The 520,022-nt window shown below is 39.6% G+C and overlaps 10 protein-coding genes and 3 long non-coding RNA genes across 19 annotated transcripts; 6 read left to right on the forward strand and 7 right to left on the reverse strand.

Moving 5' to 3' along the window:
- Positions 1–77,413: 77,413 nt before the first annotated feature.
- limch1b (LIM and calponin homology domains 1b) lies at positions 77,414–319,027 on the forward strand. The gene is made up of 21 exons (XM_026279634.1): positions 77,414–77,631; positions 77,839–77,942; positions 142,245–142,443; positions 204,236–204,488; positions 226,529–226,564; positions 227,243–227,369; positions 227,455–227,609; positions 270,777–271,146; positions 273,393–273,632; positions 273,931–274,009; positions 274,141–274,217; positions 274,373–274,457; positions 274,744–274,766; positions 292,434–292,574; positions 292,655–292,728; positions 293,907–293,995; positions 308,563–308,650; positions 308,824–308,907; positions 309,751–309,859; positions 318,594–318,696; positions 318,868–319,027. Exons 4-21 carry the CDS (start codon positions 204,286–204,288, stop codon positions 318,891–318,893), a joined length of 2,109 nt encoding a protein of 702 aa, XP_026135419.1. The 5' UTR covers positions 77,414–77,631; positions 77,839–77,942; positions 142,245–142,443; positions 204,236–204,285; the 3' UTR covers positions 318,894–319,027.
- LOC113113452 (uncharacterized) lies at positions 133,804–136,296 on the reverse strand. 4 transcript variants are annotated; one of them, XR_003293586.1, is made up of 4 exons: positions 136,015–136,275; positions 135,525–135,727; positions 134,908–135,158; positions 133,804–134,285 (listed from the first exon to the last, which is right to left on the reverse strand). It is a non-coding gene; the product is annotated as an uncharacterized LOC113113452 (long non-coding RNA). The 4 variants fall into 4 exon arrangements; XR_003293585.1 differs by lacking the exon at positions 133,804–134,285 and having other exon boundaries at positions 134,657–135,158; positions 136,015–136,121; positions 136,265–136,296; XR_003293584.1 differs by lacking the exon at positions 133,804–134,285 and having other exon boundaries at positions 134,657–135,158; positions 136,015–136,151; positions 136,265–136,291.
- LOC113113451 (uncharacterized) lies at positions 184,209–187,569 on the reverse strand. The gene is made up of 4 exons (XM_026279635.1): positions 187,276–187,569; positions 186,749–186,901; positions 185,897–185,998; positions 184,209–185,452 (listed from the first exon to the last, which is right to left on the reverse strand). The coding sequence occupies exons 1-4, from the start codon at positions 187,375–187,377 to the stop codon at positions 185,144–185,146; spliced, it is 666 nt and encodes a 221-aa protein (XP_026135420.1). The 5' UTR covers positions 187,378–187,569; the 3' UTR covers positions 184,209–185,143.
- LOC113113453 (uncharacterized) lies at positions 187,586–193,372 on the reverse strand. 2 transcript variants are annotated; one of them, XR_003293588.1, is made up of 4 exons: positions 193,289–193,372; positions 192,858–192,976; positions 191,044–191,155; positions 187,586–188,326 (listed from the first exon to the last, which is right to left on the reverse strand). It is a non-coding gene; the product is annotated as an uncharacterized LOC113113453 (long non-coding RNA). The 2 variants fall into 2 exon arrangements; XR_003293587.1 differs by lacking the exon at positions 193,289–193,372 and having other exon boundaries at positions 192,858–193,103.
- A 2,633-nt stretch (positions 319,028–321,660) lies between the features above and the next one.
- Positions 321,661–325,364, forward strand: LOC113114349 (leucine-rich repeat extensin-like protein 5). The gene is made up of 2 exons (XM_026281261.1): positions 321,661–323,513; positions 325,244–325,364. The coding sequence occupies exons 1-2, from the start codon at positions 322,393–322,395 to the stop codon at positions 325,362–325,364; spliced, it is 1,242 nt and encodes a 413-aa protein (XP_026137046.1). The 5' UTR covers positions 321,661–322,392.
- A 45,048-nt stretch (positions 325,365–370,412) lies between these two features.
- Positions 370,413–373,859, reverse strand: phox2bb (paired like homeobox 2Bb). Its single transcript, XM_026279637.1, has 3 exons — positions 373,134–373,859; positions 372,270–372,457; positions 370,413–371,874 (listed from the first exon to the last, which is right to left on the reverse strand). Exons 1-3 carry the CDS (start codon positions 373,372–373,374, stop codon positions 371,449–371,451), a joined length of 855 nt encoding a protein of 284 aa, XP_026135422.1. The 5' UTR covers positions 373,375–373,859; the 3' UTR covers positions 370,413–371,448.
- Positions 373,860–388,717: 14,858 nt separating this feature from the next.
- LOC113113455 (uncharacterized) lies at positions 388,718–398,287 on the reverse strand. The gene is made up of 2 exons (XR_003293589.1): positions 397,887–398,287; positions 388,718–389,838 (listed from the first exon to the last, which is right to left on the reverse strand). It is a non-coding gene; the product is annotated as an uncharacterized LOC113113455 (long non-coding RNA).
- A 9,572-nt stretch (positions 398,288–407,859) lies between these two features.
- LOC113113456 (smoothelin) lies at positions 407,860–412,262 on the reverse strand. Its single transcript, XM_074559947.1, is given in 5 exon segments — positions 407,860–408,823; positions 408,959–409,110; positions 409,393–409,507; positions 409,766–410,346; positions 411,995–412,262. Coding segments are annotated over 5 exon segments (1,224 nt in total). The 5' UTR covers positions 412,037–412,262; the 3' UTR covers positions 407,860–408,489.
- Positions 412,263–421,774: 9,512 nt separating this feature from the next.
- On the forward strand, positions 421,775–432,118 carry slc43a3b (solute carrier family 43 member 3b). Its single transcript, XM_026279638.1, has 13 exons — positions 421,775–421,913; positions 422,016–422,270; positions 422,358–422,487; positions 423,211–423,257; positions 423,349–423,425; positions 424,540–424,632; positions 424,724–424,863; positions 426,444–426,574; positions 427,613–427,756; positions 427,960–428,067; positions 429,085–429,271; positions 430,083–430,206; positions 430,925–432,118. Exons 2-13 carry the CDS (start codon positions 422,084–422,086, stop codon positions 431,042–431,044), a joined length of 1,488 nt encoding a protein of 495 aa, XP_026135423.1. The 5' UTR covers positions 421,775–421,913; positions 422,016–422,083; the 3' UTR covers positions 431,045–432,118.
- A 14,623-nt stretch (positions 432,119–446,741) lies between these two features.
- On the forward strand, positions 446,742–450,901 carry rtn4rl2b (reticulon 4 receptor-like 2b). The gene is made up of 3 exons (XM_026279639.1): positions 446,742–447,193; positions 448,387–448,613; positions 448,709–450,901. Exons 1-3 carry the CDS (start codon positions 447,136–447,138, stop codon positions 449,795–449,797), a joined length of 1,374 nt encoding a protein of 457 aa, XP_026135424.1. The 5' UTR covers positions 446,742–447,135; the 3' UTR covers positions 449,798–450,901.
- A 3,178-nt stretch (positions 450,902–454,079) lies between these two features.
- jakmip1 (janus kinase and microtubule interacting protein 1) lies at positions 454,080–484,991 on the reverse strand. 2 transcript variants are annotated; one of them, XM_026279642.1, is made up of 21 exons: positions 484,699–484,991; positions 475,551–475,812; positions 470,694–471,188; positions 469,863–470,042; positions 469,604–469,717; positions 468,844–468,990; positions 468,463–468,612; positions 466,828–466,887; positions 465,176–465,304; positions 462,316–462,441; positions 461,843–461,926; positions 460,098–460,160; positions 459,882–459,980; positions 457,169–457,264; positions 456,867–456,920; positions 456,721–456,786; positions 456,563–456,631; positions 456,332–456,409; positions 454,902–455,105; positions 454,694–454,759; positions 454,080–454,530 (listed from the first exon to the last, which is right to left on the reverse strand). In XM_026279642.1, the coding sequence occupies exons 2-21, from the start codon at positions 475,692–475,694 to the stop codon at positions 454,480–454,482; spliced, it is 2,475 nt and encodes an 824-aa protein (XP_026135427.1). In that variant the 5' UTR covers positions 475,695–475,812; positions 484,699–484,991; the 3' UTR covers positions 454,080–454,479. The 2 variants fall into 2 exon arrangements, with proteins under 2 accessions (XP_026135427.1, XP_026135425.1); XM_026279640.1 differs by lacking the exon at positions 484,699–484,991 and adding an exon at positions 484,391–484,659.
- Positions 484,992–489,764: 4,773 nt separating this feature from the next.
- Positions 489,765–498,356, forward strand: wfs1b (Wolfram syndrome 1b (wolframin)). 2 transcript variants are annotated; one of them, XM_026279643.1, is made up of 8 exons: positions 489,765–489,966; positions 490,891–491,132; positions 493,059–493,135; positions 493,206–493,350; positions 493,447–493,620; positions 493,836–493,913; positions 494,022–494,182; positions 496,041–498,356. In XM_026279643.1, the coding sequence occupies exons 2-8, from the start codon at positions 490,898–490,900 to the stop codon at positions 497,871–497,873; spliced, it is 2,703 nt and encodes a 900-aa protein (XP_026135428.1). In that variant the 5' UTR covers positions 489,765–489,966; positions 490,891–490,897; the 3' UTR covers positions 497,874–498,356. The 2 variants fall into 2 exon arrangements, with proteins under 2 accessions (XP_026135428.1, XP_026135429.1); XM_026279644.1 differs by having other exon boundaries at positions 490,896–491,132.
- Positions 498,357–514,654: 16,298 nt separating this feature from the next.
- On the forward strand, positions 514,655–519,681 carry spon2b (spondin 2b, extracellular matrix protein). Its single transcript, XM_026279645.1, has 6 exons — positions 514,655–515,193; positions 515,794–516,026; positions 516,293–516,516; positions 517,017–517,208; positions 517,702–517,885; positions 518,957–519,681. The coding sequence occupies exons 2-6, from the start codon at positions 515,801–515,803 to the stop codon at positions 519,133–519,135; spliced, it is 1,005 nt and encodes a 334-aa protein (XP_026135430.1). The 5' UTR covers positions 514,655–515,193; positions 515,794–515,800; the 3' UTR covers positions 519,136–519,681.
- The last annotated feature ends 341 nt before the right edge of the window (positions 519,682–520,022 follow it).

Below are 520,022 nucleotides of genomic sequence, written 5' to 3' on the forward strand. Positions count from 1 at the left end.
TAATGACTTTATGAACTACTTTACTTCTAAAATCGATACTATTAGAGATAAAATTGCAACCATTCAGCCGTCAGCTACAGTATCACATCAGACAGTGCATTATAGACCCCCTGAGGAACAGTTCCACTCATTCTCTACTATAGGAGAGGAAGAATTGTATAATTTTGTTAAATCATCTTAACCAACAACATGTATGTTAGACCCTATACCATCTAAGCTCCTAAAAGAGGTGCTTCCAGAAGTCATAGATCCTCTTCTGACTATTATTATTTCATCATTGTCATTAGGATATGTCCCCAAAACCTTCAAACTTGCTGTTATTAAGCCTCTCATCAAAAAACCACAACTTGACCCCAAAGAACTAGTTAATTATAGACCAATCTCGAATCTCCCTTTTCTGTCCGAGATACTAGAAAAGGTGGTATCCTCACAATTATATTCCTTCTTAGAGAAAAATGGTATATGTGAGGATTTCCAGTCAGGATTTAGTCCGTATCATAGTACTGAGACTGCTCTCCTTCGAGTTACAAATGATCTGCTCTTATCATCTGATCGTGGGTGTATCTCTCTATTAGTTTTACTGCATCTTAGTGCTGCGTTTGACACAATTGACCACAACATTCTTTTGCATAGACTTGAACACTTTGTTGGCATCAGTGGAAGTGCATTAGCATGGTTTAAATCATACTTATATGACCGCCATCAGTTCGTAGCAGTGAATGAAGATATATCATATATCATCGATTACAAGTGCAGTATGGAGTACCTCAAGGCTTAGTGCTAGGGCCGCTACTCTTCACGCTTTGTATGTTACCCTTGGGAGATATCATCAGGAAACATGGTGTTAGCTTTCACTATTATGCTGATGATACTCAGCTCTATGTTTCTTCGCGGCCTGGGGAAACTAGTGATGTGTCGTCCTTGAACGATTCGTACATTTTGAACGAATCTTTAATGTGACTCGGGAAAAAGGAGTCGTCTCCGGGAGTGATTCGTTCAGTCATGCATGCGCATTATTCTATAGGTTCTGTTCTAGTAGTAGTAATTCACCTGTCAGTCAATGCAGTTTTGAGCCGGAAAGAGAATTGATTAGTTCATAGTTCGGGTCTATCAGGTTTTTGACTTGTTCCTTAATCACGTGACAGCCCCATACGCTAACCCAATGCAGTCTGAGCCGGAAAGAGAATTGATTAGTTCATAGTTCGGGTCTATCGGGTTTTTGACTCGTTCCTCAATCACATGACAGCCCAATACGCTAAACCCAATGCAGTATGAGCCGGAAAGAGAATTGATTAGTTCATCTCATGAGTCTTCGGGTCGAGTCATTCCTTAATCACGTGACAGACCCATACGCTTAAACCATAGACAGTAAAATAATGCAGTATTGAACCAGAAAGAGAATTGAACAGTTCATCTTTCGGTTCTTTGGGTTTTTCGTTCTTTTGTCCCGTGATGTGACAACATTGGCTAGAGTAATTAGTTAACTTACAACTTTCCTTACAAATGGGTGCGTACTACTTATTTATTATTAGTATTATTATTTACTCTTACAGTTACGTGATGCATTTCTGGTTTCAAATTGTTGCTTTTAATTTCTATCATGATGGTACTTTTCCATAACACTGAATGTGGAAATAAAGAGTTGGTTATGCTTAAAATGTTGATATTTTTTTAACTGTCTGTCTGTTTGTTTGTTTGTTTTTGTTTAGTTGTGCAGTTATTAAATCAGATTGTCTGCGTAAACCATACTTTTGTAACATATGACACTTTATAAACATTAAAAAACACTGTGTACGTACTTTTGAATTGTTGTTTATTGTAACAAATAGGACAACTATTCCAAAATAAATTAAAATAATAAAAATGTAAATAATTAAAAATGAAATTAAAATTAAAAGATAATAAAGCCACAGGGTTTAATAACCTTAACAATTGAACTTAATGGGCCCTATTTTAACGATCTGAAACGCAAGTGTCAAAGCGCGAAGCGCAAGTAAGTTTGTGGGCGGGTCTTTCTTCGCTGTTGCTATTTTCCCGGCGGGATAAATGGCTCTTGCGCACGGCGCAAATCTAAAATGGGTTGGTCTGAAGTAGCTTCGTTATTCATAGGTGTGGTTTGGGCGTAACGTGAAATAAACCAATCAGAGTGTCATCCAACATTCCCTTTAAAAGCAGGTGCGCAAGTTCCATTATGGATTGCTATTATTATGGCGTATTTACCAGGCGCACGCCAAGAGCGGTTCACAGCCGAGCAGACTGATGTTCTTGTAAGAGCAGTGAAAGACAGAGAAGTTGTGTTGTATGGGGATGGGAGAAACCCACCCAAAATTGCGTCGGTTAAACAGGCGTGGGAGGAAATAGCCACAATTGTTTCATCGATTTTTTTTCCTGGATGTTTATAAGATGTCCTTATATACATATATGTCTTGCCACTATAGGGCAAACAGGTCTGATCCTTAATTACTACAATTAGCCTGAATAATTTGTAAGCTAGATTTATGCCTATTTTTTCACATCTTCGTGGCACACCACAATGATTTCCGTCATCTCATGTGTTAATATTTTTTTAGTGTAACAGTTTATGATTTGCAAAAATAACTGTTGCATCTGTGTAGATTACATGAGCAAAGTGTATGCACGTTGTGCACGCTATACATTATGGTCAAGCATTTGCTTTAAAATAGCATAATGAACAACGCGCAACGCGCCACTGACTTTAGACTAGGTTTTTTCTGGTCAGTGGCGCAATTGTTTAATGGAACAGCAAAATAGCACCAGGGATTGTTTGCGCCGGAACACGCCTCCTTTTTTGCGCTGAACCGCCCTGGGAGCGCAAGTTCATTCACTAGTTTAGCGACGTGCTTCTGTGGAGGGAAAAGCGCGCTTTGCGTGGGTGCAAAATAGGAATGACACATGCGTCGGTGTACAAAGTCAATTGCGCTGGGTGCAAGATAGGGCCTTAAAAGTACAATATAAAAAAAGAAAAACTAAATATTGCACAACAAGCTTTGCTTTTTTATATATAATAATTTTAAATGAATACGTTTTAAAATAAATAACACTTTTGTGCCAAAATAAAAACTTTATATCAAAGAGGATAACTATTCCCAAAATAATTTTAAACCATTTGAATAAAAAATAAATGAAAATTAAGAGATACTAAAGCTACGGAGCCTTATAACAATAACAAATTACCTTTAAAATCACAACAACAACAAAAATATTGCACAACAAGCTAGTCTTTTTCTAAATAAATAAAAATAAATAAGCTTTAAAATAAATACACTCTGGCTATATTTTTAGGACTTGCTTTAAGGCATGTTTGCATTATATATATATATATATAGGCTCTGCAAGGTTGGCCCGCATCTCCATCATAGCATCTGAGGTTTTAGAAGAGGTAGCAGAAGGCCTCAAACTTGCTACCCTCTTGTCAAAGTCTTGCCAAAACATGGCCCCTGCACTGGCAGTCACACCAAGATCTGAAACTCTTCACTTTGAGCTGGGTTAAAACTGTTAAAGCTGAAATTATCATAACCTTAATGTCTTAAACTTACATTAATAATTCAAATTCAAAATGTTATTTGCTTTTAATGTATGTCATTATGTCCTTTTTTGAGCAATCTTCTTATATATATATTACATCAATATGTCAAGTCTGCCTAGGGAAAGCAATTATTATACCAGCAAACTCAAAATTGGAGTAAAAATGAACAAACTAGTCTATAAATACTTTTTATTGTAAGCTTGGATTATTATATTATTATATAGCCTAGTGTTTATTTACCGATAGACAGTCAAGAAGACAAATTAATCAATATTTATATTTATAACAGGGTTTTATTTATTTATAAAATAATAACAAACCACAGATCCTCAACAAAGAGTAACAAAAACACAGTGACAGAAATGTCAGAAATAGCGCATGGGTCTGTCACGTGATTAAGGAACGAGTCAAACTCGACCCGAGACCCTAAAGACTCATGAGATTAACTAATCAATTCTCTTTCCGGCTCAAGTCTGCGTTAGTTTTGTGTATGGGGCTCTCACGTGATTAAGGAACGAGTCAAACTTGACCCGAGACCCGAAAGACTCATGAGATGAACTAATCAATTCTCTTTCTGGCTCAAGACCGCGTTGGTTTTGCGTATGGGTCTGTCACGTGATTAAGGAATGACTTAAACCCGAGGGCTTCTTGTCAGATAAGAGGTGAGATGAGCTAATCACAGACTGAAGACCCAGGTAAAGAATGAATATTTTCTTCTGTATCTTATAGCATTTTAGTTTTGTATTGTTTGTAGGGTGATCAGCGTTTGCGTAAGTACTAGATGTGTTGGGGAGGTAGCACTTAATATTTTAATTACATTTTGCTAAAATGAACGAAATGACTCGAAAAAAGATTTGTTCATTTTGCTGAACGAGACTCAAAAGTCAGAGTCTGTAAAATGATCCGAACTTCCCATCACTAGGTGAAACACACCAATTTGAAAAACAAATGGAATGCATAGTCGATATAAAAAACTGGATGACGAGTAATTTCTTACTGCTAAATTCAGAAAAAACAGAGGTGTTAATTATAGGACCTAAAACCTCCGCTTGTAATAACCTAGAACACTGTCTAAGACTTGATGGTTGCTCTGTAAATTCTTCGTCATCAGTTAGGAACCTAGGTGTGCTATTTGATCGTAATCTTTCCTTAGAAAGCCACGTTTCTAACATTTGTAAAACTGCATTTTTCCATCTCAAAAATATCTCTAAATTACGGCCTATGCTCTCAATGTCAAATGCAGAAATGTTAATCAATGCATTTATGACCTCAAGGTTAGATTATTGTAATGTTTTATTAGGTGGTTGTTCTGCACGCTTAGTAAACAAACTACAGCTAGTCCAAAATGCAGCAGCAAGAGTTCTTACTAGAACCAGGAAGTATGACCATATTAGCCCCGTCCTATCATCGCTGCACTGGCTCCCTATCAAACATTGTATAGATTTTAAAATATTGCTTATTACGAAGAAAGCCCTGAATGGTTTAGCACCTCAGTGTCATGATTCTGCCCTCGTGTGCTTGATTTTTCCCTAGTCTTGAGGCAGGATCATGACAGACCCGTGTTTTGTGTACAAGCACATGGCCTTGTCTTTGGGCCATGTGCTTGTGTTGTCTCGTTCCCTTGCCCCGCCCCCCTTGTTATCCTAGTCGTGTCTTGATTGTCCCATCTGTGCCACCTGTCGTGTCTTGATTGTTCCCCCTATTTAGATCTCCTAGTGTGCTCTGTCCTTTGTCGGTTCATTGCGATTGTTCATCTTTTGTGATTGTTCCACGTCTGAGATTTGTTCCTTAAGATTTGTGATTGTGATTCGTGATTATACCCCGGTAACCCCTTGAGATACTGTGTCCTGTATACCGTGAGTGTTTATTTGTAGTCAGTGTTCTCTAGTTTTGAGTCTTTGTTTATCTTGCCTAATCAGTCCTGTTTAGTTATTTTTGTATCTGCCCTAGTCCTTGTTTTCCCCCTCGTGGGTTTTTATTTTCCCCTTTTTGTGAATAAACCCCTTGTTTTGTGATTCCCTGTCTGCACTTGAGTTCCTCCCTTGCCTATCCCTGACACTCCGTATTTGAATGAGCTCCTTTTACATTATACTCCTCTACCTCCGCTACGTTCTCAAAACTCAGGCAATTTGATAATACCTAGAATATCAAAATCAACTGCAGATTTGAGGCAGACACATTCTTGCAGTTTATATCTAGATTAAAGACCCATCTCTTTAACCTGGCATACACATAACATACTAATATGCTTTTAATATCCAAATCCGTTAAAGGATTTTTAGGCTGCATTAATTAGGTGAACCGGAAACACTTTAAATAACACCCTTTGTACTTGCTACATCATTAGAAGAATGGCATCTACGCTAATATTTGTCTGTTTCTCTCTTGTTCCGAGGTCACCATGGCCACCAGTTCCAGTCTGTGTCCAGAGCAGAGAATCACTGCAGTCATCCGGATCCAGGATGTATCCAGACCAGATGGTGGATCAGCACCTAGAAAGGACCTCTACTGCCCTGAAAGACAGCGGAGACCAGGACAACTAGAGCCCGAGATACAGATCCCCTGTAAAGACCTTGTCTCAGAGGACCACCAAGACAAGACCACAGGAAACAGATGATTCTTCTGCACAATCTGACTTTGCTGCAGCCTGGAATTGAACTACTGGTTTCGTCTGGTCAGAGGAGAACTGGCCCCCCAACTGAGCCAGGTTTCTCCCAAGGATTTTTTCTCCATTCTGTCACCTATAGAGTTTTGGTTCCTTGCCACTGTCGCCTCTGGCTTGCTAAGTTGGGGTCACTTCATCTACAGCGATATCGTTGACTTGATTGCTAATAAATGCACATACACTATTTAACTGAACAGAGATGACATAACTGAATTCAATGATGAACTGCCTTCAACTATAATTTTGCATTATTGGGACACTGTTTTCCAAATTAATGTTGTTCAGTTGCTTTGACGCAATGTATTTTGTTTAAAGCGCTATATAAATAAAGGTGACTTTGACTTTGACTAGTTTAAACAAACTCCACGGGGTTGCTTAGCTAACGAAACATTTGTATTTACATTGAAGTCTATGCTAAAGCCACTAGCCTCAAAGATTAGCCGTTAGCATTAATATCCAGTGGTTGAACAGTGTGTGTTTGGGCAACGCTGACGTGATTTAACCCTTTTAAACATCTTAACTAACACTTGTTGTTCCCTTCCTCTCTCTTATTGCTCTCTTTTCTCACTATACCACTTATGTTAATTTTACTAGAAAGGGAAATACAGACTCACAATTATTAATTGTCAAATTGAAATTTAATTGAAACATTAAATTTATTTTGAATCATATTTTGCCCATTTATTATTATTATTTTTAATTTTACTTTTTCTTACAATTTCTTTACTTAGTGTATCCTAGCTTGGGAATGACACGCCTGAGCCCTAAAAGGAGACATTGTTAGCCCTCACTACGGGTTCAAACAAATAAGAAAGACAACTCTCTTTCACTTAAAGTTTATTTTGTTTTATTAGTTGTGCAGCAACTAAAACAGCGCTCTCCTTGTAGTTGAGATAACCGCTACTGAGACTTAACATCTCCGTCCTCTCTCTCCTTTCCTTTCCTCTTCACTTTTAAAATTTGTAGGGACATGTAAGAACCATCAATCAATTCTAAGTGAACGAAATACACAATCGTGTCAAAGAAGATGAATCATCCTTATGAGTTTGATTGTAATCAACCTCTCCTTTGTTCTTCCTAACCTCCCTACATTTGGAAACGCAATCCAAGTTTTAGCATCTCATCTTACGTTGAGATCAATTAAATAGAGATACGTGCTGAACATCTGTCGCCTTCGCAGCCTCCCTGGTTAGCGGTCCGACTGTAAGGTGTACGGTGTCAATTCTGTCAGACTAAGGAAAGAGATATCAGCATTATTATTGTATTATTTTGTCCAAAACAAGAGATTTAATAATATTGTTTAACTTCTTGATAACATTTAATTGGGAAAAAATAATTTTCCTCATTTGAAAAACAGAAATTTTGCTTGTCATTAATTGTCATTTAGTTTTTCACCTCTTTCTCTCTTTTCCTCTTCCTCATTAGAGTGACAAAGTCTTCGCATCTCTAGTCTACTTAGACACCCTGAGACCAACACAGTCATCACCACACTTTGCTAGTGGTTCACAATCACTGATACAACACTTAGTTGTCCTGCAACACATAGGCTTTTACTCCACACAGATCTGTGTCAGTCTCTCTTCTCCCTAGCATTCCAACATGCCTCAGACTGCAGACCCCATTGCCCATGGGGATGATGTGACCACTTGGCTGAGAGGCATGACAGACAGCCTCACCCCCAAGACCTTTGAACTGTTATTATTTTTAACAATAATCCTAATCCTGAGAAGATTCCTGACACAAGATTGCAACATGCAACGGCTGCTCAGAAAGACCTGGTAAACAGACTCCAGTATGCCGAACAGCTACTAGAGAAAGCCAAGAATGACATCAGAAACAAGAATTCTGAAATCAGTGCTTTGAAAGACCACCTTGAAAGGTACAGAACTGAAACGGACAATCTGACCCAACAACTAGACAATACCAACGATGAGCTCTACATGGTCAGAAAATAACTCCAAAATGCTTACAAGCAGAAACAAGAGCCAAGAAAAGAGAAACCTGTCTTAGCCTCATCACTGCTGAGCAGAGCAGAGTCCCACATCCAAGAACTGGCATTTGACGAAAGGAGTGAAGGGTCACAACCCAAAACCTCACCTGCCTTCGCCACAACAACCCTTTCCTGCCAACGATAGAAAACCTCCCGTCCAAGACTTAGGAGCTGCACTCGGAATGACCATCAAAGACCTCAACAAGCTGTCTGAAAACATCAGCAGGTTCAACCCGGACTCCACAGAGAGCCCGACATCCAGACTTACCTGTGAGATATCAAATTTAATCTGGAAATGAGACCTCATGTAACTGACAGACACTGATGATACCTTCTTAGAGGCATTTCCAGTCCCGAGGTACGGAACTTTCTAGATCGACAGCCCCGTCAAACAAAGTCAAACTACCAGCGACTTTGTGAGGTCCTGATAAAAGAGTTTACAGACCCAGAGTCTGAACATGGACTGTTAACTGCCTTGGAAACCAAACAAGGTCGACAAGAGACTCCACAAGCTTACTATAACCGACTGCGACAAGCCTACTTTGGTGCAAACAACAAACCTGACCTTGAAGAGGATGTGAACTTCAAAAGCCTCTTCCTTAGAAATCTGCACCTTAGAGTCAGCCACCATCTAGGCGTTGTGGCCTGTCCACGCTCCATGACCATCCAACAGTTGCGTGACCTAACACAGAAGGCCTATAACAAGCAGAAGATGGCACACAACATTACATACACCCAGAGGTAACAACATCTACTATTAAATAAATGTATTCTTCCCACAGGTAGAATCTCCAACTTTAAGCGTAACCAAGTTACATATACCCACCATGAAGAAATGTGCAGTCATCCTCACAATAGGTAGAACACCTGGCACTAAGTTAAGGTTCATGACACACTAGCTGCACCTGACATCCTAGCTCAATAGTAGTTGTGACCCATGCTAGGAAAACCCACAGCAGCTTTGTTTTGTTTTGTTCTTTTTTTACCTATCCTTCTCCTTCCCCTCTTTCCTGAGTAGGTGAAACACCTAGACACCCTGCAAGGGTCGAAGGTCTGACTCGCAACACCTAATATCCGCCAGCCACTCTAAACTGAATGGAAGCCAGAGAGCTCCATGCATGAGAGGTCAAGTCATTTAATTGAAAATGATGTTGCAAAAAAACTAATGGTAAACGTTTAAATTAAGACAACCTAGAAGAACCAAAAAAAAAAAAAAAGTTAACCACAAATTTGATTGACGAATCAAAATAAAACAACGATTTCCAAAACAATCTAAACTATCCTCAATGTGCTAAACTACATTGACTAATTGAACTTAACCACATGTACTTAAATGACCTGATGCCTGCACCAGTACAGTAACATGGAGGTGTTGTCTTGTTGTTTGCTGTGTTTGTCTGCTTCTTCTGCCTTTGTTTCTCCAGCGATCGACGATGTCTTCAGCTAAACACCTCGCCGATCGAAAGGGGGGTATTTAGCCGATCTGACTCAAACCAGACAAATTAAAGAGTCGGGGGCTTTTGAACCTCTGATCTCCACAGAGATCTTTGTCAGATAATGACAAAGAAAAGTCTTTTCTACATATATATGGACCAAAATGAAATCAAAAAGACTTATAAAAGTAATATCAGTCCATCGCTTCACTCCATATTCATTTATATGTAACCCACACATTTGACTATCATGTTTAATCACTTATTGTGTATGTTTTTTTTTTTTATAACTATTGGATAGCTCAAGGATATCTATTCATGTTTGGTGTGTATGTTTTTTAATCTGTTAACTTGAAACAGTCCTGACCATCAGTTATTTGTCAATGTATCATATTCTTGTTATAGGAATCATGTCCAAAATTAGACCCTGCAAGAGTGGGAAAATTCGGACCACATGCTTAAAAAAAATAACATAACCAAATTTATGATACCCCCGAGCCAAGACAATATCTGATTGGTCAAGACAACATTTGAGGTGTGGCCAACAGGCCAGTTTAAATACTTAGGACACCACAAAATCTTGCTTTTAGTTTTAGTTCTGCTTTTACTATCAGTCATGCCAGCTTTTAGTATGCTTTTAGCTTTTAGCTTTAGCTTTGCTTTTGCTATCAGTCATGCCAGCTTTTAGTATGCTTCTAGTTTGCTTTTAGCTTGTAGCTTTGCTACCTAGCTTTAGCTTTTAGCCATGCTGTTAGTCATCACTATGCGTGGTTCCAGCGTGCATCGGCCTGCACGCCTGCTGCAACTTAGCCACGATGAGAAGAAACACCACCTAGTCTCGTCAAACTTTATTTATTTTCTTTTCCGTTTGAGAGTTTCGTTTTCTGAGTTAAGTTTTGTAACCGAGTTCAACACAGGCAATGTACCTTCAGACATTTGTACTGGTGTATCTAATATAATTTTAACCTCATTGAGGAACTCAATGCGAGGGTTAATTAAGTGATTGATGGTTGTTCATGCCTATGCAATTACACGTATTGCTGTAAACTTGGGATTTCACATTTCCATTCTCTTAAACTCATCTTTCCCTAACTTTCGATCTCCCTAACTTTCGATCTTCCTGTAACTTGTGTGAATGTATGAGTGTGTGTTAGATTAGTTTATCTGTCTTAGATTTATCTAATAAAGCCTTATTCATATTGAAAAGAGAAGTATCTTGTTTTGTGCTAACAAGTTAATGCCTTAAACTGCCGATCTTGTTACTGTGCTAATTGATAGTGTTTTCACTATAGTTTGGATATTAATATCCAGCGCAGATTTGATGTTAAACGGCTCGTTCAGTGAATCACAGGGCGTCTCAGTGATCAGTCGTGAAACAGTGATTCTGTTCAAATTCCCTTTCAAATCTTAAATGATTCCCTTTGAGCTAGATTGACCTGTTTCCCTTACACATACATAGGTCAATCTGCCCCAAAATTCACTTCTGACCTGAACAGATCAACATGCCCATATTCAGTAATAGTCATAGCGCCACCTGCTGGCAACAGGAAGTGTAATGTTTTACACTGTAACAAACTACGCCAAGAACTTTAATGAAATCAACATTTTCTTTTGGTCAGTATACTCGCATTGTTAAATTGTGGAGATCTCGAGTTTTGTCAAAGGACGTGTCCAAAGGGCGTGTCCAAAACCTGATGTCTCACGATTGGAAGAGAAGTTGTTGTAACTCAGGCATAAAATGTCCAATCTTCCCCAAACTTCACATGTTCGATAAGAGTCCTGTCCTGAACACATCTGAAGCACCGAGCACCGATGGTGTGAGGACCCTATTATATCTTCTCCTTTTATTATTATTATTCCGCTTTTTCTTCAAAATGAATCGCATTTTTGAGGGCTTAAACATGCTCGAAAAGTCATGAAACTTTGCACACACCTCAGAACTGGTGAAAATTTACGTCTGATATGGGTTTCAGAAGTGGGTGTGGCAAAATGGCTCAACAGTGCCACCTATACACATTCAACGGTGTGCGGCTTGAGCTATGTTTCACGTACATGCACGAACATTGGCACACAAATGTAACACACCAATACCTACAAAAAAGACTCTTGGAGCAAAATTCTAAACCCAACAGGAAGTCCGTTATTTTTAATATTATGAGCAAATTTTTTGTAATTTTTGTCATTTCCATGTGTTGTATTTTAATGAACTCCTAGAGATTTATAAAGATCAACACCAAATTTGGTATGCCTAATTTAAAGGCCACCAACTAGCAGCAGGAAGTCTGTAATTTTCAAAATGCTTTTAATTCAGCATCTTATTTTTACTCGATTTGCTTCAACCTTAATCAGAATAATGACAAAACAGTTTTAGTTTTAGCTACAGACTACTGTTGTGGCAAAATTTAAATCAACTCTCATCAGCATAAGTGACAGACTCATTCTCAGGTATAATTAAAAAGAAAGCCTTTATTCTTTGCAAAGAAGGTCAGACAGTCATACAGCAACACTGAGTTCCTGCAGAGTGCAATCAACCCAGGAAGAGGGCAGTCCTTCACCTTATATCCCTTTGCTGCATTAAGGTTACAAAGTCTTAGCAGCTGTAACTTTCCACACATAACAAGGAACACTCTCTATGGGCTGTTTCTCACACATTTAGGACTTAGGTGACCCCCTCAGGTCATCCTCAGGCCTTGTCCCCCCACTATATGGCCCAATGACCCTCTCAGGTCATTCTCAGACATCTGTTTCCTCCCCCCAGGTGTCGCCCTTCTGAACCACACAGCAATTCTAAGAAAACACATGCATATATATATAGGCATACAGAAGCAATATTCAATGAATTTTTCCACCATAATTTCCTTTTTATCATTCATTGATCACTAAAACATAAAAATTAATTACTACCTGTTATATTTTCACTACACACTTAACATTATGTTTGTTCAGGGCGCTGGGCTAAACAAAGTAAAACACTGTTACTACATTTCTGACATAAGTCGGACCCTCAGTCACCTCACAGATACAAACACAATTCAAAATAAAAAAAATTACACTCAGGAATCTCAGGGTGTACTCACACTAGCCAGTTTGAACCGTGCCCGAGTGCGTTTGACCACCAAAGCGCGGTTCGTTTGACTAGTGTGAGTGCTCCGAATCGTGCCCGGGCACGGCTCGATTAGCCGGCCCTGGCCCGCTTGGAAGAGGTGGGGCGGGGCACGGTTCAGTTGGACTCGGGCGCGGTTCACATGCAGTGTGAGTGCTAACCGTGCCGGAGCACGGAAAAGGACGCGTTGCGTCACGGTTTTGCGACACTCCAAAACCAACATGGCAGGGAAAGGGTCGCTTTGGTCTACGGCAGAGGTGCAAAACGCATAAAAAAACTAAAAACTGCAAAGTCCTTGCTGCACTTCAGCTGGTACCTTGCAAACATCCTCATACGAGCAGCACGATTACGTTAAAATTTTCGCGCCACTAAGGCGACACATCTGTTTAACAACAGGCTGTGGACCAAACAACACAAAATTATCCACAAAGAAAACAGAGCGATGCACTCCATTGTGTTCAGAGAGCGCCGCTCTTCCTGTTTATCCCGAAACCGTCACACCATAATGACATAAGCGTGCTCCGGCACGAATGCTGAAACCCTATATGTGAGTGCAGGCCAGAGGGGGAGTGGGGAAGGGGGGACAATCGTACTCGGGCCCGGTTCATGGCAACCGTGCCTAGTGTGAATACACCCTAAGGCTTTTTGTATGGGGACAGACCCTATTTCAAGCAAGCAAACAGTATAGATTCAGATAGGCCCAAACATTAGTTATTTAAAAAAAAAAATATCATAAATCTCATACATTTAACACATTTGACCATAGCTTCCGCTACTGTTTGTCCCTTCATCAATAGTTTTCTCCCTACTCAAATCCATAATAATATCTTCATTGTACACAGTCATTTGAACCATTTGATGTGAAATGCTAGACTTCACCAGTCTCTGTACTGAACTGGATATCAACTGAAAAATACATGGTAGACATAATAGTATGTACATGGTAACAATTGGGAGCACCTTAACCCATGTGAGTCCAGTTTTCTCACAACACTTAGCCAATTTGTTTTTTATTGCCCCTACTCAAAATGTGTTCCATTGTTTGAACTGCTGTTTCGTGGAATTTCCCCATCTCGTTACTATTTCAGTCAGCAGAGCCTTTACTACAGCTGCTGCATCCTGTTTGGACATTGGGAAGACCTCTACCCATTTGGACCACATGTCCACAAATACCAAACCATTTTTCCTTCCCTTCACATGGGAACAGTTCAATGAAATCCATCGGGGCTGCCTGGGATACCTGAGACATGTCTATGCCTCTTGCCACATTATGTGTATTACAAATGACACAAAAAATTTCTGCGTACATTTTGAACACCTTTGTAAACCACAATTCTTTAATTTGGATAATCATTCCCCCTTTCGATGCGTGGTCTTTTTCTTAAACAAAGAAGTTTTTAGGTAAACAAGGCTTGCCATCTCTGCTCATCCATACTCCATTCACCACCTTACAGCCACACTGCTTCCATTTCTCTCTCCTGTCCTGTCACAAATGTCTGCATGGCCTGTAAAGATGAAGAAATGTCAGGGTTATTTTCAGATAACAACGTATACTCTGATGATTTTGTCTGCTGAGGTGCCGCAGCCTTCGCCGCTGTGTCTACTCTGGCGTTTCCTGTAGATACAGAATCTTTGTTATTAGTATGCGCTGCACATTTACAAATGGCTATCTTTTCTGGCAGCAAAATAGCGTCTAGCAAATCTGCCACAAGGGGTGCATTTAATACTGGTCGCCCATCTGACTTCAAAATGTTCTGTTTCCACACCGCACCAAAATCATGAGTAACCCCAAATGCATAGCGTGAATCTGTGTAAATTGTGACAGATTTGTCTGTCATTAGTTTGCATGTTTCTGTTAATGCCACAAGCTCAGTTGCTTGTGCTGAATAATTTTATGGCAATGTGCCAGAGGCCACAATGTCAAATTCAGTTGTTATCGCATAACCAACCTTATTCAGGCCTGTTTGTGGATCTTTAAAGAGCCACACAGATGGGAAATCAAATATTACCTGTATTACAGTGTATGATGTAGCTGTCCATCAGTGTAAACAATGTGCAAAGTAATTAAACCAAAAAGTACACGATTTATAAAGTTATTGGCTTCTAAAGTAAGGAGTCGACTCTGAATCGTGGAAACGAGTCGTTATAGATTTTTTTTTTTTTTTTTTTTTTTTATTAACCAAAAAAAACCAGAAATATACAATAATAAACATTAATTTACATAATAATGCACAGAAATAAAACATGCCAGAGTGTACAAACCATTGATTGATTCATCAAAAAACTGAATATTCTTTAAAAATATGACAAGTCTTCCTTGCTTTTTTATTTATAATGTTCTCCAAACTGGTGCAGTAGTCCTTTGTCTCCTGAAGAAAGTGAGTAAAATTTGGCTTGGATCCTGACCATTTTTTCTTGTGTATATGAATTTTTCCCAAAATAATAAACAGTTGTACAATAAAATTGAAAGTATTATTATTGTTGTTATTTTCATTGGAATAATACATACATATATCAAAATTATTTAATTTAAATATAACATTTGTTTTTCTTCTAATGAAATTTTCCACATCCACCCAAAAATTTTTAGTGTATATACAATTACAAAACAGATGGACAATAGATTATTTTTCCATTGAGCAAAAATCACATGAATAATCAATCTCTAACTTAAATCTCTCTAACACACTTTTAACTGGATATATACCATGTTACATTTTAAATGTTACCTCTTTTACTTTATTATTTAAACAGTATGCTTCACAAATACACCAAGCTTTTTTCCAGTTTATATTCCTAAATACATTGGTCCACAACAAGCTTTTATGAGTAGCTGTTCCAGCATTTATAATATTCCTTATATGTTTATTTGTACACTTATGTTTTAAAATATCAATATCTCCTATAAATATGCTGCCTTTAACAAATATTGCCTCAGAAGAATCACTTCCACAAGCTCTTACAAAATGTATAACTTGTTGAGGTATGGCATCAAATACAATAGCATACTCTTTTGGCGTTACTGGAAACCCAAATTTTTCCAAGAATTCACTATAAGATAATAAATTACCATTTGAATTTAAGAGTTGTCTAACTAACAACATATTATTTTCATACCAATTATTATAGAAGAGAGATTTATTTTTATATTGAATGCACCTATTATTCCAAATAATGTATTTATTTGGGGAAAAATTATGCTTAAACACCAGCATCCAGGCCAATAAAGCTTGTTTATGAAATTTGGCCAATTTGACAGGTAGTTTTTCAATTTTAAAATCACATCTCAAAAGAAGATCTATGCCCCCCACCATATCAAACACATGTTTTGGAAAAGTATACCACATACTATCCTTTTCTTTCATAAATTTAATAAACCAATTAATCTTGAATGTATTGTTTAAAGTGTCAAAACTAAGCACATATAATCCACCTCTGCTCTTTGGTTTACACAGAATTTCTTTTCTCAAATAATGGTGTCTATTTTTCCATAAAAAATTAAATAACATTTTGTCTAATTCTTTACATACATTAGATGGCATATCTAAAGCTAAAGACACGTAAACAGATCTTGATATCCCTTCTGCTTTGGATAGTAAGACCCTACCATTCAGGGATAAATCTCTTTGAAGCCAAATATTCAGTCTTGTCTCTGTTTGATCAATTATTGGCTTGAAATTGAGCACACTGCGTTCACGCTCATCTTTATGTATAATAACTCCTAAATATGTGACTGTATGTTTAATAGGAATACCATGCAATTCTGTTAAGATACATTCTTTAAGTGGAAACAGCACTGATTTATTTATATTAATTTTAAGACCTGATACTGAGGAAAACTCTTTAATGCAGTTAATTGCTTTTATTATTTCTAAATCATTTTTAAGAAAAATAGTAGTATCATCAGCCAGTTGACACAATTTAAATACTCTTTCAAATACTCTTATACCTTCGAACTCTGCTTTTTTTTTATATGTATAGCCATAGTTTGTGTAACTAATAAAAACAAAAATGGAGACAAAGGGCTACCCTGCTGTATACCTCGATCAATTTTAAATCTACCACTTGTTCCCATTAATAATTTGACTGAACTATTACATCCATTGTAAATAGTTCTAACAGCTTTTTGGAAGTAATCTCCAAAACCAAAATGTTTAATACATTTGAACAGTGTTGTGAGTTCGTGTGGGTAAGGAAGAGGACAAGGGGTCGGCTGGACTGCTGACGTCAATTTATTAATGAAAATAAAGCAAAGGTTTTCTAACACCATATGGTGACTTCTATTTTGCTGCGTTCACTCGGAGCTTTCGCTTTCCGGCTTCCGGTTTCCGGTCTCGGCTTCCGCCAGCAGTCCGACTCTCTCTCCCTTGCTTCCGTCTCCCCTGGCGTTTTATACCCTCTCCACGCCAATTACTAGAACAAGAAACAGGTGATAATAATTTCTGCCCAAACCACTCACTTACCGCTCGTCTCCTGATCCTCTCTCCCGCTGCAGACTTCGCTAAACCACGCCCCCCCTGCCACATACCCCCACCGCCCGACTCAGGCCGGGGAGCCGTCCGGCCTGCAGCCCCCTCCCCCCCATTTCTGGAGAGGAAGTCAGCCACCGCCATCTGAACACCCGGCCTGTGGACCACCTTGAATTTAAAAGGCTGAAGAGCTAGATACCAACGAGTGATCCGCGCGTTGGTATCCTTCATGCGGTGGAGCCACTGCAGCGGAGCGTGGTCCGAACAGAGGGTGAACTCCCGTCCCAGGAGATAATAGCGGAGGGTGAGGATGGCCCACCTGATGGCCAGGCACTCTTTTTCAATGGTGCTGTACTTAGCCTCTCTCTTTGAGAGCTTGCGGCTAATGTACAGCACCGGCCGTTCCTCCCCCTCTATCTCCTGGGACAGGACCGCCCCCAGCCCCTGTCAGACGCGTCTGTCTGCAACAGAAAAGGGAGAGAAAAGTCAGGAGAGTGTAATAACGGCCCGCCACATAGAGCAGCCTTGACCTGGGTAAAAGCCTGTTGACACGGCTCCGTCCACTGGACCGTATCTGGCACCTCCTTTTTAGTGAGGTCAGTCAAGGGGCTGGTGAGGTCCGAATAATTGGGAATAAACCGCCTGTAATATCCCGCCAGCCCCAAGAACTGCCTCACCTCCTTTTTGGTCTTGGGACGTGGGCAGGTCGCAATAGCGGCTGTCTTATCAATTTGGGGACGCACCTGTCCATGCCCCAAGTGGAAGCCCAGATACCTTACTTCCACTCGCCCAATCGCATACTTCTTTGGGTTGGCCGTGAGGCCCGCTCCTCTCAGCGACCTTAGAACAGCCCTCAGATGCTGCATATGTCGCTGCCAATCATTACTGAATATAATGATATCATCCAGGTAGGCAGCCGCATATGCCGCATGGGGCCGCAAGATTCTATCCATGAGGCGCTGAAAGGTTGCAGGCGCCCCGAACAAGCCAAAGGGAAGGGTAACAAATTGGTGTAAACCAAACGGCGTTGTGAAAGCTGTTTTTTCTCGGGATAATGGAGACAAGGGGATCTGCCAATAACCCTTCGTTAAGTCCAATGTCGAATAAAAGCGAGCCGTGCCTAACCGATCAAGCAACTCGTCAACCCGCGGCATTGGATACGCGTCGAACTTCGACACAGCATTCACCTTGCGATAATCCACACAGAACCGGACTGAGCCGTCCGTTTTCTGAACTAAAACTATCGGGCTCGCCCAGTTACTGTTGGACTCTTCTATTACCCCCATGTCAAGCATAGCGCCTAATTCAGCCTGAACTACTTTTTTCTTGTGCTCAGGTAAGCGATACGGCCGGCTGCGAACTACCACGCCCGGCTCGGTCTCGATATGGTGCTGAATGAGGTTAGTACGGCCCGGTAGGGGCGAAAAGACATCGGCAAAATCTGCCTGTAACTTTGTTAAATCAGTGAGTTGGCATGGCGAGAGGTGATCTCCACCTGGAGCCAGGGCGAGGGATTGTGGTTTGAGATTCGCCTCTGGCCCGAGATCATCCTCCCCCCCCAATCACCGTTGCCAACATCACTGATTCCGCCTCATTCCATTTTTTAAGGAGATTGAGATGGTAAACCTGATGCGACCCGTTCCTATCGGACCGTATTACCTCATAATCGAGATCACCGACTTGGCGTGCGACCTCAAACGGCCCCTGCCACTTAGCCAATAATTTGGAGCTCGACGTTGGGAGTAATACAAGTACTTTCTCTCCCGGTGCAAATTTGCGTAACCTAGTTCCCCTGTTATACAGCCGACTCTGGCGGTCCTGGGCTTGTAACAAATTCTCCCTTGATAGCCGCCCCAATGTGTGGAGTTTTGTTCTCAAGTCCAGTACGTATTGAATTTCGTTTTTGCCCTGAGATGGTCCCTCCTCCCAAGTTTCTCTCAGAACGTCAAGCACCCCCCGGGGCTGGCGTCCATAGAGAAGCTCGAAGGGGGAAAACCCTGTGGAGGCTTGTGGGACTTCTCGCACAGCGAATAACAAGGGCTCTAGCCACCGATCCCAATTTTTGGCGTCTTCCTGAACGAACTTACGGATCATGGATTTAAGAGTGCGATTAAATCGTTCGACCAGGCCGTCCGTTTGTGGGTGATAGACGCTCGTTCGAATCGACTTAATGCCCAACAATCCGTATAGTTCGCGTAGCGTACGTGACATAAACGGCGTGCCTTGATCAGTAAGGATTTCTTTCGGAACCCCCACCCGGGAGATAAGACGAAACAGGGCATCCGCAACACTTTTAGCGGAAATGTTGCGGAGGGCCACTGCTTCAGGATATCGTGTTGCATAATCAACTATGACTAATGCAAAGCGATGTCCTCGTGCCGATCGCTCTAATGGCCCGATGAGGTCCATACCAATTCTTTCGAAGGGGGCCTGCATTAATGGGAGAGGGCGCAACGGCGCTTTTGGGGCGGCCGGTGGGTTCACCAACTGACATTCCGGACAAGACGCGCACCACCTGCGCACGTTGTCATGAATGCCCGGCCAGAAGAATCGGGTCATGAGGCGATTTAGTGTGGCTGCCTGTCCCAAATGGCCCGCCATAGGATTAGAATGAGCTGCATGGAAAAGCATTTCCCTGCGGCTCTTTGGAACTAACAACTGGGTTGTATTTACTTTTGTCTGAGCGTCTTGGGTCACTCGATACAACCGGTCTTTTAAAATGGCAAAATAGGGATAGGAGAGCGGAAGGGCCGGTCGGAGAGGCTGGCCATCGATGGTGCGGACCTGTTGGAACGCATGTTTTAGCGTCTCATCCTGAGACTGCTCCAGGGGAAAGTCATCGTGCTCCGAGAGAGTTAGTCTCCCGATTCCGCTCGGTTCCCCTGAAGCCGGCCCCAGCGGTCCTGGCTCAGTTTCCCCCACCTGCACCCGCGCGGTCTCCTTCCGTGCCTTATTTCCCCAAGAGGCATCCGCACATAATGACCCCAATAAAACCGTAAACGCGGGCCAATTCGTCCCCAAAATTACTGGATGCCGGAGGTGGGGACTAACCGCCACCTCCACACTATGTTTTTGTCCCCGAAATTGAATCCAAATTGGGACGACCGGATATTCCACCACATCCCCGTGTACACACCGCACCTTAACCACGCGGCTTGTATCCAACGCCCCCGGTTGAACCAGGCTTTGATGGATTGAGGTTTGGTTACATCCTGAATCCACCAAGGCCGGATATGTACCCCCCTTGATACTCACGGGTATTTGGTACTCGCCAGCCTGACCGGGGGTGGCCCGTGGGTCGTCCGGGACCCGGACCATCATCTCCACCTCCATCACAGGACACCTGTCCACGAAATGCTCCGGGTCCCCGCAACGCCAACAGGCCAGCCCAGACCTACCCGCCGCCCCAATGGCAGGGAGTGGAGAGGGGAATTGGCGTGGAGAGAGTGGAGAGACGGAAGTACTGTCCCCTCCCGCAGCGCCGAGGCCCGCCCCCCTGGGCGTGGCCCTTGTATTCGCGAAACGGCCTTGGTCCGTCCCGCTCCGCCCCCGGGGCGGGACACGAGGAGGGCCAGGTGGACGGGACCTAGGGAGAGGGACAGGGCGAGAGAGAGAAGGGGGAGAGAGAGAAGGGGAGAGAGAGTTAGTAGGTGGGGGGGTGCCGACCCCTGGGCACGCCACCATGTGGTCCTCCGCCAGGTGGATGGCCGATTCCAGCGACGCGGGGCGGTGGCACTGGACCCACTCGGCCGTCTTCTTGGGGAGCCGAGTGATGAACTGCTCCAGCACCACCAGATCGACGACTCGCTCCACGTCGCTTCCCTCGGCCAGTAGCCACTTGCGGCAGGAGTCCCGGAGCTGTTGGGCCAATGCAAAGGGTCGGCCGGCCTCGCCCAAGTCCAGGGAGCGGAAGCGTTGTCTGTGTTGTTCGGGCGATCGGCCGACCCGCTGAAGGATGGCCCTCTTCAGGTCGTCGAAGACCAGGAGGTTCGCCACTGGAAGTTGTTGTGCGGCCACCTGGGCCTCGCCGGAGAGCAGGGGAATGAGGCGCACCGGCCACTGCTCCCGGGGCCACCCGCAGGCCTCGGCTGCCTTCTCAAAAAGTTCCAGGAAGGCCTCCGGATCATCCTGGGCCCCCATCTTGTGCAGTGGCAGGTGCATGGCGGGCGGCGCGGCGGCCTCAGCGCGAACCTCCCGATCGAACCAGCCCCGGAACCTCTCGCGGTCCTCCTGCTGGGCCTGGACGATGGCCTGGAACCTTCGCTCCTGATCGGTCCTCAGATCCAGCAGCGCCTGGTGTTGCTCGCGGTGGAGGACCGCGAGGGAAGAGATGATGTCCGCAAGCGGCGTGGAGGACGGGCTTTGCATGGCGGCGGCGTCGGTCCGTCTTCCTTCCCGGGTTTCGGCACCAGTGTTGTGAGTTCGTGTGGGTAAGGAAGAGGACAAGGGGTCGGCTGGACTGCTGACGTCAATTTATTAATGAAAATAAAGCAAAGGTTTTCTAACACCATATGGTGACTTCTATTTTGCTGCGTTCACTCTGAGCTTTCGCTTTCCGGCTTCCGGTTTCCGGTCTCGGCTTCCGCCAGCAGTCCGACTCTCTCTCCCTTGCTTCCGTCTCCCCTGGCGTTTTATACCCTCTCCACGCCAATTACTAGAACAAGAAACAGGTGATAATAATTTCTGCCCAAACCACTCACTTACCGCTCGTCTCCTGATCCTCTCTCCCGCTGCAGACTTCGCTAAACCACGCCCCCCCTGCCACAAACATAAACTCATGACTCACAGTATCAAATGCTTCGTAAAAGTCTATGAATAACAAAAAGGAATCCGTTGGTATATAGCAATTATAGTCAATCATATCTAAAATTAATCTGATATTATTACTGATATGCCTCCCAGTCATAAATCCTGACTGTTCTTCCTCAATGATCTCTTCTAGACCTTTCTTTAATCTTTTTGCAAAAACTAGAGCAAAAAGTTTAGCATCATTATTCAGAAGGGTAATTGGTCTCCAGTTATCAATGTAAAGTTTATCCTTATTCGGCTTAGGAATAATTGTAATAAGTCCTTGTTTGAGAGTTGCAGGTAATTCCCCGAATTCAATTGATTCTTTAAACATGGCTGCTAAAAAAGGAGATAACTGACTGCTGAATTCCTTATAGAATTCACTGGTAAGACCATCGTTCCCTGGAGACTTATTATCTTTCAAGCCTACAATACAATTTTTCACCTCTTCTAGACTAATATCTTTATCACAAAATAATTTAAATTCTTCATCTATTTTCTTTGTTGTGTCAGAAATATTATTCAAAAATAAATCTGTTTCTCTCTGATCGTAGGGGTCTGAAGTGTACAGAGATTTATAACACTGGGTGACATATTCAGCGATATCTTTATTGTTTTCACATAGTTTTTTATTAATCACGAGTTTACGTACAGATGATAATTCCCTATTACGATTTTCTAAATTGAAAAAATATTTTGTATTTTTCTCACCTTGCTCCATCCACTTCTGTCTACTCCTTATAAAGGCACCTTTAGCTTTGTCTATATAAATTGTGTCTAATTGTAATTGTAAGGAGACCAACTGTTTAATTTCTTCATTTTTTTAAATTTGCTTACCAGATAATGTCATTATTTCTTCAATTAATTTATTTTCTTTTTCTTTTTTAACTTTAGCAATTTTTTTCCCTAAAACTATAGCTACACTTCGTATTTCAAATTTCATTAATTCCCAATTGTGACCAAATTTATTAAAAATACATGCCTGTTTCCAATATTTTTCTATAATTTCAATGGCTTTCTTTTTAAACCATTCATTCTCTAACAAGTTTTTATTTAATTTCCCATAATTTGTTTTAGGATGAGCTAGACTTACAGCATTTTTGTTAATTTTAATCATTATAGCCTTATGATCTGTTAATACCGATGTTTCAATTTTCACTAATTCAACGTTATCTACACTATTTGCAGATATTAGCCAAAAATCAATACGAGATTGTTTAGTCAAATCATTATTGCTCCATGTGTACATTCTTTGGTGTGGGTAAGTATATCTCCAGATATACAAAAGATCCAGTCTTGCACATATGTTTTTTAATTCAGAAGTTTTTTCATTGTTTTTAGGAGGCCATCTGTCTATTTCTTCGTCCATCACAGTATTAAAGTCCCCACCCCAAATAATCATTGCATAAGGAAATTTAGAACACAATTGATTAATTTTACTCTCAATTGTTAAAAACAATAGATTATTCTTCTGCTTATTATTTGTGGCATAAACATTTACTATAATAAATTGTGAAAGATCAATACTAACATGTAGAATTATCCATCTTCCTTCAGTATCTGTTTGCTTACTATGAATGCGTCCTTTGAATTTACCTTTTAATATAAGTACCCCTGCAGATTTATTAGTACCAAATGAGAACCAAACATCATTCCCCCACTGACTTCTCCAAAAGGTTACATCTGCTTCACAAGCATGAGACTCCTGAATGAAATAAAAGTCTGCACCTTTGCTTTGACAATACAAAAATAAAATACAAAATTTCTTATACCTCTGGCATTAATGGAAATAATTGAAACTGACATGAACAACAACAAAATAAAGATTAACTTATCCCAAGTGCACTTAATAAGAACATAAATGTCACACACTTTAACTGCGTCGCATTTATCAACCATAACTCAGAACAGTCTTCTTTTGACTTCCATAGGCACCATACTTTAACAGATAAACAGTCAATATCTGAAGTCTTTGATTATTGAAGGAGCCCTATACTGAAATGTTCATCCTTTAATTTATTTTCCATTCACAAATGCTTTATTACCTACCAGGTAAGCCTTCTCACCATTTTTCCTAGCCTTCTCTACTAATGGCCACAGACGAGCACGCGTAGCCCGGTCATCAGCTGTCAGATCTTCCTTCACTTGAAAACCTCTGCTCTTGAGAAATTCGTTGTTCTTGGCGCCTTTCCAGAAAGCATCCCTTGCCGATCTAGACGTGAATCTGACGATCACAGGCCGCGGAAACTGATTCTTTTTTCCGTTGTCCATTCTGCTGATGCGATGAGCCACATCCACCGCTGCCACGATTTCTTCACCATCACTGCCTGGAAACGCTGCACGACAAATCTCTTTCACCTTAACTTTGACGTTTTCCTCCCGCTCTTCAGCTACTCCATACACCCGAAGATTGTACCGACGGCTATAACGATCTGCGTCATTTACCTTTTGCTCCAATTCAGTAACTTTCTTATGCATTTGTTCCACTCTCACGTTCATTGTGCTGTTTTCTTTCTTTAGATCCACTACTTCTTGATGACAGAACTCCAGAGATTTTTTTTAGCCCCTCGATTTGCATCGTGTTGTGTTTGACAGCTTCGTCAGTTTGATCTGCTCTTTCGTTGATCTTGGCAGTGATAACGCGAATTACGTTGTCTTGTAGTTCGGCCAAAGATGGTTCAGAACTTACATTCATCTGTTCCTTGCGCGCTTTCTTTGGAAGTTTTTTATCCGGTGTATTAGGGCTCGAGTCACAGGTCCCATCACTTTCCTTGTAAGCCTTGCAGGAATAGGAGTGCATATCTTGATTCGTTCTCTTATCTTTGATGGTAACCACCTCCATTTATCCTCAGTACACAACTCAAATGTCGAGTTTTTCTCCATATTCGAGTCTGACAGGTTCCGAGATAAAGTTCTCAATATAACGAATAAACAAACAAAACGTGTGATATTTAACTTAAAATGACAAATTTACAATCGTAACAATGAAAAAAATGCAACTGTATTATGCAAACATCACTAACTGTGTGTGACAAGATTTTAGACGTTCCTCAATGCAAAAGCATAACCACTCGTTCCGCCATCTTGGATCGGACCCCCGAGTCGTTATAGATTTCAAATCTTTTGCCCATCTCTATGTACGTCACTAGGAGCACTTGGCATAATAATCTCCACCTAACGTCTTGGGAGAAACGGATGTCTGACCTGCCCCACCCCCACACACCTGTGATAGGTTGGTGTGATAGCATCATGTCAAGGAGACAGTGTGTTTTTAATTGTAAAGGCAAGTTTGTTTTATTTTCACTGCCAAAGAATGAAGATCAGAAGAACCAATGGCTAAAATTCAGTTTTACCACAATACCAGAGCAGTACAACAAATCCCTTTCACTTGATGACTGCTTTTCTAATCTCGGTGAGTACAAGGCGGCATTTTCAAAGCGTTTAGCCATAAAAGAGGGTTCATTACCAATTTTATTTAGACCAACGAGCATCTCCGAATCACAACACAAAGTATGATTATGAAGTTTGTAACAAGTAGAATTGTGTACTGCGCCTTTAAGGTGGAACGCACTCTGTTACTCACTCACAGAGTGGGCAGTCGGAATCAGGAGCGCGAGCTGTGAACATCGCATGTATGCGTGAAAGGTCCGTTTTGTCTTTTTCTGTTGCTCTTATCTTGTTTCTTTTGTTTAGTAACGCAGTTGTTTGTGGAGTGCTTTGCAAACTGCCAATGTGTGCAAATCGACGACGACGACAATAAATCACCACTGTGGAATATCCGTCACGTCTGTGAGTCTTTGCTTATCACTGGCTACAAACATTTAGACAAGCTATCCGGCCCTTCTGATTAAAAAAAGGGAAAAAAGCGTTACAAGTGGCGCCCGAACATTTTGTCTCTGGCCTCAGATCGGACCTTTGGAATTGTCGATCGAGGATATTATCTTTCATTGTGGATTTGCGGACATTTTTGCATAAGCCGCGAGAAGCACGTGGATAATTTGTGCACGGACACGTGAGATCCGTTCAGACAGTTGAGATTCATTATAGGGCACGTGTGATTCGTTTCGGATCGTGAAATGAGTCATTGATTCTCCAGCGGCTCAACAAAACTGTTCAAGAGTTGCAACTGCATTTGTTTTTTTTTCTTTTTCTTTCTTCTCCTTTTCCAGTTTGGACAGAGAATGTGGGATACTGACTGAATATCTTAGTTCACTAATCACCAGTGACTTGATTCATCTGAATCTTACCAAGATTCGAACTGTTATTACGTGTTCACAGCATCATCAGAACTGTTCAACAGGTTTGACATGAAAGCTCGCATATACATGTACTGTTTTGGGATTATTTTGTGAAAAAAAGAAAAAAAATTGTGATTATTTTTTTTTTATGTGATTGAAAATATTTTTCAGACTCATTTAGAGAAACATAAACTGGGTTGTTATTTCTACAGTTGATTTTTTTTTCTTCTCTGTTTTTTTGTTTTTGCTCTGATGCTGAGGAGTGCAAAAATAATTAAGACCATTTTGCTCGCATTGTTGTCATAATGTAAAAGTGGTGACAATTGTTGACTTTTGTTGAAACCTACGTTGTGTACTGTTTTACCACATTTACTGAATACCAAGCGGATTTAATATTGCTTATATAGTATATAATGGCCAAATATGTGGATGGTATGACGGATATGACTGACCTGACTTTTCCTTTCGAGTCTGTGCCTAGGAGGAGAGCACCAAAGCCGACTGTCTGCCTGGAGACACAGGTTGAGTCGCTAAGGACTGAAGTAGCAGCGCTGCGAAAATGCTTAAAGGAGTCCCTTGATCTGCAGAGAGGTATTATTGACGATTACAGTCAAAACATGTACACAGCCAATTCAAACCCCTTACCTGCACGTAATGATCCAATTGCCTATTCCACTCCATATGCCCAAACCCAAACTGTTCACATGCCAAAATTTTCAGCAACAGCCGGTGATTGCAACATAGCACCTGAAAATGCAGCAGACTTTTCTCATAGTTCACTGCTTAATAGCACAACTAGAGCGCTGGCCTCAGTCTTGAACCAGTCAAAACTCGAGCCCCCTGTGTTCAAAGGTGATGGAAAGGTTCAGCCTGAGGATTGGCTTCAGCTGGTGGATGTTTATAGAACCTCTTTGGGGCTAAGTGACACTCAGATTCTTCTCGAATTACCTCGCTTCCTAGCCAAAGAGCCCAGGAAATGGTTTTCAGTATTGAGTGAACACATCACTGCTTGGACACAATTCCGCACTCTTTTTAAAAGCGTGTTTCTTCCATCAGACAATCAGGAGCGCATCTTGAGAGGCATCCTTGACCGTGTCCAAGCGCCTGATGAGCCTTTTCCAACATTTGTAGCGCATCTATTGAGCGAATTCAAAAAGCTGAAGTCTCCCCCAACTGAACAAGATCAAATTGAACTGATTTGTAAGCATGCCTTGGAGCGATACAGAGTCGCGATTTATGGTACACAGATCACATCAGTCATTGACCTCTTGATGCGGGCACATGAGCTCCATTCTGTTCTTGGCCCAAACAGCCGTAATGAGCCCCCGCTACCAAGGAAGGAACAAGCATGTGACCTTTACTGCTTTAAATGCTCTAAACCTGGTTTCACGTCTCGAAATTGTCCAAACTGTAGCTTTGTGCCACAAGCAGATGTTTTCCCGGGGGTTGCACTGCAGAACTTGCGTACAGAAAGTGGAACGCCAGGTCGTAATCAGAGTAGCGAGAACCAAGGCAATAACAACAGGGGTGAGCAGGAGGATAGATATGACCAGCAGAAGGGAAACTTCAGGGGAGGGAGGACATTTCACAGGGGCAATCCTCCCTCCAGAAGGTAAATGTGCCCCAACATTCTCCGGCGTCCACACTTGAGCCGCTCGTCCTGGGTCATGTGGAAGACCCGGCTTCTTCTTCTTTCTGGAACACCCCATTCATTGTAAAAGTAAACCTCTACAACAGAGCGATTGATGCAGCTCTTGATACAGGCGCTTCCCTGTCTGCAATTGGGAGCGATATTATTTCTGGCATTCCAGGAATCGCTGAGAAAATGAAACCATGGTCATCGCCCCCCATTCAGTTAGCCAACAGAGCTTCTTGCAGCCCAACCGGCGTCATTTGGCTTAATGTTGGTTTTCATGGTAAGCGTTTCTACCACAGATTTGTTGTTATCGCTGATCTCGCTTCACCCATTGTCTTAGGGATGGATTTCATGCTGAGAGCTGCAGTCAACATTCATGTTCCATCCAGGACGGTAACCTTATGTGACACTGTCGAGCCAGAACCGTGTGAACTAGCGAGTGAATGGGTGGAGACGCCAGGGGTAGGGCGCATGATGTTCATGGATGTCCAAAAATCTGACTTGAGTGGGAAAGTCGAGGAGGCATGCTTGGGACAGGAACAAAAATCTCAGCTCCTTGCCCTGGCAGAAGGTTTTTGGTGCATGTTTGATGGTCACTTGGGCCATACGTCAATGGCAGAACACATGATCGACACCGGTAGTGCAAAACCGATAAATCTGCCACCTTACCGTACTTCCCCTGAGAAAAAGCAGATAATTGAAAGTCAGATAAAACAAATGATGGAGGAAGGAATAATTGAACCGTCATCAAGCCCGTGGGCTGCACCGGTCGTGATCGTAAAGAAACCTTGTGGAGAACCCAGGTTCTGTGTTGATTACAGGGGTCTAAATCAGCTCACATTGAAAGATTCCTATCCTCTGCCCAGGGTGGATGAATCATTAGACTTTCTGTCCCGTGGGAAGTTTATTACCACTTTGGATCTGTCTCGAGGGTATTGGCAGGTGTCCGTTGAGGGGAAGTCTAGACCAAAAACTGCTTTTATATCTCACTGTGGCCTGTTCCAGTTCAAAGTCCTTCCCTTCGGGCTCAGCAATGCCCCCGCAACATTTCAAAGAGTCATGAACACTGTTCTAGCTGGTCTGATTTATAAATGCTGTGCAGTGTACTTAGACGACATCGTAATAGCTTCACCGACCTTTGAACAACACCTTGAAGACCTTCGGGAGGTTCTGTTGAGACTGCAGACAGCCGGTCTCTCCCTAAAGTTGAGCAAATGTCAGTTCTGTCTTAGTGAGCTCATATTCCTTGGCTACCGGGTCACACCAAATGATATATCACCAAACCCGGCGAAAGTAAAGGCGGTGACTGAGTTCAGAACACCAAAAGACACAAAGGATGTCAGAGGATTCCTTGGCCTTACAGGCTATTATCGACGCTTCATCCCTGGCTATGCGAGTAAAGTGGAACCACTTTTCCGCCTCATCCGGAAAGAAACAGCGTTCTGCTGGGATGACAGTTGCCAGGCTGCTATGGATTTCTTGACAAAGTGTCTCACGTCAGCACCAATCTTATGTTTTCCAAATTTCACACGGCCGTTCTATATACACACAGACGCTTGCGACCTGGGTCTTGGTGCGGCCCTAATGCAAAAAGACGACATGGGACAAGATGTTGTTGTGGCTTTTGCAAGCAGAACTCTACACAAGGCTGAGAAACCCTACTCCACGCCAGAAAAGGAATGTTTAGGAGTGATTTGGGCGCTGGAGTACTTTAGACCCTATGTAGAAGGCCTCCATGTGACGGTCTACACAGACCATAATAGCCTGAGATGGCTGATGAATCGCCCAAACCCTTCAGGACGTCTAGCGAGATGGTCCTTACGCCTGCAGGACTTTGACTTTAGTATTGTGCATAAGCCTGGTGTTCAGAACAAGGTCCCAGATGCTTTGTCCCGCAACCCGATTCAATGCGAGGCTGCCCCAATAGACATTCTGCCAGATTATGCAATCATTGGGGGAATGGATCTTCGTAGCCTGTCCTCAGTTGTGCTGACTGACAAAGCACAGTTGAGACAATTACAGGAAAATGACCCAGTGGTCAGTGATTTTTTATGTGCCCTTAACAGTGCCGGAAATGAGGATGTGGATGAAAAGTATGTAATTCATGATGGTTTGCTGTATGTCAGAGACTCTAAAGTGACTTGTGGACTACATCCAATGAAACAGCTCAAATTCTACACACCTACATCCATCAGAGGTACTTTGTTAAAATACTACCATGACCACCCTACTGCTGGACACCTCGGAATTACCAGAACATTGACCAGGCTAAGGTTTAGGTTTTTCTGGCCAAAAATGCCAGAGGATGTAAAGACATATGTTACCTCATGTTCCGTGTGTCAGTTGACAAAGCCCAGTCAAAGGAAACCAGCGGGTCTGATGGTCCCAATCAAACCACAAAAGCCTTGGGAATACACTGGAGTAGACTTTGTGGGACCTCTCCCTCGGACGCAGAATGGAAATGAGTATATTATTGTGTTTGTCGACTACTTCTCGAAATGGGTAGAGGTAAATGCAGTCAGAACAGCGACAGCACAAGTTGCTGCAAGTAAATTCCTGAGCGAAATCTTTGCCAGACACGGGGCACCGACTTACCTGATTTCAGACCGTGGCACGCCTTTTGTGAATAACCTCTTTGAGGATGTGGTGGCCGCCCTGGGTACAGAACACAGGTTGACTACAGCATATCACCCGCAGACAAACGCTACGGAAAGGGTGAACCGTACCTTGAAAACGGCCATTCGTGCATACGTGGGGGACAAACACACCTCATGGGATAGATACATACCTCAGATATGTTTCGCACTTCGTACTGCACCACATGAGAGTACGGGCCTGTCACCATCAATGATGTTGTATGGACGTGAGCTGGAGACTCCACTTGATTTGGTCACACAACCGAATGTTGATGGAGTGGATGACCCGGATGTAACATACCCGGAGAACTTGAGAGCTTCCTTACAAGATGCTCATGATCACGCCAGAGTAGCTCTTGAGGAAGAACATAAACGTAGGAAATGATACTATGATCTCAAACGGCGTTCGGTTTCTTATGTTGTGGATGATCTGGTTAGAGTGAAAACACACCCAAAATCGAATGCAATAGCGAACTTTACAGCCAAGCTGGCTCCAGTATACTCTGGTCCATACAGGGTCTCGAAAGTGCTGTCTGATGTTAACTACAGGCTGGAAAAAGTCGATACTGGAGAGGATGTTGGTGTGTTTCACGTTGTGAACCTTCAGCCTTTTCACTCATGGAATACTGCTTTGTCCAAACAAAAACTCTCTGATTATTGCGAGGATGGACAATCAGTGGTTGAAGGTGATTCTATCCAATACGGGGCTGGAAATTCTGACGATACTGCCTTAAGTGTTGCTAGAGACTTGTTGACCGAACTACCCAATGACGTTTCCTCAGGGAGCTTACCTGAACGGACACTTGACTGTGCCGTTTTTGCAGACACGGAGTACTCTGATATGAGACGTGACTTTGGCACTCACAGATTGGACACAAATGACCCGTTGCAGGGTACTGACCGTTATAACTTGAGACCAAGACGGAACCCCAGAATCACTTCTGACTGGACAGTCAATAGGTGGACTAACCCATATCATACACATAAGGTTGAAGTTAAGTAAGGAGAGTTGAAACATGGTTTTGTTTGTCACTTGTTGTTTATTGACAAAGGTTCAAGGTTTGATGTTTTGAAAAGGGGAAAAAAAAGGGAAAAATGTATTCCATATGTGGGTGTTGCACACAGTTATTTTGGTTTTATTTAACTTAAGTGCAATGTACGGACTTGAGAGACCGTACTGGTTGTGCATTGTTTTTGTTTTTTTCACCCTGTAACAGCTTTTCAACTGTGGCATGTATGTATGGTTGTTAAGTGAAATAATTATGCTCCTTGGTTGTGTACGGCTGGGGTCAGCCTTTATTTGACAGGGGGGAATCTGTAAGAAGTAGAATTGTGTACTGCGCCTTTAAGGTGGAACGCACTCTGTTACTCACTCACAGAGTGGGCAGTCGGAATCAGGAGCGCGAGCTGTGAACATCGCATGTACAGTATTGTTCAAAATAATAGCAGTACAATGTGACTAACCAGAATAATCAAGGTTTTTCGTATATTTTTTTATTGCTACGTGGCAAACAAGTTACCAGTAGGTTCAGTAGATTCTCAGAAAACAAATGAGACCCAGCATTCATGATATGCACGCTCTTAAGGCTGTGCAATTGGGCAATTAGTTGAATTAGTTGAAAGGGGTGTGTTCAAAAAAATAGCAGTGTGGCATTCAATCACTGAGGTCATCAATTTTGTGAAGAAACAGGTGTGAATCAGGTGGCCCCTATTTAAGGATGAAGCCAACACTTGTTGAACATGCATTTGAAAGCTGAGGAAAATGGGTCGTTCAAGACATTGTTCAGAAGAACAGCGTACTTTGATTAAAAAGTTGATTAGAGAGGGGAAAACCTATAAAGAGGTGCAAAAATTATAGGCTGTTCAGCTAAAATGATCTCCAATGCCTTAAAATGGAGAGCAAAACCAGAGAGACGTGGAAGAAAACGGAAGACAACCATCAAAATGGATAGAAGAATAACCAGAATGGCAAAGGCTCAGCCAATGATCACCTCCAGGATGATCAAAGACAGTCTGGAGTTACCTGTAAGTACTGTGACAGAAGACGTCTGTGTGAAGCTAATCTATTTTCAAGAATCCCCCGCAAAGTCCCTCTGTTAAAAAAAAGGCATGTGCAGAAGAGGTTACAATTTGCCAAAGAACACATCAACTGGCCTAAAGAGAAATGGAGGAACATTTTGTGGACTGATGAGAGTAAAATTGTTATTTTTGGGTCCAAGGGCCACAGGCAGTTTGTGAGACGACCCCCAAACTCTGAATTCAAGCCACAGTACACAGTGAAGACAGTGAAGCATGGAGGTGCAAGCATCATGATATGGGCATGTTTCTCCTACTATGGTGTTGGGCCTATTTATCGCATACCAGGGATCATGGATCAGTTTGCATATGTTAAAATACTTGAAGAGGTCATGTTGCCCTATGCTGAAGAGGACATGCCCTTGAAATGGTTGTTTCAACAAGACAATGACCCAAAACACACTAGTAAACGGGCAAAGTCTTGGTTCTAAACCAACAAAATTAATGTTATGGAGTGGCCAGCCCAATCTCCAGACCTTAATCCAATTGAGAACTTGTGGGGTGATATCAAAACTGCTGTTTCTGAAGCAAAACCAAGAAATGTGAATGAATTGTGGAATGTTGTTAAATAATCATGGAGTGGAATAACAGCTGAGAGGTGCCACAAGTTGGTTGACTCCATGCCACACAGATGTCAAGCAGTTTTAAAAAACTGTGGTCATACAACTAAATATTAGTTTAGTGATTCACAGGATTGCTAAATCCCAGAAAAAAAAAATGTTTGTACAAAATAGTTTTGAGTTTGTTCAGTCAAAGGTAGACACTGCTATTTTTTTGAACACACCCCTTTCAACTAATTGCCCAATTGCACAGCCTTAAGAGCGTGCATATCATGAATGCTGGGTCTTGTTTGTTTTCTGACAATCTACTGAACCTACTGGTAACTTGTTTGCCACGTAGCAATAAAAAATATACTAAAAACCTTGATTATTCTGGTTAGTCACATTGTACTGCTATTATTTTGAACAATACTGTATGCGTGAAAGGTCCGTTTTGTCTTTTTCTGTTGCTCTTATCTTGTTTCTTTTGTTTAGTAACGCAGTTGTTAGTGGAGTGCTTTGCAAACTGCCAATGTGTGCAAATCGACGACAACGACAATAAATCACCACTGTGGAATATCCGTCACGTCTGTGAGTCTTTGCTTATCACTGGCTACAAACATTTAGACAAGCTATCCGGCCCTTCTGATTAAAAAAAGGGAAAAAAGCGTTACAAGTTATGTGTTTGTTTTCTCCCGAGCGTCTTATCCGTATGTGTGCTGTCTGCAGCCTTTGTCTTTTACAAACACGTCATTAAAATGAACTGTAACTCGGTGAATACTCCGTGAAGAGGCATGAGAGAGATATCTATAGAAAGCTTGATATGTCTACTTTAAAACTAAACAAGTGCTGCCAAAAACCGATATTCTGTGATAAAGTAATCCATATGAAAACAACGCGATGTCTGTTTCATGTCGCCCTTCGTTATATGTAATGTGACCACGCCCCCGATGCTGAGCGTGCTATTCAGATTCAAACTGAAGCGCGCGGCTTGAATACACCCACACAGAAGAAGAAGCAGCGAGACTGTTCAAGTTTTTTATTTTACTGTTTGCTTCGCGATGAGAGGAATAAGACATAATTCACCCCAAACAGATGCTAACGCATAGTTTACCGTGAAGTTGTGTGCGGAACAACCAATCAAAACTATGTTAGTTGACCAATCAGAACACAGAATGCTACCGAAAGGTGGGGTTTAAGGAAACTGAATCTTTTGAACAGCTTCGTGCGAACCGTTTGGGGACCTCTGAGAATTGAGGTAATTTTAAAATGATATTTTGACAAAATGACAATGTTTTTTAACCTTGGATGGATTTAAACCTAATTTAAAGGACTTATAAACAGTGATAGGAAGCTTAGAATTTTCATCTTACTGGCTCTTTAAAAGCTGAGCCATCCACAAAGAGGACATTTTCACAATTTTCGAGTGGCACGTCAGACAGGTCTGGCGTACATACTTGTTCAAGTGCTGTTAAACAACAATGATGCTCTTCCCCATCCTCTTCTGTTGGAAGGAGAGTAGCAGCATTCAAGGTTGTGCATTGCTTAACAGTGATGTTAAGCATATCAAGCAGAATAGCATGATATCTTAACCATCAAGCTGTTGATAAGTGTGATGTTTTCTGTTCCTGCAAAATCATGGACACTGCGTGAGGCACCATCTATGTCAGATCAGAGTAACCTACGAATTTTCTAGAAGCCATCACTATCTTCTCAGCAGCTGCCACCACCCTCAGACAGTGTGGCAGGCCTGCTGCAACTGGGTCTAATTTGCTGGAAAAATATGTCACAGGTCTCAATTTGTCTCCATGATGTTGTAACAATACAGAAGTCATGAATACATTTTTCTCATCAACCGTCTGAACAAAGGGTTTATTTGGTTTATTTGGGTTTAGAGTTGGTGCAAGACAGCTGAACTTTCATGTTCAGAAATGCCTCTTCTGCTTTCTCTGTCCACTCAATCCTGTAACATAAATTCAACCCCTTCCCTCTCAGGGCTATCAGGGGTGTAGCTCAAAAATTGCATAATTTGGAATAGATGTTCTACAATAGGAAAACATTCCCAAAAATGTAAGCATTTGTTTCTTTGTTACTGGTTTTGGGACTTCTCTTGTAGTTTTAAGCCCTTTTTCAGACAGTGATTTGATATTAGTTGTTATTACATGCCCCGGGAATGTAATCTGTTGTTTTACAAACTGCAGTTTTGTCAGGCTGACTTTATGGCCCTCCTGAGCAAGATGCTTCCGGAGAGTCACAGTGTCAGTTACATGTAAGCTCATCATGAGCACACAAGCAAAGATCATCCACATACTGTAATAAAGCTGTACCTGCTTTCAGGGTCAAAGGTTCCAAACTCCTCCTTAGGGCTTCGTTGTAATTGCTAGGGGCGTTGCAATACCCTTGTGGCATTCGAGCGCAGGTGTAACCTTTGCCCTCAAATTCAAATGCAAACCAGAATTGGCTGTCTTTATCAACTGGCACGCTAAAAAATGCATTTGCCAAATCTACCACTGAGAAGAATGTTGCATCTTGTGGTATTTGTGACAAAATTGTGTATGGATTTGGCACTGATGGAGCTCTTTGTCTGACAGCAGCATTCACAGCCTGTAAATCCTGTACAAATCGCCATTCTGTGGGCTGACCCTCATCCCTTATTTTTTTTACAGGAAAAATTGGAGTGCGAACTGGAGAATCATTGCATGGCTGCATTATTCCCTCTCTTAATAGTGACTCAAATACTGGTTTCATATCAATAATTGCCTCTAGTTTAAGAGGGTATTGACGTTGACATGGTCTGTAATCAGATTTTGGGGTGACCACAACTGGTTCAAATCCTTTAATTAAACCCACATCATATTTGTGTTTTGCCCATAACTCTGATGGCACTTCTGCTAATGCTGGATGTATATCTGAGGCACAAATAATTGTCATGCAATGATTTTCCTTTTTCTTTTGTCGATGGGCACTCTGACACAAACACTCCCAGACTCTCACTGTGTTTCACCCCCTCCCCTATCTTCCTCTGTCTGTAACACAAACACAGCTTTTCACAAACAGTTCTAATCCGGGCCCTGTCTGCTGGCCTTGGAGAGCGAGGCACAGAATCTTCTGCCATTAAGTAAAACTGAAGCTGTTTTTCTGTCAGGCAAACTGAAACTGCACACACATTTTCTGTCCAAAACATTTTATCAAAATGTAAAGTTTCTCCTGTTTCCCCCTCAAACCAGTCTTTTTCATACTGGTCATCTCATTGTATTACAACATGTGACGTGCAATTCAATTTGCCAGGCAACACAATTTTTCTGTAAAATGGTTTTGTTTGATTTTTAGCCAGTTCACACATCATTCCAGCCCAATCAGAATTTCTGATGTGCCATTTATATGCCCATTTTGGTTCTGCTTGCAGACAGCAAATCTGCTCTTTCTCTGCCAATCGGACACCCCCAGAGTCTGCAATCAGTGTCAAATTTAGTTTATACAATAAATATCTCACCATCAAAGGCACTGGACATGCAGGGGTGTAGAGGAAAGCATGCCTCAGTACCTCGCCCCCCTCTGTTTCGCAATTCAGAGGCACTGTGAACCTTTCACAAATTAGGTGCCCTGATGCAGAAATTGACTCATTAATTTCCCCGGTTAATTGTGGTTGGCATTGCAAATCACATGTCTATATAGCTGACCGTGCAGCCCCAGAATCAGCCCAAAACTCAATCAATATCCTCTCCTCTAGCATTGGATATTTAGGCATTTTCATAAAGGCTTCACTCTTAAACAGAATAGCAGATTTATCAGGATGTCCATCAACATAGGAAAGGAAAGCAAGCGTTTTCTTCATTGCAGAGAGCAGAAAGTACATCAGTATGTGTTTGTGTTTGTGGTTAGAAAATTTTCACTTCCCTGACTTGTGACCGTTGGTTGCTTGCCCTGGACCCCTCTTCTCTGCTTTCCGTCTCCCTTGCTTCAGTCTGCTTCTGTCTTTCTGTCTACTGATTCCTTCACAGCTTTTAATTTCTTAACACTCAACGTTCCCTCTTTTGGAAAACCATGATATTTAATTAATTTCCCCATATCTTGCATGCATTTTTGGCCATACACTTTTTTCACTTGCCTAAACACAGGTGTATCATATTCAACGAGCTTGATCTGAGACTTTCCCACATTCCCCGGTTTCCTTCTCTGTGTTTATTCCTTCGGTGCACCTATAATCTGTCAGACATCTCCAACAGATCCGACTTCCTCTGCCCAAGTCGGAGAGGCAATACTCACACACAGTCTCACTTCCCCTCACAGTGTGGCAGGCCTGCTGCAACTGGGTCTAATTTGCTGGAAATATATGTCACAGGTCTCAATTTGTCTCCATGATGTTGTAACAATACAAACGTCATGAACACATTTTTCTCATCAACCGTCTGAACAAAGAGTTTATTTGGGGCTGGCAAGCCCAGAGTTGGCACAACAGACAGCTGAACTTTCATGTTCAGAAATGCCTCTTCCGCTTTCTCTGTCCACTCAATCCTGTCACATAAATTCAACCCCTTCCCTCTCAGGGCTATCAGGGGTAGCTCAAAAATTGCATAATTTGGAATAGATGTTTTACAATAGGAAAACATTCCCAAAAATTTAAGCATTTGGTTCTTTGTTACTGGTTGTGGGACTTCTCTTGTAGTTTTTAGCCCTTTTTCAGACAGTGATTTGCTATTAGGTGTTATTCCTTCGGCGCGCCTATAATCTGTCAGACATCTCCAACAGATCCGACTTCCTCTGCCCAAGTCCGGAGAGGCAATACTCGCACACAGTCTCACTTCCCCTCTTAGAAATGTTAACCGCTTGCGCATGATCTCAGCTCATCGATCACGCCAGTTGCAGCAGTTTCAATTCCCCCTTAGAAATGTATTAACTGTGCCGCAGTATTCTCACAATTCCCCTGGAATCACCCAGACTGTGCTTCCCACAGAGAAGGACCCACCGCTATGGTTCGTCCCTTTTCCAATTTAAATTCCAATCCTTAAAAAAACTAAAATTTAGAATACCATGAACTGTCTCTTACCCAAGAGTTCTGTTGCCACCTAGGTTATTTTCTGATTCCAGTGGTGTCCCCTCCGGGCCTCGGCGGTCGGTCCCTTTTTCCCTCAAATCTAATCGGGGTTAGGGCTGAACTTCTATTGTTCAGGATTATCAGTCACCGTCCGCTCACAGGTCCAGAAGACACATCCAAGGAATCCCACGTTCTGACACCAAATTGTCATGGCAAAATTTAAATCAACTCTCATCAGCATAAGAGACAGACTCATTCTCAGGTATAATTAAAAAAGAAAGCTTTTATTCTTTGCAAAGAAGGTCACACAGTCATACAGCAACACTGAGTTCCTGCAGAGTGAAACCAACCCAGGAAGAGGTCAGTCCTCCACCTTATATCCCTTTGCTGCATCAAGGTTAAAAAGTCTTAGCAGCTGTAACTTTCCACACATAACAAGGAACACTATGGGTTGTTTCTCACACATTTAGGACCTAGGTGGCCCCCTCAGGTCATCCTCAGGCATTGTCCCCCCACTATATGGCCCAATGACTCTCTCAGGTCGTTCTCCGACATCTGTCCCCCCCCCCAGTTGTCGCCCTTCTGAACCACACATCAATTTTAAGAAAACACATGCATATATATAGGCATACAGAAGCAATGTTCAATGATTTTTTTTTCGTTCACCACACCACAAACTTGGTACATAAATTGTTCTTATAAAGACGGACAACTTTCTAATTCACAGTCATCAGCTACGACCAACTGGAAGTCAGCTATTTTGATTTGAATATGTATTTTTGGGAAAATACAGCTGTGAATTAGTGCATACTCCTCACAGGGGAAGTACACTATACACACCAAACTTTGTCTACATGTTGCAAAAAACATGAGGAACTTAAATTGGGAAGGGATTTTGGTTAGCTTGAACGGTTTTGTCATGGTGATTTTTTTAAATGACAGTAAAACGGGAATCATTAATTGTCTTGTATTGTTAAATTGCAGCTCTCAAACACTTAAAAGCATGTTTTCATACAGAGATCAAATCATTCTGAGGAAATATGCATAGTTTCATGACTTTACAACACTGTATGGATAACAGAAACTTAAAAAACTGTCAGACATATCTGATCTCACTCTGAGACCTCTCTGTGTGAGGGAAGGGTGGGGGAGAGGAAGGGGGAGTGTGAGGGGGTTGGTAACTGACTGTGAATTTTTGGTGACTGACAGTGTGTGTGGATTGTCTGACAGACAGACAGAGAGAGAGAGAGAGAGAGAGAGAGAGAGAGAGAATCATCTCTTTAATCATCAGAAAAAAAAAATCTGTATTTTGAATTGTTATTGTTTTTGCTGTTGCTAATGGTTCATTACAGCTTAAGAACTCTGTTGGGCCTTATACTTTTCTGACAGTTTTAGGGATTTAAAAAAAATGCTAAAAATCCTTATTTGTGCTGCAAATAATAATTTCAAACTCATTTGATACTGACCTATGACATCCTGTGACATGACATGATATTTATCTGAATTAACATAATCTCTGAATTAACATAATCTCATGGATGTAACAGTAAAACTGTTCAGCTGACAGTTTAAGCTGCAATGCAAGCAAAACTATTTCACAAATTTCAATTCAATTCAAGTTTATTTGTATAGCGCTTTTTACAAAACAAATCGTTACAAAGCAACTTTACAGAAAATTATGTTTCTACAATATTTAGTAGTAGCTAGTAGTTTGTGCACATTTGACAGGATTTTAGAAAAAAATAAAAAATAAATAATAATACAAGACGTAGTCAGCTAGACGATGAACTATCAATATTATTAAGTTATTATATGATGCAGTCACACATTTAGCAATAATTGTTAGTTCTGTTTTTTGATTCAGGGTTAGCATCATATGAGGTCCTCTGAGGGTCAGCATCATCTCTTCTCAGGTGTTCTGGATCCAGACTGGAGCTTGTGTAAATCCCGTGGCGAAACATAGAAACAAAATAGAGACATCATTAGCATAGCTGCTGATCCAACAAAATAAAATTAATTTAACCCAAGCTAATGAATAAAAATGCACCTTTGATCAGATGCAACTACACTCACAATTTAAAAGATGCCTTATTCGAATGCTTGGTGAAAGAGATGTGTTTTTAATCTAGATTTAAACAGAGAGAGTGTGTCTGAACCCCGAACATTATCAGGAAGGCTATTCCAGAGTTTGGGAGCCAAATGTGAGAAAGCTCTACCTCCTTTAGTGGACTTTGCTATCCTAGGAACTACCAAAAGTCCAGCGTTTTGTGACATTAGGGTGCGTGATAGGTTGTAGCGTGGTAGAAGGCTAGTTAGGTATGCAGGAGCTAAACCATTTAGGGCCTTATAGGTAAGTAATGATAATTTGTAACTGATACGGAACTTAATAGGTAGCCAGTGCAGAGACTGTAAAATTGGGGTAATATGATCATATTTTCTTGACCTCTTAAGGACTCTAGCTGCTGCATTTTGGACTACCTGTAGCTTGTTTATTGACGAAGCAGGACAACCACCTAGAAGTGCATTACAATAGTCCAGTCTAGAGGTCATAAATGCATGAACTAGCTTTTCTGCATCAGAAACAGATAACATGTTTCGTAGCTTGGCAATGTTTCTAAGATGGAAGAATGCAGTTTTTGTAACATTGGAAATATGATTTTCAAAAGACAAATTGCTGTCTAATATAACACCCAGATTTCTGACTGTAGAGGAAGTAACAGTACATCCGTCTAGTTGCAGATTGTAATCTACAGGATTCTGTGTAGTGTTTTTTGGTCCAATAATTAGTATCTCTGTCTTATCCGAATTTAATTGGAGAAAATTATTTGTCATCCAATCTTTTAAATTTTTAACACACTCTGTTAGCTTAGATAATTGGGAAGTTTCATCTGGTCTCGTTGAGATATATAGCTGAGTATCATCCGCATAACAGTGGAAGCTAATTCCGTATTTTCTAATAATATTACCAAGGGGCAACATGTATATTGAAAATAGAAGGGGACCTAGGACGGATCCTTGTGGCACTCCATATTTTACTGATGATAAATGAAATGACTCCCCATTTAAATAAACAAAATGGTAACGATTGGACAGGTAGGATCTAAACCATCTTAGAGCCTGCCCTTGAATACCTGTATAGTTTTATAATCGATCTATGAGTATGTCATGATCTATGGTGTCAAACGCAGCACTAAGATCAAGTAAGACTAGAAATGAGATGCAGCCTTGATCTGACGCAAGGAGCAGGTCATTTGTAATTTTAACAAGTGCAGTTTCTGTGCTATGGTGGGGAAATTCTTCATACAGATTATTTTTATGCAGGAAGGTGCTCAATTGAGCAGACACAGCTTTTTCTAAAATTTTTGACATAAATGGAAGATTTGAAATAGGCCTATAATTTGCCAGTACACTAGGATCTAGTTTTGGTTTCTTAATAAGAGGGTTGATAACCGCCAGCTTGAATGGTTTTGGGATGTGACCTAAAGATAACGACGAGTTAATGATATTGAGAAGCGGTTCTTCGGCTACAGGTAACAGCTCTTTCAGTAATTTAGTGGGTACAAGATCTAATAAACATGTTGTTGGTTTAGATACAGTGATAAGTTTATTTAGCTCTTCCTGTCCTATAGTTGTAAAGCACTGCAGTTTATCTTTGGGTGCGATGGATGAAACTGAAGTGTTAGACGCTGTAGAATCTACATTCGCTATTGTATTTCTAATGTTATCTATTTTATCAGTGAAAAAATTCATAAAGTCATTACTATTTAACGTTGGTGGAATATTTGAATCAGGTGGCGTCTGGTAATTTGTTAACTTAGCCACTGTGCTAAATAAAAACCTTGTATTGTTTTGGTTATTTTCAATGAGTTTGTGTATATGCTCTGTGTATGAGTTTGTGTATATGCAGGTTATTTGCGAATCTTTCTTTGGTGGCTGGAACAATAGTTCTGCCCAGACGGTATCGCTGCAACATATAGTTAATATCAGTGAGACACAGCATGCACGATACAAGGAAATGGTCTGTAATATCATCACTTTGAGGTACAATATCTATAGCAGTAAGATCGATTCCATGCGATATAATTAAATCTAGAGTATGATTAAAACGATGAGTGGGCCCGGTGACATTTTGCTTGACTCCAAAGGAGTTTATTAGGTCAGTAAACACAAGTCCTAATGTATCATTTGCATTATCAACGTGAATATTAAAATCTCCCATGATTAGCGCCTTATCAACTGTAACTAGAAGGTCTGAGAGGAACTCTGCAAATTCTTTTAGGAATTCTGTACACGGCCCTGGTGGTCTATACACAGTAGGCAGAACAAGAGATACATTAGATTTCTTTTGCATGTCTGACAGAGTAACATTTAGCAGAAGTATTTCAAAAGAGTTAAACCTGTATCCTGTTTTCTGGGTAACATTGAGAATATCACTATATATTGTTGCAACACCTCCACCACGACCAGTCTGACGGGGCTCATGTTTATAACAGTAGTTTTGGTGGAGTAGACTCATTTAGACCAAAATAATCATTTGGTTTTAGCCAGGTTTCAGTCAAGCAGAGTACATCAAAACTATTATCTGTGATCATTTCATTTACAATAACTGCTTTGGGTGTGAGTGATCTAATATTTATGGGCCCAAACTTAAAAAATTGTTTTTGTTCATTTACTTTACATTTTTATTGTTTAATTACGATAAGATTTTTTCTAGATCCTACATTATATTTATATTTTGACCTCACTATTCGGGGAACAGACACAGTCTTAATAGTTTTTACAGCGCAAGTACTTTTATCATTTAAGCGGGTGGAACAAAACTCATCATAATAGTTATCTGAGAATTGACTTACTAGTCACTTGGAGCGAAGTGTCCTGGAGATGTTGTCAGAGAGAAGCTCCGCTCCAATTCTGCTGGGGTGTAATCCATCAGCGCGAAACAGCCTAGGACGCTCCCAGAAAAGATTCCAGTTATTAACAAATAGCAGTTTCTGTTCTTTACACCATGACAACAACCATTCATTTAAAGCAAAAAGTCTACTGAACCTTTCCTGTCCCCGTCGATACGTGGGCAGTGGTCCTGACACGACGATCGTTGCCGCGGGCGTCGTGCTGCGAACCGTCACGATCAGGCTCCTGAAGTCCCGCTTCAGCGTCTCCGTCTGCCGCAGCGTGGTATCGTTAACCCCGGCGTGAAGCACGACCGCTCTGGGGCTCTCGTCGGCCTTCAGGATCGCGGGTATCTGCGCAGAAACATCGAGAACACAAGCACCAGGCAAACAATGAGTGTGCAGTTTACTCTTCCAGGTCACAAATCTGCTTCCCCACGGCCTCGAGCTCGAGCTGCACGGAGTGGAGACATTCATCCGCCATTAAAGCAAGTAACAGTGAGTACAGCAGTGGTAATGTGTGTGAATAGATTATTAGCAATGTAAGCGCAGTTAGCAGAAAACCACGCTTGCTGATCCTAATGGGCTAAAAGCTAATAGCGGACCCGGGAGATCAAAATAAAACTAGTGATAGCGTGGCGCTCTGATTGTTTTTGTTGTAGAATACAATAGAGGATATATTCACAATTATAAACGGAAACGATGATGTATAAAATTGATTTTTAAGTTAAAAATAGTAAATGAAAAGAATATAGTGACGGAGCTCAAACGCAGTAAAGCCGCCAACAACAAACAGGAAGTGACCTATTCTAATGCTTATAGGTCAATAAAATCATTTGTTATCATTTATTATCATTAGTTATTTTAGGGATGGTATAGCTTTTGTCCACTGGGTGGTCCTGTGGGTATGTCTAATTAGAGCACCAGAGTAACGTGTGTTTGTTGGAAATTGGGAAGGACACAGTTTTTGAATGCACTGCAGAGTACTTCGCAAGGTGGATTCTAGTTTGCGGCCCATAAGGTATGGCTTTGTGTGTACATGTGAACAAGGAGAGGCCACATGAAGTTTGAGATTGTAACAACATTTAGTTTTACAGAGTAATTAACTCAAATTATATATAGGGAATTTGAATAATTAATCAGGAATATGATTAATTTATATCTCAGATGACAGTTACATTAAATTTGATTATGAAAAATAGCTCAATTGCCTATACCAATAAATAATCACAGGGCACTGTAATTTACTCATTAAATGTAATTATCAATGAAGATTCGGGAGAAGCGCATCAGATACTTAGCCTAATCATCACAGGTGGACCACAATCAAGTAATCAATCCCTACAGTATAAATATCGCTGACTTACCTCTATCCATTGACGGTTCATCAGCATGCTGGTTCGCTTCGCCAGTCACCTTATCACAGACCCAATTTTCGTACCAACGAAGAGCGCTAAACAGGGGATTTATAAGACCTGCTGCTTTTGCCGGACCCGAGATCATTTCTACCCTGTCAAACACGGCCGTTGAGCAGCATTAAGCGTCATCGCGACAGCTGCTATCCTCGCCAAGCCACACATCGTGGCCAATAGACCGTGCAACTCCGAGCTCGTCTTGCTCGATACATGATCGTGCCGCCCGAGACCGAGCTCTCGTCGAGCGCTGGATTGCAGCAGAAAGAATCCAACCACGGCTCAGTCTTTCACCACGGCGTTCCGGCCGAGTGGCAGTTTGAGGCCGCTTCCTCTAGCGGCGCAGACTAATACATTTCCAGGCGAAGACACTAAAAAACAGGTTCTTCTTTTTCTTCATTGGATTTTTACGGCAGTTTGCATTCAAAGTGTTGCATCTAAAAGCAGTTTTGCGGCTAAAGTTTTGTTAAACTACGTCTTGACGTAGTTCCGTCTTCTTCTAGTAGCGTTTTATGGCGGTTTTGGCAAACCAACGTAAAGGTGCATTAGGTGGATCGTAAAGTGCAACGTAAAGGTGGATCCCGCATAGATTTGGACTACAGATACACCGTTCCGTCGGATGATGATGCCACTTTTTAACCACGAAGCCAAAGGCATTAGGTTAGATTATTGTAATGCCTCGTTACAGGCCTTCCAGCTAAATCGTTGAGCAAGCTTCAGTATTCTGCCGCACGCTTGTACTTCTCCTCGCGAACACATTACACCGGTTCTTTCACAATTACACGGGCTTCCCGTAAACGTGAGAATTGATTTTAAAATTTCTATCTTAATATACTAGGCACTTCATGGGACTGCACCTGAGTATCTTTGTGAACTCATCAGTCCTTATATTCCATCACGCTCTCTTCGCTCTACTAACTCTCTTTCACTTCACCAGCCAAAATGTGAGCTAAAGACCATGGGGGAAAGAGCCTTTTCATATAAAGCCCCTAAGCTATGGAATGTACTTCTTCTGCACGTCAGATATGCACCTATGTTGGGCGATTTTAAAAAGTTGATTAAGTCACATTTATTCAAGACTGTCTGTCTTTAATGAATTGTTGTATTGCTTTTGGCGTTTGTTTCTACAAATAAAATGCATTATTATTATGTTGGCTTGGCAACAAGCCAACATACTGTTATGCTATTTAAACTTCTTCTTCTTCTTCTTTTTCTTATTATTATTTTTCTGACAGAAATTCTGAACGCTACTCCTCCTAGGGCTTTAAAGCCACAAGCCCCAAACTCGGCAGACACCTGCGGGATAGAGCGGTGGTGTGTGCTATATCTTTTCAGACTGATCAGACTTAAAGTTTTTTTTTTATTAATTTTTAAATGTCAAAATTCATTACCCATAGACTTACATTGTCTGAGAAAAATTGCGCCCCTACAGTTGCAATGACATTTAGGGGAGGGGAGCAGTCAGACGAGAGAAGAATCACTGCTGCTCAGCTCAGGCTGTCTACACGGAGCCGACAACAAGCGAATTCATTCCTATTTAAGACATTTTAAAAACGCTATTGCACGCAATCCACACGTTAGAACACACCAAGAGCTAAATTGAGATGTTTCTGAACTGTTTAAAGTAATAACATGATATATTCGCGGCAGCCAACTGCTCGCGAGCTGGCAATGTATTTCTCTGAACACTTGAAGTCCACAGAGAATTTACAGCCTTTCACATTAAAACACTGCAGCGAAACGGCACAAAACAATTAGAATAATATATTAAATGGTTTTAAAGTAGTTTTGGCCACTGTCACGCTGGTCTTAGCTGGTTTCTAACTGAATCATCAGGCTGAACATCACAGCGAGCTCGCGACGTATTCCTCTGAACACTTGAAGTACACATTTACAGCCTTTCACATTAAAACACTGCAGCGAAACGGCACAAAACAATTTGAATAATATATTAAATGGTTTTAAAGTAGTTTTGGCCACTGTCACGCTGGTCTTAGCTGGTTTCTAACTGAATCATCAGGCGGAACGTCACAGTAAACTCGCGCTTCAGCCCCGCACTGCGGGAAACTGGACTGAGCAGCTGATGGCGCGTGTGCACGAGAGAGAGCCGCGCGTCAACACTGAACCGAGCTCTCGTTCAGGACGTTCACTTCCTCCTGGACCTGAACGAACAAATTCAAATCGCAGTTTAAATAAACAGAAAAAAGAGCGAAAAGCGAAAGAGCTCAATTCAGCAGCGCGGTGTTGTTCAGGGCAAGCAGAGACGCGTCTCAAAGTCTTCATGCTTTTGTACCGACAACAAATACATACAAAATATGTCGAAATACCCGTGTTGGAAAGTGTGTTCGAATAAGTATGTGGTTATGTCTTAAGTGAAAGTAAAGAGTTGCAAAAAAAAATCGGATGTGTATCATCATAATGGATGCGTTTGTCTCTTAAAGGGACCGCGCCTAATTTACTAGCTCTGCTGTCAGAGTCTTTAATGTATGAAAATGAAAGTAAATCACTCACTGCTCTTGACTGATTTACCTTGTAGTACAAGAATTTATCCAAAGTCAATCCAAAAATCAGATAGAATTGTTTTACTAGTGGGTGCAGGCCACTAGTTCATTTATGTAAGTGAGTATGGCAAAATAGTGATCTGTGAAATATTATACCCACAAATTCTTAATACTGTAGGCTACCAGTGAAATTGATTAAAAAAATAATAATTAAGGACCTGCCCATGTTTTGCTTAATTGTTTCTTTCTTTAATTGTTAATGCAACCTTTTCACACCACAGACTGAACCAAATTAAGCATTTCTTGCTTGGTAACTGTTCAACAAAGTATTGATAGTTGTGTAAATATTGTCATACTGACAGCTGTCTGAAGTTTTGGTTGATTCCATTACATATCTTTTTATCAAAGTTATCCGAAATTATCAATATGAATTTGTTCTGAGTTATTGTCATATATTATTACCAGTTTCTAAACTACAGCAAATAAACTGTGATTATGTGAGAAATGTTGAAGGTGTCTGAATACATTTTGGTTTGATTGTGTATTTTATCTTACAGTGAAGACTATGCAGTGCTATTTTAAATTAACATAAACAAACTTAAAAAAATGTAAACATTATGTAAATAGCACAAATAAATAAATAGAATGAACATACAGTACAAATTAAACAATTTTAAACAGTGTGTAACTGCATCATCTATACAAACCATTGTGCTTGGACCCCTTATGATCTCCTTGATTTAAAATGCATTGTTTCAGTTATCTTGTGTGTCGTTGCCCACAACGTGACGGTGGCAGGACTGTGAAATACATACACGAGAAAAATAGGCATGACTTATTTCACATCCAGCTAGACAACCCTGTCATAGCTGTTATCATAGCCCAGGCTTTTTATTAAAAAAAGAAAACAGCAAGGGAGCATGGAAAAAGACTGTTGCAGGTGTATTTTTTTTATGGCATTATTATTTGTATTAATTTTGCAGCGGGGCAACTCAATGTTGGGCACACAAGTACTTTGGCTCTTTTGCTCCATGGCCAAGATGGCCAAGCCAACATCAAAGTTAGTTCACTAACTTTTAATTCTAGTTATTATTATTATTATTATTATTATTATTATTATTGTTACATTCGCCTTACCGCGCACGTTTAAACCTCGCCGAAATGATACAGACATAAGTTCAAAAAAAAAAAAAAGTCTCTGGATAAAAGCGCCTGCTAAATGCTTAATTTAATTTAAAATTTTAATTTCCATGCAAGTCTTCTGGTAGGACCAAATCATTTAGGGACATATTTTACCATTCACTGGCGTGATCACTCAAAATTAATCTAAAACGCATCTGCCCTCGTGTTTAGATGCAGGATAGCAAGTGTGAGTAAAATTACCATCGCCTTTTAAGGACCGTAATACGAAAAAAACGGAAAGTAAATCTCTTTAGAAACCACTTGGAAGCGAATAGCGCTTAACTGCTGTTAACCCATTTGCTGCAAGCATCGCCAACGGCCCCAGTCTACGTTTCATTTTCACAGCACGTTAAACATCACTCTCTTACTTGATCTGGATAAACCGCGCATCAATTGAAGTCCAAAGACTTTGGCTTTTATATTTGACCAATATTTCGATAAAACATAATTCCAGTGATTAATTTTCCATCATGTCAGGAAAACTATTCCTATTCCTGAACGGTAAACGTCAAAGTGTTAGCTCGTGGACAAATGTTGATCATGGATCTAGTCAGAAAGAATCATGAACAGAAACATCTTTATTTTTGGTATATAATTTCTGCCTCCATGCCAAAAATGGGGGGTGTCTGGTAAGGGGTTAACGTTACTGCTATAATCATGTCTTTCGGTACAACGCCTTACAAGACTAAACATGCTCAATCGTTTCCAAAAGCCTCTGTTTCCACAGTCCATAATACAACGTGAAAACAGCGTTCCAAACGTATCCGCTCGGGAGTCCGTCTAAAGAGCCCGGAGGCCAAATGAGAGGAAAGATGCTTTTCCAACAGGAACATAATAAGGTGGACAAGGCCTGAGGAATTGTCAAATCAGGCAACAAATTGCTAAGCTGGTAACAAAGTAGGCTACCCATCCATTTTTAGCTTGCCCCATCAAATATTACTAACACTTTTTACTCTTCCCACAGCCAACATCTACAGCAGCCGAAGCAAGTAGCCTTTTATGTACCTCCTCACTGCCGCAGCAGTGTCTGCTCCCGCAGGAGCCTTTCCTGTATCTCCCCACTGCCGCTGCAGTGTCTGCTCCCGCAGGAGCCTTTCCTGTATCTCCCCACTGCCGCTGCAGTGTCTGCTCCCGCAGGAGCCTTTCCCGTATCTCCCCACTGCCGCAACAGTATCTGCTCCCGCAGGAGCCTTTCCCGTTCTCCCCACTGCCGCAGCAGTGTCTGCTCCCGCAGGAGCCTTTTCTATACCTCCTCACTGCCGCGCAGTGTCTGCTCCCACAGGAGCCTTCCTACACCTCCTCACTGCCGCGCAGTGTCTGCTCCCGCAGGAGCCTTTCCTATACCTCCTCACTGCCGCGCAGTGTCTGCTCCCGCAGGAGCCTTCCTACACCTCCTCACTGCCACGCAGTGTCTGCTCCCGCAGGAGCCTTTCCTATACCTCCACACTGCCGTAGCAGTGTCTGCTCCCGCAGGAGCCTTTCCCGTTCTCCCCACTGCTGTAGCAGCGTCTGCTCCCGCGGAGCCTTTCCTACACCTAAATATATATAAAAATAAATAAATAAATAAAAATAAAAAAAAATAAATACCACACATCACCTCCACCTAAAGGCATGTCATGCATCCGAGGTTTCGGTGATAGCATCATGGATCGACAATAGCCAAGACGATATTAGGCCCATTTTCCAACCAACGTTTTGTATAATAATCATTAGGCGGCCTACCTTAAATCGGCTATCAAACCGCTCCGTTATCCCATCTCAGCACTGCATTTCCCACTCGCCCGTGCTCTCAAAGGATGATGTGAGCCCGTAGGTTTAAAAAAAAAAAAAAATCACTGGTCAAGCGAGATGACCGTAGTGCCGACTACATGAACTAGCAGTATTTAAATAGAGGTATTTATACTTAATACCAATGTATCAGTACGTCCGAAAGTATATATTTTTTTGATTATTGGTGATTCCATAGGCTCTTTTCGTGCACCTGCATGGTCAAAATGGTAAATAGTAAGCTCAGACAGTATAAAGAATCTTTCTCTTACTCCACCCATGCACGATTACATCGTCGATATGTACCATAGATCTCACGTGCTGACAATGACCACATCGCCGATACATGGCACCTATTTGGGGTACACTGGCACAGGAAATCCAATTTATTTTTGCACGCTTAATTTCGGATACTATGACTGCACCAAGATTTTTTCGGACTCATTATCGGAAGCAGCTCATTGGATTTGCTAAACAATTATTCAAGTAAGCCTCACAGCGTCTACCCTCGTAGACAAATAAATCATCTTTAGTATCGAACTCCCTGCCAGGCCCTGCAAGAGGGCTCCCGGTTGAACCAACCTTTGCCTTCTCCATTCAACTATCAGCAAAGCTTACTCGTTTGACATCGCAAGTATTAAAATCCTGCCAGATGCTTTCCCACTTAATCAATCTTGGACTTTCCATCCGACCACCAGCGAAGCTTACCCGATTAAAATAGGCCGATTAACCAAAAAAAAAAAAAAAAAAAAAACGACATTTACCTATCGAACACCAATAAGTACATTGCAGCCCTAACAAATTTTCCCTCCGATGGCAAGATGTACCCATCCAATACCGCAAGTTACGCTTTCGCCGAACACTAACGGGCTCTTCGCAGATAAAACAATCTCAATTTTCCCTCCGATGGCTGGAGAGACTACCCATCTGGTGTCGCAAATTTTAATAAATAAAAATAAAAATAAATATAGAAAATAAATAAATAATAAATAAAAAGACACCGGATGCTGGCCATAGCCTCGCGACCAGATAACCTTACCTTTTTCAATCCTATGGCCGGCAAGGCTTCTCTCTTCGATGCCAAGAGCTTGAGCTCCCATCGGATGCTGACGAGAGCCTCCCGGCCAGACAACCTCACCTTTTCCATTCTGCGGCCAGCAAGGCTTACCCGTTCGTTGCCAGGAGCTCACACTCCCTTCGGACGTAGGTGAAAGCCCCCGGCTACCTGCTTTGCCATTCTGTCTTACGTACGGAGAGGTTTACCCATCCAATGCACGGACTCAGGGCACCCATTGAATGTAGGTGAGAGCTTCCCGGCTAGACAACCTTACCTTTTCCGTCCTTTGGCCAGCAAGGCTTAACCGTTCTATCCGGGAGCTAAGCTCCTGTCGGACGAAGGTAAGAGCCTCCCGGCCGGACAACCTTTTCCGTCCTTCAGCCAGAGAGGTTTACCCGTTCGATTCCTGGAGCTAAACACACAATAAACTCTCCTTCCTTCCTATGGTCGCCAAGGCTAACCCGTCTCTTGCTGGGAGTAGCAAACTCCCTTAAAACGCTGACGACAGCCTAACGACCACACAAACTTACCTTTTCCATCCTACGGCCTGCGAGGCTCACCCAGTTTTGTCCCCGCCGGACGATGGCAAGAACCTCCTGGCCACCTATCGTTACCTTTTCTGTCCGCCATCCGGAGAGGCTTACCCGTTCGATGCGTGTGCTCCCTTCGGACGCCGGCGAGAGCCTCCCGGTTAGACAACCTTACCTTTTCCTTTTCTATGGTCAGCGAGGCTTACCCGTTCGATGTGTGTGCTCCCTTCGGACGCTGGCGAGAGCCTCCTGGACAGACTTGCTTTACGTTTCCACTCTACGGTCGGCGAGGCTTACCCGTTCGATGTGTGTGCTCCCTTCGGACGTCGGTAACAGTCTCTCGGCCACGCAACTTACCTTTCCATTTGACGGTAGGCGAGGCTTAACCGTCCGACGCTACGAGTCTCGTCATCTCGCCAAATTCTGCAAAAAAAAAAAAAAAAAAGCTACCCTCAGCTACTCTCACATCTTTTAACCCCGTCTGGCGAGGCTTACCCGTTCGATGTTCTGAGTTAGAGGCCCCATCGGATGCTGCAAGAGTCCTCCCAGTCGGGTTTTCCTTTCCAACCCTCCCCGTCCGCCGAGGCTTACCCGTCTGTCGCGTGTGCTCCCTTCAGACGTCTGGCGAGAGTCTCCCGGACGGGCCTATGCTTGCCAGCCGCAAGCGAGTCTCATCCATCTGATGCCGTGAGTCGGGATCTCCCTTCGGATGTTGCCATTGTCCTCCTTGTCGGCTAGCCCAAAAGCTTTTTATCTGCCAAATCGAGAGGTCCCAGACGTCCGTCATCCTGAGTCTCAATCTCCTGTCGGAGGCTTCACGGCCTCTCGGTCAGCCTTAGGCCCTTCACCCACTGAATAGCAGGGGCTATCAGCCAGTAGGGCCCGTACGCCGACACCGTGACCTATTCCGGTCGAGGCAACTCGGGTCCTCCCGGTCGGGCACCACAACCACGCTGCTCCTCCTCATCGGCCGGTAGGGCTCACCGTTCCAACGCCAAAAAGCTCCAGTTGAGCATCGGCCCGAGCCGTACCGACCGGGCGCCAACAACCACGTAGTTCACTAGCTGCAGCCGGTAGGGCCTACTCTCCCAACTCCCATGTCGCTCCCTCCGGAGTACGTAGGCCCTTCCAGCCTGCCAACGAGATGACTTCTCAGAAACCAAATCAGCCCCCGCCAGTACTCTGCTTTTTTGGGGGGGCATTCTTTAAACTGGCAGCTGTCCTCTTGTACATTTGCCTTTTTGGGGGGTACTCTAGGTTCGGGCAATTCCCGAGCTCGGAGCCCTTCCCCGGACAGCACGCCAAATACGCATACCATACCTCAGCTAATTATATGTAAGCGTGAACTAGTGAAATGTAATTATCAATGAAGATTTGGGAGGAGCGCGTCAGATACTTAGCCTAATCATCACAGGTGGACCACAATCAAGTAATCAATCCCACAGTATAAATATCGCTGACTTACCTCTATCCATTGACGGTTTATCAGCATCCCTCCTCCACCCCAACTCCTCACTTCAAGTTCACTTTACAATATACGGGGAAGGGGGGGTACTCTAGGTTCGGGCAATTCCCGAACTCGGAGCCCTTCCCCGGACAGCACGCCAAATACGCATACCATACCTCAGCTAATTATATGTAAGCGTGAACTAGTGAATATGTCAATTTCCATTCTTCATATCAATTGTTGTGATATGCCTTACTGTAAATTACTGCAAATCAAACAGTGGTTTGACCAGCAATCACATCACACAGAGTAAATATGCGTACGACAATACAGACAGTAAACTTTACAAGACATAACGGAATCCAAATAAACGAGAGAGAGAGAGAGAGAGAGAGAGAGAGAAAATAGAATGAGATCACATAAGGAGCTCAGGTATGGAAGTCATAGTCAGTAACTTTTGGAAGCCAACAACAATTAGATCATAACAACACTTTAAAGCAGCATTTAAATCTCCATAGAGAAACTGATACTTGCAAAGTGTCCAATCGGCGCGCGCTGGATCTTTTGAAACCGGCGTGCGCGTGCTGGAGACTGGCGCGCGCTGGAGCACGTGGTCTTTTGTTCTGTCCTCGCGCGGTATTTGAAAGGTTCGACAAACAATGTTCCAGAATTCGTCTTCCTTGCGTGGAGAGGCGAATAGTTGAATAAACGTAGTAAAGAAAAGAAAAGAAACAACAAAAACGAAAGCTTCCATAGGAGCCATTAAAATGGCTTTTTCTCTCAGCCCCTGTGCTGAGGGGGCTTGCGCTATGAGCGCGGCCTAAGGCCACGCGGAAGCAACGTTGGTCGATGCAGGAGGGAAGGGAGTCAGCGTAAGAAGAGAGAGGCGGACCTTGTTTGGTCGATTCTTATAGCTTGAAATGGTTCACGCCCCTTTTTCGAGGGAACATCCAATGAATGTCCGCGATCTGCAGCGTGAAAAAGTTCCTTTGTCTCTGTAGAAACAACCCCCTGGTGATCTAGGGCGTGTCAGATTTCCTCAGGGATATTTCTAGCAAGTTTGTAATTCAGATTACATACATTTTTCATTACTTTGATCTAGATAAATGGGTCTGTCAGAGCATGACAATCACAAAGATACTTAACATAATATATATAAGTGATCAAAACATGAAGTTACATTCAAATGCAGAATTACACATATTTAAAGATTTGATTAACACATGATAACACTGCAGATAGTCCCAATTTATATGGGAAACATCTAAATGTACCAAAAAGGAATACGTAATACATTTATAAAACATAAAAACAAAAAGGTAATGAATACATTCCATAGAATGCATTGGGGAAAAGAAACCAGTGATTTGGCTTCTCTCCTCTCCTGTTGTCCAGGGTGGTCGTAAAGTTTTACGACCTGCAAAAGTGGGGGTTACATACACATGACTATTTGAGAAAGAGTTAGGCTGAGGAGAACATTTCCACTTATAAGTCAGCACTTTAACCATTTACCCAGGATTAACCATTTTTATGCAATACACAAACATTAAAAATACATATTAATAAGGACTTACAAAAGTAAGGAACTTTACGAAAGGTTTCCTTTGTCTCCAGTGTGTTGGAGGAATTTGGGGGGGTTTTCAGGTCTCCTTTGAAGCTTTGCATGGGTATCGTAAATAATTTAAGTCCAGCCAGGCTGGTGCCAGGCCCAGGCATTTAGTGCAAAAAGGGTTTCATTTGGAAAATCTGAATTAAACACATGAATCGATGATCTGCATATCCGTTACACCTCCCCCTTTACGTCAGCTGAAGTCCCTGTGTGGACATCATCGGATGGCAATTATCAGGATGGGCAGATGACAAGTGAATCGTGATGGTCATGTAGCAGGTGGGTCATGATGGCAGGTGGTTCCTGAAGCTGAGGATTCAGCTTTATGAGGTTCGGTGTTGTCTTTGACTTGGCACCCTCTTTCCAGGGATTCCATCGGAGACCTCCAGCCACAGTTGTCGTGAGTTTGGCTGTAGAGGTTTGCATCTCGTTGAGTATCCTGTATAGGATGAAGGTCACGCCAAGAGTCAGGGCGGGACCAATGACGGTGGAGATGCACCGTGAAGTGTCGGGAGCAGTCCAGGCTCGGACCGCAGATGACGGGTTCAGAACGGGCTGTCGAGGCTGTGCCTGGAGGGCTGTGTCGACAGGAGTAATGTCAATGTGTTGGGTGGTACCTTTCAGTGCTTGGTCAAGCAGGTTGGCACGGGTGGCGGTGTCATGCTGGTCGTAGGTCAGCGTAGCTGAGCGCACAGGAGTGTTGACGAGCCATCTGTTACCCACAATCTCTGCTTGCGTTTCTGTGACTTGTGTACGAGGCTTGGCTTCGGCAGGGCAGTGCGTATCGCTGACCCAGGGTTGCAGCTCGCAGATTCCTTCAGAGTTGTGTCTGAGGAAGGGTTTGCTAAGGCAGAGATAATGAATGTCTTTGGACAAAGCACACATGTGCATGTTTGGGGCCAAGTACAGCTGTGTGTCGCTGTCGTGGTAGGCCACCACATTTGGAATGTGTGTTTTGGTGTGGGTGTTGCTTTTCCACATCCTGACACTGACAATGTCTTTAGGTCTGTAGACTTGGCTTGACTCGCTGATGGGTTGGTTCAGGAGCACGTTCACTTCTCTCTGTTTGGGGTTGACTTGCCGTAGGAAGGTGCTATCCAGAGAGTTGGCCAGGTGTATTTGTCGCAGGTCAGCTGGCATGGTGATGGCGTAAGACAGCACAGTTAACACAAGGCTTAAGGGTATCATGTATGGTGGGGTTTTACTCGTGGTTAGGCTGTCATTGGAGGAGCTAACCTCCCACAGCATGTCTGTTGTTAATGCTGTAAACAGCTGAGTCTGGGTAAAGTTCTTCTGGAAGACAGTTCGCTGCATTGACACTGGACATAACAATGTTAAACATTCTGGCGGCAGCAGCGGCTCTAAGCAAAGCTCCCGGGAACTGTTTGGAGCGGTGGTGGTGTCCACCTAACTCCATTTGTGTAACCGTCACTTTCTCATATTGGCTGAACAGGTGTTTGACATCGGCCTCAGTGTGAGTGAGGGAGTCCTCTCTCCATCGGAACCTTGTACAGCTGTATTCGGTTACAGTGCTGGGGTAGTGTGCCCTGTCATCAGTAGTCAGGAGTCTCAGCGGTTTTCTCGGTGGCAGCTGTCCTCTCTTTGGCTGACAGCACGGCACGGCAAACCACAGCAGCATCCTGGTACAGATAATAGGGAGAGAGAGAGAGAAAGGGGAGAAAGAAACAAACGAGGGCTGTCTTTGGTTGGACAGGGCAGCCTCTTTGCTTAGTGGGCGGCGACTGGGTTTAGCTCGCCCTCGCCCATGTTTTGCCACATCTTGCTGCTGGCATGACACTTGCTTCAGTGTTTTGTCAGTGGCTCTGGTGCTGCGTGGTGCAGCACATGCTGCGTCATGGAAATATATTGGCATTATCCCCCTTTTGCTCCGTGGCATTACAAGCCCTGGCATTGTGATGTCAGACGGTGCACAACCCACAATATTGTTCTGTGCACGCAGCATGGTTTGTGTATCATGTAGTGGTCTGGGGCTTTGGTTGCCAGTGACAGTAGACTGGTTGCCAGGGTGGATGGAGGGGTCTGAGAGGGGGTAAAGCAAAGTCATTATCGAGTTTTCAGAAGCACGCATGTCCGCTGTGTTGGTCTGTGTAGACAACAGAGTCAGCGTAAGTGGTTCTGAGGTAGGCAGTTTAGCTAGTAAAGTTCTTATGCTGTGTGTAATCACTTCAACCTTGAATGTGGGTGGGTGGGTTGGGAGTGACCACAGAATGTTGTTTAGTGTGCCAGTTTTGGCAAGGGTGTCAGTGTGATCTTTAAAGTCCTTGTCTAGACTTGGTAACTTCGAGTGTCCTTTTACCTTCTTCCAGTACACGATCACATTGTGTGTTTTTGTGATGTTATCACATTGCTGGAACAGGTGTTGGTGTTTGACATGCTTGTTGTTTGCAAGTGTGAGTCCGAGTTCCACACATTCAGGTGAGGATTGGAAGAAACCCAGCGTGTGGTGTAAGGTTTGACCACATTGCAGGTTGAGCCAAACAGCGACCCCTTTGGTGTAAGCTGGTATCACCGTACCCTGTTTGTTGACTAAGGTACAGAGGCTTGAACTTGGGCCTGTCGTTAGGGCGTTGTACTCATGGCTGGCTGCTGGGGTTCCCGTGACCTCTGTGACCTGACCGTCTGGCTCTGTGGGAGTTCCCGTGACCTCTGCGACCTGACAGTCTGGCTCTAGCAACCTGTGTGGCTGGAGAGAAAGAGGTTCTCGCACTTGAGCAAAGTCTTTTAGCTGTTTGAAGTTCAGAAAAGGGTCAAAGTGTTCTAGCAGGTCTTTGTCGATGAGCAATGTATGAGTGTTTATTGGTGGGACATACATGGGATGTATTAGACTCATCGGAACGATTGTCAGGTGAATGGAAACAACCGGTTCAAACTGGATGTCATCCTGTCTGTACACCTGTACATTCAGTTCATAAGTTTGAGGTGTAAGAGTTCGATCTTGTCTCTTAGCTTCAAATTGGAGTCTTTTGAAAAGGTGAGATGAGATCACCGTCAGGTTTGATCCTGTGTCGATCAGGTCTTTCCTGTTGACTCCTTTTCGGCCCACCCCCTTTTTGACAAGGCTGCCCAGGAATGTTGGCATCAGGGCAGGTGTGACGATCGGTGGGTGGTGGGGACCAGTCTTGTGTAGCTCGCTGCGAAGGCAGGTAGTCAAAACAGCATTTTCTTGTACCCTGTGTTTGTGGTACCTGATGTGAGGACCTGTGCTGTCTCGTTCGGGGTGTGCAGCTGTTGACTGTGGAGCTTGGGTGTTGTTGTCACTTTGTGCTGTGACAGTTAGCTCTGTGGTCTGTAGATGACGGGCAGTGTTCTGGGTGCTTGGCTCATCTTCCTTGCGAGTTTTCATGTGAAGAACATCTTTCAGCACCCTCAGGATCTCTGCTGTCTCAGACATGGCTGCACTGTGTTTTTTCTGACGTGGGCTCAGGACTGAGCTTACCAGTGTCGAGTCGAGAGTGGTTCCACTGCCGGATGTTGGGGCTTTGTGTCCTGGATGGTAGGAATCGCTCGCTCTGGTGCGTTGGATGAGCACCACCACGATTGTGTTGCCCTCTGCTGGCTTGGAACGGTATTGACTCTCTGTAAAAATGTCTGTGACTATGGCGTTGTAGGGCGCCATCTAGGGTTAACTCCAAGCAGTGCTCAGAGACAGAGACTTTGGGGTTTTTTACAGTCTCTTCACCAATAGTCTTTTACTTGGTGCAAGCTTTGTGGGCTAAGTTCCGTAACTCTTGTGTAGTCCTGTTACGTGGACACGCTGGGACTCCGAGATGAAAACTCCAACTGGCATGTAGGTTTAGGAGGAACAGAGTTTTTAAGTTGACATCCTGTTCCATACCTGGTTCGTTGCATGTTTGGATCAGAGAATTCAAGAATCAAAGTCTGTAGCAGTTGCTGGTAGTACGCTTTGACAGTCTTTGGTTGACGATCCAGAAAGCAATGCACATTACGGCTGGACGTGATTTTTAACAGGTACAATGTGTTCACATCTGTCACGTTGGCGACAGTTTGCAAATGAAAGTCAATGGCTTGTAAAGAAGCATGAACGTCATGTCCTCCTGCAGGATCTGGATTGAATGTAGAGCTGCTTCTGGCTAGCTTGTGAAGTTCTCTGTGAGCAGTGCAGGATTTAATGACATGCGTTCTCTGGAAGGGTTCTCTTACCTCCGTTTTTGACAGATGTTCTTGTAAGCTGGCTGGTGATTTCCTTAGAAGGGAGCTTACACCCCCTTTTCCAGCTCTGGGAAAAGCTTCTGTGTCTGAGTTCTCTGTAGTAGTTGCTTTGGTTTGGATCTCGTGCCATCAGTTCATCTAGCTCGGTGTCTAGTTGCTCTGGGTGCTGCAGGTTACTGGCGTCCTTGGGCAGGAAGGGGGTCGTCACTGCTTTCAACCATGTCGAGAGGTGGCCCCCGTGGACTGCTGGACTGGATGCCTGGAACATCCTGGTTCTCTGTCGGTGAGAGAAGCACAGCACACACACACAAAAAGACCAATGCAAGTTCGTTCTACGTCTAACGAGCTATATTCATACGGGCTGTGCCGTTTATGAGAATTTTGGGGCTGACTGATGCAAACAATCAGACAGTTAAGTAGCCAATTAACTTGGGTCAACGAAGGACCTGAAATGGAGATTTGACAGGCAGTAGCCTAGCGGGTTGTGTGTTGACACCGGCTGCTGGTGGTCGCTCTACTATTTAACTTCGTTGGTGGCTCCCAGGTTACTGTCTCTATGTGAAGTGAAAGAAACAAATCACAACAGAACAGAGGGTAGAAAAAGTTCAAAGTGAAACAACACTTGAAATGAGATAAAACAATAGAAACACAATGTGTTAGTGAGAATAAGGAGGCCTAAGCCTGCTGCTAGGTTTTAAGATAGGGCCAACAGGTGAGTGGGCTATCTGGGTAGGAAACCTAGAAATATGGTGTGGCGTAAAGAAACAAAAAGGGTCAAACACTTAAAATATATCCGGGGGAATATTTAATATTCTGTGGCTTATAATAAGTGGATGGGTTTTATCACATTTGGTTCACCTGGGTGACCTGAAGTCATTCAGGTGGGAACCAGTGGCTTGGTCAACCTCTCCGGTGCTCCCCAAACACTCAACCGCAGTGTCCCCGGTCCTCCGTTACTCTGGCGTGTCACCGTCTCGAACGGCTTGTGACTTTTAGCACAACCTTTGGAGTGCCAAAATTGCTGATGTCTCTTGAGACAAGAGGAACTGAGTTTCACTCGCAGCCAGTATCGGTAACACCGGTCGGGCAGCCTTGCTCACTGGAAACCTGAGATGACTGTCCAATCACCAAGGGAGTTCTACAATCATATACACAAAGGATGAACAAAGGAAACTTAAAGTGAATTAAGGTTTGGTTTGTTTAATCATCAACTGAGTAAATATGTATGTAGCAATGAGAGGTAACAGCTTTACCTAATAATGATAAACAAAAACAAAGGAATTATGATAATAATGGTAATTATCAAAATAACCTAAGTCAAAAGAGAGAAGAAAAATAATAAACATCAAATTAAAAGACAGGAATGAAACAAGGGAGAAGGAATAGCTGGTTTTCACCACAAGGGGGGGGGGTACTGCTTCTCTGTCTTTAACCTTCTAACTGGGTCAATCAGTAGTTGACCTGAAACATCTAGATTTCCACTATTAAACAATTACATTTTAATTCAAATCATGTTTGAACCAAACTCAAAGTAAATGTAAACAGTCAAAAGCAGGGAACATTCTTTTGTTTCCCTGTAATAATATTCGCACGAGCAAAGCTGTAAATGCAAATAATTATCGAGAATTTAGACATCTAATTCAAATACATCACAGGGGATGATTATAAATTAGCAATCAGAGTACATTATCTGAAACGGCCACAGGATGGCAGCTTTGCACTCATGCAAGCTGGAATCAGAAACCAGGGCATACCCTGAAATTTCTAACCCATGCGTTCCCTCTGGTGTTTAGATAGAGGAATTACAATTTCAATATGACAGAAATTATCTGATCATTTGTCAGGCTGATTTTCTGCATCAAAAATCACAAGTAACAAACAGAAAAAGGTTTTATGATCTCTGAGGTGCTATACTGCACAAGAGTGAAAGGACAGGATTCGTTTCACTGCCCAGACACAAATGTGAAAAACAGGAATTTTTACATCTGTTGACATCCCATAAACATTTATCAAAATAGCACTTATGATTTAAATGTTTTAGGTTTAAAATCGGGTAGCTAAGCCAATTTTAGACCAGGAGTTCTTATCGTTTTATTTTTTTAATATTACTGTGGTTTACCACGAATTCAATAACGATATTTAATAAGCAAGGCCTTTTTAACTGAATCAGAGGAACATCGCTCATGTTCAGATTTACATGTTGCAACTAATAAAAGATTTCTTTATTTTTTAATTATTCATATTAAAATGTTCTCACCGTAAAAATATTTTGGTCTTTCTTAACAGGATACTTTTAACATTATACTGCAGTTTACTTACATTAAAAATAACAGTGACTGTTAAGTTTCTACAAATACCTAGCGCGCTGACTGACCAGCTTTTTGCCTCAGTCAGTTGAGTGAGTTCGCGTCTTGCGACTTATCTCACAAGTAACGTTACATAATTTCATAGCGCACGTGCAGAAATGATTAAAAACCATATACACAGATTGATTGCTCACAAAACGAAGTTTTGCCTGCATTCTCCACTATAATGTAACAACATTTAGTTTTACAGAGTAATTAACTCAAATGATATATAGGGAATTTGAATAATTAATCAGGAATATGATTAATTTATATCTCAGATGACAGTTACATTAAATTTGATTATGAAAAATAGCTCAATTGCCTATACCAATAAATAATCACAGGGCACTGTAATTTACTCATTAATATGTCAATATTCCATTCTCCATATCAGTTGTTGTGATATGCCTTACTGTAAATTACTGCAAATCAAACAGTGGTTTGACCAGCAAACCAAATTGACTATCGATTTCCAATAAAGTTATCACTTATTATAATTCAAGGAAAAATATTCTCTGGCCATGAAAACATTATCCTATCCTTATGATAAATTTAGTTTCTTACTTTAAAGCTTGTAGCTAAAGATCAGACATCTCAGTGACTCATAATGTAAGTGGGGTGGAGTCCAAGCCAATCATCAGTATATGGGTTTTTAATAGATCAACTAGTAATACATCAAACTACAAATCACACAGAGTAAATATGCGTACGACAATACAGACAGTAAACTTTACAAGACATAACGGAATCCAAATAAAAGAGAGAGAGAGAGAGAGAGAGAGAGAGAGAATAGAATGAGATCACATAAGGAGCTCAGGTATGGAAATCATAGTCAGTAACTTTTGGAAGCCAACAACAATCAGATCATAACAACACTTTAAAGCAGCATTTAAATCTCCATAGAGAAACTGATACTTGCAAAGTGTCCAATGTGCGTGAGCTGGACATCGGCGCGCGCTGGATCTTTTGAAACTGGCGTGCGCTGGAGCACGTGGTCTTTTGTTCTGTCCTCGCGCGGTATTTGAAAGATTCAACAAACAATGTTCCAGAATTCGTCTTCCTTGCGTGGAGAGGCGAATAGTTGAATAAACGTAGTAAAGAAAAGAAAAGAAACAACAAAAACGAAAGCTTCCATAGGAGCCATTAAAATGGCTTTTTCTCTCAGCCCCTGTGCTGAGGGGGCTTGCGCTATGGCCGCGCGGAAGCAACGTTGGTCGATGCAGGAGGGAAGGGAGTCAGCGTAAGAAGAGAGAGGCGGACCTTGTTTGGTCGATTCTTATAGCTTGAAATGGTTCACGTCCCTTTTTCGAGGGAACATCCAATGAATGTCCGCGATCTGCAGCGGGAAAAAGTTCCTTTGTCTCTGTAGAAACAACCTCCTGGTGATCTAGGGCGTGTCAGATTTCCTCAGGGATATTTCTAGCAAGTTTGTAATTCAGATTACATACATTTTTCATTACTTTGCTCTAGATAAATGGGTCTGTCAGAGCATGACGATCACAAAGATACTTAACATAATATATATAAGTGATCAAAACATGAAGTTACATTCAAATGCAGAATTACACATATTTAAACATTTGATTAACACATGATAACACTGCAGATAGTCCCAATTTATATGGGAAACATCTAAATGTACCAAAAAGGAATACGTAATACATTTATAAAACATAAAAACAAAAAGGTAATGAATACATTCCATAGAATGCATTGGGGAAAAGAAACCAGTGATTTGGCTTCTCTCCTCTCCTGTTGTCCAGGGTGGTCGTAAAGTTTTACGACCTGCAAAAGTGGGGGTTACATACACATGACTATTTGAGAAAGAGTTAGGCTGAGGAGAACATTTCCACTTATAAGTCAGCACTTTAACCATTTACCCAGGATTAACCATTTTTATGCAATACACAAACATTAAAAATACATATTAATAAGGACTTACAAAAGTAATTAACTTTACGAAAGGTTTCCTTTGTCTCCAGTGTGTTGGATGAATTTGGGGGGGGGTTTCAGGTCTCCTTTGAAGCTTTGCATGGGTATCGTAAATAATTTAAGTCCAGCCAGGCTGGTGCCAGGCCCAGGCATTTAGTGCAAAAAGGGTTTCATTTGGAAAATCTGAATTAAACACATGAATCGATGATCTGCATATCCGTTACAAGATCATGTTTAATGGAGCTCAAGAAATGAAGAAAGACATATGTTATGCATCTACATCCGTCTGCATGGACTCTTGTTTGTAGGCATTCTAAACTTGCTTACTCCTATTATCAATGGCAACGGCATTGGAAAGCCATTACATTATATATATATATATATATATATATATATATATATATATATATATATATATATATATATATATATATATATATATACTGTATACACATTCAATTGCATGGGTTTATAGTTCATTTTTGTAAATAACGTCATAATTTATACATGATAAATAGATCCTTAAAAAAGTATGAAAATACAATAACTGAACTTTGCTCAAGAACGAAACATTTGTAGCTGTATTTATGAACTGCTTAATAATGCCTATTAGAGGAGTGCTATTATGCTTTTTCACTTTTTCAACTTTAGTAAGTTTGTAAATTTGCTGTTTCAGAAAAAAGTTCTGCAAAAAAAGTTCTGCAAAGCTACAAAGCTCAGTCCAATTCAAAAAGAGAAATTTTATTTAACAAAAATCACATTTTAAAAACTATAACGAACAACTTGTTTGGACTACAACAAATATTTCCTGGAATTTATTATATCACAAATATCAACAAATGGGATGAGACTTTGGTTAAGTTGCACTAGAGAAGGCAAAAAGGGTGATATATATGTACTTGACCATTAAGGCAGGAAGGGATGAAAAAACAAAAACTCCTTATATTCAGGTGTGCAGAATAATTAGGCATTTTTTTTCCTTTAACTCAGCATTTAGCATTTAGCATTTAGTCTACAGCGCTACCATTTTCCAGAACTGCAACTTTCCAGGAGTCTCCTGAATTACAAGTTGTCAGGTTCTAAGAGACTTTGCTTGGGAAAAAAAAAATAAAAATCCCAAAAATGAGTTAATTATAATAGCATGAAGTATTGTAAAATACTTAATATTAAGACTTTATATATAGGCATTATGAACAGATGGGTTTTGAGTGACTCTTGAAGCACTAGCACCACCTCCTCTTGTACAACGCTTTGAGGAATATATCTTCCAGAATCTGGCATTAAGATTTAGGAGCTCATTTTTATTCCATCTCCTATCCTGAAAAGTCTGTCTTGCAGAATTGACTAAGAATTTATCTTCACGTTAATTCTTAATTCTTTTGCAGTTCTTTTTGTCATTTCTTCTCCACCTGTTCACCTGTTATTTTTGACCCAGTCAGCATTTTTTTTTTCAATAGTCATGTCTTAACTTTGCAATATTTTTTATTAGGTTAGGGTTTGAGTTTGAGTCTGAGAAAGATGTCTTTTTTTGTCTCATTTCATGTGTAAAGGAAAACATGCCTAATAATTCTGCAAGTTTTTCTCTTTCAGCTTTCATGGACAATTATATATCATTTATAAATTATTAGATAACAAATAATGGTAGTTATTAAGATTGACATGGTTTGGAATTGGTTAAAAATCACAATAAAACAATCATTTAATGTTTAAGTTTGGAATATTAACTGACATGAATGAATGCTATATAAATATTGTTCATGTTAACAGTTAATGTTTATAAATTAAATCTTATTGTAAAGTGTTACTAAAGTTATATAGATTTTTCTGTGAATGTGATTTCAAAGTCTAGATGATTCGGATTAACCCTTTAACTGCTGTATCCCTTAAAACCTGACTGCCAGAGAGTTATTGTAAATGCATGTGCCCACTGTGCAAAGTAATTAATTCTTAGTCAGTTTTTTATTTTGTAATTTTAAGAGCAATAAACATATATTGCAATGTTAAGGAATTCATGTTTTTTTCATTCAGATATGTAAATCAACATGTATAAATTGTTAGTAGTCAATTAATGGGGAGATAATCGAAATCGAATCGGTCTGTAAAAAAATTAATCGTTAAATTAATAAATGCATCGAAAAAATAATCGCTAGATTAATAGTTTAAAAAATAATCGTTTATCCCAGCCCTAGTAGGTTACCTAGAAGTCGAAACGGGAGAAGAATAATTACCATCTGGCCTGTCTGGGGTTGAGGCGTTTGGCAGAACGGATGTACTCCAGTGTAAGGGAAACAGGTCATTTTAACTCAAAGGGAATCATTTAAGATTTTAAAGGGAATTTGAACAGAATCACTGTTTCACGACTGATCACTGAGACGCCCTGTGATTCACTGTACGAGCCGTTTAACATCAAATCTGCGCTGGATATTAATATCCAAACTATAGTGAAAACACTATCAATTAGCATAGTAACAAGATAGGCAGTTTAAGACATTAACTTGTAAGCACAAAACACAAGATACTTCTCTTTTCAATATGAATAAGGCTTTATTACATAAATCTAAGACATATTAACTAATCCAACACATAAACACACACACGCACACATTCACACAAGTTGCAGGAAGATCGAAAGTTAGGGAAAGATGAGGTCAAGAGAATGGAAATGTGGAATCCCAAGTTTACAGCAATATGTTAAATTGCATAGACATGAACAGCCATCAGTCACTTAATTAACCATCGCATTGAGTTCCTCAATGAGGTTAAAATTATATTAGATACACCAGTACAAATGTCTGAAGGTACATTGCCTGTTTAAAGTTGTCCCTTTGTTGTCGTTGAAACGTGGTTTCCGATGTCGCTGATTGCCTGGAAGTTCAGTAGTCGCTGAAGTGACGTCTTGGGAAGCCCGTGGTTGGGCGTTGGCTGAAGATGGAGTTGTGTGGCTGGTTGAAGTTGAACGGGCACCCGAGGTCAGATGTCAGAGACTCGACGTTACAAAACTTAACTCAGAGCAGGAAACTCAAACGGAAAAGAAAAGAAGTAAAGTTTGACGAGACTAGGTGGTGTTTCTTCTCATCGTGGCTAAGTAGCAGCAGGCGTGCAGGCCGACGCACACTGGAACCGCGCTCAAAGAACAGTGATGACTAACAGCATGGCTAAAAGCTAAAGCTAAGAAGCAAACTAAAAGCTGGCATGACTGATAGCAAAAGCAAAGCTAAAACTAAAAGCCAGATTTTATGGTGTCCTAAGTATTTAAACTGGCTTGTTGGCCCCACCTCAAATGTTGTCTTGACCAATCAGATATTGTCTTGGCTCGGGGGTATCATAAATCATATGTTATCTTACCAAGCATGTGGTTCAAATTTTCCCGCTCTTGCAGGGTCTAATTTTGGACATGATTCCTATAACAAGAAAATGATACTTTTGACAAATAACTGATGGTCAAGACTGTTTCAAGCAAGCAGATTCAATCACACACATACCAAACAGGATTATGAATCCTTAAGCTATCCCATAGTTATTAAAAGATATACACAATAAGTGATTATAACATGATAGTCAAATGTGTGGGTTACATATAAATGAATATGGAGTGAAGCGATGGACTGATATTCATTTATAAGTCTTTTTGAGTTCACTTTGGTCCATATATATGTAAAAAAGACAGTTTCTTTGCCATTCTTTTGACAAAGAGGTCCCCCCCCCCCCCACACACACAGACCTTTAGGAATTTCAGTCTGGTTCTGCTAGATGGGGGAAGTCAAAGGATCTTGTGTAGTACTCTCATGGGTTTACACGTGATGTCCGATGTTGCCTATCAATTACGAACAACAAATTTGACAAATCTCTTCTCCGAATTGAAATTGTCAATAATTGTTCTAGTGGTGTTTATGTTGAAAGCTGTTCTGTGAAAGGGTTGGTTGGTCATCTTGCTTGGGACTTGTGGCACTAGAACTGATTTATGACTTCCTGAGGAATTCGGCTCGTGTTTCAACCACAGCCCCGATCGACTCTTTGATTTGATTGGTTTGAGTCATTTCTGCTACACCAGGTTACGATGCTCAGTGAGTACCAGGAAAGGTAGTTTAGCCCCCTCCAGCCAATGATGCCACTCCTCGAAGGCAGCCTTCATGGCTAATAGTTCCGTCTCCAATGTCGTAATTCCTCTCAGCTGGGTTTAACTTGCGGGATAAGAAAGCACATGGAAACAGTTCAGGTGGGTTACCGTGGAGTTGTGAGAGGATTGCACCAATGCCCGTGTTGGATGCGTCCACCTCTACCGTTAACTCCAGCTCTGGATTAGGATGATGCAAGACAGGAGCGGTCATGAATCATCGCTTGAGTTGCTGGAAAGCCTGCTCACTTGAAGATGTCCACATGAGACGTTGGCTCTTTCCCTGTAAAAGAGAGGTGCGAGGTGCAGCTACCACACTGAAATTTCTGATAAAGCATCGAATAAAAGTTTGCAAACCCTAGGAAGCATTGGAGCTCCTTGATTGTGGATGGTCTAGGCCAATCTAACACCGCCTCTACCTTCTTGTCATCCATGGCTACCCCCTCTGCACTGATAATGTACCCCAGGAAGCAAATTTGTGTCTGGTGAAACTCAAATTTCTGTAGCTTGGCATAGAGTTGATAATGAATTAGTTTTTGCAAGACCGCTCTGACCTGTTTGACATGGGCTTCCATGGATTCAGAGTATATCAAGATGTCGTTGATGTAGACAATCACACATAACATATCCCAGAAGACATTGTTAATGAGGGCCTGGAACACAGAAGGACTGTTGGCAAGCCCGAACGGCATAACCCGGTACTCGTAGTGCCCGGATGTTGTAGAGAAGGCCGTCTTCCACTCATCCCCCTTGTGAATGTGAATCAGGTTGTATGCACTGCATAGCTCTAGTTTAGTGAAGTACCAGGCATTGCGAAGCTGCTCCAGGGCCGATGGAACCAGAGGTAGTGGATAACGGAACTTCACACTGATCTCGTTGAGTGTCCGATAATCGATACAAGGCCGAAGGCCTCCATCCTTCTTTTTGACGAAGAAGAACCCCGCTGAATCTGATGACTTGGATGGCATAATGAAGCCCTTGGCCAACTTCTCCTTTATATACTCCCTCATGGCTGCTGACTCGGGTTGCAGGAGAGGAAAGATTCTGCCCTTGGGAGGAGTGGAACCTGGGATGAGGTCAATGGCACAGTCAACGGGTCGATGAGGTGGAAGCTTGGAAGCCTTGGTTTTGCTGAAAGCTTCAACTAAGTCCTGATATTCGATCGGCAGGCCTGATATGTCAGAAGGGTTGCGCTCCTACTCCTGGGGATGAGTGGATGGCAGACGTGTGAGGAGGCAGTGGTCTTGACAGGATTGAGACCATTGAACGGTTTCCTGGGTTGACCATGATATGCGTGAGTTATGTCTTTCCAGCCAGGGTAGTCCTAGAATGATGGGATTCCGAGGTGAGTCAATGGCAAACAGTCAATGTTTTCGGTGTGGAAAGCTCCAATTTGAAGGTTGATATCTGGCTTGATGTATTAAATTTTCCTGAGCCCAGCGGACGACCATCTAGCGCTGCCACTGCCATCCGGGATTCACATGAAAGGAGAGGGTTGTCATGAGTTTCAGCGAATGAGATGTCAATGAAATTTCCCGCAGCCCCAGAGTCTATCATGGCATCGGTATCAACTCTCCTCCTGGTGTAACCTGAATTTTGATTTCTGTCACGTGTAAATTTGTTACGTGCTCAAAAGCACGGGACATTCTGTCCCAGAAGCCTTCACAAGCTATTACAGACCTTAGAAGACTTTTGCAACAATATAGAAATAAGTAAGGCAGTAATTTTCCATCTAGTTCCACAAAACGTTTATATTTTGAGCTTTATGATTTTGTATGTCTGAATGTTAGTTCCACAATGTTGTTTTAGAGCTATTTGTGATTCGGTATGTCTGAGTTTTAATGAGGGATGCAGTACAGCTAACCTCTGGATATATTTGTTACTCTGTATTCAACTGAGCCAAGTCCACACAAGAAAGTTAAATCCAAATACCAGTAATCTTATGATTTGTATGTTTTAACCTTCCGAAATGTAGAAGTGAAACCAAACCACAAGGCATATCTAGATATTTTCGTACAGACCGAAGCATATGACCAAAGTTTTTATGTCTATTTGAGACATTACTTCAGTTTTAATCACAAGGATATCGATTTGCAGGACTATAAGAAAAGACAATTCACCCCTCCTTTCTCAGCTCAGACTGAGTTCAGTCTAGTCTCTACTAGCTGGGCTTCTTTCTCACCTTTATCTTCTCGTATTCCGGGGGTTCACTTGAATCCTTTGAACTTCTTACAGGTTTTATTCAAATTAGATACCTTGACTTGTATTGTTTTGACTTTTTGATATACAGGTATTCTTTTATACTTTGTATTATTATTCTAACAATTTGATTGCCTTTGAATATTATAAACAATTGTATTGTACTAATCTTAGATGAGTAAAATCCATCATACATGGATTGCTTTTAAAACTATATTAATTTTGGATTTGCATTTTCTATATTTGAAGCTGATTTTAATACTTAATAATCTGTTTGCAAGAGATGATCTGTTGTCTTACTTCCTATATTCTTTGAATAAATTTGCATACTAAATAACACCACACCGTCTGACCAGGATTGAAGTTTTTTTTTTGCATCAGTTAATGGAGGCACCGCTGCGGATAGATCGATCAGTTGAAGTATTGATGCACCGCAAGGCAAACTAAAGAGAGGTGAGTTGCTCATCTATTTCTCTTCATGGGCTTCTTTTGTGTTACCTGCCGGGTCTAGGAGGTATATCTGCGGACCCATCTCGCTCATTATTCTTGAACTGCAGCAAGAGAACGAGTTTGGGGCATAGAGGGTAGTGTAACCGTAGACAGTGGTGTAACCGTATGAAAAATCAGAGCACGCTGTGGGATGAGATGGCGATCCGCGGGATTAAATGTGTTGTTCCTTATTGAGGCGTACTGATAGTGAGGATTAATATCTGTGCTTTACATCCTGCGGGGTTACTGGGGGTGTATTGCGAGCACTTTTGGGTTAAACCGAAAGTGCAACAGTATTTTGAGACATGCTGTTGTGGTTACTTCAGTGTGCTGGTCGGATCTGAATGCCGTTCTCTTGTTTTTGATATATTCTCTGGGATTGGACTCGGCAGTTTTCGACACTCGCAGAACCCCACTAAATTTAACTCAATAAATTGTCAGACGGTGAATTAAGTAAAAATAAGTAAAGATAAATAAATAATTAATTTTAATTAAGTGTATCTGAATTGAATAAACCTTTTCCTTGTTGGAATTGTCAGTACATGAGATAATGGCACCTGTGCAAATAAAAGAAACTCCAAAATGAAGCTCTCACTGTCCAACTTGCTGCTTTGGGCATTGGTAATGTAGAAGAAATAAGAAAATTTGGGGGAGATTTGGGGTCCATGCAGACAGAGTGAATGGGTGTTAAAGGAAATAACTGATCACAAAAAACAAAAGAAATATGCACATGTTTTGTGTTGTTTATGGATAAGGAAAGCTAAAGGGCTTTTGACAGACAGAAATGGCTTATTTTGACAGGAATTGATAATTTAACACAAGCAGCTATAGATGCTACACAAGATATCTGGGATTTATTAGACCTTGTAACAAAGGAGCCAAGAACCGATCCAGGCAAAGCTCCTAAGATTGATGATATCTATAACTGGCAGGAATATGCTTCAAAACTGAAATGTGCTATTGCTAAGGCGGGCCGTAATGTAACATATATTTCTGAGAATGGTGGAATACAGGTTGCAGCTGTCTCTCCAGGCAGTTTGGAAGCAGCTGAGGCTGATTGGGGCGAGTATGTGAAATTATATCCACGGCTACCACGCTACAGTGAAGTGGATAATGAGAAGAGAGATGGCCCAACAGCACCGATGGCACCCATTACTGTTCCTTTACCTGGGCAGACTTTGCCAGGACATCAGGAAGCAACAGCGGGTGGTCAAGTGGGGGTCTATCGATCCATGGGTGTGCGTGATTTAACTAGCATTGTAAACACGCTGCCAATTATGAAATCTAACTGTACTAATTCTGATTTTTGGGATCGCTTGTGGGTGATGTCAAGGGCTAATCGCCTTGCAGTGAAAGATTTGTACTCTATTTGTGAACAGGTCTGTCCCTCAACATACACTGGACAGATCGTGAATCTCACACCACCAGCGATTCCCCCTGCAAACGCAAATGTTTTTGTTTTTGTACACAGACGAAGATCGTGAAATGTGTCAAAAGTTAGGAGCAATTTTAACTGAAGAAGGAATTTATGCTCTAGATGAGAAGGTTATTCCGCCTAGCGGATACCAGACTGAGTTAATTGATCTATACCACAGCATTGCACACCAAGGGGTTCAAAAAACTAATGCTATGTTACAACAAACCTGGTTTTGGCCAGAGATGTCACAGACTGTGAAGGACAGACTGTCCAGATGTATCCACTGCTTACAAACAAAGCCACGATTTGGGAGAGGTAAGATACCAATTGGCCACAGTCCTCGCAGGCGAGGACCTTTCACACATTTACAATTGGATATTATTTCTTTACCTTCTGATTATGGATATAAATATGTGCTAGTTCTCGTTTGTAAATTCTCTAGATGGGTTGAGGCTTTTCCTCTGCGTACGGCCAAAGCAGAAAAGGTTGCAGAAGTGCTCCTCCGAGAAATCTTCCCTAGATGGGGAATTTGTGAATCACTGGACCGTGACCAGGGAACTCATTTTACTGGTAAGGTTTTGAAGTCTTGCATGAAAACTTTAGGAGTAAAACAACAGCTACATATCGACATTAGACCCCAATCATTGGGGAGCATCGAGTCGCAGAATCGAAATCTTAAGATGGCATTACGAGTAAAATTAGATGAGTACGACGGTGGTTGGTTTAAGCACCTACCAGCTGTTCTCATGGGGATGAGAGCCACCCCAAATAGTACCACAGGGTTAGCACCATTTGAGATCTGTATGGGACGTCCTATGGCACTACCGTACGATGCTCCATTGCTGCGCACAGGTCCTTCTGGTCCGCTGAAAGATACCTTGCAAGATTATCTTAAGGTACTCTTGTGCGCTTTAAAAGATGCCCATTTCAGTGCCCTCAGTGCCCAAAATGCTGACTTAAAGAATGCTGCATTTAATTTAACGGCTAAAAATCCTGTACAAGTGAGGGATAAAGTAATGAGTTAGAAAATAGGGAATTTAGGTTCAATGTCTTCCAGGTATGAAGGTCCTTACTCAGTGTTGCTGAGCACTCCAACATCTCTTCTTGTTGAGATCGAGCCAGGTTTGACTCGATGGAAGCATCTTGCTCAAGTGAAGCCCCTGTCTCAGCTTGCGGATACTGAAAATCCCTCTCAAAACACCACGGACCAGGGATGATGGATTCTCTTTCTGAATTAAGGGTAATTTTCTGTAAATAAGAGTAATTAATGTTTGTATAGGATTCCTGTGGGGTGACTGAGGGTCTGACGTCTGTCAGGAGTGAAATTAAATTTTCACTTAGCCCGGCCTTACAGAAACTAAATAACTTACAATCCATCATGCCTGTCCCCGTGAATTGTGATTTGTTAATGATACCTTTTCTATTGTGAATTGTTCCAACAGCTGTATACTTTATCAACGAACTGGATCTTGACCATCTTGACGAATTGATTCAATCCCTTGGGTTACTCATATTAGATTCACTCCAATTGATTCCATGCCATTCGCATTACAAGTTCAGGGTAAAACTGACCAAATCATACCTATATGTATTTGTCAAAATGCAGGAGTAGGAAATAGATGGATGGGACATTCTACCTGTGCCCGTAGATATGTAAACATAGAACGATCAAAGCCTTGGGGACCAACTACCTCTTCTGGTCACTTATGGCCCTATGTAAATTCTACTCAATATTCCCTAATAACTGATAGTGGCCCTAGGATGTTTGAAGTTTATCCTGATTCAGTACTTCCAACTGATAAAATTCCATATGCACCACTAAAAGGGAAGTATTGGATTTGTGGCAGTAACGCTTATCATTGGCTGCCAAAGAAATGGTCAGGATGCTGTAATGTGGGTACCCTTGATACCCATTTAACTTTTATGGTCAAGAACTGGAGAACCATTAGTTAGACAGCGGCATTCAAGTGGAGTTAAAAGAGCCCCCCGTAGAGAGGATTATAGACCTCACCTTCATGTCTCTCCAGGTGTTAAAACTCTGGAGGGAGTGTTTCCATGGTATGGCACCGTACATAATGCTTATTTAATCGATAATATTAGCTTGGAATTAGAATATTTTCCTGATTACGCTATAGAAGGATATCACTTATTAACAGATGAAATGAAGGATATTAAATTAGTTGCTAGGTAAAATCGTGCCGCCCTCGATTATATTCTTGCACGAGAGGGTGGAGTTTGTGCATTAATTGGAGATCAATGCTGTACTTATATTCCTGATATTCAAAATAACATGACTGATTTCATCAAACACATGAGGCAAATAAGAGATGAAATAGATAAAAGTAGTGTTGATTCTGACCAAACTGATGTGTTTTCCTGGATCAAAGGTTTCTTAGGAGAACCCTTTTGGGGTTTCATTAGTGATCTGGGCACTTGTCTTGCTATGGTCATTGCTTTTTTCTTGTGACTTATATCTCGGTACATATTTTAATAATGCTTTGCAAAATCAATAATCCCAAAGATAAGTATACTCCCATGTCTGCAATAGTCAAACGAAAAAACGAAGATGTAGTTTAAAATGAACGACGGTAGGCTGTAGTAAGTCCTTGACCCAGCAAAAGTCCAGGTGTGATCAGGGGTCGGATGCTTTTAGTGCTCCTCGTCTGAATCCGCCAGGTGAAGAATTCCTGTCAACTTTAAGGTGGCTGGGGTTACAGGGGTATCTGCAGTTCCACCTGAAATAATGTATTCACTCATCTTTTTCTCTATATGTGAAATGTTCTATTTACTCCTTCTATTTACTCCTTCTATTTCCCTCTCTCTATATATATATATATATATATATATATATATAATCATCATTTGTTTCTTTTGAATATTTTGCATTTTATTTTTAAAGGAATGAAATTTGGTTGCGAGTCTTTGTTAAGACTCGAGTGGGGGACTGGTGTAACCTGAATTTTGATTTCTCAAAAGCATGAGACATTCTGTCCCAGAAGCCTTCACAAGCTGTTACAGGTCTTAGAAGACTTTTGCAGCAATATAGAAATAGATAAGGCAGTAATTTTCCATCTAGTTCCACAAAACGTTTATATTTTGAACTTTATAATTTTGTATGTCTGAATGTTAGTTCCACAATGTTGTTTTAGAGCTATTTGTGATTCGGTATGTCTGAGTTTTAATGAGGTACGCAGTACAGCCAACCTCTGGATATATTTCTAACTCTGTATTCAACTGAGCCAAGTCCATACGAGAAAGTTAAATCTGAAAAACCAGTAATCTTATGATTTTATGTTTGACCTTCCGAAATGTAGAATTGAAACCAAACCACACGGCATATCTAGATATTTTCGTACAGACCGAAGCATATGACCAATGTTTTTATGTCTATTTGAGACATTACTTCAGTTTTAATCACAAGGTTTATCGATTTGCAGGACTATAAGAAAAGGCAATTCACCCCTTCTTTCTCAGCTCAAACTGAGTTCAGTCTAGTTTCTACTAGCTGGGCTTCTTTCTCACCCTTACCGTCTCATATTCCGGGGCTCACTTGAATCCTTTGAACTCCTTACAGGTTTTACTGCAGTACAGACACAGATGTTGGCGAATGCGTTTCTCTTGCTCCATAGAGGGTAGTTGGGTGGCACCGATCTGCATGGACTCTGGCTCGGGGAGTCCTTGAGTGACCGGCCGGTCTGGTGAATGTCGACGAGTGCGTCGGGAGCGTATCAGATTATCCAGATGAATAGCAAGTCCCATGAATTGATCCAGAGTCCTTCCCTCCTCTCTGCAGGCTAGCTCTGACTGTAGATCATGGTTGAGCCCTTAGCGGTAGAAGAGTCGTAGCGGTTCGTCCTTCCAGCCCGTTTGAGCAGCCAGGGTGTGAAAGACCAAGGTATATTCGGCGGCGGTGCTGCGACCCTGACGTAGCACAATAAACTCCTCTCCTGTGTCCTTTCCACTGGCTGAATATTTATTTACAATGTTCCCCGCGATGGAGAACACATGTTCGGAGCGCACAGACCTGCCAGGCTACTAGCTTTTAAACGCTTGATTTGGTCATGGGCCTACGCTACAATACGTCTAGAGTGTCCTCTACTGGATAAGACGGCAAAGAATAAAATAAAAAACATAAGGTCTAATCAAAGACTGTAAAAAATGCTCTTCACATGACATTTAAAAAAACTGATATTTTATTTATAGTTCGATTATGGATATTTCACGTCATGTTCAAATGCATATTCGAATATCGACGTGACAGCTCTACACCCCACTTGTCACACATAGGTTTATACCTAATTGTATGAGCAGAGTAGGGCAATGTTTCTTGTAACATTTTTAAAATATAAAATTACATGATTAGTAGTTCAAATACAGTTATACACACACTCACACACGCGCACACACACACACACACACGTTTGTTTTTGTGAAAAGTGGGGACATCCCATAGGTGTAATGGTTTTTAAACTGTACAAACTGTATATTCTATGGCCCTACACCAACCCTACACCTAACCCTAATCCTCACAGGAAACTTTGTGCATTTTTACTTTCTCAAAAAAACTCATTCTGTATGATTTATAAGCATTTTGAAAAATGGGGACATGGGTTATGTCCTCATAAGTCACCCTCTCCTTGTAATACCTGTGTCATACCCATGTCATTATAAAGAGTTGTTTCCTGATATGTCACAAAAACAAGAGTGCGCGCACACACACACACACACAAACATCTTATTCTGATAGTGAAATTCTGGGTGTGCAAAGGCTAAGGTGATTCCTAGATCCCTAAAGATAACATTAAGTAAAAGCCATTAGTAGAGCAGGGATCTGTGTTTGTTAATCAATGTGTCTGTCTGATGTTTTTGAAATATGTCAGCATTTTTTTTTTATCTTTTTATTTTTTTCTGTTGGGCAAATACGTGAAAGAGAAGTGAAACATTTTCTTTTTACACAACATTTAAAAGAACCTAACTGCCTATTCAGTTTAAACCCAAAGGTGAAAATCTTGTAATCTGCTTTCCACACCATTAACTCCAGGTCAGCTGGGGGCAGTATTTCACAGCTAGTGTAATTCAACTGAGTATGTTGACAAGGTGACAATAAAGAAATTAAGAAAAATAAAGAAATATTTGAATTGTCATTGTCTTAAGCCAGGGTTCCTCAAATCTTGCCCTGGAGGGCCAATGCACTGCAGAGTTTAGCTCCAACCTTAATCAAACTCACCTACCTGTGATTTTCTAATGATCCCGAAGACATTGATTAGCATGCTCAGGTGTGTTTGATTATGGTTAGAGCTAAATTCTGGAGGAAAGTGGATCTCGTGGGCCAGATTTGAGGATCCCTGTCTTAAGCCATTTTGATAGAATGAAGGAACCTTTTTAAAATGTAGGTGAAGTAAATTTACTTGGGTCTGAGGGTCTAATAGAGGGTTTCCCTAGTCCCAGCTGGGGTTTAGCAAACATTTGAAGATTTGTAATGGAACTGCAGGGGTTTGTGAGAATGAGTATTAAGTTAAACTGAAAATAATAATAATAATGATGATAATAATAATAATCTGTTTGTTCTCAGAGTCTGTGTCACTTTTAATGTTTTTGAAATGTTTTTTGCAAACCATCTTTCCATACTTAAAATGAGAAGCACTTAAAGTATAACTAGATGTTGTCACCAAAAGAGAAGCTTTAAGGGCTCCCTCTGGGTTTTCAATAAAATAAAAGCATGATGGTTTAACTCTTGAAAATCAGAAAATTAAGACATCTAATGATTAGTATTGCAATTTTAAAGTTGTATTGTAAAAATGACAGCAACAGTCGAGTTGATATGAACAAAACCTGAGGATCATATACCTGTGTGTGATTAGCAACTGATCCAAAGAGCATTTGACCATCTGGAGAAACAGTCACATGGTTAATGATGTTTACTTATTTGATTAGTCACTTAGAAATATTAATTAGTAATTGTTCATAGTATTTTTTTTATTTTAAAACGTAAAAAATGTTCTTAAACTTAGTTTATTTTAGTTTATTTCAGTATATTGCAACAACACAAAATTGTTGCCCTATTATTTGTATGTTATTATTGTGTTTTGTCAGAAGGGGCCAGTTCAGTTTAAGGGGAAGGGCTCTCTTTCTTTATTTCTCTCTCTCACTCACACACAGGCGTGAGACAAAAAGTTGTGTCCCTTCAAAACAACAGAGGAACAACAATCACTAGGGACAGGAAACTGTGCCACCCTTCCAGGTCCGCTGGAGAGAGAGAAACTGAAGGGAAGGATCGGGGCCTTTCATTGGAGATGGGAATCAGAAAGTAGCAAATAACAGAGATCAGGTTGCACTTTTCAACAAAAGGCACAGAGCCACCTGAAGGAGAGAGAGGCAGTCCTGCACCTGAGGTAGAGTATGTGTTTAACATTATAAACTTGCAGAAAGAGTGTGTGTGTGTGAGAGAGAGAGAGAGAGAGAGAGAGAGAGAGAGAGAGAGAGAGAGAGCAAAAGTGTCAGTTTTCCTCCCCTTCTGCTCTTTAATGTATGTGTGTGTAGTTAGTTTTGGCACTGTGTTCATGCAGGATTCACTCATATGTGTGTTTGTGTGTGTTAAGGATAATGTGGCACTCTTCCTGAAGGGTTGTTTGGAGTTAGGTTTGAAGAGCTCTCAGTTATTTGATCCTGGAGATCTACAAGACACCTCTGCACGTTCTAACAAGTAAGATCAACCACTCATTTCACTGTGATTGTGTGTATGTGTGTCCTTATGTATGCTCATGTTCTTGTTTACTTAGAAACTTTTTATTTTTGATCTAATTCCTTACATTGCAGTATGTTACTTAAACAGTCGTGTTCTATAAATATTTCGAAATAATTTGGTTGCCAGTGGAAAAACATTGAATTCTCATTAAAACTGATTGATGTATTATGATTTTCTCACCAAATATGTTGAGTTTGCTGTATAGATTTATTTGAAAAACATCTAATGTCTTCCGTGAGTATTTTTATCCTTATTTTTTATATAGTGGCTTATACACTTTGCTATGACTAAACAGAAATTAAGCTAAACTGGCACTGTTGTCTTCTGTAGAGCTGCTTTACATTATACTGTTAATGATCTCCTACTGTGTCCAACTGGCTTGCGCTAAATAATGACATTGCTGCCTTTTGTAGATCTGTCAATAACTTCTCATTGTTAACTTAGGGCTGCACGATAATTCATTTTGATTATTTTGGTCAAAAAGTAAGAAGTTGTTGGACTATATGTCAGATATCAGAGATGGTAAATAGAGCGAGGAGGTAGCCAAATGAGTTGCATGATAGTAACAACAACACCAGACTAAGGAGGAGTGCACAGTGAGGGCTTTTAAAGGTTGACTTTGTTAGTTTAGGCAGGTACAATAAATCAGAATTCTGTGGATTGTGAATGAATGTGGGGGCTACAGGATCTGGCATGGCTGGTGTCTACATGACACTTACCAGATTACTGAATGCACTGTGGTTTTACAGTGTGTGCATAATCAAGTCAACATTCTTATTATTTTCCAAGCACATTTTACCATTTTCAAACCACTTTTAACCTGTCCATAATTTTGTTTTAAGTCTTAGTCTATTTCATGACTAAAGATTAATGGTATATATAAACTCGATTCCAATAAATGTGGGACACTGTACAAATTGTGAATAAAAACAATGAAATGATGTGGATGTTTCAAATTTCTATATTTTATTCAGAATACAACAAAGATGACTTACCAAATGTTTAAACTGAGAAAATGTATAATTTTAAGGGAAAAATAAGTTGATTTGAAATTTAATGGCATCAACACATCTCAAAAAAGTTGGGAAAAGGCCATGTTTACCACTGTGTGGCATCCCCTCTTCTTTTTATAACAGTCTGCAAAACATCTGGGGACTGAGGAGATAAGTTGCTTGAGTTTAGGAATAGGAATGTTGTCCCATTTTTGTCTAATAGAGGCTTCTAGTTGCTCAACTGTCTTAAGTCTTCTTTGTCGGATCTTCCTCTTTATGACGCGTCAAATGTTTTCTGTGGGTGAAAGATCCGGGCTGTAGGCTGGCCATTTCAGGCCCCGGATTCTCCTTCTATGTAGCCATGATGTTGTAATTGATGCAGTTTGCGGTCTGGCATTGTCATTTTGGAAAATGCAAGGTCTTCCCTGAAAAAAGACAACGTCTGGATGGGAGCATATGTTGTTCTAGAACTTGGATATACCTTTCAGCATTGATGGTGCCTTTCCAGGCTTTTGATCTGAGCGCTGATAACAAGTTGTCCTTGTCCTCTTTAGATAACATGGCGTCGCAATTTCCCAAAAAGAACTTCAAATTTTGATCCGTCTAACCACAGAACAGTTTTCCACTTTGCCACCATCCATTTAAATGAGTCTTGGCCCAGAGAAAATGCCTGCACTTCTGGATCATGTTTAGATATGGCTTCTTTTTTGACCTATAGAGTTTTAGCCGGCAACAGCGAATGACACGGTGGATTGTGTTCACCAACAGTGTTTTCTGGAAGTATTCCTGAGCCCATGTTGTGATTTCCATTACAGTAGCATTCCTATATATGATGCATGCCGTCTAAGGGCCCGAAGATCACAGGCATCCAGTATGGTTTTCTGGCTTTGATTCAAGAGATTCAAGATTCAAGATTTTTATTCGTCACATACAAAATTATATATAGCATATATAACCACCAGTGAAATGTGAGTCAGGTCCGCTCCATGGACAGTGCAATTATTAAGAAAAACAACACATAGCTATGTAAGAATGAAATAAAAGTAAACAATAAATATATAAGAATAAAATATATAAAAAAAGATGTATATTGTACAATTAAATATAGAACGTAAAATATGAAAGTAAACTGTAGTCTTAAAGAGCTGGGGGTGAAAACTTTTGGAATTTGAAGATCAAGGTTAATTGTACTTAATTTGTGTACCGGGAAACACACAAGTATATTTTGTTGCTTACGAAGGGCAGAACTAAATGGAAAAAAATTATATTTCAACAAAATAAGACAAATTTGGCCATCTTCATCGTGTTAAAAAGTTTTCACACCCCAGCATCTTGTTTCCTTACGGAGCATCAGTGAATGTTTGAATCTTTTTAAATAGTTGTGTTTGAGTCCCTCAAATGTCCTTAGTGTGATAAGATGTATCTCAAAATCATAAAGTCACTGCTTGAAAGGGTTAACATTTTTATTTACCTTTATTTTACCAGGAAATAATTCCATTGAGATTCAGAATCTCTTTTTCAAGGGAATCCTGGCCAAGACGGCAGAATAATAGTTCCATTTTAAAAATAAATATACAAACATTTAACAGAAAAAGACATTTTGGCAATTTAAACATCATCTCAACATATTCACCAGCAGCACTCAGTAACAGCACATGTTCATTTAGTACTCAAATAGTTCTTTATCCTCATTTTAAACTGTATCATTGTCGGTAAATAGTCAAATTTTAGCTTATTCTGCAATTTATACCAAGAAAAAGGTGCAAAAACTTTAAAAGCACTTTCACCTAAGACAGTTCGCGTTCGTTGGTATATCATACATGATTTGGCCATATGATCTAAGATTACACTTCCTGGTAGTGACTTTTGGAGTCAGAAGAGAACATAAGGAGGCAGTTTACCAAATATGGCTTTAAAAAGAAACATATACCAGTGTTCCAGCCTGCGATTGTGCAAAGACGGCCAACCAACACTCTCATACAAGTTGCAAAGATGCTGGAATATGCAAAGATGCTGGAAAACTGAAGAATCTGCAGGACCTTAAATATTTTTCAGAAGAACGCTGCTCAGTTTAACTGTTCAGAACAAACAAGGGACTCATGCACAACCATCACAAAACAGAAAGACAGTCATGGATCATCAGGTGACCACACACAGTACTAAGAACCAAGGGTTCCCAAACTTTTGAGTGGGGTTATTTTTTTGTCTTGTGGACTAAATGTTAATATCTTTTATGTTCAATATCTTACTCAATGATCTCTCTTATTTTTTGAAAATTACTCAGATTTTCACAGATTCTGCAAAGGGTGCCCAAACTTTCGATATATATATATATATATATATATATATATATATATATATATATATATACAGTATTGTTCAAAATAATAGCAGTACAATGTGACTAACCAGAATAATCAAGGTTTTTCGTATATTTTTTTATTGCTACGTGGCAAACAAGTTACCAGTAGGTTCAGTAGATTCTCAGAAAACAAATGAGACCCAGCATTCATGATATGCACGCTCTTAAGGCTGTGCAATTGGGCAATTAGTTGAATTAGTTGAAAGGGGTGTGTTCAAAAAAATAGCAGTGTGGCATTCAATCACTGAGGTCATCAATTTTGTGAAGAAACAGGTGTGAATCAGGTGGCCCCTATTTAAGGATGAAGCCAACACTTGTTGAACATGCATTTGAAAGCTGAGGAAAATGGGTCGTTCAAGACATTGTTCAGAAGAACAGCGTACTTTGATTAAAAAGTTGATTAGAGAGGGGAAAACCTATAAAGAGGTGCAAAAAATGATAGGCTGTTCAGCTAAAATGATCTCCAATGCCTTAAAATGGAGAGCAAAACCAGAGAGACGTGGAAGAAAACAGAAGACAACCATCAAAATGGATAGAAGAATAACCAGAATGGCAAAGGCTCAGCCAATGATCACCTCCAGGATGATCAAAGACAGTCTGGAGTTACCTGTAAGTACTGTGACAGTTAGAAGACGTCTGTGTGAAGCTAATCTATTTTCAAGAATCCCCCGCAAAGTCCCTCTGTTAAAAAAAAGGCATGTGCAGAAGAGGTTACAATTTGCCAAAGAACACATCAATTGGCCTAAAGAGAAATGGAGGAACATTTTGTGGACTGATGAGAGTAAAATTGTTCTTTTTGGGTCCAAGGGCCACAGGCAGTTTGTGAGACGACCCCCAAACTCTGAATTCAAGCCACAGTACACAGTGAAGACAGTGAAGCATGGAGGTGCAAGCATCATGATATGGGCATGTTTCTCCTACTATGGTGTTGGGCCTATTTATCGCATACCAGGGATCATGGATCAGTTTGCATATGTTAAAATACTTGAAGAGGTCATGTTGCCCTATGCTGAAGAGGACATGCCCTTGAAATGGTTGTTTCAACAAGACAATGACCCAAAACACACTAGTAAACGGGCAAAGTCTTGGTTCCAAACCAACAAAATTAATGTTATGGAGTGGCCAGCCCAATCTCAAGACCTTAATCCAATTGAGAACTTGTGGGGTGATATCAAAAATGCTGTTTCTGAAGCAAAACCAAGAAATGTGAATGAATTGTGGAATGTTGTTAAAGAATCATGGAGTGGAATAACAGCTGAGAGGTGCCACAAGTTGGTTGACTCCATGCCACACAGATGTCAAGCAGTTTTAAAAAACTGTGGTCATACAACTAAATATTAGTTTAGTTATTCACAGGATTGCTAAATCCCAGAAAAAAAAAATGTTTGTACAAAATAGTTTTGAGTTTGTACAGTCAAAGGTAGACACTGCTATTTTTTTGAACACACCCCTTTCAACTAATTGCCCAATTGCACAGCCTTAAGAGCGTGCATATCATGAATGCTGGGTCTTGTTTGTTTTCTGACAATCTACTGAACCTACTGGTAACTTGTTTGCCACGTAGCAATAAAAAATATACTAAAAACCTTGATTATTCTGGTTAGTATTTAGTATTAAATAATACCTCAGTATTATTTTGAAAAATACTGTATATATATATATATATATATATATATATATATATATATATATATAAACTCAATCACTTAAAAATTATTATCAGTAGAAAAGGTATTAAGTGAGTGAAGTGACATTCAGCCAAGTATGGTGACCCATACTCAGAATTTGTGCTCTGCATTTAACCCATCCGAAATGCACACACACAGAGCAGTGAACACAAACACACACACTGTGAGCACACACCCGGAGCAATGGGCAGCCATTTATGCTGCGGCGCCCGGGGAGCAGTTGGGGGTTCGATGCCTTGCTCAAGGGCATCTAAGTCGTGGTATTGAAGGTGGAGAGAGAACTGTACATGCACTCCCCCCACCCACAATTCCATCCGGCCCGAGATTAGAACCCACAACCCTTCGATTGGGAGTCCAACCCTCTAACCATTAGGCCACGACTTCCCTTGGATTTATATTATCAAGGCATTGTTACACACTGATGAACACACTGAATTAATTTCACTAAGTTTTACAAATACAGGTGCTGGTCATATAATTAGAATATCATCAAAAAGTTGAATTATTTCACTAATTCTATTCAAAAAGTTAAACTTGTATATTATTTTCATTCATTACACACAGACTGATATATTTTAAATGTTTTTCTATTAATTTTGATTATTATAACTGACAACTAAGGAAAATCCCAAATCAGTATCTCAGAAAATTTGAATATTACTTAAGAGACCAATACAAAGAAAGGATTTTTAGAAATCTTGGCAAACTGAAAAGTATGAACATGAAAAGTATGAGCATGTACAGCACTCAATAGCTAGGTTATTCTGAAAGCAGCCTTCAGCTATTCTGCATTTTTGGGTCTGGCGTATTGCTCTGTTCTACGGGCATCTTATAGCGACCTACTGGCAGAAACTGAAATAAGCTAAATCTGTATTAAGGTAAAAATAGGGACTAATGAAGCAGAGCAGGATTTAAAAGCTTGTTTTAACCTCAGTGATTGGAGTTTTTTGAAGCTGCTGCCACCGTTCTGGACGAGCTCAGAGAAACTGTAACATTTTATATCAATTTCTGTGAAGACGTGCATTCCTACCAGGACTCATCCAACTTACAACAATGACAAACCATGGTTCACTGCAAAACTCAGACAGCTCCGTCAGGCCAAAGAAGGTGCTTACAGGAAGCGGGACAATGTCTTGTATAAACAAGTTAAATACACAATTGAAAAGGATATCAGATTGGCAAAGAGGAATTATTCTGAAAAAAAAAAAAAAAGGACTCAGTTCACTCTCTTCCACGAGCAGCTTTGGAACGTTCTGATCACTGTCTGGTTCATCTTATACCGACCTACAAGCAGAAACGTTTTCCTTTCTCTTTGGAGTGTTTCAAGCTCTGTTAATATCTGTTAAGTTACAAAGACTAAAGTCTTAAATACAAAGAGATATTCTTTATAAAAGTTAAGAGTCAACCACACCCTCCTTAAATGGATTTGCCTCCCGCAGTTGATTTTGATATTCTAGGTATTAGCAAGGTTTTGAGAATGTAGCGGATGTAGATGATTATAATGTAAAAGGAGCTCACTCAAATACTGAGGTGCTAAACAATTCAGGGCTTTATAAGCAATATTTTAAAATCTATACAATGTTTGATAGGGAGCCAGTGCAGTGTTGACAGGACTGAGCTAATATGGTCATACTTGTATGGTACTTGTAAGAACTCTTGATGCTGCATTTTGGACTAGCTGTAGTTTGTTTACTAAGCGTGCAGAACAACCACCCAATAAAGCATTACGATAATCTAACCTTGAGGTCATAAATGCATGGATTAACATTTCTGCATTTGACATTGAGAGCATAGGCCATAATTTAGATATATTTTTGAAATGGAAAAATGTAGTTTTACAAATGCTAGAAACGTGGCTTTCTAAGGAAAGATTGCGATCAAATAGCACACATAGGTTCCTAACTGATAACGAAGAATTGACATAGCTGCCATCAAGTCTTAGAGGGTGTTCTAGGTTATTACAAGCAGAGTTTTTAGGTCCTATAATTAACTCCTCTGTTTTTTTCAGAATTTAGCAGTAAGAAATTACTCGTCATCCAGTTTTTTATATCGACTATGCATTCCATTCGTTTTTCAAATTGGTGTGTTTCACCGGGCCGTGAAGAAATATAGAACTGAATATCATCAGCATAACAGTGAAAGCTAACACCATGTTTCCTGATGATATCTCCCAAGGGTAACATATAGAGCGTGAAGAGTAGTGACCCTAGTACTGAGCCTTGAGGTACTCCATACTGTACTTGTGATCAATATGATACCTCTTCATTCACTGCTACGAATTGATGACAGTTATATAAGTATGATTTAAACCATGCTAATGCACTTCCATTAATGCCAACAAAGTGTTAAAGTCAATGCAAAAATAATGTTGTGGTCAATTGCGTCAAATGCAGCACTAAGATCCAATAGAACGAATAGAGAGATACAACCACAATCAGATGATAAGAGCAGGTCATTTGTAACTCGAAGGAGAGCAGTATAAGTACTATGATATGGAGTACTATGATCAGGTCTAATGTAGGATTCAAATGTGGAGGATGACCATCTGCTCATGTAGCTTGATGGCTGATGTTTGAAGTCCACGTTCAAAAGCAGTAGTAGCCAGTCTATTGAGGCGGTGACCGGTAAATGATTACTAAATTGAGCTGAACCAGCAGCAGAGACAAAGATCCGAATAGACCGCAGAGACAAAGGTCATGATAGGCCATGAGAGAAAGACCCCAATAGACCGCAGAAACAAAGGTCATGATAGGCCATGAGAGAAAGGCTACCAAAGGCTGTAGAGAGGATAGCCACTAAAAGGCATGACTTAGAGGCATTGAAAGTGTATATGTAATGAATGAGTGACACCACCAGTATTTGCTTAATTTATCTTAAACGTACAGCATTTAATTTTTAACTAAATGCAAAAGTATTTACAAATGGATAACTGTATGATCAATCTTATGACAGGCCACATTATTGTTTCCAAAAACCAGTCAGTATATGGTGTGACTACTATTTACTTTTTTTACTACTATTTTTACTATTTACTACTATTTACGCAGTCCAACACATCTCCTTTGCATAGAGTTGATAAGGTTGTTGATTGTGGTCAGGCGGCAAGGATGTCGACCGGAAGTTGAAGTCGGCTGCGTGCTGCCATCTTGTAGCAGAACTTCACTTGCGTTAGCATTCCCATTGACTCCCATTCATTTTGGCGTCACTTTGACAGCAAATAACTTTACATCTGAGGCGTTTAAAGACTCAGTTTGTCCATTATTTATTTCTAAAGATACACGACAATGTATAAAGGGCTCCATTACCTTCTATGTTACATTATGGCCCCGTAGAAACAGTTTTTGTAAAAAATAGGCTAACGATTGCGTCATAACCACTCGACTCTCTGTCGCATTACCGTACAGATAGGAGGAGAAGCTTGCAGGCAATTAACTTAATATGGCATACTGGCGTTACATTTTAAAATACTATACAAAATAATTAATCAGAATACTTACTCCTGCTCACTCACGCCAAAGAACTCCCCGCTCAAGCTCGCCGTCTCTGCAAGATTAACGATGGCAGTTTGCACACACAGCTACTAGAACATTTACATCTGTCAGACAGGTTGCTGACGTCGTCAAGCTTCGTTTGAGTCTGTGCGTCAGAAACGGAAGTGCTAAAAAACACTAAAAATAGGCTTCAATTGTCTCAGTTGAGTTCCAATGGGGTCGCTGTGTCCATTTCTTTTACTGTCTATGATTGTGGTCTATGGAATGTTGGTCCACTCCTCTTTAATGGCTGTGTGAAGTTGGAGATTGGCAGGAACTGGAACCCGTTGTCATATACACTGATCCAGAGCATCCCAAACATGCTCAATGGGTGTCACAACATCGATCCACAACATTGATATCAGCAAACCTCTCACCCACACAACGCCAAACACGCTGTCTACCATCTGCCCTCTACAGTGAAAACCGGGACTCAAAAGTGCCAGAGTGCCAGACGCTATCAAATTGGTTATGTCGACAAACTGCAGTCAGGTCGAGACCCCAAAGGGAAACAGCTCTGGTGGACAATCCTGGAGTCAGGGTTGGTCCACCAAAAAAATGTAATTAGGGTGCATTTTACTCACCCGAGGCTTACTAGGTGTATATGACTTTCTTGTTTCAGACGATTCCAGTCAGAGTTACATAAAAAAAAAAAAAAAAAAAAAAAAATGTAATCTTTCAATTTATGTCATTTCAGTTAGCGGGTCGAAAAAGCAGGTCCAAAAAACCTGAAATAAAAAGCGCCTTTCCATAAAATGTGTCTCACACAACTCCGGGGTGTGAACAAAGGCCTTCTGTAGCGAATTGATTTATTTTTGTAAGAAAATAATAATATTCAGAATGTATTAATCACTTTAATCTATCTTGTGCCAACAGTTGTACACAGAAGCAGTTCTGGGAGCATGACGTGCGGGGTCAGCGTTGCACATGCAACTGGTGAGCCTCGTGCAAACCAACGTTTGTTTACAGGATCAAAAGTAGCAAAGTTTCCTTACTTTAGCAAAGGAAAACCAGTCTCCTCTTTGCTTATATCGAAATCCTCTGACATTTCTTCTCTACAAATCCTCGTTTTGTACTTCTAATTAGTGACCATTGTTTTGTTTTGATCTCTCCACTGCATTTCCATGTGCTGCACTTCTGGTGTATGCAACCTCATACGTAATTACCCTGGAATTGCTTCCATTTACAACAGTGAGCTCAAGCTAGATTCAAGTGATTATTACATTTTGAATATGGATCTTTTTTTTTTTTTTATGGAAGGACGCTTTTTATTTTAGGACTTTTGGATGGAATCAATGCAATGCAACACCCGCTGAATGAAATTATAGAGCTGCGTTTGTGTTTGTCGCCATGTCGTCGAAACGCTGTTATTTTCATCTCGGAGTCCAATCACCTTTGTTTGGCCTTACCCTAAACTCAATCAGTTTAATGCCGAATTTGCACAAAGATCATTCTTGAAAGATGGAGCAGTTTCCTCTTTTTTTGGAGAAGGAATTGTTTATGGACCACAACCGGTAAGTGTATTTTATTATTTAAGTTGGTGCGTTTAACAGTTTCTGTAACTTATTACACAATGAGCAATGCTGTTTAGCTTTGTTAACTAAAAAAATCGAAATGCGATTTTCATGGGCATCTCGTCAGAAAAACGCTCCTGTGATTATAAGAATGTGGAGAAGACAAAGGAGATTGTTGTAGGCTTCAGGAGAGCACACACTCAGCACGTTCCTCTGACTATCAATCGCACCGACTGTGGAGAGAGTAAGCAGCACCTGGGTGTGCACATCACAGAGGACCTCTCCTGGACTGAAAACACCACAGCACTGGCCAAGAAATCACAACAGCATCTCTACTTTCTCCGCAAACTGAGGAGAGCCAGAGCCCCGGCCCCCATCATGTACACCTTCTACAGAGGTACCATCGAGAGCATCCTTTCGAGCTGCATCACTGTGTGGTATGGCGCCTGCAACGCGTCCTGCCGAAAGACTCTGCAACGCATAGTGAGAGCAGCTGAGAAGATCATTGGTGTCTCTCTCCCCTCCCTCCAGGTCATTTATGGAACCCGTCTCACCCGTAAAGTCCTCTGCATTACAGGTGATCCCACTCGCCCATCACACAGCATCTTCAGTCTGCTGCCATCAGGGAGGAGACTGTGGAGTCTCCAGGCCAGGACCAGCAGACTGAAGGACAGCTTCATCCACCAGGCTGTCAGGAAGCTGAACTCCCTCCTGAACTTGCCCCCTCTCCCCTTTTCTGCCACAGGCACCACTGAACTATGACCCCCCCCCCCCCCCCCCCCCCCCCAACTAATTATATGATGGCATGCACCAGTCACTTTGTGCAGCATTGGTCTGCTCACTACCTCATTCAGCATGGAACTGACGTCATCCCACTACCTCATCAGTCAGTTAAATAAAATCTTTTATCTGCACTGATGTTCACTTCATTGAATTTGCACTCTATCTGTCATTTGCCTTGCACCGCTTTATTTAACTTTATTTTTTATTTTATTATATGCCTTTTTTTACATTCCCTTATTGTATAGTTGTATCTACATTTTATATTTGATCTAGATTTTTAGGCTTTAATGTTAATGTTATCTGTATGCACCGGGGTCTTTTTCGATTCATGTACGATGTATGTACTGTACATGTGGAAATTGACATAAAGCAGACTTGACTTGAAAACTAGCCCAATCGCATTTCAGAAGGACAGCGTGTGCTAAGCTGGTGTCGAATCAAAACACAGAAACCACTGGCACAATCAAAACTCGTTACGTATTTCTGGGACTTTATAGAACAAGGAAGTCATCAGACTGTTTTTATGACAGTAAAAACAGCGGGTATACAGATAGGTGAATTGTGTGAAAAATACCTTGTTCTCTCCTGGTTCTGCCCAGCTCATGTCCTCCTGTGTTTCCATCCAGCCTCCCACTCCCTCCTCTTCTGTATCAGCCAGCCAGTCCATCAGCTTTGTCTCTGCTGCCTCAGCAAAGCCCCTCAGCTCACCCTCAGCACACCATGTCCGGTGGGTCAGGTGTGCTTTGGGACTTCCTGTCACCAGCTCAGGGTTGGAGATCCCCTGTCTCTGCCTTCAGCCTTTGGGACCTGGACTCCACCTTGGTCCTCTGACCCATGGGCTCCATCTTGGCTCCTGGCTCCCTCATCCCCACTGTGGTCCGTCATCCCACCAGCTCCACCTGCCTTGGTAAGTCGCCGACCATCCACCACCTCTGAACTTCACTCCTCTGGCTTAGCCTTGTCCCACTGGCTCTGTCAGGCTCTTTTTTCCCTCTGGCTCCACCTCCATACTCAGTCACTCCGGCTCCGCAGCGGTCTTCCGGAGCCCCACCTCTGCCTCAGTCACCTGAGCCTTCAGCTCCACCTTAGCCCTCCGGATTCTCAATGTCGCTCTGGTCCTCAATGCTCTGGTTCTCTCCTATCAGCTCAGTTTCAGTCAGTCGGCCCCCTGGTGGGGTCAGCCATATCTCCACCATGGCTCCTCCCGCTTTTGACTTGACCTTGGGCCACTATCCTGGACTTCCATCTGGCTCCTCCTGCTCCAGGCTCCCCCGTGGCTCCTCCCTCCATCAACTGGCCCTGTGGACTATGCTCTCATTCCATTTCCTGCCTGATATGGTTATGATTTGTTTTGGTTCAGTTTTCTGTTTTTCTGTTCTCCTGCTTTGTTTCCATGGTTTTTTATTTAAAGGGGGGGGGGGGGGTGAAATGCTCGTTTTCACTCAATATCTTGTTAATCTTGAGTACATATAGAGTAGTACTGCATCCTTCATAACTCCAAAAAGTCTTTAGTTTTATTATATTCATAAGAGAAAGATAGTCTGTACCGATTTTTCCCGGAAAAACACGACCGGCTGGAGGCGTGACGTGTGGGCGGAGCTAAAGAATCACGAGCGCGAATAGGCTTTTGCGTTGAGAGCATGTGGAAGCTGTGACATTACCGTGAAGGAAAACCCATCATCCAAAACAAACCATGGCTTACAGTCAGATTAAGCCGTTTATTTATGATCCAGAATCAGATCCAGAGGCTGAAACTGAACGAAAGCAGCAGCAGCAACGACTCGCTCCGAGCGGACGCACTAACGCACTAACGCACTAAGGGGACACACTAACAAGGAGGCAGAGATATTTGAAGCAGTTTTACTCACCGCCTGCGGTTCCAACACACGATCGTGACCCTTTTTCCTTGGGATTGCATCATCCTTAAGAAATAAACGATATGCAAATCCGTCGTCAAACTGGGCCTTGTGAACAAGCATCTTCGAAATGCAGGTAACAAACAAAAACACTTGCACAACTCCGTTGATGCTCTGTAAAAATAAACTCCATCCACTGGTCCCTTAATGCTGTTTTTTTTTGGTAATCTGTGCAGGGTTGTCTTGCCCTTGCAACCAAAAACACACTTCTTTTGTGACTTTTCGCGACGCTCTCGCTCTGATCAGTGAATCGCTCTGATCAGTGAAATGTCTGTGCTGCTCAGCCTCGCTATATGGGAGCGCGCGCTCTTCCGGCAGACGTGCCCTAGGACCCATATAAGGAAATTCCGCTCCATCTAACGTCACACAGAGCCATACTCGGAAAAAACTTTCTGAAACTTGTGACAAACCGGAAGGAGTATTTTGGGAACAAAAATACTCTTTCAAACGTACAACTTAATTTTTTAAACTTTGTGCATGTTTAGCATGGGAATCCAACTCTTTAACAGTGTAAAAAACTCCAGTATGCATGAAATTGCATTTCACCCCCCCTTTAATTAGCGCCAAACCTGTTCCAGTTCTCCCAAATAAATTTATATTACTTAAGTCTGTGTCCCTTTCCTTTGTCTGCTATCATATGGATTTGTGTTTGGTTGTGCCTATTCTCTCCTGTGGATTTTAAAAATAACTATTTGAATATACTCCGTTGTGCGCTTTGTTTTCACACCACATGCATAACAGATGTAGGCTGATGAAGTAATGAAGACAAAATGCCAAAGGAAACCAGCAGCCTTGTTTCTTACTGTAGGCCTGGAGATACTTTATGTGTGCAGGTTCACGTTAGCGTACAGGTGAAATATTTTGTTTATTGAGATGCAATGAGCTGATGTGACAGCTCGGAAAGCACCAATGTTGCCAAGTCCATGGTTATCCCGCAGAATTAGGCTAACGCTGTTGCCGTGGGTTGCTTTTCATTTATTTATATTAAACAATAGAAGTGTATTTTTGTCTTCACTTGGATAATTAAATAAACATAGTCTTCAGGGGCCAATTAAAAGGCTTCAAGTGTACCATCTTCCTTTTGCTTTTTTGTTGTTTTTTCTCTTAGCCACAACATGTAGATGTTAAACAAAGGTGTGTTTGTTCACTGAACAGTCTGTCGTCTCAGATGTCCCAGTCAGAGTTCATGAGTGCGTTAGATTCTTTTCAGTGAGGGATAAGCCATCAGGCATGAAGAGGTATTTTCTTAGACAGCATACTTAATCTGCAGTAAATCAAAAATATCTTGCTCAAAGCATTGTTTTTGTCAAGGTTTTGTATGACTGAATGAACAAAAGAGATAAAATTTCATTCTCTCTCTCTGGTAGTGTATGTTTGTTTGCTTGTGTCATATGTCGCAGTTCAGAATTACACGATTGTGTAAATTGGTGTTTATATATATATATATATATATATATATATATATATATATATATATATATATATATATTTTTTTTTTTTTCTTAATCTTTTCTTGCATTTCACAATTTATGCATTTTTTAAGAACCGACTGTTTAAAGTATTGTAGCATAGTATCACAGTATGCACAAAGAACAAACTATATTTTTCTTGGTTTTTAGTGCCAAAATAATAAAGTAAAAATAGCACCAGTTTAAAAGATTTAAATGGAGTTGTCAATAAAGGTACCTTTATTGACAACTACATTTAAATCTTTCAAACTGCTCAAATTACTGTCAGTATGAATGTTGCTTTAAGCTGATATTTTTTATGTGCTTATTTCTGAACTTATTTTTTTTCTTTGATAATCTACATGTGTCTGTGTGCATGTCTGCTGCACACCTATACTGGCCTATCTTTTCTCATACCTCTCTTTCATTCATATTGTAATCATCACTATTTCCACTGGATCACAGACAAATCTATGAAATTTGCACATAACAGAAGTATGTAGATACTCTACATGCTTGTTGATGCTTGTTGATGCAAACAGTGAACGCTTTTGACAGATGAAGGGAGAGAGACAGACAGAAGGTGCTATCAGAAGAATGATATAATACGTATCGGAATTTGTCATGTGGTGTTGACCAAAGCCTATCTTACAGGAGGAAAGCTTAGAAAAACAGACCGCCCTCTGATTCAATAGACATGAACGAAAACAGGAATTACTGCTGTTTTATCTAGACTTCTCTCTTACTCCCACTCTTTTTCTTCTTTTCCCTCTATCGTTATAGCCTTTTCTTTGAAATAATAATATAAAATAAATAAAAATTAAAAGATTAAAACTAGGACACAGTTGGAGTGTCAGAAGCTGTTGGTGCCTAGAGATGATCAAATGAACTGAGACATGATTTCTCTTATGAGATTAGGTAGATAGTAACATCTAGGGCCCTATCATACACCAGGCGCAAGTGTGTTTGCTAGTTTCAGTCCAGCGCCACGTCATTTAATTAGCAAATGCATTTGAGCCCATTTGTGCAATGGTCTAAAAAAGAGGTGTGTTCAGACACATTGCTGGCGCATTGCTATTTTAAAGAGTGTTTTTTTCTTTATTTAAAGAGCGTGTTAGTATAGGCGGGACGCACAGCAGCACACAAACATGCCAAATATAATAAAAAAATGAAAGGATTGCAATGCATAATAATTTTTGTAGGCTAATTAAATATATATATATATATAAATGCCTACATGTCATAATGGATAGTCATCAGATTTATCAGAATCTGTTTGCTCTGTTTGGCGCTTGCCAAATTCAACCATGTAAATAGCAAATCCGTCATGGCACGAGCGCAAATGGCTCTTAAAGGGAATGGAAGATGCGACTCTGATTGGTTTATTGCAAGTTACACCCAAAAAAACACCCATAACTCATTAAGAGAATAGGGAAAACCTGTTTAGACTATGTGCCTGGGCGTGCCAGTCGTTTTTCTGTTGTTAAAATAGCAAAAGTGGATTTGGACACGTCCTGAGTGCACCTGCGCCGTGTGCTTTACACTTTGAGTTTGGATCGTTAAAATAGGGCCCCTTTTGTGTTATTTCATACTAACCTGTTTTTTTTTATTTTCTTTGTAATAGTTCGTGGGAGAAAAGGAAGAGGACAAAGGGGTCGGCTGGACTGCTGACGTATTTATTAACTCAAACTTCAACTCGAATTTCACAAACACCAACTGGTGACTTTTACTCTGACATCAACACGTTCGCACAACAGTCGCACAACAGTACTCTTTCCGGTTTCCGATTCCCGTCAGCAGTCAGTCTCTCTCTCAACTGCTTCTGTCTCTCCTGGTGTTTTATACTCTCTCCGCGCCAATTACTGAAACGAGAAACAGGTGTTGATAGTTTTTGCCCAAACCACTCACTTACCCCTCGTCTCCTGATTCTCTCTCCCACTGCAGACTTCGCTAAACCACACCCCCCTGCCACATACCCCCACCGCCCGTCCCAGGCCGGGGAGCCATCCGGCCTGCAGCCCCCCCCCCCCATTTCTGGAGAGGAAGTCAGCCACCGCCATCTGAACACCCAGCCTGTGGATCACCTTGAACTTAAAAGGCTGAAGAGATAGATACCAACGAGTGATCCGCGCGTTGGTATCCTTCATGCGGTGGAGCCACTGCAGCGGATCGTGGTCCGAACAGAGGGTGAACTCCCATCCCAGGAGATAATAGCGGAGAGTGAGGACGGCCCATCTGATGGCAAGGCACTCTATCTCTATGGTGCTGTACTTAGCTTCTCTCTTCGAGAGCTTCCGGGTAATGTACAGCACCGGCTGTTCCTCCCCCTCTATCTCCTGGGAGAGGACTGCCCCCAGCCCCCTGTCCGACGCGTCTGTCTGCAACAGATAAGGGAGAGAAAAATCAGGAGAGTGTAACAACGGCCCGCGGCACGAAGCAGCCCTGACCTGGGTAAAGGCCTGCTGACACGGCTCCGTCCACTGGACCGTATCTGGCACCTCCTTTTTAGTAAGGTCAGTCAAAGGGCTGGTGAGGTCCGAATAATTAGGTATAAACCGTCTATAATATCCCGCCAGCCCCAAGAACTACCTTACATCCTTTATGGTCTTGGGACGTGGGCAGGTCGCAATAGCGTTTTGGGGACGCACCTGTCCATGCCCCAAGTGGAAGCCCAGATACCTTACTTCCAAACGCCCAATAACACACTTCTTTGGGTTGGCCGTGAGCCCCGCTCCCCTCAGGCGTTGTGAAAGCTGTCTTTTCTCTGGACGATGGAGACAAGGGGATCTGCCAATAGCCCTTTTAGTCCAATGTCGAATAAAAACGAGCCGTGCCTAGCTGATCAAGCAACTCGTCAACCCGCGGCATTGGATACGCATCGAATTTCGACACCGCATTCACCTTGCGATAATCCAGACAGAACCGGACTAAGCCGTCCGTTTTTGGAACTAAAACTATCCGGCTTGCCCAGTTACTGTTGGATTCTTCTATTACCCCCATGTCAAGCATAGCGCCTAATTCAGCCTGAATTCCACCTGGAGCCATCCTTCCCCCCCCCCCAATCACCATTGCCAACATCACTGATTCTGCCTCATTCCATTTTTTAAGGAGGTTGAGGTGATAGATCTGACGGGATCCATTCCTATCGGACCTTATTACCTCATAATCAAGATCTCTGACTTGTCGTGTGACCTCAAACGGTCCCTGCCACTTAGCCATTAATTTAGAGCTCGACGTTGGGAGTAATACAAGTACTTTCTCTCCCGGTGCAAATTTGCGTAGTGTAGTTCCCCTGTTATAAGGTTGGCTCTGGCGGTCCTGGGCTTGTAACAAATTCTCCATTGATAGCCACCCCAACGTGTGGAGTTTTGTTCTCAAATCCAGCACATACTGAATTTTGATTTTGCCCTGAGATGGTCCCTCCTCCCAAGTTTCTCTCAGGACATCCAGCACCCCTCGGGGCTGGCGTCCATAGAGAAGCTCAGAGGGGGAAAACCCTGTGGAGGCTTGTGGAACCTCTCGCACAGCGAATAACAAGGGCTCGATCCCCATCTTGTGCAGCGGCAGGTGCATGGGGCGCAAACCTCCCAATCGATCCAGCTCCGGAACCTCTCGCGGTCCTCCTGCTGGGCCTGGACGATGGCTTGGAAGTGCCTTTCCTGGTCGGTCCTTAAGTCCAGCAGGGCCTGGTGTTGTTCGCGGTGCAGGATCGTGAAGGAGGCGATGATGTCCGCAAAGGGCGTGGAGGACAGGCTTTGCATGAGAATCAGCACCTCCAATTCCGAGGCCATGGTTCTCAGTCAGAAAAGGGTGGATTGCCCACTTCAGGTTGGTGGAGAGTTCTTGCCTCAAGTGGAGGAGTTCAGGTATCTTGGGGTCTTGTTCACGAGTGAGGGAAGGATGGAACAGGAGATTGACAGACGGATCGGTGCAGCTTCTGCAGTAATGTGGTCGCTGTACTAGTCTGTCCTGGTGAAGAAGGAGCTGAGCTGTAAGGCAAAGCTCTCAATTTACCGGTCAATCTACGTTCCTACTCTCACCTATGGTCATGAGCTGTGGGTCATGACCGAAAGGACATGATCCCGGATACAGGTGGCCGAAATGAGCTTTCTCCGTAGGGTGGCTGGGCACTCCCTTAGAGATAGGGTGAGAAGCTCGGTCACTGGGGAGGAGCTCAGAGTAGAGCCGTTGCTTCTCCAGATCGAGAGGAGCCAGCTGAGGTGGCTCGGGCATCTATTTCGGATGCCTCCTGGACGCCTTCCCAGGGAGGTGTTCCAGGCATGTCCCACCGGGAGAAGGCCCCTCGGAAGACTTATGACACGCTGGAGGGACTATGTCTCCCGGCTGGCCTGGGAACGTTTCTGGGTTCCCCCGGAAGAGCTGGAGGAAGTGGCTAGGGAGAGGGAAGTCTGGGCGTCTCTGCTAAGACTGTTGCCCCCACGACCCGGCCCCGAATAAGCAGAAGATGATGGATGGATGGATGGATGGATGCATATATATATATATATATATATATATATATATAGTCACGGGAGGAGCACAAGACAGACACAGTGGACGTGGCGTCAGGCCTCGGAGAGGCTTTTATTAACAGAAATCATAAAATAACAGGGAATAAAAGTGGCCAAAGGGGGAAAGTGTCCAAAATAACAGGGAATCTGGTGTCCTCGTCGTGCTGCGGGGTTTGTGTAGGTCGGGCAGTGTTCATCGAGGAAGGGTCCAGGCAAGGGGCGGAGTCCGGCGGCCGCACGCGCTCCCCTCCTTGGTCCGGGGCGCGAGGGGCGGCGGCTTCTCCTAGCGGCCGCATCTCTCTCGTTGGCCGCGGCGCTGGTAGGGGATGGACGGCCCGGCATCCTGGCCCGTCGGCCGTGTATACGGGTGCGGTTCCCATCCGCATCGCGGGTCCGGCAGCTCACGTCTTGGTGGCGCGGGAGTCCCTCAACGCACCCTTCCTGGACCCACGAGGACACCAGTGTGCATGCACGGGGAAGAGACCGGTCTCTTGAGGAGAGGCGCATTGGGCTTTTAAACAGCGGCGGGGATGAGGCTCCATTCACATCAGGTGTGCCCCATCACACGACGCCAGCCCTGACTCGTCCAGTGCCCCTCCTCTCACACACCCACTCCAGTCGGGAGCCTGGTGAAGGGCGGCGATTTAGGACGGGGTGCCAGTGACAATCAGGGAGGAGGCAGCTGACTCGTCACAATATATATAGTAATCAGTTACAGTAACATAAAATCTGCAATTATTAGTAAATATTTTTGTGCATAATTATAGAACACAGTTGTACAGAAGACAACAAAACTGCATAATTTATGCTTATTTCACCTTTCTTTGAAAATACAAAACTGTGTTAGAGACAGATACAGGTGCATCTCAGTTAATTAGAATGTTGTGGAAAAGTTCATTTCAGTAATTCAACTCAAATTGTGAAACTTGAGTTGTGTATTTATTATTATTATTATTATTATTATTATTCAGCGCACACAGACTGAAGTAGTTTAAGTCTTTGGTTATTTTAACTGTGATTATTTTTGGCTCACATTTAACAAAAACCCACCAAACAATTAGAATGTCATAAGATCAATAAAAAAAAATACATAAAAACTTTTTTTGTGAATTGTTGTTCCTTCTGGAAAGTATGTTCATTTACTGCACTTGTACTCAATACTTGGTAGTGGCTCCTTTTGCTTTAGTTATTGCCTCAATTCGGTGTGGCATGGAGGTGATCAGTTTGTGGCACTGCTGAGGTGGTATGGAAGCCCAGGTTTCTTTGACAATAGCCTTCATCTTATGTGCATTTTATTGTCTCTTGTTTCTCATCTTCCTCTTGACAATACTCCATAGATTCTCTATGGGGTTCAGGTCTGGTGAGTTTGCTGGCCAGTCAAGCATACCAACACCATGGTTATTTAACCAACTTGTGGTGCTTTTTGCAGTGTTGGCAGTAGTGTTGTTGTCACGGTACCAAAATTTCAGTATTCGGTACCGATACCAGTGAAAATCCATGGTTCTCTGTACCAATTTCAGTACCAAAGCAAAACACAAAAATATGCTAATTAAAAAAATAATAACTTTTTATTACTAAACATAAAACCAATGCCATTCTTTATACTTATTTGCCATTGTGTTAATATAGAAATATATATTTTTTGAAAGTTTATGTTGCAGAGCTCACCAGTTTCTTTTTTTTTTTTTTTATCTCAAACTGTTGATTTGGCCACTCCGAATATTCCTGCTATCTCTCTGATGGATTTGTTTTGTTTATGAAGCCTACCAGTTGTCTCTTTCACTTGCATAGAGGGCTTTTTTGACTGCATGATGTGGGTCCACAGCAACAGCTTCCAAATGCAAATGCCACACTTAGAATCAACTCCAGCCATTTTACCTGCGTAATTGATGAAGAAAAAAAACAAAAAACTAAAGAATATCTTATTGTTTTAATGTGTACTGCTTACACAAATTTAGCATATACATTCTTTATAAGCTTTCCATTAAAAAACAGCGATCTTCAATTCTTGAGGCCTAGATCTTTATAATGATATATAGTTTGTCATGGTAAATTTTGTCCCATTTCATTTAATGTCTTTGTAAACACTGACACATGCCAATAAAGAGAGTTCAGTGCGCTTGGTCCAGGTGCGGGTTAACCAGTTTTAACTTTGTGGTTTGTTATTTTGGATCGTATGGGACACAGTAACACACGGCCCTCTCACAATATATTGATTTACATGTCTGTCATTTTGGCTGCTCAGAAATATTCACGCAATCATGCACCACGTATCAGAAGATCTGTGCTCTCACTGATCTATATATAACTGAACCTTGCTCTGGTGCACGTCTTCCAACCGAGCCTGGGAGTGATAAATGGACCGATGACACTAGTCAAACAAATCAGGCTTTGGGAGTTAAGATTACCTAGTATGAGCACTCCCTTATTATGTATTCTCCTGCGTCCTGCCAACACACGAGTTTCTAACCGCATATCAGGTGTCGCCCCTCGCCACACTTTTAACATTTAGACATTCAAGACCTTCAGATTTTTAAGACATTTAACAGCAGACAGAGAACTCAAAACAGGGAACAATATTTATACAAAGAATAATGTTTAGCAAAAAAAAAAAAAAAAATGCTGGAAATAATACCTGTATAATGAAGTTGTTGTCTGTCCATTCAAATGTATTGTTAACACTGGTTTGTTTAGAGCAGTGGTTTTCAACCTGTGGTCCAGAATCATGATTTGAGCGTGCGTGCTTTCTAAATCGCTTTATAGCACCATTTTCCGCAGCTCTGACCTTCCGCAGTATGCTATCCGATCCAATTAGAATTAGGAATGTGTACATCGATGCTGCAGTATCGATATATCGATACTCAGAAGCTTCTATTTTGTTATCGATATTTTCTGCAAAGTATCGATACTTAATTATATTTATAATTTCTTTATAACTAAACGTTCTAAGCAGTGTGTGCAGGCCAATCGGGATGGTGTGTGTATTATATAAAAAGAAAAGGTCTCGCGGATGTGGTGGTATGACATTAACACCGATTGGTCTGCAGCTGCACGCAGTGCAATGTGCCATTCACCATTAAAACACGGCATGCACGGTCGCAACTTGCGTGAAAGTTAACTGCAGTACCGCCGCTCCCTATATGCAGAATACGCAGTCTGTGTAGGGCACCAAATCCCAGAAGGGGCACCATCCCAGTTGCTCAAAAAAAAAAAAAAAAAATCCTGCACCATTCTCCCATCCACGCTCGCACCTCATGTTTGTGGCTGAATGTTTATAATTGATGGATGGACATCTATGCCTGGGTAAAGGGCTCACATGGGCTCAAACACAAATTTGAAGCTTAATAGCATTTGAGGAGAAAGACTTGCAGTCATAAAACAATTGTAATGTGTTCATTTAGGTGTCAGCTAAAATGCACACCTTATACATTTTTAATATATTGTAACACCAATGAGCGGATGGTATTCAACCATCTGTTCCATATTAATGAATCCTGACCCTTTTGACACATTCTACACTCAAAGACCAGAACGTGAGTTAAAGAAAAAAACAGGACTTTCATTTTACAACCCTCTTACAACATAACTCACCACCCTGGGCGCTGCCATGACGGCAACGTCCTGGAGTGGATGAGAGTTATAACACCTTGGAGACTATCCAGAGATGCGATATCGAGCTTCAAAAGGGAAGACAAACACCCCCCCTTCTTGATCGCACATTCCAGTGAAATAGACGCACACACAGTCATGAGACGCACACACACTCAAAAACAGGCACAAGCATTTTTTAGCTAGCCCATGGACTTTTTTTTACTTAAACTACCTCTAAATGTATTTTAATGTCTCCCTTTTTGTGCTCAAATGTATGTATGCGGCATAGTGGAATATATGAATGTTACTGTGTGTTTAATGCAAACTTTATATGCATTTAGTTAAGAATAACTCTGTACCTTTGGATACGGGATTGGTAAAATCATAGTTCTTGGTGTCTGTATAATCGTAAAAACACGACTGTAATGAATCTTGATAGCAAATTACAAAAAGATGCATTGTTTCAGAGGAACGATCTTGCTTAAGAAAAATGTTTAACTTTGACATCGCCATAAATTAGACCAGTGGGCGGAGATCAGCAAACAAAGAAGATTTTTCCCGCCTTAGTTTGTTTACACTTCATTGGCTTATACTAAAAAATAGGTGTAAACCTAGATTTACGTAAAAGCTCAGGGAAACCTGTATTCTGGGCATTCCGCCAGAGAGAAAAGAGGATTCCTAGCTTTGCAACCAGACTTCAAGAAGTTCTCCGTTTATTCTTCTTTACTTTTTGTTTCATTCTAGTTTTTCTTTATTGTCTTCTGATATTTGACTTCGTTCAATTGCCTTCACGAGCCAAACGAACTTAAGTCTAGTCATCTTTTGGCAAAGTTTACCTTTGCGTTAACCATCGAGCTCGCGCATCATCTGCTCTGGAAAGAACCACGCTGAGGCCGCACGGACCGGACAATTTGAGCGCAGCTACACACAAGAGCCAGATCAAAGCAAGTATTTTCTCATATCGCAACTAAAATTGCTATTTAAGGTTGTCTAGGCTATTCCATGTTTGTGAAATTATTCAATGACTTGGGGTCTCTTGCAAAGTTAACTGTTTGAAATTGTCACACTGAGATTGGTTCTCACTTTCACTTTCTCTGCCCCCCTCTCTCTTTATCTCTCTCTCTCTCATTTATCTCATTATTATTCTTGTTCGTTTACCTTGTTTAAATTGTATTTTCGTTTTGCTATATACTCATATTTACTCCGTGTGAATTGTAGTTATGTACTCTTTAGTCTGTTTTTATTAAATCCTGTAATTTGCTTGAATTGAATTGTTTTATTGCTCATTGAGATCGAAGTCCCTAAATCGTGTGATCTACGCTACGAGCTTTGTTTTATATTAATTAATTTCAGTAATCTTAGTAGTACAGACACAGAAAATATTGTTTTTTCCTGATCAGAAGATTAATATTTCTTGGAGTTTGTAAGAAGGGTATTTTTATTGAATTTTGATAAGGAAGTCTAGCTTCCAGTTCGCTGGACGAACAGATTGTCTAGAGTAACTTAAATTAATTCTAGTAAAGGTTACCTTTAAATGATTAAATATTCCCTCTTTGGGTTATTTAATATTTGTAAGTAATAAGCATGTTATATTCATAGACTCATGAATATTCACTTCATTTGAGTTAATTATTCCCCAGAAAGTGATTGTTGCTACAATATATTAAAATAAATTATAAAACATTTAGGTAAAAATTAGGCCCATTTATCACTTTCAAGCACATTCCTGTGAATTTTTTTTTTTTTTTTATTTAAACATATATAATGTAGAAAAATCACATACACTTTTAAAATTATAAGCAGTATCGATATCGGTATCGTTAAAATTGTAACAAAAAGTATCGGTATCGTATGGAAAAAAATTGGTATCAGCATTGGCTGAATGCAGCGCTCCTAGCGCGAGAACAGAACAGGGGCATAGCCAAGATTTCAGAAGTAAGGGGGACATGAATGATATATATAAACATTACAACACAACATTTCTCTAATCTATATAACTTAAGTTAAGTTTTTGAACAGTAAGATTTTTTATGTTTTATAAATTCACTTCTACTCACCAGACCTGCATTATTTGATCCAAAGTACAGCATAAACAGTAATGTTGTGCAATAGTTTTACTATTAACTGCTTTCTATTTGAATGTCTTTTAAAATTTAATTTCTGTGATCGAAGCTGAATTTTTTGCATCATTACTGCAGTCTTCAGTGTCACATGATCCTTCAGAAATTGTTCTAATATGATGATTTACTGCTCAAGAAACCTTTTTAAATTATCAATATTTAAAACAATTGAGCACATTTTTCAGGATTCTCTGATGAACAGAAAGATGTGACGGTGGGATGGAGGAAAGGAGAAAGCAATTGCGAGAAACGGTTATTTAATGAAACAGAACAAACAAACACAAGGGAACAACACTGCTGAGAAGACGACACTCCGAGATGGTGGATGTGGGACAACGGGTCTTCACAGGCCTGCTGTCAGGTGAAACTGGGTTTGCCAAAAAAAATCCAAAAAAAAAAAAATGGCAATACTCGCAGAGATGTAAGGTGTAAAGTGATGTTTATTTACAGTGCTCGAGAGGTGAAACAGTCCCAGTACATAAACGACCAAAAGCTATATACAAAAGTAACAAAGAAAACTGAAACATTAAACATTATACAAAAGAAAACACATACATATATATATATATATATATATATATATACAGTATTGTTCAAAATAATAGCAGTACAATGTGACTAACCAGAATAATCAAGGTTTTTCGTATATTTTTTTATTGCTACGTGGCAAACAAGTTACCAGTAGGTTCAGTAGATTCTCAGAAAACAAATGAGACCCAGCATTCATGATATGCACGCTCTTAAGTCTGTGCAATTGGGCAATTAGTTGAATTAGTTGAAAGGGATGTGTTCAAAAAAATAGCAGTGTGGCATTCAATCACTGAGGTCATCAATTTTGTGAAGAAACAGGTGTGAATCAGGTGGCCCCTATTTAAGGATGAAGCCAACACTTGTTGAACATGCATTTGAAAGCTGAGGAAATGGGTCGTTCAAGACATTGTTCAGAAGAACAGCGTACTTTGATTAAAAAGTTGATTAGAGAGGGGAAAACCTATAAAGAGGTGCAAAAAATGATAGGCTGTTCAGCTAAAATGATCTCCAATGCCTTAAAATGGAGAGCAAAACCAGAGAGACGTGGAAGAAAATGGAAGACAACCATCAAAATGGATCGAAGAATAACCAGAATGGCAAAGGCTAGGCCAATGATCACCTCCAGGATGATCAAAGACAGTCTGGAGTTACCTGTAAGTACTGTGACAGTTAGAAGACGTCTGTGTGAAGCTAATCTATTTTCAAGAATCCCCCGCAAAGTCCCTCTGTTAAAAAAAAGGCATGTGCAGAAGAGGTTACAATTTGCCAAAGAACACATCAACTGGCCTAAAGAGAAATGGAGGAACATTTTGTGGACTGATGAGAGTAAAATTGTTCTTTTTGGGTCCAAGGGCCACAGGCAGTTTGTGAGACGACCCCCAAACTCTGAATTCAAGCCACAGTACACAGTGAAGACAGTGAAGCATGGAGGTGCAAGCATCATGATATGGGCATGTTTCTCCTACTATGGTGTTGGGCCTATTTATCGCATACCAGGGATCATGGATCAGTTTGCATATGTTAAAATACTTGAAGAGGTCATGTTGCCCTATGCTGAAGAGGACATGCCCTTGAAATGGTTGTTTCAACAAGACAATGACCCAAAACACACTAGTAAACGGGCAAAGTCTTGGTTCCAAACCAACAAAATTAATGTTATGGAGCGGCCAGCCCAATCTCCAGACCTTAATCCAATTGAGAACTTGTGGGGTGATATCAAAAATGCTGTTTCTGAAGCAAAACCAAGAAATGTGAATGAATTGTGGAATGTTGTTAAAGAATCATGGAGTGGAATAACAGCTGAGAGGTGCCACAAGTTGGTTGACTCCATGCCACACAGATGTCAAGCAGTTTTAAAAAACTGTGGTCGTACAACTAAATATTAGCTTAGTGATTCACAGGATTGCTAAATCCCAGAAAAAAAAAATGTTTGTACAAAATATTTTTGAGTTTGTACAGTCAAAGGTAGACACTGCTATTTTTTTGAACACACCCCTTTCAACTAATTGCCCAATTGCAAAGCCTTAAGAGCGTGCATATCATGAATGCTGGGTCTTGTTTGTTTTCTGACAATCTACTGAACCTACTGGTAACTTGTTTGCCACGTAGCAATAAAAAATATACTAAAAACCTTGATTATTCTGGTTAGTCACATTGTACTGCTATTATTTTGAACAAAACTGTATATATGTATATATATGCAAACTCCTTCAATGATAAATTGCTCACGGCACCACACTTGCACGCTCGCCAGGTTAACTGACACCCAAAAGTTCTTTGGGTCTCCTCTTTATAGTCCAAGCCCCGCCCCTCTTGTTAAAACCATTGCATACATTTGTGGGTAAGTGAGTATGTACCCTTTTCTCAGCATCACAAATAGCCAAAATATTTACAAAAACAAACTCCAAACCAAAAATAACAAATACAAATGTAGAAACATAAAAATTTGCCTAATAATAATAACAAATTTCCATTATCCCCCCTAACGAACCAAGACAATGGACGAGCCGATTTCAGGTTGCTTCGCGCCGATGCGGCCACACACAGCGGTCCTGACACTATTTATCCAGGCCGCTGGGTGGCGCTCTGGTTCGGTTGATCAATGGTGGAGAAGCAACGCGAAAGACCGGCAACACAAACGCTGACAAACACAGGTATGTATTAACATAACATGACGAAACATAAAACATAGAAACAGAAACAAACACAACTCAGATATGTATGCATGTTGTTATGCGCAGCCGGGATTCTGAAGGGGATGGAAATGGAGTGGCTATGTTTGACTGTATGATGACCAGCGTGCTAATGGCGTGCGTGTGCGCCCCGGCAGGAATGGAGGATAAGGTAAGGGGGGGGGTGTGTGCTGCACTAACCAACAGGGACAGGTCACTCTGTCACAGTGGAGGTGAGGAATCCGGATGATGACGGTGAGTAGGCAGCAGGAGAGGATGGCACAGGAACTGCGGGGAAATAGAGCCGAAGGTAAGAGTCCGTGGCTGAGTGGAAGAGTGGAGAGTGGATGAAGTTCTAGGAAAAACACAGACATGCAACGCAGACAACACTAAAGCCGACGAACAAGGTAACAACAACGATCTCACAAACACAAGACGTGAGACAAGCCAATATAAAGGCAATGAGTAATGAGTGACAGCTGTTGCTGATGACAATTAGTGGTGACGCCCACAAACTAATCAGTGCAGACGGGAAACACACAAGCTGTGTCCAAATTCAGGGTCTACATCCTTCGGAGGACTCATTTGAAGGATGTTACGTCACAGTGCCGAGATGAAGGCTGTCCAAATTCGTAGGATCCTTCAAATGCGGCCCACAAATGCGTCCTCCTTTTCCCCGAATTGGAAGCATGGGTGTGGTGGATCCTTTCGTGTCCTACTAATCCCATAATTATTTTCGGTAGGACGAAGTGAGCGGTAGCGGAGTGGGGGAGGAGTATTATTTTCGATGTTTTTTAAAAACTGGCTTTTCAAAAATATATATTTTCAGTGGTTTTCTAGTTAGGCATTTTGTTTTAGCGTTAAACAAATGTTTTTTTTTACATTTGTACGTGTATATGTAAAAAAAAAAAAAAAGTTTACTTTCGTAAACTAGCATCTTCCTTACTGCCTGTGTGAATATCCCCTTACACACAGCTTATTTGTTAGTGATTGAAGCTGTTTTTAACGCTTCTAAGGACGAAAGAGCAGACAGAAGTGTTTATAAAGCTCCAGGGAGAGAACGATGAGCTCTTCACCCACGTCTTGCTTAGCAGCTGTCACGGTTGCTAGGCGACAGGATATGAACAACGGGTAAGGGAGGGAACTGAAAGAAGTGTAGGCTGTCCAAATTCACAAACACCGACTTCCGGTTTTTGCGGTCGTCGGAGGACCCATCCTCCTCCAACCGGGTAGGAAGGATCCTAAGGAGGATGCAGACCCTGAATTTGGACACAGCTACAGACTTCACCACAAAGTGCAAACCCCGAGATCACGGTTTCCAACCGTGACAAAAGATCCAATGATCAGAATTTATCTGAAATTAAAAGCTGTTATAACATTATATACTATACCATTCAAAAGCTATAATTTTATTTTTTTGAAAAAGATTATAGAAATTAATACTTTCATTTAGAAAGGATACTTTAAATTGATCAAAAATGATGATAAAGACATTTATAATGTTACAAAATATTTATATTTCAGATAAATGCTGTTCTTCTCAACTTTCTATTTATCACAGAAACCAGAAAAAAAATATACTTGGCTGTTTTCGACACATTCATAATAAATGTTTTTTGAGCAGCAAATCAGAATATCAGAATGATTTCGGAGGACTGTGTGACTGGAGTAATGATGCTAAAAATGTAGCTTTGAAATCACAATAAATTATATTTTAAAATATATTCAAATAGAAAACCGTTCATTTAAATGGCCTTGTGAAAATTTGATGTACTTTGGATCCAATAAATCGAGGCTTGGTGGATAGAACAGACTTCTTTAAAAAACGAACAATCTTACTGTTTAAAAAGTGGTAGTGGCTATTATAGGCAACTTTCATTTTTCTCTTAACTTTTAGCTTTTAATTGGCTTAGAAATCTATAACTGCTAGACAATAACCAATAATAGGCTAATGATTTGTTTATATACTACAAACACTTTTTTTCTACAATCACATAAAGCAGAATAGTTTCTATACTGCAATAAATGTCAATTAGCACTGCATTGTTCATATACCATAGGCTACTTTATTTATCTAATGTCTTCGTGTTTCCAAATGTTTCTGGTGCCTGTGAATATACAGCGATAGCCGGACACTGTTGCCCATATTAGGAAATTCCTGGTTACGACTTTCTGTGCGAGAGCGCCCTCCGGCTTCGAGCATGAATGAAATACACTCTGCAGGAGAGTTTAGCGCTCCGTGATGTTCATCTCGCCTTCTGGGTCCGAAAAAAAAACCCCATCAGGTCATGCGCAGACTATCCTGTATCTTTTAATTTAAAGGCAGTTCATCATTGAATTCAGTGATGTCATCTCTGTTCAGTTAAATAGTGTCTGTGCATTTATTGCAATCAAGTCAACGATATCGCTGTAGATAAAGTGACCCCAACTAAGCGAGCCAGAGGTGACAGCATAACAGTGAAAGCTAACACCATGTTTAGGGTGCGAGTATGCTCATTATACCATGGTGTCAAACTTTTATTCTTAACCTTCCTTAAGCGTAAAGGAGCAACTGTATTTAAAATGCTAGAAAAGAGAGAGCCCATAGTTTCTGTTACATCATCAAGTTGTTCTGAGGTTTTGGATATGCTAAGGAATTTGGATACATCAGGAAGATAACTTAAAAAGCAGTCTTTTGTGGTAGACGTGATGGTTCTTCCATACTTGTAACAAGAAGTAGAACTTAAAAAGCATTCTTTTTTGGTAGAAGTGATGGTTCTTCCATACTTAAAACAAGAAGTAGAATTTCCAATTTGGCTATATGAAGTTTGCACAAAATTAAATAATGATCTGACTGCATCACTTGACTGCATTATTTCAACACTATTGACATCAATTCCATGTGACAGTATTACATTTAGAGTATGATTTAGACAATGAGTAGGTCCTGAAATGTATTGTCTAACCCCAATAGAGTTCAGAATATCTATAAATGCTGATCCCAATGCATCTTTTTCATTATCAACATGGATATTAAAATCACCAACTATTAAAACTTTATCTGCAGCCAGAACTAACTCGGATGTAAAATCACCAAACTTTTTAATAAAATCTGTATGGTGCCCTGGTGGCCTGTATACAGTAGCCAGTACAAACATAACGGGATTTATCATTAACATTTGTTTCTCTGGATAATGTTATATGAAGCACCATTACTTCAAACGAGTTATACTTGAAGCCTGCCCTCTGAGAAATCCATACGTGATATTAAAAGTGGGGGGACACGTCCCCCGCGTAATCTACGCCCCCGGAACAGACTGGGCATATGCCTAACTTCAGGTTCACACACTGTCTGTGATGCTCCTTTTTTCAGAGCCCATGTTAACGGATCAGAGTGTTCACACTGCACACGGTAAAAGGCTAGAAATAAAAACATGCGAAAATAATTAATATCTAGCACATGAGCATATGTAGAGTTGTGAGTGTACAGGATGCAGTTTAAGTGAGAGGAGACACGTTTTAAGTGCTTGCACTCTCTCCAGGCGAGAGAAGTGTGTATCTGAGCATGCGTGTCTGGTTTTGTAACAAAGCAAAGGAAATCTGCGTTAAAAATTATTTTAATGTGCAGTCGCGTTACATTAATGCGCTCTCGCTGCAGCTTCTGCACCGCTCACGCATACTGCAGACGGAGTATACGTGTGAACCTGTATAATGTATAACAAATCTATTTCAACACCTGAGGCACCGCTACAGTTAATGAGCTCTATGAACAATGCATGGCAAAAAAAAAAAAAAAGGCCCTTGACACAGGATTTATTTATATATGTTTTTGCCATAAGTCTATAAAGTTTGTTACACCTTTACTATAGTGATTATTTTGACTTATGTCTGTTGTAGAGACGTTACAACTTTTTGATAAAGCTCTAATTGGTTTTCTTTTGAAAATATGTTTCAAATTCATCCTGAATGCATTTCTGACTATAAAACATATCTGTGTGTGTCAAAATTGTGATTATATGTATTTTTGTCCATATCGCACAACCCTAGTTCATTCAATAAATACAGTTAACAATCTAGTTTCTGAGTACAAAGTTATTAACCCAACAATAGCGGGGTCAGTTAATTTTGAAGTGGGCCGTGGAAATATATGTGTTTGGTTGTGTGGGCCGCGAGTTGAAAAAGGTTGGGAACCGGTTTAGAGAGCTCTGTGGATCACATGACCGCAAGGTTGTCACATATTTTCGGGTCAATAAACCAGTTGCGAAAAATACAGCTTTTTGTCTTCCCTAATTTTAGGAGCCGTAGTCTCTCTTCCTTGTACCTGACTGCCTGTGATGCATTACAATCCTCCGACAAGAAAGTTATCCATGTTATTCCTCTAGTTATTCCAAGTCCAATCTTAATCCACTCATTATTTCAGCTTCAAAAGTCCACTTGATGTCATGGTGACCGATGACAAATGCAATTGTGCACATGTAACCTGATTTGAGTTTGTGATTTGGTGATATTTCCACCAGGCTGTCAGAGCTGAAGCTATTGTCAAGTCTTTGAAGAATGGGTAGAGTTTAATGGACTGACAGAGAAAGAGTGATTGTTCTATTTCTAGCAATATAATCTCTGACTGAGTGAGGTGAGTCCATTTATATATGTATTGAAGTTGGTTTGCTAGTGGGGCTTATAAGTGAGAAATAAACCACCACAGATAAAATTAAACACCTTCCAAAAACCCAAATCTTTAGAAGGTGTTTAATTTTATCTGTGGTGGTTTATTTCTCCAGTAGAATCGGGTGATGATGGAGTTTTAAGATTAGAACCAAGTTAGAGTAGGTTGGAATCATTTGAGAGTAAGTAGTTTATTTTGGGGAGTACTGTCATTTTGATTATAGCTATTCTTCCCTGGATGGAAAGTAGTAAATTTAGCCAGTGGTGAAGGTCGATTTCTGTTTTCAGTAAAGGAGTGAAGTTGAGTCCAGTCAGTTCTGACAGCGTGGAGGAAGTGCACAGTGTGTCACGGTTTGGCAAGGAGGAACTCAAGTGCAGACAGGGATCACAACACGCAGGGTTTATTAAATACAAAAAGGGGGAAAACAAAACCCACGAGGGGGAAAACAATGACTAGGGCAGATAACTTAACAGGACTGGGTTGACAAGATAAACAAAGATTCTAAACACAATAACACTAACTACAAATAAACAATAACAGGTCTCACAACATCTTCCAAGAGCAACACTATATCACAGGAACATGTAGAAACACATATCACACCGTGGAAACAATCACAATGAACCGACAAAAGACAGAGCACACTAGGGGATCTAAATAGGAGAACTAATCAAGACACAACAGGTGGCACAGGTAAGACAATCACGACAAAACTAGGATAACAAGGGGGCGGGGCAAGGGGACGAGACAACACAAGCACATGGCCCAAAGACAAGGCCATGTGCTTGTACACAAAACAGTGGTCTGTCATGATCCTGCCTCAAGACTAGAGAAAAGTCAGGACATGAAGGCAGAATCACAATGACACAGTGATCAGGTCAGGTGACAAAACTGCTAGTCACTTTGAAAAGACGCATTAGCTGAGAGAAGTTTCATAAGCTGCATTTAACCTGAGTGGTTCAAGTGACCCAATTCTGTTTTTTTCCTCCCCTGTGGCCCTGACAGCATATAACCCGCTAACGTGTAAGAAATGTTTTAATTTCCTCATTCAGATTTGGAAGATAATCTGATATGTGCATTTGCACCTACCGTGTAAGGGGATAGATTGGATATTTAGATAGTAATAAATTACTGCTCAGTGGTTGCTCCTCCTAAACTCATGAAACTTAGATGATATTCTCATAAATCTCTCATTTTAGTATCAACATAATTTCTGATGTTTCTCCTAAGTGGAAACAAATGAGACATGATAAATATTTAAGATAAAAAGAGTCAAATCTGAAAATGTGGTGGAAGAAACATAGACTTTCTCTTTATTGTCTTGCAATCTCTATCAAGCCTCCAATATTAAAATATTGTATTGCTTAGTGGTTGCTCTTTCTAAGCTAACAAGCGCATCAAAGCACATTTTCACAAATAGACGTCATTTTTGCCTCGCTGATGTGTTACATTTGATGGCTTCAGTCACGGAAAATGAAAGAAAAACACTATAGTTAAAATATAAAAAATATTTTATATATTTAATATGTAATATTCACAGATGAAAGTTTGGTACTTATGAAGTTATGTTTATTTCATAGAACGAATTCAAGCATGATAAATGTCAAGCCTGTGCCTGAGCCTGTGCTTATATTTTCTCTAACCTACATGGTATTAAACCATATTTTAGATTTGATACATTTAAAAGGTGTGCATTATTATTTATATTATATGAATTATGTGTTATATTATTCAAAAGAAATTGTGGTTTACTTTGCATCGGAGCAGTAAAAGTGGTAGCCTATTTTAGGGTGGTAGGCTACATGGATTATGCAATGTAAATATTTTCATACATTATGCCTATATTTTAATTTATATTTTAAAATTCCTTAAATAAAACAACATGCATTTTTGTTATTCGTTACATGTCCTTTATTTTGACAGATAACTTTTTGGGAAAAAGACATTTGTCTGTAAACTGATTCAAAAATTGTTGCATGTGTAAACGTGAAGCACTGTATAATTTCGTTCACATTATTTATGCTTAATTAGCCTAAAACAAGAAATGAATATATTAAACCTGCACGATTTAGCTAAATCTTTGAAACTCTAAAGAATGGATGGATTAATAAAACATCCTCACAATTAAACTCAAGTTCTCTCATTATAATCAACAAAATGTACACGATGTAAAAAATAACTTTATTAATTGACAACTTAAGTGATTTTAAAGGGAGCATTCTTTACTTGCTTTTAGTGCTGGGCGATAGCATATGACCTAAAAAAGAAAAGAAAAAAATTGATTCACAATTTAAATCGATTTTAAAATCAATATTCAAATGACAAGGAAATTTTTCAAAACAAGTTTTAATATAGTTAAAAATTTATAACTGAGACAAGATGATACTTATGTTATTACCTTAATGCCTTTATTTTAATTTTTTATTTGTTTTATTGTATCTGTTTATACTAGCCCATCATGCATCTGTCACGATCATTAGCTGGAGTGCCCATGAAATTCAGTAGAGGGCACTCCACTCAGGACCATTCCACCCATCAACCACCAGTTGTCACCATATTATCACTTGGACACTAACACCTCTCATACTCTTGCACCACGCCCGAACTACATCTCCCATGAGTCACTGCATCACAATCACCTTGCCACACCTGCACCACATTCATCAGCCAATTTCCTTGCCACACCTGCACCTCATTTACACACACATATAAGCACCACAATCACTTTCACTCACTGCGAAGTCTTGTTTAGCCTGTCTAGCATTTCCGAGCATTTTCCCTTGTATTTGATATTCCAGTGTCTGATCTTGGATTGTGTATTTCGACTCTGATTCTCTGCTGCCTGCCCCGATCTGTGCTTGGTTCTGTTTTCAATTATTGTTACCCCTAACATACCTGACGCCATTCCTGATTTCTGCCTGTACGACCATTCTCTGAATAAAGTTCTGCACATGGATCCAAATGCCTCTGACTCCTCGTTACACATCTAACCATCCACTCTGCGTTAAGAGCTGTTCAGATTCAAACTGGCAGCTCCGCAGTGAGTCAGTGTCATGGATGGAGGACAGAGCAAGTGTAAATATATTTTCTAGTGTATATTTCCATCTGGTTATGCCACTGGTTTAGTTTTTTTTCTTTTCTTATATAAAGGGGGAGAGTGTGGTCGAAAGTAACGTGGGAGGAAAGTAACAAAGCGATTTTCTCGGACCCTCATTCTGCATTTGCATTCCCAGTTATGACAGCATATTCAGCATGCAACCCTTGACGGAGCTGATAAATATCACATGATTTCCTCATCGTTTAAGGTCCAAGGCTCAAGTTAGGTCCGTAAAAATTATTGAAGCAGTAATTTTTTTTTTTTTTTTATTAGTTGTGTTGTTGTTTTTTATGTGTCAAAGTAATGATCAATCTACAGGTTATTTAGTGCTTTAACACATCCTAAAGTTTGCATTTTCATATTTTTTCAGTATAAAATTAAATTGAGTTTAAATGTCAGGAGTTCCTTTCGGGACGAAAGTAACGTCTTGGTTACGTATGTAACCCTCGTTCCCTGAAGGAGGGAACGGAGACGTTACGAATGGGATCTCGCCCGAGAGCCCAATCACCTTTGAGTGGTACAAAACGAGCCAATGGTACACAAAGTACCTTGGTCTGCGGAATTTGCATCGCGAGCTCCGCCCCGCAGAGCGGGTATATAAGGAGCAACGCGAGCAACTCGCATTCAAGTCTTTGCTGAGGAGCCGAGCCAGTGACCCGGCCGTTCAGCGGAACAGCGATGTGGCAAGGGGACGTAACGTCTCCATTCCCTCCTTCAGGGAACGAGGGTTACATACGTAACCAAGACGTTCCCTTTCAGTCGGTCACGTTCGACGTTACGAATGGGGTCCCTTACAAAACGCCACATGGCTGTCTTCCAGCGACCCGTGTGAGTGATAGCACTTTGTCGTGAGGCCAGCACGAGTGAGGGCCTACAGCTCGCACAGAATACGCTGGGTAGCATATTCCAGCTGGACATATGCTAGCAGGCTGCCTGCCCGTGGGAGGACTTACAGAAAGCAGGTATCTACCAAGGTGGTGATACATAAGAACTCTGAGGTACCCAGCCCGCAGGGTGGAATTTTCAACGACAGAGCTGGCAAGGGCTTGCCAAGGGAAAGACACATGCTGCGGAGAGACTTACTGTGGACATACACACGTGGGATTACCCAGAAGGGGAATCACGACACATGGAGGCACCTAGTCCCACACATGGCTGACCAAGGGGCATGTACGCAAGTGTTGGACATCAACAGTGCTGGAGGAACCCAGGGTTCTGACTGAGGAACTCACCTGAGGGGAATAGCGCACGCATCCAGTCCGCGGAGTGGAATGGCGCAGCAAGCGGAATGACACCGAGCAGGTCCTTACTGGCCCGAAGGGGCGAGTATCCGGGAGGACACGGGCTCTACACGGAGATTATAAAATCTTGCGAATGTGTTAGGTGTCGCCCAGCCCGCAGCTCTACAGATGTCTGCTAGCGAGGCGCCATGCGCCAGCGCCCAGGAGGAAGCTACGCTCCTAGTTGAGTGAGCTCTCACCCCTAGGGGGCATGGCAGGTCTCGAGCCTGATAAGCCAGGACAATAGCATCCACTATCCAGTGGGATAACCTCTGCTTGGAGACAGCCTTTCCCTTCTGCTGGCCTCCGTAACAGACAAAGAGCTGGTCTGAGGTCCTAAGGCACCGAGTTCTGTCCACGTAGGTGCGGAGCGCACGTACTGGACAGAGCAGCGCCAGGGCTGGGTCTGCCTCCTCCAGGGGCAGCGCTTGCAAGTTCACCACCTGATCCCTAAAAGGAGTGGTGGGAACTTTGGGCACGTACCCAGGCCGGGGTCTCAAGATAACGTGAGAGTTAGCCGGCCCGAATTCCAGGCACGCTTCGTCAACTGAAAATGCCTGCAGGTCCCCGACCCTCTTCACCGAAGCCAAAGCCGTCAGGAGCGCAGTTTTCAAAGATAAAAACTTTAGCTCTACTGAGAGCAAGGGTTCGAAGGGAGCTCTCTGCAGTGCTGATAGAACCACTGCGAGGTCCCAAGAGGGGACTTGCTGAGGGCGAGGCGGATTGGGCCTCCTTGCTCCTCTCAGGAACCTGATGATCAGATCGTGCCTTCCAAGAGACTTACCTTCAACATGGTCATGGTGAGCCGAAATGGCAGCCACATAGACCTTGAGGGTGGAAGGATACAGCCTTCGTTCCAACCCCTCCTGAAGAAAGGAAAGCACTGACCCAATCGGGCATTTCCAGGGGTCCTCACGGCGTGAAGAACACCAAGTGACGAAGAGGTTCCACTTCAAAGCATAGGCATGTCTGGTGGACATGGCTCTAGCTGAAGTGATGGTAGCTACCACGTGTGGTGGCAAGGTACCTAAACCTTCCGTGACCCGTCCAGAACCCACACATGTAGGTTCCACAGATCGGGACGTGGGTGCCAGAGGGTGCCCCGTCTCTGAGAAAGAAGGTCCCTCCTCAGAGGAATTGGCCAGGGAGGGGCTGTCGCGAGGAGTACAAGTTCGGGGAACCAGGTCCAGCCGGGCCAAAAAGGCGCAACCATGAGGACCTGCTCCTCGTCCTCCCTGATCTTGCACAACGTCTGTGCAAGAAGGCTCACTGGGGGAAACGCATACTTGCGCAGGCCCAGCGGCCAGCTGTGTGCCAGGGCGTCCGTGCCGAGGGTGCCCTCGGTCAGGGAGTAAAACAACTGGCAGTGGGAATTTTCTGGAGAGGCAAACAGGTCTACCTGAGCGTCTCCGAAGTGTTCCCAAATCAGCTGAACCGACTGGGGGTGGAGTCTCCATTCCCCGGGGCGAGACTGCTGTCGTGAGAGCTCATCGGCTGCACGATTGAGCCTGCCTGGAATGTGAATGGCACGAAGCGACCTCAGATGCCTGTGACTCCACAGGAGGAGATGGCGAGCGAGTTGCGACATGCGGCGGGAGCGTAGACCACCCTGATGGTTGATGTACGCTACGGTCGCAGTGTTGTCCGTACGGACCAGAACGTGCTTGTCCTTCAGCAGGGCCCGGGGTGAAGGCTGCTGCTGTGGCCGAGCGGGAGTGGAGGAGGCCGCAGGGGGGCGCCCTCGGCGACGAGCAGGCTGAGGTTGCGCCGGCGGCGGGGTGGAAGCAGCAGAGGGCCGCCGGGGCAGGATGTGTCTGATGGCCTCAGACTGCTTCTGGGCGGCAGAGAACTGCTGGGCAAAGCTCTCTACCGCGTCGCCGAAGAGGCTATCCTGGGAGACCGGGGAGTTGAGGAGCTGAGCCCGATCAGACTCCCTCATGTCTGCCAGGTTCAGCCATAGGTGGCGCTCCTGGACCACCAAAGTGGACATCACCTGGCCCAAGGAGCGCGCAGTGACCTTCGTCGCCCGGAGAGCGAGGTCGGTTGCAGTGCGCGCCTCCTGCAAAACCCCTGGGTCAGCACTGCCCTCGTGCAGCTGCCGGAGCAGCTTGGCCTGATAGACCTGCAGTGAGGCCATGGCATGCAGGGCAGAAGCGGCCTGGCCCGCAGCTCTGTAAGCCTTGGCCACAAGCGTGGATGAGAACTTACAGGCTTTGGAGGGCAGCTTGGGACCACCACGCCAAGCGGAGGCGCTCTGTGGACACAGTTGCATCGCAACAGAACGCTCCACTGGGGGAATCCCAGCATACCCCTTGGCCACCCCGCCATCGAGGGCAGCGAAGGCGGAGGAAGAACCAGAACGGTTTCGGGCAGTTAAAGGTGCCTTCCATGAACTAGTTACTTCCTGGTGCACTTCCGGGAAGAAAGGAACCAGAGGGGGGTGCTGGCGATCCGCATGAGCAGCCCCCAGGAACCAATCATCCAGCCTCGAGCGCTCAGGACAGGGTGGAGGATTCCACTCAAGCCCGATGCTCTCCGCTGCCCGGGAAAGCACGGCCGTCAGCTCGGGATCAGACTCGGACAACGCTGGCACTCCCGAGGGAAGCAACGCAGCCGAACCCTCATCTCCCGAGGACTCAAGCCCGCCCTGTGATGCGGCGATCGACATACGGTCCTCTTCGCGAGCCCCGAATGAGATGTCAGGAGCCTGAGAGGGTCCAGCAAACTCATCCGGGAACTCAACTGGCTGCGGCGTATGTGAGGGGGGTGTGGCCCGAGGAGGTTCGCTCGTCAGGGAATCCCACACGGTAACCCTCAGATCACCCTGGCCACCAGCCGAAGTAGCTCTCTTACGAGAAGAAGAGCTAGAACGGGGTGTGGCAGAGGAGACTCTATACCTTTTAAGGTAATCGAGTCTCGATCTCAACGCCGAGATGGTCATGTCCCCGCAATGAGAACATGAGCCATCCACGAACGCAGTCTCAGCGTGCTGGAAGCCCAGACACGTGACACCGTGATCGTGACCGTCACGAGGAGTGATATATCGACCGCACCCAGAAACACACGGGCGAAATGACATCTTTAAAAAGACGCAAATCGGCCCGTATCTCTTTTGTGAGAGAAATTTGTCTCTTTTAGAGGTGTTGAAGCGCTCAGGGGAACGCGGGAGCTGTCGCAGGAAACCCAGACGAACCGCTGAATCGCGCCATCACACCAACACCAGCTCTTGCTTGTAAACACTCCGGTGATTGCAGCAAGCGATGTGCTCGGCTCCGAAGCGAAAGCTTGAATGCGAGTTGCTCGCGTTGCTCCTTATATACCCGCTCTGCGGGGCGGAGCTCGCGATGCAAATTCCGCAGACCAAGGTACTTTGTGTACCATTGGCTCGTTTTGTACCACTCGAAGGTGATTGGGCTCTCGGGCGAGATCCCATTCGTAACGTTGAACGTGACCGACTGAAAGGGAACAATTGTTACTTTTGTCCTGCTACAGTGACAAAAAGTATTTATTTTGTTCCAGTGCATGCTATATTGTGAATTTATGTGTCTTGCATAATTTCTTACAAATGTTTGTCATATTATACCAAAATAATATGTCTGTGTGAGGGTCAGAAAGACAGACAGAGGTCTGGTTTTATCCAAATGTTTATGAGAGGGCGTTTCTGGACATAGAGGAACATCACTCTCATCGCATATATATTTAGGTTTTAGCCATATCTTAGCCTTTACACCTCCACCTGTGAATTTGCAGAGTTTCCAGATGTTTTAATGCACATTTTTAATTTATGCATAAAAACAGCTGGATGGAACATAATTAGGCCTACTGTTAAATTATGTTTAGAGTTTTTTTTTATTATGCTAATATAATTACATTTTTATATTGTACATTCTTTTGGAAAAAAATGTTTTATAAAAACAGACTGAAATTGACAATAAACAAAATACAGTCAGGTTTTGAGACATCTGATGAAACTTACTTTTAAAATGAAAATATGAAAATGTGAATAATTTTATATATTTTTTTGCAAAGATAAAGGATAAAATATGTTTGCAGTTACATATTTACAAGTTCACAATCAGGTATACTTAAGAAAAATAAGAGTAACAAAGAAAAAAATCCAGCTTATATTGTTGTGTTACCTTCTTCCCAACTGATGGGGTCGAAAGTATCAATGTGCAGCTTATGTCCAAAGAGAAATTATACTGAAGTCTTTTTACATTTCTACAAAATACCACCTGGTATTGATAGATGACACTTCTGAGTTACTTGCCACAGTAGAAATATATCTTTGTCTACAACATTATCTTTTAAAATTATGTTTTTCTGAAAAAATTTTACTTTCGCCCCTGCTCTCCCCATTTGTAAATAGAGCAGTCACTGTCTGTGTCTACACCGGATGTGAGAGCTGTCATCCATGCCCCACTGCGCTAAAAGTGTGTCTAAACTTGATGACATCACACTACAGTGTCAAATCATCTGAACACAGTGTCAAAACATTTCGTCATAAACAGAAAGAGGCATCAGTTCACTGATGGGGATCGTGTCCAGTGTATCCATCACTGTGTTCTGTTGTCTTTTGTTGGATCACGCCACTTGTGTCTGGTGTAGACCTGGCGTGCGTTTTTTAATGGGTTATGATACAGCCCTGCTTGTTTTTAATGTTTTTATTAAATATCTGTATTGACTGCATGGTCATATCATCGTATTATTTATGGTAGCAGTGTCTGTGATAGTAGCTAGAGCAGCAACAACTTCACCTCCATGCTCAGAGCAGATACTAGAAACACCACTCAGCCTTCACTCCATGCATTAGGTATTTCAGTATGTTTGAAATGTTATGTCCATAACGTAGCCTATAAAAAAATAATAAAAAAATAATAAAAACATAAAAATAACAGGAGAGTTTCAAAGTGGCTTAGGCTATTGTGTGTAAACTTTTTTTTTTCCCTATCACATGCCAAACTAATAACATAATAACCGATTATGATAATGTAGAAGCACTGTATGATTACATTTGTTTGATTGCATTATTGCTAAAGCCATGTGAATGTGCTGTATCTGTTTAAATCATGCTTTAACCCAAAAAATAATAAGTAAAAGAAACAGACAAACTCTTTAGCCTTTAACATCCCGCTAGCCTAAATATGTTTAACATTAATTCTTGCTGAATATGCAGTCATATTACGGGCTGTTGGCATGAATTGTACTCGTGATGGAGGCTCTTGGAGTGAGTGAAAACCACGACAGTCTGACTCTAAATATCCTCTCCTCGCTCCAGTCAGAAGCACCCTGCTCCGCTCATCCTCTGCTTGGCAGCATGTCTCTGTCAGACCCGCGGGGAGGGTTGAGCCGCTCTGAACTACGGGAGCCTGAGTGATGCATCGGTGGATGTTAAAAATAAAATTTAGTTTTCATTCAAACAAACTTATGTAAATTAGAAATTGGAGTTAATCGATAAAATCTACACTGTGTGCAGAATTATTAGGCAAATGAGTATTTTGACCACATCATCCTCTTTATGCATGTTGTCTTACTCCAAGCTGTATAGGCTCGAAAGCCTACTACCAATTAAGCATATTAGGTGATGTGCATCTCAGTAATGAGAAGGGGTGTGGTTTAATGACATCAACACCCTATATCAGGTGTGCATAATTATAAGGGAACTTCCTTTCCTTTGGCAAAATGGGTCAAAAGAAGGACTTGACAGGCTCCGAAAAGTCAAAAATAGTGAGATATCTTGCAGAGGGATGCACCACTCTTAAAATTGCCAAGCTTCTGAAGCGTGATCATCGAACAATCAAGCGTTTCATTCAAAATAGCAAACAGGGTCGCAAGAAGCGTGTGGAAAAACCAAGGCGCAAAATAACTGCCCGTGAACTGAGAAAAGTCAAGCGTACAGCTGCCAAGATGCCACTTGCCACCAGCTTTGCCATATTTCAGAGCTGCAACATCACTGGAGTGCCCAAAAGCACAAGGTGTGCAATACTCAGAGACATGGCCAAGGTAAGAAAGGCTGAAAAACGACCACCACTGAACAAGACACACATGCTGAAACGTCAAGACTGGGCAAAGAAATATCTCAAGACTGATTTTTCTAAGGTTTTATGGACTGATGAAATGAGAGTGAGTCTTGATGGGCCAGATGGATGGGCCCGTGCCTGGATCGGTAAAGGGCAGAGAGCTCCAGTCCGACTCAGACGCCAGCAAGGTGGAGGTGGAGTACTGGTTTGGGCTGCTATCATCAAAGATGAGCTTGTGGGGCCTTTTTGGGTTGAGGATGGAGTGAAGCTCAACTCCCAGTCCTACTGCCAGTTTCTGGAAGACACCTTATTCAAGCAGTGGTACAGGAAGAACTCTGCATCCTTCAAGAAAAACATTATTTTCATGCAGGACAATGCTCCATCACACGCGTCCAAGTACTCCACAGCGTGGCTGGCAAGAAAGGGTCTAAAAAAGAAAAACTAATGACTTGGCCTCCTTGTTCACCTGATCTGAACCCCATAGAGAACCTGTGGTCCATCATGAAATGTGAGATTTACAAGGAGGGAAAACAGTACACCTCTCTGAACAGTGTCTGGGAGGCTGTGGTTGCTGCTGCTCGCAATGTTGATGGTGAACAGATCAAAACACTGACAGAATCCATGGATGCCAGGCTTTTGAGTGTCCTTGCAAAGAAAGGTGGCTATATTGGTCACTGATTTGTTTTTGTTTTGTTTTGAAATGGGTATATATTTGTTTTTTGTTAAGTTGCCTAATAATTATGCACAGTAATAGTCCCCTGCACACACAGATATCCTCCTAAAATAGCTACAACTAAAAACCAACTAAAAACTACTTCCAAAAATATTCAGCTTTGATATTAATGAGTTTTTGGAATCATTGAGAACATGGTTGTTGTTCAATAATAAAATTATTCCTCAAAAATACAACTTGCCTAATAATTCTGCACTCCCTGTATTTATCACCCAGCCTTACTTGCTTGGTTTTATTTTGGATAATTGCATGTAAAAAAAAAAATAATTTATGGTGTAATGCATAGGCAAAATGTGAATTAATATTCATTCAACTGTTTGTGCAAAATTATTAATTTCGCATTAATGACAGGGCGCATTAATATTCAACAGTCTGTGAATTTTGCATTTCTCTCGTCGGAGAGAGACAGCACTGTGAATTTCATCTTGCAGGAAAACATTTGTTTATTAATAATTAAAATGTCTCAATTTTGACAATTAGCAGGCTACTTCTGCATGTGCTTTGTGGCAAACTTAATGCATGTGCTTGAGTGCAGAATATATTAAGACTTGATTATGTCAATTTAATATAAACCTCTGATTAGTTGAATATAACAAATGAACAACTAGAACTAGAAAAATCGTACGTGGGGCCAGACCATTTTTTAGTCTATAACCAAAACAACAGTCCTATATAAACCAGTTCAGCAAGTGAAAGCCTCATAAGACACTGTCAATATGAAAGCGCAAGAGATTCACACCTTTATCTGACCCCGACACGTCATACATAACTACCCCCAAAAACCCAAACCCCTCCAGCTGAACTGAACTCTGTCTGTTTTTTGGCTCTGAGGAACGGTGTGTTACTGGGCTGAAACATGCCTGCACTCAGCAGCACTACTCTTTGTATTCATTACGTTCTCGCAGCCCATATTATTATTTTCACAAGACCATAATGATAATAACAAATTATCAATTAATAAATTATCATTATTTTATGAAAATCATTGTTATTTGTGATCGTGGATGTTTGAGAAATGCTTTAAGACCAAGCGGAATCCTCTGTTCCCGCCTCAGAGCGCGCGGGACTCCACTCACTGACGCAGCTTCACTGTCTGCGGTTTGACTTTACTGAATCAGATTTAGTCGAATACACCTTATTGATCATGAGACCAACATTTAGCAAGGCAGGAAAACATTAATTCTTACGGAAGGAAGACGTATTTCATTGAGCTAAAGCTGTTAAATAGAGAGAGAGAGAGAGAGAGAGAGAGAGAGAGAGAGAGAGAGAGAGAGAGAGATGTTGTTATGCTCTAAAATCCAATGCCATTTGTAATTTCACAGTATTTTCACCACCTAAATCATTAACCTTTAAAGTAACAATTCTATAATGTTCAAATTTACTCAATCGTACTCAATTGTATTTTTTAATGACATTCTATTATTTATTTATTTTTTTATATTTCTAGCCTACATAAATAGGTGAACCAAAACAAATATTTGGATCATCCCTTATTTTTTACCTTATTTTCTTAAATAATGAACACTTATTTTCTACAAGAATAAACATGATAACATTACTATTTCACATAAAAAAATAATTTAAGCAGTTAAAACCGATTTTTAAACTTGAATTTTAATACTATTAAAGGTCCCATTCTACGTAATACCATGTTTTAAACTTTAGTTAGTGTGTTATGTTGTTGTTAGAGTCTAAAAATATCTGTAAAATTTTAAAGCTCAAAGTTCAATGCCAAGCGAAATATTTTATTTAACAGAATTTGCCTACAAAAAACGACCCGTTTGGACTACATCCCTCTAGTTCCTGCAGTAATGACGTCACTAAAACAGTTTTTTGACTAACCTCCGCTCACATGAACACACAAAAAGGGGGGCGTGGTCTTGTTGCACTCAGACGGAGAAGGAGGAAGAGCTGCATTTGTGTTTGTCGCCATGACGCTGTTATTTTCATCTCTGAGTCCAATCACCTTTGTTTGGCCTTCCCAGGGACGCTGTACTTGGAGATTAATGGTTACAATTTATGTTTAACTCGGTTCCCGACAATTATAATCCACTTGTAAAACTATGTGCAGCACATTTTGCTGAGGACAGCTTTCTCAATCTCAATCAGTTTAATGCCAGATTTGCACAAAGATTATTCCTGAAAGATGGAGCAGTTCCCTCTTTGTCTGGAGAAGGCGTTGTTTATGGACCACAACCGGTAAGTGTATTTTATTAAGTTTAACAGTTTCTGTAACTTATTACACGAAGGGCAACACTGTTTAGCTTTGTTAACTAGATGTTAGAGCGGTGCAAAAAAATTGAATGCGATTTTTAAGTGTTTCTCATCAGTAAAACACGTGCGTTCTAGCCCAATCGCGTTTCCAGGAGGGCCGCGTGCACTCAGCTGCTGTTGAATCACAACACAGGAACCGCTGGCACAATCAGAACTCGTCACGTATTTCTGAAGGAGGGACTTTATAGAACATGGAAGTCATCAGCCCGTTTTTATGACAGTGAAAATAGTGGTATACAGATAGGTGAATTGTGTGAAAAATACTGTTTTTTTTACACGCGAAACATGAACACATGTTATATTGCACAAGGTAAACACAATCAAAGCTTCAAAAAAGCACGAAAAATGGGACCTTTAAACTTTAAAATCTCAAGGTGTTTATAAATTAAAAATGATAAAATGTCTCAGTGCATGTTAAATAGCCTAAATGAACTAAGTTTTTTTACATGAACAATTCCTGTATAAAATGGGACAGCAACCTTTATATCAAACACTTTTTTAAATCGTCCACAGCTGAGCAACGCGGAGGCGGATATGCTCCAGAGCACGTGAAGTGAATATGTTGCACAGTCATTTTCAGATGCAATGAAAAAAAACTTTGATAGTCTAGATTAGGCCCATGCAGGCTCTGCTCGGAAGTATATAATAATCATAATTACTGTTAACCCAGAGTAACAAATTTTAACGGATTAATCACCTATTTTCACTGGCTACATGTTTTCGTTCTTTTTTTTAAACACGCTAAAAAATAAAGTTTGTGAGAGAAAAAAAATTATATGAGTTGTGTATAGGTTGCATTTTAACAGCTTAATCACCAACAAATAATTTAAATTTAACAAATACACAGAACCAAACAAGAATTAAAATGATATAATTCTAATAGATAAATATGATGCAGTATATAATAAGATAGGCTTAGCTATAGACAAACAAAAAATTATAATAATTTAAAGCTAAGCATAAGGTAAGGTTGGGCTCTCTCACTCGGGAAGAAACCCAAACGTTTCCGAATTTGTGATGTTGCCCATTTGAAGCTTAACTTTTATTCATGAGGTAAAATATGCTTTGTACTTCACATGTGTTTCAGTATCGATGGAAAAAAAAAACACATAATTAACAATATGTGGAGTAAGTTGACTGCTGCTAACGCTGAATGTCTAATGAGCGCCTGCTGTTTCCAGTGAATATGTGCACGAGGCACCAGCGCCATCAAACAACTGAAACAGAAAATACTAAATTTTTGGTCACAAGGCATAATTCAAAAATGCAAAGTGTTAGTAGTTTGAAAAAATCAAGAATAATAAAAGAGTTAATAATAATTATTGCTAAATGCTGCACCGTTCTCATTTCGGACTGCATATGGAACCTGAAGATTTTTTTTTTATACCAAGATTGAACCGAAATGTTTTGTGTAAAGGTCGTCTTAAAATTTTTGATGAGAAGACTGTAGCCTAAGACTATCCTTCATTTTGAAATTAACTCACTGTAAATGTTTTAATATGTATTAAAGATTTTACAATGTTATATCATAATGTTATTGTTGTTTTCCTTTTATCTCATTTTACAATTACATTCATTTCACTATCCGTCCCTTTGCGCCACCTGGTGGTAGTTTCGCGAATGACTTTAAAACGCGACTGAATTACAGTTACCACCGCAGCAGTAATGCCCATTTAGGCTGTCCACCTACTGGAACAAGAGCTCATTCAAATACTGAGGTGCTAAACCATTCATGGCTTTAAGTAATAAGCAAGATTTTTAAATCTATACTATGTTTGATAGTGCAGTGTTGACAGGACCGGGCTAATATGGTAATACTTCCTGATTTTATGAAGAACTCTTGCTGCTCCATTTTGGACTAACTGTATTTTGTTTACTAAGTGTGCAGAACAATCACCCAATTAAGCATTACAATAATCTAACCTTGAGGTCATTTTAGAATCAATAGTGTTTCAGATGTTTCTTCTAAAATACCTTAGGAGAAATTAAAGTAGACTGAAATGTCAAAGTTCTGAAAGAAAGGAATCCAAAATGACAGTGGGAGATCTCTTTATTTATTTTCACCTTTAATGGTCAGGACAGTAGAAGTAGAGCCAGGAAACAATTGGACAGATGATAAGGGAACAGGAGCAGGAAAGTACCTTAACTTGAGAATCATGTCTTTTTTATATATAGGCCTATAAATTGGAGAGCACGATTCTCTCATGATTCTAAAGAAAAAAAAAAAAAAAACTAAACAAAATAACAATTTACTAGTGGTTCTGACAAAATGTTTATTTCTCAAGTCAAGTTTTATATTAATTTGAACAAAATATCAATTTTAATTAAGGAGTCAGCGTCTCAATTCATAAAGACCTGTATCTAAGTTAGAATCTTTCGAATGAACAATTCGATAAATACTTTAACATGTGCAGTTGTCACCACCTCGTGGTGGAAGATGATATTGCGTTACAATTCATACACTTGTTAAGATACATTCGTTTTGATCACTACTGTGGAGAGAATAAGTTTTTATACCCAAACTATAAACTTTTATCCCAGTAAATGTTATCTTAATCTCTGTAACACAGAAATAATGATATGTGGTTGAAAACACTGTCTGTGTTGCTCTTTCTGGGTCAGCTGCAGCATGAACTATTAATTAACATGGGCAGCAACAAAACGTGCTTCTTGCGCTCCACTGACACTCGCGATGTGAAACAGTCGTAATATACATAGTGGAATCATTGTCATTCAGGAATAAGATCCCGTGGTTGTTTGAGTTGAGATTGCCATTTTTAATGATTAATCTTGCAGCTTTAATATAAACACTGCACATTGTTTTGTGAGGATATGGTCACATTCTCGCGAGACCGTAAATATACACATAGGATCTCAAGAGATCTCGTGTCACAAGATCTCATCACATTCCTATATATTAAGCATTAGCGATAATTCTAGCAGATCATGTGAGTCAAGCTTGCATCAGCTGATTATCAGATGATCACATTTTACTTATAGGACTATGACACCTATCATGACATTGTTATATAAGCACTATTCAGTATTATTCAACAGCTTTTTCTGCTTGCTCAGGAGCAACTTACCCTTCTCCATCCCCAACTCCTCCTTTTGCCACAGTCAGGCTTTGGCTTTCTGATATTCCTTGCTGAATCAGACTCCTTTATCTTGAATGATGTTGCACTTAAATATCAAGTACATTAATGATATCTGACATGTTCTGTTTTCTTTACCATAGGGGGGGCTATTATTACTGCTCTTCCTGCTCATTCATGACAGGCTACATGGATGGGCAGGGAGATTTTGCCTAGAACAGAACCATATTACCAAACCAAACTTTATGCTAAGTATTTATCATTTTGACGATAGTGGTCCTGACAGAAATGGTTTCCCGTCTACATAAAACAACTTCAAACAACTTCCTGGGTCAGTCCATATCAGTATCTCCAAATTTCACCTCCCTACGGGTAGGATGTGGTATTTCTAGGCTTGATTGCCCATTGTTCTGCCAAGCTAAAAGAACAAATCGAAGTTTGAAATCCCTTCCAAAAACTTGTGGACAGAACAGCAGCATGGCCTTCTCCAGCAGCAATGTATTCACCTTATTGATCCCCTTCGGTACAAAGGTCAGTGAATTTGCGCTGGGGCTTTGGGAAGGTTACGACCTTAAGCGTAGACCCACAGGGTTGTGACAGTCTTCAGGTTGTGGCGTTTTCCATGGACCCCATATGTCGTTCGACATAACTTGTAGTAACCGACAGATAAGGGACGTCTCGGTTACGTAGGTAAACCTTGTTCCTTGATGGAGGGAATAGAGACGTTATGTCCCCATGCCACAACCTTGAACTATTCGCTGTTGCCAGGACATGTTCTCGGCCCCTCAGCGTAAAACCTGAATGAGTGGATGCATGCTGTTGCCTTACATACCCCTAGGCATGGGGAGTGGCTAAGCATGTTAAATCCACTAGCCAATTTTCATAGCCGTTTTCTCTTAAACTCAGAGATGATTGGCCTCCCAAGTGAGATCCCATATGTCGTTCGACATAACATCTCCGTTCCCTCCATCAGAGAACCAGGGTTACATATGTAACCAAGAGGTTTTCCTTAGCTAAGGACTCTGATGGTCTCAAATTTATCTCCTTTAAAGCTTTCGAAGAGATCTCAACAACATCACACACTGTGCTCTGATTTTTCTCCTTAGCTAGATACTCTGGATCTCTCACATTTGTATCTTTCCAAAGTTTAGAAGACATCTCTGTCACGGTAGGAAATCCAGTGTTTCCTCCGTGTCATGTTTTGTGGTTGTTTTTGTACTTACGTTGTCTCCATGTGCTCGTTTAGTTGATTGTCATCACCTGGGTGTTGATTGTCTCGCTCCAGCTGATCCTCATCACACCTCAGCTACTTATACTCACCTCGCTCTCTCTCTGTTGTCAGATCCTCTCTCATGTCTCCGTGTCCTAGTTGGATTACCGTCTTCCGTGTTCGTGTGCTGGATTGGGTTCGTGTTGTCGTCCTCGTGTCAGTGTTCCGGTCTGTTCCTGGTTTCAACCATTGACCATCTTCACCTGCACCATCGACTTCACCATCCAGCTCTTCTCACGCCACCGTAGACCTTCCTTGCCATTGCCAACATTCTGGACTATCTTTCTAATAAACATCATCTGATTGCCTGCAATTGCTTCCTCCTCTTTTACCTGTCGTTACAGTAGGATCTGACCATCATGGAAGCAGCAGGCGATCCCTCCCCATCTCATCTGGAGGAATTTCTGCAGAGAGCCGTGGGTCGTATGGATCGCCAAGACAAGGCGATAGATGAGATGGGTCGAGCCTTCCAAGCAATGGTGACGAAGGTGTCCGAGCTCGCTCTCCAGACTCAACACCAACAACAACCGCCACCCGCTGCGCCTCCCACGCCACCCACACCGCCGATCGCCTCCGGGGGGATTTCCCAGCCCGAACCACGCCTCCCCATCCCTGAGAAATATGCGGGTGAGCCAGAGTTTTGTCGATCATTTCTGTCTCATTGTTCTCTGCACTTCGCCCTGCAGCCCCGCACGTTCTACACCGAGGAAATGAAGGTGGCATTCGTCTTGTCACTACTGACGGGAAGGGCTGCCCTCTGGGGGACGGCGGTGTGGGAAAACCAAGACAGCTGCTGTGCCTCGTTCCACGCCCTTTCGGAGGAGATGAGACGGGTCTTCGACCGCTCCGTCGCCGGGAGGGAAGCGGCTAGACTTCTCACGGACCTACGTCAGGAGGACAGGTCCGTATCTGATTACTCGATTGAGTTCCGCACCCTGGCGGCGGAGTGTAAGTGGAACGAAGAGGCGCAGTGGGATCACTTCCTGCATGGGTTGGCTGACCGCATCCAACAGGAGATCCGCGCCGTCGAGCTCCCCACTTCTCTCAATAGCCTGATCGACCTCACCATCAGAGTTGACAACCGACTCGATCAAGCCGCCAGACGGAGGGGGAGAGCAGTTCTCGCGAACAGACCGGAGGCTCAGTGTCAGCGCTCAGAGGTTGCGGTCAGCCCACCGGGAGATCTTGAACCCATGCAGGTGGGGCGAGCTCGGCTCTCCCGGGAGGAGAGGATCAGGCGGAGATCCCTGGGACTATGTTTATACTGCGGCAGCCAAGAACATCACATTCAGCGTTGTCCGGTAAAAGACCAAGCCCGATAGTAAAACGGAGGCTACTATCGGGTGGGATCTCTGCCAGGAAGACCTCATCTACATCGACACTCCTTCCGGTGAGTCTACGGTGGTCCACCCACGCACTCGATCATCACGCTTTGTTGGATTCTGGGGCAGAGGGTAGTTTCATGGACTTCAAGTTCGCTTGTAAGCTTAACATTCCTCTCACCTCCCTCAAACAACCCATTGCACCCTTTGCTCTCAACGGACACAGACTACCAGTCATCACACAGACCACCTTACCTGTTTCTCTCATCACATCTGGCAACCATACAGAGGAGATCTCATTTTACATCACGGACTCACCTCAATCCCCCATCGTTCTCGGTCACACCTGGCTCCAGAAACACAACCCCAGGATCAATTGGCGCCTTGGATCCGTGGTTAGCTGGAGCGAGGAATGTCATTTGTCTTGTCTTTTGTCTGCTGGTGTTAATGTTTCTGAGTCTGTGTTTCAGGGGGAAGCAGTGGATTTGGCTAGCGTGCCCGCGGAGTACCACGACCTGAAGGAGGTGTTCAGTAAGTCTCGTGCTGATTCTCTTCCTCCTCATCGTCCCTATGACTGTGCGATAGAGTTATTGCCAGGTACTTCTCCGCCTAAGGGCAAGTTATATTCTTTGTCTATTCCAGAGACGGCGGCCATGGAGAAATATATATCCAGTTCTCTAGCAACGCCCTTCTTCTTCTCCAGCGGGGGCGGGGTTCTTTTTTGTGGGAAAGAAGGACGGATCCTTGCGACCTTGCATTGACTACCGAGGGCTGAACAACATAACGGTAAAGAATACCTATCCTTTGCCGCTTATGTCTTCAGCTTTTGAGAGGTTGCAGGGAGCGTCCGTTTTCACTAAATTGGACTTACGTAATGCTTATCATTTGGTCCGCATCAGGGAGGGGGATGAGTGGAAGACTGCCTTTAACACCCCTAGAGGCCATTTTGAGTACTGCGTGATGCCGTTCGGGCTAACGAACTCGCCGGCAGTCTTCCAAGCACTCGTTAATGACGTGTTGCGAGACATGGTCGATCTGTTCATATATGTTTACCTGGATGACATATTGATTTTTTCTTCGTCTCTCCAGGAACACGTGCAACACGTACGACGAGTGCTTCTGCGGTTGCTAGAGAATGGATTGTTTGTCAAGGCGGAGAAATGCGTTTTTCATGCACAGTCTGTTTCTTTTCTAGGACACATCATTTCGACTGAGGGTGTTCGCATGGATCCTGAGAAGGTTAAGGCTGTGGTAAATTGGCCATCCCCAGAGTCTCGCAAGGCCCTGCAGAGATTTCTGGGGTTCGCCAATTTTTACCGGCGTTTCATTCGCAATTTCAGCCAACTAGCCGCTCCTCTGACCGCCTTGACCTCCCCTAGTTTGACGTTCAGGTGGTCAAACGCAGCTGAGGCTGCGTTTGCCAAACTGAAAAGCTGCTTTGTTTCAGCTCCCATTCTCGTCACCCCTGATCGCTCACGTCAATTCATAGTGGAGGTCGACGCGTCAGAGGTGGGGGTAGGAGCAGTGTTATCCCAACGCGCATCCTCAGACGGAAAGGTGCATCCATGCGCGTATTATTCTCACCGTTTATCTCCTGCAGAAGTTAATTATGACATTGGCAATCGAGAGTTGTTGGCAGTCAAACTTGCACTGGAAGAATGGCGTCACTGGCTTGAGGGGTCGGGTGTACCTTTCATTGTATGGACGGACCATAAGAATCTCGAATACATTAGAACCGCCAAAAGACTTAACTCCAGGCAGGCTCGGTGGGCATTGTTTTTCGGTCGTTTCGATTTTACACTTTCTTACCGGCCGGGTTCCAAAAACATCAAACCCGATGCTTTATCCCGTCTTTTTGAGCGTTCCGATCGTACTGCTACTCCCGAGCCCATTTTACCGGGGACCATCATTATCTCCGCGCTCAGATGGGAGGTCGAATCGAAGGTGTTGACTGCCTTAGAAGGGGTAACGCCCCCGGCTCGTTGCCCACCGAACCGATTGTTTGTGCCGGAGGGGTTACGGTCAGACGTTCTCCAGTGGGGTCATTGTTCCAGTGTTGCTTGTCACCCAGGGGTTAGTAGAACTAGATTTCTAGTCAAGCAATGATTTTGGTGGCCTGGTATGGCTCGTGACGTCCACGATTTCGTCTTGGCTTGTTCAGTTTGCGCTATTGGTAAGACTTCCAATCGACCTCCAGATGGGTTACTCTTACCGCTGTCTGTCCCTTCGAGACCCTGGTCCCACATTTCGCTAGATTTTATTACCGCCCTCCCGCCCTCTAAAGGCAATACGGTGATTTTAACCGTAGTGGACCGGTTCTCGAAGGCGACTCATTTTATTCCCTTGCCCAAATTACCTTCAGCCAAGGAAACAGCGGTAGCTGTCATTGACCACGTCTTCCGTATACATGGCCTTCCGACAGACGTGGTTTCTGACAGGGGTCCCCAATTTGTGTCCAAATTTTGGCGAGAATTTTGTAAATTGTTAGGAGCGACTGTTAGTCTTTCTTCCGGGTTCCATCCCCAGAGCAATGGTCAAACCGAGCGAGCCAATCAGGATGTCGAGAGGGTTTTGCGATGTTTGGCTTCCAATAATCCTTCGTCCTGGTGTCAGCAACTCTCAGTTGTGGAGTACGCACACAATTCTTTGCCAGTGTCATCTACGGGCATGTCTCCATTTAAGTGTAGTTTAGGGTACCAACCACCTAATTTTGTCAGTACGGAATCCGAGGTTTCGGTCCCCTCCGCACACGCACTAGTCCAGAGGTGTCACCGCACCTGGACCAGAGCTCGCAGAGCTCTGCTCCAGGCTAGGTCGCGCACCAAGGCTAAGGCCGATCGCCACCGGTCGAAGCCTCCCCGTTACGTCGTCGGTCAAAGAGTGTGGCTTTCTACCCAGAATATTCCTATGCGTTCCGTTTCTAACAAACTTGCTCCCAAATTTATTGGCCCGTTTTCTATTACCAAGATTATTAATCCGGTAACCGTGCGTCTTAGCCTTCCTCCGGCGTACAGGAGGATTCATCCCGTGTTCCATGTGTCCAAAATTAAATCGGTGATTTCTTCCCGTCTTAATCCGCCTGCCCCGGTTCCCCCCCCGCCTCGTCTCGTTAATGGGGAAACCACCTATTCGGTTAATCGTATTCTGGACTCTAGACGGAGGGGACGCGGTTTTCAGTACTTGGTGGATTGGGAGGGTTACGGTCCGGAGGAGAGAAGCTGGGTTCCTGCTCGGGACATATTGGATCACCACCTTATAGATGATTACAATCTACAGGTAAAGCAGGCTGGGAACGTCAGGTGACGTCCTAGGGGAGAGGGTACTGTCACGGTAGGAAATCCAGTGTTTCCTCCGTGTCATGTTTTGTGGTTGTTTTTGTACTTACGTTGTCTCCATGTGCTCGTTTAGTTGATTGTCATCACCTGGGTGTTGATTGTCTCGCTCCAGCTGATCCTCATCACACCTCAGCTACTTATACTCACCTCGCTCTCTCTCTGTTGTCAGATCCTCTCTCATGTCTCCGTGTCCTAGTTGGATTACCGTCTTCCGTGTTCGTGTGCTGGATTGGGTTCGTGTTGTCGTCCTCGTGTCAGTGTTCCGGTCTGTTCCTGGTTTCAACCATTGACCATCTTCACCTGCACCATCGACTTCACCATCCAGCTCTTCTCACGCCACCGTAGACCTTCCTTGCCATTGCCAACATTCTGGACTCTCTTTCTAATAAACATCATCTGATTGCCTGCAATTGCTTCCTCCTCTTTTACCTGTCGTTACAATCTCTACAACATCACACTGTGCTTTGTTTTTTTTTCTTTTTAGCTAGAAACTCTGGATCTCTCACATGTCTGTTCAAAAGTTTAGTTGAGAGATCTCAACAGCTTTACAAAGTGTGCACTGAGTATGTGAAAGGCAGTAAATGGGGGGGGGGGGCTATATTGAGAGAGAAATTATGCAGAAATAATTATAATGTTTCTTTTTACTGGGCGTTAATGTACATAGGCTCATAATTTGTTGTAGGAAATAGTAATTTACCAGATACCTCATTCAAAACTGATTTACAAAAAATATAACCTTAGAGGTTTTTTTTTGCTGAAAGGCAATTGACTAATTTGATTATTAATACATATTGTATGGTAGAAATGTTTGAGCTCTTATTGAAACATTTGACTTGCACATTTTGTAAAGTTATTGAGATCACTTCTGAAATTTAGAGGAGACAAATGTAAGAGCTCCCAAATCTTTAAATGTACAGTAGGATGAAATCTGAGCACAGTGTGTGATGTTGTTGAGACCATTTGAGCAGGAAAACTCAAGCAAAATATCCATTTGATCTTAAAGTAACCTCAATTCTGTCTTGGAAAAATATTTGAGATATTAAAGAGATTTCACTGTAGATTTTTCCAAGTAGATTTTTCCAACTGCAGCCTGGAGCAATGGGCGTGGCAAAAGGTGGGCGTGTCGAAAGGTTTCTCATTGGTGGAAAGTAAGGTAGGGGGCGTGGCAAAAGGTTTAGCGAAAACTGGCTGTTCCGCCTAAAGGCGAGCCATACTCTTAATCGCTATTGGCCTATAGATTAATAGAAAGCGATAAATTAAACACATAATCCTATAAAACCAATTGAAATTCATCCAATGTAAAAACTGCGTTAATGATGTAAATAATATTATTTTAAGTTACTTTCGAAAGTACCTTCAAAAGGGCTTACTGAGGTAATCACCACCGCACTTTTAGGTCTTAGTTTATCGATCATCAAAAACAGATTACAATTATTTTTGAGAATACAAACGTCTCTAAACAAGGTTAGTCGCACTTGCTGCTCTTAAATTAAAGTAATTTAAAGTCAGCAGTATTTGTTAACATTAGTGAACTAACAAGAACAAACAACCTACAGAGGTATGTTTATTAACTAACAAAGTTTAATAAATACCGTATCAAATGTATTGCTCATAGTTAATTTTAGTTAATACATCAGTCAACAAATGAATCTTTATTGTAAAGTGTTACACTAGAAAACCAGGTTTTGCCTGATAAAGAAAAATTAGTAAAAATTAAAAACTAATACATTTAAAAATTAGTCTGAAGAGTTTAGTAACCTTGTTTTAAGTGACATTAACCAATTAAGCAAACAGACACAGCTTTATCCACTAAAACGTTTATTTAGCTTTCAGTTTCAGTCACCAATTCAAGTAAAAAGATAGATATATAGATAGATAGATAGATAAACCACTCATTCATTAATTCATTCATTCATTCTGTAGTAGCAGTCCATAGAATAGAATCCAGCAAACTCTTTGTCTGAATAGAAAGCTGTGAAGACCACAGTATCTACAGCATCACACATCTGCTGAGCTCCAGCTCCACTCTGTGTGTCTTCCTCACATCTGGCCTGACAGACTTCCAGTCAACCATACCTACACAAGAGAAAAACAAATGATGAGAGATTAAAAAAATAATTTACCAATAAGTAGAATAAAATATCCAATAAAAAACGAAGCACAAGTGTTTGAGAGGGCACGTCTGCAGCCAGACCCTTCTCCATTATATTATAACACAACTGTACTACTGACTCTTCACTGAGTAACAAAAGTACATATGCTTCCTGTGCATGGTTTCTAAAAGAATGGAATAACAAAAAAGTTGACTGGCACTCATCTATACCACAGGTTATACTAATATTTACATTTATTCATTTAGCAGACGCTTTTATTCAAATCGACTTACAAATGAGGACAAAGTTGAAGCAATCAAAAACAACAAAAAGAGCAATGATATATAAGAGCTATAACAAGTCTCAGTTAGCTTAAACACAGTACACGTAGCAAGGGCTTTTAAATAATATAAAAAAGAAAAATAAAACAGATAGAATAGAAAAAGAATAGAGCAAGCTATTTGGTTAATGTGCATGTACCACTCCAACATGTTGAGTTAACTTCAGAAGAGTGAATGTCCTTCGAGTGCACTTTGGGCAATGGTACAGTCAAGGCATGAGGATCTAATACAAGAGGCAAATCATTCAGGATTAAAGTTACTGACAGTGCTTGTCTCGTCTTCTAATGTTGACCATGTGCCTCTGAAGGAAAGTCAGTGTCTTTCTCAGGTGTGGTGGATATGCAATGTTGAAAACAGAATACATCCAGAAGGCTGTTATGAAGCTTCATCAAGGCTGGTGCACTGACACACATTTGTTCCATCTTCTGTCACCACACTGAGCCCTCGGACTATGATTGACATTTTACAGTCAGTATCCATCAGGTGTACGGTAGGAAAGGTGTAGACGGGTCCCCCTTTCATAAAATAAATAAATAAAAAGAATAATATCAACAATAATAATAATAATAATAATAACAAGAAAAAATAAATAAATCACTTTTCAGATTCATCAGATTCTGTTGCATTCTCTTTGGCTCGGACGGTGTAGCTACATACACTGCAGAACTGCAGAAACAATCAGAAGCTAATGTATAAGGTTCACAATATACCATGCATTTCATGTTCTTGTATACACGGATAAATCTTGCATTGTTTTCTAAAACTATTGCTTTAAATTTTTAACAGATGGGCTAAAAAGGTACAGAATAATAAAATATTACCTGAAAAGATTTGATACAAGATATTTTACAGTTGATGAGTTTTTTCTTTAATATACTCACTCCAGCAGGTGTCCTGAAGTATGTGTTTTTTCTGAGTACATCCTCCACAGACATTCCTTCTGTGCTTTCTCAGCGTCTCCAGGAGAATGTTCCTGTCATGTGGTCTTTGACAGCCATGTGTCTGGATGTGTTTTCTGATACTCACTTTATAACACATTCACATGTGCTTCAACAGACACTGAATCCTGTCCAACACAAGCTTCCTTCATCAGAACAACAGAAACAGATCATGCTTAGACCGTGACATATATGGAAAACATCTAAATACTTACTGAACAAGGTGTTTTAGATGTAAAAAATAATAAAAACATTGAACTTCATTAACATTAAGATGATGGTCAGGCAGTGAAAACTTGACTGATTGTCATTTTCCAGCAAATAAAGATTACAACATCTTGTTACTACAATATTGTGTATGATTAATCGTCTCCAGATTGTGAATTGATCTTCATACAGTTGCAATAGAGATGGTAATAATTATTATACTTACAGGATGTATTCTGTACTCTCTTGTACAAAAAGGATGCAGATATAAACAATCATCTCTGAAGGATTTGCCGTCAGTGCGGTCATCGTTTTGTCTCACTGTACATATGTCTGTCAACAACGATAAACTAATTACTAAAGCTGCAAGATATAACGCAAAGGAAAAAATATCATCGTATTGTAACAAACTTATCTTAATATACATATTTGTGGTATATAAAGTATAGATAAACGTATAAACGATGAATAATTACCTCACGTCTTATCGCCGCCACCTTGTCGTAAGGAAATTACGTAAATGTATATTTAGCTGCTGATTGGCCAGCAGTAAAACTCCTTCCACCAATGAGAAACCTTTTGCCACGCCCCTACCTTTTGCCACGCCCCAACCTTTCGGCGCCTATTGCTCCAGGCTGCAGCTACCCCTGTCTCGATTTTTCTTCCCTATGGGAATTCCTCTGTTAATGTGATTTGGATGTCAAATGTTTTTGTAATATCTCACAGTACAGATATGCCTATTACAAATGAAACATCTCTAGTTGACTAGCACATTATTAATCTTGTTTGTAAGTGACAATCTGGCGCTGAAAAGTGTTGCTTTTAAAATCATGCTTAGTGCTCATTGCCACTGTTATCAGTGCCAGCGGCTAAATTCACAGACAATATACATTTAGTTCCAAATATTTTGATTATCTTGCCTTCATTCATAATTTACACAAACCATCATGGGGCGAAGAAAAATGTTGATGAGCAAACCTGAAATGCAGAGATTCTGTAACACATTTGCAAAATGTCCACCCACATTTTAGGTCACCAACTTGCCTGCCCACAAACACAGTAAAATTTCTATGTAGTAAACATCAATTCAAGAAGACGGTGTATCCTAATGCTGTGAGAGTAAATTCATCAGACTCCGGCTTGAGTTGGTAAGCTACAATCCATAGAATATCTTCTATGTATTGACAAGTCTCCAGGGCTGTCATTCTGTCATGGCATTTGGTGTTTCGTGTCCGACACACTCTGTACGTGGTAGACCAATCCAGAGCCATAGAGAGATTATTTTATGTTTGTGGATATAAGCATATCTGCTTCATGTCTGCAGCAGTAGCAATTGTAGCAGATCTATTCAAGACCAAACACATTCACATTTTCATGTACATTACCATGCCAAAATAGTTGTCATGATAGAAATATGCTTAATTAAATCAAAGCCTTTTGAAGTTTAATACTAACATTAGGCTGTTTTGCAATTCATTTGCAATTCCTTTTTTCATCCATAAATTTAAATCCTCTTAAAATTATAATTTCACTTTTTTAGATATTTTACTGTTCAGACACATAATTTAACTTCTTGCTTATAAAGTTTTTTTTTTCTCTCTGTGCTCCTATCTGTCCTCCCTATACACAAAGTACAAGACCACCAGGGGCCTCTTTGATCTCAATAGGGCTGTGATTATTATAATTTTTGTTCCGTTTTTTATTTATTTTTCCAGCGATTATGAAACATGACGCTAAAATGGTGCGCTGTTGGCCTTCCTACATAAAATCCAAATTAGTCAAATTAAAATAATAAACCTTTTGCCCTTTACCAAATAACTGAGTAACTTTAGAATCTGTGTATTTTTAATGTGTATGGAGAAGACTGTGCAGTGTTTTACTTTTACATTACAATCATCCTAAAATTGCTGTAATTGTTCGCTTGCAGTTATATTTCTTCTTCTTCTTCTTCTTCTGCCGCAAGTCTATGGCAGCCCATAGAACTGATTACAGGAAAGTTGTATAATTTGTATAACTCCAACCCTCTAGCTCCACCACTTGTCCAAAATGTCAGTATTTTTATGCTAATAACTTTTGAACCGTAAGCCAGAAAATGGAAATTATTTTTCCCTGTGAATCCCAATGAGTCGAATGAACCCCAAAATTCAGTTAGTTCAATTCAGTTAGTATTCAATTAAATTTTTTGCAATTTTCAATTTTTCTGGAAAACCTACTTTTTCGAACTCGTCCTAGATGGTTTGTCCGATTTTCACGAAAATTGGCTCAGATCATCTTCAGACAATGCTGGCAAACAGTTATGGAATTCAAGTTGATTCGTCGGAGCATTCTCAAATGACAGATGAACAAATTTGATGAAAAGCACGCAAAAATGCATGTGAGGATATATATCTCGGCAACAGTTTGGCATATTGAGACCAAACTTGGTGTGTGTTATAATAACCATGACCTGAGACTACCTGCAGTGTTTAGACGCAGTGCCAACTAGTGGTCAGGATATATAAAAAAAATGCATAGTTTTGCTTCAACTTCTGAATGGTTTGGCCAAAAATAACAAAACTGTCAAATGATATACAATTTTCCAGAGTCAGCCATTTTAGGTGTATTTTGCTTTATATTAAAAACCTAGTTTTCCGGACTCCTCATCAACCATTTGTCCGATTTTCACCAAAATCGAGTCAGATGATCTTCAGACTGTGCTCCCTTGTCAAAAAATCCTAAAGGATTCCAACAGGAAAATTGTAAAGGATTCTTATTGGAATTTCTATCATATTTTGGAACCATTCTTATAGGATTTCGTTAGGAATTGTCTAATAGGATATTTTTGTCTTGTCCTATTAGATTATTATTAGATTCCTTTAAGATGCCGTTAGGGATAGTCTTATAGGATATTCATTGTCCTATAAGATTCTTATCGGATTCCTATAGGTTTTATTACACAATTTCATAAATGTTCTGTAGGGTAATTTTTAAAGGATTTGATTAATTCAGTCCCTATTCATGTCTATATGTGAATTTGTACTTATTGATTTTTATTTTAAATCCCTAAAAGTAAAGAACCCTAAAGGTGCACTTTCCCACTGTATATTTTACTAACCAACAGAATTTCTGGATTGTATCTTACAGTTTACTTAAACTCACCTTTATGTAGACATTTTTCATTGTTCAACACATGTTGCACAAACCTGCAGTCACATTATAAAATGTGATTTGTGCACACAGCATGAGTGCACAAATTTCCAAGGCGCTGATATTGATTAAATAAAAGACAAAAAAAGCATGTTCTATTGTTTTATTTTCATTACTATTTCATTTAATTTAGTCTTCTTTCATAACTTGAATTATGTTGAATTTATTACCTTTTTGTTCTCTGTTCAAATTATATTCATTACAAGCTTTCACAAACAAACAATCAAACAATAACTATAAAGCAGTAACTGGGAAATCCAAACATTACACACAATCACTGTTGTGCTGTTTTGCCAACTTGCATTCGTCTGTGCATTTCTGGGAGATGACATTCTTAATTAAATTTGCTTCAACATTGAATTTATTTTTGTTGTAGCCTGTAAGAGAAAGAAATGAACAGAATGCAAATTTAGAACACATTACAATTACAGAGGAATGGTTTTAGCCATCTATGTTCACAACAGAACTATTTAACAGACTGAGCCTAAAACTAGTTTTCTTGACTTCTATTACATTTGATCTATATTCAATGTTTAATAATTTATGTATTCAATAAATGAAGGAGGGAACATTTAATTTAAAAGTCAGTAAAAGTGACTTTGTGCTTCTTTGGGATGGCTCAATAAAGTGATGTTCACTTGCAGAACACAAGCTTCTAAAGGGCACAAACATATGTCTGAAGTAATGAAGTTAAAGGGGCGCAGAGCCAGTGGTGGTTTTGTAGGCAAACATCAATGCCTTGAATTTTATGCAAGCAGCTATTGGTAGCCAGTTCAAACTGATAAACAGATCTGTGAATGTGCATTCTTTTCTGCTCATTAAAAAATTATCTGGCTGCCACATTCTGGATTAATTGTAAAGGTTTGATAGAACTGACTGGAAGATCTGCCAAGAGAGCATTGCAATCGTCCAGCTTGGACAGAACAAGAGCTTGAACAAGGAGTTGTGGCAGCATGTTCCGAAAGAAAGGGCCAGATCTTCTCGATTTTCAGTTAAGTAAATCTGCAGGACAAGACAGTTTTAGCAATGTGTTCTGAGAAAGTCAGCTGATCATCAATCATAACTCAGAGGTTTCTAGCTGTTTTTGAAGGAGTTATGGTTGATGTGGCTAACTGGATGTTGAAATTGTGATGAAACAATGGGTTTGCTGGAACCACAAGCAGTTATGTCTTGGAAAGCTTGATTTGAAGGTGATGGTCCTTCATCCAGCAAGAAATGTCTGTTAGACAAGCTCAGATGCGAGCAGCTACCATCGGATCATCAGGATGGAATGAGAGATAGAGTTGTGTCATCAGCATAGCAGTTGTATGAAAAGCAATGTTTCTGAATAAAAGAACCTAACGATGCCATGTACTGTACTGTAGACAGAGAAGAGAAGTGGTCCAAGAACTGAATCCTGAGTCACCCCAGCAGTTATATGTTGCGACTTGGACCCCTCACCTCTCCAAGATACTTTGAAGGACCTACAGTATCTGATAGGTAAGACTCAGACCACTGGAGTGCAGTTCCTGATATGCCCTTTGCCGGTAGGGTTGACAGGAGGATCTGGTGGTTAACGGTGTCAAAAGCAGGGGACAGATCAAGGAAGATAAGTATTGAAGATTTGGATTCCGCTCATGCCAATCTTAGGGCTTCAGCAACTGAAAGCAAGGCAGTCTCAGTTGAATGTCCACTTCTGAAGCCAGATTGGATGCTGTCAGGGAGGTCGAAAAAAAAAAAGGGGTTGAGGGTCGTTTTGAGGTTTTTATGAATGCACTTAATGGGCCCCCTGACAAAATTTTGCCCAGATCCCCCAGAAGGCTAGGACCAGCACTGTGCACAGCTGCATCTCTTTTGTGTGATTTGGAAGTTTAGTGTAGTATTGAAGAACTGATCATGAATCAATAATTTGTAAAAAGAAATTGAAAATATTAAATACAGTGCTCAATATGGACGGCCCATCCCAGCTCATTTTACAAAGGAATTCATTTTACCACATAATGATCAACTGAATCACCTCTGTCATTTTTTTTCTCCCAGTAGTGTTCTGTCAACACCTTGTCATTTTTATGGGAAAGCACCACTCAAATTGTCTGATTAGGGTTGGGTTCTGAATGAGTATCGTTTCTTGGCTTAAAGAAAATCACTCCACCTCTGTCCATCATTCTTTGAGGTCATTATTGGAAGAGAGTGTTTAGGTCTCTTCAGATGGGCTTACATCACTGCTCTAAACTAAGGCTGATATTGTTTGTAGATCTCCTGGGAATACAATGATGTCTGTGTATATCATTGGGCCATATAACAATGTTGTGAATGTTTTGTGCAGTATACTTTTTTTAATTGATATGGACCCTACAGATGATGTGGTCTTCATTTTCTAATGTCTTACTAACATTTCTTTTCTTTTCTTTTTGTCCATAATTGTGTAGAAAAATTCTTTATCACTCATTTTTATGTGACACAGTCAGTGATTTCTATGCACTGCAGGCTATTTTTACATCTTGTTATGTGTCCCTTGCATGAAAAGTGTTTCCCCATCTGGTTAGATAGTCACAGACTGGATTGTGTTTTGGTGACACAGCACAGCCAACTGAAAAACAGCTGACTTGAGCTGTGATCTGTTGTTTTATTTAATAATCAGAGAACGTTAGTCAGTCAAGGCAATATAGTTATATAAACTTCAATTCCTCTTCAAGTTCATCTGTCACACCTCATCCATTCCAGCTCTTGCTTGTTTCTCTCCATGGTAATATCGAGGAAGAGCCAGTAGTGGGGATTTTGAATCATCAAGTGACTTAAATATTTTAATTCCATTCACCAAAACTAATTTTAAAGCAATTCATTTAGTGACTCTTTTTATATATAATGTCATAATCATAGGGCTTTGTCATACACCCGGCGCAAGGTGCAGCACAATTTTTTATTTATTTTTTGATAGTTACAGCAGTTCTCATTTCCTCATCCAGCACCGCTTTGTTTAAATAGCAAATGCATTTGCACCCATTTGTGATGCTTTAGTTGCTATGGTATGGAATATTAATGGCGACAATTTATTAGCCTACTGGTATCTAATTTTTAAGACTTCAACTATATACTGTATAATAAATCAGTAAAAAGTCATATTGACTGAATCGTTGTAGGCAGTCGTACAAAAAGGATGTTTAGGTATTTGTCCCGCCCCTCCTTTATTTACGGCTGGGTACTTAATTTATGTTATTCAATATTGAAACACCACTTAGAGGAATATAAAGCTGTAAGCTTGTTATTTTTATTTGTTTATATGTTTCTCAGCAAGCAGAGGAGTGTGCCAGCCTAAAGTGAAGCATCAGGGACAGTGGTTACATAGACTGCTGGGTGTACGAGCGCAGTGACTCTTTCTCCCTGCCGAGGCACGCACGAGACGACTCAATCGACAGCCTGGACTCCATCAGCTTGTGTTCCCATCAAACCCCCTCGCCTGATGGCCTACTTCTTCATGGCTACAGCGATGGTAAGTATAGCCCACACATTAAAACAGAATCAAAAAACTTTTAATCTTTTAAATATTTTAAAAGATTAAAATTTGACAACCATTGTACATCTGCGAAACAACAAACACATTTTTCCTAAAAATCCCCACGGAAGAGAAAGTGTGAAAGCTCTTATCCATGGTTTGAAACTGACCCAATGCTAAGCCCTGTTCCCTGTTTTGACTGCTGCTAATGTTGACTTTCCTAAATAATGCTTGTTCAACAATAAAAGGTACATGGAGAAACTCAGTTGCTTCAGAATTAAAGCTGAAACTCATTGCGCTGTCCCGTCTTTAATTGCCAAACACATTGTTTCCCATGACTGTATGTTCACTCGTGCCTTTGATAACTGCACATTGTTTTGTCTGACTGTACATCTAACGTCAGCACGCTGCACCTGCCTCCACTAAATTGCATTATATTTGTCCCATATTGTCATTTAATATACATACTGGCTTCAACTTGGACCACTAAATAAATAGACTGCTATTGTTATGTAAGTATGAGGGTTAGATTATTTAGTGTACAGGTCATTTCAAGAGTGATAAACAAAGTGATAGAAAATATTTATTTAATGCATTTTAAATGTTTAAAAATGTGGAAATCTCTCATTGCATCACACCATCTCCTGAATGCATTATTATTTGTAAAAAATGGACTTTATGGAGAGTGTGTATACATGTTTAAGTTTAACTGTTTATATTTCATTAATTAAGGGAAATTAACAAGTATCTCAGCCCTAAAGGGTCTATTTGGCCAACAACCTTATTCCTGCTTGAAAAGCCAAACGTTATTGATAGGTGTAAAAAACATTGTAACAATGTTCATTGTGTAGGAAGGAAGACGGCAGGGTCGGCTGTTACTACTGACTGCTTTATTTAAAAAAATAATAACAAAACAAAAGGGCACGGAAAATAACAACTGATAATCAATCAATCAATTACCTTTATTTATATAGTGCTTTAAACAAAATACATTGCGTCAAAGCACTGAACAACATTCATACGGAAAACAGTGTCTCAATAATGCAAAATGATAGTTAAAGGCAGTTCATCATTGAATTCAGTTATGTCATCTCTGTTCAGTTTAGATAGTGTCTGTGCATTTATTTGCAATCAAGTCAATGATATCGCTGTAGATGAAGTGACCCCAACTAAGCAAGCCAGAGGCAACAGCGGCAAGGAACCGAAACTCCATCGGTGACAGAATGGAGAAAAAAACCTTGGGAGAAACCAGGCTCAGTTGGGGGGCCAGTTCTCCTCATAACATAAATTCCGTGGTCCAGGAGTGTAGCAGCCAGCAGTCCTTCTCTCTTTCCCCTGCTCCTGTTTCTCCTGGTGTTTTATACTCTCCACGCCAATTACTGCAAGCAGAGACAGGTGTTCGTTATTTGCGCTTAACCCACTCACTCACCGCGCGTCTCCTGATGCTCTCCCCCGCTGCAGGGTTCGCTAAACCATGCCCCCCCCTGCCACATACCCCCACCGCCCGACTCAGGCCTGTGAACCACCTTGAACTTAAAAGGCTCTAAAGCTAGATACCAACGAGTGATCCGCGCGTTGGTATCCTTCATGTGGTGAAGCCACTGCAGGGGAGTGTGGTCCGAACAGAGGGTGAATTCCCGTCCCAGGAGATAATAGCGGAGGTTGAGGACGGCCCACCTGATGGCCAGACACTCCTTCTCCACGGTGCTGTACTTGGTCTCTCTCTCTTAGAGAGCTTGCGACTAATATACAGCACCGGCCGTTCCTCCCCCTCTATCTCCTGGGCCAGGACAGCACCCAGCCCCCTATCCGACGCATCTGTCTGCAACAAAAAAGAGAGAAATCAGGAGAGTGAAACAATGGCCCGCCACATAGAGCAGCCTTTACCTGGGTAAACGCCTGCTGGCACGGCTCCGTCCACTGAACCGTATCTGGTGCTTCCTTTTTAGTGAGATCAGTCAAGGGGCTGGTGAGGTCCGAATAATTAGGCACAAACCTTCCATAATATCCCGCCAGCCCCAGGAATTGCATATGCAATCTCAGCATATGCACCATGGGGCCGCAACACCCTGTCCATCAGTCGCTGAAACGTAGCTGGCGCCGAACAGCCTGAACGGGAGTGTAACAAATTGGTGTAATCCAAACGGCGTCGTGAAAGCGTTTTTTTCTCTGGATAATGGAGACAAGGGGATCTGCCAATAACCCTTTGTTAAGTCCAATGTCGAAAAAAAAAACGAGCCGTACCGAGCCGGTCAAGCAATTCGTCAACGCGTGGCATTGGATATGCATCGAATTTCGATGCAAATTTTTGAAAGAGGGAGAGATCACAGAATGAGCTCAGGTAAGAAAATCATAGACAGTAACCCTTCTCAGCCAAAAACAGATCAAATCATAGCAACACTTTAAAGCAGCATTTAAATCTCCATAGAAAAGTGATACTTGCATGGCCCAGCGTGCGTGCGCTGGTCCTTTTGAAAACAGCGTGCATGTGCCGCGCTGGATCTTGGCGTGAGCGTGGAGCAACGTGGTCCTTTGTGGCAAGGGGTGTTCGTTCATCTTCCGGCTGTTGCGGGATCGCGCGGTATTTGAAAGGTTTAACAAGGCAGTGTTCCAGAATTTGTCTTCCTTGTGTGGAGAGGCGAATAGTTTAATAAACTTAGTAAAAAAAAGAAAACAAAACAACGAAAACGAAAGGTTCCGAAGGAGCCATGATAATGGCTGTCCTCTCTGCCTCCCAGCTGGGGGGGGGGGGGGGAGGGGAGGGGGGCAGCGATCTGAGTGGGGCCCAAGGCCGCACCGAGGAACTCGCGGGAGCGACGAGGGTCGCACAGGAGAGCAGCGTGTCCGAGAACGAAGAAGGAGAAGAAGAGTAGAGAGAAAGCGAATCTTGTTTGGTCGGTTCTTATGGCTTGGGATGGTTCACGCCTCTTTTCGCGTGAACAACCAATGAACGTCCACGTTCTGAAGCGGGGGAAAAGTTCCTTTGTCTCTGTGGAAACACCCACCCTAATGATTTAGGGCTTGTCAGATTTCATCAGGGATATTCTAGCAAGTTCATAATTCCAGAATAATAAAATTTTCATTACTTTGCTTTAGATAAGTGGGTCTGGAAACACGAAGAATACATTCAAATGCAGAATTACACACATTTAAAGATTAACACACGCTAATAAATTGCAGATAGTCCCAATTTATATGGGAAACATCTCAAAGCACCAACAAAAACAATACTATATACATTTAGACTACATTTGAGTACATTTTACCATTCTTTTGTAAGGGTTAGATTTCCTGTCCTGTTGCCCAGGGGGGTCATAAAGTTTTATGAGCTGCAAAGGAGTGGGGGTTACATAAACATGACTATTTGAGAAAGAGTTAGACTGAGGAGAAACATTTCCACTTATAAAGTCATCACTTTAACCATTTACCCAGGATTAACCATTTTTATGCAATACACAAACATTCAAAATACATATCAATAAGGACTTACAAAAGTAAGGAAAAGTTTGTTTGCGTGTGTGTGCTTATGTGTGTGTGTGTGTGTGGGGGGGGGATTTCATGTCCCCTTTGAGGCTTGCACGGGTATCGTAAATATTTTAAGTCCAGCCAGGCTGGCGCCAGGCCAGGCATTTAGTGCAAAAAGGTTTCATTTGTATGCCTGAATTTAACCCATGAATCGATGACCTGCATATCTGTTACAGTGGAAGCAATCAAAAACAACAAAGAGAGCAATGATATATAAGTGCTTTAACAAGTCTCAGTTAGCTTAACAGTACACGTAGCAAGGGCTTTTAAATAATATAATAAAAAGAAAATGGATAAATAGAAGAAGTATAGAGCAAGCTAGTGTTAGGTCTTATACACACACACACACACACAAACACACACACATAATTGCATAATAAATGAAAAGAAAATAGAATTCAATAAGATTTGAAATGTGGGTTTTAAGCCAATTCTTGAAGATGCCTAAGGACTCGGATTGAGTTGGGGAGGTCTTTCCACCAGGAAAATCACATTTAATTTAATCAGGACCACTTCCGTCAAGTATATTTGATGACAATTATAATTGCATACAGTTAGTGTTGGCGGAATGGTTATGTTCTGGGCAACACTCCACACGCCTGTCCATGCAGCGATGCTTGGACAGAGTGGGGAGAGCAGCAAGACAAACCCCCCTGGGGTACAGAACAGAACCATTATAAGCATACATAATTAGATTAGATTAGATTTGATTAGATTCAACTTTATTGTCACTGCACATGTAGGTACAAGGCAACGAAATGCAGTTAGCATCTAACCAGAAGTGCAATAAGCAGTAAGTACAGAATAAAGGTCTATAATATGTACAATAACTATACAGGTAAGTATTATGGACATAATTTACAGATATTAAATACTATAATCACGATATACAGATAGGTGTACTATGAACATACTATACAGATGGGCTATGTAAAAGTGTATGTACACTATAGGCAGAACTATGAACATAATTTACAGTATTGCAATGGACAGTAAAGTGCATAGAAAATATTACAATGTGCAAATGGATTATACAGTGTTCCTGGATGAACAGGCAGTAGTGCAAGTAATAACAAGTTACTGTTTTTTGGGGTGTCAGAGGGCAGAGTTCAGCAAGGAGACAGCTTTAGGGAAAAAGCTGTTCCTGAATCTTGTGGTCCTTGTTCGGAGGCTCCTGAAACGCTTTCCGGAAGGGAGGAGGTTAAACAGTCCGTGGTCAGGGTGAGAGGAGTCCTTCAGAATGCTGCGAGCTCGACGTAGACAGCGTTTCCTCTGGATGTCCTCAAGAGCAGGAAGTGGTGTCCCTGTGATGCGCTGGGCAGTTTTCACCACCCTCTGCAGTGCCTTGCGGTCAGCCACTGAGCAGTTCCCATACCAGACTGTGATGCAACTGGTCAGGATGCTCTCGATCGCACACCGGTAGAAGTTCACCAGGATGGATGAAGACAGCTGGTTCTTCTTCAGTGTCCTGAGGAAGAAAAGGCGCTGGTGAGCTTTCTTGACCAGGCTGGAGGTGTTTGTGGCCCAGGACAGTTCCTCCGAGATGGTGGTTCCCAGGAACTTGAAGCTGGAGACACGTTCAACAGCCAGCCCGTTAATGTGGATGGGGTCATGCGTGCTTCCATTCTTCTTCCTGAAGTCCACAATGAGCTCCTTGGTCTTATTGGTGTTAAGGAGCAGGTTATTGTCAGCGCACCATGTGGCCAGGTGCTGTACCTCCTCCCTGTAGGCAGTCTCATCATTGTCACTGATGAGGCCAATCACCGTGGTGTCATCTGCAAACTTAATGATGGAGTTGGATCCATGCACAGGCTTGCAGTCGTGGGTGTAAAGGGAGTAGAGGAATGGGCTCAGCACACAGCCCTGTGGTACGCCAGTATTAAGTGTGATGGTGGTGGAGTGGGTGTGACCTGACCGAACATGCTGAGGCCTGTTGGTCAGAAAGTCCATAATCCAGTTGCAGAGGGAGGTGTTGATGTCCAGGTCTCCAAGTTTTGTGGTCAGCTTGGAGGGAATGACGGTGTTAAATGCTGAACTGAAGTCAACAAACAACATCCTAACATACGTGTTGTTATTGTCCAGGTGTGTGAGTGCAGAGTGCAGCACTGTGCATACTGCATCCTCTGTGCTCCTATTTCTGCGGTAGGCAAATTGGTGTGGGTCCAGTGTGGGTGGGAGGCAGTCTTTGAGGTCTGCTAGGACCAGTCGCTCGAAGCACTTCATAATGATGGGTGTGAGTGCTACGGGGCGATAGTCATTCAGGCACGTTGGGGAGGAGTGTTTCAGTACTGGCACAATGGGTGTGGACTTAAAACATGTTGGCACAGTTGCTTGGGTGAGGGACAGGTTGAAAATGTCTGTGAAGACCCCTGCAAGCTGCTCTGCACATGCCCTAAGCACACGTCCAGGAATGCCATCCGGGCCAGCAGCCTTGCGTGCGTTGATCCGGCTCAGTGCAGTGTGGACATCTGTGGAGGTGAGTTTAAGGGGTTGGTGGTCTGCTGAGGGTGAGATTTTGGTGGCCATCTCCTTGCTGTCGCTGTTGAAGCGAGCATAAAAGTCATTTAGCTCGTTAAGGAAGGAGACGTCCGTGACTGTTGGTGTGGAGTTGCTTGACTTGTAGTCACTGATGATCTGGATGCCCTGCCACATGCGTCGGGGGTCAGAGTTGGAAAAGTGTTCCTCTACCTTCAGCTTGTAGCACTACTTGGCCTTTTTGATGCCCCTTTTCAGGTTAGCCCTGGATTTACTGTAGGCCTGAGCGTCATCTGACCTGAAGGCAGCGTTGCGGTCTTTCAGCAGAAGTCGAACCTCCTTGTTCATCCATGGCTTCTGATTAGGGTATGTTGTTATCTGATTTTCTGTTGTTACACTGTCAATGGTGGAGTTGATGTGATCCAGTACAGAGGAGGTGTAGATATCAATGTCCGTGTGAGAGCCACAGGCAGCCTGTGAAGCAAACATACTCCAGTCAGTGTGTTGAAACCTGTCTTGAAGTAAAGAGTCTGCTCCAGTTGGCCACACTTTGATGGTCCTCACTGATGGCTTCACACGGTTGATGAGGGGTGAATACTTAGGGGTGAGAAACAAAGAAAGGTGATCAGACTGTCCGAGGTGGGGGAGGGGGCTCGCGATGTAAGCTCCATTGATGTTTGTATAAACATGATCCAAAGTTTTGTCTCCTCTGGTGTGGCAGGAAACATGCTGGTGAAATTTGGGGAGTACTGTTTTTAATTTGCAGTGATTAAAATCACCCGCGACAATAAAAGCAGCCTCTGGGTGAGCAGTCTGTTGTTTACTAATGGCTGCATGAAGTTCGTTCAAAGCAAGCTTGGCATTAGCATCCGGTGCAATATAGACTGCGGTTATTATGGTGGAAGTGAACTCCCGTGGCAGATAAAAAGGTCTACATTTAACCATGAGAAACTCTAGGTTAGCTGAGCAGAGTCTCCCAACAATGACAGTGTTCGTACACCAAGATTTGTTGACATAAATGCACAATCCACCACCTCTTGTCTTGCCGGAGTCATTTGCCGTTCTATCTGCCCGGAGCGTGTAGCGTCCTGCTAGCACAGCGTCGCTGTGTAGCCATGTTTCCGTGAAAACCATGACATTGCAGTCCATAAGTCTCTTACTGTGGGTGATGCGGAGTCGTAACTCATCCATTTTGTTCACCAGTGACCGCACATTAGCGAGGAAAATGCTGGGTAAAGAGAGCCGGAGCGGTGTTAGCTTTAGCTTGGCTCTTAGACCTCCGTGCTTCCCCCGCCTTTGTTTACGATCTCGACGCCGCCTGCGAGCACTTCCGCCCGGCCGGGTAGAGTGCGAAGCCTCGGTTGTTCTAGTGATCTCAGGGATGAGTCGAAGATTGGTGATAAAACTGCTGGTAAAGTCTTCACCGATATCCAAAAGCTCCTGTCGGGTGTATGATGTTAAAGCAAAGCTGTTCAGTACGAACAGACCCGAGATGAGCAGGAATAATACTGCAAAATTGCAAAAACTGGAGAGACGCTGAGCCTCGCGATGTGTTTGCGCCGCCATCTTGGTCGTCGAATTACAATTCACAATTACATGAGTTGTAAACAAAATGTCATAGAGACTGCTTCCAATGAAGACACTGTAAAGAAAGAACAAGTTAGATCAGATTACAGGTTCAGTTGGTGGAGTTGGGGTTGGAGGAGGGAGTTAATTGCAAGCAGCAATGCGATGGAGAGACAATGAATAATGGGAATTGAAATAGACCGCAGGTGATAGGTGTCAAGACTGGATTGGTACACGTCAGGAACAGCTGACTTTCAGCTGATGCAAGCATGACTAACATGACCTGACTGAACTAACGCAAAGCTAGATTTTAAAAGTCAGTAAAAGTGACTTTGTGGTTCTATGGGATGGCACAATCAAGAATGCAAGCTTATAGAGGGCACGTAAGTCTGAAGTAATACATTTAGGTAAATTGGTGCAGAGCCAGTGGTAGTTTTGTAGGCAAACATCAATGCCTTGAATTTTATGCGAGCAGCTATGGGTAACCAGTGCAAATTGATAAAAAGAGGTGTGACGTGTATTATTTTTGGCTCATTAAAAATTAATCTTGCTGCCGCGTTCTGGATTAATTATAAAGGTTTGATAGAACTTGCTAGAAGACCTGCCAAGAGAGCATTGCAATAGTCCAGCCTGGACAGAACAAGAGCTTGAACAAGGAATTGTGTAGCATGTTCCGAAAGAAAGGGTCTGATATTCTTGATTTTGAATAAAGCAAATCTGCAGGATCGGACAGTTTTAGCAATGTGGTCTGAGAAAATCAGGTGATCATCAATCATAACTCCATGGCTTTTGGCTGTTTTTGATTGTTTTGATTGTTATGATTGATGTGACTAACTCGATGGTGAAATTTTAATGAAACGAATGGTTTGCTGGAACCACAAGCAGTTCTGTCTTAGCAAGGTTGAGTTGAAGGTGATGGTCCATCATCCAGCAAGAAATGTCAAGCTAGTAAGACAAGCTGAGATGCAAATAGCTACCGTCGGATCATCCAGATGGAATTTGAGGTAGAGTTGAGTGTCATCAGCATAGCAATGGTATGAAAAGCCGTGTTTCTGAATGAAATAACCTAATGATGCCATGTTGACAGAGAAGAGAATTGGTCCAAGAACTGAGCCCTGAGGCACCCCAGTAGTTAGATGTTGTGACTTGGAAACCTCACCACTCCAAGATACTTTGAAGGACCTATCTGATAGGTAAGACTCAAACCACTGAAGTGTGGTTCCTGAGATGCCATTTGCCATTAGGGTTGATAGGAGGATCTGGTGGTTAACCGTACCAAAAGCAGCAGACAGATCAAGCAGGATAAGTACTGAAGATTTGGATTCTGCTCTTGCCAGTCTTAGGGCTTCAACAACTGAGAGCAAGGCAGTCTCAGTTGAATGTCCACTTGTGAAGCCAGATTGGTTGCTGTCAAGGAAGTTGTTCTGTGTGAAAAATGCAGAGACTTGGTTGAACACAGCTCGTTCAATGGTTTTTGCAATGAAAGGAAGAAGGGAAACTGATCTGTAGTTCTCTAAAAGAGATGGGTTGAGGTTGGGTTCCTTAAGTAATGGAGTTATACAATCCTGTGTAAATGATGAGGGAAAAACACCAGTGTGGAGGGATGTGTTAGTGATGTGAGTGAGTGCAGGTAGAACTGCAGGAGAAATGGCTTGAAGGGGATGAGATGGAATAGGATCAAGTGGGCAAGTAGTGAGATGATTAGAAAGGATGAGTTTGGAGACTTCTGCCTCAGAGAGTGAAGAGAAGGATGTAAATGAGTGTATGTTTGTTGGTGATATGAGCTTGACTGATTGTGGTGTGAAAATTGTGCACTGATTGTTTTAATTTCATTAATGAAAAACGTGGCAAAGTTGTCAGCTATTAGAGATGAAGCAGGAGGGGAAGGAGGGGGATAAAGAAGTGAGGAAATTGTTTAAAAAAGCATGTGAGAGTTAGCTGAATTGTTAATTTTGTTATGGTAGTATGTCATTTTAGCAGTGGAGACATTAGCACAGAAAGAAAATAGAAGTGACTGATACACATTAAGGTCAGTAGTATTTTTGGATTTGTGCCACACCTTTCAGAAGCTCTAAGCTTAGAACTGTGTTCACGTAGAACATCAGATAGCCAAGGGGCAGAAGGGGTGGTACGGGCTGGCCTGGAAGACAAGGGGCAAATAGTGGCTAAACAAGATGTAAGAGTGAAGCAGAAAGTATCAGTAGCACTGTTAACATCAAAAGATGCTAACAGTTTAAGGGGAAGGAAGTGAAGATAAAACCATTGCAGATAACTGGGTGGGTGAGAGCGAGCATAGGTTACGTCAAAAGATGACATGTGAAGGGGTAAGTAATGTGTCAGGGACCGTGTTGAGGTTAAGAGTGAGGAGGAAGTGATCCGACGTGTGCAGTGGAGTAACCAGTACATGATCATTAGAGCATTGTCGTGTATAAATAAGGTCCAGTTGGTTGCCTGATTTGTGAGTAGCAGTAGTTGACACTCGATTGAGATCAAAAGAGGCAAGCAGAGTGTGGAAATCAAAATTGAGAGGTTAGGTAACAGTAACTGAATGAGATTCAAAGGAGCTGTTGATACCCAAAGATCGTAAAGGATTAAATGTCCAATCATTAGAGATGAGCAGACCAGTACCTCCACCTCTTCCAGTCAAATGGGGGTAGTGGGAAAATTATAATTTATTGTTATTATATAGAGAGGTGCAGGTGTCCTCTGGTTTGATCCAGGTCTCTGTTAGGGCCATGAGATTAAGCTTTAAAAGGACTAATAATAGAAGTAATGAAATCGGCTTTGTTTACAGCAGACTGATAATTCCAGAGACCAATAGAAGAAGAAAGTAATGTATTAGCAGACATAGGCAAAGTGTGCAGGCTTTAAAGATTGTGCTGCCTACATTGTGTGATACGTGGTTTGCGAGTGATAGTGATAGTAGGGATCTGGAAAAAAAGAGTAAGAATTGGTTATAAACAAAAACTGAAACAGAAATGAACAAAAGTAGAAGGAAAAAGAGATTAAATCAAAACAATATTCATATTCCCTGCCGGTGTCCCTGCCTGGTGGAGTCGCATGGTAGAGTTGATGGTCCTTACACTTTTTGGTCTTCACACGAGGAGGGCTTAACTGGAAGGCTGCTGCGACCTTTTATCTGTTCATACCTGACAATACGGAAATTGAATTCAGCTGAACACACTTTACTGTTTATCACAACAAAGGTCTAAGCAAGCGAATGACACTGACAATGTATGCAATAGAGTACGAGACCATCAGAGTCAATAATTCTAAAATCAGTGCTTTGGAAGACCACCTTGAAAGGTACAGAACTGAAAAGACAATCTGACCCAACAACTACACTATACCATTGATGAGCTCTACATGGTCAGAAAGAACTTCAATATGCTTACAAGCAGAAACAAGAGACAAGAAAAGAGAAACATCACTTAGCCCTAACCTTAGCCTCGTCACTACTGAGCAGAGCAGAGTCTTACGTCCAAGAACTGGCATATGACGAAAGGAGCGAAGGGCCAGAATCCAAAACCTTACCTGCCTTCGCCACACAACCCTTTCCTGCCAATGAAAGAAAACTTCCCATCCAAGACCTTGGAGCTGCACACAAGATGACCATCAACGACCTCAACAAGCTGTCTGAAAACATCAGCAGGTTCAACCCGAACTCCAAAGAGAACATCCAGGCTTACCTGCAAGATATGGAATTTCATCAAAAAATGAGACCTCATGTGACTGGCAGAGACCGGTTGTACCCCCTTAGAGCCATGTCCAGTCCCAAGGTATGAAACTTTCTAGATCGACAACCCAGTCAAACTACCAGCGACTTTATGAGGTCCTGATTAAAGAGTTTACAGTCCCAGAGTCTGAACATGGACTGTTAATTGCCTTGGAAACCCAACAAGGTCGACAAGAGACTCCACAAGCTTACTACAACTGATTCCGTCAAGCCTACTTTGGTGCACACAGCAAACCTGACCTTGAAGAGGATCTAAACTTCGAAAGCCTCTTCCTAAGAAATCTTTACCCTGGAGTCAGCCACCATCTAGGCATCATGACCTCTCCGCGCTCCATGACCATCCAACAGTTGCGTGACCTAACACAGAAGACCTATAACAAGCAAAAGATGGGCTCAAAGAAAGGTAACAGAACCTCAAAACTCTTGAACTCTGTTAAAAAAAAAGACTCAATCCGTGCACTGGGCGACACCCAATGGCATCACAACACCAGAGTCTTCCATCAAGAGCACAGAGAATGGGACCACGACTGCTTTCAGCCCAATCGCTGGAAAAATCCATGGAATCAGCCACGCTTCTCAAGAAATCAAAAGGATACGAATCTGGAAATGTATCCAGACATCCAAAGATTATCACCTGACTCATCCAAGAGCAACTTGTGTGGGTGAGTGACAACAAAACCCACTTCAGCACCATTCAGACATGCACAGTGCTGAGTACTCACAAGAACATGACAGTTTACAGTCAGAAGACATGGAACAAGTTTTGAGACAACTGAAAGAGTTCCTTCAAGACCAGTTTCACACTTATGACCACAAAGCTGAGTCATACTAACTGTGACTAGCAACAGAACGGAAGGCTGGTGATCACCTGGTGCACCACATCAGAGATGACAAGCACCTGTTCAACAACCACCCGGAACGAGCAAGTCTTTTATGGCCAAACATTGAGGAAAAATCTGAGGTACTAAAAAACATCACCTCAGTCACCCAACGCTCACTAACCAACTGTCAAATTAACTCCAACTCCAAGAACCACATTCCCTGTCTGTGCAACAGCAACCACCAGAGCACAGAAGGTCAGAAAGTCTGCTACAGCCAGAAGGCATCACAAGAAGAATGCAACGTAGGAGACAGAGTTTTACAACCCAGCTTCACAGAGCCATGCCAAACTGCCTCCGACTGTCTGCCAAAGAACTTCCTGCCTTGCAGGACTGACCCCCAGTAGACCATTGGCATCCCCTCACCCAAGCCAAGGATGCATAGAGCCAGTCTCCAGTGACATACTATAAAGGGGGAGACAACACAGACTTAAACACATCTGACCACACATACATTACACCAACAACACACCCAGAGGTAACCTAATCTACTGATAACACATTCAACAAACATATTCTTCCCACAAGTATAGTACCCACCATGAAAAAACATGCAGCCCTCCTCATGATAGGTACACCTGACATTAAGTTAAGGTACATGACACACTAGCTGCACATGACAGCCTAGCTCAACAGTAGTTGTAAGCCATGCTAGGAAAACCCATAGCAGCTTTGTTATGTTTGTTCTTTTTTTACCTATCCTTTTCCTTCCCCTCTTTCCTGAGTAGGTTAAACACCTAGACACCCTGCAAGGGTCGAAGGTCTGATATTAGGATTGACTAGCCACCTAATATCTGCAAACCACTCTAAACTAAATGTAAGCCAGAGAGCTCCATGCGCAATAGGTCAATTCATTTAATTGCCAATGATGTTGCTCGAAAACTAACGGTAAACGTTTAAATTAAGACCAAACAAAGTTAACCACAAATTTGATTGACGAATCAAAATAAAGCAACTATTTACAAATTATCTAAACTATCATCAATGTACTAAACTACATTGACTAATTTAACTTAACCACATGTACCTACATAACCGGATCCATGCACCAGTACAGTAACTGTCATGGGGGTGTTGTCTTGTTGTTTGCTGTGTTTTTCTGCTTCTTCTGCCTTTGTTTCTCCAGTGTTTGGCGATGTCTTCAGCTAAACACCTCACAGATCGAAAGGGGGAATATAAGCGTATCAGACCCAAACCAGACAAATTAAAGATTCGATCAGGACTATGGTTGAAACATGAGTAGCCAAATTCCTCAGAAAGGCAACAGGATGTAAATCAATTCCTAGTGCCACAAGTCAGAAGCAAGATAACCAACCAACCAACCAACCAACTCTTTCACAAAACAGCTTTGAACATTAAAACCATTAGAACAATTATTGACAATTTCAATTCGGAGAAGAGACTGTCAAATTCGGGGCAAGTAATCAAGCTTGATGGTCAAAGAGATGCACAACCGACCATCACATGTAAACCCATGAGAGTAAACAAGATCCTTGGATTGACTCTCTGGACTCCACAGAACATCTTTGTCAGGGAATGGCACAGGAACTGACTTTTATATATGTAGATGCACCAAAATGAACTCAAAAACACTTACAAATGAGTATCAGTCCATTGCTTAACTCCATTTCCATTTATATGTAACCCACACATTTGACAACCATGTTTATAATCACTTATTGTGTATGTCTTTTAATAACTATTGGATAGCTTAAGGATTCATATTTATGTTTAGTACGTATGTGTTTGAATCTGTTTGATTGAAACATTCCTGACCATCAGTTATTTGTCAAATGTATCATATTCTTGTTATAGGAATCATGTCCAGAATTATAACCTGCAAGAGCGGGAAAATTCGGACCACGTGCTTGATAAGATAACATATGATTTATGATTCCCCGAGCAAAGACAATATCTAATTGGTCAAGACAACATTTGAGGTGTTGCCAAAAGGCCAGTTTAAATACTCAAGACACCATAAAATTTTGCTATTAGCCTTTGCTTTTCAACTACTGCTTTTAGTCATGACTTTTAGCGTTCTTTGAGCGTGGTTTGAGTGTGCTTCGGCCTGCACACCTGCTGCTACTTAGCCACGATGAGAAGAAACACCACCTAGTTTCGTCAAACTTTACTTCTGTTCTTTTACTCTAGTTTCTTTTCTTTTCCATTGAGAGTTTCGTGTTCTGAGTTAAGTTTTGTAACATCGTGTCTGAGTCTGACCTCGAATGCCGTTCAGCTTCAACCAGCCCACAACTCTCTTGATCTCATTCTTCCCTGACTTTTTTATCTTCCCGCTGTGTGAATGTGTGAGTGCGTGTGCTTATGTGCTAGATTAGGTAATATGTCTTAGATTTATCTAATAAAGCCTTATTCATATTAAAAAGAGAAGTAACTTGTGTTTTGTGCTTACAAGTTAATATCTTAAACTGACAATCTTGTTACTGTACTAATTGTTTTCACTATACTTTGGATATTAATATCCAGAGCAAATTTGTGTCAGTGATCAGCCATGAAACAGTGATTATTTTCAAATTCCCTTTAAAATCTTAAATGATTCCCTTTGAGCTAAATTGACCTGTTTCCCTTACATACTCTTAACCTAAATGTTGTGGGTTCGATTATAGTACTGGCAGGGGTTGTAGGTGGGTGGAGTAAAATAGTTTAAATAGTTTAAATAGTGTCTGTGCATTCATTTGCAATCAAGTCAACGATATCGCTGTAGATGAAGTGACCCCAACTAAGCAAGCCAGAGGTGACAGCGGCAAGGAACCGAAACTCCATCGGTGACAGAATGGAGAAAAAAACCTTGGGAGAAACCAGGCTCAGTTGGGGGGCCAGTTCTCCTCTGACCAGACGAAACCAGTAGTTCAATTCCAGGCTGCAGCGAAGTCAGATTGTGCAGCAGAATCATATGTTTCCTGTGGTCTTGTACTGGTGGTCATCTGAGACAAGGTCTTTACAGGAGATCTGTATCTGGGGCTCTAGTTGTCCTGGTCTCCCCTGTCTTTCAGGGCTGTAGAGGTCCTTTCTAGGTGCTGATCAACCATCTTGGCTGGATACATACTGGATCCAGGTGACTGCAGTGACCTTCTGATCTGGATACAGACTGGATTTGGTGGCTACGTTGACCATGGAATAAAAGAGAAACCGACTAATATTAGCATAGATGCCATTCTTCTAATGATGTAGCAAGGGTGTTATGGGAAGTGTTCCCGGTTCCGGTTTATCTAATTAATGCACCCTAAAAATCCTTTAACGGATTGGGATATTAGAAGCATATAAGTGTGTTATGTGTAAGCCGGGTTAAAGAGATGGGTCTTTAATCTAAATTTAAAATGCTAGAGTGTTTCTGTCTCCCGGACAATGTTAGGTAGGTTATTACAGAGTTTGGGCGCTAAATAGGAAAATAATCTGCCCCCCGCAGTTGATTTTGATATTCTAGGTATTATAGAATTGCCTGAGTTTTGAGAACACAGAGGACATGGATAATTATAATGTAACAAGAGCTCGTTCAAATACTGAGGTGCTAAACCATTCCAGGCTTTATTAGTTATAAGCAAGATTTTTAAATCTATACGATGTTTGATAGGGAGCCAGTGCAGAGTTGACAGAACCAGGCTAATATGGTCATACTTTCTGGTTCTCTTAAGGACTCTAGCTTCTGCACTTTGGACTAACTGGAGTTTGTTTATTAAGCATGCAAAACAACCACCCCAATAAAGCATTACAATAATCTAACCTTGAGGTCATAAACGCATGGATTAACATTTCTACCTCTGTTTTTTTTTTTTCTGAATTTAGCAGTTAGAAATTACTCTTACATCGACTCTGCATTGCATTATTTTTTCCAATTAGTATGTTTTGCTGGGCTGCAAAGAAATATTGAGCTGAGTATCATCAGCATAACAGTGAAAGCTAACACCACATTTCCTTATGATATCTCCCAAGGGTAACATGTAAAGCGTGAAGAGTAACGGCCATTCATGTAATCTTATCAACATGTAATCTTGCCATGTTTAGTATCTATGAATTCATTTTCTTATTATCTAAATGAGAGTGTATTTTATATGTTGGTACTGTACATAGGCAATATATAGGTGTTCTAAGAATGTTTAGTAATTTAGCATCAAAACCCAATCAAGTTCCATGTGCATACAACCTTAAGACAAACAGCCTTAAGACTCTCCAGTATTTCCAACCTCCCACTTGGAATTTCAGCCTTTCTCATTGGACAAGCAAATCCTGAGAGGCGTCAATCTTATCAGACATTAAAGGCTTCACATCAATGACCTGCTTTCAGTCTGCGGTTCTGTTAGATTCTGAGATGATGAGGATGTGAGCTAGAACGCTTCTGCAACCCTTAAGTCTACACCAGGCTTCGGCCCTTTCTTTACATTCACCAACTATCCTTGGATCTCAGCTGATATCTCTCTTAGCTCTTCATTATCTCCATCTGGGAGAAAATTCTCCCCGACCACCACAGAGTCAGAATAACATCTTTTTGGAGTTCATCACTCTTCAGACCCGGAAGCAGGTGATTGTGACACCTACACCACCGAACTTTTAAATCATCAAAATTTTCATCCAAGACTCCAAGACCTCCAGATGCTCGTTCCAGGCAAAGAAAATCCAAGTATTGTACATGAATGAATCAGAGGTTTAGTATAAACTATAAACCCTGTTATAAAGAGTGCTGATGGGTTTACTTAGGTGGTTAACTGACTCTTTTCATAGCCTCATTCTCTGTTTCTCATTTACCCTATGAGTGATTGTTTGTTTGTTTGTTTGTTAGACTAGTTTGTGTTAGAGTTAAGTAAATAAAACTCTTGTGAACAAATTACATGAGTTTCTGATTCTGTCTTGCAAATTAATGTTCCCTTTACAATTTTGATACTTGCTACCTGCTATAATCCATTATTAGGCTAATATAAGAAGGTTGTTTGGCCATGAATTTTTTTTTAATATTTTATATAAAATTACACTAAATGTATGCTGGATGAACATTAGCTGATGGCAGTTTAATTCTGCTACAGTTACTACTGGCAGCTCATATAAAAATAATTGTAATTAATCAGAATTGTAATTATTTATATACATTTCCCTTTTGAGCTAATTTACTACACCCTTATGAATGGTTTTGTGGTTCAGGGTCACATATAAAATCTGTTTTTTAATCTTGACAAAAAACATGTCATTGGAAAGCTCTCAGAGTCAAGGTCCAACATTTGTTGACAGTTTTGGTAATATAAGAGATATTGTGACAGAAATTGATAGATTTGTGACAGAAAACTGCATTAAAATAATTCTGTAAAATTTAGGTGTAACCCAGTGTTTATATTTAGTATAATGCCAAAACAAAATCTCACAGGAACCACAAGTTTTATATCAACTTCTGTTTGGAACATGGAATGTGGTTAGACATATGGTTTCAATTTTTATAGCAATTTAAGAGCGGAACTTATTTTATAAAATATATATATATCATGTATAATAGAAAAAAAATGTATATTACATTATCTTTACTGCAAACTTATATTATTGGTGGGCATAGATTATTTTTTTTTTAATCTAGATTAATCTCACTGTGATCTTGAAATTAATCTAGATTAATCTAGATTAAAATGGCTCATTCGAATTTTGCCGAAGGCATTCAGAATATGTGTGCTACCCAAATAAAATTGACAAACAGTAAGTCTTTGAGAAGGGGTTTATCAAGCTAGGTGGTGCATTAGAAAAGGGGCTCATCTCCTGTTTCCAAAATGCATCACAAAGTTCTTGAAAAAGCTGTAAACTAATTCCACATTGCACAAGGTGCAAACAACCTTACGCCTGTTTCACACCAATATTTACGTTTTTTTTTTTTTTTTAATGTTTTTAGGTGTCAAGGTACAGAAACCAAATAATTAAATGTAAAATAGCACTGGATAGTCTTCAATGTAAAAATTACGTATACAATCAAACCTACATCTATTCAGACACCTTCAACATTTCTCACATTATTACAGTTTTGCTATATATATCAAAAATTATATCTGGTGTCTGAATCATTTTTGGTTTGACTGTTAAAACTACAAAGTAATTCAGTCAAAAGCAGTGAGTGATTTTCATTTTAATTTTCTTGGATTAACATTACAACAGCCAGTAGCTAAATTAGGCGTGGTCACTTTAAGAGACAATGAACGCATCCAATATAACACACATCCCATTTTTTTCCTCAACTGTTTACTTTCACTTAAGAAATAACTGACAGTTTTTTTGAGCATAATTTCCAAGGTGGATATTTAGACATATTTTGTATGTATTTGTCAGCACAAGAGCAAAAATAAGCAAATTTGATGTTTTGAGACGCCTTTCTCTCCATGAGCCCTAAACACCAGAACACCGCGAGTACTGAATTGGGCTCTTTCACATTTTTTTGTTTGTTCAAACTGCGATTTGTTTTTGTTCGTTCAGGTGGGACTTTCGAGGAGAACTTGGCAGAAGAGAGCTCGGTTTAGTTTCGCTGTCCGTGATATACGTCTCTCTCTCTGCGTGCGCACTGAACACAGCGCGCGAGTAACCAGCTACTCTGTTCAGCTTTTCCGCGTCTTGTTTTTGGATGCTTTAATGTTTAAATCGTCAAGCGATAAGGCTTAAAAACACGTGAAAAAGATAAGCTTTCGTGACGATGCGCAGTGGCCCGTCAACTGTCCTGAGCATCTCTTTTAGGCTGGCCTCAGCCAATAGGTTATATAAAATATCATGGTGAAAGTCATCATAGCTTGCTTAGTATAGACCCAGCTCCCAACCCAACTTTGAGAATAGATTAACGCCAATATTTTTTTTAACGCCGATAAGAATCTTATGTTAACACAGCACGTTAACGCCGATAATGGCCCACCACTAATATATATATATATATATATATATATATATATATATATATATATATATACAGTACAGACCAAAAGTTTGGACACACCTTCTCATTCAAAGAGTTTTCTTTATATTCATGACTATGAAAATTGTAGATTCACACTGAAGGCATCAAAACTAGGAATTAACACATGTGGAATTATATATGGAATTATATACATAACAAAAAAGTGTGAAACAACTGAAAATATGTCATATTCTAGGTTCTTCAAAGTAGCCACCTTTTGCTTTGATTACTGCTTTGCACACTCTTGGCATTCTCTTGATGAGCTTCAAGAGGAAGTCACCTGAAATTGTCTTCCTACAGTCTTGAAGGAGTTCCCCGAGAGATGCTTAGCACTTGTTGGCCCTTTTGCCTTATGTCCGCGGTCCAGCTCACCCCTAAACCATCTCGATTGGGTTCAGGTCTGATCACTATGGAGGCCAGGTCATCTGGCGCAGCACCCCATCACTCTCCTTCAGTGTGACTCTACAATTTTCATAGTCATGAAAATAAAGAAAACTCTTTGAATGAGGTGCGTCCAAACTTTTGGTCTGTACTGTATATATATATATATATATTCTTTATTTTCAGCAATAATCTGCAATGTGTCATCTTTAGAAAGAGAGCAACCATAGCTATGTATTCCAAAGCATTTAAGAGTTAAAACCATTTGTTTAAAATGTTGTAGTGAGCATTGTTAAATAAGTGTTCTGTTGATTTTCAGTGGATAGCTGTTTTGTAGATTGGCGACTTACTGTACTAAGGTTTTTTTTATTGATGTCTTTAAAGAAAGTTTTGGGTAAGTAACAAGGTAGGTATTGAAATAAACATAAAAATGTAAAAAAAAAAAAAAAAAAAAAATTGATTAAAAAAAAAAGAGTCCCTGTCGCCTTTTGCAGACATGTGGTTTCTTTTAGTGGTTAATTATTATAGGACTCTTTTTTTATTGAATCCCTGAGTGCAGGGCCAGTTGTTTCGTGTTTTATTTCTTTATTGTCAAAATAGTTTACATTTTGATTTAAGGAAGCTGTAGGGAGGTACTTTATTTTCTTTTTTACCATTTATTTCTATATATTCTTTTCTCCGGTTTATGAGTAGTAAGGGTTTATGAGCGTTTAGGTTTTTTAGTTTACTAAAATATTTAGACTTATTTTTGTTTATTTTGGCCATTACCACCTTCTGAATTTTATTGTTTCCATGTAGATCTTTCAGTTTATTTTGTTACTGTTTCTTATGTTCCATCAATAAATCTTTATTTTTGCTTAACTTTTGGTTCGGGTGTTGAATCAGTACTGGGTTGGGAAACAGGGGCTCTGAAATTGGCTCTGAAGACAATTTCTTTAATTTATTTGGAATTATTTTTTCATCTGTTCCTTCTCCTCAACCCTAGACAGGGGCGATAATAACATACTGTCACGGTTTTACGCTGCCTGAAGGAATACGGAGTCGAGGATAAACGGAATAAGGCTTTTAATACATCCAACACAGGGGATATCCAACATGGAGCACAGAGGTAGACACACGTAAGTAGCAAGTGATCACAAGTGAGAAGACCCGACAAAACAGAACTGAAGGACAAGGCTTATGTACAACAGATAATTGGGGAAACACAGGTGGATGGAATAACTAAATTAACAGGGACATGGAACACATGAGGAATAGAAATAGACACACCTGGGAACTAATCAAACTAAACACGGAAGACAGAAACTGGGTTACTGGGGCAAAAACACTAAATGAGTCCAGGTGTGTGACAGTACTCCCCCCTCCCGGTAGGTGCGTCCTCGCACCGTAGAAACAACAGGGGGAGGCGTAGGTGGGAACTTGGGAGGAGGTTCCGGTGGAGGACGGACTCCCAGGAGGGGGCCAGCAGACAGGGACCACAGAAGGAGGAGCCAGGGAGGAGACGACGGAGGGAGGAGCCAGGAAGGAGACAGGAGCAGGAGGAGCCAGATGGTCCACCAGAGACCAGCCAGGACGGAGATCCAAGGTGGAGTCGACGGCGGGAGGAGCCATGGTGAAGGAAGGGTCGACAACACCAGGGGGCCGACAGGCGGAGACTGCACCGGTGGGTGAGGAGCCCAAGATGGAGCAGCACAGCCGCAGAGCCAGGGGGACGTCGAGGTTCCGGAGGGCCTAGGTGGAGCAGAAGGCTCAGGCGACCAAGGCGGAGGCAGGGTCCTGGCAGACCGCTGTGGAGCCGGAGCGACCGAGGATGGAGGTGGAACTGGAGGGAAGGAGGAGCCTGACAAAGCCGGAGGGATGGAGTGACGAGGTGGAACCAGAGGAGAGGAGTCCCGAGGTGGCGGATGGTCGACGACTGACCAAGGTGGAACCGGAGGGACGAGGGAGCCCGGTGGAGCAGGTGGGATGACAGGCCACGGTGGAGACGAGGGAGCTAAGAGCCAAGGCGGAGCCGCTGGGTCGAAGGACAGAGGAGGAGTCCAGGGCTCGGAGGCTGGAGGCGGAGACAGGGCCTTAACACGCCAAGGCGGAGCTGGAGACTGGCAGTCCAGCGGCGAACCACCGCGCCCCGATGGCGCGGACTGAGGGTGAGCTGCGGGACTGACTGGCACCAGCAGGGATGGCGAGGAACTGGCTGGTCTAGGAGGAGGAGAGAGGAGAAGGATGGGAGGAAGGACAGGAGGATCAGGACTGGACAGAACCAGCGAAAGAGGAGTAGAGGGACCAGCAGGTTTGGGAGGAGGTGGGAGAGGGAGGCTGGGAGGGAATACAGGAGACACAGAAAAATCATGGCTGGGCGGAACCAGCGGAGACACAGAAAATTCAGAGCTGGGCGGAACCAACGGAGACACAGAAGATTCAGAGCTGGGCGGAACCAGCGGAGACACAGAAGATTCAGAGCTGGGCGGAACCAGCGGAGACACAGAAGATTCAGAGCTGGGCGGAACCAGCGGAGACACAGAAGATTCAGAGCTGGGCGGAACCAGCGGAGACACAGAAGATTCAGAGCTGGGCGGAACCAGCGGAGAAACAGGAAACTCAGGGCTGGGCGGAACCAGCGGAGACACAGAAGATTCAGGGCTGGGCGGAACCAGCGGAGACACAGAAGATTCAGAGCTGGGCGGAACCAGCGGAGAAACAGAAAACTCAGGGCTGGGCGGAACCAGCGGAGAAACAGAAAACTCAGGGCTGGGCGGAACCAGCGGAAATGGAGCAGAGGAAATGACTGGAGGAGGTAGGAGTGGGAGACTGAGAGGGTATACAGGGGAATCAGGGCTGGACGGAACCAGCGGGGAAACAGGAAAATTGGGGATTACCTCCATAGACCAGTCCATCAGATCCAGAACTTGCTCCATACGATCTTCAGAGACTGCATATAGCTCACCCTCAGTCGCAGGAGTGTGGGCAGGGCTTTCCTCCACGCCCTCGATCTCCACGAGGACTCCCACGATGCACGGTGTTGCCGGCTCACACACCTGGTCAGTCGCGCTCTCGAGATCCTGTTCCCTGTCGGTGAATGGCTCGGGCTCTGCGGCTGCGGTGGGCTCTGGCTCCATGCGGCGTGATGGTGGCTGGCTGGTCTCTGGGTCGGGAGTGGGGCTGGCGAGGTCCTCTATGGGGCAGACGGTGAGAGGTGACCCATTTCTCGCCAGAGTCCACTCCACAAATGCGGCGAAATCCTCCCGAGGACCATCTTCGGGCGACAACGCTCTGCACTTGGAGTTCAGGCTGGTGTTGTAGAAGGTGCAGAGCGCGTCGTCCGGGTAGCTGGTGGCATTAGCTAAAAGAAGAAACTGTCTGGTATGGTCCTCGAGAGAACGTCCTCCCTGCCTCAGCAGGAGGATGAGGAATTCGGGACGATAGAGGGGATCCATAGAACACTACGAAACAAAAAGACTTTGAAAACACAAAAACAAAACGGAGGGGAAAAACACGCAGTTTTCTATTTTCTTTTTCTGGTCGGGTCTTCTGTCACAGTTTTACGCTGCCTGAAGGAATACGGAGTCGAGGATAAACGGAATAAGGCTTTTAATACATCCAACACAGGGGATATCCAACATGGAGCACAGAGGTAGACACATGTAAGTAGCAAGTGATCACAAGTGAGAAGACCCGACAAAACAGAACTGAAGGACAAGGCTTATGTACAACAGATAATTGGGGAAACACAGGTGGATGGAATAACTAAATTAACAGGGACATGGAACACATGAGGAATAGAAATAGACACACCTGGGAACTAATCAAACTAAACACGGAAGACAGAAACTGGGTTACTGGGGCAAAAACACTAAATGAGTCCAGGTGTGTGACACATACCTCTTTCTATGCCAAAGGGTTTTGAGATCAAACCATTTGTAGTGATTGTAGCTCTAGGACCAGCATAAAGCAATTTTATCAGATCAATGAATTTGGGAATTAGATTGAATTTCTTGATGGTAGCAAAAATAAATTCCCATTCGACTCTGTTGAAAGATTTTTCTGCATCAAGGGAAATATTAAGGGCTAAGGAGTTTATCAAGTCACCTTTATTTATAATTCTTTAAACAATATAGATTGTAATAAAGCAAATGAACGGCATTAAATAGGAAAATGGTGTTTCAAAAAAAACTAAAAGGAAGTTCAACATTGAATTCTATGATGTTATCAGATAAATAGTATCTGTGCAATCAAGTCAATGAAATCACTGGAATTGTACCCAGCTAAACAAGCCAGAGGTGACAGCAGCAAGGAACCAAAATCTGGGACATAATGGAGAAAAAAACAGTTCTCCTCTGTAACGGATGAGCAGTTCATTGATTCATTGGTTCTGAACTAACGAATCACGGTTCTTTGAATCTAAAACAATACACCTTCCTTGGCTTTTTTGCTTTTGAAATCCGGCATATAAACCAAACTCTGCAAGCTGAATGCCTGGCGCCAGCCTGGCTGGATGTAAATTGTTTACGACACTCTGGAGTAATAAATTCCAGTCTCGTGAGCAGCCTCAAAGGAGAAACGAAACACATTCCACAACACACACACATACACCCATACACATACACAAACACACACAAACGTTCTTTACCTTCATCATTTTACTACTAAGATGTATTTTGATAGGTTTGTGTGTTGCATAAAATGGTTAATCCTGTTATGCGAGGATTATAATTTGCTGACTTGTAAATTGGAAATGTTTCTTTTCAAGTTAATTTGTATAGCGCATTTTACAATACAAATCGTTACAAAGCAACTTTACAGAAAATTATGTTTCTACAATATTTGGTAGATGCTTATGGTGGTGACTGTCAGTTTGTGCATGTTTGACAGGATTTTTAGAAAAAATTAATACAAGATGTAGTCAGCTAGATGATGAACATTATTAATATTATTAATTAATAATTGTTATATGATGCAGTCACACTTGTAGCAATATTTGTTAGTTCTGTTTGTTGATTCAGGGTTAGCATCATCTGAGGTCCTCTGAGGGTCAGCATCATCTCTTCTCAGGTGTTCTGGATCCAGACTGGAGCTTGTGTAAATCCTAGTTACCACAGGATGTAAATCCCATGGCAAAACATAGAAACAAAATAGAGACATCATTAGCATAGCTGCTGATCCAACAAACTAAAATTAGTTTAACCCAAGCTAATAAATAAAGATGCACATTTTATCAGATGCAACTACACTCACAATTTAAGAGATACATTGTTTGAATGCTTGGTGAAAGAGATTAGTTTTTAATCTAGATTTAAACAGAGAGTGTGTGTCTGAACCCCGAACATTATCAGGAAGGCAATTCCAGAGTTTGGGAGCCAAATGTGAAAAAGCTCTACCTCCTTTAGTGGACTTTGCTATCCTAGGAACTACCAAAAGTCCCGCGTTTTGTGACCTTAGGGTACATGATGGGTTGTAGCATGGTAGAAGGCTAGTTAGGTACGCAGGAGCTAAACCATTTAGGGCCTTATAGGTAAGTAATGATAATTAGTAACTGATACGGAACTTAATAGGTAGCCAGTGCAGAGACTGTAAAATTGGGGTAATATGATCATATTTTCTTGACCTGGTAAAGACTCTAGCTGCTGCATTATGGACTACCTGTAGCTTGTTTATTGAAGAAGTAGGACAACCACTTAGAAGTGCATTACAATAGTCCAGTCTAGAGGTCATAAATGCATGAACTAGCTTTTCTGCATCAGAAACAGATAACATGTTTCGTAGCTTGGCAATGTTTCTAAGATGCAGTTTTTGTAACATTGGAAATATGATTTTCAAAAGACAAATTGCTGTCTAATATAACACCCAGATTTCTGACTGTAGAGGAAGTAACAGTACATCCGTCTAGTTGCAAATTGTAATCTACCAGATTCCGTGTAGTGTTTTTTGGTCCAATAATTAATATCTCTGTCTTATCCGAATTTAATTGGAGAAAATTATTTGTCATCCAATCTTTTACATTTTTAACACACTCTGTTAGCTTAGATAATTGAGAAGTTTCATCTGGTCTCGTTGAGATATATAGCTGAGTATCACCAGCATAACAGTGGAAGCTAATTCCGTATTTTCTAATAATTTTACCAAGGGGCAACATGTATATTGAAAATAGAAGGGGACCTTGGACGGATCCTTGTGGCACTCCATATTTTACTGATGATAAATGAGATGACACCCCATTTAAGTAAACAAAATGGTAGAAATCGGACAGGTAGGATCTAAACCATCTTAGAGCCTGCCCTTGAATACCTGTATAGTTTTGTAATCTATCTATGAGAATGTCATGATCTATGGTGTCAAACGCAGCACTAAGATCAAGTAAGACTAGAAATGAGATGCAGCCTTGATCTGACGCAAGGAGCAGGTCATTTGTAATTTTAACAAGTGCAGTTTTTGTGCTATGGTGGGGCCTGAAACCTGACTGAAATTCTTCATACAGATCATTTTTATGCAGGAAGGTGCTCAATTGAGCAGACACAACTTTTTCTAAAATGTTTGACATAAATGGAAGATTTGAAATAGGCCTATAATTTGCCAGTACACTAGGATCTAGTTTTGGTTTCTTAATAAGAGGCTTGATTACCGCCAGCTTGAATGGTTTTGGGACGTGACCTAAAGATAACGACGAGTTAATGATATTGAGAAGCGGTTCTTTGGCTACAGGTAACAACTCTTTCAGTAATTTAGTGGGTACAGGATCTAATAAACATGTTGTTGGTTTAGATACAGTGATAAGTTTATTTAGCTCTTCTTGTCCTATGGTTGTAAAGCACTGCAGTTTATCTTTGGGTGCGATGGATGAAACCGAAGTGTTAGACGCTGTAGAATCTATATTCGCTATTGTATTTCTAATGTTATCTATTTTATCAGTGAAAAAAATCATAAAGTCATTACTATTTAATGTTGGTGCAATATTTGAATCAGGTGGCATCTGGTAATTTGTTAATTTAGCCACTGTGCTAAATAAAAACCTTGGATTGTTTTGGTTATTTTCAATGAGTTTGTGTATATGCTCTGCCCTAGCAGTTTTTAGAGCCTGTCTATAGCTGGACATACTGTTTTTCCATGCAATTCTAAAAACTTCCAAGTTAGTTTTTCTCCATTTGCGTTCAAGACTACGAGTTTCTTTCTTGAGTGAGTGAGTATTACTGTTATACCATGGCACAGTATGTTTTTCTCTAACCTTTTTCAATTTGATGGGGGCAACAGTTTCTAATGTATTAGAGAAAATACTGCCCATTTTGTCAGTCATTTCATCTAATTCATGTGTATTTTTGGGTACAAATAGCAGTTGAGATAGATCAGGCAGGTTATTTGCGAATCTTTCTTTGGTGGCTGGAACAATAGTTTTGCCCAGACGGTAACGCTGAGACATATAGTTAATATCAGTTATACGCAGCATGAACGATACAAGGAAATGGTCTGTAATATCATCACTTTGAGATACAATATCTATAGCAGTAAGATCGAAGCCATGAGATATAATTAAATCTAGTGTATGATTAAAACAATGAGTGGGCCAGGTGACATTTTGCTTGACTCCAAAAGAGTTTATTAGGTCAGTAAACGCAAGTCCTAATGTATCATTTGTATTATCAACGTGAATATTAAAATCTCCCATGATTAGCGCCTTATCAACTGTAACTAGTAGGTCTTAGAGGAAATTCTGTATATGGCCCTGGTGGTGTATACACAGTAGTCAGAGCAAGAGTTACATTAGATTTCTTTTGCATGTGTGACAGTGTAACATTTAGCAGAAGTATTTCAAAAGAGTTAAACCTGTATCCCGTTTTCTGGGTAACATTGAGAATATCACTATATATTGTTGCAACACCTCAGCCACGACCAGTCTGACGGGGCTCATGCTTATAACAGTAGTTTGGTGGAGTAGACTCATTTAGACCAAAATAATCATTTGGTTTTAGCCAGGTTTCAGTCAAGCAGAGTACAGGAGGGGGAGAAGTCGTTGCCCGGGGCCCGGCTGGCGTCCTCCGCTATGGATGCACCCAGGGTCCGTGGTGTCCCGGCGTCGCAGTGAAGGACATCTGGGAAGATTGCGTCCTGGGTGCACCGGGCCTGTGCAGAGAAACACACGGAGTAGTGGTTGGACTGTTAACAGCACGCTGTATACTTACCCCGGACTTGTGAGTGTCAGCCCGGGATGATTCCAGCGCGGCTCTCCGCTCTCTCAGCTGGGCCTGCCTCACCTCCAGATTGTGAATCTGCTTCCCCACGGCCTCGAGCTCGAGCTGCACAGAGTGGAGACATTCATCCACCATTAAAGCAAGTAACAGTGAGTACAGCAGTGGTAATGTGTTTGAATAGAGTATTAGCAATATAAGCGCAGTTAGCAGCAACCACGCTTGCTGATGCTAACGGGAGATCAAAATAAAACTAGTTTTAGCAAGGCGCTCTGATTGTTTTTTGTTGTAGAATACAATAGAGGATATATTCTCACGTTATATAAACAGAAACTATGGTGTATAAAATTGATTTTTAAGTTAAAAATAGTCGATGAAAAGAATATAATGACGGAGCTCAAACGCAGTACAGACGCCGACAACAAACAGGAAGTGACGTATGATCGTATGACGTATGACATTTCTCCAAATGAATGTTCTCAAATAGAGTCATGATCCTGTAACCCTACCCCTGACCAGGTCATAAATCTTTAAGACCCAACTCACAGACAAGCAAAGCCAGCTCACTGGAATTCTTGTTAGGAAAGACAAGAGTATCTTTTTAAAACTTATTTTAAATATATTGACTATTGCCTTTGTGTGCGTAGATGTTTTCCATAATCAAAATTGGAGTATCTGCAATTTTAACGTGTGTTAATGAAACTTTAAATGTGTGTAATTCTGCATATAAATAAAACTTTGTTTCCTCTACCTTTACATGTAATTTTTTGGTATTTGTTTAACCGTCATGCTTTGATGGACTCACTTAGATAAAGGAAATTAATGTAAAATTTATTAATCTGGAATTATCAACTAGAATATAACTGCTGAATTCTGATAAGCTATAACTCACGCAAGTGGGTGTTTCCCCAGAGACAAAGGAACCTTTTTACCGCTTCAGATCGCGGACGTTCATTGGTTGTTTGCGCAAACAGAGAGGTGAACCAGTCAAGCCATCAGAACTGAAACCAGCTTGTTCCTGCCCCTTTGTCTACCCTTCTCTCCTCTTCTCTGCACTTCCGTCGGGTAGTTGATCTCAGCACTGCGGCTGAGAGAACAACCTGTTCTCATGGAGCGTTCATCTCAGTTTTTTTTTTATTTCCGATTTTATTTTATTTTCTTAATAAGTTTATTCTCATATTCGCCTCTCTACACGAAGAAGACGAACTCTGAATCATTATGTTCCTTGGACCTTTCAAACATCGTGTGAGTCCGCAGCAGCCCCGGAAGACACAAGGGAACACACCCAGCTACAAAGAACCACGCACACACGCTCGTCTTGCGAATCACAAAGAGACCACATGCAAATATTATTTAAATGCTGCTGAAAGTGTGTCTATTACCTTTTCAAGGTGATCTGATTACTTGTTGTCTTTCAAAAGGTTACTGTCTGTGATTTTGCAATACTGAGCGATTATTCTGTGATCGCGCCTATTCTCTCACCTTTCTCTCTCATTCTCTCTCACTCATTCTCTCTCTCCCTCTCTCTCACTTGGATTCCGTTATGTCTTGTATTGTCGTACGCATATTTACTCTGTGCGATTTGTAGTTTGAATTCTTATTAGTTCAATTATTAAAATCTAATATATATTCATGATTGCTTCTGTCTAAAATGCTCACATCACGAGTCAATGAAATGTTTGATCTTAAGCTACAAAGCTCGTTACTTTTCAGTAACTGAAACTTCATAAGGATAGGAGAATGGTTTCACGGCCAGAAACTTTTTTTTTCTTGAATTATAAGAAGTGATAACTTTATTGAAAGTTGATAAGTTAATCTTACGGCCATTTGCTGGACAAACCACTGTTTGATTTGCGGTAATTCACAGTAAGAGATATCACTATAATTGATATGAAGAATGGAATATTGACATATTAATGAGTAAATTACAGTGCCTTGTAATGAGTTATTAATATATATAATTTACCTATTTTTCATCTTCAGTAATTTTAATGTAACCATTTAATGTGTCATATGAGATGTATATATTAATCATATTCCTGATTAATTATTAAAATTCCATATATATAATTTGAGTTAATTTTAATGTACAACCCAGTGCGGCTACATTTTTATGGTGGAGATAACGCGGGCATTTCAAACTTCATTTTGTGAGCAATCCAGATTCAATCTGTTTATATGGTTATTAATAATTTCTGCACGCGTGCTATATGAAATTATGTAATTGTGAGATAAGTCGCAAGACGTGAACACTCCTAACTGACTGAGGCAAAAAGCTGAGAGCTTTTGCTGAAAGTAAACTGCAGTTTAATATTACAAATGTCCTGTTAAGAGAAGACAGAGATCTCTCTGCAGTGAGAACATTTTAATATTAATAACCCGCCTATTGAAAGACGAAGAAATCTCTTTATTAGTGCAATATGTAAATCTGAACATAAGCGATGTTCATCCAATTCATTTAAAAGGCCTTGTTATTACATATCGTTATTGAATCGTGGTGAACCACAGTTATATTCAAAAATGAACGATAAAGCTCCTGGTATAAAAAAAAAAATTTTTGGCTTAGCTACCCAATTTTAAACCTAAAACATTTTAAATCATAAGTGCTATTTTGATAAATGTGTATGGAGTACAACAGACGGAAAAAATCCTGTTGTTGTTCACATTTGTGTGTTTGGCACCAAAAGGAATCCTGCCTCCCGCTCTTGTGCAGTATAGAACCAGAATCAGTGCTGAAAAAACGCGGAGATTCTAAAACAGTCTTTAGAAGTCTCAAATTATGCCTCGCCTTCTAACTTTATCCTGCATGAGTGCAATTACGCGCCTAACCTGATTTTACCAAGTGAGACATGTTCCTGGGACAACATCGTTGTTGACCCTGGAACAACAGTGTGATTAACCAATCAGATTTGAAGAACCAGTTTATAGATTTTGTGAAGTTTATGCTTAAAATCAGTGTTTGGTGCTTGTACATCAGTGTCATTCATCTATCATTTCCACTGATTTTAGGGATTACTCATGGTTAAGGTTAGGTTTAGGTGTAGGGATATGGTTAAGAATATATTTTTGGAGTAAAATGTTGTTCCAGGGTCAACAAAATATGTTGACCTAGGAACACATCGGACTTGGCAAAATCAGGACGTGCGCAATTACGCCATCTTGTGGCCATTTCAGATAATGCTCGCTTACTGCTAATTTATATTCCCTTTTGATTTATTGAATTAGTTGTCTAAATTCTCAATAATTATTTGCATGTACAGCTTTGCTCGTGTGAATATTATTTTAGGTTAGACAATTTTCCCTGCCTTTGACTGTTCATATTTACTTTGAATTTGGTTCAAACATGATTTTGAATTAACATTTAACTGTTTAATAGTGTAAATCTAAATGTTTCAGGTCAATCATTGATTGACCCACTTAGAAGAAAGTAAGCCATCAAGTGGCAGTCTCCTGTTAAGTCGGTTCACAGCTCTCTTTTCTCTTTTCTGTTTTGAATTGCATATTTCCACTTTTACCCTTTTTGGATTAATTTCATAATTATTTATGATGCCTTACTGTTATCACTGGTTATCATAGGATATTGTTCTGATTTTCCTTTTAATTCTTCTTACATGCTTATTTTAAATTTCAATTTAAACCAGTTTTGAATTTTTAATTTGAATTAAGTTTTCTGCTCACCAGGTTAAGCACAGAGAGGGAGTACGCCCCCTTGTGGTAAAAACCAGCTACTTCTTCTCTTTTGGTTTTATCATTATTAGGCAAAGCTGTTACCTCTCATTTCTACATATATAATTACTCAGTTGATGTTAAACATAACAAACCTTAATTCATTTTAAGCTTATTTTGTTCATCCTTTGTGTATTTGATTGTACAACTCCCTTGGTGATTGGACAGTCATCTCAGGTTTCCACCTGTGCTAAATCAATAGCCACAGAATATTAGATATTCCCCCGGATATATTTTAAGTGTTTGACCCATTGCTTCTTCAAGCCACACCATCTTTTTAGGTTTCCAACCCCAATAGCCCACCTCACCTGTTGGCCCTATCTTAAAACCTAGTAGTAGGTTTAGGCCTCCTTATTCTCACTAACACATTGTGTTACTATTGTTTTTATCTCATTTCAAGTGTTGTGTTTCATTTTGATATTTTTCTATCCTCTGTTCTGTTGTGATTTTTTTCTTTCATTTCACATAGAGACAGTAACCTGTGAGAGCCACCAAAGAAGCTAAATAATAGAGCGAAAACCAGCAGCCGGTGTCATCACGTGACCCGCTAGGCTATTGCTTGTCAAATCTCCATTTCAGGTCCTTCGTTGACCCAAGTTAATTGGCTACTGAACTGTCTCACTGTTTGCATCAGTTAGCCCCAAAATTCTCATAAACGGCACATCCCGTATGAATATAGCCCATTAACCGTAGAATGAACTTGCATTGGTCTTTTTGTACCTGTGCTGTGTTTCTCTCACCTACAGTGAGCCAGGATGTTCCAGTCATCCAATCCAGCAGTCACGGGGGCCACCTCTCGACATGGTTGAAAGCAGTGATGACCCCCTTCCTGCCCAGTAACCTGCAGCACCCAGAGCAACTAGACACCGAGCTAGATGAACTGATGGCACACAATCCAACCCAAAGCGACCTCTACAAAGAACTCGCCAAGATCCTTGGAAGCATAGTTCACATTCTCGTCGCCCAGGCATGGCTCAGCGAATGGAGCAATATTGACCTTGAACAGCAAGCAGCAACGCTTAAGCTTCAAGTGGAGGAGGCCTGGAAGGACCAGGCCCGAACCCAGAGTCGTCTTGATCAGCTCCTCCTCGAGACCCAGAACCAGCATGAGAAATAGGAAGACACAGATCCAGAGCTACAGAAAGAAGTAGAAAGACTTCGCAATGCCCTGCAAGATCTTCGCCTCGACACAGACCAAAGAGAACAGCTCAGAGCAAAAAGAGCAGAGACTGAACTGAAAGAAAGAGACTCTAAAACCTGGGCCTGCGAAAAAACGCTTGCAAGCGGCCCGAGCTAAAATCAACGAGCTTACTCTGCAGAGAGACGAGCTCCAAGATACACTTGACACTCTTCATGCAGAACTGAAACATTCTTACAGATTACAGAGTGGCTGGAACGAAGAAACACACACCACAGAGTTTCTCCTGGCCCACCACTCCAACCCTTTCAGCCAAGAACCCAGAGCTGGAAAAGAGGGTGTAAGCCCACGGCTCAAGACATCACCAGCCAGCTTACAAGAACACCTGTCAACGACGGAGGGGGAAGAGCCCTTCCAGAGAACGCATGCCACTAAACCCTGCACGGCTCCTCGAGAACTTGACACGCTAGCCAGAAACATCCCTACGTTCAATTCAGATCCTGCAGGAGGACATGATGTTCACGCTTATTTACAAGACATTGACTTTCACTTGCAAACTGTCGCCAACGTGACACAGGACACATTGTACCTGTTAAAAATCACATCCAGCCTTGATGTGCAGTTTTCTGGATCGTCAACAAGAGACTGTCAAAGCGGACTACCAGCAACTGTGAGAAGCTTTGATTCTTGAATCCTCTGATACAGACTCAGACCACGGGCTCCTTATTGCTATGGACCTCAAACAGGGCCGACTGGAAAACCCACAGACTTTCCATAGTCAGCTACGAAAAGCCAGCTACTTCGGAGCATGCAACGAACCAGGTATGGAATAGGATGTCGACTTTAAATCTCTGTTCCCCCCGAAACCTACATGCCAGTTGTAGTTTTCATCTCCGAGTCCCAGCGTGTCTACACAAGAGTTACGGAACTTAGCCCACAAAGCTTACACCAAGCAAAAGACTATTTCTGAAAAGACTGAAAAACCCCACAGTCTCTGTCCCTGAGCACTGCTTGGAGTTGACCCTAGAGGGCACCCCACAACACCACAGTCACAAACCTTTTTACACAGAGTCAATACCGTTCCAAGCCAGCAGAGGGCAACACAATCGTGGTGATGCTCGTCCAAAGCACCAGAGCGAGCGCCCTAAAAGATTCTGGGACCGGCGACCCAAAAAGAGCTGATCCCCACCATCCAGGACACAAAGCCCCGCCAGCCGGCAGTGGAACCACTCTTGACATGACACTGGTAAGCTCAATCCTGATTCCACATCAGAAAAACACTGGGCAGCCCTGTCTGAGACAGCAGTGATCCTGAGGGTGCTAAAAGAGCTTCTTTACAGGAAAACTCACAAGGAAGACCAGAAAGACGAACCAGACATCTTATGTGTAAGCATAAGAACTGAAACTAACACCCTGTCTAACTGCCATCTGTATGAGCCAAGCACTCCGAACACTGCTCGTCATCCACAGACCACAGAGCTAACTGTCACATCACAAGGTGACAGCATCACCCAAGCTCCACAGCTGACAGCTGCACACCCTGAATGAGACAGCACAGTTCCTCACACCAGGTACCACAAACCCAAGGTACCACACAATGTTTTTTTGACTACCTGTCTCTGCAGCGAGCTACACGAGACTGGTCCTAACCACCCATCGATCGTCACACTTGCCCTGATGCCAACATTCCTGGGCAGACTTGTCGAAAAGGGGGTGGGCCGAAGAGGAGTGGGCATGGAGACGTGATCGACACAGGATCAGACCTTCAGTGATCTTATCTCACCTTTTCAAAAGACTCCAATTTGAATTTAAGAGACAAGATCAAATTCTTACACCTCAATTTGTGAACTGAATATACAGTCATACAGCCAGAATGACATCCGGTTTGACCAGGTTGCTTCCATTCACCTGACAATCGGCCTGATGAGTCTAGTGCATCCTATTTATGTCTCACCAATGAACACTCATACATTTCTCATCGGCAGAGACCTGCTAGATCACTTTGACCCTTTTCTGAACTTCAAACAGATAAAAGTCTGGACTCAAGTATGAGAACCTCTCCCCCTCCAGCCTCACAGGTTGCCAGAGCCAGACTGTCAGGTCACAGAGCTCACAGGAACCCCAGCAGCCAGCCATGGGTACACAGCCTCAACAGCAGACCAAGGCTCAAGTTCGCTCCTCTGCACCTTAGTCAACGAACAGGGAACGGTGGTACCAGATTACATGAAAGGGGACGCTGTTCGGCTCAACATGCGATGTGGTCAAACCTTAAACCACATGCTGGGTTTCTTCCAACCCTCACTTGAAGGTGTGGAACACGGACTAATACTTGAAGCCACACCCCTCACTGAAGTGTCATCTTCTATAGTCTACATCCTTTTCAACAACTGCATGGCAACTGACATCAATATTCCCAAGGCCTACCGGCTGGGATGGCTAGTGAGCCATGACTTTGATGACTTTGAACTTGTACTACTGTACTTGTCATTGGGCCCATTCCACCTGCACTGATACCCGAAGGGAGTACAAACAACACATTGTTCACTGCACCCTTCAAATCCATCGCCTTCACATCTGTCATGTCGGTGACCAAAGACTAGGTGTGCGGAATGGATCTGTGATAGGACCAACACCTCGCAGTATACACAGTCTCCAACCAGAACGTCGGTGAGACTGATGAAACTGCTACACCTCTCAATACCAAACTGACTGATGACAGACTGGGACGGCACTGTTTCGACAGCCCTTTCTGAACCCGTCATCTGCGGTCCAAGCCTGGACTGCTGCCGACACTGCACGGTACATCTCCACTGTCATCAGTCACACCCTGACCCTTGGCGTGACCTTCATCGTATACAGGAGACTCAACGAGATGCGAACCTCTACAGCCAAACTCACGACAACCGTGGCTGGATATAAACCAAACTGGATTTAAATTGTTTACGACACTCTGGAGTGATAAATTCCAATAACATGAGCAGCTTCAAAGGAGAAACGAAACACATTCCACAACACAAACACATACAGAAACACACACCCACACACAAACGTTCTTTACCTTCATCATTTTACTACTAAGATGTATTTTGATAGGTTTGTGTGTTGCATAAAATGGTTAATCCTGTTATGCGAGGATTATAATTTGCTGACTTGTAAATTGGAAATGTTTCTCCTGCCCCCTTGTCTACCCTTCTCTCCTCTTCTCTGCACTTCCGTCGGGTAGCTGATCTCAGCACTGTGGCTGAGAGAACAGCCTGTTCTCATGGCTCCTTAAGTTTTTTACCTGTTTTGCGGTAATTCACAGTGAGAGATATCACTATAATTGATATGAAGAATGGAATATTGACATATTAAATTACAGTGCACCCAACTTAGAGTAATTTTGCAAATTTGTAACTGATACGGACCTTAATACGTAGCCAGTGCAGTGACTGTAATACTGGGGTAATATGGTCATATTTTCTTGACCTGGTAAGAACTCTAGCCGCTGTATTTTGGACTACATGTAACTTGTTTATTGAAGATGCAGGACAACCACCTAGAAGTGCATTACAATAGTCCAGTGTAGAGGTCATGAATGCATGAACTAGCTTTTCTCCATCAGAAACAGGTAACATGTTTCGTAGCTTGGCAATGTATAAGATGGAAAAAGGCTGTTTTTTGTAATATGGGAAATATGGTTTTCAAAAGACAAGTTGTTGTCTAATATAACCCCAGGTTTTTGACTGTAGATGAAGTAACAGTACATCCGTGTAGTTGCAAACTGTAGTCTACTAGATTCTGTGTACTGTTTTTCGGTCCAATAAGAATCTCGGTCTTATCCGAATTTAATAGGAGAAAATTGTTGGTCATCCAATCTTTTACATTTTTAACATACTCTGTTAGCTTAGATACTTTTTAAGTTTTATCTGGTCTCGTTGAGATATATAGTTGAGTATCATCAGCATAATAGTGGAAACTAATCCAGTATTTTCTAATAATATTACCAAAGGGAAACAGGTTTACTGAAAATAGCAAATGACATAGGACAGATCATTGTGGCACTCCATATTTTACTTGTGATAAATTAGATGACTCCGCATTTATATATAGTTTTGTAATCGATCTATGAGTATGTCATAATCTATGGTGTCGAACGCAGCAATAAGATCAAGTAAAACTAGCAATGAGATGCAGCCTTGATCTGACTCAAGAAGCAAGTCATTTTTGTGATTTTAACAAGTGCAGTTTCTGTGCTATGGTGGGGGCTTGAAAAAACAGAAACTTGTCAACACTGCCCCACGACTTTTATTAAATAAAGTTTAAATACTGAATCACTACATTATATTTTCCAGCAACAAAAGGATAAAATTGCTGTTTTTAAGTAAACTCACTCTAAAAAGATAAACGCACGGATCTCTCTCTCTCTCTCTCTCTCTCTCTCTCTCTCTCTCTCTCTCGGTGCATGCTGGGGGTTTTGGGGGGAATGTGAGCGTCTCACGGGTGAGAGGAGCGTTCTGGGGGTAGTTTTCCTTTACTATTCCCGTTTCTTTTTTTTTGTTGTTTTTTTTTGTTTTCTTAGTTAAAGGTTTAATTTGAATAATTTAGATTTTGAGGAAAAATAGTCGCCAGGTAAAAGTCTTTCTCGTGTCAGGTGGAGGGCAGAGATGGAAGTTCCATCTGGGTCGCTCCACCATGGAGTCAGGTGTGTACCTGACGCTAGTGTGACAGTCGAGGACGTGCTAGTCGCTATCGGAGAACAAATTGGATTCGAAAATATTGTATCCGCTTCTAGGATGAACAAGGCCGTGGTAGTGTTCCTAAAGGATCAAAGTTTTGTGAGTAAAATCATCGTGAGCGGAGTCTGGGTAAGTGGATCGTTTGTTATTGTTTCACCTTTGGTGTCGCAGTCGTCAAGAGTGAACATTTCGAATTGTCCACCATATATACCCAATACGAGCATTGAAAATGAACTGCAGAGGTTCGGGAAAATAGTGAGTGGAATGACTTTAATTCCACTCGGGTGTAAAATGGAAACTTTAAAACATGTGCTGTCTTTTAGGCGGCAGTGTTTTATGGTTTTAGAATCGGCGACATTGGACATCTCGTTTCGGGTTAAACATGAAGACAAATCGTATATAATCTATGCGAATACCAATCATTTGAAATGTTTCAAGTGTGGTTTTGTCGGGCCTAAAAAAATGGATTGCCCGCAAAAAACACAAGCCGTGGACAATACTAATAAAACAAATGAAAGTGAACAGGCGGTAGAGGGTGAAGCGGATAAAAGTAAAGAAACTGAGACAAATGAAACCGATAAAGAACAAAGTGAATTGAAAACTCATGAACAAAATGAACATAGCGTTACTGAAAACAGAGGCCAAAAGGAATCGGCTGAAAAGGAATCAGGGAAGAAAAAAGAGAAAAAATAATAATTGTGGGGGAGAAAATAAGAAGAGGAGTTGTGAAGAGGCAGGGACTAGTGACGCGAAAAAATCTCTTCTTGAAAGTTTGATTGAATTCGACACTGTTGAGAATCAACTTGATATACCCTTGTCTCAGCTCTCTGAAAGCACTGATGTGAATGAAGAGATGGCTGAAGATGATCGTATTTCTGAAATGTCAAATATTCCCTCCAATTATGACGAGAATGAGTTGTATACTGTAAAAGAGATAAATGATTTCCTTGATGAAACATTTGGAAGAAAAGTAGAAGTAAAAGATTTTTTCCCTGATGTGAAAAAGTTTTTGGCTTCAGTGATTAAAATACAAAAGGCTGTCGATTATGAAGAGCTAAGCAGAAGAAAGAGATTCAGATTGAAAAAAATGGTAACAAACTTGAAAAAATAAATTTTATTTTAATTTCTTTAGAGTTGAGATATGAAGGAAGCACAAATGGTGAACTATCTATCCCTTTTTGTCTTGTTTTCGCTTTCTTCCCTTTTTCTTACCTCTTTTTTCATGGAGAGCCTTAGAATAGGAACTATTAATATCAATGGGGGAAGAGATTGTAAGAAAAGAGCAAGTTTAAATGAATATATACAAAACAAAAATATTGATGTAACATTTGTACAAGAGATGCATAGTGATGTGAAAATTGAAGTGGATTGGAAAATGGGGTAGAGAAGCGGTTTATATACAGTATTGTTCAAAATAATAGCAGTACAATGTGACTAACCAGAATAATCAAGGTTTTTAGTATATTTTTTATTGCTACGTGGCAAACAAGTTACCAGTAGGTTCAGTAGATTGTCAGAAAACAAACAAGACCCAGCATTCATGATATGCACGCTCTTAAGGCTGTGCAGTTGGGCAATTAGTTGAAAGGGGTGTGTTCAAAAAAATAGCAGTGTCTACCTTTGACTGTACAAACTCAAAACTATTTTGTACAAACATTTTTTTTTTTCTGGGATTTAGCAATCCTGTGAATCACTAAACTAATATTTAGTTGTATGACCAAAGTTTTTTAAAACTGCTTGACATCTGTGTGGCATGGAGTCAACCAACTTGTGGCACCTCTCAGCTGTTATTCCACTCCATGATTCTTTAACAACATTCCACAATTTATTCACATTTCTTGGTTTTGCTTCAGAAACAGCATTTTTGATATCACCCCACAAGTTCTCAATTGGATTAAGGTCTGGAGATTGGGCTGGCCACTCCATAACATTAATTTTGTTGGTTTGGAACCAAGACTTTACCCGTTTACTAGTGTGTTTTGGGTCATTGTCTTGTTGAAACAACCATTTCAAGGGCATGTCCTCTTCAGCATAGGGCAACATGACCTCTTCAAGTATTTTAACATATGCAAACTGATCCATGATCCCTGGTATGCGATAAATAGGCCCAACACCATAGTAGGAGAAACATGCCCATATCATGATGCTTGCACCTCCATGCTTCACTGTCTTCACTGTGTACTGTGGCTTGAATTCAGAGTTTGGGGGTCGTCTCACAAACTGCCTGTGGCCCTTGGACCCAAAAAGAACAATTTTACTCTCATCAGTCCACAAAATGTTCCTCCATTTCTCTTTAGGCCAGTTGATGTGTTCTTTGGCAAATTGTAACCTTTCTGCACATGCCTTTTTTTTAACAGAGGGACTTTGCGGGGGATTCTTGAAAATAGATTAGCTTCACACAAACGTCTTCTAACTGTCACAGTACTTACAGGTAACTCCAGACTGTCTTTGATCATCCTGGAGGTGATCATTGGCTGAGCCTTTGCCATTCTGGTTATTCTTCTATCCATTTTGATGGTTGTCTTCCGTTTTCTTCCACGTCTCTCTGGTTTTGCTCTCCATTTTAAGGCATTGGAGATCATTTTAGCTGAACAGCCTATCATTTTTTGCACCTCTTTATAGGTTTTCCCCTCTCTAATCAACTTTTTAATCAAAGTACGCTGTTCTTCTGAACAATGTCTTGAACGACCCATTTTCCTCAGCTTTCAAATGCATGTTCAACAAGTGTTGGCTTCATCCTTAAATAGGGGCTACTTGATTCACACCTGTTTCTTCACAAAATTGATGACCTCAGTGATTGAATGCTACACTGCTATTTTTTTGAACACACCCCTTTCAACTAATTCAACTAATTGCCCAATTGCACAGCCTTAAGAGCGTGCATATCATGAATGCTGGGTCTCATTTGTTTTCTGAGAATCTACTGAACCTACTGGTAACTTGTTTGCCACGTAGCAATAAAAAAATATACGAAAAACCTTGATTATTCTGGTTAGTCACATTGTACTGCTATTATTTTGAACAATACTGTATGAGTCATGGTACAAATGTTAGTGGAGGAGTTGCTATTTTATTTTCAAAGACGATTGATATAACTAATGTGTCTGTTAATGAAATAGAAAGAGGAAGAATTTTGGCTGTTCAAGCAAGTATAAATGAGTTGGTTTTTGTTTTTATTAATATTTACGCATCAAATAATGGAGCAGAGAGGATACTCGGTTTTAATTTTTTTTTAAATTTTTTAAAACAAAGTTGTGATGAAAATGCATGGGTGATCTTAGGGGGTGATTGGAACTGTACAGAAAACTTTACTTTGGAAAGAAATGGGGAAGAACCTCACCCATCTTCTGCCAAATGTTTACATGATGTTATTAAAAATTCTAATTTAGTTGATGTATGGAGACAGCAACACCCTACAGTTAAACAGTATACGTGGGTAAAGGCTTCTCATGACCATATTAGGACTGCCAGATTAGACAGATTCTATGTTAATACAAGTAAAAGTAATAGAATTTTAAAATCTACAATTTGTCCAAATGGGTTTTATGATCACCATTTATGTATAATTGATATAAATGTAAAAAAGTCACAAAGCAATAGCTATTACTGGCATTTTAATGTGAAATTGCTACAAGATGTGCTTTTTTGCGAGAAGTTTAATGTGTTTTGGATGGAGTGGAAAAAACATTTTTTTTATTTATGAGGATATTGTTCAGTGGTGGGATATCGGAAAAGCACAAATTAGAATATTTTGTCAAAATTATATTTATAGCACAAAAGGTAGGATAGAAAAAAACTGTTTCTGAATTAGAAAAAGAGATAAAACAGATTGAAAGTGAATTAATTGTTGGTGATGTTGAGACAGTTGGAAAGCTGGAAGAAAATAAAAGAGTTTTAGCTTCTTTATTTCATGAGAAAGCAAAGGGGGCTTTAATTAGAGCTTGCTTTGCATTTGTGAGATAAATGGATGCACCTAGTTCCTTCTTTTTTAATCTTTAGAAGAAAGAAAGAGAAAAAAAATGATGTTGCATTTGAAAGATTTAAATGGGAATGTGATTTCAGATCCAAATGAAATTAGAAAAATTGCTTTGGATTTTTACAAAGACTTATTTGCAGAAGGACAATGTGATAAGGGATGCATTGAGGAACTACATAAAGACTTATTGACTCTTTCCGATGAACAGAGTAAACAGCTTGACTCTGGCCTTCAGGTAAAAGAACTGTCTGAAGCTGTTCAGAAACTCTCAACTGGAAAAACACCTGGTATCGATGGACTGCCGTCTGAGTTCTATAAACATTTCTGGAACCACACTGTAAGAAAAAATACACCATATCTACTCAATAAAAATGAGGCAACAGATTACAAGCAATATTATTAATTAAATTTCACAAGGTTTGGTATTGAGTAAATTTTAATTAAATGAGACCCTTGATAGTTATACATTTAATATGAGTAGATTTGAATAGAAAACGGTACAGAATTAATTATAATCTAAACAAAAATATTAAGTTGATTTGAAAAAGATAAACTCCCTAATGTGTAAATAGTACTAATAAGAATTAATTAGATTCTACATATCATAATTGAGTAATCATCATCTACATTAATCTGCACACTGATTTGAATTTAATCAATGCAATTAATTAAATCTAAATATTCCTTTCTTATAAATATGGCCAAGAAAGTACAGATTTTAAATACTCAAGAATTTATTAATAATTCACTTCTGTGCTTTAAACACATTGCAGTACACCATTGAACACTGCAACCACAGTTACATTTCAAACCAGACATTTGAAAAAGGAGAGAATGCTGACTTTAAACTATTTTGTAAAAACAAAAATAAATGACACAGAATGGTGATGTGTCCATAAACCAGTTTGCATGCTTTATGACCTCACTTAGCCACTAAATTGAATCAATATTGATCTTAAAGAAAAATCCTCCAGACGTGTATGTACCAAAACAAAAGCAGAAAATTGAAATTTGTACGAAGTAAAAAAAAACATTTTGTACCTTGAAATAGAAATCTCGCTGACATTCATGGGATAAGAGTCCAAATCAGTGCTAACTTTCAAACATAGGACTTTCAAATTTTTGCTAAATTGTGTAGCAAAACATGTACTCTCCAACTACGGTCTCATTTTCAAGCCAGAAGTTTGCTCATGCATTAGAAACCAGAAATTTGAAAAAGGCCAAAATGCTGACTTCAAACTATAAAAAAAGAAAAGAAAAAGAAGAGCAATGAAGATCTTAAAAGGAGAATACTCCATAATGGCATGTGCCAAAACATAAATAATAAAAGTGCAAATTGAACAGAATAAAATACATTTGTACTTTGAACTTACATCAATTGAAATGTCACGACATTCGTGGGACAAATCAGTGCAAACTTACAAACATAGCACTTTTAAACATTGTGTAGCACAAAAGTCTGCACAGCAATACAGTCTCATTTCAAGCCTGAAGTTTGCTCTTGAGAGACTGGACTTTGCTTGAAAGCTTTGAATCATCCAGTTCCAAGAAAAGTTTTTGGAAGACCTCAAAGGTGTACTTTAGCTGTGTGGGATAATCAAGATTCAGCGCGTAGGTCAAGCCAAGGAGGAGAGAGCAAGCCCTTGCAATATCTCCAAGTCCTGTGATGACTTCCACGCCCTCTATGACGATCCCAATGTTTTTTGGGCTGTTGCTTGTAGAAGCTCCAGGCTTTGGTGTCACAGTAATGGCCATTATGAGCTGTTCAAGTTCCTCCAAGTTCTCCTTGTCCTGCAACATGAAATTGTCATTGTCTTTAAAAATAAAAACCTCTCAGAAATATATTGCAAGCATATCACATTACTAGAAAATACATTCATTATTGTTTTCATAGCTTATAAATATATTTTATTAGATTTTATTTTCTCGCAGGCCTTGGTGTCAAATTGGTCTGTTGTTTTGTTTTCTTCTCCATTTTGATGTTTTTGTAAAGGGTCCATGCAGGTTACAATAAGTCAAATTTAATACCTTTAAGACATTTTAAGACCATAAAGATGTAAATTTAAGACCTACACGATGCATTACCAAAAAATATTCGGATAAAAAGAAATTCTGAAGAAAATCATCATTAATTTAATTTACAGATAAAGGTCACATATCTAGATCAAGCACCTCCTTGAGAAATTAAGCAAATATGGTCCTTGAATTAAGTTAATGTAAATTAAGTTCACCTACGTTGAATTCTTTGATGAGATGTCCCCCTTGTTCTCCAAGGTATTCTATAAGACACCGGAGAACAACCTCTCTGGTCCTCTCAATCGAAGAGTGCACTGAGTCCTGGGGAGGAATGCAACAACTGATAAGTCAATCACTAAAAAAAAAAAAAAAAAAACTGGATGTTTCTGTAATTTAGAAATGTAAACACATGATGCCTATCAATTCTGATCATACTTTACATGCCTGTTTTACTTAATGTATAAAGCTTCGTCAGACCACAAGGCAGAGCTTCATAATGGCTTTAAAATAGAAAATGTACTGTTTATGATTTTGTGATAATCCATTAGCCCTTCCACACATGCACTGCAAGCCTGAAATTATAAACACATCACCTGAAGGAGATGAATGTGTGAACACAAATGTTTGAATCTGACATTAAATGGATTTAACCTGGACAGCTCTATAGTACAAAGTCTGTGTCATTTCTGAATTACCCCATGTGTGAATACAACAGTGAATCATCCGGAGGATTCACAGTGAGCGATTGGAGGTATTAAAAGGTTTAACCATGTCAAAAAGTTTTTTTGGGGGAGTTTTTCCTCTAAGGGCAGAGGCTGTTGTCATGGTGCTATGTACATTGACATTTAAAGCCCTTTGAAACTAAATGTTTGCAAAATGTGCTATACAAATAAAATTGCCTTGCCTCGGATCAATTTGTAAAACAAAAAGCAGCATCTTAAAGGCATGAGCTGTTATTTTTTCCTCTTCTAAAATAGGACAGCAGCTCTGGAGGACAATTGTCTATCCTTATTCATATAATTAGGAAATCTTATGGAACAAAGCTACTTCTAATTTTGAAAATTGCTGTACCTGCAGCAGTTCCATTATGATCTCCAGTCTTCTTCCAAGTGCTCCACCTTTGGCACGAAATAGCATCAGTAGCTTGGGAGTGTGACGGTCTAACGCAGACATAAATTTCGGTTCCAGAAGTACAGTAGTTGTTCTTTGAAATTCTGCATTGATCTGTAACAAAAAGGCAACAATAGAGACAAAGGTATCACATCCATTCTTAGCCTCTTAAACCCCTTTCATATAAATTGTCTAACATTCAATACTTTTTGCCACTGTCAGAGTACTAAAGTCCCCCTCCACAATATTTGCATATTTGAACATTCTGGAATTGTAAATGAAGGAGAGTTAGATGTAATTTAAAGGATTTAATGACATTACTGAAACTTTGTAGAAAAAAAAACGTTAGACAAATTATTAATCAAAGTAATAGTATTTTTTTACATCTTGAAGTCAATTTGACAAAATTATTTCGAAGCAATCCCTTACAGGGTTGTCAGTTTCACATTTTCATCATTTCTTAACAGGAATTACACATTCCAACTTACTTGAGAAGGGTCAAACAGGGCAGGCCAGCGGTCCTTCATGGCTCGAACAGTTGGACACAGATTGATGATTTCATGTCGTCTGAGGGCAAATGTTTTGCTCATTTGGTCTTTGACTACATTTTCGTTGTTCTTCTTTTTTGACTCTGTGACCAGCTCTTCCCTTACTTTCTCCAAGCTCTGCTCATTTTCACCAGCTGGGTAGGGTGGCAGATAATTGACCTCTGCCCTTTTTGCCTTTTTTACATTTTTTGCAGACTTCCTGTCAGCAGGGCATTTATGTTTTAGAGCATTGCATGTAACATATGGAATACCAAAGCCTCTTAACTTGGTTCTGTAGTTAGCCATCTTGTATTTAATACTATTCTGCCAACCAATGACGCCTGAAGAGCTGCCTGGATCCTTGAGACATGGGTGTGCCTTGATAAGTGCTTCAGCGACAGAAAGACGATTCTGGAGTGATGGATAGGGAGTGTATGTATAAATGGACTGAGCTAACTTTTCAAGTATATCGGACTTGATGTTTGGCATAGTCAGCAGTGTGCCCTCTTTTCTATAAACTTCATTTGCTCTTTCAAGAATCATTTCGGTTTCAACAGAGAATCGTGGAATAATGAAATCAGTTGGCCATGGTTTCTTTTGTAGGCTGCTGCTTGCTGAAATGATGGCTGAGCTTTCAGATGATGACTCACACGAGCCACAAGAGTCTTGTACAGTGGAACTTGTGGAGGCAGGATCATGGGATTGCTCTGAGGTGAAACTTTCATCGTAGCTGTCATTGAGTGGTAATGGGTACAAACTGAGAACAACTGGATTGATTGTCACAACCTTAATTGTGGCCTTGTGGGTAATTTCAGCAGTGGAGTTGAGAGTAAAAAAGTCACCAAAATCTGGATCTAAATACTGCAGGCTGAAGTTGTCGGTTATACTTAATGTCTGTTTGATGGCCAAGTTCAGCTCCTCCATTGTCTCTGGTATTCCGGATGGAAGAGTCAGTTTCTCTATTCTGTGCCCAAAAAGGACCCGGAGCATTGCTGAATCCATGTCAGGTGGCCTAGTGAGAAGAAAATAGTCTTTAAAAAAAAATGAAGTTTATACCTCCATTAAGCAACAAAATTACTCAAACCCTCAAAAACAAGTGATGTGTGGGCATCCGTTATTTGTAAATAAGCCAATTCACAAAATCACCAACACCCTACAGTTTATGATAGAGGGAAAAGATAGAATCTACAATGTACAACAAATGTAACGTTTCAGTGTAACCACACGCATTCCTGCAATTCTGTAAGCTGCAAGTGGATAGACATCTTGAAGGCTGAGGTGATGAACAAGATTCACTTCATTACAGGTCTCCAACAGAAAAGATCTGAGGTGCTCCAAGTACCAAGCATTGAGTTTCTTGACAATGAAGTAAAGGCTGCTTTCCAAGATCAACATCTGTATGATCTCTACAAAGTCTGGAAGCCCTCCTGTAGAACCATACGTCAAGATCATCCCAGCTGAATACCTTGTTCCATGGTATGTCAAAGTGTTTGACAACTGTACACTTGTTAGAAGAGGGAACAGTTTCTTGACAGACTCCTGGATGTCAACATGTAGTACTTCCAAAGGCAAAGATGACACTTTGCTGGTTACCAGGGCAGGCTTAGCCATATTTCTTTGCCAGTTGTAAGCCATCATCAACTGATGTTTTGTTGAAAGTGATGCCAAGACATTCCTGAAATTGCTTGAGAACCTCACAACACGCTTGAAAAACTTATGCTTGGCCTCAAAGCGCATAGTCCACAGTCCAACTAGAGGACCAAATGCTTCTATGAGCGCAGGATAGTGCTCCAAAAAATGGTGTTTGGGTGTCAATCTTAAATCAGGGAAAACTTCTTGCAGTCTATGACGATGCTCAGATATTTTTTGGTCAAGATAAGCAACACTTTCAACGGAGTGGAGAGGGGCCACAGAGAGCTCTACAATGTCCTTAAGGGTCATGAGAATTTGCCACGCTGGATCATCAGAGGGTATCCTTGGGCCAATGAGTAGTGGCAGTGACCTTATGAGTGCCCAGTTCTCATGACCATTTCCTCCTATGGTACCACGACTACCAAAATTTACTGGGATGGGTTGAGGGCGGTCAAGATTGTCTGAAAACTCAAATGGAAATTGCTTTATTAAGTCATTAACTTCTGATAATGTGAAGTATTTGTTCTTAATGAAAGCATTCAGACAGTGTGCTAATTCTTTAGGGACAATGCCTTCAAATAGGTCATGGAGTATATCAGGAGGGTAACCTCTAACAAAACTGAAGTGACTCAGCTTCTTAGTCAGTGGGCAAGTTTTCTTGACTCCATAGCAATGAGGCAAGGTGGGGTCATCTTCTAGAGTTTTGAGATGCAAGTTATGAGTTTCCTCAGTCCGGGGTGGAAATTCCCCACAGCGTACCTCCTTTTGAGAGTATTCAGATTGAGATCCTAAACAGAACCTGCAAATGTATGGACCAGTGAAGTTTTCAACAAGTCCACCAAGAGAGTGTGCACCAAGATTGTCTGCTGCCACACAATATACTGTGCCTTTTATGTTCTTTCCAGCACAGGCAACAAAAACTCCTTCTTGTTCCAAAACAGACAGATCTTTCAAGAGAGGCTCTAAAACAATATCATAGCCGAATCGTTTAATATCAATGGCTTTGCAGAGAATGGCCAAGTTTATTGCAGAAAGACTAGAGCGCAGTCCAGGTGGTACATTTGCCAGGATCCAATAAACTGCAGTGATCTTGTGTTTCTTACGTGACGTCCCTAAAGGGTTGCAAACCTCAAAATCATCAGCATAGAGAATTAATGCTATTCTTGGTTCATCCACAGCAAAAAATGGATTTTGTTTGAAATTTTTCCCATCTTGAAATGATTCATACTGAGTGGATGAGATTTTTTTTTTCAAAACCTCATGTGCAATATCCTTATTGGTCAATATATGCTCCAAGGTCTGAAGAAGGGGCACATATTGAAAGCTGAGATTCTCCTGTGAATCAAGGATGTACTCTACAGGCTGGACAAATTCAAACTGTTTCTTGAAATACTGCCTTCTCTTATACACAGAACCAAAGGGCCCATCTTCTCCCAGTGCCTTGCTTGTAGGGTGTGACTTGCATATTTCCAACACCAATTCGTTAACAAGGTCCTCCTCCACAGCACAATTGTACTTTTTCAAACTGGTATTGACAAGCTGACGGATTACTGGAGCAGAAGCGGTATATATAAAATAAAGCTCCTCAACCAAATCATCAATACATTTTCCAGAAACGTTGTGTACACTTTCCAGCTTCAAGAGAAGTGAGCCAATTCTTTGGTGAATTTCTTTTGATATATCCACTGGAGGATTTATACTGGTATCACTATCATCACAATCACTATCACCTGGGGGTAAAGGATCAGTTTCATTTGGTAAAGTTTGGTGTTCACCAATGACATTTGGCTTTAAGTCTTCAAGTGAATGAGGGTTGTGCTTTCTGCTTTTGTGCACAAAAAATGTTCCATATATATTGGTCTTAAATGTACATCCAACAAAAACACACTCTACGGTTTCATGACTCCTTAGGTGATTCCCAAGGTGTTGGAAATATTCTTTTTCAGTGGGATATTTAGCGGAGCAAATAACACATGTGAAAGAGAGGACTACACCTGTCTGCTTAGCTTCATCCTCTGTATGATACCTTGACAAATGTGTGCGGAGGGCACTTAATGTTTTAAAGGAGCATGGACAATAATAATCAAGACAAGGTACCGAATTTCCAATCTCAAACGTCCTGTGCAGTAGTCTGTAATGCTGCAGAAGATCACCCCTTGTTGTCGCTCTGAATCCACAGACTTTACACTGCCATCTCATTTGGCGGCACCTAAGGAAAACAAGTTTTAGATATTAAAAGTGTCTGTCAGTTTCACATTTCTACAGATAAAAATCATCCCTGTGTGAAAGATTAAATGAATTTAATGCAAAATATTTACATATTTAGATAAATCCTGGATTTTTTAATTGGGGAAAAGGAGTTGATGTCATTTGAAAGGATTAGTTCACCTCAAAATTAAAACTTCCTAATTATTTACTCACCCCAATGCCATCTAAGATATCCATGTCTTTATTTCCTCAGTGGAAGAGAAATTAAGTTTTTTGAGGAAAACATTTCTGGATGTTTCTTCAAATAATGGACTTCAATGGGCTCCAATGTTTTGAAGTCCAAATCAATGCGGTTTCAAAGGTGTTTTAAGTGCTTCAACGAGTTGTGGACGATCACAGCTGAGGATTAGGGGTTTATCTAGCGATACGAAAAAATTATATATATTTATTTACTTCAGCACAATTATTCGTCTTGAGCCGGTTACTTAAGGGAAGCACTGGGAACTATATCTTCACTGAAAGGTCATGTTCGATGGGGCCTGCGGAAGTGCCAATAGATAGAAGTACCGTTGCTAAACAGTGGGGTGGTACTTCCGCCAGCGCCTGCACTGTTAAGCGTGACCTTTCAAAGATGACGTAGTTCCCGGTGCTACCTATTAATATATTATAATTATGCTTAAGTATATAAATATTTTTTTTTCTTTAGAAAATAACCGATTGTTTTGCTAGATGAACCACTAATCCTAAACTGTGATTGTCCACAGCCCGTTGAAGCACTTAAAACACCTTTGAAACCGCATTGATTTGGACTTGTTTTACTCAAAAAACTTAATTTCTCTTCCACTGAGGAAATAAAGACATGATTATATTGGATGGCATTGGGGTGAGTAAATTATAAGGACATTTTCATTTTGAGGTGAACTAATCCTTTAAGGATTTCAATGATATAAATTAACTTATTTTGTGGAAAACCATATCAGAGAAATTATTATTTCAAGTAACGTTACTCAAAAAAAAAAAAAAAAAACGATGGCAGAGTGCTCCGAGACCTAGATTGCACTGAAGTCCTAGATTGAACTACCTGCCCCACTGAGTAAGCTAAAGGCGCCGAAAGCACAGAAGTTCAGGCTCTAAATCTAAAGTCATGCAGAACTCCCCAATAAAAATACACAAATTGAAATAAGCTTTCGGGACAAGTAAAATTATGATATTTTAAAGAAAAAAAGTGACGGTAGGGGCCACTGTTTGATTCAACAACTATTTTGTGTTTAAATTTGGACTTATTTAGGCAAAAATGTAACTTAAATGACTAGCTAAGTTAGCTAATGTTAGTTAAAAAGACATTCATCACCAGTCATCTTTATGTTAAATGGCCATTTCTTCCAATGGAGTTCAGCTCACGAAACTCCAAATATCCAAATACAGTATTCTGTTACTAAAATGTTTTTAGAAACTTTTAGTGTAACGTTGAGAGAGTTTTTGCCATCTGAATTTGAATTCCTTCCCTCCTGCTAGTTACGTTCGCTGCTAGCCGCTAAGGACGGACATTACCACAATAAAATTAACAGATGCATGGAAAGAAATAAAATTGCGGCTCTAAAACGTAACACTGTTAATAGACTGACTTCACGTGGATTTAGCTAAGTTAACTTCACATTTGCAAGTTGCAACAAAACGGTGAAAAAACAGAGAAGTTACGTTACCTGCCCTGGGAAGACGAGCTCCACACACGAGGAGTAAAGCCAGCGGAACTGCGTCGAGTGCCGTCTGAAATATACGATGCTCTTCCAGCGATAACCACAAATATTTCGCTTTATGGAACCTTAAAATTAAACCCAATGTAATTATTTACGCAATTTCATAAAAACATACTGAGGATATTATATTTACACGCAAAAGATCTAGGAACCAAGACAGTGAAAATGCTAACACACATCCTTCAAAATAAAAGTTTGATTCGATACATAAGAATTCTTCCAAAATGCTGTTAATATTATAGCGCCTTCCGACAGAAGTCAACTTTGTGTTGCTGCTGAGTCTCTTTTTCTGTGGTAACTCGTTTTATATTGTAATATACCACTAAGTACATGCGTTCTTATTACTAGCCCAGTGATAACAAAATAAGTTTTCTTACCTGACTCAACCAGTTAAATTTTGCAAAATGAGCAATGTAAAAGAAAACGAACATTCACTGTCTGTAGCCTAACGTTACTCTCTTCAAATGTCTTGGGTCAGCTGACTTAAAAAAAAAAAAGGCGCACTTTGACAGGAAGTGCTTTTCAATTAAAATTTGCCTGATTACATTAATTTGAATTCACTCAATATTCTCTCCATTTGGGATTAGGTAAATATAATGCTTAAGTTTTATTTAACTACAATGGGTAGATTTTATTCCAACCATTTTTATTTGAAATTTAATTAAATATTTGCCTCAAAATCATAAACACAATTATATTGAACACAATTTAACCAAAAACATTAATTCAAATCTACATGACCACAGAATCATTTCTTACAGTGCAACTGAAAGACGATTTGTATGAAGTTTTTAATTATTGTTATGAAAAACATGAATTGCCTACTAGTTGTAAACGAGCAGTTTTATCTCTTTTACCCAAAAAAGGTGATCTAGGTATGTAAAAAAATTGGAGACCTGTGGCTGTGTTATGTACAGATTACAAAATTTTGGCAAAGTGTCTTGCTAATAGATTGAACCTTTTTTTAGAATATATGGTCAATGAATATCAAACATATTGTATTCCTAATCGAACAATAATGGACAATCTTTTTCTTGTAAGAGACATAATAGACATTACAAATTTGAACAGTGAAAATGTTGGCATTCTCTCAATTGACCAGGAGAAAGCGTTTGACAGAGTTAGCCATTTTTACTTGTTTAAAACGCTTGAAGCTTTTGGTGTGGGTCAGAGTTTTATTTCATGGATTCAAATGCTGTATAAGGATGCTTCTGTCATGTTGAAAGTGGGTGGTGGGCTCAGTTGCAGTGCTGAGAGGAATCAGACAAGAATGCCCGCTTTCAGGGATGTTGTATTCATTGGCCATTGAACCCCTTTTTTGCAAGTTAAGGAAGACACTCCAAGGGATTACAGTTGAGATGCCTATTAAGCTTGTTGCATACGCTGACGATGTTACAATTTTTATTAAGAATGAACGAGATGTGTCTGTTTTAATGGAAACACTGAAAATTTATGAAAATGCGTCAACAGCCAGAGTGAACTGGGAAAAGTGTGAAGGTTTCTTTTGTGGACAAAGTAAAAATCCACCAGTGCTACCAGGTGGTGTTTAATGGAGTAAAGATGGCTTTAAATGTTTAGGGGTTTATTTAGGGACGGAAACATTTAAGACAAAAAATTAGGAAGGAATGGTGGCGAAGATGTGTAGCCGGTTGTCTAAGTGGTCGTGGGTGCTACCACAGCTATCCTATAGGGGAAGAGTTTTGGTGACCAACAATCTAGCAGCTTCGGCACTGTGGCACAAAATGAACGTCTTGGATCCGCCAGATGACATTATTCAGGAATTCCAGAAAAGATTGGTGGATTTTTTTCTGGACTGGACAACATTGGACTAAAGCTGCCATACTTTTCCTGCCAGTGAATGAAGGTGGACAAGGGTTAATAGACATTAAAAGCAGAATCAAAACCTTTAGACTGCAAGCGGCACAGAAGTTGCTGTATTCAAAGAGGTGCTGGACTGATACTGCTAAAGCCCTGTTGCACAAAGTTGATGTTTTTAAATATGATCTACAGTTGTTTTTAATGAATCTGACAGTAGTGGACTTAAAAGACACTTCTGCTTTTTATAAAACGATGCTGAAAACATGGACATCAAATTTTCAATTGGAAAGGAACTGGTCTGACTCTGAATTCTGGATAAAAGAAGAACCTCTTTTACATAATCCCTTATTTCAGGCAAGAGTGCTTAATTCAAAAAGTCTTCAGAAAACAATGGCAAGAGCTGGATGCACTAGGATAAAGGATTTAAAGCATCATGACAGGTGGAAAAGTGCAGAGGAAATGAGTGATCTGACAGGAATCAAGTCTGTCAGATTTATGAAACATGTAATGGATGCGATTTTTTCATCTCTTCCTTATGCCTATCATCGGAACCCAGGAGAAGGGATTTTGAATGAAGAGGAGGAAGAGAAAAATTTTCTTGATCTTCCTGTTTCAGCTCAAGTGGAAGAAGAACCACAAGAGAAATCAATCCTCACTTTAAAGACTCCACAGATACATGGTTTTAAAGAGGCTTCGAAGAAAAGTTTGTATCTGAACTGCGTTAAAGTTGCTCATCAGTCAGTTCTGAAGAACTGTAGGGAAACAAAGTAGACAGAAGTGCTAGGGCCAAACTCTTCTCCTAGAAGATGCTGGAGGTCATTGTATAAATCTCCCATTGAAAAACGAACTGCAGACCTACAATGGAGAATAATACATTGGGCAGTAGCTACAAACAGACACGTGGCGCATATCGATCCCACTGTAGAAAAGAAATGTCCTTTCTGTGATTTAGAAGAATCAACTGATCATCTGTTTTTATATTGTTCTAGACTGAGAGGGGTTTTTCGGACATTAAAAACCTGGATTGAAGAATTAGGCGAAGAGTTTAATGACACCGTTTTCATTTATGGACTGAAATATAAGGTCTCTGAAAAGAGAAGAATAGGCATAATAAATGTTTTAATAGCGGAGACTAAAATGGCAATATGGGTAACAAGGAAAAGAATGATAAAAGAAGATGCTTTAGTTGACCCAGAGAGAATGTTAAGAGGGTTTGTGACTTCAAGGATCAGAGCGGAATTCGTTTTTTTTAAATTGACTAAAAATCTGGTTGTTTTTATGGAAACATGGGGTTTAAGTGAAGTCTTGTGTTCTATAGATAATGAGGAAGAACTAATTCTAAATTGTTAAATATTATGGTAGGCAATTTTTTTAGATATGTTGTGTAGCAATTTTTTTTTTTTTACTGTAATTTTATTTACTTTTGGAGTGTTATGATATATGTGGTGATTTTGTGACATGTATTTATTCAATTGAGAAAAAAAAATATATATATAATTTCTTTTTTTGTACAAATAAATATATTCAAACATCTCTCTCTCTTTCTCTCTCTTCTCTCTCTCTCTCTCTCTCTCTCTCTCTCTCTCTCGAACTGGCAATATTTCAGAAAAGGGTTTAACGATTTCTAATTATTGGTTAGGAGAGAGTTCTGGCCAAAACTTTTCATAAGACTCATAAGAGGGGAACCCATGAGGGGAGATTTATTAGAAGGCATGGACTTGATTACACTAAAATCTTCTTTCGGTGACAAGGGCAAATCAGAAAATATATCCTATCTTCTTCAGAGATAGTCGTAAGGGAATTTCTATCTAAGAATTCAGAAATATAAGATTTTTCGGTCATGACTTGTGACTTATATAAGGTTATTATTATTATTATTATTATTATTATTATTATTATTATTATTATTATTATTTTATGTTTAAATAGTTTATTAATCAAAGCTGCATTCTATGTAATTGAGCCACCTGGAGTCTTCATTTAATTAATTGTTCTTTTATTTTGTATTTTTACTTGGTGGGTCAGTAACCGGTTTATTTGCATATTCATCGTACTTTTGTTTAGAAAGGTAAATACATTTTTTTAATGTAGTTTGTGTGATTCAAATTAAGTTCAGCTCTGACTTGACATAGTTGGGCCCAATTTGTTTGAGTATGGACTGTACTATGGTGACACTCCAGTCTTCTAATTCCTTTCTCTTTTTTTTCAACTCTACTTTTGATGTAACGTGAGACTCGCATTCAGTGTGATCAAGTGTAAACACGTTAAGTGGCTAAACACCAAGGGGCGGGGCCTGTTGTAAGAAGATGACTATTTGTCAATGCCTTGATCTGGAGGCAGTGTTTATGCAGATGAGTGCTCCCAGGTGATGTCACCTTGCTCCTCAGATCCAAAACAAAGACCTCTTTTATGACAAAAGATCAAGGCTAATTATCATGACCCCTTTAAATATGTGCTGTTTTCCTGTAATGGTTTTGTGGTTTTGTGCTTCCGGCTTTGCTTCCGTTCAGACGTTCTAGCTTACTCACAAACTATCTCACAAACGCTAAAACTAAAAACATTGGGACTGGAATAATACTACAAAAAGAAGACTTTGTCTCCCACTGCTAACAGCTTACATTCCTGTGACGGGATAACAACTGCCTACATTCGAACAGAAGAGAGAGAAAATGCCTCCTGTTGGATCTACTTGTTGCATGAACTGCTGCAAACTTCTACAAATGATTGTGATTCTTGAAACAAAGTTACTTTCTGGACTTCCAAAACAGACAGAACACTTAACAGACCATCGTCATGGACCCCCTCAGCATACAGCCGGTGAGTCCCATGAATCTTCTGAATCTCAACAGTTTTTACCAAGTGTAGAGGAACAAGCCAAAACTGATTGCCACACTAATCGATGGCACAAACAGGGAGCGAGACCCAAAGGAACACGAGATATCAGATTGTCACAAGTTTCTCATATTGCTGCCATAGCTTCCTCTGTCCCAGATTCGACTATGACAAGGCTTGTAAATACTGGTATTCTACCACCCCCTTCTGGAGAACACATTTGAAGCATTAATAAATGTGGGTGAGGAATCCCCAAATGTGATTAAACATGGACCGGATCAGCCAGCAGCTAACACCGCTACTAACAGGCGCTCAAGGTCGAGCAGACAGCGGCATTCAGCCCACAGCACAGCCGAGCCCAGGACTCTGATAGTGGGTGACTGTTATCAGAAACATCAGTAGCAGGACTACAACAACATGCTGCCTTCCTCAAGCAACGGTCTCTGATGTGAACAAGGAACTTCAGAACATTCTGATGAAGCACAAGACTGCAAATCAAATCATCATCCATGTGGGGAAGAATGATATTCAGAAAGAGCAGTCAGAACTCCTTAAGAAGGACTTCATTTAACTCTTTGAAACACTTCAAAGACTCAAAGTTCAGTCGTTCATCAGTGGACCACTATCAGCAAGGGGAACAAATATGTTTTTCACGGTTGCATGGGCTGAACACATGGCTACAAAGATCTTGTAATATAAAAGGAGTAAATTTCATCGACAACTTCAATCTTTTCTGGGGCCATAGACAATTGTTTAAACCGGATGGCCTCCACCCAAACAAACTTGGTGCAAGAGTGTTTAAGGACAATATCTACTTCTCCCTTCTTCATCCTTCAGCAGAGTGTGTCAATTCATTCAGCACACACACACCGGGTCCGAGTCATCATGTGGTTGACATATCCCACAAGGACACTGATAACACCGTGCAGCCAAAACAATCACTGCTTATAGACACTATCCCTGCTGAGCCCTGCCCACAAAGCTCCTCACAGACTGACTGTGATGTATCAAAACAGCTACAAGATTCACCATCCAAGGACGACCTTCTGGAAAACAGCTAGGGGAAGCCAGGACAACACATCACAGCCACCGGAAACACCAGAGACACAGCCCATCTCACCAGACACATTGTCTTTCTCTCCAGCATCTCCACTTCTGTGCTTCTCACAGAAAATGGAGGAATTGGTCTATGTTGGGACTAAACTCTCCCACTCATTCGCTGCTAGCCCGCAGATATCAACAAAAAACGGCGGGCCCCCCAACCACCAAAGCCTGTGGGCCCTGTTCCTATGAGAGCTCTCCGACCGCTGCCACAACGCCAAGGCCCAAACCCTCTATCTGCTGGTGAACCAAAAACAACTGATAGCAGCACTCAGTGATATGTGTCGGGTCCCCAATATAACAGCAGCAACATTCACAAATGCTTACAGAACAAGCGGGAACCCAGTGTGTCTGTAGCTTTCTCTATTTCAGTTTTATCACATGATAGAAAGTTTAAGGCCTTCTCAAGCCGAAGGGCAAACTCATCTAATCTGCGGCCTATTATGCATCAAACTAAGATTGATGTAAAGACACAAAGCACTGCCATCAAGTTAGCACTTTTAAGCATTCGCTCACTAAAAAATAAATCATTTCTAATCAATGACTTTATAACCACAAACAATCTGGATTTTATGTTTCTAAATGAAACATGGCTAGAAGACAGCTGAAGTGCAACAATCCTAAATGAAGCAGCCCCTCCTAACTTCACTTACATGAGTGTTTGTAGGACTGTTAGGAGAGGTGGGGGTGTAGCTGCTCTATTTAAAGATGTCTATCAATGCAAGCAAGTGTAATTTGGTCAGTAATTTTCTTTCAAATGTCTAGGGATTGTGCTGAAAGGTGCCCCACGCATTCTGTTTATTATTATTTACAGGCATCCAAAATACTCTCCAGCCTTTGTTGAAGAGGTCACAGAAATGTTATCAATAATTTCCTCAGAGTTTGACTGTTTTGCAGTTGCAGGGGATTTTAATATTTACATAGATAATGCAGAAAACAAAACTACAAAAGAAATGATAATGGTTCTAAACACTTTTGACCTGATTCAGCTTGTGCATGGACCCACACACAAAGGTGGACACACTCTGGATCTAATCATCAGTAGGGGTCTAAACATTTCATCCATTGTTACTAAGGACATAGCACTATCTGATCACCTCTGTATTTTCTTTGATATATTGATCTCTGCTACCACTTAATCTAGATCTGTCTCTGACAGAAGGAGATGCATAAACGAGAACACAAGTATACTATTTATGGAGGCTATATCTTTAACACCAAGCATTTCTGCAGACTTTGTTGATATTCTCCTTGATTCCTTCAACTCAAAAGTTAAGAATGTTATTGATGATATTGCTCCAATAATAGTCAGTAAGAAAACAGACAGAAATCAGTTTGGAGAAGATCAACACCAGTTCAGACTATGAAAAGACAATGCAGAAAAGCCAAGCGGATGTGGAGGAAGACGAAACTTGAAATTCACAATAGCATCTATAAAGAGAGCCTTCATGCTTTTAATGTGAAACTAGCCACAGCTAGACAGAATTTCTTCTCAAACCTTATAAACAGTAACTTAAATAACACTCGTACTCTTTTTGCCACTGTTGAGAGACTGACAAACCCCCTAAGTCAGATTCCCAGTGATATGCTCTCAGACAGCAAATGCAATGACTTTGCTTCTTTCTTTTCTGAGAAGATCATAAATATCAGGAAGGCAATTAGCACATCCTCAGGTAATGCAGAGGTCAGACAGATTCGGCCAAAATATCAAAAAGATACTATGTCTATTTTTGAAACAATTGATAGCAAAATTCTGGAAGACATAGTGCAGCAACTAAAATTGTCAACCTGTTGTCTTGACACACTTCCCACATCTTTTTTCAAAAGTGTGCTTGACTGCTCAAAAGCAGATCTCTTAGAAGTGGTGAATGCCTCATTTCTTTCTGGGACATTTCCAAACTCCCTAAAAACTGCAGTTGTTAAGCCCCTCCTGAAAAAGACCAATCTTGATAACAAAATTTTCAGCAATTTTAGACCAATATCTAATCTTCCTTTTATAGGCAAAATTATAGAAATGGTAGTTTTTAATCAGCTGAACAAATACTTAAACTCAAATGGATACCTGGACAATTTTCAATCTGGTTTCTGACCACATCACAGCACAGAGACCGCACTCATTAAGATAATAAATGATATTCGCTTAAATTGTGACTCTACCAAAATATCGGTGCTGGTATTGCTAGATCTCAGTGCTGCATTTGACACTGTTGATCATAACATACTACTAAGAGAGACTGGAAAACTGGGTCGGGCTTTCTGGGATGGTACTCAAATGGTTCAGATCATACTTAGAAGGGAGAGGCTATTATGTGAGTCTAGGAGAGCATAAGTCTAAGTGGACGTCCATAAAATGCAGAGTCCCACAAGGCTCAATTCTTGCTCTTGTTTACTCTTTAATTGAATACTAAACTCTTGTTTAGCCTGTATATGCTTTCACTAAATCAAATAATGAGAAAGAACCAAATTGCCTACCACAGCTATGTCGATGATACCCAGATTTACCTACATGTAGCCTTATCTCCAAATGACTACAGCCCCACTGACCCCCTCTGCCAATGCATTGATGAAATTAATAGTTGGATGTGCCAGAACTATCTTCAGTTAAATGAGGAAAAAAACTGAAGTCATTGCATTTGGAAACAAATATGAAGTGTTCAAGGTGAATGCATACCTTGACTCTAGGGGTCAAACAACTAAAAATCAAGTCAGGAATCTTGGTGTGATTCTGGAGACAGACCTTAGTTTCAGTAGTCATGTCAAAGCAGTAACTAAATCAGCATACTATCATTTAAAAAAACATTGCAAGAATTAGATGTTTTGTTTCCAGTCAAGACTTGGAGAAATTTGTTCATGCCTTTATCACCAGCAGGGTGGACTATTGTAATGGGCTCCTCACTGGCCTTCCCAAAAATACCATTAGACAGCTGCAGCTCATCCAGAATGCTGGTGCCAGGATTCTGACTAGAACCAAAAAATCTGAGCATATCACAATAGTCCTCAGGTCCTTAAACTGGCTTCCAGTTACATTTAGGATTGATTTTAAAGTATTTTTACTCGTATATAAGTCACTAAATAACCTAGGACCGAAATATATTGCAGATATGTTCACTGAATATAAACCTAACAGAGCACTCAGATCATTAGGATCGAGTCAGTTAGAAATACCAAGGGTTCACACAAAACAAGGGGAGTCCGCCTTTAGTTACTATGCTGCCTGCAGTTGGAATCAGCTTCCAGAAGAGATCAGATGTGCTAAAAAACTAGTCACATTTAAATCTAGACTCAAAACGCATCTTTTTAGCTGTGCATTTATTGAATGAGCACTGTACAATGTCCGAACTGATTGCACTTATATTTTCACTTTTATTTTATTTTATTTTTTTATGTAAAATCATTTTCTAACTTTTTTAAAATGTTTTAATCATTTTAAAAGTTTTAAAATTGCTTGTTTTATTTTTGTTATTATTTTTCTTCATGATTATTTTACTTTATTTTATGTAAAGCACTTTAAATTACCATTGTGTACGAAATGTGCTATATAAATAAACTTGCAACTTGCCTAATGCAGACTTTATTCTGTAAATGTAAAGCTGACTGTAAACTTCAAAGTGCTAAAGATTATATTACGTATTGAGTGTCTGCAATTCTTCTAATTTAACATGTATTGCACTCTCAAATCATATGCTCGAAGATCATTTGTGCATTTGTTGACTTTTTAAGTATTAAACAAATGTGTGACAGACAGATACATTATATAAATGGTTCTGATGAATATTTATGTGACAGTTTTAAGTACACATGGAGATGTAATTATAACTTGCCTGTATATACATTTATTTTATAATGTCACTCTTCTCATAAGTTGTTTTCATGAGAATATATCATGAGTGGTTAACGTTTTAATAAGATGTGCATAAAAACTTTCCTGGTTTTATTTATCAGAATGTACATAGCATGTGCATAAGCAAAATACCCCAACTGCCTATAAGTTTTTTTTTGTTGTTGTTGTGGTTTTTAATTAAGTGTAAGATGTGGTAAGTGTGGCTCACACTTGGTTTGTTTGCTTGTTCTAAACCCTAGTTTGATTGTGCTGTAGTACCCCAAGCAGTGTTATTTTTAGTATCACTAATATAAAATTGAATACATTTGAATATGTAAATAAAAATTGCAAATAAAATTGGCAAATAAAAACAACAACTTTAAAACAAAGCAACTGCATAATTTATTCTGCGCAATGCATTCTGGGAGTCAGTGAGTAGCTATACTAAGTCATGAGTAAACCTAAATTAAAGGATCAAGTACCCCCTACAGTTCTTTTTTAGTTACTAGAACTCTTGTGTAAGTTAACTATACTAACTAAGCATTTGTCAGTACAACATACTATTCCTATTTCACTTTACTTAGTTTTTTCAAGGTAATCGGTTTGCATGCTTTTTTTAAGTAAGCCCAACTTATTAGATTTTACAGTGCAGGTGCTCCTGAAAAAAGTTTTTACTCTGAAAAATCAGTTCCTTAATAACTAATTAGTAATCTGATCAAACCTCAGGTCCTCATGATTTTCTAGATCACTACTGTTAAATGGAAACATGGGCTAATGTGGTTTAAAATCGTTTTGTTTATAGCCTACTCCATAGTGCTTGAAATAATGGTTTGTATTCCTCCTCTTTTCCTTTTGTAAAAATGTTACTTGTAAAACGTTTCCATCTTATTTATTTACCACTGAAATCTACAGTTATACAATATATATTAGAATTTTAACCTTGCCTGTATTATATAGGTAAAACTTGATTACATACTAGATTTCTGTCATTTGTGTGATCACCAGTGTGTTACACAAGCTTTTATGATATATAATTGTTACTAGATATAATTCAGATCCTTCATTTTCTGTAACTCTTAGTGAGGCACCCAAATAAATACATAAATGTGTGTGTGTGTGTGTGTGTGTGTGTGTGTGTGTGTGTGTGTAACTGCTCAAAAAAATTAAATAAAGGGAACACTTGTGGGTTACACTGTGTTAAAGTATATATATATATATATAACACACACACACACTAAACTTTCAACATTTAAATTTGGGTTATTAGTGGAACTCTTTATGTTGTTCAGGATGTCATGTTCTCAGCTTCAACCAGTCATAGTAAAGTTTTTTGGCAATCACTGCTAAACAAATGTGATGTTTTTCTATTGTATCTTATCCACATTGTGTACAAAATAGACTCTGCCACAGTAAAAACACTCTATAAATAAATGTCACTGTTCCGGTCAATTACTTTAACCATGCTATCTATATAAGCTGAAATTTAAAATTAGAGTTGAAATATTTTAGGCTACCAGAATTTCAGTGCATAAATAGTATATTGATAGGTTTTTTATTTTTTATATTTATATTTTTTTTTTTGCCAGGGATAGTGTACCTAGCGGTGGTGAAACCTACAACCTTTTAGTTACCAGCTTAGATCTTTTACCATGATGTCATTTTATGTCAATACATTTATAAAAACAATTATTATTAACATGTGCTAAGATGATTGTAACACAGCCTAATTAATTCACACTGATTCCCATTGCAGGCCGTGGCAGCGACTCAGAGTGCGACACCCCCCAGAGGAAGATTCCAGACATGCGCAAGGATGACATGCTGGTCCGACGAACTTCCTGCAGTAAATCCCGGACTGCCATTCCTTTCAACCAGTATCTGCCCAAAAAAAGTAACCAGAGCTCATACATACCTGCACCACTGCGATGTCCTTGCTCAGACAGAGATGACAGCCGCAAAAGCTGGAGTAATGCAAACTCACCTAATGGAGGAGAAAAACCTTTCAGGTAAATCTTTTCTGAGATGCTGGTATGTTGATATAGTGATTGTTTTTACCATCTGGTAATTTTCTGTAAATTCGGAGTCAGTGGATACAGTGACTTGCTAAAGAAATTAATATTTGGTCTGGGTTCCAAGATTTTTTGAAACTTTTCCAGCTGACATCTACAAAGAGTAAAGGGGAAAACTGCTATGCTCAAGAAATGATTACAGAAATATGGAAAAACGGTGGCGTTTCCTTTAAACAGAGATAGAAATGGAGACTCCAGATTTGTTATGGTTAATATTAAGACTGTCCTCTATATGAGTGCCAAATGTTATATCTTTCCTAAAAAAAAGTTCTCGGGGCTGCCAATAGAAAGAAAGCAGACATATTTTTGATTGCCTGCGTTATCTTTACACAACATTTGGAAACAAGACTTCTTATTTAACCTAAGAATGCACTTTCTTAAAATTCATACTGTATATCAAGATAGATACATCAAGAATTCAAATGGAATCTGAATTGAATAATTGAATATCTGAATATTAACCCAGCAACTGTGCCTTTCATAAAGCTGATGAATGCCAACATTGTGTTCACAGTGGCCATTGTATGCTTAACATGCATAACACCATACATACACACAAATTCATGAACACACTGAACACAGGTGGAGGAAATGCTCTAAATGCCATTCTGAGTATACTTTCCGAATCACAGGCACACCAGGAAAAGGAACCCACCCAGAGGAAGACAGGAAATTTGCATATTTCCTGAGTTTAACCATGAACTGGACTGAACTGAGCTCGGTGCTGTCAGGAATAAGTTACATAGCAGTCCTACAGGGCAGAGGTGGTTAACTTTGAGATAATTAACTCCTTTACGTGCAAGCATCGTTGACGGCCCCAGTTTATTATTGTTTCACTTTCACAGCATATTAAACATCACTCTCTTACTTGATCTGGACAAACTGTGCATTAATTGAAAGTATAAAGACTCTAGCTTTGATATTTGACCAATATTTTGATAAAACATTGTTGCAGTGACAGTTATTTAGTCATTTATATCAGGAGTGCAAAATAATAAATCCGTATTATGCCACATTTTGAACAGACTCTCATTCATATTCAGTCACGTCTGCAGCGGTTAATTTGTGTTCACATAGACTCACTGAACAGCGTCAATAAGGATTTATAGACCCAAGGTTCATATCTGCGGAGATATATGGATATATTTACTAATGTTTACTTCATATTTCGTCAGACAGAATCATAATTTCTATTCATTTTCCACTGATTTACGCGATCTGCTTGCTTCTCAGTTGCATCTGTAAAAAATGTTGTATTATTTTTATATAATAAAATAATAATGTTTTATAATAATGTTTTATAATATATATATATATATATATATATATATATATATATATATATATATATATATATATATATATATATATATATACAGTATTGTTCAAAATAATAGCAGTACAATGTGACTAACCAGAATAATCAAGGTTTTTCGTATATTTTTTTATTGCTACATGGCAAACAAGTTACCAGTAGGTTCAGTAGATTCTCAGAAAACAAATGAGACCCAGCATTCATGATATGCACGCTCTTAAGGCTGTGCAATTGGGCAATTAGTTGAATTAGTTGAAAGGGGTGTGTTCAAAAAAATAGCAGTGTGGCATTCAATCACTGAGGTCATCAATTTTGTGAAGAAACAGGTGTGAATCAGGTGGCCCCTATTTAAGGATGAAGCCAACACTTGTTGAACATGCATTTGAAAGCTGAGGAAAATGGGTCGTTCAAGACATTGTTCAGAAGAACAGCGTACTTTGATTAAAAAGTTGATTAGAGAGGGGAAAACCTATAAAGAGGTGCAAAAAATGATAGGCTGTTCAGCTAAAATGATCTCCACTGCCTTAAAATGGAGAGCAAAACCAGAGAGACGTGGAAGAAAACGGAAGACAACCATCAAAATGGATAGAAGAATAACCAGAATGGCAAAGGCTCAGCCAATGATCACCTCCAGGATGATCAAAGACAGTCTGGAGTTACCTGTAAGTACTGTGACAGTTAGAAGACGTCTGTGTGAAGCTAATCTATTTTCAAGAATCCCCCGCAAAGTCCCTCTGTTAAAAAAAAGGCATGTGCAGAAGAGGTTACAATTTGCCAAAGAACACATCAACTGGCCTAAAGAGAAATGGAGGAACATTTTGTGGACTGATGAGAGTAAAATTGTTCTTTTTGGGTCCAAGGGCCACAGGCAGTTTGTGAGACGACCCCCAAACTCTGAATTCAAGCCACAGTACACTGTGAAGACAGTGAAGCATGGAGGTGCAAGCATCATGATATGGGCATGTTTCTCCTACTATGGTGTTGGGCCTATTTATCGCATACCAGGGATCATGGATCAGTTTGCATATGTTAAAATACTTGAAGAGGTCATGTTGCCCTATGCTGAAGAGGACATGCCCTTGAAATGGTTGTTTCAACAAGACAATGACCCAAAACACACTAGTAAACGGGCAAAGTCTTGGTTCCAAACCAACAAAATTAATGTTATGGAGTGGCCAGCCCAATCTCCAGACCTTAATCCAATTGAGAACTTGTGGGGTGATATCAAAAATGCTGTTTCTGAAGCAAAACCAAGAAATGTGAATGAATTGTGGAATGTTGTTAAAGAATCATGGAGTGGAATAACAGCTGAGAGGTGCCACAAGTTGGTTGACTCCATGCCACACAGATGTCAAGCAGTTTTAAAAAACTGTGGTCATACAACTAAATATTAGTTTAGTGATTCACAGGATTGCTAAATCCCAGAAAAAAAAATGTTTCTACAAAATAGTTTTGAGTTTGTACAGTCAAAGGTAGACACTGCTATTTTTTTGAACACACCCCTTTCAACTAATTGCCCAATTGCACAGCCTTAAGAGCGTGCATATCATGAATGCTGGGTCTTGTTTGTTTTCTGACAATCTACTGAACCTACTGGTAACTTGTTTGCCACGTAGCAATAAAAAATATACTAAAAACCTTGATTATTCTGGTTAGTCACATTGTACTGCTATTATTTTGAACAATACTGTATATATGATTATTTACTTCAAAGTTTCCCTTCAAAAATAATTACTGATAATTTCAGATGAATAACAAACAAAACAAAGAGGAATACACAGTTCAAACAAAACTTTCAAATATCTGATGCAAATACCTTGCAAAATTAGATAAAATCCAGTGATTATTTTATCTATCAGTGATTCTTGAGATTAGGGACAAAACAGGTTTTGTTTTTCTAAAAAAAAAACTTCATAATTTTAAAAACCAGTTTATACATTTTTGTTAAACGATGGTTTGGGTACGTAACGTATATATATATATATATATATATATATATATATATATATATATATATATATATATATATATATATATATAAATTAGAGGTTTGCGGGATCAGCACTGGATTTTAGTCAACACCATCAGACACATACTGTAGAAATGTCTATACAGTTATTTTTGATTAAATTATCACAGATATTTTGACTCTTAGCCATTTTTAATTATCTTAATCACTAAAATAAAAAAATCGTAACACCTTTTAAAACTTAGATTAGTTCATGTTTAATGATTGTGGTTTAGGTTGTATGGATTAATCAATTTATTATTTAACTTCCATAATGAACAGTGATACTTAGAAGCATATGAATTACACAATAACCTTGAAAATGCAACCATTTTATTAACAAATATTGTTGAGGGAACAATTCAGCTCATCTTTAAAAAAACAACAACAATATATCATTCTGACCCAGTTGACGAGGCATCAATGGTGTTGACACAAAACTGAGGCTGGTGACAAACTTGTAGGAAGCAGAAAAATATTTCATTCAAAAGGACCATTAAATTCTCACAAATATCGTAACATTGCAAGACATGAAGAAAACACATTATATAACCATTTTTTTATCTCATGGGAGTAGAGGGACTTCACAGGCAATAGAAAAAGAAATGAATACCCTTTGTACACTACATCATCAAATATATGCTGCTTTTAAAGTATATAAACTAATTCAAATCATCCATAGTCAAAACGACAGCTAAACCTTTAAAATATTGCTAAACTGCAATAAAAAAAACTTAACATTTGACTTCTCAATTCAGTCGATGGAGTTTAAACACCAGGCAACAGACGATTCAAGTGTTCCTCTTCTATGAAATCCATGACCTCTGCTGATATGTTATATATCTCCCTGGTGCTGCTTGTACAGACGGGTGAAGATGGCTCATTCAGCTTGACTAGAATATCTGTAAATGGCACAAAGCAGACATCCCGCCGACCTTGTTTTTTCTGAAAACAAACATTTGGCCCATGAGGGTGAAACATTTCAACTTGAACATCTTGATGCTCTGGGTCAATTGTTAAGACTTTAGCCAGCCACCAGTTCTGTTCATACATGACAACAAGCCAATCTCCACTCTGAGTATTATCGGGGCCTATCCCAGTTGTTATGCCCTCAGGTTCTCTCCTAGGTTCTTTCTCCATGGCCTCCATCAGCATCGCCAAAGGACTCTGTCTAGGTCCTTCATTTGGGTCCTGAGGGATGCCATGCAAAGTGTGAGTAACAGGGCTGAAACATTGGCAAATCTGTGGCTCCTTGCAAAAACATGAAATGTCTCTGTAACGATATAACCTTCGTAATCATCGGGAAGAAGGAGGCGGGAACCGGCGCACAATCAAAACACTTTAATAATTCAAAAATAAACACAAAACGGCGCACCAGCCCCTCACGGACGACTGGTGCGCATAAATGAAAAGCAAACACATAAAATAATGTCCCAGGCCTGGTCCTCTCTCGTCCTTCACGGTCGTCGCTCCAGTTTTATATCCTTCCATCTCCTACGTGGGACTCGATACTGGCGGTGGGGCGCAGGTGCAGCTCATCTTCAATCACTACACCTGGCCTCACTCCTCGTTCCCACGCCTCTCGGCCCCGCCCCACTCGCCACAGTCTCTACAATGGATGATGTTCCCTTTAGCTACAACCTGATGAATCTTCCTTGTTCCAGGGATGGATTTCAGGGGTGGCATGAGAAGATTGTCATAGGACTGAAAATCATCACTGATAACGTATTGTAGCTTGACACCACTTAGGCTGCTGGACACCATCTCATAAAATGCTCTGCCATCCACAATATCCCGACCTCTCAGCACAATACTGTCTGCACACCTCTTAACTGTTGCCCCAATGCCATCTGGGGCACCCTTGCCATGTGAAGTAGGAAAGAAATTCCATGTTGCATTCTTGAATCCCAGTTGGGGAGGGACAGCACAGAGGAGATGAAAGTTCTTTTTATTTTTATACTGTTTGCTTTGACCAGCTGACCAAAAGTGGACAGTGTTAATCTTTGGGAATCTTGCATGAATGGCTGTCAGGATTTGATCCATATAGGTCCAGATGGCTGCAGCATCCTGGCGCTTGGACTCTGAGGCCGTGCAGAATCCTGCCTTTTCATGTTTGGTGTAGAACATGCCTGTATGAGGGAGGTTTTGCCCATAGTGACAGGATTGTACTTCTGAGTTGTATTTACATTTCCAGGCCTCAGAGAAGTCAACATGAACAATAACAGTGGTTTCATCACAATTTGTAATCATGTTCCTGTACTCCTTGGTTTGATTATGAATTGAGTGGACATGGGTGGTTGTCTCATTTCTTAGTTTGTCTTGGTAGAGAATCATAAGCTCTGAAAGAGTGCCAGTGTGTTTCACAAGTTTGGTGTGAAAGTGAGCTCCATCTTCTGTTCGCTCCTCAATACGCTTCCACTGCTTCCACTCCACTTGTGCTTTCCCTTTCTCTGGAGAAAGAACTGAACATTTGTTCAGACATCGGGTGCAGGTACGTAAAAGACAATATGCATTTGCTGGTGAACAACATACAAGTTGGAAACTCTCTTCAAGTTTGCTGGTTGTTAAAGCATTGAATGACTTCAGGACCTCAAGCATTAGTGTTGCAATCTCATGGTACAGACACTGACATGTCTTTCGGTCTGACGCTCTCATAGATGTAATGTGAAATGGATGCAATGCACAGAAGGATGAGTAACTAAGTCTAATGTTTGGATTTTGGTATTTTTTCTGTCAGTGTTTTGTAAGTCAGGCCAAACTCATGAACCCTGTGGATAAGGCGATACTTCTTGAGAATTTGGCCAGACAAAGACAGTTTTGGATGCTGGGATGCAAGTTTGCCTCTTCTGTGGGTGCGAGGAGCATTTCTTTTCAGCTCTGCAGTCATTGCATGGTGGAAGAGCAGTGATATTTTGATTAAAGGATTTCTGAGTTGGCTCCCTTGAACCATCATATCTGTTTTGGTTTGAGGGGAGTCCTGTTTCTTCTCATTTTTAAAACATTTTCCACATTCAAGTCGCTTTCTCAGCTTGTCCCTCTCTTTTTTTTTAACTTGTCAAGTTTGTCTTTCAGTGCTTTAATCTCTCTGGAGTGTCTTTTTCTAGTTTTGGTTCTTTCCCTTTCACCAGCAACTAGCTGTCTACTACTCCTTGGCTCCCCAAAATTGATGTCCAAAGGACTCTGTGGTGGGGTGTCTAGATGCTTGCCTTCCTGTGCTCTGTTCTTGCGCTCTCTTGACTCTTTCTGTGCTTGTTTCCAAAACCTTCTCTTAAACCTTTTCTCTTTCTACCAAATCAGTAATGTTTTTTTTATTTTATTTTGCCCTCCTTCACCCTATTTTTCCATCTTTCCCTCTCATTTCTCAGTAACTCTTCTTACAGCTCAGGCTGGCTATAAATTATTTCTCGCCTTCTTTTTTGATACTCCCTATTCCTTCTCTTCCGTTCCTCCACTGATAGCCATTCTAGCCTGAAATGCATACCATTATGTGGTCAATATACTTTTTTGATGGATAAGCATAAGCTTGAAATTATGGGTAATCATAAGCAACAACTTATTACATATCAAGTACTCGAGAGGCTATGAAAATGAGATTCAATTCAAAACATAAAGCTATATGGCAATAAGTTCAACTTGAACACATAAAACAGAGAAACAGTCATTTCAAATGTCTGCTAAGTAATATAATTGAAGTAAACTACACTAAAATTAGGAATAATGCACATAATGGCATTTGTCAACACCGTCTTGGAAAGAGTCAACACCGTCAGACACAAATCCTGATGGTGTTGACATCTAAGGGGGTTGACAAAATACCATGTTTCCTCTCATAACACATGTGCTTCTCACAAGAGCCATCTTGTTCATCATTAGTTTCGTGTTACCTTTATACTTTACTTAAATTAAGTATTTATAACAGAAAATATCATACAAATCTTACTTTACATTGTTTATGGTGTTGACACACTATGGTTGTGACATGCAAACTATTAACAAGTAGGTATAAAATTAAAAGAAAATTAAAGACTTACCAGAACTAGAGTGGACTCATGGCATTTGAAAGAACAAGGAGGTGAAAAAGGGGTCCTCAGAGTTTTGGCTGCCTTCAATAATTCCTGATATTTTATTTAAAAAATACCCAGGACACAAGTTAAATCATCTTAAAACTATATTAAAATTAGTTTTTCAGTTATAACTTTTGATGCTCATTTATTAATAACTGAACTACTTACACATAGTAAATATAACATTTAATTTAAAAATACTTGACGCCTGCTTCCTGGACAAGGGTTTTTACAGACACTGGTCACATAAAATATCATTTGGAATTAAAAATATTTATAAAATGACATGGAATAATATTTAGTTGTGCTTTCATTATCCTTTTTAGTCTTCTGGTTAAGTGAATGTGTAATATTAAAGGGGGGGTGAAATGCTATTTCGTGCATACTGAGTTTTTTACACTGTTAAAGAGTTGGATTCCCATGCTAAACATGGACAAAGTTTAAAAAATTAAGTTGTACGTTTGAAGGAGTATTTCTGTTCCAAAAATACTCCTTCCGGTTTTTCACAAGTTTCGGTAAGTTTTTTTTTCGAGTATGGCTCTGTGTGACGTTAGATGGAGCGGAATTTCCTTAAATGGGTCCTAAGGGCACGTCTGCCGGAAGAGCGAGCGCTCCCGTATAGCACAGCACTGAGAGCACAACAGACGTTCACTGATCAGAGCGAGAGCGTCGCGAAATGTCACAGTTGTGTTTTTGTTTTTGAGTGTGTTTTTGGTTGCCAGGGCAAGACAACCCTGCACAGATTACCAAAAGAGAAACAGCATTAAGGGACCAGTGGATGGAGTTTATTTTTACAGAGCATCAATGGAGTTGTGCAAGTGTTCGTGTTTGTTCCCTGCATTTTGAAGATGCTTGTTTTACAAATAAGGCCCAGTTTGATGCAGGATTTGCACATCGTTTATTTCTTAAGGATAATGCAGTCCCAACAAAAAAGGATCACGATCGTGTGTTGGAACCGCATGCGGTGAGTAAAACTGCTTCAAATATCTCTGTGTTGTTAACTTAGCTATCGGCGTGTAAGCACATCAAGTAAACAACATGCGATGTTGTCATCAAACTGCACTTTCCACATGTACAGCTTAAAAAAAAAAAAAAACGCCTCCAGCCGGTCGTATTTTTCAGGGAAAAATCGGTACAGACTATCTTTCTCTTATGAATATAATAAAACTAAAGACGTTTTGGAGTTATGAAGGATCCAGTACTACTCTATAGGTACTCAAGATTAACAGGATATTGAGTGAAAACGAGCATCCCTGATCTCAAGAATCACTGCTATTTATTGTAAAATGCTAGCTGTATCAGCCAGTTATCTGGTAAATATGAATTTATTTTCACCTGGAAAACCATGCGTGTCCCTATTTACAAAAAGCTACTAAAAATAGCCAATAACCTTCTATGCAGAAATTGAACAAATTAATTGAACATTAAAATATAACACTGCATAGATTTTATGTATGACTTAAGAAGACATTGATTCCTATTATTACTAATGTTATACATTGAAGAGCAGTGAATTATTTTCTTATTTTCTTTTGTTTGATTAACATTGAATCAGAGCCTGTACCATTTATTTTATCATTTTAAGACCAAATGCACAACATTCTGTAAAAAAAATAACTTCCTGTGTTTACACACATTTTTGGTGTGTTTTTGTCTGTTTAAACCTACACCCGAAACCCAAAGTAGCCGATACTTGTCCGTGTTTCTCTCTGTTTTGGATTGTGCACACAGTTGAAAAGGTGGGGAAAATATTGGCTAAAACTTTTTCTCTTCAGAGATGTATAAAGACAAAAAGCTTTAGATTGGCCAGCTCTCTCTTTTATGGTTATATTTCTATTTTTTAAAGGGGGAGTACAATGGTGTTTGATGTATTCAGAGCTGTTCACACTGTTAAAGAGAAGGATTCTATGCGAAACATTGCCAAAGTTTTACTAAATAATATAGAAGAATGACTGAGAATTTCTGTTCCGAAAATCTTACTTCCGGTTTTGTGCAAGTCTCAGCTGGTTTTTTTTTTTTTTTCAATCGTGGATTTAATGACGTAAACGAGAGTGGAACTCCCTATGTGAACATTTCTCCCAGAAAAGTGTGCCCGAGCACACGTTGACAAGAGGAGAGTGAAACCATGCGCCAGGGGCGGAGTGGGACCAAAATATCTACTGGGAAATTTCGTAAACCACCGGCCCTCGGTGGTCAAAAAAAAAAAGCTACAAAATATATACTATTAACGTCATAACCCTTGCAAAATTATTTTAAATATATTAAGAAAGCCACCGCTACTGGTCACGTGGTCTATGGTTAGACTGATGTGTTTAGATTCAGTGAAATTGCTACCTTGACAACGCCACGTGAGAGGCGTTCACACCGCCGCTGACTTGAGCTTCCAAAGTTACCGGAAGTCATTCATTTTCAATGGAAGCTGGCTTCTCTTAGCTGCAAGGAGCGTCAAATTCCTTGACGTTGTGTTTTGAGTGACCTGATATATATAAAATAATAATATAGATAAAATAATTCCCCATTCCCAGGAGGTTTTACTCCATTGTATGTTAATTTAAGAACAAACAAATGAAGTAAATACTCTGTTTTTTTTTTGTTTTTTTGTTTTTTTTGTGACCATGAAAGTTCTGTATGAAGAAAATGACGGGGAGATGAGATGAGTGTGCAGGGGGTTAACTATGACTAAGAAATACAGTGCCTGCCGCCGCGCTCCCGCTCCGGCCACTCTCACGGCCGTTATGAATAATTTATAATGGGCCGATCATGAAAATCCATCAACCAGCCGGCCGGTCGACCGGCCGACCGGGAACAGTCCCGATCGTCCCGATTGCCATTCCGCCACTGCCGTGCACATCAACGCGCTTCATCGGGAAATCGTCGCCAGAGCTGCATAGAATTTGTTCAAGAATGTCTCTAAAAAACTGAGTTTTTGGATGTGAGGAAAAGTTTACCATGTTCAGCTTCCAAAAGAACCCAGCGTTGCACGAACAGTAGATGCAGTTTGTTTTTCCGGGGCAGCAACGGTGTATCAAGTGCCTTTGTGTGTTTTGGTTATTTCAGTGATGAATGTTTTATAAACAAGGCCCAGGTGGATTTGCACATCCACATGGAGCGGTCCCAGTGATAAAAGACCCCATTCATGTAAGTACATTTGCATCAGATTTCTGTCTTTTGTTGGAAATCAGCACAAAAGTGAATATATGTTAAAGGGGGGGTGAAATGCTATTTCATGCATACTGAGTTTTTTACACTGTTAAAGAGTTGGATTCCCATGCTAAACATGGACAAAGTTTCAAAAATTAAGTTGTACGTTTGAAGGAGTATTTCTGTTCCAAAAATACTCCTTCCGGTTTGCCACAAGTTTCGGAAGATGATTTTTTCGAGTATGGCTCTGTGTGACGTTAGATGGAGCGGAATTTCCTTATATGGGTCCTTAGGGCACATCTGCCGGAAGAGCGCGCGCTCCCATATAGCAGAGCACTGAGAGGCTGAGCACACTGATCAGAGCGAGAGCGTCGTGAAATGTCACAAAAGGAGTGTGTTTTTGGTTGCCAGGGCAAGACAACCCTGCACAGATTACCAAAGAAAAAACAGCATTAAGGGACCAGTAGACGGAGTTTATTTTTACAGAGCAACAACCGAGTTGTGCAAGTGTTTGTGTTTGTTCCCTGCATTTCGAAGATGCTTGTTTTACAAACAAGGCCCAGTTTGACGACGGATTTGAATATTGTTTATTTCTTAAGGATGATGCAATCCCAATGAAAAAGGGTCACGATCGTGTGTTGGAACCGCAGGCGGTGAGTAAAACTGCTTAAAATATCTCTGGGTCGTGTTTTTCTGGGACAAATTGGTACAGACTATCTTTCTCTTATGAACATAATAAAACTAAATACTTTTTGGAGTTATGAAGGATGCAGTACTACTCTATAGGTACTCAAGATTAACAGGATATTGAGTGAAAACGAGCATTTCACCCCCCCTTTAATGGAAAAAACAACACGAAACAGCAGTATTATAGCTCCACCCACAGCACTCCTCCAGGAGCTCGGCTTTTTCCGGAGAGAATCAGAAAGCTGTATTTTTTCTTTTATAAATATGATAAAACTAAAGATATTTTGGATATATGAAGGATGCAGTACTACTCTATAGGTACTCAAGATTAACATGAGATTAGGTGAAACTGTGTATGTTATGTACCCCTTTAAGAGGCCTTTTGACATTTTGATAAGTGCAATAAGTGGTGAATTTGAGTCTCTGCACTCTTGGGTTAGACATATACCCTGCTTTGATAAACAATGAAATTGTAACAAGGCTGTTCTCTTATGCCCTCTTCTGTTCATAAATATGTATTTTACATTTATTTGATCCATTTAACAAGGTACACAGAAAGGTAACCAACTTAACACATATGAAGGATTGTATGGTAAATGCTACAATCCATAGAAAATGTTTAATAAATGCTTTGACATCTTACTTATATATATATATTTATTTATTTATTTATTTTTATTTTTTCTTTCAGCCATTAACCCACAGACACTTTTGGGATGTTATGTGGTGGCAACAAAGACATCAGCCATTTGTTATTTTATTTATTTATATTAAAATAGTTTATATATTTTATAAGTATGCAGAAATATAGCTATATATAATATCTACTAACATTTATAATTTTTCCATGAAATACTGTACTAAATATTGAAATATTGAAAATGAGTAGCATCATAAAAATATCACATATTAAGTATTAGAGTGTTCAGACTCACTACTTAACATTTTTACCAACTTGAACCTATTAGGTATTACCACAGACTTCAACTGAATCGGAGGAAAAAATTTGAAAAAAAAATTCCACCTATTATATATATATATATATATATATATATATATATATTTACATTTAAATATATATATTAGTGGTGGGCATAGATTCATTTTTTTAATCTAGATTAATCTCAATCTGATCTTGAAATTAATCTAGATGAATCTAGATTAATCTAGATTAAAATGGCTCATTTGAATTTCCGCCTAAGGCATTCAGAATATGTTTGTTACCCAAATAAAATTGACAAACCTTTGAGAAGGGGTTTATCAAGCTAGGTGGTGCATTAGAAAAGGGGCTTCCACATTGCACAAGGTGCAAACAACCTTACGCCTGTTTCACACATACTCTGCACGTCTGCAGTGCATATGCGTTGCATTTTTTTTTATAATTAGGCGCGGTCACTTTAAGAGACGATGAACGCATCCAATATAATGCACATCCAATTTTTTCCTTAACTGTTTACTTTCACTTAAGAAATAACTGACAGTTTTTTCTAGCATAATTTCCAAGGGGGATAATTTGACATATTTTGTATGTATTTGTCGGTACAAGAGCAAAAATAAGCAAATTCGACGTTCAAGCCCTGAACACCAGAGCACCGCGAGTACTGAATTGGGCTCTTTCACATCTTTTTGTTTGTTCAAACTGCGATTTGTATTTTTTCGTTCAGGTGCAGGAGGGACTTCGAGGAGAACTTTGCAGAAGAGAGCTCGGTTCAGTGTCGCTGTCCGTGATACGCGGCTCTCTCTCTCGTGCGCACCGAACACAGCACGCGAGTAACCAGCTACTCTTGTTCAGCTTTTCCACGTCTTGTGTTTGGATGCTTTAATGTTTAAATCGACAAGCGGTAAGGCTTAAAAACACGTGAAAAAGATAAGCTTTCGTGACGATGCGCAGCAGTTGCCCGTCAACTGTCCTGAGCATCTTTTTAGGCTGGCCTCAGCCAGTTGGTTGAATAAAATATCAAGGTGAAAGTCATCATAGCTTGCTTAGTATAGACCCAGCTCTCAACCCAACTTTGAGAATAGATTAACGGCGATATTTTTTTATCGCCCGATAAGAGTCTCCCATTAACGCAGCACGTTAACGCCGATAACGGCCCACCACTAATATATATATATATATATATATATATATATATATATATATATATATATATATATATATATATATATATATATATTACATTTACATTTATTCATTTAGCAGACGCTTTTATCCAAAGCGACTTACAGATGAGGACAGTGGAAGCAATTAAAATCAGCAAAAAGAGCAATGATATATAAGTGCTATAACAAGTCTCAGTTAGGTTAACACAGTACACGTAGCATGGGATTTTAAATAATGTAATATATAAAAAGAAAACAGAAAGAATAAAAAAAAGAATAGAGCAAGCTAGTGTCAGAGGTCTTTACACATACACACACAAACATACAATTGCATAATAAATGAAAAGAAAATAGAATACAAAAAGATTAGAAAGGTAGTTAGAGTTTTTTTTAAGGATATAATTAGTTAGAGGGTCAAATAAAGATGGAAGAGATGTGTTTTTAGCCGATTCTTGAAGATGGCTAAGGACTCTGCTGCTCGGATTGACTTGGGGAGGTCATTCCACCAGGAGGGAGCATTTAATTTGAAAGTCAGTAAAAGTGACTTTGTGCTTCTTGGGATGGCACAATCAAGTAACGTTCACTTGCAGAATGCAAGCTTCAAGAGGGCACATAAGTCTGAAGGAATAAATTTAGGTAAATGGGTGCAGAGCCAGTGGTAGTTTTGTAGGCAAACATCAATGCCTTGAGTTTATGCGAGCAGCTATTGGAAACCAGTGCAAATTGATAAACAGAGGTGTATTCTTTTGACGTGTGTATTCTTGTGACTTGTATTCTTTTTGGCTCATTAAAAATTTATCTTGCTGCCGGTGTTCTGAATTAATTGTAAAGGTTTGATAGAATTGGCTGGATGACCTGCCAAGAGGGCATCGCAAAAGTCCAGCCTGGACAGAACAAGAGCTTGAACAAGGAGTTGTGCGGCATGTTCCGAAAGAAAGGGCTTGATCTTCTTGATGTTGAAGCAAATCTGCGCAATCGGACAGTTTTAGCAATGTGGTCTGAGAAAGTCAGCTGATCATCAATCATAACTTCAAGGCTTCTAGCTGTTTTTGAAGGAGTTATGGTTGATGTGCATAACTTGATGGTGAAATTGTGATGAAACGATGGGTTTGCTGGAATCACAAGCAGTTCTGTCTTGGCAAGGTTGAGTTGATGGTGATGGTCCATCATCCAGCAAGCAATGTCTGTTAGACAAGCTGAGATGCGAATAGCTACCATCGGATCATCAGGATGGAATGAGAGGTAGAGTTGAGTGTCATCAGCATAGAAATGGTATGAAAAGCCATGTTTTTGAATGACAGAACCTAATGATGCCATGTAGACAGAGAAGAGAAGTGGTCCAAGAACTAAGCCCTGAGGCACCCCAGTAGTTAGATGTTGTGATTTGGACACCTCCCCTCTCCAAGATACTTGGAGATACAGGACCTGTCTGATAGGTAAGACTCAAACCATTGAAGTTCCTGAGATGCCTTTTGCTAGTAGGGTTGATAGGAGGATCTGGTGGTTAACTGTGTCAAAAGCAGCAGACAGATTAAGCAGAATAAGTACTGAAGATTTGGATTCTGATCTTGCCAGTCTTAGAGCTTCAACAACTCTCAAGTCTCAGTCAGGGGCGTCGGACTGGGGGAAAAACCAATACTGATTACCAGGGCCCAAAAGGAAGAGAGGGCCCTTGAAAAGTCTGGAATATACATTCATATATATATATTGGAGGTGGGCATAGATTATTATTATTTTTTTATCTAGATTAATCTCACTGTAATCTTGGAATTAATCTAGATTAATCTAGATTAAAAAGGCTCATTTAAATTCTTCCACAGGCATTCAGAATATTTGTGCTACCCAAATAAAATAATGACTAAAAGTAAGTCTTTTAGAATGGGTTTCTCAAGCCATGTGGTGCATTAGACCAGGGGCTCATCACCTGTTTCCAAAATGCATCACAAAGTAACCTTATGCCTGTTTCACACATACTCTGTCTGCAGTGTGTATGCGTTTCGTATTTTTTACGCACCCATGTTAACAGGTTCCAGCGTTCACACGATTGCAGTCTGTCAGTGCGTTCCAGGAACGGTGCGTCTGCAGCAGTGCAGCGATAGTTTACATACCGAGTAGCAGACTCCAAACGCGTCCTGTGTGAAACCACAATGAGTATGAGTCCGTGCTGCTTCAGCACCACATACGTAACGCACACCTACTGCAGACACACTGCAGATGGAGTATGTGTGAAACAGGCGTGCATCTTGTCGAGGTTTCCATTGGGAAGCTTCAAAAATTCTCTGAAGCAAACCTGGCGGCTTCAGCCTCATCCATCTTAGCACGTCACGTATATATATATAATGAAAAAATACCAATAATTGAACCAATAAAAAAACAAAGAACATACTCGTTTACTAACGTAACCCCTATTCCCTTTCAGTCACGAATTGGGATCTCGCTTAGAGATACCAATCTACTTCAAGTGTAAACTAAATGATCCAATACACATTGGCATGCAATTATTGCATCCAGTTGCCATCTTGCATGAGCATAAAAAGGCAGCAGGTGCAATGCATACAAGCTTTTCACTTTGGAGCCGAGCGACAACATCGTTCTGCTCCTACCAAATTGCTTTGTGTGTGACGAGTTCTAGGGAGCTTCTAGGGTTGGCAGACGCAGGTCTTTCCTGTATCGAGTGGGTTGAGCACTTCAGACTTCCCTAGCCCCTGCCATACTGTAAACAGCCATGTCTCCTGTAAGCACCTAAAAATAATTTCCCTGAAAGAGCTTACACAGGAGCACCTTTGTAAAGATGATGGATTGTCTTTTAAAAGATGCCATTTCACCTGTGCGTCTCTGGATGCGGTCATTACCTGGTGACGGGTGATGGTCACAATCGGTGCCTCGTGTCTGGGCATCAAACACACAGAGGTTCGTGTTTGCAGATGAGTCATGTTCCCATTGCAGGAAGTTGACCATCTCAGAGCTGCTGGCCAGGCTCCTTTTCCTCTGCTGTGATCTAGTACTCATCCTGGCAGCTGTCAGGTGAGGGCTATTTCCAGCAGTATCATGGGTGGTTTGAGGGTTACAGTGTTGGGAAAACCCCTCAGGTAACCAACCCTCGAGGACCATCGCTTCTCTAGCTCTTCGTAACCAGTTTAGGCTACTCCAGGGAGAACCGCTCATGGTGGCCATGGGTACCTGGGGGTAAGGACAGACAGACGAGGTGAGAGAAAAGGAGATGGAAGGATGAGGAGCGACAGAGACGAGAGAGGGGAGAGAGGAGGAATTTTTTTTTTACAATTGTTCCGGTTCCCAGACACACTGCCATTCGGCCCTCCACCAGCTGGGTGAAATCTTCCGCAATGCTTGGCCCTCGGTGGAAAGCACAAAAGTCCCCCGTTCCTTGCTCTTCCCCATTATGGGGGACGGCAACAGGCTCCGGCCTCCTGGCGAACGGCGCAGACTCCTCCGCTCCCTCACGGACAGCAGCCGTCCCTCCACATCTTGGCCGTCCATCAGCGAGTTTGTCCGTCCACCCGGCAACTTACTCCAGCCCAGTGCCTCGAGCGTCCACTGTGGCAGACTGCTTCGCCCTGCTTGATGGCACCGCGGATTTACCACAGCGGCGAGGGAACTTTGGCAGCGCATCCCTCCTTCCTCCCGGGTTTCGGCACCAGTGTAACAGAGTTTGTAAAATGGGAAGAAGGACGCGGTAACCGGTGAACATTCAAATGAAACTTTAAAGGCGGGTGAAATGCTCGTTTTCACTCAATATCCTGTTAATCTTGAGTACCTATAGAGTAGTACTGCATCCTTCATAACTCCAAAAAGTCTTTAGTTTTATTATATTCATAAGAGAAAGATAGTCTGTACCAATTTTTCCCGGTAAAACACGAGCGTCTGTAGGCGTGACGTGTGGGCGGAGCTAAAGAATCACGAGCGCCAGTAGGCTTTTGCTTTGATAGCGTTTGGAAGCTTGAGGACAAAACCAACCAAAACAAACCATGGCTAACAGTCAGATTCAGCGTATATTTATGATCCAGAATCAACAAGATTTAACAAGAGCAGCAGCAACAACAGCGTCTCTATGTGGTATGTACTGAAACTGTATATATATTTGCTTAGCGGTTTTGGAAAGTTCCACTTTGTCGTCTTTTTTTTTTTTTTTTTTTTTTTTTTTTTTAAGCTGTACATGTGGAAAGTGCAGTTTGATGACAACATCGCATGTTGTTTACTTGATGTGCTTACGCGCCGATAGCTAAGTTAACAACACAGAGATATTTGAAGCAGTTTTACTCGTGCAGTTTGATGACAACATCACATGTTGTTTACTTGATGTGCTAACACGCCGACAGCTAAGTTAACAACACAGAGATATTTGAAGCCGTTTTACTCACCGCATGCGGTTCCAACACACGATCGTGACCCTTTTTCGTTGGGACTGCATTATCCTTAAGAAATAAACGATGTGCAAATCCGTCGTCAAACTGGGCCTTGTTTGTAAAACAAGCATCTTCGAAATGCATGGGAACAAACACAAACACTTGCACAACTCCGTTGATGCTCTGTAAAAAATAAACTCCATCCACTGGTCCCTTAATGCTGTTTCTCTTTAGGTAATCTGTGCAGGGTTGTCTTGCCCTGGCAACCAAAAACACACTCCTTTTGTGACATTTCACGACGCTCTCACTCTGATCAGTGAAGTCTGTTGTGCTCTCAGTGCTGTGCTATACGGGAGCACGCGCACTTCCGGGAGAAGTGCCCTCAGGACCCTTATAAGGAAATTCCGCTACATCTAACGTCACACAGAGCCATACTCGAAAAAAACTTTCCGAAACTTGTGACAAACCGGAAGGAGTATTTTTGGAACAGAAATACTCCTCCAAACGTACAACTTAATTTTTGAAACTTTGTCCATGTTTAGCATGGGAATTCAACTCTTTAACAGTGTAAAAAACTCAGTATGCATGAAATAGCATTTCACCCCCCCCCCCCCCCCCCCTTTAATAATTAAATAAACATAAAACAGCACGACAGCCCCTCACGGACAACTGCGCAAACAAAAACTAAAACACTATATATAATTTACAAATCACTCCACCGGCCTCTCTCCGTTCCCATGGCTCTCCGCCCCGCCCAACTCATCACAATATACATTTATTTTGTACTCACCTTTTTTATTGTAACTCTTCCCTCTCAGTCATGGCCTTATGGTTAGAGATTCATACTCGTAATCCAAAGGTTGCGAGTTCAAGTCTCTGGCCGGCAGGAATTGTCTGTGTGCAAAGTGAACTCCATCCTCAAAACTCCATCCTCAGTGCCACAACTAAGGTGCCCTTGAGCAAGACACCGAAACCCCAACTGTTCACAGGCACCACAGCATAAATGGCTACCCACTGGTCCAGGTGTGTGTTCACAGTGTGTGTGTTCACTGCTGTGTGTATGCTCTTTGAATGGGTTAAATGCAGAGCACGAATTCCATGGGTCATCATACTTGGCTGTATGTCACGTCGGTCACACACCTGACTGAAAGGCTCATTATGCAGCTCATTATGTAGGCCTTTGTCTTCTCAGGTGTAAATCACACTGATTTTCGTGGTCAGTCATGCCTACTCGCCAGTGTTGGGTATAGTTACTTTGGAAAGTAGTTAGTTAGGTTACAACGTTACCATCATTAAAAGTAATCAGTTATGATACAGCGTTACCTATTCATAATAGTAACGCGTTAGAGTACTCATGCGTTACCAAAAATTAAAAGCCGTTTGCAGCGGCTCACACATGACAGACACAGCCCCCGGCCCCTTTAAATGCACCTAGAAGTCGTGACTCCCGACAATGAATAACGTCAGTCATCCGACTAAATTAACACTGCAGGATAACAATAAAATGAAAGACAGTCAGCAATCGGCTATTCCACATGGCGTTTTATTTATTTATTATCACAGAACATATTATTAATCAAAATTCGCACCCACCCAGCCCGGGTAGCCTAGGCTACTGTATATTATGAGCACCACAAGATAACTCCTGATTTTTCTTTAACTTTAAATAATGCAGTTATCAAAGTACAAGAATGCTTACTTGTAAACACAACCTTAAACAGGCTTGCAGATTTAAATCCATTTAGAAATTATGAACAACCAGCCAGCCAATGATCTAACAGAAATTAAAAGCTGCCTGTCAAACAAAAATGATAACAAACCGAATTAAATCCTTCACTGCCACACAGGCAAATGACAAATCGCTTAATAGCCGAACTAATTATTACTAAAGTGTCACTCACAGTCACAAGCCTAAATTCGCTTTAACACAGTCCTCTTACATTTACTCTTCAAAGTAGTGATTAAAACGTAGCGTTAAATTTGAGGTAGAATTTTTGGCGGTCGACAGAAGCTTTTCACCAAAGCAGAGTGTGCATTTTACCGTTATGTTCTTTTCTTTTTCGTTGACAAATTGAAAATAATGTGCGTACTTCCATAAACCAAACGCAATCCTCTCTGCTATCTTGCCGGGAGTTCAAAAAAAAAAAAAACCACACACACACAGGGTCAGGCGCAGGGCACAGACGCATCACAACCATTGACTTTACGATCACAGAGCTTCGGCTCCGCTGATACTGTACATCCGCAGGTGGCACAGTAGAACTAGGACTACTTTCTGACAAAAAGCAGGCTGCAGTCGGGATTTTCCTTTCCTTAAAGTAACGGATTACTTTTTTTAAAAAAAATAACGAAGTTACTGATTACTTACGCACGAAACTAACGCGTCAAGTTACAAATTTCAGGAAAAAAGTAATTAGAGTACTCTAACGCGTTACTTTGTAACGCGTTACCCACAACACTGCTACTCGCATATGCCCTTTTCGAAACTTAAAGATTTATAGAATTTTTTTATCAATCTAATGTCTTCTGTGAGTGAGTAAACAAGATAATTTTCACTTCAATTTGAAGCAAAATTTCTATGTTACAAGATCCAGGTTTGACAGTCTTGTAAACAAATGTTCTGTACTTTTTTTTTTTTTTTTTTTGGTAAATACTTTTTATTGGGGTTTAACATTTACAATTACATTAACAACCATCACACCCTCCCCTCTACATACACAACAAATTTAATTTAAGGAAAAACTGTGTTCCATGTTTGTACAATCCATAAATTATCTTTAGAATTGAAAAGCTTGACAGTAATTAGGGAACATACGAGAAGTCAGTTTAAAGAAATGAGCAGAGAAGTTAAAGACTCCCAAAAGAAGAGGAACACTTTCATAAGAAACATAAGTACACACTTTGAGAATACTGGTCTATAAAAACATAATGGAGGAAAATAATACAAATAAAGTTGTTTTAACGATAACAAATTTCTGAAAGAAAATGAATAAAAGCTTTCTATTCACACTGATAAATAAATGCATAAGATAAATAATAAACTTAAACGCCTCGCCAGTAGTGTAGTGAAGGCTATAACAGAGTTCTGTACCCTCAAGCATAACACCAAAACTGCCCATTAAGGGATCAGGGTCAATCTGAATACTATACATATGACTATATGATTTAAAAATTCCCCTCCAAAACTCACCCAGGACAGGTCACAACCAGAACATAGGGCAGTTGTGGCAGGAAATTTAGAACATCTAATGCATGCAGGGCACTGTATGTGTTTTATAACCTTATTTCAGTGACTTAAATTCAGTGATAAATTACCAACATTTTTGTTTTTCACTAACCACACATAAATGTTGTTTTGTCACAAACACAATAATGTACATATATGCTATTTACATATTATTGTACCCCAGTTTGTTTTTAGGCTTTAGCCTTATATATTTAGCCTATATGTTTATAAGCAACTGAAAAACAATAAAAAAACTCAGGGTATGTCAAAACCTCTCCAGGGCCCAACACTCTTAGACCCCAGAGGGTTCAGGTCTAAGAAGATTTAAGCATTTCAGGATGGGCTTGTCCAATGAGAAAGGCAAAAATTCCAAGGGGGAAGTTGGAAATATGCGAGAGTTTTTGGACCCTTTGTTTGAGGACATGGCAATTTGCATATGGAATACAATAGAGTGTTGATGCACAAACTACTAAAGGTTCTTAGAACACTACTATGTTGCTTAGGTATAAACATATACACATTCTCAATTAGATCATCAGAAGATGAATTCATAGAGACCAAACGTGGTATATGTAAGGTTACATGAATGTGTTGTTCTATCATATGCAGACTGCCTGCAGTCCCCCTGGGGGAAAAATGTATTAAAAATAGTATTTGATGTTTATCTGAAAGTGTAACAATGCAAACAGATTTTCTGTAAGGAGTAGGTTTAGGGTTGGGTTAGGGGATAGAAATATTGTTTGGTCAGTGTAAAAGTAATAGAAAAGGTCTATGGAAATTCACAGAAACAAATGTGTGTGTGTGTGTGTGTGTGTGTGTGTGTGCGCGCGCGTGTGTGTCTCTGTGACAAATTATCTTTATTATAAAACTCTTTATTCACACTTTAAAAGTAAATGTGTATGTTGATTTGTTGACATTTTGTTTCATTTTGTGTGTGTGTGAGTGTGTGTGTTGAAATTGGATGTAGTTTTCAATACTTAGAACCTTTCATGTTCTGTGGAATGGAGAATAATGCAATGCAAGATTAATCATCAGTGTCCATGTTGTCTTTTGTCTTTCCATCTTATAGATTTAGCTGCTCATCTAGTGTGTTTGATGATCCAGAGTAAGTCTCTTTAATACACTGTGCTGTAAAAAAAAAAAAAAAAAAACAACAAAAAAAAAAAACAACAACTGTGGGGTGCTTATTTTTCTCTCTCTCCACAGCCTAATTTCTGCATGTGCCAAGTTGTGCATTGAACACTTTGTTTTGGTACCCTAACAATTAATTATTTTGATGTGGAATTTTTTTATTCATTTGGTGGTATTTCTTGTTGAGTGGGATGTTAATACAATGTAACCACTTATCCACACATGCTATTTAAAAAGGTAAAGATACACTTAATCTTGTGAGTTTTGATATGTATGTTTGCAAAAGCACTTGCATCTGAAAGATGAAATTATACTTGTATTTGTACATACATTTAAGAAATTAAAACTAAACAGTTTATTTTTATTTAATGGCAATGTCTTTATTTGACCCTTTGTTAGATAATGTCAATTGTGTGGTTGTTTCAAAGTGTCTTCCAGCACATTTACACTTTTGGCCTTCTTTCTTTGGATGCATGGCTTATGTGCAGCACAACCTACCTATTTATACAGTAAATGCTCACTTTGACTCACTGGCCATGCTTTTTAACTGGTTGCTTGATAATAATTGCAATTTCCATTCAAAGTTGACTGCTAGTTTACTAAATGTGATAAATTACTAGTAATTCAATTATCTTAAATGTCTCTATATCAGGAGTGTAAGCATGATTGACATGAGAAGTGAGGAAGAGTCTATGTTGCTGCCCCATAGTCAAGTTCGACATGATCTCATGCACAACCAGTACAACAAGCTGAAAGATGAAGAAGACCATTGGCAGGATGTAAGTGTATTTCCCAACTAGTACGGTTTCCCGTTAACCAACACGTGGATCAGAATGTATCTATAATTTCATGTTTGTTTGTCAGGACTTGGCCAAATGGAAGAGTCGCAGAAGAAATGTGTCCCAGGATCTGATCAAGAAAGAAGAGGAGAGAAGGATGATGCAGAGACTGTTGGGTGCAGATGGAGCATCACAGAGAAGGAAAAGTATCAAGACGTACAGAGAAATAGTGGAGGAGAAGTATGTCTGCCATTTCCACCTACCATTTCAACTTTTGTTATTAGACTTTTTGTTGCAGCCCAACAGTACAGGTGTCACTGGGTCAAAAATCACATAAGCAAAAATTATTATTACTGAATGTCAGTACAATAGTGCTTCAGCCATAATTACAACATTGCAGGCCCTTCAGTGGCATTGCTGTCAGTGGTGTTACTGTAAGTCCTGTTACTGTCAGTGGTATTCAATTAAGTGGTGTTTGTTAATTGGTGTTACTTTAAATGGTTTTATGGTGAATGCAGTTGATGTCAGCTGTGATTTTCTTAGTTCTTACCGCAAGTGATGTTAGTATTTTTTATAATGTAGATGAATGGGATAGACTGCCCAAAACCTTAGACAACCTGTGGGGATTATTGTGCCCCACTGGTCACACAGTGTTTATCTAGTGTATATCTAACTACAATCAAAGATAGATACCTTGGGGTATGTCTAATCTTCCCTATAAGACACTATGAATTGAGAAATGAATTCAGTTTCTTGCTAAGCAGAGAATTCAGAGGTTTATTTAAGGTTTATGTTTTGATTTGAAAACTTTTCCTTAAGAGAAACTCATCAAACCTATCTTAGGCCCATGTACCATACCATACCATACCAACTTTATTTGTTAAGCACTTTACAAAGTGCTGTACAGAAAAATAAATAAATACAAAATAAATAAATAGATAAAATAAAATAAAAGAAACATTGTAAATATGTACCATTAATAACCACACAATAAAAGCATTCAAAGTAACAAATTGAATCAAGTAAATGAAGTCAACATTTTACTAGGTGTCAAAAGCCAAATAGAAAAGATGGGTTTTAAGAAGGGTTTTAAAAACAGATAAAGAAGTTCAAGTTCAAGTCTGCTTTATTGTCAATTTCCACATGTACAGTACATACATACAGAGAATCGAAATTGCGTTACTCTCAGACTCTGGTGCATACAGATAACATTAACATTAAAGCCTAAAAAAAAAAATAACTAGATCAAATATAAAATATAGATACAATTATACAATAAGGGAATTATAAAAAAAAGACATATAATAAAAATAAAAGTTAAAAATAAAGTTAAATAAAGCAGCGCAAGGTAAATGACAGATATAGTGCAAATCAATGAAGTGAACAACAGTGCAGTTAAAAGATTTTTTAGTGCAAAAAAATCACTTATTAAAAATATCCTAAGTCTTGCATGTTAAGAAGAGGCCTGCTTAACATGCAAAGGCAGATCATTCCGTAGTTTAGGGGCAGACACAACAAAGGCACGGTCCTCTCTGAGCTTACGCTTAGTTTTAGGCACAGTCAGGAGCAGCTGATCATCAGATCTGAGAGAGCGGACGGGTTTATAAAAGTGTAAAAGCTTAGAGAGGTATGCAAGACCAATTAGTGATTTAAAAGCAAATAACAGAATTTTAAAATGGATCCTAAATTGAATAGGCAGCCAGTGTAATGAAGCTAAAATATGAGAAATGTGCTCATGGTTACGTGTGCCTGTTAAAACACGTGCTGCTGCATTTTGTATCATCTGGAGACGGGTGATGGAGGACCCACTAACCCCCACATATAGTGAATTACGGGTGTTTTTGGAAAGAAGACTCTTTGGGCTTTACTTTTTATCAACCAGATTTGATAACGCTCAAAAATATTAAAAGTTATAGACACTGAAGTGCTTTTTTTTTTTTTTTTTTTTTTTTAAGCACACTTAATTTTTTTTTTATTGATATAAAAATATGTGATGTCATTCCTGGAGAAATCTAGAAAAGTAATGGGTTGAAATTCACATGTCTTATGAGTTTCTATTTCAAATCTGAATAAGATATCATAAAAAATTTGACTCCTGCAAATATTTTTATGAGACTATGTCTATACCCCCCACCCCCCAAATAATAATAATAAAAAAATAATAATAACTGTATTAAAGGCTTCTACAAACTATTCATTATACATACCACTGCATATTTTTTTCCAATTATAAAACACTAGACAGAAACTTAGTGTTACGGATCACTCGGGAGGCTGAGGAGTAACAGACAGAATGGTTTATTGAACAGACACAAGCAGAGGAGCAGGTAGTGAAAGGTTGAGTGAAGGATGGATCCGTGCAGGCTGGGTGAAGATTGATCTGCTAGATGAATGGGCCAATGAATCTGGCACTTAGCTTGCGGCAGGGCAGACGCAGGCGGATGTCCCGGGTGGACAGCCAGACCTTCTGACTGGGTTGTCGTTCTACGTCTGCGTAATGCCCGCTGGAGTTGGTGGTGTGCCGCGTCCCAGACCCTCTCACTCTCCCGGAACCAGTAGCCGATGGCGGGGACAACCGAGGGTTCACCTGACCAGGGGAATAGAGGTGGTTTGTAGCAGAGTATGCACTGGAATGGAGTGAGTCAGGTGGTAGGTTGACGAATGGAGTTTTGTGCGTACTCGGCCCACCCAAGGATCTGGTTCGAGGAGTTCTGGTGGCCATGACAGAAGGTACGGAGGAAGCATCCAGTCTCTTGAACCTACGTCTCCATCTGCCCGTTTGACTGGGGATAGTACCCGGAGGACAGGCTGATGGCCACACCTAGGAGTGAGTGGAAAGCCTTCCACACCCGGGAGATGAACTAGGGGCCTCGGTCCGAGATGATATTCTCTGGGATGCCGAAGTACCTGAAGACATGATTAACCCCTTTACGTGCAAACATCGCCGACGGCCCCAGTTTATTATTGTTTCACATTCACAGCACATTAAACATCACTGTCTTACTTCATCTGGACAAACTGTGCATCAATTGAAAGTTTAAAGACTCTAGCTTCGATATTTGACCAATATTTTGATAAAACATTGTTGCAGTGACAGATATTTAGTGATTTATGTCAGGAGTGCAAAATAATAAATCCGTATTATGCCACATTTTGAATAGAAATTCACCACTCACTCATATTCAGTCACGTCAGCAGCAGTCACTCTCCCAGCGATCTGTGTATGTGTTTGCTATGTTGTCAGCTCGTGCTGTGTGTGACTCAGACTCCGATTGGGCCTTCCCAGTGTCAATCTTAGAGTGTCATATCTGGACACCGCCCACACCGTGTCACATGCTTCCTGCACACTTCCTGGTAGTTATCTGGCCAAAACAACACTGAAACACCTCTGTACACACAAAATATCCGAATAATAAACCTGCGATTACGATAGTAAAGCTTGGTATGAGAATTTCTTGAGATCTGGGGCGTTTTTATAAAAAAAATCTAAAATGTACATCGGAAATGCTAACTTGTGCAGCGATGAAAAAGGCTACAAATAACATATTTTTACAACAGTAAACGACCAAATTCCACCTCTGATCGCTAAAGGAAGTTATTATAAACACTCGATCGGGGTTTAAAGTGAGTTTTGAGTAAAAGTGTACTAATAATTTCATAAATTGTCAGATGTAGCTTGATGCTAATGTTAGCACCAATGCTACTAATAGCAGGTGCTTTTCTTCTTCATAATGCATTTTTGTCTCAATAATTCACGTAAGGTTGTAAGGAAATCTTTTGTTGTATTTTTATAGTAAGACTTTTGATAAATAAGGGCTAAATGCAAAGAGAGACTGAAGTGAGATCGCTGCTTTGTTGCTTTGTAAAGCCTGAAAAACCACAATCAAGGCTAATAAAGGTGGAATAAAAACAAAAGAATAATGATAAAAGAATAATGCGGATAATGTGTCATACCTGGCGGAGGTGTGAAAGACTCGTTTGGTGAGAACAATAGAATAATGAATCGGGCAGCTTTCAACAGTGAAACATACACAAAGAGCACAGGAATGTTTACATGTGAGATCTTATAGAGATGACAAGTGCCATAAATCAATCTGATTAACCTTCTCTAAAAACACATATGACATGGCCTTAGAAAATATTTCATAAAATTCACAGTTTTACAGATTTGATTATGATTTTTTTATGAAGTTTTGGAAGACTTGTGGCCTTAGCTACACTGTGTTTTCAAACTCATTTCCTACATCAACATTTTTTAAAATACATTTAAAACATATGTTTTTTATATTTTTATTTTTGTTTTTATGTTTGAGCTCATATATCTCTATTATCATAACAGTCTGAGTGATTCTGATTCCTGAACAGTAAACTTTAAAGTGTCAGCTTTGTGAACAAAGGTTGATTGTGTATCTAGTCAGAAAGAATCATGAGCAGAAACCTTTTTATTTTGGGTATGTAATTTCGGTCTCCATGCCAAAAAAGGGGGGTTACTAGTAAGGGGTTAAATAACAGTTCAGCCATTTCCATGGCCGTGGGCAGACCCTTCAAAGTAAGAAGACGACAGGATTTAGAAAATCTATCCACTATGACAAGAATGCAGGTATTGTTATCTGAAGGAGGAAGATCGGTTATGAAATCGGGAGTTTCCGGGAGAAGAAGGAGCATGGGTGGAGGCGACTGGGATTCCCCTGCTTCTGAGAAAGGACCGCTCCCACTCCAGTGGTCGAGGCGTCGACTTCCATGACGAAGGGTCGGTCGGGATCGGTATGGACCAGGTGTGGGGCGGTCGTAAAGGCTTCCTTAAGGGTGTGGAAGGCCTCTGTGGTGGCAGGAGTCCAGGAGAGAAAGATTTGTGTTTGTTACGGAGGAGACTGGTGAGAGGGCTGCTGATGGTACTGAAGTTTTGTATAAACTGTCTATAGAAGTTGGCAAAGCCAAGGAACCACTGTAACTCCTTGATGGTGGTTGGAGTGGGCCAATCTCTGACAGCGTTTACCTTCCCCTCATCCATCCGGATGTCACTGCTGCTGATGTTGTATCCAAGGACCTGCACTGAGGCTTGATGGAAAGAGCACTTTTCGGCCTTGAGATACAGTTGGTAGGCCCTCAGGCATTGCAGGACTTCCGCAACGTGGCTTTGATGTTCTGCCAGGCTCTGGGAGTAGATGAGAGTAGTCATCACTCTGGGAGTTGTCATCAATGTAGACTAGGACGAACTTGTGGAGGAACTCCCGGAGCACCTCGTGGATGAAGTCCTGGAATACTGAGGGGGTGTTAACAAGTCCATACGGCATCAAGCAGTATTTATAGTGGCCAGTAGGGGTTATGAAGGCGGTCTTCCACTCGTCCCCCTCTCATATTCGGATGAGGTTGTAGGCACTGCCTAGGTCCAACTTGGTGAACACAGTGGCACCCCAGAGATGTTCCAAGGCAGCGAGGGGAAATGGGTACCTGAACTTCTCTGTTATATTGTTGAGGGCCAATAATCAATGCATGGTCTTAAACCTCCGTCCTTTTTCTCCACAAAGAAGAACTCAAAGCAGCAGGGGAGGTAGATGGATGAACCTCCTTGATGTACTCCTCCATGGCCTTCTCCTCAGGAATGGATAGAGGGTATATCCTTCCTTTAGGCACTGGTTCACCCGGCAGCAGATCGATGGCACAGTCCCACGGCCAGTGTGGAGGCAGCTTGAAGGGCCGTTTGGGGCAGAAGATGTCATTGAAGGGGGCGTAGCAGTGAGGGATGGTGATGGATTGGTTTTCCACTGGGCTCTCTATTGATGTGGAACAGACTGGAAGAGGTTCAGGGGAAGGTGTGGCTGGAAATGGACAACCTGAGATGCAGCTCTTGAAAAAGGCATCGCCCCATTTCAGGACTTCGCCCGTCTTCCAGGAGATTACGGGGTTGTGCTGCTCTAACCACAGGCTCCCTAGAATCACGTCAGCGGTGGATTCCTCCAGAACCAGCAGATGGATTTCCTCGTGATGGAGTAGTCCGGTTTGGAGGGATATGGGACCCACACTATGATGCATGCATCTCTTGCTTAATGGCTTGCCGGTGATAGTGTGGACTTGGTAGGCTGACAGCATAGCCATGGTAGTGAGCTTGAGCTGACTGCAGAGGGCATCGGAGATGAAGTTGCCGGCTGACCCAGAATCGAGAAGGGCGGAAACTGGAAGATATATATTTTTGAGGAAGTCATGGCCTAACGGTTAGTGACTCAGACTTGCAATCGAAAGGTTGTGAGTTTGAGTCTCGGGCCGGCAGGAATTGTAGGTGGGGGGAGTGCATGTACAGTTCTCTCTCCACGACTTAGGTGCCCTTGACCAAGGCATCGAACCCCCAACTGCTCCCCGGGCGCCGCAGCATAAATGGCTGCCCACTGCTCCGGGTGTGTGTTCACAGTGTGTGTGTGTGTTCACTGCTCTGTGTTGGTGCACTTCGGATGGGTTAAATGCAGAGCACGAATTCTGAGTATGGGTCACCATACTTGGCTGAATGTCACGTCACTTTCACTTTCACTTATATGTCAGCAGCAGTAAGTGTCACAACAGTGCTGAATAGTTTCATTTATTATCTTGAAGGGAAAATGGCACTCACCATGGGATGAGGAGGACGGACGGGGCATACAGTGATGGCATGCCCCGGGGCTGCACAGTAGAGGCACAGATTCTGGGCAAGCCGTCTTTGTCGTTCAGCCATAGAGAGACGATAGGAGTCTAGTAGCATGGGTTCACTGGCTGATTCTGGGGAGCTGATGGCCTCCGGTCGGCAGAGTGGTGTAGAGGAATACGCCTGGCCCTGGTGCTCTTCTAAGCATGACTGCATTTAAGTGGCGAAGCGGATGGACAGCTGGATGAATCGTTCTAGCCCGATGGTGTCCTTGTATGCAGCGAGATGCAACCGCACTCGATGTTCCAATCCCTGACGGTAGGTAGTCAGTAAAGCCTGTTCGCAAAGGGGGGCGAAGGGCAAGTTCGGAAGGGAGTTCAGCCTGATGAATGAAGCTGTCCTTCATTCTGATGGTCCTGGCCTGGAGACTCCGCAGTCTTCTCCCTGATGGCAACAGACAGAAGAAGCTGTGTGATGGGTGTGTGGGATCACCTGTGATGCAGAAGGCTTTGCGGGTGAGACTGGTTCCATAAATATCATGCAGGGAGGGGAAAGAGACACCAATGATCTTCTCAGCTGCTCTCACTATGCGTTGCAGAGTCTTTCGGCAGGACGTGTTGCAGGCACCATACCACACAGTGATGCAGCTCGGCAGGATGCTCTCGGTGGTGCCTCTGTAGAAGGTGTACATGATGGGGGGTGGGGCTCTGGCTCTTCTCAGTTTGCGGAGGAAGTAAAGACGCTGCTGTGATTTCTTGGCCAGTGCTGCTGTGTTTTCCGTCCAGGAGAGATCCTCTGTGATGTGCACACCCAGGAACTTGGTGCTGCTCACTCTCTCCACAGTCGCATCATTGATGTTCTTGCGTTCAGAGAGAGATTGTTGTCACTCCACCATCCGGCCAGGCGGCTCACCTCGGTCCTGTAGTTTGTCTCATCTTTGTTGCTAATGAGACCCACCACAGTCGTGTGATCTGCAAACTTTATGAAGAGGTTAGAGTTGTGTGACGGTGTGCAGTCAATGGTCAGCAGAGTGAAGAGGAGGGGGCTCAGCACATATCCTTGGGGGGCCCCAGTGTTCAGTGTGATGATGTTAGATGTGTTGCTGCCGACCCGTACTACCTTAGGTCTTCCAGTTAGAAAGTCCAACAGCTAGTTGCACAGCGATGTGTTGAGCCCCAGCTGAATAACAATGTTGAAAACATGAATAACAATCTTACTGTATTTACGTTTAGCATTAGCCAGCACTTTTAAATTTGTCAAGATGTCAGGCACTCTGGCTCCTGGTAAACATTTGACTATGGTGGCTGGTGTCTCTATATTGACATTCTGTACAATAGAATCACCAATAACTAGAGCACTTTCATCAGGTTTTTCAGTGGGTGCATCACTGAGTGGGGAGAACCTGTTTAATGTTTTGATCGGAACAGAAGAGTGGTGTTTTGATCCACGACTATGCTGCCTCACTGTCACCCAGTCGCCTGCTGCAGGGGCTCTTTTGTTGGAACCGAATAATGTACAGGACTCTCTGAGCTAGATACAACCAAAGCCATATCTAGAGCCCTAATATTCATACAGTCGTCAATTAAAGTTTGGATATGTGTCTCTAATTTTGAAATCTTCTCTGTCAGCCTAACTATTTCCCTGCATTTATCACATGTGAATCCCTCATTGCCGACAGAGATAGATAAACTGTACATGTGGCAAGAGGTGAAAATAACAATAGCAGGAGAACCCATTACTCACTGTGCTTGAAGAAATATTCTTACCACAGTTGCTTGATGAACTTGTGAAAAACTGGAGAGAGAGAGAGAGAGAGAGGAGAGGAGAAAAGAAAACAGCGATAGGTATGAATGAAAATTCTAATGGCAAGCTAACAAGTACTAACACATTGCAGGTGCATTGCACTCACGGGATTTAAAATAAAAGTGAACGATCAAAATTAATCTGATAAGACTGACAGATAATATCAGAAATATGGTGTGAATTAAGTTATATTTTATCACTTTAAACAGTGATAGTAAGATAAAGATTCCAGTGAAAAATCTATTTTCTAGCATTTTAAATACAGTTGCTCCTTTACGCTAAAGGAAGGTTAAGGAAAACAGTCTGACACCATGGTATAATGAGCATACTCGCACCGTAAAGAGAGCAGCCCGAAAAATGGAGCGCAGCTGGAGGAAAACAAAACTAAAAGTGTTTCGTATTGCTTGGCAGGAAAGTAATCTATCCTACAGAAAAGCATTAAAAACTGCTAGGTCTGATTACTTTTCTTCTCTTTTAGAAGACAACAAACATAACCCCAGGTATTTATTTAATACAGTGGCTAAATTAATGAAAAATAAAACCTCAACACGTGTTGACATTTCCTAACATCACAGCAGTAATTATTTTATTAACTACTTTACTGCTGAAATTGATACTATTAGAGATAAAATTGTAACCATTCAGTCGTCAGCTACAGTATCGCATCAGACAGTGCACCCGTGTGAGTGATAGCACCCTGTCATGAGGCCAGAACGAGTGAGGGCCTATAGCTTACACAGAATACACTGAGTATCATATTCCAGCTGGATGAATGTTAGCAGGCTGCCTGCCCATAAGAGGACTTACAGAGGGCAGGTATCCACCAAGGTGATGATACATAAGAACTCTGAGGTACCCAGCCTGCAGGGTGAAAGTTTCAACGACAGAGCTGGTAAGGGGTGAAGAGTCTTAATGTGGACATACACACGTGGGATTGCTCAGAAAGGGGGAATCACAACACATGGAGGCACCTAGTCCCACACAGGGCTGACCAAAGGGCATGTACGCAAGTGCTGGAGAAACCCATGGTTCTGAACTAAGGAAGTCCTATTTTTTTTTTTTTTTCTATTTCAAAATAAGTGCTGTTCTTCTGAACTTTCTATTCATCAAATAAACCTGAAGAAAAATACACTCAGCTGTTTTCACCATTATCATGTTTATTTATTTATTTATTTTTATTTTTTTTTGAGCAGCAAATCAGAATTTTTGAATTATTTCTGAAGGATTGTGTGACTGGAGTAATGATGCTAAAAATTCAGCTTTGAAATCTCAATAAATTACAGTTTGAAATATTTCCAAATAGAAAACAGTTAATTTAAATAGGCTAGTAAAAATATTTCAAAATTTCTCTATTTTGCTGTACTTTGGATCAAATAAATGCCGGCTTGGTGAACAGAAGAGACTTCTTTAAAAAATATTAACAAGCTTACTGTTCAAAAACTGTTGACTGGTAGTGGATGCTATAGGCAACTTAATTTTTTTCTCAAATTTCTTGCTTTTAATTGGCTTAGGAATCTATAACTGCTGGACAATAACAAATAATAATGATTTGTTTATATACTACAAACTTTATCACATAATAAGGCAGAATAGTTTATATTCTGTAATAAATGCTGGTCAATTTGTACTGTTGTTCATACTTTATTTATCACCTGCTGGAAATGACTTGAAAAACCATATATAGTTGCAATCGTATGTTTAATATCGTCTTGTTTCCAAAAGTGTCTGGGCCTTTTTTTCTGTGTAAAAACTGTTTTCATAAGTGATAGCTGGATGCTTTTGCCCATATTAGGAATTTCCTGTTTGACTTTTTCCACCAGAGCACCCTCCGGCTTCGAGTATGAATGAAACACACACTGGAGGAGAGTATAGCGCTCTGTGTTGACCATCGCACTGTATTCTCAGTAGCCCTCTGTAGTCTGGGTCCTAATAAAATATCAGATCATGTGCACACTATGCCGTCTCTTTGAGTTTAAATATATTTATTCACACCAGCTCTTGAAATCCTCTATGCGAACACACTTGACCTAAAAAGTGCGGGGGATGAATTTCCATGATATTAAAAGTGGGGGGGGGGACACGTCCCCCGCATAATGTATGCCCCTGAGCGCACGCATCCAGTCCGTGGAGTGGAATGGCGCAGCAAACGGATTGACACCGAGCAGGTCCTTAGTGGCCTGAAAGGGCGATTACCCGGGAGGACACAGGCTCTACACAGAGATTATAAAATATTGCAAATGTGTGTCACCCAGCCCGCAGCTCTACAAATGTTTGTTAGCGAGGTGCCCAGGAGGAAGCTACACTCCTAGTTGAGTGAGCTCTCACCCCTAGGGGGCATGGCAGGTCTTGAGCCTGATAAGCCAGGACAATAGCATCCACTATCCAGTGGGATAACCTCTGCTTGGAGACAGCCTTTCCCTTCTGCTGGCCTCTGAAACAGACAAAGAGCTGGTCTGAGATCCTAAGGCAGTTCTGTCCACGTACAGTATTGTTCAAAATAATAGCAGTACAATGTGACTAACCAGAATAATCAAGGTTTTTAGTATATTTTTTATTGCTACGTGGCAAACAAGTTACCAGTAGGTTCAGTAGATTGTCAGAAAACAAACAAGACCCAGCATTCATGATATGCACGCTCTTAAGGCTGTGCAATTGGGCAATTAGTTGAAAGGGGTGTGTTAAAAAAAATAGCAGTGTCTACCTTTGACTGTACAAACTCAAAACTATTTTGTACAAACATTTTTTTTTTCTGGGATTTAGCAATCCTGTGAATCACTAAACTAATATTTAGTTGTATGACCACAGTTTTTTAAAACTGCTTGACATCTGTGTGGCATGGAGTCAACCAACTTGTGGCACCTCTCAGCTGTTATTCCACTCCATGATTCTTTAACAACATTCCACAATTCATTCACATTTCTTGGTTTTGCTTCAGAAACAGCATTTTTGATATCACCCCACAAGTTCTCAATTGGATTAAGGTCTGGAGATTGGGCTGGCCACTCCATAACATTAATTTTGTTGGTTTGGAACCAAGACTTTGCCCGTTTACTAGTGTGTTTTGGGTCATTGTCTTGTTGAAACAACCATTTCAAGGGCATGTCCTCTTCAGCATAGGGCAACATGACCTCTTCAAGTATTTTAACATATGCAAACTGATCCATGATCCCTGGTATGCGATAAATAGGCCCAACACCATAGTAGGAGAAACATGCCCATATCATGATGCTTGCACCTCCATGCTTCACTGTCTTCACTGTGTACTGTGGCTTGAATTCAGAGTTTGGGGGTCGTCTCACAAACTGCCTGTGGCCCTTGGACCCAAAAAGAACAATTTTACTCTCATCAGTCCACAAAATGTTCCTCCATTTCTCTTTAGGCCAGTTGATGTGTTCTTTGGCAAATTGTAACCTCTTCTGCACATGCCTTTTTTTTAACAGAGGGACTTTGCGGGGATTCTTGAAAATAGATTAGCTTCACACAGACGTCTTCTAACTGTCACAGTACTTACAGGTAACTCCAGACTGTCTTTGATCATCCTGGAGATGATCATTGGCTGAGCCTTTGCCATTCTGGTTATTCTTCTATCCATTTTGATGGTTGTCTTCCGTTTTCTTCCACGTCTCTCTGGTTTTGCTCTCCATTTTAAGGCATTGGAGATCATTTTAGCTGAACAGCCTATCATTTTTTGCACCTCTTTATAGGTTTTCCCCTCTCTAATCAACTTTTTAATCAAAGTACGCTGTTCTTCTGAACAATGTCTTGAACGACCCATTTTCCTCAGCTTTCAAATGCATGTTCAACAAGTGTTGGCTTCATCCTTAAATAGGGGCCACCTGATTCACACCTGTTTCTTCACAAAATTGATGACCTCAGTGATTGAATGCCACACTGCTATTTTTTTGAACACACCCCTTTCAACTAATTCAACTAATTGCCCAATTGCACAGCCTTAAGAGCGTGCATATCATGAATGCTGGGTCTCATTTGTTTTCTGAGAATCTACTGAACCTACTGGTAACTTGTTTGCCACGTAGCAATAAAAAAATATACGAAAAACCTTGATTATTCTGGTTAGTCACATTGTACTGCTATTATTTTGAACAATACTGTAGGTGCGGAGTGCACGTACTTGACACGGCTGGGTCTGCCTCCTCCGGGAAACTTTGGGCATGTACCAATGCCGGGGTCTCAAGATAACATGAGAGTTAGCCGGCCCGAATTCCAGATACACTTCATAAACTGAACTGAACCGATCCTCTTCACCGAAGCCAAAGCCGTCAGGAGCACAGTTTTCAAAGATAAAAACTTAAGCTCTACTGCGAGCAAGGGTTCGAAGGGAGCCCTTTGCAGCACCGATAGAACCACTGTGAGGTCCCAAGAGTGGACTTGCTGAGGGTGAGGCAGATTGAGCCTCCTTGCTCCTCTCAGGAACCTGATGATCAGATCGTGCCTCCCAAGAGACTTACCTTCAACAGGGTCATGGTGAGCTGAAATGGCAGCCACATAGACCTTGAGAGTGGAAGGAGACAGCCGATGACCCGATCTGACATTTCCAGGGGTCCTCACGCCGTGAAGAACACCAAGTGATGAAGAGGTTCCACTTTAAAGCATAGGCGTGTCTTGTGGACATGGCTCTAGCTGAAGTGATGGTAGTTACCACCTGTGGTGGCTAGGTACCTAAACCTCCCGTGACCCATCCAGAACCCACACATGTAGGTTCCACAGATCGGGACATGGGTGCCAGAGGGTGCCCCGTCTCTGAGAAAGAAGGTCCTTCCTCAGAGGAATTGGCCAGGGAGGGGCTGACGCAAGGAGTACAAGTTCGAAGAACCATGTCCAGCCGGGCCAAAAAGGCGCAGTCATGGGGACCTGCTACTCGTCCTCCCTGATCATGCACAACATCTGTGCAAGAAGGCTCACTGGGGGAAACACATACTTGCACAGGCCCAGAGGCCAGGTGTGTGCCAGGGCGTCTGTGCCAAGAGTGCCCTGTGTCAGGGAGTAAAACAACTGGCAGTGGGAATTTTCTGGTGAGGCAAACAAGTCTACCTGAGTGTCTCCAAAGTGTTCCCAAATCAGCTTAATTGACTGGGGGTGGAGTCTCCATTCCCCGGGGTGAGACTGCTGCCCTGAGAGCTCGTCGGCTGCACGATTGAGCCTGCCCGGGATGTGAATGGCATGAAAGAAACCTCAGATGCTTCTGACTTCACAAGAGAAGATGGTGAGCGAGTTGCGACATGCGGCGGGAGTGTAGACCACCCTGATGGTTGATGTATGCTACGGTCGCAGTGTTGACCAGAACGTGCTTGTCTTTCAGCAGGGCCCTGAAATGGTGCAGAGCAAGCCGTACTGCTAACAACTCGCACAACTGCTCTCGAGAGTGAGCTAGGATCAGCCAGTCGTCGAGGTACTTGAGAATTCTTACACCTTGTTCCCTGAGAGGAGCCAGGGCTCCCTCCGTGGCCTTCGTAAAGACTCGGGGAGACAGGGCCAACCCGAATGGGAGAACCTTGTACTGAACTGCCTGCCCCTCGAAAGCAAACCGAAGAAACAGTCTGTGTCGAGGAAGAATGGAGACATGAAAATGCAAACCAATCCATCGGACAAATGCATTCGAAAATACGTTTGGGCGTTAGTATCTTGAACGGGAGTCTGTGCAGGGCTAGGTTCAGGGCATGCAAGTCCAGGATTGGCCGTAACCCACCTGTCTTCTTGGCTACTATGAAGTAAGGGCTGTAAAAGCCAGACTTCATGTCGGCTGGAGGGACTGGCTCTATCACGCCCTTTGTCAGCAGGATCGCGACCTCCGCGCATGACAGGGCCATCTTTGCCCACCACTGTCGTGCAGACACCCCGAAACCTGGGGGGGGGGGGTGCCGGGTGAACTGATTTGCGTAGCCAAGCCTGAACGTCCAGATGAGCCAGGCGGGAAAGCCTGGGAAGCTCTAGCCAGGCTCCCAGAAACTGAACCAGCAGGGTCAAGGGGACTACAGGTGTACCCACGGTGGGGCAGTACGGTGGAGTAGACAGCCCTGGCATGGGAGGCATAGCGTCCTCCTGCAATACCCCTGGGTCAGCACTGCCCTCATGCAGCTGCAAGATCTGCTTGGCCTGATAGACCTGAAGTGTGGCCATGGCATGCAGGGCAGAAGCGGTCTGACCCACAGCTCTGTAAGCCTTGGAAAAAAGCATGGATGAGAATTTACAGGCCTTGGAGGGTAGCTTGGGACCACCACGCCAAGCGGAGGCGCTCTGCGGACACAGTTGCATCGCAACAGAACGTTCCAACTGGGGAATATCAGCATATCCCTTGGCCACCCCGCCATCGAGTGCAGTGAAGGTGTAGGAAGTACCAGGTTTTGGGCAGTTAAAGGTGCCTTCCATGAACTGGTTACTTCCTGGTGCACTTCCAGGAAGAATGGAACCAGAGGGGGGTGCTGGCGATCCGCATGAGCAGCCCCCAGGAACCAATCATCCAGCCTCGAGCACTTGGGACAGGGTGGAGTTTTCCACTCAAGCCCAATGATCTCCACTGCCCGGGAAATCACGGCCGTCTGTTCGGGATCAGACGCGGACAACGCTGGCACTCCCGAGGGAGGCAACGCAGCCGAATCCTCATCTCCCGAGGACTCAAGCCCGCCTTGTGATGCGGCAATCGACATACGGTCCTATTCGTGAGCCCTGAATGAGATGTCAGAAGCCTGAGAGGGTCTAGCAAACTTATCCAGAAACTCAACCTGCTGCGGTGTATGTGGGGAGGGGGGGTTGTGGCCAAAGGAAGTTGGCTTGTCTGGGAAGCCCACACGGTAACCCTGGCCACCAGCCGAAGTAGCCCTCTTACGAGAAGAAGAGCTAGAACGGGGTGTGGCAGAGGGGCTCTATACCTTTTAAGACACTACACAAACATTTTTCTTATTTTAATATATTTGATCATTTTCATTCATATTGTATTTGTCTACATTTTGCCAAGGATACTTTAAGTATACTGTAACGTACAGTACATTTAAATGAAAAAAAATGGCATTACTGATATCTTAACTTTCACATTTTATATATGTCACAGTGTGTCTGGTCTGTGTATCCCTGGGTGTCCACTAGAGGTCTCACTTCCCCTTCTCGTCACTGTTCATTGTATTCAGCTGTTCCCACTTACATCGTTTGTACCCTGTCTATAAATACCTGGGGCATGTTCAAGTTCAAAACGGTGCGCAACGTTTTGCTACGGTTTCCGTGTTGAACGTCATGTTTCCTGGAAACGGCGTGCACCGGTGTGCAACGGGGTTTGAGATGCGTTTTCTCTTGTTTGGTGGGTGTGTCAGAACTGCAGTCCAATCAGCAGCAACATGTATATAAAGCACGCGGTATTAAAGTGAACTCGCACAATGGCTTCAAGGAAAATAATGTACAAATGTGTGATATTAGAAGACATGTTTGTCCTAAGTTTTATTGTAAAAATATAGGATATCAACATAATGATGTAGTTGTTTATATTTTTATGGTAATTAAGTGCTTTTCCTAAAAATGAGAAAGAAAATACAGGGTATTAAAACCGTATGAACTACAAATAAAGTCAGAATGTGAGGCTAAATAGATGGCTCTGAAAATTCTTCACAAAGAACACAAAGAATGGCCTTCTCAGCTGCCATAGTTGCAACTCTTGCGTCATCAGAACAGTGTGTTCAACGCACCACCGTTTCTGTTTAAAATACGTTGTGCAACGTTTTTTCGGGGCTGAACGCAGCCCTGGTTTGTTTCAGTCTATGTTACGGAGTCCTTGTTTAATGTTGATGTTCCCTGCTTTCTGTAGTCTGACCCTGGTAGTGTATTCTTGTATGTTTTCTTGTTTGTTTTGGATCTTCTGGTTTTGACCCGGCCTGGCTTGTTTACCCTTTTGGATTATCCCTTAATAAACGACTTCCTGCAATTGGTTCCTTCTCCTGTTTTTTCCTTAATACCGAACGTGACAATATACTCAAACATTCCACAAACTGAAACATTCCTAATCTTACATAAAATACGTTCTGTGTGTAAAACAACTAATTAAGTGTGTTCTGTGTGTCTTCTTTTCCCGAAGTCTCTGCTTCGGCCTGAAGTGACACCTTAGATTGTAGCATCTACGGAAACAAAACATAGTATTAGTATACAGTATAATCTGTATTATATGTGCTATGTTTTCCTTATTAATGTTTTACAAACTAAAAAAGCCTTACCTTATCTCTGTGTGGTGCAAACTTCAGTGTTTCTGATATGAAGTCCTTCCATTTCACTGATCAGAGCGAGAGCGTCGCGAAAAGTCACAAAAGAAGTGTGTTTTTGGTTGCCAGGGCAAGACAAACCTGCACAGATTACCAAAAAAAACAGCATTAAGGGACCAGTGGATGGAGTTTATTTTTACAGAGCATCAACGGAGTTGTGCAAGTGTTTTTGTTTGTTCCCTGCATTTCGAAGATGCTTGTTTTACAAACTAGGCCCAGTTTGATGACGGATTTGCCTATCGTTTATTTCTTAAGGATGATGCATTCCCGCTCGGAGCGAGTTGTTGCTGCTGCTGCTCTCGTTCAGTTTCAGCCTCGGGATCTGATTCTGGATCATAAATAAACGGCTGAATCTGACTGTAAACCATGGTTTGTTTTGGATGATGGTTTTCCCTCACGGTAATGTCACAGCTTCCACATGCTCTCAACGCAAAAGCCTACTGGCGCTCGTGATTCTTTAGCTCCGCCCACATGTCATGCCTCCAGACGGTCGTGTTTTTCCGGGAAAAATCGGTACAGACTATCTTTCTCTTATGAATTTAATAAAACTAAAGACTTTTTGGAGTTATGAAGGATGCAGTATTACTCTATAGGTAGTCAAGATTAACAGGATATTGAGTGAAAACGAGCATTTCACCCCCCCTTTAAGCATACAGTATGTCAAATACACTGCTCATTTCCTCAATGACTCATATGCAGTCTTTGGCCTAGCTTGCTCTGAAAATAAAGTTTATCTTCTGCGACTTACTATAAAATGTTTGGAATAAGAAACAACTGAGAAACAACTCAAGGATTATGACATTACATATTTCCAGTTCCTGGAAATTCTTCTTTCCCTCGCGGCCTTTAAGACTATATTGGGCCCATAGAGCATTCGTCCCGAGTTTCCTAAGCAGTCTTCTGACCGACTCTCCAGGTGTGTTGCCTCCCATGAGGCTCAGCCAATCGATCTGAAAATAAAAGTAATGCTGTATTATGCTACACAGCAATATCTGCACCAAGAAAAATAAAACTGTGAGCATAATTATATAAAATAATATGGAAAACACAGGGTTGCTTTGGTGTTTGGTTTGTTGTGCTGTGCTTAGTCCACTCCACCTCTACAAAGATCACACACAGCTGTTACAACAATGCAACAATGCACAGAGTTACAACAATGCATATGACACTGTGTTCCAAGTGCAAACTCTTACAACCTTGAAGTACTAACCACTGTCTTTTTGTAATAATCAAAAAAAAAAATCATACCCCGTTCATGTCAGACTCCATGTTTGAGAAACTTTTGAAAAGTAACTGTAAGAGAGAAAGAGAGAGAGAGAAAACTGTAAGTATTGACATATAGCTGATTAATTGTCTAATTAGCCTACATGTGCAACTAACAGTCACAGAAAAGTATAGCAATTACAATAACCTGATTTTATTCAGTTGAGTGATTATGACATTTACAGGCATAAAAAAATGTTTGTAAGACTTTAATGGCCTTTAAGCAAGTACGTATCCTTTAGCATGGCATATTAATATATTTCTGACTCGTGTAGTGATGCACTTGCTGTTGGCCCTACAGTGGAAACACGGCTAATGTTAATTAATACGTATTTTGCGTTAAAACTGAATGTTATGAAACGTGTAAGATTCAGTAACTTATCAAATATAAAGCGGCAAAGCCTGTCTGCACACAAATAGGAGTTCAATTTAACAAAGGCCTTCAAAGTAAATCCCACACAACAACAAATAACGTTAGCCTATATGTTAATTGTCTCCCGCATAAATAACTGCAAGCTTCTAAACTATTTAGCTACCCGGTCTTACAAATTTGCATATTAAAGAAAAAAGAAAACACAACCTACTGTGTAATCGACTCACCTGTTAGAATGGCTGCGATCTGGCCTCAGAGACATATATAAAGGTGAGCTGCAGATTTTGAATTCAATTCCATTCGTTTGAAAACGGCGCTGCATTGAGCATATACACCGTGATGACGTCAGAACCTGAAAGACGACTTGTTTCAGGGTTGCCAAATTTTCATGTTTCTAGGGATCCCCCATAAAAATCGCATTCCGGTGAGGTAAAATACACGTTTTTGGTGAGGGTTTTTAGAGCATTTTAGAGTTAAATATTACGTTATTGGTGTCGCTTAAACCCGCGGACATGAAAAACAACCCGCGGAGCAGTGTTAAAGTAGCCCAATTCTTGGCAACACTGGTTTGTTCGCGAGATCGATTCTCTTGCGGTACTCTGGAAGCAGTTGCCTAATTGTTACTGGTTAGGTAGCCGACCGGTGTTCCAATCCTGACTGATGCTGTTCTTGTTCCACTCTCTCCACCCAACACTTTTCTGTCCTGTGCACTTCAGCGCAAAAAATAAAATAAAATAAAATAAAGCCTGTGTTGTACAAAACCTGAAGATCCATTCACAATGTAGACCTTGTTCAGGAAAAGTTTGTAATAAAATATGTGAAAAATGCAGTGGCAAATGACATAACCTTTGCAGTATAGCCTATGCCTATTTAATTTAAAATAAGATAAGGCTATATGTTTTGTCATATTCTGTTCTAAAAAAAAATACATTTTGTTCATCAAAGACATGATGATTTATTGCAAAGGTATATTATAATATAAACCAAATGTAACCACATTTGTCATTAGGACAATATAGGGAACAAATAGGAAAAATAGAAACAAAGATCAGAAATGTGGTATATATCCTAGTCTACTATACTTGTCACACTTATAATTTCTGTTGCCATCACTTCGAAAATGATGCCATTCAAATAATGGTGTTTTAAGAATGTATTTGTTCAACATTATGAAATAATACCATAAACACGTTACAAGAACGTTGTTATGGGAACGTTTTCACTCAACATTATGAGAACATCAGTCAATTAAAAATAACATCATAAAGACGTAACAAGAACGTTGTTATAGGAACGCTTTCCCTCAACATCATGAGAACATCAGTCTATTAAAAATAACATCATAAAGACATAAAAAGAACGTTGTTATGGGAACTTTTTCGCTCAACATTATGAGAACATCAGTCAAGTAAAAAAAAAAAACATCATAAAGACATTACAAGAACGTTGTTATGGTAACGTTTTCCCTCAACATTATGAGAACATCAGTCAATTAAAAATAACATCATAAAGACGTTACAAGAACGTTGTTATGAGAACGTTTTCCCTCAACATTCTGAGAACATCAGTCAATTAAAAATAACATCATAAAGACGTTACAAGAACGTTGTTATGAAAAGGTTTACATAACTTTTACATGATGTTAGTGAAAGTTATGGGAACGTTCCCTGTTAGCTGGGATAGACCCCCCTGAGGAACAGTTCCACTCATTCTCTACTATAGGAGAGGAAGAATTGTATAAACTTGTTAAATCATCTAAAACAACAACATGTATGTTAGAGCCTATACCATCTAAGCTTCCAGAAGTCATAGATCCCACTCTGACTATTATTAATTACTCATTGTCAATAGGATATGTCCCCAAAATCTTCAAACTGGCTGTTATTAAGCCTCTCATCAAAAACCACTACTTGACCCCAAAGAACTAGTTACTTATAGACCAATCTCGAATCTCTCTTTTCGGTCCAAGATACTATAAAAGGTGGTGTCCTCACAATTATATTCCTTCTTAGAGAAAAATGGTATATGTGAGGATTTCCAGTAAGGATTTAGACAGTATCATATTACTGAGACTGCTCTCCTTAGAGTTACAAATTACTTGCTCTTATCATCTGATCGTGGTTGTATCTATTAGTTCTATTGGAACTTAGTGCTGCATATGACACAATTGACCACAACATTCTTTTGCATAGACTTTAACACTTTGTTGGCATTAATGGAAGTGCATTAGCATGTTTTAAATCATACTTATATGACCGCCATCAATTTGTAGCAGGGAATGAAGAGGCATCATATTGATCACAAGTGCAGTATGGAGTACCTCAATGCTCAGTACTAGGGCCACTACTCTTTACGCTCTATATGTTACTCTTGGGAAATATCATCAGGAAACATGGTGTTAGGTTTCAATGGTATACTGATGATACTCAGCTCAATATTTCTTCACAAGCCCATTGAAACATACCAATTTATGCGGCCTATGCTCTCAATGTCAAATGCTTTATTGGGTGGCTGTTCTGCACGCTTAGTAAACAAACTACAGCTAGTCTAAAATGCAGCAACAAGAGTTCTTACTAGAACCAGGAAGTATGACCATATTAGCCCAGTCCTGTCAACACTGCAATAGCTCCCTATCAAACATTGTATAGATTTTAAAATATTGCTTATTAATCTGTTTGTCTCTTATTCCGAGGTCACCGTAGACACCAGTTCCAGTCTATATCCAGATCAGTGGGTCACTGCAGTCACCCGGATCCAGTTCGTATCCAGACCAGATGGTGGATCTGCACCTAAAAAGGACCTCTGCAGCCCTGAAAGACAGCGGAGACCAGGAAAACAAGAGCCCCAGATACAGATCCCCTGTAAAGACCTTGTCTCAGATGATCACCAGGACAAGACCACAGGAAACAGATGATTCTTCTGCACAATATGACTTTGCTGCAGCAATGATGAACTGCCTTTAACTGTCATTTTGCATTATTTACACACTGTTTTCCTAATGAATGTTGTTCAGTTGCTTTGATGCAATGTATTTGGTTTAAAGCGCTATATAAATAAAGGGGACTTGACTTGACTTGCCAGACGAAACCAGCAGTTCAGTTCCAGCCTGGGAATTGAAACAGACTAATATTAGCGTAGATGCCATACTTCTAACGATGTAGCAAGTACATTGTGTGTTACTGGAAGTGTTCCTAGTTTTGGTTGTCCTAATTAATGCAGTCTAAAATCCATTAACCTGTTGACATGCACCTTGACATGCGTACTGAATGCTCTTTGTTTGCAAGTGTCAATGTTTACTAATAGATTAAATGAAACGGGACAAAATTAATCTTGACAAACTATATATCATTATAAAGATCTAAGCCTCAAATATCGCTGTTTTTCAATGGAAAGCTTATAAAGAATGTATTTGCTAAATTTGTGTAAGCTGTACACACCAAAAAATAAAGAATAAAAACGCAGTACATACCAGATTTGTCATAATAACGAGTCATAAACACATCCACAGATGTAAATGCCAGTTTAGTTAGAAAGGTACAGGTCCATGTGTGAGTGTGTTTTATGTTGAATGTTGCTGTTATCTGCATGATTGTCATCTGTTTGAGTGTATATAAGCACACTATTACTGTATATTCACAGCTATCAATGTGATCACTGTCTATATGAATAGATTGTGATTATTGATTTTGTGGCACATTTGTATGATTACCATCTCTATAACTAGCCATTAGCATGTGATGTGTTTGATATGGGTCCTGGCCTGAACTCGTTTTAAGGCCAATATTTATTCATAGTCTTAGCGCCACCTGCTGCAAACAGGAAACAACACTAACTTAAACATACAATGTCTGATCTGCCTGAAACTTTGCATGTTTGGTATGGCCACCGGGTAGTGGTGAGCCCAGGTGCGAGGGACCTTTCATGGTTGCTTGCAGCTTTAATTCTTCTTCTCCAAAATGAATCGCATTTTTGAGGGCCTAAACAAGCTCGAAAAGTCATGCAACTTTGCACACGCGTCAGAAACTGGTGAAAATTTACGTCTGATATAGATTTCACAAGTGGGTGTGGCAAAATGGCTCAACAGCACCACCTATTCTAAAAAAAATTCAGCAGCCCTCAAGCTTTGTTTCACATATATGCATGAAAATTGGCACACACATGTAAAGTACCAATACCTACAAAAAAGACACTTGCAAAATCCGAATCCCAAGAGGAAGTTGTATATTTTTTATTTTATTTATTTTTTATTTTATTTTATTTTTTGCCATTTCCATGCATTGCATTTTAACAAACTCCTCCTAGAGATTTATTCTAAGCAACACCAAATTTGGTATGCCTAATCTAAAGGCCTTTATAATGTTAAATTGCAGGTGTGGCAAAATGGCTCAACAGCACCACCTATACAAATTCAATGGAGTGTACCTAGAGCTACCGTTTACGCACATGTACAAAAATCAGTACACACATGTAACACAACAATACCTACAAAAAAAGTATCTTGGTACGAAATCCCAATCCAAACAGCAAGGTAGTTATTTTGAGTGTTCTCAGAAAATTGTGTCATATTTGCCATTTTCAGGGGTTGTACTTTAACAAACTCCTCCTAGAGATTTATTCAGATCAACACAAAAGTTGGTCAGTTTAATCTAAAAGCCTTTGCAATGTTAAATTGTGAAGATCTCGAGTTTTCGTTTAAGGCCATGTCCATGGCAGCCTGACAAATTTCAATGTTGCACCATGAAAAAGGAAGTTGCTACAACTTCGACATACAATGTCCAATCTGCCCCAAACTTCACATGTTGGATAAGACTCCTGACCAGAACAGATCTTCATGCCCATATTCAGTTATAGCCATAGCACCAAATGCTGGCAACAGGAAATGACATGTTTTACATTGTAACAAACTACTCTTAGAAATTTAATGATATCAACATTTTTTTTCTCAGTTTAATCCAAAGGCATTTGTGATGTTAGATTGTGAAGATCTTGAATTTTCATTAAAGGATATATTCATGGCACTGTCACAAATTTCAATGTCTTGCCATGGGAATAGAGGTTTTTGTAACTTGTATAAAATGTCCGATCTTCTCCAAACTTCACATGTTTGATAAGAGTCCTGGCCTGAATACATCCGAAGGCCAATAGACCATAATAATCACGGTGCCACCTGCTGGTGACAGGAAATGTCTTGTTTTACACTAATTTAAACATGCAGTGTCCAATCTGCTTCAAACTTTACATATTTGGAAAGATTCATACCCTGAAGACATCCAAAGTCCTGTATTTATTTATAATCATAGCGCTGTTGGCAATAGGACACATCATGCAAGAAAACTGGCAGATCTAAATGACTTTGACATATTCCACTTATACCGTATTTTCCGGACTATAAGTCACACTTCTTTTCATAGTTTGGCTGGTCCTGCGACTTATAGTCAGGTGCAACTTATTTATAAAAGTTAATTTGACATGAACCAAGAGAAATGAACTAAGACAAATGAACCAAGAGGAAACATTACCGTCTGTTACTCTATGCTGCTCAGTGCTCCTGTAGTCTACCACTGACGGTATAGACCAGAGTATGTGAGTGGAGCGGAGTGTGGAGTGGAGCGGTGTGATTTTGACAGGAGCGAGTAGCGGATTTTTTAAAAGTCGGAGCGTTGTGGTTTTCACTCGCTCCAAGAGCGCTCCACCACTGCTTCATCACGAGTACAATTCATGCCAACGGCCCGTAATATAACTGCATATTTAGCAAGTATTCACTTTAAACATATTTAACTATAGCTTGATACAGATGGATCTCTCAAATCAGAAGGTTACAATGTTATTGGTTAGTTCTCCAGGAGTTTGTCTGTTCCTTTTACTGAATATTTTTGGGTCGAAGCATGATTTAAACAGTTACAGCACATTCACACGCAATCGCTTTCGCAATAATGCATTCAAACAAATGTAATCGTACAGTGTTACTTCATCTGTATCTGATTTTGAATGAGCAGAAATCTGTAAGAAATGCATTGATCTGTAGATAAAATAAAAATGTACTGTTATTTTCATCACAAACAAAATTTGCACAGCAGAATACAGTAATTATATTAAAGCTGACATCCATGTTATTAGTTTGGCATGTGGTAAGAAAAAAAAGTTTGCACACAATTGCCACTTTGAAACTCTCATGTTATTTAATTGTTTTTATTTTAATATAGGCTACGTTATGGACATAACATTTTAAACATACTGAAATACTTTAGCCACTGAGCGGAGGCGGAACGGTGTTTCTGGTATCACTGAGCGCGGAGTGGAGCGGGAGAGGGAAATTGTGAACCCAGAGCGGAGCTGGAGCAGAGTGATTATTAAATGCTCTGAGTGCGGAGGGGAAATTGTTGCCACTCCACTCCACTCACATACTCTGGTATAGACGGTAATGTTTTCTCTTGGTTCTTGGTTCTAAATAAACGCGACTTTTATTCCGGTGCGACTTATATATGTTTTTTGCTCATCATGGCGTATTTTTGGACTGATGCGACTTATACTCAGGTGCGACTTATAGTCCGAAAAATACGGTAGTTACAACTTTAAATGCATATTTTTTGCCATTAACTTTTTTTTTTACTAAAGCCACTCGCTGGCAGTCAGCCCGGGTGTGAGGGCCAATTCATTTCTGCTTGCAGCTTAAATTCTTCTTCTTCTTCTTATTCTTCTTCTCCAAAGTGAATCACATTTTAAGGGCCTAAACATGCTCTAAACCACACAAAACTTTGCACACACATCAGAACTGGTGAAAATTTACATCTGATATAGGTTACTGTGTGGTTACTGGGTGTGGCAAAATAGCTCGATAGCTCCACCTGTTAAATTTCAATGGAGGGTGCCTCAAGTTACATTTTACACATATGCATGAAAATCGGTACACACATGAGACAAACCATTACCTACAAAAAGTATCTTGGTACAAAAATCCAAAACAGCAAGTACGTTATTTAGAAATTATGATTTTTCTGCAGTTTTTGTCATTTCCATGTAGAGCTGAAGTCAAGTCCAGCTTTGTCGATTCCAAGTCAAGTCAAAGTCCAAAAGTTTTGAGTCCAAGTCAAGACCGAGTCCAAATGTGAAAAAAAGGATCCTCTTCAAGACCACAGACTTAACTACTGATAATGTATGTGATGCGAGAGACAGCATATCTCCTATTTCTAAGAAAATAATTCTACATTATTATTTGTAATACACAATACAAACAAGCACGGGATATGACGCATATGCATGCGGTTAAGGTTAAAAGGGACACGTTTGGCTCTCAAAAAAAACATTGCTGTTGTATGTTGAGTTGTTGAAATTAATGTTTTTGAGTCATTTATTTAAAATAATAATAATAATAAAAAAAAAAAACCTTTGGCTCTACTCATATACAGTATTGTTCAAAATAATAGCAGTACAATGTGACTAACCAGAATAATCAAGGTTTTTTGTATATTTTTTATTGCTACGTGGCAAACAAGTTACCAGTAGGTTCAGTAGATTGTCAGAAAACAAACAAGACCCAGCATTCATGATATGCACGCTCTTAAGGCTGTGCAATTGGGCAATTAGTTGAAAGGGGTGTGTTCAAAAAAATAGCAGTGTCTACCTTTGACTGTACAAACTCAAAACTATTTTGTACAAACATTTTTTTTTTCTGGGATTTAGCAATCCTGTGAATCACTAAACTAATATTTAGTTGTATGACCACAGTTTTTTAAAACTGCTTGACATCTGTGTGGCATGGAGTCAACCAACTTGTGGCACCTCTCAGCTGTTATTCCACTCCATGATTCTTTAACAACATTCCACAATTCATTCACATTTCTTGGTTTTGCTTCAGAAACAGCATTTTTGATATCACCCCACAAGTTCTCAATTGGATTAAGGTCTGGAGATTGGGCTGGCCACTCCATAACATTAATTTTGTTGGTTTGGAACCAAGACTTTGCCCGCTTACTAGTGTGTTTTGGGTCATTGTCTTGTTGAAACAACCATTTCAAGGGCATGTCCTCTTCAGCATAGGGCAACATGACCTCTTCAAGTATTTTAACATATGCAAACTGATCCATGATCCCTGGTATGCGATAAATAGGCCCAACACCATAGTAGGAGAAACATGCCCATATCATGATGCTTGCACCTCCATGCTTCACTGTCTTCACTGTGTACTGTGGCTTGATTTCAGAGTTTGGGGGTCGTCTCACAAACTGCCTGTGGCCCTTGGACCCAAAAAGAACAATTTTACCCACAAAATGTTCCTCCATTTCTCTTTAGGCCAGTTGATGTGTTCTTTAGCAAATTGTAACCTCTTCTGCACATGCCTTTTTTTTAACAGAGGGACTTTGCGGGGGATTCTTGAAAATAGATTAGCTTCACACAGACGTCTTCTAACTGTCACAGTACTTACAGGTAACTCCAGACTGTCTTTGATCATCCTGGAGGTGATCATTGGCTGAGCCTTTGCCATTCTGGTTATTCTTCTATCCATTTTGATGGTTGTCTTCCGTTTTCTTCCACGTCTCTCTGGTTTTGCTCTCCATTTTAAGGCATTGGAGATCATTTTAGCTGAACAGCCTATCATTTTTTGCACCTCTTTATAGGTTTTCCCCTCTCTAATCAACTTTTTAATCAAAGTACGCTGTTCTTCTGAACAATGTCTTGAACGACCCATTTTCCTCAGCTTTCAAATGCATGTTCAACAAGTGTTGGCTTCATCCTTAAATAGGGGCCACCTGATTCACACCTGTTTCTTCACAAAATTGATGACCTCAGTGATTGAATGCCACACTGCTATTTTTTTGAACACACCCCTTTCAACTAATTCAACTAATTGCCCAATTGCACAGCCTTAAGAGCGTGCATATCATGAATGCTGGGTCTCATTTGTTTTCTGAGAATCTACTGAACCTACTGGTAACTTGTTTGCCACGTAGCAATAAAAAAATATACGAAAAACCTTGATTATTCTGGTTAGTCACATTGTACTGCTATTATTTTGAACAATACTGTATATATATATATATATATATATATATATATATATATATATATATATATATATATATAAAAGTCAATGATTTAAACCTTAGGCTATGATATGTTACAAATGAATGGAATAAGCACAGCGCACTCACCAATCAAACAGCTGCGCTGTGAGTCTCAATCTCTCAAAAACCGAACCAGTTCTCTCTCAAGAGTAGGCTAATAATCATCTTAGATACGGATACATTTTCTACTCGTCCTACATGTTTGCATCTTTATCTTTTACTGGTTTGTGCGGCACACGCGCACATTTGTTTAGTGAACTTCAATAACACATTATAGACTCGCTTAAAGAGTTCTGCGTAATGAAAATGTGCACATTGAATGGATTCAGTCTTGTTCAAATGATCACTTAACGTTTATCATTAATAAGCATTTATTTAAAAAAAAAACTATTTGATGTGCTTTAATTTACAACAGCATGAACCACGAGTCGAGTAACTCAAGTATTTTTTAAATATAAAATTGACTAGTAAAAAATCACTAGTCTTGCAATCCCTATACTGTACAACATTACAACATTAATTTGTATTTTATAATTGTAAAGGGTAAGTTTAATGCTATTTAGGTGTAGACGCAAATAAAACACAATCTAACAGGAAGAAAATTAAATTAGAAACTTTTCAGAAGCAGCAAGTGTACCGCTGCTCATGCACATCATGCCCTGTAACAAAATTGAAAGCTAAGCCAAAATGGAGAAACAGCTGATCATAGTTGTACAAGGATAGCCATTTTTAAATGAATTTATCAACAGTCAAGTCAAGTCACCTTTATTTATATAGTGCTTTAAACAAAATACATTGCGTCAAAGCAACTGAACAACATTCATTGGAAAACAGTGTGTCAATAATGCAAAATGACAGTTAAAGGCAGTTCATCATTGAATTCAGTTCCACAAAAGGCCTCAAATCTCCCGAGCCCTAGCCCGACCCGTGTCCGACAGCTCATCAGAATTATCAGCCCGTGTTTGACACGAGCCCGTGTTTTTATTTATTTATTTTATTACACAGCGGAAGCCTGCCCTATTTGCAACAATTAAAAAATGGGTCAGTTTTGTGTTATGTTTATTTTCATTTCTTTATCAAGTTAATTTAGAAAAATGTTTGGAACATTTTTTTTTTTTAAATGATGATTAACGTTAAACAGCCGAGCCGACAGCGAGTAGCCTAAAACATATTTAATAAATTAAGCCTCTCAAATTAACGCTAATACTTTACTTGGCTACAATAAAATCCATATACAAAACACTTCAAGCATATCACACAGACAGTTAGTTTAATAAATGTTTATTTATTAAACCACAGTGAGTAAAAAAAAAAAAAAAAAAAAAATGAGGCAGGCTCGCAACAGCGCTCGCAAACGAAATGAGAAATAGCCTACAATCTAAACAAATTAAATTAATTAAAAACAAACTTGCAGGTTATCTTACCTCAAAAATGCACCACAGAACATGTCCATTCTTTTTTCCATTAGTTTCCAACAGTTAAACGAAAATAAAGTCCAGTCGAATGAAAAGTTAGAACAGTCTCTTACAGAACATCGTGGAGAAAAAGAATAGCCTCCAGAGAGGAAGGTTTTAACCCAGTCCTCCTCTCTTCTATCACTCTTCCCGCTGCACTGAAGACACGTTCTCTGCTGCTGCTGACGGGACACTAAACACAGAGCGAGCCAGTCTTGACAGTTGCGGTAGCAGGGTCTCGTGCTGTTTACATTTACATTACTTTAGAGGCCTATAATAGCTACTACTACAATAAGCGAATATAAGTGAAGTATAATCATGGGTCGCGCTGACGGAAAAGCGTGCGTATGTGCGTGAGACTGTCATGTCAGTTTAATTATAATGAGTTGAATTATCAGATAATGAAAGTTATGAGGTTATGAAATGTCTTTCTATGTTTGTTTTTCTATCGTCGACGTCGACTTCTCATTTTTTTATTTAATGTCTAAAAATATAAATAGAAGGATAACCCAAAAATGGCCCGAAATGCAGGGCTTTACATGCCAGAGGCGACAGCGGCAAGGAACCAAAACTCCATCGGTGACAGAATGAATAAAAAAACCTTGGGAGAAACCAGGCTCAGTTGGGGGGCCAGTTCTCCTCGTACCAGATGACACCAGCAGTTTAATTCCAGACTGCAGCAAAGTCAGATTTTGCAGAAGAATCATCTGTTTCCTGTGGTCTTGTCCTGGTGGTCATCTGAGACAAGGTCTTTACAGGGGATCTGTATCTGGGGCTCTAGTTGTCCTGGTCTCCTGTTATGTGTAAACCAGGTTAAAGAGATGGGTCTTTAATCTAGATTTAAACTGCAAGACTGTGTCTGCCTCCCAAACAATGTTAGGTAGGTTATTCCAGAGTTCAGGCGCCAAATAGGAAAAGAATCTGCCGCCTGCCATTGATTTTTATATTCTAGGTATTATCAAACGTAGTGGACATAGAGGATTATAATGTAAAAGGAGCTCACTCAAATACTGAGATGCTAAACCATTCAGGGCTTTATAAGTAATAAGCAAGATTTTAAAATCTAATCGATGTTTGATTAGGAGCCAGTGCAGTGTTGACAGGACAGGCTAATATGGTCATGCTTCCTTGTTCTAGTAAGAACTCTTGCTGCTGCATTTTGGACTAGCTGTAATTTGTTTACTAAGCGTGCAGAACAACCACCCAATAAAGTATTAAAATAATCTAACTTTGAGCTCATAAATGCATGGATTCATTTTTCGGCATTTGACATTGATAGCACAGGCCGTGATTTATATATATTTTTGAGATGGAAATGTAACGGAAACAGGTCAATTTAGCTCAAAGGTAATCATTTAAGATTTTAAAGGGAATTTGAACAGAATCACTGTTTCACGGCTGTTCACGGAGACGCGCCTGCGGTTCAGTGAACGAGCCGTTTAACATCAAATCTGCGCTGGATACTAATATCCAAACTATAGTGAAAACACTATCAATTAGCACAGTAACAAGATCGGCAGTTTAAGACATGAACTTCCCTTACAAAAAATAACCATGGTTTTATTATAGTAAAACTGTAGTAACCCATGGTTTTTTGGCGTATTGACTACCATTTGTAAAACCACAGATTTACTACAAATACCGTGGTTAAACTATGGTTAATATAGCAAAACCATGGTTAGTTTGTGGTTACCATGGTTTAACTACAGTAACCATGGTTTTTTGGTTTTATTTGTAGTAAAACCATGGTTAATTTTCGTAAGGGTTGTAAGCACAAAACACAAGATAACTTCTCTTTTCAATATGAATAAGGCTTTATTAGATAAATCTAAGACATATAAACTAATCTAACACATAAACGCACGCACTCACACATTCACACAAGTTGCAGGAAGATCGAAAGTTAGGAAAAGATGAGTTTAAGAGAATGGAAATATGGAATTCCAAGTTGACAGCAATACGTTAAATTGCATAGACATGAACAACCATCAATCACGTAATTAGCCCTTGCATTGGGTTCCTCAATGTGACTAAAATTATATTAGATACACCAGCACAACAAATATCTGGGGATATGTTGCCTTCGTTTCCTGTGAAAGGGACTCCCGTTGAAAGGGGTATCCCGGTGTTGCTGATTGGCTGGAAGTTCAGTAGTGAAGGGACGTCTTGGGAAGCCCGTGGTTGTTGGGCGTTGGCTGAAAGTGCAGAGTCGTGTGCGCTGGTCGAAGTTGAACGGGCATCCGAGGTCAGGCGTCGGAGACTCGACGTTACAAAACTTAACTCAGAACACGAAACTCTCAAACGGAAAAGAAAATAAATAAAGTTTGACGAGACTAGGTTGTGTTCCTTCTCATCGTGGCATAGTAGCAGCAGGCAGGCACGCTGGAACCGCGCTCAAAGAACAATGATGACTAACCGCATGGCTAGATGCTACAAGCTAAAGCTAGGTAGCAAAGCTAAAAGCTAAAAGCTAAGAGCAGGCATGACTAATAGCATGACTGATAGCACGAGCAAGGCTGGAACTAAAAGCCGACATGGCTAATAGCAGCAGCTAGGGACTAAAAGCAGACTAAAAGCAAAATTTCATGGTGTCCAAAGGATCTAATTTTGGACATGATTCCTATAACACGATTATGATATATTTTACAAATAAATGATTGTCAGGACAATATCAAGCAAGAAAATTAGATTACTGTATATCAATACTAGACATGACTATGTATCCTATAGTTATCAAAAGACATACACAATAAGTGATTATACATGATAGTCAAATGTGTGGGTTACACATAAATGAATATGCAATGGAGTTAAGAGTTAAGCAATGGAATGATTCATTTATAAGTCCTTTTGAGTTCATTCTGGTCCATATATAATGTACAAAAAGCAGTTTCTTTGCCATTCTCTGGCAAAGGGACTTTTCTGTCGAGACAAAGGTTTAAAGCCCTTCCCCCTTAGGAATTTCAGTCTGGTTCTGCTGGGTGGGGGAAGTCAATGCAAGTATTTAACTTGATCTCCTGGGTTTACATGTGATGTCCAGCGTTGCATTTCAATCACAAACAATAAATTTGACAATCTCTTCTTCGAATTAAAATTGTCAATAATTGTTCTATTGGTGTTAATGTTGAAAGCTATTGTGTGAACAAGTTGGTTGGTTGGTTATCTTGCTTGGTTCTTGTGGCACTAGAACTGATTTATGACTTCCTGAGGAGTTTGTCTCTCATTTCAATGCACACAGCTCTGATAGACTCTTTAATTTGTCTGGTTCGACTCATTTCTGCTACATATATCCCCCTTTCGATCGGCGAGGTGTTTAGGTGAAGACATCGTCGATCGCTGGAGAAACAAAGGCAGAAGAAGCAGACAAACACAGCAAACAGCAAGACAACACCTCCATGACAGTTACTGTATTGGTGCAGGCATCAGGTTATTTAGGTACACATGGTTAAGTTCAATTAGTCAATGTAGTTTAGCACATTGAGGATAGTTTAGATCGTTTTGGAAATTGTTGTTTTATTTTGATTCATCAATCAAATTTGTGGTTAACTTTGTTTGGTTCTTCTAGGTTGTCTTACTTTACACATTTACCGTTAGTTTTCTAGTAATTTCATTTTCAATTCAATGAATTGACCTATCATGCATGGAGCTCTCTGGCTTCCATTCAGTTTAGAGTGGCTGGCGTATATTAGGTGTTGCGAGTCAATCCTAATATCAGACCTTCGACCCTTGCAGGGTGTCTAGGCGTTTCACCTACTCAGGAAAGGGGAAGGAGAAGGATAGGTAAAAGAAGAACAAAACAAAACAAGGCTGCTGTGGGTTTTCCTAGCATGGGTTACAACTACTATTGGATGTCAGGTGCAGCTAGTGTGTCATGAACCTTAACTTAGTGTCAGGGGTTCTACCTATTGTGAGGATGGCTGCACGTCTCTTCATGGTGGGTATGTGTAACTTTGTTACACTAAATGTTGGATATTCTACCTGTGGGAAGAATATGTTTGTTGACTGTGTTATCAGTAGATGTGTTTACCTCTGGGTGTAGGTAATGTTGTGTGTTACTGGTGTAGTGCATGTGTGGTCAGATCTGTTCAAGTCTGTGTTGTCTCCCCCTTTTTCTAGCATGTCACTGAAGACTGGCTCTCTGCATCCTTGGCTTGGATGAGGGCGTGTCCATGGTCTAATGAGGGGTCAGTCCAGCAAGGCAGAAAGTTCTTTGGCAGACAGTCGGAGGCAGTTTGGCATGGCTGTGTGAAGCTGAGTTGCAAAACTTTGTCTCCTATGTTGCATTCTTCTTGTGATGCCTTCTGGCTGTAGCAGACTTTCTGACCTTCTGTGCTCTGGTGGTTGCTGTTGCACAGACAGGGAGTTTGGTACTTGGAGTTGGAGTTAATTTGACAGTTTGTTAGTGACTGTGTTAGGTGTCTGAGCTGATGTCCTTTAGTACCTCAGATTTTTCATCAACAGTAGGCCGTGAAAGACTTGTTCGTTCTGGGTCGTTGTTGAACAGGTGCTTGTCATCACCGGCCTTCCGTTCTGTTGCTGGTCACAGCGAGCATGACTCAACTTTGTGGTCACCTGCATGTAAATTGTCTTGAAGGAACTCTCTCAGTTGTTCCATGACTTGTTCCGTGTCTTCTAATGGTAAGCGGTCATGTTCTTGTGCATACTCAGCACTGTGCATGTCTGAGTGGTGCTGAGGTGGGTTTTGTTGTCGCTTAACCACACGAGTTGCTCTTGGATGAGTCAGCTGATTACCTTTGGATATCTGGTTAGGTTTCCAGATGTTCTTATCCTTTTGGTTTCTTGAGAAGCGTGGCTGGTCCCATGGATTTTTCCAGCAGTTGGGCTGAAAGCGGTCGTGGATATGGGCGTCACGTTCTCTGTGCTCTTGATGGAAGACTCTGGTGTTGTGATGCCACTGGGTGTCGTCCAGTGCAAGGCTTGAATCTTTGTTGACAGAGTTCAAGAGTGTGGATGTTTTGTTACCTTTCTTTGAGGCCTTCTGCTTGTTATAGGCCTTCTGTGTTAGGTCACGCAACTGTTGGATGGTCATGGAGTTCGGACAGGCCATGACACCTAGATGGTGACTGACTCCAGGGTGCAGATTTCTTAGGAAGAGGCTTTTGAAGTTCACATCCTCCTCAAGGTCAGGGCTGTTGTGTGCACCAAAGTAGGCTTGTCGGAGTCGGTTGTAGTAAGCTTGTGGAGTCTCTTGACGACCTTGTTTGGTTTCCAAGGCAGTTAACAGTCCATGTTCAGACTCTGGGTCTGTAAACTCTTTAATCAGGACCTCACGAAGTCGCTGGTAGTTTGACTTTGTTTGACTGGGCTGTCGATCTAGAAAGTTTCGTACCTCGGAGCTGGACGTGGCTCTAATGAGGTGTAACCAGTCTCTGTCAGTCACATGAGACCTCACTTCCAGGTGAAATTCGATATCTCGCAGGTAAGCTTGGATGTCGGGGCTCTCTGTGGAGTTCGGGTTGAACCTGCTGATGTTTTTAGACAGCTTGTTGAGGTCTTTGATGGTCATCCCGTGGGCAGCTCCAAGGCCTTGGATGGGAGGTTTTCTTTCGTTGGCAGGAAAGGGTTGTGTGGCGAAGGCAGGTGAGGTTTTGGGTTGTGGCCCTTCGCTCCTTTCATCATATGCCAGTTCTTGGAAGTGGGACTCTGCTCTGCTCAGCAGTGATGAGGCTAAGAGAGGTTTCTCTTTCCTTGGCTCTTGTTTGTGCTTGTAAGCAATTTGGAGTTCTTTTCTGACCATGTAGAGCTCATCGTTGGTATCGTCTAGTTGTTGGGTCAGATTGTCCATTTCAGTTCTGTACCTTTCAAGGTGGTCTTTCAAAGCACTGATTTCAGAGTTCTTGTTTCTGATGTCTAGCTTGGCTTTCTCTAGTAGCTGTTCAGCTGGGTTGTGAAGGCATAGCTTAGTGAGCTCGTGATCTTGACTAGCTCCTCGTGGTTGTTGTTCTGGTTTGAATCTTGTGTCAGGAATCTTCTCAGGATTAGGATTATTATTAAAAATAATAACAGTTCAAATGTCTTTGGAGTGAGGCTGTCTGTCATGCCTCTCAGGAAAGTGTTTACATCTTCCCCATGGGCAATGGGGTCTGCAGTCTGCGGCATGTTGGCACGCTGGGGAAAAGAGAGACTGACACAGATCTGTGTGGAGTAAAATCCTATATGTGGTGGGACAACTAAGTGTTGTATCAGTGATTGTGAACCACTAGTGAAATGTGGTGATGACTGTGTTAGTCTCAGGGTGTCTAAGTAGACTAGAGATGCAAAGACTTTGTCTCTCTAATGAGGAAGAGGAAAAGAGAGACGGAGGTGAAAAACAAATTCAAACGACAAGCAAAAATTTCTGTTTTTCAAATGAGGAAAATATTTTTTTTCCAATTAAATGTTATCAAAAACATAAACAATGTTATTATATTTCTTGCTTTGGACAAAAGAATACAATAATAATTCTCATATCTCTTTTCTTAGTCTGACAGGATTGACACCGTACACCTTTCAGTTGGACCGCTGACCAGGGAGTCTGCGAAGGCGACAGTTGCTCAACACGTTTCTCTATTAAATTGATCTCAACGTTGGATGAGATGCTAAAACTTGGATTGCGTTTCCAAATGTAGGGAGGTTAGGAAGAACAAATGAGAGGATGATTGCAATCAAATTCATAAGGATGATTCGTCGTCTTTGGCACGATTGTGTATTTACTTCAATTCGAATTGATTGATGGTTCTTACATGTCCTACAAATGTAAAACGAGAAGAGGAAAGAAAAGGAGAGAGAGGACGGAGATGGTACGTCTCAGTAGCGGTTATCTCAAATACAAGGAGAGCGTTGTGTTAGTTGATGCACAACTAATCAAACAAAATAAACTTTAAGTGAAAGAGAGTTGTCTTTCTAATTTATTTGAACTCGTAGTGAGGGATAACAATGTCTCCTTTTAGGGCTCAGGTTTGTCGATACCAGGCTAGGATACACAAAGTAAAGAAATGGTAAGAAAAAGTAAAATTAGAAAAATTAATAAATGGGCAAAATATGCAAAAATGAAATTAAAAAGAGGAAATCAATAAGTAAAACAATAGTGGTTAAGTGTATAACCAAAATAGGAAGAGGGCTAAAACGCATTCAAATAATTAAAGGTCTGAATAGCATATATTCAGATGGGTAATAAATAAATTAGGAAGAATAAGTTTACTTTAACTTCCAAAGTTCAAGGCTTATTCATTCCTAAAATAATTAAGACCAAAAGAGAATACTAGAAATAAAAGATCATATGAAATGATCTGAGAGGGAAATTTTAAATGATTCAAAATAAATTTAATGTTTCAATTAAATTTCAATTGACAATTAATAATTGTGAGTTAGTATTTCCCTTTCTAGTAAAATGAAAATAAGTGGGCAATAAAAGAGAATGAGACTAACAAGTGTTAGTTAAGATGTTTAAAAATGGTTAAATCACGTCAGCGTTGCCCAAACACACACTATTCATCCACTGGATTGTAATGCTAACGGCTAACCTTTGAGGCTAGTGGCTTTAGTATAGACTTCAATGTAAATGCAATGGTTTCGTTAGCTTAGCAACACCGTGGAGTTTGTTTACACTAGTGCGCTGCGCGTGCACAGTTCAGAGTTGCTCCGGAAATACGTTAAGGCTTCCGGGTCACGGTCGTCACTACGGCAACCAAAACACACTCTAGTGGATAACGTTAGCACATGAATCGTTGCATTGTTGCAAATACAGTTAAACATGTTACATGAAATGTCGGCTCATTTCAACACTGTACAAATAACAACACCGCTTTCAGTTGGTTTTGCGATGTGGCACTTAAACTCTCAGTTTGTATAGAGTTAAATTTATCTTAATTCAGATATAGCAGCTTCCTGCTGTAGTTAGTGGGGCAGAGCGATAGCGACCTTCTGCAGATCTGAATCTCGGTGCTAGTTTCTCTGGACACAAAAAAATTTCCTTCGCTGCTTACGTCACGGGTCACACAAACACACTCACGTCTCGCTAGCTTCTCATCTTTCATTCCTTTAGCAAAATCAAAGATTAAATAACTTGGTTTATGCTCACAATTTAGATTAAACTGCCCGCATATTCTCCACCATAATAAAATGTAACGGAAACAGGTCAATTTAGCTCAAAGGGAATCATTTAAGATTTTAAAGGGAATTTGAACAGAATCACTGTTTCACGGCTGTTCACGGAGACACGCCTGCAGCTCAGTGAACGAGCCGTTTAACATCAAATCTGCGCTGGATACTAATATCCAAACTATAGTGAAAACACTATCAATTAGCACAGTAACAAGATCGGCAGTTTAAGACATTAACTTGTAAGCACAAAACACAAGATACTTCTCTTTTCAATATGAATAAGGCTTTATTAGATAAATCTAAGACATATAAACTAATCTAACACATAAACGCACGCACTCACACATTCACACAAGTTGCAGGAAGATCGAAAGTTAGGAAAAGATGAGTTTAAGAGAATGGAAATATGGAATTCCAAGTTTACAGCAATACGTTAAATTGCATAGACATGAACAACCATCAATCACGTAATTAGCCCTTGCAGTGGGTTCCTCAATGTGACTAAAATTATATTAGATACACCAGCACAACAAATATCTGGGGATACGTTGCCTTCGTTTCCTGTGAAAGGGACTCCCGTTGAAAAAGGTATCCCGGTGTCGCTGATTGGCTGGAAGTTCAGTAGTGAAGTGACGTCTTGGGAAGCCCGTGGTTGTTGGGCGTTGGCTGAAAGTGCAGAGTCGTATGCGCTGGTCGAAGTTGAACGGGCATCCGAGGTCAGGCGTCGGAGACTCGACGTTACAAAACTTAACTCAGAACACGAAACTCTCAAACGGAAAAGAAAAGAAATAAAGTTTGACGAGACTGGCTTGTGTTCCTTCTCATCGTGGCATAGTAGCAGCAGGCAGGCACGCTGGAACCGCGCTCAAAGAACAATGATGACTAACCGCATGGCTACATGCTACAAGCTAAAGCTAGGTAGCAAAGCTACAAGCTAAAAGCTAAGAGCAGACATGACTAATAGCATGACTGATAGCACGAGCAAGGCTGGAACTAAAAGTCGACATGGCTAATAGCAGCAGCTAGGGACTAAAAGCAGACTAAAAGCAAAATTTCATGATGTCCAAAGTATTTAAACTTCCTTGTTGGCCACCCCTCAAATGTTGCCTTGACCAATCAGATATGGTCTTGGCTCGGGGGGGGGGGGGGGTGTGTATCATAAATCATTTGTTTATCTTACCAAGCATGTGGTTCCTGCCTCGCAGGATCTAATTTTGGACATGATTCCTATTATGATAAGCACACGATTATGATATATTTTACAAATAAATGATTGTCAGGACAATATCAAGCAAGAAAATTAGATTATATCAATACTAGACATGACTATGTATCCTATAGTTATCAAAAGACATACACAATAAGTGATTATACATGATAGTCAAATGTGTGGGTTACACATAAATGAATATGGAGTTAAGCAATGGAATGATTCATTTATAAGTCCTTTTGAGTTCATTCTGGTCCATATATAATGTACAAAAAGCAGTTTCTTTGCCATTCTCTGGCAAAGGGACTTTTCTGTGAAGACAAAGGTTTAAAGCCCTTCCCCCTTAGGAATTTCAGTCTGGTTCTGCTGGGTGGGGGAAGTCAATGCAAGTATTTAACTTGATCTCCTGGGTTTACATGTGATGTCCAGCGTTGCATTTCAATCACGAACAATAAATTTGACAATCTCTTCTTCAAATTAAAATTGTCAATAATTGTTCTATTGGTGTTAATGTTGAAAGCTGTTGTGTGAACAAGTTGGTTGGTTGGTTATCTGAGGAGTTTGGCTCTCGTTTCAATGCACACAGCTCTGATAGACTCTTTAATTTGTCTGGTTCGACTCATTTCTGCTACAGAAATATGCAGTTACCTTTCAGTCGGTCATGTTCAACGTTACGAATGGGATCTTGCCCGAGAGCCCAATCACCTTAGAGTGGTACAAAACGAGCCAATGGTACACAAAGTATTTTGCATCGCGGAATTTGCATCGCGAGTTCCACCTCACAGAGCGGGTATATAAGGTGCAGCGCGAGCAACTCGCATTCAAGCTTTCGCTTCGGAGCAAAACACATCGCTTGCTGCTTTCACCAGAGAGCTACAAGCAAGAGTCACTGGTGTTGGTCTGGCGGTTCGTTTGGGTTTCCTGCGACAGCTCCCACATTCCCCTGAGCGCTTCAACACCTCTGAAAGAGCTTTTTTTTCCTTCCACAAAAGAGTAAAGGGTCGATTTGCGTCTTTTTCAAAGATGTCATTTTGCCTGTGTTTCTGTGTGCGATCGATACATCGCTCCTCATGATGGCCACGATCGCTGTGTCACGTGTCTGGGCTTCCAGCACGCTGAGACTGCATTCGTTGATGGCTCAGTGTTCTCATTGTGGTGACATAACCATCTTGGCGTTGAAATGAGATCGAGACTCAATTACCTTAAAGTTTTTGGTGTTGACAAATATAATTAGAAATATTTTACCAAATGTTTGAATTTATATTTGTTTATGAAAAAAGTTCCCAGGGTAATGTTTGGAGGATATTTGGATATTTTTATGACGTTTAAACATTCAGCATTTTTTTCCCCTATCATTTTCCTAACAAGATGAAAAATCTGGACATTTGGAATGTTTAAAATCATTTGGAAATAATGTTTTCATAATGTTTTCAAGATGATAGAATGTAATGTTTCTATAACATTCACACATACCAAGAAAGAATGTTCCTAATACATATAAAAAAGGAAAATTTCAAATATTTAACGAACATTCCCTAATAACATTTTCATAACATTTTCAAGATGATAGAATGGAATGTTTCTCTAACGTTCACATAAACCTACAAAAAATGTTCCTAATACATTACAAAAATGCACATTTGAGGAACATTCACTAATAACATTTTCATTACATTTTCAAGATAGAATGGAATGTTTCTATAAAGTTCACATAAACCTATAAAAAACGTTCCTAAAACATTAAGAAAATGCTAATTTTAAACATTTAAAGAACATTCAGTAATGACGTTTTCGTAAGGTTTTTAAAATGGTTGGATGGAATGTTTCTGTAACGTTCACAGAAACCCCACAAAAATGTTCTCAATACATTAAAAAATCTTGCCGTTCTCAACGGTTGCAAAACATTCCGAATTAACGTTTTCATAACTTAAGGGAAATGTTAGTAAAACGTTCTGACAACTCGTTTTTGTTAGCTGGGATAGTGCACTGTCTGATGCGATACTGTAGCTGATGGCTTAATGGTTAAAATTTTATCTCTAATAGTATCGATTTTAGAAGTAGTTCATAAAGTCATTATTGTTGTGATGTTGGCAAATGTCAAAACTTGTTGAGACTTTATTTTTTGTTAATTTAGCCACTGTATTGAATAAATACATGGGGTTATGTTTGTTTTCTTCTAAAAGGGAAGAAAAGGAATCGGATCTAGCTGTTTTTAATGCTTTTCCGTAGGATAGGTTACTTTCCCGCCAAGCAATACAAAATACCTCTAGCTTTGTTTTCCTCCAGCTGCGCTCCATTTTTCGGGCTGCTCTCTTTAGGGTGTGAGTATGCTCATTATACCATGGAGTCATACTGGTTTCCTTAACCTTCCTTAAGCGTAAAGGAGCAACTCTATTTAAAATGCTAGAAAAGAGAGAGTCCATAGTTTCTGTTACATCATCAAGTTCTTCTGAGGTTTTGGATATGATAAGGAATTTGGATGAATCAGGAAGATAACTTAAAAAGCAGTCTTTTGTGGTAAAAGTGTTGGTTCTACCATATTTGTAACAAGAAGTAGAATTTCTACACGTCACTTGTAGAAGTTCAACGTCACTTGTTGAACATAAATTCAATTGTTACTCTTAAATTGGTTTGGACTTTTTTTTGTATTTCCAAGTTCAGGGAACAGACACAGTCTCTAAAGTGTGATATCTAGGTGCAAGAGTCTCTGTGTTGAGAATTAGCTGATCCTGTGGCATGAGGCTGCTAGTTGACAGTTGGTTTAGCCAGTCTGTCTGCTTCCTGACCTGGGCCCCAGTTAATTAAGTCCAAACTCTAACTCTACAGAGAAAAAGGTGTTGCCCTTGGCTTTAGCACAGTGTTGTACTCTACACTCACTCCATCTCCAGGAATTTAATCAGCAAATGTGCTCAATGAGCAAAACTCCAACATTTCAGTGATGTCTAATCTGAATGCCTCTGATTGGCAATTGCATTAATAATCTCAACAAAATCATGTGTGATTGGTTATAATGCACAACACAGTAAATGTTTAAAAAGGAATAAGATGCATTATGAGAAGATCTAGTTTTTATACCACAATCAACAATTTTCATTTTCACTTTATTCATAACAGCTATAATAGATTTAATTTAATTATGCAGTGCCGGTTTTGTCCAATCTGGTGGCATTTTTGCCTCAAGCTCCCTTCTTTTTTTTAAGATCAGTGGTCAGGTGAAGGCTATATGATTTAGTAAGAGAGTGGTCCAAATACATTTGGCCACTTCCCAGAAAAGAGAGAACTGTACCCAAAGTAATTATCAAATCCCAAATGATTGGCATCGCTGGTTCATTTGACAGAAATACGTAACACAAATAATAATAAAGCTGAAATATTCACACAGAAGATGTTTCTCAGGTCAGTCAGAGTGCTCATGGTATGCATAGTGCTTACAAGTGCATACCTGAAGGCAACCCTGCGTGTACCTATACTATTATCCATAAGGGTCACTGTGATTTTCCCTTTTAAATTGATGACTTTCCCTTCGGGCATCTGGAGGATTTGTTCTCGAAGTTTTAGTCTGTTGAACTTGCCCTGATAATACTGCATTACTGGCACTGCTGTTACATCCAAACCATATATAACCATATTGACCTGTCTATACTATATACACAAACCTCTTGCCACATTAGCTATAAATAAGTCAAGGAATGCAATGTCCTTTTTTTTTTTTTCCTTTTTTTTTTTGCACACTTATTGTGTGCATCTCTGTATCCAGAGTGATTAGCTAGACAATTAAAATCCATTATGAAGCGATCTGTAGACTCGCTCACTGCTTGTTGTCACTGAATAAATTTAGCCCTTTCAAAAATCATGTTTCCCTTTCAAGGGAATTATGAACTGCATCCTCTAGGGTTCACTATGTCGAACATAGAAACACCTTGTCGTGACCTGTGTCTAAGCATACATTCAAAAAATACCAACAACATGTTGGCCGGCGACAGTTCATGACGTCAGTGTTTGTGTGTGTGTGGTGAAGATGCGTTCATCTCTCGAGGGAGTTGGATGCACTCTGCTGTGCTCATTGTTATGGATTTGTGGGACTACTGAGGGGATGTGAGTATTTCACCATTTACAGTGAGTTTGTAGATAGCATTCACCTCTCACAGGAATAGCGATGCTTTCGCATAATTTCCTTTTGCTTATTCCATCTATGGGAAATAAAGTCCCTTAGAACAGTATCTCTAAAATCCATGTTAAGAGGACTTTGGACAACTGGGTAACAGTCCAGTTCTTCTTCTCCTTAGCCCAAGTAAGACGCCTCTGATGTTGTTTGTAGTTCAGGAGTGGCTTAACAAGAGGAATATGACAACTGTAGCCAAATTCCTTGTCACGTCTTTATGCTTTGACCCCAGACTCAGTCCATTCCTTGTGAAGTTCACTCAAATCCTTGAATCGATTTTGCTTGACAATCCTCATAAGGCTGCGGTTCTCTTGGTTGGCTGTGCATCTTTTTCTTTCCACTCAACTTTCTGTTAACATGCTTGGATACAGCACTCAAGTCAAAGCTTCTTTGGCAATGAATGTTTGTGGCTTACCCAACTTGTGAAGGGTGTCAATGATTGTCTTCTGGACAACTGTCAGATCAACAGTCTTACCCCATGATTGTGTAGCCTGGTGAACCAAACTGAAAGAGCATTTTGAAGGCTCAGGAAACCTTTGCAGGTGTTTTGAAATGATTAACTGATTGGCATGTCACCATATTCAAAATTTTTGGGATAATTAATTGGTGTTTTTTGTTAAATGTGAGCCAAAGTCATCACAATTAAAAGAACCAAAGACTTAAACTAATTCAGTATGTGTGCATTGAATTTATTTAATGCATAAGTTTCACAATTTGAGTTGAATTACTGAAATAAATAAACTTTTCCACGACATTCTAATTTATTGAGATGCACCTGTACAGTCAGTGGTGATGTAAGTAATTTTTCTGTCAGTGGTGTTACTGTCAGTGATGTTACTGTAAGTGCTATTACTGTCAGTAGTGGTAATAGTTTCTTTCAATGGCCTTTACTGTTAGTAATGTAACTATAAATGACGTCACTATAAATGGGATTACAGTCAGTAGTAGTGTTACTTTCAGTGCCATTAAAGTCAGTAATTTGGTGTACTGTAACATTGCTATCAAAAGTGTCATTGAACGTTAGATCATAGTTTCTGTAAGCTAGTGGATCTTATTTGGTGAATATATTTTTTAGTGTAATTTCACTGTTTCTCTTTGTCTTCTAGGGAGCGTCGTGAACAGGAGCTGCAAGAAGCATACTGGAACGCCCGCACACCAGAAGAAGCAGCTTCTGTGCTGCAGCGTTATGCCCAGCGTTTTACCATCAGTGAGGCAGTTACTGAGTGCCTCAAACTCCCCAAGCTTCTGGAGAGGAGTGTGTCGGCTGACCCCACCCGTCACTCTTTTTCTTTGAGTGCTTCCTTAAACCCACTGCAGTACCTGAGGCAGCAGTCAGTTCCCTTGGCCAAATTTACATCCATGGTTGAAGAACGAGTGACAGGATACTGCACAGATGAATTCGTGGGAGATGTGACAGGACCCTCGCGGTGTCCAAAAGCTTACAGCAGTGCTACTGCTGAAATGAGAACAGATAAGGTTTAAGCCAGCTCAACATTTCTCCTTGCAGAGTTTTACTTTTTAAGAGGTTTTATAACTGATTCAAATATCTATAGCTTAGAGATAAAACTGATTTTTAAGTAAAAATCTCGAGCTATCCACATTAATTTAATATTTTTTAAATCTCAAATTGCTTTTAAGCAGTGCTTTAAGTGGCACTGTTAAGTGTGCACTAATTTTTTTTTTTTTTTTTGATGACTACCCTCATCCCCTGAGGTAACAAGAACTATATTGAAGGGGTTTTATATACAGCAGTCAATAGACAACCTTATAAAAAAATTCCTTTTATTAGTTTGTGGATTTGCTTGAGCTAGAAAAAGCTACTGAACATAAATAAAATGTGCAAAAGGATTTTGAAAAAATACCCTTAGTATAGGGTGACCTATGCTAATGCTAATGAGCTTAAACATATTTTTTGTACACAGTGCTGCGAACTGTCAAGCACTCCTGTACGCGTGCATCACTGTCCTACTCGCAGCTGCAGCAACTTGCACTCTCTTCATCAAGCTTTAAAACAAAAAGGGGACAAAAAAGTCCTATTGTCTTTGTGCATATAGATTAATTAGATAAATGAATATCTAAATTCGTGCCTAGCCTACAGACTACGTTATTTTTTTTAGAACTTAGAAAAAAGATGCTGCAGCCATAGAGCAGCCGGCGGGTGTGGTTGCAAGACGGCTCAACCTCCGCAATTTTTAATGTTTATCAGACAATAACTGCTCAAGATTTTGCTTTAGTATAATTTTCGCGACAATAAGGGCCAGATTCGGGATTCGGGACAACAGTTTAGATTTCAGGACTGTCTTGAATTTTTCGGGACGTCTGGTCACCCTACCTGAAAGAGCTACTGCATTACTTCATTAGCTTTCGTCTGACCTGCAACGACATCATTCTGGCTTGCTGTGGTGTCAGCCAGTGAGTCATCTAATTATGATTGTGTTGTTTTAGTACTTAGAGTCTGAAGCCAGGAGAGCTTATTAAGTATTGTTCACTGGTTGTGAATTTTTACAGAGTCGAGTGTGCGCGTTTCACATATCCTCTCCGGCCACGTTAAGTTATTAACAGTGGAAAAGTGGCAGCACAGGCAAAAGATTAAAATCTCTAGTAAAACAGATAAGCATACCGTTACGCTAAAGGCATGTTCTGGGCGCACGGAGAGGTGGCAGTACACTCAAGAGCTATATTTGGAAGTGGCGTTACTGAGTACCGGTGCGTACCGGCCCACTTAAAGCACTGCTTTTATGTCAGTAAATGCCTAATTTATATTCCCTTTAAGAGAAATCTACGTTTATATTTAAATTGTTCATTACTAGGAGCTCCACTTTACCTTTGGAGCTGTTAAAGTGCAGCTTTTGAGCAATGTAACATTGGTTGCTAAAGCAACAATTTGTTGTGCTAATATCCTGGATAATTTAGTGCTGTAGGAATACAGTTGCAATAGAAGTGTAGTGTTTTCAGAAAGCATGAAATGTAGCATGTTGCCCTCTGGTGGCTGGAATGAAGTAAAGTGGGCATGTGTTGAATGGGTGCTAGTGTTCAGCCGGTATGTGGGTATTTGTGAATTTGTTCTTTCTATGTGAAGTTCTCCCTACAAAGACAAAAACAGAGAGCTCAGAGAGAGCAAATAAGCTTAAACACACAGACAAACACATACACACACACATTTTTTTTTTCTGTCATGGCAGAGGCTTTTTGTTAACTTACATTTACATATATTCATTTGGCAACTTATAAAAAAGGAGGACAACAAAAGCAATCAGACCAACAATAGAGCAACAGTATACAAGATACAAATCTCAAAACTCTGACGTACGCCATTGTAGAAATGCATTATATGCAGTCAGATTTCATTTATTTGTTTAAAATAAGTGGCTGAAAATATAGACAACATCAAGATTAAGTGAGTAGAATTAACTTATTCATGTGCATTCAACATAATAGTCATCAGTTGATCCAACTGAATCATCAGGTGATCTGATTAGGCTACTGATATGACTAGAGTTACCCATTCGATTTGGTGAATATGATTTAAAATAAAAGTACTACTTATATTGTTCTATGTAAAATAAAATACAAATATTTCACATACAGCTTCGCATCTAAAAGTAAATATGCCTTGTTTTAAAGATTTACAAGATAAAAAAATATGAAACAAAAAAAAAAGATTAAAAAAATAAGGGGAATAAATGTCTATTCTGAATATTGAATCTCTCTCTCTCACTCAGGTGGATGAAATAATGTGCGTGACTGGAGAAAGAAAGGATGCCAGCCATAGCAATAAGAAGGGAGGGCCACAGAAAAACAAAGAAGCAGAAGATGATTATCTGCAGTTCTTCCCATCTTCTTACCAACACACAGCCTCAGACATCACAGATACTGATATGTCAGGGGTCCAGCCCACAGACCAGACACTCTCATCTATGTGCACACAAGAGTATTACGAGAAAGACACCGATACAACAGAGGTAAGCATGTGCTGTAACCCATACAAGCAAAAGAATGTGAAAAAAGAAATCCAGCACTACTTACTCTATGATGACGGAAACTTTAATACTTTAAAATTACCAACGTATTTGTATTCTCTACATCAAAAAGTAGTTATGGATTATTTATTTTTATTTTTTTATTTTAAGAACCTTGTAAAGTTGTTCAAGAACCTACTCACCCCATACTCAACCCATACAATCAAAAGAATGGAGAGTTTACACTCAATACAGCAGTTGAGTGGATTCTTATCATTCAAGAAGTCTGTCTGTTGCACAGGTTGAAGGTGGAACAGTCCCACAGGCTGGTGATGTCGCTATATTCCCAGAAGTGTTGGAGATAAAAGCAGAAAAGATAGGTTGGTTAGCTTTTATGTGATAAATGTCCTTGCTCATTATACAAAATACACTTTTTTCTTAATTTAAACAAATTATATAAAATTTAAAAAACGCTTTGGAAATGCATGTTCATGTCCATGTTCCTGTGTAGATCAAGAGCAGACAGATAAGATACATATGAGTGACTCTCAAACGGCCATGATTCAGTTTGACTACTCTGCTGTGCAGGTTGGCATAAAGCAATCTGTATTGTATTTGTGTTTATATAAAAACACAGGAAAAATACCATAAACAAATATAATGAATATTAAAATAATGAAATGTATTTGTTATATTTATTGAACCAAGGTTTTTTTTTTTTTTTTTTTTTTTTTTTTTTGTAGGAAAATAAACTAGCAACTGAGATCCCACAGAAATCAACAAATCAATCAGTACCATCTAACCTTGAATCATACATAACCAAATCAGGTGAGTGATATTCAGAATTAATTTTAGCCAGCAGTAAACATAACAGTAACATCTTGGTGTTCACTTCTCCCATTAGATATATAGAATTTAAAACCACTGAATTGTTCCACAGGTTTATCAGAGTCTGGATAATTTAACATTTGCCACTTGATATCCCTTTATATATAGATCCTATAGGATAGATACATTACATGCTTACACACTGTATAATACCATATTAATAAAGTGAATAATTCATGAAATTCATGAGTCCATGTTTTAAAAAATTGCATGTTTAATTTTCCAGATATGGCAGAAAAAAATGGAAATGTAAGTAAAGAAATTAAATGCATTCATCTCACTCTCTCCTCTTTCGTCATCCTTGAGGCTTTATTTGTTTTTGTTTTTAAGAAAAAAAAAGTAAGGATACCTTTTTTTTCTCTCATCTGGTATTTTTTTTTTTATTATTATTTTTCCACAAAGAGATTCTTTTGAATCATCAATATTAAATTAATTGTACAAATGATATGCTAGATTTTTTATGCTAAATGGTGTAAAAGAGTAAGGGTCAGTAAAGGTCTGACTTGAAATACTGCACTAACCATAATCCTGAAACAAGATCGTCTGAGGTTACGAATGTAACCATGGTTCCCTGAGAGGGAACGAGACACTGCGTCCTCTGAAGGGACACTATGGGGAACACCTCGTCGTGACCCGTGTCTGAAGCATACTTTGAAAAAACGCCAACTCGACCGGAGAGCACGTCATTTATCTTCTTCAAGAAGCTTGCGGCAGAAGCGTGGCAAGGGATCTAGAGGACGCAGTGTCTCGTTCCCTCTCAGGGAACCATGGTTACATTCGTAACCTGAGACGTTCCCTCTCAAGGGAACTTCGAACTGCGTCCTCTGAAGGGACACTATGGGGAACAGTATACCCACGCCGCCATGCTGAGGGGAGCGCAGGCCAGACCATGGTGAACACTAAGTACCAACTCTACCATTTCTATGGGAGTTGCCCCTAGGACGTTTAGACAGCTGTCTGTGACACTATCCCTTACGGCCAAAGGCCTAAGCTACATACCCAATTTAATTGAACGGGGCTTTACACCAACTCAAGAAAGGGCACGAAGCCACCGCGCGAAGCCCTTACCATAAAGGATTTTTAGAAAGAACGCAGAGCCTTAGCGTGCGAACTTACCACAGAGTGGATTTCAGAAAGTGCGCAAAGAATACACGTGCACACTTACCATAGTATGGATTTTAAAATACTGTTCTAGGGAGGGGTTCTCGTGGCACTCTGAAGGGGGAAAGCAGAGAACACCGTCAAACGAGAGGAACTCTGAATTCAGAGTAGCGTACTAACACGTGACCCTTTTCTGGAAAAAGGGGCCCGTGGTTAAAACTACTGCGAGAACCGCTCCAATATCCCTTGATGAGGGAAGCGATGCTTGAGTGTAAACAAATGCACTCCGGCTGAAAGGAGCCAAAGGAACCAAAGTCTAAACATCTCGAAAAAGGGAACGAAGCTGAGCGCGTAACCCTTACCATACAGGATTTTAGAAAAGTGTGCAGAGACTTGCGTGCACACTTACCACTTTAAGAAGTACACAGAATGTAGCGTGCGTACCAACAGGTTCCTAAGCATCGCAGAGGTGTTTTATAAAAGCGGTCAGGAGGCCCCTCAGGGTGACCTGGCCAACATTCATGAAATCTCCTGCAGTGCCGTGCCAGTTCTGATGATCAGCGAGGCTCCCACAGAAGCCCGTGATCTCGGCCGCCTAATACCAGAGCACGAGGCCGGAAGGACGGTGCTGACGGGTGTTAGTAGATGCCATGACTGAGCACTGTAAAAGAGACTCACTTAGAAAGTTAGTAGACATATGACCACCAGCAATTCAACTCATAAGTATATACAGAAAAAGGGTTACATACTCACCCATCCTCCTGTAGTGGAACCCTGCTCACAGGGCGCCTCCTTATAGTCCAGACCATCAGTAAGGTGGTTACTATGAATATAGAACCAACCAAAAACATCATAGGTCCAGCATATGAGACTGTTATGAGAGAAATTCTCCCCCACCTAACCTCGATCAGGTGGAGAGCTGGTGGTCGCAGGGGAATTCAGGCAAGGGAGGAAAAGAGCAGAAGTTAAACATAAAAACAGTTACTGTTCTCTCTAGGTATCGCTCTGATTCGGACGAGAACGCTGCCTCGTCTGAATCACATCCCTCAGGTCCTGCTTACCTCCTCGCGACCCACGATTCCTCTTGCCCCTGCCCATAGGCGGGGGAGGAGCGGGAGCCGCGACACTAGCCTTCTGCGCCCGTCTTTGATCCTCAGAACGAGACGGGCCAGGACCCCTATGTTGTTCGGGCTCGGACCTGGACCTTCGTGGAATGAAGGTTTTAAAAGCAGCTGAGTGCGCCCTTGCCTCCCTGAACTTTTCAACCACCATCTCGAAGGAGGTACCGAAAAGCTCAGAAGGCGAGACCGGAGCATCGAGAAGAAAGCCCCTTTCTTTCTTCCCGATGTCTGCCAGGTTCACCCACAGATGTCTCTCCGTTACTACCATGGCAGCCATAGACCTACCCATGGCGGAGGCGGCCTGCTTGGTAGCACGGAGAGAGAGGTCTGTGGTGCGGCGCAGCTCGGCCACCTGATCAGCTGAAAGGCCCTCGCCTTTATCCAGGTCCCTCAGCAGGTCAGCCTGATAGGCCTGAAGCACCGCCATAGTGTGCAATGAAGCCACAGCCTGACCTGCTGCTGCGTATGCTTTGCCATTTAAGCGGGATGTATCCTGGAGGGGCTTAGATGGCAAAGAGGGAGATTTAAGAGAGGATGTTTCCCCCACAGATAGCTAGCCAGCGTCTCTTCTACAGGGGGCATCTTCTCATAGCCATTTTCGCGCATGCCCTCGATGTTAGCATAACTCGTATGCTGAAACCGATGGATGCGAGAAGAAAATGGCCTCTTCCATTCTTTCTCGATTTCCGCATGTAAATCAGGCAAGAATGGAAGGCTCACCTGGGCTGGAGGGCTATGGTCAGATAAATAACGCTCATCAAGGCGACCTCGCGGCGTTATTTTGCTGGTACGTTTCCATGGCAAGTTTAACTTTGCTGTGGCACGATCCATAACCTCTAACAGCTCCTCATACGCAGGGCAGGAGGATTGAGAAGGCTCAGCCTCAGCTTCTTCGCCATCCTCAGACATCTCCTGCTCTTCCTGGGTAGAACCCAGCAGAGCACTAACTTCAGTATCAGAAAGGGTTAATGATAACACGTCTTCCTCCTGAAGTTCATTCTCGTCCGCCGCCGAAGAGCGAGAAAGAGAAAGTCCCTCTCTAAACTCTTCAACGAGGTCCACCTGTGATCCCCACGAGCTCATTCTCCTCCGTGCCTCAACAGCGGCGGGTCCTGAGCCGCGGGAGACAGATGGCTGTCCCTCTTTCCTCGAAAAGAGAGACAAACGAGAGCGGAGCTTTTTCATGGAAAAACGCTCACAGTGCACGCAAATCGCCCCCTCAAGGACATCGCGCGCGTGCTCTTCGCCCAAACAAAAAACGCAAAGACTGTGTGTGTCATCCGGTGTCAAATAACGCTGACACGGATGCACGCACTGTCTAAACGCCTTGCTAGTGGAAGCCATGATAACAAAAGTAAAGATCGCTCTTACCGTGGTCGTTTCTCAAACGCACACTTCAAACAAAACAGTCAAATGAAGACAAAGAAGATAAATGACGTGCTCTCCGGTCGCTTATTTATAGTCGCGCCGGTAGTGGCGTCAGACGCTGTCACCGGCCAACGAGTTGGCGTTTTTTCAAAGTATGCTTCAGACACGGGTCACAACGAGGTGTTCCCCATAGTGTCCCTTCACAGGACGCAGTTCGAAGTTCCCTTGAGGGGGAACCATTCAGAGTCACTGTTACCATGGAAACAGGAACTGTAATGGTGAGGTTTTGAAAGTAAGCATTAGTTAATATGTTTTATTTTCATTATTTTCAGTGGCTCATGGGAGTTTTTTCATTCATTACATCACGTTTCATCTTTTTAAACTATTTTAAATAGGATAATGTTAAATAAGTAAAATAAAAACTAAATATTCTATACCAGATTGTCACAGTGTCTGGTTTGTGTTCCCTGGGTATCCACTAGATGTCCTTCTTCCCCACGGTGTATGTCACTTCATGAACCACATTCCTCACATTTCTCTGCCTAAATCATTGCACCCAGCTGTCACGGGTTATCAATCATTGCACTCAGTCAATTCCCCATTAGCGTTGTGTCTCCCTGTGTATTTATACCTGGTCTTTGTGAGTATGTGGCACGGAGTCCTTGTTTAATGTTAATCTGTAGTCTTGCTCTTGCCATGTGTCTTTGTTTGTTCTCATGTTGGATTGTTATTCTGGTTTTGACCCATGCCTGGACTGTTTACCCTTTGGATTCCCCTCAAATAAATATCAGTCACGCACTTGGATCTCTCTCCGTGTTTCCTGAATTCCGGCCGTGACAGAAGGACTCCGTCACAGCAAGATCCAGCGGTATGTCTTTTGATGCTTCCCGTTCCCCAACCAGGATGGTGGAGTGGAGAGCTAAATATTTGAAGTTGACCGCCCTCCGCCAGGAGGGTAATGAGGTTGGTGCCATGGCACAGGTGTTCTGGTCCCTGGCCGAGGGCATGGGATATAATGACGCGGCCTTAAAGGATTGTTTTAACATTGGGCTGGGTGACCCGGTTCCTCAAGAGGAAATGGCTCATTTGGACACATTCGAGTTCTGGGAATTTGTGTGCTACTTGTAGCATCGGCTTCCGTGGGATGCCCCAGCCACTCCTGTCTCTTCCGGTGGGATGGCCGGCAGCCCAGCGCCACTGCACAAGAAGTCTGCCAGCCCAGGGTCACAGCACAAGGTGGTCGACAGCCCAGCACCACTGCCCAGAATGGCCGCCAGCCCAGCGCCACTGCGCAGAATGGCCGCCCACCCAGCGCCGCTGCCAAGGATGGCCATTTCATTAGATGGCCGCCAGCCCAGCGCCACGAGACAAGATGGCCGCCAGCTCAGTGCCACAGCACAAGATGGCCACAAGCACAGAGCCACTGCCCAGGGTGGCTGCCGGTCCAGCGCTACTGCCCAAAATGGCCGCCAGTCCAGAGTCATGGCACAAGATGGCTGCTTGCCCAACGCCTCTGCACAGGATGACAGACACAGCTGACCTTCCAGAGTTGAGTCAGGTTCCCGTGAACCCTCCAGAGTCGAGTCAGGTTCCCGTTGACCCTCCAGAGTTGAGTCAGTGTCCGGTTGTCCCTCCAGAGTCAAGTCAGGTTCCGGTTGACCCTCCAGAGTCGAGTCAGGTTCCTGTTGACCATCCAGAGTCGAGTCACGTTGCAGTTGATCCTCCTGAATCGAGTCAGATTCCTGTTGACCTTCCAGAGTGGAGTCAGGTGCCCGTTGACTTTCCAGAGTTGAGTCAGGTTCCGGTTGACCCTCCAGAGTTGAGTCAGGTGCTTGTGGACCCTCCAGAGTTGAGTCAGGTGTTCATGGACCCTCCAGAGTCAGGGTTAGTCACCGTTGACCTTCCAGAGTCAGGGTTAGTAACCATTGACGTTCCAGATTCAGGGCTAGTTCCTGTTGATCTTCTAGAGTCGAGTCAAATTCCAGTTGACCATCCAGAGTTGAGTCACGTTCCAGTTGATCCTCCTGAATCAAGTCAGATTCCTGTTGACCTCCCAGAGTTGAGTCAGGTGCCCGTTGACTTTCTAAAGTTGAGTCAGGTTCCGTTTGACCCTCCAGAGTCGAGTCAGGTGCTCATGGACCCTCCAGAGTTGAGTCAGGTGCTCATGGACCCTCCAGAGTTGAGTCAGGTGCTTGTGGACCTTCCAGAGTCAGGGTTAGTCACCTTTGACCTTCCAGAGTCAGGGTTAGTCACCTTTGATCTTCCAGAATCAGGGCTAGTCACCGTTGACCTTCCAGAGTCAGGACTAGTCACTGGTGATCTTCAAGGACAGAGTCAAGTCACCGGTGATCTTCAAGGACAGAGTGAAGTCACTGGTGATCTTCAAGGACAGAGTGAAGTCACTGGTGATCTTCAAGGACAGAGTCAAGTCACTGGTGGTCTTCAAGGACTGAGTCAAGTCACTGGTGGTCTTCAAGGACAGAATCAAGTCACCGGTGGTCTTCAAAGACTGTGTCAGGTCACTGGTGATCTTCAAGGACTGAGTCAAGTCACTGGTGATCTTCATGAACAAAGGCAAGTCACCACTGATCTTCATGAACAAAGGCAAGTCACCATTGATCTTCATGAACAAATACAAGTCACCAATGATCTTCATGAACAAATGCAAGTCACCAATAATATTCATGAGCAGAGTCAAGTCAGCACCGATCTTCTAGAATCCAGTAGAAACACCATGGGAGTACCAGAGTTTCGTCCTCCCGTTGGTCCGGCCGCACGGATGTGCTGGTCTTCTGCTCCGCCTTGGGGGGCTTCGTCCTCGACCACAAGGATGTGGTGGTCTTCTGCTCTGCCCTGGGGGCTTTCTGCATCGATCACAAGGATGTGGTGGTCTTCTGCTCTGTGAGCAGTCTAGTCTTGCTCTTGCCATGTGTCTTTGTCTGTTCTCATGTTGGATTGTTATTCTGGTTTTGACCCATGCCTGGACTGTTTACCCTTTGGATTCCCCTCAAATAAATATCATACACGCACTTGGATTTCTCTCCGTGTTTCCTGTATTCCGGCCATGACACAGATGGTAAAGCAGCAGAATCTCCCAATTTTTCTTGTCTTAACATTCTTCTTCTCCAGTAGAACAGGTGATATATACTACTTCAGGGTTATAGATCAACTGTCTCTCTGTCAACTCCACTCCTCCTGTTTTTTGTGTTGTCTGGTGCATCCTTGTATGCTGCATTTGCATGTTGGTGCATAATAGTGCGGATGGTATGGTTAGGTCCCTCCCCCAGTGCTGAATCTGGTGAAGTGGGGTGAACACTTTTCTTGGGACCCTGAGGAAGAGCGAAAGCATCAGAAGAGGAAGCAGAAGAAGGGTAAGAGCGGAGGTATCCGGGCTAAGCTAATGGCTAAACCACACAAGCCAGCTATCCCCACCATCGTACTGGATAAATACGCTCTTGGGGCAATAAAATGGACTACATCCGACTACTACGCTCAACTCAGAGGACTGTAAGAGACTGTAGTGTTCTTACATTCACAGAAACATGGCTCAGCAATAGTGTTCCAGACTGTACTATACTTCTTGATCAGCTGACATGCTATTGAACAGACAGAGTTGATGGTTTTCTCATCTTAGCTGGGGATTTTAACAACGCAGATTTAAAGAGTATGTTCCCAAAAATACACCTACACATAGACTTTCCAACACAGGGTAACAACACTCTGGACTTTGTTTACACCACCCAGAGATGATCTTAAAAGGCCCTCCCCCACCTTGGTGCCTCAGAGCACATCACTGTCAAGTTAATGCCTGCATATAGACCGCTTGTTAAAGTCGCCAAACCAGTTCACAAACAGATGCAAATGTGGCCGAAAGGGTCATCAGAGGCTCTTCAAGACTGTTTTGACACATTGACTGGAATATGTTTAAGTAGGCTGCCACATACAATAACACCACATACCTCTAAAAGTACTCAGAGACTGTCACTGCCTACATCACCAAGTGTATTGATGATGTAACAGTACCAAAGTCCATCACTGTCTGGGCCAACCAGAAACTGTGGATGACAGGGGAGGTCTACAGACTCCTGAAGGCTAAGAATGCTGCCTTCAGAGCTGAAGATGAGGTGGGCCTGAGGACAGCTAGGGCCAACCTATCCCACAGTTTCAAAGAGGCTAAGAGACAGTACTCCAGTAAGATAGACCATTGGTTCAGCGACAGCAGAGACAGTCTGAGCCTGTGGCAGGGGATTATAAACCATTACAGACTACAAGCCCCCCACCGCAAACCTGTGACTGCACCATCACCCTGCTGAAAAAGCTGAACGTCATCTTTGCTCACTTTGCGGAACAAAATTGCACCACTGCACAGAAGACTCCACCTCCTCCCAGTGATGACATTGTTCCCGGACAGCTTGAGGAGATCACTCAGCAGGATCAAAGCCCGCAAAGCTCCGGGTCCTGACAACATCCCTGGGCTTGTACTAAGAAACTGTGCAGTGGAAGTCACTGATGTCTTCACAGACATTTTCTATATCTCACTAAGTCAATGTTGTCCCCCAAATGCTTCAAAGCTACCACCATCATTCCAGTCCTGAAGAAGCCATCTCCACCCTGCTTCAATGACTACCGTCCAGTTGCACTTACTCCTATTCTCATTTAGTGCTTTGAACAGCTAGTCATGCACCATATCAGGTCTGCACCCCCCCCTCCCTGGACCCCTTCCAGTTTGCATACACTGAACACTGGTGCCCCCAAAGGATGTGTGCTGAGCCCTCTTCTCTTCACTCTGTTGACCCACAACTGCACACCGTCACACAACTACAACCTTTTCATTAAGTTTGTGGATGACACAACTGTAGTGGGTCTCATTAGCAACAGAGAAGAGACAAACTACAGGAGCAAGGTGTGCCACCTGGCCAGATGGTGTAGTGACAATAATCTCTCTCTGAATGTGGAGAAGATGAAGGAGATTATTGTTTGTAGGACTGCCAACAAAGCAGCACTGGCCAAGAAAGCACAGCAATGTCGCAAACTGAGTAGAGCCAGATCCCTGGCCCCCATTATTTGCACCTTCTACAGAGGCACCATTGAGAGCATCCTGACTAGCTGCATCACTGTGTGGTATGCACCTGCAGCTCGTCCTGCCGCAAAAAACTATGACTCATAGTGAGAGCAGCTGAGAAGATCATCGGTGTCTCTCTCCCCTCCCTCCATGACATTTATGGAACCCGTCTCACCCACAAAGCCCTCTGCATTGTAGGTGATCCCACACACTCATCACACAGCTTTTTCAGTCTGCTGCCATCAGAAAGGGGACTGTGGAATCTCCAGGCCAGAACCAGCAGACTAAAGGACAGATTCATCCATCGGGCTGTCAGGAAGCTGAACTCCCTCCTGACTTTTCTCAGTATTGTAGCTTTGTAGGAAGGTTTCTTCAAGCGACTGAAGATGTATCACAGTTCTTTTGCATTTAGTGCATTTCTTCATGTAATTCCAGACAGACTGGATTAGGTTGAGATCAGATCTCTGTGTGGAGCACTGGCTGTTGTCAGACTACTTATGCATACAAAAAGCCCATTGGTTTATTACAATTAATGGCAAAAGGAATGTTTGGAATACAAAATGATATTTCCTACTGCCACACTACAGCAAAGGATAAATACTAATGGCCTAAGACCTTTGCACGGTAGTGTATACAGTGTATATATAGAGAGAGATTGAATTTTTGAATTCAAATACACATTTATTAAAGCAATATTAAGCTAATAGCTAGGTTTCACAATATAACAAACTCACAAAACAAAAAATAATAAATACTGCTGATCAATCAATCAATCAATCACCTTTATTTATATAGTGCTTTAAACAAAATACATTGCGTCAAAGCACTGAACAACATTCATTTGGAACACAGTGTGTCAATAATGCAAAATGATAGTTAAAGGCAGTTCATCATTGAATTCAGTTATGTCATCTCTGTTCAGTTTAAATAGTGTCTGTGCATTTATTTGCAATCAAGTCAATGATATCGCTGTAGATGAAGTGACCCCAACTAAGCAAGCCAGAGGCGACAGCGGCAAGGAACCGAAACTCCATCGATGACAGAATGGAGAAAAAAACCTTGGGAGAAACCAGGCTCAGTTGGGGGGTCAGTTCTCCTCTGACCAGACGAAACCAGTAGTTCAATTCCAGGCTGCAGCAAAGTCAGATTGTGCAGAAGAATCATCTGTTTCCTGTGGTCTTGTCCTGGTGGTCCTCTAAGACAAGGTCTTTACAGGGGATCTGTATCTGGGGCTCTAGTTGTCCTGGTCTCCGCTGTCTTTCAGGGCTGTAGAGGTCCTTTCTAGGTGCTGATCCACCATCTGGTCTGGATACGTACTGGATCCGGGTGACTGTAGTGACCCTCTGATCTGGATACAGACTGGATCTGGTAAAAACATTATAAAAAGCCATCATTAAATCTTCATCATCATCTACTGTACAAAATATCTAATTTATCCCCCTAATGTACATAAAAGATTCCACACATTTAATCATTTTATAATAGGCATGCTCTATTCTAAGCAGAGCCACCACCAAGCCAAGGTTTTAAAAGACAGAAGACTCTTTTTATCTTACCATTCTCCCGCAGCAATAGATTACATTTAGAGAGGGGATAACATCTCAGGTTAAACATGTAACCATGGCTCCTCGAGGGAATGAGACCCTGTGACGGAGGACGCTTTGGGAATGCCCTTCAGCGTGACTGGCTCTGAACCACGTATACAATCAGTCAATGGATGGTTGAGACATCACAGTGCGGGTTGATGTAGCGACCAGGAAGCTTAAAAGCATGTGTGGTGAAACCAGCAACAGCTTCTAGGAATGAAGTAAGCACTGGCAGGAATGCTGGATGTATGGCCCTGAGACACAGCATCTTGTTCTCTCAAGGAACCATGGTTACATGCATAACCTGAGACGTTCCTCTTCAGGAACATCAACATCCATTCAGAGGACGCTTTGGGAATGAATATGCTCATGCCGCTGACTTTCAAATTTCTGCCTAGCATAGAAGAGCACATCTAAAGCGAGAAAAGGAGCCAGGAGCCTGACAAGTAGGTGGGGCCATCCCGCCCCAAAGGCAAACTTCAGAAGTAGGAGTCTTGACCCCGAAGAGAGGGGAGATCATAGGACTCAAGGCTTTAGGATGGCATCCTGATCAACTGCTTAGCATAAGCTTCTTCTGGCCGGAGGCCTCAGCTTCAGTGCACCACAGAGGAAACATCTACCAGAGGTTGTCTTCCTACAGACTGGCCACCGAGAGGGACTTGGAAGGCCGCAATGCCCACCACATAGACCTTCAGGCTGGAGTGGGTCAACCCTGCAGAGAGAAGGGTCTGCAGGAACTCCAGAACTGTAACAATTAGGCAGTTGACTGGTTCGATCTGGCAGTCTCCACACCAGGAGGTGAAAAGTTTCCACTTCCAGGCACACAGTTTCCTCATGGAGGGAGCTCTGGATTGGAGGATGGTCTCAACAACCTCATTTGAGCGACCAAAAGCTACAACCTGTGCCCCCTCAGGGGCCACACCCATTACCCCCATCTCCTGGCTGGGTCATGTCCTGCGACTGTGAGAGGAGGTCCCTCCTGATGGGAATCTCCCCTGGAGAGCAATCTAGGAGGAAAATCAGGTCCAGAACCAGAACTCCCGGGAGCAGAACAATCGGAAGGAAAGTCATACAGAGGAAGCCTCGGCCATATCTGTACCATGACATGCAGCTCCAGTTGAGCTGGATGAGTCAGAGAGAGAAAAAGAGGGGACAGTGCAATGTCATCGGAGTCACCAACAGGTCCACCTAAGCCTGGCCAAAGACTCTCCATATCTGTTTAACAATTCCCTGGGCCTTTACCACTGCCTTGACAGGATGTCTGCTCCCATATTCAGATGCCCAGTAATGTGAACTTCTCTCAGTGAGAAGAGTTTGTCTGGGACCCAATAAGGATCTGGAGCACCAACTTGTACAAGGGACACGAAAGCAGACCCCTCTGGTGGTTCAAATAAGATACACAGCTGTTTTGTCAATGCGTACCAACACATAGTGACCTCATAGGTCTGGGAGAAACTGTTTTAGTGCTTGAAGCACAGCCATGTCAGATGGTGACTGCCTCTCACTGTCCAATAGTCTACTAAGGGAATATATCTCTCGAGATTGACCTCTAGTGTAACTCTGGTTACCACTGCTACATTTCTGGGCAATAACTGAGAGAGTGCTGAGAGAGAGTGTACTAGCTGCTTTAGGCCTGTGAGCACCACTCTGACTCTAGACTCTTGCGTCATCAGCGCGTGAGCCGCTCAGTCACACAAACAACATCAATCTCCTCAGAGAAAGATGGCCACAGCAGTGAGCTCTCTCTAAGAGGAGAAAGAAATAGCAGTGTGGGCTTCCAAGACTCGTGAACAAGTTCTTGGAAACATGGGTGGAGATAGAAAGAGCCATCCCCAACCCGTCCGCCATATCATGTGCGATCTCCGCAATCTCAGTCTCCGCCACGCCTCACAGGCACGGACACAGTCCTTGGAGCATGTCCGGAGAGAGCGGAGTGCTTAACAGCGGGAAAAGCACAGTCAGCCCCCGAGAGCCGACTATGCGAGCTCCATTCCCCATTATTGCAGCTCGAGACTGAGATCTTGTGTGAGACAACACACAAACTGCGTGTATCCCTACCCCAATATCCTTTTGGAAACAACACTATATTAAACATATGATTGCAACTATATATGGTTTTTCAAGTCATTTCCAGCAGGTGATATATAAAGTATGAACAATGCAGTACAAATTGACAAGCATTTATTACAGATAAAAAATATTACTGCCATATTATGAGATAAAAAAATAGTTTGTAGTATATAAACAAATCATTATTATTTGTTATTGCCCAGCAGTTCTAGATTCCTAAGCCAATTAAAAGCAAGAAATTTGGAGAAAAAAATTAAAGTTGCCTATAGTATCCACTACCAGTCAACAGTTTTTGAACAGCAAGCTTATTAATATTTTTTAAAGAAGTCTCTTCTGTTCACCAAGCCTGCATTTATTTGATGCAAAGTACAGCAAAACAGAAAAATTGTGAAATATTTTACTAGCCTATTTAAATTAACTGTTTTCTATTTGGATATATTTAGGGCCCGAGCACCGATGGTGTGAGGACCCTATTATATCTGCTCCGTTTATAATTAGGGCTCAAGCCTGGAGGGTTTAGGATTATTTTCCAAGCAATGACCGATCTTCCCCAAACGTCACTTGTGTGATAGGTGTTCTGTCCTGAACAAACACCCATGACCAAATTCAGTTATAGTCATAGCGCCACCTGCTGGTAACAGGAAGTGACAAGGTTAACACTGTTATGGACTCCTAGGAACATAATAATAAGCATCAAGAAGTGTTAAAAAGGCTGGCAACATACTAGATACATACTAATACATGCTAGCAACACTTAGCTAAGTGCTAAAGCATGCTAATAATGTAATGAAAAAGGAAGTTGCTGTAACTCAGGCAAGCAATGTCCAATCTTTCCCAAACTTCACACGTGTGATAGGTGTTCTGTCCTGAACAAACACCCATGACCAAATTCAGTTATAGTCATAGCGTCACCTGCTGGTAACAGGAAGCGATAAGGTTAACACTGTTACAGACTCCTAGGAACATATTAAAAAGTGTAAACAAGTGTTAAATAGGCTGGCAACATATTATATACATACTAATACATGCTAGCAACACTTAGCTAAGTGCTAAAACATGCTAATAATGTAATGAAAAAGGAAGTTGTTGTAACTCAGGCAAGCAATATCCAATCTTCCCCAAACTTCACACGTGTGATAAGTGTTCTGTCCTGAACAAACACCCATGAACAAATTTAGTTATAGTCATAGCGCCACCTCCTGGTAACAGGTAGTGACAATTAGAGTTGGGGTACTTGAACTTGTGTCCAATTTTGAACGAACTCGGACTTGTCACGCACTCGGGTGAATTTGAACTCGGACTTGACATGGACTTGAACATTTTGGACTCGGAAAATATTCCGAGTACAGTTGAGTCCGCGTCATGTGTAACAATAAAACCAGCATAAAATTGAGATGATTGAGAAATTGAGAAATTAATGAATGCCTCCCCTTCTGTCATTTTACTGCACCACATCGGCAGGCAGCAGTAGCATATCATCTTATGCTTGCAGACGAAACACACACATCACTCACTGGATATCAATGTGGATTAGTGATGGGAAATTCGATTTTTTTTCCGCGAACAAGGTTCTTTCGGACGGTTTGATTCAATAAACCGGTTGAAAAAAAACGGTTCACCGGTTCTTTTACGTCATTGGGGATGACGTAACGGCGTCAAGTCTACCAAACATTCAAATATATAAAGTCACTAATCATAACTTCAGTCAGTTAAAAACCTCATAATCATGAAAAGTTTACAATTAAGTTTTGTAACATCACACCCAAATACAGTAACCGCAATGTGCACACAGGGATTAGCACAGAATCAGTTCAGAATCAATCACCAAAAGAATCAGTTCGGTTCAGACGCGCTATGAGTCAGTCGGCTTTACGCTGAATCACACATGCGCAGTATCATCAGCTCCTCGGTTCTCGAATCAGACGCGTTCAAAAGAAACATAGAAGAAACTGTTTTCAGTTCAGTTTACTGATGATCCAAAAGCCGATGCAACCGGTTCTTGACTCGAGAACGAGAACCGCTCTAACCAGCACGTGCTGCAGTTCAGTATCATCAGCTGCTTTACTCGTGTTCGCGTTCTGTTTACTACAAACTCAATTTGTGAATGTGTCATCATTAACTATAAATACAGTACTGATATTTCATAAATCATCCCTTATTCCTATTAAACATAGAGTCTTTAGAGATTTAATTATTGTCCAACTTCCCTGTAAACCCCTTTGGCCCATACATAATCTACAATATACAGATTAGAAACATGCATTAAAAAATAAATAAATAAAAATTATATAATATATTATATATATATATATATATATATATATATATATATATATATATATATATAATTTAGTTATTTTAGCACACTTTCCGATGTTTAACAAAATACTTGAAAAATTACACGCATGCGCAGTATCATCAGTTCATCGGTTCTTAAATCGGACGTGTCCGAAAGAAACGGTTTTCGGTTCAGTGTACTGGTGATCCGAAAACCGATGCAACCGAGTACCAAAGACAGCAGCAGCAACCAACAGATGCTGCACAGCTCAGCATTGCAGGATTTGCAAGACCAGAATTGACCAAACAAGCAGTGCAACTGTATGATGCAAGGTCTCCAAGAAAACAAGAAATTCATAATGCCATCATTAAGGATCTCCTCATTGGCTGCACTTTACCTCTGTCAAATGTGGGGGAGAGGGAGTGAATAATTGAAATGTCAGCTTTAACTGGAGGACAATACAGTGTGATACAATAATAAAACAGGTTCATTTGTATTTTCATGCACTTGTAATACAATAAAACTTTGAAACCTTTTTTGATAGGAAACTAGTTCTGTTGACATAAAATAAAAATGTTCAATGGCAATGACTAGATGTAACAGTGGTATTTTTTATTACATTTTTATATTGCCATTGGTTTAATGGGTTGAAAGGTTAAAATATTAATAGAATGTAAAAATTCACAATACCAATTTATAATCTTTTTTAATTTAATTGTACTCGACAAAGGTGGACTCGGACCCAACTCTAGTGACAATGTTAACACTGTTATGGACTCCTAGGGACAAATTAAAATGTGTCAAAAAGAGTTAAATAGGCTGGCAAAATTCTAGAAACATAATAAAACATGCTATCAAAATTTATCTAAGTGTCAAAGCATGCAACTAATGCATTTCAAATTTGCATTTTCCCAAAATATGGGTCAAAATAAGATTTGCCACCAAAAATCATTCCATTAGCTTAACAAAGAGAAACTTGTGGCCAAAAAAAGACTCAACGTTACCCCCTAGTGGACAAAAACGTCCCCAACAATGCATAAGGGTTAATAAAATTAACTTTTGCCTCTTTTATATTTTTTCTGTCCTAAATTTCTGAGTGCTTTAAATTTTAGATAGTTCTCTTGATTCCTAGTTTTTCTATAAATCAAGAGAGTCCTATTGCTGCTTTTAGATATTTCCAATATTTTCAATTCAAATTCAGAATTTCAATTTAGTTTTGAGTATTTTTTTAAAAAGTTATATTTATGGGCTTTTTATGCCTTTATCATGAGAGGACAGTGGAGAGCTGACATGAAAGCACTGGGAGGAGAGAAAGGAGCAGGATCAGCAAAGGACCTCAAGGCGGGATTCAAATTAGGATCGCCGTGAGCACAGTTGTGCTATATGTCGACACAGTGACTACAAGGCTATGGATGCCAAAAACAAATAAAACTTAAAATTAAAAAAAAAATAATAATAATAACATTTATCCAAGCATCATCAGCTATTGAGAATTTTTTTTTATACCACTCCAATTAAATTAAAGATAGAAGTTAAATGTCTTTAAATGTGTCAATATTATATTTTTAACAACCTAGTTCATGCTGTTTTATGATGACTAAATCTTAATTAACTATTGCACAGAAAATAATATTATGATCACTGATACCATATTCAATTACTCCTTTCTAGGAAAAATACATCATACACCAAAATAAGATCAGTGGTACACCCCCTCCCCCCCCCAAAAAAAACAAAAAACAAACAAAAACAACGTTACCCCCTAGTGGACAAAAACGTCCCCAACAATGCATAAGGGTTAATAAAATTAACTTTTGCCTCTTTTATATTTTTTCTGTCCTAAATTTCTGAGTGCTTTAAATTTTAGATAGTTCTCTTGATTCCTAGTTTTTCTATAAATCAAGAGAGTCCTATTGCTGCTTTTAGATATTTCCAATATTTTCAATTCAAATTCAGAATTTCAATTTAGTTTTGAGTATTTTTTTAAAAAGTTATATTTATGGGCTTTTTATGCCTTTATCGTGAGAGGACAGTGGAGAGCTGACATGAAAGCACTGGGAGGAGAGAAAGGAGCAGGATCAGCAAAGGACCTCAAGGCGGGATTCAAATTAGGATCGCCGTGAGCACAGTTGTGCTATATGTCGACACAGTGACTACAAGGATATGGATGCCAAAAACAAATAAAACTTAAAATTAAAATAATAATAATAATAATAACATTTATCCAAGCATCATCAGCTATTGAGAATTTTTTTTATACCACTCCAATTAAATTAAAGATAGAAGTTAAATGTCTTTAAATGTGTCAATATTATATTTTTAACAACCTAGTTCATGCTGTTTTATGATGACTAAATCTTAATTAGCTATTGCACAGAAAATAATATTATGATCACTGATACCATATTCAATTACTCCTTTCTAGGAAAAATACATCATACACCAAAATAAGATCAGTGGTACACCCCCTCCCCCCCCAAAAAAAAACAAAAAACAAACAAAAACAAAAACAAACAAAAAAAAAAAAAAAAAAAACACACACACACACAACTCTGCCGGATTTGTTTATATTTTGGATTAAATCAAAGAATGTACATAATGCCTGCAGAGCATTAAAATTATCCACTGTTCTATTAGACATGTTTGTATCAATACATTATTTTGCCAAATTATTGTCATTGTATTCTTTCTATCATCTTGGATTAATGACCTAGTAGAAAGGCGATTCACTGCAAATCCATAAATTTTCCCCCCACCTTCCGGTCATGGTAAAGTTCTGTGCTCTGTCTCTATAGATAACTAACAGATGAAAAATAAATCAAAACTACACGTATAGGGATATATAGACCAGGATCCCATCTTTCTGAAAAGTCACACCCTGATTATAACAGTTTTTCTTACTACTGTGTAATGTTACTACTGTGTAATGAGCAGAACTTGACTATAAAACTATAAGACTATAAGACGCATGACTATAAAAACCAATCAGAAATTGACACATACACAGGGCAGAAATACACGAGGGTAAGGGAAGCATGACACATTAATCAATTTACAAAATAAAAGGCATGAAAACAAGAAAAAAACAAAAAACAAAACAGACCTTACATACGGAGAAATTAATATGAGGTGCTCAAACTGTGCAAGAATCTTCTGTGTTTTTTAATTTTTTTTTTTTTTTTTTTTTTTTTTGCAAGAAACATACTATGGTAAATTGATGTAACATAATACATAATCACATAATTTGTAACAATAGCCTCAGTTATCTGACAAAAAATTGTATTCATAGAAGCATTGCCATGACTTTTTTTTTTTTTTTTGTCAATACAGGAGAGAAAGATTCTGGAAGAGACCCTGACCCCTCTGGCCCCTCACTCAACGATTGCACGATCAGCCCTTCCCAAAACCCACAGCACTTTACAATCCCACCCTAAGCCAGAAAACAAACAGGGGCTACAGGAGAAGCAGATGGTAAGAATTTAACGAAGAACATTAGATGAAGTGCTTGATGATGAGGTAAATGATACTGATCACATTTCTCACTCCATCAGAGCTCTGGGACTTTTAGGCAAAGAGAAGTCGGCAACAGTGAAGCAGCCCAAAGACAGACAGAGAGTTTACAGATGTCAGTAAGATCTAGGACAACTCTAGAAGTAAAAAATAAAGGAATAGTTCACCTAATAATTTCAATTGTAATTTCAGAACTTTATTTTTCCTTCTTATGAGACACAATTTTTGAATAAAATTCTCTTGTTCCTACAACAATAGCTCACAGAGACCATGTCTGTCTACTAGGGGTGTAACGGTACGTGTATTCGTACCGGACCGTTTCGCACATGATTCGAATGACCGAATGCAATATTTTGTTTGCGGTATATTTGCGGTACATTTTCGTGTTTCCAATCAAACATATTAAGTGGCGGAAGTCTCCGCGTTCAGCACAAATCCCTCCCCTGCAGCTGATTCTAAGGCCGGTGACACACTGGCTGCGTGGCGTGAGCGTAGCGTTTATCAGTATATCAGTATTATCAGTAAAAGCCTACTGATAAAGGACACCGTCAACAGTATTGACAGCAAAATAGACTATGTTTGACAGGTGCAATATGCCAGTGTGTCACCGGCCTAATGTTTTCAGAACATTACTACAACTAGGAAAAAAAAACGATTTTAATTCAAACGCAGCTCCCGTCAGCATTTAAACAGACATTTGCTCTTAATTCCGATCGGTCCAACGCAATAACAAAATCTGAGCAGGTCTAAAAACTGAAACTGTTCATGCTGCACTTTACACTTTGGAAAAGATATTTATATATTTTTTTAATTATGAGCAGGTCTACAAGCTGGGATTGGTAATGCTGCACTGTAATCATAGTTATTTATTTATATTTTCATTATATTTTATTATATGATATTGGTTTGAGACTGAGAGTATTTTATTTAGTGGAGAACTTTGCAGCAGTATTTTATTTATTATTCTTTTTTTATTTTATATATATTTTATTAAAAAGTATAAAAAAAAACAAATTGTTAAAAAAAAGTTTATAGTAATAAACAACCTGCAGTTTAATGTTTGCATTTCTTTCCCTTACTGTACCGAAAATAAACTGAACCGTGACTTTAAAACCGAGGTATGTACCGAACCGTGATTTTTGCGTACTGTACCCCTACTGTCTACTGTGTTATGGTCTTTTTGACAGACATCATAACTATAACTTTCAAGTTAACTATTCATTTCTTTTTAAAACTTCATTATAATTTAACATATTGTTTGCAGTATGTTTTCACTTATCTCTCCTATACCAGTTCTCCCCTTCAAGGTTGTGGTTCATTGGGACAGAGAGGACAAGGAGACCAGAGCCAAGAAAAGCGGCCCACATTACCATCTAGTCAGGGTGAGTCTAGTGGGTGTAACGGAGTGACAGAGACGTGAATCACGCGGAACCATTTGCAAGCTTTTTTTCCTCGACATGGTCTAAACACAGACAAGGTCGAAACAGGAGCAAACAGGTATGGTATGGTATGGGCAAGACACAAGAATAATCCAAGGGCAAGCAAAGGTCTCCGATCAGCAAACAATATCCAGAGGGTTTAGCAAGAGGGGTAATCCAGAGGAAAGGGTCAAAACACAAGTAACAGGGCAAAGCAAGAAAAATATTAAACTATGAAAAGTATCAACTGAAACAAGACTATGAAAACTGGAAACAGAGACAAGACTACGAAACAAGGTACTTAAACAAGACTAAGAAAACAAACAAAGAATGGCTTGGGAACGCAGCTATCGCTAGGGGAGGGATATGTGCAGAGCAATACTCGGCAGTGTGTGAAAGGAAGTCCAATGCTTATAAAGCATGTTTGATGATTGTGCTGTGTGTGTGTAATTGGTGGCAGCTGTGTGTGATTATTTTCAGGTGAATAGGATTGGTGCAATGGAGCATGGGATATATAGTCCAGGGTGTACTGCGTAGTCTGAGAGTGATTTAATGGAAGTTCAGTGACTGGATCATGACAGTGGGATTTTACAGTAGCATGTTGTTTGACTAACGATAAGTAAAATAATACATATATAGCAAACAAAAATACAATGTCCATTTTATCAGATTGTTTATTGTTAATTTAAATCAATGTGAATAAAAAAAATAATTCTCACAATTTGTTTATCATGGATTATTTTGTTAACTGAGCTCGTTCCAGTCCATTCTGGGATTACATTCTCAGTCAATTTAGACCAAATAAGGTATGTTATAGTGCTGTTATATGATTGATCGCAATTATTCAAATTCAAAATAAGTTTTTGTTTACAAAATATATGTATGTGTACTGTGTATATTTATTTATGTTTTTTTTTTTTATATGCACACATACACTAACCTAAAGGATTATTAGGAACACCTGTTCAATTTCTCTTTAATGAAATTATCGAATCAACCACATGGCAGTTGCTTCAATGCATTTAGGGGTATGGTCCTGGTCAAGACAATCTCCTGAACTCCAAACTGAATGTCAGAATGGGAAAGAAATGTGATTTAAGCAATTTTGAGCATGGCATGGTTGTTGGTGCCAGACCGGCCGGTCTGAGTATTTCACAATCTGCTCAGTTACTGGGATTTTCACACACAACCATTTCTAGGGTTTAAAAAGAATGTCAAGTCAAGTCACTTTTATTTATATAGCACTTTAAACAAAATACATCGCGTCAAAGCAACTGAACAACATTCATTAGGAAACCAGTGTGTCAATAATGCAAAATGATAGTTAAAGCCAGTTCATCGTTGAATTCAGTGATGTCATCTCTGTTCAGTTAAATAGTGTCTGTGCATTTATTTGCAAACAAGTCAACGATATCGCTGTAGATGAAGTGACCCCAACTAAGCAAGCCAGAGGCGCCAGCGCCAAGGAACCGAAACTCCATCGGTGACAAAATGGAGAAAAAAACCTTGGGAGAAACCAGGCTCAGTTGGAGGGGCCAGTTCTCCTCTGACCAGACGAAACCAGTAGATCAATTCTGATCAAGGCTGCAGCAAAGTCAGATTGTGCAGAAGAATCATCTGTTTCCTGTGGTCTTATCCTGGTGCTCCTCTGAGACAAGGTCTTTACAGGGGATCTGTATCTGGGGCTCTAGTTGTCCTGGTGTCCGCTGTCTTTCAGGGCAGTAGAGGTCCTTTCTAGGTGCTGATCCACCATCTAGTCTGGATGCGTACTGGATGTGATTGCAGTGACCCTCTGATCTGGATACAGATCTGGTGGCTACGGTGTCCTCGGAATAAGAGAGAAACAGACAAATATTAGCGTAGATGCCATTCTTCTAATGATGTAGCAAGTGCATAGGGTGTTATGGGGAGTGTTTCCGGCTCCAGTTTACCTATGTAATTAATGCATCCTAAAAATCCTTTAACAGATTTGGATATTAAAAGCATATTAGTATGTTATGTGTAAGCCAGGTTAAAGAGATGGGTCTTTAATCTAGATTTAAACTGCAATAGTGTGTCTGCCTCCCGAACAATGTTAGGTAGGTTATTCCAGAGTTTAGGCGCCAAATAGGAAAAGGATCTGCTGCCCACAGTTGATTTTGATATTCTAGGTATTTTCAAATTGCCTGAGTTTTGAAAACGTAGCGGAAATAGAGGATTATAATGTAAAAGGAGCTCATTCAAATACTGAGGTGCTAAACCATTCAGGGCTTTATAAGTAATAAGCAATATTTTAAAACCTATACAATGTTCGATAGGGAGCCAGTGCAGTGTTAACTAGTGATGGCCGATTTGTGAACAAATCGTTCAATTTAACCGGTTCTTCTTAGTGAACCGGTTGAACCAGTTCACCAAATCGAACTGAATGGTTTGAAACGGTTCACGTCTCCAGTAAGCATAAATCCACAAATTACTTAAACTGTTAACTTTTTTAACGTGACTGACACTCCCTCTGAGTCAGAATCAACCAATATCCCGGGGTAATCCATTTACTCAAACAGTACACTGAATGAAATGCTGTGAAGACCGAACTGAAGATGAACACCGAGCCGAGCCAGATAATGAACGAACACGCCCACTGCTGGAGCAGTTCTCGTTCTCGAGTCAAGAACCGGTTGCTTCGGTTTTCGGATCACCAGTACACTCAACCGAGAATCGTTTCTGTCGGACGCGTCCGATTTGAGAACCGATGAGCTGATTCTCATTCTCGAGTCAAGAACCGGTTGCTTCGGTTTTCGCATCACCAGTACACTCAACCGAGAATTGTTTCTGTCGGACGCATCCGAATTGAGAACTGATGAACTGATGATACTGCGCATGTGTGTAATTTTGTAAGTATTTTGTTAAACATCGGAAAGTGTGATAAAATAACTATATTTTATTTTGATTATTTTTATTATTATTTTTTTTTTAGATTAATTTTTCCAATCTGTATATTGTATATAATGTATAGGCCAAATGGGTTTTCAGGGAAGTTGGACAATAATTAAGACTCTAAGACTCTCATGTTTAATAGGAATAAGGGATGATTTATGAGATATCTGTACTGTATTTATAGTTAATGATGACACATTCACAAAATGAGTTTGGAGTAAACAGAAAATGAACACGAGTAGAGCAGCTGATGAAACTGACCTGCAGCACGTGCCGGTTGAGCGATTCTCGTTCTCGAGTCAAGAACCAGTTGCATCGGTTTTCGGATCATCAGTACACTCAACCGAGAATCGTTTCTGTCGGACGCGTCCGAATTGAGAACCGATGAACTGATGATACTGCGCATACGCGATTCAGCGTGAAGCCAACTGACTCACAGCATGTCTGAACCGAAGGGATTCTTTTGGTGATCGATTCTGATTCTGTACTAGTAATGTTATGAGCGCGGGTATTTCGAAGGCTTGGATGGAGGGCAATCTGGTGAAACGTAAGTTCATTTAATAACAAATACATCGCAGTGGATTATGTTTAGTAAGTGGATCATGGTTTCTGCGCTGATGACACCTAATTTTTTTTACTTTATATCTTCAAAACTTAAATCCTCATATGCACATTATTGCTGTTACTGTATTTAGGTGTTGTTGCAAAATTCAAATGTAAACTTTTCATGATTATGAGGTTTTTAACTGACTTAAGTAATGATTACTGACTTTACATATTTGAATGTTTGATAGACGTGACGCCATTACGTCATCGCCAATGACGTCATTACGTCGAGCGTAAAAGAACCGATGAACCGGTTTTTTCAACCGGTTTATTGAATCTAACCGTCCGAAAGAACTGGTTCACGGAAAAGAATTGAACTTCCCATTACTAGTGTTGACAGGACCAGGCTAATATGGTCATACTTCCTGGTTCTAGTAAGAACTATTGCTGCTGCATTTTTGGATTAGCTGTAGTTTGTTTACTAAGCATGCAGAACAACCACCCAGTAAAATATTAGAATAATCTAACCTTGAGGTCATAAATGCATGGATTAACATTTCTGCATTTGACATTGAGAGCATAGGCCGTAATTTAGATATATTTTTGAGATGGAAAAATGCAGTTTTACAAATGCTAGAAATGTGGCTTTCTAAGGAAAGATTGCGATCAAATAGCACACCTAGGTTCCTAACTGATGACGAAGAATTGACAGAGCAACCATCAAGTCTTAGACAGTTTTCTAGGTTTTTACGTTTTAGAGTTTTTAGGTCCTATAATTAACACTTTTTTTTTCAGAATTTAGCAGTAAGAAATTCTATATATCTACTATGCATTCCATTAGTTTTTCAAAATGGTGTGTTTCACCGGGCCGCAAAGAAATATAGACCTGATTATCATCAGCATAACAGTGAAAGCTAACAACATGTTTCCTGATGAGATCTCCCAAGGGTAACACATAAAGTGTGAAGAGTAGCGGCAATAGTACTGAGCCTTGAGGTACTCCATACTGCACTTGTGATCAATATGATATTGTGATGTGATCTTAATTCACTGCTACGAACTGATTCCGTTCATATAAGTACGATTTAAACCATGCTAATGCACTTCCATTAATGCCAACAAAGTGTTCAAGTCTATGCAAAAGAATGTTGTGGTCAATTGTGTCAAACACAGCACTAAGATCCAATAAAACTAATAGAGAGATGCACCCACAATCAGATGATAAGAGCAGATCATTTGTAACTCTAAGGAGAGCAGTCTCAGTACTATGATACGGTCTAAACCTAAATGGTGTGAAAATAGGAAAAACATCCAGTGTGCGGCAGTCCTGTGGGCAAGATTGCCTTGTTGATGTCAGAGGTCAGAGGAGAATGGACCAACTGATTAAAGCTGATAGAAGAGCAACTTTGACTGAAATAACCAATCGTTACAACTGAGGTATGTAGCAAAGCATTTGAGAAGCCACAACACGCACAACCTTGAGGCGGATGGACTACAACAGCAGAAGACCACCGGGAACCACTCATCTACACTACAAATAGGAAAAAGAGGCTACAAGCTCACCAATATTGGACAGTTGAAGACTGGAAAAATGTTGCCTGGTCTGATGAATCTCAATTTCTGTTGAGACATTCAGATGGTAGAGTCAGAATTTGGCGTAAAAAGAATGATAACATGGATCCATCATGCCTTGTTACCACGGTGCAGGCTGGTGGTGGTGGTGTAATGGTGCGTGGGATGTTTTCTTGGCACACTTTAGGCCACTTAGTGCCAATTGGGCATTGTTTAAATGCCACGGCCTACCTGAGCATTGTTTCTGACCATGTCCATCCCTTTATGACCACCATGTACCCATCCTCTGATGGCTACTTCCAGCAGGATAATGCACCATTTCACAAATCATTTAAAATTGGTTTCTTGAACATGACAATGAGTTCACTGTACTAAAATGCCCCCCACAGTCACCAGATCTCAACCCAATAGAGCATCATTTCTAAAGAATGCTTTCAGCACCTTATTAAGGCAGTTCTGAAGGCGAAAGGGTGTCAAACACAGTATTAGTATGGTGTTCCTAATAATCCTTTAGGTGAGTGTATATCCATTTATATATTTATATTCTTATATTTGATATTACATATAAATATATTTAATATATAAAATAACATATTTTTCTTAAATATATGCATGCATGTGTTTGTATTTATATATACAGGTGCTTCTCAATAAATTTGAATGTCAAGGAAAAGTTCATTTATTTCAGCAATTCAACTCAAATTGTGAAACGTGTATTAAATAGATTCAATGCACACAGACTGAAGTAGTTTACATCTCTGGTTCTTTTAATTGTGATGATTTTGGCTCACATTTAACAAAAACACACTAATTCACTATCTCAACAAATTAGAGTACTTCATAAAACCAATAATAATAATAATAATAATAATAATAATAATAATAATAATAATAATAAATTTAGTGAATTGTTGGCCTTCTGGAAAGTATGTTAATTTACTGTAAATGTACTCAATACTTGGTAGGGGCTCCTTTTGCTTTAATTACTACCTCAATTCTGCGTGGCATGGAGGTGATCAGTTTGTGGCAATGCTGAGGTGGTATGGAAGCCCAGGTTTCTTTGACAGTGGCCTTCAGCTCTTCTGCATTGTTTGGTCTCTTGCTTCTCATCATCCTCTTGACAATAGCCCATATATTCTCTCTGGGGTTCAGGTCTGGTGAGTTTGCTAGCCAGTCAAGCATACCAACACCATGGTCATTTAAGCAGCTTTCAGTGCCTTTGGCAGTTTGGGCAGGTGCCAAATCCTGATGAAAAATTAAATCAACTTCAAGCAACTTGGGCTATGAACCTCTCGAGCCTTCCTCCAGACTCTAGGACCTTGGTTTTCAAATGAAATACAAAACTTGCTATCATCTGAAAAAAGGACTTTGGACCAATGTCAACAGTCCATTTCTTCTCCTTAGCCCAGGTAGGATGCCTCTGATGTTGTCTTTGGTACAGGAGTGGCTTAACAAGAGGAATACAACAACTGTAGCCAAATTCCTTGACACTTCTGTGTGTGGTGGCTCTTGTTGCCTTGACCTCAGCCTCAGTGCATTCCTTGTTAAGTTCTCTAAAAGTATTGAATTGATTTTGCTTGACAATCCTCAAGGCTGCAGTTCTCTTGGTTGGTTGTGCATTTTTTTCTTCCACACTTTTTCCTTCCACTCAACTTTCTGTCAACAAGCTTGGATACCAGTGTTGGGCAGTAGCGTCACTACAAGCAGCGAAGCTACTAGTTTAACTACATTTCTCAGTAGCTTGGTCATAGCTTCGCTGCTTTCTGAATCAAATAGCTTTTCATTAGCGAAGCTCTTTTTTTTACCAAGTAGTGCGGTAGCTTCCACACAAGCTACATTTTCGCAAGCATTTCTGAAGCGCAAACTCAAATCGGGAAATACAACTGCTAAGATCGCTGATCCTGGATCAGTAGTGACTCGACGGCGCTACTTCATCTTGTTCGTGTTAACGGTGGACAGCAACCAACCATCTTTATGATGCATTACCGCCACCTTCTGCTCCGGATGGTACCACTCCTTGGCCAGTCACGCAAAAAATTATTTGATGAAATTATGGCATAGGATGAGGTCGGAGAACAGTTAATCCCGAGGAGTGAGTCGCCGTGGCCGTACTTCGACAAGGACATGACACTGACCGAGATAACAGAGAGAAAATATGTTTTCAGATGCTGCTTGTAAAAATTATCAGGGTCCAGCCTGGCCATTTTTTTTTTTTTTACTGTTTGGAGGTCTTGCATTTTGTTCTGCAAAGGCCTACAGTATATTAAGCATGCCCATGCAACAGGTGCATACACTTACTTGTGAGAACATTGTTAATTACATGTATTTTGATTGTTTTTGTTGCCAAATTGATAAGGAACACAAAAAAAACTATTGAACTAAACAATTACACCTGCCTATCTGTTTGACTGACAGTTTTGAGCACTGAGATAGCATTGACTTGTAATAAAACGTGTTCAACATAAAAAATTAATTTTAAAAGTAGCTTAGATGTAGCAAGCTACTGTTGATGTAGCTTAGCTTGCTACATTTCCCAGGGGGGTAGCTTCAGTGTAGTGAAGCTTCATTTACTGTAGAGTAACTGGTAGCTTAGCTCACTACATTTTCCAAGTAGCTAGCCCAACACTGTTGGATACAGCACTCTGTGAACAGCCAGCTTATTGGCAATTCATTTTTTGTGACGTACACTCCTTGTGAAGGGTGTCAATGATTGTCAGATACCATTTTGAAGGCTCAGGAAACCTTTGAAGGTGTTTTGAGTTGATTAGCTGATTGGCATGTCATCATATTCTAATTTGTTGAGATCAAGAATTGGTTGGTTTTTGTTAAATGTGAGCCAAAATCATCACAATTAAGAGAATTCACAATTTGAGATGAATCACTGAAACAAATGAACTTTTCTTCAACATTCTAATTTATTGTGAAGCACCTCTACATAATACATATGTAGTATTCACACATGTCGTGTAAACAAACTTTTATTTTTGATGTGATTACTCACAATTAATCGTTTGACAGCACTAGTATGTTAACTTCTTAGGTAAGGTTTCATAAATTCTTAAAGGGGTCATATGTCGTTACTAAAAAGAACATTATTTTGTGTATTTGGTGTAATGCAATGTGTTTATGCAGTTGAAGGTTTTTTTTTTTTTTTTTTTACATAATTTACGTTAATTTACATAAATGTTTTCCTCTATGCCCCCCACCTTTCTGAAATGCATAGATTTTTACAAAGCTCATCGTTCTGAAAAGCAAGGTGTGCTCTTATTGTCCAGCTATCCAGTGCATTGTGATTGGCAGAATACCTCAAGCGTGTGACAGAAATGTTAGGCTCCTCACAATACCGTGAGGCCATGTCCCCACACGCAATGAGAAAAAAACAGTAAATACCATATGGACTATAGAAAAGGCATTTGCTGCATCCAGTGGGGACGTAACTGTGAACTAAAAGTTACGTCCCAGGTTACGCCTCAGGTTACGTCTCAGGTTACGATACTGGAAAAGTCCTGGCTAAAGGAACATTTACCTGACATTAAAATCCATCCACTCACAGACCTACTACCAGATAATCCCCTCAGAATCACAGCTGCTAATGGCACAGATGTACTTTTTGAATGGTGGGCTGAAATATTGGTGGAAATCAAAAGTGTAAGACATGGTCAAGTAGCTATTAATGTGCCCATGCTAGTGAGTCAGAGCTGTGTTAGTGGCCTGTTGCTAGGGTTCAATGTGATAGAGGAAATTATTTTAGAGAGTCGGGAAGAGCCAGAAAGTGTCAGTCTAAGTGATTTGCTAGCAGAGGCATTAAAGCTCCATCGAGATATAGCTGAAACTATTGTGTCCGTAATTAGTGATACTCCAGCCAAAAAAAAAAGCCGGCAAATGACATCATCAGAGTGGGGAAGAAAGGTCTTACAGTTCCAAGTAGCCAAATATGTGAACTGAAGTGTCGTGTCAGATCATGGCCACAGGGAGGAACAATGCTTTTTGAACCCAACTTAGAAAGTGTCTTACCGGAGGGATTACAACTATTTCCTGCATTAGTTGATGTGCCCGGTGGTGCCTACAAAGCTGTGAAAATCTCCATCTGCAACTTCACCAAGCATGACATTTTTCTGCCACCAAGGACAGTCTTAGGCTGTATAGAAGAAATTGTTGACAGCAAACCAGTCAATCTGTGTTCCCCGGCTAAGCAACCAGCAAAGTTGAAAAGTGATACATACACATGTGTCGCACAGGTTAGCACAAGCAGCGGTGCCAGCAGCAGAACGAACAGCTCAGTAGAGTCTCACACACAAGAAAAGTGGCACCCCCCGGTCAAATTAGAACATCTTGATCAGCAGCAGCAGGAGATGGTGCGCCAGATGCTTTTCGAGGAGTCTGATGTGTTTGTAAAAGAAGAAGGAGGCATCGGTTGTATACCCGACTTACAGCTGAAAATTAATGTGGTAGACAACAACCCAGTTCAAAGATGCTATAACTCCATACCTAAGCCCCTTTATAAGGAGGTGAAAGAGTATGTGCAGAATCTCCTAGACAGAGGTTGGATCCGCAAATCTGTGTCTTCATATTCATCTCCAGTTGTTTGTGTGCGGAAAAAGGACCAGAGTCTGCGGCTGTGTGTAGACTTCAGAGGCCTGAACCAGAAGACCATTCCAGATCGTCATCTGTTGCCCCGAATCCAAGACCTGCTTGACAGTTTGGGGGGCAACACATGGTTCTCCATCCTGGATCAAGCCAGCGTGTACCACCAAGGATTCGTGAGCGAGGAATCCAGACACCTTACAACCTTCAGTACACCCTGGGGGTTGTATGAATGGATACGGATACCATGTGGCTTGACGAACGCACCTGCGGCTTTCCAGAGGTGTATTGAGGGTGTGTTGGAAGGTATTCGAGATGAATGCTGTGCTCCATACCTAGACGATGTGCTGTGTTACTCAACGTCTTTTGAGGATCACATACATCACCTCAGACAAGTTCTCAGTCGCATGAGAGAACACTGCATCAAACTAAGATCAACCAGGTGTGAGTTGTTTAAAAGAGAGGTTTGTTACCTCGGCTGATTGATGTCTGGGGAAGGAGTCAAGATTGATCCACAGGATTTGGCAGCAGTGATGGCACTCAAAGAAAAAGAGCCTCGCACAGTTGGAGATGTCAAGTCCCTGCTGGGGTTTCTGGGGTACTGCCGCTCCTTTATCCAAGACTTCTCTCGACTTCCTAAGCCACTGTTTGAACTGTTACAGAAACCCACGGAAACAGACGGAAGTCACACCAAAAATCAGAGAAACAAAAGTAAAGTTGGAGCTCAGAAAGTAGATAAATGACAACTCCCATCCAGAACCCCGATCACATGGAGAGCACAGCACAGGGATGTAGTAGCCAAGCTAGTTGACATGTTGACGAATCAACCCATCTTAGCTTACCCAAACTTTAACCTTCCATTCATACTGCACACTGATGCATACAATGAAGGATTAGGAGCAGTGCTATATCAGCGGCAGGACAACAAGTTGTGGGTCATTGGGTATGGTTCCAGAACTCTTACACCTGCCGAGAGAAATTACCACCTCCACTCCGGAAAACTTGAGTTCTTGGCTCTCAAGTGGGCCATTTGTGACAAGTTTCGTGATTACTTGTATCATGCTCCAACATTCACAGTTTTCACGGATAATAACCCTTTGACATATGTCCTTAGCACTGCCAGACTAAATGCCGTTGGACACAGATGGGTTGGTGAACTGGCTGACTTTCACTTCGATATTAAGTACAGGCCAGGGAAGATGAACACTGACGCAGATACACTGTCAAGGTAACCTGTGAAACTTCAGGATGGTATGAAAGACCACACGGAGACCTTGTCACCTGAGATTGTGTCTGCGGTATGGCAAGGCAGCAAAGCCCTTCAAGAAGGTGACGTACCTTGGGTTGCAGCATTGCAGCTGTAAGGTGGAAGTGCAGAGGTTGTGCCATCTGCGAGTATTTACAGTGTTCCATCAGAAGATATCCAGGCAGCACAGCAAGAGGAATCTGCTATCTCAGAAGTTATTTCCCTAAAACTGATAAAACACTCAAAACTGGATTCCCAACAAAATGGACAAAAGAAACATGAGGAAAGAGACCAGGAGACTGCTGTATGAATGGAATAAGTTAGAAGTGGATGACGGGATTCTCTATAGGCGGACTGAACAACACAGGCAGCTTATCCTCCCTGAGAAGTGGAAACCTCTGGTGCTTAAGACCCTGTACAATGACATGGGCCATGTTGGTGCAGAGAAAGTATCTCATCTCGCCCGCGAGAGGTTTTATTGGCCAAATATGAAGCAGGAAATAGAGGACTATGTAAACAAAAGATGCAGCTGCATTAAACAGAAACGCCCAAATCTTCCACAGAGAGCACCAATGGAACACATATCCACAAGCAGTCCATTTGAGTTAGTGTGCATCGACTATCTCCACCTGGAGCAAAGCAAAGGCTATGAATAAATCCTGGTCCTTGTTGACCACTTCACGTACTTTGCTCAAGCATACCCAACAAGGAACAATTCGGGAAAAACAGCAGCCGATAAGATATTTCAAGACTTCATCCCTCGCTATGGTTATCCGGAGAAGCTCCACCATGATCAGAGGAAGGAGTTTGAGAACAGTTTGTTCAACAGGTTACAGCAGCTGGCTGGTATTGGTCATTCAAGAACCACACCGTACCACCCACAAGGTAATCCTGTGGAGAGACTGAACCGCACACTTCTGCAGATGATGCGTACCCTGGAAGAGGTCGGTGGAAAGATCAGTCAGATCAGTCAGTGGAAAGATCACCTGCCCCATGTCGTGCATGCCTACAACTGCACAAGGCATGAGGCCACTGGCTTTTCCCCATTCTTCCTCTTGTTTGGTCGACCTCCACGCTTACCTGTTGACATACTGTTCCCACCAAAGACAGAGCCTGAGTCATCCGATCGACAGACATATGCACAGAAATGGGCAAAGAGGATGCGTTTCGCATATGAAATTGCTGCAAACAATAGTGAAAAATCGTCAGCCAAAGGAAAGAGTCAGTATGACAGAGCAGTCAGGGGTGTTGTTCTTCAGCCAGGCGACCGAGTGCTGGTAAAAAACCTGTCAGAGAGAGGGGGGCCTGGGAAGTTGCGCGCTTACTGGGAGCAGACAGTACACCGTGTTGAGGAGAGAGTTGATAATGGACCAGTTTATAAGGTGCAACCTGAGAAGGGTCCCAAAACCCTCCGTGTGTTACACAGGAACTTACTTTATGAATCATGTGTGTGCATGTATGAATCCTGTGTGTACATATGTGAATGTAGTGTGTACGTTTATCTTTATTGAGACTCTTTTGGCTCAGTATCCCGACGGCCATTGGCCTTTGACACGTTGCAAGTGTGTATATGTGTCTGCGTAAACATGAAACCATGTCTGCATTTGTGATCAGAAAAACGACAAACAACATATAACGCTACTCTATGTACACTGCTCAAATGTTGCGTTTGAATCATCAGTGGCAAATTCTTAAGTCAGAAGCATCAGACTTTCCTTGCAAAGTTGTTATTACTCCACTTTACAGAAACAGACATCACACTGTAGGCTACTTTCTCAGGAAACATTCATCGTCCTCCATAAAATGCGCTGCACAGATCTGAATATTTATGTTGAACTGTTCCAGAACAGTTTTGTAAATACAGTGTTGTAGGTGGCAAAAATAAGCACAGAACTATGAGGTTGCTTTAATTGTCTTTTCAGTCATGCATCAGGCAATGGAACAGAAGTCATCCAATGTATTAACAAACAAAAAACAAAGTGCAAATAAAACTAAACTTAAAGAAAACATAAACAAATGACTCACATTTAACATACTGACAAAGAGAGTGTTGGCCACTAATCCAACTAAGCTTCTTCTTTAATAAACTCTATTTCCATCATGAAACCCAGTGAGCATTTTAAATTACATGCATCCCAAAAAACATTTAAAAAACATTCTCCACACTCTCAGTGATTAAGGTCCTCCCCTCACGTAGATGGAATAAATGTGGCTTCCTGTTTGCGGGCTGGCCCCTCCTACTAGGAAGCTCCAAAGGGAAAGGTAAGACAGAGAATCATCATTATCAAACAACCATTATTTGTCTAATTTCCATGTACTTTTTCTTATTTACAAAGACCAAGATCTTACACCAACAAACATCAGTCACACTGGAATGTGCACCTTCCATGTGACTGAAGAAAAGTGAAAAGAAACAATTAATAAAGTTATCTTGAACAAGACTTTGTGGTATGGTTCTTTAACTTACGTCACATACACTAACTATGTCACAAAGGCCAAAGTAGTTTTGCTTTCACAATGAAACACACAGCTTCTCCACAACATAGCGACAGCAACAATACTACAGTGCGTATCAAAGTCAAACCTTCTTTCTTTGCTTGAACATTTGGGCAGAGTTATGAAAATCTTATTACATCATGATGTAGACCTGTGTGTGTGCATCATATGACCCCTTTAAAAAATAAAAAATATACCTAAGATGACTTAAAATGCTGTCTAGGAAACTTAAGTTTTTGAAAAAGGATGTTATGCAATCTGTAACTGAATATCTTTCAAATATTTTTAGGTAACCCTCTGGTGGTCTTCTGTCATTTAATACCGCAACGTTTTATGTTTGGATTTTTTTTAAAGGTACTTTAAGTTTTCTGACATTTGTAGCACTTGTTGTATGAACACAAAACAATTATGGACATGCTCAGAAAAAGGCTAAATGGACCATGGTGAAAATAAATAGGAAATACAAAAATACAGTGCAATTTTGGGGGGTATAATCTACTTGATAATGTCTTCATTTATTTCATAATGCAAAAAAAAAAAAAAAAAGTATTTAATTCTGACTATAATGTATATAATTCTAACAATAATATAAATTGTATTATATAGTATAATTATATAGTATACCTAATTATAAGTGCATAGGGCAGGTGTCAAGCTCAATTCCTGCAAGGTCACAGCCCTGTAGAGTTCAGCTTCAACGCTACTTAAACATACGTGATCCAACTAATCAAGTCACTTTTTATTAATTCAAAATAATATTACATATTTTTCTAATATTTTTATTATTTTATATAGGCATACATTTCACATTATTTACTGTAGAGGTGAAAATTGTTTAGTGCCATTAAACAAAATATAGTAGGCCTACATTAATTTCTCTTTCAGCTCTCTCTCTCTGTCTTTCTCTCTCTGTCTTTCTCTCTCTCTCTCTCTCTCTCTCTGTCTCTCTGTCTCTCTCTCTCTCTCTCTCTCTCTCTCTCTCTCTCTCTCTCTCTCTCTCTCTCTCACACACACACACACACACACACACACACACACAAGTTATACCTATTTGTCATCTGTCTGATTTGACCACCAAGGATCGCAAGTTTGACCCCTAGGTGAGGAATACCAGAGAGTTTAATACTGGTGAAACCACATCAAATTTTGCATTAAAAATGACTTTACTTTACAGATATGCCACTGGGTAACAGACAGAGACCCCAGCAGAATGAGACCTGGAAAAAGAATACATCTCAATCAAAATCTGGTGGACGCAAGAGGTATATGTCTTTGTGCATATATTCTTTCATTAATTTCTTTATCCTCACACAAGTTGAAAAGTGTTGTTGTTTATATAATTTTTGATTGTTTAAATCTTACTTATTGCTGTAGCTTAATTATTCTGAGCATGTGTGTGTGTGCATGAACACTGCATCTGGCTTTCCATTCTCAGGTCTGACTCTGTAGAGAACATTGGCCCAAATTCATCAACATCACCTTCATTCACAGATACACAACCACCTCCATCACCAAACAGGTAAAGAACAGTTTCCCTGATGTGAGTTCCCAACTAAATATCCAAATGATCCAGTGTTAAATGTTCACTCATTCCCTGTTTCCACCCATCACAAAACAGAATTAATTGTAAGTGAATTTTGAGTCAGTATTTGAGTTTGAGTCATTAGTTGTCATAATTAAATTTGCATTATAAGATAATATGAACAAATATCAGTATTGGCACTCCCATTTCAGTCATCCACTAGTTTTGATGCTGTGGATTTTCAATTATTATTTTTTGCTGCACTTTATTATAAGTTGTCTTTGTCACATTGTAATTATAGATTTTAGTATAGTAATGTTAATAAACAAAATGTACTCATTATAGGGTTAAGGTTAGGATTAGGGTTAGTTGCAAGTAATTATTTATAATTTACTGTTTTTACTTTTGTCATTAAATGTAAAAACTTAAAGTGAAAGTGACATGACATACAGCCAAGTATGGTGACCCTTACTCAGAATTCGTGCTCTGTATTTAACCCATCCAAAGTGCACTAACACAGCAGAGAACACACACACACACACACACACACTGTGAACACACACCCGGAGCAGTGGGCAGCTATTTAAGCTACGGCACCTGAGGAGCAGATGGGGGTTCATGCATATGCCCAAAGACAGCTGTCTTGCTTAAGGGCACCTCAGTTGTGGTATTGCCAGCCCAAGACTCAAATCCAGAGTCAAAATCTCTAACCACTAGTCCACGACTTCCCCAAAAGGACAGTATAAGGATAATATAAAATATAATATATACAATAATAATAACTTAATTTTAATGTAATTATTTTTTAACATACATTCACTTTTGTTTGTGTATGTGTAGGTCTGTTAGTGGGAAGAAACTTTGTTCAAGCTGTGGTCATTCACTTGGTAAAGGTGCCGCCATGATTATAGAGACTCTCAGCCTTTATTTCCACATCCAGTGCTTTAAGGTATGTTTACATATTACAGCTGGAAAATTACAGATTCCCACTTATATTGTGATATAATCACTATATTGTCAATGTCACTGAAGAGACCCATTCACAGGATGAGAACTTTAATGATTACTATACAGTTTTAATAGTCATTCTAATTTTATTAGAACAGGGAATTCCACACCTCACACAATTTTATTGTATTTATTTTTTATTTTTTAATTTGATGAACACTGACAGTCAGTCAAATATCGCATTGACTTTAAAGAGCTGAACCATTTCAATTGGCATATGACGTAAATGCACACATCCAAAACGTAGTACATTATAATCCAATTTTGTGGATGTAAATATATATGTTATCATTATAGTTTCTTGGTGTTTATGTAAGATCTGTTATAGTGATGAATGTTGTGGATTTTACTTTTTTAAATATTTTCCATATTCTTATGAGATATTTTCCAGATGAACCATCAGGTTTTATGGCACATTGAAGATGTTTGGCTTTTCATTTAGTTTTACTGTCAAGGTACTCTATGAGGTTCAAAAATCTGTGGTTCATTTTTTTATTATTATATATTTTTTTAAGTTTTTGAATCAGAAATACAGTAAAATAGTAACATTTTGAAATATTATTACAATTCAAATTTTTTTTTTTTATTTGAGTATATTATTAAATTAAATTTATTCTGAATTTTCAGCAATCATTATTCCAGTATGGAACACGGAGTGGAGACAGGAAGTGATTTTAAATGCAGAGTTTATTTCAAGCAAAAAAAAATGTCTATAAAACAAGACCAAAACACAAGAAACAGCAAGGAGAGATAATGAGGAATAGCATGTATATGCATGAATAGCAAGTGAATGTCGATAGGAGAGGTTGAGTGGTAATGCTGTGTTTTTGTGCATTCTTTGATTGAGTGCTAAGTTGTATCACCTGCAGGTGAATAAATCCAGGGAATGTGAACAGAAGGCGTTTCCCAATGTCAAGGATACTTCCTTGGTAGGACTGATCCTTCCAAGTCACTTCCTTCAGAGGCTAGGTGAGAGTCCTCTTTAGCAAACGGAGAACACGTAAATGGAACAGGCTAGCAAGTGCACGTAATTGCGTCATTACGTCAGTGAAAAGGTCCGTTTGAATAACGCTGTGAATGGGATCATTAAATTACTTTGGACAACTTAACTTATAAAATAAATGCCGTTGACGCAACCAATTGTTAAATGACAGGTCTGGTTCAGTTAACCATTTGTATTTGTATAATTTACAATATTGTACTGGCATTTTAACGTCAAACTTTACTTATATTTACTACAGTTATAACAAATGTTTGGTAAAGTAAATAAAAACCGTTAACGCTCCGACTACGTTAATGTTTGACATTTTTTAATTTTTGAACTAACATTAGATTGCAAAGCTGCGCGCATAGGATTGTGGGTGATTTGAGAGCGCGAAGAGCGTGAAGGATACACATGTGCATCCTTTCCTGTGTATGGGATATTCTTCGAATGAAGGACCTTGGTTGAAATTCCGAGATTCCTCGACATTGGAACAGTCCTTCGACGGATGTCGATGACGTAGCATCCTCGAAATACTGGCTTCCGAGGATCCTTCCTTGACATTGAGAAACACCTAGAGTGAGCAGGGTGAAGACTGTGATGGTGATAATAGTGAAAGCGAAAGTGACGTGACATACAGCCAAGTATGATGACCCATACTCAGAATCCGTGCTCTGCATTTAACCCATCCAAAGTGCAAACACACAGCAATGATCACACACACACCGTGAACACACACCAGGAGCAGTGGGCAGCCATTTTTTGCTGCAGCACCCTGGGAGTAGTTGGGGATTCAGCGCCTTGCTCAGTCTCGGTATTGCCAGCCCGAGACTCACAACCTCAGGTTCGCTTTTAGAGGTGAAGCATGCCAATATCGAGTCATTTGTCCTAGCTACTTTGCACCTTCACAAAGTGCATGGATGCAGCTTTGTCTCCATTGTAACTCCAGAGTATCCATGTACTGAATTATCTTGATGACTGGCTAATCTTAGTTCAATTTAAGGCATTATCAGTTCTTGCATCAGGCTAAGGTATTCCAGCCAGCCTATTCCAATGGTTGTTGGGTTTATGGCGGCAGCGGCCCTTGTCTCACCTTGTGGTTATACACCGTACAATGCACAATTAAAAAAATATATTTTTGCTAATTTTCAAAATCTCTGTATATATTTTCAATAGTTTTCTCTCAGTTTTACATCTATAATCAGGGTCATTAACTTTGTAAGTTGGAATGTGAAAGGTCTTGGTAGTCCTTCTAACCTTAACTAAGTAAAGCTAATATAACTAGATGTTTCAATCCCTTTAGAAGGAAACTCTTGATAGTAGCAATCGGTGTTGAGTGGTAAAAAAACAAAGGGAGGGTAAGGTATGTCATTGGGGTCATCAGGTGGGAACCCTGCTTCATCGACGTTTCATTGATTTAAGCCCACAACATCTCCAGAAGGCTCAACAGTGTACCCAGTGTCCCAGGTACACCCCCCTCCATGCCATACCCTCTATGTCCCTGATGGGCTCTGCATGGCAGGGGCGTCCTTCTCCCTGAGTCGGGCCTAAACCTGACCGCATACCATCTGTCTCTACCTTACTGCCCAGATTGGATCCTTGCGCTTAATCCAGAGCCAGTTACTGCTTTTTTCAGCAGCACTTGATATGGACTTGATAGCCTCTTGGAGAGAGTGACCCTTCACCCCTAGATGTTGCAACAAATCCCCTGCATCCCACCTCTACTGGAAAGATGCTAGTCTTCCAGCCGTTCTGGGATGCTTCAGGTCAGAATATTTGTTCTTTTTCCTCTCATAAGCCTCTTCGACCCCCTCTTCCCATACTGTTAATTCAACAACATATACCAGCTTTGATGTTAGAGACCACAGGACCATGTCTGGCCGGAGTGTTGTAGCCACTATTTCTGGGGGAAACACAAGCTTCTTATCAAGGTCCACTTCCAATTTCCAATCCTGTGCTGATTGCAGGAAGCTTGCAACTTTTGGTGTTATAGGATAGGAAGTTATAACTCACAGTCACAGCCAGCTTGTTCCTGAGCGTCACATAAAGAGATGCACACATACAAATGAATTGCTTGACTTGCAAGATTATTTATTCAATAGAAAATTATCTGTTACGGAAATATAACACAATTTCTAGGGATTTAAATTAGGGATGTCCAGATCTGATCACGTGATGGGAAATAGGGCCTGATCACATGGTTTCAGACTCGATCGGAATCGGATGTTTCCTCTCGATTAGTACTCGGAGATATATATATATATATATATATATATATATATATATATATATATATATATATATATGAAGAGGAGAGAAAAAAATGCCCTGTGAGAGTGCGAAGACGCAGGACATCATAGCCAAGATAGTACAAATCAGGGGCGTAGATTACACTGGGGACATGTCCCCCCACTTTTATCATCACGGAAATCACGTCCCCCGCTCATTGTCGGTCAAGTATGTTTGTATAGAGGTTTTCAAGAGCTGGTGTGAATAAATATAGATTTAAACTCAAAGAGACAGGATAGTCTGCACATGACCTGATGTTTTATCCGGACCCAGAATACAGCTAAATGAACATCACGGAGCACTAAACACTCCTGCAGTGTGTGTGTGTGTGTTTGTGTGTTTCATTCATACTCGAAGCCGGGGGCGCTCTCACACAGAAAGTCATATATAAAGTCAAATATAGAGCAATGCCACAGGTTGAACAGATCTGTCCCCTGGCTTGGCATTGTCTCTAAAGGCGTTGCCCACCAAGCCACTTAAAACAACCTCTACGCTGGTGGGCAACTATGGCAGTCCTTCAAGCATATTAACCCGACCTGCTGGGAGATATCGATGAGGGGGAGGGGATCAAGTCCCAAGATATCGAAGAGCTTAAGACGGACCGCTGATCTATCCCTCCGCATCACTAAAGAGATCACTCGCGCAAAGAGGCGGTGGCGTTCCAGAGTTTCCTCCCTCGTCGCTCTGGTGGGGCATCTGGCTTTCGGGGGCAAAGCCAATACTGAGTACTTCCCTTCGGCCTTGCTCTCTCGCCCTGCTAATTCACAAAATGTGTAGATGTGGCTCTGTTTTAGTGAATCCGCATTCTGATTTATATCAACGATTGGTTGATTCTAGCTCAATCAGAGTACATGGCAGTTCAACATCAAGATGTCATTCTCGCTCACATGGGGGAGCTGGGTTTGAGACTAAATGCCAAGAAGAGTGTACTTTATCCAGTTCAGAGAACCACCTTTCTAGATGTAGATTCAACCATGATGTAGGCACGTCTGTCTCCTACTCAGATCAAGTCGATCCTCACATCAGTCAAGATAGTCAAAGAAAGCCAGTCACTCACTGTCAAACAGTTTACGAGACTATTAGGGCTGATGGCAGCTGCATCCAATGTGATACCTTTTGGCTTGCTGTACATGAGACCCCTATAAGTGGTGGCTCAAGTCCAAGGGTTTCTCCCCGAGGGGGTATCCACTTTGAATTATCAAGGTCACGCAGTGATGCCTTCGTGCCTTAGACATGTGGAAGAGACCTTGGTTCTTGAATCAGGGCCCAATGCTGGGAGCTCTTTGTCACTGTGTAATGCTAGCTACAGTCTGTGGAGCGGTCACCATCTGACATGACATATCAATTGTCTAGAGATGCTGGCGGTGTGTCAAGCATTAAAACATTTCCTCCCAGACCTGAGAGGTCACCATGTGTTGGTGCGCATCAATAAAACTTTGGTGGTCTCTTATTTTAATCACCGGGGGGTCTGCATTCGCGCCTCTTGTACAAGTTGGCTCACCAGATCCTTCTGTGGTCCCAGGGCAAACTCCTCTCGCTCAGAGCAGTGTATATTCCTAGGAGATTGAATGTGGGAGCAGACATACTGTTGAGACAGGGGCCAAGGTCTGGGGAATGGAGGTTTCACCCGAGGTGGTGAAGCAGATATGGAGAGTGTTTGGCATAGCCCAGTACCTCTTTGCAACTCAAGAGACATTGCAATGTCCCCTCTGGTTCTCTCTATTTCATCCAGCTCCTCTGAGACTGGAGGCTATGGTACAGACCTGGCCGAGGCTTCGTCTGTATGCATTTCCCCCTATCGCTCTGCCCCCGGGAGCTCTGGCGAGAGTATGCCAGGACGGGGTCCGTCTGTTGTTACTAGCCCCGTTCTGGCCGGGCCGAGTATGGTTCGCAGATCTGATTTCTCTCCTCGACGGCTCTCCATGGGAGATTCTGATCAGGACAGATCTACTCTCTCAGGTGCAGGGCAAGAAAATTCACCCTCGCCCAGAGTTGTGGAAACTGTGGGTGTGGCCCCTGAGGGTGTACGTGGTGGCCACCCCCTTGTTAAACATTTTCTCCGCGGTGCACTGAGGCTGAGGCCTCCAGTACGGGCAGTATGGCCCCTAACTACCTAGACTTTGCCCCTGGTATGGCCAAAACATTTTTATACCCTCGAGCGGGTTATATTCCTAAAGTTCCCTCTGTTAGTCACAACCCATAGTATTGCAGGCCTTCTGCCCTCCTCCCTGTCGGGAGCCAGACCAGGAAAAGCTATATTGTATGTGTCCAGTTTGAGCGCTGGATGCATATGTCCACAGAGCAGCCCTATGGAGAAAATGTGACCAATTGCTTGTTTGCTACAGTCCCCCTAAAAAGGGTTTCCCTGCCTCTAAGCAAACCCTAATCCTCTGGGAATCCTCTGGTCTTTCCCCTCCTTTGGGAGTCAAGGCTCACCCTACTCGGGGTATGGTGGCCTCTAAGTCCTTCTCAGCAAGTGTGTCCCTCTTCGACATCTGCAACGCTGCGGGATGGTCCATGCCTTCTAAGTTCGTCAGATTTTACAATCTACTGTAGATATGCAAGCCACTCCTGGCTCTTCTGTTCTCTCGCCTTAGCTGTGCTCTTTGAATACACACTAGGCAGGGATTTGGAAGTCTGGCAGCGTGGGCACATCATTCCCCAAAGCGTTCGATGCAGCTCGAGCTCCTGAAGAGGGACGCTTCGAGGTTGCGAATGTAGCCATAGTTACTCGAAGGAACGAGACGCTGCATCACATCGCCATACTTCCGGCACCCCTGCTAGCGCTTGCTTCCCTACTCGAAGCTGAAGACAGCTGCACAGCACTTGCTTTTATAGCTTCCTGGTCGCTACGTCACCCCACCTGTGACGTCACGCCCTTCCATTGGACAGATTGCACACATTATTCAGAGTAGGTCTCGCCAAAGGCGTTCCCCAAAGCGTTCGATGCAGCGTCTTGTTCCTTCGAGGAACTAGGATTACTTTCGTAACCTTGGGACGTTTTCACAGAAAAACAGAAACTTTTGGAAACACGAAGACATTAATAATATACGATAAGGAAAATGTATGTTTTTTTCAAATCATCTCCAGCAGGTGATAAATAAAGTATATGAACAATGCAGTACTAATTGACATAGCATTACAGTATAGAAACTATTTTGCCTCATTATGTGATAAACAGTGTTTGTAGTACTGTATATAAACAAATCATTATTATTTATTGACCAGCAGTTATAGATTTATAAGCCATTTAAAATCTAGAAATGATAGAATAATTAATGTTGCCTATACTACTAGTCAGAAGTTTTTGAACCGTAAGCTTGTTAATGTTTTTTTTTTTTTTTTAAAGAAGTCTCTTCTGTTCACCAAGCCTGCATTTATTTTATCCAAAGTACAGTAAAACAGTCAAATTTTTACATATTTTTACTAGCCTATTTAAAATAGCTGTCTTCTATTTAAATGTATTTCTAAATGCAATTTATTCAACATTATGGATCAGTTTTTTCACTGTCCTTTATTCTTTTTTATGTATTATAGAAGAGTCGGTATCGATAGATACTCAAAATCAAATGATTCGGACTTGGACTATAGGGCAAAATACCTGATCGGGACATCCGTAATTTAAATAAACAATATAAAATAAAACTACGACGCATTAGACTCTGTCCCAATTTTTTGTGTGTGTTTTACTCCTCGTGTGTCTCTTATGCTCCTATTTGGTTTTCCTGTTCCTCTCCTCATTTCTATCAATTCCAGGTGTTCCCCGTTCAGTAAATTTGGTTCCAGGTGTGTCCCATCAGTGTCTTGTGTGTAAATAGTATTTCCTGTGTTCAGTTCTGTGTCTGGAATTGTTAATGTCTTCTGCGTTCCCGTATCTGCCTGTTTATGTTCTACATTAAATTCCATGTTGAAGCATTCTCCAGTGTCTCCACATTCCTTCCACTCCATGGAGTGTGACAGAATGCTGGACCAAAACTGTAAGCGGCATTCTTTCTCCCTGGGTTTTTTCTGTTTTTTATTTTATTTTATTTACCTATTTATTTTGTTGTGCGATCCACCATGCATACACTGATTAACGAGCAAGGTTCATCAAAGTGTTTCAGGCAAACCCAGACCCTTCGCAAGGGCTTTTGTGCCACTCGCCCTCCCCAGCTCCCTTGAGAGGCAAGCTCTCGCATTGCTGTTCCGCACTGGGATAACTTTCCATCATCCCATGGAGCTCGAAGACACAGACTGGAAGAAGACAGTCATCCCGTGTCTGGAGAGTCTCTGATCTCGATCCAGAACCCCTCCGCCGCCTGGTCCAGGGTCAAGTCAGCCATCCACGGCTCCCCCACACCCGCCGGAGTCCGTGGCTCATCCAAGTTCACTGGCTGTTAATATGGCAAGCCATTTGAACATTAATGTGGGAAGCCTTGTTTCCAAAGTTTACTCCATTGCCTGCTCCTCAAAAGCACCTTCCAGAGCGCCCTTCAGGACCTGCTCTTCGTAAGTGCTTTCCAGAGCGCCCTCTAGTGTCCGCTCCTCATAAGTGCCTTCACTGGGAGTGCCCCAGAGTTTGCTCCAGTGTTGGCCCAGACCACGCTTTTTCCTCCTGATCCAGAAGAGGAAACTAGTGGTGAGGAGAAGGGTGTCGGCCCAGGCCCAAAAACTGAGTTTACTCCAGCGTCGGCTCAGTCCCAGAGCAGAACCCAGGAAGGGCTCCCAATCTCCAGTCAAGCCCAGGAGGGGCTCCTAAGTTATGCCCAGTAGGGGCTCCTGTTCCTGAGTTAAGCCCAGGATGGGCTCCTGATCCCCCATTAAGCCCAGGGTCTCCTGATCCACCATGGCCATCTGGGTCTCCTGATCCGCCATGGCCTCCTGGGTCTCATGATCGCCCATGGCCTCTCGGGTCTCCTGATCCACCTTGGCCACCTGAGTCTCCTGATTAGTCATGGTATCCAGAGTCTCCTGATCCGCCATGGATCATGGAACAGGTGCCCCCTCCACGTTGGATGTTGGGTGGAGCGAGATCACGCCTTCTAGGAGGGGGAGTAATGTTAGACTCTGCCCTCTGTTTTGTGTGTGTTTTGCTTCTCATGTGTCTCCTATGGTCTTATTTGGTTTTCATGCTCCTGTCCTCAGTTCTATCAGTTCCTGGTGTTCCCCATTTACTTAATTTGGTTTAATGTCCCATCAGTGTCATAGTGTATAAATAGTATTTCCCGTGTTCAGTCCAGTGGCCGGTATTGTGAATGTCTTCTGAGTTCCCATGTTTGCCTGTTTCTGTTCAACATTAAATTCCATGTCGACACATTATTCAGTGTCTCCTGTTTTTATTTTTTATTATTATTATAAATTTTTTTACAGTGTTTGTATTTTAGTTTTCATACTATGAAGTGTTAAATCTCTCTCTCTCTCTCAGTGTGGAATCTGTAAGGGCCAGTTGGGTGACACCAGCACAGGAACAGATGTGAGGATCAAAAATGGTCTACTCAACTGCCATCAATGTTATATCCACTCCCGCTGTGAGTTACACACTTGCATCTGATATTTGATGTATCAAATGAGAAAAAACATATTCCTGAATATATTAGTAACACTGCCCTGGAAGCTAAATAATGAATGTAGGTTTAATTCATTGTTAAGAACATTGTTAATATATCATTGACTTTTAATTTCTCTTGTTCTTTTTTTAGCCTCTGGACAGCCCACAAACTTGTGAGCTCATTGATTTTGAGAGCAAAGAAATCTACCCATAATACTGTCACCCCCAGTCCTCCCCCAATACACAAAAGTGAATTTTGCACCCTCAGATTCCAGATTTTGAAATGGTTGTATCTCTGACAAATATTGTCCTATTCTAACATCTTATTTATTCAGCTTTCTGATGATGTATAAATTGCAATTTAAAAAAAAAACTACACAGTACTTTGCAAAATTCTTTGGCCATTAGAATTTTCACCAACAAAAAATGGTTTTAAGTCCTTTATTTCTGTTTTGCCGTAGTGTGTCAGTAGGAAATATTAGTTTTCATTTTAAAACATTGCCATTAAATGTAATAATCCAGTGAGATGTTTGTTTGCACAAGGAGTCTGACAGCAGCCAGTGCTCGACACAAAGATCAGATCTCATCATCATCCAGTCTGTCTGGAATGCCGTGAAGAAACAGAACAAACTGAGACAGATTAAATCCAGTGGAACTGTGACTCCAAAACGCTTAAAGAAGCCTGCAAAGCTACAATACTGTATAAAGTTTTAGGCACTTGTGTAAAAATGCTGTAAAGTAAGGATGCCATCAAAAAATGCCATAAATATATTTTATTAATTAAATCAATTTGGTGTGACCACACTATGTATTAAAAAAAGCTTTTGTCCTTTGCAGGTAGGGTTCTTGAAGTGGCAAAAATAATGTTTGGAAATGTAAACTGATATTTACTATCGACACACTACCACAAAAGATAGAAATAACTGACTCAAAACCATTTTTGTTGGTGAAAATACTAGTGGCTTAAGACTTTTGCACAGTACTGTGTGTGTGTGTGTGTGTGTGTGTGTGTGTGTGTGTGTATATATATATATATATATATATATATATATATATATATATATAATTTTTTTATATATAATTTAAACACCAAAATCTGTTAAACAAAAAAAACTAACAAGAGATTCCTGTCTGCAAGTTATGTTGTCTTTATTTTTGTCTATAAAGATAAAAAAAGATAATTTTTAATTATGGGAATGCAGTTCCTCTAATACCCATTGATCATTGTATTTCCTATGTGGAGAAAAGTATGCATTTTTATACATAAGTACATTTGAGTTGATAAAAAAAGTGCATGTAAAGTGATAGCTAATTAAGAAAACAGCCATATTCATATAGCAGCTTTTTTTCATGCAAATCACTGTCCTTAAGTTGTTTGAGGGTTTGGAAAGTTGTTGCACTGAAGCAATGTGGCAAACTCTTTTGAGAAGAGATATGACATCTACATGAGAAACTTAAATAAGAGTTTTACTCCAAATACAGTTGCAATGCTCAGTTTCAGCTTTTTCAGAGCGCACTCTACATTTTTCCCCCCTGGCAATTGTATTAAGCAGAATTTAAAGTCATTACATACATCATAACATACTCAATGGCTAAATTTAATGTTAGTGTCTTTGAGTTATGCACAGCACAGAAGAGCATATTAAGGTTTTATTATTATTATTATTATTATTATTATTATGTTTTTATCATGAAAAGTAGTTTGACAAAGTTGGCTATTTAATCTTCTTTCATAATTGATTTATTTTGCCAGCCTTTCTGTGCTTATAGGGTCTGGTCATGTATTTTATTTTAATTCACCATAATTTTAGCTTAGCAAAGGGGCAAGTTATATGATGTTTAGGAGGGGGAAGTTACTTTGGAATATATATATATATATATATATATATAGGGGGGTGAAATGCTCATTTTCACTCAATATCCTGTTAATCTTTAGTACCTATAGAGTAGTACTGCATCCTTCATATCTCCAAAAAGTCTTTAGTTTTATTATATTTATAAGAGAAAGATAGTCTGTACCGTTTTTTCCCGGAAAAACACAAGCGGCTGGAGGCGAGACGTGTGGGCGGAGCTAAAGAATCACGAGCGTGCGTAAGCTTTTGCGTTAAGAGCGTCTGGAAGCTGTGACATTACCGTGAGGAAAAAAACATCATCCAAAACAAACCATGGCTAACAGTCAGTTTCAGCCGTATATTTATGATCCACAATCAGATCCCGAGGCTGAAATTGAACAAGAGTAGCAGCAGCAACGACTACAGCAGGACGTCTCTATGTGGTATGTATTGAAACTGTATATATTTGCTTAGCGGTTTTGGAAAATGATTAAGTTCCACTTTATGTCATCTTTTTTTTTTATTTAAATGTGTACATGTGGGAAGTGCAGTTTGATGCCAACATCGCATGTTGTTTACTTGATGTGCTTACGCGCCGATAGCTAAGTTAACAACACAGAGATATTTGAAGCAGTTTTACTCACCGCCTGCGGTTCCAACACACGATCGTGACCCTTTTTCGTTGGGACTGCATCATCCTTAAGAAATAAACGATACACAAATCCGGCGTCAAACTGGGCCTTGTTTGTAAAACAAGCATCTTCGAAATGCAGGGAACAAACAAAAACACTTCCATAACTCCGTTGATGCTCTGTAAAAATAAACTCCATCCACTGGTCCCTTAATGCTGTTTTTTTTTCTTTGGTCTGCTGTGCTTTGGTGACATTTTGCTCTCTCGCTGTGGTCAGTGAATGTCTCTGCTCAACGGGCGCGTGCGCTTTTCTGGGAGAAGTGCCCTTAGGACCCATATAAGGAAATTCTGCACCATCTAACGTCACACAGACCCATACTCGAAAAAAACTTTACGAAACTTGTAACAAACCGGAAGGAGTATTTTTGGAACATTGTCAATGTTTAGCATGGGAATCCAACTCTTTAACAGTGTAAAAAAAAACTCAGTATGCATTAAATAGCATTTCACCCCCCTTTAATGTAGTAAAGTTGTATGTAGTCTATGTTATCTCTATCGATGTTCAGTAAACTCCTCTTGTGATTTATACCCTCCTCGTGCACTTGTTCTCTACGCTAACAGACACATGACTGTAGCAGAATCACAGACCCAAAACAGTTTTGTTTTGCACTGTTTTTCTATCGTTTTGTTTTTTGTTTGGCAATGGCAATCCCAGCTGTCCAACTCCTGTGCCTGGAGCAACTGGACCGTTTGCTGGAGGACCATACTAGGGACTTTCTCAATCTGGCGTGCCTTACCCACTCCCCCACCGCTCGCTCTCTAATTTCTACTACATCGGCCTGAGCGAGCAGTGTAAGGCACGCCTACCGGCGAAAGGTCCCAGAGAGGATTTCACCGTTTTCGTGGAGTGGGTGCTGGAGAAAAATGGATCCGCATTTACCATCTGCACCGCCGAAGAGGAAATCTCCAGAAACACTCCCGAACCAGAGACCAGCCAGCCGCCATCCCGCCAAACGGATCTAGAGCCCTCACAGCTGCAGACCCCGAGCCAATCACCGACACGGAGCAGGACCTCGAGAGCGCGACTGACCAGGTGTGTGAGCTGGCAACACTGTGCGTCGTGGGACGATTAGTGGAGATCGAGGGCGTGGAGGAAAGCCCTGCCCACACTTCTGCGACTGAGGGTGAGCTGTATTTGGTTTCTGGAAGTTATATGGAGCAATTTATGGACCTTATGGACTGGTTTATGGAGGTAATTTCTAAATCCCCTGTTTCTCCGCTGGTTCCGTCCAGCCCTGATCCTCCTGTATACCCTCCCAGTCTCCCACTCCCACCTCCTCCAGTCAGTTTCTCTGCTCCATTTCCGCTGGTTCCGCCCAGCCCTGAATTTTCAGTTTCTCCGCTGGTTCCACCCAGCCCTGAATTCTCTGTTTCTCTGCTGGTTCCGCCCAGCCCTGAATCTCCTGTGTCACAGCTGGTTCCGTTCAGCCCTGAATCTCCTGTATTCCCTCCCTTCCTCCCTCTCCCGCCACCTCCTAGACCTGCCTGTTCCTCTGCTCCACTTCCACTGGTTCAGTCCAGCCCCGTATCTCCTGTTTCTCTGCTGGCTCTGTCCAGCCCTGATCCTCCTGTGTTTCCTCCCTTCCTCCCTCTCTCATCTCCTCCTAGACCAGCCAGTTCCTCAACCTCATCTCTGCTGGTGCCAGTCAGTCCCGCAGCTCACCCTCAGTCCGCGCCATCTGGGCGCGATGGTTCGCAGCAGGACTTCCAGTCTCCTGCTCTGCCTTGGCTGGTGGATTCCCCGTCTCCGCCTCCAGCCTCTGAGCCCTGGACTCCTCCTCAGTCCTTTGACCTAGCGGCTCCACCTTGGCTCTTAGCTCCACCGTGGCCTGGCATCCCACCTGCTCCACCGGGCTCCCTCTTCCCTCCGGCTCCACCTTGGTCAGTCATCGACCATCCACCGCCTCAGCACTTCATTCCTCTGGCTTTGCCTCATCAATCCATCCCTCTGGCTCTATCAGGCTCCTCCTTCCCTCTGGTTCTGCCTCCATCCTCAGTCACTCCGGCTCTGCAGTGGTCTTCCTCCTCCACCATGGCTCCTCCCGCCGTCGACTCCATCATAAATTTCCATCCTGGCTGGTCTGTGGAGCACCATTTGGCTCCTCCTGCTCCGGGCCCCTCCCTGGCTCCTCCCTCCATCCATCTAGCTCCTTGCTCCCTCTTCTTCTGCCTCTTGCCTGCCCCACGCCGGCCTCCAGAACCCCCACCCTCCCTCCGCTCGTATTCCTCTCGCGGTGCGAGGACGCACCGTTCCGGGAGGGGGCGAACTGTTACGTTCATGTTATATGTAGTCTGTTATCTCTATCGATGTTCAGTAAACTCCTCTTTGGATTTATACCTTCCTTGTGCTCTTATTCTCTATGCTAGCAGACACACGACTATAAAATGTATATGTGTATATATATATATATATATATATATATATATATATATATATATATATATATATTAAATCTAAGGTTTGTTTATAAATTGCTGAAAATGAATCTAATCTAGTCTTTTTTTTCAATCAATCAATCACCTTTATTTATATAGTGCTTTAAACAAAATACATTGCGTAAAATCACTGAACAACATTCATTTGGAAAACAGTGTCTCAATAATGCAAAATGATAGTTAAGGCAGTTCATCATTGAATTCAGTTATGTCATCTCTGTTCAGTTTAAATAGTGTCTGTGCATTTATTTGCAATCAAGTCAATGATATCGCTGTAGATGAAGTGACCCCAACTAAGCAAGCCAGAGGCGACAGCGGCAAGGAACCGAAACTCCATCGGTGACAGAATGGAGAAAAAAACCTTGGGAGAAACCAGGCTTAGTTGGGGGGCCAGTTCTCCTTTGACCAGATGAAACCAGTAGTTCAATTCCAGGCTGCAGCAAAGTCAGATTGTGCAGAAGAATCATCTGTTTCCTGTGGTCTTGTCCTGGTGGTCCTCTGAGACAAGGTATTTACAGGGGATCTGTATCTGGGGCTCTAGTTGTCCTGGTCTCCGCTGTCTTTCAGGGCAGTAGAGGTCCTTTCTAGGTGCTGATCCACCATCTGGTCTGGATACGTACTGGATCCGGGTGACTGCAGGGACCCTCTGATCTGGATACAGACTGGACCTGGTGGCAATGGTGACCTCGGAATAAGAGAGAAACCGACAAATATTAGCGTAGATGCCATTCTTTTAATGATGTAGCAAGTACATCAGGTGTTATGTGAAGTGTTTTTCCGGTTCTGGTTTACCTAATTAATGCAGCCTAAAAATCCTTTAACGGATTTGGATATTAAAAGCATATTAGTATGTTATGTGTATGCCAGGTTAAAGAGATGGGTCTTTAATCTAGATTTAAACTGCAAGAGTCTGTCTGCCTCCCGAACAATGTTAGGTAGGTTAGGTAGGTTATTCCAGAGTTTAGGCGCCAAATAGGAAAAGGATCTGCCGCCCGCAGTTGGTTTTGATATTCTAGGTATTATCAAATTGCCTGAGTTTTGAGAACGTAGAGGAGTATAATGTAAAAGGAGCTCATTCAAATACTGAGGTGCTAAACCATTCAGGGCTTTATAATTAATAAGCAATATTTAAAATCTATACGATGTTTGATAGGGAGTGTGGAAGATTTTTATTAGTAAGGTTTTAATTAATCAAGTATATAATCAATGTGAATCTAGCCATTTTTGCTGCTAGTTATTATTCTATTAAAATCTTATAGGTCTAAAATCTAACAGAAAGTTGCCTACGCCCTGGAATGTACCAAACTGATGAGAAACACATGGTCAGACATACATTGAGGGCCTGTGTTTAGAGTAAATCAAGCAGAGGCCTCTCCTCTCTAGGGATGTATGAAAAGTGTAGTCTAAAAGAAAAGTTTGACTATGTGGAACCCCCATATAGTGTATATAAGGAGAAATCAAATAGCATTCGAGAGATCTGCTTGCAAGGAGCTCTCGGCTTTGTTTTGCTTAAAATAAAGTATTTTCTTCTGAGAGAAAAATCCCTGACTGCGTTTGATTCTTCGGAGAAATGGCAAAAGACACCACAGATTTGACCACCACAGATGGGACTGGACAAGAGTAGAAGAGTGGACAGCCGCTTTTGAGCTGACCGATGATCAACACAACCGGGTGGCCACCATAAAATAAGGTAAGCATTTTTGCTTATAAAATTTGTTTGTGTTTGTTGGGGTCAGTTCTGAGTGGTAAGGACACTTAAAATCTACTCTTCCAAATTTAGAAAAAAAATAGGATATCTAAATTGAAAAAGGCGTCTTACTCCAGAAGAAATAACTGCATGCACATATTTGGTTTATTAAAAGGAAAGCCTTGGGAGGTAACCTTGATTTAAAACAAAAATGGTGTAGGCAGAAAAACATTGTATGCAATGGTCTGTGTTTATTGGATAGCTGTGCCTAGGTAAGGACAGTGATAAACGGATAAGCAGATTAGTTAAGGAATCGCGAGGAAAAGTCCCACGGATACCGCTTTGAGAAAGTATAAGTGAAATTCTTGAAGGTCAGAATAGGTGGGCCCTTAAGGACGCTCTAGGTAGAGTGAGCTCTAGGAAGAGCTGTGTTTTGTTGTGTGGATGTAACTGTGTCCGGACGAATGAATGTGTGAACGATGATGAATGTATGAACAAATAAATTCCGTATTGGGTGGGTAAGGGTCGAGCACCGTTCCTGGACCGTCACTTCGGTGTGAACTGGTAGAATTGGACTCGACCCAGATCCACTTGAGAGGGATGAATGTATGATGAGCCTTGTTAATAAAAGGACAATTAATGACTGATTATCCCTTAGATAAAGGGAAAAAGTATGCAAGAATAAGCACTCTGGCTAAATAAAGAGCGTAGAAAGTGTGAATGAGTTTAGGAAAATAGTATCAATAAAGTTTGAACCGAGATCTATAATAGAGTTTTGCGTTTTGGATGTCTGTGTGAAAGGGGAGAAAATTTTCTGAGCCCAGTACAGTGGGAGTGAGAGCAAGGGAGGAAGTTTCCACATTAAAGTTGTATTACATGGGTGGACAAAAAAAAAGGAAAGAGAAGCAAAAATAAAAATAAAGAATTATTGTTAGAAATAGTTATCTAAAAAGTGATAATAAAATAGAGTAAATAAAAGACAGTCAAATAATAATATAAATAAAAAAGTGTAAACGCATGAGACAAAATAAAAAACTAAATTCAAAAAGGTATGACACATAGTAAAGAATAAAAAGTAGGGTGAAATGGGTAAAAATAGTTAAATTAAGTGAAAGGAAAAGAAGAGATTGTAACCAAGTGACTATAAAACTAAAAAGTTGATTTTTGGTGGTAATAATATAAATAAATAATATAATCCACACCAGTGGAAATAATTGGATTAAAATATCCACTGTGTAAAGAGCAAATAAACAAAATCTCAAAAAAATGGCAGAAGAGAACAAAAAATATGACGACAAAATGGCCAAAGGAAGGGACATTTGTAGTAGTAGTAGTAGTAGTAGCCATTTATTGTCACTAATCACAAGTACCAGCGAAATTAACCATCAACCTGTCCATACATACATACATACAATATGACAGTGGGGTAGACAGGACAGGAAGACAGGGTATTTGAGGAAGAAATAAGTACAGCATAACATTTGGTAAGTGAGGAGAAAAAAAACAACACCCAGACTATGCTCCTTATGGGAGCACAGTATGAGAACAGGAAAAACACCTCAGCACAAAAAAAGCACATAATCAATACACCCTAGACACACAACTTTGCAACTGGGTACGGAACTTGGGGTGGTTGAGGTAATCCAGCGCAGGCAAACAGCCATCCGGTCCCAGCAGCTTGAAAGCGCTAATCACAGACCCGCCTGCCAGACTGGCGGAACAAAGCGGCGAAGGTGGGGGATGGGGGTTGGGAGGGTGAATGCATATCTGTATATGTGTTTGTGTATTTGTAGGCCTGGAGAGTTGAGACTCTCTCTAGATGCCTCAGTCCGCAGATTTTACAGCGTCACAGCAAGTTGCTATGGAGACGTCCTTGGTCAGGTCCTAGATAGAGTCAACAATCAGCAGGTGTCTGTGGGAGAGGGTGAAGGAATGCAAGAGAAGCCAAAAGAAGATAAGATACCAGTTGTTTGGTCTAGTAGCCGCATTTCTTTTCACGGTCACTATGATTTTTCATTGTCCATTGGTCTCCAAATTCTCCAATTTCTTTTCCAAATCCGTGAGCTTCTTCATGATGTTATCCATATTGCGGTTAATAGTCTCAGTCTCAATGCTGACCGTTCTGCCCACTACTTCAATCATGACGGGCAGCCTTGTGAGGCTTTGGACGGCTGTTCCCGTCTTCTTAATTTTCCGATAACCCAGGGCAAAGCCTAATCCAATCAGCAGAAGACCTGTTATCATGGTTCCGAATAGGTAGATGTCTTCAATGTCCTCCACGGAAAGAGTCGCCAGACACACGACCCGCCAATTCGCCCATGCGTCCATCTTGTAACCAGCTGCAAACGTTCCGGCAGGGCAGTCAGGTTCCCCCGAACCCAGGCTTCTCGTCGAGAAGCCTGAGTGTCAATTGCGTTGAGAGACCTGAGAGCCTGAGAGTCAATTGCGTTGAGAGACCAGTTTATCAAATCCATATTCCAGTTTAGGAGAGCAGTGCAGAGAGAGTCTCTCAAGTAGACAAGACAAGAGAAAACAAGCGAAGCAAGGAAAGGCAGGGAGGACAGGAAAGAAATGCGACCACCTCCGTTGAGAGCAAGAGAGAAGAGTTTGATGTAGCATTGTGTGAGGAAATTGAAACTCTGATAAAAAAAACTATGAAACTAAAAGCATCAGTATGAAAAGAGAAAAAAGAGAAAAAAAGAGGGAAAAAGAGGAAGAAGTAATTGCTCTGTTTAAAAAAGAAAGTGAGGATATGTTGAAGAGCATAAAACAGGCCAGGAAAGTCCTGAAGGGGGCAGAGAAAGATAACATGAGAAAAGAAAAGTTATTTTCAGAGCCTCCCCCCTATCTGCCAGTAGAAGGAGAGTTCCAAATACTCAAGGGAACCGTGGAGATAACAGGAGAACTAGAGTTAAAAGGGCAGTTAGAGATGGATGAGGAAGATAAGCCAGCTGTAAAAACACAGAGGCAACTCAGAAAGGAAAGTGCAGAAAGTTTGCAACTTGATTGTTACAGGCAAGCACGTACAGCATTAGAAAAAAATGAAAGCTAATCAGGAAGATAAAACCTGGTTTGAGGAAGGATTAGAAAGAAAGAGGAGGAAAGATAGAGATATTGTAGCACAAGTACAAGCTTTGGAAGAAGAAATGGAAGAGAAAATTAGAGAATCAGGGAAAAAGATCAGAGAGGTAAATAAGTTGGAGAGAGGAAAGAGTAAGTTGTTCTATGATAGTGAGGATGAGAATCAGGCAGAGGAGTTATTTGATAACGGTAAATGGGAACAGGGCAGAGATAACGGAGTATCGTGCGGAGTATCCGATCAGACTGAATCCTAAATCACTGAAAGGAGAAGAGATGGGAGCCTCAGAGAATCCAACCACTTATGTGCAAAAACCACTGAAAAGGTGGAAACAAGAAACTGATGTCAACATTGTTTAGACAAGCTGTGATTGATGCTATGCCACCAGCAGTAAAAAGCAAGCTGGAGGATGTGGTCGGTTTAACTTCTAAAACACACAAAGAGTTTTGTGACCAGTGGAACAACAAAGAAAAAATGAACTAAAACTTAAAAGTCAAGAGAAAGAGTTACAACGTAAACTAACTCAATTACAGCTTGAAGAACTCAAAAAGAAAAATAAGAAAAATATTCAAGCTTCAGTAACAAATGCAACAGCAGAACAAATGACTATAATGCCTCCAGTAATTGCTCCACAACCTACTATTCAGTCAAACCCACTTACAGCAGTCCCTCCAAATGAACACTTGAACTCTGTGCACATAATAAATGTTTATACTCAACAGCCAGGACAAATGGGATGGAGAAAAAAAACCCATACAGCAAAGAGGCAGAGGCAGAGGCAGATGCAGAGACAGGCCTCCACCATTGTGCTGGGGCTGTGGACAGCCCGGGCACATCAAAGCTGACTGTCCAAATCAGCAATGGCCACAGCAACCTCATGGTGGAAGGGAGATGAGCTGGCAACAGCCTACTTGGGGTCCAGTGCAGGGCCCAGTAAACCCTTGGGGAGGTCCCAATCCAGGCTAATAGGGGTGCCCAGAGAATCCTAACGGGGAGAGTCAGCTTCCAATTTTATCAACAAAAGCTGATCAAGAGCCTATTATGCAGATTAAAATAGAGGGAAAACCATTTCCATTTTTGGTAGACACGGGGGCAAATTTAACGTGCATTAATTTGAAATATGCTTCACATCTCCCCTTGTCTGGAAAATGTGCGAAGACAATAGGATTCTCTTGAAAAATGCAATTGATTCCCATAACAGCTCCAGTGTGACTACAAACAAAGGAATGATAATATAGAACAGAAATGGCAAAAAGAAACAAAAGGACAGCAGATTGAGATTGAGTCTCCAAGTTAAAGGAGCAGCTTTAAACATACCAGAAAGTGAATTTGTCAAAAAATGGTTCAATGTAAATAACTCTGTCCCGCATATTGCTGTATATGTAGGAAGAAATTGGGAAGCCAAAAATTTAGGACCAATGATGAAAAGGGCAGAACAAAGCAAATGGGAATCAACAGAAAACCCATTGATTTTTCATTCAGCTGACAAAAATTACATCAAAATTTTGTGTGCAACCAGTTTGCTGGGAATTCCACAGGAAGTAGTTATCAGCCAAAAGAAAGTGACACAGATGACTACAGCATCTGATTTAATAAACACAAATGAGACTGAATTATTTAAGGAAATGGAGTGTCAGGTACCAACTGAACTATGGTCTCAACATGACGCAGATATTGGATTAATAAAATCAGCAAATCCAGTAAGAGTTCAACTTAAGCCAAATGCACGTCTGCCTAGAAAAGCACAATATCCTTTACGGGAAGATGCGGAAGCAGGAATAAAGGACACAATTGAAGGCTTAGTGAAGGCAGGGGTATTGATAGAAACTACTAGTTACTGTAACACTCCAATTATGCCTGTAATCAATTCAGACAAAAACAGATGTCAACTTGTTCATGATTTACGAACAATAAATGAAATAACGGAAGATATGCCAGCTGAGGTACCAAACCCGCACACTTTACTGACAAATGTCCCTCCTGATGCCAAATACTTTACTGTAATTGATCTTTGCTCTGCCTACTTCAGTGTACCGCTTACAGAAAAGAGTAAATATTTATTTGCATTTACACATGCAAATAAGCAATATACATATTCTAGACTTCCTCAGGGATATAAACATTCACCACATATATTCAACAAGATTCTGAAGGCTGATTTAGAAGACCTTGTAACAGACGGTACACTATTACAATACATGGATGATTTAATTATATGTTCTACCTCACTAGAACAATGTCACAAGGACTCAATTAAGGTGTTGACAAAATTAGCACAAGGAGGACACAAGGTGTCTAAAAACAAATTGCAGTATTGCCAGCCTCAAGTGGAATACTTGGGAAGATTAATTGCATTTGGTACACAAGCTATAGCTCCAGCTCAGTTAGAAGGTATAAGTAAAACACTGTTACCTCAGACAGTAGGACAAATGATGACTTTTCTAGGAATGACGGGCTTTAGTGCCGATTGGATAGAAGACTATGCAGTAAAGGCAGGGCCTTTGAGAGAAATGATGAAACAAGCAGGATTACAACATTTAAGCAATCCATTAAAATGGAACACAGATGCCTTACTAGCATTTGAAACAATAAAAAAAGAATTACAACAGGCCCCTGCCCTGGGAATGGCAGAATATGATAAAATGTTTCATCTTTATGTGGCAAATAGAGTTGATGGTTATGCATCAGCTGTATTAATGCAAGAGACCTGTAGTGGGAGGAAAAAACAGCCTATAGCATACTACAGCACAAAGTTAGACAATGTAGCCCAGGGAAACCCACCATATTACCAACAGGGTTTAGCTGCAGTGTATTATGCCTATGAAAAAGCATCCACAATAACTATGGGGTATCCAGTAACAATATATACCCATCACAAAGTTGTGGAATTAATAGAACAAGGGAAATTTGTTCTGACACAAGCTCGAATTCTAGCCTATTCCTCATTCCACATATCCAGATGTTACCATTAAAAGATGCCATACAGTTAATCCAGCTGAATTCATTCCTTTGACTTTCGAAGGAGAACCTCATGAGTGTGTGAATGAGTCCTTGGCATTTACTAGATTATGACCAGATCTAGAATCAACACCTATTACTGAAGCAGAAGTAACTTACTTTGTAGATGGTTCTAGCTTTAGGGATCATGAAGGAAATCATACAGGATATTCAGTAGTGAAGAAAAACAAAAAAATAATTTGAATCTGTGATATCACAACATTGTGTACAGCCTTGCTCTGCTCAATTAGCAGAATTAAAAGCTCTCACAACTGCATGTCAGTTAGCAAAATGACAAACTGCTAACATTTTTACAGATTCAGCGTATGCTCATGGTGTATGTCATCTATTCGGAGCAGTGTGGAAACAAAGAGGTTTCAAAAAGAGTGATGGGACTCCCATCCAACATAGTGAACAAATAGGGCAATTGATTTCTGCTATGATGCTACCAAAACGACTAGTAATAATCAAATGTCAAGCACACAAGAAGGGAAATGACCATGTCATCAAAGGAAATAATGCAGCAGATTTAGAAGCTAAAAAAGCTTCAGGGTGTCAAGTAGCAGTATTAGCACCTGTTGTACTTATCGAACCTCATCCTCAATTGGATGACATTATTCGAATTCAACAACAAGCAGGCCCCTATGAACAATCAATGTGGCAACAAAGGGGAGCTAAAAAAGACTCACAGGAGATCTGGTGTACACATGAAGGACACATTGTTGCACCTACTTCACTGTTGAATATTCTTATTACAGATGCACATGGTTTTGACCATTGTGCAAGGGGAGTAGTAGTAAGAAAAATTAAACAGCAAGGATATTGGTCTCCTTATTTACGTATATGCAATGGTGGATGAATTTTTGTCCACATGTGAAGTGTGTGCTAAATACAATGTAAGAAAAGGCATAGTGACACCAATAGGCCATATTCCAACACCTGAATGACCCTTTAAACATCTTGTATGCGATTATGTGGATATGATAAAGCGTGTACAAGGCAAAAGATACATGCTTGTTATCATAGACAGGTTTAGCAGATGGGTGGAAGCGGTACCATCCGAGGATCTAGAAGCAGGAACAGTAATTAAATTTCTAACAAGAGAGGTAATTCCTAGATTTGGAATTCCATCAGAAATAAGTTCAGATAATGGGTCGGCATTCATACAAAAAACTGTGAAACAAGTGTTGCAACAATTAAGAATAAAACAGGATGCGTTTATAGACCTCAGTCACAAGGGATAGTGGAGAGGGTTAATGGAGTTATCAAGGCCAAAATAAACAAAATATGTGAAAGTACTAAACTTAATTGGATTGATGCATTACCGCTTGCTCTAATGAGCTATCGCATGCAAACTAACAGGAACACACACTTAACACTGCATGAAATGCTTACGGGTCGACCCATGCCTGTGCCATATTGTAGAGGTCCCTATAAAGGACCGCCTCTAGAACAATTACAAATGGAACTTCGCTCTTATATGAAGAAACAAACTGCCATACATAAAGCTATCTATTTACAGGAAAAAAGAAAAGAGCCCAGTGAAGAATCGGAGACGGCCTGTCCAGTTGTTCCAGGGGACCAAGTTTATCTGAGGGTATTCGGAGGGAAGCACAACCTGGTATCATCTAAACCAATGTACTAGAGTTCCCACAGGAAAGGCAGAAAGAAAAGAAAACAGACAACCAGACAATGCAGGAGAGAGCAATGAGGAAGAATCAGAGACACATGATGAAGTGCAAACTGACGAGAGCTCTTTCCTCCTGTCAGACAAACTGGAGAGGACAGAGAATAAGTCTGACAACATGTCTGAAGACCATCCTATGCCTAATGCATCTCATAATGCAGACTCAAACTCAACCGATAGAAAGCAACCTGACTTCTCTTCAATTGACTTTACAACCTTTGAACAAAAGTGACAATGTGATCAACTCAACAGAACCAAGGATAATCAAAAATCGTAGAGACATTGATTATGATGTTCAAGGTGATGATGTTAGTCAAATTGATGCATTATGGGATACAGCCCAAAATAATGAATGGTATAAATGGGCATCCTTTACAGCTAAAGAAACAGGAAAAGAAAATTGCTAGATGTGCTCCAAATCTCAGTTAAACAAAGTAATAGCCATACCAAATCCATATGACTACCGAAAATGTGCCCAATTTGGGAGAAACTTTTGTCATTTAACAGATTTTACCAGGCCATATTGTATTGCTGAATGCCTTGGATTTTTAGGAAATCCTAAATTAACAGATTATTTCTTTAGACCACTCTGGGGATCCTGGTGTCAGTATTCAGATATCGGTCAAAATATAAAAATTGAAAAAACAAAAAGTAGAGATTCCAAAATGGTATAGCATAGATTATAAACAAAGAATATGAGTGTTTCCATAAACCAAAAGGAACCCAAGATGTGGGTAAATTCAAAGGAAGATGTGCTATTATTTGGTATATAGATAAGGAAAATTCTTGGAAATCAGGAGTTCCTTCTAGAGCTCAAGAACTTTTAGCATTCGGAACAACTAAAGGAAGTAAAATAGCACCTGAAAAATGTGAAAATCAAACTATAGCCTTACCTCCAATAGAAATTTATGAAGATCAATCATTAATAAAAGCAGATTTCTTTTGGATCTGTGGAGGTGAAATATTATTGCCTTCTTTACCAGTTGGATGGAAAGGTATATGTGTAAGAGTACGATTACTTCAAGAAGTTAGCATAGCAAAATGGGGAACAGAACAGAGCACATACAAGGAAGACAATAGAACTAAAAGAGGATATGAGCCAGACCCCAATGTATATTTAGACTCAATTGGACAACCAAGAGGAATTCCTAATAAATTCAAGGCAAGAAATGAAATAAAAGGAGGTTTTGAGTCAATCCTGGTTTGGATCACACCAAACAAAAATACAGAGTGGATTAATTATATCTATTATAATCAACAAAGATTCATTAATTATACTGATGAGGCTTTAACCTTATTAGGCGACCAAGTGCATGCAACAAGTAGAATGACATGGCAAAACAGACAGGCTCTTAATTGGCTCTTGGCAGACAAGGGAGGAGTTTGTGTTATGTTTGGAGATCAATGTTGTACATTTATCCCAAATAACACCGCCCCTGGAGGAGCTTTCAGTGAAGTTATGACAAAAATTCAAAAATTAAGAAATGAAATTACAGCAAATGCCAGAAGAGACCAACACATTTGGGATTGGATTGATGTGAAATTTGGAGCATGGGGAGCATGGTTTTTTAAACTAGGAATGTTTTTAGGAGTTGCCATATTAATAGGAGGATTATTATTTTGCTGTGTATTACCTTTATTAAGATCATAAATCGTCAATGCTACTGTTAGGTTTTAATTAATCAAGTATATAATCAATGTGAATCTAGCCATTTTTGCTGCTAGTTATTATTCTATTAAAATCTTATAGGTCTAAAATCTAACAGAAAGTTGCCTACGCCCTGGAATGTACCAAACTGATGAGAAACACATGGTCAGACATACATTGAGGGCCTGTGTTTAGAGTAAATCAAGCAGAGGGTCTCTCCTCTCTAGGGATGTATGAAAAGTGTAGTCTAAAAGAAAAGTTTGACTATGTGGAACCGCCCCATATAGTGTATATAAGGAGAAACCAAATAGCATTCGAGAGATCTTCTTGCAAGGAGCTCTCGGCTTTGTTTTGCTTAAAATAAAATCTTTTCTTCTGAGAGAAAAATCCCTGACTGAGTTTGATTCTTCGGAGAAATGGCAAAAGACACCACGGGAGCCAGTGCAGCGATGACAGGACCGGGCTAATATGGTCATACTTCCTGGTTCTAGTAAGAACTCTTGCTGCTGTATTTTGGACTAGCTGTAGTTTGTTTACTAAGTGTGCAGAACAACCACCCAATAAGGCATTACAATAATCAAACCTTGAAGTCATAAATGCATGGATTAACATTTCTGCATTTGACATTGAGAGCATAGGCTATCATTTAGATATATTTTTGAGATGGAAAAATTCAGTTTTACAAATGCTAGAAACGTGGCTTTCTAAGGAAAGATTGCGATCAAATAGCACGCCTAGGTTTCTAACTGATGACGAAGAATTGACAGAGCAACCATCAAGTCTTAGACAGTGTTCTAGGTTATTACAAGCAGAGTTTTTAGGTCCTATAATTAACACCTCTGTTTTTTCTTAATTTAGCAGTAAGAAGTTACTTGTCATCCAATTTTTGATATCGACTATGCATTCCATTAGTTTTTCAAATTGGTGTGTTTCACCGGGCCACGAAGAAATATAGAGCTGAGTATCATCAGCATAACAGTGAAAGCTAACACCATGTTTCCTGATGATATCTCCCAAGGGTAACATATAAAGCGTGAAGAGTAGTAGTACTGAGCCTAGTACTGAGTAGTACTGAGTAGTAGTACTGAGCCTAGTACTGAGCCTTGAGGTACTCCATACTGCACTTGTGATCGATATGATACATCTTCATTCACTGCTACGAACTGATGGTGGTCATATAAGTACGATTTAAACCATGCTAATGCACTTCCATTAATGCCAACAAAGTGTTCAAGTCTATGCAAAAGAATGCTGTGGTCAATTGTGTCCAATTGTCGCAGCACTAAGATCCAATAAAACTAATAGAGAGATACACCCACGATCAGATGATAAGAGCAGATCATTTGTAACTCTAAGGAGAGCAGTCTCAGTGCTATGATAAGGTCTAAATCTACATATACCATTTTTCTCTAAGAAGGAATATAATTGTGAGGATACCACCTTTTCTAGTATCTTGGACAGAAAAGGGAGATTTGAGATTGGTCTATAATTAACTAGTTCTTTGGGGTCAAGTTGTGGTTTTTTATGAGAGGCTTAATAACAGCCAGTTTGAAGGTTTTGGGGACATATCCTAATGACAATTTCACATGCATAAACCGTTTTGAATCAGAATGAATATGTAAAAGATTGCATAATGCACAATAGTTTATTTTTGCTCACCAAGGCTCACCAAGCCTTGTGGAGGTAATTCCTCACCAAGCATGCATTTATTTTATTAACACTATTTATTATCATAAGCATTTATTATTAACAATAATGTTGTGAACTATAATAGTATTACAACCTGATTCTGATTATTTTTTATTATTATTAGACGTTTTAAAATGTAATTTATTTCTGTTATGACAAAGCTTATGTTTCCAATGTCTCCAATGCCGATGTTTCATATGCTGATTTAAAAACAATTATTCTAATATTTTGTTCATTGAGCTTATTAATAGGGATGCACCGAATCCAGGATTCGGATTCGGCCGAATACTGGGCTTTTTGACGGGGTTCAGTTTCGGCCGAACCTTAGTTTTTTTTTTCACCGAACCGAACCCTAGGCTTGCGCTACGCTGGTCGACGTCACGCGGCCGTTGACTGCGTGAAGGTGTTTATATGAGGAGGAACAGTTCGCTCTAAACTAAACTGTTCAGGAATCTTGAGCGCCTGGGACGATTTTGGGGCCGTTCACATATCGCGCCTAAAAACGCGTGGAAAACGCTAGCCGCGCCACTTTCTCCTCCTTTCCAAAGCGCTCGGACAGTTGCACACCTGAGGCGTCTGCCTTTGCTAAGCAACCATGACCTGCTCTCTCCATGAAGACGTGGAAATTTCAGCAAAGGATTTGCAGCTGTAAAAATCGCTTGCAGTAGCTCTGCTACTAAATTTATTTCAAAATGGCAATCCATATACAACTATGATCAGCTGTTCCTTCATCTTGGCTGATCTTTCAATGTTGTTACGGGAAAGGATGAAGCTGATTGGTTAGTTCTTGTCACATGACCGCTGTGCGCTTGCAACATTCTGAAAAGTTGAAATGTTTTTAACTCAATGCGGTGCGGACGCGCCTGGAAAAAACGGGCGCGTCGCACCGCGTGCGCGTCGTGACCGTGTCGCTTCCATTATGAGCGCGCATGCCGCGCGCTTACATGGGAAATAACGAACTTGAGTGTGCAAAAGATGCGATATGTGTAGCAATACAGAGCCAGCCAGTCACATCGGGTGCTGACGTGGAGAAAAGCATTTTTTTCAGTGAGCATTTGATTCCTCTTAGAGAGGATCCTCTTCAGTGGTGGAAGACAAACCAGCAATGATTTCCAATGCTGGCAAAAATCTACCTCTGTGCCCAGTGAAAGACTTTTCAGTACTGTTAGGGACATTCGTTCCCATAGTCGCAACCGGCTGTCACCTGTTAATGTTTTTTTTTTTTGTTTTTTTTTTATTAAAAAAAAAAAGTTTTTCTCACTTGCCATCCTGGCATAATCTTGCCTATTCTTTTTCTTTTTTTTTTTACAGTTAAAATAAAATAAAATGAAAAATACATTGCTGTGGACGTTGTTTGCTTCATTAATGTGTTTTACTGTGTTAATGGAATGAGGATGCGAGGATTCGGTTTCGGATTCGGCCGAATCTTAAACAGTGGATTCGGTATTCTGCCGAACCCCAAAAATCTGGATTCGGTGCATCCCTACTTATTAATAATGGTTAATAATGGATCTTCTTATTATAAATATTAAAACCTGTTTTTGCTGATTTACATTTATACATTTATATATTTAAGGATTTTGATGAATAATACAAAAATAAAAACACATCTTGACCCCAAAGAACTAGTTAATTATAGACCGATCTCGAATCTCCCTTTTCTAAGATACTAGAAAAGGTAGTATCCTCACAATTATATTCCTTCTTAGAGAAAAATGGTATCAGTGAGGATTTCCAGTCAGGATTTAGACCTGTCCTGAGACTGCTTGTAATTACCTAGAACACTGTCTAAGACTTGATGGTTGCTCTGTCAATTCTTCGTCATCAGTTAGGAACCTAGGTGTGCTATTTGATCACAATCTTTCCTTAGAAAGCCACGTTTCTAGCATTTGTAAAACTGCATTTTCCATCTCAAAAATATATCTAAATAATGGCCTATGCTCTCAATGTCTAATGCAGAAATGTTAATCCATGGATTTATGACTTCAAGGTTAGATTATTGTAATGCTTTATTGGGTGGTTGTTCTGCACACTTAGTAAACAAACTACAGCTAGTCCAAAATGCAGCAGCAAGAGTTCTTACTAGAACCAGGAAGTATGACCATATTAGCCCGGCCCTGTCATCACTGCACTGGCTCCCTATCAAACATTGTATAGATTTTAAAATATTGCTTATTACTTATAAAGCCCTGAATGGTTTAGCACCTCAGTATTTGAATGAGCTCCTTTTACATTATACGCCTCTACGTCCGCTACGTTCTCAAAACTCAGGCAATTTGATAATACCTAGAATATCAAAATCAACTGCGGGCGGCAGGTCCTTTTCCTATTTGGCGCCTAAACTCTGGAATAACCTACCTAACATTGTTCGGGAGGCAGACACACTCTTGCAGTTTAAATCTAGATTAAAGACCCTCTCTTTAACCTGGCATACACATAACATACTTATATGCTTTTAATATCTAAATCTGTTAAAGGATTTTTAGGCTGCATTAATAAGGTAAACCGGAACTGGAAACACTTCAAATAACATGTACCTTCTACATCATTAGAAGAATGGCATCTACGCTAATATTTGTCTGTTTCTCTCTTGTTCCGAGGTCACTGTGGCCACCAGATCCAGTCTGTATCCAGACCAGAGGGTCACTGCAGTCACCCGGATCCAGTACGTATCCAGACATGATGGTGGATCAGCACCTAGAAAGGACCTCTACTGCCCTGAAAGACAGCGGAGACCAGGACAACTAGAGCCCCAGATACAGATCCCCTGTAAATACCTTGTCTCAGAGGACCACCAGGACAAGACCACAGGAAACAGATGATTCTTCTGCACAATCTGACTTTGCTGCAGCCTGGAATTGAACTACTGGTTTCGTCTGGTCAGAGGAGAACTGGCCCCCCAACTGAGCCTGGTTTCTCCCAAGGTTTTTTTCTCCATTCTGTCACAGATGGAGTTTCGGTTCCTTGCCGCTGTCGCCTCTGGCTTGCTTAGTTGGGGTCACTTCATCTACAGCGATATCGTTGACTTGATTGCAAATGAATGCACAGACACTATTTAAACTGAACAGAGATGACATAACTGAATTCAATGATGAACTGCCTTTAACTATCATTTTGCATTATTGACACACTGTTTTCCAAATTAATGTTGTTCAGTGCTTTGACGCAATGTATTTTGTTTAAAGCACTATATAAATAAAGGTGATTGATTGACTGCTTTTCTTAGAGTTAATGACCTGCTCTTATCATCTGATCGTGGTTGTATCGCTCTATTAGTGCTATTGGGTCTTAGTGCTGCCTTAGGCGGTCACATTCTTTTGCATAGACTAGAACACTTTGTTAGCATTAATGGAAGTGCATTAGCATGGTTTGAATCGTACTTATATAGTCTAGATGGAAAAAGGGGTCCACGCGCACCCCCCGGCTTTTTTATGCCACCTGATTTTTTAAAATCCTTAAAGTGTCTATTTTCATAATCTGCCAGGTGCCAAGCTGAAATAATGTCAAAAAAGGGTTCTTTTTTAACCCTTTGCTGCACCCGACTGGAACCCGAAAAATCAAAAAGTGATGTAGAAAGTGGCATAACATTAGAAGTAAACAACATACAGAGACAAATGAACACATTTTCCCATACAATTCTGACCCCAGGAATTTAATGGAATGGTTATTTTTGACATTTGACAACATATTGAACTTATTTCTGGACAAAATAGCAAAAAATGCCAAAGATGTGTAGAGGATCAACTATTTTTTCGTTTTCTCAAGCGCATAGGGTGATTTTTTTTTTTTTTCACAACCTGTTATTTCTTTATCATTCAAGTGTCTATTTTAAGATTAAATTGGGTACCAAGCTGAAATAATGTCAAAATGCTTTATTTTTTAACCCTTTGCACCAAACCTGAAAAATCTAAATATGATATAAAGTGGCATAACTTTGGGAGCTTCGTGCCCTGGATGTGCATCCCACAAATCTCCATCAACTGCAAGATGCTATCCTATCAATATTTTAATATTTAATAATAATAATAATAATAATAATATCCTATCAAAACTATTTTAAATATCTTCAGGTTCAGGATAGGTGAAGTAAAAGATTAAACTAAATCCTATTTCAGGCTGCTAAGTATAATAAAAACGCTGTCAAGTGAACTTTTTTTGCTCTTTTTGACCACAGATGGTCAAGATGTTATAAAACATGACAAATAACAATTTCTGGGGTCAGAATTGTATTGAAAAATGTGTCCATTTGTCTCTGTTAGTTATGTTGATTACTTCTAATGTTATGCCACTTTCTATATCATTTTTAGATTTTTCGGGTTCCGGTCGGGTGCAGCAAAGGGTTAAAAAAGAACCCTTTGGGACATTATTTCACTTTAAGACACTTTAAGGATTTTAAAAAATCAGATGGCATAAAAAAAGCCAGGGGGTGCGCGTGGACCCCTATTTCCATCTAGATTAATATGACCGCTATCAATTCGTAGCAGTGAATAAAGGGGTATCACATCGATCACAAGTGCAGTATGGAGTACCTCAAGGCTCAGTACTAGGGCCGTTACTCTTCACGCTTTAGATGTTACCCTTGGGAGATATCATCAGGAAACACAGTGTTAGCTTTCACTATTATGCTGATGATACTCAGCTCTATATTTCTTTGTGGCCCGGCGAAACATACATTTGAAAAACTAATGGAATGCATAGTCGATATCAAAAATTGGATGGCGAGTAATTTCTTACTGCTAAATTCAGAAAAAAACAGAGGTATAAATTATAGGACCTAAAAACTCTGCTTGTAATAATCTAGAACACTGTCTAAGACTTGATGGTTGCTCTGTCAATTCTTCGTCATCAGTTAGGAACCTAGGTGTGCTATTTGATAGCAATCTTTCCTTAGATATCCATGCGTTTATGACCTCAAAGTTAGATTATTGTAATGTTTTATTGGGTGGTTGCTCTGCACACTTAGTAAACAAACTCCAGCTAGTCCAATATGTAGCAGCTAAAGTTCTTACTAGAACCAAGAAGTATGACCACATTAGCCCTGTCCTGTCAATACTGTACTGGCTCCCTATCAAACATCGTATAGATTTTTAAATCTTGCTTATTACTTATAAATCCCTGAATGGTTTAGCACCTCAGTATTTGAACAAGATCTTGTTACATTATAATCCTCCACGTCTGCTGCATTATGAAACTCTGGCAGTTTGATAATACCTAGAATATCAAAATCAACTGCGGGCGGCAGATCCTTTTCCTATTTAGTGCTTAAACTCCATCCCAGATGGTGGTTCAGTCCCTATGTATCCATCCCAAATGGTGGATCAGCACCTAGAAATGATCTCTACAGCCCTGAAAGACAGGGACAAGACCACAGCAAACATATGATTCTTCTGCACAATCAGACTTTGCCGCAGCCTGGAATTGAACTGCTGGTTTCATCTGGTCAGAGGAGAACTGCAACCCCCCCCCCCCCCCCAACTGAGCCTGGTTTCTCCCAAGGTTCTGTTCATTTTGTCATCGATGGAGTTTTGGTTGCTTGCCGCTGTTGCCTCTAGCTTGCTTAGTTGGGGACACTTCATATACTGTGATATCATTAACTTGATTTCAAATGATTGCACAGATACACAGGTTTAAACTGAACTGAGATGATAACATCACTGAATTCAATGATGAACTGCCTCTAACTGTCATTTTGCCTTATTGACACACTGTTTTTCCTAATTAATGTTGTTCATTTGCTTTGACGCAATCTTTTTTGTTTAAAGCGCTAGATAAATAAAGGTGACTTGACTTATTGCATTTGCTCCAAATCTGTTCAAACATTTCCATGTTCATTTTCCCCATTTCATGACCCCCTGTATGCCCTGTACATTGCGCCACAAAATCAATTTTCAAAAAAAGAATTTGCCTTACAACCCCTTATTCAGTACAAGGCCTTGGGGGCGTTGTGTTTGTTGCTGGTGCTGGGCTTGCCCTACTAAATGGTGGTGCACCTAAGCAGTTCACTACTACTATAGTGAACCAAAATATAAATAATTAATAATAATAAGAACACCATCACAAGAAGAACAAACCAATGCGAAAGTTTCCCACCCCAATGAAGTGACCTACTGCTTGAATCACTCCAGCCCCTCATCACCTAAAGCCAGGCTTGGGCAGCCATTCAAGGTGTATCAAAATGGGTCTTGCAAACTATTAAAGCAGGTGGAGCCATGTATGTGCTTCCAGCTGACCACAAAACTTCAGTTCTTGGACGCAGTTCTCGATTTGCCCCAAATGCAGGCCTGGCTTTCACTAGAAAGTTCTTTAAAAATTCAGCCTCTCACGGCATTGTTCACAGTCAGGATCTTACTCCCCATCAAGACAAGACTGCTGGGTCTATTGACAGCTATACATGCGGCCCTTTTAACATTACCTGAAAGCACCCAGGGATGCCTCAATCTTAGAGGAATCATGACATATTCTTTCAACTTGGGTTATGGTTCCTTGTGTGACAGCAGATTAAATTGCTGAATATTGGTTCTTCAGAAGTACAATGGCTGGACCAATCAGGCATTATATTATTTCTTATATATAGTAAACAATCCTCGACACTCTTCATTCAACCAACAAACCAACCCCTGAACTACAGACAACTCACAAAGACAGAATCCTGGTTACTGTGGCAGCATGGCCATAGACTCTTTACAAACCAAATAAATTTGGAGAAAGTATGACTCTCACTTAAAACACTTTAGTGACACATAAGTTCCATATTAAAGGACTTCTTTCCCTCAATTCATAGACAAACTTTCTAAATTTTCTAAACTCCAAAACCAAAAACTTTATTCATGCCAACTTTTTCAGTCAATCAATCACCTTTATTTATATAGTGCTTTAAACAAAATACATTGCGTCAAAGCACTGAACAACATTCATTTGGAAAACAGTGTGTCAATAATGCAAAATGATAGTTAAAGGCAGTTCATCATTGAATTCAGTTATGTCATCTCTGTTCAGTTTAAATAGTGTCTGTGCATTCATTTGCAATCAAGTCAACGATATCGCTGTAGATGAAGTGACCCCAACTAAGCAAGCCAGAGGCGACAGCGGCAAGGAACCGAAACTCAATCGGTGACAGAACAGAGAAAAAAACCTTGTGAGAAACCAGGCTCAGTTGGGGGGCCAGTTCTCCTCTGACCAGACAAAACCAGTAGTTCAATTCCAGGCTGCAGCAAAGTCAGATTGTGCAGAAGAATCATCTGTTTCCTGTGGTCTTGTCCTGGTGGTCCTCTGAGACAAGGTATTTACAGGGGATCTGTATCTGGGGCTCTAGTTGTCCTGGTCTCCGCTGTCTTTCAGGGCAGTAGAGGTCCTTTCTAGGTGCTGATCTACCATCATGTCTGGATACGTACTGGATCCGGGTGACTGCAGTGACCCTCTGGTCTGGATACAGACTGGATCTGGTGGCCACGGTGACCTCGGAAAAGAGAGAAACAGACACTTATTAGCATAGATGCCATTCTTCTAATGATGTAGAAGGTACATAGGGTGTTATGTGAAGTGTTTCTGTTTCCGGTTTACCTTATTAATGCAGCCTAAAAATCCTTTAACAGATTTGGATATTAAAAGCATATTAGTATGTTATGTGTATGCCAGGTTAAAGAGATGGGTATTTAATCTAGATTTAAACTGCAAGAGTGTGTCTGCCTCCCGAACAATGTTAGGTAGGTTATTCCAGAGTTTAGGCACCAAATAGGAAAAGGACCTGCCGCCCGCAGTTGATTTTGATTATTCTAGGTATTATCAAATTGCCTGAGTTTTGAAAACGTAGCAGATATAGAGGAGTATAATGTAAAAGGAGCTCATTCAAATACTGAGGTGCTAAACCATTACAATATTTTAAAATCTATACGATGTTTGATAGGGAGCCAGTGCAGCGATAACAGGATCGGGCTAATATGGTTATACTTCCTGGTTCTAGTAAGAACTCTTGCTGCTTCATTTTGGACTAGCTGTAGTTTGTTTACTAAGCGTGCAGAACAACCACCCAATAAAGCATCACAATAATCTAACCTTGAAGTCATAAATGCATGGATTAACATTTCTGCATTTGACATTGAGAGCATAGGCCATAATTTAGATATATTTTTGAGATGGAAAAATGCAGTTTTACAAATGCTAGAAACGTGGCTTTCTTCAATCAATCAATCACCTTTATTTATATAGTGCTTTAAACAAAATACATTGCGTCAAAGCACTGAACAACATTCATTTGGAAAACAGTGTCTCAATAACGCAAAATGACAGTTAAAGGCAGTTCATCATTGAATTCAGCTATGTCATCTCTGTTCAGTTTAAATAGTGTCTGTGCATTTATTTGTAATCAAGTCGACGATATCGCTGTAGATGAAGTCACCCCAACTAAGCAAGCCAGAGGCGACAGCGGCAAGGAACCGAAACTCCATCGGTGACAGAATGGAGAAAAAAACCTTGGGAGAAACCAGGCTCAGTTGGGGGGCCAGTTCTCCTCTGACCAGACGAAACCAGTAGTTCAATTCCAGGCTGCAGCAAAGTCAGATTGTGCAGAAGAATCATCTGTTTCCTGTGGTCTTGACCTGGTGCTCCTCTGAGACAAGGTCTTTACAGGGGATCTGCATCTGGGGCTCTAGTTTTCCTGGTCTCCGCTGTCTTTCAGGGCAGTAGAGGTCCTTTCTAGGTGCTGATCCACCATCTGGTCTGGATACGTACTGGATCCGGGCGACTGCAGTGACCCTCTGATCTGGATACGGACTGGATCTGGTGGCTACGGTGACCTCGGAATAAGACAGAGCAATTTAGCAGTAAGAAATTACTCGTCCTCCAATTTTTGATATCGATTATGCATTCCATTAGTTTTTCAAATTGGTGTGTTTCACCGGGCCACGAAGAAATATAGAGCTGAGTATCATTAGCATAACAGTGAAAGCTAACACCATGTTTCCTGATGATATCTCCCAAGGGTAACATATAAAGCGTGAAGAGTAGCAGCCCTAGTACTGAGCCTTGAGGTACTCCATACTGCACTTGTGATCGATATGATACATCTTCATTCACTGCTACGAACTGATGGTGGTCATATAAGTACGATTTAAACCTTGCTAATGCACTTCCACTGATGCCAACAAAGTGTTCAAGTCTATGCAAAAGAATGCTGTGGTCAATTGTATCAAACGCAGCACTAAGATCCAATAAAACTAATAGAGAGATACACCCATGATCAGATGATAAGAGCAGATCATTTGTAACTCTAAGGAGAGCAGTCTCAGTACTATGATACGGTCTAAATCCTGACTGGAAATCCTCACATATACCATTTTTCTCTAAGAAGTAATATAATTGTGAGGATACCACCTTTTCTAGTATCTTGGACAGAAAAGGGAGATTCGAGATTGGTCTATGATTAACTAGTTCTTTGGGGTCAAGTTGTGTTTTTTTTTTTTTTTTTTTTTTTTTTTTTTTTATGAGAGGCTGAATAACAGCCAGTTTGAAAGTTTTGGGGACATATCCTAATGACAATGAGGAATTAATAATAGTCAAAAGAGGACCTATGACTTTTGGAAGCACATCTTTTAGGAGCTTAGATGGTATAGGGTCTAACATACATGTTGTTGGTTTAGATGATTTAACAAGTTTATACAATTCTTCCTCTCATATAGTAGAGAATGAGTGGAACTGTTCCTCAGGGGGTCTATAGTGCACTGTCTGATGTGATACTGTAGCTGAAGGCTGAATGGTTGCAATTTTATCTCTAATAATATCGATTTTAGAAGTAAAGTAGCTCATAAAGTCATTACTGCTGTGGTGTTGGGAAATGTCAACACTTGTTGAGGCTTTATTTTTTGTTAATTTAGCCACTGTATTGAAGAAATACCTGGGGTAATGTTTGTTTTCTTCTAAAAGAGAAGAAAGGTAATCAGATCTAGCAGTTTGTAATGCTTTTCTGTAGGATATCTTACTTTCCCACCAAGCAATACGAAATACCTCTATTTTTGTTTTGCTCCAGCTGCGCTCCATTTTTCGTGCTGCTCTCTTTAGGGTGTGAGTATGCTCATTATACCATGGTGTCAAACTGTTTTCCTTAACCTTCCTTAAGCGTAAAGGAGCAACTGTATTTAAAGTGTTAGAAAAGATAGAGTCCATATTTTCGGTTACATCATCAAGTTGTTCTGAGGTTTTGGATATGCTAAGGAATTTGGATACATCAGGAAGCTAACTTAAAAAGCAGTTTTTTGCGGTAGAAGTGATGGTTCTTCGATACTTTTAACAAGAAGTAGAATTTACAATTTGGCTCAATGAAGATTGCACAGAACTAAATAATGATCTGAGATATCATCACTTGGCTGAATAATTTCAACACTATCAAAATCAATTCCATGTGACAGTATTAAATCTAGAGTATGATTTCGACAATGAGTAGGTCCTGAAACATGTTGTCTAACACCAATAGAGTTCAGAATGTCTATAAATGCTGATCCCAATGCATCTTTTTCATTATCGACATGGATATTAAAATCACCAACTATTAAAACTTTATCTGCAGCCAGTACTAACTCGGATGTAAAATCACCAAACTCTTTAATAAAGTCTGTATGGTGGCCTGGTGGCCTGTATACAGTAGCCAGTACAAACATAACAGGGGATTTATCATTAACATTTGTTTCTCTTGATGTTATATGTAGCACCCTTACTTCAAACGAGTTATACTTGAAGCCTGCCCTCTGATAAATCCTGAAAACGTTGTTATAAATTGAAGCAACACATCCACCTTTGCCTTTTAGACGTGGCTCTTGTTTATAACAGTAATCTTGGGGGGGTGGACCCATTTAAAATAATGTAATCATCAGGTTTTAGCCAGGTTTCTGTCAAACAGAGCACATCTATATTATGATCAGTTATCATATTATTTACAAAAAGTGTTTTCGTAGAAAGGGATCTGATATTCAATAATCCAAGCTTTATCATTTGTTTATCCATATTGCATTTGTTTTTTATTTGTTGAACCTCAATTAAATTATTAACCTTAACTTGGTTTGGACATTTTTTTGTATTTTCTAGTTCGGGGAACAGACACGGTCTCTATAGTGTGATATCTAGGTGAAAGAGTCTCTATGTGCTGAGAATTAGCTGACCTCTGTGACAGGAGGCAGCTAGCAGACGGTCGGTTTAGCCAGTCTGTCTGCTCCCTGACCTGGGCCCCAGTTAGTCAAGTATGAACACTAAGACTATTTGCCATATTTCTAGAGAGAAGAGCAGCTCCACCCCGGGAGGGATGAAGACCATCTCTTTTAAACAGGTCAGGTCTGCCCCAAAAGCTCGTCCAATTGTCTATGAAACCTATGTTATGCTGTGGGCACCACGTAGACATCCAGCCATTGAGTGATGACAATCTGCTATGCATCTCATCACCACGGTAAGCAGGGAGGGGACCAGAGCATATTACAGTGTCTGACATCGTGCTTGCAAGTTCACACACCTCTTTAAAGTTTTTTTTAGTGACCTCCGACTGGCGAAGACGAACATCATTAGCGCCGGCATGAATAACAATCTTACCGTATTTACGTTTAGCATTTGCCAGCACTTTTAAATTTGCCAAGATGTCAGGAGCTCTGGCTCCCGGTAAACATTTGACTATGGTGGCTGGTGTCTCTATATTCATGTTCCGTACAATAGAATCACCAATAACTAGAGCGCTTTCATCAGGTTTCTCAGTGGGTGCATCACTGAGTGGGGAGAGCCTGTTTAATGTTTTGATCGGAACAGAAGAGCGGTGTTTTGACCCACGACTATGCTGCCTCACCATCACCCAGTTGCCCTGCTGCAGGGGCTCTGTTTCCGGAACCGAACAATGTACAGGAATCCTTGAGCTAGACGCATCCAAAGCCGTATCTAGAGCCCTAGATTCTTACTGTCCTCAATTAAAGTTTGGATGCGTGTCTCTAATTCTGAAATCTTCTCTGTCAGCCTAACTATTTCCCTGCATTAATCACATGTGAATCCCTCATCAGCGACAGAGATAGATAAACAGTACATGTGGCAAGAGGTGCAAATAATGATAGCAGGCGAAGCCATTTCTCACCGTGCTTGATTAAATATTCTTACTGCGGTTGTTTGATGAACTTGTGAAAAACTGGAGCGAGAGCGAGGAGAGGAGAAAAGAAAACGCTAATGACAAGCTAACGAGTGCTAACGCTTTGCAGGTGTACTGCACTCACTGAAAAGTGAACGATCAAAGTTCATCTGATAAGATTGATCGATAATATCAGAAATATGGTGTGAATTGTTATATTTTACCACTTTAAAAAACAAACAAACAAACAGACAGTGATAGTAACATAAAGATTCTAGAGAAAAAATTAAATAAAAACAGCTACACAGAGCTACGATTAGCTACAGAAGGCCAACAGGAAGTAGAGAAAATGGATGAAGCCTAAGAGTAAAAAAGGAACACCCTCTATTACTACATTACATTTACATTTATATTTATTCATTTAGCAGACGCTTTTATCCAAAGCGACTTACAGATGAAGACAGTGGAAGCAATCAAAAACAACAAAAAGAGCAATGATATATAAGTGCTATAACAAGTCTCAGTTAGGTTAACACAGTACACGTAGCATGGGATTTTAAATAATATAATAAATAAAAAGAAAACAGATAGAATAAAAAATAAAAGAATAGAGAAAGCTAGTTAGAGGTCTTTATACATACACACACACACATACATATACAATTGCATAATAAATGAAAAGAAATAGAATACAAAAAGATTAGAAAGGTAGTTAGATTTTTTAAAGAATAGAATTAGAATAGTCAGTGTTAAAGTTAGAGGGTCAAATAAAGATGGAAGAGATGGGTTTTAAGCCGATTCTTGAAGATGGCTAAGGACTCAGCTGCCCGGATTGAGTTGGGGAGTTCATTCCACCAGAAGGGAACATTTAATTTAAAAGTCCGTAAAAGTGGCTTTGTGCTTCTTTGGGATGGCACAATCAAGCGACGTTCACTTGCAGAATGCAAGCATCTAGAGGGCACATAAGTCTGAAGTAACAAATTTAGGTAAATGGGTGCAGAGCCAGTGGTAGTTTTGTAGGCAAACATCAATGCCTTGAATTTTATGCGAGCAGCTATTGGAAGCCAGTGCAAACTGATAAACAGAGGTGTGACGTGTATTCTTTTTGGCTCATTAAAAATGAATCTTGCTGCCGCGTTCTGAATTAATTGTAAAGGTTTGATAGAATTGGCTGGAAGACCTGCCAAGAGAGCATTGCAATAGTCCAGCCTGGACAGAACAAGAGCTTGAACAAGGAGTTGTGCAGCATGTTCCGAAAGAAAGGGCTTGATCTTCTTGATGTTGAATAAAGCAAATCTGCAGGATCGGACAGTTTTAGCAATGTGGTCTGAGAAAGTCAGCTGATCATCAATCATAACTCCAAGGCTTCTAGCTGTTTTTTGAAGGAGTTATGGTTGAAGTGCCTAACTTGATGGTGAAATTGGGATAGAATGATGGGTTTGCTGGAATCACAAGCAGTTCTGTCTTGGCAAGGTTGAGTTGAAGGTGATGGTCCATCATCCAGCAAGCAATGTCTGTTAGACAAGCGGAGATGCGAATAGCCACCATCGGATCATCAGGATTAAATGAGAGGTAGAGTTGAGTGTCATCAGCATAGCAGTGGTATGAAAAGCCATGTTTCTGAATGACAGAACCTAATGATGCCATGTAGACAGAGAAGAGAAGTGGTCCAAGAACTGAGCCCTGAGGCACCCCAGTAGTTAGATGTTGAGACTTGGACACCTCATCTCTCCAAGATACTTTGAATGACCTATCTGATAGGTAAGACTCAAACCATTGAAGTGTGGTTCCTGAGATGCCATTTGCCAGTAGGTTTGATAGGAGGATCTGGTGATTAACCGTCTCAAAAGCAGCGGAGAGATCAAGCAGGATAAGTATTGAAGATTTGGATTCCGCTCTTGCCAGTCTTAGAGCTTCAACAACTGAGAGCAAGGCCGTCTCAGTTGAATGTCCACTTCTGAAGCCAGATTGGTTGCTGTCAAGGAGATTGTTGTGTGTGAGAAATGTAGAGACTTGTTTGAACACAGCTCGTTCAAGTGTTTTTGCAATAAAAGGAAGAAGGGAAACTGGTCTGTAGTTCTCTAAAAAAGATGGGTTGAGGTTGGGTTTCTTAAGTAGTGGAGGTATACGTGCCTGTCCAAATGATGAGGGAAAAACACCAGTGTGGAGGGAAGTGTTGATGATGTGAGTGAGTGCAGGTACAACTTCAGGAGAAATGGCCTGACGGAGATGAGATGGAATAGGATCAAGCGGGCAAGTTGTAGGGTCATTAGAAAGGATGAGTTTTGAGACAAAAAGTAAATGTAAAAATGTAAAAAGTAAATTTACTACAAAGTAAATGCAAAATACTGCATCCCAGCACACATGACAGGTGATGTGCTGTGTCTCTCAGTATCTGGCTGACATGGTTGTGCATGAATTGTGGTATAACTTTTGTGTTCGTGGTTAAAACAAGATGTTCATGCATTGAGCAATTGGTGCCCTCGTGTAATCAATTAAATTGTATTGTGCATCATGGAGTACTGGTGTGTTCACGGTGTAGACTCATTGGCATGATTGAGAGCAAACATGGGAGGTCATTGGCCTACAGCAGGGTGTGGCCAAGTAAAAAAAAAAAATCTCAAAAAATCACTAGTTCCTCTTCAGGAACTCGAGCTGCGTCGAAACGCTATGGGAAACGCCTTTTGCACAAGTGAATCTGAATATCGTGTGCAATCTGTCCAATTGAAGGGCGTGACGAAAACGACCAGGAAGCTTTAAATAAATGAATTATTTTATAAATAAATCAGCTTCGCGTCTTTCAGCAAGTGCTCTGTGTGTACATGTTATCAGTCTGTCTTGTGAGTTTTATTTAGTGTTGTTTGTCACTATAAGATCCATAATATGTCTAAAAGCAAGACTAAGATGAGGCATTTGGAGGGCGATTCCAGATCGTGCTTCAGATTGTGTGTTCCTCCCTGCCTGTGCTATATTAAGAGCAGGGATACAAACAGCCTGTGCATGGTCTGCCTGGGAACGAAGCACACCGGATCTGAGGGCCGTACTTCATGCTGGGAGGTCCTCGGCCAAGAAGTCCTGAAAGCGTGTCGTTCATGACACTGGGGTAGAGTGGTGTTTACACACATTACACAATGCCCATCTCTCCTCAGTAGTGATGTGCAGGTCATCTCATAACCCGCGGGTCGGGTTGGGGCGGGTTAAGAAATTGGCACTTTATTGTGGGGCGGGTCACTAAAAACAAAATGTTTAAAAATACATGTATGTTGCATGGATTTTACTGGTGGAAATTTTGATTATTTCAAGACATTCATTGATTTTCAGTTCGTTCACCACAATGAATCATTCACTGGTTCGTTCAGTGACCATTTCTTATTACACAAATACGCCAGCAGTTGGTGAAAAAGAGTGTCTTATGTGTAATGTCTTAAGTCAACGAACGTATTTACTTGTGATAAAAACTGATTTGGGTTTATTCATTCATTCATTTTCATTTTATTGTCCACAATGTGAAAATTTGCCTTCGGTCTCATAAAAACAACAATCAAACCAACAACAACAAAAACACAGACATCTTCAGGGCAAAATGCAGTAAAGCAGTAGCAATTACATTACAATACGTCAGCGGGACGTGTTGTTCAGCGTACGAATTGCATTAGGAATAAAATAATTTTTACAAATATTACGATTTGCCCTAGGTACTTTGTAACGTCTGGCAGAGGGAAGGAGTTCAAACTCCCTATTGAGTGGATGAGTGGGATCGTTTGCTATTTTAAAAGCTTTTTTCCTGAGAATTTCCTCGTACGTGGAACTTAATTGTTTCTGACTTGTTCCTATGATTTTTGAGGCGAGGTTTACTATTCTCTGCAGCTTACTTCTCCCTTTTACGTTTAAATGACCATACCACATCGCCATGTTAAAGGTTAGAATACTCTCTATCAGATTCTTATAGACTATTTCCATAATGTGCTTGCTCAATCTGAAGGAGTTGAGCTTGCGCAGTAGATGGAGACGTTGGTTACAGGTTTTAAAAATATAGTCTGTGTTTTCACCGAAATTTAGATTAGAATCAATATATGTACCGAGGTATTTGAACTTTTCTACTACCTCTACAATTTGTCCCCTAATTATAAGGGGCTGCACAGGGTCCTTTTCATAAAAGACAAGTTCCTTTGTTTTTGTTACATTTATCTCTAAGGAACTTTCATCGCACCATTTCTGGAGAGATGACACATGTGCTCTATATACTTCCTCTCCAACTATGTTCACCCTCTTTAATAAAGCAACCAGGGCCATATCTGCATACTTGAACAAACAAAAATTTTCCAGATCTAATTGGAATTAGTTTGTATAAATGGAGAAGAGTAATGGGGATAGAATAGTCCCTTGCGGACGCCAGTATTAAGCACAAGGATGTATTCTTAACCAGAACCTGTTGAGGGCGATCAGAGAGGAAGTCCCTAACAAGGTGGATAATACCACCATTTACTCCTATATCAATAAGTCTCTGCAGCAAGGTGTGGATCTGTATGCTGTTAAAGGCAGATGTAAAATTGATAAACAGGGCCCAGGCAAGGTGGGAGGGGGCTTGAAGATGCTTTGCCAGGGTGTGAAACATACTGACAGTTGAGTCATTGGTTCCCCTCATAATTTTGTAAGCAAACTGGAGATGATCTTAGCTGTTAGAAACTGATGCTGTAATATGTTTGCTTATAACTCTCTCAAAACATTTTCCTAAGATGGAAGTAAGGGCAATGGGCCTGAAATTTTCTAGTTCAGTGGCTCCGGGTTTTTTCGGAATAGGCACAATATAGGACATTTTCCATAATTTGGGCATTGTTAAGGAATTAAGCAAGTACTGGAATAACTCCAGCACAATACCTTTTTAGTTCATGGACATTTTCTTTTAAAACTCTCCCTCTCAGGCCATCTGGCCCCGGGGCTGAGTTGGGCTTAATACTGGACAGGCTGGCTATAATATCATGTTAATTCAGTGTAATAGGGACATATCCCGCAATGGACCTACACACACTATCACGTTCAGCACTAAAATAATTTTTGTCAAAACGACTGAAAAAGACATTTAGACATTTGCAAAAGATGGAGAGGAGTGTGACAGGGGGGTACGGTTTTGCTTAGTTTCCTGACCCATCGTCACATTTAAACCTTCCCATGCTTTCTTGGCATTTCCTGAGAAATAATGACATTCAACTTTATGGGATTAAATGTGGAGTTATGTTCTGTATTCCAAATATGAAAACAAGTGTATGTGCACCAATAACTGCGCTTTGTATTCGAGATTTACATGCTTGGCGACTGACCCTGTATACTCTAATTCATTTAGTTCACAAATGAGATGTATCAGTTCATTCAACTCTTTCACCTATGAGAAGATCGTATTCATTCACAACATTCAACAAGTCACATGCATCGTCACATCTTGAGTAACTCTTTTGACAGGATGAAACGGTTCACAGAGCTGTTCACGAGCATGCGCTGCTAATAGCGATGCGTTCGCGCACAGCGCAGCGGTAGGCAAGTTCGGTCCTGGAGAGCCGCAATCCTGCAGAGTTCAGCTCCAACCCTAAAAAAACCCTCACCTGCCTGTAGCATTAGCAAACCTGAAGACGCTGATGAGCTTGATCAGGTGTGTTTGATCAGGGTTGAAGCTGAACTCTGCAGGACTGCAGCTCTCTAGGACCGAACTTGTCTAACCCTGGCACAGCGGCATCCAGCGAGTGCTGCTCTCAGTTCCTTCCATCCATGAGCGTAGCAGGGCTGAGAGGCTCGCTACTAGGGCTGTAGTACTCGAGTCCGGTCTTGGACTCTAGACATTTTTCTGTCATCCATTGGAGTCTTCTAGTTGGTCTCAACCGAGTCCAGCAAAAAATTAAAATAAAAGATTTCTCCTAAAAAAACAAAACCACATTTGCATGATGTCGCGACTGAAAATGTGTGGAAAACGCTAGGCGCGCCGCTCTCCTTATTTCCAAAGCACTCTGTAATCTGCGCTTGTGCTCCAGTGGCATCTGTTGTTGCTGGGCTACAATGACCCGCTCTCCATGAAGACGCAGAAGTTTCAGCAAAGAATAAATGGATTTCAAGCACTAAACATCCCTTTCAGTAGCTCTGCTAATAGATTAATTTAAAAAATGACTATATTTGTACAGCTATGATCATCTGTTTCTCCATCTTAGCTTTCAGTATTGTTCCGGGAAAGGATGTGCATGACCAGCGGTGCACTTACTGCGACCTGGAAAGTTTAGATGTTTCTAATTTAATTTTCTACCTGTTAGATTGTGTTTTATTTACGTCTACACCTAGATCGCTCAAATGTCCCCTTTACAATAATGAAATACTAATTATTGTTGTACAGTATATGGTTGCAAGACTACTGATTTCTACTAGTCTATTTTTTTTTATAAAAAAATGCTTGAGTTACTCGACTACTCGTGGTTCATGCTATTGTAAATGAAAACACTAAATATACATATATATTTTTTTATCAATAAAAGCTTATTAATGTATAGCCTTATGCAACAATTACATATGTACATTTTAAAAACTTTGTAATTATGACATTACATATTTAAATTTTCATGTAACAGCCAGTATTTGTATCTGTAACAATCACAAAATTGTTCCTATCTGCATTCGGATACATCGTACAGTTACTTGATAAGACATCGTACAGTTACTCTATGCAAGCATAGAGATGTCATGACAAACGTTTAGTGATCATTTGAACACGACTGAATCCATTCAGTGTGCACATTTTCATTACGCAGAACACTTTAAGCGAGTCTATAATGTTTCGTGAACAAACAGATGTGTGTGTGCCGCGCAAACCAGCAAAAGGTAAAGATGCAAACATGTAGGACGAGTAGAAAATGTATCTGTATCTCAGCTGATTATTAGCCTACTCTTTAGAGAGAACTGGTTTGGTTTTTGGGAGACTGACGCGGCTGTTTGATTGGTGAGCACGCTGTGCTTATTCCATTCATTCGTTTCATATCGTAGTCTAAGCTTTAAATCATTGCCTTTTAAATATATACAAATACAATAACAATCAATCAATCAATCAATCAATCACCTTTATTTATATAGTGCTTTAAACAAAATACATTGCGTCAAAGCACTGAACAACATTCATTTGGAAAACAGTGTCTCAATAATCCAAAATGATAGTTAAAGGCAGTTCATCATTGAATTCAGTTATGTCATCTCTGTTAAGTTTAAATAGTGTCTGTGCATTCATTTGCAATCAAGTCAATGATATCGCTGTAGATGAAGTGACCCCAACTAAGCAAGCCAGAGGCGACAGCGGCAAGGAACCAAAACTCCATCGGTGACAGAATGGAGAAAAAAACCTTGGGAGAAACCAGGCTCAGTTGGGGGGCCAGTTCTCCTCTGACCAGACGAAACCAGTAGTTCAATTCCAGGCTGCAGCAAAGTCAGATTGTGCAGAAGAATCATCTGTTTCTTGTGGTCTTGTCCTGGTGCTCCTCTGAGACAAGGTCTTTACAGGGGATCTGTATCTGGGGCTCTAGTTGTCCTGGTCTCCGCTGTCTTTCAGGGCAGTAGAGGTCCTTTCTAGGTGCTGATCCACCATCTGGTCTGGATACGTACTGGATCCGGGCGACTGCAGTGACCCTCTGATCTGGATACAGACTGGATCTGGTGGCTACGGTGACCTCGGAATAAGACAGAAACAGACAAATATTAGCGTAGATGCCATTCTTCTAGTGATGTAGAAAGTACAGTGTTATGTGAAGTGTTTCCGGTTCCAGATTACCTAATTAATGCAGCCTAAAAATCCTTTAACAGATTTGGATATTAAAAGCATATTAGTATGTTATGTGTATGCCAGGTTAAAGGGATGGGTCTTTAATCTAGATTTAAACTGCAAGAGTGTGCCTGCCTCCCGAACAATGTTAGGTAGGTTATTCCAGAGTTTAGGTGCCAAATAGGAAAAGGATCTGCCGCCCGCAGTTGATTTTGATATTCTAGGTATTATCAAATTGCCTGAGTTTTGAGAACGTAGCGGACGTAGAGGAGTATAATGTAAAAGGAGCTCATTCAAATACTGAGGTGCTAAACCATTCAGGGCTTTATAAGTAATAAGCAATATTTTAAAATCTATACGATGTTTGATAGGGAGCCAGTGCAGTGTGGACAGGACCGGCTAATATGGTCATACTTCCTGGTTCTAGTAAGAACTCTTGCTGCTGCATTTTGGACTAGCTGTAGTTTGTTTACAAGCGAGCAGAACAACCACCCAATAAAGCATTACAATAATCTAACCTTTAGGTCATAAATGCATGGATTAACATTTCTGCATTGAGAGCATAGGCCGTAATTTAGATATATTTTTGAGATGGAAAAATGCAGTTTTACAAGTGCTAGAAACGTGGATTTCAAAGGAAAGATTGCTATGAAATAGCACTCCTAGGTTCCTAACTGATGATGAAGAATTGACAGAGCAGCCATCAAGTCTTAGACAGTGTTTTAGGTTATTACATGCAGAGTATTTAGGTTCTATTATTAAGATCCATACTGCACTTGTGATCGATATGATACCTCTTTATTCACTGCTACGAATTAAAGGCGGTCAAATATGTATGATTTAAACCATTCTAATGCACTTCCATTAATGCCAACAAAGTGTTCTAGTCTATGCAAATTAATTTTGTGGTCTATAGTGTTGAATGCAGCACTAAGGTCCAATAGCACTAATAGAGAGATACAACCACAATCAGATGATAAGAGCAGGTCATTTGTAACTCTAAGGTGAGCAGTCTCCTTAGAATTGAATCCTGTAACGCCTGCCGGATGGAAGGAAGGTGAAAAGGCCAATGGTTAGGGTGAGAGGCATCCTTGATGTTTTTTGCCCTGCTCAGCACTTATGCACTTATGATAAATGTTCTCAATTGCAGAAAGGCTTTTGCATTCAGTTTTGCTCTTACTGCCATAATTCACAGGGTTATCCCAATGTTGGTCGGACCCGAGCAGGCTCTGGTTATGGAACAAGAAGTGAATACCCTATTAAGGAAGGAGGCCATCGAGGTGGTCCCTCCTCAAGACAATTTTACAACCAGTATTTCACAAGTTCCAAAGAAGGATGTGGGGGTTGCGTCCGATTTTAGATCTACGTAAATCACTCATTTATGGGGCTGAAGTTCAAAATGCTCATTATCAAGCATGTTGTATCACAAATCAGGTCAGAGGACTAGTTTCTCACAATAGATCTCAAAGACGCATACTTCCATGTCTCCATCCTTCCACAACATAGGAAGTTTCTGAGATTCGCTTTCAGGGGCGAAACGTACCAAAATCGAGGACTTCCATTCGGCCTTGCACTCTCACACTGCATGCTTACGATATGTGTAGATGTGTCTCTGGTTCCTCTGCAACTGCAGGGCATCCACATACTAAATTATATAAATTAGATTTTAGCTCAATCAGAGCAGATGGCGGTTCGACATTGAGATGTTGTTCTTTCCCACATGGGGGAGCTGGGTCTGAGACTGAATGCCAATAAAGTGTACTTTCTCAATTACAGAGGTCCACTTATCTAGGCATAGTGTGGGATTCAACCACGATGCAGGCACGTCTGTTTCCTGCTCATATCAAGTTGCTCCTTAAGTCAGTCAAGAGAGTCAGAGAAGGCCAGTCACTCACTGTCAAACAGTTTCAGAGATTCTTAGATTCGATGGCAGCTGCGTCCAACGTGATACCTTTTGGCCTGATGTATGTGAGACCCCTACAGTGGTGGCTCGAGACCAAGGAATTATCATGTATCAAGGTCAAGGTCAATATCAGCGATGCCTCCGTGCCTTAGACATGTGGAACAAACCTTGGTTCTTGAATCAGGGCCCGGTGCTGGGAGCTCCTGGTCACCGTGCAATACTAGCGACAGACACGTCCCTCACCGTCTGGCGTGCAGCCATGAGTGGCCACCCTGTCCGCGGGCTGTGAAGTGGTCACCAACTGACATGGCATATTAATTGTTTATAGATGCTAGCTGTGCATCAAGCATTAAAATATTTACTCCCAGACCTGAGAGGTCACCACGTGTTGGTGCACACCCACAACACATTGGTGGTCTCTTATTTCAACCACCAGGGAGGTCTGCGCTCACGCCCCTTTTACAAGCTGGCGCTCCGGATCCTTGTGTGGGCCCAGGACAAACTCCTCTCACTCAGAGCAGTATATATTCCTGGAAATCTAGATGTAGGAGCAGACATACTGTTGAGACAGGGGCAGAGGCCCAGGGAATGGAAGCTTCACCCTGAGGTGAGGAAGTAGATATGGAGAGTTTTTGGAAAGCTCAGGTGGAACTCTTTGCGACTCAAGATACATTGCAATGTCCCCTCTGGTTCTCTCTAGTTCATCCAGCTCCTCTGAGACTTGACCCTATGGTACAGACTTGGCCAAGGCTTCATCTCTATGATTATCCCCCTATCGCTCTGCTCCCAGGAGTTCTGGAAAGAGTATATTGGGATGGGGTCCGACCAGAAGAAATGAAATGTATGTGTCCAGTGCTTGAGCGTCCACAGACTTTGGAGAAAGACGGACCGTGCTATGGTCCCCCAAAAAGTGGGATTTTTCCTGTAACTAAGCAGATCATTAATTGTTGGATAGTTGATGCCATCATCTGCCCTTGAGTCCATTGATCTCCCCACGCTTTGCGGGTCAAGGCTCACTCCACATGGTATGGCGGCCTCTAAGGCCTGCTTAGCAGGTGTATCCATGTAGGACATCTGCAACGCTGTGGTATGGTCCACACCCTCCACCTTTATGAGGTTCTATGATGTTGATATATGAGCCACTCTGGTTCTTCTGTTCTCTTGCCTTAGCTGTGCCCTTTGGATACACACTAGGCAGGGATTTGGAAGTCTGGCGGCATGATCATATTGTTCCCCATAGCGTTTCAATGCAGCTTGAGCATCTGAAGAGGAACATCTTCAGGTTACGCATGTAACCATGGTTCCTCGAGATAACGAGACACTGTGTCTTGATGCCATACCCCTGCTAGCGCTTACTTCTCTACACGAAGCTGATGTCAGCTGTGCTTTTATAGCTTCCTGGTTGTTGACGTCACCCCGCTTGTGATATCACGCCCTTCCGTTGGACATATTGCACACAATACTCAGAGTCGCTCGCAAAAAAAAATCTTTGCCCATAGAATTTCAAAGCAGCGTCTCGTTCCCTCAAGGAACCATGGTTACATGCTTAACCTTGGGATGTATAATTTTAATTAGATTATAAAATGTAATCTAATTAATTACATGATGTGGTGATTAATCAATCTAATTAATCGCACATCAAATTTGGAGAAATTACTCTGGAAAAGATCATTAAAAGTCATTGCTGTGCAAAGCATCAGACAGAGATTACAAAAAGTAGGTTCAGCAAGAAATATATTGTTTGATAAAATTAATTACATATACTCTTTTGGACCATGTAAATGACACAATTGTAATTTTTGGTTGAGTTAACTATAATTTTAATTTATTTTTTTAAATTGTATTATTATTATTACTATGAAAACAGTATACAATTATTTCTTAAATTAAATGATACTCTAAATAATAAACTAAAGCTGCCAGTAGGTGGTGGTAATGTTGGCGCAGTGGATAAGAAACATGCCTTTGGTGTTAGAGACCCAGGTTTGAATCCACCGTGAGACACCAATGTGTCCCTGAGAAAGACACTTAAACCCAGTTGCTCCAAATGGTGCGACCTCTGACATATATAGCAATTGTAAGTCTCTTTGGATAAAAGCGTGAGCTAAATGAGTAAATATTAATGATTAAGTCATCGAGTCATTTATACATTTGTTTGATTCATTCAAATTGCTGATTCATTTTGAACTGAAGTAAATGGTTCTTTATTCTTTATGAATGGTCATTAGGCTTGTTCGACTTGAAGCAGATCATAACCATCAGACCAATCGGTGTGTGACATCAAAGAACCGCAAGAGCCTCATAGAGCATACGGCTACTTGTATTTTTGAATCACTCTCGCGGTAATTTGATGTCATACAACGATGAGTCTGTGTAGCGCCACTTCAGATCCAATGCAATTATGGCCAATGGTTCAACGTGCCAAATGGTTCACCCAATTCGTTCAAAACGTGGATTAAAAAATGAAATGCTGCTGTGGGTTGCTTGGAGATGAACAGATCTAATTTGTCTTGTGTTATTTCTTAACTATGTGACTTAAATATGAGATAAAATTTCAAATGGGGCATTTTGTCCCATATCTTGAATTTTAAAATTATTATCTAGGCTTCATCACGCAGTAAGTTGTTGCTCTGCCTCATATTAGTCATCAACCGACTGTACGAAATGGCAGATGATCCACATAGTTCTGGGGCGGGGCAAGTGCATTAAATGCGTGAATAATTTTAACGTGTTATGTTTATCTCCATAATTAATCTAATTAACGTGCTCAATTACCAGCCCTAATTTAAATATAGCTAAAATAGCTTCTTATCGCAATCAATAAAAAAAGTCGCAGCTACAATGAGAAAGTAGTTTGGTGACAAAATCCCCAAATTGGCAACACTGCACTGAACTGACAGTGCGGCGCTAGCTACACCAGCACGGCGCTGATCAATTACATCAGCGCAGCGAAAACATTCATCTTCTTCTAAAATAACATTTAATGGCAGATGCAAAACCAACTTTTGGTGCATTTACCGCCACCGACTGGACTGAAGTGTGAAGCGCTAATAAGAAACGAATATATATATATACTCTATGCAAACACACTTGACCGAAAAACTGCGTGGGACGAATTTCCGTGATATTAAAAGCGTCCCCCGCGTAATCTTTGCCCCTGCATAGAGGTTTTCAAGAGCTGGTGTGAATAAATATATATTTAAACTCAAAGAGACGGGTCATCACAGAGCGCTAAACTCTCCTGCAGTGTGCGTTTCATTCATACTCGAAGCCGGAGGGCTTCTGCCTTATTATGTGATAAAAAAAATAGTTTGTAGTATATAAACAAATCATTATTATTTGTTATTGTCCAGCAGTTATAGATTCCTAAGCCAATTAAAAGCAAGAAATTTGAGAAAAAATTAAAGTTGCCTATAGTATTCACTACCAGTCAACAGTTTTTGAACTTAAAACTTTTTGAAGCTTACTAGCTTGTTAATATATTTTAAAGAAGTCTCTTCTGTTCGCCAAGCCTGCATTTATTTGATCCAAAGAACAGCAAAACAGAAAAATTGTGAAATATTTTTACTAGCCTATTTTCTATAACTGTTTTCTATTTGGATATATTTCAAATTGTAATTTATTGAGATTTCAAAGCAAAATTTTTAGCATCATTACTCCAGTCACACAATCCTTCAGAAATAATTATGAAATTCTGATTTGCTGCTCAAAAAAAATAAATAAAAAGAATAAAATAAAATAAAAAACAAACATGATAATGGTGAAAACAGCTGAGTGGATTTTTTTTTCAGGTTTCTTTGATGAATAGAAATTTCAGAAGAAAAGTACTTATTTTGAAATCTTTTGAAAATGTATGCCTTTATCATCACTTTTGATCAATTTTAAGTGAAGTGATGTGACTTTCAGCCAAGTATGGTGAGCCATACTCAGAATTCGGGCTCTGCATTTAACCCATTCAAAGTGCACACACACACACACACACACACACACACACACTGTGAACACACACCCGGTGCAGTGGGCAGCCATTTATGCTGCGGCACCCGGGGAGCAGTTGGGGGTTCAGTGCCTTGCTCAAGAGCACCTTAGTTGTGGTGTTGCCGGCTTGAGACTCGAACCTACAAAAGAGTCCTTGCTAAATAGAAGTGTTCATTTCTATTATTTATTTTCCAAAAGTCTTAAATTATATTGACTGTAAGCTTTTGAATAATATAGTGTATAATGTTGCAAAAGCTTTTTATTTCACATAAATGCTGATCTTTGGGTCCTCAGATGATCAGATGATGCTGAAAATACAGCTTTGATCACAGGAATAAATTACATTTTAAAAATATATTCAAATAGGGAAAAAAATATTTTAAATATAAAAATATTTCACAATATTATGGCAGCTGTACTTTTTGTTTTTGCTGTACTTTGGATCAAATAAATAAAAAATAATAACATAAAAAATCTTACTGCTCAAAAAATTGACTGGTAGGATATATAGATTACAGAAATGTTATATGTATAAATGAAAAAAAAAAAAAAAAAAATATATATATATATATATATATATATATATATATATATATATATATATATATATATATATATATATATATTATTATTACTTTTTTTTTTCTTTTTTTTTTAACACTACATGCAGGGTGAGCAACCAAATCTCCAAGTGCTCATGAGCATGAGAACCAGACTTATTATTATTTTTGTATATTGTATCTATGCTGTATACTGTTTATGCATGCTTTATGGTAGAATTGCTGGAAAATGTTACCCTATTGGCACCATGATATCAAAATAATCTTTGTTTTGTTTCAGGACCCCAGTGGAAATAAGCCCTAGGGCTTTACTGTGTTATCCTGACCTTGTTTGTTTCTTTTACTGTATGATGCAAAAAAGTATCATATTTTAAACAAAATGGTCAAATAAATCAAAATCAAAATAAAACAAATAGCATCCTATTCATTGGTGTATATCACCTTATCATAACATGGATTGTATACTTGTTATATTAATCAATGTGTAAAGAGACACCCAACTGCAAGCCCATTCTGATCATGTAAACTAGCCAGCTTTCAAACAAAGAACCATCTTCTCACTTGAAATGACACATTTTTCTTTGGTTATGCCAAACTCAAGAAGCGTGACCTTTCCAGAAGTTGAAATGCTACTGCTCAATGACCCTCGCTCTCTTGGGTTGGTCTTCTGATTACTCCTCGTGGGAATAAGACAGGGTTTAGTATAGAGACTTAGTGAGTGTGGACTCCTTTTTTTACAAAGGTACTAATGGTTCTGTTCAGGCTGTTAACTGAATATTTTTATAGTTTAATTTCCCTGTTTATGTTAATGCATTAGTACCATAAGAAAATTATTTTCTGTGGCCATAATACTTGATATAAAATTATACTGAATGTTTGCTGGCCAAGCAGTATTTGACTGTAATATTGATTCGGTAGCTGATCTAAATATTTGTAATTTTAACTATTTAAAATTAATTATTCATATTTACACTTTAAGCTAATTTGCTACAGAATAAATGGTTGAGTTGGTCTTGAATGTCCTAAACAACATTTGGCATACAACATTTGATCAATGCTCGCTTTGAATGTGGGGAGAGGGGCTGGGGGTTACATATGTCCTTTTATTATTGCCACTTATTCAATGTAATGTTATTATATGTAAGAATTCAAAGTCTGGTGGAAGGATTCTGTACCCAATCTTACAGCTTTCTTTGCAGTAGTATCATCTTGTTCATTTAGGCCAATAGGACTTAAAAAGATGGTACATTTTCATTCCAGCTTAGAATGCTGATGGAAGGAATATCTAATAAATATTGGCTGAAAATCATGAGAGTTGAAAAGTGGCATTACATTTTATTTATCAATATTAGACTGCTAATTTAAGTGGGTAACACTTTAGAATAATGGTCCATCAGTTAATGTTAGTTAACTACTTTAGTTAACATGATCTAAGCAAAAACAATCCTTCTACAGCATATATTAATCTTAGTTAATTTCTACATTTACTAATGCATTATTCAAATCAAAAGTTGTGCTTGTTAACATTAGTTAATGCACTGTGAATTTGCATGAACTAACAATAAATAACTGTATTTTCATTAACATTAACAAAGATTAATAAATACATAATAAATGTTCATTGTTTGCTTATGTTAATTAATGCTAAAATGCTCATGAAGTGACTCAGAGCAGTTCTAGAGATTATGTTTATGTGTTAATCTACTCATATATTGAGGGGGCAGAGGCTGAAAACACAGTAGGCCTGCTATATGTGTTAAATTAAACCACGTCAGCGCAATTAATTTCCATTAAGGGTGGCCTGGGAAAAAATGTCAGACCAGGAAATCTGAAACTCAAACAAACAAATTCTGAAACATGGACAACACTAATTTTTGTATGGACCTGACATAAAAAAAGTTTAAAGCTTTAGGTTGGGGACATGCAAAATAATTAAAAGTTCTCCCCTAAACTGCACATTCACTTACATTTTTATTTTCAGTCTCTTTATTTTGCCCTGATATATATCTCTCTAATTACTTTAATACTGAAGATTTAACAAAACTATACTTTATAAATTGCAAACATGTCAAAATTAGTACATCACAACAATAGCTTGAACATGTCATATTTTTCCCTTACAAAAATTAACCATGCTTTTATTATTGTAAAAGTACAGTAACTATTTTATTTATGTTTTATTTATTTATTTATTTTTTAGCAAATGTATTACCATTTTTGTATTTATTTTTAAATGATTTTTTTGTAAATTATTTTTTTTTATTTGTGGTTACCATTGTTTTATAGTAAAATTGTTGATTTTAGTAAGTGTTGTGTTGTAGTCTGCCATAACTCCCCCTAAACCTATTATATATATTTTTTTTCTTTTCTTCTAAATTACTGCTGTAACATTACAATAGATAATAATGCTGTCCTTTATACAGTATTTTGAGTGATGGTGAGCAATGGGTTGCTGCTGCTTAACCAAGTAAACAAAGAAAAACCAGCATATTTACAGATGAAACTGACCTGCAGTTGAAACTCTGGACAGTAGTTTTGCTTCTCTGCTCCACCTGTGTGCTTCTGCAGTCCACACCATTCTCTCTCTCGCATTTATTATCTGATCCAAACCGTTTGACGGAAGTGCGGAGAGCGCGCAAGCCGAAGCATTGCAAGTCACAATTAGATAAAAACTTTCAGTTGGTTTGAGAAAGCCTGACCAAAAAGTTTGAAAAGTTTAAAAAGTTTGAAAGGATTAAGTTTAAAAAAAAAACTAGCATGTCATTAGCATGTTTCTAGCATGATTAGCAAGTAGCATGTCACTAGCATGTCACTAGCATTATTACCAAGTTACTATTGTTGCTAGCATGATTCTAGCATGATTATCATGTTACTAGCATGTCCCTAGCATGATTAGCAATTAAGTAGCATGTCAATAACATAATTAGCAAGTGACTAGCATGTAGCTAGTATGTTTATAGCATGATTAGCATGTTGGTAGCATGATTAGCAAGTTATTAGCATGTTGCTAGCATGTTTCTAGCATGATTAGCATGTTCCTAGCATGATTAGCAAGTAACTATCATGTTCCTAGCATGATTAGCAAGTTACTAGCATGTCACTAGATTTAAATGTCACACAACTTAAAGCTGCGGTAGGTAACTTTTGACGCTCTAGCGGTTAATAAACAGAACTGCTTGCATCTTGCGGAAGAACATCGTAGCCGGAACTACTTATCTCTGTTTATGTCTATGAAGAATCACAAAGGCACTGGGTTACTCTGCCGCGGTACCCCCGAAGCAATCTAAAATAGTCCGAATATTAACACTTGTTATAGGTGCACCCTAGTGATTCAGGACAAGCTAAAAACACGGTCTGGAAAATGGATTCATGGTGTACTCGCTTATTATATACATTTCTCTACATTTTGAACACAAACAAAGTTACGGACTGAGCTCTGATTGGTTGTTTCTTAATGGGAGCGATGCATTTCTGCAAATGGCAATAGGACCACTGGGAGGAACCAGAGGAGCTTGATTTTTTTCACAGATTATCTGTCTCATATTCTACTGTCAGGACATAATGACAGGTTTAACAAATATGTAAAAAATATATTTTTACAAAAGTTACCTACTGCAGCTTTAACTAACTGATTCATGATTTATTAGACATTGAATTATTGAATGGCAGATTAGGAAATAATCGCTTTAGTACATTCGGCATGTACATTCGGCATGTACTAAATAATAGCTTTATTGCTCATTCAGCTTCTCAAAACTCCCAAATGTGTGCTCTCCAACATTGCATACTCATAGATGAGACAGTGCAGATAGTGATAAAAATGTGAAAACGTTTGGTAATCAACAGTAGACATAAATGCCAGAATATACTGTAAAATGAGTTATTTTATGCATTTAAATAGTTTCATTTTCTCATATTTTTTTAGTATAAGTGCACTGTGTTCACATTTATTTGTGACATAAATTACAAATAAAAAAAATATATATCAGCTTGTGCCTTATATTGTGATCTCGAATTGCAGAATATATTTTAGTACATGCACTTGATAGAAACCAATATATGTCATTAGCTCAGATTGTAGGCCATAGTGCTGGTAAATGTGATAAAGACCACCACCAGAAAGGTTATTCCAGGGGTTCCTAACTCTAGCCCTCGAGGTCTACTATTTTTCAGTATTTAGCAGCAAAGCTGTCCATGAGGGCCAGAGCTAAGAACCCCTGGTGAATGTTGGAAAAAAAAAAAGAGAAGAAAATAAAATAAGTTTGTGTGTGTGTGTGTGTGTGTGTGTGTGTGTGTGTATGTATATATATATATATATATATATATATATATATATATATATATATATATATATATATATATATATATATATATATATATACAGTATATATGATTCATTGAAGAATAAAGTTATATAATAATAATGTTATTCACACATTCTGTTTAATGGGAATTAACAAATACAACTAATTTATTATCTTCGTTTTACCTGCTCTCTTATTCTCCTGTCCGATATGATAACTGCCAGTACCAGGAGAGGGCGCTCAAACTAAGCTTAAAAACTGTATTGGCCTCACCCTTTTTAGAAATCATAGATATTGTTCTTTGTGTGTGTCTGCTGCATATAGAAAATTGAGTTTTACTTATTTCTCCTCTTCTATGTCTCTCTTTTACTGTCTATCGATCTGTAAGAATGAAATCTGAAATTAATTTCCACCACAAGAAGAGGATAATCCAGACTAACCTGAACTGTCAAATCATCATCAGTGCTGCATACCTTTACTCAGAACTACACTTCACGACACAAGAACGCACAATCTCTATTTCTCTATGACAAGACTCGTTATACTATGGATCACTACATCTCAATCTCAATTCAGCAACAACAATATAAGCTGCTAAAAGAAAACATCTTCACCCCCACTCCCCTCCCATTTTTTTTTTTTTTTTAATTGTTGTGCCTTAAATTGCAGATGGTCACAAATACATTATTATTATTTTTTTTAATTAAAAATACAAAATGCCTACATGTAAATATGCCACTGCATACATATTAATATATACCATAGTGTGTGGAAAATAATGTAAAAAATACACAAAATAGGACTACATTAAATTCCATTAAATGACAAAAATACTGAAATGTATCTGGACTTATTCAGAAGGAACATTTCATTTGCAGCTGCTTATAAACATTCATTTTTACTTCCCTTCTTTCTCATTGTGGCCCACCATGGTATAAGAAAGTGTGTTCTTTTTTTATATAATGATAAATGTATAAAATTGTTTAGATCTGAATATGTCTTTGTAATTCACTTTCAAACAAGCTTTTTAAAGGCAAACTTCTGAAATCCTTCTTTCTGCAGAGAAAACGGAAATAAGAGATGTAGTTGAAATCGATTTCTGGTCTACTTGTCGTGAAGTGCTTTGTGAGGAGTCAGCATCATGCAGTCAACTGCTCCATGTTAGACTAACGGATTTTGTACCTACAGTGTGGTTTTAATATATAGGTTATCTATAATCATTTTCATTTTGTTTATTGTTCAGTTATGTTTAATTTGCTAGCTATAAAAAAATACGTTCAACTTAATTATTAGATTAATCGTTCTTACCTGTAGTTAGTACAAAGGAATAAATGACAACTGCGCTGTGCAGTATAAACATCTGTAATGAGAGGAGCGGAGATATTGAAAGACTTCACAAGTATGAAAAACGGCCATTTACTCTCTCTTTAACGCAACATTGTCACCGTTATTACTTTGGGAGAGTAAAGGGTAGACCACCGCTAGATAAGTGAATGTCTTGAGGACACCCTTCACCTATCAATTGTGCCCTTCTCTAGATTCCTCACTACAAATGAAATGGTGAAAATAAAACACTAGTTTTAAATTTTATGTAAACTTAAAACATTTAAAAAATTAAAATTTTAACATTGCAAAAAGTATAGGCTATTATACACTTAAAAATAATAATAAAAACAGTCTGGTCAGCTATCCTTGTGGGGACTCTCCATAGGCGTATTGGTTTTTATACTGTACAGGCAGTAATTTCTATCGCTCTGTACACCAACCCTACACCTAAACATAACCCTCACAGGAAACTTTCTGCATTTTAAGATTTTCAAGAAACTTCATTCTGTGTAATTTATTAGCTTGTTTACCCGTGGGGACCTCAATTTAGGTCCCCATCGTGACACGAGTCCCCGTGAGTCTGTGTGTATTCAGGTTTGGGTCCCCACCAGAATAGAAAAAACAAGTACACACACACACACGCACACACACACACACACACACATATTATTGTTTATATTATATATAATTTCGTTGGCTTGAGTTAAAAAAAACAATAGATGTCAGTCATTACCCTTTTTTATTGGATGAATGAAACATTGTTTTCATTGTAATGTTTTCAGCTCTTCATGAACAGACGGCGACTAAAGCGCATATATATACTCGAATGTTCTTATAACCTAACATGTAGAGAGACACTTTCAGAGCTAGAGACATAATTATCAGGAGACACAGGCCGGATATATATATATATATATATATATATATATATATATATATATATATATATATATATATATATATATATATATATATATATATATATATATATATATATATATAATTTTCCCTTAATTTAAATATGTAAAATTTAAAATTTAAAATTAACGCTTCCGTGCTCGCTTCATTGTACTACTTAACTAATTTATCCTGTAGCACGAAGCTGATCTGAAGTCTGTAGCATGCAATAGGAAGCAAAGCACACATTCTATTAGACAGTAACAAATGTTAGGTCAAACCAGACGAGTTAGAAATATGTGTCTGTGTCTATACGTAAACATAGATTGCTCATAGCTAGTTTGACACAGCGCTGATTTTCGTCATTGAAATGTCGTTGTGTTGTTCTGTATTAGAATAATAAGCGCAGAGTCCCCTACAACGTCGCGTGAAATCCAGTTAAACATATATATTTTTCATCACTTTCGTTTATGAAGTGATGAAACCCTGCCTTACTGTAATCATTTATTGTATTGCATTTAAATACTTCCTTATTAAGCTATCTATATGCTTATTTGAAACAGACATTTGCTTTATTGTATTGCTTTATTGGGTTCGATGTTATAAGAATGATTGCACTTTATATGGAAAAGTAGCAGTATATATTTCTGTCTATTGTATGTAATACAGTGTAAACCATCGCTATCTTAGTCTATTGTATAAAGCAAACAATGCAAAATCAATGTGTGTGTGGTATGAAAAGCTATTAATTTTGAAGTACTGCTAATGAGGATTGAAACTTCTAATGAAATGTAGTTTGTATGTGGTTATAAAAACAATAACAACAGTGTATATATATTTCAGTGTCGTGAAAGCATAATTTTCCGGAATCTGTTTATCAGCAGCCCGGCGCCTTGTGCGGCTGTCCAAGGTGCTGAACAGGATACAACCGATATACGCCCTCTCGGTCGTCCGGAATCCGGAGTAATGTAAATAAAGATGTTTTGGATGAGATTTTGTGTTTGAATATTGTGTTTTTAGCAATGTTTCATTTAAATTAAGTGAATACTTTAAAAAGGAAACGGGACAATACTATTTTTGCATCATAATCGTTTTTATCATCAACAGCCATGTCAATGGTATACACCTGAAAAACTATGTGCACATGTAGAAATATTTCCTTCTTAAATATAAGCATCCATTACCTACATATAAATTATTCTCAAATCCTGGACAAAAACGTGTTACATTATGCTCACAAAATAGGTGAAATCATTAAAAAAAATTGGACGGAGAAGACAACATGCAAATAATATAGAAAATAAATACAATGCTTTGTATCCATTCCCTTTTTCCTTCAAAGAATGCACCAGTTGTAACTTTTAAAACATTATAAAGACTTCGTGAACTACAAGGGGGATGTGGTCTATGCTTATCTAGGACGTCAATACGTTTTAACACTATACAATTTGAGCCACAAAAACACAGCTGTAGAAAGACACACAAAACGTTTACGTATTTCTGTCAACAATGACGTATGTACTTGTGCCATTTAAGAACAACTTGCCTTAGATTAATAGTAAATATGTAGATGAATGTTTGCAGAGCCCCTGGCTCTAAGACTTGGTAATTTAGGTAAAAATATATAACAGAGTGCCACACTTGGCAGTGTTCTGTAATACAGACAGACATGTAACTTGCGCTACTGGTACGTTTAGAGTCAATGTAAACAAATAATTATGGTGCCAAGATATAATGACATGTATAATGACACTGAATAATGACATTGTATCTTCATGAGTCCTTAGTGGGGTTTCTTTGCAGCAGGATCGCGTATCGCAGTCTATTGGTTAGTTTACTTGAATACATCAGAAATTATGTCAACGACCACAACCAAAACAAAACAGTCCGGATAAGGTCACAATGTTAACATAATGTGTATGGTATTATTATCCAGCTTCTGGTGTAAACCAATGGTGTCGAAATTAGTCGAATGAGGACCAGAGGTGGTCTCTTTTTTTCTACACCAGTGGATAGAGATACAGGGCTCTCTCCTTCTTTTGACATTCTCCTTTTATCAGTTATCAGTTGTCGGTGACTAGAGTAAACGCTTACTTTGTGTGTTTGTTGAATCTCGCGGTCGTCGTTTCTTTTCTGCATCAAGCAGTAACTCAGAACATGCTGGTCTTTACTAAAGTGGCTTTGGCTCCGTTCTGTCTTTGTAATGATGACAGAACACTAGCGAAGGGTCCGCCCAGAGAGTCCGGAATGGAGGTGATGGTGCCCGGGGCAGAGGCCCAACCTTGACTCGGCGCAGTGACTCCCATACCAGCCACTGACGTCTTCACCTGTTCAACCGGGCCGTTCCCTGTGGCGCTGACCTGTCCGCCGGTAGGACTTGGTCCACCACAGTTGGAAGTAGGGTTTGGGTTAGGTCCGGGCCCACCAGTGCTATCAGGATCGGTAGCCTTTGCCTCTTTGCTGTCCTCCTCTCGCGAGTCAGATTTCTTCCCAGACCCGTTCTTTGCTGCCGCAGCTGCGGCAGCGGCTGCACGTTCTTGTTTGCGAAATTTGGCACGCCTGTTCTGGAACCACACCTGTAGAGAATGCGCATCTCATATTTTAAAACATATTTTACATGGCATTGTACTTACATTTATATTGAGTAATATAAACGATGTCATTATGTATTATAAATGTTCATTATATTAGTAAAGTTAATATAATTATTGTTATTATTATTACTAGTGCACATATCTGTATTAACATTTTGAAATGTATAGCCTGGGAACTATTAAATTCTACATAGCTCTTAAACAAATATATATATATATATATATATATATATATATATATATATATATATATATATATATATATATATATATATATATATATATATATATATATATATATAAGTCATGTAATATTAAATATCATGTTTAAGAAGTAAGAAGTAAGAAATTTAAGAAGTAAGTGGAGGATATCCCACCTGCACTCTAGCCTCGGTGAGATCGATTTTTAGCGCGAGCTCCTCTCGTGTGTAAATATCTGGGTAGTGAGTCTCAGCGAACACGCGCTCCAGCTCTTTTAGCTGCGCGCTGGTAAAAGTTGTCCGAATGCGTCTCTGCTTCCGCTTCTCATTCAAACCTCCGTGGTCGGTGAACAGCTTGTAGGGGACTGTTTAAATGCATAAGACAGATATTAACCATTTGTGAAAGTATAATTGTAAGAAAATATATACATGCCACCGTAAATATATTGTAGTAAAACATGCAACTTTTTAATTCACATAATGAAAATAAAATAATTTAAATAATGTTTCTAAACTAAGTCTGTTCAGTGGTTACTTCCATTATAAATTGTTTAAAATAAGATAAAATCGTGATAGATAAAGTTATGAAAATCTGGAATAATCCTGTTATCTGTAAACTGTTGTTAATTAAATTTTATTGGAAACTGGATTGGAAACTTGTCATAAATGCTTCTTTCTCTTCTGTTGTTGCTACTGCATCTTCAATCCAGTGTCAATAATAAGCTTAAGTCCCTGGTTATTTCATTATTTTCGAAGGTTTATGTCTCATCGCAAAATAAATAAATTATGCCTATCATTTTGGCAGCTTAAGATAATTTTGTTGGCGGTTAGGGTGTGACTGGGATAGTGTAACCCCGTAACTGAATTACTCCTGCCTGCAATCGCTTCTAACGTGATAAATTCTTTCATTTGTGTAAGCAAATTTCGTTTGGTAAATACTAAACACATTTCCATTTTCGAAAGCAATCAAGGCGTCCTATATACCGGGGCCATGATTCTTGTGCCTCTCAGCTGGCGAACTAAAGGTGACTCTGGGCTTACCTGCGGCGTACGGACTGTTCTGGTGGTCCCGCAGGGTGCCCAGACTACAGGAGCCCGGTGTAAGCGACGGGCACCCGGAGGTGGCCCCAAACGTCGTCCTGATGGGATTGTACTGAAAGCCACTGGCTTGGCTGCAAGAGCTGAAGTCCGCATAGGCTGACGCCAGGCTCGAGGTGTCCATCCCGGCCATACAGGACTCGTAGGCAGAGGAATTGAGGTAAGAATACTCCATTTTATACATTGAAAAGGCTCAGTGGAGAAGGAAAGCTGCACTCCCAAAGAAAAATACACACAAACGTCAAATTCAAATTAAATTAAATTGGCGAGGAGCACATGAAAAAAGCAAGCCAAAACGCAGACGAAGTTGGGGAGCTTGTGGCGGCTGAATTTTTACTGGTTTGAAGGTGGCTCGTGCCGTGGGTAGATGTGCACTGCTCGGCGCCTGCTCAAAAACTGCCCTCCTTTATAGGAGCTGAGCCTTGTTTTATGAAAAGCCTCCCAAGGAGCCGCCTAGCCCCAGGTCTCTAGAGCATATAGTCCTCATAATAAACTTGGCTCTTTCCGCTTGGACAATAGCACGGCGTTTGGGTCTTATTGCTAGCGCTTTTTTACATGACAATAACTCATCAGTCTATTGGGCTGGCACTGGGGGATCGGGCTGTCCAACCTCCCTATCATTGATCCCCTGCATCTCTAATTAGAATTTAATACCCCACCATTACGCGCCAGCCCCCTCCACCACGTATAGCCCTCTCGCTCAAACCGCCATCTTGCCCTTTAATTCAATCACACCACTTGGAAATAATGAAAGTTGGGTGACGATTCTCCCTGATCCAATTTTGCCCAAGCTTTTAAGCATTTAAACCGGTGGTATACCTTGGGCTGAACTTTCGATAGTATTTCCCCGTCTCCTTTTCTTGTTCTTCTCTCCGTTTCTCTTTTCTTTTGCACGACACTGGTTTCGCACTTGCTTGTTTTCAGGAGCTGAAGAGACCATTGTGTTTATCATAAATAATACATGCTTATTTTAGCAGGATACATAGCCTATGCAAGCTACGTCATTCTGAAGAATGTAGAAGGAAATTATATTTTGAGTGCAAATGACGCGTTGGAAATAGTTTAATATTAATTATAATAATCATCATCATTATTCGAGCAATGGACAACTGAAAAGTTTGGATTTTAAGCTAGGCTATTTGACTATACAACTGAACAAACAAAGCTTTTGGTAAAACTTGCGCATATAATTAAAGTTAAACTGATCAAGTTCTTCATTTATTTGTGCATGTTCTTCTTATTATTATTATTATTAGTAGTAGTATTATTCTTGTCGTCATCGATATGATTTTCGTTTGGATAATAAGGGTAGCAAATTCGCAGAAAAAAGCTTTATCACCAGACCTCTTATCTTACAAAATTGCCGCAAAACATAATTTTGTAATGGTAAAACGTTTCTTGCGTTGCACCGATGTCTTGGGGATAGCACAGTATATTTGTGTCATGCGTAATGTATACTTCTTAATATGTTGTCATTATTCTAACTATATTGTATAAGGCATGAAAAAATAATTCTCAGCCGTGGTTATCCAAGTTGTATAACATGCTTTGTATATATATATTTCAAATACAGGAAAGAAAAGCCAAATACGATTTCTCACGTCTTCCTTAACGTAAATAAATAAATAAATAAGGTCACATCCATTGTTACTGATCGTATGCAAAGCGTGAGCAAAAACAAATAGCAAACCTATTAACGTTCAAAAAAAATCTGTAGCTACTTTAACTAAAACATAAAATTACAATGATCCTTCCTATGTGCTGAATAAACAAGAAAACAAGCAAACAAATAAATTGAAACAAGAAACTCTGTTTACCTGTGGTTATACAAACAAAAATACGCCACATTATGCAACAGAGGGGTAAAAGCGATGATTAAAATTCATGAGGTCACTGGAATGAAATCATCAAGCTTTTCTGGTTTAATTTTTCACAATTTCTGCGCCGTTTAAATTGTCTCTTTTTTTTCTTGAGAGAAAGATGAATGGCGATTAAAAAGTTTAGTCTTTCTTGATACAACCCGGTCACTATTATGTTAATTTTTGCTTTCCACACGCGAGTTGTGAATAAAAGATGTAGCAAATGGTTAATTTGATTACTGAAACCAAAGACCAACTGGTCCACCGTCCTCCCTCCACGCGCCTAGAAAGGAAAAAGAAGGCATCGCGAGAAATTAATCTAATAACACACAAAGGGTAGAGAAAAGTCCTTTCTGATATTTTGCCGAGGCAAATACAATTATAGCTTTTACCATCCGTTTCTCCTATTCAAACAGCTCTTTATTCTCGTGATCTGTGGTCCACCAGCTACCGAAACGCCCATCTTTTATATTTTCAACATCTCCTTTCATGCTATCAACTGCTTCTGCGATCTGTTGGGCGGACTAAAATGTCAACGTTAACCCTTTGATATTACTGTTTGAATAAGCGACCTTTCCACTCTCAAGCTTAACGAAAACAAGTACAGAGGTTTTTGGGCTCGCGCACAAACAGACACGCAAGAAATTCTTAAGGAGGTATTTGTATTCACTTGGGTATAATCTGTGATAAATCAGTTAAATCAGTTTGCACCGGCATAATATCGTTAACAGGTCAATAGCACGAAGTATTCTAAATTAAGCCCTACTCTAACAACAAACCGTAAAACTGTATGCTTTCAGTGATTAACATTGTGATAATGGTTCCATAACCGTAATTAAGAAGGTTATGTGTCATTTAATGACTTACGAAATAGCCGCGTCCATATGGCTTCACTTAATAAATCAAATAACTACGGGGCTCACAAAACTCTAAATCTTTGGTAGCAAAGTGGCTGACAATAGGGGTGTAAGTTCAGAAGGCTCGGCAGAGACTTCTTCAATTTCTGCACGCCTGCCCTGTGTTGCTCTGTGCTGGTGGAATGCGGGTCGGCAGGAGGGCAAAGGGGAAAACAAAATGCCTTTGTGTGTGGAAGGATAAGACGAATCAGTCAAAAAAAAAAAAAAAAAAAAAAAAGGATAAAGAAAGAAAAAAAGTGAAAAGGGAGGGGAGGGGGTCAGAGGGATGTGACTGCTGTCAGATCGAACATAGCTTTCAATATAGCTTTTAACTTTAACGTTGAGGAAACCCTAAGATTATCAGAGGAGAAATTAATATGGTTCTGTTTGTGGAATCAAAGGTTTTCCTGCGCGCAGTGCTGTTTTTATTATTATTATTATTATTATTATTATTATTATTATTATTATTATTATTATTATTATTATTATTATTATTATTATTAAGCTGGGCGTTAAATTAGATTTTTACATCTGTTTGTTAAATTAAATGTATTAATTGGAATTTATTTTCTAATGTTTTCATAAATCTGGGTTTATTTTCGACCAAACTGTTATATAAGACGCGATTTAATTATATGTATTTAAATTAATTAAGCATTGTTAAATATGTTGTCTGGTTATTGCTCTGACTGATATTTTACACAAAAAAAAAAAAAAAAAAAAAAAATTGTGGTTTGAAGTAGTGTACGTTCACCGACTGGCAATAATATAAGATTTGCAATATTATACACAAGTCATTGCCAAATAAATAATGTATTGACATACCTGTATTTTTTTTTAATCATTATTAACAATATAGTAAAAACTAAAATAGAGAAAAAAAAGATTCCTCTGTTATGCCAACCTACAAGCGCGCGGTAGGATGCATTTACTGACTAGTTATGCAGCATATTTATTGTTCACGTCCACACATTAATAAAACAAATTACAGTTTAAATAAAGCATTTCATAAATGACAGGTAAATGGTAAGTAACTTTTTATTTTAACGCCCTAGAATGCTGCATTAATATTATTATAAACACAATACAAGATATGAAAATATATCTTCCCAAACTTTTTTTTAATTATTATTCTAAGGATGGTGACACAATTTATAATTATAGATACGATCACTTGCCATTTATTTATTTATTGAGAATAGGCTCAACACCCAAGTTTAATCGGTGTGAATGGTGGTCCATAGGCTGTGTATCCGGGATGCCAGATCCCTTATCCTTTTCTCATGGCCACCCAGCTCACGGCCTTCCCAAGTGACCACGATGATGTCTGGCCTTCAGAGGAGCGGATTAGCATAAAAATCTTATTCTGCAGGGACAGTATTAGCAAACATATTACCCTCTAACGCGGCTCTGGCCCCGCCGAGATCCTGTGCTCGGAATCAATTACGAAATTACTTCAACCTCTAAGTCGACATTAACGGGAGAAGAAATGCCATCGACCGGATCCAAATAAGATTTCGAAAAGATGTGATTATTTAATCTCTTGCTAGTGTTTAAGAATTTGATTCATAAAATTGTCTAAAATGAGACGGAATTAAATTCTTATCGGTGTCCCCTGTCATCGTTTCATCCCGTGCTATGTAACGCTGGTTTAACAGTGACCCTCAATAGATTCCACCTAATCTAGCACTGTCCGGCGGAAAGGAAGGCCTACGCTGACTCTCAAAAGCTCTCCTGGTCTCGTGGTCTCTTAGCGCGCTATGACGACTATAAAGATACACCTTAACTAGGGGTATACCTTTCCTTGGTGTTTTCGCCGAACTATACCTTAGGTTGTCGCTTAAGGTATAAACCTTCTTTCGTGAACCGGTTGCAAGTGCTGTCCACGGCGGTGGTGCTGAATAGGTTGATATCGATGGCTCGAGAATCGATTGTTCACTACAGGAGCTCTTTCACTATCAATCCCCAACCACACCCAGAAAACTCCCCACAGCATAAAAACGGAGAGCAGCCAACAGCTGAATTTTCTCCACAAAATTGGAACAAAATTGAATTTGCTTTTTAAAAATATTTATTATTATTATTATTATTATTATTATTATTATTATTATTATTATTATTATTATTATTATTATTATTATTTTAGAAATTTATCTTTTAACATGGTAGCTATTCTTACATGATTATGAAATAGTGAACATAGCTACACTAGGCCTAACTGGCGCCGCGGACACAGCCGTCTGTAATTTAAACTATCTGCTACCTTGCTGCCATAGTTTTACCAAAATCCCCATAACGTTCATTCCCTATAAAAAAGACTCTTATTTATGTGCTGCCTAATGGTTTTCCAGCCGATGTGCCTTTGTGTATTATAATGGAAAAACTAGCAACCATGATCAGTATAATGACAAGAAAATAATGATCTTTGCATAAAATCACTTTAATTAATTGAACAGCAATTGAACACCTGGTGTATTACAACTTTGGAATTTTAATATATATTTAGCTCTGCACTTTTTCTTGCAACAGAATTACAATCGTATCGAATAAAATGTGAAGAAGCTTTTTGCACAGTGGTGGTCACTAGCGGAGTGAGCTGTGAACTGCAATAGCTAAGAGTGGTCCAGACTAACCTTAAGAAAGAATAACTTACAGGAGGTATACTTAACTAAGAACGTTTCGGGGAAACACATATTCAAGGTGCCATATAATGCAAAAATTAGTTTTGTAAGGTGTTCGATTCTCGAAGGACTGCCTCACAAATGAGGGTCAGTTCAGCACTAAAGTTGTGCAAAGATTGCTTCTGAAAGAGGGATCCATACCAACATTTCATTCAAAAACATCCAGACTACAGACAAAGTATGCCTCACGCATCATATTTTGTTTTCCAAAAGTGCTTTTTGGCTCTCTGAAAGGCCAATGCTGTTAAAGCTACCATTGTCTCTGTTTTCACTAATGCTGCCTTCAAGTGCTACCAGAATGATAGTGAATAGGAATGTGATAGTTAAAAATTGGTTTTGGAAGCAATGTGTGAGATCAGTAACACAATCACAGTAACACCAATATGCCCACGAGCAGCTACTGAGAAGGGGACAGGGTTGCCAGTTTCCGCAACAAAACCTTCCCATGGACATAAATGCAACCAGCAGCAACACTGTTAAAGTAGCCCAATTCCACAGGAAACTGCGAACTTGGCAACACTGGAAGGGAGGCAGTAGCACCAGCTCATTTTCATTTAAAGGGGACATAAATATAAACAGAGCGTTTTGGCTCATACCCTAAAAGTGGCAATTTCAAGATCCATAAAAAATGATCTGTGGGGTAAAAATGTTTCTGTTGTGAGATAAAACTTTGCATACACACTCTGGGGACATCAGAGAACAATTTAAAATGTTGTATCAATGCATTCTATGGAACCTTTAACTTAAAGGTACAACTTAAGAAGGTTTCGGGAAACGCCACCTGTTGTCTTGGGCATAGCGCAATACCATGTATCTGTTACTGATGTAATTTTAGTCATGAATGCATTTTGAATTCCACTTTAATTACTCTGAAAGTTGAACACTAAACGATAACCACTTTTAACAGACTTTGTTACTGTTTTAATGAAGATGCATATATCTAAAATAAAACTGATTGATTTTAGTGCTTCTGTTCAGTTTAAGTGACTCTTTTAAGTTGTCTATCAACGTTTACGAAGCATAGCTGTTTATTTTAACATGGCAGGCCGGAAGGGTCATTCGTACAAACGAGGCCAAACGACTGAGTGGGGGCATATTTTATTTAACACACTGCCATTGTTGTCCACGTTAAGCAATTGACAATTATTAGCCCCGATCTCATAAATCAGCCGGCAGGCCGTTATAATGGTTGAATAGAATGGCCGATGAAGCTCGGGTCACTGTCATTAACCAGAGCCCGTCTCCATGAGGCTACACAAGCAGGCTGGTCGGCCCCCCGAAGGCATTTGGGTCTCTGTAGGACCTGCTGGCTTAATATCGCCTGTTAGCTGAGATAAATGCTTAATCACACATGCATTAGCGGAAGACAGCGGGCTATTGTGTGGAGCGAAGGTTTACTGGAATTAAGCGATTAATGACCAGCTACGTTAAATGGGACACACCAGCACATCAAAAATGACTGAGTGTTTTTTAATGTTTTTATTTTTTTATTCCTTGTGGTCTCTCAGGGTCTTCCCTCTGGCCTTCAAGTTGAATCTCAAATCGCCTATTATCAAGTTCTAAATTGTCCCTAATATCTCCCTTGCCTTTGTATGTTAGTGTATATCTCTGTGGGCAAATCTTAAAGTACCAATACAATGTAAGGTTAAACATAAGGTGATGGTGTCTCTAAAAATTTAAATAGCAATAAATAAATGAAAAAATACATACAATATTGATGTACTTATCTATTATTTTATTGGTATCTTAAAATCCTTATACAAATACAAAATAGGCTAAGTTCTAGACATATATGTATCTGCCTGGACAGGCCAGTCACACTGGTTCCATGTCCCCTCAGTACAGTCACTGATGAACATTGTGTCTTTCATTGAGAAAACAATGACCGGCATTCTTGTCTTTATATGTGACAATAAATCATGTGATCTGTGTCATATTTTTTGAGTTTTGCATTTGTCTTGCAATGAACGAAATGTTTTTGATGGATGAAAACGGATATTAGGGGTCACAGAACCAGCGATCTTGAACATTTAAATCCACGGTCTGGTAGGCCTGGAGAGCTTTCTTCCTACCCCTTCTATCGTCCCTCCTTTATAAAACCCGTTACTGCATTACGCCACGATCTCCATACATTAACTGATTCAAGAATCCACAAGTGAATGTTTGAGAATAAGTTAACTATATCCTCTCACGTATTTGGTGATCTCTCTCAAATGATTTGAGGTGCCCTACTTTTAAAACCCCTGCATTATTTCGTAAGTTTGATATAGCAACAGTCCAGCCACCTTGTGACTCATCATCATCACATTAAAATGTGATGGACCAGAGCTGTTGGTGATGATAAATCGCGCGGTCAGCGTCTTCGTTTTTAGACCAGGAAAGAGTATAAATTAGAATGAATAGTGTGAAGTAAGGAAATGCTTAGGGAGTCGACGGTGTTAAATCAAACCAGACTTATTTAATGTGGCTCTGCCGGTTGAGTTGATAAATTGCTATTGTATTCCCACCACCTCCTATTGCACCTTGTCATTTTATTCTTCTAATTAACAGCTTTACTTTTATAAGACATATCATGTATTCGTCGTAAAATAAATAAATAAAATAAAAATAAAGAATTATGCTGTGCAACTATATTTGACTCTTTATGTGACCCGGTTGTGCATGTTGTCAAACCTTTTACATGTATACTTAAGAAACTTCAGTTTCATTTGAAAGTGGCCTGGGAGGATTATTCACTATGTTATCTTTAATTTGCTACACCTCATTCAGTAATAGTTCATTTTAATATTAACTGAAATTGGGGCAAATATTTTCATTCAAAATTCTGAATAATTTTTTTGTCTTTGATTTTAAAATAACATGGATGTGATTAATGTGATTAATTCTTGTAAACATAAACATCTTAGCACTTTTGGAAAGATATCATAATGTTATTGGAACATATGGCTGCATAAGCCTAACATGTTATAACATGAATATTCCTCCTTGTCCTGCAAATTCATAGAGTGTATTTAAATGTAGTATAATTTTGAAGACTTAAGAACCGTTTTAGGGTGTTGAGTTCAGGCCAGACTCATATCATGGAAACAGGAGTTAGAGGCCTGAGGTAAGATATTGAGCTGCAGAGTCAGAACAACGCCAGAGAGTGGCAATAAAGCTAATGTGATAAAAGAAAGTGGTTTTCTGAATATAGGTAGGTTGGAAGCAATAGCCAGAAATATCTATTTTCAGACCTTGGCTAAAATGAAAAAGTTATGGAAAGTGAAACATGTGCCAGACTCGTTCCTCTCTGGTGAGACAGAAACTTTATTCTGATTCTGCATTTCATGTTTTGAATGTATCTATGCTTGGGTTTTGGTTTTGGTTAAGGCATGTTTGCCACACAAGGCATATGTCTGTTAATAGATGTCAATATATTATAATATTATGTATTATGAAAAGCAGAAATGTCGAAAATAAATAAATAAATAAAAAGTGGATTGCAGTCCTATGCAAATGTATTTTGCATTTGACACGTCTGTCATAAATCAAGTAATGGCTTTGTTCCTAGTTAAAAATAAATAAATAAATACATAAATACATAAATGCACCCATCAATAAAGCAAAGGACCTCAGCTCTCATTTTATTAACCATCATTTTATATTAAAGTTTTTTTGTTTTTGTTTTGTTTTTTGGTACTGGGTGGAAAAGAAGAGAAGAGAGTTTTTCTTAGCCACGTGCAGGGCAGATTGATGTCATTGTCTCGGCACACTGACCTTTGCTGTAGTACCCACGGCAGACATCACAAACTCTCACATCAATTTAGTCCAATTGGATGTGGCATGTCTTAGCTAACTCGATTTGTGCAGAAATGCACCTGTCTCTGCCTTCTCTCCCTATAGATTTACTCTGGGGGAGGAGGGGTTGCTTCTCTCTCTCTCTCGCTTTCTCTCTGCATATGCAGCCTCTTTGCAGCAGGCCTGGTGTGCCTTCCAAGGTCTGGGCAGAATGTCTCCAAGCACCAGAAGGAGAGGCCATTAGCCGCACACTAATCATATTACTGCACGTTAAAGGGGGAAGTGAAGGCAAGCATGGGAGGAGGGAGAGGAAGGGAGAAAAGTTTAAGGTGTTATTAAGGTTGTTCATCTCTCATACAGCTTGTGCAGTTTTGTGTTGTCTGGGAGTGTGTCCTTGTGTGTGTGTGTGTGTGTGTGTGTGTGTGTGTGTGACTGTTTGTCTGTTTGTATGTAATGTGGTTTAGTACATAGCTTATGGTAATTTGTGATTGTGTGTGTCTGGCTCAGTTTTTTACAAACTGTAACTGTACATTGAGTATATTGTAAATGTATGTGGGTATAATTGTATAAACTAGTTGTGTTGGTAACTGTGTGTGCATATAATATTTGTTAATGTGTGTTTGCTAGAACACTTGCTCGTTTATGTGTGCATGTAAGTGTGTGTTTGTGTGAGAGTGCAAAGGATTTGTTTAGGTTATGCAGAGCAGGCTGGCTGTCAGAGATGAATAATATGAGTGGCTTTATGAGCATTAGATAATGAGAGGCATGCTGGGAACTGAGCGATCAGCACCAGCTCTCTGCATAGAGTCTTCCATCTGTGCTGACACAGTGATTACACCACACACACACACACACACACACAATCATTTTGCAAATGCGGATACACGGATCCATGCTGCCTATGTTCACAAATTCTAGACAGGTCAAGCAGAGAATCTGTAAATTCAACAATACAAACTCAAACTAATTTCTGTACAAATTAAATTCTCTTTACAGTTTTTGTGAACCCAATAAATATTTATGATGCTTATAATATATATTTTGGCTCATCCCTTGTTTTTATAAATAAAAATAAACCAAAATGATAGTTACAGTGAGGCACAGTGGAAGAGAAAGTAACCATTTTTGGAGCAGAAATGTAATTTATATTTTATAAAAGCACTTAAATTAATTATTCTATTCTATTAAGAATTCTTATATTTTCTATTCTGCAATTTTATTTATTATTATTATCATTATTATTATTATTATTATTATTATTATTATTATTATTATTAATTAACAGCTGTTTTAGGGTTTATGGCAAAAAAAGTTAAATTATACTTTAATTATGACATGACATGATGGAGACAAAGACAAACAGATTAATGGATGGACAGATTAGACAGACAGACAGATAGACAGACAGACAGATAGATCGTTGTTTTAATGCAAGCCTTGTTTAGCTGGTCTGACTGTGGGTCAATGTCTTGCCCCACTGTGCCCCAGCACACAACACTTTGGGGTAGAATACTAAATAACTCACTGGGTGGGTTTGTGTGTCCTTGTTGCACCCCTTCTTTTGTCTTTTGTGGGGTCACAGTTAGTGACCTTGTGTGCCCAGCAATTCTAAACAATACCTCACACAGAAATAATGACCAACCTCACACACACCACCACCACTACAAAACTACTAGTGCTGAGGCATCAGAACACACACACACACACACACACGCACACAAACACACAAAATGACCAGCATCCCCCTTCCACTCTGATACTGACCCCACATTGCCTCCCCATTACAGAGGATTCAGAAAGCTTTTAGGGGTCCGGTAACGCTGAGAGATTGATGGTGTAAAACGCATGGTGGTGGGGGAAGAGCAGGTGGTTAAGAAGAAAATGTCCCTCTTTTAATGGGAGCCACAGAGCGTAATTTAATAATTATGAAAAGTGAGAGAGTGGGGAGAGGGTAGCATGGCGGGATGGATGGATGACTCTGGGTCTGTCTGGAGCGGCAACAGACCAGAAGGAGACACTCTCTTCTGAACAGGTGAGGGGGCTGAAGTATGCTCCCTTATGTACACAAAAGAAAATGTCTGAGATCACTATTAAAAATGCTTCAGTTTTACATTTTTCTATTTTATTACACATATTACCATTGCAAGATTTAATATTGTAATTCCATGAAATTAAACTTCAGGTTTGAGTAATATTTTAAATCCAGTAAATGTACTGTACTGTAAATATTAAGCACATAAGTGTCACATAAATGTTGTTATAGATTATTGACTGTAGTACGTTCTACTGAGTACAATAAAAAAAAACAGCTTGCATTTAAAGGAACATGCTACTGTGATCACAACATTATATATATATATATATATATATATATATATATATATATATATATATATATATATATATATATATATATATATATATATATATATATTCTTTTTTTTGTATTTTAGCAAGAAATTGTCCTCTCACAATAGTGTTTATCCCTCTCTTTGTCTATATATATATTTTTTTTACTTCAAATATCAGCTGCTCCTGTTCTGCAAACATATGCACTGAAACCAGCTTCTCAGACACCAGCCATTCCCGTGCTTCCCTTCAACCTCTGCCCTTTTCGATCATCTTCTCGTCCTTCTCTCCACGAACTTCGCTTTATCTGTGTGTCTCTTCAAGTTCCCTGGGAAAGATGTATTGATAATTTCCTGCAAAAATATGATTCCAGTTTATTCTACAGAGAAAAATCCAATAGTGCAGCCTCCAATTGGATTGGGCTTTTCAGTGGAGTAGAGAACAATAGAGAGAGAAGGGACCTGGCACCAGACATTCTACATGAGATTATTGTTAAACAGAGACCTGATAGAATTACAGGGTACAATAGATGATAATTGCATCACAACATGATTTCTCTTTTCTGTACAACAGCGCATATTCATCTACCTTATCCATTCACTCGGGGCACCAATGTGGCATGAAGGAAACAAGGCTGATACAGAAGGAAGGTGAAGACAGCGAGGCCAAGAGATTAAGTTATTGATATGTGAGCACATAGAGAGAACAGAAGAATAAAGCTCAGTCATGGTAGTACAGAGCAATATTGTCATATTCTATGACACATTATGAAAGTGAGTAGCTAGTATTTTGTTAAATCAAAATAAATGATGCACTACAGAAAAAATATAATATACAAAATATATGGATGTTACAAAATACAAATACAAAACATACATGATCCACTGCAGAAAAAAAAGAATGAAAAGTCAATAGAACATATACAACAACACAGTTGATTCAATCAGGTCTGAATCAGGCCTTTTTAGATTACATTGACATAGGATTTTTAATGGCAGGTTCTTAAATGATTACACACACACACACACACACATATGTGGCCATTTTTTTGTGACATATCAGTACACAACTTTGTATAATGACATGGGTATGACACAGGTATTACAAGGAGAGGGTGACTTATGAGGACATAACCCATGTCCCCATTTTTCAAAACGCTTATAAATCATGCACAATTCATTTTTATTATATTTTTTTGATAAAGAAAAACAATAGAATAAACAGTTTGTACAGTATAAAAACCATTACGCCTATGGGATGTCCCCACTATTCACAAAACCAAATGTGTGTGTGTCTGTGTGTGTGTGTGTGTGTATTGACTGTAGTTACATTACTAAACATGTAAGAGATTATGCTCATAAACACACACTACTAACTTAAAAACAAACAACTCAGAATAACTGGATTAATTCAGGGCAAGCAATAGTGACTCTCGCATGGAGTGGGGGGTTCCAGTAGTAGGACCTGGCGGTGAAAGATCTCCTCTTTTACAAGGAATGACAAAGAGATAGAAAAATCACAAAAGAGCCCAACTCTGATGTTCTAAAAATATAGGGAGCACTCCGCCTGGCTGGCTGGCTGGTTGCTCGGCACGGTGTGTGTTGGCCACTGTGGGTGTGTGTATAGTGGGGTGGGCCAGAGGGGTTAAGTAGGATGGAAGGCACCCATACTTCAGATTGGCAGCAAGCTGCCGCAAGGCTAATCTAATCAAGGGCCTCGCAATTCAATTAGAGCCATCTCAGGGGCCCCTCCACCAGCTTGCCAAACATTCAGCTCTCCTCTCTGACGCCCCGTTTTCCCCTTCCTCCTCCTCCATCAGCCCTGCCCAGTGCCAACCAGCTGTGCTAGATGAATGTAGATGAAATATGAAATATGAAAATCTCCAATAATTTATGGGAGCTGTGAGGGATGGCAAGAGGGAAGCATTGGCTGGTGGTAGGTAATTCTCCCCTCAGGAGAGGAAGAGTCATTTCACCGGCAGAGAGACTGAGTGCAGCTGCTTATGTTGCAGAAATATATACGGTTGAGGAGCCCGTACACACACATACCCCCACATGTTGACTGTATCATCATTCCTGCCAGCAGCACATCTCATACTTCACCAGACAGCTCCATCTATTGCTCTGTGTTGCAACATCTACCTGAAATGAATAAGGCTCAGTTGTAAAAAAAAAAAACACACACACACAGAAAGAACTTTGAGGCGAGTCTAACTCATTGGCGGGGAGACAGAATAGGAGAGAGTGAATGATGGACAGTCCACGAAATGAACTCTGATTCTTAGGTAGAATACAGTGGCTGGGAGAAGGCAAGTGGGGGGAGGATGCTCTTAGACAAATTACACCTCATTATATCCTGGCTCTCACCGGCACATCATGTCAGGAGGAATCTTTTTTTATTTGCACAAATTTGCCTGGAATTCCTCTTCGTTTTCCAGCCGTCCATTATCAAACAGGGCAATTTGATTACATTGTGATTATTCTCTTGCTTGTGGACACTCCCATATGAGTCTGAGGCCTCTCTCTTTTTCCCGTCTGTCTTGCGTTTCATATCCCAGAAGTGGTATGTTTTCACATAGACGCTCTATCAATATATATCAAAATTGTAGTAGTTTTCTCACTAATGCATAAATGTTTTGTTGTTTTTTGTACAATTAACAAGTTATGTTATGATTATTCAATATTTGTAACAGTAAAGATGAGATGCTGTAAAACTGAACTCTGTTGAATCAATATTGTAAAAAAAAAAAAAAAAAAAAAAAAAAAAAAAAATATATATATATATATATATATATATATATATATATATATATATATATATATATATATATATATATATATATATATATATATATATATTATATTATATATTCTTATATTACGCAATTGCAGGATATTTATCAGAGTACTAATTACAGTATTTTAGCCTGAGTACTTCACAGTCCTGTCACAGTCTTTAATAGTCATGAAACTTTTCCATTCCATAAGTGGTTCTTTGTAGTGAGAAAAGGTTATTTAGATTTTTTTTTTTATATTTTTTATACTAGAAAGAAAGAAAGAAAGAAAGAAAGAAAGAAAGAAAGACAGAAAGAAAAATGTATCTAACTGAATTTTTTCCCTGAAAGGTTCTTTGGGAACCAAAAAAGATAAATGGAACCTTTATTTATTTATTTTTTTTGGGGAGAGGGGGCACATTATTTGATTTCCGTGTCTTTTTATATGCGTGCTTGCATGTATTTATGTTTTTAAGTGAAGGTTGACAAATCTCTAGTGTTTAAAAAAAAATCTTTATAGTGCTTAACCACAAACATTGCATCAAGCTTGAGCATCAACATCATCAGCTCTATATGAAACAAACAGACAGCTTAAGAAACTCTAACCATGAATCAAATCTTAGAGAACAGGTGAAACGGTTTCCTATGGCTAAATTATGACTTCAATTGAGCAATTAAAACCCAAGATGGAATTGAATTAACAAGATCCTGTGGCTTCAAATATGGCTTCCCACCCTTCTTCTAATCACAATACATGGAGAAATACAGAACCAGGCCGGGTTTTGTGATTTTGACAGTATTGTGGCAAAAACAAAAGGCTTCATGAGGTGTAATTTTAAATATTGTTCTTTATTGTGTAATATTCTGACAGGGGTGCAAGATATTACATTGCAAAATTTAAAAAAAATAAATAAAATCAACCAAAATTTAATGAAAGTAAAATAAATACCAACAACTTAGAAAACTTTGCTAGTACTCCATCACTGGGATCACTGGGCTAGAATATAAGTGACTGTAATATGACAACAAATTTCTGTTTTCTGCACATTATGTGATGTATAAATATATATCTCATTATAAATTTGAAAATGTAAATAGAAAGGTGATCAATAAAGACAGTATTCAACTTTTAACCATACAATGAGAGTTCTTGAAAAAGTAAAAAAAAAAAAAAAAAAAAATCTAAATTAAAAACTGAGAATGAAAGCTGTTGTGAAAAACCTGCTGAGAATCACAGCAGGCATCAGAGTGCAGCGTAAGTGTTTCATCCCTCTAATTCTCCATCACTCTCTCTGTCTATTTGGCCTCCAGGAACAAGGCAGTTCTGCAGGATACCTTGTCTGTGGCCTTGGCTGGATGAAAGGCACTCCTGGCAGGGGTTTAGGGTATACTAATTGTGTTTTTGACTGATGCTGGGTTTTTAAATGATGAGGTGGAGAAGAGCAGAGAACATGGTGTGCAGGCCACGTATGGAGCTCTTATGATGCCGCCTATTCATGTTCACATTAAGCTGCTGGGATATACTACTCTCTTCGTAAATTGCAGTCGAAAGTGAAAATATTGCATCCTAGTATATATTGGCTTATCATTCCATAGGTTGCAATTGTGCATTCCTGTAAATTATTTAATAAAAATAATAAATGCATTGGTGATAATGATTTACATAAAAACAGGATCACCCACTTAGTTATTTATTATTATTATTAGTAGTAGTAGTAGTAGTAGTAGTAGTAGTAGTATTAATGATTTCCATAAAACAAACCTTTATCTCTAAATTTAACGAGAATCTATGTTTATCGTATTTTTTTATTTGTGAACGGGAATAAATCTATTTCAATCTTCACTTTTGCCGTTTTTTCCAGGGTGCCTGGTTAATGTGGGACTGCAATGTGCTCGCTTTATTTATTTCTTTATTCCTTTCACTCTGTTGTGCTCTGTCTTTCTCAGCAGGGGCTACGAGCTGTGATTCTCTCCCAAACCACCACCCCCCCACCCCACCCCACACTAGGCTGCACAACCTTACTGTCTTCTGCTCTCCTCGGCCGTATTTCGCTACTGCTTTCTATCGTGCTGCAGACGGCTGGTGGCTCAATGGCTAACTGGATTATGGGACAACAGAGCACCTTCCTCTCTGCCGTTGGCCTCAATCTACTCGCGCCAGCGTCTATTGAGCGCGCCCGGTCCCCGCTCAGGCCCGGCTTTATTGAGCCGTGTATGGGTCTTTATGCTGTGCGTGCTCGGCCTTGCCCCCATCCCTCATCAATCATCCGCCTGTGAGGGCGAGCTCAGAGCACAGACAGGCTTCAACCATCTCTATAGGAGAAAAAAGAGACAGAGAATGTTTACTATAAGACTGATCACTCAAATCAATCTCGTATTTGTTCTGGAATGTTTCAGTGAACTCTCGAAATACAAACATTTAGAAAAATTAAGACGGTTCATTGTGGTCGTGACATTTTTCTGTTTTAAGATGCGGATAATAAAAAAAAGAAAAGAAAAGAAAAAAGTAAAAAGCTTATATGATTTTTATATGACCAGCAGGTTGTTGTTGTTTTTTTTTTTTTTTTTTTTACCAAAACCAAACCAGAAAAAATGTTAACTGGCCACCACACATAAGCTCGGAGGCATTTCTTTTTCATTTGCTTATATTTAAGCTTATATTCTTTTGCAGTTTCTCTTTTTAAACAACGTGTTTACATCTCTTTTTTACACATTACACTATTTTTTGTTAAATTTAAGGTATAAATCTGGCAGCTGTGGTTGCTAGGACTAATCATTTACGATAAGTTGCCTACCAGAAGGCATTTTGATTAGGCTACTGTACATATTACAGTTCCTAACTGCAATTCCATTGTATAATGTACAGTATACACAGCATCACATTTAGGCTATTTAAATCGGATTGCTGCATTAAAACAACTGAAGGGCACACCATGGCGCGGAGTTCATTATAATTAAGCAAAGCAACTATGGTTAACGGTAAAAAAAAAAAGGTAGAGCAGTGTAACAAAAATCTAAAATAACGAACATTATCGGGGTAGCACACGACACTAAGACAATGCGATAAATTCAACGCTATAAAAAAACTCATACCTAACCCACACAACTGTAACACTGACTAAACAAAGAAGAAACAGCTAAAAAAATGAATAAATCTAAACTTGTCTCATGATCGCCTATTTTCCAATAAATGATAAGGCCAGTTACGGTTTTATTTAGGCATATAAAAACATTAAAAAACATTTTAGGCTACCTTATTAAATGTATAAATAAAACGTCAAGTAAGCTAATTCTTACTTTAAAAAATGTATATTTTGCAGCTATTGTACATGTAGGCTTTTGTTTTAAAATATATTTTAATATTTTTCGTTATTGAAGAGAATCAGGTGTTTTACAGTAGACCAATTAATTTTGTCTTAAAATTTTCTTTATTTCTCCGTTAAAATAAAAAACATCTTGAAACTGAACACCTCGTCTAGAGCAACGGTAAAACTGGTTACGGATGGAGAATGATATCTCGTCAGCTCTGTCGATGATATCACTTTCCCCCCCTTTTTCATCAGGCCTCAACAGTATGTCGAACTTCTCTCTCTGCGCCTAACTTTTTTAATAACGATTTTCCCCCTGGCCGTAGGCTCACACTCGTCTCCTGGAGGAATACCTCAATCCGATTATGGCTCTATTTTACAGCAGACGCCGGGGCGCAATAAGAGCAGAAACGCCACTCCACCCATCAATTAGATCTCTATTAGCATCCAATGCCCACTGTACTCCAACCAAGAACCAAAATTAAACAATTCTTCAAGTCGACAAGGTCAATTCAGACCTCAGATGCCTTTCTTTCAGAACAAATGATTTCACTCACCGGTTTATTTTTCAACAAGTATAAATGATCAATAAAGTAATAAGAACTGGATTACCCCATTCATTGTTTATGCAAATGTTGCAATCCAACAATAAACGCAATAAACGCGCATTTTACAATAGCTACACTGTTTTCCCCCCCTGAATAATATGAGTAGAGTGTACAATTTTTTTAACCTCCATTCCTTAATCTCTCTCTTTCTCTCATTTATTTAGATACCGCCTTGATTTCAAGCGGTCATTTACAGAGCTCTCTTAAACCTGATTCCTGACAGGTTATACAACATTAAGCGTTATTATTATTATTATTATTATTATTATTATATATATTTTTTATATTCTTTTTTTTTTTTTACTAGATTATTAAATACCAAATCAATATGAGTAGGTACATTTACTGATAATTCACTGCTTGGACCCTTCGATTAGTGCATCGTTGCCAACCAAGCAACATGTTAAAATGGTGCTACATTAAGGCCTGCTACCCTACGGGAAGTTAGATACTATTTATCCCTCAAGCATAACCTTGTACAAAATTTAAAAGGAAAAGCTTTTTTTTTTTTTTTTTTTTGCACCCTTCGAAAAAATACTGTAAAATTAATTACGTAAAATGAATTGTTGCAGTGCCTCTTTCACTGCACGTTGCTGACATTTTTCAACAGCCTTTCATGTGTTTACTATATATGTAAGTTTGAAGGAGTGTTATTTTTTCTTGAAATACAGTAGGCTAAAACAAATATTAGACTTGATGCTTTCACTAAAACTATACTATGATTTTGCTGTCTTAAAAAAATAAATGATACAATCCAAATGAGCTCCTATGTCACTGTCAACTCTTTTTATTCATAAAAAAAAATAAAACCTGCAGGACAAGTGGCTCAAGCACGTATTTCTCTGTTTACTGAGTCAAAGGATGGCCATTTATCATCGATCGAGACAGCGACGCATTTTCTACCTAGCTCTCTCAGACCTTGTCCTAAATTCAGCATTTTTATGGAAAACTGCAGTCATTTTGATTGATGAAATCTAAAGATGTCTAAAACAATCCCAGAGATCCCCAACTGTGGAGCTCCTACGGGGTGCTTCACTCCAGGCATTGTTATTTTGACATAAGGGGGGCGCTTCGTGAGAATACACGAAAAAATCGCGATTTCAGTGTAAAAGCGGACAGAAAAGGATTTCTTTACATTCATCCGGGCAGGCAGTGGGAAAGTTGGAAAAACTCTTTCCATTTTATAAGCAAACAATACCACCTCAGTATCTGTTGACTCCTTCAAAACATAGCCCTGCAATATATGGCTCAAAACTCAAGAAAGGCCTTTTTATTAACACGATGGACTTCAGAGTGTTCCTTTTAAAATCCGCGCTTAAAATTCAAGTCACCAAATGGAGCCTTAAGATATTAATATTTAGATGATATGATTACATTTTATTTACATTTTATTAGGGTTGCTTTATGTGGATGATGAATATGATGATGTGGAACACACTACAATCAAAATGATATGGCTTCATCAAAATAAAGGCCATTGCGCCATTTGTTTCAGAGAATTTAAGCACTGTATATTTCGGCCATTGGTTTGCAATTTTCGTGCTTGTTTGCCAATCATCCAGAAGAGCAGAAATGTCACCTGCTAAATTAGCGACTGCCCTCCATCATTAATAAGGGTAGCAAATCAAGGGCAAAATCGGAAATATCTTACTTCGTGACACCCAAAGGGAGTTTTAATAAATCTCCCTCTATTTAACAGCATTTTTCCTCAGACTCCTCCAGGCGAATAGAGGCCGTGTCAAGATTGCGTCTGTGTGCCAGTGCTTAGGACCAGCTGCTCTCAAAAACAGACAAGCCCTTGTCAATTAACTGCTGACGAGCAGGCCTGGGGATCGCCTGAGGCACTGCGGCGACCAGCAGTGTTACAGTTCCCGCAATTAGTATCCATTTCTGTCCAGACCTCCTCAGAGCGCACACAGCGCGGTCAAATGGCAAAACACTGCCAAAAAAAAAAAAAAAAAACACTGAAATAATATTTTTTGCTCAGCATTAAGGCGACGTCAAATTGTGGCTAGGAAAATATGCTAATAGATAAAAGGCCCATGTATATTCCCAACAATTTTCGTATAAATATTACGAAACTAAAAAGAAGCAAATATTATATATATATATATATATATATATATATATATATATATATATATATATATATATAGATCGGATGACAACGACATGTTTCTCGCATGTTGGCCGCCTTCTCGTGATTGTCACCGTTAACAGCTGGTGGGCATTCCGAGTCCGTCTTGGCCTTGTGGCCTTTGGCCTGGTGGGGGATGGACCTTCGGACAGGGCCGTCCAGCAGCTTTAACAACCTGCCCTTAGTTTGGGTCAGAGAGGCCAAGTCTCTAACAGGACAAGCAAAGACCCTCGCCAGCGGAAGCTGAGCCGAACAAAACGACTCCAACCCAGCCGGCCCAGGGAATCATTAGGGGATGCGTTTGTTTAACTAATTAGCAAGCTGGGCAGCCATGGGGAGACTTGTAGGACAAGGCTTTTACTCAGGAGAAGATCTAGAGTTCAAAGTATACAGGAGGGGGGAATGGCCAGTTGAATGCTCTGAAGTTCAAGAACAGAGCAAACAGCACAAGCCAAAAATCGGCAACGCGTTCAACGTGGCAGCTAAATGACCCAAAAGAAGAAGAGAAGGGGTCCCGCGTTAAATATGGGAACGTTTGTGGAACGGGTCGGTGGGTCAAGAAAAGTCAACAAGAGAGCAGTGTTAATGACAGACGGAATTTAATATCAAAAATACATAAATCTTCAGCTGCGGTCAGCAACACAATGCATACAAAGGGGCCGAGTGTTCAAACAGGCTTTATTTATTTTTATTTTTTTATGTTTTGTATAGGGAAAGAATGGGTTGGTCGGAGCTATTATCACAAAACTAAAACGTAATGTTGGTTTAAAAAATAAAATCTACCCACGTTGTGGATTTGAGTAAAAAGAGTTTTACATGCGCAACTTTTCGACGTTACTAAGATGTGCCCGCAGATTGAAGGTTTAACCGGTAATTACATAAAAAGGTGGAGCCGAAATATATCCTTTAAAATATCAGAAGAATACCACACAATTGCCACTAAGCGCAATGATGATTACACATAATAAGATGTCAAAAGACAGACTAGAGCACGCAATCCTGTTCCTAGATATTGGCTTCAAAGTAGATTTGACTATAACCAAACATGCACACCTGAACATGGGGATCACCACTGACAGGTTGTTTAGATGAGAGTTAGATCTATTCTGCGCAGAAACAAACAACATGCAACTTCGCTGACCACACAGAGAGGTTAAAGCATAATCATTGACGAAAACTCTGCATGACCTTGGGCATTGCCCCTCCTCTCTTAACCCTTGTTAGTCTTCATGTCCGTACCCAGAAACGCCACATTCCATAACTCTTCATAAAAAACCATTATTAGGGAAATCCTTTCTTTTTGACAATTTAATAGTGCAAACCAATCATGTGGGTGACACCAACCATTCATCTACCATCAGAGACAAAGAGCAGGCCTCTTCGCCATGCCGAGGGGTGTCTGCGCTATTTTCAGAACTAATCCACAATGCAAGCATTGTATCTCCATAATCATTATGTTTTCTTTTATTTTTAATTTTTGGATTGCGACACAGGCCAAGTAAACAAGACTACAGGTTATGTCCTGGTTTCATTATTTTAAGGCCATGAACAGAAGCAAAAGCATGAAGTTTTTAAGACTCATGCGAAATGCACTTGTCAGCTCATTAAAAAAGGTGAGTTTTTTGTTCTTCACACATAGGTTATGAATTATTTTTTGAATCAATTTAGCAGATTCAAGGCAATTTTGCAACATTCTCCAGTGGGACTAACAAGACAGAAAAAAAATGCTTCCTCAGAGGATTCACCTTTAGGAGCGCCTCAATAAAAGAGACATGAGCTCCACGCACCAGCGTATAATTTTTAATATATATGCAATAAATGTTCAATTTGTTTTCTGCAATGACGGGAAATAATTTCGTCATATTTTAAAGCCATTATTACATCCGTACTCCCACTCGAGCTCCTTGTGTTTGATTAAGTCATTCTGAGATTGTAGTTGATAGTTAATAACGATACTGTTATGGTGCTCTTGACATTAAATTCTCCACGGGGCAGTTATAAAAGTGTTTCTTTGTGTGCAGACCTCGGCTTTGGGTTATTTCTCTCAACCTGTCAATAACTCATTTTTAATTTGATGTCTCTATTTAGCTTGGGGAAACGACTCATAAAATACAAATGGTAGAATTTTATCCAAAACGACAAACACATACTTTTCAGGAAAAACAAAACAAATAAAAACAATATAAATATAAATATGTTAACTCAAATGTTAAAATGTTAATAAAGCATAGAGAATAATTATCAATGACTGACCAATTTAACATAAAGTATATAGGGCTTGCTTAGGTTTGTTGTGAAATGTTCATCTTTGTCATGGGTTTGTTTATCGTTCTGCTGCCTGTTCCTTCTGTTGAATAGTTTGGCTCTTATTAATTAAATATATCTATATTCATGAAAAATAATATATTAAGCATGATTTTATCTGTGCACCATCGCGTTAGTCTGCGGTATGTGCTTGTTTTTCTTAATATTGGGCTTATTTCCGAATTGGTACAATAATTAACCACTGAAGTGGTATTTATTTATTTTTGTACTGTTCTTTGGATGTAGTTAATTGATCTTTTATGCAATTGTAAAATGTTATATTTGGCACTACATATTAGAATATTAGTGGTTTATCATCCAAAATTAAACTATTTCTAACTTTTTCATTGAGATGAGATGATAAAAAAAGGCAAAAAAAAATACCATTTTCATTTTATCAAGCTAATCATTTTTATGTCCTAATACTGAATAAATAAATTATATAATATAAATAAAATATTTAACTAATGTATTGGCTATTCTTTTTTGTTTCTTTCTCTCTTTTTTAAAATCAAAATACACATATAAACATTTTCGTTTTTATTAGGATATGCATCCCGTAATTCCACATCAGTTTGAGTGAAACTTAAAGATCACTGCAGTGACAATAGCTCAAGTCAGCCTGAAATTTTTGAAACGCCTCGGTAATTTGGGGTGACAGTCATTGTCCCATTTAGCGGAACCAGGTCCACCAGTAAAGCAATAATAATAAAGAAACTATTCCCGTGAGTCTGATTTAATGTTTAAGAAAACCCGTGTTAAGAACCGCGCAGAGCCGGTTAATATAGAGAAGAAAATAGGAAAAAAAAACCGCGAAATATTGCCTTTATAAATTCCAAAAACAGACGTTTAATATATTACAGTTTAATTTGCAATTTGAAGCCTACACATAAAGTAGTCGTATTAAACTATATTTTTTAATGTTGCACGGCAGTAACATTTTAAACCCGCACGTTCATAGTTATGCGATTTTTCTTTTCGTCGATAACTTAAAAGAAGCCTTTTAAAAGTCGATTTTCTGCATCCTTTTTTTTTCTTTTGTCCACTCTCCTCGCTTGTCCAGAATTACGTTTGTTTCGCTCTATTTCTGATCCTGTTTGTTTTATTCCTTTATTCTAGGTTCGATACACAGCTGCAGAGAGAATACAGTCTTCTTTTTCGATAACAAGCACATTCTTTTTGACTGCAGTCTTTGATTTCTCTGGCTTACACAGTCTTTGACTCTGAGATGTCAATCCATCTCTTTTGTTGAGCTTTAGCTTCTATGCAGATTGAACGGAAAGCCCATCGTCAGATGTGATGGATCCGTTTCGAAATAGGGAAAGGTTAAGGGTGGAAAAGTGAAAGGGTTTCCCTGGTAATTGCTTCGGTTTTACGAAAATGCTTCACATCGTCACTGGTTTCTTTTTCCAGAGACTACGCCAAAAACATTAATGCATACATTTTAGTCATTACGTCTGCTTTGAATTGATATAAAATGGTAATATATTGTCCAAGTTCACATGTTCTCGAATTTGGTCATTTCAAAATAAATTGCCTACGCGGTTTATATTAAATAAACAGTTTATCTAAAAATACGTCCACGTGACGCAGTGCAGAATAAACCAATATATTGTGCGTAATTCATTCAAAGGTAAAATCAAAGTATTACAATATAGTCTGACCCTTATTTTATTCTTCTTCTTCTTATTTTGTTTTGTTTTGTTACGTCTTGTACCACTCACTTCAAGATATCCATACAAATATGGTATTTATCAATATGAGCTGCCGTTAAACACCGTGATTCCTCTGAGAATAACAACTATTTGCAGCTGCACTGCGACGTAGGCTGATGATCTCAGAGGAAAAAACACTGCACAGCTCTCAGCGGTCGCTAAAACCAAGTATGCTAACATTCAGCATTAGACAAAATATCCAACAGATTTCTGTTCATAAGAGAATTTAAGAATGTGAGAGCTCAAAAAAATTATCAATTTAAGATGTTAAAATGTACTAGCTACTTACAGTGCCGTGATGCGCCTTTCCGTTTGGTATCCTGTCATATCCTAACAGTGAGCTAATGTAGAGTTTGTCTTGTCTTTTTCTGGGAGATTCACTTTAACAAGTGGAAAGTTTGTGTCCTTCTGCGCCATTTTATACATGATGAGCCGTCAGTAATGGGATTATTAAACAAAAACGGTTTCAGGCGCTGGCGTTAACCTTTTTTAATGCCTAATTAGGTTTTGCAAAGAAATAATTAGATTTTGCATCGCTTACATTGCCTATATTTTCAACTGACGTAGAAACAATTTCATCTCTATTCGACCCTCTTGTCGATCAGCTTAACAATATACATTTAGCGTGACTGTATACAAGATGATTTAAAAATATGCTGTGATCAAATATTGTACATAAATTAATTACTTTGCACATTTGCCCGCATCACTGCCGTAATGCAATGATGAGAGCGCCCTCTGTGTGCCATGACCGCTTATCGCACTTTATTATTGTTATTATTTTAATTCCTATCCTCAACCCTGAAAAGTATATATATAATTATTATTATATATATATATATATATATATATATATATATAGTTATAGTTATTTTTTTTATTTTTTATTATTATTTAAAAGTAGTGAATGGCATAATAGGCTAATCTTATATAGGATACAGGAATTAAAGACGTATTTGCCATTTTACGTAGCTAACCCAAATTACATCACGCCATACATTGCTTATTAAATAGACCTCTCAAGTTTCCAAATTCACCCCGTAGAATGTTCATTACAAAGTGCAAATGAGATTTCAGGTCCAGAGGTAATGAACCTCTTCCAAATCACGGTTCCAAACTAGTTTTTATACATGCTTGTGATTTTGCCGCCGATGTTATGACAAACATTTTTAAATATATAAATATATATATTGTATATTACAAAATAAACAGGCGTTCCAGAGAAATGCTTGACTGCAGTTGTGCAATAGTAGGCTTAGGCTATAAATGTGGAAATGTGTCTCCCTGTATGTCATACTGTATAACATGCACATAATGGGTGAGTATCCCTTAATTAAAATGTACGCCTATTTCCGTTTTGATTTTACGCAGCACATTGCTGCATATACCAAAACGGTCTGAGGTGGTCTGCTTACGTTTCATGTTTAGTTCTTACAGTGTTATCAGACCATTAGGCTACATAGGCCTATTCAACGTCAAATGCAGGCTAAAATGATACCTATTGCGACTCAGTTCACATGAAAAGTTTTGCATAGAATAAGTGCATTTCACTACTACTGACTGGACAATAAATGTACTGTAGGCTAAAGTATATATTATTTATATTATAACAATAATTGTCTTTTTCTTTCCTGATAAGTGGATCTGAACATGCTCCATTACCGAGCAGAAAGGCAGCAGCAACAACAAGCTCTTGTTCTATCCAGGCTGGACTATGGCGATGCAGGTCTTCCAGCCACTTCTATGAGCTTTGTAAAAAAAAACTGGTGGAATGACCTGCCCAACTCAATCCGAGCAGCTGAGTCCTTAGCCATCTTCAAGAAACGAATAAAAACACATCTGTTCCATCTTTATTTGACCCTCTAACTCTAGCACTTTATATTCTATTTTAATTCAGACAGTGTAATAATCCAGTTTTGTGCGCTCGGCATCTGTGTGCAAGTCTCCAAACAAAGGAGCACAATAGGCTAATTGGTGATTGCAGAGCCTTATAATGACAGTGCTTATAATGTTCCTTTAGTTCAGCACCTTTGAACTCCTAAAATTATGCACTAATTGCAAATTATGTTGCAGTTCACAAGTCTTTAAAATATGTATTTATTTAAAAGTAATGCACAGAATCATTACGAAAAGTATAAAATAAGCTACATACAATTACTCATGTAATGTATAATGTAATGCATAATACATATTGAACACATAATAGCTTAGTATCCTGGGGTGCGTTTCCCGTGCAACTACGTAACTCGCTAACATCGTTATGGAAACGAACTAGTCACGACTGTTTCCCGAAACCATTGTACCTGTGTCGCAGATTCATTGTTCAAACTACGTTGGTTTGAGCTGTAGTTCTTTTTCTTCTTCGATTCAAATGGCTGACTGGAGCCATGAACACATACCGCCACCTACAGTAATTTGGTTTTATTTTAAACGCTTTATACGCTTTTGAAATGACGTTACGTATAGTCGAGTAATAACGAATCATTCATTTGTTCTGCAATACATAATATACACGCACGAAGTTAAAAATGTGCTCTTTTTCTAAACCCAATGTCAATAATTTCACAATTTCGTATGAATACTATTTCTTATTTAATATCAACAGGCTACTTAACCACAATTTAAAAACTGGGAAAAACTGGGAAGTGTTTTGGAAATGTGTTGATGAAAATTACATCAAAACCCCAATTTTCAAAGCATGAAATTGCAGTTATTTTGGAGGAGTTGGAAAATAATAAAGTCCAGCTATTTTCAAAGCTGAAAAATAGCATAACAAATGCTGACAAAATAATACATAAATAAATAAATAAAATAAAATAAAATAAAATAAATAAAATCTGGGCAGAAATCAATCAAAAATAAATGATGCTGGCTATGGATATGGACAAAGCCTAGACGAAGTTAGGAATAAGTGGAGGGACTTTGCAAGTGTGACAAAACTGAGAGCTACAGCACGTAAGAGGGAAGCAAACAATACTGATGGGGTATCAATTCAGTTCCACCATCCCTACAGAGGAAGAGAAAGTTTTTGCCATCCTGGGGCCTGTTGCAATGGAAGGATCCTTGGAGGTATAGATACATGTGCATCAACCAGACCTTAGCCTTCAAAGTTCAGAAGCCAAACATCAGGCCCCCTCTTGCCTGGCCCTTCAACATTAGGCCTTTCCACCCTGGGCCTCTAATATCATACTCTCTCTAGTCTGGCCCTCCAACATCAATCCCTCTGATTTCAGGCCCTCCAACATCAGGCCCTCTCCAGTCTGACCCTTCAACATCATATCCCCTCCTGCCTGGTCCTCTTACATCAGGCTTCACATCTTCAGAGGGCAATAAGAAGAAACAGTGGTTTAAATCCACTTGTTAGCTACACTGCATTATTATGCTGTTGGAAATGTATGGAGGTGGTGGGTGATGGCCTGATGGGTGGGTGATGGAATGACATGACTCTTTTGTGTGGGCCACTTCTGCAGTTTGCAGGTGGCTGAAGAGGGTGCATGGCTTTGGTGATAGCTGGCTGCTGGGAGACAGTGAATATCCTCTTTGCCCATACCTCCTGTCACCTGTGCAGCATCCAGCCACCACTGCAGTTTAAACCATTTGTTTAATCTGACATAATTCCTTTTACATATTTGGTTATTTGCCGATATGCATTAAATTAACACTTAAAAACATAAAAAAATACTTTTGCAAACAGTGTATATACTGTGTGTGTGTTTGTGTGATATATAGCCTATATATATAGCCTCGAACATTCAAACACATATGTAGAGAGAATTCTATATTCTAATTCTGTAAAAACAACAAAATTACTTTATTTGGGTAAATTCATAAAACAATACTATTGTAAAAACATACTATGATTTGAGTATTAATATTTAATATAAGTGCCAATATTGTTAAATGAGAAATATGTCATTTGGCTTTTTGAATGTTTAAAAAAAAATCACTCATTTGACAAACTCACCGTTTCTTCGCACAAACAAAACAATGGCTGCGTTCCAATCGGCATGATTAATACTTTCAGATGGCACTTCGAAGGGAGAATAATTGCGAGGGCCACGCTGCTATATAGTTTCAAACTGAATTTGTAATAGCCTACTAATAAAGAAGGTGAATTAGGTAATAAACTTAAACCACAACGTTAAGTCTTTTAAATCACTCAAAGTGGATGGTAAAATCTTCTAAAGTAATAGGGCATAGGGTCGATAACTGAATAGAACACCCCAGGTGCGGCACAATCAATGAAGTAGACACAGCAACTACGAAACAAGGCCCGGTTCCCCAAAACGTTCTTATCGCTAAGTAGATCTTTACCTATTCCTTAACCTCTCTCTTAACCTTATGGCACGATTCCCGACACGTTCGTACGCTAAGTATATCTTCTGTAAGTCATATTTTCGTAAGGTTGGTCTGGACCATTCGTAACCTCTCTCTTAGCGTTGTTTGAGCTCAAGACGCTACTGTACAGCAGTCTTTAGAAACCAGCGCAGCGAAGTACAAGTCAAACTATGGTATGTTGACAATGTTGTGGCCCAACAATGATTTTATGTTAGTTTTTAAGACTCATAATAAATTATGTTCGCAATGGATACAGGCCTATATATGAAGTTGACTTTATGTGGTTTCAGAACTAATATGGTGGTAATTAGCCTAGGCTTTTTCGTAATGTAATTAAAGCGAATTGACAATACATTTTTTTGATAATTAAAATCTGGCAAACAATTTGGCTCTAAATGGCTAAGATCTATAAATGGGTAAGCATGGTGGTGTCCAGTTAGCGACCAACTATCGCAGCGATCCAACGTGTCTTTGTATTGAATCAAAGACCGAGACAGACGCGGAGCCGTTTAGTCCATTTCAATTTTTTTATTCGGCAAAACTTAAGTCCTTTTGACATTTTTCCTGACGTGGCTATATAAAAAAAAAAATTCGCCTCCCAAGACAGCTCATTATGGAGTTGCTGGACCTTCTCAGACCTACGCTTTCCAGTCAAACGTGGCGGAATTTTACTTTAAGCCCTGAAGCCCAGCACTACTTTTTTTTTTCTTTATTTTTTTATTTTTCTTTTTCTTGTTCTTTTTTTTTGTTGTTGTTTTTTTTTTTTTTTTTTTTTTTTTTTTTTTTGCTACAGAGAGATTCATCGAGGTCGTGGGAAAGGGCTACAGCCTAATCAAGACCTCTGTGTGGAGGTGCGTCCACACTGTCACCAACGCCCTTCTGCGCCATGTCGGGGATTGTATCCTGGTGGATGGCACACTCGTCCCTATCGCCAATCCATCATTGAATGATCAGGCGTAGGCTACTTATCGCGAAAGGGATACGCGGCCATAAACGTGCAGGTTATAGTGGACCATTGGGGTGTGATATCTGAGCTCATGGCAAGGTCCAGCAAAACTTCAACTTCCTCTGACGAGAGGCTTGGTGCCCTTTTTTACGTTGCTTCCCCACCATACTTTGTATCTAACTCTCTCTCTCTCTCTCTCTCTCTGTTCATTGTAGATAGGTTGCTTTTTATTAAAAACATAAACCAATTGCAATCAATACCGCATTAAACAGAAGTAACTGGAGCTGCTTGCCAATCAATTCTGATTGTAAAGTACCTTACCATTAATATAAAAGTGTATTACATAATTTTTAGAAGTCGTTAAACCCATGTCAAGAAGCGGCACAAGTGGCACAATGGGATAAAGAGGGTGGATGATTAGCGAGGGATACCCGGTTAGTCTAACCGTCACAACATATCGTGTGAACATATTACTGACCATTTGATAATTAAATTTATAGTCTATATTCTACTGATAACTTAAAATATATTAAAATAAATGTTACTATAATAATTTGAGGAATATTTCATTTGCATAGAACGTGTTGTCTTTCTTAACGCTGTATTGCACCATCGCGTGAAGTGGAAAATCAATTCATGAGCAATCGATGCCAACTAATTCAGCACCCTCACTTTGGACAGCGCTCTTGTTACGTCAGACGTAAGAGGCAGCGTGCTAAGAGCTTCCTAAGGGACACTTCGGGGAACACACTTAGGAACATAAACAACTTTGGTAAGATATATCTTTCGAGGTCTTCTTAGCACGCAAGAGTGAGCGTTATCGGGAAACCGGGCCCAAGGTTATGGTTTCGGGAAACACCGAATCGTTGAACTATGTTGGTAACGATGGAACTTGCGACCATAGTTGGCTGACGATGATTTTGGGAAACGATTCTGATTTATGAAATAAAAACTTAAACTCAAAATGTTTAATCAATTTATTTAGTTATATTAGAACTAGTTATAAAACTAGAAGTCTATGTCCCCGGTTAAGTAAATGTGTGTTGATGTAGTCGATGGATGTTTATGTAAAACAAAAAAGATAATGAATTATTAAAGACTGGCAAAAATGTAATCACTAACTTGTTATCCGCAAAAGTGAAATTATGCGCACATGTTTGTTTGTTATGAAAACAATAGAAAAATAAGTCCTCAGTCAAACATAGCCTATATGTAGTTTGCATGAAAATGTAAAGTCGTCGGTAATTATCGCAAATGAAGCCCTTTAAGTTCGTAGTTACAATTTGGCTGTATTAGATTTTTAGAGATATTTGTAAAATTTTAGATTTGAACCAAAATCCTTCTATAAGGCCTATAAAAGAACGTGCGTAATTATGGTGCCATGTCTGGAATATAGACACATATTAAACTCTTTTAACAGACTGTGAATATATAAATAATGTAAATGTAGCCTATAACACTGTTTCAGTCTGACATTAAATTTCACAACTATGGGGTGTTCTATTACAGCTGTTGATTGAGTGACTGTATCAGTCTGCATCAGGCGTGCAGCTGTCTTGAGATTAAAGAAATGGTGGAATAGACCTCGACTGCTGTTTTAGTCTTAAAATTGGCATTATCACATGTCAGACAGTTTTATCAACTTCAAGAAGTTATTTCAAAATGTCAACTTAAAAGCAGCTCATCAATTATCAATGTATAATTCAGTACATTCAATTTGTATTCAGTTTAGACAATCACAGTCTGTGACAGCTAAACGCTGGTCCAGGTAATAATAATAATAATAATAATAATAATAATAATAATAAATACATTTCAGATTAGATTGTAGAGAGCTAGAAATATGTAACAGAAACTTAAAAACAATAGAAATGGGGCGAATTCAAGTTCAGTAAATGTCCCCCTCATTTGACCAGAATTCACCGTAAGAGAAAAGTGACACCTAGAGGACGGTTGAAGCGCCATTATTAAAAACACATACAGGAACATAAAATAAGACACACAGGTACATAACAAAGAACAACTTTTGGCTTACACTTTTATCAGTAATCAGTGGTTCACAAATACGCTGTAAAAATAGATTATGAATTTATTTTTGCTTTAAATAAATTTACATGACATAAGTGTACTTCTTTAATTGCTTGGAGTCTTGTATCTCTAATTATGGTCATACTAATTTTAAATTTGTATAGCAATTACATTCCATTCCAGCTGCAACTGGAAACGTAGGTTAAATCTGAACATATAATCACTTCTCATATTATGTATACTTCATAGTGTCAGTAACTGGATCTTTAACATCAAACTATTTGGACTTGACTAGAAACATAAACCATGCCTGCCAAATATGTATTTAGCACCACATATCATTATCATGCACACAGAGCATATATTAAATAGGCCAGTGCTTTTTAGAAATTGTTTTTAAACTCACTTTCTTTTGAGATAGTAAGTTAACAGCTGTCTGAAATAACAAAGTAACAAGAAAACATCAAAATATGAAAGATGAATATTAATGAAGGTGAAATTAAAGTATAGCTGAGGTGACTTTCAACCAAAAGTTGAAATGAAAAGTTAAAAAATCTGAATCCAGTATCATAGGGATGACATTATCAGTTCTCGGCTATTTATCAAAACTGTATTACATTGTCTTCTATGGAGCTTCTTGATCCTTTGCATATATTTTACCCCCAGATTCCAAAGTAAGGGACAACAAAATCCTAATCTACTCTTTCACAACTTTAATCTGATGAATCCTTATTCATATCCTCAGTCTCGTCACTTTGATTCATGGGGTCCAAAATAACATTTGTATTGGTGGGCCTCCAGCATACAGTACCCCCTCATTACAGGGATCTCTGCTTTAAAGGATACCAGATAATCCATGTGCTGACTCTGTGGCTGATGGCTGCTGTCCGGGTGGGGGCCAGCGTTTCTCAAATTTGCTGAAGAATAGTGGGTCGGTGAAGGGCCCTCCATACACAATTGTTTGCAGCAGGTAGACTAGTGCCACTACTAGGCTGGAGACCAGAAAAAAGGGAATGAAGGGACGAAGATGTGTCCACACAACTCCCACACCATAAGTGAGGCCACCATGGTCACGGTAATGGGTGGTCTTGCGGGATGTCGATGATGGTGGAATGGGCGAAGCTTGGCTGTCTGAATCCTTGTAATTGGAAGACTCTGGATCAGTGGAATCCATGGTTGATGGTTGTATAATGTTGATTGATCCACCCAGGAAATCAAAACAAATAATGATTAAATACTATGGAACATCCAACAAATGTAGATGTTCAAGATGTCAGCATTTACAGAGTATTGCATGATCCTGTGCGTCTTAAGGCGATCTGTGGTCTTCTCAGTCAGATCTTGACAGATGAAACAAAGTTTGCAGTAAATACTCCAGAATTAATACCCTAAAGACAGATTCATCGATTTCCTCATGTGCTCTTATTTCTCTCTTTTTCTGACTCTTAACTCTCTCTGTGGGTGTTTGCATGCACTGACAGAGTTGGTCTCTTTCGGGACCTCATAAGATCACCACACCAGTTTCATACCAGCCGCACTCAGGGAAATAGAATACTCTGAGTGAGATACTCTGAGAGAGTGCAAACGATGTAGGGATAAGATTCCTATGTGTATATATAGCACCATGTGGTTGAAACATTTGAACGAAGTGGGTGTCATAAACAGTGACAGTGAGCCATTTACTTCACTGTGTCAGCAGCCTTAAATTCATCTGTGTTGAAATAGCACGTGCAACTAGCATAATCATTTTCCTCTCTCTCTCTCTTTTTCTTTCTTTCGCTAACTCTAACCAACACAAAATTTGAAGGCATAGTTAGAGTGAGGTGATTTATAGCTCCAGCATGGAGCAGATGCCCCTCATGGGTTTCATGTTCTAAAGCCATCAAAACAAAAACTGCTGACAGAATTCGGTCAGCGTGACTTCTGTTTTGGAAATCACTCTGTGCCCTATAAATAAAGTAAGCAGGAGAGAGAGATGTTCTCTGTCCTTAATGTTTATTGTGGATGATTGGATTAATTTCACACATTTAGTTTTTTGTAATAATTTGACTTTTGGTTTTTGTAATAATTTGACTTTGATATATCAAATGGTATATTCTTTAATTGTTACAAGTTGAGTTATGCAACACTGCTATAAAAAAAAAAAAGAAAGAAAGAAAAAGAAAAAAGAAAAACTGGACCCACTGCTCTGAATATTTGTATGACATCCTTACTTAATGCACCTTATTCAGATCATTAGCACATTAGGAGAGAGCTCCATGAAGCTCCATCTGTATGTTAGAGAAGAGAGACATTCAAATTGTGCAAAGCAGTAGGTCCCAAGGACCAGAATTGACATCCACTGATGTAAAAAACACTAGGGACACTGTGTTCAGATCGATGCTGCCATCCTTATCGCAGCATGAATTACACAGCATGTGAAGTGCAAAATGTGTAAAAAATGTAAGTGCTTAGAGGACATAGTAAATATAATGGAGAACACTGCATCACTGTACCTACTATGTACAGTAATGTACGTTAGTCAACTCAGAAGGTCAACTCAAGTACTTTGCATTGTGGGGTAGAGTAGGCCTACTCTACCCCACAATGCAAAGTACTTGAGTTGACCTTCTTTTTCCAATTTAGAATGAGGTTAATCTTATTTGGAAATGTATTTTAAAACTTATAGCCCAAGTAACTAAGGTTCTCCTTATCTTGACATGTGATAGTAATGACAATATTAAAAATATAAAAATGAAATATGTTTCATTTATTAGATAATATCCATTTTGATAATAGAAATAAATAAGCATAAGGTTTAAAGCAACATGAAAATGAATTTGCATTGTTTCATTCAACTATAATAAACTATATTATATAAACTATAGTAACTGTATTATTAAACACATTTTATTAATGTGTATAGAAAGAAAGCTTAAAAACTCTGGCTGAGGAACAAGCCCAAAATGCACAAATTGTTGCATATTTACCCTTTCATGTACTAAAACAAAGAAAGGAAAAGCAATTTAATCTAATATGAACCACCCTTTAATAGGGAATTGAATGAAATCTTTAAACTTACACTTCAAAAGCCTTCCTAATTGAAGAATCACCCTAAAATTAGATTAAAATGCAAAATAACTTTTTATTTAGATGATGGTCACACAGAAAGAAACAATGCATGAATAATAAATAATGAAGATACTGTGGAGACATCTAGCATCACTTTCTAAATTTTAGTTACACACCTTTGCTAGTCTTTAGAGTGAATAGGCTCAGAGGAAATGTTTGAGAGCATTTGTTTATTTGCCATGAAACATTGTATAGCTTATAATGAGTCAGAGGACAGTGTGAGATGTGTATCTGAAGTCAGTAGTCACTTAAAAATAGGCCTGAAAATAGAATAAAAGTCACATTTTCAAGCATTTGAGATAAATGAAAATCTGTATAATTAAAAACCTATACAATCCCAAACAACTCAACAAAAAAATAACACATTTATCATCCACATAAGACACAAAAATCACTATCCATACCTTCAAAAAAGCTGAAATTGGAAACAAAATTATTCTGACACTTTCCTTTCATTTATGTAGTTTTTCTATTTTTCATCCAAACCATCTGCATTTACTACATTTTCATTCTGATCTGTCTCTTGTTCTGTCTTTCTGTCAGAATCTGATCCATTTTTCTCTGTCTCCTCATTTTGATTAATCTCATCCCTTTCTTCATCTCCATTACCTTTAGAAACCCCTTGATCTTCTTCTTTGTTTTTGTCCTTCTCTATGCTCTCTTTTTCCCTCCTTTCTTTCTCTATCTTTGAGAGGTGATGACAGAGAGCCTGTACATAGGTAAAAACACACAGAGGATCTGGGTTGTTGCCCATTAGTAACATGTCAGACACTTCCAAAAGGGGGCAGCAGTCAGCAAGAGATCTGGAATTGAAAGAGAGTTTTTTTTTTTTGTATAAATATGCAGAAATTAAATGAACAAATATACTCTTCTTCAGACACCACATTTTGCCATAATGTGATACTGCTTATATATTTACACACAGTTTGTCAACATACTCTGCTGTACTGAAGGCCAGAGTGAAATTCTTCTCCCGTTCACTTGATTTGAGGGAGGAAAAGTCAAAAGCAGAGGGAAAGAAGCGATGAACAAGTGCACAGAAAGCCAGGCCATCACTCCACGAAGAAGAGAAGTTTTCTATGTTGACACCCTTTGAGATACAAAATATTACAAAAATAAGTAGATCCATAGGAAAACTTCCACTATAGGTCATACTTCCCTAATGTGCTTTGCTCATACTAACGAATGTAGTTTTGATGGTGAGCACATGCTCTCAAAAATGCTTAAAAATACATGTGTAATATTCAATATGGCATCCATCATGACTAAGGTATATAGGGATCTTGAGTACTTAGTTCATTTAACATTCTGTGTTTACAAATATTGTTTCTCAGTTTTAAAACTTTCTCATGAAGTTTTAACTTTACTTTACCTCATACTTCTGTGTTTTGTTCCTGCACCACTGCAGAATTTTCTGTTTAATTGATGCTCCACCAGCCATACCTATAGATGTCCGCTGAACTTTAAAGTTTCTGACACCTGGAGTCCTATACAACAAACCAACATATGCTATTCACACTTAAGACACAGCAGACTACAAATCCAACGACAACAGCAGAATAAGCTGAATAAGTTAAGCAGAACTCGTTACTGAAAATTTGATTATTATTATTATTAAATAGAGAATATAACAAATGTGTGGGTGATCAAAACTTCAAAGCACATGGTATTGTGCCAGTGATCCATATGATAATGAGGTTGATGATAATGATAAAGAAAGATATCATGTTAGTGAGATGACTTACTGGTCCTTCTGAAACTTGGCCATGGCATCTCTTCTGGCCGAGGGTCGAGCAGATGACTTGGTGGGGGCTCTGAGAGCAGAGGATGGAGCTGTTCTTCCCAGATTTTCTGGTTTGTTCTTGATATAATCTTTAGTCTCTTTTTTCTCTTTTGTTTTACCTTAATCTTCTTTATTTTTGCCTTCAGCTTCTGTTGTTATCGTGTCCTCTTCTTTGTGCTTTACCTCAAATTGTCCCTCTTTGTTGCAGGAATCATTCTCTTTCATGTGAGGATCGTTGTTACTCCTCTTTTCTTCTTCTACCTCACTTTCTTTGTTTTCATTTACCCCTGTCTCTTTTTCTTGTTTTCCAGGTCTATGTTCTTTGATTTCCTTCTCTTGTTCTTTTTTCTCTTCCACGATGTTGGCATTCTCCGTGAGTCCATCCTCTCGCTCACATATCTCACTGTCACTGGCTTCTGCTTTTGTGTTCTCATGATTTTCTTTGTTTTTCTCATTAGCTCCACCCTCTGTAGTATCAGTCCCACCTCCTGGCTCTGTCTCTGCAACACATTCAGTCTCTGGGGACTTCACATGTTTGGCATCCTGTCAAGGGCCCATTCCAAACAAAAAATTATACCACAGTACAAAATTACCAATCACAGCGCATCTCTACAGTGTGTGCAACAGGTTTGGTGGTATGGGTAGGTTTAAAGGTGGGTAAGGTGTAAGGGATGGGTCAACAGTGTAATTATAAATGTAATTACATGAAGGTATTTCAAAGATATAAGTACTATGTAAAACATGTATGTACACAATAGATTGTAGGTTACAATGTAGACAGTATATTGTACCAAATTATTAATTCACATGTAAGTACAGAGTAGTTAAGGCCACTTAATATAAAGTAGGACCGGGTATATTTGTGTAACTTGGAACAGTAGTATAATAACTATTTTAGTATAATAACAATAGTGTTAACTAGTTGTCCTCTAGTTAAGCATTTAGCTAGTCAATGAACAAGCATATTGGTAACTGATAATCGCAGGCTACTATTTATGTAAGCTAACAATGCTACAAAAGCATAAACAGAAAGACTTTAAATAAGTAGCCTGTAATTAAATTGGTATAGTATTTATTTCTTCCATCCTCTTGTGAATATCTTTTATATTAGGAAGTATATACTGTCTCATTTATCAATCAGTCAAATCAGTTTTTCATCAAGATATTCTTTTTTACCCCTTGTGACGCACTACATTTCAATCCCAGCCAAAGGGTTTATGTGTGATGTTCTCAGTTTGATATAAGGTAACATCAGTGTTTGTGTGTCTCTCTCGTGTGTGTGTGTGTGTGTGTGTGTGTGTGTATTTAGAGGAGCTGTCCCAGGTGTCACATGAGGTCATGACTCACCAGTTGTTAAAAGAGCTGCAGCATTCCAATAAATGAGCAGGTGGGAGGGGGAGCATTAGTAAATGTGTTCTCATATCGAATTACCACATATAAATTAAACTAGCAAAATTATCAATCTGATAGCATTCCTGATAATAATTACATGATATTGTAATTCTTATGCGTTTTTGACTTGGAGTGCAAACATATTGACCATAGCAACTTCCGAATGCAAGACAGCTTGCCTGCATGTCTGTCTCTCTTTGTGCGTATGTGTGTGTGATGGAGAGAGAGAGAGAGAGAAAGAGAGTGACACCAAATACAATGCATGTATTATTATTATTTCCTTTTTCATGTGACCCTATTGATGGAAAATCTACATTGTAAAAATGTATTACAAGTATAGTTGTAAATAAAACAAAGGTTATTGGATTATTTTTTACAAGACATTTTTTTTCTACATCAAAGTGTCATCGTTAATTCAGTGTGTTGCTGTTTATTGCTTATGACATTTACTACTAATTTCTGAAATAACATTTTCTCCACCAATCTTTTTTTTTTTTTTTTTGTAGTAAATAAGTAATCAATCCCTTATTTCCCTTCAAATAATTATAAATAAATATTTTCTATTGCATTAAACAGATCATCTCAGATTAAAAATGGTTAGCTATCTTAAAAATTAAAAACATTTGTAAACATCATGTCATATCAGCCTGATGCATCATGTTTTTGAGATGTTAAAAAGGGCTTGGGATCTCTCAGACAGAACACCAGGGTTAATGTGAGATAGTGAGAGAAATATAGGAAATGAAATAGAGAGAATCACATGATAATTCACTGCAACAATTACCTGGTCACACATTACCTTTGTTTCATTGGTCAAAGCGATATTCTCTGAATCCTCCATGTGTCCAGTGTAGTCTGTTCACAATGAACGTATCTCCAGTCCAGCCTAACTACAGTAATCACTGAACTGACGGACAAACAATACTGTCTTCTTCCTTCTTCACCTCTGTCTTTCTTCTGATTTTCTTGGTCTCTCTTTCTCTCTTCTTCCTTACCCCTCAACCCCCTTCTGTCTCAGTCTGACCTTTTAAACAACACACTCTCCAGAAATAGTGTAACACTGGTAACACTGGCTCAGACAGACCCACTGAGCAGCTGTTAGTGCTGGTAACCAATGCACAACATTGGAAGTAATAATCAGTATTGACGCACATCCAACATACTGTAGAGACAAACGTTTATGACAGAAATAGCCTTTACATTTTTTTAATTGAATATGAACTGGCTAAATCTTTTTGGACCTTATTTGCATACACTTATAAAATAAAATAAAAAGCTGTCATTAGGGCATTACACTTTCTGAATGTACTACAGTTTAGGTTCTAACATTTAAACATTAGGTGCTAAAATGTTACTGTTGTAAATGTTATATAAGAAAAGATCATAGCGCCCTCATACTGATGTTTCCAGTTATTCAGTTTTGTCTTCTATTTCATTTGCAAAGAGGGTTTTTTTTTTTTTTTATTATTATGCTATTTTGGATTTTTATGCAAATGTGGTCAAAATAGCAGTTTAAAAATGAAGAATTTGGAATTCATCTGACGCTTTCACTTTGTACACTTCTTTATCAAAGCAGACTGTGGTTCATTATCTCAGTGGACATGTATAGTTCTTCTTATCCTGTAGAGGAACATCTCCCTCAACACAAAGCAGATGGTTTTAAAAATAGACTGCTATCTTTGCTCTCATTCACTCACTGCCCATGATTAACTGTTGTCTTCCTTCACCTCTTTCTCCATACACTCTGTGCTCACCTCTCTGTATCAACACATGTAACACATGTGGACGTGCATTTTATTGCTCTTGGTTTGATTAAATGATGAATTATTTAACCCTTAATTCAAGGGAAAATATTTGGTGTCAATATTGTTGAAGCTAAGATGCTGTGAATAAATGCCAATATGGTCAGTATGGTCACTTTAAATTGTAGTGTTAATTTTTTTTTAATGATCCTGGAACAACATTATTGTCGAAAAAATATAGACTAAACCCAATCCCTACCCCTGACCCTACCCATAATTTATTCCTAAAATCAGTGGGAAATGTTAGCTGATGTACAAGGGTGTAGAAGCATCTAACCCAAACTGTTAGCCTAAAACAGATATTTCCTGAAAAGTTATATCTCAATCCTGATTGATTGATTGATTGATTGAGTGAGTGAGTGAGTGAGTGAGTGAGTGAGTGAGTGAGTGAGTGAGTGAGTGAGTGAGTGAGTGAGTGAGTGAGTGAGTGAGTGAGTGAGTGATTGGAATGTTGTTCCAGAAGTTGGTGAAATCATGCTCACCCACGGAGTGGATGTATGTTCAGATCGGAAGAGGGCGCCAGATACATATATTTACTTTGCAAACACTTCACAACCAAAGTTGCGCTGTAAATTGCACAATTAAAAAATAAATAAATCAGGTTTTACTATTCTTGTGGGGTCATTTGCTGCCAATAACTTATGAAATACCGTACACAACAACAAAAACAGCTATAATAAGTATTATTATTATTATTATTATTATTATTATTATTATTATTATTATTATTATTATTATTACAATTAATTGATATTAATAAGCATTTATTTCAGTAATCTAATCTCAAGACATCAGAAACATCATAGACAATACTCCGATTTAATTATATATATTTGTACAAAAGGAAAATGTCACATGATACATTATTAGAAGCTATTTTCAAGCACAATACAATATTCTGTAAATGTTTTCTTACAGAAATAGGCAAGTGATATGAAGCTGTAGGTAATATGCTAAACCTGCAACTGGGTGTATTTCGTATACCTTTCAGCATCTTTGATCACTGCAATGGTGCAGAGGACTTAGCTGCTGGACACATTCATGACCGGTGATCAATGAATTAATTCCCTCTAACACTAATGTATAGGCTACAGGGTGGATGGATTTAGATGTGCAATAAGAAACATTTGTCTCTTTGTTACATTTATGATTGTTCTTTCCATTACAAGAAAAAGGAAGATAGTAGTGGTGCTATAATACTGTAGCTGAGCACAGGTTTAGAAAAGTGTCTAGTCATAAAACAAACAGGTTTGGACATAGAATAGTCAATAAAACATTCTCAGCATTGCAGTCAGAGCAGTCCTTTGGACTCAGAAGATAATTTCAGGCCTTGAGGTTACATTTTGGTAAAGTCTGTTTCATTCAAAATGGTTCCCCTTTTAGTGTCATGTATCTTATGATATTCTCAAGTGATGACATTTACACAAATATGAAAATGCTGATAAGCTAATTTTACACATCTGTGACCGCATGTGATTCGTTCCACAGATTGTATGTACTGTAGCAAGCAATAGTACATCACAGCTAAATGATTGTTTCATAGGAAATTTATTTATGCTGGCTCAAACATCCACGTTTTAAATCTGTAAATTATACTGCAGTTTGTAAGTTTACTGGAAATTATAAGAGTGAGTAAGTAAGCAAGTAAGGAAGGTAGGAAGGAAGGAAGCAAGTACGTTCTTAAAAATAAAGGTGCGTAAAAGGTTCTTCACAGTGATGCCATAAAATAACCATTTTTGGTTTCACAAAGGACAATTCAGTCTGAGGATCTTCTAAGGACCATCTCTGTTATGAAGAGAGTCAGAGGCGTTCGGATCCAAATGCAGTATTTATTTAGAGAATGGTCAGACAGGCAGAAATCAGGAATGGCGTCAGGTGTGTCAGGGATAAAGCAGAACCGAAACCAGAAACAAGCGGAGATCGGGGCAGGCAGCAGAGAAATCAGAGTCGAATACACACTCCAAAGGTCAAACACGGGAATAACACACACAGGGGACAAACACTCGGAAATGTCAGACAGGCTAAACAAGACTTCGTAATGTGGTGGAGTGAGTGTGCTGCTTATATGTGTGTGTGTGCAGGTGTGAGTGCAGATGCAGGTGTGTGTGTGCAATCAGTACCAGGGATGAGGCAGGATGGAAAATGGAGTTCTGATTGAACCCCACCCCACCAAAGGAGCGGCTTTCAGACGCTCAAAACAATCTAGAAGGGTGGTGGAGCGGAGGCGGAACAGGGGGAGCGACGGATGGCCAGGTCCATGTGGAAGTGCAGTGGCCAGGGACCGGGGCAGAGCAGGTGGAACTGGAGCCCTTCCTGGGCCTAACATGGAGATCAGGAGCCCTTCCTGGACCTGACATGGGAAACAGGGGCCCGCCATGGCCTTAACTTCGGAACAGGGTTTAACTCAGGAACAAGGACCCACCGTGGGCTTTACTCGGGAACAGGGGCCCACCCTGAACTTAACTCGGGAACAGGGTCCCGCCATGGGCTTAACTTAGGAACAGGGGCCAGCCATGGGCTTAACTCGGGAACAGGGGCCCGCCATGGTCTTAACTCGGGAACAGGGCTTAACTCGGGAACAGGGGCCCACCATGGGCTTAACTTGGGAACAGGGACCCGCCGTGAGCTTAACTCGGGAACAGGGGTCCACCAGAGTGGAACAGGTGGCGTGGGAGCCCACCAGAGTGGAACAGGTGGAGCTGGAGCCCACCAGTGCAGAACAGAGGACCACCACAGCCGAGAAGACGGGACAGAAGCCCACCAGGGCGGAGCAGAGGACCACCACAGTGGAGTCGATGGCACAGGAGAACACGTCTGGTCAGGTGGGACTGAAACAGAGAACATAAACAGGTTAATAGCGGCCTCCATGGCCGTGATGAGATGGTAGCTGGACTCCGTGCCCATGACATGGCAGGCGGTGAGTTCATGGAGGACCTCTGTGGCCATGACAGGACAGACAGAGAGTTGGTGGACGGCCTCCGTAGCCATGACCGGAATGAATGAGAGCTCATAGACGGCCTCCATAGCCGCGACAGGATAGGACAAGGGCTCTGGAAGTTCAGCTGAGAAGTGACAGGGCACTGGAAGTTCGGCCTAGACGTAACGAGGCTCTGGGGGTTTGGCTGAGACGTGACGAGGCTCTGTGGTGATTTGAAGATCAACTGTGACTTGACTTTGCTCATGAAGATCATTGGTGACTTGACTTAGTTCCTGAAGATCAACAGTGACTTGACTTAATTCCTGAAGATTAACAGTGACTTGACCTAGCTCATGAAGATCAACAGTGACTTGACTTTGCTCATGAAGATCTTTGGTGACTTGACTTTGCTCATGAAGATTGTTGGTCACTTGACTTGGCTCATGAAGATCAACTGTGACTTGACTTATTTCCTGAAGATCAACTGTGACTTGACTTGACTCAAGAAGTTTAACTGTGGTTTTACTTTACTCATGGGTGTTAATGGTGACTTGACCTGACTCTGGATGGTCAGCAGTAACTTGACCTAACTCTGGATGGTTAGCGGTGACCTGACTAGACTCTGGGAAATCAACAGGGACCTGGGGTGCGTTTCCCATACAACGAAACCATGGTACCTGTGTCGAAGATCCATCGTTCAAACTATGCTGGTTTGAGCTGTCATTCTTCTTCTTCTTCAATCTAATGGCTGACTGCAGCCATGAACACATACCGCCACCTACAGTAATTTGGTTTTATTTTCTCTTTTCTTCGCCTCGAATTACGCTTTTGAAATGATGTTACCTAGGAGTTGAGTAATAACAAATCATTAATTTGTTATTACGAGTGGCTGGAGGCATGACGTGTGGGCGGAGCTAAAGAATCACGAGCGCGAGTAGGCTTTTGCGTTGAGAGCATCTGGAAGTTGTGACATTACCGTGGGGAAAAAACCATCATCCAAAACAAACCATGGCTAACAGTCAGATTCAGCCGTATATTTATGATGCAGAATCAGATCCCGAGGCTGAAATTGAACAAGAGCAGCAGCAGCAACGACTACAGCAGGACATCTCTATGTAGTATGTATTGAAACTGTATATATTTGCTTAGTGGTTTTGGAAAATGACTACGTTCCACTTTATGTCGTCTTTTTTTTTTTTAAAGGTGTACATGTGGGAAGTGCAGTTTGATGCCAACATCGCATGTTGTTTACTTGATGTGCCTAACGCGCCGATCGTTAAGTTAACAACACAGAGATATTTGAAGCAGTTTTACTCACCGCCTGGGGTTCCAACACACGATCGTGACCTTTTTTCGTTGGGACTGCATCATCCTTAAGAAATAAACGATAAGCAAATCCGTCGTCAAACTGGGCCATGTTTGTAAAACAAGCATATTCGAAATGCAGGGAACAAACACAAACACTTGCACAACTCCGTTGATGCTCTGTAAAAATAAACTCCATCCACTGGTCCCTTATTGCTGTTTATTTTAATTTTTTGGTAATCTGTGCAGGGTTGTCTTGCCCTTGCAACCAAAAACAAACTTCTTTTGTGACATTTCGCTCTCTCGCTCTGGTCAGTGAATGTCTCTGCTCTGCACTACGGGCGCGCACGCTCTTCTGGGAGAAGTGCCCTTAGGACCCATATAAGGAAATCCCGCTCCATCTAACGTCACACAGACCCATACTCGAAAAAACTTTCCGAAACTTGTGACAAACCAAAAACTTAATTTTTTAAACTTTGTCCATGTTTAGCATGGGAATCCAACTCTTTAACAGTGTAAAAAACTCAGTATGCATGAAATAGCATTTCACCCCCCCTTTTGAAAAAAGATGGATTTTGAAAAACTGTGATGTACTGTTGTGGATTGCTTATTTTACTATATTTTTCATATTTATGTCTTCTTGCCATTTTTTTTGACGTGTTAATGAAAATGACACGAAAACCCCATTTTTCAAAGCATGAAATTGCAGTTCTTTTGGAGGAGTTGGAAAATAATAAAGTCCAGCAATTTTCAAAGCTGAAAAATAGCATTACAAATGCTGACAAAAATAAAATCTGGGCAGAAATCACAAAAAAATTAATGATGCTGGCTATGGAAATGAACAAAGAAGGCAGAAATAAGTGGAGGGACTTTCCAAGTGTGATAAAACGGAGGGCTGCGGCATGTAAGAGGGAAGCAAACACGATTGATGGGGTATCAGTTCAGTTCCTCCTGTCCCTACAGAGAAAGAGAAAGTTTTGGCCATCCTGGGGCCTGTTGCAATGCAAGGATCCATGGAGATATAGATACATGTGCATCAACCAGGCCTTTGCCTTTAAAGTTCAGGCCACCAACATCAGGCCCTCTCCACTCTGGCCCTTCAACATCAGGCCCTCTCCAGTCTGGCCCTTCAACATTAGGCCCTCTCCAGTCTGACCCTTCAACATCAGGCCCTCTCCAGTCTGGCCCTTCAACATCAGGCCCTCTCCAGTCTGACCCTTCAACATCAGGCCCTCTCCAGTCTGACCCTTCAACATCAGGCCCTCTCCAGTCTGGCCCTTCAACATCAGGCTTCACATCTTCAGAGGGCAATAAGAAGAAACAACGCTTTAAATTCAGTTGTTAGCTACACTGCATTATTATGCTGTTGGAAATTTATGGAGGTGGTGGGTGATGGCCTGATGGATGCATGATGGATGCACACATGACTCTTTTGTGTGGGCCACTTCTCCAGTTTACAGATGGTTGAAGAGGGTGCATAGCTTTGAGGATAGCTGGCTACTGGTAGACATGTCCTCTTCGCCCATACGTCCTGACACCTGTGCAGCATCCAGCCACCACTGCAGTTTAAACCATTTGTTTAATCTGACATAATTTCTGTTAAATATTTGGTTTATTTTGCCAATATGCATTAAATGAACACTTAAAAACATAAAAAAAAAACTTTTGCAAACAGTTGATATACTGTCTCTCTCTCTCCATATATGTATTCACACATATTCTAATTCTGTAAAAACATAAAAATCACTCACTTATTTATATATTTTTGTTACTTTATTTAGGTTAATTCATTTAAAATTAATTAAATTAAAAAAAAAATTACTATAAAAATACTGTGATTTGAGTGTTATCATTTAATATAAGTTAAAACCTCTAACACACTGTTTTACCAATATAGTTATATGAGACATATGTCTTTTGGAATGTTTTTACAAAGATAACTCACTTGACAAACTTACCGTTTTTTTTCCGCACAAATGAAACGATGGCTGTGTTCTAATCGGCAAGATTAATGCTTTCATAGGGCACTTCTAAGGGAGAATAATCGCGAGGGCCACCCTGCTATAAAATTTCAAACTGAATTTGTAATAATAATAAAAAGCCGAATTATGTAATAAACTTAAACAACAACTTTAAGTCTTTTAAATCACTCAAAGTGGATGGTGAAATCTTCTAAAGTAATAGGGCATAGGGTCGATAACTCTGACTAGAGCACAGCCCAGGTGCGGCACAATCAATGACGTCGACAGCAAACTAACAACGAACTATGCCTCTAACCACAGGTTACAGCTGTCGTTCTAATGACACAAGTTTGTGATGCAGTTTGCGAATGTTCGTTTGAACTATGGTTTTGGGAAACACCGAATCGTTGAACTACATTGATAACAATGGAACTTGCGACCATAGTTGGCTAACGATGCTTTTTGGGAAATGCACCCCTGATGAACGGGGACCTGACTTGACTCTGGAAAGTCGACGGGGACCTGACTTGACTCTGGAAAGTTGACGGGGACCTGACTTGACTCTGGAAGGTCGAAGGGGACCTGACTTAACTCTGGAAGGTCAACTGCGGCAGCCATCTTGTGCAGTGGCGCTGGGCTTGCGGGAATCTTGTGCATCAATGCTAGGATGGCGGCCATCTTGTGCAGCGGTGCTGGGCTTGCGGAAATCTTGTGCATCGATGTGGGATGGCGGCCATCTTGTGCAGCGGCGCTGGACTGGTGGCCACGACAGGTGGAGTCTCAGGGGCGGCGGCCATTTTGTGCAGTGGCGCTGGGCTAGCGGCCATCTTGTGCATCTTGTCATCCACAACACCTACAGTAAATGCAGAGCCACTTTTTTGAAGTGCCAGATCTATATACATTTCAAGTGTCCAATGACGTTTGTGAAAAGGCATGAGTGAGCCGAGTGGCTCAAATAGGCCACTACGAAAAAATATCATCAGACATATCTCATCCATGATAGATAAATGGGCCAACTCAACAAAGTCCCTCACATAATCCTCGATGGGCCAAATTCCTTGACGTAGACTCATAATTTGACCTACTGGGTTCATGATTGACCTGGATGTATCCATTAAAGCAGCTGGATCCTGGTTTGGCAAAATCTTCTGTTATGAAGAGAGTCAGAGGCGTTCGGATCCAAATGCAGTATTTATTTAGAGAATGGTCAGACAGGCAGAAATTCATAATGGTGTCAGGTGTGTCAGGGATAACCAGAATCGAAACCAGAAACAAGCGGAGATTGGGGCAGGCAGCAGAGAAATCAGAGTCGAATACACACTCCAAAGGTCAAACATGTTATAGGTTCTTTATGGAACCATTTAGAATAAAAAAAAAGAAAACTTTTTTTTTATGGCATCGTGAAGCACCTATATTTTTAAGAGTGTAGGTAAGTAAACAAATAAATAAAATAAAAATATATATTATATTTTCCTGCCTAGAATAAAAGGGTCAATGACTTGGTTAATTTTGTCCAAGACTATAATCAAAATGCAATTTATACAAACAATTACTTATAATGCATTTATTTATTACAATATACATAATACAATTATGTATAATGCATATATAATGAGTAATTTTTTTTATTTCTGGACATAAATTCAAAAATATATCAGGATGATACAACTAAAAAGCACACAATTAAAATAGACCCTTTTCCAAAAATGTTGATCTGTATGTATGTCTAAATGACTTTTCATTAAATTTAAACTTTGGTAAAAAGCCATTTGAAATCAACAAGAATTGAAGACATCTTTTAAAATAGACCTTTCTTGAATCATGGGCCTCACATTTCTGAGGACTTTGACGTAGATGGTCACACAAAAGAGGAAATCTTTTGGTGGTCTTGTGATAAGAACTGTGAAAGTGCAATTAGAATCTCATTATAAACTATGTTGCATCACTCAACTGGAAGGGAAGCACAGAAATAGTGTGTCTTGTGCCAATCACACATTTAACTTCTGCTGTTCTTTTTATTTTAAGTTTGAAAATAACAGAACCACCACAAATCACAAGGTCAGCAGTCATGATTCATTGTGCTGAATGACAATGGACAAGCTTGTATTTGGGTGTGGACCAGTGCATTTCTTATTTGACTACAAAACCGCAAAATGTTGCCCATACAGACAATCTTGCTTTGTGGCATTTTTGCTCAAAGCTGCCTATCTCACGCTTTAATGTGGAATGTATGTTTGAGGAGTCACAAACCAGGCACAAACCAGTATTTCAGAGCTTATCAGGTCCCTCAGTAGTTCATTCACTTGTTCCTCTCAAAATCAGTTTAACTGTAAAAAGGTTAAAGGGGGTATACAGTGGCACACCGATTCCCAGAACCAACTTCAATTTATACACAGAAAAATGTGTTTTCAAATTATATTTATTAACAATTTTAGTTTGAAATTTTATAAGAATCGATAGGGATCTTGTTAAATCACAGGGTTTGATGCAGAATTCAACAAGCTTCTGTTTAAAAAACAACAACAACAACAAACTGCTCTGTTATTGAGATCTGTGCTGGATTGAATGCTTACAAACATCTGCTGCTGAGAGTGTCCTAGAAGGAAATAAGAGGAGGGATTTGTAAAAATGGGAGGGAAAAGAAACACAGAGGTCCATATAAAGAGACAGCAAGTGAGAGGGAGGGATAAGTGAATGTCTGTACACTTTGTTGAAGGAGTTGAAGATTCAGGGGTAAGTGTGCATCTGCATAAACGTGTCTTGCTGTAGCTCATTTGAAATTTTTGAGGTTTTCTTAACAAAGCTGAACTAACTACATTTTTTATTATTTTCAAGGACACTGGAGAAACTCCAAAACTGTTTGGAAAGAGGGCAGAGGAGTACAGCAGAGAGAAAGAAGCAAGATGTTTTGTTGTCGAGGAGGCGGGTTTAGGGTACGGTCCTGGTTTACTCTGATATCTGGGTTAGTGGAGTGTTTGGGGTTTGCAGGGGCTGTTTTCGGCTGGGCATCATTGGTTTTTGTCCTCAAGACTGAAGGCTACTTCAGGAGTTTATGTGTGAATGTCACAATAAATGGAACTGCTGTTGAAGGTCAGTTGAAAATACAAACATATGCATTGTGCATGCATGTCTAGCTGTGGAAACTGTGTAGTACATTTAACATTTGCTGTGTGTTAGATTGCAGTAGACAAGATGAGCAGCTCTCACTCATCTTCACCGTCGCATCCTTCATGAACAACTTCCTCACGCTGCCAAATGGCTTCCTGTTTGACCATTTTGGTACTACAGTTGCCAGGCTACTGGGAATGTAAGTCAGATTTGCATGTGTATCTGTCTTGCTAAAGATGCCTGTCCTACATACCAATATCACAACCACACAAAAAGGTAATACTATGATATTCTTTGAAGTACCCCAGCATATCTTGTGGCACACAAATATGGTAATCAGTCAATACTAGGGTATTACCACCTGATGCCATCATATTGCTGTTGTATTTTTGCAAGGGATGTGTTCTTCTATCCTTTTATTTTAACGGGTCATTTTAGTGTTTATATAAACACTATAACTGTATTCACAAAATGTCTATATTTTGAGTGTAGTGATGGTTAAAGGCTGTTATAAGACTGTTTACTCTCCTGTTATCCATTTGTTCCTTAAAAGCAATTAGGAGGGATCTGTATTAAATTAGACTTGTATTTCTGCTGTGTGAAAAATTAGACAGATTGCATGGGAACAGAGGGGTTTATATTTGAACTATATGTGATTGTATATGTTGAATTATATGTGTCCAATAGAGACCAACCTCTTTGAAAGCATATATCCACACAGCACATAAATCTCTTTTATTTCGAAAGACTAGTTTAATTCATCCTTGCTGAATACAAGTGATAATGTCTTACTGATCCCAAAATTTTGAAAGGCATTTTATGCACATGTTTTGAGACAGGAGGGCAGAGAAAACGTCAAGTAGGCTCTGTCACCTGTTTATTTAACCACTCTCATATTCTCATGTTATGGTTTATTTTACAGATCAGTTTACACTGCAGGAATGTTGTTAATAGCCTTTTCCAGTCCTGGTAAATAGAGTTTTTTTTATCTTTATTTGACCTTTGGTATATTGATACATTTCGGTTTGTTTATAGTCATAGCCGATTTTCACTCCTGCAGTGAACTCCGTCCTCCTCTTCCCTGCTCTGTCCTTCATTGCTGTGGGAGGAATTCTGTTCTTGGTGACCAACATACAGGTACTGAATATGTTTCATCATGCAGTGAGGCTTCAAACCCAATGTGAAACATAGTATCAAATGCATGAGCTGCCTAAAAAAAAGTCACTGGATTTTCTCAGGATATGAGGTTGCTTTCTTTGAATTGATAACGTGTGAATAAACAGTTTCCAAATTTGACACTCAGAGGCTGGCTTTCAAATCACAGCTTACAACCTCATTCACTATTCCCTACATGAGTTTACTAATTTAGTCCACCTGACAGAGAGAATGAGTAAATTCAGAAACTGATGAACACCTGCTATTAGCGAGCAGATTCACTGATGGAAAAAGAAACAAGAAAAACACAAGAACAACTGAGTTCCGCATTTAACAACTCAACAAACAACTTGACCAGCTTTATGCAATACTAACCAGACTGAATTTATTTCTGTCTGATGTCTACAGATGTCTTCTTTTTTTGAGAGAGAAATTTCATCAAACATCTACCATGAAGGATGTTTTGCTACTTATGTTCTTTGTGTCTAAGAAACATGAATGGAAGGCTATGAATTTTGGACTTGTTTAAATGTTAATTTCTGTGATTTGCTATCAAGCTTACAGTACAATGGATAACAGTCACAAATCTTAAATGTATGCATACTTTGCTAGAAGGGTTAAAGCATTATATCTGTTCCAAATCACTAAATCAAATGAGTATCGAAATAATCTGAAAGGGAAATAATCAGATCATAATTATATGGGACCCTAAACATAAAAATAGAAAAGGTAGTACTTTTTATAACAAAATATATTTTTGTTGCAAATGGAACTTGCATTACTTGTAATGCGTTACCCCAAACCCTGTCTGTTTCTGACCTTTGAAATGAAATGTAATGTTTTAGGAAATGTTTGTAAAGTACCTTTGTTATGTTTGGCTAACCTTTTCTTATGTGAAGTGAGTATGAAGGCACATGGTGTTGCTGTTGTGTCCAATACAGATAAACATATTTGTAAAGCATATGTCCACACAGAACATAAATCTCTTTAATTAACTTTTTATTTTTTTCCATTATATGAACCCTTTAATAATTAAATATCCTCTTATTGGATGTTTTGTGTATTATTAAGCAGAAATCTCCTCTGCTGTCTTTAGGTGGGGAATCTCTTTGGCACTCACCGTTCCACTATAATCACACTGTATAATGGAGCCTTTGACTCTTCCTCTGCAGTTTTCCTCATCATCAAGGTAAGAGGCAAATAAAACATCTCACACTGGAGAGAAAGATAAGATTGTTGGTGAAATCTTGAATTATGATGGTCACATCTATCTCTTTCAGTTGCTGTATGAGGATGGAGTCTCTCTGCAAGGGTCTTTCCTCTTCTTGGCCTGCTGCAGTGTCATTCATCTGTTCCGGACATTTGTGCTGATGCCGCGTAAACATATCCCATACCCGCTTCCGGAGAACTACACCTATGGGTAAACAACACAATCAACACCTTTTTTTTTTGGGGGGGGGGGGGTATTAGATGCAAACAATATGAAACTTTGCCTGCAGGAAAACAACAAACAACAAGATAAGTAGTCAGAGTTTTGTTTCATATTATTTTATTATTTAATTATATTACATTTAGTCATTTAGCAGATGCTTTTATCCAAAGCAACTTACAAATGAGGACAATGGAAGCAATACAAATCAACAAAAGAGCAACGATATGCAAGTGCTATAAGAAGTCTCAGTTAGCTTAAAACCACATCAACTCTGTGGACCTACTGGTGGGTCCAATATTGCATATGCCTAATTCTCAAAAAAATCCAAATAACAGCTGAAGTGGTTAATGAAGTACATATAGCAAGGTTTTTTTAATTATATAAAAAAATAAAAGAAAACATTTAGAATAGAAAAAGAATATAGTAAGCCAGTGTTAGAGGCCTTCTTCTTTTTTTTTTTGCTTTTTTTTTTTTTTTGCTTTTGTTAATTGTATAATAAAAGATCCAGTGGTGGTTTTATAGGCAAACATCAATGCTTTGAATTTTATGCTAGCAGCTATTGGTAGACAGTGTAAACTGATAAACAGAGGTGTTAAGTGCATTATTTTCGTCTCATTAAAAATGTATCTTGCTGCCATGTTCTGGATTAAGTTTGATAGAACTCTCTGGAAGACCTGCCAAGAAAGCATTGCAATAGTCCAGCCTGGATAGAACAATACCTTGAACAAAGAGTTGTGGAGCATGTTCCGAAAGAAAGGTCCTGATCTTCTTGATGTTTAATAAAGCAAATCAGCGGGGCCAGGCAGTTTTAACAATGTGGTCTGAGAAAGTCAACTGATCATCAATCACAAATCACAATCTCTGTCGCCTCTGGCTTGCTTAGTTGAGGACACTTAATATCCGGTGATATTGTCAACTTGATTGCACAGATACAATTTAAACTTAACTGAGCTGGATGATGACATCACTGAATTTAATGATGAGCTGCCTTTAACTGAAGTTGAGTGTTTACTATTGTCATTTTGCGTTATTGACACACTATTTTCCTATTTAATACTGTAAAGTGCTTTGACACAATCTTTATTGTTAAAACCACTATTTAAACAAAGGTGACTTGACTTGAACCATGTCAAAACATTAATCAGTGGAGAGATACAGCAAGATAAGTACTGAAGATTTGAAATCTGTTCTTGCCAGTCGTAGGGTTTTGACAACTGAGAGCAAGGCAGTCTTGGTTAAATGTCCACTTCTGAAACCAGACTGGTTGCTCTTGAGGAGGTTTTTCTGTATGGGAAAGGCAGATTCTTGGTTGAAAACCGCTCGTTCAAATGTTTTTGCAATGAAATGAAGAAGGGTATGAATGTATAATATTAAATATTTATTAATAATATTTACCAATTGCTTTTTCTCCTGTCTTTTTTTTTTTTGTAAGGTGAAATACCTACTTCAGAATAATGATATTCAGAATGCTTGTTCTTCACAGATTGACTATATGCTTCACTGTCTATACTGGATACGTTTCCTCTAACAATGCTTTGCCCATGTCTGTTTCTTATTAAATGTGGTAGGATGAATTGTGGTAGGACTCAGGATTATGCAGTTGCAAATGTCGAAGAGAAAAACATCCAAAAATCCCAGGCTGAGGAGGAAATGCCATTTAAAGAGACTTCTCCTCAAGGCCAAAACACAGTCAAAATGGGTAAGAACATTTTCAATACTTAACAGCGGTGTGTCTACTATATGCATTTGCAGTATTTAGATGACTGTCAGAATAGCTCACACGTTTTTAAGCAAAAAAACTAACAAACAACCTCCCCCCCCCATTAAACTACAATGTAACATTTACTGTAAAAAAAAAAGAAAAAAAAAAAGGCCTGTGTTTTGTTTTGTTTTTTAAACAGGAAAAAAATGTAATACAGTCAAAAAATATTAATTTATTTACTCTTAGTTACATTATCATATATGGTGAATAACTGTAAATGCTTAAGATCATATTATATGCAGTTTTACTGTAAAATACTTTTAAATGTATGGTTAGCGCAAGTACTGTACATCTGTTGTAGGGGAATGTACAGTTAAAACCCAAGAACCAGATATGATGAATGAAGACCAGGAGTCAGAGATGCGTTCAATTAAAGTAAATGATTCAAACATATCTTCTGACAACTATTTTGGTGATCAGAGGTCAGACTTGATACATCTCTCCAAAGATGTATATCTGATATGCTGGACATTGGCAGTTGAACGTTCGTCCTGGGACTATCTGAGCTTCTCCCTGTACAGACAGATACTAACACACATACGCAGAAAACTTATCAGAACTTCAAGGCCGCTTAGCCCTAGCTAGAATTTCATCAGTATGGTTCTTTACACACACAGTAAGAAGTCATCATCTTAGAGAGGGTATAGCTGGATTCTTTAATATCTCATAAGCGCACATAAGGTTACACATTTCACTCTTGCCATAACTTGATTAATAGGCAAACAAGAAATAATGTAATAATATTATTAATATCAATTTGAAGGATATGGCAACTCGGCATCCACTCCTTCACTATGAATAACCATAGAATTTATGGTGGAAAATAATAAAAAAGACATTCCTAGTAACTGCTTTCTCTGCTATTCTCATTAAGCCCTTGCATTATGTGTTCCTTCCCCTTTTACTTTTACTAATACTTTATTGTGAAATATATCATATGAAGTGTATCAACATGAATGTATATGTTTTTGTCAGAGCGTAGTTTCAAGAGCTGTTTGCGTTCCTGGTTCTTCTTCTGGCATCTGCTGTGGCTTTCAGTGATGCAGTTGAGACACTATTTGTTCATCGGGACCTTAAACCCGATGCTGAATCATCTGGCTGCTGGAGACCCAGGCCTTGGTATACACACGCATACCACACAGACACACAGTCTCTTTATCTTCATGTCCAGCTATTTATGGGCAGGTGAAGCCATGCCTTTGAGCAGTATGAATAGATATAGACATACCAACAGGCTCAGACTGTGTCATGTGTGTAAACTCATGAGCTTGAGTTTTTATCATTTTCTCAGTTGTAAACAGTCCTGTTGTTTTTGCTAACAGTCAGTAGATACACAAATGCGTTTGCATTTACTCAGCTGTGTGGGATACTGTGTGCTCCCTGGAATGGCCTTATCATGGACCGCCAAAAAGGAAAGCAACGAGAACCAGGTCAACACATAAATGCACACATTTCCTTAGGGTCATATGATGAAAAATCTAATTTTCTTTGTTTGTTTTGGTAGTATTCAGTATTCATTATATGAAAAAATGAGAAAACTCACTCCATAGACCAGGGTTCCTCAAATCTGGACCTCGAGATCCACTTTCCTGCAGAGTTTAGATCTATTCTAATCAATGCCAATCAATGTCTTTTGGATCATCAATCCCAATGATTGAAAATCGCAGGCAGGTGACTTTAATCAGGGTTGGAGTTAAACTCTCCAGCTCATTGGACCTCCAGGGCAAGATCTGAGGAAGGGGGCCCTAGACCAAAAACAGCATTTATTAAATTCCTGACAGAAATGTAGAAAACTGAGCTGCTGATCTGAATCACCTTATGAGATTGTCTGGGCCATAGTCATCAAGCATGGCATTAGCATTATCATCATCATCATTCATTATTTATTTATTATTATTTATTAATTAATTAATTAATTACATTTTTTTTTTGTTAGGTCCAGATTTATCTGCAGTTGGTGTACTTTGTAAAAATGCTGAATATCCATTTATGAAACAGACAAACAGTATCTGTTATAGGCTATTATCTGCTAAAATGCGGATTTGTTGCACAACAACTGTTACGCATACTAGATTGGAGAGGCATTAGTAGATTTGATTTGATTTAATAATTTATTTACAGAAGAACTATTTAAAATGTATTAAATAGCAACATTGTATTCATATTAACTACTGGGTTTAAAATATTATTTAATAATTAGTAAAATTAAATTATTATTTAATTAATAGTAAAATCATTTCCCCACACCGTGTATAATTTAAGAGAAAAATGATTTTTTTTAAAGTAAGTAATAAGTAATTTAAAATAATATATACCATATATATATAAACTACTTCAAAATTGCTTTAGGTCAATGATAACATAAAAGCCTTTTTTTATGTCTACTAAAATCACACTTATTTTTCTGAGAGTGTAAAATTTAATTTGTAAAATACTGTGCTATACAGGACAAAGTGAACGAGAAGCAGACTTGAAGCCAGCCATATTGTCTCTGTCGCTGACGGCGCTGCAGTGTGTGCTGTTTTCAGTGTGTGCCGCTACCCCTATCCTTCCTCTGCAGTACCTCACCTTCATCTTGCAAGTCCTCAACAGATCTTTCCTCTATGGAGGAAATGCTGCTTTCATCAGTGTGGCGTGAGTCATCACAGGCCCATAAGAACTTAGATAGTCCACCCAAACACTGTATAAAAACAACCTGTACAAACCTGTATGACAGTTTTAAGAAATTAAATGAGTTGGCATTAGGGTAAATAACAACAGATAGATGTATATTACTCTTGTGAAAATGAAATACATTTTAGCATACTTTTAAAAAAATACATTAAAATAATATACTTAAGTGTGAACAGAATTTAATGTGTGCAGACACTTAAATGCATGTTATTTACAATTTATAGTACTAAATAGTTTAAAATTATATTAAATGCAGTTATATGGACTGACACACTTAAGTAGGACTTAAAGTATATCTACTTTAAGTATGTAATGTTATTATTACTTATATTGTCATTAAAGTAAAATATTTGTATTTGTAACAATATATTTGTAATTTAACATTAGTAACAATGAAGTTGCAATTGAATTCATTTCAGATATATTCACTTTAACTGTAATATCAAATAACACACTACATGTAAAAATTATTATCAAGTACTGTGTGTTAGTATGTTGGTCAACACGTCAACAAATGAAAGTGTACTTCTTCGAAGCATGACAAAAGGGTATTGAGTATTGAAATTATTTAAAATGTACTTTATACTAAACATTTAAGTGGACATTATTAAAAAGCTCATTTTGTCTTAAGATCCAGTCATGACAGTGTATTCTCTAAGTACACTTAAATGGCATTTTATCTAATCAATATTAGATTATCTGTGAGTTACAGATATTAGTAATTAATGTATAATTGCGAATATGTTTCTGATTTAGTTTTTTGTTTTTTCAGGTTTCCATCTGAACACTTCGGAAAGCTATTTGGAATGGTGATGGCTCTCTCAGCTGTCTTCTCACTGCTCCAGTATCCCTGCTTTACCCTCATTAAAGGACCACTGGGTGGAGACCCTTTTTATGTAAGCTTCTTAATGCATTTATCTTTCCCAAATGTACATGCATTTTGTAATAAGGTGAGGTCGCATTAGCAAATTTCAATGGTGTAGCGATATATGAGTTCACGCAGAAGTCAGGTTCAACTCAGAAAATCCAGAATCTTTCGCTTTCACATGAAATTATTGATTATGTTGATTTATATTTAAATTACATGATTTTTCCTGTGAAACTTTACAGAAATGTGACCACAACTTTAGATTAAAATAAACATACAGTGTGTGAGCAAATTACCCAACTGTATTATAACCTTCCAGTGGAGATCAGGTTTTAACTTTCATAGTGTGTGATTATAACAGATGTGTACATTCACTGTGGTTTATTGGTTTGTTTTATATTATTATTTATTTAACTTTGTCATTCCTTGGAACTTCCTTGGAGTCTGACAAACAACTCACATTTTTATGTTTCTTAAAACGGTTTGAGTCAGCTACAGAATAAGAAACAACTGTTTATCTTTTGAAATCCTCTAGTCCTAAGCAAAGAAAGGCATTTGTTTGACAGAGAAAGATTCAGCATATTTGTCATTTTTCTGAGGTTTGAAATGGTTATGTTCTGTTCACACACCCATCAAGAAAAAAAAAAAAAAAAACTAAATAACAGTTTATTTAAAGAATTTCTGACATTTAAAAAGCCCCTGTTTAGAGCAAGTGTTGGTTGAACTGTAATAATTGGTTTCTCTAGGTGAACATCGGGCTGACCGTTCTAAGTCTCCTGGCCTTCATCAACCCTCTTTATGTGTACCTGCACTGTCGGCGTCAAGCAGCCCAGCGAGCAAGTGCCAACAAAAGTGCCTCTTCATAAGCCCTCTAGGCAAAGGGAATATAAATCTGACCTATGACTTTTAAAACTGGTTTCTATTTCTTATTAGTTTTTCTTTACAAAACTACACAAAAATGTATAGTGAAAAGAAATATTTTACTAACCTTTCAGTGCCCTGTTTTGCAGAGGTTGACTCTTGACCCTGTGATGGTATGTGGTGTGTTATCTCTGCTGATCATAGAAGGAAATTGACCGCTTCCCCACCCTCTTTGCTATTTTTTTATGCACGTTAGTTACTGGATCTTGCAAAAAGGAGCAAGCTTTGTGACCATGAACATTACACTAAGAAAATATCAGATGAAAAATGGGGAAGGCACTGGTTATCTTCCACTATCCAGTGTACAACTGTTGAATAGAAAACATGTTTTGTTGCAAATAATCATAATAATAATATATTATAACTTTGCAACAAAAACATGTTTTCTCTTATATATGTATAATATATTATACATTTTACATGCTCATTGGTTGAAGTAGCCCTCTGCTGGACACTGTGTGAAACACATCCTCCTCGGTGCTTCTAATGAAGTAGCTATTATTTAGTCTGCTCACTGTAAGATCTCTTTTACAAAATATATCAGTATTACTTCAAATAAAGGGAATTTTTTATAAGACGTTAAGTGAAATTGACTGAATTTGTTACTGTTGTAATGTTTGTCCCTAACTTCTACAAATCTTGTCAGAACATGTAAACTTCCTGAAACATTCCTTTGAGTTCTTAAGGTGCCATTTACCATCATGACGTTATTGTCCTGCAACTTCAGTATGATTAGTCACATGTCATTTATGAAACAGTACCTGTGTTAATAAGTAAATAAATAAACAAACGCACTTGGACAATGGTTCTATGTAAAGAGCCTGTTACATGTTGCCAAAAAGTGAAGAAAGTTACAAATTAGTAGTCCAGACCATGGCATTAAAAGCTTTGTGAATCAAAACTTGTTATATTTGTTACAGATGTAAGACATTTACCTAAGGGGCACCAGCAGATGGCGCACAAGGTGGTGTTTTTGTACAGTATTAAACTTTGCACCCAAATACACATGCTAAATAAACTAAAAAAAATAAATAATAATAATGTTGTGCATCTTTTCTTTTATTGTTTTTTAACAATATATAACTAAACTTTAACTAGCTCTCCAGGCTAGGCTTGGTAAGGCTGCCCAGTGAGTCCCAGCTGCCTAATTGAGAACCACTGGCTACTTGAAAATAATTTACATAAACAGCTACAGTGAAGTACAGCATACAGTATAGATTTGCTCTGAGTTGAACCCAAAACCCACTTTTTTTGTTCTTTAAAGAATCCTGAAAAACAAACAATATAACAGTTTCAACAAAAATATTAAGCAGCACTAATGTTCTCTAAATTGATTATAATAAATGTTTCTTAAGCACCAAATCAGCATATTAGATTGATTTTTGAAAGATCACATGACACTAAAGAAATGAATGCTGATCATTTCGATTTTCTACAACATAATTAAATAGTACTTTATTAAAAAGTTATTTTAAATTGTAATAGTTCATATTTTTACTGTTTCTGACCAAGTCAAGTGTGTGTGTGTGTGTTCTTATATATACGTATATATACATATATATTTAATGCATTTTGAGGAAAAGAAATAAAGTTTTATAATAAATCTTTGAAAATCAAAATCTGTATATATATATATATATATATATATATATATATATACGTGTGTGTGTCAAATTATTTCCACCTTTTTTTGCTTTGTGTTCATCTTTATCTCTCTCTCAGAACATCCTTTTATTATAAATTGTTTGGCATATGACATGGTTTGACATCGCCACTAAAAATACTAATGAACAGAAAACAGAAATAGATGACGAGGGCGGTGTAAAATGACTTAGTCAGTGAGATGAATGTGACAGAGATGGGAAGGCTCTAATAACTGCTATAAATGGAAATGCTGGGATTTAAGGAAGCACAACAAAAACATTGGTTATTATAGTGCTATGACAAGGATATATGTAACACTGGACCACAAAAAAAAAATCAGTTATCAGTTAAAAATTTTGAAACTGAGATTTATGCATCATCTGAAAGTTAGGGCAATATTTGGCCGAGATACAACTACAACTATTGCTACAAATAGACCCATGTGATTTAAGATTTAAGATTTATGAATGGAAGAATGAAGAAAATAAAGGGATGGCCATTGCAAAAGAAGATGTCAAGTCAAGTTACCTTTATTTATATAGCACTTTAAACAAAAAGACTGTGTCAAAGCCACTGAACAACATTAATTAGGAAAATAGTGTGTCAATAATGCAAAATGACAGTTAAAGGTGGTTCATCATTGAATTCAGTGATGTCATCATCTCAGTTCAGTTTAAATAGTAGCGGTACAATCACAACGATATCACTGTAAATGAAGTGTCCCCAACTAAGCAAGCCAGAAGCAACAGCAGCAAGGAACCGAAACTCCATCGGTGACAGAATGGAGAAAAAAACCATGGGAGAAACCAGGCTCAGTCGGGGGGGCCAGTTCTCCTCTGACCAGACGAAACCAGTAGTTCAATTCCAGGCTGCAGCAAAGTCAGATTGTGCAGCAGAATCATATGTTTCCTGTGGTCTTGTCCTGGTGGTCATCTGAGACCAGGTCTTTACAGGGGATCTGTATCTGGGGCTCTAGTTGTCCTGGTCTCCGCTGTCTTTCAGGGCTGTAGAGTTCCTTACTAGGCGCCACCATCTGGGCTGGATATGTACTGGATCCGAGTGACCATAGTGACCCTCTGATCTTTTAACTTTCCATCTCTCTTCTTGGTTTGACAATTTAAACTGTAAGCTTAAGAAAAAGCTCAACAGGATAGTGTCAATGGCTAGTAAAATAGTAGGAAAACCACAAAGACCACTTTCCCAAATATACATTGACAGAACAAGGAAGAAAGCTAGGAAAATCACTGTAGATAGTACTCACCCCCTCTCTAGCGAGTTTGAGCTTCTGAAGTCTGGGAGGGGCGTCAGAGTGCCTCTGGCTAAAATAATTAAAAAATATATTTTATTCCAAATGTCATTAGTATTCTTAACCAAAAAAAATAACAACAAACAAATGAGCTGCTGTTTTAATGTATCTAAGTATATTATTCTTAATATGCTATTTTGCATTGTATCTTTCTTTATTTTTTATTATTTTATTTAGGAATATTTCTTTATTATGTTTGAGACATTGTTTGTATGTTTATCTGTCCTGTACATTGCGGTGAGCCAAAGAAAAATTTCCACCCCGGTGGACAATAAAGATTTATTCTATTCTATTCTATTCTATCTTGATACAGACTGGATCTGTAGGCTACAGTGACCTCGGAATAAGAGAAAAACAGACTAATACTAGCGTAGATGCCATTCTTCTAACGATGTAGCAAGTACATCGGATGTTATGGGAAGTGTTCCCGGTTCCGGTTTACCTAATTAATGCAGCCTAAAAATCCTTTAACGGATTTGGTTAAAGAGATTGGTCTTTAATTTAGATTTAAACTGCAAGAGTGTGTCTGCCTCCCGAACAATGTTAGGTAGGTTATTCCAGAGTTGAGGCACCAAAAAGGAAAAGGATCTGCTACCCACAGTTGATTTTGATATTCTAGGTATTATCAAACTGTCTGAGTTTTGAGAATGCAGCGGACATGGAGGACTATAATATAACAAGAGCTTGTTCAAATACTGAGGTGCTAAACTATTCAGGGCTTTATAAGTAATAAGCAAGATTTTAAAATCTATATGATGTTTAATAGGAAGCCAGTGCAGTGTTGACAGAACTGGGCTAATATGGTCATACTTCCTGGTTCTAGTAAGAACTCTAGCTGTCAGTGATCTGGGAGGAGGAACCAGTTGCTGAAAGCCTTACACTATAAGATTTTTGGTTGGATTTTGCTGTCGCGTACATATTTCAATAGCCTGCAACAAAACCCCTTTGGTTGTAACCACATTGGTGCTCATTGCAGTTGCCGAAGATCGTTAATATGTGCAGGTCAGCAACGTGAATCAGAACCTGTCTCGAGCAATCACAGACAATACGATATTTTCAGACCTGTTTGGTTTTATCACCACGTGATCTCGTAATGTGAGCAGACAATAACAAGGTGAAACTAATCCAGCCAAACACAGTGCAGATGGCATAAACACTCTTATCGTGCATCTTTATGAACAGAAACGAAAAGCTAAAAATTTGTCAAATCAACTAAATAGAAATCAATTTAACAAATGCATTTATTGTATATAATACAACATTTAACTATACCGTTTAATTACCTCCAACTTTTTCTGCAGTACTGAAAGTCCATATCTTCTAAACCATTGTTTCGGCCATATTCTGTTTTGTTGTTTCTTCTTTCTTTTGGATAAAATAACTGCACAGATCAATTGAAGGGCCAATTGATCACCACTCTTGAAGAAATGTCCTATAAACACAGTAATTTCTCCCAAGAATTTAAGTGAGAACACTTATTTTTGGTGATTTGGCTAGTCTTTCAATCCTGTACTTTGAGCCCAGCTTCACAAGGGTTTATTTGACAACAGACCGATACAAAAGGGTAGTGAGGTGCACAGCTGATACCACAACAGGGACACAGGAAACAGAGACAGCTAGGGAAAGCCACGGGAGCAGCCTAAGACATGAGCTGGCAGAACACTACAGAAGGTGGAAAGACCAGGCCGGAGGAGAAAACAGAGCAAAGCACTATAGGGCTGAGCTCAGATACTTGTTGAGCGTAAACTCTGAATTACCCCACATGCCAAACCAATGGGCAGGAACCAGTCAGGACTGGAACTTTAACACCACAAGACAAAACAAGGCTCCACAGGAACACAAATTACTCCAAGACAGGCAAGAATATATATATATATATATTTTTTAATAGAAAATAATTATATTAACAGAACTTAAATATCAACCAAAAATGCAAACAAAAGATCAGGACTAATGAAACTAAATGAATACTAATAAAAGCAAAGAGACAAAAACTGACCAAATCCAAAAAACAAGAATCAAGAGGCAAGGAGAACTATAACTAAGGAGGAAGGCACACAAGGAACAGATGAGCACAATCAAACCAAAAAAGGGCTTACAAGAGGTTGTGGTAAATAGGAAACAAGTAGGGGCTAGATGAGCACATGGGGGGGTGGGGGTATGAAGTCAGGGTCATGAGCAGGCAGCACAGGGGCTGGATCAAACTCTGGACACTCACAGGCTGCCGCAGACTGCACAGGAACATCTTCAGGAGGTAATAACGGAGAGCAGTATGCTCAGGGACAGCCGCCACAGGTGGAATGTGACTAACAGGAACATACTCGTAGGGACTCATCAGAAGCAGCAAATAGCTGGTCTGGTATGATAACAGTGAGTGTAACTTGACAAGCAGGACTAGCTCTGAATAGATCTGTGTGCTAAGCAAGACAGACAGGATCGATCTACAAGGATAGGACAAAACTGACAGGAACATCTTGCGAGGGACTCGTCAGAAACAGCCGAGAGCTGGTCTAGTATGATCTCAATGGATACAACTTGACTAGCAGGAACAACCTCTTAGGTTGTGAAAAAACAAACAGGAACATACCTCCTTTGCCATGACCCAACTGGCAAGGATGATATCAGATAACATAACAGGACAGGCAGGAACATTTTATGTGGCCATAACTTAACAGGCAGGAAAAGTCTATAGACTTTTCAAGTCCAACAAGGGTTGATCTCTGGGGACTTGACATGACTGACAGGGACATCTTTTGTGGACATAACAGGAAAGGCTGGAAAGTCTCTGGCATAACGTTTGTAAAAAAAAAAAAAAGTCAAATAACCCAGGAGGCTTGGGAGAGCGCTTCATACTGTAACTGTAATTTGAGGCTCTGACACCAAAGCCACTGAACTAGACACCTCTGAACTCGCAGGGCTTGAGGGTTCTTGATTTCGGGCCTCCTAGACCTATGGGTAGAGTCTTCAGAAGGAAAGTTGAGATGAGTTGAGATGCATGCCCCCCTCCTTCTCCTCCACATCTGAGGGGTAAGTGAAGCTGACTTGATTGACTCAGAGGTGGCTACAATGGCCTGGGCAATTGGAATGGCCACATCGGTCTGGATCAACCTAGTCTGGAATGGACTTGACTGACTTGGATAACTGTAGTGGTCTCAGGAATGATCTGAACAGATTTGCTTGAAGCAAGGATGGCTGCAGCAGTCTCAGAAGTGTCTAAAGCTCAGAGGTAGCTCAAACTGACTTCACTGGAACAGGAATAACCACAGCAATCTTGGTAAAATCAGGAGTGTCTGGAACTGGTTTGACTGACCCAGGGATGGCTGCAGCAAATTCAGTTGACTTGGGTATCTGGAACTGACAACACAGGCTTAGTCTTGTAGTGACAAGTGGTGAAGCTCATCTGTTGGGCCCTGACTTTGGCCGGTTTGTAACATTGGGATCTGGAAGGAGGACCTAATTGCAGTAACAGGGTTTTTTTGTCAAAACTTACTGATACAAAAGGGTAGTGAGGTGCACAGTTGATACCACAACAGGAACACAGGAAACAGAGACAGCTAGGGAAGCCCCACTGGAGCTGCCTCAGACATGAACAGGCAGAATACTATAGTAACAGAGGGGACTGCAAGACCAAGCAGTTGGAGAAAATACAAGAATACCTAGAATTACAAGAGACAAGACTAGGGCAAGAACTAACAAATCAAACAGGCATGGAGACAGGAACATATATTCTGCTTAGGGCCGGGACTTTAACGCGTTAATTGAGATTAATTAATTACACAAAAAATAACGCGTTAACTAAGATTAATTAATTACAGAAAAAAAATTCCCGCATTTTTAATAACTTATTTTTGCACCACGGAACGTTTCTCACTGGATGAGTTTCGGCGAACCGATTATACTGGAGCACCAACTAGCATTCGCATATCGCCGCAGCAGCACATCGAGCCTCAAGTATCACCTCAATGCAAAACATATAGCAGCTAGCGTGGACTTTAAATTTTATGTTGAACTATGTATTATTTTGTTGTTGCAACTGGCACTTTATGTTGAACTCCTTATTGTTTTGGCCAAGGTTATTGAGAGTTGGACTTAGTATGTTATGGCCTCTGAAGCAACAGAGAGATGTTTTCTAATAGTCAGTGTTTCCAATGTTCTGAATGTAATTGACAGTAGTGTGTTTTACTTAAAAAAACACTTTACAGAAGGTTCCAGCACCTATAAGCTTCCTGAATTTCTGAAATGTACTATTTCTAAATTGTTTCTAAATATGCTATTGCTACACTTCATGGCAAAAATTGCACTGGTCTGCTAGACTTGGTTGAACAAAAATAAACAATATTTTGTTGCTTAAGCTTATGTATTCAGTCATTATTCATTGGTATACTATAAATCCATGTGAAAAAAATTACTTCTCACTGTTCTCAGGTCAAATATTTATATGCGATTAAAATGCGATTAAAATGCGATTAATTTTGATTAATTAATTACAAAGCCTCTAATTAATTAGATTAATTTTTTTAATCGAGTCCCGGCCCTAATTCTGCTATATCCACAGACTGAGACAGAGACAAAGACAAACACAGTGAGGGTAAAAATTACCACAAACCGGCAAATACAAAAGGGCAAAGACAACTATAAACAGGGAGGAAGGCACACAAGGAACAGGTGAGCACAATTAAATCAACAAGGGCTTACATGATGTTGTGGGAAAGAGGAAACAGGCAGGAAGGGCTAGAAGAGCACATGGCTGAGTAAAACCCTCAACAAAGCCATGTGCTGACACATAAGACAACATAGAAACAGGAAGAAAACACAAGACAAATGAAATGTCAGGGCAGGACCCTGACAGAAGTCTGCTTTTAGGAGTTTTAACTGATAATATGCTGTCCACCATCATGCACTAATGCTGCAATGTGCTGTGAACTCCTTATCATTATTTGCTTCCACAGTCTTGACTTTATACTCTCCAGACTCTCAACAGGTCTTACATTTTGAGTTAATAGATTCAGGTCTTGAGTTAATAGATTCAGAAGCTGCTTTTATGCAAATAATAAAAAAATTATAATAATAATAAATAAAAAATTCAGGGTATACTCAATCAATCACCTTTATTTATATGAAGTGCTTTAAACAAAATACATTGCGTCAAAGCACTGAACAACATTCATTTGGATAACAGTGTCTCAATAATACAAAATGATAGTTAAAGGCAGTTCATCATTGAATTCAGTTATGTCATCTCTGTTCAGTTTAAATAGTGTCTGTGCATTTATCTGCAATCAAGTCAATGATATCGCTGTTGTCGTGGCAAAATTTAAATCAACTCTCATCAGCATAAGAGACAGACTCATTCTCAGGTATACGGTATTTAAAAGAAAGCTTTTAGTCAGACAGTCATACAGCAACACTGAGTTCCTGCAGAGTGAAACCGACCCAAGAAGAGGGCAGTCCTCCACCTTATATACCTCTGCTCTTCCACGGTTACAGAGTCTCAGCAGCTGTAAATTTCCACACATAACAAGGAACACTCTCTATGGGCTGTTTCTCACACATTTAGGACTTTTATGGTCATACTTCCTGGTTCTAGTAAGAACTCTTGCTGCTGCATTTTGGACTAGCTGTAGTTTGTTTACTAAGCGTGCAGAACAACCACCCAATAAAACATTACAATAGTATAACCTTGAATTCATAAATGCATGGATTAACATTTCTGCATTTGACATTGGGAGCATAGGCCGTAATTTAGATATATTTTTGAGATGGAAAAATGCAGTTTTACAAATGCTAGAAACGTGGCTTTCTAAGGAAAGATTGCCATCAAGTAGCACACCTAGGTTCCTAACTGATGACGAAGAATTGACAGAGCAACCATCAAGTCTTAGACTGTTCTAGGTTATTACAAGCAGAGTTTTTAGGCCCTATAATTAACACCTCTGTTTTTTCTGAATTTAACAGTAAGAAATAACTGTTATCCAATTTTTTATATCGACTATGCATCCCATTATTTTTTCAAATTGGTGTGTTTCACCGGGCTGCGAGGAAATATAGAGCTGAGTATCATCAGCATAACAGTGAAAGCTAACACCTTGATTCCTGATGATATCTCCCAAGGGTAACATATAAAGCGTGAAGAGTAGCAGCCCTAGTACTGAGCCTTGAGGTACTCCATATGCAATTGTGATCGATATGATACATCTTCATTCACTGCTACGAACTGATGGCAGTCATATAAGTACGATTTAAACCATGCTAATGCACTTCCACTGATGCCAACAAAGTGCTCAAGTCTATGCAAAAGAATGCTGTGGTCAATTGTGTCAAACGCAGCACTAAGATCCAATAAAACTAATAGAGAGATACACCCACGATCAGATGATAAGAGCAGATCATTTGTAACTCTAAGGAGAAGGAATATAATTGTGAGGATACCACCTTTTCTAGTATCTTGGACAGAAAAGGGAGATTCGAGATTGGTCTATTGTGGTTTTTTTATGAGAGGCTTAATAACAGCCAGTTTGAAGGTTTTGGGGACATATCCTAATGCCAATGAGCAATTAATAATAGTCAAAAGAGGACCTATGACTTCTGGAAGCACCTCTTTTAGGAGCTTAGATGGTATAGGGTCTAACATACATGTTGACCCTATACTGTACATTCTCCTTGAACTTGTTATGAACTCACATAGATCCCATTCTCATGTTTGTGCAGCCATAATTAATTCATGTGTGTTATCTTTTTGCCATGCTATTTCCAGCACCTGGTAGCACATGCATCCAATCTACTTTCTTGATGACCTATTATGTACTCAGCAGATATTGGGTCTCATTCACTAATTTTTGCATACAATTATCTTATTTATACGCACATTTGAACTTCTCACGAGAACTTTCCGCCTAATTCACAACACATGCATACGCACATGAGCTTGTTCTTAAACTCGTTCTTCTGTAAGTGAATTTGGAGTCTTCTAAATGAGCGCCCGCGTGCGCGAGATCAGTAATTAGCATAATTCACACCCAAACCAGCTCCATATAAGGGCTTTCCACAACGAGGCACTTGTACAGAGAAAGACAATTATGGCACCGAAACAAAAGACAAAGAAAAATAACTTTATCTTTAACGATAATGAACGTGAGGTTTTGCTGTCGGAGGTGGAAGCCAGGAAAATTTTTTTATTTAAAAGTGTATCCACTGGCATAACGGGCACAGGTAAAAAAAGAAGCATGGGTTATAACACAGGCTTGGAGATAAGGTAGTATAGGGTGAGAACGGTTAGTGATGTGGCTTAGGTGTGGTTCCAGTGAGTTGCATAAATCAATGAGGACTTCTCTGGGCAACCTAAAGTGACTGAACAGCCATTCGTCACTCTCAGCGAACATATCTGTGCGTTCTCTAAAGACGCGCTTTCTCCTTAGAGCACGCCCCACGATGTCTTCAAGCAGTACCAAGTGTGCCATGCCTCTAAACACAAGATGAGACACATTAATCACCGTTTATATAAGGATAGATCAGGTGATTGTTGTTTGGACCTCGTATATTTAGGATAAATTTTAGTACGAAAGTTTTTGATGAATCATGATTTATTCGTGAAAACGTCAGTACGCACATTTCAGGCAAAAATCTGTGCCTACGCATATTTAGTGAACGAGACCCAATGTTTTTTGGCCTTCATGCTTTTCCCAATTCTCATCTGAGCCTTGCACATTTCTTCAAGCACAATGCCTGACATAAGTTTCCTTGTTGTGGGCAGGCAGGTTATTGCAGTTTTTCCACTGTCCAACCTTGTGTTGCATGGCAATCATTTGTATGGCAATCTGCTGGTAGGAGTTTAATCGTCTGTACCACCAGGCAACAATTTTTGCTGTGGTTTTCTTACAAGTAGGTATGAATCATATCAGCGCCTGATATTGTTCAAATATTCTGCCACTGGACAACTGCTATTTTGACGGTAACGGTCTCTATTGAAAGCAATCAGTGGATTTGTCTGAGATCTGCAGGTGTTCTCTTAAGGTGTCGCAGCTGTTAGCAGACTTCTTTGAAAAAGAGGAAATTACTCATTTAGAGTCTTCTGTTCTCTGTGTACTTCTGCTGTCTCTGTGGTGTGAGCCTTAGTTGATGTAGGCCTTTAATTACAGGCATTGTGTTTCTTCTGTAGCCAGTCACCATCACTCATATTTTCTTCATTATGTAGCTCAGCATCCCACATAACTTCTTCCCTTTTGAAATTTGATGTCTTTCTCTTTCAGTATCTAGCATCTGAAGGATCACGATTTACGAATGGGTGATAAGCTCTGATAATAAAAAAAAAAAAAAACGCTATTGATTTGAACCATTTTGTAGATAAAAGCAATTTGATTATTTGCTCTCTGCCAACAGCTTGTACCATTATCTGTGTTCTCTCTCTCATACACATTCTCTTCATCTCTCTGCATCATTTAATCTACGTCATATTGGCTTGAGATATGACAGGGACAGCCTTTGTATAAAAATAGAGATGTATGAATGAATAGAGAGCAGATAGACAGATCTAAAAAAGGAGGCAGTAAAAAGGGAATGGAGGTAAATATTAGTCAGTTAGACAAAGATGACAGTGATGATAAGGTTCTGCTCTCTATTACAGGAAGTGTATAAGTCGTAGGAGTAAAGCAAAGTCACTATTTAGACAAAAACAGGTCAGATAGCTAAGTCTAGAGGTATAAATGATTGACAGTACTAAACAGGTGGGAGAGTATTTTGTTTAAATGGAACATTTCCATTAAATAAGTGTTTTGTTTGTTTGTTTGTTTTACTATTTAATAAGTTAGTTATTTTTAGTTATTTATTATTAATAAAAAAAATTAATTAGCTGCACATAATTTTTGAGATGAGAATAGAAATATACTGAGTACTGAAATATTCATTTTAAAATATACAACAATATTAATAATAATAATAATAATAATAATAATAATAATAATAATAATAATAATAACTGAATGATACTCTAAATATGAAACTAAAACTGCCAGTGGGTGAGTGGGTCATTGAGTAATTCATTCAGCTGATTCGTTTGTGACTTTCTTAATCACTGGCTCACAAAATTTGTTCAAAAACGTGGATTCATTTAGTAACGAAACAGCATAGTGTATTGCTCAAAGACAACACTAAATCTTTGCTTCATTCTCTTGCAAACTATTCTAACTAAAACTTTCCAACTTGTACATTTTAAATCTATTCGAAATAATTTTGGAAGAGTTGTAGGAAGCTTAGTGGTAGTGACATTGACTAACTGAATATTCTTTAATCTGACAACTGTATTTAGGCTTCAAAATTCATAAAAGTTATGCTTATTTGTGAATATTATCTTTATATCAAAACCTTTGATTATGTTTGTTGACTAACCAGAGTGATGCTAACTTTTGCCCTACAAAAACATCATTTCTGCAGTAATTTATTGCAGACAACCTGTACAGAAACACGTTTTTGCTGTTGGCACAGAAATTACACACTTCACCTTTAAGAACTAAATTTGTGACACAAATACATGCTGTACATTAGGAAATTTATATTAAGATTTTCTTCTCAACCTCTGTAAGAAGGCACACGTGTACAGTACAAAGCTGAAAAACATGTTCATGGTAATAGAACGAAACATTCAGAGTTGAGCTGTTCAGTACAGGTTGGCAACTGTCAAAGGACACATATGAACTGACATGCACACACAAGCATGTACACACTCTCCCCAAACCCGTCTGTTGCTCTTTAAAGCGTGTGTCACTGCCCCAAGTGTTGAGGGGGAGTGTGGTCATCTGTCTGATCTTGCCTCATGTATGTATTTCTTGTGTGTGTGTGTGTGTGTGTGTGTGTGTGTGTGTGTGTGTCTTCCCCCACGGCCCCCTGCAGAGAATGTGCAGTGATGAGTTAGCTGGTGGGCTAAGATTATTGTGCACAGTGCATAGCCTCAGGCTCGGCTGCCTTGTTTCTGCAAAGCATACTAAGAACAAAGGGCACTTATGACGAGGAGTGACCTACTACTGTGTGTATGGTTCTGCAGGCTGTGTGTCCCATCCCCCATGGTCCCTTGCCTTAACCTTTGATTCTCAGCGATGAGTTAGCTTGTGGGTACAGATGAATTGTGTGTTCTTGTGTGTGTATATGATATTCAGTGTTTGTCATGTGATATTTCATAAGGTCCACTGAGAGAAAGAGTAGGAGGAGTGCAAGAACTGTAAAGTGTGCATATCTGCACATGCACATGATCACATTCTGGCAGAGCAGACTCTGTGTGTGTACACAGGTTCAACATGGGGTTGTGACTGGGAGCTAGATAATAGCATTAGCTCAGTATAAAATATAACTCAAAAAGAAAGTCCCCATAAAGAAACAAAAACAAACGTGTGTGTTTGCATGTGTCATGACATAGGTACACACATGTGTGTGTGTACAGATGGGCTGCATCATGCTAAAGTAGGAGCACACTGACCTCACTCATGGTCAGGGAACAGAACTCTGACTCAGTGCAGCCCACACACATGACACTTGCACACAAATGCATACATGAATTTATAATACTTCTTTTACAGAACACATGCAGCAGCTTTTTGTCTACTAAAATGTGGCTCTGGAAACTCTGCATTGCCACTGAGCAAAAATATTCTGAGGAAATTTCAGGTTATAGGACCAAATTTGAATGCTGGAATCTTCTTGAATATTATGTTTTATTTAGAATTTTTATTTTACCTCCTGGTATTTGATTATAATAGTATTTTATTGTTTGAAAAAAAAAAATAGCAGAGGGAGCTAAAGGATTTAAAAATTCTTAAAGATTTTTGTTTGAATTATGTTAAGCTTATAAGCCTAGAGTATCATATTTGATAGCCTAATTTCTAAATTATCTAAATTATCAACAAGGTATAAACTTTGCTGAAAAAAAACAAACAGTTGTACGCAATATTTTACATAAAATCTTAAAAAGTATTTCTGGAAGATATAGTGACAACTGATATTTATATGCATTTTATTTAAACAGTCTGCTATAATGTTTCTGGCTTATATTTTTCTGGCAGGCTTTACAAGGTTAATGTTCCATGTGCCATTTATCCCATTGGAAATTGAAATTTCTTCTATTGATGTTTTTTTTTAATTATTATTATTATTATTTAATTTTGTATTCATGTCTTGTAGGAAATACTGTCATTCACAACAACAGGGGAAAAAATTGTTTCCACAGACTTAATAATTATTGTTTCCTATGACAACACTCATAATGTCATTTTATTGTTGATGCCCACAAAATTCTCACCAAACTGATGTACTGTGCATGTGACTAATCCTAGTCGCACTGCTCTGATTGGGATTTAAAGCAGCATCAACCAGCAGGCATTCACTAATACACTTCTTGAGGCCAGGGGAGTGAGCTTTACCAGTGCTGTATGTGCTTACACTATATATTATGCACTCTGCCATCTAGTGTATGAATTTAGGATATATATGAAGAATAGTGTGTCTCTTAATAGAACCTAACATTTTAATTATTTTACAACAGGGAAGCAAAATAACTTCCCAACGTGATGTGATGCTGCTACATTTAGACCTTCCCCTCCCGCTCCAATGGGATGTGAGAAAACATCTTAAAACCAGCCAGTGGGCACCTTGACATCAATTCGACATCAAATCAAGACTCGATCAAGATGCTGTAACATAATTTTAAATTTATTTTGGATGGCTCTTTCTTCAAGTAGCAATTGGGGGAAAATAGGAAGTTAATCCCACACTGAAATTGGTTTACATGACGATTTGATGTAATGTGATTTGATTGAACGCCAAACATATTGACCTACATATACATTAAAGTTTATGCATCAACTTTGCACATTTGACCTCTTTTTTGACATACATTTTTATGTCAATTTGATGTCCTTTTCACATCAGTTTCCCAATGGGTAAGCTGGTTTGTTGATGTCTCAGCCTAGTCTGATGTTGATTTTAAATGAGACACTTTTCAGGTGGTCAAAATGGGAGAAGCTGATTGCCTGGCTAAACACCATCTTGGTCAACTGGGAGAGTAGCTGATCCAGCTAAGAACAAATCATCTAAGGCTGATAAGAAGACTTTTAACCACAACTTTTATTCACAAACAAACAACAACAACTATATATATATATATATATATATATATATATATATATATAATTTTTTTTTTTTTTTTTTTAATACCTACATTCCTTTATGGTTGAAGACAGAATAGAAGCTGCTTCAGGTTTAGGTGGCTTTATAGTTTTATATGACAGCTGTCAAGTGGGAGAAAAGCTTTCACAAAAGTTGATGCTTCCAGCAGCCTACTTATCATCATGGATTCAAAAAACAGTAAACACACCATACTGTACATAGAAAATTTAAATGTGAAATTATAAGATAAAAGTCTGACAAAAATGTAAATAGTTTTTACTCAGAAACCCTTAATTACCTAATTCCATTATCATGTGAATGACTATGATTTGAAAAATCGTATAAAAGCTGTTAATCAATGAAATTCAAAGAAACTTCTATTTTAAGTGTCCATATTATGAGAACAAATTGCTTTTGTCTATATGTATTATTTAGTATGTATAATATATTATAAACATATACCATAATGATACCATAACCAAAATGATTTATTTACTGTCACCTGTATTCGTACAAGTTATAAGCGTATTTGTCAAAAGTGTAGGCCATTTAGTTTTTCGTCCATTAACCTTATCTGTAGCCTACACAATGATTTCATAAATTAGGTTGTTGTATTCTAGCCTGTTTACTAATACGACTCTAGAGAAAAGAAAATCTATGTAAAACAAATGTTAAAGTTATTTAGTCATCCCCCTCAATGCACTCACTCAGACACACAGTCCGGTTTCCTCCCCCCACCTACGTACTGCTCGCCCTCGCGCGCGTTACGTATGAGAGATTCCGTTGCGTCCCGTGTCCGTGGGCAGCGGGTGCTGGACTATAAACACTGTCGGGGTGCGCGTAGATCCTCAGTCGCAGTCGCCTCGAGCACCAGAGCTGACCGTTAGAGCAGATAGCAGCACGCGCTCAGGCTAACTCGCTCTCGGTTTGGATTTTGGGATGGAATCTCGTGCGGCTGCGCGGAGCGCTCGCGTCTCCAACAGGCTTACCTTCAAGAGTAAGTACCAACTGTTTATTGTAATTATTAGTTAATGTTTAATTAATATGCATATTTTAATTGGAGGGACAATTATAAACATTATTTACATTTAGAAAATGATTTTTTGGTTATATTGTGCTAAAACATATGTTTCTGTTAGATATGTATTTATGTACACTTAAAGACATTTAATTGAATAATGTTACATTTTGACATGTACAAGATGCAAAAAAATATAATCATGTAACAATAAATACGTAGCCTATCAAACAAATATTTTACAAAATATATAAAAAAAATAATTACAAAATAATTATCTTTACTTTTGTTTGATAGACATTAATTGAAACACATTTATATATATATATATATATATATATATATATATATATATATATATATATATATATATATATATATCATACACAAAAATAAATGATAAGAATAAAAAAATACATAATACATTTTTGTATGTTTACATTTATACATTTTCCATTTAGAGTCCCAGTTTTTTCTGACCTCAGTAAAGTCACTTATGATTTATCAATAAGTGTAATGCGAGTAGACAAATCTATATAATATGAGCCCCTTTGATGTAACCAGGTTAAATATAGAATTATCAATAATTTGCTGAGAAATTTACAAAGCTACTGTTAACATAAACGGGTATGCAGTGCAATAAAGGTAACAAAGTAGCCAACAATTTTCCACATTAGTCCTGTGCAGCGGATTAGTACATCTTGTCCTAAAAGGGTTGTGGAATGACCAGGTCATGGGTCAGGTTACAGGAAAATCTTGTGCAGGCAACATGAATGCACGCAGCATGATTAATTCACACCATGCGTGTCTTTACGCACCATGTTATTGTAAAGAGTCACTGATCCCTGTGAGGTCCCATCTTAAATATTCATGAGCTGCAGTAATTGAATCGGGTTCGGTTTCACAAACCTGAAGTTAATCCAACCTTCTTTGTTTAAGGCACTCTTAGGCACTTTTCTGTCCTGGATGGACATAAACATGCACTGAGGGAGTCTCTGAATGGACATAGAGTCTTTCTTAGAACTGCTTTCTTCAAGCTGAATATATGTTATTACTTATATTGCATTTAATCCGACTTGATAATAACAAATTATTTAAGAGGATGTGGAACAGCTTCTTCTCAAATGTGAACACAAACATCATGTTAAGTCTACCTCTTTTTTACTCCACAGGTGGTTTGTCTCTTTGGCTGGTGATATGGTTGTTGGCATGTCGCTGTGCTCCAGGTCAGGCATGTCCCAGGTTGTGTGTCTGCTACCATATGCCCATGACTGTGAGCTGTCAGTCTCAGAACTTCACTGCTGTTCCAGCCGGTGTGCCCTATGACTCCCAGCGGGTTTTCTTGCAGAACAACCGTATCACTGAGCTCAGAGCCGACTCTTTTGGCTTCGAAACACAGGTGAGAGCATATCTGTACGTAATCATCACGCTGAATCTTTTCGTGTGAAGATTTAAGCAGAGATTTACCTTTGTCTTTACTTTCTGAATCCGCAGGTCCTGTGGCTGTATTCCAACAACATCACTTGGATCGAAGCAGGTGCATTCAGTAATCTGCGTGTACTAGAAGAACTAGATTTGAGTGACAACCCATCACTGCGCAGGCTGGACGGGGGTGCATTTAGGGGGCTGGAGCGCTTGCAGAGTCTACACATGCACCGCTGCCACTTAACCGAGCTGCCTGCTGACCTCTTCCACAAGCTCTACAGCTTGCAGTTTCTCTACCTGCAGGAGAACCAGCTGAGCCACCTTCCAGATGGCCTCTTTTCTGATCTGGTCAATCTCACCCACCTATTCCTGCATGGCAATCGTATCCGTGTCCTGTCAGAAAATGCCTTCCGTGGCCTGGTAAATCTTGACCGCCTGTTGCTGCATGACAACCGCATCCGACAAGTCCATCGGCGAGCTTTCCGTGACCTGGGCAGGTTGACCATCCTCTATCTCTTTAACAACTCTCTGCAGGAGCTTCCAGGCCAGGCATTGAAGGATACGTCGTCGGTGCAGTTTCTCAGGCTCAATGGTAACCCCTGGACCTGCGGCTGTGAAGCCAGGTCACTATGGGAGTGGTTCCGCAAATCTCGGATCTCCAGCTCAGACCTAACCTGCTCTACACCAGCCCCTCGTAAAGGCCAGGACCTGAGGTTCCTGCGAGAGCTGGACTTTGCCCTCTGCCCATTGCCTGACCCAGGCTCCCTGGCTGGCACTACCACCACCACCTTCAGCACCAAGACCCGTTGGTGGTTTTCCAAGAACAAACCGGCATCATCATCCAAGAGCCACTTTCACAAGAGCAGCGAAACCCAGAAGGCCTTTCCATTCAACTCTGTCAAACATCCCTCATCTTCATCATCCTCTTTCTCATCCAAGTACGATCTCACTGCGGAGGAGGCTGCTTTACCCAAGCTAGAGCCTGAAGAGTACTGGGCAAACTATGGCAATGAGGATGCAGCCTCAGTCCGCTGTTTCGAACTTGAATGTCCACTGGGTTCCGACTCTCCCATTCTCCCATCTTCCTCTTCGTCTTCACTTCTGTCCTTCCTCTCGCTCACAGCACTTACTCTCTCTTTTCACCTTCTCTTCGGCTGAGTTTTCCTTCTCCTTCTTTTTTCTTCTGATTTGCTTCACTATCTTTCTCCTGCAATTGGGCTCATGCTAATAAATGCATAGAAGCAGCCATGCAGGAAAGGGTGACAAGACTGGCACACAACAACAAATTAAACACAACACACACTGTGCAGTTCATACAGTACAACAGAGACATGACTACTGCATGCAGGCAATTCCAGCAGGCTCTGCAATGCCACCTCAAATCACGTCCTTCTCTAAAATCAGGGAACATAGGACAAGTAGAGGGGCAAAGAGAAAATAAGGAAGTGATGTGGAGAATAAAACTAGAGGTCAGTGTCACAGATGGCGGGGAATGTCTCTTCGTGGAAAGGAAACTCTCATTCTGACAAAGGAGAGTCAGTTATCAATGACCATCACATCATTATGTAAATAGGAACATACACGTACACAAACTAGACAAACGTTTCCAACAAGACACGGTCAGTAGATTAGAAACTAGAATGCTTTGTCTTTTTGGTGATTGTTGGGTACTAAATCAGATACACTTGCATTTGCTCCAAAAAGTATTTAGGCAATTGTGCTACAATGTCCAAATTTCAAGAAGAACATTTCACAAAAAAAGTTTATTAGATTTAAAATTATACAACAATAGAGATACTGTATTAGGACACATTCTGATTGTCAAAGTGAAATGTGCATAGTTGAAGTGATTAACTAAAAACTTTATTTATTTCATAATGCAATTACATTTTTCAGGAGTGATTTAAATGTCCAAATATTTTTTGGGGCTACTGCTAACTATATGATGAACAGACAGCTAATGGAAGAACTCATTGACAAAGACCGTCGCTAATGTTTTTCATTTGTAAAAACTGTGTCAAGTACTTTGGTTTGTGTTAGTTAATCTGAGTTGTGCCAGGTACTTTGAGTATCAGGTGAAGTTAGGGCAATGTTTAATTCAACCTCTGAAACTGCTTAAGGTGAGAGATCTGTGTTTTCTCTGTATGTATATAAGATATCACAGTCTTTCTCTTTTTGTCATGTTGACAGAAGGAAATGTTAAACACAAACTTTGTCTTTGTCTTAAAAAAAAAATAAATAAAAACACCATGAATAAATATTATTATTGAGTGATCTCTTGTTTTGCAGTATTTGATCTGTGTGGGCATGTGTTTGTTTTAGCATTAACTTAGCAGATGGTGATGGAGAGGCAATAAGATTTTTTAATCTCACCCCAGTTAAAATTGCTCAAATATAGTTTTTATGTCCCCAACAGAGCATTCAGTCAGCTACCAGTAGACATGTAAGAGATTATTTCACTTAGTTAATGAACACAACTTAACATTTATATATAAACTGATACAGTCATTTCACTATTATTCAGAATTTCTCCCCTGACAAGTCACTAAACAACACCCTTCAGTAATCCAAGAAAATCTGAAACCATTAGTAGAAAGGTTTATTTCTGAGAGGTCTTTCATTAGTCATTTAACGTCATAGAATTGATGTTTAGGAATCAACTTTTTCTCTGATGTAAATCATCATCATCATAATAATAATAATAATAAATAATAGTAATAATAATGAATATATATATAGACCATTAGAAGGAGACACTTTGGAAATAATTTCTTGGGATAAGCAGGTGACTCTCCATGTACTCTCTTGATCGCTGTGTAACCACAGGTCCTAAACAGTTTCTGCGCACACATATGTAAAGCTCTTTCAAAATAACTTGACTGGAAATTTCTCCTCTGAAGACGCACTTGCTCTATTCTCCCACAGAGTGCTGTTTGTTCTAGGCTTTCTGTTTGGCATTGTTCTGCTGTCTTGTGTGTCAATCACTTGCATTCAGGCATTCATGAGCTTGCCATTCATTCAGCTCTCGTTTCCTAAACCTCATCATCTTCTCATACGCTCTCTCCAGATGGTTCTGTTTGCATGGACGTGTGTTGGCGTGGCTGTGACGTGCATCATCAAGCGTGTGTCATGCCCGAGAGAGTACAAGTGCATGTGCTTGGGTGTCTTAGACAGAGTACAAGTGTAAATATTCCATCTGCAAGATCATTAGCGCCATTAACTTAGGAGTGAACAGAATGTGGGGAGAGACTATAAAAAGATAAAGTTTGAACCGCAAATAACATTCTGTTGCTGGGGACAAATAAGGCCATACTCCAACAACACAGTATACAATGCAATGGCTAGTGAGTGTTTAAGATTGGGTACACTAATGAACAGTTTCAGATGGAGTGTACACTACCGACTGCAGATGGAGTGCACACTAGTGAATATGCATCAGATGGATTATACACTAGTGAGTGTGTTGGATGGAGTGCATCACATGGAGTGTAAACTAGTGAATATGCATAATATATAACATACACTATTGTGAGTTTGAATCAGACTGAGTGTATACTAGAGACTATACATCAGATGTATTATACACTAGTGAATATTTATCAAATGGAGTATATAAAAGTGATTGAATCTGATGGTGTGATCACTAATCAATATGTATCAAAAAGAGAATACACTAGTGAGTGCATTAGATGGAGTGCATCAGACAGAACGAGTGAGTGACAGCACTAGATGAAGTAAACACTATGAGTATGCACTAGTGAATATTTGTCAAATGGAACATTAGATGATGTGCATCAGATGGAATAAACGCTGGTGAGTGAGTTGGACAGAATGCATCAGTGTACACTAGTGAGTGCACTGGATGGAGTGCATCAGATGAAGTATACACAAGTGAGAGCATTAAACGACGTACATGTGCATCAGACAGTGTGCATTAGTGTACACAAATGTGCATATCAGACTGAATGTACATTAGTGAATATGTATCAAATATATCAGTCAGCATGGAGAATGAATGGAAAAATCATATAAAGTGTGTGATATGAGCAGGGGGCTGGTGTGAATTAGTTGGGGTGATTAAGAGACTGCGTCAGCAGCGTGGGGGTCTGCATCTTTTCCCTCTCATCCCCACCAAACTTCTGTTCTGAACTAAAAATACGCCCTGCCAGAAGGCACCGAGAGGAAGACAGAATGTGTGTGTAAAGGACAGTTTGAATAACGGTATCTGAAAATAACATATCGAAAAACTCTGAAAGTAACTGTATCAGTTTAACATACTGTATGTGCCCCTGGATCACAAAACCAGTCTTAAGTGTACATTCTTCGAAATTGAGATTTGAATAAATAAGCTTTCCATTGATGTATGGTTTATTAGGATCGGACAATATTTGGCCGAGATACAACTATTTGAAAATCTGGAACCTGAGGTTGCAACATTTTTTAATACAAATGAAACAAATACTGAGAGAATCACCTTTAAAATTATCCAAATAAATTCTTAGCAACGCATATCACTAATCAAAAAATAAAGTTTTGATATACCGTATTTATGGTAGGAAATGTACAAAATATCTTCAAAGAACAAGATCTTTACTTAATGTCCTAATGAATTTTGGCATAAAAGAAAAATCAATAATTTTTACCAATACAATGTTTTTTTTTTTTTTTTTTTTTTTGGCTATTGGTTAAAATATAACCTAGCAACTTAAGTCAAGGAACACATATGGAAATTCACTAGCTTGAGCGGCTTGTTTTTGGTGGTTTGCGTCAGGTGTCCATCATACATCATCATTCATTCATCACTCTCCAGATGAGTGCTAATCTGCACTATGTTTAATCATGTAGCTCACACTGATTAAATCAAATCTCTCTTATTCTGTCCAACTCTATTTTTGTCAGGGAAGTTTGTTCAGGCTTCAGCTGAGATCATCTCTCTGGCTCAGGAATCTGTGCGTAAACACATGGGTTTATTTCCTGTTTGTCAGCGCGTATGAGAACATTTTGAGGTGTTCAGCCTCACTCCTGCTGATTTCTTTAACACTCTGCTCCTGCTTCTTTCATTGCCTTCATTCACACAGGCGTCCACACTTTTCTGGCTACACCTTGTCTTCTCACATGCTTTTTTATGTTATTTTTAATCAATGGTCTGCCACCTTCTCTGATTGGGACTACAAAAGTTTGTCATCTCCATCTGATAAGTCTAGCACAGAGAAATGAACTCAGGTCAGATGAATGAGACGGTCTGCAGTCCTTTTTCCCCATCCCAGAAGGCATAAGGATGACGGAAGTTTTATTACTTTACTGCCACCTATTGGTTGATCAAAATAATAGCTTGCTTTCAAGTAAAAATGTGCACCACCCATTTTCTTGTTCACATCTGATTTAAACTTTAGAAATGTACAGTTATCCATAATTTTAATAAAGCCTTCAAGAGCACATCTGAAAAAAATACAACTTTATTTATTGAAACTAAAAGCAGTCTGACAAGTCTGACAAGTGCGGTGTGTCTTTAAATACTCATTATAACAAATATTTATGGTGCATTCAATTATATATTTGTTCATACAATTTAAATTGGACAAAACAAAATTAAGCAGCCTACGAAACTTTTGAAATACGAATGTTTCTCTTTGGAAACTCTTCATAAAATATTTAAAAACATGTTTTGTACAACAAACTGAGGAATGATTGTGTCACCAAAGTTTCAAGTGGCAAGATGAGTTTGTATCTTTCGTCTAGATACTGCACCTGTGTGTGTTAGAGAAAGACAGTGAGAGACAGAAAGAGACATAGAGAGAGAATATGATGTGTGTGTGTGTGGGGGGGGGGGGTGGGTGGTGTTAAGGCCAGAGAATAAAAGCTAGGGAGAAAAACAAGAAAAGGAACAAAAACTATAAATTATAATAAACACAAAATTCAAAAAAGAGAGAGGAAAGGATAAGAGGAATCAGTCTTACATCCCAACTTGAAAGAAGAAAATTTCAGAGACAGTATGTATCCACAACATGATCTAACACTCTGATAAACACGAGAGAAGGACACATCCATACACACCTTCTCTTCAATCTCTTTGATTTGTCTTCTCTGCATGTCAATCTTATCTTCTAGTTCTCTGATCCTCTGTAAGTCAAATGATAAAACAAGAAACCGTTCTTGAATGAAACACATAAAGAGATATTGAGAGAACTGGCCAAGCAGATTTATTTTTTAGACAAGTACTTTTTTGGCAAGTTTACTAATGAACACATGCATAGATCCCGACCTGCTGTGCAGACTGGAGGAGCTCCATGCGCTGTTGTAGGACGAGTGTGTCGGCATGTCGACTCTGCCGCAGGATTTGTCTCCGTACTGCCTCCATTGACTCGGCCAGCTTCGCTCGCTGCCTGTCACTCAAACTCTCCCCCACACAGCTGTCTGGATCCTGCTCCAGGGCAGCATATAACGTGGCCTCAAGCTCCTGCACCCTCTAAACACAACAAACAAACACGTACACAATTATTTATAAATGGCAAACGGTAACGAGTATGCTTTTGACCATATACTTTTGGTCAAACTGACCGAACTAGCACTTGCCACAAATATGGCACAAATTAATGTGTGTCACTTTCTAAAAAGATATTAAGGTACTTATTGTACAAACTTAGTGTACTCTTCCTGTGTTTAACTACTGTACCTCGCCAACGTGACACTATTGCTTAAAAGTTTTTGTTCAGTAAGATGCTTTGAAAAACGTATTTTAACCCCCAAATTTTCAATATTAGTGTATATATTATTTAATTTATGATAAATAGAATTTAATCACAACATTTGTCTAGTACTTGACAGCTTAATTAAAGTTACATCTTAAACACTATTGCCCAAAACACTATTTTGGTATATTTTCATTTCAGTAGAACCTTGGAACTAATTAATTTTGTGCAATTATAATGTTTATTTATTGTTTATTAATGTATATATATATATATATATATATATATATATATATATATATATATATATATATATATAGAAATTATATCAAATTACATGCAAAAAGATTTTTATACAAGTATGCAAATATGTGTCCCTGGAATCTGTCTTAATAGCAGATATACATTTGTTGCAATAGCCAAAAATACATTGTATGGGTCAAACATTTTTATTTCAAATATCATTAGGATATTAAGTAAAGATCATGTTCCATGAAGATATTTTATTTCCTACAGTAAATATATCAGAACTTATTTTTTGATTAATAATATATATTGCTAAACACTTCATTTGAACAGCTTTAAATGTATACAACTTTAGTTTTGTATTTTGCTAACTTTCGTTTTCTCAATATTTTGATTCTTTGCACCCTCAGATTCCAGACTATCAAATAGTTGTATCTCGGGCAAATAATGTCCTTTCCTAACAAACCATACATCAATGGAGTATACATCAGAAGATGTATAAATCTCAATTTCGAATAACTCTTCTGACTGGTTTGTGGTCCCGGGTCATATACTGTATATGTATCTTGGCCAAATAGTACATTTAATTTGTTTTATATTTAGCTTCTCCTGTGGTCAGCCAACAACATTTATTTTGCTGACACGTTGAGAACAAAATCTAGCAAGAACATTTGTAAAAGTATTCACAATTACATACTCATTGTACACAAGTATCGAGAAGTATCCGTTTACACTGCTACATAATCTCAAGTCCTACCAGTTGGGACTGATCGAGAGCTTGCTTCCTGTAGTCTAGCTCCTCTTCCAGGAAACCTTTCTGTTTACTGAACAGCTCCTGTTGATAACATCAGTTCACCACGGTCAAGAAAAGACCATGCACAAATGATACATTTTTAATCAAGTGTCATCAAGCCTCATCTATCGCTAGACCAGCTGTTGGAACAAATACAACACATTCATCTCAGATGACACGAATGGATAATCTTACCTTCTCGTTCTCCAGATCAACCATTTTCTGCGTCAGGGCCGCCTCAGTGCTGTCAATCTGCTTCAGCCACTGGTCACAAAGATATAACAATACAATATAACCACTGACAAAATAAGGCATCTTATCTTTGAGGATTTAGAGAATGAAAGAGATGATACCTTTTCACATAAAGACAGCACAGTGCCTGCTTGAATGACTGTCACTTGCTCCTCGTTTCGCAAGTTCTGCCAAAGATAAGTGTTCATTTCAACTCTTTTTTGAGAAACATGAGTGATGCGTGCACATATAATGGCAAAAAACATACCCCATTATCCCCAAGAATGTCAAGCTTTTTCATGAGGTCAGGAATGATGACATCCTAAACCAAACACACATGAAGATGAGGCCAACATACAGCATGTTATAATATGGTACATTTATGCAACTGTGTGAAGGGTGAAATTTATTTTATCATACAGTATATGAAATGCATAGTATAAAGTTTATTGTATCATTGTATATTCTATAAATCAGTGGAGCTGAGCTGACACATTCCTTCAACCACACATTAATATAGTAAATACATTATATAGTTAATACAGTATACCAGTAGTGTGTGGGCTTTACCTTGACACCCTCTTGCTGGCAGTGTAGCTGTAGGATACTGTTGTTTTCAGAGGCAGAGATTTGCAGGTTAAAGGCAGGAGAACGGCGTTCCCTCTCCTATTAAAAAAAGGGAATCAGTGGTGAAATATAAAGAAAGCTTTTATTGGGTGGTGGGGGGTGGGGGGGTTTGTGTAATAGTATCTGGAGAGAGACTTTTCTTTTAAAGTAATAGTTAAGTAATTAAATATTTTTGGATTGTAAAAAAAAATAAAATAAAAATAAAACTGTTCAACAATATCCAGACATCTCTTCAACATACAAAAAATTGGTAGTGACCGAGAGTCCAAAAAGTATAAAGAAGCACATAAAGATGGTCCATGTCTTCTTAAATCATACAATAGCATAGGTAAATATTACTTACATTTTCATTCATTATATGACTTCAAGAGACTGGGAATTTATGAACAATGCACTATGCACATTTACAGTACTTTAATATGTATTTTGTATCATGTGAAAAATACCTGCTCTTAATTGTACCCAATGTGCACTTGCAGTGTACTTTAAAGTATATTTTTAGAAACTGTACTTGCATGTAATATATAGCTGAAATTAATACCAATCAAGTGTAATAGAAGCAAATACACTTTCATGACCGTTTCACACACTATATACTTAAAAAGTACACTCTGTAATGTACTTTTTTTTAATTAAGATTTAAAGAAAACAATGTGCATTTAAGCATTCAAAAACATTACATTTACTTCACACGTAAGTATAATTTTTAAAGTATATTATGAAAATGAATTACTATATTTTAAAAGTATGGTAAAGTGTACTTTTTGTCACGAGGGCAGTTCCTTTTTACTTGCATTGAAATAATAGCCAGGATTTTCTTCAAATATTCATTATCTGTGTTTAACAGAATACAGAAAGTAATATGGGCTTGAAACATCATAAAAGGTAGTGGTGACATTTTTGACATTCATATACCTTTACATAGAATGCTAATGAAAGACTTACACATACAGATGAGTTCATATTGCACTTCATGCAACATTATGGAACAGAATGTATGCTGGTACTATGAATGTTGTTGAATGTTGTAGGCTCTCTGACAATCTGTTTATGTTCTCCTATACTGTAAGTCACTTTGGATAAAAGTGTCTTCAAAATGCATAAATAAGTGTGGAAACGACTACTGATCACATGACCAAATTATAATTAGATGTTCCATGTGTACAATATTAAGGATGTTCTAAGCTGTCTGTACAATGTAATCATTGACTAAAAATGCTTTAAAAATGTAGAATGCTGAAGGACTATATATATATATATATATATATATATATATATATATATATATATATATATATATATATATATATATATAGATATATACATATACATACATACATACATACACACAGACACACACGTTTGTTTTTGTAAAAAGTGGGGACATCCCATAGGCGTAATAGTTTTTATACTGTACAAACTGTATATTATATGGCCCTACACCAACCCTACACCTAACCCTAACCCTCACAGGAAACTTTGTGCATTTTAACTTTCTCAAAAAATCTAATTCTGTATGGTTTATAAGCGTTTTGAAAATTGGGGACATGGGTTATGTCCTCATAAGTCACCCTCTCCTTGTAATACCTGTGTCATACCCATGTCATTATACAGAGTTGTGTCCTGATATGTCACAAAAACAAGAGCACACACACACACACACACACACACACACACACATATAAGGCAAACATATTTGAAGTAACAAAAGGGTGACCGAATTTAGATTTCTGGGGGAAGCACACTCAAACAAGCACATTCAAACAAACTAATGTTTCAACTATATTATTTACAAACCACACACTCTGAGTTATTTCTGTAATCAAACAGTATGCACTTATTAACTGTATATGTAGTAATTTGAACTAAGAAAGAGTGCTTTCTAATTGGAAGCTGCCTTTACCGTATTCAGTCATGGCAAAAATTACTGGCAGTGACATACATTTTGTGTTTTGCTAAAATTGCTACTAAAGCTGTTGTGGTGTCCATTCACATTGTTTCTAGATTATGTCACTGCCAGTACTTGTAGAAACAATGTAAATGAACACCACAACAGCTTAAGTAGCAATTTTTGCAAAACACAAAATGTATGTCACTGCCAAAACTTTTGGCCACGACTGTAATGCCAATTGGATTCTTCAAATTTAATATCTTCTCACAAATATTTCACAATGATCACAACGTTATTTCAACATCCCATAGAATATCTATAGGACTGTGCAATCAAACTAAAGGAGTACATAGGCATACAGCTGTGTTGGGTGGAATAATGATCTGCTGACTGAAAAGTTGACATGACCATTAAATAATAGTGAATTTGTGTGTACACATAAAAACACATGCAGGAAGTGCAGTCAAAACGAAAAGAAAAAAAAAAAGAATAGTGAGGGGTTTCATTCAAATAAATTTTATTCCACTAAAACTTATAATTTACAAAACAATAGTGATATAAATATACAGTTCTTGAAACAGAAAAAAAAGACATTTGAAATGTGTATGAAAATATCTATAGCAACATGAAACATAAAAACAAATCAATGCAGTGGCAGTTTTGTGGATGTGTGGTAAAATGGATTCATGTTTGTAGCTTGTGTAGACATGAGCCGGGTTTGGCCGTCCCTGTTTGCTGCTGTGGGAGCAAAACAGATTCTCTTACTTCCAGTTCTAGAATGCGGAACTCAAGCAGCTCATTCTGATCCAGGGTGTCTTGAACTTCTGAGCGTAATCGCATTTCACACTGCTCCAGCGACACTATCTACCACATACACACAAACACACAGAAACACACGCCAGAAGAATGTTAAGTGCTTATGTTTGAGCATATGTAGATTGTAGGAAACAGGCTTTTTAAAACAGCAAACAAACGCTATACCTTTCCTCTGAGTTCCTGGTTCACCCTGAGAAGATTTTGCTTTTCCTCCACCCATTTTGAGTCCTGCATAACATAAAGCAACACACACACACACACACACACACACACACACACACACACACACCACTACAAATTACACTACTGGTACTTTACTAACACTCCTATTATCACTAATCATACACACAATCCACACTCTCATGTACTTGTGTCAACTAAAATACTCTCAGATCAATTATCAAATAATCGTTAGCTTTAAACTCAGCTCAGCATTAACAAAAAAGCTATTTTGAGCTCATCATAAACAAAGAAACACATAGAGAAAAAAATAAAAAATTAAATAAAATGAGAAGTTAAAGATGGAGAAATAGCAGATATTTATTAGATTGCATGCAGGAAAGTCCACTTCCATATTTTACAGGGAAGAAAAAACATCAAGCAAGCAATAAGAGTCAAGCATAGAATAGAAAAGAAATACATGCAAGAGCAGGCTGACCAATGACAAACTGATCATTAAGCCAAAAATAGCTATGTTCGAAATAGCATACTACCATATTTCTCTTATTATTTACAACAGGGAAACAATGCATTTCCATTACCAGTGTTTCAGTGTGAACTGCAACTAATATAAACTTTGGTTTGTAACTCTTTTTGGTCTCTTTTTCTCGTATTTGGAACAAAAATTTGAGTAAAAATACTACATTTTATTTTCTAAAATAATAGATGGTCAGCATTCGCCTAATTAAACAAGCAACATGATGAGATCATGCATAAACATTGTTGCACGCTACTGTTTGAAACATTTAGCAAATGCAGAATAATTCACAGTTCTGCTTCCCATACTATTAAAGGGTCATGAAAAAAACTAAACTATATTTTCTGAGATTTCAACAAGAGTTGTTATATCAGAGAAGACAATGTAAGCTTGCCTTAATTGTTTAATTATAGGAAAAATCTGGTTTATATGCATGTTTATATGTTGTTTTTTTTGTGTGTGTGTTTTAATGGATGTTGAAATAGCGTGCAACAGTTCCAGAAGTACAAAACTAATTTTCTCCCTATAGGGGAAATTATTTTTCATGACTTACAAACTTAAAGACAGACCTGTTGTGAGTTTTGAGGTTGTTAATTGATGCTATTTGCTTTTGTTGAAGCCACAGGCCACATTGTTTTATAATAACCAAATTTAACAGCAGAATTTGTAGTGAGAAACTGCATTACCCATGATGCTGTACAGAAAATCCCACCAATCACAGAGTTGTGGAAAATAAATTGCCCCCAAAAAAGTGCTCTGGAGGGAATGCCCACTTCCATGAATCACACAAATGTAATTACATGACCAATTTTTGTTCAGCGGTCAGGATGTACTGCAGTTGTAAAATCTACTGTTAAGGCAGGCTATGAAAACAAGGTTATAGTATAAAAGGGAGATGGCAGGGCACAAATAGCATGAATATGAAACGATTACACCATAATTAACTGCTGATTGATGTGATTACAATAAACATTGAAAAAGCAAAATAAAGCACTGGTCAAGCAAAAGAAAATTTACAGAAATAAAGAAAACTGTAAAGTATGACTGACAAAATCTGTACAGTATGGCTGATCCTGGGGGGAAGTCACATGTTTTGGTGCCATATCCTCTCTTTGTAGCGCCAGCACACAAGCATGGCTGTTAGAAAGACAAGCAGCAAAGCCAATGTGACTGGAGTCAGGGGTGTCTTCTCCCCGCCCTCTTTCTTATTTACCTGCCCCTTCTCTGCCAAGCTCCGCTCCAGGTCGGCAATCCGTGCCTGACAGCCAATCAGCTCCGTCTGCAGCTGCTCCCGTGTCTGACGGACAGAGCACAGAGCCAATCAAAGAGCCAGCCCAGGGCATATATATGCATAAACAGTCTATATTGGCTTCTTTTGAATTTCAAAAGAATTTCAAATGACAGATGTTTAAATTTTGATAGTTTTTTTTTTTTTTTTTTTTTTTTTTTTTTGAGGCAGGAATTTTCGGCCATGCTTGCTACAATGCTGGCTGTATGTCAGTGTGGGTAAGGGAAGAGGTCTTGGAATTTTTCGGTATTTAAACATCAGCATTGATTCAGATCTAAAATATAAAATAAAATAAAAAATAATGACGATGATGATAATGGAATTTCAGAATGTTTCAGAATGTCCAGTGTTGGTGGGGTTAAACATGCGTCTGTGGAGTTGGCGTCATGGGCCCTCACCCTGCAGTGTCTCTCAGGGTCCAGAGGCCCCGTAGTCTCCTGCAGAAGGGCGTAAGCTCGCTGCAGTGCCTGGTACTCTCGTGTCAGCTGCCGAAATCGCAGCTCTGCCTCCTCTCGGGAAAAGGCCTGATGAATAACAAATGCAATTCCGTTTGTCACATTTGTTCATGAGAATGCTGGCCAAGTAATTCCCAGCTGTTAATGTAAAATATGAAATCATTTTACATGACATATGCTCACCCTCAAGTTGTTCTAAACCTGTACGACTTTCTTTCGACTGGTTAACACAAAAGATTATAGTTTCAAAAATTTTGGCAACCAAAGAGTTTTGAGGGAAGTGGTGTGGAGTTTATACAACACCAAGAAAGTCATACAGGTTTGGACGGACAAGAAGGTAAAAATGGTCCCTATTTTGAGCATTCAGATGACTATAAGTAACTTTGCACCTACATGTCAACTTATTCTCATTAGAGTATTATTTGACTGTCTGCTTAATATCTAACTCTTTATTGTGATGGTGTCCCAACAGACATTCTACCGACTAAAAGTAACTTTGCAAATTTGTAATTTTGAGAGGTAGTAGATATGTAGGTGTAATATTACTTATAGTCAACAATCAAAATAAAGTGAAACCAAATTTTCATTTATAGGTGAACTATTATAAGGAAAAGGCTAGTTAAGTAATTCATGAAACCAAAAAACACAACTCAAAACAACCTTTAGACAAGTTTGTCTCATTCATATTTCAGTTATTATTGTGCTATCTATTTCCTTTTTCTCTTTCTTTTGGATATGATTTTGTTTGCCTGCAGTGGGAACATCTTTTTGACAAATTTTAGACAAATGTTTATTTTTTGGGTGAACTACCCAAGTAGGACTGGGATACATGATTTCAGATTGTTCAAACGCATCAAACGCAAAACCTTCCTAGGATTTACAAATACATTTCTTCTGCTTGTGTATCATAAAAGCCCATTATATTTAATACAGATAAATTGCATTCCTGTAAAAGTTTCTGTAATTATCATGAATCCCATTATTTTACAATACACAATGTCAAGTCAAGTCACCATTATTTATTTAGCGCTTTTTACAATGCAGATTGTGTCAAAGCAGCTTTACAGTATTAAACTGGGAAATAGTGTCTGAAAATAGTGTGCTCTGGCCAGATAAGAACATCAGTTTAATTGTATTCTGCAACAAAGTCAGATTGTGCAGAGTATTGTATCATAATACACAATGTTTTAAATCAGCATTACAGGAAATCATGATGTTATTGTTTATAATGTTTTAATACATTAATCATAGTTAAATTTAGCACATAAAATAGATTACATTTCCTGTGTTTTATATTGCTTTACATGAGCACACTGTATATATACAGATAAAGCTGAATATAATAAATACCCGACTTTATGCAGCTGTGCGATAATACAGTTTACATTGTGCAACAATAAAATGCTTGTTGTAAACAAACAACTGTTTACAGTTAGTAACAGTTTCAGTCAGTAAACTAAAATCAAACTTATATCAAATTTGTGCCTAATTGTTATGACATTTAGTGAAGAAAATCTTATTTAATGAACAGCATATTCGAGGGAGCTGAGAACACTGCATGAACACATTGTTATGGGATCGTCTTCATGGTGCATTTAATGACTTGCTGATAATCCCACTCCTCGTTAACTAGCTCTAGCTATCAGTAAACAACATGAAGGTAGGGGACCACTTATGAACAAGAGAACTGCTGAGATGCCTCATCATGGTCCCTTGAGCACAATGCTTAACTACATCTGACCAAATAACAAGCCTAATTCAAATGAATGCTTTGAATTAAACAAAGACTGTAGTCTGACACCATGTTTACACTCTCCCAGGCTGGCCAGTTTATGAAATGAATATGCAGACTACAGTTTTATGCTGTCAGAAGATAATCAAAATGTAAGGGTGGTGTTAATTATTGTCGTGGTACTGCTATATGGCTGGAAAATGTTTGGAGTTGTTTGCTATGTGGTTGCTCAGAATTTGATTTAAGTAATCGTAATCAAATTTTCATGGACAGTAAGTAAGTAGCTGTACTGGGCTTTAATAAGCTAAATTATTTAATGTATTATCCAATTTAAACGTACAAAGCAAGTTACACATATGAAAAAAAGAGCTAAAAAGTAAGAAAAAAAGTCTTCTCAGGAGCTTAGATGGATAGCACAGGAAAATATGGTTTAAGAGACAGATGTAAACAGGATTAAGATTCTAACTGGTGCATTTGGATTGGATGTACACTACCATTCTAAAGTGTAGGGTCAGTAATTCTTTTATTTACTGTCGTTTTTAAGGAACGTAATGTGTCATTGGTGAAAGAAAGCATTAATTTATTTAAATAAAACTTTTTTCAGTAAAGACATTTACAGTATAATGATGCAAAAGATTTCCATTTCAAACAAAAGCTGTTCTTTTGATCTTTTAATTTATCAAATTATCCTGATTAAAGGGCATCACGGTTTCCACAAAATTATTTTCAACATCGAAAATAATAAGAATAACAAGTCTTGAGCAATAAATTAGCAAATAATTATTATTTCTAAATGATAATTTGATACAGAAAACAGTAAATGATGCTAAAAATTCAGTTCTGCCCTCACAACAATAAATTACATCATAAAATACAAAACAGATATTTCAAATTGTAATAATATTTCACTATATAACTCTCTTTACTGCATTTTTGATCAAGTAAATGCAGCCTTTGTGAGGAAAAAAAAAATCTTACTGACCCCAAACTTTTGAACCATGGTATATTCAGCTGTAAGAGTGTTTTAGTGCAGGTATTAAGCTTTGTAAAATAATTTGTTACATGACATACATCTTCAAGATCCTCTTCGGGGGTAGCAGGGGTGTGATCTGTGCGGTCGGTGTTATATGATGTCAGAGATGACGTTTCAGAATCGACAGATTCTTCGTCAAATCCAAAATATGTCTCCACAACATGCCTCTGAAAAAGAAAGAAACCAGTGCTTCAGTATTTTAAACAGATTCACGTTAAACTTGTGCATTAAAACCCCCGTTATAACCAAACTAAAGTCCGATACAACTTTCAGACAATATCCGCAAGTAGCCTATGCCAAAAATGAACATACTGTGTCAATCCGCACAGTACAGTTTGTCTCTCCCCTCTTTTGTTTACACAGATAGAAATCCACCCACAGGAATTATGATGGTAACGCATGACCAGAAGTTCACCTAACATCAGTGCCACGGAAAAATTAATGCGAGTGATTTAAATAAAAATATGACCCTGACCATTTCTGCTTTTAAACCTTTTGGAATGTCTTACATTAAATGCATTAATCAAAATTTTCATTTTTTGTTTTACAAAACGAGGGAGTCAACATTATTGTCATTACTACCCACATATGCTGTGAACACAGTGTGACTTGTTTCTAAATCCAGAAAAATCATTTAAAAAATACAGTATGTAGCTGGCACGCAGATGTCCTTTGAAATCACTACGCAATCGCTCTCTTACCATCGTGTTTGTAGGTCATCTCCTGACAGCCAGAGAAATACAGACACACCAGAGCACACAGACACAGGAACATGGAGAGATACAGCACCAGCAGGAAGTACTCTGGCATACTGGATGTGCTCCTCAGTCCAGTGTCATGGTATGCGGTATATCCTTTTAACCTCATTAACCAGCATCATCTTCCTCAGTGTTCACACTTACAGGAAATGAGTTACTAATGTGTGCTAAAGCCTGTGTTACGGTAATGTCTTGATGTTTCTTTCTTGTGTGAATTTATAGTCAAGTCCACTGACTCCACCTCCATAGCAACAGTTCTTGAGAACGAACAATTAAACCCCACCTCACAGCACCACAAACACACACACAGGTTTACGTCATAGGACATGTAGTGTATACAGTATAAAACTAATCATAAATAGCTAATATATCAATTATTTCACCCACACTCATACATTTTTAGAATAAAACTTTATTTCATTTATTTAGTAGCATGTTTTTTTTTTTAATACATGACATCCTCAAATGTTCCCAAAGGAGGTTTTGTCAGATTTAGTTAAAAAAAATGGATAATTTTGTATCCACACTACAGTGAAGTAAACCCAAACACAAGCAAACTCTGAAGGACCATAGGAAAGTTAAATCACAGTTGCTTTAACGGACGTTTGTTTTTTATTTGTTTGAATAACTGACTTAACCTTCTAGGCAAAAAACTGAAATAACATTTTTTTTTAGTGATGTTTAGCTGGTGAAAGCATGAGAAAGAAAAAGAACATGGCTTGACTCAAAGGTCTCGAGAGGCCAATTAATGTGCCAATGTAGCCAGCACACACGAAGAAACATACACACACTCACTCCTCAGAGGAGACAGTTGCTTAGTGACAGTGTCCATATGATTTAACAAAAAAGAGAAAGTAACCAGAGCAAAACTTCCCTCAAAGAGACTCCAAATATGGTTCAATATAATTCTATGAATGAGAAAATCAGCTCACCCTGGGCAACTTGATGTTTTTTCGCCTGTTCTTTTTGTTGATTATCAGCCTGTCCCGTTCCTGAAAGCACATCCAGACATTAAATTAAATAAGTTGATAACAATACAATACAAAAACACACAACTTAGAATCTTGCAACTATATGCATCTCATCCTCACTGCACATAGTTTACATCTCTGCACATCATCTGTGTAGTAGTTTAATATATTGTGTATATATTTTTCTTATTATTTAAAGAGTATGCCAGCCCTACATTTCACTGCTTGTTGTATGTCATATAACTTTTATGTGACAAATCTTGAATCCTTATTCAGCAATATATTTAAAGAGTGAGTTTATTTTCACATTGAATCAAGTATGAGTGTTACAGTCCAAAAAGTTTACACTACTGTGTGTTTAAGTCTCTTATGCTCAACAAGGCTGCATTTAATTGATGAAAACTAGGATAAAAACAGTCATACTGAGAAATATTATTATTACAATATAAAATAGCTGTTTAAACATATTTTAAAATGTCATTTATTTCTGTGATGGCAAAGCAGAAATTACAGCAGCCATTACTCTTCAGTATTATATGATTTTTCAGAATTCATTCTAAAATGTTTTGTTACTCAAGAAACATTTATTATTGGCAGTGATGAAACTGTTGTACTGCTTTTTTTGTGGAAAATTACATTGCTTTTTTTTGCTGTCACTTTTTTTTTGTCAATTTAATGCACTCTTGCTGAATAAAGGTATTAAAAAAACGTTTGAATATCTTATAAAAACGAATAATAGTGTATGTAAACTTCTTTTTTGTCACATGCAATTCTGCTGTATTGCTGGCAATACTGTAATATCAGCGTGCATTTTAACAGAAGTATTAAGGAGGGAAAGAGAAATTGAGAGTGACATAGTAATTCATTTCTAATTAGGCTTTGCCTTAATGAAGTAAACAAGCTAATTAACAGACACAGCACTGATTACCAAACACAAATGATTACAGGGTGAGACTAATTAGAGAATAAGCACACACCGTACAAATACACGGACACAAATACAAATACACATATACACAGATTATAAGATAAAACTAGGCAAGGACACAGAATATATCTGTAAATAGATTTAAAGATAACATGAAATCTAAATTGACAATCTTTACTTTTTAAATGAATTTCTTGGTTTTATTTTGCGCTTATCACTGAAATAAATGCTAATTTTCAGAACCTGTAAACAAAATGTAAAAATCTTCTGAAACTTTGTAAAGCAAATTTTTCCAAGCAAAATGTATTATACAGTAACAACAGTATTCAGACCTCTCATTGTGTTCCCATCATTTTACTCTCGACTGCTTCTCAAACCTTGCAAATTTCAATGCGGGATTTGAAAAACAAATATGCATTAAAGATGGAGCTGTACACACTTTATTTTGACTCTGGAACACAGCCTGTGAGTATGATTTATTATTAATGCATTCGTGTTTAAAATGCAAAGTTTTGTGTTGTATATAGTGTACTGTACAACATGTGCACTGCTGTAACCCTCTGCTAACTAGCAAACTCTAATTTTTTTATCTTGAATTTTGTCTGCTCTGAAATTCTAATTGCAGATAAAAACATGTAAACGTGTGTTTATGGCTGAAAGAGTCAAACCTGCGTGAGCTCATCAATAACACCACGCTGCTCGCTGATCTGCAAGCGCAGATACTCGACTTCCTGTTGCTCGTGGGCTTGACTCAGGTCTGTTAGAGAGGTGTATCTCTTCAGCCCACCCGGCTGCAAGTTCTGCTGGGATTTCTCTTTCTGAGGAAACACAGCGACAAAGAGGTACTCTATATTAAGTACAAATGTAACAAATGTTAAATGTTCATTAAATTAAATCTGAATAAAAATGTTTATCAAAATGTAACAAATCTGAATCAAATGTTATTTTCTGATGATGACAATGGCTGAGCCAATTAGATCCTGATTATTAAAACCGTGTCCCATCCAACATTATTTCCCATAACTTTTAGTTTTCTCTTAATAGTACACCTGTTCCGCGCTCTCTCTGCTGAGTGTCTTCAGTTTGTCCTCCATGCGCTGTAGAGTCTGCTGCAGCTCTTCATTCTTTTTATTCAGCCGTTTATTCCTCTCCATGAGAGGCTTTATCTCTGCTTCTGTTTCTCGCACTCGTTTCAGCTGTATGACAGAGAGAGACTGATCTACATACAGAATGAAAGACATCTGTACTAAAGTGCAACTGGGATTTCCATCATAATTTGGAAGATATCATAAAGGATCCTGCTGTGTGAGGATTATATTACAGATTTTTACAAATCGTTTGAGAACTAACCGTGTAATCATTAATTGCTAGGATGAATTTACACAGAGGAACACATTTAGTTATATTGATTATTGCATTATTGTAATATGCGTGAGTACTGGCCATGTTTATGAACAGGGCATTTGCTTTGGATTCATCATGTGGCTTTCTATTGTACCACCTGGTTATCAGTACATTTTAAGACACAAAGAACATTGGCAGTTCAGGTTCTTGGTATATAAAATTTTTCTCACTTAATTAAATACTCTTTTATAAATGGTAAAATATACAGGTACCAATATTCCATTAGATAACAACTGAAACATTGTCAGTATTTTTACACAGAATTTTTGGCAACCACAGCTGCAATTTTTTACTGTACATTTAACAGGATATTTTACAGTGTATGGCTCATATAAGATCCTATTAAATACATTCATATATAATTTTTGTCTTTAATTTGTTGAGAGTGTTTAGATGTATATGTACCAGTTCGTTTCTCTCATCTGAAAGCAGGGTGTTCCTATCCTCTAGTTTCCTGATGACTGCCTGCAGCTCTGCAATCTTCAGGTGAAATCTCCTAACATCCTTCTCATCCACGTCCTATGAATGGATAAACAAACTTTATTGTGTGATGGTGTGAAGGAAAAAGCTCTCTGCCATGTTTGTTCAGCTCTAATCAGTGTTTCTGTTCCTGAAAATATAAAAGCTTTTTATCAGCCATTTCTATTTGCCGAACAGAACGAACCTGGTTACTGACAGAGTCTGAGTTTTCCCCGAGAGACGACGCCACCTCTCTCTTCGGACTCCCATAATGCCGCTCTGCTTCCTCCTTCCGCAGCAACAGACGCTGGGTCTGTCCCGCCTGCACTCCCAGTTCTTTTTCCAGTGACTGCACCACACGATCTCTGCTCTTCAACTCGTCCATCTGAAACAAACATACATCTGAATACATGCTTTTTGTGGTCCATTTCACAAAATGTCCTTCCTTTAGGTCTAGTTGCTTATAGACCTAACTAATAGCAAAAATAGCATGGAGGTAATGCACAGATATAGAAACGTTTTTAGTTTTTTGACAGTAAAGACATTTACAATGTCACAAAATATTTCTATTAACATTAAATGCTGTTATTTTGAACTTTTTATTCATTGAAGAATCCTGAAAAAAGGGTATCACAGTGTCCACAAAAATAATATTGAGTTTTCAAAATTGAGATCATAAGAAATGTTGCTTTGAGCACCAAATCAAAATACTAGAATGATTTCTTAAGGATCATGTGATAGACTGAAGACTGAAAGCTGAATAATTTAAATTAATTCAAATAGAAAACAGATATTTTAAATTGTAATATTTCACAAAAAAAAAAAAAAAATCCTGTCTGTTCTCTGTCATAAGGAAGAAGTAATGAGACAGACATTTTGAGGCTTTTTATACATTAATATCAACTTATCATTAATATTTGCTGATATTTAAATCAAATGATGCATGTCAAATGTCGATCAGAGACAATAATACAAGTATGTATAAACATTAAGTTGATTCCCCCCAAAAAGTTTAGATAACTGCATCCATCCTTACCAGTCTCCGGATTTCTCTCTCGCTCTCGCGTTTGATTCTCTGGATCTCCTCCTGATGAGCTTGATGGGCCACTCTGAGATCGGCAGCTTTGGCTCTGTCGGCCTGCACAGCATGGGAGAGCGCCTCCTCTGCCTGTCGTCGTGACGTCTTCACCTCCTGCAGCTCCTGCGTGAGCCTGAGTTTCTCTGCCTCGTAGCTCCTGCGGGCCTCCTCTCGTGCCTCCTCCTTAAGGGCACTACGTAGCTCGCTGCTGGCCCCATCCCGCAAAATACACACCAGCGCCTGAAGCCGGGCCAGTTCTGTCTCACGAAGTCGTGCCGCCCGGGCCAGCTCGGTCTCGTGTTGCCGAGACAGGCTCTCTCGTGTGGCCGCCACCTCTCTCTGCTTCTCCTCATGGAGCTTGACGCGGAGCTCAGTGAGAGCGACCGAGTGCTTGTGCTGCTCAGTATCACGTTGGGCCCGTAACTCTTGCAAACGTTCCCGTAATTTACCCACCTACAGATTGAGAGACAAGGTTATTTCACGGGACATTAACCAAGGTGAATATTGGCATTCACATCACGGTTCTCATAATGTCGCAAGTTCACCAGTGAGCTCCCATTGCTTCAAATCTGTTATTACTAAGGTATTAATAAAATAATGTTTTTTTGTGTTTGTTTTTGATTCATGGGGTGAATTTCCAATTGTATGTCAAATACCAATTTGTGGCATTAATGTATTTAAACAATTATAGTTTTTAACCTTTAAATGTCTCCAAAAAGACAAAAAATGTTCTATCCTAATCATTTACACAGACATATGCTCTCAATGAACAGAGTGAAATAGGTTATACTTTATTTTAAGTATATCTGAATAATATAATTTAAGTACATGTACCTGGTTTAGGATTATTTAATAGATATAATCCTCTAATTTATTATTATTACTATGTTACGTGCATGTAGCATGTGTAACTATGTCACTTTAAAATAATGTGTTAACCTGAATTATTTTAGAGCCTCAGACCTTTAGTTCATACAACTGCAGCTCATCAGGAATGAGTCAGAAACCTTGGTTTCATTCCAAACATGATGAAACAATTAGATATTATGCTGTCTGCAGCTGGAATAAGCTTCCAGAAGTCAGATGTGTCCCAAATGCAGCCAGATTTAAGTACAGGCTGAAAACCCTGTTGTTTTCCTGTGCTTGCACCACTTTTCATATATATCCAAATGAATCCAATACAATTTTAGATTCTGAAAGTTCTTTTTATATGAGACTGAAATCTGATTCACATGTTTTTTACATGTGCGCTACATGTATTTTGAACAAAATATCAGCACATGAGCAGTGCCCAGTCATCATGCTGAAAACTGGCGAAAGCCTGTGCATAAATATATAATTATCATTTCTAGTAAAAATGTGCATCATGAAATTGTGCATACGTGCAGAGTATTTTTGTAGACAGACTTATTTAAGCATTAACATGCTTATTTTATTTCCTATCAGTCAGATTATTTCAGATCTACATCACCCCTTTCAAGCTCAATCAGACACATTGAGGTGTTTATATGAAGGTGCATCAATCTGATTGAGACATCCGACTACTGATCTCACTCCTTTTATATATATTTTTTTTCCTTTTATTTATTTCAATTTATTTATAATTTTCTTGTTAATTTCCAAGTTTTAAGTATTTTTATTTATTTTATTTTCTCAAATGATTTTAAAATGAACTTAATATGTGCTTAATATGAACTTAAATGTGTAGCACTTTGAATTACCATTGTGTGTGAAACATGTTAAGACAATTAACTTGCCTTATGTAAAGTAGGGCATAATTAGAAAACATCTGCGTCTAGAAGCGACGCTGGCTAGCTATCACTCTATGGGTGAGACATCATCCAAATGCCCTCCAAACCCCTTCGGGATACATATCGCTTGAATGGCAGGGTGTACGCAGCAGCAGGTCATGCTGTCGCTTTGTTGCACACAATGGCAGTGCTCCAGGCATATCAGGCTGACCTGCTGAAAGCCCTGGATAAAGGCGAGGGCCTTTCTACTGATGAGAAAGCTGAGTTGCCCCTCAGCGCAGAAAAAAAAAATGTATCGGCCTTGGCGATATATCGTTCGACCACTTTGTACACTTTCTAAAACCACACTGTGGTAAGTTTGCATGCAAGTACTTTGCCAGTACTTCGGGGAAGTCGTGGCCTAATGGTTAGCTCATAACTCTAATGTTGTGGGTTCAAGTCTCGGGTCGGCAATACCATGACTGAGGTGCCCTTGAGCAAGGCACCGAACCCACAACTGCTCCCAGGGTGCCACAGCATAAATGGCTGGCCACTGCACCGGGTGTGTGTTCACTGTTTTGTGTGTGCACTTTGGATGGGTTAAATACAGAGCACGGATTGTGATTATGGGTCCCCATACTTGGCTGTATGTCACTTTCACTTCTTTCTAAAATCCTGTATGGTGAGGACTTCATGCCATACCGTTCACCATAGTGACCTCTAAAGGATGCAGTTATGTATGTAACCATGGATCCCTGAGCAGGGAACAAGACACTGCATCCTCTAGGGTTTATCTGCTGCCATGCTTCAGAAGAAGTGGATGACATGTTCTTCCGGAGCCTATTTATACCTTAGTCGCACCAGTAGTAATGTCATGGGCTGTCACCGGCCTAGAGCTGAAGATCTTTCCCCGAACCTGACAGGTTCGGTCGGGTCCGGGCTTAATTTATATCATCTTACGCAGGCTCGGGCCGGGCTCGGGCTTGCACTCCGGTTTGCAAGGTAAACGAGCGGTCATGTGATGTGTTTCGATAAGCACGAAAAAGATGCGAAAATGGATGCTGAGTAGGTGTAACAGAGGCTTGCCTCTGACAATTATGTATTGTTTGCACCAGCAACTAAAGCAAAGTCTGAGTTGTGGAAAAGTTTTGACCATATTTATAATGAGAATAATGAGTGACCAATGACGCACCATCAGTGAGCGCAGGAACGCGCTGAAGACATTATACAGTGGATTCAATCATTGTCCTCCACAAAAACATGTAGACCTAGCCTAATCTCTGTGAGTAAATGATAACTATATATTCATTGAGTCTTAAGTATAATGTGGACAGAGTATTTACGCTAATGTTGGATTCATTCTTTTATTAAATGTCAGCTGCTAGTGGCGAAGCAAAGCCCACAAAGCCTTTATCTTAATTTCGTTATTGCCAAATATCCATCTTAATTAAATGTATCTGAATTTAATTTGTTAAAAAAAGACTACCCATCTCTATATTTAGAGTGCAGAGATGTTACAATGTTACAGAGGACTTATTTTATTTTTTTATTCCAACTTCCAAGTGGTCTAGTCTACGTTAGTTATGAATAAATTATGTTGAAACATCTATAAATGAATCATTCTTGACAAAAGGCAAAAGAGATGTGTGTGTGCGCACATTTACATGGCTGTAAACGGGTTCAGGTTTAAAAAGCTGTCAATCAAAATGTACTGTCGGGCTCGGGTCCTGTCAGGCCTAACCTTTATGGCCCGATCACAGCTCTACGCTGGCCAACATGTTGTTGGTGTTTTTTAAATGTATGCTTCAGACATGGGTCACGATGAGGCCATAGTGACCCCTAGAGGATGCCAGTCAGGGAACCATGCTTGCATGTGTAACCCGAGATGTTCTCCCAGACCTCCATCCTCTAAATTTACTGACCTTATTTGTCCCTAGTTTTTTGGCACTTGCCACATATTCTCTGCACTTTGTTTCCACCATTAACAAATGTCTTCATATTCCGTCAGTATTTTATAACCTTCAGGGTTTTATAATGGTATGGAGAGAGGGACAAAATGTAGTTACCAAGCAATGAGCGAGCTAGAAGGAATTAAATGTACCAAATTGGTTTTCCATTAAGCTCTGTGTAAAAACATTGTTTGATTTTATTTATTTTACCAGGTCTAAAACCATGTTGGCATCGTGTGATTATGAGAAATTATTCCCTTCGACTCCATAAACTGTCACATTTATCCTGGTTTTCCAGCAGTGTTGAGCTGTCCCATTGTTTGACGCTTCCAGAGGGTGTGGCATGTTTTCTCTTCTACTCATTATGGCCATGAAGCAATCATTGGCACAAATTACTTGTGATGGATTTTGGGATATATGATTCATAAGAGGATAAATCTTCTGAATCGGTTTAGATGTTTGTAGCCTGAACAGCAAGAATAATGCATTCAAATCTTATTTAAATGACATTCTTGAACGATTTACGATCTGATTACAGTTTTACAACACAAGTTTTAGGAAATGTGATTCAGTCTGACCGTTTTTCATTTACTTCTCCTAATTTAGCAATGCAGATGTAATGCCAAATGTAAATTCATCCTTCAGTTGTCATATTGCAAACTATTTCAAATACACTTGTAAATAGTGAATGTGTAAATTTGTGAATGATTATGGATGCTTCCCTGTCTGAAACACATTAATAGCTCCAGATATGCTTTCTGGATCACACAGAGATGTCATAAACAAACATGGGCAGATCACAAATTTACAGTTTCCCAGTCCTCTCTTTCCACAAATCATCACTTGTGTCTCTGTATATTGTACTGATACTTAAGACATTAGTATGACAACTGATGTACTGGATTATAACAACTATTTCTGAAAAAAAAAAAATAATAATTATAACAGACCAGTTTTCATAAATAATGCATATTAATGCAGGCAGTTCCTCGTAAAAAAGAAGTCAGCCTTAACACACTTTTACTTATATGTACTTATCACAGAAATACATTACATTCAGTTTGTACTTGCACATATTCTTCACAAAATCAGACGTGGCTGTAATGTGAACAAAGCCATACAGTAGATGGGCGTACCTTGCCTCGTTCCTGTTGCAGTTCATTCTGTAAGTCACTCAGTCGGTTCCTCAGCTCTTCATTGGCTGTCTGTAGAGTTTCTATTTCCTGTTTTCCTCTGCTCTTTTTGGGAGGTGGGGCCGAGGTGGGCGTAGTTGCAGCCATCTTCCCCAAAATGATGATTTACCAGTCAAATCCACACTTCCACAGTCAAATCTCACTCTAAAGCTTTTGTAACACTAGAAATCGACCACACCATCACCGGCATCTTCCTCTTCTCCTGCTGGAAACAGAAAGGGTCGGTCAAAATCTAAAGTGACTGCACACACATTTGTTCCATTCAGTAAGGGCGAGGGTGTTCCCTTACACATGCTCACAGACTACAGTCAACACAAACAATCTTACACACACCGATCTGAACATTCACATGTGCCATTTGTTCACTGGAATTTGGCTCCAACGTATTTTGCATGTTTGTGCCTCCATCTAGTGGTGTCTCATTATATTACTGACAACAGATGCATCAATCACTATGTGGGCAAAAATAGTGGTCAACCACTCTGTATTGTTGTAGCTGTTGCTGTTGTTGTTGTTGTTGTTGTTTTGTGTGTTTGTGTCATAAAAATGTCTCTTTAAGTACACAAAAAGGCCTTTTATGTTATTAATATTAAACTATTAGTATTATTATTATTATTATTATTATTATTATTATTATTATTATTATTACTAAATATAGGTTTAGGATGGATGCATTTTTTATTTCTGCTGGTCCAGTTAGGCCCATAGTTCAGACTGTCCTGTTTTAACTGGCCCCATCTTTCAAAAGGAGCTAATATGTACCATCTACAGTATGTAATAATAAGGTACTTATGGCCCTTTAGGCCAAAAAAGAAATTGACCACCCATGCAACAGATTTTTGTAATTTATTATTATTATTATTATTATTATTATTATTATTATTATTATTATTATTGAGTATCATAAATACAGTTTATATACCACATACGCTTGCAATCAAAATGATTACAAAATTATATACTGTAATTTCAAATCTAAGGTTTTCAGAAGATCCAATTTTATTTTATTTTTAATGTGCATCTAGTCTCCTCTGTTATATATCTATAACAGCTTTATGGCATATAAGGTGATAATGGAATATTTTTGAGTTACATGCTTTTTTGTAATGCTGTTTTTAAGTCACTTGTTTGTATGGTAGGGCACACAACTTTGCTAAAACAAAAGTAAGTCTTTGGAAACTAAACAAATTTAATCACATGTCCAAGTCACAAGGCAAAGAGTCAAAAGAGCTCTCACAAAAGCTATAGAGATTTATTAAATTGGACAATCTGTGGCGACAAGAAGAAACCTAGACAGGTTCCTAGAGACACAGCTAGCAGCTTTATACCAGAAAACCTTTGAGGGCATTGAAGAAAAAGCACAATATCATCAAGAGGAATAACATTTTTTTTTTTTATCAGAATAACTGTCAGAAAACCCTTGATTTACTTCCAAAGACTTACAAGATGACCTGATGAAAGGCGGACGCAACATTTCAATGAAGAGTAAGAAGAACACTAAACGAGCTTGGCCTTCATGTCAGGACAACTCCAAGAAGAACATACAAGGCTGGCTTGAATATGCAAAAAAATAATTTGGATAGACCTCTGGAGCTCTGAAAGAATGTTTTATGGAGTGAAGTGACAAAACTGAAACTTTCTGAACCCGTGGCTATGCCTGCAAGAAATGCAAAACTTAAGAGAGGAAGAACACCATTTTCATATTCAAGCGTGCAGTTGGACCATTTTTGTTATGGAGGTGTTTTGCTGTTGCGAGAAGTGTAAATCTTGACTGTATGAAGGAGATCATGGCTATTATTGGGCCATTTTGGCAGAGATGGTGATGTCTTCGCTGCAGAGGCTGAAACTTGATTATTATCCAAATTTTGGTTCAGTGATCGGTCGTAGATTGTTCTTACTGTATATGACTTTCTCAGTCTTTACGTTTAAATCTTATTCAAAATATTTGGTGCAGTTTGAAGAAAGCAGTAGCAATGAAAACTATAAAGATTATCAGTGATCTGGAACCTTTCTTCAATGGGCCAAGACTACAGTAGAGAGGTGACAGAAGTTTCTGAGCACTTACAGATAGCGTTTAAGGTTATAAAGAATAAAAGTTTCTGCACAAAATTTGTGGGTTGAATAATTATGTACACAGATCTTTAGAGCCAATTTGAATTTTATTTATTTATTTATTCATTCATTTTTTATCAACTTTACGTTCTCAAATGTTATCAAATCAAACATATTATTAAACGTCCTATAAAAGTTTACTGTTGCCCTTTGTTTATCTGTTTTAGAATTTTGTTCTCGCAGAAAATGTCTTGCAGGTCAAGGGAGTTAACTTTGATTGCAATTATTTGTAATTAGATTTTTTCAATAATATATTTTATAATATGGATCTTTATGGCCACTATAAATTCATGAACACACTGAGCTACTTTAAATAAGTTTATATTTGTGACATAATTTAAAAAGCAATATTTGCTACAACACTGAGGAAATTAAATATCATTCATCAGGCTGTAAGGAAGCTGAACTCCCTCCCGACCTTGCCCCCCTTCCCTCTTTTGCCCCAGGCACCACTGAACTCTGAACCCACTTCCCCCTTTTTTTTTTTTTGCCTTGTGCTGCTTTATTTCACTTGATTTTTTTTTTTTTTTTTTACATGCCCTTATTTGCATAGTTGTATTTTATATTTAAACTGTATCTATCTGAATTTTTTATATTTTGCTATCAGTGTTATTCTGTATACACCAAGGGTCTGAGAGTATCATAGTTTTAATTCTGTGTGTATGTGCTGTATATGTGGAAGAATTGACAAAAAAGCAGACTTTGACCTTTTTTTTAATATAGCAAATTTAGTTAATACTAGCACTGCATCAACAACAAAAAATAAAAATAAAAATAATAATGTCAAAAACAGAGCATCAGGTTAGGAGAGATTTTCAAACTCCTTTATAAGCAATAGGGTTATAAAAGAATAGCCATAAAACTTAACCATAAATTAAGATGTTTACCTTGACCTGTTTCTGTCAAATGAAAAAAAAACTACTTAAAGAGTGCAAACACACACAAAAGCTTTACTTCTCACTGATACAGAGACCGAGACTCAACACACTACAACACACTGAAACACATCTGGATTGTAATTCAGTTTCTTGGAGAAAATACGTGTTTAACAAACTAGTATGAACTGTTAATAACATTTCACAATTACGTCATCTGTTCCAAACTGTTATTCTTCCTTAAGCAGAATGACCAGGGGTTTATAAAATCATGAACATTTGCATAAGTTGAACATTTGCTAAATATATCCTACACACACACACACACACACACACATTTGGCTTCCAGATGTCCAGCCAGTCATAAGAGTTTACTACCAGTCTGCAGACATTGCAGGTTTATGGGAAACATCAAAGTTAAGTTCCCTATAAAAACTGTGGAAGAAAACAATAAATAAAAAAAAAACACCTTATTGAATTTTGTTCTTTTAAGTAGCTAGTAGTCAAATACAAGAAAACAAGTCTTTATCTTAAAAAAAGAAGAAGAAAAAAACTCACAAAAACCTGACGAAGACTTTCGAAACATTGTGATTTTTACACATATTTGAGAGCAGTAGTGGCAGTATGCCGATTTTTGTTTATGGACTGTAAATACATATTTTTGGGCCTCATACACTCATACAGGCGAGTACTGCATATGCAAAACAAATTTACAAATGTCCCACCCTAGGAAAACAAACCAAAACTCACTGAAGTAAACCACTACTAGAGGACACAGAATGAAAACGATTACAAGTCTACCTTACACAACATTTCTGCTGACCTTTGAAACTATGCCCTGATATCTTAAAAACTTACATAAAGTTGTAATCTAAACGAGCAGAGAATGAAAGAGCACTGTGTTATCTCAGCATATTCAAATGAAGCTGCTTGATGGTCATAGGTGAATGCGGGTGGCCGTACAAGTCTGTCCTGTGGAGATACACTGTCTCTTTCTTTAAAACTGTCTCAGTTTATAAGCATATTAAAAATGTTCGGTCTATGTGGTAAAAGAGCTCTATACAGATGCAGGACAGGTTTCAGTTGCTAAAGGAAGTTCTGTTAGGGCGTGACAGCTATGTTGCCAGTGTAAATGCTACAGTGTGTTTGGCAAGGAGGGTTGTGACAGTAATGTGCAACATCCGGGATCTTAAGCAACCCAGCAAAATGTAATCAGATAAAGAATCGCAAAGAAACCCAACAAGCACAACAGTAAGTCCAGCACTGGCTTTAGACCTGCATTTGACGGTCAGACATAATCAACCAGGGCTACATTTTCTGAGGGTGTAAAGTGCTGAAATAAATAAGCCATAAATATGATATTATGGTGATTACCCTGGAATGTTTGTCTGATTAATATTACATTCAAATGTGTTGTCACTAATGGAGCTACGCCCAACTTAGGCTTATGATGCTTTTGGGAAACACAGCCCAGGTCAAACACATTTGAATGTTACATCAATCATTTATTACAGCACTGTACACCCTCAGAAAAAAAGATACAAAAGCGGTCACTGGGATGTTAGCTTTTCAAAAAGTACACCATTGTATATTATTTACCCCTAAAAACTGCATATTAGTACCTTAAAGGTAGTATCATTTGAAAATTAAAGACTCAGTGATATTGCACCTTTTTTTATAAGAATTAGTAACTTGGTAATTGCCAACATAAAAAAAAAAGAAAAAAGAAAAATGAATTGCTTTCCATGAAGCCTCCATCTGCGTAAAGTTAGAGTAGGCAGATTAAACAATTTCAGTCTACAGTATGTGGTAAAAGATATCTTTAAATATGCAGAACAGGTTTGAATGGCTAAAACATTTTTACTTGAAAATAGTTAATAATAGTTAATAGTTAACTCTTTCCCATGGTAAAATTATGAAGACCTTTTGAAGGCCCCCTTTACCTCTCACAGCCTACAGTAGCAGATGCCATCCTGCTTCAAACATGAATTGTAATTTGAATAAAATAATTAGGAAATGTGTGCAGTTGTAGGCTGACATTTGAAGACTAAACACAGACAGTGGACCCCGGGCCCTGTTGCTCATTCAAATATCCAATCCTGGTCTGGTCAGTAGGGGTGTTGAAACTAATCATTGTAAACGTTTCTGCATCGGTGCAGTAATAGACCTTAACCGATTATAGCCTATGATGTCATTTGCATAAACGCGCTTCAGTCACACAAGTTTAAAATGGCAGAAGGAGGCAAAACATATAAAGCGAATATAAAAAAATGCACCTACTAATTTTACATCTGAGATCTGGGAACATTTTGGTTTTTATAAACGAATTTGTAGGCACAACGAGCTGGACAGGACACATGCAGTGTGTAAAACCTGTCAAGCTGAAATAAAAATGTTGGGAAAACGACTAACTTAAATCGTGTTCAACCTTTTCACCCTGAGATGCTGACGGCAGTTGGCCCAAAGGCCGACCCTGTATTTTCTGTATCTGTATTTATTAGTTCTAAATGCTCTGTTGTGTGCAGACTTAAATTTAGTTGAATGTTTGCTACATTCAGGAAGTGCCCAGTGCTGTTATTTTATATTTTTTTATTTTATGTTGTATATTAGAGCTGTGCAGAAAGTTTCAGATTTGAAGACAGTACTATTTATTATGGGTTATAAATTAAAGGGGGGGGGGTTAAATGCTATTTCATGCATACTGAGTTTTTTACACTGTTAAAGAGTTGGATTCCCATGCTAAACATGGACAAAGTTTCAAAAATTAAGTTGTACGTTTGAAGGAGTATTTCTGTTCCAAAAATACTCCTTCCGGTTTGTCACAAGTTTCGGAAAGTTTTTTTTCGAGTATGGCTCTGTGTGACGTTAGATGGAGCGGAATTTCCTTATATGGGTCCTGAGGGCACGTCTGCCTGAAGAGCGCGCGCTTCCATATAGCAGAGCAGAGAGAGGCTGTGCACAGACAATCACTCATCACAGCGAGAGCGTCGCGAAATGTCACAAAAGGAGTGTGTTTTTGGTTGCCAGGGCAAGACAACCCTGCACAGATTACCAAAAGAGAAACAGCATTAAGGGACCAGTGGATGGAGTTTATTTTTACAGAGCATCAACGGAGTTGTGCAAGTGTTTGTGTTTGTTCCCTGCATTTCGAAGATGCTTGTTTTACAAACAAGGCCCAGTTTGACGACGGATTTGCACATCGTTTATTTCTTAAGGATAATGCAATCCCAACGAAAAAGGGTCATGATCGTGTGTTGGAACCGCAGGCGGTGAGTAAAACTGCTTCAAATATCTCTGTGTTATTAACTTAGCTATCAGCGTGTAAGCACATCAAGTAAACAACATGCGATGTTGTCATCAAACTGCACTTTCCACATGTACAGCTTAAAAAAAAAAAAAAAAAAAAAGACGACAAAGTGGAACTTAGTCATTTTCCAAAACCGCTAAGCAAATATATACAGTTTCAGTACATACCACATAGAGAAGCCTTTGCTGATGCTGCTCTTGTTAAATTTCAGCCTCTGGATCTGTGTCACAGCTTCCAGACGCGCTCAACACAAAAGCCTACTGGCGCTCGTGATTCTTTAGCTCCGCCCACACGTCACGCCTCTAGGCGCTCGTGTTTTTCCGGGAAAAATCAGTACAGACTATCTTTCTCTTATGAATATAATAAAACTAAAGACTTTTTGGAGTTATGAAGGATGCAGTACTACTCTATAGGTACTCAAGATTAACAGGAGATTGAGTGAAAACGAGCATTTCACCCCCCCTTTAAGTAAATTTTTATACATTTGTTAACATTTTAATTATTTTTGAAGTAGTACACTGCACTTTAAATGCATTCAGTACTTGACAGTTTCATGTGCCTTTAGTATTTATTTACTAGTGTTCACTTAATACTAGTGTATTTACTCTGTTCAGTTTTATTTGAAGCAGATAAAATAAAAAGGGAGTTCAAATATCTGACTGCTTGTAGACTATTTACTGATGTAAATGTAGCCATGTGCAGGATTATTGAAAACCGAGGTTGCAAAGAATGCATCGTAATGCATCGTGAAATCGAATTGAATCGAATCGTTGACATGATAATCATAATCGAATTGAATCGTGAAACCAGTGCCAATTCACACCCCTACTGGTCAGTGTGGGTTTATCAAATTCACATGATACCCAACAATTATAGTTCTTGTTCTTGGAGAGGAAAATGTGATATGCAAAGAAATAGTTTACTCAAAAATGAAAATTTGCTAAAAATGTGCAACCTCAGGCCAAAGATGTAGATTTGTTTTTTTTGTTTTTTTTCATCAAAACATATTTGCTGAAATTTAAACATTACACCAATTGCTCACCAATGGATCCTCTGTGCCATCAGAATGAGAGTCCAAACAGCTGATGGACATGTAACATCATAATAATCCACAAGAAAGTGACATGACTCCAGTCCATCAGTTGATGTATTGTGAAAAGCTGCATGTTTTTAAGAAACAAATCCATTACCATCATTAAGCATTTTTAATTTAAATTATCGCTTCTGGTATAAATAAAAGTCATTATTAATACATTGGAAAAGTCCCTTTGTTGTCCTCTCACAAAATCCACTTCCATCTTTGTTTAGAACAGTTTCACTGTTTGATCTGTGCATATTTCTCCCCTGATTGGGACTATTCATTTAAATAAACCCAACAAGCACAACAGTAAGTCCTAAACTGGCTACAGAGCAGCATTTAAAGGGATACTCAACCCCAAAATTAAATTTTTTTGTCATTAATCACTTACTCCCATGTCGTTCCTAAAGCCGAATTCAGACTGCACGATTTCAAAGAACCGGGATGCTTTTTACTGTCCCATAGACTGCCAAGTTTGGTTTTCTTTGTGTACAAAAAGTATTCCCGTCATTTCATAATGTCACAGTTGAACCACTGATGGCAGATGGACTATTCTGACGATGTCTTTCATACTTTTTTGGATCTTGACAGTGTTACTTACTTGACAGTCTATGGGACATTCACATGCTTATCAGTTTTCATCTTCAATTGTGTTCAAAGACAAACAAAGCTTTTACGGGTTTGGAACAACATGGGGTAAGTGATTAATGACAACATTTTCATTTTGGGGTGGAGTATCCCTTTAAACATAATCAAAACAAAGTTAGCCACCTATTACAAAAAAAAAAATGCAGTTAGTTTGACTACATAATTATGAATCACAAAATTATTTTGAACAACAAACATACAAAAAATAACAAACAGATTTACCTGTGTTCTGTAAATTATGCAATTGTATACTGCACACTTGATACCTAACAGCTATGATGATCAGAAAATATAATGTGATGACAGAATAAAAAAAATATATTCAATTTTGAAGAAAGTTTTGAAACCACTGATAGAGAAAACGTGGACTAGACATGTCCTCTGCGTGACAACTAGCCCCATTCTTCTATATTCTAAATCTAAGCATGACTAGAACAATATAAATATTCATAGACTGTAGAAATTCTCAGAACTTTTCAAGGCCTGGAAATCACGATTCCACAATTCCGCGGTATTTCCAGTTTTCCCATCACCGCGAGGGAACCCAGTAAGCAGCACATCTAAAGACACAGAGGTAGACTTCATCAGCACCGGGCGGCCAGAACCACACCCACAGCACCAGCCATCACAGACCCACTGCAGCTCAACATCTCCGATCATCACACCACAGCACAACACATCAAACAAACCGCCGGATGACTGACAGCGCTGCGTCATCATGAGTGACAGCCGAAAGATGAAAGAGAATCGGCACCAATCATACCTGTTTTAATCTGGAACTACACCGTTTACAAAGCGTCACGAGGACAGATGTCACTGTTACATTACGGAACAAATGCTATGGATTAAATATGGGTGTGCAATGTTGCAAGCGATGAGCGCGGCGGGCAGGACCAATAAAATCTCTCTCCGGTGAAAGTGATGAGACTCATTCATTCGAATTCATTCATTACGCTCATACAATCATTCGAATTAAATTATTCACTCATTTATAACAATGCAATACCACGTAGCAGTGTGTGTGCTGACGAATCACATGTGCACGTGCAGTGATCCAGGTTATTAACGAACATTTGTTCGTGCGATCCCCAGTAACTTGCCGTGAGCGACTCAGGTGTCCGCGGTCCAGAAGGCCGAAAATGTGTCCTTAATTCCGCTCTGTCCGGAGAAACACGGCATCTGACAGCAGTTGCGGAAGTGTAGAAGAGGGTGGTGTGTGTTGATGCTGTTATAGTGGTGACGAGCAGCCTTACATTAGTCTCCACTACACATACAAGAGAGAAATCCGACGAATTTTCGAATCCTACTACTGTGAAGGACTCGCTTTTAATATTCATGAGCAACGCTCTCGCAATTGGCAAGAAGCGGTGCGGCGTCAACGGTAAAGTATTTATTATATATCAGCCAAGCAACGGGAATTGGAACGTATTAACACACGTCAGCTGTACATAATTGATATTCATAAACCAATCCTTAGTCATAGTACGAGCTGAAATTTCCTCCACGCCCACAGTGAAGGACGTCATTCAAAACTCCTCAGCAAGCCCTCACTTTATCAGAGAAAAATTATGCATATTTAATATTTGATGTTAATTATTGTATCTTAAACTGTAATCTCTATACATTATGTGTATTTATGTGGATAGCTTAGGTTTGTAGGTCTGTTGTTTTTCAATAATAATAATAATATGCCTTATAATAATAATAATAATAATAATAAATAAGAATGAAAAATTAAGATACATTAAATCAAGTCTAAAAATGTAAACAAAGTCTAATATTAAAAAGGTATATATTTTTAATTGTATGTATTTATTTATTTATTAATGAATCATATAGTTATTCAATAAATAACAAACAAACACATAAGCAAACAAACACTTCTTATTAGAGACTACTTACAATAATACCCAGTTCTTTCAGCTAATGGTTGCATCAAATAAGAGTTACCCGCTGATGAACTCGTGTAATAAGTCATAAAGTAGGGAGAGAGGAAAATGTGGTTATAGCATGAATGAAGGAATGAACATAGTCATAGTGAAGCACCACCAGCCGCTGCCTTGTAAGGGGTTGACGGGGGTCTTTGCTGAGTGGAAAATCAAGCTCAGCCCCAGAAACATCACTAAAGTGCCATTATTATGACCTAGATTTCCTTGTCTGCTTGCCTCTTTCTGTCTCTCCTTGTATACATTGGAGTGCATTTAAACAGACATTACAGCATGCATGATTAACACCATATGCAGGCCACTTCCCCACTTCCTCGGGTCAAACTCTCTCTCTCTCTCTCTCTCTCTCTCTCTCTGGATTTTGTCCTTTTTACTTCTTTCACAAGAATCAGAGCATACAATCATGAAAGTATGACATGAAAAAAATGTATCTCAAATACATATTTTTGCAAAAATCTGGCAAGAACTGTAATCTCATAAATGGAGGGGGGGGGGTACAAAATATTATCATATTTTCTTGAATTCTACATTTGAGTATTTGTGTCCTTAATATTGTATACACATACGTAATGTTTCAAATGTACTCGCACGTTTTTCTTTTCCTAAAATGGACTTATAATGCACTGCATGGATATTGAATTGTCATTCTGGTTTAGGTGTATAGATTTCTAACACTAACATATTTTATATAGAGATTTTATGTCGATTTTTTGAGATCATATTAATTGAGAGACTACATGCATGTACTTAAGAACTAATAATTTAAATAAATAAAAATGGTCAAATTTGTGAAAGAAACGTCACCTACTGTATGATGTACAGTATATTTTCTTCATACATGATTAAAGTCGTAGTAGGAAAAAACATTTATATGAAAGCTATGGGTTTAATATACATGGACTCCTTCTCAGTGTGTGAAACTCATAACAAGCTCATTATCTTAAACCTGCTCTAAGCTGTATTACTCAGCGAAAGTGTGTGTGTGTTTGTGTGTGTGTGTGTGTGTGTGTGTGTGTGTGTGTGTGTGTGTGCGTGTGTGAACCTTCTGTTCCCTACTACAAAGCCCAACTCGAATGTGGCAAAGACTACATCTCTTTTCTTTGTCCCTGATGTTGAACCCAAACACAGCAATGCCTTGCTAAGAATGTTAGACTGAAAACTGATCAGGAAATATGATCTGATCATCATGCCATCTCAGATGCCATTATTTTCTCTTCTTCATATTTAAAGATTGGTGGGAGTCTCAAATTCATGTCTTCACACTTCACTGGCTGATATATGACACTTGAAAGAGAATAAATATGAGTTCTAAGAAATATATATAACCCTGGTGGTAAGAAAATGTGTCTTAGCTATAGATCATAGGAAAAGCAATCTTATCCTGCATTGGAAGAAGGGCTGCTCTGGTTTGTCTGTTCAGTAATGCAGCAAGCTCTGTCACCATGGTTACAGCACACATACCTCATCAGCCAAAGATCATGCACTGCACACACTCACATACTAAATACTATTACAAACAGCCCCCAGTTTAACATGCTTAACTCATATTCCTGGTTGTTGCTTAATGTGATAAAATCGGATCAAATGAAACAGTATAGATTCAGATATGTTGCTTTCTAGTTATACAATAAATAGTGGAGTAATAATTTAATGTGGTTTGTATTTACCATTATAAACATGTTAGGCAAGGGCCATTGTGATGTGCTCTTGAAAATGCTTGAGATTAGTGCGGTCAGCAAATTTTACACTTGCCTACATATGTTTATTACAAAAAAATGATAATAATAATAATAAAAAATAATACATTACAAAAAGTGGTTAAGGATTTGGTTCTTTTTAACATGTTTTAGAAAATAATGTTTCCTGTTTTTATTTACACAAAAAAAGGTGCTTAAAAGGTTCTTCACAGTGATACCATTGAATAACCATTTTTGGATGCACAAAGAATCAATCAGTCAAAGGTTCTTTAAAGAACCATCTCTTTCTTACTTTCTTATTTTTATAATTTGAAGAACCATCTTTAGCAACAAAGAACGAACCTTTTGTGAAACTGAAAGGTTCTGTAGATGTTAAAGGTTCTTTATGGAACCATCTAGATTTTAAGGTTCTTCTATGGCATTGTGAAGAGTGGACAGAGTGATATAAAAAGCACAATTCCATCTTCTTATGGTGGTCTCAGGGTTATTTGTATGAGAACAGTATGTAAATGTATGAAATAATGCCGCTGCTTGTTTTTTCTTCACTATAGCTGTCAATCCACTGATGCCATCTGTGCTGTACGTTCTCATGCAATGGTTTTATAGCACCTGTTGGTAAGCTGGTCTGTTCAATTAAAATCAACCAAATAAAACAACACATATCTGAACAGAATGGAATGCAAGACTAAATCCAATTTTTTTTTTTTTTTTCCTGATATGTATGCACTTAATGGAACTAAATATTTTCCATTCAAAATATAACATTTCCTATTTCATGTATTCAGGTTGAAGTTATGTTGAAGCCCTGTTCCTTTAAAAGACATATTACACAATTACATTGCCCTTTTCAGGTGACTATGTTTAAATTATATCAGTTTTAAAGACATTTGACATTTGGGTAGAACTAATCCAATTAAAAAAAAAAAAAAAAAAAAATCTTAATGATCACATGCAAAGACGGCAAAATGTATTCATAAAAACAGATATAAATATTTTATTAATATCTGTTATTAAGTAACTTAAGAAATGGGTGCACCCTTGATTAAATTCAATAAATGTGTAACATTTTAGTCCATAATATGTTCTTCCTAACTAAAGTATACTGCTCTGACTCCTCTTTGCATTGAGTGTACATGTTTGTAACAAATTTAAGAATGTAGCATAATCTAAGAATGAGATCTGTGAATTCCCTAGACTTAGGGGGTGTTGCTCAACTTGTCTCTACAAAATCCCCCACAGGTCCTCAAGAATGTTAAGCTTGGGTGAAATATGTTTTTTCACATTGGGAAAATGTATATAATCATTGTCATGTAAAAAAAAAAAAAAAAAAAAAAGAAGAAGAAGCCCAACAGGCACTTCTCAATGTATTCATCCCAAATGCCCTGTTTTTAAATCTCTGTGTTATGTTAGTGGCTCTCTCAGTTTCCCTGTTGTTACACGTGAGAATGATTACATAGGCTATATGTAACACTTTTGATTTGGAAGAAAATGGCAAAGAATAACATACTGTACTTATCTGTTGCACTGGATTTTTTTTGCTGTTGCTGAGTCTTATAAATAGGCTTGCTTTCCCATACCTGCCTCAAGCTTATTTATATCTCAGTAATCTTTATTAAAAAATTTGACAAAATTATAAAGTGATTATTTAGCTCTATTTGGATATAACAAGTACCTCAATCTCTTTGTTCTAGTCCAGAAACCTAACTGATTGAGGTCCCTTGTTGGATATAAAGGGTTTTGTTCCCAACGATCATCTGACATGCCAGGACCAGCTCTGACCGTAACTTGGTTTTATCAAGAAGGATGTTCATCCAGTCATCTTCTACTGGCTATGTAAATGGTAGCTCTACAGATATGTTTTCTTCCTTATCCCATTTAAAGACGATGTGATGTTCCTTGATCAATTCACATCATGTTCTTTGTTTAGGCCAGAGAGACCAATCACAATGCTGTCCACAGCACTGGAAGTGAAAAGAGGACATGTATCCAGACAGATTGTTATAAAATGCATTGTATAATGATCAGTGTAAGTTTTAATTATATGAATGAATGAATGAATGGGGCATTTATGTAGCACTTCGTTGTGTTTTGCTGTACACCCAAAGCACTTCACAAACATATGGGCGATCTTTCTTCAACCACTACCAGAACTGGCTAGGAAGTTGAATTAAATTTTGAAATGAAGGACATGGTTTGCATTCATTCTACTTCTTTAGACTTTCTCATTAAAGACTAACTAAACTAATTCTGCATCTTATTTTCTATCTATCTCATTTCAATGCTTAATTTATCACAACTAGTGCACAATACTGATTGGTAACAAAAATATTTATATTTGCGTAGCATTATTACATTAATAGATCAGTCTTCATTTCTCATGTGGGTGTGGGTCTTAAAATTAGGCAAAATCAAATACATTTAATTTATTTTATTTTAGTTGTGGGTCTTTTATTTTGAAAATCCAGGGAGGCAGCAACAGGAACTTGAATAGGACGAAAACATTCTGCTCCAGTCAGTCAGTCAGTGGGGGAGGGTTTGTTTGGTGAGCAGCATCTGGACGCTGGACGGGCCTCTGCTCTGGCCGTTGTGTGCTCATCACTTACTTTAGTTACACTGTGTCTGGTGTCAGAATATACTAAAGTAACCAGGGTTGTGCTGACAGCTCTGTCATACTTGATGGAGTGATAGGAGCTCAGGTAAGAACAAATATCGATTGAATCGCCGATTGAAGACTCGCCGTTAAGTTTCAAGTCAAGTCATATTTATTTATTTAACGTTAGCGCTTTTAACAAAACAGATTATGTCAAAGCAACTCTACAGCATTAAATAGGAAAATAGTTTGTCGATAATGCAAAATGACAATAGTAAACACTCAGTTTTCAGTTAAAGGCAGATCATCATTGAATTCAGTGATGTAATTTCATTTATGTAACGCTACTGTATGTCTATGAAGAGCATTCACAGACATACAGAAAAATCTGCGTTTGGAAGTGATCGGAGGTATTTCTGTTTGCTCCTCCGTTCTCGTTGATTATTTTTGTTTGAGTGTAACTTTACTTTCTGTTCTGCCGGTCAGTAGTGAAGGTGACATGGCTGAGCAATGACAAAATGACAGCTCAGCCTTTTCGCAAGCAGCGTACTAAATAAACTCTCTACAAAACATTTACCATGGCAACATTCATGGCTTTCATTGTATAGTTTATATGAAGTTCAGTACTAGTAATGTCAACTAATGTAAAAATCATAATAAATAAATGTGGGAATCTCCCACAATGAGTGTTTTTTTTTTTCTTTTTTTTTTCATGATGACAGTAGTCCCTAAGTTTCGTAATAGTCATAATAGTGACAGTATGGTATTGTAGTGGAATCAATAGTTACCATAAAATACTTTTAGTGTGAATTTGCCTTTTTGGTCTTAAAATGTAGTCACTTAAAATACTAATAAATACTAATTAGAAATAACAATAAAATGCAACTTAATGTAATTTAGGTTTTGTGGTATATTTATATTTAACACGTAAAAAGAACCTGATGCAGTTAATAACATACAGCAATGAAAAAATAGCTTCCCATTATTTTAAAAAGCACTTATCACAAATTTTGTGTCTTTTTGTTTTAAGCTTAGAAATGGATGCCTCTCTTCTTGAATCTTCACTGCCATCCCCTGCATCCCCTGTCCCCACTGCTTTCTCTGCATCTGGGCACACCATTCATCCAGTGTCCTCTTCTTCAAAGCCTAGTCCCTCCCATTCAACAATGACTTCACCCCCACATCACGCCTCACAGACAGGTCGATCCCAGCTGAATGCGGCCAGCAATTCCCACACTGCCTTTCCAGGACAATCATCTTTTCCCCTACAGGGTACAGATTCACTCTTTTTAGGATGGCTCGAATGTCACATACTCCCATGCGGGTATTCCCAAAGTTCCTGTGCCATTAATCATTGACTCATGAGTTCAGATCTAATATTACACACTCACAAGTGTTGTTATTATTAACAAAAATATATATAAATATATAGGCTTAACATTTAAAAACAAACAATTAAAAATGTCACCACAACTATTCAAATTGCTAAAACTAGGAAAAACAAAACGAATGAATGCTAAATTAAAATATTTTAAAAAATGATTTCTAAAATAAAAATAAAATATATATATATTTTTTTATTTACTAAAATGTAAAACTATTTTTAAGCTAATTTAAAATAGTTATAAAAACTACAATAGATAAAATAATACTACAATAATGCTGACATGCACAAAACGTAGTACAATAGTACAATACATCATCCAGTTGCCATATGCAGAGCACCTATATATTGTCAGTTGTCTTAATGTTTTTCTTCTTTATGTTTTCTGCTTTTAACTACCAAGAAAGTGTAGTACACTCAACTACATTTAACACATTCATTAGCCATGTTTACATCTACACTTTTTTTTGTCATTCCGATTAAAATCATTCTGATTGAAAGATTCGGTGGACTGTTTACATTGTGGAGTTGTTTCTAATCTGATATGGTGTTTACATGTGCCGGTGCTTTCAATTTTGGGACATGCTAAGTAGCCTACAATGATATCAAATACAAATCACCAGAAGAAAAAAAAAAATGTTAGTATTTGCATTAATATTTTTAAAAACTGCTTGCACTTGCTTAGAAATAAACTGACTAATATTTTAACCCCTAGTGTTCAGTCGAGCGCTCAGACATGTGGCCAGAACACGATCACATAGACACTCACAGAAATCATTACGGCCGTATTCTATCGTACCACACACAGAACCAATACAGCTCTCAGCCAGTTGATAATTATATCATCATTTCGCCCTAATTTCTTAATGTTAAAGCATTAAGGTATAACATAACCAGAGCCTACGACCCTCTGTAATGCAGCTGAACAAGTGTTGCTGAACAATGAATCAAAGGAGCATTGCTTTATGAGCACGGAGAGTGCTCGCAACGAGCTATCGCACATAACATTTCCAAACGTGTTTTTTTTTTTAAATTATGAATCTGTAATAAATAATAAATGACAAAGGCAAATTTTGGTCAAGTGTTTATTTTAATTGAGCTATGCACTACCATTGTGTTGTTTCTAAGCTGAAAGCAGTAAATTGTGCTTCATTTCAGATCTGCTTTCCGCTCCGGTCATGAGAGCAAACGTGGCAGTTCATAAAGCAGCAAGCGTTCTCCATTCGAATGTGTTTTTAACTGTATAATTGAAATTTTACTTCTACGTCCATTATTACCCAGTCTCTACTGTAGTGTCGGTGTCCACAAATCACAGAATGTACTGCGTTGTGACATCACGTTCCCATTCTGATGACCACGACCCCTTGACGTGATGACGTAGATGCAAAATAATCGGTTTAATGCATTTACATAGCAGGATTTTAATGTTGTTCAGTTTATAGAAAGATTTATCCCACCCCTCTCAGACGATTACTATTTCATTCGGTTTGGGCATTTTTTTTTTTTTATTCCCATTGAGGTGTTTATATGGAGCATTTTCATTTGGATTGGATTTTTAAAACGATTACAATGCTCCATGTAAACTCACCTACTGATATGCAGTGACAACATTGACTGAACACATTGATCTGCTTTGCAAGCAGTTGCAAATTAGTTGGTGTAGGTAGTCAGTCGAAAAGGAAAGGATTTGAAAAACAAATGTGTGTAAAAAATCTGCTGTGTGAACATCTTTAGTATAAACTGGACTGGTTTGCTACTTCACATATTTGTTGTGACAACGTAATATCAATATGTGGCTATTTGTTTGTTTCTAGGGGAAATCCCAGAGGAACTGAGCATAGATGATCTTAAACAGAGGGCAAAGAATGGAGACACCAAAGCACAGACAGAGGTCTGAATGCAACAAACACACTGCACATCTTTATAGTAATTAGAAAAACTCACACTGTGTTTTTGGACAGATTGGCAGATATTACCTGAGATTAGCTGAGCAAGAAGATGAGGAAGTGAATTCTGTTACTGCTGTTACATGGCTGCTCCAGGCGGCCAAAAATGGACGGAAAGATGCAGTGAAACTGCTCCAGCGCTGCCTGCATGAAAGAAGGGGTAAAGAAGATACTTATTATGATATCTAGATTATAAAGATATGATATCCCTTTTCCTGAATTGAATTTATAATGTATGTGTGTGTATGTGCGCCAGGCATTACAGCTGAGAACAGAGAGGAAGTGTGTTCCCTGGCATGTGAATCTCGTTTTCAGCGCAGTGTAAGAAAAGCAGCCCTGTTAATGTACTGGAAACTCAATCCAGAAAGGAAGAAAAACATCACTGCCGCTGAACTTCTGGAAAATGTGAGCCAGCTCAACACTGAGACAGGTAAAACATCAGCCATCTGTTGTTGTGGTCAGCCAGTTTGGAAAATGTGCTGTCATTTTCTGTCTTTACCGTTGTGTTGTCCCCCAACCTGTATGCTGTTAGAATTTATAACTTAATAAAAAAATGAAGAATCTTCAGGCAGTTCTTTTCCGTAAATCAACAGTGTCAACTGTAAATATCTCCAGAACATTTAACATGTCCTCCTCCTCCTCTAGATGGTGCTCCCAGCAGCCCTCTCCCAACCCCAACACAGAAACAAAGAAAGGTTTTGGAGAGTTTGGTTTCAAGAGATGGTGATTGCATTTTGTTATCTTTCATTTAGAGTGTATTATTTTTTTAAACTTTTATTGCATGTGTGGTAATATGCATATAATATTCCTAATTTGTCTGTTCTCTGGCAGGGATTGATTATGTTGGTGTAGAAAAGTTTGTTGAGAATACTAAACAATACGCTGAGGGTATTTCCCCAACTCCAGCCATGGAAGGGGTCGCGGGTGATGATGATGATGATGACGATGAAGGGCCAGTAAAGAACCCGGATGAACTACCTTTGCATCAGAAGGTGTCATTACATTTCTGCTTAAATCTATGTATGTGAAAACTTGGCGAGCTGACTCAATGTGTACTGCATGGCCAGCTGTCCACACAAATGGTTTCCTAACCAAAGTGGAACCTCCTTAGTAATTGATGATAGATGCTCTTCACCGACAACAGGTCTGTCTGAGGCACAAGCAGCCTTTTTTTCTAAAAATAGGACGGGCCGAGCACTTTAAACTACTGTAAAAAGAAACTAGAAACTATGTCTTACCAGTTTTTAAAGGCCTTAATATGAAGCTTGTCACATGTTAAGAACAAATTGGATTAAGCGATTTCCCCACAGCAGCTCATTCTGTGTCCTCCACTATATTTTCAGATGCGCTCGTATTAAACTACTGTATATCAATTTGAACGGTATTGCCTCATATCGAATCGCTTCTAAAGAAAGTATCAATATACCGTACAAACTTGATATATCACCCAGCCCTATTAAATAGTTATTAGCAATGCATGTAATTCCATGTCTGCTACCAGGGGTGGCCAACCCGCTCAAAACTGCAGTTTCAATCCCCTTTTTCTTGACAACAAATGCATTTATTATGATGCGGAATTGGCATATTTCCTTGCATCAAAGTCAAATGGTATACTTTTCAGTTGGGTTTTTCAACTTGGCCTCAGCACCAGTCGTGACTCAAACGAGTGTGGAAAACTGGTCGCTTCATCATAAATAAGCGCACAAGAAGCTATGAGCATACAACGTAGTTCTGTCATGAAATTATCAAAAAGCAGATTAAAGCTGCAAACTGTGCATGCAGGCATGTATATATGCATCACATTTTAGAACATCTCTCAAATGCATGTACTAAAATATATTCTGCAATTCCAGATCACCATATAAGGCACAAGCTGATATTTATTTTGTAATTTAATGTAAATGTAAGCACAATGCATACTAGAAAATATGCAATTTTTTTTCATTAATGTGGAAAGTACAAACGAAAATCAGACCAATAAAAACATTAGAAAATTAAACCACTTAAATGATTTTAGACCAGTTGCGCTCACATAAATTGTAATTAAAACTCTTGAAAAACTGGTAAGGGAAAAAAAATTGAACATACACTTGACCCTATGCAATTTGCTTATAGGCCACATAGAGGAGAAAAGGACACTACAGTTACAGGGTTGAATTCACTTGCTAAACACTTGGTAATAAGTTGATTTTTCATCTTCTTTTGACACAATCAAATCCCATGTTCTAATTAATATGCTTATAGAACAGTTTACATTGAGTAACAATATCGTTAAAAATTAATAAAGAATATTATCTGTATTTTTTGTACATGCTATGCAAAAAAAATGTACTTGAATTTTCCATTTTGCTAACTTATTGTAGCAATAAAATCAAATTGTTAATTTTAATGGGACAGTTCATCCAATTTTGAAATTGTCTTTCCAAATCCATCTGAATCAAGTGGTTTAATACAAGTCTTCTGTCACTCACTTTATAAGATAATCAGATATAATTTATGCTTTTGATTCACATACAAATTATAGATTGGATGACTGATCAATGCGCACACATAGAGCACATGAAGTACATCCACAAAAGCTAAGACATGCTTGCTTCATGCACAAAAACCAACCTCATGTGGTTCTGTATCTGGATTTTCAATTAATTGACAAAAATGAGAATGAACGAAAGTCTTATGGGTTTGGAAGACAATGACATATTCACTCTTTATTTGGGGCTGATTATCCCTTTAATGACAACAAATTTCTTAGAATTGACATCTATTTAGTCAAGCAGCTCGCTATGTTTTGATCCAATGTTATAGTGTACTAAAAATTATTTTAACAAATAATTTTCTTCATACCCATAGGTGTTGAAATTTCCTCTTCATGCCGTGATGGAGGTGAAAGAAGTGTTGATTGACTGGGCGTCACGTGCTGGCATGCAGTGGATTAACGCTCTCATACCTACTCATCACATCAATGCCCTCATCTTCTTCTTCATCATCTCCAACCTAACCCTGGAGTTCTTTGTCCTTGTCATTCCCCTCATTATATTCTACCTCTCCTTCGTGTCAATGGTAATCTGCACACTCAGAGTCTTCCAGAACACCAAGGCATGGGAGAACTTTCGAGCGCTGACGGCCATGTTGTCTCAATTTGAGCCGGGGATCGACCTTAAGCAGGCCGAGTCAAACTTCACATGGAACCATCTTGAGCCATATCTCTACTTCCTCCTTTCTGCGCTTTTTCTCATCTTTTCATTTCCCGTGGCAGACAAATCCTGGTTACCATGTTCAGAACTGGCTACGGTTGCAGTCTTTTTCACTGTAAGCAGCTACTTAAGCCTGCGACCAACAGCGCAGCAGCATGCCAAATATGCTCTGCTTTCCCAGGTTGCCTCCGCCATTTCTGTATTCATGAATCAGATGCTGGGGGGCTGGGTGGGTCGGATAGTTGGTGGTGCTTGGTTCAGTATGCGCCTTAGTGAGCAGTTGATACTGCATGTGGGTGTACCTTGTGTTCTGTATCTATACCTCCTCTACCTGTGTTCGCGTATGGCCACAGAAGGTGGTGCACGGGGCACCTACTGTGTGCTGCTGCCCTACCTGGTGTGCTTCATCTGGTGTGAACTGTCCTTCACGCTGTTGCAAGAGTCCACTGCATTGGGGCTTGTGCGCACAGCTGTGGGCTATCTCCTTTTCTTCTTTGCTTTGCCTGTGTTAACGCTGGCTTTAGCAGCCGCAATGCTGGTGCAGCTAGTGCAGTGGTTCCTTGCCCTGGAACCGGCCAAAATGGTTCTAACTGTATGTGTGTGCGTGCTGCCTGTCCTGCTGCGCTGGTGGACACGTTTTAGTGTGTCGCCCTTGGCAGTGCTGCGCTCTTTGCGGCATAGCAGTGTGGTCAAGTTGATCCTTGTGTGGATTTCAGCCCTGGTGCTCTTCAGCTGGTTCTACGTGTACCGTTCGGAGGGGATGAAGGTATACAACTCCACCCTGACTTGGCAGGAGTACAGCGACCTGTGCGGTCCTCGTGCCTGGAAGGAGCGTAACATGGCGCATGCCCAGATCCTCTGCAGCCACTTGGAGGGACACCGGGTGACGTGGGAGGGCCGGTTTAAGTACGTTCGCGTCACTGAGATTGAGAACGGCGTGCAAGCTGTCATCAACCTTCTGCCAGTCTTTATAGCAGACTGGGTTCGATGTCTATATGGTGAGGAGTATCCTGCTTGTGAAGAGACCCAGACAGGACCTGCTGAACCACTGTGTCAGCTCAAGGCCCTTGCAAAGCACAAGTGCCATGTCAAACGTTTCGACTACTACAAGTTTGAGGTAACTATGGGGATGCCACAGAAGGGGCGCAATGGGGCACAAGATTTTGATGATGCCACTAAAGACATCGTGCTGAGGGCTAGTAACGAATTTCGCCGCGTCCTCCTGGCACTCAGCTCTGGCAGCGTGGTGGAGTTCAGCACGGTACTTGAGGGTAGACTGGGCAGCAAGTGGCCAGTGTTTGAGCTCAAAGCCTTGCGCTGCAAGACATGTGCCTCACCGCTTGTACCAGTACAACAACAGGTCAAGATCGAGCAGGACTGGAGGGTTAACGCCAGAAAAGCTTTTGCGTTCGCCTTCAATTTCCTGTTCCACCCTCTGCTCTCAGCTGAGGTGGACGGTACTGTAGCTACTACAGATGTATCTGTGTGAAGCTAGATTTGGCCATTGGCATACACTGCAGTATTAGACTGAATTTCGAAGTGCAAGGAGACTATTGATATTTGATAAAGTGCTTTTGATAAAAGCGCTATTAAAATGCCAGAGTCGCTGTCATCTTGTTTTGTTCCAAGTATGGAAGTTAATGGCTTTCTGTAGCACCTACAGCAGAGGTGCCCATTTCTGTTTCTGGAGGTCCATGGTCCTGCAGAGTTTAGCTCCAGGCTGCTCTAACACAGATGCCTTGAAGAATCTTATAATCCTGAAGACCTTCATTACCCGGTTCAGTGTGTTTAATTAGAGTTGAAGCATGAAAGTGGTCCTCCAGAAACCGACATGGACACCCCAGTGCTACACAATCCAAATAAAATACCACTACAATCCCTGAACTATTTAATTGCCCTTTAGCAATTTTAATCAAACATTTAGGAATATGCATATCATGAAGAAATTGAAAGCCATGTCTTAATTTCCCCCCAAAAACAGTGCATCTAGACTCACTAAATTTTCTACAGTGAGAGATTACATTCATGTTTCTCATGTTTTACTGATTATAGGGCTTTTGAATGTCTGATATTATATTTAATTTAGTTGATATATTGGAAGATAATTCATTACTATTTTGGTGTGTGCATGTGTGTGCCTCTATTTTATTGTTATTATGCCTTAGACTGGTTCAAAGGTATCTTTTGAAGATTAAGGTAACTCATTTTAGGGCATATAGAACAAATTTGAAAATGATAAACGGTTTTTCTGTGAAAATACTGTACAGTACTATAGAATTTTTTCTTAGAGATGCCTAAAGATCCTTTTATTTTCTACAGGTTTGGGATTATTATTGTCATATATATATATATATATATATATATATATATATATATATATATATATAAAGATCTATTTGAGATTTAAGTAGACATTTCAAACCTTAAACATTGCTGAAAAGATGTTTGATTGTTTGTGGCTGCATTGAAGGTACAATCTGATCAGTACATTGCACAATATTAAAACACTGTACGTAGTGACTGATTTTGTCCTGTGTGAAAGTCATCCCTTTTATCAATTTTATTATATATTTATTATATTATATTTATTGCAGTATTATAAATATGTGAATGTGCCACCATTGCATTATATAACAGTCAATAGTTAGGTGCCACTCACAATTATCATTCCTATATAAACCAAAGAGAAGCCACCCACACATGTTCGCATATCGACTATGTTATTTCCATTTACTGAATTACACTGTCTGTGTTTTCCTTTCTGTCCTGCTATGATTTCACTGGATATTCAACCTTATTTTACAGACTTGTCAGTGGGCATGTTTGACTTGGGCCAGTGAACAACCACTTAACATTTACAACACTGAAAATATAAGCAACTGCATAACAAGCTGGTATAATGTCAGCAAACTTTGGATGTACAAACACATTCTTCAGAGAATGTAAAAAAAAAAAAAAATAGCATTATGCAGAGTAAAGAGAAGTGCAATAAGGCAGCAGAGTTTTCAGATATTTATGAACCGTACAACCATTAGATGGCAGAATAATTGTATCTACTGAAACTCTAATGCACTGGTGAAAGCCACCTCCAAAATCTGTTACCTCTGCTTGAAAAGGGGATTATGCATGACTCAACCATGCACGCTTTCAGACTGATTCCTTGCAGGATTGTTTAGAAAGTTTATTTTCATCTAGTAAATGTCAGGTATAAAATTGAATAAGTATGACAGAGATTCCAGATTCACTATGCTGTTTTCTATTGGGTTGAAATTATTTATTATTATTATTTCTGCACAAGAAAATAAGGGTGGTGCTTTTCAATAAAGTGTAAAAGAAAGCAAAAATTATTAAGTAATCCATTTTAGTTGTAATATTTTCTGTATAAACTGGGTGTAGGACATATCTGTACATGTATGTTTTATGTGTATATATTTGCTATTGCTGTATTGTTCCAAATATAAAACGGTGATGTTAATCATACACCTGCAACAATAGGTGGCGCCAAATACGTGTAAAGTGAGTGTGCCCCCAGGACTAAAGTCACCCACTACTGTAGGGGTGTCAAACTCAGTTCCTGGAGGGCCATAGTCCTGCAGAGTTTAGATTCCCTAAGCCCTAATTAAACACACTTGATCCAAGCTAATCAATTCATATAGGGTTATTTGAAAAGTATGTGTGTTGAAGCAAGGTTGGAACTAAACTCTACATGGCTGTGGCCCTCCATGAACTACGTTTGACATCTGTGCACTACTGCTTATTCCGCTACTGTGTTATGCCATAACTGATGGGTTGAGAACCAAACAATTTCGAAGGGTTTGCGGATTAGGCAATCAAAGAATAACTACAAACATTCTATGATTTTCTGACATGAGACTTTCATTTTAAAAGACATGGGAAAGCACTTATCTTTGATCAGATAAGCTCTAGTCTTGCATTTCCAGACCTTCAGACAGACGGCAGAAGGTCTGGGAACCTTGGTCACTTTGAATGGCCTTGAATGGCCATATGACTGACAGGCAAAGCAACCAATTACGTTTTGTTTTGAGCCATCATGTTTCGGGGCGTGGAAATGTCCCCTCAATAACAGACCGGTGTGTAAAACTCTTCGACACATTTTTAAGATTATATGCCATGAACCTTTCATATTTCACATAGTTTTGAAAATCCATTTAGTTGATCCTGATAAGCCCTCATCATCACAGTTGTAAACATGATGGCTTTCTTCTTCCATGAGAGGGTTAGGGAATCATGGCATCTTTGATTCCATGGTGGGACGTTAAAGTACACGTCACCTGGAAATCCTGTGTAATTTAACCGATCTGATGACAATTTTTGAAACTCCTGAATTGGTACCAATTTATTATGTGATATGCATCAGACTTTCAGCCAAAGTTTCATGGCCGTGATGCCTTATGCTGAGACTATATAAGATTTTGTCAGGCTATATGTCAGTGTCATAATTCTTATGTTATTTTTTGTAAACTTACGATATAAAGTCTCTCTCATCTTTTTTTTTTTTTTTTTTTTTTTAGGGGTTGATTGTTATTTCAATAACTACAATTTCAATACAAATACCATGGTTAAACTATAGTTAGAGTAAAGCAAAACTTTTATTTTCATAATTTGTATATTTTACAATATTTAATTATATTTTAATTACAATATGTTAATTAATGTTTTACAGCAGTAATTAAGTCAAAGACAAGACAAGATTGTGTCTTATATTTAAAACAATAGATAAGATGCAGCTGTTTAAAGTATAAACTCTAGGATCTGCTGAAACTGTTCTGAAAACTTGGGTTCGTCATTCTAGACATGCATGAAGCCAGACTTTTTTCTAGACTTCCTTTTCCCGAGTTACTTGCAGAGTTATAGTGTCTGGTAGACATGTGGCTTGCTTCATTTGAAAGCCAGCAATACAGGATCAGTTTCTGATTTTCTAAGAAAAGAAAAAGCATTAAGGATACATAGAAACCAATGGCACTGGCATGTCTATATGCAATGCCAAGTGAAGGATTACCTGTTTAAACCACAAATAATATCCAAATGGATTGATTTCTTCTACAATAACCCATGTATCATACTGTGCTACTAATGTTTTTATAATGATTATATATGGTGATACTGAATCCATTATGGTATGAAATAATATATCTAAAATTAAACATGGCCAGAATGGTCTGAATGAAAAGTATAGCCTAATATTTGATCATTTTAACTTGGAGAAAAATGTGCTGAATATGCCCTAAGTACAAAACTGTTTTCATTATCCATGAAAAACATTCTGACAGTGAACCATTTCAAAGACATGTGATTGCTTTCAGTAGTTTGGTGCTATTTTACAATGTTTTACATATTAAGAATTAGGGTTATATATATATATATATATATATATGTATATGTATATATATAAAATACATTTTATTTAAAAGTCTATTCAAGGCATTTCAAGGCACTTAAGGACACCGTACAGTTGAGTGGTGATGATAAAATCAAGAAAACAATACAACAAACAACAGTTATTGACATAAATAGATTAAAATTGATCAGAAAAAGCTAATTTAAACAAGTTAGTTTTAAGACATGATTTAAAAGTATTCAGACAGTCACTTTCTTGTATAGATTGTGGAAGAGAATTCCAGAGATTAGGAGCAGCACAACTAAATGCTTTTGTGAAAAGTGATCTGAATTGTGTACTAAGGAATGATATTCCAGACAATATTCAAAAAAGGAATTGCCAAATCAATGCGTCTTCAATTTGGGGACATACTGTAGGACTTTTGACTGAGCAAGAATTACTTATGGACCCTAAGGCAGTTCTTACACAGTGTCTCGTTCCCTCCTTTCAAGGAACCAAGGTTATTTTAAGTAACCGGAGAAGTTCCCTTATGAGTCTGTCTCTTACATTTGCAATTGTCATTTGACAGACGCTTTTATCAAAAGAGACTTACATTTGGCGAATACATAAAGTGACTCTTCTTAAAGAGGCAAACAGACACAGGAAGTGCTCATAATACCAAGTTTCAGACATTTTTCAAGTAAGTACAAGCTAGAAAGGGAAATAATAAATAAAAGAGAAATAAAAGTTTTTTTTTTATTTATTTAGAATGAAGTCAAGTAGTGTTGAAAGAGATGAGTTTTCAGCTGTTGCTGTTAAATTGTCAGGGATTCAGCATTCAGCAGGATGATTCCACCAGCCAGATATAGTGAACAAGAATGTTCTGGAAATTGATTTTGAGCCTCTCTATGATGGTACTACTAGGCGTCACTCACTCCTAGATCTCAGACTTCTGGAGGGGATGTAGATTCGTAATGGTGAAAAAGTGAGTTGAAGTACGCCAGTGCTGAGCCTGTGGTTGTACTATATGCAAGCGTCAATGTCTTGATTTATGTTGCCACAATTGGTAGCCAATGCAAGGAGATAAAGAAAGGTGTAACATGGGCTCTTTTGGACCAGTCGACCAGACTCTGCTTTCTGAATCATTTGTAGAGGTCTGATTGTGCATAATGGAGGTCCAGCCAGAAGGGCTTTGAAGTAGACCAGCCGAGAAATAGGAAGGGCCTGGACAAGAATTTGAGAAAATAATTTTCTGTGAGAAAGGGCCTGATTTTTCTGCAAGATTGCAATGTGGTCTTTGAAGGTCAGCAGGTCATCAAAGATTACACCAACTAAATTTGACGGTAACTGTAGATCCTTACTGGATGGTGAAATCATGCTGTACTGTAGAGTTGGAGTGGCAGGGAAGATGAGAAGCTCAGTCTTTGCCAGGTTGAGCTGTAGGTGATGTTTTTTCATCCATTTTTCATCCCGTTGGATCATTTGTTTGAAATGAGAGATAGAGCTGTGTGCTAGCAGCATAGCAATAATAGGAGAAGCCATGTGCCTGTATGATGAAACCCAGTGACATAATGTATATGGAGAAGAGGAGGGGTCCATGAACTGATCCCTGTGGGATCCCAGAAACCAGTTGATGTGCTTTTGATACCTTCCCTCCCCACCCGAAAAGACCTACCAGTGAGATAAGATTCAAACCAGCGAAGTGAAATCCCACTGATGAGAGGGCAGACAGGAGGATCTGATGATTGACAAAGTCAAAAGCAGCAGATAGGTCCAGCAGAATAAAAACTGATATTTTGAAATCAGCTTTTGCAATCTGCAAGTCTTCCTTGACTGATAGTATTGCAGTTTCAGTTGAATGGCCACTCCTAAAATCTGACTGGTTAGTGTCTAGTTTGTTGTTCTGTGAAAGAAACTATTGCCTGATTGAAAACAACTACTTTGAGATGTATTTGCTATGAATTGAAGGAGAGAGACAGCTATCTATAAGTGAAGTGATTAATGTACATTCTTTGAGCAGTGGGGTTACCCGAGCCTGCTTGAATGCGGTGGGGAATGTGTTGATGATGTGTGTGAGTGCTTGTAAAAGTGTGGGGGAGATTGTTTTGAGAAGGTATGAGGGGATTGGGTCTAGAGGGCATGTTGTAGGATAGCTGGAGAAGAGAAGTTTTGATACTTCTGCCTCAGTGAGTAGACAGAAGGAGAAGATGTGAGTTTAAGCAGTGGATGTGGTTGGTTTGAGGTCCTGTGAGTGGGGCTGAGAATTGACTACTGATTGTTCTAGTTTAGTCTGTAAAGAATATGGATTAATCATCAGCTGTTAGAGATGTGGTGGGAGGTGGTGGAGGGAGACATAGGAGATAATTGAATGTTTTGAAGAGATTACATGTGTCTGGGGCGCTGTTGATCATGTTTTGGAAATATGATGATTTGGCAGTATGGACTTCAGAGAAAGATGAAAGCATTCATACTAAGGGTTGAAGGATCTTTTGATTCGTACCATTTTCACTCTGCTACCCTGAGTTTAGTCTGATACTCAGAAAGAACATCGGATAACCAGGGGTTAGAAGGGGCAGCCCATGCAGGCCTGGAGGAGAGAGGACAAATATCATCTAAACAATAAGTTAAAGTAGAGCATAAAGTGTCAGTTGCTGCATTCACATCCCGAGATGAGAAATGGGTAGGTGAGGGAAGAGAGGAGGATACTACAGAGGAAACATGGGAAGGTGAAAGGGAGCATAGGTTTCGTCTAAAAGTAAAAGTATAGGGGTTGGTGGCACACAGGTAGCAACATGTAGGTTAAATGTAATGAAGAAATGATCAGAGATATGTAGAGGTTTTACCAAATAGTTGTGTGCAGTACTATTACATTTGTATATTAAGTCAAAGTTTGTTGCCTGATTTGTGCGTGCTTGCAGTGGTAAGTTGTTTGAGATCAAATGATCAGAGAAAACATCTGTGGTTGCCTTCTAAATAGTACAGCCAAGAGCCTATAGCAGGGTATTTTCTGTCTCTTCTGCGGACTAATCACTTCTCTTGACATTGGGTAAAACACAAGGGGGACATGTATAATCCCTGCCATGTGAAAACAGTCACATCCTTTAATCCAGCCAAGTTAACAAGGGGCCACTCCCTAACAGGTCTGGTACCGGACCTAGTTGAAACACCCAGGCATGCATCTAGCAAGTTGCAAGTCGTTGCCAGCGCCATCAGCTAGACAGAACAGTGCCATGCAAAAGAGGTCTCATGTTATAAAACTTAGCAAATGTGTTTTGTAAAGACAATCATGCTGCCAAGAAAATGTTCTAAATAGAGTTACATTTAGAGCAGGCCGATGATGACACCAAACATTAATCGAGTTTGAACATGTATTGGAGAGTTGACATTCTCTTTTTTTGTGCCCACAAAGCAGACAAAGAGCTGCTCGGTCAAATGGAACTGGCTGGTTTGTGGCTGTACACTTTGAGCATGCAGGGCAGTCACTGTCCGAATGCTCTAGCATAAAACACTACTGACAGAGACAAGCTAGACATATTTTATTTTAGGTCCACTGATAAAATCCAATTCCGAAGCCGATTCACTTCTTGCTCAACAGGCAGCTCGCCACTCGAGGGCAGGGTCAGCTGAGACCATGTCAACTAGATAAGACACAGAGACCTATCCCCTCCAAAGACCTCCACACCTAGTTTGTCATCAGGATAAGACCACAGGAACCAGATGAGTCCTCTGCACTTGTTGTCCTCTGTCTTGTTGCTCTGACTTTGTTGCACCATATAATTAATCTGATGGTTTTGTCTGGCCAGAGGAGAACGGCACATATTTCCGGTTTAATACTGTGAAGCTGTTTTGACAAAACCTGCATTGTAAAAATCTATTAAATTACATCAACGACATTACATGATGGTTATCAATTTCAGATCCCAGTAGGAAAAAAAGGCTGTTCTGAAGAAAAGATGGGAAACATTAGTTAAACACAACAAAGCACACACACAGAGAGAGAGAGAGAGAAAAAAAACTTGTTTAAAAGATTGTAAGGTTTGGACAGGAGCCCTGGCTTTGCAAACACGTGCAATTGTTTTGTCAGTCACTGTTTCCATTAAGGGCTCTTGCTTGACCCACATTTCCAATGTTTTTGTTGTCCGTATGTGGAAAAGCTGGAATTAGAGTTTGACACACGACTTCTTTACAGACCATTACAATTTCTGTAAATATATAAAATTAGTTTTAAGTACAATCCTGATAGTTAGTGGTACTCTCCAGCTGTCCTAAGCCATTTAGTTTACATTTGTAAAGTGAATCCATGCCGTCTCACTCACGTGCTTGTAAGATCACATGTGAGACAGGACTGAGCCCTTTCTGAAAGTTTTCAGTTGGGCTTACTTCAACTAGTGAGGCACACGATTCAGCACTGGGTGTCTTTGGAAACAGTGATGCATGTGAGATGTTTTGGTCATACCAAAACAGCTTTGAGAGAATTAGCTGGGTTTATAATTAAGTAAAGACAAACTCCATCTTAAGGTACTACCATATGGATATGCCCCAGTTTAATTAACTTCTCTTGACATTTTATGTAGCCTAAAGGTCCTTTTTATTCCTCCATGATAATGGACAGTTCCAGGTCTTCTAAGGAAGACACGGCTTAAGGGTTTGACCAAATCATGTTTGTACTTAAATAGTGATTTGCGCAGGTTTCATTCAAGTCAAATCACCTTTATTTATACATATCTTGTAACAATACAGATTGTATCAAAGCAGTTTTACAGTTTTAAATAGAAAAATAGTTTGTCAATAATGCAAAAAGAAAAAAGGGTTAGATTTAGATTAAAATAATTTTAAGAAATATGATGTTTTAAACAACTGATGTTTCTTAAGTTATGTTTTTAGTTGTTATGATTTCAAATTCTATTCAGTGACTAATACATTAATACTTGTATTCAGTGTGCTATATAGAATGGATTTGAAATTAAGAGAAGAGTAATATTAAGCAAACACACAACACCAAGGCCAATCATAATTACAGATTAACAAGTAAAAAGAACATTTTTTTAAAGAAGAAAACTGTTAATCAGTTTAAATTATCTAATATGATTTACTAATTCACTAATATGTTTTTCATAAAAAATCCCTGCAAAACAAAAACTATACGTAAAAACATTGTCACAAAATCATCAGCTCTTTATCTTTGAAAACACCCAGCAATTTATCTTTAACTGACCTATGATTTCAAGAATTACAACATCGTCTAGAGCACACAGTAGTTTATAATCATAAATGCCTGAAGGAAGAATAAATTCACATGGTATGATTCTTCTATGACCCTCCAGACAATGTCTAATATGTTCCCCAAGTTCCTTTCCAAAACATTTTGGCATAAATATACAGCATGCACATGACTTTCCAAGGTCAATTTGAACAATCCTAGTGAATAGTTAACTCCCTAACAGTTTGTTTGTCAGCAATAAAAACATATAGACTATACATTTTGGCACAATATGTGCACAACATAGCTTATTTTTCCTAACCAAAACAACCCGTGACTTGTCATGTTGCTCTACATAAAATGATTTAAATCTTCATGACATGCAGATGAAGTCACGTTTGGCTAAATTCAGCTGGACTTGTGTTCACATTTTTATCAGCCTCTTTAAAATCTGTGTAGAATTATGTGAACAATATTAATGCCAAATCCCTGTTTCTGTCATTGACAGATGAGGTGAATATAATTCAAAAACATCCTTGCCTTAACCAATAAATTGACCCTCATTATTACAGAGATCTCGAAGGATGAAACTTCACACAAAAAATGTTGGATTGGCCTGTAGCTTTAGCATGACCAGAGTCCAAGAGAGAGTCCTGCTCCAAGTCTCAGGTCTTGAACTTTGTGTGAAACAAGCATTGAGATGCAAAATTATAAGGTTTAAATTTAAGACAACTACAATCATATCTATATAACACACATTTCAAAACATGCTTGGCCCAACCTCAAACCAGTGCTTAAAATTCATATTGAGTTGCCAGGGATTTGATGATGTCTCGTGGGAGGGTTAACAGACAGGGCACGATGATTGGCCACTGAGGATGAAGAAAATAAAAATGTGTGATTACTCTTCCATATGTACATTTTAGCTGTCCAAAATAAAGAACAAAAAGAAATGGCTTTTGGGTAAAAATCTAAATTATGATATGAGCTCACAATCATTATCTTCTTACAAAATTATTTCCAGTATGAACATTAATTGATTTTCAGCATCAAAGGATATTAGTATTTCATTAAGCAATATTACACAAGCAGTATACATCGTCCAGTTATTTATTTATTTATTTTTCACCAAAGAAAGCTGTTTCAAAAGAATTTCCATTTGATCAAGTATCATACGAATTGGAACAATACATAAATATAACTGATCAAAATGTTCCCCTTCATTCAAATTTATTACAGTTAACTTTATTATTGCATTTAACCAAAATATGATCTTATTTTTTAAACTGAGTGGCCTAATAAACTTTTTATTTTTTATTATTGATTTATTATTAAATAATTATCTAGGGCACTGGTTCCCAATCCTGATAAATACAACATTAGTGGGCCCGAAATCACTTACTGAGTAGGTATTTGACCATTCAAAAAGTGTCACGCTGTCAGTCTCTGTTTTCCTGGGTGTCCACTAGTGAGCTCACTTCTCCTTAGGCACTTCACCATAGGCACTATAATTCCTCTAGTCTGGTCCTGTCTTCACAGTAATTGCACTCCAGTTAATCGCACAGGTGCAGGAATCTATTGTCATTAGTCTCCTTATAAATACCTGTCTTTCCCTGTTGTTTGTATGGAGTCCTTACCCTTTGTGTACTGATGTTCTCGTCTCCCGAGACTTACCCTTGCTATCTCGTCCTCCGAGTTCCTGTTCCGTTTCATCCGGTTCCCTCTTTTGTTTTGTTTGTCACTTTGAACTGTTTATGTTGGATTACCCTTTTTGTCAAATAAACGTACCTGCTATTGGATCTCTCCCTCTCCTCATGTTTTCCTGGTGCACGATCATCACAGAAGGACTCCATCACCCTGAGATCCAGCGGTATGTTTGCTCCAATTTCCTCCTCAGCCATCAAGTGGGAGAGAAATGGTTTTGAGGGCACTCGCCAAAGTGGGGTTCTGTGGAACCAGGGGAGGTCGCTCCGGAGCATGTGGTCGAGAGGAGATCCGGCAGCGATCTCCACTGTGGGCTCCCATTGACCCGGGGTTCGGTTGGGAGCCGCCATTTCCCCATTATGACCAAAGAAGGGAGAGGAGATGCAAATCGGCTGAGCCAGCGCCGCTGTGCAAGATGGCCGCCAGTGCTGTGCTGCTGCACAAAATGGCCGCCAACCCAACGCCGATGCGCGGCATGGCCGCCAACCCAGCACCACGAGGCAAGAGTCAGATTCCTGTTGACCTTCCAGAGTCGAGTAAGGTGCCCGTTGACTTTCCAGAGTTGAGTCAGTTTCCGGTTGACGCTCCAGAGTCGAGTCAGGTATTCATGGACCTTAAAGAGTCAGGGTTAGTCACCGTCGACCTTCCAGAGTCAGGGTTAGTTACCGTTGACCCTCTAGAGTCAGGGCTAGTTCCTGTTGACCTTCCAGAGTCGAGTCAAATTCCAGTTGACTGTCCAGAGGCAAGTCAGGCTTCTGTTGACCATCCAGAGTCGAGTCAGGTGCCTGTGGACTTTCCAGAGTTGAGTCAGTTTCCGGTTGACCCTCCAGAGTCGAGTCAGGTGTTTATAGACCCTCCAGAGTCAGGGTTAGTCACCGTCGACCTTCCAGAGTCAGGGTTAGTTACCGTTGACCCTCCAGAGTCAGGTTTAGTTCCTGTTGACCTTCAAGAGTCGAGTCAAATTCCAGTTGACTGTCCAGAGTCAAGCCAGGCTCCTGTTGACCTTCCAGAGTCGAGTCAAGTGTCCATTGACTTTCCAGAGTTAAGTCAGTTTCCGGTTGACCCTCCAGAGTCGAGTCAGGTGTTCATGGACCCTCCAGAGTCAGGGTTAGTCACCGTCGACCTTCCAGAGTCAGGGTTAGTCACCGTCGACCTTCCAGAGTCAGGGTTAGTTACCGTTGACCCTCCAGAGTCAGGGTTAGTCACAGTTGACCTTCCGAAGTCAGGGTTAGTCACCATTGACCTTCCAGAGTCAGGGTTAGTCACCTTTGACCTTCCTGAGTCAGGATTAGCTACCATGGACATTCCAGAGACAAGGCTAGTAAGCGTTGACCTTTCAGAGTCGAGTCAAGTCACCGGTTATCTTCAAGGACAGAGTCAAGTCACTGGTGATCTTCAAGGACAGAGTCAAGTCACTGGTGATCTTCAAAGGGGGGGTGAAATGCTCGTTTTCACTCAATATCCTGTTAATCTTGAGTACCTATAGAGTAGTACTGCATCCTTCATAACTCCAAAAAGTCTTTAGTTTTATTATATTCATAAGAGAAAGATAGTCTGTACCGATTTTTCCTGGAAAAACACGAGTGGTCGGAGGCGTGACGTGTGGGCGGAGCTAAAGAATCACAAGCGCCAGTAGGCTTTTGCGTTGAGCGCGTCTGGAAGCTGTGACACCTTGAGGACAAAACCAACCAAAACAAACCATGGCTAACAGTCAGATTCAGTGTATATTTATGATCCAGAATCAGATCCAGAGGCTGAAAATGAACAAGAGCAGCATCAGCAATCAGTCTCTATGTGGTATGTACTGAAACTGTATATATTTGCTTAGCGGTTTTGGAAAATGGTTCCACTTTGTCGTCTTTTTTTTTTTTTAAGCTGTACATGTGGAAAGTGCAGTTTGATGACAACATCGCATGTTGTTTACTTGATGTGCTTACACGCTGATAGCTAAGTTAACAACACAGAGATATTTGAAGCAGTTTTACTCGTGCAGTTTGATGACAACATCGCATGTTGTTTACTTGATGTGCGGCATGTTGTTTACTTGATATGCGTACGCGCTGATAGCTAAGTTAATAACACAGAGATATTTGAAGCAGTTTTACTCACCGCCTGCGGTTCCAACACATGATCGTGACCCTTTTTCGTTGGGACTGCATTATCCTTAAGAAATAAACGATGTGCAAATCCGGCGTCAAACTGGACCTTGTTTGTAAAACAAGCATCTTCGAAATGCAGGGAACAAACACAAACACTTGCACAACTCCATGATGCTCTGTAAAAATAAACTCCATCCACTAGTCCCTTAATGCTGTTTCTCTTTTGGTAATCTGTGCAGGGTTGTCTTGCCCTGGCAACCAAAAACACACTCCTTTTGTGACATTTCGCGACGCTCTCGCTCTGATCAGTGAAGTCTGTTGTGCTCTCAGTGCTGTGCTATATGGAAGCGCGCGCTCTTCCGGCAGACGTGCCCTCAGGACCCATATAAGGAAATTCCGCTCCATCTAACGTAACACAGAGCCATACTTGAAAAAAACTTTCAGAAACTTGTGACAAACCGGAAGTAGTATTTTTGGAACAGAAATACTCCTTCAAACGTACAACTTAATTTTTGAAACCTTGTCCATGTTTAGCATGGGAATCCAACTCTTTAACAGTGTAAAAAACTTAGTATGCATGAAATAGCATTTCACCACCCCTTCAAAGACAGAGTCAAGTCACTGGTGATCTTCAAGGACAGAGTCAAGTCACCGGTGATCTTCAAGGACAGAGTCAAGCCACCGGTGATCTTCAAGGACAGAGTCAAGTCACCGGTGATCTTCAAGGACAGAGTCAAGTCACCGGTGATCTTCAAGGACTGAGTCAAGTCACCAGGGATTTTCATGAACAAATGCAAAAGCCCCTGGGGGGCTTCTTCCTTGACCACATGGTTGTGGTGGTCCTCTGCTCCGCCCTGGTGGGCATCACGTGATGTCCTTCATGAACCTATGTTTTTGTTTTCTTTTGTATTTCTGTCTGTTTTCTTTTTTGGACCTGGCCCTCCGCCGGTTCACCACCCTCCTGGACTCCTTGTTTTGTGTCACACTTCTCTTGTCTCTGTCTTTCCATTTTACCTGGTTGTCTTGTCTCTGTCTCCCCATTCTACCTGGATGTGTTGTCTCTGTTTCCCCATTCTACCTGATTCTGCTGACTCTGTGTGCTATGTTTTCTGACCCTCCGTCCCTCCCCCTAGTCCTCCGCCGCTCCACCTCCCTCCTAGCTTCTTTATCTGTTGGGTTTCCCTGGGTTTCAGGTGGAGCATCTGGCAGCTGCTCCGTGGAGGAGGGGGTAATGTCACGCTGTCAGTCACTGTTTTCCTGGGTGTCCACTAGTGAGCTCACTTCTCCTTAGGCACTTCACCATAGGCACTATAATTCCTCTAGTCTGGTCCTGTCTTCACAGTAATTGCACTCCAGTTAATCGCACAGGTGCAGACATCCATTGTCATTAGTCTCCTTATAAATACCTGTCTTTCCCTGTAGTTTGTATGGAGTCCTTACCCTACGTTTACAGATGTTCTCATCTCCCAAGACTTAGCCTTGCTATCTCGTCCTCCGAGTTCCTGTTCCGTTTCATCCAGTTCCCTCTTTTGTTTTGTTTGTCACTTTGGACTGTTTATGTTGGATTACCCTTTTTGTCAAATAAACGTACCTGCTATTGGATCTCTCCCTCTTCTCGTGTTTTCCTGGTGCACGATCGTCACAAAAAGTGTCACATGACTACATCCGCCATCACGTGACCTAACAGCATCAGTTTGGTCACTTCACTGCAATTCAGAAATCCTCTCCCGTGGCCTTACGGCCCTGAATGGTTTAGCACCTCAGAATTTGAATGAGCTCCCTTTACATTATAATCATCTATGTCCGCTACGTTCTCAAAACTCTGGCAATTTGATAATACCTAGAATATCAAAATCAACTGCGGGTGGCAGATCCTTTTCCTATTTGGCGCCTAAACTCTGGAATAACTTACCTAACATTGTTCGGGAGGTAGACACACTCTTGCAGTTTAAATCTAGATTAAAGACCCATCTCTTTAACCTGGCTTACACATAACATACTAAAATGCTTTTAATATCCAAATCCGTTAAAGGATTTTTAGGCTGCATTAATTAGGTAAACCGGAACCGGGAACACTTCCCATAACGGCATTTACGCTAATATGCGGCTTGCTTGCTTAGTTGGGGTCATTTCATCTACAGCGATATCGTTGACTTGATTGCAAATAAATGCACAGACACTATTTAACTGAACAGAGATGACATCACTGAATTCAATGATGAACTGCCTTTAACTATCATTTTGTATTATTGACACACTGTTTTCATAATGAATGTTGTTCAGTTTTGTTTAAAGTGCTATATAAATAAAGGTGACTTGACTTGACGAAAGAAAAACTGGAAACTGTGTGAATTGGTAAATAAAATTTTTGAAGCACTTCCCAAAATTCACATTAAACTTACTGCACATGCACAGTCTTGTAATGTTCACTTCATACTATCCATGCAGTTCCTGATGGATAAAATCCAGTCCTGTTACCCATACCACGTACCACATTAGAGCATGTTTCACATTGACCATAGTTCGCTGTTGAAATGTGGCATATAATCATAAGGTTTATTTGATGTACCTTCAAACTGCTAATGCTTTTTAACTTGTTTTACACACATGAATTAACAATTTAAAATGTTAAACTTCTGTCAATGCAGTGTTATCAGGATTAAAATGTGTCACATAAGGACTGGGTGTAAACTGCCACAAAACACATTGCCAAGAACATACTTTCCAAAAGCTATTACAAAATGCAGGCTAGTCCCAACTAGCTATTGCAACGTTGCTAAGAAATCATGTTTGTTAGCAGAAATATTATGCTTGATATAACACTCCCAATGTGAGGGTCACTGCACTGACCCTTAATTTCACATCCTCTTCTGCTGAAGGGAAGTGGCTGAACAAAATGAAGATGAAATTGTCTGTTCAGCAGCTATGTTATGGTGTATTGACTTTTGTACACTAAATACAATGAAAACCCATTAAGCAACCTTGATCATACATTTTTCATATACTGTACTTTTCATGACCATATACTTTAAATGTAAAACGTAATATCTTTATTGGTCACAACATTGCTCAAATTGTGAGATAGATAGATAAACAGCCCGGAACAACTCAGCAGACTCTAGGAAAACCTCAAAGCAGAACAATAAACCTGGACTATCACTTTGGATAAAGAACTAATATGAAATGTTGGCACTGGAAGTAGACCTTAAAATACTTTTTCATATGTCTTGTTGCATATGTAATGAAGTGCCTTTCAAGAAAAAAAAAAAAGAAATATATATATATATATATATATATATATATATATATATATATATATATAAAATGTAATCCATCCCAGGTGTTTCTTTGCCCATGGCCCAGGACCCTGAAAAACTGGGCTGTGGTTACAATGCAATCAGTCTTGCAACCTATTATTCAAGTAATTCTCTTTAAGAAAAGTCACAAATAGACTTATATCTCTCTTAATTAAAGCAAATGTTAAAATAGTAAAATGCGTCTTTTTTTCTTTTCTTTTTTGCATTCATTGTCCTGTCTCACAGCAGCACTGAATTGGTAAAGACATTAGGATTGAGTGGGATTTTTTTTTGCAAATTATGACCTACATTTTGGCCTTTTTAATACTCTCTCATGTATTTATTACTTTCTTAGACTTATTGTTAAACTTGTGTGATCAATCCAAGCTAATTTTTATCCACTTTCTGTAGTTTCTATTAATATTTCAATTAGTCCATTGTGACCAAATGGAGTGACATGTGAGACAACTCAAATGAACAATGAAGGATGGTTGACAGAAACTGACCCCAGATTGAGACAGGCATAAAACACATGTCAAACACATTAGATGTCGCAATCCAGTTGGACCAAAGCCTGATTTACAACAGAGGAATATTAAAAACCCTTAAAGCAAGCTCTCAGAAATGGAACTGGTTTGCAGAAAACCACATCCAAACAGCTCTCAGCAAATTAAGTGTCAAGAAACTGGAGAGAATTTGAGAAGGGTGAGCGGCAAAACGTGAGCATGTGGAAGCAATTACTGGCTGCAGGCGGGATCTGTTAGCTTTCGGCTTACTGGGTGCCTCCACACTGCTGATCTACCAGTCAAGCCTGTTTCTACAATCAACAATCCCCACAATATTACCTCCTCAACTGACTACCAAACCCTCAGGAGCTTCATATACTGCTGCTTTCTCTATGCATCTCTGGTTGCGAGAGGAAAAAAAGTGTGAATCTGCTGAGACCAAAGGGGAAATCCCAGATGGAATTGTAATGTAGAGTGTGGAGAGTTCGATACTACATCTGGGAGGGGTCAGGAGGTTATTGATATTGTTTGAGTGTGGGGACCACTGGAAACGCATAAATAGCTGGAAGACACACAGTAATCTTGCAGTCTTCCTCTGAATGCCTGGGCACAGGTGACCTCCACTCAGCTTTTCTGCAGAAAATTTCATCGGCCACTGCAAACCCAGTAAGTGTTTTCTTTAACTAAGTTTTATTCATGCTACACCAGGTTGAATGTCCTTTTTTAGGACATATGCATTTAAAGGTAGTATTTTATATGGCAAATACAGTACTACTGTGAATGCATACTAAATTAATTATACTTTTAATATAAAGTCTAAATTAATTCTCATGCTTGGTGCATGTAGCTAGATAATACTAATATAAATTAATGCAACACTTCATGCTAATATAGTTATTATATCATAGTATTATATATATATATATATATATATATATATATATATATATATATATATATATATATAATACTATATTAAGTATCGCTTAACCAATTTCATTGTCAGTCACTCTTTTGCTGAGTACTGCATGTAAGAGTGGCTGGAAACAAAGAGAGTGAATATGGTTATCCTGACCTACATTCTTTCCTACTTACTCAGTGTATGACACAGTTATACCAAATCACTCATACAGAAGCTTATGTGAAGTCTTTAATTCCCCTGTTTTACCATTGTCTGTAGTTTAGTAAGGAAGGAGTGAAAGCTTTTAAAGCTGGCTATGACATGCATCCACATGCCTGGTAAAACAGTTCATTGTTCCCACACAGAACCAGCATGGAAAAGATGACATCTTTGAAAGTGAACTGCTGGCTGCGGTTGCTTACCGTGACTCTGGCCCTGCTGAGTAAAGTCCCTGCAATGCCGGTCGACGTGGATCGCGTGTGCATGGCACCATCTGCAGCCAAGTACAGACTGACATTTACTGGCCAGTGGACTCAGACTGCCTTCCCCAAACACTACCCTCTGTACAGGCCGCCTGCCCAGTGGTCCCCCATCATTGGTGAGTGGGCTGATCTTATAAGTAAGAACAGGGTATTCTTTTAAACATTTGCTACACTCTTTTTGGGTCTGTTCACCCAAACCTTTCACACTGTTCCCGTTGAGGGGGTTTGACCCAGTTTAACCCCTCCGAAGGAAGTAAAATTTACAGTTATGCCATAGAAACATTGATTGGACATTGATCATTATCTATTACTTTCTTACATGTTTTTGTACAATATTACAAAAGTACATTGAAATAGTGTTAAACTATAGTTTTCATTTTAGGAGTAACTCACAGCTCAGACTATCACATCTGGCAAGGGAACGAGTACGCCAGTAATGGGGTGAGAGAGTTCTCTGAGAGAGGAGAGGCTTGGACCCTGATAAAGGAAGTGGAGGCAGCTGGAGAACGGATCCAGAGTGTCTATGGCCTCTTCTCAGCACCAGCTGTGGTTGGAGGAACCGGTCAGGCAGTCACAGAATTTGAGGTCTTTGCAAGACACTCTTTAGTAAGTACACGGTGCACTGCACTGCAATATTAAATTCAATTAGAATGGTTTTCGGTTACCTGATTGGGCTGAAACACCACCAGGTTGACCAGATAAACCAGCTAAAATATGATTTGGTTGGGATACATGCTAGGCCATCGTTAACCATCTACAGTAAGACCAGCAAAGACCATAGGCTGGTTAAAGCTGTTTTTAGTTTAGTTTAAGTTTTTTCTGTTTTTTTTTTTTTTTTCAGTTGTTTTTTAATTAAAAAAAACACAGATGTTTTCAGTCAGACGATGTGAACACTTGCATACTGTGTCCAAAGCATTCTTCTGGAACTCACTCTCTACATGCACATACTTCACTGGCCTCCCAGGCATTCCATATAAAATATTATAGAGAGAATTGTAAATAATAAAACTTTCCAAATGAAAAAGAGCCAGCAGTTTATACCAGCTAATGAGAAAAAGCTAAAACCACAGCACAACCCGAACACTAATGATCTTCTTGTTTTGCAGCTGTCCTTCATTGTCCGCATTGTGCCAAGTCCTGACTGGTTTGTTGGAATAAACAGTCTAAATTTGTGCGAGGGTGATAACTGGATAGAAAACATAAGCCTAGATCTCTACCCCTATGATGCCGGCACAGACAGTGGTTTCACCTTCTCCTCACCAAACTTTGAGACCATTCCTCAAGACAAGATCACTCAGGTAATGTCTAAAATGGACAACCCTACAAGCCATATATATTTATGATATTTTCCATGAAACAATTCTTCAGTGAGCTGGTTTACTGGTCTTTTATGGTTCATTAAGGTGCTTTCCCAGCCTGGCCAAGCTGGTGTTTAGCTGGGCAACCATTCTCACAAACTGAAAAGTTTTCCAAATCCTTCTAAGGGAGGGCTTCTAAACCAGACTTGGAGGCCAAAGGAGACCTGGAAACAATATTATGCAAGTTTTTTCAGCACAGTTAGACCACTTTGGGAACCAGTACCAGCTGAAAAAAATATAATCCATAATAATATATAAAATAAAATAAAAACTGGTTTGCTGGTTTATGCTGGTTCAGTTTGTCAGTGGTCAAAATCCCTCCTACAATCAACAAAATGGACCACTTAATAGACCACCTGACCACCTTTTTTCAGCAGGGAAGTAGGTATCATTACAATTCTTGTCACAAACACTGTATATCTTCTCTCAACAGATAACAGCATCATTCCCAAGTCACCCTGCAAACTCCTTCTACTATCCCAGACTGAAGCATCTCCCCCCAATAGCCAAAGTCTCCCTAACGAAGATCAAGAACAACCAGATCTTCAGCTTACCCATTGAGCCGACCCACTCCAATCAGATTCCAAGCGGGAATGAGATAGATGGGTCTCTCATAAGTAAGCAATACAAATTGTTTGTAAAATGAATTGTGATGTTGAATGTTGCAATGGTCTGGCATGGTCTCCTCATACAGAACTTTATCGTGCAATAGACAAAGTTGACATACTTGCATTTGAATCTTAAATTCTGTTTTCGAGGGAAACACTACAAATCCATAGAGATAACTTGTGGTGATTAAATTGCAGGCTGTAGAAAGGTTTATCCACTCCCATGGTAACCAACACAACAAACTGCAAACACGATAATGGAGGCCAACCCGTTTAAAAGTTTTCTGCCACTCAGCATTCAGGAAGTGTTTGTCATAGAAGTGAAATGTGTGCTTTGATTCCATCTTTCTGTTTTCCTACTTGTACAGAAGTCTGTGATACATATCAGCCTTTTACAATCTCAGGGTTTCTGGAAAGCATCAGTGAATCAGAAAAAGCAATTATTTTAGCAAAATTGAAAGGATTTACATTTATTTTCTGAGTTTAATTTAAATTCATCCTCAAAACTTTTATTTAGCATAAAACATTACATAAAAATCTAAATAAAATTGATTCAGTTTAGGTAACTGTCAATTTATTTATGCTTCTCAAAATATACTATTATACAAATATATAAATATATAAATATACTTTATTTTACATCATGGGTTTTTTTTTTTTTTATAGTGTTACCTGACAAAAAATTGCATGGCAATTGTAATTAATGTTTCGGCAAATTGGTGGAAAACTCATAGAAATTATTAATATTTGCATTCATACATACACTTTCATGCAGTCTGGGTGCATCATCCTTCATGCTTTTATTTTTCTGCATTGTTTTTTTTTTCTCAAATAACTAAAATAATACAAATTTAAACCAATTTGTCAAAAAACATAAACTAGTTATTTTTAATCTTGAGTTGCTTAGCCTTATTAGCCCTATTCAAGGAATAGTGCACCAAAACATGAAAGTTTCAATGGTGATTTTATGATGATTTTAATTTATTGAACTGTAATTTTAAAAATGTGCAGACTATTTCTTTAACAAATGATTTGTTCCCAGTAAGGTATTAGTACTAATCAACATCTCTTTTTCTACAGAGACCCCTCTGGACTGTGAGGTTTCTGTCTGGTCCCCTTGGGGTCTTTGTAAGGGCCAGTGTGGTACGAAAGGAGTAAAACACAGAACTCGCTATATTCACATGCATCCTGCAAACAATGGGGCTGCATGCCCACCCCTAGAGGAAAAGAGGCTATGCATCCCTGACAACTGTGTGTGAATATAAAGAGGACCTACCAACCATACCTCACCAACAGGGAACAATCTACTGGTTAAACAGCTTTAAAATGAGACATTATAAATGGAATGACTTTGTTATTATAAACTATGATGTCATGGGTTAACAAGCTTAAACTTGGTAATGAATGCTCTACGCAACATATCCCACCTTAAAAAGAAGACTGAAGTACCTAAAGCAAATTCTCAGTAAGTGTATCACAAATGAGAGTGAAATATGAGGAACAGCCGATTCTATACTTTCAATACAGCAATATTTGCTGTATTTTGCAAAATAGCAGACAAACAGAGTTTTTTGGCTGGGTTTGCTGTAAGTTTCACACACTGTCCTCATGCACTGTTCATGGAGTCTGGTGCTCTCTGGTGGGAACATTACTGACATTATCAAGCTCAATCATTGAGACTAACATCTTCAGTAAAAAAAATAATGTGTTCTCCTCAAAACATGTTGCATCAGTGGATGATATCTGTAAATAAATTGCAAAACTGTATATAAAATTGTACATACAAATAAATAAATCCTTCTGAATTGCTCTGAATCTGTCATGCTTGTGTGAAAAATTATTATACTTTCCTTAAAAACAATAACTGCAATATAACATGTCCATCTATTTGGACATGTAAGTCATACTTAAAATGTCTGAAAATCAAGGATCAAATCAAATGATGCCAGATATTTTCTTATTTCACTATTCAAAGCCATTTTTGCCATGTCTATTAATAAGCGTTTTAGTCAATGTAGCCAGATGTTGCTCATCACAATGATTATAGACGTAAATTATGGACAAAAAGTGTCACCAAATGTTTTGTCTTTATCCTATTTTGAAATGTTTTTGTGAAATATTTAGCTCAAAAACTGTGATGTCTTTC

Source organism: Carassius auratus, chromosome 14, assembly GCF_003368295.1.
Source record: "Carassius auratus strain Wakin chromosome 14, ASM336829v1, whole genome shotgun sequence".
Taxonomy (NCBI): domain Eukaryota; kingdom Metazoa; phylum Chordata; class Actinopteri; order Cypriniformes; family Cyprinidae; genus Carassius; species Carassius auratus.

Bases quoted from the DNA above. Each gene is read 5' to 3' on its own strand.
- LOC113113451 (XM_026279635.1), bottom strand. From the start codon at position 187,377: ATGAGCAAAACATTTGCCCTCAGACGACATGAAATCATCAATCTGTGT. The intron at 186,902-187,275 runs GTAAGTTGGAAT...TTTTTGTTACAG, and splicing joins CCCTGTTTGACCCTTCTCAA to ATCAATGCAGAATTTCAAAG. The intron at 185,453-185,896 runs GTAGGTGAACTT...TTCATGTTGCAG, and splicing joins ATCTCATCAAAGAATTCAAC to GACAAGGAGAACTTGGAGGA.
- limch1b (XM_026279634.1), top strand. From the start codon at position 204,286: ATGCGCAAGGATGACATGCTGGTCCGACGAACTTCCTGCAGTAAATCC. The intron at 204,489-226,528 runs GTAAATCTTTTC...TCCATCTTATAG, and splicing joins GGAGGAGAAAAACCTTTCAG to ATTTAGCTGCTCATCTAGTG. The intron at 292,729-293,906 runs GTCAGTAAGATC...CTCCTATACCAG, and splicing joins CAGACAGAGAGTTTACAGAT to TTCTCCCCTTCAAGGTTGTG.
- LOC113114349 (XM_026281261.1), top strand. From the start codon at position 322,393: ATGGAGCAATTTATGGACCTTATGGACTGGTTTATGGAGGTAATTTCT. The intron at 323,514-325,243 runs GTTCATGTTATA...GATTCTTCGGAG, and splicing joins GGGAGGGGGCGAACTGTTAC to AAATGGCAAAAGACACCACA.
- phox2bb (XM_026279637.1), bottom strand. From the start codon at position 373,374: ATGTATAAAATGGAGTATTCTTACCTCAATTCCTCTGCCTACGAGTCC. The intron at 372,458-373,133 runs GTAAGCCCAGAG...GCATTTAAACAG, and splicing joins GAACAGTCCGTACGCCGCAG to TCCCCTACAAGCTGTTCACC. The intron at 371,875-372,269 runs GTGGGATATCCT...CATTCTCTACAG, and splicing joins TCACCGAGGCTAGAGTGCAG to GTGTGGTTCCAGAACAGGCG.
- slc43a3b (XM_026279638.1), top strand. From the start codon at position 422,084: ATGTTTTGTTGTCGAGGAGGCGGGTTTAGGGTACGGTCCTGGTTTACT. The intron at 422,271-422,357 runs GTCAGTTGAAAA...GCTGTGTGTTAG, and splicing joins AAATGGAACTGCTGTTGAAG to ATTGCAGTAGACAAGATGAG. The intron at 422,488-423,210 runs GTAAGTCAGATT...TTTATTTTACAG, and splicing joins GTTGCCAGGCTACTGGGAAT to ATCAGTTTACACTGCAGGAA.
- rtn4rl2b (XM_026279639.1), top strand. From the start codon at position 447,136: ATGGAATCTCGTGCGGCTGCGCGGAGCGCTCGCGTCTCCAACAGGCTT. The intron at 447,194-448,386 runs GTAAGTACCAAC...TTTACTCCACAG, and splicing joins CAACAGGCTTACCTTCAAGA to GTGGTTTGTCTCTTTGGCTG. The intron at 448,614-448,708 runs GTGAGAGCATAT...CTGAATCCGCAG, and splicing joins CTTTTGGCTTCGAAACACAG to GTCCTGTGGCTGTATTCCAA.
- jakmip1 (XM_026279642.1), bottom strand. From the start codon at position 475,694: ATGGCTGCAACTACGCCCACCTCGGCCCCACCTCCCAAAAAGAGCAGA. The intron at 466,888-468,462 runs GTTTGACTCTTT...ATGTGCTTTCAG, and splicing joins TTATTGATGAGCTCACGCAG to GAACGGGACAGGCTGATAAT. The intron at 455,106-456,331 runs GTAGGACTTGAG...TGTTGTGTTTAG, and splicing joins CTCTCGATCAGTCCCAACTG to AGGGTGCAGGAGCTTGAGGC.
- wfs1b (XM_026279643.1), top strand. From the start codon at position 490,898: ATGGATGCCTCTCTTCTTGAATCTTCACTGCCATCCCCTGCATCCCCT. The intron at 493,351-493,446 runs GTAAAGAAGATA...TATGTGCGCCAG, and splicing joins CTGCCTGCATGAAAGAAGGG to GCATTACAGCTGAGAACAGA. The intron at 493,621-493,835 runs GTAAAACATCAG...CTCCTCCTCTAG, and splicing joins CCAGCTCAACACTGAGACAG to ATGGTGCTCCCAGCAGCCCT.
- spon2b (XM_026279645.1), top strand. From the start codon at position 515,801: ATGGAAAAGATGACATCTTTGAAAGTGAACTGCTGGCTGCGGTTGCTT. The intron at 516,517-517,016 runs GTAAGTACACGG...CTTGTTTTGCAG, and splicing joins TCTTTGCAAGACACTCTTTA to CTGTCCTTCATTGTCCGCAT. The intron at 517,886-518,956 runs GTAAGCAATACA...CTTTTTCTACAG, and splicing joins GATAGATGGGTCTCTCATAA to AGACCCCTCTGGACTGTGAG.